The 533,149-nt window shown below is 52.2% G+C and overlaps 9 protein-coding genes, 5 long non-coding RNA genes and 2 pseudogenes across 31 annotated transcripts; 9 read left to right on the forward strand and 7 right to left on the reverse strand.

Moving 5' to 3' along the window:
* Positions 1-17,975: 17,975 nt before the first annotated feature.
* Positions 17,976-41,701, reverse strand: WDR45B (WD repeat domain 45B). 3 transcript variants are annotated; one of them, XM_045489994.1, is made up of 10 exons: positions 41,448-41,701; positions 34,181-34,255; positions 28,512-28,613; positions 25,578-25,665; positions 24,460-24,554; positions 21,934-22,124; positions 21,266-21,351; positions 20,511-20,612; positions 19,695-19,816; positions 17,976-19,336 (listed from the first exon to the last, which is right to left on the reverse strand). In XM_045489994.1, exons 1-10 carry the CDS (start codon positions 41,512-41,514, stop codon positions 19,230-19,232), a joined length of 1,035 nt encoding a protein of 344 aa, XP_045345950.1. In that variant the 5' UTR covers positions 41,515-41,701; the 3' UTR covers positions 17,976-19,229. The 3 variants fall into 3 exon arrangements, with proteins under 3 accessions (XP_045345950.1, XP_045345951.1, XP_045345952.1); XM_045489995.1 differs by lacking the exon at positions 34,181-34,255 and having other exon boundaries at positions 41,448-41,630; XM_045489996.1 differs by lacking the exons at positions 24,460-24,554; positions 25,578-25,665 and having other exon boundaries at positions 41,448-41,632.
* A 63-nt stretch (positions 41,702-41,764) lies between these two features.
* On the forward strand, positions 41,765-46,628 carry LOC123604185. 2 transcript variants are annotated; one of them, XM_045489997.1, is made up of 2 exons: positions 41,765-43,269; positions 45,911-46,628. In XM_045489997.1, exons 1-2 carry the CDS (start codon positions 42,911-42,913, stop codon positions 46,323-46,325), a joined length of 774 nt encoding a protein of 257 aa, XP_045345953.1. In that variant the 5' UTR covers positions 41,765-42,910; the 3' UTR covers positions 46,326-46,628. The 2 variants fall into 2 exon arrangements, 1 of the variants encoding a protein (XP_045345953.1); XR_006715251.1 differs by lacking the exon at positions 45,911-46,628 and adding an exon at positions 45,591-45,747 and having other exon boundaries at positions 41,820-43,269.
* Positions 46,629-48,512: 1,884 nt separating this feature from the next.
* RAB40B (RAB40B, member RAS oncogene family) lies at positions 48,513-72,880 on the reverse strand. 2 transcript variants are annotated; one of them, XM_045489998.1, is made up of 6 exons: positions 72,580-72,863; positions 55,063-55,123; positions 53,234-53,294; positions 52,219-52,296; positions 51,333-51,555; positions 48,513-49,583 (listed from the first exon to the last, which is right to left on the reverse strand). In XM_045489998.1, the coding sequence occupies exons 1-6, from the start codon at positions 72,749-72,751 to the stop codon at positions 49,312-49,314; spliced, it is 867 nt and encodes a 288-aa protein (XP_045345954.1). In that variant the 5' UTR covers positions 72,752-72,863; the 3' UTR covers positions 48,513-49,311. The 2 variants fall into 2 exon arrangements, with proteins under 2 accessions (XP_045345954.1, XP_045345955.1); XM_045489999.1 differs by lacking the exon at positions 48,513-49,583 and adding an exon at positions 49,641-49,927 and having other exon boundaries at positions 72,580-72,880.
* A 9,906-nt stretch (positions 72,881-82,786) lies between these two features.
* Positions 82,787-85,434, reverse strand: LOC123604189. Its single transcript, XR_006715252.1, has 3 exons — positions 84,817-85,434; positions 84,536-84,638; positions 82,787-83,067 (listed from the first exon to the last, which is right to left on the reverse strand). It is a non-coding gene; the product is annotated as an uncharacterized LOC123604189 (long non-coding RNA).
* Positions 85,435-85,622: 188 nt separating this feature from the next.
* Positions 85,623-94,293, forward strand: LOC123604187 (fructosamine 3 kinase related protein). The gene is made up of 6 exons (XM_045490000.1): positions 85,623-85,811; positions 90,218-90,369; positions 90,743-90,834; positions 91,761-91,843; positions 92,897-93,019; positions 93,220-94,293. Exons 1-6 carry the CDS (start codon positions 85,671-85,673, stop codon positions 93,556-93,558), a joined length of 930 nt encoding a protein of 309 aa, XP_045345956.1. The 5' UTR covers positions 85,623-85,670; the 3' UTR covers positions 93,559-94,293.
* Positions 94,294-95,958: 1,665 nt separating this feature from the next.
* LOC123604699 lies at positions 95,959-98,340 on the reverse strand (annotated as a pseudogene).
* A 2,727-nt stretch (positions 98,341-101,067) lies between these two features.
* FN3K (fructosamine 3 kinase) lies at positions 101,068-111,550 on the forward strand. Of its 2 annotated transcripts, none has more exons than XM_045490012.1 (6): positions 101,068-101,264; positions 104,126-104,322; positions 105,937-106,028; positions 106,338-106,420; positions 110,124-110,246; positions 111,105-111,550. In XM_045490012.1, exons 1-6 carry the CDS (start codon positions 101,124-101,126, stop codon positions 111,441-111,443), a joined length of 975 nt encoding a protein of 324 aa, XP_045345968.1. In that variant the 5' UTR covers positions 101,068-101,123; the 3' UTR covers positions 111,444-111,550. The 2 variants fall into 2 exon arrangements, with proteins under 2 accessions (XP_045345968.1, XP_045345969.1); XM_045490013.1 differs by having other exon boundaries at positions 101,073-101,264; positions 104,171-104,322.
* A 1,550-nt stretch (positions 111,551-113,100) lies between these two features.
* Positions 113,101-273,919, forward strand: TBCD (tubulin folding cofactor D). Of its 3 annotated transcripts, none has more exons than XM_045490002.1 (39): positions 113,101-113,425; positions 114,590-114,640; positions 122,425-122,522; positions 123,816-123,917; positions 126,499-126,645; positions 129,026-129,081; positions 132,255-132,387; positions 142,883-142,928; positions 144,339-144,471; positions 150,485-150,621; positions 151,672-151,732; positions 152,613-152,687; positions 157,347-157,441; positions 205,490-205,646; positions 216,699-216,756; positions 223,839-223,868; positions 226,164-226,249; positions 232,276-232,356; positions 234,197-234,270; positions 235,726-235,843; positions 237,252-237,312; positions 238,518-238,540; positions 242,810-242,841; positions 248,287-248,349; positions 249,189-249,265; positions 250,840-250,921; positions 252,773-252,849; positions 253,304-253,395; positions 253,940-254,080; positions 256,972-257,055; positions 257,319-257,477; positions 257,551-257,689; positions 259,602-259,723; positions 261,799-261,876; positions 266,640-266,729; positions 267,045-267,132; positions 268,088-268,197; positions 270,345-270,429; positions 273,729-273,919. In XM_045490002.1, the coding sequence occupies exons 1-39, from the start codon at positions 113,242-113,244 to the stop codon at positions 273,741-273,743; spliced, it is 3,540 nt and encodes a 1,179-aa protein (XP_045345958.1). In that variant the 5' UTR covers positions 113,101-113,241; the 3' UTR covers positions 273,744-273,919. The 3 variants fall into 3 exon arrangements, with proteins under 3 accessions (XP_045345958.1, XP_045345959.1, XP_045345957.1); XM_045490001.1 differs by having other exon boundaries at positions 113,102-113,425; positions 252,731-252,849; XM_045490003.1 differs by lacking the exon at positions 123,816-123,917 and having other exon boundaries at positions 252,731-252,849.
* Positions 165,311-173,431, reverse strand: ZNF750 (zinc finger protein 750). Its single transcript, XM_045490005.1, has 3 exons — positions 173,257-173,431; positions 166,251-167,870; positions 165,311-166,107 (listed from the first exon to the last, which is right to left on the reverse strand). Exons 2-3 carry the CDS (start codon positions 167,687-167,689, stop codon positions 165,399-165,401), a joined length of 2,148 nt encoding a protein of 715 aa, XP_045345961.1. The 5' UTR covers positions 167,690-167,870; positions 173,257-173,431; the 3' UTR covers positions 165,311-165,398.
* Positions 273,116-371,985, reverse strand: B3GNTL1 (UDP-GlcNAc:betaGal beta-1,3-N-acetylglucosaminyltransferase like 1). 11 transcript variants are annotated; one of them, XM_045490007.1, is made up of 13 exons: positions 371,746-371,873; positions 369,898-370,014; positions 369,699-369,798; positions 354,993-355,057; positions 326,885-326,950; positions 317,452-317,547; positions 295,783-295,878; positions 289,463-289,587; positions 284,076-284,211; positions 283,919-283,987; positions 283,499-283,573; positions 276,763-276,865; positions 273,116-274,594 (listed from the first exon to the last, which is right to left on the reverse strand). In XM_045490007.1, exons 1-12 carry the CDS (start codon positions 371,782-371,784, stop codon positions 276,785-276,787), a joined length of 1,065 nt encoding a protein of 354 aa, XP_045345963.1. In that variant the 5' UTR covers positions 371,785-371,873; the 3' UTR covers positions 273,116-274,594; positions 276,763-276,784. The 11 variants fall into 11 exon arrangements, 5 of the variants coding, with proteins under 5 accessions (XP_045345963.1, XP_045345966.1, XP_045345965.1 ...); XR_006715253.1 differs by lacking the exon at positions 273,116-274,594 and adding an exon at positions 275,732-275,965 and having other exon boundaries at positions 276,201-276,865; XM_045490009.1 differs by lacking the exon at positions 273,116-274,594 and adding an exon at positions 275,732-275,965 and having other exon boundaries at positions 371,746-371,973.
* On the forward strand, positions 358,165-358,866 carry LOC123604194 (annotated as a pseudogene).
* Positions 371,986-395,275: 23,290 nt separating the features above from the next.
* On the forward strand, positions 395,276-409,978 carry METRNL (meteorin like, glial cell differentiation regulator). Its single transcript, XM_045490014.1, has 4 exons — positions 395,276-395,686; positions 400,865-401,253; positions 408,567-408,626; positions 409,468-409,978. The coding sequence occupies exons 1-4, from the start codon at positions 395,520-395,522 to the stop codon at positions 409,782-409,784; spliced, it is 933 nt and encodes a 310-aa protein (XP_045345970.1). The 5' UTR covers positions 395,276-395,519; the 3' UTR covers positions 409,785-409,978.
* Positions 409,979-429,882: 19,904 nt separating this feature from the next.
* Positions 429,883-430,375, forward strand: LOC123604700. Its single transcript, XR_006715440.1, has 2 exons — positions 429,883-430,002; positions 430,094-430,375. It is a non-coding gene; the product is annotated as an uncharacterized LOC123604700 (long non-coding RNA).
* Positions 430,376-496,665: 66,290 nt separating this feature from the next.
* LOC123604701 lies at positions 496,666-499,014 on the reverse strand. Its single transcript, XR_006715441.1, has 3 exons — positions 498,677-499,014; positions 497,953-498,100; positions 496,666-497,224 (listed from the first exon to the last, which is right to left on the reverse strand). It is a non-coding gene; the product is annotated as an uncharacterized LOC123604701 (long non-coding RNA).
* A 1,456-nt stretch (positions 499,015-500,470) lies between these two features.
* On the forward strand, positions 500,471-504,454 carry LOC123604196. The gene is made up of 2 exons (XR_006715259.1): positions 500,471-500,604; positions 503,105-504,454. It is a non-coding gene; the product is annotated as an uncharacterized LOC123604196 (long non-coding RNA).
* Positions 504,455-508,634: 4,180 nt separating this feature from the next.
* Positions 508,635-513,026, forward strand: LOC123604197. The gene is made up of 2 exons (XR_006715260.1): positions 508,635-509,029; positions 510,674-513,026. It is a non-coding gene; the product is annotated as an uncharacterized LOC123604197 (long non-coding RNA).
* The last annotated feature ends 20,123 nt before the right edge of the window (positions 513,027-533,149 follow it).

The raw sequence follows: 533,149 nt of genomic DNA on the forward strand, positions 1-533,149 counted from the left end.
CAGTGCAGTTGTGAAACCTACTTTGAGGTTGTGGCTGTTGCCACCATTTCTTCTAAGGACCCGCCTTTCAGCCTAAGAATCAAGATCACTGCTGACAACTTGAGATCTACGCCCCCGTGGCAGCGCAAGCTCCACGCTCTGACACGGTGACCGTCCGGCTACCAGAAAGTCCCCAGTGGGGATCGCTGCCGGGGAAGGTCAGCGCGGGGCCCTGTGGGAGCTCAAGGAAGCTGCGCTGCAGGGCTCACAGACAGAGCTCGTGGGGCGCTTCACTCTGACACAGAGAGACGAGTTCTCCTAACGAAAGGAAGCATTCACAATTGGTTTTAGATCTCCTGTCCACGTTGCATTAATAGATACCTTAAAACGCGTATGGCCTTAACTCCCCTTCTGTCAGACAACGTTACTCTGGTAACTCATTAGGTTCTCCTTCAAGTTAAACTTGTCCAAACGGGTGTCAAAGCAGCTATCCTAGAGGATAAGCTACCTTTATCCAAGAAACAGAGAAGAGAAGAGCCTCCAGATAAAGGGGACAGTTCGCTAACCAATAGGTCTTTCACGTAGCAGAAGCACTGCTAATTAGAGGTAGGCCCACATTTAGAGCCATGTTTAGTCTACAACGAAGACATCAGTGCCCATCGAGAGCCTACCTGCAGCCACATAGTAAGTTCAGGCCTAAACGGCTGTAAGCACCACGGCGCACAGTGACTGACCCCGTAGGCCACTGTCCAGCACACGCAGGGTTCCGTGGAATGCTGTGCTGCAAGGACTCACCGCTTGTTGCTTCCTCTGTGTTTACATCCGCCGCCACACAACAGATGTTAGCCAGGGTCTCAGGTGACCTCTGAGGAGATGGGTAATCCCGTGGGCATAAGCACACTTTGCCCTGTGCCTTCCCAGGGTTACAGCTGACATCCCTGAACAGAATGAAGCATTTTCCCAGTACTCTGAAAAGTAAATAGCAGCAGGCAGATTGGGACTGCGGGACTAAAACTGTAGAAGAACCAGTATGGTGATGATTTTCCCGTATTTTCCTCTCTCGTTATCTCCCGGGCAGCCTGAATACAGAACTGTACTTAGGAGCAAACACCACGGACCCGGGAGACACCTCCTCCCTCTGTACCTGGAGAGTGCTGGGAAGGGCCCGTGGACACCGGGGAGATCTGCTCGGACAGCTCTGGACACACTGAGGGCTCAGAGACGGGAGACTAGGAAAAGGGACACCTGTATACTCCAAAGAGGGTGGGGGGGGGGGGTCCTTGTGAGATCTTTTTTCTCGCCACTTTGGCCCCAAGCTGGACCCAATCAGAGAGCGTACAACACCACAGGGAGGTAAAACCTAAAATTTTTTTAGCCCAAAACCAGGCAAAGGGGTATCTGGAAGATGGAAGTGTAGAAGAGCTCCTCCCCCCTCCCATAGGATACCCTGAATTCACCCTAAGCTGTGTACACCCGGAGCTGTGGCGGCAGAGACTTCATTAACTGAGCTACCGTGTAGACTGGCCCTGGTGGTGCACACACACGTAGGCCCCGCTAGCACCGTGCGCTTGGAGGACAGCGGACTCGAACCAAGGCCCATCCAGGGGGGGAAAGCGTGTGTGGTCGGAACCTAGTCAGACCGTTTGCCTGCTTCCAAAAACAAAAACCGAAAAACAAAACATACCAACATTTCCTAGAGGATTTTAATACTCAGAATCAACATACAAAGAGCCAGGAAAGTCTGAAAGGAAAAGAAAGTCAACAGATGTCAACTTAAATGTGTTGTGGAATGCTCAGAAAAAGATATATTAGAGCCTTTTAAAACTCTAGTCATTATAACCATACTCCCATGAAAGAAGGGCAAATGCTGTCGAAATAAACCAGAAGTTACAAACTTTAAAGTGAAAATTTAGTGGATAAACATTTGGAAACAAACCAAGCCTTGGGGACTTGTGGGACAATATAAAAAGATCTGATGTGTGCATTAATGGATTCCCAGCAAAAAGAGAAAGACATTGGTGTAAAAATACTGTTTTTTACCAAAATGGTTGGAAGTATCCCAAATTTGGCAAAAGACAAATTTAAGGATTCACAAAGCTCAGTACACCCCCAAAAAGTTAAAACTATGTCAAAACACCACTGACTAATGAACCTGAAGACTTTTTATCTTGAAAGCAGCCCAAAAAAAGTGACTAATTTTATACAGAGTAACGACAATGTGAACAACAGATTTCTCATCAGAAACCGGAGCCCATGTGACTGGACAGTTTTTTTAAAGACTGAAAGTAATCATCTAGAATACTGTACCCATAGAAATACCAGGAATACAGATGAAATAGATATTCCCACATGAAGGTGAACTAAGAGTCCTGAACCAGCAGAGCTGCTCAGAAAGCAATGCTAAGGGAAGTTCTTCAGGCAAAAAGTAAACGACAGAACGAAACTTGGAACTTCAGGAATGAGATCGGGGTGCCTGGGTGGCTCAGTTGGCTAAATGTCCGACTTCAGCTCAGGTCATCTCACGGTTTGTGGGGTTGAGCCCTGCATCAGGCCTGCTTCAGTTCTCTCTTCCCCTCTCTCTACCTCCCCCCTGCTCGTGTTGTCTCTCTCTCAAAAATCAATAAACATTGGTATGCCTGGGTGGCTCAGTTGGTTAAGCCTCCAACTCCGGCTCAGGTCATGATCTCACAATTCGTGAGTTCGAGCCCCATATCAGGCTCTGTGCTGACAACTGAGGGCCTGGAGCCTGCTTCAGATTCTGTGTCTCCCTCTTTCTTTGCACCCCCCCTGCTCATGGTCTCTCTCACTCAAAAATACATTAAAAAAAAAATTTTTTTTTTTTTAAATCAACAGAAATGGAAAGATCTGGGCAAATACACTAATGTTTCCTCTTAAATTCCTTTTTAAAAAAAAAAAAACAATTTTTTTAATGTTTATTTATTTTTGAGACAGAGGGAGACAGAGCATGAGTGGGGGAGGGGCAGAGACAGAGGGAGACACAGAATCTGAAACAGGCTCCGGGCTCCGAGCTGTCAGCACAGAGCCCGATGCGGGGCTCTAACCCACGAACCGTGAGATCACCACCTGAGCCAAAGTCAGATGCTTAACCGACTGAGCCACCCAGGCGCCCCTAAGAGTAAGTTTTTAATTTTTGTTAATGTTCATTCATTTTGAGAGAGCAAGCACGAGTGCACGTGCATGATCAGGGAAGGGCAGAGACGGAGACACAGAGTCCGAAGCAGGCTCTAGGCTGTCCACACAGAGCCTGATACGGGGGTCGAACTCACGAACCGTGAGATCATGACCTGAGCAGAAACCAAGAGTCAGACTCTCAACCAACTGAGCCACCCAGGTACCCCTGAATTAATATTGTTAAAATGGCCCTACCACCAAAAGCAATCTCCAGATTTAGTGTCATCCCCCTACAAAATACAAATTTTTCACAGAACTAGAACAAAAAAAACTAAAATTTGTATTGTTCTACAGAAGACCACAAATAGCCAAAGCAATCTTGAGAAAACAACAAAGCTAAAGGTATCACAATCCCAGATTTCAAGATACTCTACAAAGCTAAAATGAAATCGTACGGTACTCGCCCAAAAATAGACACATAGATCAATGGAACAAAACAGAGTGCCCAGAAATAAACCCAAGTTAATTCTATCACAAAGGAGGCAAAAATACATAACAGGAGAAAGACAACAAATGGTGTTGGGAAAACTGGACCACTTTCTTGTACCACACAATAAAAAAATAAATAAACTCGAAAGGGATTTAAGACCTGAATGTAAAATCTGGAACCATTAAACTCCTAGAAGAAAACAGGCAGTAAATATTTGTGAATATGTCTCCTCAGGCAAGAAAAACAAAAGCAAAAATAAACTACAACAAAATAAAAGTCTGCACAGCCAAGGAAACCAACAAAAGAAGGCGGCAGCCTACTGAATGGGAGAAATCCTTTGTAAATGATATATCTACACGGGGTTAATACCCAAAATACACAAAGGACTTCTACAACCGAACACTGAAAAATAAGCTGATTAAAATATGGGCAGAAAACCTGAATGGACATTCCTCCAAAGAAGACCTACAGATGGCCAACAGAGATTCTCTCTCTCCCTGTCCTTCCCGCACTCATACGGGCGCGCTCTCTCACAAAATAATAAACTTAGGAAAAAAACCTACAAAGCGAGGTCACCTGACGTTTGTCAGAATGGCTGTTCTCAAAAAGGCGAGTGGGGCACCTGGGGGGCTCAGTCAGGCATCCAACTTCAACTCAGGTAATGATTCCAGTTTCATGGGTTCAGACCCCACGTCCTGCTCTGCGCTGACAGCTCAGAGCCTGGAGCCTGTTCACATCCTCTCACTCTTGCTCTTGCTCGGACTCTCTGCCCCTCCTCTGCTCACACTCTGCCTCTCAAAAATAAACATTTAAAAACATGTTTTAAAAGACAAGAAAGAGGGGCGCCTGGGTGGCGCAGTCGGTTGGGCGTCTGACTTCAGCCAGGTCACGATCTCGCGGTCCGTGAGTTCGAGCCCCGCGTCGGGCTCTGGGCTGATGGCTCGGAGCCTGGAGCCTGCTTCCGATTCTGTGTCTCCCTCTCTCTCTGCCCCTCCCCCGTTCATGCTCTGTCTCTCTCTGTCCCAAAAAGGAAATAAATGTTGAAAAAAAAAAAAAGACAAGAAAGAAGTGTTGGTGAGGATGTGGAGAAAACTTTCGTGCACTACTGTGGGAGTGTACGGTGTGCAGCCGCTGTGGAAAACAGTATGAAGTTCCTCAAAAAATTAGAAGAATTTTACCATATGACCTCGTAAATTCCATTACGGCATTTACCCAAGGAAGACAAAACTAACTTGAAAAAGTACATGCACCCTTATGTTTCCTGCAGCGTTATTTACAGTAGCCGAGGTGTGGGAGCCGCCCCAGTGCATGGATAGACGAGTGGATAAAGGAGATGTGGTACGTGTGCGATGGACCATTACTGTCGTAAAAAGGATTCGACTCTGCCATCTGCAACAACGCGGATAGATCTAGAGAGCATTATGCTACACGAAATAAGACAGACAAACACCATATGATTTCACTCGTGTGGAATCTACAAATAAAACAAGTGGACAAAGTAGAAACAAGCCCGTAAATACAGAAGACAGACTGGTGGTTGCCAGAGGGGTGGGGAAGTGGGTGAAACAGGTGAAGGGGATTACAAGGTACAGACCTCCAGTTGTAAACTAAAGTCACGCAGATGAAAATAGAGCACAGGGAATGTAGTCGACAGTACTGTAATAAATAGTGACAGATGGCGTGACACATGGTGAGTGCTGAGTAATGTATAGAATTGTTGAGTCACCATGTTGTGCGCCTGCAACTAATACTGTATGTCAACCCTAATAAATTTTTTAATTAAAAAAGATGGTCAGATTGGATGAAAAGGCCCAACTTTAAATGACACAGGTAGGCTAAAAGTAAAAGGATGGGAAAGAGACAGCATGTGAACACATCAAAAACAAGTGTGGAGCGGCTATATTCATGTCAAAGCAGACCTCAGAACGAGGAAAGTTACCAGGCATAAACAAGGACGTGACATGATGATACAGGTCAACTCACCAAACACATAACATGCCTAAGGGTTTAAGCACCTAACAAGAGCCTCAAAATAAAGGAATCAAGGACTTTGGTTTTCCACATGTAAGGAGCCTAGAAGTTGCCACTAGCCCTGACAAGTAAACCGCTGAATAGTCTGAAAAAGCAAGGGCACTTGCATCGGCAAGAGAGGGGCAGACCTGGGCCACACTGCTTCCCCAGGAACAGAGAGACATGGCAGGTGCAGGGACCGTCCCGTGGGGAGCCAGTGCTGGGCTAGGAAAACCTTACCTTGGGTTCACAAAGTGCTGGAGGCTCTGTGTGGACGGTTCCGAATTAAACACTCTAGGGGACACAGTCAGAGGGGTTTGGGGGCTTTACCTGCAGGAGCTCATCCAGATTCTCCTAGGAAACACAGGACAAGAAGCAGGGGGAGGGAGGAAGGCTATTCTGGAATTCTCCAGAGGGCTCTTCTGAACAGGCCTTCGGGAGGAAAACAGCTACCCAGAGCCTAACCTGCTGGAGTATTAGCATATTATTATCAACAGCCCAACTGACCTGGGGGAAGGGAGACAGCCCCCTGTAGCTGTGAGTCCCACCTGAGGGGAGAGAAAACTGAGAAACAGAACCAGTGAGAAGTTACTAAAGACTGAGCCCTGACCCTGGGAGTGCAGACCACCGCCCTCCCCCACCCCCCCTCCCCCCACATCACTAAAGGCCTATTTACAGCAGTTCCTTTACACAGTACAGCAGGACTAGCTGTCAAGAAAAAACTGCAAGTCAGAATAACTAAAAGGAAAAACACAATTTGAAGAGAGCGCCACATCAGAGCCCACAGGGTCGGGATGTTGGTGTTATCGGACTGGGTTACTACGCCAGGGGCTCTGATGCATAAAGGAGACAGCACACGAGGGTAGGTGGGCAATGTCGGCAGAGAGACGGGAACCCTAACAACTAAAAAGAAAGGTTGGTGATTAAAAACACAACACTGCAACAAATAAATGTCTTGAGGGGCTTATCAGTAGACTGGACATAGCTAAGGGAAGAGTCCCCTGGACTTCAGGAAATATGAGTAGAAACTTCCAGTACTGAAAGGAGCAAAGACTGAAAAAATAAAGCCAGAGCAGAATGTCCAGAACTGCAGGACAAGTACACGAGGTGTGGATGCCTGTAATGTGAACACCAGAAGGAATTCTGGAGCTGTTTGAAGGGACGGGAAATACTGAAACAATCAGGACAGAGAGTTTCCCCAAGTTAATGTCAGACATGAAACCACAGACCCAGAAGCAGGAACAAGCAGGATAAATGCCAGAAAAACCTATACCTACGCGTATAGTTTTCAAAGAATGAGGGCAACACATAGAAAACAGTAACGACTATGGTGGGTTTTAATCCAACTCTATCAGTAATCACTTTGAACACCAATGGTTTAAATGTACCAATTAAAACACATCAAAAAAAAAAAAAAGATTGTCAAAGCAAATCAAAAACCATAACCCTACCTGTATGTATATTCTCTGCAAGAAACTCACTTTATTTTTTTATTTTTTTTTAATGTTTATTTTTGAGAGAGAGAACATGAGCAGGGGAGGGGCAGAAAGAAGGAGACACAGAATCCTAAGCAGGCTCCAGGCTCCGAGCTGTCAGCACAGGGCCCGACATGGGGCTTGAACTCACAAACTGTGAGATCATGACCTGAGCCAAAGTTGGATGCCCCAGAAACCCACTTTAAATATAAAGACACATACAGACTGGGGTGCCTGGGTGGCTCGTTTGAGCGTCCAACTCTTGATTTCAGCTCAGGTTACGATCCCAGGGTCATGGGATCAAGCCCCATGTCCGGCTCTGTGCTGAGTGGGGCGTCTGCTTGGGATTCTCTTCCCCTCTCTCTGCCCCTCCCCCACTTGCTTGTGTGCACATGCACTCTCTCTCCCTCTCTCTCTCTAAAAATAAATAAATGAAACTTAAAAAACAATCTTATTAGGTCCAGGAATTTAAGGAAATCTCTGATGAAACATCAACTGAACACAAGCTAAAGGAACAAAGTCGAGTGACCGCACAGGACAAGACATACACTCAGTGACCGCACAGGACAAAATATACAGTCTTTACCAAATAGTTTGGAAAAGTTATCAAATAAATGGACAACTACAGCTTTTGTCAGGCAACAACAGTCCTTGGGGAAGGGGGAGAATCTGATTTCCAGAGTTACAGTGCTGTGGTATTCAAGTTGTGCAGTTGTCAACAAAAACATTACAAAACATAAAGGACCAGGAAACTATGGGCCATTCATAGGGGGAAAAATTGACAAGCCGTCTGTGAGGAAGTGCAGAAATTGCACTTACTGGACAAAAGACTTTAAATTAATTGTCTTAAATATGCAAAAGAGAGAAGGGAAGCCATGGGCAAAAAACTAAAAGAAATCAGAGAAATCAAAAAAGAGAAATTATAAAAAGGAGCAAAATAGAAATTTTTGTGGAGCTGAAAAGTATAGTAGCTAAAATAAAAATTTCATATTAGGTGTTCAAAAGCAGATTTGGGCAGGCATCAGAAAGAATCAGTGAACTTGAAGGTCGGGTAATGGACACAATCTAATCAGCAGGGGAAGAAAAACAAATGAGGAGCACCTGAGTACTCAGTCCGGCTCAGGCCATGACCTCAGGGTTGTGGGATCGACTCAGTGTGCCGAGTGTGGAGCCTGCTTAAGATTTTCTCTGTCTACCCCCTCCCCCGCTCACATGTGTGTGCAGTCGCTCACTCTCTCTCAAAAAAAGAAAAGATACCCATGGGACACCATCTGGCACGCCATCATGTGTACTGTTGGAACTCCAGCGGGAGAACAGAGAGAGGAGAGGACAGGAAAATATATGAAGATATTGTGGTTGAAAACTCCCCAAGTTTGATGTACGCAGCCAAGAAACTCAACAAAATTCAAGCAGGAAAAACTCAAGAGATCCACAGCTTCCATCATGCCCAATGGAAACGGACTGAAAGCTTTTCTTCTACATTCAAGACAAGAATACCTGTTCTCACCACTGCTGCTCAACACCCTTGGAAGTCCTAGCCAGACCAATTAGCCGAGCCAAAGGAAAGGCATCTAAATAGGAAAAGAGGAAGTAAAACTATCTCTGTTTGTAGATGACACGATTGTATCAATAGAAACTCACACAGAACCCACACACACAAACTAGGAGAGCAAAGAGACAAATTCAAGGAGGATGCAGTGTACAAGGCCAACACACAAAAATCAGCTGTGTTTGTGCACCAGCAGTGAACAACCTAAAAGGAAGTTAAGAAAACAATTCCATTTATCAGAGCACCAAAAGAATAAAATCCCTAGGAGTAAATTCAACCAAAGAGGTGGAAGATTTGTAGATTCAAAACTACAAACCACTGCTGAAAGGAATTACAAAGACCTGAATAAATGAAATGTCCTGTCCTCCTGTGTTCCCGAGGAGGAGCTTCTATTGTTAAGATGCCAGTGCTCCCCAGTACAATCCCTATTATAAATCCAGGGGCCTTTTGCAGAACTAGAAAAGCCAATCCTCAATTTCATAAGGATATAAGGGGTCCAAATAGTCACAACCATGTTGGAAAAGAACAAGAAAAACAAAGCTGGAGGACTCATACTTGCTAATTTCAAATTTTCCTACAAAGCTACAGTAATCAAAACAGTATGACTTGGGTGTAAGGGTAGACACATGGGCCAACGGAATAGAACAGAGTCCAGAAATCTACCCAAGCATCTATGGCCAGTGGATTTTCAACAAGGGCTCCAAGAACATTCAAGAAGAGAGAATACCATCTTCGACAAATGAATAACCACATGCAAAAAGAATGGAACCTTACCCCATTTCATATACAAAAATTACTTCAAGGGGCGCCTGGGTGGCGCAGTCGGTTAAGCGTCCGACTTCAGCCAGGTCACGATCTCGCGGTCCGTGAGTTCGAGCCCCGCGTCGGGCTCTGGGCTGATGGCTCAGAGCCTGGAGCCTGTTTCCGATTCTGTGTCTCCCTCTCTCTCTGCCCCTCCCCCATTTATGCTCTGTCTCTCTCTGTCCCAAAAATAAATAAACGTTGAAAAAAAAAATTAAAAAAAAAAAAAATTACTTCAAAATAGATCAGCGACCCAACTGTCAGAACTAAAACTATAAAACTCTTACAAGGGAAAACACAGGGATAAACATTCATGACCACAGATTTGGCAACAGATTCTCAGGGTTGACACCAGAAGTAAATGAGCAACAAAAGAAAAAATTTTTAAAAAAAACCAATTATGCTTATAACAAGTTAAAACTTAAAAAATTTTTTTTTGAAGTTTATTTATTTTGAGAGAAGGAACGAGCAGGGGAGGGTCAAAGAGACAGGGAGAGAGAGAATCCCAACTACTGATAGTTCAATGCAGTTTGAACTCATGTACCATGAGATCATGACCTAAGTCAAAACCAAGAGTCGGATGCTTAACTGACTGAGCCACCCAGATGCCCCAGAAATTAAAACTTTTATACATCAAAGAATATTATCAAGAATGTGAGAAGACAACCTACAGAATGGGAGAAAATACTTGCATATCATGTATTCCAAGTATATTTACACATTCCTGCAACTCAACAAAAAGACAACCCAATTTAAAAATGAGCAGATGCAGTCCTGACACCTGCTGTGGGTGAACCCTGAAGGCCTACTAAGTGTAATAAGCAGACACAGAAGGACAAATAGTGTGTGAGTCGCTCCCGTGAGCCATGAGACCCCCGGAACGGCGGACTCCCTGAGACAGTAGGTGACACAGAGGCTACCAAAGGCTGAGGGGACAGACAGGGGAAGATTCTGGTCAGGGGGAACACGTTTAGTTTGGGATAATTAGTTCTGGAGACGGAGGTGGTGGCCGCAGTGTCAATATACTCCTTGTCACTGAACAGTGCGCCAAAAGGGCTAAAATCGTAAACTGTGGTACATACGTTTTAACTGTGGAGGCTTCTGGGTGGCTCAGTCGATGGTTGAGCATCGACTCTTGATTTTGGCTCAGATCATGATCTCACGGCGTGTGGGATCGAGCCCCAGGTCGGCCTCTGTGCTGAACATGACACCTGCTTAAGATTCTCTCTCCCTCTGCTTCTCTCCCCCACTCACGTGCATTCATGCTCTTAAAAAAAAAAACAAGAAAAAAAGAAGAAAAAATTGTGCCAAGGACTAGAACATTTTCCCAAAGATACACAGACAATCAACAAGCACATGAAGAAGCTGGACGTAATGATCCCGACAGAAATGCAAACCATTTCACACCCGCTAGCATGGCTCTCACGTAGAAAATGGAAACATCAAATGCCAGCGAGTTTGTGTGGAGACACAGGAACCCTGGTGCGGTGCTGGTGGGGACGGGACAAGGTGCAGCTGCCATGGAAAAGCGGCGGCTTCTCCGGTGAGTACAGCATCCCCCTGCATGCCAGCAATGCCACTCCTGGGTCTGTGCCTGAGAAAAACGAAAGCAGGTGCCCACACAGAAACTTGTAGAGGTACGTCGCCAGCACGCGCTCCTACGAGCGAGAGGTGGAAATGACTCCAATGCCCAACAACAGAGGAGGACGGGCCTGCGTGGCCGGCACACAACGGATGTCCTGCAGCCATACAGAGGACTGAGGTTCCGACGAAGGCTGCAGCCTGGTAAAACGCTCAGACAATATGCGAAGTTTGAGGAGCGAGACAAAAGGTCCCCTGTGATGCGGTTCATAGGACAACAGGCAGACCAGAGGCATAAAACAGATTAGTGGCTCCCAAGAGACGTGGAGGAGGAGGAGACGGGAGGGAGTCCTTCGTGCGTGCAAGGTATTGTGGGTAAAGAAAGTAGAGACAGATGGCTGGCGGCCGCCTGGTGCTGTGAGGACATTGTGCCCACTCGTCCGCCTTGTCGCGGCCACCTGTGCGCCGTGGGGATTTTGCCTAACAATAAAGACGACGTGAGGACACATGACATCACTAACAAGTTCTGCCAAACGCAGAAGAAAAAAGCCTTAGGGAGGCTGGAGGAGAGCCCCTCCGAGTGGGAAGGCAGGGCACCCGCCCGGGACACCCCGCGATCTTGCCCTGGGCCACTGATCCTGTCCACCCACAGCCTCCCCCTGGGTCTTTGCAGCAGTGCCTACAACCTCCCCAAGCCAGAAACGGGGGTCTAGTGGTCAGAAGGGCACACAGCTGATACTTTCACAACCACCAACACACACAAGCCGACTCGAGGGCTGGGTGCACCGTGTGCCAGGTGAACCATGTCCCCTCACCCACGCCGGAGCCCTGCCCCCGGCGCCTGTGAACCTCTGCAGTTGGAGCCAATTTAAGATGAGGCCGTCAGGGGGGCCCTGACCCGGCGGCAGGCATCGCGGTGAGAGGAGGGACAGACGCGCACAGGGGAGACAGTCGCGCAAGAGGCGGAGGCCGGCGGGACCCACCTCCCGGCCACGGGTGGCCGGCACCACCAGCAGCTCGAGAGGGGCCTGGGGCAGCCTGCCCCGCTGACGCCCAGACTCGGACCCGCAGCCTCCCAAACCGCGAAAGGATAACCAGGCTGGCTGCACAGCCACGGGAAGCACACACTGTAAGGTGCCCGAAAAAAACCCAAGGTCGAGAGAGGAAGTCAGCGGGTGCTGCAGCCAGGGGTGGAAACGGTGGGAAGGGGGGGCGCGTAGCGGGGCGCCCGTGTGCGGACTGTGGTGGTGGCATCTGTCCAAACTCACGAAACCATGCACGCCCTCAAAAGTGGGTGCGGGCCAATCTTTACACGATTTAAAAAGCTAAGATGATCCCTCTGCGCCGCGAGATACGGCTGGCGAGCAGGCGTGCGGCAGCGGCAGCGCCAGCCTGAGCTGCTCACGGCGGGGTGTCCTCTGGGCCCTCCTCTCCCTGGAGACCCTGCGCAAGAACAAAGAGCAGCGTTTACAACGGGCATAAACTTGGAAACACGAGAGAGAAAGCAGGGGTCACAAGGTCACACACGGTGATCCCAGTTCTGAAACGTCCCCGGGACAAAGAGGCGGCCTGCGCTCGCCGGGGGCTGGGGAGGGAGCAGTGGGGACTGCCCGAGGGCACAAGGCCTCTGTTCTGGGGAGACAGGATGTTCTGGAATGGAGGTAGAGGTGATGACGGCCACAGGACAGTGGGAGTGCACTTAGCGCTGTGAATTGTATTCTAAAATGGTCAATTTTGTGTGTACTTTACCAGAAAAAAAAAAGTTTCACCTGGAAGAAGGTGGGGGGAAACACGATTGACAGTGAGCTGGAGGCCTGCACGGATCTGACCCCGTGGACGAGTCCGAGCGGTGCTGGGGCTGGAGCGCGTGCTGCCGCCTTGGGTGGCTCCCTCCGTGTCCCATCAGGGGTGGAAGGCATGCGCACCCCACCCTTGTTTCCAGGGTTTAGACGCCTTGCTGTCCACCCCTCGGCCCAGGGGGAGCTTCCTCCCTTGGTTTCCTCTGCGAGGTGGGCCCCCCAAACACCAGGCACACCGAGACCGAGGCCGTCGTGAGAGAGTGGACCTCCGGGGGCTCTGTGTCTCAGTCCCTTCGCGGCCACGGCTGCGGCAACTTGTGGCAGAGTTTGAGCAGGGCTCTGGCACCTTGTTCTGTGGACACCAAGGACGGTGCTATATTCAAACACCAACATGGCTGAAATCTCACTGGAGCTTTCCCTGCATGCCACCCCCCCCCCCCCCCAGAGCAGACCGTGGGGCTGTCCGATGTCCTCTCAAATCACGGTGTCCACCGTTTTGTGGGGTGTGATGAAGTGGTCTCCGTGAGGCGATAGCGCTTACGGCTGTCTCCGGCCAAAGGTGCCTGCGTCTCTGAGGGCCACTTGCAGAGAACTTTGAATAGTGTCTCTGGGACACGTGCACTGACTTTCAAAAGACGGCATGATGTTCAATGGGAAACAGTTACTTTAACATGGAGTAAAAGCAGACAATTCTAAGAATTAGACAAGTAACTCATTTCTGGTCTTAATTTTGAGAACAGAAGTCTTGTACTTTCTTATATTCAAATAAATGAGTTAGTCTCACTGGCACCTCGTTTCTGCTTACAGGATAAGATGGCCTAGACCATCTAATGGTAGCGAGCTCCCAGAACAGAGCAGTCTTCTGGGTGTATCCCAGCCACTGAAAGAACAGGCCATCGTCAGCATCAAAGCTGACAGCTGGACACACTGGCCCCTCTTGGAGGTATCTGGACAGGTAGGAAATGCTGTGATTCTCTGTAGCCACTTGTCTGCTTCGAAGGTCACCAAGACACCATCTGCCATGGTATCTGGACAGACTCTGGACTGTCATTATCTCCATCTGCCCTCGAGAGGCTCTGAGATAATCTGTCCTCATTGGCTCACACAGCCCAGAGGACTGAAACTCACCACCATGAAGACCTCACACGGACGCTGGGCACTTCCGCGGCTGGCCAGGATCGACTTGTGAATATGGCGTGGCAGGTGTCTGGCAGGCTCTTGGACAGAGCTTTAAAATCATCCCACCTCAAGGCTACCGCCCCCGCCCCTCAGGACCGCTTTCGCCTTGGTTAGAATCCAGTGTATGTTTAGGTTTCGGTGGCTGTTGCGTAAAGCAAACGGTTTTAAAATTAATGCCCAAACCACAAAATTACTAACCTGAAATCCACAATCCCAAAACGTGGCAAGGACGGTGCGAGAAAATTAAGTTACAGCCAAGTATCTCCTACACAGACAACTAATCTTCAAATACAAACAAGCTGAATTCAGCAGTGACTACACAGTAACTGAGTAACAGTCACGTGCGGTTTATCTCAGGATCATGATCTTGAACATTCAGAGATCAATGAGATTCACGTTGATCACTGGAACAGATGCAGAAAACCACTTGACAAAACTGCACACCCACCCGAGGTGAGCGCCTCAGGGCTCCCTGCTCTCCTGGGCCCTGCCACCTGCCACCTGCCCCCGGGGGCACTGAGCCTGCCGTACGGTTTCTGCATGATTAAGTGCTTAAAACAAAAAAAGGATCTGTGTTCCTCAGAGAAACCTAACAAGACATAGTATCTACAGGGTACCAGGTGCAGTGCCTCAGACACAACCAAAAAGTGCTAGACACACATAAGACGTGTCAATGTGACTCCTACTCAGGATTAAAAAAAAAGCGGACGTTAGAATCACCAAAGATGTCAACACATGCACAATAAGTATGCACAAGGATGTAAAAAAGTGCTCAAGGGGCGCCGGGGTGGCTCAGTTGGTTAAGCGTCTGACTCCTGGTTTCGGCTCAGTTCAACTCATGGTTTCTTGTGCTTCGTGAGATCGAGCCCCATCTCTGGGCTGACAGTGAGGGGCCTGCTTGGGAGTCCCTGTCTCCCTCTCTTTCTGCGCCTCCCCCGTTTGCTCTCTGTCAAAATAAATAAACTTTTAAAAAAATGCTCAGGTGAGCAAACAAAGGTCTCCTATGAATCAGAAACTAATTTGAGAACTGACAAATACATCTGAAATGAAAAAGACATGGTGACAGGCTTGAAAGCGGGATGGGCAGTGATAGTGTCAATGATAAGTAAGAATTAATTTGAGGAAATAATGGCTGAAATTTTCACCAATTTGATGAAAGCCATAAATTTACAGTCAGAAAGTTCAACAGGCCCCATGCATGATAAATAGAAAAACCATAGTGTAGAAACATCAGTTTTCCAAGTTGTAATTTTGTAAAGAATTATTTTAAAACCAAACAGAACACAGGAAGGACACAAGAAAAACTCAGAGCTGCTTCCCACACAAGCTGAATAGCTGAACATCATCTGCAAATAAGCAAATATGAACGACTGCGCATTCATGGTACCACTTGAGAGATACGAGCACGTTGGGGTCGGGGAGAAAATGCTGATTAAATCCTGACAGGACACGTTCTGTCCCTTAGCCACTGACAATCATTTTTGTATCTTTGTAATTCCACAAAATATTTTTATTTTAAGCTATTATTCCGGATACTTTAAAGCCCACTCGGAAGAAAAAAAGCTTAAGATCAGCAGAGCCACATAACCAGACTTTGTTCTCCATAAAGCAGTATTCTAAGTCAGCAGATAAACAGATCAATTGATAAATGGCATTAAATAGGGCAACTGCATCATTTTTCTTCCGAACCAGAACACTTTGAAGAGTGCTAAAAGGCTAAGCCAAATGAGGTACCAGGACAGTGGTGTCAGCCAGGACCAGGGTCGCCCTGTGGGTGTGAGCAACACCTAAGTGTCTGCGGTGCAGGAAGACCAGACCCTCACCTCATTACAAGCTTTGACGTCACTTTCAGTGAGTGTGAACTGTGAAAACAAAATCCGTGAAAGCGCCCAATGAAAAGCGCTTTGTTTTAATCACGAGCCAATACCAGAAACCATAAAGCAAAAAGAGAGACCTACGTAAACATTCAAGATGTGGAGACAGCGAATAAGCAAAAACCCTCGAACTGAACACCAACTAGAAAAAGTGACAAGGGGTAGTTACTGAAAAAGTCCTTACAAACAAAAAAGACAAAATACACCAGTGGAGAAACAGGCAAAGACACAAATAAGCAATTACCAAAATACTCTCAGGTGGCCAGCAAGGTGTCCAGAATGTTCAGCCTGCCCGGAGACCGGAGACCTCTCTTCTCCACTGAAGATGAACAGGTGGTGCCCGGAGCCCCGTCCTGGTGAATGTGAGGAGGCCAGTGCCGGGCACAGCCAGCGACAAAACCGCAGCAGGGACAGTGGCAAATGTAGGTGGACAAGCGTGCAAACGTGTGCACGAGGATGTGTTTCCAGAACGTTTATAATCGCAAACAAGGCCGATAAGCCAAAGTCTTCAGGCAAGCGAAGGACAGTCGTTTTGATGCTGACAACTATGAACTTCACCATAGAAGGTGGGCACTTTCCAAGAGCGGCCTCTGCAGCTGGCACCCCGGGGCACTCCCGCTTCAGCTTCAGGCTCCCCCGACCGTTCTCTCCTGTTTTACCATTGGTTTGATCGTAAGCATTTTCTGATGCATTTTGAGGACCAAAATTTTGGCCCAAGTTCCCAAAGTTTGTCATCAATGCGATGCCCGTCACAGAAAGAACCGAGGAGAGGTCGGGGGCCAAATCTTGTGAAACCGTGTCTGGCACCTGAACGACGTCCGGTCACAGGAGCCACAGAGGGCTGGTGACGTGTGGCGGCGAGAAGGGGAGTGGGCCCCAGGTACCCAGTGCCACCCTGCAGGCCCAGGGAACTCAAGGGCTCCTGAGGACGCCACACCCTAACACGACGGCCGAGCCTGCAGAGGGGGGCGGTCGAAGGGCGCTGAGGCGACTCTCCCCACCTGAGACGTTAGGAGCCCGTGGCACGGAGGGAACGAACTGTCCCCTCGGTGTCGACCTGGACACTTGGTGACCAACCAACCACTAGCTATCCAGCCCGGCCACCCAGTGGGGGCTTCTGGAGGCCCCCGGAGGGAGGACTTTTGTGTGTGTGTCCCTCCGACACCCACGCTGAAGGGCCAACAGGACTCAGCCAAGGAAGGAGGTGGGGGTAGCCCCGGCCTACGGAATCCCGCTCTCTCTACGCAGAGCTTCACAGCGACGGCCATTTGCTGTTCTTCGTGAGCCCACAGAAGGTCCACCTGACCGCTCGCTTGTGCTGGGGACACTGCTCCTCCCAAGCCTCCACGGGGGGCGAATTGGCCACAAGCACAGGCCTGGGCGGGTGGACAGCGCCTGGCTGCCTCGGCCTTCCAGGGCATTTCCCAGGTAAGTGGGGCCTTCACCCTCCCAAGGGGTAACTCCAGGAGGCACACCAGGGCCCCTTGCAGGATAGCACGGCCCTGTGGCTGCAACTCCGGTGCCCCCTTGGCAAGGGCTCCCTCACACGTGGCCCAAACGTCCCTCTCGTGTCACCGTATGGAGGAGGCAAGGTCATACCCGGAGTGGCAGAGCCAGGACTGTGATCTCACACTGGACCCTAACACGGCATGCCAGAACATTCCTGGGTTGTCTGGGGTACGGCCTCTCCGCTGCCTCCCCCCAGCTCGGGAGCCGTCTCCGTGCACCGTGGCAGGTACAGTTGGATGCACTAGAGTGACTGTGTCTAGGAAAAACGTAATCCAGTAATTGTGCTAGTGTGCAGGACGCGTCCCTCGCCCCCACGCAAGGTTAGGGCTCGAGCGTCAGACGAGTCAACACCACACTGACCAGGCACCCGACGGGACGCGGGCGCCTCTCGGAGAGGGAGTCCCGCTCGCCACCGCCACGGTGGGCTCAGCTTGCCTACCAGACGATAAAAACCGCTAATGAACACCTCCCTTCCCCTCTGCTCCCCAGGCGGGAACTCACACAGAGGGCCGCCCCGCGACAGGCAGCAGAGGCCGATTCTAAAACTATGGTTCTGGGTTTGTAACACACAGTTCTTTTCCCTTGACGGATACGGAGTACGACAAAATTAGTCACTTTTATTTAAAAGAAACATTACAAATAAGTGCAAAATTAAATTTCATGATTAAATACACACAAAAGTATAACATGCATACTTTACACTGAAACCCACATACAAAGTTAGTTGATTACATGACAGTAAAAGAACAGGCAGAACAGAGAGCTGCTCCCGCAGACGTTTGCTACCTGAAATCAGAACCGTGAAGTTAGGTTTCTTGAAAGGGAATTTCAGCAAATTAAATACATCCTTCTGGGAGTACTAACAACATAGAGCCCATAACCTGTGTTAGTTACCACGTTGGAAAACGGTACCGCGTGCCTTTCCTTCCCGTTAGTGTACTGCTACTCTCCCCAACGACCGACCGACCCGAGGCGACGGCCAGGGTCTCCTGCTCCTGCCCAGACGAGGCCTGCTTTGCCCAGATGCCCAACGCTTCCCTCCACCTCCTCCGGATTCCGTGACGCTTTTCTCGGGGACTGATTCTGAAAGTCTACACGTTACTGCTCCCGACACACAAGAGGGACACGCAGGAGACCGCAGGGCACACACAGTGCGCTGCTCCCGCCTCCATCCCGACAGAAAGACAGGGACGCGGGCACAAGCACGCGCACAGCCACGCCACAGGCTCACGACAGGCACGGAGACCAGGACGCGGGCTCACAGGGAGATGCCCACCCTGTGTTCTCCAACACGGCTGTGTCTCTTCGTGTTCAGACAGGAGAAGGAATCCCCTTCTCCTTTTCTAAGGCAAGCTGCTGGTATTATTATTCTATTGAAAAATCTGGTTGTAATGTAAGAACTAACATTTACACAGTTGCTCATTTCCCCACTACAGACTCAGTAAAAATGATGGAATCTGTTGCCAAAACAAATTTCGATTTGTCCACCGTTTTCTCAACCCAGTCCCTATGTGTGTACGGAGCCCCCAGGTGCACGGGGGGAAGAGGCGGGGGGGGGGGGGGGCGCGGCGGAAGCACGAAAGCATCACAGCTGAACTAAAGGAAACAGGCCAGCAGCCGGGCCCCGGCTGCTCACGGCCACGTGAGTGTCTACGCTGCCTCGATGATTATTCCTTCTTTAATACTGGAAATGGGAAGCCCTGCTCAGGAAAACAGACAACCACAGAATGGCTTCAGGACCAAGGTCCCCGGGCAGTCCTGCCGCCGGCACCAGCCCCGGGAGTCTGAAGGGCACACTCAGCGCTTTGGCGGCGGTCGGCCGTGGCTGTTGATTGCACTCCTGACGGAGAGTCACAGCTTGTCATCGGTCATTTCTAGAAACTGCGCGTAGACGTCCCGGATGCACTCCCCCTTGGGGTTGAATAGGAATTTGTAGTAGCTGCCGTCTGCACAAATCGCTGAGACAGAAGGAGACCGTTTTACTCATGTGTTTCTTCCCTCAAAGTTCAAAGCAAACAGACCTCACTGAGAGGAACTGTGAACGGCCCTGCTCTGAGCAGCCGCTCAGGGTGACTGTGGGCGACAAGGGACCCCGTTCCTGGCTGAGCACACACGTGGCCAGGAACCCAACCTGCTCTAGGGTGGTTTGTGTTTCCCACTTATGTGCGGAGGGGGAAAACCTTGCCCCCACATCTTCCTGGGAAACCCTAGAGGGCAGGGGGCTGGTGTCCCCCTACACAGCTGTGCAGACCCTGAGTGGGACCCCTGCGCCCCAGGAGAGCGAGCATGGGCCAGCCAGCGCCAAGGACCACTTACCGATGACGGCATTTGGCTCTGTTCCAAAGGCACAGATGCACGGAGAGCCTGAGGGAACCTGAAACTTGGAAAAACTCCACTTGGAACTGAAGTACTTTGGAAGGAAACTGGCTGAGGCCAGACTAGGAGGTGAGGGGACACAGAAAAGGGAGGAGAGAAAAGGCAGTTACGTTTCCATGACGAAGGTGAAACATGGCTCCCATACAGCCCGAACCCAGATACTTTAAATTCTACTTTTCCTTTTAGTTTTACTTCTCGCACGAAAAAACTAAGCGCTTCCCAACGGCTTAAGATAAACCCGGACACCATCAGCACCAGATGGTGCAGGTGTCTGCGGCCACTAAACGGATTTGCTGAATGTGACAACAGCCGCCAGGGCGCAGGTCCGAGTTCTAAACCACAGGAAGGGTGACTGGATCCTGGTCACACACTAAGCAGCTAAAGACAAGCAAGCAGCAATGTCCCTTTTAGCATCAGGTACTGCGGACACTTGAACAGTGAGCGGGTTAGGGACACCAGCCCCCAGCAGTCGGAATCCTGGGTGTAACTTCTGACTCCCACAAAATTTAACTCAGTGCCTACTGGCGACCAGAAGCCTTACCGATAACAAGTCAGTCAATTAACACGATTTGTACGTTGTGCGTATTACTGTATTCTCACAATAAAGTAAGCCAGAGAAAAGAAAATCCTCCGGAAAAATGCACTTACAGCCCTATGCTCTACCCGTGTGCACGCGGCCCACACGGACGCTCAGGGTGTCAGGTGGGTGGTGGATCGGGGCTTTGTGCCAAATGTGCCTGAGGGAGGGAAACCTACCTGGACTGTTTATTCCTTTTTGGATCTTCGGCAGCAAAAATGTGCACTGTGCCGTGGTCACTGGACACGCAGATGAGGGACGCATCTGGATTGAAGTTGATGCTGCAGAGAAATCAGATGAAGCTCTGGTTTCGTGCGGATGCAGCGGAGCCCGGCCCCAACCACAGCGCCACAGCACGCGAGCTGGTGCCTTGAGCCTTCCAGAATGAATTCCGGAGAGCAACGTCAAGCACCGGCACCCCCACCCGCCACCCCCACCCCGGTGCTCTCCGTGGGACCACCCAGTGTGCCACAGCTGGGCCCCTCCTTGGGTGCCAGGGAGGGGAAGGGGCTTCCCGTAAACCCAGCCTGAGGCCCTGAGACCCTGCCCCCCCCCCCCCCCCCCCCACCGCCTGGAAGGGCCGTGAGAGCAGACAGGAGTACCCGCCACCGCGGGGCTGCATGGACACACGCCCTGAGTTCATGTAAGAAGTCCATGTTTATCTCACAGACCCGAATGCTGCTCAGCACCTGCCAAGGCCACAAATGCAAAGAACGAACCACCCGCATGGGGGACTGCCGCCGCAGTGCCACCAACACCACAGGGCGCCCAAGTGACTACAGGGCAGCTCACAAGGGCTCCGGTGTTTGCCTTAAAAGATCACGGCTTATCCTAGAGAGAAGCCGCAGCAGTGATGGGCTTTAGTCCTGACTCCCTCAGCCACACAGGCCCCGTATGGACGAGGTCGACCCCGGGCAGTGATGGGCCTTCTTACCAGTAAATATTAGCTGCTTGGGACCCTCTTCGCAGTTCCTGGATCAAATGCCCTGATGAAGTATCAAATATTCTTATAAGGGTCCCCTTTGAAAAACAGCGAAGCGTTTTATTGTCATTCACGACTTTTCAGGTTTTTGAGACGAGTATCATACTCACAAACCCATCAGCCCATACAAGCCCTTCCCAACCCCCCCCTCCCCCCCCCCCCCCCCCCCCCCCGCCATGTAAAACTCAACCGGCTCCCTCTGTCCTGCTGGAGAATTCGTTGGTAGCTGTCCAGCCCGAGAGCACCGGGTAGGAGCCAGCCCCCTGGGCACCAGCCCTCCACTAACCCCCTGCACCTCCCGCCCTGGCAGATGCCTCAGCGACTGCCACAGCCAGGCTGGCCTGCTCCTGGAGCGGTCAGTTCTGTGCCTAGAGATTCCATCCTCACCAGGACTCCCGTGGCCAGCTGGAAAAACTAACGCTAACCGCTAAACTGCTGCCAAACAGAGGAGGCTTCACCAAGTAAAAGGCTTTTCAACTGCAACGTGATTCCTGAGAGAAGGTGGCCGAGAACCCACAGGGAAGGGCCAACTTTCTGCGGGGCCCACAAGTCAGGTCCCCGGAGCGCAAGGGCCGCTGCGGCAGGCACTCGGCTCCATCAAGCAAGGGACACACGCTTACTTTCTCAGATGCGGTTGCGATTCTTGTTCCCTGCAGGTTGAGAGCAATGCAGCTCAGGACGCCCTCGTGGGCAGGAATGTCCACGGGCGGCTTCTCGGTGCTGGCCAGGTCCACGAGCTGCACGTGGCCCGTGTGGGTGCCCGGGAAGGCCAGGAGGGAGTTGTTACTGTTGGGGCACAGGACGCAGAGGCCTGATCGGAGACGGAGAAAACCCATCAGGGACTCATGACTCTAAAAGCCACCACTTTCCCCCAATAAAACTTGCTCTCCTCTGCCCTGTAGCTCTCAAGAAAAAACAGTAAGACTTCTCTATGGGTTTCCATTTATATCAGAATCACAAAATCTTTTCACTGTAAAGGGTGTATCCGAAGACAAAACTAACTCCTGTGAGGCCGCCTCTTAACTGGAAACATCTGCTGAACTTGTTCTTGAATAAACTCTGTCAAATGTCTGTCTTCTGTGGTGCCAGCTACTGACAATACAAAACTGTGAAATCTAAAACCTCCATTAACAATTGCATAAAACAACCAAAAAACTTGGGGATAAGTTTAACAGTGCCTGTATGAGACACTGCAACACGATGTGAAAGAAAACCAAAGGTCTGACAGACGGAGAGAGCCTGATCTGATCTACTGCGGTCACAGCCACAACCTGCGTCCCCCTGCAGGGTCGCGTGGTCACAATTACAGCCTCTGCAGGCTTCCTGAAGAAAGGTGATACTGAAAGTTATAAGGAACAGCAAGGCCAAAGAGTAGCCAAATTTTCTTGTAAAACAAGAACAAAATCGGAAAACTTACACTACCTAATTTTAAGAATTATTTTAGAGCTGCAGAAATCAAAGCAGTATGGTACTGGCTTAAAGACATACCACTGGAACAGAATAAAGAATCCAGAAAAATCTTACGCTTACGTGAGTAACAAAAAAAAAGTCTTCTTAACAAACGGCACTAGAAACTGGATATTCACGTCGAAAAATACAAATCTGGGCCTGTGCCTCATGCCATACGCAAAACGTGGATTAAAGATGTAACTGAAGATCTAAAGTTCCTAGAAGAACATGTAAATGAAAACCTTTGTTTCACACAAAACCACAGGCCAACTGAAGTTATCTGCAGAAGTGGTAACTAAGAGCCTTATCTAGAACGTACAGAGAACTACAACTCAGAAGATGAGGAGAGGAAGTGAAGACCCCTCATAAAAGATACCAGAATGGCGATAAGCCACGTCACCGTCCTCAGAGAAATGTGGAGGACACCGCGGGAGACACTGTTACCAGCCCCAGGTTACAAAGAGGGACACAGACACGTGCCGGGCCGAGGCAAGGCCTGCTCCAGCTGGAGCTCTCCTGGATCCCCAGTGGGGACACCAGAAGACACAGCCAGACCGTAACTAGAGCGGGACCCCGCCACAGTGCTCTTCAGTGTCTAGCCAAGAGAAATAAAACTCTACCTCCACGCAAAGACTCATACGTGAATACTCACAGCAACTTCCGTCCGTAACAGCCAAAACACTGGTGTGGATAAACAATCTGGTATGTCCACACTATGGAACGTTACTTAGCAAGGAAAACAAGCATATCTACTGAACACATGGAGAAATCCAAAAAGTACCGTAAGACACCAAGCACATCTGAAAAGGCACAATTGGAAGGACAGGTGGGCAAGGGGACCGCCTGAAGAAAAGCTTTTGGGTGACGGTACCGGTTTGTCTGCACTCTGGTGGTAGTTACACAAGTGATTACAATGACTAAATATTACCAAATAATAAAGTTGAAATGAGTGAGCTTTAGGGGCGACCATGTGGTTCAGTCGGTTAAGCACCCGACTCTTGATTTCGTCTCAGGTCATGATCCCCTGGTTTGTGAGATCGAGCCCCATGTCAGGCTCTGTGCTGATGGCGCGGAGCCTGCTTGCAATTCTCTGTCTCCCTCCGCACCCTCCCCTCTCAAAAATAAATAAACATTACAAAAAATGAATGAGTTCTGCATCTATTAGACCTCAATAAAGCTAGAATTTAAAAAACCTAAAAATTTTAAAAAGAAATTAAGATGCTATAACGAAGAGCAAAGTCAGTCACCTGTAATCCCTGCTCCAAAACAAAGGAGGGAAGAAAGTCCCTCAGAACTCAGTAAAACCCCAAAACCGCGGCCCACCAAGGAGCTCCTGAATGGCTGACAACGACCGTGAAAAAATCCCTCAACCTCCACTCCCCCCACTCCTCTGCCCCATGACCGTGATACAAGAGGGTCTCAGAGGCACTGCCTACCAGGCCAGTCTCTGGAGTGAGCACGTGGCCGGGAGAGCCTTCCAGGAGGAGGTGGAGTGGACCGAGGGAAAGGGTGAAGAAGGAAAACAAGAGGAGCCTGTGTCCGTCAGGGTTCGCCTGATGTGCCTCAGGACCCATCTCACCGGAGCAATGCCACTCAAATAAAGACCGGCCGGAGGACAGGGCACCAAGCACAGGTCTGCGTCCACCTGGACGGAACATGAAGAAGCCAATTCCCATCGCTGCCTCTGAATTTCTTACCTTTAGGGTTATAGCAGGTTTCAAAGACGTGCAACTGATGGGGATTATGTGTAAATGTAAACACCTTAATCATGGAGTCCAAAACAACCACAATTCTGGAAAGAAAAAAACAATCAAGATTCCTATTCCCGAAAGTGAAACTCAAGCATCCTGTGACTTCTGTTCTTATCATTTTGAAGCTTAGAACAAACACCACATACGAAAGTATCCCTCTTGAATCAGAACCCCTTGCAGGTGTGCTCTTTGGAGGTCACCAGTGAGCACCGAGGGGTGTGGCAGGCGCTGACGAACGAGAGCCTCCTACCTGGCTGCAGGCTGCCCAGCGGACCTTTCTGAGATTTAAAGACATTTTTGTATAATATTTCACCCAGAGTAAGAACCAAGTAGCAATCACGGGGCAGAAATCATCTCTCTACACGCTCTTAGATCTGTCTTGACAATTTAAAATGTTGGAAAGATCCCTATTTGGCTCCAGTATTTGCATTATTAAAGGGCCCTAGAGACCAACATTCCAGGAGGTCACAAACCTAAGAGTGCAGGTCTGACAGTCGCTACTGCATTCACTTTGTTCAGCACCTCTGCCCTCCCACACTGAGGATATGAATCATACCACATTAAGATCCAAATTAATGAAACTCCAGTAAGAACTTCTCTGTTCTCCTGAGGGCCACGAGGACAACAGCTCAGAGAAGCGACTTCCAACAGGTAAGATCAACGTCACCTTCTCCCTGGGGAGTCTCCCAATTTTCCTTTACCTTCAAAGGGGACATTTACTGAGGCAGCCTTTGGAAAAGCTGGAGTCAGAAGGGGGCAAGTCCAGGCTCCCCCTGGTTCCCAGTGGGAACATGCTGGACGGGGACAGGTCTCTGAAGGCCTGAGCGCCACCGGGGACTGCCGGCTTTGTCCACTGACAAACCGCTTCTATGCCAGCCCTGGAAACCCATAAAACTCACACCTTCTTTGCAGCAACACAAATAACCCCAGTCCTTTGGTCATGAACTACCATCATCACATCTGAAGACGACGTTTTCCTAAACACACTTTTTCCTTCAGTATGAAGCATTTTAGACGTTTCCAGAGAAAGCAACTAATCCACTTTTAAAACTTAGCAAACCTACCGATCTCGCCGTAGTTTGACTGCTTTGACTTCTGTAGAAAACTCTATTTCAATAACAGTCTTCTTTTTCAGGTCATCCCAGATCATCACTGAAATTTCAGAGAGAACTTATGGGTACACCAATAAAGGGAGGGCACTCTGAAGGGGTCCTTCCCCCTCACTCATCTCCGGGCAGGGGGACGTGCCGCTCTCCTGGTGCCCGGTCACACACGGCCGGACGCCTGTGCTCCACCACTCGCCACGCTGTCTCTGGTAGCAGGGTGTTCATGCACCGCCCCCCCTTCCCTTCCAGTACCCGGCCGGCTCCACACCACCCCCTGCGGCCGATCTCCCTCCCCCACCCTTGTGTACACGTACGCACACAGACACGCACGCACACATGCACATGTACGCACAGACACGCACACACACCTCCTCTGCCAACCGCGCCTAGTTTTCAGGCGAACTGCCCCCACCCTCGGTTCCACTGGACTGAGCCAAAAGCAAGCCCACCCACAGTTACTGCTCAGGTGCTAGACACACACCTGAATCAAGAAAAGAAAGGCTTCAGTTTGAACAGATGAAAAAGCAGGGCCAGGGATTTCTCTCACCCCCACCCCACCGTGCCTGCTGCTTCTCACACCACGGTGCTTTACGATGTACTAGCCGTCTGCATCCCCAGGGCCAAGGACACGTCCAGACCTCTGAGGAGACAGAGAGCGGCCAGCCCTGTGCCGGGGAAGAGGGGGGGGTCCACAGACAGTCTCCACCTCCTCCATCGGTCTCTTGCAAAGCTGTCTAGGAAGGGTGTGAGGTTGAGGGGAAGTAAGCTTTCTCAGTAGGTCACGGGCGGGCCAAGAGTGGACGGGAAGGAATGTCTCCCCCGAGGTCCTGACACCATGGCCAGCTCAAGTCCTGGAGGCGGAATTCACACGGAAGTTTTGCCAGAGGGACTCAGTAACCTCAATTTCAAATCAAGAGAGAACACGTAGAACTACCAAACTTTCGTCAAATTATTCACTAATGAAGAGGTTAAAACTAACCATTCAAAACTGAAGCAGATTTCTGTTCTTACTCCTTTCAAATACCATCTTGGATTGGTAAATCCCTTCATGTAACAAATCCTGACAGTGGGCTCCTCCTCAAAGGGCAATGAAGCAGCAGCACGTTAAGTGGGACAGAAGCTCAGTCAATGGACTCACCTCACTGAAGGACAGCCTCCTGGGGAAAGGGCACGTCTACTCTTGAACTCATAAAGCAGGTCAAAAGTAAACTTTCCCTGGTCTGCAACCTAACACCAAAAAGCCTCTGGCCCAAACCAGACAGAACCCAAAGATGAGCCACATCAAGGGTGTCACAAATCCACATGAACTCTATTTTCAGAAATTTCTCGGGGTGCCTCAGCGGCTTCATTGGTTGAGCGTTTGACTCTTGATTTCGGCTCAGACCATGATCTCGAGGTTCGTGGGTTGAGCCCCACATTGGGCTCTGTGCTGACGATGCAGAGCCTGCTTGGGGTCCTCTTTCTCTTTCTCTTTCTCTCTGCCCCTCCCCTGCTTGTGCTCTCTATCAAAAATAAATAAATAAAACAAAGTTAAAAAATAAATTTCTGGAAACAGCATGAGAAAGGCCTAGGGCCAGCAGCTTGAATTCTCACTCACAAAAGGAAAGTGACCAGACCCAACGCCCTGAGCAGTGAGAAAAATCCAAAGACCTGGGTTGACGTTCAATTCCCCACGGCCTCCAAGGGTTGTGAGCTGCCTTCCTGGTGTGCCGGAAATCTGAAATGTTCTGTGCAGGATTTTGCATGTCTGTCTTTTAATATAGTTCCCGACAGCAAAAGGTACATCCACTAATTCTGGAGTTCTTCTTCCGTCCTCCGAGCTCCTGACTCAAAAAAGCAAAAAAAGCCTCCCTGATCTGCCTGAACAGCACCGTGCAGTCTCAGCTAGAACTCTCCCGGTCACACTGTGGCCACCAGTCTGCTCCAGTCCTGTCTTACTGTGTTTCACAAACATCCTTCACGTTTTAACACCATGTGTCTTAATGTGTAACTATGAAAGTATTAAGAGTAAATTCAGGAAGTAATTTTGACATTATTGACAAAAAATTCTTAATCTTACAAAAGCGTAAACAGACCAAGTTCTTTTTTAAAAAATGCCTTCAGCACTCTACAAAAAGTAAATTTAAATTTTACTCAAAATTTCACAGGGCGCCTGGGTGGCTCAGTCGGTTGGACGTCCGACTTCGGCTCAGGTCAGGTTCTCATCACCTATGCTGACAGCTCGGAGCCTGGAGCCTGCTTCGGATTCTGTGTCTCCCTCTCTCTCTGCCCCTCCCCCACTTGTGCTCTGTCTCTGTCTGTCTCTCTCAAAAATAAACTTTAAAGCCAGACTTTTACACTCCCATTTCTTTGCGCACACACACACAGGTTTACATACACACACAGACTTACACACACACACACACATACACACAGGTTTACACACACATCAAAACAACACCCTTCAACCTGGAGCCAAGGGCCAAGGTGGTTTTTGTTCTACATGGCAACAAAATCAATGTTTCTGTGAGTCAACGGCTCTTTGTAGGAAAAATAACCTTACGACACTTTGCTTTAAAAAGAACTCGTAACATTTAGGATACCAACCCACAGCTGAATGCTCTGAACAAAATGGGGTCCAGAGGCACAGCACGACCGTACATATTTAGCCGACGTTAATCAACAAGCATGTGCTTTTTGTTGGTGAGAACAAGTGACCCTTGTCACACACTTCCCCTGGGAGTGGCGGAGACAAGACTCACTCTTTCTAGATGATTCTTGTTAGCGACCAGTCCTTCATACTTCACAGGCTACCAGGGAAGAGCAAACATAGCCACAAACACAAAGATGTTCTAGACAGTTCCAGACATCACTACACGTGAGGCATGGTTAGGAAGCACACAACCACTTTACCTTTGTTAGGAGGGTATTTTGGCTTTTTCCCACCACCGACTAAGGCTAAATAGTTGCAGCGAAACAACATTTCAACATGGCCGACTCCTCCTTCTAGAAATTCTGAAATGATAGTAAAAACAAGTTAGTACGTGGATCTTACAATTTAAAAAGAGACAAGTAAACGGTGCAGATGTAGCAGTCGGCATTTACATATCTGACTGTATGTGTCTGTACAGAGATCTCTGACTGCTGTCAGCGACCAGACGGGTGGCTGGTGGGGACAGGGAGCGAGCCGGGGGCTTTGGACTCCTCTCTGCAGCCGGTCCCCATGAGCCACGCTTCTGCTCTAAGTGAGGAGCACACAGCACCCTAACAAGCCAATGCACCAAAATGTATGAAATGTCTCAACTCGTATTTTAAGGGGCAGCAAGACATCTAAGCTCTAAGAAAACACACTAACTGCTTTCATACAAAAGCAGTTTACCACTTTAAACACCTCTTCCACTGAAGTCTCAAATGCTCAAAAATGTCTGTGAATTACATGAAGAGGAAACTGCCAGCAGATTTTCAGAACTCCTCCACAACAGAAGAGGACGAACAACGCTCGCTCAGGGAAGGCGATGGGGACCTGCTGAGAGTCTGGGGCTCACAGAAGCAAACCCCACTCTGGACCTTTTTTTTTTTTTTTTTTTTTTTTTACATTTATTTTTGATAGAGATAGAGCACTAGTGGGGGAGGGACAGAGAGAGAGAGAGACATGGAATCTGAAGCAGGCTCCAGGTTCTGAGCTGTTAGCACAGAGCCCGACACGGGGCCTGAACTCACAAACTGCGAGATCATGACCTGAGCTGAAGTCAGACGCTCAACCGACTGAGCCACCCAGGCGCCCCTGGACTGTTTCTATTACAGAACACAACCAGCCCATCCAGTTCTCTCCAGCTCTCCACTCTGGTCAGCAAGGACCGGAGCTCCTGGCACCGTGAGGGCACAGCAAAGGGCAAGTGAGGAATCAGAGCCTCTGAAAGTCAGAAGTTAACACAAGATCATGATGATTAGGAATCAAGATGATTCCTAAGCTCGTCGGCTCACTCTTGTAAAGTTCAAGGCCTCGTAGAAACCCTAGAAAGGACGAACTATCTACTTGATGCTGAGCAACACGGGATTGAACTGCATGGGTCCACTTATATGCAGATTTTTTTTTTTTATAAATACAGTCAGATACTGTAAATGTATTTTCTCTCATGATTTTCTTTTTTTAAGTTTTATTTATTTAAGTGATGTCTACAGCCAATGTGGAGATCAAACTCATGAGCATGAGATCAAGAGTTGGATGCTCTACTGACTGAGCCCTTCTTACGATTTTCTCAGTTAACATTTTCTTTTCTCTAGCTTTACTGTATGAATACAGTACAGAATGCATATAATGTACAAAATATGTGTTAAATTGACTTTACGTTATCAGTAAGGCTGCTGGGCAACAGTAGACTATTATCAGTTAAGTTTTTTGGGGGGTCAAAAGTCACACACAAATTTTCGATTATAGGGGGGAGTGGGGTGTGTGTGTGTCATCACCCCTAACCGTGTTGTTCAGGGTTAACTGTAATATATTTATACAAGCATCTGGTGTCTTTTTTCTAATTTTTCCCCTTCAGATAAAATCCTTTAGGTATAATTAATGAGTCAAATACGTGAAATGAACACATTTTGCTAAATTACCCTACAAAAAGACCCTACCAACTTAAACTGTACCATTAAGGTTATGAAGCAAGGTCATGGAAAGGTCTGCTTCTCCACGCCTTCAGCAAAGCTACACGCTAACCTGCTAACACCCCCTCATGGTAATCGGTTCACCCCCCTCCACTTCCCGTGCCTCCCGTTTCCCTCTAGGCCCTTCATCTCGGGACACGCTGGGGTGACCACACGAGCACGAAGTCCATGTGAACTTCTGTGACATTAGACAAAAGCAAGGATTAAGGCCCCAACACACCGTCAGGTCAGGCAGGCTGCTGGACTGGGTAACGTCGGGAATTGTGCACGACAGGTCACCTCTTATTCCCAGATACTTGGTGGGTCACACTCCTCTTCACGACTGTACCCCCAGCCCCAGCGTAGCACCAGACCCTGGAAGGCATCTGACCACCACCCACGGGGCCCAAACACAAGCAGCCCTCACCTGCACTCCACCTCAGGCACGTGGTGTTCTTTCTAGGACTCTGTCTCCTCTCTACTTTCCCACTTATGGCTGCCAACATCACATGTGTGAACACTGGTCACAGGGAGGGAACAGCGGGTGGCACTGCAGACGGGAAATCCTCTGAGCCCTCTGCCCACCTTGCAGACTGTGCAAGCTCGCGAAGCATGAGCTGTACAGGTTCCAGTCATCTCCACATTGCGGGACAGTTGTGTTTCCAAATGGATAGTGAAGGTAACTTTTCACTAGTACTCCGTGTCTCTATAAATCACTCACTGGGTACCATATTTTATCCAAATTTATCATTCTTGGACCTTCCTTCTAGCATACGCTCAGGTGTGAATCCGAGTCCTACGCTGAGGCCCCACAGCATTATTATGAACACCCTCCCCGGGGCCCCACGGCCTTCCTGGAATGAAGCAGAGCCACAAACCCGCCACTCCAGGTGTGAGACGCAGCACCTACAACACACGCCTGGGAGGGACGGAGGGAGGGGGAAGCTCCCAGTCCCTGCCAGCGGTGGGCACACCTGGAAGGGCCAGGGCAGGGCCAGTCACACTGGAGGTAAGGCTGACAGCCCCAATGGGGGGGGGGGGGGAGGGTGTGACCACTACAATGCAGGCACGCTTCCTTCCTCCTCATTGAGGAAAGGAAACCACCAAGATAAAACAGGAACAAGGTCCAGCCTGTTTTCTGTTGAGTTGTCAGTTGCCAGAAATGTAACAGCAGACCAACCGGCAAGCGCACAGGGGTGGGGTGGCTTTATTAAAATACACCTTGAAGGGGAGCCTGGGTGGCTCAGTTGGTGAAGCATCAGACTCTTGATTTCAGCTCAGGTCATAATCTCACAGTTCGTGAGTTCGAGCCCCACACAGGGCTCTGCATTGACAGCATGGAGTCTGCTTGGGTTTCTCTCTTCCTCTCTCGGCCCCTCCCTCATGCTTGCACTCTCTCTCTCTCTCTCAAAACAAACAAACATTAAAAATAAATAATAGGGGCACCTGGGTGGCTCAGTCAGTTAAGTGTCTGACTTTGGCTCAGGTCATGATCTTGCGGTTTGTGGGTTCAAGCCCTGCATCGGGCTCTGTGCTGACAGCTTGGAACCTGGAGCCTGTTTCGGATTCTGTGTCTCCCCCTCTCTCTGCCCCTCCCATGCTCACGCTGTCTCTCTTAATAATAAATAAACGCTAAAAAAAGTTTTTTTTAATTTTTTTTTTTTTATTAACGTTTTATTTATTTTTGAGACAGAGAGACAAGAGCATGAATGGGGGAGGGTCAGAGAGAGAGGGAGACACAGAATCCGAAACAGGCTCCAGGCTCTGAACTGTCAGCATGGAGCCTGATGCAGGGCTCGAACTCACAGACTGTGAGATCATGACCTGAGCCGAAGTCGGACGCTCAACCGACTGAGCCACCCAGGAACCCCAAAAAAGTTTTTTAAATAAATAAATAAATAAATAAATAAATAAGATGCACCATCCAAAAGCTATCCCATAGTTCAGCAGAGCAGCAAGAGGGAATGATACATACCGTCAGCACAAAAGACAACAGCAAACCCTTCTAGAACTCAGACTCTTAGATGGTTCCTGTCTACCTTTTTATAAGAAATCCTGAATCTGTTATAAAAGTTTCAGCAATTAGGAGACAGCTGTCAATATACTGCTAATGATTCAACTTTGAAACTTTGAACTCCAAGTTTCTGGGTCACTCTAAGTAAAAAGTATCCTGAGATGTGCAAGTCAAACTGTTTCAGAGTACTTTGTGACTATTTATGCATACAAAGGAGAGTTGTCTTAATTCACTAAGCAACCAAAAGTAAGTAAAAGTCAGAGACTTAGAAGGCTGCCAGGAGACTCCCATCACCGGCCTGGACCTCTTGCGGATTCATTCTCTAAGAGCTCACTACTGCTGGGCTGAGGAATTATGAGCACAAGCTTACACAGCAATAAATATGTGTGCAAGGCACTCCTCTGTGTATCTTAAGCATTCTAATTCAGTGATCTTCACAATAACCTTAGAAAGTAGACAGTTACCACCTTAATTTCACACGAAGAAAGTGAAGCCAGGAGAAGGTGAGGCACCTGCCCAAGGCCACACAGCCGCCTAGTAAGGGGGGCAGAGCCAGATTCCACCTCAACAAGGAGGGTGCGGTATCTAAGCCCTTACCTACCAGCCACACTGTCTTTCTCTTATAAATTAAAGTCATAGACCTCCACTGATAAAATAAACTCCTAGATAATAAAGCACCACTTACTGTCCTACACGGCGGCGTAGTCGTACAAAGACTGTCCTTGACAAAGGGATCCCATTGCCGGAAAGATTTCTGGAAATCCTTGATGTTGGGTTATTAGTTGTGAAAATGGAAAGGGGGCTGTCTGGTGGAGCACCAGGATACAGGAACTTCCTCTTACAAATAAGAAACAGTTCTAGCGGCAAAAAATCTAGCATCTGCGATGAACGAAAACCAAAACCCCAACTGCAGGGAAAAAAAGGGATGTTCCTCATTTTCTATGATTTGTCCGAGATTTGTTCATCTGTCGGCAGTGCTTGATTCTCCCAGCAAGTAAAGACCAGGAGACACCAAAAGCTTAAGAAAAATACACTGGGGGAAGAAAAACTGAAAAAAACCTCTACCTGTAAAATTAACATTTTTTCCTGTCAAACAGTAAAAAGACCATTATCTTAATATTACCAATAGAAGTCCTGATTCCATTTAAGTTCACTTAGAAGCTTCTGAAAACTTGTATTCCACAAAAACATAATTTAAGGCACTGAAATAAGTAAACAGAAGCAACTATAATTTATTGCTACAGATAATATTTCCTAAGTGGTCATTTATCAACAGTTAGGCATCGGGGCGCCTGGGTGGCTCAGTCGGTTAAGTGCCAGACTTCAGCTCAGGTCATGATCTCACGGGTCGTGGGTTCGAGCCCCACATCAGGCTGAGCTGACAGCTCAGAGCTGGAAGCCTGCTTTGGATTCTGTGTCTCCCTCTCTCTCTGCCCCTCCTCTGCTTGCGCTCTGTCTCTCTCTCTCTCTCTCTCAAAAATAAACATTTTAAAAAATAAAATTAAAAAAATTTTAAAAATAAAGAGTTGGGCATCCCATGTGCTGAATTCAACCATCGTGTGAGCGGTCTGCAATTTTACGCTCAGCAGGACGAGTGAAGACAGCCTGCATCAACCACACTGTGCCCTTCAGGACAGCCAGCAAGGACTGAAGACAGGGCAGACACACACGAGTTTCAAAGTTCACATTCACCAGAGAAACCAGTGTCGGGCCACACCCGGTGCATCACCACTGGATCCTGGCCCCACAGAGCTGGGCACTAGTGGCAACTTGAAGAAAGAAGAGGACAGCCCCATCCAGGCTGACGCAGGGCCAAGAACCTCCTATCTACCTCCCAAACCAGCCCCTCCCCCATCGGTAAGGGAAAATGTCGATTCTTTGAAGGTTAGAAAACAGGAGAAACCAGGAAATGTCAGTCACTCCTTACCTTGCTTCTCTTTTTCTTTCAGTGGATCAGTGTTATAGACCCGGAATCCGTTTTCCATCCCACATGCAAAGCATCCTGAAGTGTGAGAAAGGCCGGTTAATCGTCTCAAAGGGGTCCCAGCTAAGCGCCCTGGGACTGGGACCGAACCGGCAAAAGCAAGGGGTCCAGAGAGAGCAGCCGTTCCTAAGAGCTCCCGCGGATGCTCTGACCTCACGGGCGCAGTCTGCACACGCCACAACGATCTTCCTCAGGGCCGTGCGCACACACACGACGTGCACAACCTAGCATGTTTCCAGTCTCTCATCTAACACGATAAAGAGCCTCCGGAGTCCCTCCAACCTCCTCCTGCGGGGCTTTCTTCCCGAAGGCCAGCTCCGCCTGAACTCCTGGTTCCGTGACAAGTCGGCCAGCTGCCGCCACGGCACATTTCCAACACCTGCCTCTCGCTAACACTCACCGCTGGCCTCCCCATCCTGCACACCTGTCTCCGGTGCTGTCGACCTGGAGAGGCGAGGACAGAACCATAAAGTCCACGCCTCCCGGAGGACAGCTGCAAGCGGGAATCCCAGCAAGCGTGGACACTCCAGACTGGAGCAGGGGCGCGGACTTCCAGAAGGTGGCCTGAGGTCTCCCACGACCTCCTCCCACCTGTAGACAAGCTGAACCCTTAAAATCCTGTCAAGGTCACTGTGAGTCCAAATCACACACCAGGTTGTTAATGGTCCAATTAACACCAACTAAAACAGCCAACGTGGTAGAAAACACCAAGTAGTAAGTGGGTGTAAGGGCATGGGAACTCTCAACCTGGTGGATGGCAAACCAGCAGAACCGCTCTGGAAAGCTGTTTGCGCCAGGTACTACAGTTGTCAACTCTGCTCCTTGGCGGATATACCTTGCAGAAATGACAACATATGTTCACCAAAGGCATGCATTCGACTGTTCACAGCAGTGCGATCATACACCATTAATAGCCAGAAACTGGGAACCTACCTAAATGCCCCCCTCAATGGTGGACTGAATTAATTGTGATATATTCACACATACAAAAACACTATGCATCAATGAGAATGATCTATAGCGATACTCAGCAATGTGGAAAATATCTCACAAACATCATGTTGAATAAAAAAAAGTCAGGAATAAGGGGAGTCTGGGTGGCTTAGTCGCTTAAGCATCCGACTTTGGCTCAGGTCATGATCTGCCAACTCATATGTTTGAGCCCTGCGTCGGGCTCTGTGCTGACAGCTCAGAGTCTGGAGCTGCTTCAGATTGTGTGTCTCCCTCTCTCTCTCTCTGCCCCTTCCCCGCTTGCACTGCCCCTCTCTCCCCCAAAAATAAACAAACGTTAAAAAAAGTGTTTTTAAACAAATCAGCAAGAATGATGTAGAGAGACAAAACTAATCTAAGTGGCTGGAAGTTAGACTGAGCCAGTGGCTGGAAGGATGGCCAGGCGTTAATGGTCCAATTATGTTCAGGTATGTTCACTTTCTTAACCTGGGTGCTAGGTTCAGTTTGGAAAGTCATCAGATGAAGACAGGGTACGTGCACTTTTCTGTAAGTACGGCATACTTCAGTAAAAAGTTAGAAGGAAAAGTATTCCGAACACCAAAAGTTGGAAACCCTCTCTGAGAAGGCCAGGCATCATCCTTGCTGTCTTCATAGGCCTCTTTCCCAGAGAGGAACCATCAGCCCAACAGCTGGTGACCCCACACACCCTTGGGTTAGCTCTAGTGGTGCAGAAACAGGGCGTCGGGATCCCTGAAGGGCATTCTTCTATAGACAGGCGCGCCTTGTTTCATTTTGCTGCACAGACATTACGTTTCTCACAAATCCAAGATCTGTGGTGACCGTGCCTCAAGCAAGTCTGTCAGCACCATTTTTCCACAACCTTTGCTGGCTCAGGTCTTGGTTTCACATTCTACTAATTCTAGCAATATTTTGAACTTTTCCATTATTGTATGTGTGATGGTGACCTGTGACCAGTGATTACAAATCACCAAAACTCAGATGATGGCTAGCATTTTTTAGCAGTGAAATACTTTTGAATTAAAGCATGTACGTTGGTTTTTTAAGACATAATGCTACTGCACGCTGAACAGACTACAATATGGTGTAAACATAACTTTTAGAAGCACTAGGAAATCAAATATTCATCTGACTCACTTTATTGTAACAGTCCCTCTACTGCGGTGGTCTGGGACCAAACCTGTAATGTCTCGGAGGTGTGTCTGCACAGACTACTTACGTACAGCCCACATGCAAACACACCCCTATTTCCTGTAACCACAGTGAAGTAGCCCAAGGAAGTCAATCTGTGGCCTCAGGTCTAGGTCCAGGCAGAAGAAGCAAGTGCTATATGTAGACAAGGGTACATACTCAAACATGTGTGTTTCCCAAAGGAATAGAGAGAAAAATAGCCAACCAACTTAAAGAAATGTACATCTCGACACTTAAGAGTCTTGAAGAACACAGTGCAAATTATCTTTAGAAGTTCGAATATTTAAAATCATGAATGTCCTTTTAAAAATGTTTTCTTGTTCACCTGAAATGAATGTAACACTGTGTGTCAACTATATTTCACGTAAGAAAATTAAACAAACAATGATTTCTAAGCCAAAAGTTGCAATGAGAGTTTAAAATGCTTAATGAAAATTAGGGGTAACTGTACGGATCAGTCGGTTAAGCATCGGACTCTTAGTTTCGGCTAAGGTCACCACCCTGGGTTCCAGCCCTTATACGGCTCTGTGCTGACATCGCAGAGCCTGCTTGGGATTCTCTCTCCTTCTGCCCCTCCCCCATTTGTATTTGAGCTCGCTCACTCTCTCTCTCTTCCTCCCTCCCTCAAAATACATAAACTTTAAAAAAAATCGTGGGGGCGCCTGGGTGGCTCAATCGGTTGGATGACCCACTCTTGATTTTGGTTCAGGTCAAGATCTTGCAGTTCATGAGATCGAGCCCCACATCAAGCTCTGAACTGGCAGTACAGAGCCTGCTTGGTATTCTCGCTCTAAATAAATAAATAAACGTAGGGGCGCCTGGGTGGCTCAGTCAGTTGAGCGCCTGACTTCGGCTCAGGTCATGATCTCACAGTTCATGGGTTGGAGCCCCGCACTGGGCTCTGTGCTGACAGCTCAGAGCCTGGAGCCTGCTTCGGATTCTGTGTCTGCTTCTCTCCTGCTCGCTCACTCTCTCTCTCTCTCTCTCTCTTTCTCTAAAATAAAATAAACATTAATAAATAAATAAATAAACATTAAAAAGATAGATATTGAAACAAAAATACTCAGGGGCGCGGGGGGTGCTCAGTTGGCTAAACATCCAACTTCAGCTCAGGTCATGATCTCACAGTTTGTAGGTTCAAGCCCCCCATCGGGCTCTGTGATGACAGCTCGGAGCCTATTTCGGATTCTGTGTCTCCCTCTCTCTCTGCCCCTCCCCTGTTCACATTCTGTCTCTCAAAAACAAACATAGATTAAAAAAATTTTTTTAGGGCGCCTGGGTGGCGCAGTCGGTTAAGCATCCGACTTCAGCCAGGTCACGATCTCACGGTCCGTGAGTTCGAGCCCCGCGTCAGGCTCTGGGCTGATGGCTCAGAGCCTGGAGCCTGTTTCCGATTCTGTGTCTCCCTCTCTCTCTGCCCCTCCCCCGTTCATGCTCTGTCTCTCTCTGTCCCAAAAATAAATAAACGTTGAAAAAAAAATTAAAAAAAAAAAAATTTTTTTTTAAGCTATGCAAAAGTTAAAAACCAGCGTAAGTAAAAACAAAATGTAATAAACTCAATTATCTGCCATAAATTTTTATCATAGAGAATTAATCCGAAGATAACCAGAAGTTTAAGTGTAAGGCTTTTATTTTTTTCAAAAACGCTAACTTTACTTACAAACTGTTACAATGAAATGAGCTGGGTTTACAAGAGGGTATTTTTCAGGCAACTGAAATAGATCCTTTTAAGAGCCACAATTGTATTTTAAAAACAATCTTTGGGGCACTTGGGTGGCTGAGTTAGTTAAGTGACTTTTTTGGCTCCGGTTATGATCTCATGGTTGGTGAGCTCCAGCCCCACATCGGCTCTGCTCTCTCACTGCAGAGCCTGCTTAGGATCCTCGGTCTCCCTCTTTCTGCCTCTTGTGCGCGTGCGATCTCTCTCTCAAAAATAAATAAACGTTAAAAAAAAACCTTGATGAAATCTTTATAAAAATACTATAAACTTCACTGGTTTCTTAAATAGTCAGTATCATGAGTCTCAATTACTACACTGAAACGTAACACACAAACTCCTCACCCCACAGCAAGGCAAGTGGGCAAGAAGGATCCTCTTGCACTAAATGACCTCAAGTCACCCAGCCTTTTTGCTTCCGTAAACAGTAAAGGCGTGGCACAAGTGATTACAGTTACCTCTCCCCTCCCTCACTACTGGAGGACCAACTCTTTCCACTGCAGACGGTTTTGAAGAGTTGCTGTATCACCGTTAATTCCGTACAGAGCTCTCGGTGGTTATCCAAACCCATTAAAACCCTACTGGCCTCGTCTGGTAATCAAACCCCAAAGCGTCCAGCCACATAACTGTCCAATGTCCGACACCTGACCGCAAACTCACGCCTTGTTCCTCGGGAACACGTTCTTCCACAATCTGCACAGTCCTGCCCGCTGGAAACCAGCACTCAGCCCACAGCACACACACCCCCACCATCCACCTGCCACCTCCTCCAAGAACCCCTCCACGAGCTCAGAGCCAGCTCCCCCCTCAAGAACCCCTCCATGAGCTCAGAGACTGGCTCCTCCCCAAAAAAAACCCCTCCACGAGCTCAGATACCAGCTCCCCCCCACCAAAGAACCCCTCCACAAGCTCACAGGCCGGCTCCCCCCTCAAGAACCCCTCCACAAGCTCACAGGCTGGCTCCCCCCCCCCCAAAAAAAACAACCCTCCACGAGCTCACAGGCCAGCTCCCCTCCCAAGAACCCCTCCAGGAGCTCAGAGCCTGCTCCCCCCCCTCCACCAAAAACCCCTCCACGAGCTCAGATACCGGCTCCCCCCCCAAGAACCCCCTTCACGAGCTCAGATACCGGCTCCCCCCTCACCAAGAACCCCTCCACAAGCTCACAGGCCGGCTCCCCACCAAGAATCCCCCCACGAGCTCACAGGTCAGCTCCCCTTAAGAACCCCTCCACAAGCTCAGAGCCTGCTCCCCCCCACCAAGAACCCCTCCACAAGCTCACAGGCCAGCTCCCCCCAAGAACCCCTCCACGAGCTCACAGGCCAGCTCCCCCCCCTCCAAGAACCCCTCCACAAACTCACAGGCTGGCTCCCCCCCCCCAAGAACCCCTCCATGAGCTCAGAGCCAGCTCCCCCCCCCAAGAACCCCTCCACAAGCTCACAGCCCGGCTCCCCCCCTCAAGAACCCCTCCATGAGCTCAGAGCCGGCTCCCCCCACCAAGAACTCCTCCACGAGCTCACAGGCCGCCCCCCCAAAACCCCCTCCACAAGCTCATAGGCCAGCTCCCCCACTCCAAGAACCCCTCCATGAGCTCACAGGCTGGCTCCACCCCCCCCCAAGAAATCCTCCAGGAGCTCAGAGACCGGCTCCCCCCACCAAGAACCCCCTCCATGAGCTCAGATACCGGCTCCCCCCTCCACCAAGAACCCCTCCACAAGCTCAGAGCCTGCTCCCCCCGCCAAGAATCCCTTCACGAGCTCAGAGACCAGCTCTCCCCACCAAGAACCTCCTCCACGAGCTCAGATACCGGCTCCCCCGCTCCAAAAACCCCTCCACAAATTCACAGGCCAGCTCCCCCCAAGAACCCCTCCATGAGCTCAGAGCCAGCTCCCCCCCCCAAGAACCCCTCCACAAGCTCACAGGCCGGCTCCCCCCCCCAAGAACCCCTCCATGAGCTCAGAGCCAGCTCCCCCCCCCCAAGAACCCCTCCACAAGCTCACAGGCCAGCTCCCCCCAAGAAATCCTCCACGAGCTCAGATACCGGCTCCCCCCCACCAAGAACCCCTCCAGAGCTCACAGGCCGGATTCCCACCAACCCCCGCCACCACCACCAAGAACCCCTCGACAAGCTCAGAGGCCGCAACCAAGCTCGCCCTCCTCCCACACACATCTCGGGCCTACTTCCACCGCCCACCTGTGACACCACAGTCGACACCTGTGGACAGGTCGGACCTGACCCTCGGCGCCGGGCAGGGCGGGGGCGCAAGGTAAACACGCGCCGGCCGCAGCGAGGCAGCACCGACTACTGAAATCGAGTTTCACAAAAACGGGGCCTACGGCACTTTCTCGGGTTCCCCTCAGACACAAAACTTGCGAAGCTGCCACGCAAAAGCCCTCAGGAGTGTGTCCCCGGGCGGCCGCTGTCACCCGGCTCCTCCCAGAGGCAAAACCCTGGCTCCGCAGCGGGGGCAGCTCCTCGAATCCGAGTTCCTCCCCGCCCCTCCCGCCCGCACCCTGCGGGCCTTCCCGGACGCGGCTGCAGGGCTGGCTTAAACCACCCAGGGGGCCTCAGCTGGAGTCAAAACTGGGAGGAAAGCGCGTTTCCCCCCCCCCCTCCCCCCAAGGCTTCCCCGACAACCAAGTCCTTTGATTTCACTCGGCAAGACACGCCGGGGTAGCTCACGGGCACGCTCCCGGTAATCCGACCGGAAAGGCGAGGGCGACCTCAGCCCGACCGGGTCGCTGGGCCGCGAGAATCGTCGAGAAGCCCAAGCCCGCAGCGGACAAGAAAGCAGGCGTTGTCAAGCCACCACCGCTTACGTGGAGACCCTAAACGAGTGCGGGAAAAAGCGCGGAGTTCCGAAGCAGACCCCAGTGTGCGCCGTGAGAAAAGCCCCGGGTAGCCGAAGCCGGTGGGAGCCCGCAGGGCCCTCAGCGAGTGGGTGCGGCCGCCGCCCGGAGCTCCACGGAAGTCCGGAGGGGAGCGACCCCCCCCCCCGCCCGGGGTGCCGCCTCGGGGAGGGGGCCAGTGGGGACGGGGACTTCAGGGGAGGCCAGGTCAAGGGGGGGGGGGGGGAACGTGAGGGAAGGGGACCGGCCGGGTCGGAGGGTGTCGGGGGAGGGGTCAGACCCGGTGAGGAACGTCCGGGGTGGGAACGTGCCGAGCTGGCCGGTGTTGGGGGGGGGCCTCGGGGGAGGGGCCCGGCTGAGTCGGGGGGGGGGGTCGTCGGGAAGGGACCTGGCCGGGTGAGGAGCGTGGGGGAGGGGCCGGCCCGATCCGGGGACTCCGGGAAGAGGCCGGGTCGGAGCCCGGGCGCGCGCAGGGGCGCCCTCACCGTGGTCCTGGTTGAAGCCGGCGTAGAGCAGCCCGTTGCCGTGAGGGTTACACGGCAGGAGGTTCATGGCGCCGCCGCGAAGGGTCCGCCGCTTCTCAGCGCCGCATGTCCTCGGGGAGGCCGGGCGCTGGGGTCCCGTCTGCCCGGCGGAGGCCACCGCGCCGGAAGCGAGGGGCGGACGTGCGTGCGTGCGCAGCCAGGGAGCCGCGGAGCGCCGAGCGCATCCACCTGGGCCGGGCCAGGGCGGTGAGGGAGCACCGAGTGCGTCACGTGCGAGGGGGCGGAGACCGCGTCGGGGGCGGGGCCTGAGCGGAGGGAGGCGGGCCTGGGCGGCGGAGAAACACGTGCCGGCTTGGAGGAGATCCGAGGGCAACCCGCCTAGGAGGGGAGGGCGATTCACAGAGGCACCCGCGCCCCTCGCCGGCCTCGAGCAGGCAGGGCCCACCCCACAGGAATCATATAAATTAAGTGTAAGAGACTTTTTCTTTTAATTGAAAATATAAGTAAGTAAAAATAGTAACAATGCATTATAGCAGAGAAGGGAGGGCGGAAAGACCGAAGGATGGCCACTTGATGAGAAGGCTGAAATCAGAGCCATATGGCCACAAGCCAGCCGGTGCTGAGAACTGCCACCCACACCCAGGAGCCAGAAGAGTCCTGGAAAGGGTTCTCCAGACCCCCCAGATCACGAGAATGTGCCAGCTTCTTGCTGGAGCCATCTGTTTATGGCAGCCCTAGGGAATCAGCCCGTTGGTAGCTTACAAGTCTTCAGGCAGAAGATGGGACATGTGGACCAAAATGAGTGCCGGGACCCTCACTGACTCCCCCTCTTAAGTAGCGGCGGGGGTGGGGGGGCACGTTCTCACCTCTGGGGCACAGACTGGGGTTTGAACCAGGGATGGAGGGCCTAGGCATTACATGTGTTAAGGGAAAAATTACATTTAATGTTTTAACAACACAGGCCACAGAGAGAAATGCAAAGAACCTCGGAATACTCTGCGTGTCCCTGTGAGCCAGGGAGGGCCTCCACTGGGGATGGGGTACTCTGCGAGGGGTCTGGATCTATTACGGGTTATTAAAGGGTTTTTTTTTTTTTTTTTTAAGGTGGAAATACTGTGTGAGGCCAGGGGGTTAGACACCTGTGGAGAAACAAGCACACGGCATCCGCACGCAGGGACAGACGGCGGCGAGCACACCACGTGGGGGCACAGAGGCAGGAAGGTGAGCAGACAGAGCCATTTGTGTTGAGCATGAAAAGCAAGTTGCAGAAGCACGCCTGTGGTGTAAAACAATTTACACAAAGCTTAAAATAGCAAACTGATTAGCCCATTGTTTAGGGGCAAGTACCTACGTGGGTGCTGGAGAATAGAGAAAACCAAGGGCATGGTTTACCCAGAACTGGAGGTGCTGGTGGGCAACAGAGTGATCTGCAATGGGTCCGGGTGTGTGTGGCTGCCTGAGTAATGGCTCCTCACAATGACGATGCCCACACCCTGATCTCTGCAGCCCATGAATGTGTCGCCTTATATGGCAGAAGAGATTTTGCAGGACCTTCAGATGGATTGTCCAGGTGGGCCCCAAGTGTAATCACATTTGAAGAGGGACACAGGAGTGTCAATGTCCCTGTGGAGACAGACATTGGAGTAGTGCAGCCAGGAGCCAAGGAATGTTGGCAGCTTATAAAAGCTGGAAGAGTCGTGGAACTGATTCTCTCCTGGAGCTTCCAGAAGGAACTGGTCCTGGCTGGTTATGGCAGGCACAAGACACCCAAACACAACAGCAATAGGAAACTATTTATTACAACATGCAGAGAGCTTTTGGGGTAAGGTTATTTCATGATAGGGGTGCCTGGGTGGCTCAGTCAGTTAAGTGTCCAACTTCGGCTCAGGTCATGATCTCATGGTTCAGAAGCTGGAGACCCATGTCAGGCTCTGTGCAGACAGCTCAGAGCCTGGAGCCTGCTTCAGATTCTGTCTCCTGTCTCTGCCCCTCCCCTACTCACATTCTGTCTGTCTCTCTCTCAAAGATAAATAAACATTAAACGTTTTTTTAAAAAGGTTATTTCACGATATATTTCACAATAAAATGATTAGAGAGCCTTCAAAAAAAGTCACCACCCATCATCCCCATTTCTGAAGTGTAATATGAAGTAATGATGAAATTCCAGAATAAGAACTCAAGACCAGCAGACCATGCCGATGGGATTGGAGCTTTGAGGCACCCCCCCACCCCAGCCCCCATGCAGAATCAGGAAGTGAGCCTCTACCAGGCAGAGACTGTGCCTGTCTTCCTGTCACTTCAAAGGGCACGGGGAAGAGTGCCAGAGACACTGGCACACACAGCGGGCACAGTGGGCTCCGTGGGACACGACACCACTCTGGTTGATGAGGGCAGGACGGAAGTAAGGGCCACAGGAACAGAACAGACTGGAAAGGGGCAGTGTCTGAGGCAGCCAGAGACCAGACAGCCCATCCTGCTTGCCAGTGACAGAGTTAATCTTGCCCTGTTTTCCCACCTTCTAGATGGAAATTACTAAAATAGGCCTCTCAGAATCACCCCTGCTCCCTGAGAGCGCCCAACACAGAACAAAGTGGGTTTCCTCCGATGCCCCCCAGTCACCTCGCACAAGGGAGGATGTGAAGGGAAAAGAGCCCCGTTTGGCCTGGTGTGGCCCTGCCACCAGGGCCCATTCCAGTGTCCCACCACCTTCCACTGCCTCAGGGACACACACCTTTCATTCGCAAGCTCGCTCTTCAGAAGGGAGAGGGGCTTCATTCAGCCCGGACCTCTCCCTACACCCCTCCTGGCCGCCAGCATGGGGAGGAGATGCCCGCCTCAGTCCACCTGTGCTAGGACACTAAGTCCCCTCCGGCACTGCTCGTGAAGATGCCCGGCTCCCTCCTTGCAGAGTCCGTGCACTCCTGGCGGCCTTTGTCTTCCTCTCCACGAAGACTCGGACGCTTCCCCCAATTGTTATCATGGGGAAACAGAGGGAAAGAAGCAATATTTTACTCTTGAGTTCCAGACCGATGCAGGGAGGGGACAGTAGTATTAAAAGCCAAAACTTTATTGTCAGGAGCCAGCTTTTTTTGAGAAGAGAGGCGTGTGAGAATCCAAAGATTTAAAGAAAGCGGCACAGACCCAAATTTTCCATCAAAGCTAGAAGGCATGGGGCCAGGCAGGTTGGGGAAAGAGAGTCCGAGGTGAGGGGAGGCAGGGCCAGCCCAGGATACAGTTCAACCTCTGCACAGGGGGCTCGAGACTCTCACACCAGGGTGGGGAACCTCGTCAGGCACCTGCCAGCCTGCTTACAGGAAGCTGCTCCGTTACCTACCACTGACCCGTCTGCCACCGCCTGGTAGACGTGCCCCACGCCCCACAGCCATCCTGCTCTGAGAGCTTTGTCCAATTACTCTGGCCAACAGCCCTCAATAGCTCAGCACAGTGAGAACACTCCCAGAAGACGCTGGGAACCAGGGAAAAAGTAAGACCCTGAGAACACAGGCATTGCTGGAAGGGAACAGAGTGAGCACAGCATCCCAACCCGCTGGCCGCCAGCCCTCCCAGCTGGGGCACCATGCATCCGACCCTCATAGGAGCTGGACGGCCTCCCTCCACCACCACCACCACCACCGCCCCCGCCCCCGCCCCCGCTCCCCTAGCACAGGCAGCTTCAATGCTGCTTCTTGAATTCACACTTGTTTAATGAAGCGGTTCTCCAGCAAAGGGTGCTGTCTCCGTCTCCTCGGCAGACCCATGTGATCAGGACTGTAATTGACATTTTTTCCACATTCAGTATTTGCTTGGATAGTTCCTCGTCAAAGCCGTGAGTTCTCGGTCTGGGAAATTAGTCTGCATTGCGATAGTTCTCACAGGGCAATTGAAGACATAATTGTACATAATCTATTTTGAATCTAGATGCTTAAAAAGAGAATTACAAACATCTGGGGCATCATTTGGCATTCCTGTTTGTACTTTGGGTGGATTTTGCCAGCGATGGGGCCATGGGAGAAAATGACAATGTTTGAGAGCAGTTTTTCTAGGGTTCAGTTTACACTTGATTATGTTTTCGGCACATTCCCACCAAAACGTGCATGCTTTACTTACATTCCGTACTTCAGTTTATTTGTTTCTCTTTCATAGAAATGCCACTTCGATTTGCTATAGCACTTTCTGCAGTGAAGTATAACTTGTGTAAGTGTCCTGGGGCCACCATAACAAAGTGCCCCACAACGGGGGAGCTTCACACAGCAGAGATTTGTCCTCTCTCAGTTCTGGGGCCAGAGTCTGAGATCCAGGTGTGGGCGCTCCTGCAGGGGCTCTGGGGGCTCCTTCCTGCCTCTGCCAGCTTCTGGGAACTCCAGGCGTCCTTTGTCCCCTCCAGGAGGCCTGTGTGCTTTGGAAACCCCTTGGAAGAGCTCGGGGTCACCGAGGCTTCAGGACCTTCGTTATATTCCTTCTAGGACATTAGTGGTGGTCCTAAGGAGTGCTTCGATTGAATGGAGGAGAAAAGAGCCCCGTTTGGCCTGGTGTGACCCTATCACCAGGGGACCCGTTCCAGCATCCTACCACCTTCCACTGCCTCCAGGACACGCACGTTTCGTTCTCAAGAAGCGCTGTCTTCAGAAGGGAGAGGGGCTTCATTCAGCCTGGACCTCTCCCTACACCCCTCCTGGCTGCCAGCGTGGGGAGGAGATGCCCACCTTGGCCCACCGCAGGTCAGATGACACCCACCCCGGACCGCCCAGCCATCCCTGCGCTCCTGGTCAGTGGGTCAGCCCTTCTGTCTCCACCCACTGCCTGGCAGAGAGAAGGTGCTGTGGCCCCAGCAGGATGTCCTCCCAGGCAGCCCCTGCGGGTTTACCAGCTGTCCACTAGACCACTCCCCTGTGGACATGTGTCCCTGTCATGCTCTGGGGGCTGCACGACCCCCAGCCTGGCTCTGGGCCTTCAGTGACTGGAGGGGGCTGGGCTCATTTCTCCTCTCTGGGCCTCACTTGCACATCTCCGAATAGAGATGTTGCTTCTGATTCTACGTCACTTCAGTGTCTCAAAATCTGTAAATCATTAACAGAAACAGAACACCTGAGCGTTTTCTCATTTCTAGTTATTTTTTAAAAATTCCTCGTTGGGGGGCCCCTGGGTGGCTCAGTCGGTTAAACCTCTGACTCTTGATCTCGGCTCAGGTCATGATCTCAGGGTTTTGTGAGTTCAAGCCCCGCATCGGGCTAAACAGTGTACAGCCTGTTGGGATTTTCTTTCTCCCTCTCTCTGCTTCTCCGCTCACACTGTCTCTGTCGAAGTAAATAGATCAACAAAAGAATATCTTTTACAGTAAAAAAATAAAAATTCCTCATTGTGGAACGCCTGGGTGGCAGGCGGTTAAGTGTCCAACGTTTGATGTTGGTTCAGGTCATGATCTTACGGGTTTGTGAGTTCAAGCCCCACATGGGGAGCCTGCTTAGGGTTGTGTCTCTCCTCCTCTCTGCCCCTCCCCTGCTTGTGTGTGCTAGCTCTCTAAACAAACAAACAAACTTAAAATTTAAAAAAAATTTTACAAAGATTTTTATGTAAAAAAATAAAATAAAATAAAATAAAATAAAATTGGGGCCCCTAGGTGGCTCAGTCGGTTAAGTGTCTGACTCTTGGTTTCAGCTCAGGTCACGATCTCACAGGTTCATGAGTTCAAGCCCCACATCGGCTCTGTGCTGACTGTGCAGAGCCTGCTTGGGATTCTCTATCTCCCTCTGTCTCTGCTCCTCCCCCACTTGCACTCTCTCTTAAAATAAATTAAACTTAAAAAATGAAATGAAATGAAATGAAAATTAAAAATTCCTCATTGTAACCTCCAGCTACTGTGAAGCAGGTACAGCCAGGAAGGCAAGACCCTGCCCAGGGCCTTTGCACAGTCCACATGTCCTGTGTGAGTCACTTGTGATTGGTGGTTAGGACTTCGTCCGTTGGCGGGGTGCGGGGAGACACGTCCCAGAGGGATTCAAGAGTACCTCTCTGCTTTTACCAGACAGGCACACACTTGAGGGCCTCTCGTTAATACTTCCCACTTGTTTTGGGAATGCGAGCTGGTGCAGCCAGTCTGGAAAACAGTATGGAGGGTCCTCAAAAAACTAAAAATAGAACTACCCTACGACCCAGCAATTGCACTACTAGGCATTTATCCACGGGATACAGGTGTGCTGTTTCGAAGGAGCACGTGCACCCCCATGTTTATAGCAGCACTATCAACAATAGCCAAAGTATGGAAAGAGCCCAAATGTCCATCCACGGATGAATGGATAAAGAAGATGTGGTATATACATACAATGGAATATTACTCGGCAATCAAAAACAATGAAATCTTGCCATTTGCAACTACGTGGATGGAACTGGAGGGTATTACGCTAAGTGAAATTAGTCAGAGAAAGACAAAAATCCTATGACTTCACTCATATGAGGACTTTAAGAGACAAAACAGATGAACATACGGGAAGGGGAACAAAAAGACTATAAAAACAGGGAGGGGAACAAAACAGAAGAGACTCATAAATGTGGAGAGCAAACTGAGGGTTACGGGATGGGTTGGGGGGTGCTAAATGGGGGAGGGGCACTAAGGAATCTACTCCTGAAATCACCGTTGCACTAGATGCTAACTAATTTGGATGTAAATTTTAAAAAATAAAAAATAAAAATATATACTTCCCACTTGTTTTTAGGGAGCGAGTGAGCATGACCAGGGGTGGGTACAGAGAGAGAGGGAGAGAGTCCCAAGCAGGTTCCATGCTCAGTGCAGAGGCCATGACCCTGGGATCGCGGCCTGAGCCAAAATCAACAGTTGGACACTTAACTCACTGAGTCACCCTGGTGCCCTCGAGACTTCCCGTTTTCTGCCTCTACATGTCTTTCCAGGGAAAGGAAGCTTTTTCAACACATGTCACGGTTCAGGAACAAAGCCTTGCTGCCAGCTCCCATGTACTGGCACGAATTTGTGGCACTTGAAACACTTGATAAAGCAAATGAAATAAAGGGCTGTGTGAATACACAAAATCAGAAGGAACCAGCCGACGACCCTACCAAGAAACAAGTGTACATTTTATTGTCAGGAAACATTTTCTTAAATAATGGTGGCCACTTCATTCCTTACCGACACGGCCCTGAACGATATCTTCCTTGCCGATCTGGATCTGTTGTAACTATGTTGTGGCCGTTTGGCACAACTGGAGAGATCTTTGGCATCTTCTTTCCTTAGCTTTGTAACTTGTGGAACATCTTGTACAAAAAAATGTAGATTTACAGAAAAATATGCATATAAATCACTTATTAATTCCAAAACATGGTAAATAACATAGCAAAAACTTTATCAAATCCATGTCAGACCCGAGCCGGACAGAGTGGCCGTGCCAACTCTGATTCTCCACAGCACTTCATAAACTCGCGCTCCGATGTGACGAGGAGACTTACAAAAAGGCCCTCTTGTGAGGTCAAAGACTAATTTCTCTCCCCTGTTGCTTTCCAGAGTCCCTGGAATTTGCACTCACGACACACGTCACCGTTCTTATAAAAGCAGTCCCATTAAGCAAAGGCCGTGCTGCAGCCACGACGTAAGTGACGTCTGAAATCTCACGTTATCAGGAGCGGAGCAGAGTGCTGACCCCCTTTATAAACACACATCTAAAGCGAGAGCTTCATGCACATCCATGTAGAAACACCAACGTCGAGCTGTGCGGGGTGTTTTCAACGCGCGGGGCGGCACGATCACCACGAGAGACCGGCAGGTGCTTTCCCGGGCCTGGAACGGGCTCCCGCGTCCCACATGTGACGGCTCAGAGCCTCTCGCAGAGGGGCCGGTGTCTGTGTCCTGGCGCCTCCCTCAGGAGACTTTACAGCTGTTCCGGGGGCAGCGCTTGGGCGGGCTCTGGGGGGGGCGGGTGGCCTTCGCTTTTCGGAGGCTGCTCCTCTTGTGGGTGGAGCTGGTGGTGAGAGAGTAGGAGCGGCCGTGCATCATCCTGGCATTGAGGCCACTGGCCATCGAGAAGGACTTGAGGTGACTCCTCAAGGCCATCGGCAGCGGGAGCTTGTCCACCAGGTGCACGGGTGTGCAGGACACCACGGCCCGGCAGCAGAGGTCCTGCAGGGTCAGCACTGGGAGAGGAGAGGAAAGGAAGCGGGTTTAGTGTAGGACACAGACTGACCACCTTCCTTCCCTGGGGTGCTGGGGCTGAGGGCTCCACCTGCCGGACCCACACGCGCCACTGGGCAGGGCTGGAGACCAGTCCGCCCGCTTTAGTGGCCTCGGACTGGAGACCCCTGCCGTCTTTCCCTCCGGGTCCAAGAGGTGGGCAGACCTGGAGGGGAGACGATGGCACTCACGATCCCACGGTTGGGGTGAGAGACCAAGGGCCTCAGGGATGACCTCCTTCCCGACTGCACAGCTGACCTTGGCAACACCTGTGACCAGCTGTATAATGACATGTCCAAGGGAGCACCTGAGGAGACAATGCTGTCTTCAATCTCCTCTACGCTGCCCCTTATGCGAGTTGGGCTCCCTGCCCGGTGGGACGGGCTCTTGGGGACATGCCCAGGAGGGGCATTCCCAGTGTGCCCCCTCCCCCACCGCAGCCCCCAAAGGGGTCAGGCCCAGGGTTGCTCAGCAAACAGCTCTTTCGGCTCAGTGGTTCCTAACGGGGGAGGGGGGGGGGTGATTTTGGCTTCCCGGCACGCTTGTGGTTTCCACAGCTGGAGGGCAGGGGGTGTGGCGCACTGGAGGCCTCCCCAGAGCAAACAGCCCCGCCCGAGTGGCAGCAGTGCTGAGGGGGAGGATCCCTGATTCAGAAGAACCCTATTTTGCTCTGTCAACCCTAGGCCGCCCAGTTCAATGACTACAGATTTTGTCTTTTTGTCTTTAACAGGAATATGTGGACAGATTACTCAGTGGAAAACGGGGACAGCGACTATGTCACCACAAAGCAGATGAAATAAGAACACAGGTCTGGGGCGCCTGGGTGGCACAGTCGGTTAAGCATCCGGCTCTTGATCTCGGCTCAGGTCATGATCTCCCAATTCGTGGGATCGAGCCCAGCGTCGGGCTCTGTGCTGATGGCTCAGAGCCTGCTTGGGATCCTGTCTCTCCTTCTCTCTGCCCCTCCCCCACTTGTGCACAGTCTCTGTCTCGCTCTCTCTCAAAGTAAATAAATAAATAAACTAAAATTTAAAAAAACGAGCACGGGTCTTTGTGTTTTTTTTTGTTTTTTTTGTTTTCAACATTTATTTATTTTTGGGACAGAGAGAGACAGAGCATGAACGGGACAGGGGTAGAGAGAGAGGGAGACACAGAATCGGAAACAGGCTCCAGGCTCCAAGCCATCAGCCCAGAGCCCGACGCGGGGCTCGAACTCACGGACCGCGAGATCGTGACCTGGCTGAAGTCGGACGCTTAACCGACTGCGCCACCCAGGCGCCCCGAGCACGGGTCTTTGGATGTATTAACACAGAGGGATCTGGTGTTGACAACACTCTGTGCACTTCTCTGTCTCAAGCTCCTCTCTTTGAAAGCGGATCACTCCTAACATGATACGCTCTTCCCAAAACCACCAGCGGTGGGGGGCCAGGGGGAAGGGTGTGGGCAAAGCCTGGCGTCTGAGCGCCTGGCAAACGTGGGCCTCGGGTGCTGCATCCCTGCACGCTCAGGGGCCCTGCTTCGCATGGGGAGGTGCTGGCTCCTTCTCGTCACACACTTCAGAAGTGCCTCTCGTGAACTTTCCGACAAAACTGTTCACGGTGACTTCTAATTAACTGCATTCACTCCCTGGGAATGGACGCGGCTGCCTCGGGTGGGTCCTGGGAGGTGGGCCGGGGGGCCGGAGGCTGGAGGACGGCCTGGCGGGTGCCTACCCTTGCTGGGCCTCCAGAGTCGGTCCATCCCGTGCCGCAGCAGCACGGTCCTGGCCAGCTCCGTGAAGGACTCGGTGATGTTGAAGTTGCACAGAGGGCTGACCTCGAAGAAGGTGACACCCAGGCGCGCTGCGTAGGCCTGGGCCTGCTCCGTGGGGACTTGCCGCTTGAAGGCCAGATGCAGGCGGTTTCCCACCAGGATTTTAGGGACACCAGGGGCATGCTGAAGGGTGAGAGAAAGGCAAGGAACAGGGGTTACTTGTGCTTCTGTTCCTGGCACCGCTGGTGTGCGGGGTACATGGCGTCCTCCCCAAATTCACGCCCACCCAGAACCTCAGAACGTGTCCTTATTGGAGAAGGACGTTTGCAGATGTATTTGGTTAAGATGAGGCCACTGGGAAGGGCCGTCAATCCAGGCGCTGGTGTCCTTGTGAGAAGAGGAGAGGACCCAGGACACGCAGGGGAAAAGCCACGTGGGGGCAGAGTTACAGGACCACAGGCCAGGAGCTGTCGGCAGCCACCGGGAACTGGAAGAGGCAGGAAAGTCCCTCCTCTGGAGGCTTCAGAGGGAGCCCAGCCCCGATGACACTGGAGTTCGGGCTCCTGGCCTCCAAAGTGTGAGAGAACACATTTCTGTTGTTTATGGCGATGTGTTCCGGCAGCTGCAGGAAACAATATGACGAGTGAAGGGCTGCTCTGTACCCACATCGGCAGTTGGCCAGGTCAGCGTGCCAGCAGGCAGCTCGCGGCTCTGGCTCCTGGGCTTGGTGGGGCTCCAGGTCAGGGCCCGGTCCTGTCCAGGGAGGGGATTGGTGTCCTTGCTGGTGAAGCCTCGTGCCCTGGCCCTCAAGCCCACTCGGGTGGCGCTCTGGCACAGTGCTCATACCTCATCTATCTCCTTAATCCACCGGTCGATGCCATCAAAGGACCAGCGGTTTGCAATGTCATAGACCAGGATCACACCCTGCGGAGAGAGGCACCAGGCTTACCTTACAGGACAGAGGTGGGCGCAGCTCTGGGCCATGCTGGCCAGTGTGCAGGCTACTCAGTCACAGACTCACAGCCAGCTAAACGACCATTTTACTAATTTTAATGGAAAACACAGTATTTTTATTTGTCTACCAAAAGCAGTAGCTAAATATTTACTTCTAATGGTGCTTTCATGAACTCGTTAATCCACTCTCAAATGTCAAGGTAAGTTGGGGACTAGCATTTGAGTCCCCCGACCCACATGCTGCTCTAGGGACATGGAATGTGGAGGGACTGCAGGGGTGACCACCTTCCTAGGGGCAGAGCCACCCACCTGGACAGAGTGCTCTCCTACACGCGCACAGACATACACACACAGTCACGTGAACACAGGTGCACACATACAGATGTGCACACACACGCATACGTACACACACACACACCTGCGGCCACACAGAGCTCGTGTGCACACGTGCGTGCAAACATAACACATGCACACATACATCCCTGATGCTGATGGTTTGCAAGCCACCAAACATTCCTTGCCACACTTTCAGACTCTTTTTTTTTTTTTTTTTTTTTTAATTTTTTTTTTTTTTCAACGTTTATTTATTTTTGGGACAGAGAGAGACAGAGCATGAACGGGGGAGGGGCAGAGAGAGAGGGAGACACAGAATCGGAAACAGGCTCCAGGCTCTGAGCCATCAGCCCAGAGCCCGACGCGGGGCTCGAACTCACGGACCGCGAGATCGTGACCTGGCTGAAGTCGGACGCTTAACCGACTGCGCCACCCAGGCGCCCCAGACTCTTTTTTTTTAAACACTTTGAGATTCTTGCATCAAATCATATCAAACACTTTGAGATTTTTGCATCAACAAACATTCCAATGCCATTACTCAGTCAGTCTGACTTCCTGGCTCAGGGGGTGTTACCTGTGCGCCCCGCGAGTAGGAGCGGAATATGGTACAAAATCTTCCCTGCCCGGATGTATCCCTGGAAAAGATGTTGGAGGCCAATGAGAAGAAATCACTGCTTCTTCCTGACAATAGGGTTTTGAACTTGGGAGCCATAGCAAACATATTTTACAATGGTCGGTCAGTGGCCATCCCACTGCAGATACGTCCCTAAGTTTGTCAATACGAGGAATGGACGTGGGGGCCCCTGACACCTGGAATGGAGCTCCAGGAGCCATAAATCTGGACAAAGAGAAGTAACGTTCCCTGGGATAGATTCCAGCAGCCTGCTCTCATGGTTGTGGCTCTGGGGCCCAGCGGGTGGTGACTCCCCGCAGGTTACAGAAGGGCAACACTCATCTGCATGTGCAATCAACAGTCCCACATCAACACGCGATCCCCTAGAGATGAGGGTGGGAGGGCAGGCCTCCCCTGCACGCCAGGCGCGTCCTCATATGCAAACAGCGAGACCCAGCACGGCTTTTCTTTGGTGACCCACCTCTGCCTTCTGAGTCCTAGATGAGGCTCTGCTGAAGAGAGCAGGGCCTGGGGTTCAGAAGGGTCAGAGGTGCTGACCGTGGCCAAAGATGTGGGAGGAGCACCTCACGTGCTGGGAGCAAATGCACGGAGAACTCCCAGATCAGTCCCTACAGAGTTTAGGCTTTGCCCGCAGACGGGGTGGCTACAAGTCTAGGGGCGAGGAGACGCAGGAGGAGGGCAACCTTGGGAGGTAGCCACTGGCTCCGCATGGGAGATGGGTGGCTCTCGTGAAATGGGAATGCTCCCCGGTTCGGGGGTGCCGCGGAAAACCGCGGGGTCTGGCCAGAGCAACTGGGGGCGCAGGGACATGAAGGCATTTACTAAGACAGGCCACTCAGATGAAAAACAGAATCGGGAAATGTCGAGAGGGTGCCTAGGAGACGTGGAGCAGCCTTCGGCATCCAGGGCAGTGAGAGTGGGGCCCTGGATGGTCCCTGGGGAGGAGAAAGATGAGGCAGGGTAAGCCCAGGGCCCTGCAGCTGCTCAGGCCTGTGCCAAGGGTGCGTGCAAGGTAGGAATGAGAGCACTGCAGGTGAGAGCGGGGTGCCTGAGCCTCACTGACCCACAGGCTGCTGGTGGGGCAGGCCATACCCACAACCCGAACGTCGTGGGGTGGGTGGCGGGAAGGCACAGGTGCTGAGGGGACGTTGCGGAGAGGCTCCCGGCTGGACTTTGGGGCTGACTGCTCCTGGGAAAGAGGGAGTGAGGAGGCAGGAGAGGCGTCCAGGGCTTGGAGGCTCAAGGGCATGTGTGGGGTTGGGGGGCGGTGAAGAGGGCCAGCAGGTGGCCCAGGAGAAGGGGTGACACAGGCGGGGACAGTACTTGGGCAAGTCACACAGGGAGGCGGGCAACCCAGGGATTGGTGAAAGCAGGAATGCTCAGGTCTCCTACCCCCATCCCACCTGAAGCTGAGGGGCGGAGGCAGGGGTTTGTGACCCGAACCTCAGAGCCTGGGGGGGGGGGGGGGGGGCACTGAACAGACACCCAGTCCAGACCTGGGCAGGGGGGTCTCTTGCCTCCCAACCTCCCCACACCTGCCAGGGGTCTGTCTCCATCGCACTCACGGGCCCCTCCTGGCACTGGGGAGGCAGAGGCAGAGGCAGGTGTCAGCAAGGCCACATCCTGGACAGACTCCCAGGGACCCACAGAGGCCCTGGGGTTCCCTCCCGTGGATGAGGCCTCAAGGGACGTGGATCCCCACCTCCACGGGGTCTGCTCACGGGCGCACCGGTCCCCCCTCCCAGAGCTGGGGGCTGGGACCTACTCACCAGAGTTGCAGCTTCACCCGCCGCCCGTCCAGCAGGATGGTGGTGGTCTTGTAGTCGATGCCTGTGGAAGGAGGTGGGGGCAGCTTGAATGCCGCTGGCCTCAAGGTCCTTCCTCACAGTTCCTCCCCAACAAGAGGGCCCCGGCGAAGAGAGCTCTCCGGGGGAGGGAAAGGACGTCTCACCAGGGCAGATTCACAGGGCAGGTGGACCGGACCCCGCTTTGGGTCTTGCCGGATTCGTTCGGCCTGTGCCCACCAGCCCCGTTGCTCACCCCACGGGGCCTCCAGCTCTCCCCTCCTCAGCGGGCACCGCTGCCTCCCCCCCCTCCCCCCGGCCACCCCAAGGCCGTCCCACTACACCTACACGAGGGGAAGGCGGCTGCAGCCAGCGGGCTCGGACTTGGATTCCAGCCCCCCCCCCCCCCCCCCCGGAACCGTTTGGCAGCAGGGTCGCCTGTGGGGCTCGGGGCTCGCTGGCCCCCTGCTTTGCAGGCGGCTGGTTGCAGCCAGACTCTGCCCCTCGTCTCTGGGCCCTCCCTCCCGCCCTGTCTCCTGTCCTGGGACTGTTCCTCCTAGGCTCCACTCCCAGGCAAAACACTGAGATCCCTTCCCCAAATTTTTAAATTAAATTTAATTAATTTACTAAGAATGTAAAGTAAAAAAGTATCGCATGTGAAATGAAATACGAAGCATTAGCTCAGCTGTGTAAAGAGAAAACGTGTGTGCGCGCGCACACAGTGGGGCGACTGTGAGGGCCTGCCTCATGTTGTCCCTGGAAGTTTCTGGGTGGTGGAATCTGGGTCGTTTTTACCTTTTTTTTACCCCAGCCTTTCCCTACTTTCAAGTTTCTTCAATGGGCATGTATTTTTACCCCCTAAAATCAGGAAAAGCAATAAACATTTTTTAAAAAGAAAAATATTCCTTCCCATTCTACCAGAAACCAATTTTCTCCTTCATTGAGAAACCACTCTTGTGTTCACAGAGCAAGTCGCAGGAACGCTTCTGCCAGGCCTGTGGAGGAGAAGACACACTGGGCTGGACTGGAGGAGGGACAACCCGGGAGAGACAGGGCTTGCATCAGGCACCAAAGAAAGCCAGAGAGCACTTCTCCCTTCCAAAAAACAGATGCAACACAGTGTATGATCGCAAGAATCCAAACTGCTTAGTAACCCACCCACCAGGCTTTGCGTTGCTCCATTTGCTTCATTTTCCACTTCCTCAGGAATCTCTCTCACAACACACAAACCTAGAGAAGACCAGCCTTGAAAACATTCCGGGATGTGGCCAGACTTCGGATGTCTTGACAAGGAAAGCTGGATTAAGAGTTATAAATCTAAAGGGGAATGTGCTCTTGGAGGATAGATAGGAGAGAGAGAAGCCCTACAAGACGGCCTTGATGAGGCAGCAGGAGGGGGGGCTGAGGGCAAAGTACAAGCTGCACCCCCCCCCCTTAAGACACTCTCTTAGGACACTTCAAAACAAAAACTGGAAGGGACAAAAAAAAAAAAAAAAAAAAAAAAAAACCGAAAAACAAAAAACAAATGGTTAAAATGATAAGAGTCTCCACCCTTTTATAAGAAAAAGGCAATCTCATCAATAGCCTGAAGTCCAGGAACTCCCTACTGTCTTAATGTTAATGCTTTGCTAGAGGGAAAAACCACCTTAGCTAGGTCTCCAGAAATAGCTAGGCCTCCAGCAATCTGTGAGTCTTTAGCACATGAAAATCCCTTTAAAAAACTTCCTTTTGACTTTACTTCCCCCAGCCCCATAGTATATAAGGAGTCATTCTTCACAGCCCCAGTGCAGCTCTTTCTGACCCTGGGTCCTGTCCCCAGCTTTAATAAAATCAATCACCTTTTTGCACTAAAGGCGTCTTCAAAAATTCTTTCTTGGCCAGCAACTCTGAACCCCACCACCACCCCAAAACTTCATCAGGCCTCACCCTGAGAACGTCCTGGAATGGGTGTGAAATCTTAGCAGCTCTCCACCAGAAAACCCCAGCGCCCAAAGCTCAGAGAGCAAGGTCCTCAGACGCAGTGCTAGAGAAGGTGTCTGGTGCAAGCAGCTTAGCTGTGCTCCCTGACAGACCTACCTTCCACTTGGCTACCCCTCCCCCGCCAAAAAGCCCCAAGAGAAAGAACATCATATTCATAAACCCTCCTGTCTTTACAGCAGGATGAAGCCAATACGGTATGCATGGCATGGCAGAAGCCGACGACAGATTGCTTCGCATTCTGTGGACACATTGCCCAGGGTTTTAAGGCAGAGCTTCAGGCTCTATGAAATTACTCTTTGGAGTGACCCACCAAGGGCCTTTTCACAGCCCTTTAATTTTTTTTTTTTTTTAACGTTTATTTATTATTGAGAGACAGAGAGAGACCATGAGCAGGGGAGGGGCAGGGAGAGAGAGAGACACAGAATCCAAAGCAGGCTCCAGGCTCCAAGCCGTCAGCACAGAGCCCGAGAAGGGGCTCGAACCCACAAACCGAGAGATCATGACCTGAGCTGACGAAGGACGCTTAACTGACTGAGCCACCCAGGCGTCCCTCTTCACAACCCTTTAAAATCCCACTATCTCCCGAAGGCAACTTTAAATGCCTACACCCTTCCTTTTGCAGCACTCAGCATTGGGCGTGTGTGGCGTGAGACGCACACACGCACAATAAATACATTATATATATATATATACATACACACACACACAAATAGATATATACAAATATATATATACACAAATACATATACGTATATATACAAATAATAGAACATATACACACATGTTAAATGTAATATATACATATATAACAAATAGAATGGACAATCACATAGTAAATAAGAATATATACATATATAATTAAATGTGTATAAACACAAACACATATACAGAGAGCAACTTCAAAGTTAATTTTGGAAATATTTAATTTTTCCCCTGGAATGTACCATTTACCATTTACATGAAGCAACAAATAAGTACTTTTCAGTTTAGAGAGAACCTTGGCTTTGGATGTCTGTTTCCAGACACTAAGAGAGAGCTCTCACCATTCACAGCCTGGAAAGGTAATTTCATTGTTAACCTTTAGGAGGTTAACCCACCGCTTGAGTTGGGTTGGCTCCTTTGATATACAAAGTGTCCTTATGTACTTATTTTTTTTGATACACAATTAAAAGAAAAAAGATTTCATAAATTTAAAAGAATTCATTCCTGATGGTCTTTTTAAGCACCCCAAATAAAACTATATTTGGTTTTTGTTTTCATCAGTCATAGATGTACGTAGTTTCAAGTGTCAGAGACTTAGTATGGAAAATGACAGGCCCTGATTCACACCCCACCACAGTGTTCTATTACCCATCTTTTTAATTTCTTTTGCTATGTATTTCCAAGTTTGTAAACACACTTGTATTCCTACTTCCTGTCTTTTCACATTTAGGCATTAATAAACTTCCCACTGTGGAAGGTGAAAATGTAGTCCTCTCACTGACACACTCCACATGCCTCTCTCTCTCTTTCTCTCTCTCTCACACACACAGTATAGTTATCTGCCATTTAACTAGATCAATATCTAATTTTACATCAATGTGACCAAACACTATCCACAGCTGGATCATGTGGTATACTGTGTTTGTTCTTCATGTATAACTTTTTGTTTTTACTGGAGTTAAAAATTGCTTTTTTGTTTAGTTTTCTCTGCATTTATCACTAACACATCCCTAAAATCTCCTCCAGTTATCTAGATCTCCTCTCAGTACTTCCAAACTTTCAGGTGTTTCACCTTCTTGGGGCTATCTTTCCAGAGCTTCTGTCCAGCTCCCATGCGAACTGGGAGCATGGCTGTCTTCCTGGGCCCTCCTTTCTCCTACTGCAAAATCACATCTCCCCGTCTGTTGGTTTACTTCTCCCTTTTTCTTCCTGAGAAGGGTTGTGGAAGATAGTTTTCGAGACTTTGCATGTCTGTAGTCTGCATTCACTCTTCCTTGAGATTGGATGGGCACACAATTGAGGTAGGAAATAATTCTTATTCAGAAGTGTGCAGGTCTACTTTCTAGAGTTCCTGTGGAGAAGTCTGATGTCAAACTGATTGTTGACCCTTTGAAATGTATTTTGGTCTTTCTGCTTGTAAGGCCTTGCCCCAGCACTCTGCAATTTCATGCATTGTCATGGGGCATCTTCATTGTTATGCTGACCACTTGACATGCTCTTTCAATCTGGAGGTGCAATCTTTAGATTCTGGAAAATGATCTTGAATTATTCACTTGTTTCCTCCTGCTGGCATATTCTACTAAGACATTGGGCCTCCTGAACCTACTCCCTGATTTTCTTATTGTGTCTTATTTTGCATCTCTCTCTTTTTCTCAACATTCTGGAAAATGGTCTCAATGTTATCTTTTATTCTTTCTTTGACATTTTTATTTCTGTCATCACATTAAAAAATTATCTTTTAACATTTAAGATTTATTTATTTTTGAGAGACAGAGAGAGACAGAGCATGAGCAGGGGTGGAGCAGAGAGAGAGAGAGAGAGAGACAGAGTCTGAAGCGGGCTCCAGGCTCTGAGCTGTCAGCACAGAGCGTGATGCGGAGTTCAAGCTCACAGAACCACGAGATCATGACATGAGCTGAAGTCAGACGCTTAACTGACTGAGCTACCCAGGCACCCCTGCCATCATATTTTAAATTTCCAGGATCTTTATTGTTTTTGGATTGCTCCCTTTTGAGTTTCTGCTTTTGGCCATGGCTGCACGGCTCCTCCTGGGACAGTACTCCTGCAGACAACTCTCAGGGATGGACAAAATATAAAAACCAGTGACCCCAAAACATTGGAAAGTGACTCCAAGGGAGTCTTCACAAGGGAGGGACTCTTCACCACTTTCTCCACTTTGGCGTCAGACCTGGCAGTGATCACATTCCCACGGTTCGGGGCTGCCCGTGGCCACCTTCCTCACCAGGTAGGAGAGGAGCTGGGAAGTAAGCTGGAAGTAAGCTACAGACAGAAGCGTAGACGGGGAGAAAGCCTGATGCTCAGGCATCAGGACCAGTCAGTCCTCAAAGGAGGCCTGTCCTTCAACTTGTCAGTCATGTGAGCCTGTAAACTCTCTGCCTGAGCTGCTTGGAGGTGACTTTTTTATTTCCGTCAAAAATGTCCAGTCGGGGGAGGGGGGGGGGCACCTGAGTGGCTCAGGTGGTTAAGCATAGGACTCTTGGTTTCGGCTCAGGTCATGATCTCACAGTTTGTGGGTTCAAGTCCCACATCAGGCTCTGTGCTGACAGCACAGAGCCTGTTTGGGGTTCTCTCTCTCCCCCTCTCTTCCCTTCCCCTGCTTCCTCTCTCTCCTTCTCAAAGTAAATAAACATTTTTTTTTTTTTTTAAATGTCCAGTCTGATAGAAAACGTACAAAGCTCAGTGACTGGAGAGAGGAACAGAGAATGTCTGACCTACAAATCCTAGAAAAACCTGCAAAAGATACATTTTAACATCTTCCCAAAAGAGAAGTACAATGACCTGTGTCTCAGCATTTCACTAACAGTAAATAGCACTTACGAGGGACTCTGGCTCAACAATAATGATTTAATCGTTAGCTGCCAGGCCCAAAATTGCACTCAATGACTGCAGGTGGTGGTTCCCATTAGAACAGCCATGCTGAATAAGCTGACCCCTGACCCTTGGGACCACGCGGCCCAGCGGTCTCCACCAGCACCTGCCCCTTCAGGGCTTGGGCTCCCAAACGTCTCTGGGTCCATGCGCTCAGCTGTGTGCCCACTCACTCTGCCCCTGTAGTGGGGACTTGGGGACAGCGTGGAGCCCGCTGGGGTGGGGCCAGAGATAAAGCTTGAAAAAGTGCTGCTTCCCCATGTGATATGTGCCTTGGTTTCTCCAGGTGGGGAAGGTGAGAGTGGAGATGGACCAAACCCACTGGGGCCCCACAGGGAGGAGGTCTGTGTGGGCTGGGATCAAATCCCAGTCCTGACAACCAGCGATTTCCTCATGCTCCCCTGCCTCAGTTTCCCCTACCACTTGGTAGAACACACTTGCCCCAGCTACTTACAGCCTAACCCTGACCTTAACCCTAACCCAGCCTGTGTACCTACTGCCTGTAGGTACCTCGCCTCGGCAAAAGCTTTTTCCCCCGGACCCCTGGGCCCCCGAAGATACACCCCTAACACCGCTGTGCTGCCACAGACGCGTCCCCAAATCACCTCTCTTCACGGCCTAATTCTCCTCTCCTCAACTTACTCACTGAACCGTTCTCTCACTCCTGCAATGTTTTCTTTTATCTCCTATTTCCGTGTTTGCTCTTTTTAGTATGTTTCCTCCTCCCTGGCTCTGTGGCATGCTACCTTCAACGTCGGTCCATGAGAACCCAGTATTCTGACATGAGTGGGGTCAAGCTGAGGACCAACAGGTATAATTCGCGTTTGCTGCACTTAACTAATTCTTCGAAAACTCTGTCCATCAAAATGAGATAAAAACACACAAAAACTTCTAGAACAAAGCCTGTTGGAACGCTCATTGAGTGAGTCAGAATAACAGAGAGAAGAGATATAATTTTAGCCTTCTTAAAAAAAAAAAAAAAAAAAAAAAGGAAGCGTCAAATGCCAAGCCATTCACTCCACTTTTAGCTCCACAGGATGAATAAATAATTTAGCGATCTATTTCAGTTCGCGCACCACCTGCTTCTCTCTCTTCTAGTGACCACGCAGGCATGGATGTGAGCCGCCACGCAGGAGAATTCTCTGCTGGCGTAAATATCGGTTAAATATCACTTACAAACATATTCATCTCTGAGAGGATGACTTTTGAGAAATGCACCTACCGTTAAGGGAAAAGATCAGAAAGCAGCCCTGTGACCACCAGAGGCTGGGAGGAGGGGCTTCCTTTTGAGGGGCGAGGAAGATGTTCTGAAGCTGGAAAGTGCTGGCAGTTGTATAAAATGCCACTTCATTGTTCACTTTAAAACGGTTTTAGGGGCGCCTGGGTGGCTTAGTTGGTTAAGTGTCCGACTCTTGGTTTCGTATGGGATCATGATCTCGTGGTCTGTGAGTTTGAGCCTCACATCAGGTTTGCTGCTGTCAGTGTGGAGCCCGCTTGGGATCTTCTGTCCCCCTCTCTCTGCCCCGCCCCTGTTTGTGTGTGCTCTCTCTCTCTCTCTCTCTCTCTCTCTCAAAAATAAACATTTAAAAATAAAATAATAAAATAAAATAACATAAAATGGTTTGTTTTACATTATGTGAACTTCACTTCAAAGAAAACGTATGCACATACGTCCTTCTCAGAGTTGGCTTGCATGGCTCTTTGGATCAGAAGGGCCCTCCGCTGGAAGATGCTGGGGTGCCTCACAGAACCAAGTGGTGGGAAGGGCTCAGGGCGGCGACAAGTTTGACCCACAGCCAAGGCCAGTGCCAGCCCCTCAGTGGGCCCCCTTGCATTTCTAAACAGTTCTAAAAGCAAGTCACATTCGAGACAGGGATTTGATGTGTGCTCATCACGTTTACACAGAGGTCAGTGACTAAAATTAACATCAGTGATCTCTCTGCAGAACTCCTTTTTGAAAAGTATGTTCCTAGGGCGCCCGGGTGGCTCAGCTGGTTAAGTGTCCGACTCTTGGTTTCAGCTCAGGTCATGATCTCACGGTTCATGGGATCGAGCCCTGCGTATTTTTTTAAATATATGTAAATACATATATAGAGAGAGAGAAAGAGAGAAAGAGAGGGAGAGAGAGAGGGGGAGAGAGAGAGATAGTGAGTGCGGGAGGGACAGAGAGAAAGAGAGAGAGAGAGGCAGGGCATGAGCAGGGGACGGTCAGAGAGAGGGAGACACAGAATCCAAAGCAGGCTCCAGGTTCTGAGCTGTCAGCACAGGGCGCGACATGGGGCTCGAACCCACGAGCCGTGAAATCATGACCTGAGCTAAAGTCGGACGCTCAACCGACTGAGCCCCCCAGGCGACCCTAAAGTGCTCAGTTCTTGATGATATTGGCACCCTTCCTGCAAAGCCCACTTTAGCCAGGGGCTGCCCACCTGGCCCCTGGGGCACTGTGGGCTCCAGGCCCCCTGATAACTCCTGGCTGGGACACTCTGCTCACTTAGATGGTCAGTTCATCCAGCCAGCGGTGCTGTATTCTAGCAAGTTCCTATGTCAATTGAACCCACCCACTGAGGCTGCGTGTGTCTTCAGAAGGAGCTCTGAGCCTTCTGGTTCAGCCTCCTACTTCTGGAGTTGCAGGAGCTGAGACGGTGTGATGTCTTGGGGGAAGGGTATGCCCTCATCACTGGTCATGGCCATAACCAGCTAAGTGACCATCCCAAAGCCAGAAAGTAAACCCAGGCACCCGTCTGCGCCCCAGAAGACAGTTTGGGATGAACCACCCTGAACAAGGAGTCATCTCCACTCACCTGAAAGATGCCAGGGGCCTCATAAATAACCGTGGTCCCAGGCACTAAGTGTCAGAGAGGCGAGAGGCTGGACCCTGCTGGCAGGACATGGATCACCTGTATGTCACTATGGACAGAGGGAGAGTAAGCGGGGGGCCAGCCGGGGATGTGCTAGGCACATGCTGTCACCACAGCACAACTGGGAAGCACCCACACTGGCTCCCTGAGAAGCCCACAGAAGTGGCAGGTACCCAGGCAGACGGTGGCAGCGGGGGCCTCATCTCTGGGAAGGGGGCTGGGGGCGGGAGGGCTGCCAGAGACAGAGTGCCCAGAGCTGCCTCCTAGGGTCATGCATGGCCAGGTCCTCACAGCCCGTGGGCGTGGTGGGGCCCTGAGGTGGGTCACCAAGCTGGACACCTTTGTGACCACAGTTGCCTGTCTGAGAGAAGAGGGTGGGCCCTCTTCAGCTGGACCAGCCCTGATGCTGCTCCTGTTCAGACAGGAGGCACGGTGTGGGCTCAGCTCAGCCTCGGCCAATGTCACCATCAGCTGGGCCCTGAGCTCCAGGCCCAGGCGGTTTTTCTCAGAGTCCGTGGCTGCCTCCAGACACCACAGCAGGGCCTGGTCTCTCCCAGGCTTCCCCACCCAGCGGCACACCCTTTGGGCCAAGTGTGATAACCCCAAGACAGAGTGGGAGGGAAGGATAGAGTCCCTGTGTCACCTGCAGCAGGACCAGGGGCCAGCTCCTGGCAGGCCCCCACCCTCCCCTGACTGTCACCTGTCAGGAAAGAGCAGAGCCAGAGGGTGCTTGGCCACACAGGAGACAGAGGTCAATTGCAAAGTCCATTCCCTCCCTCATTTAAACTGCACACAGAGATTCCAGGAAGGACTTTCTCCTGCAACCTTCCTGCGGAGTGGGGCCCTGCCCACAACTCAACTTCAGAGTCATGAGCAGATACATGTCCATTGTTGTAAGCCCCCCATCTGTGGTGGTTTGATACAGCAGCCCCAGGACATGGACACACTGTCCAACTGAGCTCCCACACTGTGCCCCCACTGCCCACCCTGCCCAGCGCTCATGGAGAGGGTGCTCAGGGCCAAGGACAGGCTCCTGGCCTCGCAGGATGGACCCCAGGTCTCATGCCTCTGGCCTTCCCTCTCTGGACATCAAGCCGCCGTGACACTATTTAAACCCACAAGGCAGTGGTCTGCCTTCTGGAACGCACACATCACTCTAAACTGAAATAGGTTTTACTTCCAAATGGGTTTTCTCAGTCTAAGAGAGAAGCTAATGTTCTACACATCTATCAATTTATTTTTCCCATTAAGATACTTTCCAGCCTTCTGATTAGGGTCCGCTAGAATTTAATGCATGTATTTACTATTCTGCCTCCATAAATTTCTTTTTCAACCAAACAAAATGCCATCTGTGTCACAAGTGACAATATGGTTCAAATACATGAGCAAACTCAGCTGAGTCCCACTTGGGGTGGGCAATTCATTAATTATTGGCTACAGGGCGCCCGATGGCTCAGTCGGTTGAGCATTCAACTCTTGATTTCAGCTCAGGTCATGATCTCATGGTTGTTGTTTTTTGTTTTTAATTTTTTTTAATGTTTATTTTTGAGAGAGAGAGAGAGAGACAGAGCGTGAACAGGAGTGGAGCAGAGAGACAGGCAGACACAGAATCAGAAGCAGGCTCCAGGCTCCAAGCACAGAGCCCAACGCGGGGCTCGAACTCACAAACCGCAAGATCGTGACCTGGGCTGAAGTCAGATGCTCATTGACTGAGCCACCCAGGCGCCCCTATCATGGTTTGTGAGATTGAGCCCCGCGTCGGGCTCTCACGGAGCTTGCTTGGGCTTCTCTCTCTCCTTTTATCTCTGACCCACCCTGTGTGCACGCACACACTCCCTCTCAGAATAAATACACATTTAAAATAAAGTGAAATAAGCCTGTAACTCTGTGTGTGCCTCATCTCAGTCGGTTGGCCAGAGAGAGACAAGCTGGGAGAAGCTTTTGCGAACCAGAAGAAATGCACTAAACCGCAGGCACTGTGCACACTGGCGGGAGGGGGCTGCAGGCAGAGGAAGAAGGTGACTCTAGAACAGCATCTGCAGAGGAAAATCCTCAGTTCAGAGGAGGGGGCGGGCGGCATCACTGGAACCGAGGTGCCTTGTTTACAGGCAAAGAGGCAGTGACCCGCTCACAGAACCCCAAAGTCCGGCATCTCTGGCAGCAGGCCACGCGAGGTGGGGGGAGCTGACCCACACACGGGCGGCCTCTGGGGCCAAAATGGTGCAGGCGTGGGGCCAGCTCAGGAGGTGCGAGAGCTGCCCCACGACCTGGAGCCCAGGCAGAGGGCAGTCCAGGTCTAGTGCGGAGACTGGTCGAGGCCTCCAAGGAGGAAAGCTGAAGAGAGGTACTTTTTTTTTTAAGTTTATTTATTTATTTTGAGAGCGGGAGCGAGAGAGAGAAAGAGAGAGAGTGTGCTTGTGTGTGCGTGAGTCGGGGAGGGGCAGAGAGAGAGAGAGAATCCCAAGCAGACTCTGCACTGTCAGCCAAGAGCCCGATGTGGGGCTCAATCTCATGAACTGTGAGATCATGACCTGAGCCTAAATTGAGAGTCTGACACTTGACCGACTGAACCGCCCTGAGAGGCACTTGTGAAGAAGGCAAACCCCGATGACATCATCGGGAGCCGCTATCCTCTGTGGTGACTGCCTTTTGCGTGGTTTTGTTTGTGGGTCTGATAAAGTCTACATCTGTGATGTTTTAAGCCCAACCCCTTGGACGTTGCAGCTCTTTTCAGTTTTTGCTTATACATAATCCCTTCCTTGTAGCTAATTAAGCTGAAGCAGCCTGGGAAGAAAGCCCCAAACGTTTGAAAAAAAAATCTCTTAATGGGAAGTGAGCCGAGAGCCTGCAAATTCAAGCGATAGGTTCCACTGCTTCCGATATACCTTGCCCCTCCTCTCCGCCCCAGAAGGCCCAAGCGAGGAGTGAGCAGGTGCAGCCAGCAGGACCAAGGCAGAGCCACGTGGCCGTCAGCTGGGAGCACCCAGTGCCAGTGGCAGAGGACACAGCAGGGGGTGGGTGGCTGGGGGTCTCCGTCCAGAAGCTGACCGTCTGCACAGGAGGAACCTGGGCCAGCCGGTGGGATCCGAGCCCCTCCTTGTCCATCACCCAAAGTCAGGGTTACCTGGGTTGGGGTTCAAGGCTAGACTCAAGGGGCAGTCCCCACTGTAGGAAGGAGGCGCCACAGGACATGGGGACATGGGGCTGGATGATTGGCTTTGAAGAAGAGAAAATCTGATACAAATGCAGTTTTTTTATTCTTCTCAAATACACGGAAGCACGGACGACATAATTTTTAAAACGACAGTGTTGAAGAAACTTACCGTGTGCTCGTGGCGGCACCACAGGAGGTAAGGAGGTGGGAGAGCATCTCCTTCTCAAGGAAATAAGTTGGGATACAATACAATTCGAGTCTCAGTTCAAACGTGCAAGAGACGGCTTTATGAATCGGGTTTCAAATCCTGCAGTGGTTGCCACGGGAAACCGGCAGAGTAGCTCTGACATCGGCAGATCCACCGGGGCCGGCAGCACTGCAGAAGGCAGCAGGGGTGTGCGACCACCTCCTGGAGCAACACTTGTCCAAGGCGAATAGAAAGGAAAAGAGCCCCACAACAGGATCACTCAGCAAAAACGTTCTGATGGTCTTCCCAGGGAAGAAAAGCCACTTCCCTGAGCCTTTTCTGAACCAGAGGGGCCACAGAGGGTCCCAGAGCCAGCCACCCCATCTATATTCCTGCTCTCACCCATGCTGCGTGACCTTGAGGGAGTACTCACCCTCTCTGGGCCTAATTTATCTCATGAGATGATTCTTCTACACTCTCAATAAGGGGGGTTGTTATTACAGCTGCTAGCAAAAATGAAGCAGAAAAAGAAAGACAGGATTTTCCTGTGGGCAAAAGGAAGCTGGTGAAACAGCCAGGAGAAAGCAGTGAGAGAAAATAAGTCTCTTTGGGGGAAAAGCTGGGAGGCAAGAGATTGTAGAATTTCGTGCCAGTTTAATCTACTTCCCTCTCCCAACTAGAAACTCAGCAATCAGAGAAGGAAAGGTAACAGGCTGGTGCTGGAAACAGCACCAGCTGGGGCCAAGGGGAGAAACTGTCAGCAGGGAACAGGGGAAGAAGGGCCCAGCTGTGGCCTTGACTTCACTCCCCCAGCCAGGGGTCTTTTCTCCCCACTTCTGCCTGGAAGAAGAGGCTAAACGAAGATCCCCCAGAGGCTCCAGGGTCAGCAGGCCCCAAAGTGAGAGGTGGGCCCCTTAGCTCTTCTCTGTGTGTATCACACTTCAACAAAACGTTATAAAAGGAGAGAGAGAGAGAGAGAGACAAAGAACCCAACCTAAAATGAAACCTGACCCAAGGAACAGAAGGACATTCATCCTAGTTACTTCATGCAAAAGAGCAATTTAATGAAAGCATTAAGTTGGAAAAAAAGAGATTTTTTAAATGCAATAAATTATTTAAGAAAAAAATTTTAATGTTTATTTATTTATTTAAAGTTTATTTGTCTTGGGAGAGAGAGAGCGCAAGCAGGGGAGGGGCAGAGAGAAACAGAGAATCCCAAGCAGGGTCCACGCTGCCAGCGCAAAGCCCAACGCAGGGCTCCATCTCATGAACTGTGAGATCATGACCTGGGCCGAAATCAATAGTCAGACACTCAACCCACAGAGCCACCCAGGCGCCCCTATTTAAAGAAAAATTTTTTTAAATTTTAAATTAAAGGGGTGCCTGGGTGGCTCAGTGGGTTGAGCGTCCAACTTCAGCTCAGGTCATGATCTCACGGCTCGTGAGTTCAAGCCCCGCATCGGGCTCTGTGCTGACAGCTAGCTGAGCCTGGAGCCTGCTTTGGACTCTGTGTCTCCCTCTTTCTCTGCCCCTAACTCACTCGCATTCTGTCTCTGTCTCTCCCAAAAATAAATAAACATTAAAAATTTTTTTTTAATTTTAAATTAAAATTGTAAAAGAAAGAAAATGCAGATCAAAGCATTATCACTGAAATAACAAAAAAGAAACAGCCAGAAACAATTTTCTAAAGTAAAAATTACCGGGGCGCCTGGATGGCTCAGTCGGTTAAGCGTCCGACTTCAGCTCAGGTCACGATCTCGAGGTTCGTGAGTTCGAGCCCTGCGTCGGGCTCTGGGCTGATGGCTCGGAGCTTGGAGCCTGCTTCCGATTCTGTGTCTCCCTCTCTCTCTGCCCCTCCCCCGTTCATGCTCTGTCTCTCTCTGTCCCAAAAATAAATAAATGTTAAAAAAAAAAATTTAAAGTAAAAATTACCAACAAATAGGAAAGGCTTGAGATGCTCACAGAAATTCAGAAGAGACAGAAAGATGAAAGCAATTAGAAGTGAATGGATGGGGAAGGCAAGAAAACATGACCCAACATCAGGATAATGGGTGCAGAAGGCAGAATAATCTCACCCACCCCCACAAGGTACCCACACTCTGATGTTCACAATACGTGACTCCATTAGGTTACGTGGCAAAGGGGCATTAAGGCTGCCGAAGGAATTAGGTTTGCTGATCAGGTGACCTTAAAATACAGAGATTATCCTGGATTATCAAATGGGCCCCAGCACCATCATAAGGGCTCTTACAAGCAGAAGAGGGTGACTGAGTCAGGCTGCAGCGGTGCGGCTAGAGAAAGGAGGCAGTGCGGAAGGCGAGAATGGGGCTTGGAGCCAGGGAGTGCAGAAGGTTCTAGAAGCTGGAAAAGGCAAGCCAACAGACTCACTGCCAGCACCTCCAGAAAGGACGCAGCCCCTGTCGACACACCTTGACCTTAGCACAGGGACACTGGGCCCACCCAGGATTGTCAGGTAAGAAATCTGTGTTTTACCTAAGTTTGCGGCAATTTGCTCAGCAGCCATAGAAAACCAATACAATTGGTGTCTCTGAAGCAGAAACACCAATCAATCTAACAGAAGATGTTTTAGGAACATAAAGTAAATTTCCCCGAAATTAAAAAAAAAAAAAAAAAAAAAGCCTGCAAATTCAAAGAGTACACAGTGTATCAGAAGTTCAACACCAAGCATTCAACTTTGAGACACTCCAACTGAGAAGAAAAGGCTAACCTACCCCCACCCCACCCCCACCCCGGGGGGGGGGAAGGGAGGCAGGGGAGCCAGCTGACCTCAGGCTCCAGCACCCACATCCAACCCCAGGGCCATCCAACTCCAGGGTCATCCAACCCCAGGGCCCTGGAACAATGGCTACAAAGTGTGGCAGGAAAGAGAATAATACCACCTGAGAATCTATTGTAACCTGACGGAGATACTGTTCACAGATAAAGACAACAGACATCCTCAACCATGAAAGCTCTCAGGAAATACCAGCCCTTCCTAAAAAATGAAATGTGGCTAATTAGAGTGACAGCAAAATAAAGAACTCACACACACAGTGGTGGTGAAGACTCATGGTCAGCACCCAAGACACTTGAACATCTAACTAGTACCAAGCAGCTATGGACACGGCAGCCCAGGTTCAGAAACCCGGGCAAAGTAAGAGCCACACAGGCTGCATGCACAGGTTGGGGGTGGGGCGGGGATGGAGACACTTGCTGAAAAGCTCTCTCCTTCCAACGCCCAGAAGGGATGCAGAATGACCCACGGACACACAGCGTTAACAATAATAACGTAATTGATGCCAACTTCTCGCAATTTTGTGGAAAGTGTCTTTTTCACCTAAATCCTCCCCTCTGTGTTGAGGAAAAGTCTTTATTTTTTTATTAAAAGCATTTTTTCAATGTTTATTTTTTTATTTTTGAGAGAGAGAGAGAGAGCAGGGCAGGGGCAGAGAGAGAGGGAGACACAGAATCCGAAGCAGGCTCCAGGCTCTGAGCTGTCTGTCAGCACAGAGCCCCATGCAGGGCTGGAACCCACAAACTATGAGATCATGACCTGAGGCGAAGTCCGACCCTAAACCAACTGAGCCACCCAGGTGCCCCTGAGGAAAAACCTTTAGAAGAAAGTGTTAACCAGTTGCTTCTACAAGTCCTTGGCTGGGCTTGTGACACAAAGTGGTGCGTCAGAGCAGCCCCAAGGCGCTGTTCAAACCAACCAGAAGGGAGCTCTGCCCACATTCCTGCTAAGTGCCCCACATCACTCACCCACCATAGAACTCGAAACCACAGCTGCCCCCCCACCCCCCAGGCACACAGATTTATAAGAACCGTGCATCTCTTCTGTGTTCATCCATCCGTGGAGCCCCAGGCCCTGCGGACCCCCGCCCTTTGCCGGCGTAAGCCCCAGAGCTGGGCTGTCCAGCAGGGCTCTACCACATCTGTCACTAGCCAAGCGTCGTGCTGAGCGTGTGAAATGTGGCTAACATGAACCTTTAATTGTATTTCATTTTAACTACCCTAAATTTAAAAAGCCACACGTGGCTGATGGCATCACCTTGGAGAACACAGTTCTGGAATCAGTGGCCAAATGTGCATTTTCACAAGGCCCTGGGGTGAAGAGTCCGTGGTTCTCCAAAACCACCCCAAGCTCTCCCCCACCTCTCCAACCTCCTAGGCCTGCCCCAGGCCACCCAGCAGCTGCTCTGTTCCTTGTTCTGGAACCACAGACTCCCTCCCTCAGCCAACCCTGCAGGCCACTTTTTCTCTTTACATCCCTCACCCCCACCTTGTGCCCTACCACAACCTTTGCCCTGTACTCCCTGCCCCTCTTGCCTCAAGTCAAGTTTATCTCTGGATCCAGGACTTCCTCCTGTGCACTGTCTTCTCAGTTCTGCCCTGCCTGGTCAGGGCAGGAAGCAAACCTAGGCTGGCTTGAACATCAAGACTCCACTCCCTGGGCTGCCCTCCTCTGTTCCTGGAGAACAGACTGCAAGGCCAGGAGATAGGGGGGGGTAGGACCCTGAGCAACCAGGTATGGCTACAAGTGTGCCTTCTGTCCCTGGAATGTCCCCCGAAAGTGGTGGCAGGAGGTGCCCTTCACAGCCACCCAACCTGCGCCATCAGAGCAGCCTGCTGGGTGAAGACCTTGGCTCTCCTGCCTTCCTGCCCAGGTTTCTGCCCACTTCACCTTCCTCTCCTCTCCCCTGCTCTGCTTTCCCGCCTAATGTCTACCCGGCCTTGGGGGCTGCGGCCCTCAAACCTCAAACTTTGGGAACCCTCCACCCACTACGCTCACCTCTGAGTCCTGCGCTCCCCTGGACCTGGAACCCACTCTCCTTCATTTCACACCAGTGTTTGCCTTCCTCGGCCCCGAGGGTCATTTGGGTTTCCTGCCCTCCTGGGCTTGTTCACCAGGGCGAGGAGCCCCTCAGACTCGCCAAGAGCCCTGGAGAAGCCTCCAGACTAGTTCTCCCGCTTCCTCCCCGCTTCCACCCCACCCACGCGCAGAGCCACCACCTGGGAGCCTCCGCCCGCTGCGCTCTGATCCCGCTCCCAACCCCGCCCGCCTGTTCCATAACCCCCACGCATCCTTTCCAAACGCGTCTCACGCACTGGCGGTCTCCCGGATGGGCCCACTCACAGCAGCCCAGCCGACCTCCTCCCCAAACCCCACCTGCGAGGTCCGCTCCCTTCCGTCTCGTAGACATCCCGGGCCGAAAGGACCCCAGCGTCCAGTGCAGCCGCTAGCTCCCGCCGGGAAGCCGACTTTGATGAGGCTATGGAGGACGCGCTGTGTTCCCCACGTGCGGAAACGGGGGTGTAGCCAGGGCAGCCAGAGTAGCGCGCGCCCGACCCAGGCAGAGAGGCGGGTGGGGAGCCCCGCGCTCCCCAATCGCCGGCCCCTCGCGCACTCCACACCCTCGGCCCCGCTCGCGGTCCCTGGCTCTGCGCCCCCAGTTCCTCGGTGCGCTACTCCGGTGCCTGGCCCCGGCTTCCCCCGCCCGCAGCGCGCTCTCCAGACCCGCTCCGCTCGGTCCCCTTGCGCTTCTTGGCCCGCCGCTCGCTCCCAGGCCCCCTGCGCACTCCCCGGGCCCCGCTCCTCCCGGACGGCCCCCCGTTCGCTCCTCGGCCCCCCGTTGGCTCCCCTGGCCCCCGCGCGTTCTCCGGATCTCGCTCCTCCCGGCCCGCCGCGCGCTCCCCCGCTCTGCTCCCCTCCAACCTGGCCCCGCGCTCACCCGCCGGGTGGCCGTACGGCGACTCGGCCGCGCCATCCTGCAGGCTCGCCAGGATCTCGCCTTTGCCCACGTCGCTGTCGCCCACCAGCAAGAACTTGAGCAGGAAGTCGTAGGCGCGGACCGGGCTGCCCAGGGTGCTGCTCATCGTGCCGCCGCCGGCGCCGGCGCCCATGCCCGGCCCACGGGACGGCGCAGAGGCGGCGACCGGGCACCGAGGCGCTGAACGAGCCCAGCCGTCCGCAGATCGCCGCGCGCCCCCGGCCCCCGCAGCTGACAGCGCGCGGCCCCGCCCCGCTACGCCACGCCATTGGCGAGACTCAGTTGCTAGGGGTGCTGCGCGCGCTCATTGGCTGTGATGCCCGTCCATCTCTCTTTCGTCTCCGCCTCCAGGCCGACGTCCACCAGCTCCTCCTGGGAGGATGAGGTCGTCGCTGCCAATGCAGGCTGATGGGCGGGGCGGGGGCGGGGCTGAGGACAAGGTTGTTACGGCCACAGCCAATGAGGTCCCCAGGCGGGGTGGGGCGGAGCCAGGGGCGGGGAGGCAGCGGGTGGAGCCGGGCCTCGCACTCCCAAGGAGCCGGGAGGGCGGTGCTGGGCCCGGGTCGGGGCGGGGCAGCAGGGGAGGGCTACCCTGCTGCCGCGGCCTCCACGCCCTGTCACCCACCTGGAGACGTCGCTAGGCCGGGTGGGGGAGCCACAAGGGCGAGTTCCGTTTTCGGACGTGCGGTCGGGAGGCCAGGGCCAGGTCGCCTTGTGTCAAAGGTCCCTGTCCTGGTGAGCCCGGGCTCGCCGTGGCCCCACCGCTCCTCCAGAGCCTCGTCTTTGTCCCGGAGTGCGTGGGTGCACGTGCTTATGTGCTTATCGATGTGCATCTATGTGCCTCCGCTTATGTGCGTGTGTGTGTGCGCGCGCAAGTGTCTATGCACGTGCGTCTGTGTGCGTTTACAGGTGCTGTGTGTGTCTGTGCAGGTGCTGGGGGAGAGGACAAGGTAGGGACTCTGCAGTCCCCAGACTTCTCTCACCATCCAGGGCCCTGGGGAGAGATTGGCCCGAATTGCTCTCAGGCCCAATCCCAGAACTCCCATGTAGGGATTGGCGCTGGTGGGAATCAATCCATGCCTATCTTGGGATCAATCAACTGTAGTAGGGGGCTCTGGTCCGCAACCCACAGGAAAGGTCCTGTATGCTTGGCAACCCTGTATCCATTCATTAGAATGTATCTTAATATGCGTGACCAAGGTCCCCACCTGACGACCCCCAGGGTCCTACCTCGAGGTGTGGTTGGGTCTGGCGGTGCACCCTGTGCTGGGCAGAGGGGGGTCTGCATGCCATCTAATTAAAATGGCCCACTCGCACGCCCTACATCTCCACATGCTGGGCTAACTATCCCCAGCGCCAGGAAAGGTGCAGTGACTCCCTTGGCGCAATGGACTCCCTTGGTGCAAGCAGCAGGTGCAGATTCACAAACACACACAAATGCTGAGAAGCCTCTATCTGGGCCAGTTGCAAGCAGAAGGGGCCTGTCTTCACCAGCTTGGGCTGCTGTGACAAAATGCCCTAGGTTGGGGGCTTAAACAAGCAGACATTTACTTCTCACCATTCTGCGGGTTAGAAGTCCTGACCAAGGTGCCAGCTGTTTTGGTTCCTGGTGAGACCCTCCTCCTGGCTTGCAGACAGCTGCTTTCCTACTATGTCCTCACACAGTGGGGAGGGGGTGGGGAGGGAGAGAGAGTGCAAGCTTTCTGGTTTCTCTCTTCTAAGGGCACTAATGCCATCACAAGGGCCCCACTCTGATGGTCTTATCTAGCTCTAATTACCTCCCAAAGGTCCCCATGTTCATGTATTATTACATTGGGATTTAGGGCTTCAATATATGGATTTTTGGCAGGGACATGTTCAGTCCACAACTGGGCCCATGGTGGTTAGGGGCCCTGGAACCACCCAGAGCAAGAATGAGTTCTGGAGTGTGGAGTTCTGCCCACTGGAGAGTTGTGCCCACCCATCCCTCAGCTAGCCTTTCCCTGGGTTGTTAGATGGTCTTGGGGTCTAGAGCAGGGTATCTGAACCAGCCTCCAGGGGCTGCTCTGTGGTGGGTTGTTCTGTGCATTGCTGGATGCTGATGACCCCTATCCACTAGATGCCAGTGAACTCCTCTCCCAGTTGTAACCACTAAAAATGTCTCCAGAATCGCACATGGCAATCCCTCACCCTGAGATGAGAACAGGTGGGGCTCCTACGGTAGCTCCCATGAGCACCTCCTGGCTGATCATGACTGATCTCAGTTTCCTCCAACTACGACATTGAATGGTAAGTTAAGGTCAGGTGTGACTCCAGGGGAAAGGAGAGGAGAATCTTCCCAAGCTGCACCTGGGGCTAGGAGCAAAGGGTCTATCTAGAGTGGTCCAGGCCCATAGCGAGAGTCCTGGGACACCTGTGGTGGCCCACTTTAACCTCATGGTGACCCTGACAGGTGGGGCTTGTCATTCCCACTATACTAAGAAAAGGAGGGCTCGGAGAAACCATGAGGACCAGAGGCCCTGACTGTAGCTCCCACTGCTGGAGTCAGTACAGCAACACAGTCCTGGTTTTGTGTTTATTTTTAAATTGTAGTAATATATACATACATATATGTATGTATACATATATTACATATAATTTACAATTTCACCCATGTTTAAATGTACAGTTCAGTGGCACTAAGCACATTCACATTGTTGTACAATCATCTCCACCACCCATCTGCAGAGCATTTTCGTTGTCCTCAAGCTGAAACACTGTTCCCATTAAACACTAACTCCCTCCCGAGGGGCGCCTGTGTGGCTCAGTCTGTTGAACATCTGACTCTTGATTGATTTTGGCTCGGGTCATGATCCCAGAGTGGTGAGATTGAGCCCTGCGCTGACAATGTGGAAACTCCTTGGGATTCTCTCTCACGCTCTCTCTCTCTCTCTGCCCCTCTCCCCTGCTCTCTTTCTCTCTCTAAAACAAAACAAAACAAAACAAAATAAAACAGGGGCACCTCAGTGGCTTAGTTAAGCGTCTGACTTCCGCGCAGGTCATGATCTCGCTGTTTGCGGGTTCGAGCCCCATGTCAGACTCTTTACTGACAGAGCCTGGAGAGACTGCTTTGGATTCTGTGTCTCCCTGTCTCTCTCTGCCCCTCCCTCACTCACACTCTCTCTCTCTCTCTAACATAAACATTTAATTTTTTTTAATGCTTATTTATTTTTGACAGAGAGAGAGACAGAGCATGAGCAGGGGAGGGGCAGAGAGAGAGAGAGAGGGAGACACAGAATCTGAAGCAGGCTCCAGGCTCCCGACTCCCAGCTGTCAGCACAGAACCCCACGTGGGGCTTGAACTCACAGACCGTGAGATCATGACCTGAGCTGAAGTTGGATGCTCAGCCGACTGAGCCACCCAGGCGCCCCTCTAACATAAACATTTAAAAATAAAATAAAATAATTAAACACTAACTCCCCATCCACCTCCCCCAGCCCCTGGAAACCACCATTCTACTTTCCGTCTATGAATATGACTGCTCTGGGGACTTCATATAAATAGAATCATATAATATTCACTCTTGTGACTGAATTATTTCATGAACATATCTTCACTGTTCACCTATGTTGTAGCAAGTGTCAGAATTCCCTTCCTTTTAAAAGCCTAATAATATTCCATTGTACGGATGGACCACATTTTGCTTATCTATTAATCTGTTGATGAACATTTGGGTTGTTTACATCTTTTAGCTCTGGGAATAGAGCTGCTTTGAACATTTGTATCCAGTGTCTGTGTGGATGTATGTTTTCGTGTCCCTTGGGCACGTGTGTGGGCCTGGAATTGATGGATCCGGTAGTAACTGTTTAATCATGGAACTGCCAGTCACCTGTTTGGAAGCGCGGAGCTCATGGCACACGGTGTGTGTGCGGCACTGTGCAGTGGCTTTTGGCCTAGAGCACCATCGAGGGGTCCTTTATTACAGAAGGTGGGAGAGAAGGAATGTCTGCCATCTCTGGATGGTATGAAAGGAATCTCTCTACATAATGTGAAATTTTTATCCCATTTGACTATGGAAAAGCATTTATTAAGTATCTTTCTCTGATGCTCAAACAAAAATAGACTGAAGAACTAAAAAGGGACTGACCATATTTTCTCCAGAGCCAGGCACTTGCACACTCCAATTAACTCTCCTTACTTCTCTCCCCTGCTGACAAGAAGTAAATAGCAACTAACAGCTGAGCGCAGTTTCACTCTGGGTGCCTGTTTGCTGATGACTCACCAAGAATTCACAGCCAAGGTGCCAGTTGTTCTTCCGCCACAGAAAGAAAACCTATTTTAAGCAAAACTGTAACCTCACGGATGCCCCAGAAAGTACAGACAGAAAGTACAGCCCCAGAGTCGCTAGACAGAATCCATTTACTGTAGGTTTCCTGTCTGACATTTGCTCCGCTCAGGCCCCGCCCTCTGCCCCGCCCACCCGCTGAGGCGCTCAGGTCCTGCCCCCACTGGCCAGCAGGCCCCGCCCTCTGCCCCCCCCGCCCAACATGCCCCGCCCACCAACTGCTCCGCCCAGACCCGCCCACCCTGCCCCCGCCCTCTGCTGCTCCGCCTGCTCCGACCCCTCCCACCCGCCCAGACCCCGCCCGCTCCCCGCCCACCCGCTTTCCCGCCCCTTGCTCCGCTCAGGCCTTGCCCCGCCCACCCACTGCCCAACAGGTCCCACCCACCCATTGCTCCGCCCAGACGCCCACCTGCCCCGCCCCCCGCTGTCGCGCCTAGGTCCCGCCCGCCCACCGCTTGACCCCCCCACAGCCAGGGAGGGACATGGGGTGGGAAGCCCCCCGGCCAGCCGGAAGCGCTGGGGACCGAAGGCTGGAGCCCCGCGATCCTCCATTCCCGGCCGCGCGCAGCACCCCACCTGGCCCGACCCCTACCTGCCCGGGCGAGAGTGTCCCTGCGACGGGGGTCGGACGGAGGCCCGCAGGAAGGGCTGCGTGACGGGGCAGCCACTTGTCAGAGGCTGGCGGCCGTCGTCCCCGGGAATGCTCAGGCGGGACCCCACACAACCAGCGCGACCTTGATGACCAGCGAGGTAGCCGTGAGAGCCGCCCCGCTCTTGGGACGTTGGCAGGGGCGGACGCAATTCTCCTCTGTGTCACCGTTAGAGTCGCGCGAATCCGTAGACCCAGCTGGGGAGTGCGGTGAGCTTGCATTTGCAGACTTTGAGGTCAGAGGGAGTCAGAGATTTGCCCGAGGCAGGATCCTGACTCCAGTGTTTCCCACCTGGGTGACCTTGGGCAAGCAACCGCACTCCCTGGGCCTTGGTTTCCCCATTTCTTAAGGGAGAAGGGTTCCTTGTGCGAAGTCCCGGAGTAGCACACGTCACAAGTGTTGGGGAAGCGGCTGGTACACAGTAAGTGCTCAGTTACGCCATCTGCTGGTATCCCGGTGGAGACCCTAGGAGGCCTCCACTGGGCGCCCTTCACCCTTCCACACACCCTGTGGTCCAACAGGGATCTGTCCCCTCCTTTCAGTGTCATTAGTACATCACGGGCTGTCGCAGGGAGAGGTGAGGCGCATGTTGGCTGTGCAACAGGAGTGGGCCTGGGGCTTGTCAACCAGGGTGGGGACAGTTGAGTGGAGGTACCAGTGTGCACACGTATGCAAGCACAAGGCAGGCCATGGACAAAGAATCAGACAGGAAGGAAAAGGAGGCTGCAGCCTTCCTCAGGAGGATGGCCTCAGGACACAGGAGAGCAAACCCTGCTGCAGAGAGGAAGAGGTCCGAGGGAAGGCCGACCTGAGAGGGGGCAACAGCAGATTGCTGAAAAGCAGGAGTTCTGCCCAAAGGCCACAGAGTATCTAGAGAGGTATGAAAGCACCGGTTTGCAAAGCTGGAGCCCCATCTTCCTCTATGGAACCAACGGGGAGCATTTTCTCATGGTTGAATAAACACACGTGATTGGTCTTTTATCTAATACATAATTAATATCCCTGCTGCAAATAATCAACACAGATTTATAAAGATTGGCTAAAACAATGCCTGATGAAATTTAGATCTTTTTACTTGGTTCAGGAAAATTAGACCCAGCAGAAATCCTGAGCTGGAGAGAGCATTTGTAAGGGCAGGTACAGAGTCTGCAAAATCTTGTGTGGATGAAACTGGTATTGACGTGGAAACAAAGGCGAAAGAAAAAATGACATTTCCTTACAACTTACAGCCCATTGACAAATCCTTGAGACTGGCAGAGTGACCTCCCTCTAGGAGCTCAGCTGCCTCCATGATGACACTTTGCTAAGGGCAAAAGGCAATCTTAGCCCAGCCGCCCAGGATCCTGTAAATCTCCTTTAACATGTAAACATCCCTTTGGAAACTTCCTTTATCTCCACCCCCAAGATACATGTTAGCGATCATCCTCCAAGCATATGGTCCCTTGACATACATCGGAAGGGTCTCCCGCTGAGGTTTTATTCAATAGTAATAAATGATCTTTTCCTAACAGCAGCTAGCCCCTCAAGGTCCTGGGAACCTTGCTTCCAAAATACCTCAGAAACTTACACTGTCCCTAACTCCCTCCTAACCTTAAGGTATATAATCAGTCACTCCTCACAACCTCAGTGTAGCTCTTTCTGTCCATGGGTCCTGTCCCTGTGCTTTAATAAAACCACCTTTTTGCACCAAAGACGTCTCAAGAATTCTTTCTTGGCTGTTGGCTCCAAACCCCAATTCTTCAAACCACATCAGTATGACAAAAATAATTTCATTAAACTGAAAATTGAAAAACAATTTTTCAAAAAATTGAAAACCACTGAGACCCCATCTCAGTGAGGTCAGGAATTAACTTGATGTGGTAAGGTCCATTCCAGCACACCTTACTTAGTGGTGGCGAACTTCTGACGGAAACCTGTGCTTCTGGCATAGAGGGCAAGTGCAGGGACAGTGGAGATGGGGTGTCACCAGCCTGTCCAGGACAATGACAGATGTTGTGATTCACATGCCCACTGGCCTTCAGAATATTTTTAATTCTCACTGGTCCCCTGAAGTGTTAATTATTTCATTGACTATCATTTATAGATTTTCGTCTGCTTGTTTTTGCTTTTCAAAATTGTGGAATGCAATACAGGGGCACCTGGGTGGCTCAGTCGGTTGAGCATCCAACTTCAGCTCAGGGCATGATCTCGCGGTTTGTGAGTTCGAGCCCTGCGTCAGGCTCTGTGCTGACAGCTCAGAGCCTGGAACCTGCTTCAGATTCTGTGTTCCCTCTCTCTCTGCACATCCCCTGCTTGTGCGCTCGCTCTCTCTCTCTCTCTCTGAAAAATAAAGAAAGCATTAAAAAAATTGTGAAATGCCACATACACATGGAAATGTGCATGAACACACACACATACACACACACACACATCATTTAAAAATAATTCTAAAGTGAACACTCAAGCACTCAAGTTATAAATCACTCTCCAGATCAAGAAATACAACATGTCCAGGGGCATGTAGAAGTGTGCGCCTCTTGATCTTGGGGTTATGAGTTTGAGCCCCACATGGGGTGTAGAGATTAATTAAATACAACTTTAAAAAAAATAGAACAGGTTTAGTCTGCCAGAACCCACCACAGGTCTCCCCAATACAACACCTTCCCTCCTGTGTGGCCATTACCATCGCCTTGGGGGTGGGCTCCCCCAGAAGCAGACAAAGTACAAGTGCAAGTAGCTTACGTGGGGGTGACCCAGGAAGCCCCATGGGGTGGGGCAATGACTGAAGCACAACCCCTTGGCACCGTGTGGGGTCAGAGAAGCCTCAGAGTCCCAGGAGCTGGTGCGCTGGGAGTCTGTGAGAGCTGAAGGTACACAGTCAGGGCACCCACAGCATGCCCTTCGGCCCCCACACTGACCAGGAGTCAGAGACTAGACTGTGTCCACCCTTCTCCCTCACCCATGTGTGGAAGCCCAAATTTGCCATGTGACTGTATTTGGAGATAGGTAATAAAGGTTAAATACAGTCATAGGGCAAGGTTCTTATCCAACAGACACCAGAGCTCACTGTCTGCACATACACAGAAAAGAGGCTGCGGGACAATGGAGTGAGCTCTGGAGCCGTGGAGACTAGTCTCACCAGAAACCGATGCTGAGGACAACTTGATCTGGACTTCCAGCCCCCAGAACTGTAAGAAAATGAGTTTGTTGTTTCCATCCCCCAGTCTATGGCATTTTTATTTTTATTTATTTATTTTTTTTCAACGTTTATTTATTTTTGGGACAGAGAGAGACAGAGCGTGAACGGGGGAGGGGCAGAGAGAGAGGGAGACACAGAATCGGAAACAGGCTCCAGGCTCTGAGCCATCAGCCCAGAGCCTGACGCGGGGCTCGAACTCACGGACCGCGAGATCGTGACCTGGCTGAAGTCGGACGCTTAACCGACTGCGCCACCCAGGCGCCCCGCCTATGGCATTTTTAAATGGCATCCTTAGAAAACTATAAAACCACAGGCTTCATCTCAGCTCAGGTCTTGGTCTCAGGGTTGTGGGTTCAAGCCTCGTGTTGGGCTCCACCCTAGGTATGAAACCTACTTTATTTTTTTTTTTTTAATTTTTTTTTTTTCAATTATTTTTGGGACAGAGAGAGACAGAGCATGAACAGGGGAGGGGCAGAGAGAGAGGGAGACACAGAATCGGAAACAGGCTCCAGGCTCTGAGCCATCAGCCCAGAGCCCGACGCGGGGCTCGAACTCACGGACCGCGAGATCGTGACCTGGCTGAAGTCGGAGGCTCAACCGACTGCGCCACCCAGGCGCCCCTGAAACCTACTTTAAAAAAACGGAATTCTTTCTTTGTTTCTGAACTGGGGGCATTTTGTTCATTTACACTTAATGCAATTATCCATATATTTGGCTTTAAACCCACCGTCTTATTATGTGGGCTTGTATTATCCCACTGGGTCCATGTTATTTACTCTCTTGCCTTCTTTGGGGTTAATTTTTGCTTCTTTTTCAAAAATTTTTATTAAGCTTTTTTTTTTTTTTTAAAGTATTTATTTTGAGAGAGAGTGAGCAGGGGAAGGACAGAGAAAGAGGGAGAGAAAATCGTAAGCACACTCTGTACTGCCAGGACGGAGCCTGATGTGGGGCTCAAACTCACAAACCGTGAGATCATGACCGGAGCCAAAACCAAGAGTCAGAAGCTAGACTGACCGAGCCACCCAGGTGCCCCTACTTTTTCCTTCTATTAATAGGAAAGTTATGGGACGCCTGGTGGTTCAGTCACTTAAGTGTCTGACTTCAGCTCAAGTCATGATCTCCCAGTTTGTGAGCTTGACCCCCACATCGGGCTCTGCGGTGACAGTGTGGAACCTGCTTGGGATTCATTCTCCCTCTCTCTCTCTTTCTCTCTCTCTGTCCCTCCTCTGCTTGTGTTCTCTCTCTCTCAAAATAAGTAAACTTTAAAAAAAAAAAAAGGAAAGTTATAAATTGTAAGGGTTAAATTGTAGTGTAGGGCTAACCTGTAGCCTTAAGAAATAACAGCTTTGTTTTAACACTGTAGATTAAGATAACAGCCTTGTCCTATCAATCAAGGGAACAAAAGTTTAAGGAAAATCAACTGGTGTAGTGTTTGATTGGATCGGGGCAAGGGCATGTCTGAACTGTTTCCACCCCCATCTGGGAACTATTTCTTTGTTCTATCCCCAGGTGATGATAAGATGATGTGGTCAGCTATAAAAACTCTGTACCCCGGTTGTTCGAGACCGCACTCTGGTCAAGAGTGTCGGTCCCGATCGGTTGGCCTTGCCTCTCGTTGTAATAAACTGTCACTGGTGCCCGTAGCATTCTGTTTCAGGAGTTGTGTGGATGCAACACAAATTCTCTATTTTTTAGTGCTTACTCTAGAAATAATATGAATATATAATTTATCAAAGACTAAAAGTAATCATTACCTTCACTTTTTTTAAAGGTTTTAAGTCACCCATCCACCCAGCATAGGGCTTGAACTTGCAACCCTGAGATTGATAGTTGCATTCTCCACTGACCGAGCCAGCCAGGTGCCCCTCCTTTACCTTTACTCTTGAGCAAACAACATGAACACCTTACAACAATTTACTCTTTTTTTAAACTTTTTTTTTAATGTTTATTCATTTTTGACAGAGAGACACAGAGCATGAGCAGGGGAGGGGCAGAGAGAGAGGGAGACACAGAATCAGAAGCAGACTCCAGGCTCTGAGCTGTCAGCACCGACATGCTCAACCGCCTGAGCCACCCAGGTGCCCCGAACCTTTTAAATGAAAATGTAAAATTCAACTGTTTTAAAAATTCTCTCATTTTGTCATACAAGACTTACTGTTATTTTGTACAATTAGATTTTCTCACTTATGTACCACTTTATTTGCTCTGTGCTCCTTCTTAGATTTTGGCTTTACAACCTGTGATCACTTTTCTTTTGGCTGAAAAGCATCCTTTTGGCTTTCCTTTGGGAGGGTCCTCCTGGTAGAAAATTGCGTCACTAGAAATAGAAGCAAATGGTCTTTAGTCTGAATAATGTCTTTTTCTTTGCTTTTATTGGGGGGGGAGGGGCAGTAGGAGAGAGAGAGAGAGAGAGAGAGAGACAGCGAGAGAGAGAGAATCCCAAGCAGGCTCCATGCTCAGCAGAGCCCAACGACCCTGAGATCATGACCTGAGCCGAAATCAAGAGTCAGAAGGTCAGCTGCCTGAGCCACCCAGGAGCCCCAGTCTGAATCATATCTTAAAGTTCTAAGTGTTCTGAGTGTTAAGTCCCACAGACTTGTAAACTTGTGACATTATGCCCCTCTGTTTTTCACGTGTGTTTCCCATGACTGCATGGCTGGTGTGAGAGTCTGGTCCTCTCCCCTTTCCATGCACCTGTGTCTCTCCCTCCTGAGGACGGTCCCTAGCTCCAAAGGGCTCCCAACTGTGTCTCCTTCCCTCCTACCCTCTTCCATGTGGCCTCTTCTCTACATTTCGCTATGGAGAGTCTGCCATCTTGGGGTCATCTTCTGGGTTTTTTACACTGATGTGGGTGTTCTTTAGCTGTCTCTGTGGGACAAGGTGAGTCTGATGTCTTCCTAGTCGGCCATCTTCCCGAGCAATGTCTTTATCTCATTTTCATTCTTGAAAACTTATTTTCCCTGGGCAGTTATACTCTTTTGGTGACAACTATTCCACTACCTTTTTGGCTTCCAGTATTAGTGTTGGGAAAGCAAACATTAATCATTTCATAGCAATCTGGGGGCACCTGGGTGGCTCAGTGGGTGAAGTGTCCGACTTTGGCTCAGGTCATAATCTCACAGCTTGTGAGTCCCAGCCACCCACGTCCGGCTCTGTGCTGACAACTCAGAGCCTGGAGCCTGCTTCCGATTCTGTGTCTCCCTCTCTCTCTGCCCCTCCCCCGCTTGCACTCTCTGTCTCTGTCTCAAAAATAAATAAACAGTAAAAATAAAAGCAATCTGACATTTCTTGCTGGCTACACTGGAGACTTCCCATGCCTTTGGTGGCCTGCAATTTCCCTGTGACTTGCCTATATGTGAACTTTTAGTTTATCCAGGTTAAGATTTGGGGGGAACTTGGATCTGAGGGTTGGTGTATTTTATCAGTTCTAGAAAATTCTCAGCCATTTTCTGTTCAGTTATAGCCTGTTTCTTTCCCCTTTTCTGGAACTCCAGTTAAATGTCTACCATTTTCCATGTCCCTTATCTTGCCTGTGATTTCCCTGTTTGTCTCCTTGTGACACATTCTTCATGACTTCTGACATCTTCCAGTTTACCAATTCTCTCATCTAAGCTGCTAAATCGGCCCAGGAGCCTTTAACATTTTAATTTAATGTAGTTGATGTAATTAATTAAATAAATTGATAGGGGGGTGCGGGGGGGGGGGGGTGCAGGGGAGCTGTGGCACCTGGCACTACTTATCAACTGCAGACCCAGCATGAGGAGAGGCAGGTGGACAGTACTTACCCAGCAACAGGAAGGTTTCCTGCTGCTCCAGCAACAGCCCAGCCAATGAGAGAGCATCACACTTCCCCCTTTCCTTTATTTATTTATATTTTAATAATAAAGACTATAACATGGGCATAGAACATAAATACATACAAATTAAATAGATTATGTGCATCAGTTAAGTTGATTAGCATTTAGTTGACCAACAAATAAGAGACTAAACTGGACTAGTTCTTAGTTTGATAGCCTCAAGTAGAAAACAGTATTTAAGATACAAGGGAATACACACAGTAACATACCCAGTCTTGTCGTTCCCGCAGAGGCATCACATGTTGACAAACTATTGTAGACTTTGGAGCCACTTCTACTGCAAATATATCGGGTCCTCTATTGTTTATGCAGTTTTTACTTAATTTATTGTTGCTGCGAATAATGACTTCGCCGTCTGACTTGTGTCCAGCACCTGGTGTCACCAGCACCTGGTGTCATCCGTGTGTCTCGCTTACAGCTCCCTCTCTCTCCTCTCCCCGTTCTCCAGACTTGCCCCTGGTTCTGGCAAGTCTACTTACCCTGCCAAGCAAGTCTCTGCTATTCCCAAATAATCCCATCTTTGCTGGTAAAATAACTGTTTTATTATTTTTTATTATTTTTAAGGTTAACAGAGCCCACCCTTAAAACTAACCTCTCTTTCCGGGTACATATCCTGTCCCCTCTCCTCTGGAGAACCTCAACTAACACAGGAAGCAAAGCTGACTCCGATCGCTCTTCTAGCTGGGGAGACTGAGGCTAACCGACAATCACGTGTTTGAGCAGGACTAGAAGACAATCTCTCCTAAGATGGACACGGCGGCCGGAAGGGGGAGCTCTCTCGCCTACCACCAGTTATCAACTTCACAACCGCCGGAAGAGACCGGCTGCTCCTCAGCGTTCTAGAGGCCCGGTCCCGCCCCTCAGCGTCTCACCCAATTGCCGGGTGTCCTGGCGGCCCGGTCCCGCCCCTCAGCATCTCACCCCGTTCCCGTGGTGTCTCACCCAATCCCTGGGAGCTCTTGCGGCTCGACCCCGCCCCTCCCACACCTCACCCAATCACTGTGCGTCTCCGCCGCTAGCTTTCCCCCAGCCTGAGGCAGTCCGCCACCGCGTTTCGTTGAACATGGAGGCTCTGCTGAGGCGGGAGCTGGGCTGCGACTTCGTCAAGGCTACGGGTCACTCGGGGGGCGGGTGCATTAGCCAGGGCCAGAGTTACGACACGGACAGAGGACGCGTGTTTGTGAAAGTGAACTCCAAGGCGGAGGTCAGAGCCGCCGTGGGCGGGGCCGGGGTGGGTGGGTGGTGGTCGGCGATTGGGGTCTGGGTGGGGCTGCAGGCCCGGGGCGGGATCTGGGGTCCTGGTCCCGAGTCTAGGGAGTCGGAGGTCCGCGATTCGGGGTCTGGCGTGGGGGTAGGGGCCGCACAGGAGGGCCACAGGGTGGTGGTCCTTGATGAAGCCCTTGCCCGTCATGGCTGCGTCTGGGCGATCCTGGGGTCGTGCACCCGGAATCCGTCCTGTCAGCCCTGGGCAGGTTAGCGGACCCTGTAGGCAGCCCTCTGGGGACCCTTGCGCCCAGGTTTGCTCCCTGCTGTGGTGTGGGTGGTGGGTGCTGGGGATGGTTTTCCAGTGATGCCTGCGGCCGCTCCTTTGAGAAAGTCCCCTGTTTGGGGAGTTTTGAACAAGGGCTGGTAGTAGAAGCCTCTCTCGTCCTGGGACCTTTCTGAATTACCGAAGATAACGTAGCCACCGCCTCGGTCATTGGGGCGCGCGGGGTAACGGAGAGCACAGAGCGGACAGCTTGAGAACAGACGGCTCTTCTCCCCTCTGGGCGCTGGAAGGTGTCTGGTGACAGCCCACTTCGTGATGGGGAAGGGGACTTCTCCCAGTGTCCGCACCTGTCACATGGGCAAGGGAGCCCTCTGGGGCCTCTTTCCTAAGAGCCCTGGTCCCAGTATGAGGGCTCCAGCCACATGGAGCCTGATCGCCTTCTAACACCGTCACATTGCGGGTGTCAACATAGGCCTGGGGGGACGGGCCACCCACTCCGAAAACTTCTGTTCCTGCAGGAACTTGGAGAGGGCCCTGTGGAAAGTAGGTGAACCTCACTGCTGCTGACCTTGTGCTTCCCGCTGGGTGTTGGTGTCACCTCGCTGCCCAGTCTGGGTGGGTCGCCCCAGGACTCTCCTCTGGAAGGCCCAGGCTGGCTCCCGTAGGCAATGGGCGGGATCAGGCAATGCCTTGTTGCAAACAGGGCTGCAGGGACTGACCCCAGGACCAGGGCCGCGTGTCGCACACCTGGCTTGCTTTCGTTCACTCCTGCAAGTGTTTTCATTTTCTTCCCGGGTGCGCGCTGCACCCTCCGTGGTTGGGAATGATCTCTCTCTGATGCGCTGCCCTCCTAGACCAGCCTTCAGCCCTTTGTTGTGGGGAGATCAGCTGCGCCCAGTGCTGCGTCCTTTCAGGGATTTGTCAGCATTTGTGCTTGGAGTGCCTTCACGCGGTCCTAGTGTGGGTGCTGTCCCTCCCCACGTCCTGCTGCGGGGGCTTCTCCGGTGTGTGTTCTTCCCGTTTATAAGGCATGTTTGTGTTTGGACCTTGCTGGCATTTGTTACAATTCAAGACTGTGTTTGTTAGAGGGGAAGCAAATACTTTCTGATGATGACAGTTGGTCCACTTAGTGACACTTTTCAAGCCTTGTTCTTCTGGTGCTATTTCTTCAGGTTCTTACTTCTTTTGTCATCAAAGTCCATCTCCTTTTTTTATTTTTATATTAAGATTTTATATTTAAGTAATCTCTACACCCAACGTGGGGCCCGAACTCACAACCCCAAGATCAAGAGTCACACGCTCCACCGACCAAGCCAGCTGTGAGCACCCCAAGTCCATTTTTCTTTTTGCCAATCTTCCTCACATAAGTTCCTTCTTGTCCTTTGGTAGATAGTTCCAAATTTCTAGCTTGCTTTGAAAATACTATGTGAGTTATGCAGATGTGCTGGCCGTAGCATAGACATCTGCCGGTCGTATGGGAAACAGGACTTTGTACTGCTTTACCTTGTAGGAGGTGAAAATACCTTCCAACCCTTCCGGGAGGAGACTGCACCGTTGCTCTTCTCTTTTCCTTCTCACCCCGCTTGAATTGACCGCTCTAAATAAGATGATTCGTCTCTGTCTTGCCTAATTGCGTGCTGGGTTCCTCCCCTCCTCCTCCCTTAAGCTCCAGCTCTTTTGTGTAGGGCTACCCACACCTGCTGCCTACTTCTCCCTCCTCTCGAGGAGCAGCAGACACTTCTGTGAGGGAGGCTTCACCTCTGGCTATGTTCACAGATCCCCCTGCCCCTCTCCCCAGGTGATTATTGTTTTTATTCTACGCCTTACTCTCCTTTTCACGACCAGTGCTCTAGTACAAAGCGCAGCCGGGGCCCAGTCGTTTTCCCTTTATTTCCTAAAGAGAACGTTTGGAAAATTCTCAAGGCACAGCTCTTATCTTCCTCCTCGGTAGAAGGTAGTAGGATAATAGCACCGTTTATAAAGTGTTTGGAATGGGCCTAGTAAGTGTTGGCTGCTAACTCAGTTACTTATGGCAGTGAGCCTGTGAGATTGGTACTGTTTCTGACCCCGTTTTTACACGTGCGGAAACAGGCACAGAGACTTTAAGTAACTTGCCTGAGGTCACAGAGTCAGTCCTGACAATAAGTAGCCCCATGCTGGAAGCCCAGCTGTCTGTCCCCAGTATGCTGGGTGAGCCCATTCCAGAATGTTCGTGCTGTGGAGCTCTGTGCAGCAGTGAGAATAACCCCTGTTGATGCAGCAGCATAACAAAGGCAGTGGGACATAGAAGCCAGACTGCCTGCCTCTGCATGTAGAAGGACAAAGCAGACGAGGCAAATCTGTGTGGAGCAGGCGGCTGGGGGCCGTGGAGCCTCTGGGCAGCGGTCACACCATGTCTGGACTTACTGAGAATTGGAATCGGATGCTCCCGCTTGTGCCCTTTTCTGCTCATGCTTGTGTACATTTTGACTTAAAATAAAAGCAATTTGAAAGGGAGTGGTGGGGCGCCTAGGTGGCTCAGTCAGTCACACGTCCGACTCGACTTTGGCTCAGGTCATAATCTCACGGTTTGTGAGTTCGAGCCCCGCCTCCGGCTCTGTGCTGACAGTGTGGAACCTGCTTGGGATTCTCTCTCTCCCTCTCTTTCTGCCCCTCCCCTACTTGTGCTCGCATGCTCTAGCAAAATAAAAAAACAAACAAACAAACAAACAAAAAAAACTTTTGAAGGGAATAGTTACCTAGTGTGGGAAGTTAGGGCAGATTTTTCTGAGAAGTCAGAACATGTTAAGATCTGAAGTGTGGTGATGAAGGGTCTGACCTGGCATAAGGTGGGAGTAGTGTTCCAAGCAGACGTGCCCCTGCACATTGAAGCTTCGATCTTTGGGCAACTAAAAGAAGGCTGTAACCCAGGGCACAGGGATGTGTGTGCATGTGCGGTGTGTGCACAGCGGTACATGGAGGTATGGGGTGGGGCCTGGGGAAGGGGCCCCAGATGAGCATAGGAAAGTGGCCGGGGCCAGATCCCGGCTGCTGTGGCGCAAGTTGCTAGCTCAGGGTGTGTTCCAGGGTGGGATTTGCCTTCGGTGAGGGTCCCTGCCGTGGTCAGCAAGAAGACGAAGTAAGGATGGTTGCTGCAGTCTGGGGGAGAGGGTGGACGTGGTGCTCTAGTTGGGATGTCTTCCTGGGCGAGGTGGGAGGTGCCCTCAGACCCAGTGAGAGGTGGCCCCTGGTTCCTGGCCTGTGCAGGTGGAGGGTCTGGTGGGACAGGACTGCGGGTGAGGTGCTGTCTGACGATGGCCCACGTACACAGTCTGGCTCCACACTAGGCGCTCAGTGGCATGTGAGAGGCCTTTTACTTCCCTCCCAGGAGAGACCCACGAGAGTTGCAGATTAGGGTCCAGAATGAGGAAGTATCGTCGCTCTTACCCCCGTGCAGCTTCAGAGCGTGTAATCCACTCTGCCGAAAAGCTAGAAAAGCTGCCTGTGTCTGCTGAGTCTGCAGTCAGGACAGCCTTGGACTGAAATTGTAATGCTCGTGGGGTGCCGGCGCCAGTGGGGCTCGGTCGGTTAAGTGTCTGCCTTCCGCTCAGGTCATGATCTCACTGTTTGTGAGTTCCAGCCCCGCTTGGGGCTCTGTACTGACAGCTTGGAGCCTGGAGCCTGCGTGGGATTCTGTGTCCCTCTCTCTCTGCCCCTCCCCTGCTCATACGTGCATGTGCACCAACGTGCTCTCTCGCTCGCCCGCTCTCAAAAATAAGTAAATGTTTTTAAATTTTTTTTTTTTTAACGTTTATTTATTTTTGAGACAGAGAGAGGCAGAGCATGAACGGGGGAGGGTCAGAGAGAGAGGGAGACACAGAATCGGAAGCAGGCTCCAGGCTCTGGGCCATCATCAGCCCAGAGCCCGACGCGGGGCTCGAACTCCCGGACCGTGAGATCGTGACCTGAGCTGAAGTCGGACGCTTAACCGACTGAGCCACCCAGGCGCCCCAAAAATAAGTAAATGTTAAAAAAACGTTAAAAAGAAATTGTAATGCTCAAGAAAACATGTCCAGGTAGAACCTTTCCGGAAGTAATCTTGCTCTCCCTTCTCTTCTCCATCTCCGTTATTTTTCGGAAAGGCCAAGAGAATGTTTGAAGGTGAGATGGCAAGTCTAATGGCCATCCTGAGAACGGGCACAGTGAAAGCGCCCAAGCCCATCAAGGTCCTCGACGCCCCAGGAGGCGGCAGCATGCTGGTGATGGAGCATTTGGACATGCGCTATCTGAGCAGGTCTGTCTTGGCACCTTCTCCTTTGGTTGTCTTTGTTTTCTTTCCGAGGGGTTCCTTACCTGAAAGCTTGCATCTGGGGGTGTAATTTTGAGGAACCCATGACCTCACACATCATGGGTTCTGCAGAGAGTGACACATACTCCGCACGCCAAAGGCAAACAGGAAAGGGATCTCCCCAGGTGAGACGCTGACAACCCAGCAGCCACGGAAAGGCTGGGAGAGACCATCAAACAGCCAGGGTCCTTCTTGTCCCCTTTGCTCCACCAAAGCAGACGTCCTGTCCCCTGACCTGCTTTATGTGGCCTGAGACTACGGGTGGCTGTGTCCCCATGTTTGTGTGCCACACACTTAGCTGATGCTGTTTGTTTCACAGTCATGCTGCAAAGCTTGGAGCCCAGCTCGCAGACCTGCATCTAGAGAACAAGAGGCTTGGGGAGACGCTCCAGAAGGAGGCCGGCACCGTGGGTATGGGGCTGTGCGAGTGCAAGGGCACCTCGAGGACATTTGGCCAGCGTGGGTGCGTGGGTGGGGTCCTGCCATGGCTGAAGGAGGGTCAGGTCTGTGTTGATGGCAAAGGAAAGGAGCGTCACCCCCAGGGCCACGTGTCTGGGGTGCCTGTTCTGTGTCACCGTGCATTTGGAAGGGAAGCATGTCCTGGACTTGAAACCCCGTCATGTTTGGTTCCTTTCACCCTCATTCCCCAGAAGAAAGCCCGTCAAGGTTGCCCTGGCTTTCTGTGTGGTGCCTCTTCTAAGAATAGCCCCACGTGAGGCACAGCATGGCAGCCCTCACATCGACATTTCTACAGCTTAGTGTTAGCACTGAGAGAATCTTCCAGTATTTTTATCCTTTGGCACGTGATAACCCATGTGCAGCCCACGGGGTCACTGTGCTAACAGAGTGGCCGACACACCAGGGACAGGCGGCCGAGAATCTGCTGTTAGACCCTGTCAGATTCCGCCCACCCCTTCCAAGCCACACGTAGTTCAGGCCTTTGGGGTTTGCTCTGAGTTTGGGGGAGACGCAGAGGATGCAAAGGAGGCCAGTTCAGATCCCCGCAGTTTATTCTTCTCACGTGCAAGAGCTGGGCTGGCCCCCGAGAGCCCTCCTCTCCTGCTGGGTCCAGGCGGGTGGTTTTCCTCCTTTTCAGGCAGTGTTGTGCCTGCGCTTAGCGCTCAGCGCCCTCTGGTGCCTCTCCCGGCCGTAGTTGAGTGTACTGGAGCAGGCTCTGTTCCCGGGTCCTGGGGGTCTGTGCAGACCCAGGCCCTGCTCTGTCTCTAGACGGGGCGTGGGGGAAGGGCACACCCAGGACGGGCCTCAATGCCCTGAGCCCCGCGAGCAGCCGGAGGGAGCGTGGGAACTAGTCATCCTTCTTGTTTTCCTTTTGCAAGGGAAAGGAGGCGGGCGGGCAGAACGGCCCTTCGTGGACCAGTTCGGGTTTGACGTGGTGACATGCTGTGGGTACCTTCCCCAGGTGAGCGACACTGGCCCTTTGCTCCGCGTTCCAGGCAGGTCAGCCGCTCAGGAAAAGAACACCCTCCCCCTTCCTTATGAAGTTTGGTTTAAAGTCTCTGCTCCCTTTTTTCTTTGCTAATTTTTAAGAGGCTGGCATGAGGTTTACACACCTCGTGTGCCAGATAAGCTGAGAGAAACAGGACCAGCAAGTCAGGATGCTGGGTGTCAAGGTGGGTAAAACTTAGGAATTAAGGAAAGTTTCCTTGATACTAAACCCTCAACGATGGCACGATGCACAGGGATTGTACCTTCCAGTTTTATGATCTTGTGGTTGACTCCCCGGGAATTTCAGTCCAGGGGCTCCACTTGATGCCCAGCACCTGCTGGGTGCGGAGGACAGTGGCTGTGCCCTTGGAGGAAGCTGCGGCTTCTCTGAAGAGGAATACTGAGTGACCTGGAAGACTTTCAGGGGCTCCCTGATGCGCGCAGGGGCACAGGAGACACTGGTCAGGTTTTGAAATGTCGTGAGAGGTTGTCCAGGAACCTGCTTGGGGTGGTGAGTGGCTGACAGCTGGGGTTCCCCGGTCCCACCTGCCCCATGGGGGCTCCTGGGGTGTCTCAGCTGGCTCCGCCCCTTCCTCGCCTGCCTGTAGCTTGCCCTGTGTGCGTACGGACACGTACACCTGTGAGTGCTTTTCTGTGCTCTGTGCTCTCGTGTGCGTCTGTTGCTTCCCCTCTGATGGTCAGCGTTGGGAGGGGCGGAAGAGGGGTCCTTGGGGCCAAGTGGATGGTCAGCAATGAGCTATGGTCGGGGAAGGCTAGCCGGCTCTGGCTGCTGTGCTCCCACGTGAGTCCAGATGGAAAGAAAGCATCCTAGAGCTCCTTGGAGTGGCCTCTGTTGCCCTGCACTGGGAGAGTCCCCGCTTCTGGGACAGGGTCTGGGGTCCCAATCCCATCTGCGAGGCACCGTCTGCCGGTCGGCCGGCACGCCTTTCCACAGCCTGCCCTCGCAGTGGTGCCTCTCCACTTTGGGCTTCCCCGTCCTGCTCTGGCATCTTCTTTGTCCACGCAGGTGAATGTCTGGCAGGAGGACTGGGTCACCTTCTACGCCCGGCAGCGCATTCAGCCCCAGATGGACATGGTGGAGAAGGGGTCTGGGGACAGGGAGGCCCTGGAGCTCTGGTCTGCCCTGCAGGTGAGGGGAGCCTTGCCCTGCAAACCCGACAGGGGTGGCCCTGCGGCAGGTGGGGTGAGGCTGGCCGGTGCCTGAGCTCTGTGTGTGTCCGTGTGTGTCTGCGCCGCGCTCTGCTTGGGCGGTTGAACCACACTCAGAAACGCATCTGCGTCCCTCCGACACGTGTTGGTCTCTTTGCTGAGGACGAATTTCCTCCGCAGCTAAAGATCCCTGACCTGTTTCGTGACCTGGACATCGTCCCAGCCCTGCTGCATGGAGATCTCTGGGGAGGAAATGTGGCGGAGGACTCCTCTGGGCCCATCATTTTTGATCCAGCTTCTTTCTATGGCCACTCAGAATACGAGCTGGCGATAGCTGGCATGTTTGGGGGCTTCAGCCGCTCCTTCTACTCTGCCTACCACAGTGCAATCCCCAAGGCCCCAGGGTTTGAGGCGCGCCTGCAGTTGTATCAACTCTTCCACTATTTGAACCACTGGAACCACTTCGGATCAGGGTATAGAGGGTCCTCCCTGAGTATCATGAGGAATCTCATCAAATGAGATTGATTCAGGTCCTAGCCACACACCTGTGGCCGGCGCCTCCTGTCCCCACAGCCCTCTTCCTCAGGCCTTCCTCCCCGAATCTTCAGACTAACTTCCCAAGCCTTGTAGAGTACGAGGGAGAAAGGTTTTGTCCTCTGGAGGTTGTACGTTCCGTTAGACTTCATTGCTGGATGAAACCTCACCGGAAATTCGCTGTGACCAGAGGGACCCGTGGAGCATGGGCCGAGTTGAAAACACTGCTGTCCTGAAGGCCGAGAAGGGAAGCGGCCAGGCGTGCCAGGCGCTGCTGAGGACGCTTCCCCGGCTCCTTCTGTCTCAGCTCCAGGAATGACTCTGATGTTCCGGAAGATGCTTCTCGATGAGTTAGACTTGGGTGTAGACATGAAACCCTACTGAGGACGTCTTCTAACAACCGGTTTGAAAGCTAGTACATTCACTTTCTTTCTGTGCCACCTCTGCACCCTGCCGCAGGCTGACAGGTCTGGAAGCTGATTCTGGGAGTGACCAAGCTGCTGGTCTTAGGTAATTTAGGACCCTTTGAATCGCCTGTGATAGCACCCCATCATGTCTGCGTTTGAAAGTGTGTAGGGTTGTTTGTTTGCATAAGAAAGTGCTAAACCAGTGGTTCTTCCTTCCTCAGTCTTTCAGTGATGGGAAATATTCATGAATGACGTTGATGCCAATAAATCCTTTTGCATAAAAATTTGAATAAACTTTCAGTGGTTTCCTTTATTTGCATCGTAAGTCAGTGTTTGTCTTAGCTGTTTACCAAGAAACCTTTGTAATGTGATTATAAATAGGCACAACTGTTTTTGTTTTTTTTTAATGTTTATTTTTAAGGAGAGAAACAGAGCTTGAGCGAGGGAGGGGCAAAGAGAGAGGGAGACACAGAATCAGAAGCAGGCTCCAGGCTCCGAGCTGTCAGTACAGAGCCCGATGCGGGGCTCGAATCCACGAACCGTGAGATCACGACCTGAGCCAAAGTCGGACACTCAACCGACTGAGCCACCCAGGCGCCCATATTTTGTTTTAATGTTTATTTATTTATTTTTGAGAGAGAGAGAGAGAGAGCAGGGGAGGTGCAGAGAGGGAGAGAGAGAGAATCCCAAGCAGGCTCTGTGCTGTCAGGGCAGAGCCCGATGTGGGGCTCAAACTCACGAACCATGAGATCACAACCTGAACTGAAGTTAAAAGTTGGATGCTAGGGGCGCCTGGGTGGCGCAGTCGGTTAAGCGTCCGACTTCAGCCAGGTCACGATCTCGCGGTCCGTGAGTTCGAGCCCCGCGTCGGGCTCTGGGCTGATGGCTCAGAGCCTGGAGCCTGTTTCCGATTCTGTGTCTCCCTCTCTCTCTGCCCCTCCCCCGTTCATGCTCTGTCTCTCTCTGTCCCAAAAATGAATAAACGTTGGGAAAAAAAAAAAAAAAAAAGTTGGATGCTTAACTGACTGAGCCACCCAGGTGCCCCCAAATGTTGTTTCTTAAAAGAGCAGTTTTTTTTGTTGATCTTGTTCAACAGAGAATAGCACAGAGCTTGCAAATAAAGGCAGGAGTAGCTGGAGGTCTGCTTCTCTTTGACAGGTGCTGTGTGACAGCTGTTCTCAGTCTCTCTGCAAAGTCTGGTGGACAGTGACCTGAGAGGGTGGGGCAGCCTCCCTGGCTGCCGGTCACTGCAAGAGTCTCGGGGCAAGGAGGGTGGCCATCCCGAGAGGCTACTCCTGGGAGCGTGTGGCCAGGGGGCCAGGAGGGTGGCCCGGACCCCGTCCCGAGAGGCTACTCCTGGGAGCGTGTGGCCAGGGCTGACCCGCAGGATGCATGTTGCAGAGGTGTGGTGGGTGCTTAGCGCACACAGTATTTCAACGTCTCCTGGCTTTAGTGTAGTGCTTGCAGCTTTTTAAACTCTGTTCCTGTTGCTTTCTATAATATCTGCTTTTCTGGGGTGCCTGGGGGGCTCAGTGAGCTGAGCGTCTAACTCTTGACTTCGGCTAAGGTCATGATCCCAGGGTTGTGGGATCGAGCCCTGTGTCGGGTTCTGTGCTGAGTAGGGCGTCTGCTTGGGATTCTCTCCCCCTCTCTCTGCCCCTCCCCTGTTTGCTCCTTCTCTCTCTCAAGATAAAAAAATAAATAAAATACCTACTTTTGTACTTAATTCTGTACTCATGTTTTTTCTTTTTTTTTAATGTTTACTTATTTTGAGAGAGAATGTGAGCAGGGGAGGGGCAGAGAGAGAGAGAATCCCAAGCAGGCTCTGCACTGTCAGTGAAGAGACTGACATGGGGCTCCATCTCACAAACTTTAAGGTCATGACCTGAGCCAAAACCAAGAGTCGGACGTTCAATTGACTGAGCCACCCAGATGCCCCTGTATTCATAATTTTTTATACATTTTTTTTTTTATAAAGAGTTGTCAAAATTGTATAAACGTCAGACCCAAGGGCCTGTGAACCTCCTCAGAGCCATCCATGAGAGCCCCTGTCTACGTGTCATCTGAGGATGAATTTCCCAATATGGAAATCACACTGTTTCTGGGTTCAGGGCAGGCCGAGCTGGCAGAAACAGGGGAGGAGTGCTAATTTCCAGGCATGCTTTCGGAGGGCAGCTGTGTGACCGTGTCCCAGCAGCAGCCTGCCTCCCACCCTTGTGGAGCAGCCTGCTGGCACCCGGATTATTGGGAAGATTCCGCTAGACCCATAGGGTGAGCTCTGGTCTGGGCTCCTGGACCCCTTGGCCGCGAGAGGTCCGTATCCTTCAGGGAGGGGCGGGGTGCACACCGCGAGGCAGCAGAGCCAGAGGTCCGGCCTATCGGGCCACATCTCTGGGGGAGTTGGGTCCTGCTTCTTCCTCAGATGGGCTCTTGTGTCAGAATGCCCCATGGTCTGCCCTGTGGGCCTGTCCGCCAGAGAGACCTCAGGGAGCTGATCTTTGCCTCCTGCCCCAAAGCTTTTGTGCATCCTTTTGAGGAGAGCGGGGCTGAGACCTTGGTGTCTAGATGAACCAGGATGCCAGTGCACAGCCAGAGTCCCCACAGCACCATCCGCACCGATAAGGTTTCAGGCCGCGTTTCCACATCCAGGGGCCACAGCTGGCTGTGCCCTCCCAGGGTTCACCCTTCACAGGATCTTGAGTGCAGGGGCTGAGTGACCCCCTCCTCAGTTTATCATCACTATGATTTCATGTGCCTCAGGCATTCATCTCCCTTTGTCCCCACATCCTGTTCACTTTCCGTCTGTCAAGTCTAACTGAAGCGCCAGGAGATCCTATAACCAGTGGAATCAAGTGTGTGTCTCCAGGGCTTGGGTTTTGAGAGCTCTTTTAGGTTTATTCTTTTTTTTTTTTTTTTTTTTTTTTTGTCCAACACCGTGACAGTGTTTTATTTCAAATTCTGATCCCTGCCTTGTAATTAAAAAGAAAGTTCTGCCAGTCTCTTCCTGATGGTCTCTGCTGCAGGAAAAACAGGTATCCAAACATACTCTCGTTGAGACTCAGCTGCTAGACACACAGTTTAAAAAGGAAGAAGAAGGTTCGTGGCTGTGCGTATCAGCCACCCACCTGGGCCCAGCCATCAGCTGTGGTTGCCAAGGAGACAGCTGAAAACACCCAAGCAGGACAGGAGAGGACAAAGGTAGATCTTTCTACAGCATGATGAAGAGATGACTGACTGCACATTCCCAGACTCCACAGCTTCTGGCCGTGTCATCAGCCACGGTTCACCCCAGGAGCCATTTTTGCCATCGGGGTTGCTGAAGTTTTGGGCCTCTCCTTGTGGCTCCTCACAGTCTTCTCCGGGTTTCAGCTGGGGCCCAGGGATCATCATCATCTTAAGGATGGGCTGCTTAGGGGGTGCCCATGGGGGCATGACCTTGCCATGCATTCTCTAGCTCCCATAGGGATTTACCAGGTGCTTTTCAAACACAACATACTCCAGGACATCCCTGGGCACACCTTCCTGTCCATACGTCAACCAGCCAAACTGGTCATAGATGGCCAGAGTCTGCTGGGTGTGCGTGCAGATGGTGAGCTGGCCATATATGTTGCCCTGGTTCATCAGACTTGAACAGTGAACCTGAACCACCTGAGGTGGTTCTAAAGACTCCAGGAAGCTCCGGTGGACGTTCTTATATCTGATGTGCCCGACCATGTCCAAGGTATGAAGTCAGTCATGGTCTGAGTTGTTTAGACAAAAGTGGGCTTCAATAAAAATATCCTTAGCTTTTTCAGGGAAGTCCTTTATTTTGAAATTCGGATCATGTTCTCTTATCTTCCGGACTGACAATTGTGATGTCACCTTCTTCAACCACTCACTTCTCTGTGCCAGTCCTTCCTTCAAGAGAGAGGACAAGTGAGCATCACCCGCTAGAGGAACATAGGCATCAAAGATGCCAGCTGTACAGGCCAGGTGTAGGGGATGCTCCAAACGTTCCGGAGGAATGACCAGTCCTGCTTTCCGGGCATGTTCTATACACTCCTTTTCTGGTTTGTATTTGGGTCATAAGTAGGTGGTGTGAAACGTTGTTTAGATCTCACTGGAACTACAACTGTGGACTGAGTTACCAGGACTGGCTGCCCAGACCACCATCCTAAAGCTCTGGATAAACAAGACAAACCCCGCAGCGTGGGGGCTGCCATTTTGTTCCCACACAGGCCGCTGGGATGGGGACCTCTTTTAGGTTTATTCTAGGCTCCAACTGCTGGCGGTGGCAGGGGGTGGGGGGCAGACGGGAGGGGACCGCTGTGGACAAGGGTCTGACCCTGGGCTGCCCCATGTCTGTGGGTCCAGGCGGCTGTGGGGGCTTCCTGTTTACTCTGCAGGGCGGTGCTGGAGGGACACCTGTAAACCGGAGGTATGTTATGGGGGGTATTTGGCTCACTCTGGGATTCAGAGGGAACCGGAATCACAGCCAAAATAAGGGCGGAAAAGGCAAGTTTGGAAAGAAGTTCAAGTTGCTGCAGAGCAGTGCACGCAGCCCTGGCAGAGGGTGGCACTTCGTTCCAGACTGACTCACGTGTCCCTGGACAGTCCTAGTGTAGGGTTGGGAACTGGAAAGGTCCTCTTCGAAGACTCTGGGCCCTCCACCTCTGGCATGACGGGAACCACACTGCGCTTGGAGTTGAGGGCCAGCACGGGGGGCTCCTAGGTGAGTCACCTGAGGTCTGGATCCCTCCTTCATAAAGGGGGCTGATAATGACACCCCCCCCCCCGGCCGCCCAGCTGAGCTTCCCGGCCAGAGTGCCTGCCTGTACGCGGTGCGTGTCTCCCCTCTTGCGGGGACACTTTCTCTGTCCTCCCTGTTCTCCCAGTGAAATTTGCTTCCAAAGACATATTGTGTGAGACTAGCCTCTCTGCCTCGGTTTCCTCCTGGGCAGAAGTACGTGGCTGTGCTGGAATATGTTTGGAAGCAGCAATCAGAGTGACTGCAGCTATCTGAGTTCTCAGGAGGCGGCAGAACCCCTTCCTTTCTGCAAACACTCCTCTTCCCGAGGGCGTGGCCCCAGCCCGGTTCCTGGTGGAGGCCAGGGTGAGGGAGTGGCAGTGACACCTCGACAGCGTCCCTGCTGGCTCAGGCTGTAGCCAGAGGCTTGGGACACCCCCCCGCACCCCCCCACCCCGCTGCCTGCCTGGTGCCCCTTTTCTGAGCACCGTGGCAAATGCCCCCACTCAGCTGTGGGCTGCGTTTCCCTTCTTGGTGCCACTGGACTCCATGTCAAGTGAGGGATCTGAACCAGCAGGGGAGTCCCTCCAGTGCACACGGCGCCATCACTACCTCAGTCTGTCCTCCCCCTGGATCCACACTCGTGACATGTCTGAGCCCCAACAACTGTCACAGTTGTCTGTGTTTGTGTTCCAGTTGGGTGCCTTCCGCACCTTAGCAGCCATAATTCTGGTTCTTGGAGAGTCAGGAGAACCCGGAGACTGGCTATAGGGAGAAAGGGGACTCAGCTCCTGGGGCCGTTTGCATGTACCCGAGTCACATCTCCCTACTGAGCTTCTGACCAAACCCAAAGTCAAATGCGGCTTTGAGAGGAGGGTGAGACCAGTTTGCAAAGTCAAAGTACTCTCCTTGGCATGTGTCTTCTCACTGAGGATTCGGTTGCTCAGACAGGAGTTGGGAGGTCTGGGGAGGGACCCCAAGTGCCTGGGTTTCGGGGCCAGTAAGATGTGTGCCGCTGCCACCTGCCACGTTCAGACCCTGCTTGGGCAAACCATGCCTGTGGCGTGCAATGAGCATCTCCCCCAGGGTGCCTGGAGGCTCACGGGTGCCTAACCCTGGCAGTTTGGGGACCAACTTTAGAGCAAATATTTGTAATTCTGGAAAAGAGAACAGAGGAAACAGGGAGGGAATCATAAAGAGCTGAAGACAACCTCAGAGAGTGTCCTGCCTTGGGGATGGCAGGAAACTCACCCCAACCACCTCCCTGGGAAATTGTCAGATATTGGTGACACAGAGAAGACCCTAAAAGCCTCCAGAGAACAGTTTCCACACAAACAGAACCAAAATGGCTTTACAACAATCAAAATAGCTTCAAATTTCTCAACACCAAATGAGCTGGAAAGCGCTAGAGCAGGAGCTTCTCCGTTGTGAAAGAACAGGACCTCATATCCAGCCTGGAATTCCATACCCTGCCAAACTATCAGTCGAGAATAAAGACATTTGCAGATAGATGTGCAAGAGCCCAAATCTACAGGAAGGCTGCCTCAAGATGCAATGGGAAGGGCTTCACCAACTCAGAGAAAAAAGCTAGGAGGAGGGAGACGTGGAGGGGCAGATGCTTTTCCCAAGATGGCCACACAATCTCTCCCACCCCCTGCTCTTCTGCAATGACCTTGTGCATGCGTGTGCATAGGTGTGTGCGTGCCTGTGTGCACATGGCCACGTGTGTTTTGAAGTTCCCTCTCCAGGGCAGCAGGTCTCTTAACAGGGCTCGGGTTCTGGGTGGGGTTGGCCACATTATCAGAACCCCCAGAGCAGTCTCTATCTCTGATGGCCACCAGGTGCCCTGATGAACAAGCCCAACACGAGCGACGAGTGTCGCTAGGTAGTGCCTGGGGCTGGATAGGATGTGGTCAAGACCCCTAGCCTTGTTTGGACAGTGTGAGACCTAGCCAGGACTGTGACCTGTGACCTGGGTCCCAGGGACAGTGGGCTCTACCCTAGACTATGTCCTCTAAGTCCTGCTGAGGCCTGGGCAGAGGGCCAGCAAGGGCTCCTGGAACCTCTGGCCGGGGGTGGGGGGGTAGGGAGTGGGGGGTGGTGGTGTCAGGCTCTACAGGGTGGGCCGCACCCCGGATTGTCGGGGTACCCTGACTGTGTGGACACATGCAGAGGGGCACCGCCCCCACTTCTGGCCCCCTCGGGAAGCTCTGTCTGCCCTCGCCCTCGGGCTGGGTCCGTTCCCCCACCGCTCGCGCGGACCTGACCGCACCCGTCACCCGCGCGCAAGGGTTGGACAGCCCGCAGCCCGCAGGCCGCGAGGACCCGGCGCCGCCCCCGCGGAGAGCGAGCTCCGCCCCGGCTGGCTGGCGACTGCGCCGTCCCCGTGCCTCCCCGGCCCGAGTCTCCCCCGCCCCATGGAGCAGCTGCTGCGAGCCGAGCTGCGCACCGCGACCCTGCGGGCCTTCGGGAGCCCCGGGGCCGGCTGCATCAGTGAGGGACGAGCCTACGACACGGATGCGGGCCCCGTTTTCGTCAAGGTCAACCACCGGACGCAGGTGCGGCCCCCCAGAAACCCCCTCCCCCGCGGCCTGAGCTGGAGCCTGGAGAGGGGAAGGGGTGGGGGTGGAGGGGCGCAGGTGCGGCCTGGCGTCACTGCGGGGGTCAGGAGCTGGCACCTGCCGGCAAGGAGGACTCAAGCGTTTTCTGCGGGACCCAGGGTTTTGTCAGCTGCAGGATTAATAATCCTGCGCCTGGAGGCGCAGGAGTGTTGGTTTTAATTTCTCTACCATCAGGAATGGGGGAGGTGAGGCTTGGAGTCCTGGGATGCTTCTGCCTCTACCCTGGGTCCCAGCGCTGGGTTCCCTCTTCCACAGCCCGTGGGTCCAGCTCAACAGGTGGGAGGAGGCAGAAAGGAGGCCAAGACTCGGTGAGGGACCGAGCAAGAGGCTCATGCTGTCTGCTCAGGGGCCTGTGCTTGTGTTGGGCCTGGTTAGTGCCTGCTTAAAGTGTTGCTGTTAAATAGACTGTATATGGAAAACAGTGACACTTTACAAATGGAGAAAGTTGGCCGTAGTTAGTGCCCCCAGATGCTAAGGATGGCACTCCCTTGGCCCTAGTGGAGGCCTTCACTGAGGCCCCCAGTGCTCTCTGGGCCAGGCCCCTTTGAGGTGCAGCAGTGGTGGTGGGGGTAGGGGCTGTGGGCGGAAGGAATCCTCCCAGCCCCCCTGCAGCAGGGCCCACCTGGGATGGGTGAGAGGTCAGGATTGGTCCAGCAGCCCGGCTCTGTTAGCACAGGGAATTGTTAGGGAATTTCGTTTCAGAACCAATCCCTCTCAAAATAAGCCCCATGTACCGGGAAGCAGTTTTGGGTTCAGGGTTCATGTGGGGTCTGGAACCCTCCTACTGAAAGCTTCTCCATTTGCCCTTGAAACCCTCGGTGCTGGCACACAGCAGGTGAGCAGGTGACAGGTGAGGCCCTCAGGACACCAGCAGAATGCAGCCCAGGTATTCCCTGCCCCTGTATGTTTGGGGACTGCTGGATGCCCCCTGCGGGGCGCTAGTAACCCCTGCTTCACAATTCCAGGGCTGGGCTGGCAGTTTGGAGGATGCCTTGCCTCATTTTCCCCTCAGAGACTTTGAATTGAAGGATGGGGTTCTTTTCCTGCGTGGCATTAGATGCTTTGGCCTCATGAGGAATAATTCTATAGGCAGAGGTGTTCAGAAGCATGCTTTCTGTCGCGTACCCGGGGTGAGTGTTCACCTCGTTTAAAATTGGGGTATTTTGGGGCGCCTGGGTGGCACAGTCGGTTAAGCGTCCGACTTCAGCCAGGTCACGATCTCGCGGTCCGTGAGTTCGAGCCCCGCGTCGGGCTCTGGGCTGATGGCTCGGAGCCTGGAGCCTGTTTCCGATTCTGTGTCTCCCTCTCTCTCTGCCCCTCCCCCGTTCATGCTCTGTCTCTCTCTGTCCCAAAAATAAATAAACGCTGAAAAAAAAATTTTTTAAATTGGGGTATTTGTGGGAAATATTTTAGAAGTAGGACAGCCCTTGGGTCCCAATGGAGGCTGTTCTGCTGCTCCTGGGGCGGCCTGTCTTCTTCCTGGGTGGGGTGTGAGCCTCCTTCCTGCCCCCCCCCCCAGGCCCCACTGGGTGCTTATCTCTGGGGAGAGGCCCTGGACCCAAGCCAGGCCCAGCTGACCTCTCTGCCCCGAATTCTTGCCCAAAATGTGTGTCCCAGTCCCTTTGGCATGCCACCCCACCCTGCCCTTGCGGTTCCTCCTCTCCTGTGATCGCTGGAGGCAGTGAGGTGGGCAGGAAACTTGGAAGGGCACCCATGCCCGGCTCCAGACGCTCCACTGATCCACACTCCAAGGCACCCTACAGGTAACCCCTAGCACCCCACTGCATCTCACAGCACCACCCAGACCCTCTGCAGCACCCCCACAGTCCCCTGGGGTACCTTACAACCTCTGTGGCATCTGGCAGCATCCTTCAGTACCCCACTGTGCCCCCAGGCACCCCCAACACTCCCACCATACCCCCTGGCCCCCCGACACTCCCACCATGCCCCTACAGCCCCCCCAACACTCCTACTGTACTCCCCAGTTACCCCAACACTCCCACTGTACTCCCCACGCACCCCTGACACTCCCACCGTGTCCCAAACACCCCTGACACCCCCACTGTGTCCCCAGGCACCCCGATACTCCCACCGTACCCCCAGGCACCCCCGACACTCCCACCGTACCTCCATAGCACCTCCAACACTCCCACTGTACCCCCCAGACACCCCCAGCATTCCTACTGTACCCTTACAGCACTCCTGTCACTCCCACTGTACCCCCAGGCAACCCTGACACTCCCAGCATGCCCCCCATACCCCGATACTCCCACCGTATCCCCAGGCACCCCAACATTCCCACCATGCTCTCACACACTCCCAACACTCCCAGCGTGCCCCCAGGCACCCCGACACTCACACTGTGCCCCCACAGCACCCCTGACACTCCCACTGTACTCCCCAGGCACCCCGACATTCCCATCGTACCCCCGGGCATCCCTGACACTCCCACCATGACCCCGGGCACCCTCGACACTCCCACTGTACCTCCACAGCACCCCCAACACTCCCACTGTGACCCCACAGCACACCCTGGCCCCCAGTAGCACCCCCAGCACCTCCAGCACCTCCCCTGCACCTGTGCTTCCTCACCTCTGGGAGGAAGCCACCCAGGGCAGGGGCACCAGCATTCTGTCCCCCCAAGCCCCAGGCACAGCCTCACCTTTGGAGCCCATTTCTATCTGAAGGGGGCCATGTTGCAGCCCATTCTCTGAGGGGCTGATGTCTTGCTCTCCAGCTAGCTTTCAGTAACTGTAGGTCCTGGGTGCTTGTGACCCCACGTGGTGGCTTCTGTCCAGGGCTGCAGGGGCCCCTCGGAGCTCATGGCCGTGTTCTGGATGCAGGCCCGGCAGATGTTCCAGGGAGAGATGGCCAGCCTGGAGGCCCTCCAGGCCACAGGCCTGGTTCGGGTACCACGGCCAATCAAGGTGATTGACCTGCCGGGAGGAGGGGCTGCCTTTGTGATGGAGCACCTGACGATGAGGAGCTTGAGCAGGTGAGTGTGCATGTGTGCGTGTGCGTGTGTGAGAGAGTGTGTGAGATTGTGAGATCATGAGATAGAGGGAGAGGGAGTGAGGGAGAGAGGGAGGGGGAGGACAGAGGGCAAGGGAGGGAGAGGGGGGAAGGGAGAGAAAGAGAAAAGGAGAGGGAGGGAAAGGGAGAGAGGGAGAGGGAGATGGAGAGAGGAAAAGGGGGAGGGAGAGGGAGAGAGGGAGGGAGGGAGGGGGACGAGAGAGGGAAGGGGAACAGGCTCTTGCTGAGCTGCCAGTGTGGCTCATCAGAGGCAGGGCCAGGAATCCTACCCCTGCCCCTGGGTTCTTAACAGAGACAAGGAGTTCTTGCTTTCTGTGTGTTTTGGCTCCAGTGAATCAGCATCAAATTAGCTTGTTGGAACCATCCCTGGCCTCATGCTTTAGAATGCACTCATGTTAGCTCAAACCGGGCCCAGTGAGGTTGCTCTAGTAATTATCCGAAGTCCTGAAATTTTTTTCTAATTACTAGAGTTACGTGTATTTTGGGGTGCCTGGGTGGCTCAGTTGGTTAAGTGTCCAACTTCGGCTCAGGTCATGATCTCACTGTAAGTGGGTTCGAGCCCTATGTTGGGCTCTGTGCTGACAGCTCAGAGCTTGGAACCTGCTTCAGATTCTGTGTCTCCCCCTCTCTCTGCCCCTCCTCCCCCAAAATAAATAAACATAAAAAATAAAAGTTATGCAGAGGTGCCTGAGTGGCTCAGCCGGTTAAGTGTTCAACTTCGGCTCAGGTCATGATCTCACCATTCCCGAGTTTGAGCCCCGTGTCGGGCTCTGTGCTGACAGCTTGGAGCCTGGAGCCTGCTTCGGATTCTGTGTCTCCCCCTCTCTCTGCCCCTCCCCTGCTTGTGCTCTATCTCTGTCTCTTAAAAATAAATAAATGTTAAAAAAAAAAGTTGTGTGTATTTTGTTTAAAAAAGGTGGAAAACAAGAACTCTCACAAAGAAGACATGAAACAACCTGCGGCTCCATCAGCAAAGAATGGCCCATGCCCATCATGGTGCGTGAATAGCATCTCAGTCTGTTTTTTTTAAGTTTGTTTATTTATTTTGAGGAGAGATAGCTTGCACTTGAGTGAGGGAGGGGCAGAGAAAGAATCCCAAGCAGGCTCCACACTGTCAGTGCAGAGCCTGATGTGGGGCTCGATCCCATGAACTGTGAAATCATGACCTGAGCCAAAATCAAGAGCTGGACGTTTAATGGACTGAGCCACCCAGGTGCCCCTCAACCTGTCTTTTATATGTGATTTACATTTGTTTTTTTACAAACCTTCCAAGCTGGTCTTTCCTTAATGTAAGTTTTTAAACCTTTGTTCCTGTTCCCAGCGCCTCCTAAGGCTTCTGTTGACAGACACACACACACACACACACACACACACACACACACACACACCCGCCCCCTGCGCTTGTGATTTTATACCATCCTGTTTTTCAGAAAAGGTCATGGCCTACAGTTCACTTTTCCCTTTTTAAAGAATGGAGAGTAGTTTTTAAGGTATTTACAGCATTTCTCAAAGTGGAGCCTTCTAACTGGTTGTGGTTATTTCTTGTTTTAATTGGTTGCATTTCCTGTATCCTCAGTCAGGCATCAAAACTCGGAGACCAGATGGCAGATTTGCACCTTTACAACCAGAAGCTCAGGGATAAGTTGAAGGAGGAGGAGAACACAGTGGGTACGTTGTGGCCCCCGACCCAGGTGTATCTACCCCGGGGTGGTGCTTGTGGCGATGCGTACCGACTTCCTTTATGCTGCGTGTGAAGATGAGATTGTTAAATGGGGACTCTGATGGCACTGACGGGTGGGTGGGGTTGGACCCCGGTTACTCCCAGCCCTGTTGTCCAGCACGCCTGAGGCAGGAGGGCCCTGGCGCTCCTCAGACTGTCCCCGTTTGAGCAGTGCTGCCCAGGCCTCTCCCTCTGCTGAGGGGGCTCTGCTGAGGTCTGGCATTGAAGGGGAGGACAACAGCTCTTTCTGCTGACAGGCCGGAGGACTGAGTGTGCTGAGCCCCAGTATGTGAGCAAGTTTGGCTTCCACACGGTGACATGCTGTGGCTTCATCCCTCAGGTGAGAGCCTGGGGGAGGATGTCCCTGCTTAGCTGATGACCGTTCCCAGTGCCCCAGTGCTGGTCGCCTTGTCCCTTGTAGGTGACAGGGTGCCATGAAGACTGTCTGATTTCTGAACGCAGGGTGTGAACTGGGGTGCCTGGGAGAGGAGGGCAGACCCCTGAGCTGAGCTTGGCGGAGGTGGGAAGCTGTGGGCCGGGTGGAAGAGCATCTAAGCAGAGGGAACAGCAGGTGCAAAGGCTTTCTGCAGAGGGTTGTGTGATGAGTGTGGGGACTGGAGTGGGTGGCACTGAGGCAGCAGGTGAGGTCAGGGATTAAGTCCTGGCCTTTGTAATTCTCATGACATAAACTCCATTATTTTAAAGTGTACGATTTAGTGGTTGTTAGTATATTCACAATGTTGTGCAGCCATCACCACTGTCTCATTACAGAATATTTTCATCGCCCCCAAAATAAATCACATGCTAATTAGCAGTCACCCCCATTCCCCCTGCCCTTGGCCTCTGATAACCACTCACCTCCTTCTGTCTCAGTGGCTTTGCTCATTCTGGACATTTCATGTAGTGGAATCATCCAGTAGGTAGCCGTTTGTCCCTCTCTGTCTCTCCCGTGTGGGCAGACGGCGAGCCTCCCAGGTGGATGTCATGTGGGTAAGATCATTTTGAAGCCTGAGCCAGATTTTGGGATCCCAGACAGGGGGCAGCCCTCACATCTGGGGTACCTAGAACTCCACACACACAGTGCTTTACCAGGCTTGTTGGGACTCCCTGGATCTCTGGCGAAGCCAGCTCCCCTGGGGCCTACACATCTGCCTGGGGCTGGTGGCCCACACAGTTGTACTGGTCCCAGGCAGGTGTGGTCTGGTGTCCTGCTTCAGGTGCTGAGTTTAAGAGCTGTTGTGGGCTCTCCAAAGACTCAGTTGACCTTGCCCAGTGACTTTTCAAGAACCAAGGAGGGTCGCCTGGGTGGCGCAGTCGGTTAAGCGTCCGACTTAGGCTCAGGTCATGATCTCACTGCTCCTGAGTGAGTTCGAGCCCCATGTGGGGCTCTGTGCTGACAGCTCAGAGCTTGTTGCTGCTTCGGATTCTGTGACTCCCTCTCTGTCTCTGCCCTTCCCCTGCTCATGCTCTGTCTCTCAAAAAGTGAATAAATGTTAAAAAAATAAAAATTAAAAAAAAAAAGAACTAAGGAATGAAATCATACACAGAGCCCCAGTCTGTGAAGTCAGTGAGAATGGGGCTGGTCTCTTAGGGATACAGGCGGCCCCTTTGTCCCCCTTTAGACTCCAGGATCAGTGAACCTATTTAGCTCAGCTGCTACTGGCCAGGAAGGGGCCAGGGGCCTGGGAGGGGCCAGGGAGGGGCCAGGGGCCTGGGAGGGGCCAGGGAGGGGCCTGGGAGGGGCCTGGGAGGGGGTAAGGGGCGGGCAAAGGGCGGGCAACGGGCCAGGGAGGGGGATGGGGCCTGGGAGGGGCGGGGCCTGGGAGGGGCCTGGGAGGAGCAAGGGGGCGGGCAAGGGGCCAGGGAGGGGCAAGGGGCCAGGGAGGGGCAAGGGGACTGGGAGGGGGAAGGGGCCTGGGAGGGGCCAGGGGCCAGGGAGGGGCCGGGGAGGGGCTGGAGAGGGGCAAGGGGCCAGGGAGGGGGAAGAAGCCTGGGAGGGGCTGGGGAGGGGCCAGGGAGGGGCAAAGGGGGCTGGGCGGGGCTGGGGAGAGGCCGGGGAGGGGCAAGGGGCCTGGGAAGGGCACGGGGCCAGGGGCCTGGGAGGGGCCAGGGAGGGGCCAGGGTGGGCCAAGGGGACTGGGAGGGGTAAGGGGCAAGCGGCAAGGGGCCTGGGAGGGGCCAGGGAGGGGCAAGGGGTCAGGAGAACACTTAGCCCACCTCTTCCTTCTGTGACAGATGGTCCTGGATGGAGCACCTGTCCCAGCCCAGAAATTGCAGGAGGGTACTGCTCCTTGGGAGGATAAGTGGGCCCTTAACTGACCCTTAACCAGACGCTTAACCAACGGAGCCCCAATATTTATCTAGTTTTGAGAGAGAGAGACAGAGACAGAGACAGAGACAGAGACAGAGACAGTGTGTGAGCAGGGGAGAGGGGCAGAGAGAGGGAGACAGAATCAGAAGCAGGCTCCAGGCCCTGAGCTGTCAGCAGAGAGATTGACACGGGGCTCGAACTCACCAACCGTGAGATCATGACCTGAGCCAAAGTTGGGCGCTTAACCGACCGAGCCACCCAGGCGCCTCAAACCACACACTTAAAGTGTACAAAGTGATAAGTTTTGGCATGCAGAGGTACCTGTGAACCAGTTCCCATGGTTGGGGTGCGTATATGCATCACCTGAAGCGTCCTCCTACCCTTCCCCAACCCTGGGCGCCATGGATCTTTCTGTCACTGTAGGTAAATTTGTATTTCATAGAACTTAGTATAAATGGAATCATACACTACGTGCCTTTTTCTGGCTTCTTTCACTCAGTTTAATCATTTCATGATGTTCATCTATGGTGTTGCAAGTGTTCAGAGTCCGTTCCTTCCTACAGTGAACCAGTCTGTTTACCTATTTACCTGCTGACGGGCATCTGAGTAGTTTCCAGGTTTCGCTTCCGCAAATAAAGCTGCTGAACCTTTGTGTACAAGAGTTTGTGTAGACACATGCTTCCATTTATCCTAGGTAATTACCTAGGAGGGAAATGGCCAGGTCATATAGTAGGTTCACATTTAACTTTTTAAGAAAAATACTGCAGAAATACCTTCCCAAGTGATTGTACCATGTTACATTCCCACCGGCAGGGGGTGAGGGTTCCAGTTCCTCCACATCCTTGCCACTCTTGGTGGTTTCCGTTTAAAATTCAAGCTCTCCTGGTGAGTGTGCAGTGGTGTCTCACTGACGTTTTATTTCCCCTGATGGTTAATGATGTGGAACATCTGTTCATGAGCCTATTTGCCATATATTAGGGGTACAGAAATTTAGGATTATTACGTCCTCTTTATCAATTAACTTGCTTTCCATTGTGAAATGACCTCTTTTATATTCTCTCCTCTGAAATCTACTCTGTCTGATATATTAACATAGCCATTCCAGCTTTTCTTTCGACTAGTGTTAGCATGTATAAAGTGCATTTCTTTTTTTTTTTTTTTTTTCAACGTTTATTTATTTTTGGGACAGAGAGAGACAGAGCATGAACGGGGGAGGGGCAGAGAGAGAGGGAGACACAGAATTGGAAACAGGCTCCAGGCTCTGAGCCATCAGCCCAGAGCCCGACGCGGGGCTCGAACTCACGGACCACGAGATCGTGACCTGGCTGAAGTCGGACGCTTAACCGACTGTGCCACCCAGGCGCCCCTAAAGTGCATTTCTTGTACACAGCTTGGAATCAAGTCTTGCTTTATTTTTCCAACCTGTCTCTGCCCTTTAACTAGGGTATTTAGACCCTTTGCATTTAATGTACTTATTGATGTGGCTAGGGGTGAATCTGTCATTTTGCTGTTTGTTTTCTGTTTGTCCTATCTGTTCTATGTTTCCCCTTTTCCTGTTCATCTGCCTTCTTTTGGACTATTTTTAATGACTCCATCCTATCTCCTCTGTTGGCTAGCTGTAATATTTGTTGTGTTCTGTTAGTGGTTGTCCTGGGGTTTGGGCAGTCTCCATGTATAGCTGTCCTGTGAGCACCAGCTGCAGCAGCATCAGCCTTGGCCCCTTGTCGCCCAGGTGAATGAGTGGCAGGATGACTGGTCGACCTTCTTTGCCCGGCACCGTCTCCAAGCACAGCTGGACCTCATTGAAAAGGACTATGCTGACCGAGAGGCACGAGAACTGTGGTCACAACTACAGGTGGGTGCAGAGGCTATTCTCTGGGACAGGGGCTGTTCTTTTATGTTCTTTTATGGGCTATCCTCCATATTTGTGTGGAGCCCTCTGGTAGAATGGAGCCATGGAGCAGAGCTGGTTAAGTGTGGACACATAAGTGCCTGACTATTGGCCTGATGGGGAAACTGGGAAGGGGAAGGTACCTGAGGGCATACTTGGCCCCTGAGTACAACTTTCACTGGCTAGGTCACCAAATACTTAACCTCAAACATAGGTGCCTGGCCCATAAATTGTGGCATTTACTATTGCTTTCTTATCCACTCTTACCCTGTCCTTTTCTTCTTTTCCAAAGCACGAATGTCTCACCTCTTGGAGATGTGGCCAGCAGTTGCCCCAGAGTGACTAGTTTAAAATTTAACTCTCAAAATGTTAAGAACAGAATTTGTGTGTCATTCCAGGGTGAAATTTAACTCATTAATGAAATAACCCATAGCACTCGTAGTATACAGAACAGGTGCAGACATATGTGTTCTGTGAAATTAAAGAATGGTGGAGAAAGTTTGCTAAATTACCCCCCCCCCCCCCCAAAACCCTCCATTCAGGTTATATGGTTCACAGTCTACACGACCACATCCACTGAGGTCGCTATTGTATGGAAGTCATTAGGGAGGTGGAATTTCCAAACCTAAATTAGTAAACAGTACAATGATGTTGCATTCTCTTGGACTCAGACGATCCCCTCATCTCTGGGCTTGGTAGACTGGGCTATGGTTGGACCCTGAACAAACATGAGGTCATCTCTGCCTTATTTCCAAGTATTGGGTGAGGAGGCTGTGGCTCATAGGCCCATGATGACTCTGTGTGCAATAATTATTTTCTTAGGTGAAGATCCCGGATCTGTTTTGTGGTCTAGAGATCGTCCCTGCCCTTCTTCATGGGGATCTCTGGTCGGGAAACGTGGCTGAGGATGACTCAGGGCCTATTGTTTATGACCCAGCTTCCTTCTATGGACATTCTGAATTTGAACTGGCAATTGCTTTGATGTTCGGGGGGTTTCCCAGATCTTTCTTCACTGCCTACCACCGGAAGATTCCCAAGGCTCCGGGGTTTGACAGGCGGCTCCTGCTCTATCAGCTCTTTAACTACCTGAACCACTGGAACCACTTTGGGCGGCAGTACAGGAGCCCGTCCCTGGGCACCATGAGGAAGCTTCTCAAGTAGCAGCCAGCCTGCATCCCCTGCCTCCCTGCTCAGTGAGTAACTCTGGGTGGCAACACCAGAGGTGGTTTCCGGGACTAATAAAGTCCGGCTGGGCTTCAGGGATGGAAGTGTGTGTGTGTTTGTTCACCTGTGTCTCCATCCTCCATGCAGTTGGGCTAGTTTGCAGAGGGCCCGGAGCACCTGACAGATTTCCAACAGCCTCATTCTGTGTCATGATCCAGGGGGAATTTGGGTATTTTCATGATGTTATAGAAACACATCTGGGATTTGCTTAGGTGAAAGCTGGGGTCACATCTGCCTGTGGACTCAGGGCTCCTGTTTGTGCCTTAGGCAGAGTTGGAGACCAGGAGATGGGTCTCACCTCTTGAGCAGCACCTCTGGGGCTGAGTGGGGCTCTGAGTGCCCTCCCTACTGAGGCGGGGCAGATGGAAGGAAAGGCCCTGGATAGCGTGGGGACCAGGCATTTGGACCGCAGCCACTGCCCAGCGCTGCTCCCACACTCCATTTTCCAGCTGGAGTGTTTTCTGATGGATAAAAAGGGGGCGAGGGCAGGGGGAGAGCCTTGGTCAGTGGGTGTCCACTGTGGTCAGGTGGCTGGGGTGGCCAGTCGGTTGGAGATGCCGGGGCTGTATTCCGTGAAGGGAGGGCCCAGGGCAGGCTACATCAGGGCAGGGTCTGCGGGGCACTGGCCATTCACAGTGCGGGGGCTGGAGACGAGACCACGCCTTTCTTACTCCTTGCAAAATTACCAATTTCCCAGTGATAAGGGCGCCCAAATTTCTCTTTTCTGAGACTGTTTGTCCAGCGGGCCTCGCGGTCAGGAGACTGGTCCCATTGACAGGTGTGAGCCTGTTAAGACTTTCTAGAAAGAACACCCCGGAGGCATCCTTCCAGACAATTGACATTTCAAAACAGAAACTGCCTTTGTCGCAAAACTCAGGTTTGTGGGATGTGACAGTGCGACGGGGGGAGAGGGAGGAGTCGGGCCCCACGTGGGGAATGGGGCCTGGTTCTCCTCCGGCTACTGGGGCCGCGACACCGCCGCCAAGCGCAGGCCACTGTGCCCACCCCCACTGCCACGGGTAGAGATTTTCCCCAACCAACGAGCTCAGACCCCGCCTTCGCGTTCGGACTCACCCCCCGCCCCCCGCCCCCGCCCCCGCCCTGGCCACACCCACAGGCTCAGACCTCACCCCACCCCGACCACACCCACAGGCTCCGTCCCCACCCCACCCACGGGCTCAGAGGCTTTCCCCCGATCCCACCTCGATCCCACCCACAGGCCCAGTCCCCATTCCCCCCGAGCTCAGATTTCCACCCCCTCTGCCCAACCTCACGAGCGAGCTCAGGCCCGGTTCCCCGCCCCGACCCCACCGACAGGCTCAGACCCCACCCCACCCCGCCCCGAGCTCAGACTGCCCCCACACCTCCCACCCACCCCACCCCATTCGAACGCACCACCTCAGACCCCGCCCTGCCTTCTCTCTGGCCCCGCCCCCAGGCCGCGCATCAGGCTCCGGTCCCGGGACTTCCCGGCTTCGCGGGGTCCAGGCTCCCTTTCACGCGGGCCCCGCCCCACAAGGCCCGGCCCCGCCTCCTTGCACACTATTTTGGCGGCCGGCGCGTCCCGTAGCGGGTCCGAGGCGCGAGGTCGGAGGTCGTGGGGCGGGGCCACCGTCGGTAGCCGCCCCCTCTGCCTCAGCAGTAGTACCTCCGTCTGCATCAGCCGGCATCCCGTGTCCCGGTGCTCGGGCGGGGCCGAGCTTCCAGTCTACAGGCGCGGTCCGGAGCAGCGAGGATGGCTCTGGGCGAGGAGCCGGCCGCGGGCGCGCCGGAGGACGGGGCGGAGGACGAGGCGCTGGCCCGCGGCGGCTTCCTCGAGTCGTTCTGCGAGAGCGCGGAGACGCGCGCGCTGCTCGCCCGCCTGCCGGCGGTGCTAGGCGACCGTGCGGCCCGGGAGGGCGCCCTGGAGCGGTTCCGAGGTGCGCGTGCGGCCCGGGACCGGTGGCCTTCTGTACGCGCTCTCGGGCCGCAGCTGCTGCTTTCCCCGTGCGATGGTTGCCCCCTGCCGCGCACCTGTGGGAGCCGGGCGTGTGTGCTTGGGCGGCCTCACCTGGAGGCGCCGGGGCCGCGGGCCCTGCCTTTCCCGCCTGTCATCGGAGGGCGGGGTTGTGCAGGGTCCCGCGGGAGGACACCGGCGTGGACCTCGCCAGGGCGGCCCCGGCTCTCGGGGACGGCCGTGCGGACCGGGAGGGAGGGACAGGAGAAGCAGACGGGGACCAGCGCGCCGCAGACCACGGGATCTCCGACCCCACCCGGCGGGGTAGCGGCGGGCGGCGCAGCCCAGGCTCGGGGCACGGTGGGCGGTGGGTCGCGCGCGCGCTAGTTCCCCTTAAGGTGTCAGCTCTCCCAGCTTGCACCTTTGCAGCCGTCTCCCGGGAGCAGCTCGTGAGGGCTCCCTGGGGCCCCGCCGCTGGGCGGTCAGGCTTTTGTCGTCCAGGAAAACCACCTTCGCGGGCCCTTCTTGCTCACGAAGTTTCGGCGTGGGTTTGTGCTCTTGCTTTGTCAGGACGGCCCTCTGACTTTGAGAGAGGGGCGGTGTGGCGGCTGCCCTGACAAGGCATATGCTCTGGTGACACACCCCAGGGTTTTTACGTCCCGCTTGCCGCTCGGGCGCCTTGCCTCCTTGCTCTGGGGCTGTTTCTTTGGCCGTGAACCGGGGGTTCAAAAACAAGACCTTGTGCACACGACTGCCGAGAGGGTGAGGGCACGTCGGGGGGCCAGCGAAGGCCCGTTTTCCCCTCCTGGGAAGTTGTCACAGGTGCAGGTGTGTGGTAGGTGGCCGCGGGATCTGACAGCTGTGCCAGCGGCCGCTGGGGTCTGCGGGGTCGGGCGGGGGGAGAAGTGGGTGCGGGGAGGTGTCTTGTCTGGTGAAGGGGAGGACTTGTGACTCGAGGAGGGAGCAAAGAAAGGTTCAGAGGAGGTGGGGGAACGGGCTCCAGAGGAAGGCGCTCCGCGCACGCGGGGAGGAGGGGCCGGCGGGTGGTGGTGGGGAGCCACCTAGGTGGCCTGTGCCCCAGGGAGGCGGCGAGGGAAAGCGGGCATGTCTGCCCCAGCGAAGCTAACCCTCGTGTTTTCCTTCTTAGTGATCATGGACAAGTACCAGGAGCAGCCTCACCTGCTGGACCCCCACCTCGGTAAGAACAGAGGCCGCTCCTCCTGCGGTGGGTCCTTCGGTCACACGTGTGTGCCCGCCGCCGCGGGCGTCAGGACGCATTGCCCCGGTCTTGTTTGTTCTTCGCGGGGTCTCTGCACCCCTTGCTCGTAGTGTGGATTTTAATGTTTTCCAGGCACATTTTGTTAGCGCCCAGCCCTCTACGGGGATCACCGTGGAAGGGTGATGAGTTATCTGTGTAGATGGAGACACGGAGGCTCCGGCTTCCTTAACTCAATATAAGGGCACTGACTTTTGTGTTTCTTTTGTTTTTCGTTGTTTGTTTATTGTCATTTTATGTTTGTTTATTTTTGAGAGAGAGAGCGGGCATGAGTGGGGGAGGGAGGGAGAAAGAGGGAGACAGAGGGCCCGAGCAGGCGGTGCACTGTCAGCTCAGAGCCTGACCTGGGGCTCGAAGTCGAGAACTGTGAGATCCTGACCGGAGCGGGTGACCCTTATTTTTGACTTGTTTCATCCTGACAACACTTTTTTTTATATGCAAAAGTAACACTTCTGGTGGTGAACTTAGGAAGGAGGAAGGTAGGAAAGGCAGCGCGGGGTGGGGGCTGGGGGCCCGGGTGTGCATCTCCGTGCAGCCCCTCAGCGGCTGTGGCCTGAGTTTCCCCACCTGTAGAATGGGGATTATTAGCACTACCTGTCCCACAGGGCTGTTGAGACTTTACACGTTACCGTGTGAGGCCTTGAGCGTCGGCTTTGGTGTACACATATGCGCCTTTTTTTTAAAAAAAATTTTTTTTTTCAACGTTTATTTATTTTTGGGACAGAGAGAGACAGAGCATGAACGGGGGAGGGGCAGAGAGAGAGGGAGACACAGAATCGGAAACAGGCTCCAGGCTCTGGGCCATCAGCCCAGAGCCTGACGCGGGGCTCGAACTCACGGACCGCGGACCGCGAGATCGTGACCTGGCTGAAGTCGGACGCTTAACCGACTGCGCCACCCAGGCGCCCCCATACGCGCCTTTTAAAAAGTGGGCTGGTGCTGTGCGTGCTGCTTTCCTCTTCAGGTAACCTTGAAGGTTTTGTGCAAGGTAAGCTTTCTGAGCGGTCCCCTGTCTCAGGCAGAAGAGATACATTTCATCCTGGCTCGCTGAAGACAGAAGGCACGGTTCCCTCAGCCACTGTTACCAAGTCCAAGTTCCTTTTTCAGGAGTCTGTTTTCGCTGCTGCAAGTTTCTAGAACTTGATATTTCAGAGGAGTGTGACGTGCTCTGGGTCTTTTCTCTCATGCTGGTCAGTCTTAGGCTGAAGACTGGCATCCTTTGGCACAGGGGACTTCTGGTGTGGCGCTGGTCATTTCTCTGCTTCCGCTTTCTCTTTCTGGTGAGCCTGTGGACTGCATGTTGAGTTTCCAGGAGTGACCTTCTGGCCCCTTAGCTTTTCCCACATAGTTTTGCTTTTTAATCTTTGTTTTGCACATGAAGACGTTCTTGAATTTATTTTGTCCACAGTTTTTACCATCTAAGGGCTCTTGTCCTTGGTTTGGTATTTTTGACAGTTGTCTTCTGGGTCGTGTTTTCTCTCTGGGGACTACATGGCTGGCTGCTGGGTGCTGTCGCACTGTGGGGGAGGGTCCCACTGTGGGCCTCCTAGCCCAGAATGCCAACTCCCGGTTGAGTCAGGCTCTGACTGGCTGTTGTCAGCTGCTTCCTGGCTTCCTCTCAGACCTACTCTCTTCAGAGCATCTCTGTCCAGTAGAGAATTGGGTGATGATGGAATGTTCTAGATCTGTGCTATCTGGTAAAGTCACCAGTAGCCAGATGTGATTGCTGAGCACTTGACTGACATATGGCTAGGATGACTGAGGAACGTAATTTTATTTTATTTTTTGTTTATTTAAAAAATGTTTGTTTATTTTGAGAGAGAGAGCACGCAAGCTGTGAGGCGGAGGGGCAGAGGAGGGAGGGAGAGAGAATCCCAGGCAGGCTCTGTCCCATCAGCTCAGGGTCTGATGCAGGGCTTGATCTCAGGAACTGAACTGTGAGATCATGACCTGAGCCAAAATCAAGAGTCAGACGCTTAACCAACTGAGCTACCCAAGCACCCCCTGAAGAACTGAATTTTAAATTTTATTTGACTTAGGGGCGCCTGGGTGGCTCAGTCTGTTAAGCGTCCAACTTCTCCTCAGGTCATGATCTCATGGTTCGTGGGTTCAAGCCCTGTGTCGGGCTCTCTGCTGACAGCTCAGAGCCTGGAGCCTGCTTTGGATTCTGCGTGTCCCTCTCTCTTTGCCCCTCCCCTGCTTGTGCACGCAACGCATGCGCGTTCTCTCTCTCTCTCTCTCTCTAATATAAACATTAACAAAAAGTTTTTTAAAATTTTATTTGACAAAAAAGCCAACCCAAATGTGGCTAAGTGGCTGTGGGGCCCAGCACTCTAGGGAGGTAGACCTCTGGTCTTCTGCCCACGAGGGCAAGGGCTGGGGGACCTTAGAGCACTCCTCCTGTTTGCAACCCTTCCTGCGTCCTGCGCTGGCCGGTTCCTGGCACCTCGGCTCTGCCTGCCGGGCTGCTTCGGTCACCACAGGTTTCCCTGCCACCGTCCAGTTTCCGAGTCACAGCTGACATCTCTTGGCTGTTGTTTCTTTTTCTCTTTTTCTTTGTGGATTTGTATCTCTTTATTTCGTTTTCCCGGGACTTGGGGGGTGAGGGTTGCTGAGATATGCATGTGGAATAATCTGCTTTTCTGGTGTCTGTTCTTGTGGAATGGCTGTGCTGGCTTTCAGAATCTCTGGGAGGCCAGTTCTGACTGTTCTCTGCCATTCTCTGCAGTTCACCTCTTTCCTCAGGCGTCAGCTTTTGTGCGTATTTTGGTCTCTTCATGTTACTATTTCTGTCCGTATTTAAGACCAAACGGATGTAGATGAGGGCTCCTCTGGTTCTTTTTTGTAAGCTGGAGTGTTTCCGGCTAGACCCATCCTGAATGAATTCTGTCAGGCAACCCCATTTGGGGCAGTGTGGTGAGTGAATGAGCGGATTTTCTCTGGGAGCAGGTGAGTTGGTTGAGTTTTCTACTAATTGGGGATGTTCCAGATGCTGGGATGAAGCCTTTCCTTTATCTGGGGTCCTCACGTTTCCTCCGGAGAACGCTTCACTTGCCCTAAGTGGTTTGTTGAGTTTTGCTCTGGGATGAAAGCTGCTTGTGCTCATGAGGTGTAGCTCACACGCCGTCGAGTTCAGCCTTGTGTGCGCATACTTCATTGGTTTTATTTTTTTTATTTTTATTTTTATTAAAAAAAATTTTTTTTTAATGTTTATTTATTTTTGAGAGAGACAGAGACAGAATGCAAGTGGGTTAGGGGCAGAGAGAGAGGGAGACACAGAATCCAAAGCAGCCTCCAGGCTCCGAGCTGTCAGCACAGAGCCCAACGTGGGGCTCGAACTCAGAAGCTGTGAGATCATGACCTGAGCCGAAGTCAGACGCTCAACGGACTGAGCCACCCAGGCGCCCCTGCTTCATTGGTTTTAGTACATCACAGAGTCATGTAGCCATCACTACTAACTCCCTAATGTTTCATCACCCCCAGGAGAAGCCCATATCCATCAGTGGTCGCCCCCACCCTCACTCTCCTGCCAGCCCCTGGCAACTGCTAATCTGTTTTCTGTCTGAACTTCTTTTAAGTGTTCATTGTGAGCATTTCATATAATGGAGTCAGACAATATGTTTTTTGTTTTTTGTTTCTTTTTATTTATTTATTTTTTATTTTTTTCAATATATGAATTTTGTTTCTTTTTAAAGATTTTATTTTTAATTTAAAAATTTTTAATTTTATTTAAAAGAAAAATTTTTTTTTTTCAACGTTTATTTATTTTTGGGACAGAGAGAGACAGAGCATGAACGGGGGAGGGGCAGAGAGAGAGGGAGACACAGAATCGGAAACAGGCTCCAGGCTCTGAGCCATCAGCCCAGAGCCTGACGCGGGGCTCGAACTCACGGTCCGCGAGATCGTGACCTGGCTGAAGTCGGACGCTTAACCGACTGCGCCACCCAGGCGCCCCAATATTTCTTTTTTTAAATGTATGTTTATTTTTGAGAGAGTGAGTGTGTGAGCAGGGGAGGGAGACACAGAATCTGAAGCAGGATCCAGACTCCTAGCTATCAGACCAGATCCTAAAGTGGGGCTTAAACTCACAAACCATGAGATCATGATCTGCTTGACCAACTGAGCCACCCAAGTGCCCCTGTTTTTTTTTTTTTAATGTTTATTTATTCTTGAGAGAGAGAGAAAGACACAGAGTGTGAGTGGGGGAGGTCAGAGAGAGAGAGAGAGGGAGACACAGAATCCGAAGCAGGCTCCAGGCTCTGAGCTGTCAGCACAGAGCTTGATGCGGGGCTCGAACTCACGGACCGCGAGATCATGACCTGAGCCGAAGTCGGATGCTTAACCGACTGAGCCACCCAGGCGCCCCAATAATTATATAGTTTGTAAGTAATGCTGGCTTGATCTCTTTATCTGTCGATATACACTTTCATTCTTCCTTTAAAGTGTTCAAAGTTACCTTTGATGAGATATAATTTACATACAATAAAACGCACCCATCCTAAGTATACAGTTTGAGTTTTGACAAATGTATGTATCTCCACCACCATCAAGGTGTAGAACATTTCTGTCCTCCCATGAGGTTAAGTGAACTGTGACCCTTTGCAGTTAGTTGCCCTCATCTTGGCCCTGGGCAACCACTGACCTACTTTACTCTCTGGCTTCTTTATGTTAAAATAGTATTCTTAAGGCTTCTCCATATGACATGTTTTAGTACTTTGCTCATTTTCTGTTGAACCACAATTTGTTTATCCTTTCACCCCGTTGATGGACATTTGGGTTGTCTCCAGTTTGCAGACAGTCCTTTAGGCTGACGTGTGTTTCCATTTCTATTGGATAAATGTGTAAGAGTGGAATGTTGGGTTGTATAGTAAATATGTTTTTTATGATAAACTTTTATGATGAATTGCCATACTGTTTTCATAAAGGTGGTGCCATTTTACATTTCAACCAGCAATCTATGAGAATTTCAGTTGCCCTACATCCTCATCATCACTTAGTATTGCCAGTCTTTCTGATTGTAGCCTATGTTTTTTGTGGGAATGTGGTGGTATGTCACTACAGTTTTACTCTGCATTCCCTAGATGTGAGTTGCAGTCTTTTTGTTGAGTAAGACTCACAGCCCAGCACAGGGTCTGTTTTGTTGAAAGTTCTGTGTGCACTTGAGAGGAATGTCTATTCAGCTGATGTTGGGTAGAGTGCCCTGTAAGTGTCATTTAGGTAGGGTGATTCATACTGTTATATAGGCCTTTTATGTCCATATTGATTTTTTTTCTCTTGTTCTGTCAGTTCCTGAGAGTACCGAAATCTCTAACTACAATGATAAATTTGTCTTTTTCCTTTCCGCTCTCTCAATTTGGCTCTGTAATTTGGCGTGGTTATAGGAGTCTTGAGTCTTCATGACTAATTGATCCTTACATCATTATGAAATGTTCTGTTTATCTCTGTAATATTACATGTTTCAAAATATGCTTTGTCTGATACTGATATGGCTGCTCTGGCTTTTTTTTTTTTAAGTTGAGAGAGAGAGCGTGCATGCACATGCCAGCAGGGGAAGGGGCAGAGAGAGAGAGGGCAAGAGAGAATCCCAGGCAGGCTCTATGCTGTCAGTGCCGAGCCCGATGTGGGGCTCGAAGTCATGAACTGTGTGATCATGACCTGAGCCAAAATCCCTGAGCCGAAATCAAGAGTCGGATGCTTAACCGACTGAGCCACCCAGGCACCCCTGCTCGTGCTTTCTTATAATTCGTGATTGTTTGGTATGGCTTTTCTTCCTATTAACATTTAAAAAAAAAAAATTAAAAAAGTGTTTTTTAGAAGTGGGGGAGAGAGGCAAAGGGGCAGGACGGGGGGTGGAGAGAGAAAGAGAATCTTTTTTTTTTAATGTTTATTTTTGAGAAAGAGAGAGCGAGTGAGCAGGCACTGGGGAGGGACAGAGAGAGGAGACACAAAATTGGAAGCAGGCTCTAGGCTCTGAGCTGTCAGCACAGAGCTCTATGGGGGGCTCAAACTCACAAGCTGTGAGATCATGACCTGAGCTGAAGTCAGGCACTTAACCCACTGAGCCACCCAGGTGCCCTGGGAGAGAGAATCTTAAGCAGGCTCCATGCTCAGTGCGGAGCCTGACACAGGGCTCAATTCCACGACCCCGGGATCATGACCTGACCCAAAATCAAGAGTTGGACACTTAAACGACTGAGCTACCAGGCACCCCATCCCCCTTTAACTCAGTGCTTCTTGGTAGTTGTTCTTACCTGGCCTTGTGGAAGACTTGAGGGACCTCTGTAGATGACTGGAGCTCATTCTCTGCATACCTTTCTCTTCATTACCCTGTCCTGTGGATGTTAGCGGACTTAGCCTCCTTGAACCTCTGTCTCTGCTCTGCGTCCCCACTCCCTGTACCGAGTTCTGCATGTCACCTCCTGGCAGACAGCCTGGGCAGCTGTGGATCCCAGTCCGTTTGTTTCCTTGAACTGCCTGTTCCAGTATCGCTGAATATATATTTGTCATATATTTGTCTAGTTTTCTAATTTTTGGTGGTAGGGCAATTCTGTATGAGTTATTCCTTTATAACTGGAAGCAGAAATCTTTTATTCTGCCTTATTACATTGGTTAGAATGTGATTATTGCTAAATCATAGTAGTTGTAGGAGGTATCTTCTATAAAGCACAATAGTAGATATTGGTTTGACGTAGAACAATTCTTAAATATAAGAATATTTCTCTTGCATTAAAATTCAGAAATTTTTTAAAATGTTTACTTAATTTACTTTTGAAAGAGAGCTTACGCGCATGCTTGTGTGTACTCATACAAGTTGGGGAGGGGCAGGGAGGGAGACATAGAATCTGAATCAGGCTCAGGCTCTCAGCTGTCAGCACATAGCCTGACACGGGGCCCAAACCCACTAATCGTGAGATAATGACCTGAGCTGAAGTTGGATGCTTAACCAACTGAACCACCCAGGCACTCCTCTAATTTTATTTTAAGTAGACTTTACATCCAGTGTGGAGCCCTTCTGCATTTTTTTTTTTTCTCCCAACGTTTATTTATTTTTGGGACAGAGAGAGACAGAGCATGAACGGGGGAGGGGCAGAGAGAGAGGGAGACACAGAATCGGAAACAGGCTCCAGGCTCTGAGCCATCAGCCCAGAGCCTGACGCGGGGCTCGAATTCACGGACCGCGAGATCGTGACCTGGCTGAAGTCGGACGCTTAACCGACTGCGCCACCCAGGCGCCCCCCTTCTGCATTTTAAAAGCAAGGATGAATGTTGTGAATATTGTATTCATTCTGTGCCCTTTTAGAAACTGTTAAGATAAAAATGTTTTTCAGGGCTCCTGGGTGGCTCAGTTGAGCATCTGACTCTTGATTTTGGCTCAGGTCATGATCCCAGGGTCATGGGATTGAGCCCCACGGCAGCCTCTGTGCTGATCCTGGAGTCTCCTTAAGATTCTCTCTCTTCCTCTCACTCCCTTTCTCCCTCACTGCCACCCGTGCTTGCCTGTGTGCTGTCTCTCTAAAAAAAAAAAATAAATAAATAAAAAATAAATGTTTTTCTTCTTTTGCTCTATTGATACTCGGATTACACAGGTTTACTAATACTGAACCACTCTTACATTTGTAAATCTGTTTTTTCTTCTGGCATTTTGTTTCAATATCATACTAATGTTTAATTTTGTAGTAAATATTTTGCGTATGTTTTTTTCCTAGAATGGATGATGAACTTGTTGTTGGATATAGTACAAGATAAGACATCTCCAGCTGACCTCATACATCTGGCTTTCAAATTTCTTTACATCATCACCAAGGTAACATTTACGTAGCACTTTATAGCGGACAGAATACTTATGTACTTGGTTCAGAAATTACCTTCCAAATGTTATTTTTCAGGAAAGATGGTTCTCACACATAAATTGTGGGTTTCATTTTTTTTTTTTTTTTTTTTTTACCACATCTGGGGAATCAGATGTTAGCGATAGTGGTTCTGGGGTCCTTTGGCTGAAACCACGTCTGAGATATTTAGCGTCTCGCAGTTGAATAGATCAAGCACTACCTACGTAGAAAGGACATGGGGGAGGGGCAGAGAGGAGGGGGAAGGGGCGGGAGAGCCAACTAATTCAGAAAGTCTTTTACAAGGAGAAAGTGGACAAGCGTGGTGAAAATGGAAGTGCTTCTCAAACTTTAATGTGCAGATGAATTTCCTGGGCATTTTGTTAACAATGCAGATTCTGAGTAAGCAGGTCTGAGGTGGGGCCTGATTCTTGCAGACTCCCAGGTGATGTGTGGGTGCTGGCCTACAGACTTAACCAGTTGCAGTTTTGACCACGGGAGTGACTCAGAGCCATCTGGGGGTGGGTTTTGGGGGGCTACTCGGTGGAGCAGTGCCCGCTGTGTGGTGGAAAGAGGCCCTTGGCCAGTGAGAGAGCTCCATGGGGGCGCTGCCCTGTGCGTACTCGTCTGTGGTCTGCCGGCTCAACGGGTAGAGCGCAGGGTCTCTCCTGAACGCGGAGCACCAGTGCATTTATGGAAGCCATAATGAACTTGGGGACCTTTGAGGTTTTCAACGTTTATTTATTTTTGGGAGAGAGAGAGACAGAGCATGAACGGGGGAGGGGCAGAGAGAGAGGGAGACACAGAATCAGAAACAGGCTCCAGGCTCTGAGCCATCAGCCCAGAGCCTGACGCGGGGCTCGAACTCACAGACCGCGAGATCGTGACCTGGCTGAAGTCGGACACTTAACCGACTGCGCCACCCAGGCGCCCCAACCTTTGAGGTTTTCGAGGACTTATTCCTCATAAGTGTCACAGGGCGATTGTATAAACAATGTAGAGGGAAAACTTTTTAGTTTGTAGCATATCTGTGGTTCTGGTGAAGCACATTTGATATTTGTTAGTCAAGAGGGGCCAGAACATGTGAATGGATGATGTAAGAAGCAAACATAGCCGTGTTTACTTACCAAGTTGTATCACTGTGATGTGACACAATTCTCTGATGACTGGGTGGAGTAGGTGGTGATCTTTGATGATAGAAGAAAAAGATAATTTTGTTACTTTCTGTATTTTCTAATTATGTAGTAATTCAATGTCTTTTTATCTGGTAGGTTCGAGGATATAAAACATTTCTTCGTTTATTTCCTCATGAAGTGGCTGATGTACAACCTGTTTTAGATATGTTTACAAATCAAAATCCTAGAGACCATGAAGTGAGTGTGATTTTCTCCTCCTTTTCACTCCCACCCCTCTCCCTCCTCTCTTCCCTTGTTTGTTCCACTCCTTACTGGCAGCTTTATCCTCCTGTTTCCTTCAGTTTTATGTTATGCTGTTTTGTGTCCCTTTCTCTCTCTCTCTCTTTTCTTTATTCTTTTGGCTTTCTCTTTTTTATATGTTACTTTAAATTATTTCCTTAAAAAAAAATGTTTATTTTGAGAGAGAGTGAGTAGGGGAGAGGGGAGAGAGAGAGAGGGTGAGAGAATCCAAAGCAGGTTCCACGCTCAGCAGGAAGCCAGACATGGGGCTCAATCCCATGACTGTGCAATCACGACCTGAGCCAGCGTCAAGAGTCAGACGCTTCACTGACTGAGCCGCCCCGGTGCCCTAAATTATTTCCTTTTATTTTTTTATTTTACTATTTTATTTATTTATTTATTTTTAAAAAAGTTTTCTTATTTTTGAGAGAGAGGGAAAGAGAGAATCCCAAGTAGGCTCCATGCTCACCATGGAGCCCGACGCGGGGCTCAATCTCACGACTGTGAGATCATGACCTGAGCTGATAGCAAGAATCGGACGCTTAACCAACTGAGCCACTCAGGCACCCCAAATTATTTCCTTTTAAAATATGTTTTTATAAAGAAAAAAAAATATGCTTATATTCAGTGTGGTGAAAAGTATGTCAACCATCTAGATTTTTAAACTTGAAATATAATTATGTTGGGGGTCCCTAGGACCACCCTCAGGTTTGATGATTCCCTAAGACCACTGTAGGACTCCACAGGTAGTTGTTCTTATGGTTGTGACTGGTTCGTAGCAAACCCAGCAAAGGGAAAAGGCATATGGGGTGAAGTCTGGAGGAAACCAGGAGCAAGCTTCTAGAGTCTTCTCTCAGGTCACACAGGGCACTTGTCATTCCCCCAGCACTGAGTCATGTGTTGCCCATGTGAATGTCATAGAGACCAGTGTGCAGGAATTTTCTTGGGGTTGGTTACGTGGGTACTCTGCCAAACATGGACTGAAATACCAAACTCCCAAAAGGAAAGCGGGTTTCAACATAAACCACATGGTTGGTACAGATAGTCCAAGCACAGAGAGTCCCCCTTCTCTGGGAATGCCGGGAAGCCTCCTGAAGTTCAGGTTCCTAGCTGCCCAAGGATGGCCAGCCCTGTTCGCAGGTCCCTCCAGCGAATCCGGTTGCTGTGGGAGTGGCCTTACGCACGGAGCACATGGTTCACAACTGCATCACCCAGGGAGCTGTTTCTGAACGTGCCCAATCTCAGCTTAGATGTAGGGGAGCATTTCCCCAGCTCCCTGAAGGGATTGTTCCCGGGCCAAAGTGGAATCTTGTTTTATTGGCTACCTAAAATAAGGGCACTCCTATTTATTTATTTTAATTTTATTTTTTATTTTTTTAAATTTACATCCAAATTAGCACATAGTGCAACAATGATTTCAGGAGTAGATTCCTTAGTGCCCCTGACCCATTTATCCCATCCCCCCTCCCACAACCCCTCCTGTAACCCTCAGTTTGTTCTCCATATTTATGAGTCTCTTCTGTTTTGTCCCCTTCCCTGTTTTTATATTATTTTTGTTTCCCTTCCCTTATGTTCGTCTGTTTTGTCTCTTAAAGTCCTCATATGAGTGAAGTCATAGGATTTTTGTCTTTCTCTGACTAATTTCACTTAGCGTAATACCCTCCAGTTCCATCCACGTAGTTGCAAATGGCAAGATTTCATTGTTTTTGATTGCTGAGTAATATTCCATTGTATGTATATACTACATCTTCTTTATCCATTCATCCGTGGATGGACATTTGGGCTCTTTCCATACTTTGGCTATTGTTGATAGTGCTGCTATAAACATGGGGGTGCATGTGCTCCTTCGAAACAGCACACCTGTATCCCGTGGATAAATGCCTAGTAGTGCAATTGCTGGGTCGTAGGGTAGTTCTATTTTTAGTTTTTTGAGGACCCTCCATACTGTTTTCCAGACTGGCTGACCAGCTTGCATTTCCACCAACAGTGCAAAAGAGATCCTTTTTCTCTGCATCCTCGCCAACGTCTGTTGTTGTCTGAGTTAATGTTAGCCATTCTGACAGGTGTAAGGTGGTATCTCATTGTGGTTTTGATTTGTATTTCCCTGATGATGAGTGATGTTGAGCATTTTTTTCAGGGGTGCTCCTCTTTAAACTGGAATTTGAGAATAGTTTTCTTTATTCTTAAGTGTTTTGCTTTTTTATCTGTTTACACTTTCTCAAAAGGCTGAATGTGTGCTGAAGGGTGCCAGTGATGAGAAGCCATCGTACTGATGTATCATGATTTTTCTTTGTTCATTTTGCTATTTCTTTTGTCTGCTGAAGTAGCCAGCTAAGTTTGTATGACAGAGGGTGTGTGTGGTGGGGTGGAGTATGGGAGGGGCTCACGATGGGGTGTGCTCCAGGCTCTGGGGTGACAGCATCTGAAGGGACTGTGGTTGCATTGTGTGGGCAGGGAGGGCAGTAGGACTGTGAGTGGGGCATGCGGGTTACCTCTGTGCTTGAAACAGGAGTCATTTTACTTTGATTTAACTTCTTAGACTTGGGAGACTCGCTACATGCTTTTACTGTGGCTCTCCGTGACCTGCCTGATCCCTTTTGATTTTTCTCGCCTCGATGGGAACCTCGTCGCTCCACCTGGGCAGATTCGAATGTCCACAATGGACCGTATTCTCGAAGTAGCAGAGGTAAGCGTGATCCTGCAAATAGCTAGCTGCTAATTAGCATTCTTTTCCATTCTCATGCTGTCTTGATATTAGAGTTTAACTAGGTACACTTTTGACATTTATATTTCTTCAAGTGCTGTTACTCTTGCAGTGAGGTAAAATTCCATTTCGTAATTTATTTAGAAAGTATAATTCACATAGGAGTAAGGATAAATTAGAGCGAATTTCATTGTTTTGTAGGTAGTGCAAATACTACTCCGTTAAGCGTAGTAATGACGTACAAGAGATTTCAGAGGGCAGTTGTAAGAGAAAATGAAGGTCAATTTTAGATATAATTTTTAATTTTAACATTATATAAATAATACGTGATCAATCTAGAAAAACTAGAAAATAAAGCAAAGCAAGAAAGGTGTTAAAGCAGAATCCCTCAAATTCTGGTACCAACAGATAATAACACTTGTATATGTTTTCAGACTTCTTCTGAAACAAATGTTATGCGTATAGATAAATTATCGCATTACCTTGAATTTGAGTGGTTATAGACAAATTATTGCATTACCCTGAATTTGAGTGGTTTAGCGCAACACACATTTATCATGTCACAGTTTGTGTGGGTCAGGAATATGGACGTGACTATGCAGGGCGATCTGCGTCAGGGTTCAGCAAGGCTCACCTGGAGCAGGGTCTGCGTCCGTGCTCTCGGGACTGTTGGCAGAAGCCAGACCATCGAGGGTGTTGGACCAAGGGCTTTAGTGCTTTGTTGGCTGTTTCTTGCCATGTGACGTCACCCCCCCCCCCCGCCCCCCAAAACGTAGCAGCATGTTCTCCAAGCTGGCAAGGGGCAGGGTCTGCTAGCGAGACGGAAGTCACGATAACGTGTCACCAAGTCACAAAAGTGACGTCCCACCCCTTTCCAACTTCTCTTGTTGGAGACATGTCAGTGTGTTACAGTTCACACAGGAAGGATTATACTGGGTGTGAGCACCAGCGGGCGAGCTTGTTGAGCACCTGCTGTGTGCCACTGTTCTAATCATCTTTAGTATACGGATCCATGTAATCCTAGTTGATGAGGTAGTTTACTCTTTTTTTTTAAATTCTATTTTATTTAAAAAAAAAATTTTTTTTTTAATGTTTATTTATTTTTGAGACAGAGAGAGACAGAGCATGAACAGGGGTGGGGCAGAGAGAGAGGGAGACACAGAATCTGAAATGGGCTCCAGGCTCTGAGCTGTCAGCACAGAGCCCGACGCAGGGCTCGAACTCACGGACCGTGAGATCATGACCTGAGCTGAAGTCGGACGCTTAACCGACGGAGCCACCCAGGCGCCCCTAAATTCTATTTTAAAGATTTAAATTTTTTTTTTTATTTTTAAGTAATCTTTACACCCAACGTGGGCTTGAACCCACAACCTTGAGATCCAGAGTCACACGCTACACTGACTGAGCCAGCCAGGTGCCCCAGCAGTTAACTCGGTTTATCCTCGTTTTACTGAGTGGGCATCAGTCGAGAAAAATAAGTAACTTAGCTGGTTCAATTTCTCATAAACGGTGGGTCCAAATGGGAAGTCAGGCAGTTTGGCTCCTCCCCGTGCTCCACGCCCCCACTCTGCAGAGTGCCCTTGCTGTCCGTGCTTAGCGAGCCGCTGCTTCCCTGGGAGTGTGTGCTCAGTGTCCCATCAGTGAGCAGACGTTTTCTCGTAACCTCTAAGGGGAAAGGTGCTCTGCCATGCCCTGGCTTTTAGCCTGTTCTCGTACAGACGGACATTTAGATGGTCTCCAGCTGTGTTCTGTGGGAGGTGGGGTGATGAGGAGCCACTTCACACACCTCTGTGTACCCGTCTCGTATGTGGCGCTGCCGGGTGAGCAGCAGTCCACTTCTAGAGGTTTGGCCCTGGGTATGCGATTGTCCCCCAGAAAAAAGGTCTTTTGTGTATCATTTGGGACAAAGTTAGTTGAGATGAGAACTGGAAACTTTTTAAGGCAGGCCTCCAAAGAACAGGTCGTCGCTTGTTTTAACCCTGGGTGCTCTTCTGTCTGAGCGGGGCCTCCTGGTTCTGCATGTAACACACCTGCAGGTCCCGAGTGTGCTTCCTGGACTCTGTGATTCTTTGTTACAGTCGGGTGACACGTATGGGTTTCATTTTTGTGCTGTTTTTGCACGTGTGTGTTTGAAGGAATGTGGCCACACGCCGTGTGCAGTGGGGTGCCTGCCTGTTGGGCTCCTGGCAGCTGCTGGCAACTGTGGTTTGAGTTTAGCGGGGGGCTTGTGCAGCTTCGGAATTTGGCCTCTGCCTAGAAGCTTCGCCAGCCTGGGTTCTCTGGAGGCTGCTGCGTGTGGGACTGGCTGGCCGGAGATTTATATTTTGTGTGTAACGGTGCCCATCCTTGATCCTTTCTTTAGACCTACTTGGTTGTCAGCGACAAGGCCCGAGATGCGGCTGCTGTCCTCGTGTCCAAGTAAGTACCTGTTGGCCCCTCCCAGCTGTGTTGTTGATGTGTGGCTGGTGTGTTCAGAGAGGTTTTGTCTTACGTACTCTTCTGTGTTCCCTGTGTGTCTGTGTTGCCTGGGAGGAGGTCTCTGGGCTGATGGGCCTGGGGAAGTCTTACCTACTGCCCAATACTTGTCTCTTTCTTTGAGGGAGCATTGACACTGTTTGGGCGGAGGAGACCTCTGAACCTGATGGTGCTGGCTAGGGGCTCATGGAGGTCAGCTGATGGGCCCATCCACAGAGCACAGATTCACAACAGGTGGGGCAGGGCTCACCTTTGGGGTGGTGGCCGTTAGATGAGTCTTTAAAGGTCACCCGGCAGTTAACAACGCTGTGGTTTATGGAGATCGTGATATTGATTGGATCATTGTGGCTTAGGGTAAAAATCCCCAAACGTTCTCTGTTGACTAAAAATCAGGCTGTGCCTGAGGCAGGTAAAGATGAGCTGTGATGAGCTGGGTGAGATGACCCTAACAGCAGGCCTGGCTGCTCTGAAGATCCCCAGCGATGTGCATGAGGGCTGTGTAAACTTGTGTCAGGAGATGTGAGAACCGAAGGAAGCAGTTTTTCTAAATTAATCTTTTGTGGCCTAAAATAAGTGCATGGAGTAAATAAATTAGAAAATTTGGCTTTCCCCTTTCTACATTTGTGAAAGTTGACAATGGGTCTAAAACCTTCTGGCTGTTTTGATTGGGAAAACGGGCAACACCTCACTCAGGGTCCCCTTACGCTTAGGTGTATGCCATGCCCTTCTTCCCCAAAGTGGGAGGAGAAACCCTTAGTCTGTAGGGCAGTGGGGTGTGGGATGAGGGATTTGTGCAGGTGCCTGGCGCACTGTGGGGCAGGGCTTGAAGAGAACAGCTGACTGCAGGAGTGAGGGGCAAACATGTGAGCCCCCGGTGTCGCTTCACCTGGGGGAGGGTGATACTCACTGGACAGAGGTTTCTCGTTAAAAAACAGTTTCTTTTTGGGGCGCCTGGGTGGCGCAGTCGGTTAAGCGTCCGACTTCAGCCAGGTCACGATCTCGCGGTCCGTGAGTTCGAGCCCCGCGTCGGGCTCTGGGCTGATGGCTCAGAGCCTGGAGCCTGTTTCCGATTCTGTGTCTCCCTCTCTCTCTGCCCCTCCCCCGTTCATGCTCTGTCTCTCTCTGTCCCAAAAATAAATAAACGTTGAAAAAAAAAAAATTAAAAAAAAAAACAAAACAGTTTCTTTTTAATTGTAAGAATAATCCTGTGTCTTGGAAAATAAAAGTATAAGGCATAAAATCCACATGTACCTTCATCTCCCAGAGATGTGACTGCTTTTGCCTGTTGTCCTGTTGTCTGTCTGTGTGTCCTGTCCATGGGCATGTGGGCGCCCACGCTTGTCGTACCGGGTGCCAGCAGCTGGGCCTGGAGCTTCATCCCGTCTTCTTCCAAAACGCGATTATGATGTGAACACATTGCTGTTTCTGCAGTCCCCGGTTGGACACGTAGACTTACTATTTTTTATTACCAGCAATACTGAGGGTTTGATAGAGGTTTTTTTTAAAGTTTATTTATTTATTTAGAGAGAGAGCACAGGAGCATCAGCGTGAGGGAGGTGGGGAGAGCAGAGAGAGAGGATCCCACGCAGGCTCTGCACTGTCAGCACAGAGCCCGACGCGGGGGCCCGAACCCACGAACCATGAGATTATAACTCCAGCCGAAATCAAAAGTCAGATGCTCAACCAGCTGAGCTGCCCAGGTACCCTGAGGGTCTGGTAGAGTTATGTTGCCCTTGACTTTGTGGAGCATTGTGTTTGTAGGGGCTGGGGAGGTGAAACCCTCAACCTTTCTTCCCTCCCTGATGTCCTCCAGGAAAGGTGACCTGGGGACAGATCCAACCACTTGGTGGGACTCTGCTGCACCATCTAGTGGTCAGGATGAGTACGTGTTTCACATAGTGGAGGCTGGTTTTCAGCACATTAAAAATGCTCTGGCCATTTTGCCAGGTGGTGGCTACATCCTGGTGCTGTGTAGCCAGCTTCTCAAGAGTGTTCTAGAATGGGCGGTGCTGTAACTGCATGGCTGAGCATCTTCTCGTACACCCGGCAGTGGCTCTTCTGAGGGAAGAGAGGGCTCTGAGGTGGGAGGGCTTCTAGTTGGGATAGGAGCTTCCTGCAGGGATGCCGAGGTAGGTGCCGGGACCACACTGAGCGCTGCTCTGAGGTGAGCCATGACCCGGTGTGACATGAGGAAGAAATGGGCCAGAACGTCGCAAAGCAGGTTTGCACAGCATAAGTGCGGAGCCCCTCAAGTGTGTTCTGTGGGGGGCATCTGGAGGGACTGTGAAGTCCTACCTCCTGATGCTTTCTGGTCCCATGACTCCTTGAGAGGCTGCTCATCTCCAGCTGTCTCTTCATGGTTTCTGCTTGTTTCCTGTGTTCTGCCCCCAGAGTGGAAGCTGCCCTAGCAGAGTGTGGGCTTAACCTGAGCCCCTTTTCAGATAGCTAGGGCCTGGCATGTGGACTGGCTAGAGAGGAGTAAAGGGCGCCCAGGCTTTGGTGTGGGGCTTGGGGCTGGCTGCCAGCTCAGACCAGGTGTGTTAGCGGCAGGCCCAGTATGTGCTGTCTGAGCAGATGTGGGCTCTGCATGGGGCTGTGCGGTATTGGGTGGAGGGGTGGGGAAGGAAGACCCATGGCAGATGCAGGGAGAGAGGGCCTCGGGCCTGCTGCTGGGCCAGACCTCGCCGTATGGGGGTACTGTGTCCCGAGGTGAAGGGATGGAGTTGGGCCAAGGAAAGGGAAGGGCTGAGTAGTAGGTGTTGGGGGGGTTCCTGGGCAGTGATGGTGACAGGCCAAGGTGGTCCTGTAGTGTATGGGGCCTCAGGATGAGTGGGGACCCAGGAGGGACGAGATGGGGGTGGTAGGGCCTGTGTCTGACCTCAGAGAGGTCATGTTGGGGAATGACATCCTAAGGGCCATGGTCTGGGAGGTGTCTTGGTGTTTTAGATTCGAGAGTGTCCTAGAGTGTGTGTCGTGAAAGGAGGACATAATGCACATTACAGATGACAGAGGTCCTGGCTTGGAGGGCCATCTCAGTGGGAGGATGTGGTGGGCCAGAAAGAGGTGAGCTCTCTTCAGTTGGGGCCTTGGTTGAACTGTCTGTTTCCTTCTGGCAGGTTTGTTACACGGCCTGATGTCAAGCAGAAGAAGATGGCAGGTTTCCTGGACTGGAGCCTGCACACTTTGACTCGCTCCTCCTTCCAGACCATCGAGGGGGTCATTGCCATGGATGGCACGCTGCAGGCCCTGGTAAACACTGCCCCAGGGGAGGGGACAAGTTCTCTTCACTTTTGATTCTGTTCTGAAGTAGCTTGAGCATAGTAAGAGATAGTGAACCCCCATGGACAGTACTGCCCTTTACAACCTGGGGTTGTCCTTTCATTGTCGGCAAAGGGCTTTCTGTTCCAGTGAAGGAGATGGCCTGAGCCAGCCTGCTGCATCACCACCAGGGGGCAGCAGTGTCCACAGAGCTGGGGTGGGGAGGTGAGCAGGGAGGTGGGCAGGGCGTGCCCTCCTTGGGTTTCCTGCTGTGTAATTGTGTTATGGAGTATAATTACCGAATCAGCTCTGATGAAATAAGGCAGGTGATTTCACGTTTGGTTTTGTTCAGATACTCAGGGTGTTTGTGACAAGCGTGTTATATACAAAACCTGGCCCCCACCCCCAGTGCCCTGGTTGGTGCCCTCCCTGCCACCCTTCTCCACTTCCTGCTTCACCTGTCTGTAACGTTGCCTTTTCTAGTGCTAGTGAGGAGGACAGTCCCCAGAAAAGGGGAGGCCGCCCAGGCCCTGGAGCTATCCTCCTGTCCTCATGGTCCTTGGGCGTTGCTGGGCCCGTGCCTGCTCTCTGCTCTTTACCCGCCGCGGGTGAGACTTGGTTCTTGGCCTCATTTCTGAAGCTGTAGAATCCTGTGGCCCACTTTCCCGAGAGCAGGGCATTTTGGATTGTGTTTAAATGGAGGTGTTTGGACCCATGACTCAGTGTGATGTCATTTTCTTGGGTGTTGTCCTGTGTGCTTTCCATGGCTGTCTCAGGTTGGGACAAGGTGTAGGGAGCCATGAGGGCCGGTGGAAAGTGGGGCTGACGGTGTTATCACCCAGGGGCGTGGGCACAGGATGTGGGAGGAGAGGAGATAACAGTGGGGTCTGCCTCAGGGGCCCAGGGAAAGCCCTTTTCTCACTGTACACCCTGCCCTGGGCACACAGGGCATGGACTGCCTGGCCTCTCTCAGGAATTTCCTTGGCATCTGTTTCTGTCCACATTGCTGTTGTCTTCACGAAGGACAGCCTTTCAAATGATGAGACTATTTCAAGACATTTTATAAAGAAACCTGGAAAAATAAAACATTTTCCAAATTCCTGTAGTCTGTTGAGGTGCAATTTTTTTTTTTTTTTTTTTTAATGTTTATTGGGACCCCTGGGTGAGTCAGTTAAGTGTCCCACTTTGAGGGGCGCCTGGGTGGCGCAGTCGGTTAAGCGTCCAACTTCAGCCAGGTCACGATCTCGCGGTCCGTGAGTTCGAGCCCTGCGTCGGGCTCTGGGCTGATGGCTCAGAGCCTGGAGCCTGTTTCTGATTCTGTGTCTCCCTCTCTCTCTGCCCCTCCCCCGTTCATGCTCTGTCTCTCTCTGTCCCAAAAATAAATAAAAACGTTGAAAAGAAAAAAAAAAAATTTAAAAAAGTGTCCCACTTTGGCTCAGGTCATGATCTCACAGTTTGAGTTTGAGCTCCACATTGGACACGCCCACCTCTGGTCCCCCTCCCTTCCCCCCCCACTCATTTTCTCTCTCTCTCTCTCTCTCTCAAAAATAAACATTAAAAGTTTATTTATTTTGAGAGAGAGAGAGAAACGTGAGAAGGGCAGACAGAGAGAGGGAGAGAGAGAATCCCAAGCAGGTTCCACGCTGTCAGCGCAGAGCGGGATGTGGGGCTTGAACCCACGAACTGTGAGATCATGACCTGAGCTGAAACCAAGAGTTGGATGCTCAATCAAGTGAGCCACCCAGGCGCCCCTACGTTTTTTCTTTTTTTTTTTTTTTTTGAGTGACGTGTTGTTTTTTAAGCTTTCTTTCAGTCTATAAATGAATGTGATATGTTGTATGATACTTTAAAAAAAAATATTGAGATATAAAGCACATAAGTACTTTGCTTTTTTAAAGTGTATATTCAGTGATTATTTTGTGTATGCACAAGGTCGGACACCCATCACAACTATCCAATTCCAGAATATTCTCATCACCCTTAAAGGAAAACTCACACCCATTAGCAGTCACTCCCCATTCATCTCTGCAGCCATTAATCTAGTTTCTATTCCTGGATTTGCTCATTCTGGATATTTTATATAAGTGGAGTTGTACATGTGACCTTCTGTCACTGGCTTCTTTGATTTAGCATCATGTTTTCAAGGTTTAGCCACATTGTACCTGGTGTCACTAATTCATTCTCTTTGTGGCCAGATAATATTCCATCATATGGGTGTTCTTAGTTATTACGGATAACGCTAACCTGAACTTTTGTAAAAGTTTTTGTTTGAGCATATGTTTTCAGTTCCCTTGGGTACATAACTAGTTTTTTTTTTTTTCTAGTTTAACAATTTCAGTATTTTTCTGTGTTTTTGAAGCCTTACTTTTTCTCATGGCCGCATACTTATCATGTTGCTGAGACATGGGGTATCAGCCTGTGCCCTCAGGTGGCACTCACTCCAGCTGTGTGTGGAGGTGGTGCTTAAAAAGGGTTTTATTGGGATTTTCGGTGTAATTGCTATGAAGGGAGTCTGTGCAGGGAGAAGCTGGCCTGCAGGGTCCCGGGCGGGGAAGGGGATCGGAGGGGGAGGTGCAGGGCTCACTTGTGTGTCTGTGAGGCTTTTGTTGCCTGAATCCTGGGGCGGGGGGCAGTGTGCATTTATGTTTTAGGTAATTTCGGTGGAGGAGGAGTGATGGGGTAGAGATGGTTTATTTGAAGGTTTAGGTGTAAGTGGGTTCCTTAATTTTTTGCCGTGAGTCATGTTGAGAAGTCTTAGGCCACGAGAAACAATTGGAAGGTCTGACAGAATGTAGCTGGAACCTGTCAGTCCACTGTGGCCTGCAGGGCAGAATGCTAGACCCGCCTGCGTGTGGGCGCTGGAGGGGCAGGCACATTCGACTTAGCTTGCTTTTGTGGTTACCGTCCTCTGTTAGATCTTCTTAGCCCAGAAAGGAATTTGCATTTGGGCTGGGCTCCCAGGGTCTCCTGTAGCCCTTGCCCAGCAGCTGCCCCCCCCCCTCCAGGAGCCACAGCTGTGTTCACATGCATGGGGGCAGCTGGACCATCAGGGTACCTAGGCTGTGGGCTGGAGCCTACTGTGACCTCCCTAGGGACCTGCAGGCAGGTGAGGCCCAAGTGGCCCCTGTCTGGGCTGGCAGCCGGGAGGCAGGTCCCCCTTAGGAGACCATGGTGGGTCTGTGCTTTCATGCCACCCTCAAGAGTTCCTGCTGGCTCCCTTGTCCCCAGACTAAAGTTCTTGGGGCTCCGTTGCTCTTCCTGGAGGCTTGAGAAGGGCATGGGGACCCCTTTACGTCCAGTTCTGCAGCCGCTTTGCCCATAGGACCTTTTATTTATTTTTTAAAATGTTTTTGATCATTTTGTTGCTTGTCTCTAGGCTGTCCCCAGGTTTTCTGTTTCTTCTTCCTAAGTGGGACTCATACGCCTTTAACAGCAAAACCTGGTGCTGGGTGGGAGAGGCTGTTGGTGTGTCCTCGCTGTGGGTCGGCGTCCCTCTCAGTGGAGAGGGCCAGCCAGGAGAGGGGTGGTGCTGTGGATTCTCTAGGCCACACTGGAAGTTCTCTTTCTCTCTTCTTCCTGAGGAATGAGGAGATTTTCTCAAAGGCTTTTCCTGCCCCGTCTCCTAGCTGGGCACTGTGGCAGTGGCACGTCTGCTGTCTGGAGAGGCGCCCTCGGCGAGGTGGGCAGCTGCCTGATGGGGCAGCCCAAGTCCCTGGCAAGTGAGTAAATGGAGCTGCTGGGAAACAATGGCCTGCAGGGCCCAGCACACCCTTTTAGGAGCCTTCTGAAGCCCCTGTGTTTCTTCTGGAAAACCTAGGGTTTTTTTGGAATCTCATGTCTCGTTTCCTTTCTCTTTTTCCTTTTCAAAGCAGTGATTAGGTCTAATTGCTGCTGCTGCCTCCTGGGCAGGAGGAAGTGGTGTGGGGTGCTGGGCTCTCCCAAGCGGGGAGCGGGTTTCGCCATGAGCTCGTCAGACCTGAACAGCAGAGGCCGGGCGTCCGCGGTGCATGATGAAACTTGCAGGTGTATTGTGCTTTCGAATTTCGTCTGTCTCCTTTGATGCACTTGGCTTCATTTCTATCCACCTGTTCATTAGGGCGAGTTAGGCAAGACAGGTGAACTTGTAACCAGCACCATCGAAACTAGGGTTTGATTTTATTTTCCTGGAAGCATGTTCCTCTTGCAGTGACGAATTCTAACTCTTCTGTGGTGGGGAGTGGGAGACTGGCAGCTTCTTCACATCATTGGAAGGTCCCTCTTGTTTAGTCCTGCTTTATAAATTTTTTTTTAATGTTTATTTTTGAGAGAGACCGGGCGAGAAAGAGGCAGAGTGCTAGCTGAGGAGGGGCAGAGAGAGTGGGAGACACAGTCTGAAGCAGGCTTCAGGCTCTGAGCTGTCAGCGCAGAGCCTGATACGGGGCTCGAACTCACAAACTGTGAGATCATGGCCTGAGCCGAAGTCAGACGCTTAACCAGCTGTGCCATCCAGGTGCCCTGAGTCTAGCTTTAATAAGCATTAGGATTATTGCAAATTGAGGAAATTCAGAGAAGGAAAACGCAGTGTTAATTGAAAATGGTCATCATTTGTATATGCTGTACCTCTGCTTCCTTATTGGTGGTTGTGCCCTCCTGGCTTTCACTGCTCAGACTGAAGAGTGTAAGGACTGACTCATGATGTGGGGTTTCTCTTCATGCGGTCCCTGTGATGGCTGGGACGTGGGTGTGGACTTTTAGCGCTGAAGACAGAGTTCTTACATAAAAATATGGCCGGTGTGATGAGTCGTAACAGAACAGTCTCCTCTGCCATTTGTTACAATTGCATCCTTCCTTCACAATGAGGTTTGTTTTATTTAGTTTATCATTGATGAAAGCATACCTCTCCTTAAAGGATAAAAGGTTTCATTGCTAACAGCCTTAAAAACCAGGTAATCCCATCTGCAGCACCAGAGTGTGTGAGGAGAAATATTGAAGCCACTCTGGTTTTGCATATAGTTTGAGTAAACAAGAGGAGTGTCTAGCCCAGAGTAGAGTGACTGTCGATCCAGCAAGGGCAGGATGTACCAGAAATGCATGTCCCGGGCTCCAGGGTGTGTTGGCTGTGCCCTTGGGTGCTTTTCTGCCCTGAGGGAGGCTGATCTGCTGTGGGCTGGTCCTAAGCCTCAGGACTCCCTGCAGCAACACCCGTGACCCGAGGCAGAGGTGAAGTGCCTTGCTCCATGCTCCCCACCTGCAGAAGGGAAATAACAACCCTCTACCTCAGAGGGTGGCGTGGAGGCTAATTAGTGCGTGTCACGCTCTTTGAAGATGAAGAGAAGCCACTTGATTATCCAAGACACTTCTCACGTAGGCTTTGATTTCTTGTAGGCTTCTTTGGAGAGTAGTGCCCCGTGGTTTCATTTAAGGTTTAGTTTGGCCGGAGGACAAATGATCCAGATTGGGCTTTTTAGTCTTGGCCCTTGCTGGGGCAGGGCTTTGGGTGGAGGAAGATACGGGAAGAACCATCTGACTGTATCTTTTCCTGTGTTGTGTGTGTGTGTGTGTGTGCGCGTGCGTGTGTGCGTGCGCGCGCGTGCGTGCATTTATGTACTGTTCACGTGCCCCTGTGAATCCGAGTGAAACGGGTACCTTCACTTTCCTTGTGGGTTTAAATCCATGGAGCAGCCAACTCTGATACTGTTTTAATTTCACATAACTCAGCATTTCACGTGGGGCCGCCAGTATGGTGGCATGAGTCTTGTTGCAACATGCATGGTGTGTGGCGGGCCTGGTTTGGACACCTGTTGTGTGAGGAGGCGACGTGTCCTGCTGGACAGGTGCACGCTCGGAGGCAGCCCAGCAGAGCCCACGCTTGGAGGGGAGGGGCCTTGTCTGTCATAGGCTCTCCCTGCCTCTTAGGTGTGGAGCTGGCCGAGAGCTGCAGGTCTCCTGGCCAGTGCCCTCTGTCCAGCCTGGCCTGTGGCCTCCAGTGCAGGCTGTCCGAGGGCCTCACAGCTCCCACTGCTGTGGTGGTTGGGTTCTCGGGTGAATGGGACTTGGCCACCCTCACCCCTCCTTCTAAGCAGGTGTTCCCCATTCTGTGTCCTTGCCGTCTGTGGACGGCTGGTGTTGCTCCCTGATTTACCCTTGACCTTCCTTTCCATGGTCCCAGAGCCCTAGTTCTGTGTACCTGCTGTGCTTCAGAAGTCATGAGTCCGAGATCGTGCCTGTTATTCTCTCTCTTTTCCTTCCTCCTGCCAGCCTGTGTCATGAGGCCCAGCAACAAACAAGAATTCGAGGGCAGGCCTGGGTCTAGTCTCATCTGGCCATGTGGCTGAGGCGCTTAGAAGTGTCCCTGGCCTGGCCCTGCCTTCCTGGCACAGTGCTCGCCAGGTGTACTGGCTGCCCCTTCTGTGGCCCATCCTCCGTCCCGTGCCAACGGTCCGTCCTCGGCCTAGCGTGCGGCTCTCTGCTCCTGTGCGCTCTCTAGATGGGAGCTGGCCCGCTCTGTGGAGGCACCGGTTCCTGGGTCCTGGGCCATAGCTGTGCTTTGTCTCCACAGCCTTCAGTGGTGCCACTCGGGAGAACCAGTGGCGGAAGGGCCCAGGTACGCGGTGGGGGAGCCAAAGCCGGAGAGTAGACAGCCTGTGGAGGTCTGTCCTCCAGGTCTCTCCAGTCAGAGGGCCGGGCACTGGGTAGAGTCAGGAGGAGGAGGCTGGTTGTGTGGGTTCCCCCAGGGTTTTGGGCTCTGGGCTGGCGCCTCCTCAGGGGTACCCTGGGTCAGGAGAGGGGCAGAGCATGGAGGTGCGGGCCAGAAACGCAGAGGCTCTTCTTGGTAGTTTCTGCCAGGGGCGCTGTTGCTCAAGTCTCTGGCCCTGTCGAAGCCCGTCTCGTTGTGCTTTTCATCCTCCTCTTTGGAACTCCTCTCCTCACTTCCCCTTGGAGGGGTGGGGGCCTCCTGTGGGCCTCCTGGCCGGGGAGCCCTCTCCTCCTGCTGGGCTCGGGGCTGGAGCGCAAGAGACCCAGGCTGCCTCCCTGCCTGGATGCCAGCGCGACTGGGGACATCGCTCCTCTTCTGAGCCTGTGGCCACACTGCTCCAGCCCCACTGGTTTCTAAGTTCTCTGAGACAGTTGTGTCTTTGGCATGGTTTATACGTCCTGCCTTAGGCAGGTTAGGCGACGTGTGATCAGTATTCTTGGTACTTGTCAATTGAGGACCAGTTATTTTTATCTAAAATTATCAGCTGTTGAAGCCAGTGGGAATAACAAAGACCTGCTTGGGAGGGACTGAAGTCCTGTTTCTGGGCCTGTCTCTAAGAGCCTCTTGTGGGTCTCTGGCCTCGTGAGGCTGCAGGATGGTGTCTGCTGCTGTTACGGGTGGATTCCAGCCCCTTAATGGACAGCGTTCAGAGCTTTCAGCTTTTGTGTTTGAACTTCTGTTAAGGGCGCTTGAAGGCCTTTGCGTGGCAGTTCAGGTTATGAAGTCTGACGAGGCTCCTGTGAGGTGGGCACAGGGGAGGTCCCAGGGGTGGTCACACTTGAGAGAAGAGAGAGATGTCATGCATCTTCCGGGGGCTGGAGGTTCCTCTGGTCTGGCTGGCTTGTCCCCTTTGCCCGGTGGGCCTCCCCCTGGCCAGGGCCTGGTCGCGGAGGTCAGCCCGGGTGGGCACTGCCCTCGGGACACTCTGCTTTTGTGTTTCGTGGTGCTCCTCCGACCGGTTCCATCAGCTTGCTGTCAATTTTGGGCGAGGTGGCAGGCCTCCTTCAAGTGCCACTCGCTTGTACTGTTGTAAGCCAGCAGGTGCAGGGGGCTCTAGTTGGTGGTGGTACGAGGGTATTTTCCTCCAAACTACTGCCTGTGTCAGGGTTCCTCTACGAAGGGCCTGTGGCTGTTACCTAAAGATATGGAGCCATTTTGACGTGGCCGCCTTCCATGAAAGATGTGGCCCTGGGTGGGCTTGCGGTGGCACAAGTGAGGATCGTGGGCTAAGCTCTGTCCGGTGACCCTCCTGGAACTGGTTGTGCCAGTTTTGATCGTGTTTACATTTTGTCCCAGTTGTGTGAGGCAGGACAGCTGTGAGGGGGCACGGTGCTTCTCCTTAGCACTGGGACAAGAGTCAGGCGCTCACAGAGGGATGGGCCCCTCCTGCCTGAGTTCTGGCCTGACTGCTTTTTGGTGTGTCTATGTTGTCACGCCTTCTGGGGGACTGGGGACAGGACCCCACATAGAGGTTCCCAGCAGGTGCCGGGCTTGTTGAGAATGCGCCCACTGGCACACAGGAGAACTCCCAGGTGCTTGTAAGCGGCACCCCTGAGCTGGTGTGGTGTGGGGGACTTTCCTCCCGGGTCCTGGGTGGAGCTGCTTTTCTTGGCCTTGACTCGGTGGTGCTGCAGGGAGCCCTAGACCAGTGTGTCCTGCTTAGCAGCAGGGCGGACTGGCTCCCAAGCAGCTGACAGCCTGTGATTCACAGGCTTGGAGAACATGCCCCGCGGGGGGGAAGCTGGTTTGCAAGCTGGGGAAAAGCAGGCCTGGGTGGGTAGCAATCGAAAGGTGTGGTAGTTTAGAAGATTACTGAGAGACTCCTTTTGTTTGCACCTTGCCGCTGTGGTGGTTTCTAGAACAACAGAAACAGACCTGATGGTCATTGTTCCTGGGCTGCAAGGCGGCCTTCTCTCCAATCTTGAATGCAAAGTGTGTGCTCTCACCGGGGGTTTTCACCTGGCTCCTGTTTCCTGCCTCCATGAGCACAGGAGCACACCTCCTGCTTGGTGGCCTGGCTGGCGAGTGCTCAAGCCCCTCCGGACGAGAGTGTGCTCCCGTGGCCGCTCCCTCCCGTCGTGGAGCCTCACTGTCTCCCGTGTCTTGCGTGGCTGCACGCTCCCCGAGTGAATGGTGGTGAAGATGCCCCATTTTTATGTGTGAAACAGGCCAATGAACAAAAACAAAGCCCTTTGTAGATTTTTTTCTGGTGCTCCCTTTCCACCCCTCTGCCCTCGAGTCTGTTCATGAGGGAGTCGGGACTCCATCGTTCATGTGTCCAGACCGCTCGCGTTATCCTGTGGGGTTCAGGGCTGGGAAGAGCAGAGGAATAGAGCTCCTCGCACCCATGACAGATGGGGCGTGGCTTCCTCCTCATCCAGACAGTGGCCGTGGCCTGCCTCGGTGCCGATCCCCTTCTGTGTGGGGACGTGTGCCGGCGCTCCTGGGAACCTGTCACCACTTTTATTCTGTTCTCTCGTTGAGACTGAGTAAGGAATTTGGCAAATAAAGAACGATGGGAGATACTTTTGGTATTTCATAATATTTTAAATTCTTATTAGTTTAGTTGGTGAGTGAGCCCAAAGGACACTTTAACCAACTGCTGAGTGTGTCAGCTGTGCTCCGGGCTGCTTACCGTGCATCCCAGCAGACCCTCTGCACAGACGGGTCCTCTTCATGGCCCCTGCCGCGTGTCCCCATCCCACCTCCAGTGTGGCATCTGCCGTCCAGGTTAGACAGGAGCACCCTTGCCTACAGGGTGAACTTCCTGAGCAGGGAGTTTGTTTTCTGTCGTGTAACAGCCCACCCCAAAGCCTGTGGCTTAAAACTGCAGCCACTGTTGTGTGTGTGGATTCTGTGGGTTCTGACAGGCCGGGCACGGGGTACCTTGTCTGTCCCTTGGTGCTGATGGGGTGGGGGCAGTGCTCAGCTGGAAGCCCACACAGTGGGGGCACTCGAAGGGTGAGCACTTCCTTGATGTCAAGACCTAGTGTTGGGGGGCCGGGGAGTCTAGTGCTCCTGGGTCCACATAGCAGTTCTCGTTTTGCTGGTTAAATACTGTTTCTGAAGGAGAAGAAACCCTAAGAAATTCTTAGACGTGCTCAGTGTAGGATTCTTTGTTTAAGGGGCTTGGATGCCTGTATGAATTACCAGTTTTCTTTCAGACCTGAAAGTGGAGGGTAAAATTCTAGGTTGAGCATTCTGGAGGTTGTGAGGCCTGTGCGCTTGGAGGTAGTCCCTGGTTATGGGAGATGGGGTGGGGGACACCATGCCAGGGTCCCCAGGACGAGGCTTCTCACATATGTGAGAAGCATGGGGAACCTGTCTCACTTGCTGACTGAGAATGACAGACACTCTAGGAGTGAGCGTGTGGGCTCCTTACCTTCGTGAGGGCTGCTTGGGCCCGTAACTTCTACCCTCGGATCTCTTTTCGTATAGAGTTAATTAGAAAAATACCCAGTGAGATTCTCCACTCTCCTGTTAAGGCTCATGCCCTTAATGGCAGCTGGGGCACATGTCAGAGGTGACACCTTGTCCTCCCTAAATGAAAGGCCTTCTCGTTGTGTCACTCCTTGGCGATGTCCTTTCAGAAGATTGCCTCTCCCGCCTCCCGTAACCCCTTTTCATAACAGAGACTGTTCTGTTCTTTTGTGATGTTTAAAATAAAACTATGGAAGATGCAGTGAACTGTTCTGAAAATTTATGTTCTAAATTTGTATTTGCAACATTTAATATTTTTTTTTTTTTTAGGCGCAAATATTTAAGCATGGAAAACGTGAGGATTGTTTACCCTATGGTAAGGTTCACTTGTAACAAGGTGTGTTTGTGATGTGAGTCTCTGTACGTGATCAAGTGTGTCTCTTTCAAACTGTATTCATAGTTACAAAGTCTGTAACTTGCTGTATTTGGACGCTGTCATCATTCTTTGGCTTTTTGTTTTAGGTGTGCATGTATGCTTTAATTGGATTTTTTAGGCCTGGTGTGGGAGATCTGGGTTCTTGATGCCCCGTCTGCCAGGTGTTGATTCTGGGAGACTTGGTGATGTGGAGACAGCCTGAGGTCACAGCTGAATTCTCCCTGTAGCCACGGTCACAGTCTCTGACCCTTTGCCCCCTTCTGTTAATTTCAGACAACCTCAATTTATGATAATAAGTTCTGTGATTCTTGCTGCAGAGAGGTTTACTACTTGGACCAAGAGAAATTTCTTGGAGTTAGAGGTTTTAGAAGATGTGTGAATAGTAACTTTTGAATAGTAACGCCTATTTTTTAAAAACACCTTCAGTATGGAAAATTTCATACATGCGTGAAGGGAGAGAGAGTGTGTAACGACCCCCACGTTCTATCACAGGCTTCACAGTTTTAATTCATGGGTACCGTGTTTCCCGTGCTCCTCCTCAGCCCATCCAGACCCCTGCTGTTTTACCTGTTTCAGTGTGTGTCCCCCAAAGATAGGACATTTTTGAAACATCCCTTGATGTTATTGTCACACCTGAAAAAATGAGCAGTAGTTGCCCAATGTCTTCACACACCCTCCTCAGCAGACTTGCACACACAGACCCGGGGTTTGCTCTGTGTTACCGTCATTCATGCCCAGGTCAGTCACTGCACGTCATTTGGGTCTTTGGGGAAATTTTTCAGATGCTGTAACAACTTGTCCTGAAACCCTGCCCTCCTTGTTTCTCATACGAAATGCCATCTTGTGTGCTCTCCTGGCCCTTGCTCCACCCCCCCCCCCCCCCCCGCCACCGGCGCCCACCTCATTCCCCCCAACAGCCTTGGCAGCGTAGGGGCCTGACCACTCATTTCCCTGTTTGTAGGGACCCTGCCCCATCAGGCCCGTCATGCCTGCACGTCTCCTGTAATCCATGACGTGTTCTTTCGCCCGCCACGTTTTGCATAAGCTCTTGTTTGCTCGGCGTGGTCTCCCCTCTCTCTGGGGATCCTCTCCTGCCAGCCTACACGCTACTGCTCACAGCCAGAAAGTTGAGCAGGGTTGACTCGAGCTACACTCGATAAATGACGTGCGATCGGGCCGGGGTTCTTCATGGAACTCTGGTGTGGTCCAGCCCAGGCCATCACACTGAATCTGGGGGGACCTGAGGATCACCTGTGGTTTTCACGTCGTGGATGCCAAACACAGAGTGTGTTTGGGAGACCGTGGGGAACCCTTCCCACCAAACTGAGCCACATGTGCTGTTGTTCGCAGCCGCAACGGTTCTCGAGCGCCTGGCGGGTTGCAGGCTCCCCTGCAGCAACCAGACCCTGCTCCGGAAACTTGGAGTGAAGCTCGTCCAGCGGCTGGGACTGACCTTCCTGAAGCCCCGGGTGGCAGAGTGGAGGTTGGTAGGCCAAGCCTGAGCGGCCCGAGCGCCTGTGGGTGAGGCTCGTGTGGTGACTGCCTGGGTCTGGGCGGCCGGGGAAGGAAGACCGTGTCCCTTCTGCTTTCGTTTCATTGCTTCCATCGCAACAGTGTTGCTGATTTTGAAAAGAAAAGTTTTTCCCTTTTTTTTTCCTGTCCCTACATCTCGTGGTTAGAATAACGGAAGGTGGAGTGGTGACAAGAAAAGTTTGCTGCTGCATTTCATGTGACGTTCAGGTGCAAGATGACTACCGGTTTGGGCTCACTGTCGGGAAAGCTCCAGTAATGATAAGACCGAACACAAGGTTCTTTCACAGAGAGCAGGCTCTCTCTCAGGGCCGGTTCAGAAAACCACGCTGCCTCTGCCTGCGGGTGGGAACTTCACAGTCTGAGGTGGCCTGCTTCAGTGGACAGATGGCTTGTGACAGTGCCTCCCGTGGAAGGAGGCCCTTCTGTGCTCCCCATACTGTGTGCTTCACGGTCTTCAGTTCTCTTGTTTTGTTTTGTTTTGTTTTTGAGTAACAAGAAGCAAGTTTTCTCTGTGTTCATTTTTTGTGTTTGAAGTATTGGTCGGTGACCTCCTTGCCTGAGGCTCAGCTGCAGGCCTCCACCACCACGCAGCTGCAGCCCGCTGCGTCCGGGCCGTCCCCACTGTCGGGTTTGCAGAGGCCGACCCCTTCCCCTCGTCTCTGGTCGTCAGCCCTGATTAGGTTGACTGGGTGTTCCGCACACAGAGCTCCCACCAACTCCACGTTCCCAGGCTCTCACGGCTGATGCAGGCGTGCAAAGGTGCGTGGCTCAGGGTGGGCGGCTTCATGAGTCCACCTGTTGGGCCCGTCACGCAGCCTCCTGGGAGGCTGGCAGCGGTGCCTTCCTTGGCCGGGGTGGTGGGGGACAGGTGGAGTGGGGTCTCCAGTGCACGTGAGCCTCTGTGTGACTCCATGGTGGCTGGAGAGAGCTAACAGTGTTCAGTTTATTTCAAGTATTGATATGACTGGTCTGGGAGGAATTGCTTGGCAAGGTTCAGCTCAGCCTTTGTCTCAGATTACAGTAGATTCCAGAGAACTGTGGTATGTCTTAGTGATGTTTTACTGAAATTAGCTTCTGGGTCATAGAGCTTGTTCTGTGAGAAGTTGTTTGTGAGTCTAAATGTTGGTGGTTAGTTTCTAAAACTGTAGAGAAAACATTCAGTAATACGTTAGGGTTTTCCAGGGAGACAGAACCAACAGGGTGAGAGGGTGTGTGTGTGCATACACATAGACTTGTAAAGAATGGGCTCATGTGATTGTGGAGGCTGAAGTCCCAAGATCTGCAGGGTGAGTCAGAAAGCTGGAGGTCCAGGAGAGCCGATGGCATTTGAGTCTAAAGACAGGAAGAATTCCTTTTGACTAAGGGGAGGGTCGGCCTCTTTGCTCTGTTCGGGTCTTCAACTGATTTGGTGAGGCCCACCCACACCAGGGAGGGCAGTCTGTTTTATTCAGTTTACTAGTTTAAATGTGAACTCTCATCCAGACACACTCTCACAGGCATACACAGAATAATGGTTGACCGAATAGCTGGGAACTCTGTATCCCACTTGAGTTGACACATAAAATTGACCATCACAGGTATGACAAGTTTATTGATTTATTTTTTAAGAGAGACAAAGAGGGAGTGCAAGTGGGAGAGGAGCAGAGAGAAAGGGAAACCCAGAATCCACAGCAGGCTCTGTCCTGACAGCACAGAACCTAATGTGGGGCTCGAATTCACTAACCATGAGATCATGACCTGAGCTGAAGCCTGCACCTAGCCGACTGACCCACCCAGGTGCCCCTTATTTATTTATTTCTGAAAACAAATTTTTTATTTTTTTATTTTTTATTTTATTTATTAAAAAACATTTTTTTTTAACGTTTATTAATTTTTGGGACAGAGACAGAGCATGAACGGGGGAGGGTCAGAGAGAGAGGGAGACACAGAATCTGAAACAGGCTCCAGGCTCTGAGTGGTCAGTACAGAACCTGATGCGGGGCTCGAACTCACGGGCTGTGAGATCATGACCTGAGCTGAAGTCAGACGCCCAAAGACTGAGCCACCCAGGCGCACCAAAACGAATTTTTTAAATGTTTATTTATTTTTGAGAGAGAGAGAGAGAGCGAGCATGAGCAGGGGAGGGGCAGAGAGACAGGGAGACACAGAATCCGAAGCAGGTTCCGGGCTCCGAGCTGTCAGCACAGAGCCCGACGCGGGGCTCGAACTCATGAGCTGTGAGATCATGACCCGAGCCGAAGTCAGATGCTCAATTGACTGAGCCACCCAGTCACCCCTGTACTTTTTTTATTTTATTTTATTTTATTTTTTTAATCTTCAGTACACTTCTGCTGTTGGCTGTCTTCCCTTGATGAGGAGCAAGCCTGTTGGCAGGCTCGTAACTCACTGGTCCTGCACCCTCCTCCTGAGTCCTTGTTAGGTTGGACTTCTTTCTGTTCCTTCTCCCTGGAGCATAGCTCTTGGTGAAGTGTGCTCCTCACTTCCAGTGCATGGCTGTTTGGTCCCCCTTGCTGGGCCCACATCTCAGTGACTCCCCAGCATTGTATGACCTCCGAACTCAGCTCAGCTCTCAGCCGCCCGGCTGTTCTCAGGTGGTGCTTCTGGGTCTTGCCGTGCTCTTGCACATCTCAGAGGTTGTCCAGGGATCCAAGGAGACTTCTGTGCAGAATTGTGGTTTCCTTCTCAGTAGCTACTTTTTCTCCAACATCTGTCCCCAAATACTAGCCATCTCTGTAGTCATGAATATTTTTTATTCAACCCAGCAAAACTGCTGCTCTCTGCTTGGACCCTCCTTTCTTGTGCTGGGGTTTAGAAAGTACCTTTGGGGGTGCCTGGGTGACTCAGTCAGTGAAGCGGCCAACTTCAGCTCAGGTCATGATCTCATGGTTTAGGAATTCGAGCCTCTTGTCAGGCTCTCTGCTGACAGCTCAGAGCCTGGAGCCCGTTTCAGATTCTGTGTCTCCCTCTCTCTCTCTGCCCCTCCCCTACTCACTCTGTCTCCTTCTCTTAAAAATAAAGAAACGTTGGGAAAAAAAAGTACTTTTGGGATGGGGGCATCTGGGTGGCTCAGTCCGTTGAGCATTATTTGACTTTTGATTTTGGTTCAGGTCACGAAACCAGGGTCAAGGGGTTGAGCCCCATGTTGGGCTCTGAACTGAGTGTGGAGCCCGCTTAGATCCTCTGTCTCTTCCTCTGTCCCTCTCCCTTGCTTGTGCATGTGTGTGCGTGCGCTCTCTCTCTCTCTCTCTCTCTGTCTCTCTCTCTCTCTCAGAAAACAAGTACTGCTGGGGACGAAGCAGGGGTGTGAAGGTGGGGTGCACCTGGGCACCTGCTTGCTGTGCACAATTGCAGGCTGTACTTGGTTGACCTCTCGTGGGTGCCAGTGGCTGACTTTTGTCCAGGCTTTGTAGTTGTTTGTGGCGGAAGGGTAGATCCGATTGGCCCCTGACGCGTCTGTCATCTTTATAGCTTCTGGTTACTGAGGGTTAAGGTGAGGACTTTTCCTACTGAATAATCGGCATGTGTACTCCTTTGAGGAGAACAGGGACAAGGACAGCAGCCACTGTGTGTGATCTGTCACCGTGAGCGTATTCTGTGGTGGCTGCTGGCTGCTCTCCCTGGATTAGCTACCTGCCGCTCCTCTGGTTCTGACCCCCAACTCTGAGGTGTTTTTTTTCCCCACACCAGTCTGTTCTTGGACTTCAGCTGGGTGTCCAGCAGTTAAACTCCATTCTGACCCTGTCCACCTGGAAATCTTGTCTGATCCCTCAGGTTAAGAGGTCAGTCCTACAAAGACTGCCCCCCCTCCCCACTTCCTTCATTACTTCAGATGCCAGTAGTGGGTCCTGGTTGTCACCCGTGACTCAACTGACCCACATCTCCCTTCTCAGGCTTGATTAATGTGCCAGAGCAGCTCACAGAGCTCAGAGAAACGTTTTGTTTACCGCTCACCAGTTTATTATAAAAGGATATAACTCAGGAACAGCCGGATGGAAGAGATGCAGAGGGCGAGGTATTGGGGCACAGCCATCCTCCCTGGGTCTCCATGTGCTCACCAATCCAGACGCTCTCCAAACCCCATCCTTTTGGGTCTTTATGGAGCCTTTGTCACAGAGGCACATTTGATTAAATCATTGGCCATGGGTGATTGACTCAGCCTCTGGCTCCCCTCCTTCCCTGTGGTGGTAGGACTGAGAGTTCCAACCCTCCAGTCGCGTGGTTGGTTCCCTCAGTTAGCAGTCCCCATCCTTAGGTGACCTAGGGGCTTTTTAGAAGTCACTTCATTGACATAACAGAAGACACCTTCATCCAAAAATGGTCAAAGATCAAATATATGTCTCTTATTATAAATGACAACATCACAGTTATGTGAAAGAATACTCCAAAGTTTAGTAGCTTAAAATGTATTTAAAAAAAAAAAAACTTATTTGAGAGAGAGAGCAAGTGAGTAGACGAGGGGCAGAGAGAAGGAGAGAGAGAGAATCTTAAGCAGGCTCCACGCCAAGCACAGAGTCCAATGTGGGGCTGGGTCCCATGACCCTGCGTTCATGACCTGAGCCGAAATCAAGAGTTGGATGCTCAACCAACTGAGCCCTCCAGTCGCCCTGCGAAGATGCATCTTTATCGTCACCATTTCTGTGGATTGGGAATCTGGGTGTAACTTAGCAGGGTCCTGTGGTCAGAGTCTGTCTGAGGCTTCACGAAGGTGTTGGCCAGGCCTGCTGCCATCTCCAGGCTTGAATTGGGGGGGGCCCTGCAGCCAGGCAGGCTCCTAGCGTTGCCGGTAAGACTCTGTCCCTCGTGGGCTATCTGCTGGCGACCTTCCAGAGCTCTTGGCGCCAGGCAGCGCACAGTGCAGTGGCCAGCTTCTGTCAGCGAGAGGGGGCGGCAAGACGGAAGCCACAGTCTCCCAGAGCCGCCTTGGGAAGGACCTTGTCCCCTCACCGCTGCGCTCTCCCAGCAGGAGTCACTGGGTCTGGGCTGTACCCAGAGGAGAGGACTGCATGAACATCAGAAGGTGGGCCGCCTGCCGCTGTCCTCGTTCTCGGTTGGAAACCGGTCCAGAGAGTTAACGAGCTGCTCAGGGCCACAGTTATCAGTGCTCGAGCTGGTGTTCAGGTTTCGGGCTCTGCCTGTGAAGCTCTAGCTGTCTGCGCTCAGGAGTCCGCCTCAGGTTGCCGCCCCCAGATGCAGTCTGTGCCTTGACTCAGGCACCTTTTGTGCTCCAGGCTGTGTGCCGATCCAGGGCCACCCGCCAGGCTGGCCGTGTGTACTTACCTCAGCACCACGCACTGGTGCCCGCCTTCCAGGAGGATGGGCAGCAGTGATGGCCTTTCGTGCATATCCTTGCATCTGACTTGTCACAGGCCTCTAGGTAAGGGCCTCCTCTGACAGATGGGGACACCGTGGCAGCCGGACGCTCAGGAGCTGTGCAGAGTCGGACGGTGGATCTGGCCTGTGCTGATGCCCTCGCAGCACACGGATGATGCCAGTGGCCTTGGCTGGGGGGAGGAGGGCTGTGGCTGGTGGGGCCTGAGAGGGAGGCTCCAGAGACAGCATCCGCAGGGGCTGGCCGTGTGAGCTGCAAGGTCCGGGGTGGCTGGGGGCCTGAGGGGCAGTAGGGGTAAGAGGCAGAGCGCCTTGTGAAGAAGGCCAATGCCCACGGGCTGGTGAGTGCCCTGGCGCCCTCCTGCAGTCCTGCTCTGTCCCCTGCCTTTCTGCCTGGACACCGCACAGTCCTCGGGGGCTTCTGAGTAGTGCAGGATCCTGTGGCTGACCTTGCGGATGCCAGCCGCTAGCTGCTCCATTTGTTTTCTGTCCTGTCTCTGAAAAACACGTGGAATTGTCACAGACGTCCTTTAAGATTCTAAGGGACACCAGATTATTGATTTCTGTCGAGATAATTTGTCCTCGAGGCTCCGGCAGGCGTGGCCGCTGGTCTGAGGTCACGTGTGTTTGTGCAGGTACCAGCGCGGCTGCCGCTCGCTGGCCGCTAACCTGCAGCTCTGCGCCCAGAGTCCGCGGGAGCCGACAGTGCACGCCCAGACTCCCGCTGGTGACGGAGACGGTGATGTCCCCGAGGAGGTGGAGAGCGTGATAGGTGGGTGCAGTCCCTGCGGGCTCTGGTCTCTGGGTGGCGGCGAGGCTCCTCCCAGGTACATTTATTGGCCGGTACCTTTGCCACCTCTGTGCTGGCAGCACGTGGCCTTCTGTGACCTTCCCCGCCCTCACCTTTCATGGAGTTCGTGGCTGCTGGTCTGTAGCCTGCGGGCCCACGACCCTTTGGGTCCTGGACCCTGTCTTTCTGTTCGCTGTTTGCTCCCCTGTGTGAGCCCTCCTATTTCCACCTCACTCCCTAGGCACCTCAGGACAGCTCCGTGCCTTCAGCCTTCCCCCAAGCCTGGCCTGGGTGTATTGCGCTGGTGGCCTCAGGCCTTCTCCTGAGGGGAGGGAGGGGTGGCTGTCTTGGGCCCTGCCCCGCTCTCACTCTGTGACAGCTCCTGGCCCCGCACACCCTGCCTGCTCCCCGACTCCCGCCAGGTGTACCCGGCAGGGCCAGCCTCCCTGTCCATGAAGGACAGCCCTGTGCCTCCCCTGTTTTCCTCCCCTTCCCAGAGCTGTCTGCCCCTACGCCCTCAGGGGCTCTATACTGCCCTGGTCACAGTGGACTCGACCCATTCACAGGCTCCCATCCTTCCTCTGTGTCAGCCTTTCCCAGGCTGCCTGGTGCCCTTGGTCAAGGTTTCTGCTGACTGAGGATTGCCAGGCTCTTTTCTGAGCAGCCTCTGGGCTCTCCCGACTTCCTTCGGGCCCCTGTGTGGCTGTTCTGGAATTTGGCCTGTGCCCGAGACCCCAGCAGAGCCCCTTTTCTGCACCCTCTTGCAGAACTGGCCTCTGGGAAGTCTTCCTCACTTGGTGCTTTCTGCCCAGTGACGGCTCTGGTGGGCGGATCTACTTTGTAGCAACAATGGCAGGAGTAGGTTTTTAAAAACGAAGAATTAGAATAATTAGAATTAACATTCTTGATGTGACTGCCTTCATGGTGCTCGAGTGCTCTGCAGGGTGGGTTATGTTCAAGCTCGGAAATGAACTTCCCCAGCACTCGGGCGAGCGAGGAGAGCTCAGACCTGGCTTTCCCGTGTTCTTGCAGAGCAGCTGCTGATCGGGCTGAAGGACCAGGACACGATTGTGCGGTGGTCTGCGGCCAAAGGGTAGGTGCCTGCTGTCCCTCCGCAAGGGGGACATCCTGTCATTCAGCGTGTCTTGTGCAGTTGAGAGCTGGGAACAGCTTCGAGATTTTTATAAGGTGGAACAGTTTTTCTCATTTACATTTATTGCTTCATGTTCTCATTTTAAAGGTAATTACTGGGGAATGAGGGGGCTTCATTTCCTTGCCTGTCTGGCTAGAGTGGGCGGAGTTATGAGCATATCCACTTGCCTTTCTTGCCTTTCAGAGGTTCCTTTTCTTTCAGTTCTGTGTCCTCAGCAGCACAGTACCTGTCCCTTTCACAGGCAGGCGCGGTCACTGTATAGCGAGCGGAGGCCGGCACGGCCTTATCTAATCCCAGAGCCCCTGAGAGGGAGACTGGTGTTGGTCCTCTGTTTGCCTGAGGAACGGCCTACAGAGAGGTGCCCTCATGGGGGAGGTGTTCGCTTCAGCAGCAGGCAGCCTCTGAGCCCCAAGTCATGTGTGGGTGGGGTGGGGTGGGCCCGGAGGGATGCTGATCCATGTCAGGGGGTGTCTGGTGTGGATGTGCGGTAGCCTGCCACGCGGGGAGGTGGCCTGGAGGGGTCAGGCCGACAGAGGTGCCGTTGACCATCGGTAGCATGGGGCCGTCCCGTGGGCACACCCACCCCTTTGTCTCCCTCTCTCAGGAGATGCCTGTGTCTGTCTGTTTATGTCACTAGGATGGGGCTCCCTACCAGGCAGGTGGCCTTGTGTAGAGCAGAGTGTGTGTGAGGCTTGCCCTGGGTCTACCTGTCTTTCTTGCTCTCTGGAGGGAGGGAAAATTGCCGGGGACAGGTCCTGGTGGCTCGGGCCCCCTCACGACGGGCCCGTGATGCTGACAGAGTGCTGCTTCTCTCTTTCAGAATTGGTAGGATGGCTGCGAGGCTCCCCAAAGAGCTGGCGGATGATGTGGTTGGGTCCGTGTTGGATTGTTTCAGGTATGTGAGAAGATCAAAGGGAGACGGGTTTCTGGTTGAAAGCAGTGGCTTTTCTTCTATCCTTTTACATTTTCTTTCAATTGAGCTGTTTGTCAGAGCTTCCGCAGCCTTTTTTCTTTTTTTTTGAGGTTAAATTCGAGAACTCTAGTTATTTCTGTTATCTTTCTTTTTAGAACAAATTTTTTTTTAACGTTTATTTATTTTTGAGAGAGAGAGAGTGTGAGCAGGGGAAGGGCAGAGAGAGAGGGAGACACAGAATCTGAAGCAGGCTCCAGACTCTGAGCTGTCAGCACAGAGCCCGAAATGGGGCTCGAACCCACGAACTGTGAGATCATGACCTGAGCCGACATTGGACACCCAACCAACTGAGCCACCCAGACGCCCCTAATTTTACTGGATTTGAATTTAAATAGCCACATGTGGTAATGGTCATGTTGTGTCTAGGTAGCCCGTGGTGCAGGTGTGGGCTGGGGTGCACAAATGGCAGGTCCTTGGGGTCTGGGCCTGGGGCCTGCAGGCCAGGGGGCAGAGCAGAGACTCTGGCACCAAGGGTGCACTGTTAGGTGCACAGTCCCAGAGGACTGTTAACTTTGCTCGTGGAAACCTCTCTGGGGGTTTCAGAAGCAGGTGCTTCTGCGAAGGGTGTTGGTTGGGCCCAGCCTCACTCCTGCCCTCGTTAGCTGGCTGCTGATCTTCTGGGGCTGTTGCTGTGGGTGTAGGAGAGGGTCTGTCTACCCTCCTGGGCTCAGCTATGCACACTAACTGCCGAGGGTGCTCTGTGACCACCTGCAGGACGTGCCCTCCCCCCAGAGCAGCCTTCTTCTAGAGCTTGTCTCGAGCCTGCTCAGCCACAATTGGAGGAGTGCAGGGGAACAAGATGTCACATGTGGGTCACCTTTTGCAGAACAATGCTGTGTGTCTGGCCAGTGTGTCTTCCAGTGGAAACATTTCACCGTTGTCTGCCTAGTGGAAAACGTGCACTCCTTACTGTCACTCTGAAACGCCCGAGTTAGGGAAAAGAAAGTGCTCCTTGTCCATGTGATGATTCTGCTGGCTTGTTTATTTACTTTTTATTTATTAAAAAAAAATTTTAATGTTTATTCTTTTTTTTTTTTTAATTTTTTTTTTCAACGTTTATTTATTTTTGGGACAGAGAGAGACAGAGTATGAACGGGGGAGGGGCAGGGAGAGAGGGAGACACAGAATCGGAAACAGGCTCCAGGCTCTGAGCCATCAGCCCAGAGCCCGACATGGGGCTCGAACCCACGGACCGCAAGATCGTGACCTGGCTGAAGTCGGACGCTTAACCGACTGCGCCACCCAGGCGCCCCTTTAATGTTTATTCTTGAGAGACAGAGAGCGCACACGCTCATGATCAGGGGAGGGTCAGAGAGAGAGGGAGGCTGAAAGCAGGCTTCAGGCTCCGAGCTGTCAGCACAGGGACCGACGTGGGGCTCAAACTCACCAACTGTGAGATTGTGACCTGAGCTGAAGTCGGCCGCTTAACCGACTGAGCCACCCAGGTACCCTTCTGCTGGCTTGTTTTAGGGTGTCCTCTTGGATTTCTTTTCTGGGGGTGTGGTGTTGGGTATGCTGATGATGCTGGACGTCGCTGGTCCAGGGCGGCTCTGAGAGGTGGCTCTTGCGTGACCACAGGGGGCCTCCTGCTCTCTGGAGAGGGCAGCACTTTGAGCCAGAGTTCTGGAGCCTTTCCTCCCTAGCCCCTTTGCCCAGGGCATGGCAGGTCTATCTCAAGTCTTTTTCTCTATTTCCTTCTTAGCGCATTTCTGCACCTGCCCTCTGGGGGTAATGCTGTCTCTTTACCCAGCCCTCCCTCGGGCTCTTCCTTGCCCAGCCTCCTTCCTTCCCTTCGCACCTGTCCCCTCCTGCCCCTGCCGGTGGCGTCCCTGGTGCTGGCTTTTCCTGGCGGTGGCTGCTCCAGTGTTCCTGAGCCTCCCTCACTCCTCCGGCCACTGTGTCTCTGTCTGGAAGCCTGGGGCCCTTCACCCTAGTGCATCTTGACCACACTCCTGGCACACATTTCCTCTTGGCCAGACATCTGGCCTTCTGGCCTGGACCCGTGGTCTCCCTTTAGTCATCTTCATTGGTTTAATCCCCAGACACTTCTTTGCCGTTGTCTTGTCATTGTAGTAAGCTCCTCTGAGTTCTGTAGTGAGGTCGTGCAGGGTGGAAACTGTCTCACTGCTCTTGATTCCCAGAGCTAGCAGCCTGGAGCCGCAAGCAGGCCGTTGAGGGAAAGGGCCTGTGTGCAGAGGCATGAAATTACCTGACTGCAGAGCCTGGCTCACAGAGGGGTCCTCCCCAGCCCAGAATGCTTGAAGACCCTGAGAGGCAGGAGCTTGTTGGGTGGAAGATGTGTGTGGGGTGGGGGCCACAGGACTGGCTGGTCACCTGGCACAGCTGGGATCTTGTCCCTTGTTTTGTGGGACATACAGTGACATACGGTGAGCTGCCAGCTTTTTCTGAAAGGGTAAGAACAGGACATTAATGTCATTAACTGTGAGCATACGCCTCTCCTCTCCCTGCTGTTTCTAGGCCAGGTTATGTAGCACGAAGCCACACACGTCCCCAGGTGGCTTTACATTGAGCCCCATAGGACCAGTGTGAGCAACATGGCCATCGTCCCCTTCTCCGTGTCTTGTCCCCTGGATGTGCAGGTGTCCTTTGGTACCTGTGCACCTCCCCTCCCTGGCCCTGGCGGCATTACCTCGGGGCAGGACTCCACAGACAGGCGCCACCCACTGCCCCAAAGCATCTCTTTCTAGTTAAAATTCTGAAGTACACAAAAGTGCCAATATTAAAATTTGAAATGGTCATAAAATCTTTGGGACAGATATTTAATAAAACATCTGGAACTTGGGGCGCCTGGGTGGCTCAGTTGGTTGAGCATCTGACTTCAGCTCAGGTCATGATCTCACAGTTGGTGAGTTCGAGCCCTGCCCTGCGTCAGACTCTGTGATGATAGCTCGGAGCCTGGAGCCTGCTTCAGATTCGGGGTCTCCCTCTCTTTCTGCCCCTCCTCCACTCATGCTCTGTCTCTGTCTCTCTCAAAAATAAAATGAAACATTAAAGAAATTTTTAAAAACATTTGGAACTTAAAAATTTGTAATTGGAATTGTCAGTTGGTGCTGGTTGATGGTGAGGTTCAAGGGGACTTGGTGAGTCTGCCTCCACAGGCCCTGACATGAGGGAGGGACCTGCTGAGTGAACGCAGGAGACTCGCTCTCTCCTGTCTGAATGTTCTTGTGCTTGTTGCTTGTGAGGCATGCGATCTAGTTGGTTTTCCTGAACATTCCAACATCAAACTGTTGGATTTAGGGTAGGAAAGAGCCCTGCAAAGTCTCTTGCTTTTTGGGGAAGCGTATTTCACTGTTTATGTTGGCAGCCAAATGTAGAAGCTCTCAGGACAGCCCTTGTCAGTCTAAGAAACCCCTCTCACTGGTCCTAATGTCAGAGGTGTACCTTAAACAAGAGGGCTTCCAGACCACTTCAGGGACAATTTTATTAGATATAAAATTTTACCTGTTGGTTCATTGGCATAATCATGTATTAAAAGCCTGTGTTTCAAATAGTGTGAAACAATTCTCTAGAAGACTTTCCATTCTAACTTTTTAATCTCTACTCTGAGCCAGGAAGGGAGATCTCCCCATCCCTTTCTCTGAACGCCTCAAGTCACCGGGGTTTTGGTGACTTGAACAGGCTGAGTCCTTGGCTGTGTAGTCAGCTGGCACACGTGGCCATGGCAGGAATGGTGTGTAGAGCCTGGGCGTCCTGCTGACACATATCTGCAGACTGCTTTCTCTGTGGTCCCATGTGGGGCCCTCAGGACCTCTCCTTGTCACCGGGAGATCTGAAGAAAAGTACTGAGCACAGCACTTACCTGCCATTAAGTTGCAGGAGTTTCTTTCTTTTTTATTTTTGATGTTTATCTATTTTTGAGGGAGGAAGAGAGATAAAGCACAAATGGGGAAGGGGCAGAGAGAGAGGGAGACACAGAACCCAAAGCAGGTTCCAGGTTCTGAGTTAACAGCAGAGACCCTGACGCGGGGCTCGAACTCATGAGCCCTGAAATTGTGACCTGAGCCGAAGTCAGATGCTTAACCAACTGGACCACCCAGGTGCTTCACAATTTTATTTCTTTAGCCAGCATATGCTTTAAAAACTCACTAATGGGGTGGGGGGTGGGGGGCGCCTGGTGGCTCAGTCGGTTAAGTGTCTCACTCTTGACTTTGGCTTAGGTCATGATCTCGCGGTTTGTGGGATTGAGCAGCGTGTCGGGCTGTGTGCTGACGGTGTGGAGCCTGCTTGGGGTGTTCTCTCTCTCTCTCTCTCTCTCTCTCTCTCTCTCTCTCCCTCTCCCTCCCTCCCTCTCTCTCTCCCTCCCTCCCTCCCTCCCTCCCCCTCTCCCCCTCTGTCTCTGCCTTTTACCTGCTTGCATGCACTCTGTTCTCAAAAATAGTAACTGTTAAAAAAATAAAAAGTTACAACTCACTGGTGGGTCTTAGCGAGGCTCTCAGGCACAACTCACTGGTGGGTTTGAGCGAGGCTCCCAGGCACAGCGTGGACACCTGCAGTGTGTGCACGTCGGGGGGTGAGCGGACACGGGCAGTCCGGTCTCAGGTCTTGTGTGTGTGTCAGCTTTCAGGAGACGGACGGTGCCTGGCACGGTGGCTGTCTGGCGTTGGCAGAACTGGGCAGAAGAGGCCTGTTGCTCCCTTCACGGCTGGAAGACGGTGAGTTCCGCGCTCGCTTGCTCCGCGCTCTCGGTGCTGTGTGTAGCTCATTGGGTGCTTCGTGTCACTCCGCGTCTCTGGCTGTGAGCACACTGGGCCTCTGCCCTCGCTGACAACATTGTTTGCAGGACAGAGCGGACTAGGCCTGTTTCTCTCAGCCTGCCTTCTTGTATCGACCGTTCTGATTTTCTGACTCCCCTTCTCCCTGCTGCAAAATGTTGGTACCACAGATACACTGTGTGTCTGGATTTGGAGGGCCAGGAACCATTGTGATGTCTGAGATCTTCTTGTCCCTCAGAACTGGTTTTCACCCCTGTGGGGGTGCTGTTGCCTGTTGAGAAGTTGTGTACTGACTCTGTTTATCACCTGGAGTGCATCATGGTCCCCTAGGAATCAGGCTCACACCAGCAAGGGGTGGAGGCGGAGGGCTGGAGGAAACTTGGCAGTGAGCCTATGCAGGGGGACGGGGGCACCGTGCAGCAGACGCAGGGAGGACCGCCGAACTCTAAGCGAGTGTGTCCCAGCTGTCGGGTCTGGACGCGTGCAAGTGCGGCCCTGTCTGGTTGGTGGAAATCATCTCTGGGTGTGGCTGGTGGTGCCTCTGGGCAGAAGGGAAGGATGCCTGCAAAGGAGGGAGAAGGTCACATCCTGGGGTGTTCACCATAGGTGCTCTGTGCACTGGGGGGTTGACTTCCATCCAGAATAAAGATGTCTGTGCCCAGATGGCTGGGACCCTGCATCTTACTCCGCGGCACCTGAGCTGTGGGATGTCAGAAGTGATGGCTTTGCATTTGGCATCGTGAAGCGGGAGGAGGGCTCTTAGACCCTCAGAATTCTATTTACTCTTACTATTTATTTTTGGGAGCTTTATTGAGATACAATTTATGTACCGTGAAGTTCATCCACATAGAGGGTACAGTTCAGTGGTTTATAGTATATTTTACAGAGCTGTGCGACCGTCATCATCATCTACTTTCAGAACATTTATGCTGCCCCCAAAGGAAACCCCTGTACTCAGGGGCAGTCACTCCCCATTTCCCCTCAACACACCCACCCCAGGCAACCAGTAATCTGCTTTCTCTTTCTTTAAATTTGCCTTTTCTGGTCATTTTTCATAAATGGAACCTATGATCGCGGTCTTGTGCCTGACTTCTTTCACTTAGTGTGATGTTTTCAAGGTTCATCCATGTTGTAGCATGTAACTCTGTTCCTTTTTATGGCTGAATAATATTCCGTTGTGTGGATACACCACATTCATCAATTGATGGACATTTGGATTTGTCACATTTTGGCTATTACGGAAAATGCTGCTGTGAACATTTGTGTGCAAAAACGTTTTTTAAATTTTATTTTAGAGACAGAGCAAGAGCATGAGTGGGGGAGAGGGGCAGAGGGAGAGAGAGAGAGAGAGAGAGAGAGAGAGAGAGAGAGAGAGAGAATCCCAAGCAGGCCCACATTCAGCATATAGTCTGACGTGGGGCTCACTCTCACGACTGTGAGATCAACCGTGTTGTTACGTGTAGCATGTAGTCTCTGTTCTTTTTTTTTTCTGTTTTTAAACTTTTTTTTTTTTTTTTTTTTTAAACGTTTACTCTTGAGAGAGACAGAGACAGAACGCGAGTGGGTTAGGGGCAGAGAGAGAGGGAGACACAGAATCCGAAGCAGGTTCCAGGCTCTGAGCTGTCAGCACAGAGCCCGATGCAGGGCTCGAACTCACGAGCTGAGAGATCATGACCTGAGCCGGAGTCAGACGCCCAACCGACTAAGCCACCCAGGCGCCCCATCTTTGTTCTTTTTTTATGGATGAATAATATTCCATTGTGGATACACCACACTGTTTATCCAGTCATCAGCTGATGGACATTTGGATTTTTTACCTCTTGGCTGGTATCAATAATGCTGCTATGAACATTTGTGTGCGGGTTTTTTTTTTTTTAATTTAAGTTAATTTTTTTTATGTTTATTTGTGAGAGAGAGATATAGAGCGTGAGGAGGGGAGGGGCAGAGAGAGAGGGAGACACAGAATCTGAAGCAGGCTCCAGGCTCTGAGCTGTCAGCACAGAGCCCCATGTGGGGCTCAAACTCACGAACCAGGAGATCATGACCTGAGCCAATTTAACCAACTGAGCCACCCAGGCGCCCCCTTTTAAATTTTATTTGAGAGAGAGAGAGAGAGAGAGAATGAACGAATGAGGTGGCGAGAGGGGTAGAGAGAGAGAATTGCAAGCAGGCTGCATGTTCAGTGCAGGACCTGACCTGGGGCTTCCTCTCATGACTGAGATCATGACCTGAGCCGGAATCAAGAGTCGGACGCTTAACTGACTGAGGCACCCAGGCGCCCCGTGTACAAGTTTTTGTGTGGACATAAGATTCTAGTTCTCTTGGGTATGCATATAGGAGTGGGATTGCTGGGTCTTCTGGTAACTCCGTTTTTAACTTTTTGAGGAAAAGTTTTTTTCTAAAATGGTAGTATCATTTTACATTTCCACCAGCATGAAGGTTCCAATTTCTCCACACCCTCCCAACCGCTTGGTTTTGTCTTAGTGGATGTGGAGTGGTATCTCATTGTGGCTCACATTTGTGTTTCCGTGGCTCATTAATGATGCTGAGCCGGCTTAATTAATGCCGACTGTGGATATCTTTGTTGGAGAAATGTCTGTTCAAATCCTTTGCTCATTTGAAAAATCAGGCTTTTTGTTGTTACTATGAGTTCTTTATGTATTCTGGGAGCCTCTCACCAGATAGAGGACCTGTGGTATTTTCCCCCATCCCATGGTTGTTTTCACTTTCTGGTCGGTGTCATTTGCGCCAAAGCCCTGCATTTTGGTTGGTTTCAGCTCACCAGTCTTCTGTGTGCGAGTGTGCCACAGACGAGGTGAAATCCCTCCCCGGGTAACTTCGACCCCAGTAGGGCCTTTTCTCTGCTTTTCGTGCCCGAGAGTGGCTGGCGTGTGTGTGCCCATCGTATTTTACAATGTCGCGGTGCCCACTGGTCACCAGCCACTGGCGTGAGAGACTGTGAGCGTTGGCGTTATGAGTGAGGAGTGTCTCGCTGTTGCTTAAAATAGAGAAGATGTCCCGTGTGGTCTTTGCTTGACTGGCCGGTCGCCTCTAGCCTGGCGGCCCCCCACAACGTGTGCTGAACCCTCCCGTGGGCCCTTGCCGTGCCTGGGAAGGACGGTGCCAGGCCTGGCGGACAGAGGTCTGGTCGCGGCATAGGCTCCACAGGCACCAGGCCCGGCACTTGTTCATTTTTCTTCTTTTTCTCTTGCTCCTCAGACTGGATGATGCCAGTGGCCTGCCCTGTCTTCAAGTTCATGGATTCTTGCTTGCACGTGTTCAGATCTGTTATTGTACAGCTCGACTGAAGTTTTCATTTCAGTGATGGTGTTTTTTTCAGTTTCAGAATTTTTATTTGGTCTCTTTTTACAGTTTCTATCTCTTTTTTGACATTCCATATTTTTTTCGATGTTGTTCTCTTGGTTTCCTTTAGCTCTTTGAGCATATCTGAGGAATCTGTTTAACGTCTTTGTCTGGTTTTCGTACAGTGTCTGGGCTTCCTCAGGGACGACGATTTCTCTGCTTTTCTTTTTTCCTTTGAACAGGCTATTCATTTCTGTTTCTTTGTATGCTTTGTGCTTTTTTTTTTTTTCTTTGAAACTGGACATTTTGAAAACTATAATACTGTAATATGGTAACTCTGGAAATCAGGTTCTCCCCCATTCCCAGGGGTTTGCAGCTGTTGCTTGTTGAAGGTGATTGTTGTCCATTTGTTGACTTTTTCGCCGCCCCCCGCCCCCCGTCTGTTTGCAACAACTGTGTTCCTTGTTGTGTCTGGTCACTGAAGTCTTGGTTCTGTAATGTCTGCAGATAGCCAGTGACCTAACAGATTTCCTTAAATGCTGAAATTGTGTAGACTCTTTCTTCACAACATACCCTCCTGATTTCTGCAAATTTCTGATGAGATGTTTGAGTTCTGAACAAGTTGAGTCTGTCCGTTTTTGCTGGCTTAATGGTTGTTGTTGTGGCAGAGGGACTGATTTGTGATGTCATCCGAAAACTAGCATTTGACTGGGTCTTCTGAGTGGAAACAGATGTCGAGACAGTATGAAACGTGTAGACATTCTATTGGGGAGATGCCCATGAAAGAAAGCAAGAAGGCTGGCGGAACTCCTGTCTGACCCTGAGGGCTGTGGGGGTGGGGTGTGGCTGGGGTCCTCGAGCCAAAGTCAGCCATAGAGGCAGGCGGTCCCGTGTCCCCAGAAGGGGCCATGCTGGTATCGCTGCCACACTCTCTCCCTGGCAGAGGCACCTTGGGGCCTGGGGTGCAGCCTGTGGCGGATGGGGCCTGGCTATTACTGCAGCTCTTCCGTTGCAGAGTGCTGACCTCTCCTAAAGTCCTGCTCCCCACAGGCCTGTGGTGTGTACCTCAGTTCCCAAGGGAGCGGCTGGGCCCTGGGTGGAGTTACACTCTCTGGTGCTCCTGACACAGTCCTGGCACCTTCCTGTTTGGAGGACCAAGTCCTTACTGATTTTTTTTTTTTTTTTAAGTTTTATTTATTTTTGAGAGAAAGAGAGAGAGAGAGAGAGAGAGAGCGCACGAGCAGGAGTAGGGGAGGGACAAGGAGAGACGGGGACAGAAGGTCTGAAGCAGGCTCCAAGCTCTGTGCTGACAGCAGCAAGTCTGATGTGGGGCTTGAACCCACAAACAGGGAGATCAGGACCTGAGCCAAAGTCGACACTCACCTGAGTCGCCCAGGTGCCCCAAGTCCTTACTGATTTTTAACCTTTTGTACATTTTGAACTGTTGGATGTTCCAGTTTTGTGAGAAAAGTGAATACCGTGACGAGATATCTTTGACTTCGCATGTGAAGTAATTGTTCTGTGCTACTGAATTAAAACGCTTTTCTCATTGATGAGTGTGTGTGTGCTTCATTTCACGCCCACCGTGTCTTCCTGCCCCTTGGAGTGTTGTGTCGTGCTGAAGACTAGAGCTGGTGATGGGGGCAGACTGCATGGGCCCCCGATAAGACTTCAGGAAGGTTGTGGTCAGCATCTTGTTCCCTCTTTGCTGTGAGTTCAGGGACCCCTTTAGAATCTTTTTTCAGCTTTGTGGAGATATAGTTCACCTAACCCTACAGTTTTCCCATTCAAATACCTGATTCAATGGTTTTGGTATATTATTTTTAAAAAACATTATAGAATATGCGTAATATAAACATTTGCCATGCTGTTTTTAAGTGTGTCATTTGGTGGTATTTACAGTTCGTACAACCATTGTCACTATTGCTGAAAACTTTTCACCAGCCTGAACTGAGACTGTGTCTCCGCTAGCCTCCCCTCTCCTGTCCCCTGCAGCCCCTGGTAAGCCCTCCTCTGTCTGCCTCTGCGAACCTGCCTGCTGTCGGTGTTTCACCTATGTGCCCTTGTGGAAGATTTGTGCTTTTCTGTCAGGCTCATTTCACTGAGCATAATGTCTTCAAGGTTAGTCCCTGTGGTAGCAGGTGGCAGAGTTTCATCCCTTTTTATGGCTGAATGACACTCTGCTGTGTGGTTTTCCACATCTTATTTACCGGCTCCCCTGTCAGTGCAGGCTTGTGTCCTTTCAACTTTTTTTAAAAAATGTTTTTGTGTTTTGAGATAGAGTGGATGCGGGGGGGGGGGGGGGGGACGGGCGGGTGGTGGGCAGAGAGAGAGCGGGAGAGAGAGTCCCAAGCAGGCTCTGTGCTGTCAACGCAGAGCCCGCCTTGGTGTCGCGGATTGTGGTATGATGACCTGAGCTGAAATCAAGAGTCACACACTTAACCCACGAGCCACTCGGGCGCCCCTTGCTTTCATTTTTTGAGTGTTGTGAACAAAGTTTCTATGAGCATTGGTGCACACTTAACCTGTTTGAGTCCTTGTTTTTACTTCTTTTAGGTGTATACCTAGGAGTAAAATTGATGGGCCACAGGGAAATAATTGTATATTTAACTTTTTCGGGGTTTATTACTTTTTATGTATAAAGGTTAAACCCTTACAGCTCTGAGGCTGGGTCACAGGTGGCATAGTTAAAACATCAGGAAGACCATTTTCTTGTCACAAAGATCTAGGACCGCATTGTGCTTTTAGAGACAGATACGAAGGGCCTCCTGGGGTCGCCGTGTCTGTCGCATGTGACCTTAGGGGGGGATTGCAGTAGGAGGGGTCAGTCGTCATGCTGCAGATGCATGCAGTTCCACGGCGAAATCTGCAGGTGGTGAGGGCCTCTGCCCTCCCTGAGAGCCCTGAGGCCTGCATCTGTGCCCACCCCGCACTGTCCCCGGAGGACCGGACAGTCTTAACTGTCCCTGGTTCCTCTTATCACTTAAGGTGAAGCCTGACACTTTTGGGTGAGCTGTAAAACATGGTGTTCTCAGAATCTTTGGGCCCTTGATATGTGAGTCTGCGTTCTGTGTGTAAAGCAAGAGGCGAGAGCTTGTCTGTAGGGTGCTGGGCTCTGGGTCCTGAGTCTGGAACACAGCTTCTGACGTATGGTTTTGCTTCCTGCAGGCTGTTGACTTGCTGGAAAGCAGGGGCACCCTGTTTTGCTCTTTGCCAAAACGTTCTGGTATCTGGAGGTGAGAGAGCCCTGGCGCGCTGGTGAGCGGAGTGCATGTGTGCTCGGCCTCGAGTCCCAACAGTGTGCGTTTTGGGTTCACGGCATGTGGTCGTCTGAGGGCACACGTCAGCACCGCACTGCCGTGTGCGGTGGCCCTTTGTTGATACCCCAGGCGGTGTGTCGGAGGACAGGGCCCTCTTGAAAAGCGGGAGGAGGGGGTCCTGTGAAGGCCCGTGGGGTGGGGCCCGCGGGGGCAGACGGCCTTTCCTCAGGCGGCAGTCAGAGGAGCCGAGGTCTGGGGAGCCCGGGGGGTGTGCGTGCCCGGACTCGGTGGCCACCAGTCTCACAGCACGCACAGGTGCGCTCACACGCTCGCGCAGGCAGGCGCTCTTTTTTTCCGTTTAACAGCCGCCTCAGCTTATTCCCTTTTTCATTGAGTTTATTATGGCAGATTGAAGCATAACACAGAGTATGTATTCTTAAAGTCACCTATGAGTTTATTGGAAAATTAGCAATATGTACATCATTTTGGAAAATGGAAAAGGAGGCTGAACAAGTCAGGAAGTTCACTGTAACATCATACAGAAGTAGAGTACGTTAGCAATAGCTTCACCAGCAATACGTTTTCCTACTGGAAATAAATTATTTGTATAAATAGCGTCTTGATGTTTGTGTATCTTCACTCATAACAAATCACATAATTTTTACATACAGCACTTTAATGACAGAACTGGAAATGTTTTTTTCATGGCATTTTTTCCCAGTAATTGGTATTTACTTCAAAACACACAGATTTGATAGCAAAACAGTTAAAAGCAGTTTATTCTAGTGCTAAGATATTTATAAGAAGAGCATTTTTAATAGCTTTCCTCTAAGATGGATTACACTTAAAAGCTGTCTTTTAATTTGTGCATTCCATTTGACATTTTACAAAAATGAAAGTCAATGTTGAACTCATCAGTCTTGAGTATGAGTCATTTAAATATTTTTACAACCAAAAGTAGAAGCACCTTTGAATATTCTTGCTTGATATTTTCAAAACCTGAATTGCAGCTTCTTTCTTTTCTCCTCCTTTCTTCCTTCCTTCTCTCTCTCTCCCTCTCTCTCCCTCTCCCTCCCTCCCTTCCTTCCTTTCTCTCTACCCCTCTCCCCTCCCCTCCCCTCCCTCCCTCCCTCCCTTCCTTCCTTCCTTCCTTCCTTCCTTCCTTCCTTCCTTCCTTCCTTCCTCTCTGTCTCCCCCTCCCCACTCCCCCTTCCTTCCTGAGAAGCAGGAAGCTGCATTGTAAAAACTGACCAGGGAAAGCTGCGGTGCCAGTCAAGAGTTGCTGCTGTCGTAACCTACTTTGGAAGGTGTGTCTGCATCCGGCGAGAGCGGCACTAAGACACCCGTGTTCTCTTACGAAGGGTGAACACTCTGGCTGTGTCACTCGGCTTCGTCTTCTTTGTTCCTTGCTGGGACTTCCCTGCATCCCTGGGGCTTGTCCTCTTTTGCCCTCTGGGTCTGAGGTCACACTGAGCCTCCGGGTTTTCCGTGGCGCTGAGGGTGGGTGCGTCTTGTGGGCAGGCGGACTCCGGGGCCGTGGGCTCCCCATCGCCCATCCGGACGTTCCCTGGGCTGTAGGCCGCCAGCTGGCAGAGGGCCACGGCCGCTGTCTGCTTCTGCTCATCACTGCTGTCCAGCGCTCTTGCGTCCTGGGCCTTCACAGCGGGCGTTGTTGGTGGCGCCTCCATGGCATCAGGGCTGCTTTGGTTCGTCTGGGTGTGTTCTGGCCCATCTTTGGAAGTTTCTGTGTCAGTGTTTTGAGCAGCGGTGCGGGCAGGTTCTGCCTCTTGCGGTGGGCTGTGGAAGGGAGGTCTCGGAGTCAGGGCGTTACAGGGGTCCTTCACCGAGAGGTTGAGAGGCATGTCCTGCACCTCTGCAAAGTCCTTGTACACGGGGCTGTGAGTGGCTGGTCTGGCCTCTGGTTTCTTGGAGAGGTTCAGCGGGGCTGTCCTGGAGCCATCTTCTGGGCTGGAAGGTGTGGCCTCTGGGTCGTGAGATGCGCTTCTGGTCTCGCCTGGAGCATCGCCGTTCATGGCACCAAGGCTGAAAGAGGTAAAGAGAGGCCTTAATGGGACCCTTGCTTAAAAAAAGCTACTGTCTAAAAAGCATTTTGAGCAAGCATGAGCTTGGCTAATGGAGCACAATCAGAGATATGTTTTGGAAATCTCGAAATGAAATTTTCTTACCTTTTTGGGGACTCTTCTCTGTTTTCCAGAGCCTGGGAATTTGGGTGCTCTGTGCTTTTCTTGACAGGCTTGAAGGCTGTGAGGCTGTGTTCAGGCTGATGGAGCCTTCCCAGGGTGCTGGCAGCTGGCTTGTCCGAGAGGCCGCACAGCCCGGCACACGGCTGACTTGTCTGCGTGAAGTTGGTGGGACTTGGCCTTCCCGGGGAGCCTGTGGCTGCGCTGCCCGCGCGAGGGCTCATTTTGGTTCCCTCTGTGTCCCTCTGCCCATCTGGGGAGGGGTCTTTAGCCTCGGGAGTTGGGCTCCCCTTCTCAAACTCTGTGTTTTTTTTGTGGGTGTTGGAAGGACTTGACTTGGACGGACTCAGGGCCGGGTAGAGCAGGGCGGTTTCTTCCAGTAGGTGAGAGCTGTGATCTCTGGAAATGCCCGTGACAGGTGGGAGTCTGAGCCCGTAGGAGGAGAATGCAGACTCTGGTCTGTAAAATCCATAAGGAATTGGCAGGTTGGAGTGATACTGCTGGAAGAACCTGTAATGGTCATATGCCGAGGGGGGGTTCAAGTGCTTGGGGACTGGCCCCGGGGGAGGCAGCAAGTGCCTCTGGTCTTGGGCCCCGTAGACGGACAGCAGGGGGGCATCACACTCAGGTGAGTTCCCAGCAAGTAGGTAGGGTGAGTAGATGGTGGCCAGTCCATGCTCTGTGTAAAAGTGTGGCTGGTACTCTGGGATTGCGGGGTGCACGTAAGGGGAAATGGCACTAAACCCCTTTGTAGACGGGATTTTGTGTGGGAACTCTGGCGGGAGGAAAGGCGCGCCAGCTTTCCACGGATAACCAGGAGCATGGAACGCAGACTTGGTGTGGAAGGAAGTGGCTTTGGCCGTGGGGCCAGGCAGGGCCAGCAGTTCAGGAGCCTCAGCGTGCTCTGGCCCTTTGAGTCTGTGCTCTCCCACTGGGACAAAGGCTGAAGGCCGCACAATGCCTTCCAGAATGGGCTGGGTGCCCCTGGTGGCTTCCGGAGCTGGACTCAGGGGTGCTGCTTCCTCGTGGAGAGCAGACTTCTGTCCTGGGCACCTGTGGGGCCCACGTGTGTGCAGTTCCACGTTTTCCTTGGCATCGTCCTTGGCAAGGCTTTGCTGAAGCTTGGTGTCAAAGTGTGGGAGCCCATTGGCAACAGGCTTGGCAGAGGTGGGTTTTGCTGCCGTGTCTGGCTGATTTGTCTGCTTGGGGTCCAGAGAGTTGGATTTGGGGCACTTGGGGACGCGGTCCTGCTCTGACACTAAAGTGATGGAGTTTTTGCAGAGACCATACTTCATGTGGTTGAAAAGGTGTGACTTTTCATTACAAGTGAAAGGGCACTGGAAACACTTATACTTGAAGGGTTTTCCTGGAGGTCTCGGGATGTAATGCGGCTTTTTTGGTTTTCGCTCTTTGAGAAGACTCATGTTCCTTCTTGTGGTGTGGGTGCTGGTCCCCTCGCTGGTCCGGTCGCTGCCGGCTCCTGTGCGATTATGATCTGGCGGCTGCTGCTGCTTCTCCTTGGCTTTCTTTCCAGGTGCTTCTATTTGCAGCCTCCTCCATGTGCTGTGGGTCTGACGGGGGAGGTCTCGCTCATTGGGGTGGGGGCTGCAACGGAGGAGCAGAGCCTTAGCCTCACAGTAGGTCACCTGAAGGTATGGAGGGGTCACCACCCTCGTCAGTGTGAGGACGAGATGAGCACCAGCTGCCCGCTACTTGTAACCTGGCCACCAGCCCCCCACTCTGTTCCTGTTTGCTCAAGTCTAACCTGAAAGAGCTGGCCTGGGGCCAAGAGTGCGGTGTGTTAGTGTCGGCTCTGAGAACACCTGTAATTCTGTGAGTTTTGGGAATCTTTGTCCTGTGACCTGAGGCCTTGGATGCCAAGGAGGTTGTAGACCGAGGCCAAGTGACCGTTGGGACCCCCTCCCCCATCCACGTTCGTGGCATCTGTGGTGCGCTGACCGAGACCACAGGGGCCTGGCCTGTGTGTGGCTCCTTGGCCGTTCTGTCCTGTTTAATCATGTAGTGTTCTATGTGTGGAACTTAGGAAGGAAGGAAAGAAGAATATTTAAATATGTAGTCCCACTCTACTGCTTCCAAAATCAAATGAACAGTCCGCTTTATTGGTGAGTAGCATTTATGCTGTCTCACATACAAATGTAAATGCTGTCTTTATGCTGACTCAGATGGTTCTAAGATGCCATCAAGGTGAGTTTCTGAGCTGTGTGCGTGACCGAATGTTCTCCTTCACTGCCCTGTTATCACCACCCACCTCGTGAGCAGCGTGGAGTAAGTTCTTGCCCCGTCCCTGCCTGCCGTGTGGACAGCTGAGAACACTTCCAGCCCAGGGCGCTTGCCTGCCTTTCCTGGCCTTACCTCCAAATGGCGGTGCCTATGTGAGAGGATTGTGGTAGCACACCATCCCAGCCTTTACCCTTTAGGAAGTGGGCCTTGGCCCATTCTAGGCAAAGTCTTTGGCATGTGATGGGCATGGATACGGTGGCCAGTGGGGGCCGTAACCTGCCCTAGGCCCTGGCGGGGGCTGCAGGTGTCCCTGGCCTTCTGTACCTTCCCTGAGTGCCCTCCTCTCCCTGACCCTTGCTCTCCCAGGCTTACCTAGAGGCCTCAGCCCGCCTTCCTTCACAGGCTGCTCCCCACACCCCTGGGGCCCTCTCGGCCTCAGAACCCGAAACTGAGGACAAAGACACGAGGTCTGGCGGGATCTTGCATGGCCCCAGTGGTGCAGCAAGGTGCCCCAGACCAGCCCATGGTGTGACTGTGTCTAGGAGCAAGCGTGTGGGTGGGGAGGCTGGAGGGCAGCGGGAGGGGTCAGGGCCCGCTGTTTCACATAAGACCTGCAGCTTCTAAATGTTTTCAGACAGCTTCAAAATAAAGTTAAAAAGGAAGGAAATGATTTGAGAAAACTGTTTTCAGGGGCAGTTTTGCTAATGAGCAGCTAAGGTCGGTCCTAAGCCTTGTGAGATTTCGTGGATAAAGCATCCCTTTCTAGACATTGGGGTGGCGAGAACATTCAGCTGGAAAGCAGCCTTTTAAAAGTAGAGAAATACATATGGGAAATTGAAGAGACTTGTTTTCACAAAATAAAATGTAGTTTCTCTGCAATGCCTTTCCTTGCCGTCCCACACACTGTGATGAGGTAATCGGCAGTGTCAGGATCGCGGAGGCAGGTGTAGTTGGGTTTTCACTTGGATACTGTACATTTCTGAGAAAGCTCGCTCTGATTTTATTCTCCGCAAACTGGTTTCGCTACTCATTTATTCCTATTCCTTAAAAACACAAAGAAGCACCCCCCCCCCCCCCCGGGAAACTGCCTCTGTTAACCTGCTTTGTCATCATTCAGTGCTTTCAAAGCTGTGTATTTACTAAGAAGTGGTTTCTGCCGATGCCTGTGGCCCTTCTCTTGTGAGGAGTTTCTGGAGAGCAAGAGTGGCGAGGCACGTATTTTGGGTGAGAAACGAGATTTTTGGCTGCCCCATGACCATGACCGGGGAGAGGGAGGTCCCAGGGCCCTCCAGGGCATTCACTGGCTCACTCTGCCCCCGACCTCCCCTTCCACGGTGCGGCTGCAGGAGCCGAGCCTGTTAAACATGTAAGCATAACTTTATGTCTTTCTAACTTTCCCTCTTATTAAAGGGAAAAACGTGAAGTAACTCTTTATGAGTTCAGTCCATACCTTGGGGGGAAGGTACGCTCTGGGCTATAAAAGCACAATTTCCTTGCCGCCCGTCAGGAAGCGATTCCAGCCAACCTGGGCCAGCTAGATAAGTCACCGGGCATGTGCCGGCACGTCTCCCCGTGCTCCCTGGTTCTGAAGGCGTGAGAACCTCTGCAAGTCAGGTTCCCATGATTGTATAGGATGTGTTATGGCAAAGATCCGAAAAGTGATTTCATCACTAGCTGGAAGCATCATGATCAAAATGATGACAGTTGCAAAACTTTATCAAGTGTGAGCCCAGAGTCTAGTGATGCCCAGAGTGGACACACATATAGCCCCCTGGCATCCAGAACCCGGGAGCTCATATGAAGGAAAAATTCCCTCAGGATTTAAGAGAATGATTCAGATGCACTATATAACGATGTGTTAGTTTCAGAAGCAGTGTTATTTAACGCTGCTCATACTTTCAGGCAAACCTATAGATAAATCTGTGTTAAAGGTTATCAAACGTTTGTAAGAGGCAAGTTATATTTAAGTTATCCTAGTGTTACCCAGAAGAATAATTTAGGTAATAATTCCTTTTATGTTAATATTAATTAATATGTACTTTTTTCCGTCAAGTGATGTCATGTCTAAAGTTCTGGTCTGAATTTTTGTTCTTTGTTCAGTTAGCATACAAGGACAATAACCAGGTTCTCTGGGGATCATGCTGGTGCCCCGGGAAGTGAGGGTATTCCGGGGCTGACCTGTGGGAACGGAAACCTGGGATGGAGTCACAGGTGCAGTTGTGTCCCTAACTTTGGGTAAACTGACCTCTCAGGGTTGCACAATTAGCTAATTAAAACAAGGGCACACAGCTGCCTCCTAGGCTGACGGAGACGGGCGTATTCACTTGGCCATAAAAACGCGGTAACGTCAGAGAAATAAGTGGGTTAAAACTGAGGCTATTGAAAGCTTTCGAAGGGGACAGCCTGTAGAATGAGGTCAGTCTGAGAGTTCTGGCCCCGTGAGGTGCACCAAGGTGCAGCGACTCCACCTGACTGCCCGGGACCTCATTGGTCTTGCCCTCCGTAGGGACACCGTTTGTGACCGTCTCTGCCAGGCCAGTTTCTATCCTCTGGGCTTGGTGCTGCCGGCAGCTGCTGGTGTTAAATATTCCGAAAAAGGGTATTGTTGCCAAAACAACACAATCCAGAACTTTAACTGTTAGTAGTAAGTTTGGATTTGCATTGGGAAGTGAGGTTTTTCTGAATGTGCTGAGGGGTGTTTCCCATAGGCTTTTCCTGGGGATGGCTTGTGCCTTTCTCAGTTAATTCATAGCTGGGGAGCTGCTCATAATGCAAGACCCCTTGAATTTGATTTTCCTTAGCTGCAGTGTTAGCACCTTTGGAAGCCCAGATGTTAGCCTGGTCCTGAGAGGTCTATGTGTCACAATGCTGTTTACTCTCGACCAGCAGGAAGTGCCGGGAGCTGCCTCCTCACGCACCTTGCCTCCGGTCAGGGTCAGAGTGGCTGTCACTTAGATGTCGTCTGTCCTCTGCCACCTCCCTCTCCGAATCCTCTTGACCATGCGGCCCCTGCACACAGTGTCCACACTGAGGGGGAGAGACCATGGGGTGGTGACATAAAGCCACACAAGGGGCCCGGCGTGAACATTGAGAGGTTTTCCCATTTAAAAATGTCCCTTTTGTAACCTCAAGTATTTTAAACATCTGCTTGTGTCTAGCTGATGCACTTCTTAGCCTGGAAGGTGCCGCAAGCTGGCTCTGGCCTCCGCATCTCTCCTCCCGCAGGGCCCCTGCTCGCAGGCCCGCTGGGCGTCTGGGCCGAGCTGCCCACACAGCACTTTGAGCAGCCTGTGGTTTCGGTTGGCCACAGGGTTTTGTTTGCTTGTTTTTGAAGTACTAAATTGCCAGTGCCCCGTCTCTCCATAGGTTCCTAAGTGTGGACAGTTAATGTCCTTGCCAGTTGTTAGGATGATGGTGAGTGGCTGGCATGTTTGAAAAGTTTCTAAGGAGTTAGAAATCCAAAAAAGAGACAAGAGAAAAAGATTTTTTTTTGAACTTTGATAGGACACAAGAGAGGTAATTATAGCTCAGCTTTATAGGACATTGCTGTGATGGGCTGGGTAACTATGCTTGTCGCGCATGTTAACCTATGAACTGAAATAATGCTGTAATGGTCCCTTGGGTGCTGTCCGGCTGTCTGGCAGGGAGCCTCGTTAGGTAGAGCGTTTTGAAGGGCATGCTATAATTATAATATTGTGATGTGGCGTTATTGCATAACCCAAGGACACGCCATTGTCGCCTACCCACTGGGGTGTCGCAAGAACGAGATTTGTGAGTTTTACTCCAATTGAGCTTTTCCAGTGATTAACCGCCACTCCCTCCCAGTCTCTTGGTTCTTTAAAATGAAGGATAAACTTCAGGTTAACCATGACCTGGGAGAGAGACAGTTTTCTAGAATGTAGTCAGGAAGAATCATCTGGAAAACCAACCAGGGCTCTTTGAAGTTTCAGCCAGAGATCCCGACTTCACAGACGTCTGCCCTTACCAGTAATGTACACAGCTTTAACGCTGGACAGCCTGTCACCAGAGCCGGTCCCCTCAACGTGCCCGCCTTCTTTATCCTTAAAAATACCAGGTTAAAGCTTTGGAAGGAGTTTGTTAATGCAAAATAAAGATCATAAATGCAGACAGACTTTGCTTACGTGAAGTCTGACTTTGGTCAGACCTGGCCATTTGGTCAGTAATTGTTCTCATAGCTGGTTTATGAGAAACTTTATAAGGGGGAAAAAACTCCTTTTTGTATATTTAGGGATCCTTTTTGGTTAACTTTTGTTCTTTCAGCTTTGGTAAGCATATGTCAAAACAGTACTTATTTTAAACTTGAAAAGGTCTTGAAGTTAAACTGTAAATTTAGCAGTTTTCTAAACATGTGTATGTGTATGTTTACATTTGTATATATATGATGTTTTAATGTTGAAATTTATCGTAGTTTATTTTTAAGGTGAGGAACAAAGAAGCACTTACTACATACATTTGAGTTTTAGTTTAAATTTTATGTAGAAATGAGGTCTTAATTTCTAAATAAACTTGTTTGTATTCTTAGAATAAAGCGTAAGCGTTATTAAAAGTTTTGTAATTATGGTCTCCTTTCCAGCGATGCACCTGCTGGGTCCTGAGTAATCCGCAGAGAATAGAGCAAGGCAGAGCCGGCACCGGGCAGGTGGTTCCCTGAGCCAGAGGGTTAGTTCAAGATACGTTCTGAGAGTAGTTTTGAAAGGAAAGTTGAATTTGAGAAGAAATGGGTACTTACCGGAGCCAGGCAGTGCTGGGAGCGGTCGGGTCAGGAGCCGTGGCTGACGGTGCCCGAGAGCAGGACCTGTTCTCACGCTCGCTCGCCGGCTGAAACTGGAGCCGGCTGTCCCAGTGGGAGGGGTTTAAGTGTAGGAGTCGAGCCCTCGGGGCGTAGAGATGCACCTGATATTCCTCCCGCCCGCAGCTACGATTCATGTGTTTGCACCCACCTAGCTGCTTAGGAGCAGCGTCACCAATGGGCTGGCACTCTGAGCGCCACTTCTGAGCCTCTTGGAAGCTCCCTGCTTCGGTCTTGAGAGTGCCCTTTTTGTGCTGCCCGGACGCTCCTGGGCTGCAGGGTTCTATGTGTTCGCAGTCAGGATAGACACTGGTGGCGTGTCGGTGGGGCTCTGACCAGTGTGTGATGGTGTAACAAAGACACCGTGTGGGGGACCTTCTTCTGTGCCCGGGCGTATGTAGTAGTAGCAGGCAGACCCCGAGAGTTAGTCATAAGTACATCTCCCCGAGGAGGCCATGCTCGCGGGATCCTTGCCCCCAAAGGTCTGAGGGAGCTTTTTCTCCTGTTGCCGTTCTCTCTCCCTTGTGCCTGGGAGTCAGCCTGCTGCCCTCCCCGTTGGGCGGGGGGCGGGGGGCCGGGGGGACCTCAGCCGCCTCGCCACAGGGCCTGTCGCCGCATGCCCGGGACGGGCACCAGGCTCCGGGCTCGCTGCAGGGCTGCTGCCGGGACGGGCACCGGGCTCCGGGCTCGCTGCAGGGCTGCTGCTGGGACGTGGCTCTGCTCCTCTCGCTGCCCCCGTTCTGATAACTAACGCAGAGTCTGTGTCTCCCTCCCTGCTTAGGTTGCTTGCTGCTCAGTCAGTGGCTGTTAGTGAGGCGGGAACGAGGTGTTGGTTTGGGGACAGAAAAGGGAGGTGGTGCCAGCTGGGGTCACGCATGGCACGTCTGGCACCATGGTTGGGGTCGGGCTTGCCAGGCCTGATGCTGCGGTTTTTTGTTTTAATTTTAACTTAAGGCTTAAGATTTTACTTGGCTTTACCTTTGTATTGGGTTCTTTTAAAAAAAAAAAAAAAAAAAAAGTTTTTAGTTATTTTTGTCCAAATTAGACATCCATAAAACTTAAAGTTCTATAAAAAATAGTTCTGTAGATGTCATCATGAAACAGTAGTTCATTGCTGTTCCTCTTACCTATGGCTGGGTGGCGAGGCACCCCAAAACTTGGAGGCATAAAGAACCGCCATTTTATTACCTCTCATGATGGTGGGTCAGAAGTGCGGGCCTGCCTCCGAGGGTATGGCAGGCCCCACTGGTGGGGCCCTGGTGGTATTGAGCTGGACTGGAGGGTCCACCTCATGTCCCCAAGGGCACGGCCGAGCTGTCTTCTCCGTGTGTCTCACTTCGGAGGCCTCCCCAGGAGGGTGTTTGGTGAGGCACCTCCCATGTCCTGCTTCACCTGTCCAGACTTGAGGGGAGGGCAACAAGCCCATGTCTCAGTGGGACACTGTCAGATGGCTGTCCCTCCCATCTCTGTCCAGGAGCAGCACTGGGACCTTTTCTTAGCTGAGTATTTTGGTGTTTACCTCCTTGATCCCAAATAACATTACTCTGTTGCTACTTGTGTTCCCTCCACCTACGTCTTACTCCCAGTTTTGGGTGTTGTCTGCTGACTTTCCTTTGTGGAAAGTGAGAGTTTTGCTGTCTGCTCTGCCCCCATGCTTGCCTCCCCGTCATCCCGAGGTCGCCTTTCCCTCTCTCCTGTATCGAAAGCCTGCTTCCTGGATCCTGTGTCTTCTCTCTTGGGTTGATCCTTTGTGTTGATAGGAAGCACATCCTGTCTGTAGGCTCCTGAGAAAGAGTGCAGGAGAGGTGGGCTTGTGGAGACCTTGAATGGTTGATAGTGTCTTTATTCTTCATGGTTGATAGTCTGGCTGGGGATAGAACCCCGGGCCAGAGACGTTCACCCCTGGGTTAGAAAGGGCTCTCCTCTGCATGTAGCTTTCGGGACTGCTGTGCAGAAGTGCCTGCCCGTTCTGATTTCCTGATTCTTTCCTCCAGAGTTTGAACATGAACGATTTCAAACAAACAGGTGAGTCATAAGAACCCAGCACGCGGATCTTTGATGGATGTTTGACTATATTTGCTTCGTCACAGAGGTCTGCCCTCCCACCGTCCCCCTGCCCCCCAGCACCAGCCCCGCTGCACTGCAGAGTCCGCTGTGTTTGACCCCCAAACAAGTCAGCAAGCATGTCCTTAACTATTTGCCCACAGTTCCTCTTTTAAAGCCACTCCGCAGAGGGCACAGGTCTTCAGAGTTTTGAGAGGCATTTTCTCTGCCACGATCACCCTACCCAGACTGAGGCAGCACTGGTGGGATTCTTCTGTCCCAGCCGAGTGTATCCTATTGTAGAATTTCACAGAGGCGGTCACTCCTGACCCTCCTATTCTCATTTCCCGAAATGTTCTCTGCCAGCCCTCTGGTGAGTGCTTCTTCAGTCTCCAGCGCCTCTTGTGTTCTCTGGCACAACTTCCATAGTGTCTGGTGAGTAGTTGCAGTGGCTTCTCTTGTTTCTCTGAGGGTCTTAATGATGGTTTGGGCGGGCGGTGGGCGATTCCCGCCCTCTCTGCACACCAGCCCATCCTTCACCTCTCTCCATGCCCAGAGAATTAACTGTGTCTTCAGTGGCCCTCATAGCGCCCTGTGTTTTAGGCCCCCAGAGTTATCTCGGGCCTTTCAAGGATCCTGTGTGTAGACCAGACAGGTTCTGGGTTCCCACTTGTGCTCAGGCTTGGTTTCCAGCCTGCTGAGTACCATCTGCATTGTGGCTTCCCTGCCTTCCTTGACCCTTTCGCTTACACTTTGAAAAGGGAAAGCAGTCTCTGTAGTTGCTAGTGGGATTCCAGCTGTTGTGTGTGTTCAGTCTCCTCCGTTACCCAGAAATCTTGTGGCTACGTTTCTGACTGAGGTCAAATCTTTGGGAGGAGCATGGGGGTGGTAGCTGGCAGGTGCTGAGCATTCACTAGGTGTGAGGCCCTGCACTGGGCACTCTGCCTGCGTTAACGCCTTTAATCGCACCGACAACTCTGTGCAAGCAGTCAGCACAGAGAGGGTAAGTTATCCGGTTGAGGTCACCCAGCCTGAAGCGCGACAGAGCAGAGTCCTAGTGGACAGTGGAAGGGCTGTACAGGCAGGGGAGGAAATGCCTCCCTGTGAGGTGCTGTGGCTGGGAGCCGGCTCGGGGACCCACTCGGCACAGAAGTGCTCGGAACTTCAGTGGGGTGGCTGGCGGCCAGGCTCCCGGCCTCGCCGGGCCTTGATGGGTCTGAGCGTGGGGAGGGACCGGTGCCATGGCTGCGGCTGCTCTTATGGGGAGTGGGCATCACGGCTGGGCTCAGACAGGTGCTGCTGGGCCTCTGCTCAGCCACAGCATCAGGACTTCACCCTTGTGGGTGTGGGTCTCACTGTCCTGCTCGGAGGGTGAGGCGTGGTGAGGATGCAGCCGCTATGGCTCGGCTCCTGCTTGCTCCCCCGCCTCTCGGCTTCAGGCAGCACGTTTTTTTTTTTTTTTTTTTTAATCTTTAACGTTTATTTATTTTTGAGATAGAGACAGAGCATGAACAGGGGAGGGGCAGAGAGAGAGGGAGACACAGAATCTGAAACAGGCTCCAGGCTCTGAGCTATCAGCACAGAGCCCGACGCGGGGCTCGAACTCATGGACCGTGAGATCATGACCTGAGCCGAAGTCGGATGCTTAACCCACCAAGCCACCCAGGCGCCCCCAGGCAGCACGTTTTAACTGGGCACCGTCCCTGTCCCTGTCCCGTGTCCCTCCCACTCCCCATCCAGCAGTGCTCTCTGCACGTCTACACTCTGCGGGCAGTTATGTGACCTGGGCCTCAGTCCTCCCTTCTGTAGGAAGGCGTGCGGGAGGCTGCTGCTCGTGGGCTGCTGTGGGATCCCTCGAGGTAGACAGGGCAGCCCACTGCCACTGCATGTGTCCTGCGGGAATGGCATGTGCCACAGGTAAAACCTCTCTGCTGGAGGAAACACATCACGTCTGTTTTTGACCTTGTGAGAAGTAGGAGATAGTTTTGATTTTTGCACTCCTCTCGGGGTGCTGTGTCTGGGGGAAAGGTAAAGGGAAAACACGAGCTCTGTGAAGGTGTGAGTCCATTTCTCTAATTTGGGTTGTTGTTGGAGGAAGTAAGTCCTGACCTGCTGCCAAGATGACATTTGTTAGATCTCAAGCTTAGCAAATGCTTCCTAATGTCCTGTCCTCGTGGCCCATCTCTGGGGAGGTCCTATGAGAAGGGGACCGGGGATGGTTCCTGGGCCGGAGCACCTCACCGTGGGGGCTGCGTCTCAGGGCCTCAGGCTGGCAGGGCAGGATGTGGCCCCTCTGGGGGACCTGGTGGTGAGGCCGTGGGGGCCTTCCAGGCAGACTCCAGGCTCCTGAAGCCTTAGCTCTGCTGGCCCTGTGGGGCTGCCCAGGGGCGCCCCTGTGGACAGGCACCTGCGGGACACTTGGGGGGCCCTCTGCCCCTCCTTTCAGGTCTCCTCTCTATGGGACTGATGTCTTCTCCCTTGCCGCCAGAGTCTCGGTGCTGGGGAGACTCTTCCCCTGCGTGGCTGAGTTCTGCTGCCAGCACCCCACCCCCACTTCTAGGTCTGTAGACTGAGGGGCAGGTCTGGCATCTTTCCTAAGCTCTCGTGGAGTGGCGGGAGGGTGGGGGGGATCTCTGTCTGTCTGTCAGCCTGGGGTAGGACTCTAGGCCCTGCTGTCCTGCTCGGAAGCCACTGGCTAGGCCTGGACCCTGTCTTCTGGGATCAGGAACCCAGGAGAACGTTGTTGCCATTCGCGGATGCTCCTGGCCTGGCACCCTGGCCCAGGCCTGTGCGTGCCAGGATACGCCCCTGTGAGCTGAGCAGGCAGTGGGTGCGGGACCTTGCCAGGAGCCCAGCAGCCCTGAGGGTCCTTGCCTGCCCCAGGCGTGAAGACTTGGCTCCTCGAAGCTGAGTGCTGGGGAGCTTGGAGCGCACGCTGGGCGAGGCAAGGGCTCCTACTGTGATTGTCTTTTGCAGGCACTTGGTTTCTCGCTATAACAGATACTGACAATGTCAGTGCAGTTTTACTCTGTCAGACGGTTGGCTAATAGAGGAAACGAAAGTCAAGTTAGTTTGGCCATCTCATGACGTAGGCCAGGGCTGCTGGGAGTGTCGGGAAAGTTCTCTTGTCAGACTTCAATTTTCCTTTGATGAGTAAGTCTGAGATGTGTAATCTGCTCGAATTTTAATTTGCTGCTTATTCTGGTAACCCCACGTTGACTTTTATGGATCTGGGGCTACTTTGGCTTTGGAGGAGAGCACACAGGCCCCCTTTCCTGCCGGGCTGCCTGGCAGATGGTGGGCAGTGCCCTCTGCCTCGGGCAGGGCCAGGGCCTGCCCCGGAGAGACGCTCAGCAGAGACGGCTGCCCGGCCTCAGCTGCGGGGCACACAGCTCCCCAGCCTCCTCCCTTCCGGCGCCTTCCCCCTGGCAGTGCGGGAAGCGGGATAGAAACGGATGTGGAATGAAGTCCTGAGCCAGGGTGGAGGTGGGAGACACTTGTGCTCCTTTGGTTGATGGGGTCTCAGGCCAGCACTGCGTGGCTCTGCCTTCTCCTCCTTCCTCCCCGGGTGTGACCCGTGCTGTGGCTTCCGTGTCTGCAGTGAAACTTGAAACCGTGGGCTGTGGGCTTGTTGTGTCTTGGGCTGGGGAAACTGTGAACGTGGGCCAAGTTTTGAGGATCCACACAGTTTTCTTCACCTCCTGCCCTCTCCCCACCCTGGCAGTGAGCAGCGTTTCACCACTCTCTGTGAGGCTCGTACAGGTGGCCAGGAGCAGGCGTGAGGCTCTTTACTGCCGTTGTCCAGCTGGCGTTCCCAGGCTTGCTTTTTGTTTGCTGGTCTCTGGGTGTGTTGACAGCCACATACGAAGTCTCGTAGTTCAGCTGAGCAGGGATGAGTAGAAAGAAACGCACAGGTTTCCTTTCTCTTTTTTCTCTCCTGCTACAAACGGTGTCCGTGAACGACAGCAGACGAGTGAGGGAAGTGCTCCCAGGGTCTCGTGGTCTCCGCCTCTGTCCCACCCACATGTGCCCTGACTCCTGACCCTGTCACATGTGACCTCTCTGCCTGGGCTCGGCCCTCGTGGCCACGCCTCCTCTGGGCTGAGTCCTGAGTCGGTCCGGTTTCAAACGCGGCAGTGGGTCTTTTTCTCTTTTATTTCCAGACATTTGTTCGGGTTCTTTTTTTTTTTTTTTTTTTTTTTTTTTTTTTTTTTATGAGCTTCCCGCTCCTTCTCTCCGGCTTACACTCCTGCTTTTATGTCGCCAGTACAGCAAACCGGTGTTCCTGGTAGTGTCTGTCAGGACCTGTTGCCTCAGGTGCTTGGGCTCCTGGTGCTTTGTCGTATCTGCAGGCTTCCCTTGTGTGCTAGAGGATGAACATGAGGGTTTCTTCTTATTGGCTCGTTTTCAGCAGGCGAGCGCCGCTCCACACCCTGTGGGGTGTGGCACAGTTCCGTGCTGCTTCTCCAGGGCATCCTGGTGGACAGCCTGGATCGGGCTTTGTGCCTGCGCCTCAGCCTGGGCTTCCCCCACCCCAGGCAGTGTGCATGGACGGCCCAGGCTGGGGGCTTTGGTTTCTCATGGAGGCCTCCCTGCCTCTTCCAGACCCCCCAGAAGGAACAGGCCCCCCGTCAGCAGCCCGGCCAGTCCTTCCTTCCACCAGGAGTCCCTGTGTGAGAGGCTCTGGAGTTGCCAGGGTCTCCGTAGGCCCAAAGGCCCCCTGTCCTGAATCCACCAGTAGGGTTGGTACTATTCCCAGGCACTCTGTACGGTGTCCTTGCCAGCAGTAACCAAAATAATAACAATTACGGGAAGAATCAGTCTTCATCGGACACTTGACTGTGTACTAGACATTGCTCTAAGCACTTAGCTGAGTTAAGAACCCCACATTCACCTTGGGGAACTGCAGTGTTTGGAGGACAAGATGAGAGGCTTGTCCAGAGCCACACAGGCTGCCCGCCTCCTGCTTCTTCATCCTCGCACTGTGACGCGAGCACTTCCTCTTGCAGGGCTGGCCACCGCCTGCTGCCGTGGTTTTGCATCGTGTTGGCTTAATGAAGCTGAGACCCTCTGCCAGAGTCCCCTTCCTGCTGGTTCTGTGAGAGGATGTGCGTGACTTGGAAAGCAGAGGCAAGGCAGTACCACGTGTGTGCCTGTGAGGCCGGTCCTGGGTGGTGCAGATAGCCACGTGGGTTAGGTGGTGGCCCTGCTCCCACAGGACCCTCTCCGTGGTCCTCTGGACCCGGGCTGGTTTGTGGGCAACCTGCCCACACCTCCAGGCTCCACCGCTCCTCACTTGTGTTCAGGCGTCCCTCCATCCTTGCTGCCCCTCCCCGTGCCCAGGTCCTGCTGACACGCAGACCCCACACAGAGGCAGAGGGAACAGGCGTGTGTAGACTGGTCACTCGGCCCCTGTAGCCACATCAGCTCTGATCGCTGCATGAATTTGTACGTAACTTGGTGTTATCCTTGGCTGACCTGAGTAAATTGTGCTTAAAACTATGAAAAGCAGAACTTAGACTACAGGAATAAATGGACAAATCTGGTATGTTTCTAAGAGCTGAAAATCCTCTCTCACTTATCGGCAGGTCAGTTAGGAACCACAGTAGTGGGAAGCATGTCTGTGTGATTTGGACAACACAAATAACCAGCTTGATTCCCCGGATTTACACAGAGCTCTGCAGTCATGTCCCCCGGGGAGTACACAGCTCTTAGATACACAAGGAGCACTTACCAATGTTGCACAGTCATAAAACGAGTCTCAGGAAATCTCAAAGAAACTCTAGTGCACAGACAGCATTCTTTGACCACAAAACAGTGAAGTTAAAATTCAGATACAGAAGATTAAGGTTAGATGTGAATGTTTAGTTTTTAGATTTCTAAATAACACACAAAGAAGAAATCTCAATAGTAATTTTACAGTAGAAACTTAAAGATAGAAATGACAGTAAAGAAATTATTACATATCAAAACTTTCGAGATGCAGCTGCTGTGTGTTTGAAGGGGAGTTTAGAACCTTTGGCAGAGTTGTGACAGTGTGGCCTGAGGCCTGGTCTGGCCTTGGCCTTGAGCCAAGAATAAGGTCCCCCCACCCCCTTTCTTTTTTTGAAGGGGAAGCTTTTGGTTTTTAGAGCGAGAGAGTGCAAGTTGGGGAGAGGGACAGAAAGGGAGAGAGAGAGAATCCCAAGCAGGCTCCATGCTCTGCACAGAGCCTGACGAAGGAGATGAGATCATGACTTGAGCTGAAATCAGGAGTCAGACACTCAACTGACTGAGCCACCCAGGCGCCCCCTGGGTTTTCCTTTTTAGGAGACACAAAGAAAGAAAGAAAGAGAGAGACAGAGACAGAGATGGCCTGTGGCCCCAGAGCTGGAATAGCCACGCTCTGGCTGACCCTGCCTCAAGTGCTCTGGCCAAAGGACTGGACGGGAGCAGGCAGCTGGGCAGTGCTGGAGACGCAGAGAGAAGGCAGGACCTTGCCGCTTGCTGAGGGGTGAGAAGCAGAGTGACCGGACCCTGTGAGACAGTGAGGCAGAGCCATGCTGTGTGCACCGTGGGGACTAGGAATGGTTGGTAAGGGTACCTCTGCTGGTAAGTTTGGTAGACAGTGCTAGAGAAATACAGTTTATCAAAACTGATCCCAGTGGGGGTAGAAAGGTAACTTGTCTGTGCTTCACTACCCTTACTTAAAAATCTGGATGATGGGTACCCGCCTTTAGGGCGTCTTTTTAAATAGTTTTGTTGAGATATAACTTATCCATACTCTTCACCCATTCACAGCGTACACATGAGTGACATTTAGTCTGTCACCATCCATTGCCACCATCCATTCTAGAATCTTTTTCGCCTCAGAAAGAAGCCCCACACAACACTGATCTATTTCCCGTCTTTCTGGACGTGCCGGCTCTAGGTTTTTCTTGTACGTAGAGTTGTACTGTGTGTGGCCCTTTTAGTGAAAGACTGGCTCCTTTCACTCAGTCTGATGTTCTTTAGTGCTGAACACCGTCCCCTCGTTTGGTGTGTTTGTTTGCTCAGGCGGCCACGGCAGAATACCCAGACTGGGGTATATCTCTCAAGTCCTGGAGGCTGGAAATCTGGGATCAGGATGCTGGTGGGGCTGGTTCCTCCTGAGGCCTCTCCTCAGCTGGCAGACGGCCACCTTCTCCCCCCCGTGGTTCCATGGCCACCCTTCAGTCTGTGTGTCCCTGTCCTCATCTCTTCTTCTTGAGGACACCAGTCCTAATGGATTAGGTTCTGCTCATACAACCTAATCTAACCTTAATTACCTCTTTAAAGGCTTTGTCTCTAAATATGATCCCATCCTAAGATGCTGGGGGTGAGGACTTCAACTTACGAATTTTGGAGGGGACAGTTCACAGAGCAGATGGATGGACCACAATTTGTTTATCTGCATATCAGCTGATGGACATTTGGGCTTTTCCACTGTTTGGCTGTTGTGACTAGTGCTGCTGTGAATATTTGTGTGCAAATTTTTTTTTAAATTAAAAAAACCTTTTTTTAAACGTTCATTCATTTTTGAGAGATGGAGAGTGTGAGTGGGGGAGGGACAGAGAGAGAGGGAAACAAAGAATCCAAAGCAGGCTCCAGGCTCTGAGCTGTTAGCACAGAGCCCAACACAAGGCTCGAACTCAAGAGCCGTGAATCATGACTTGAGCCGATATTGGACGCTTAACCAACTGAGCCACACAGGCACCCCTTTAATTTAAAAAAAAAAAATAAAATAAAAAAATTTTTAAAACATTTATTTATTTTTGAGAGAGACAGAGCACGTGGGGGAGGGGCAGAGAGAGAGGGAGACACAGACTGTGAAACAGGCTCCGAGCTCTGATCTGTCAGCACAGAGCCCGACACAGGGCTCGAACTTCCAGACTGGGAAATCATGACCTAAGCTGAAGTTGGACGCTTAACCGACTGAGCCCCCAGGCCTTCTATTTTTTTTTTTTTTTTTTTAATTTTAAATGTTTATTTTTGAGAGACAGAGAGAGTGTGGGAGCAGGGGAGGGGCAGAGAGAGAGGGAGACACAGAATCCAAGGCAGGCTCCAGGCTCTGACCTGTCAGCACAGAGCCTGACGTGGGGCTTGAACCCACAAACTGTGAGATCATGACCTGAGTGAAAACAAGAGTCTGACATTTAACTGACTGAGCCACCCAGGTGCCCCTTGTGTGCAAATTTTTGTGTGGACATAACTTTTCATCTCTCTCGGGTCTAGACCTGGGTATGGGACATAGGGCCATTTTAAAGATTAAAGAAATGAACTCATATCAAGAGTTGGAACAGTGTTTGGCATGTGATGAATTCTGTTTATTTGTTAGTGATGTCGGTGGTGATGATGTGTGGTGCCTCTTTAAGACAAAAAGGGTTATTGGGGTCCAGGCTATTTCTGCCTCATGCTAACGTAGCTACCCCCGCTTTCTTTTGATGAACATTGTCTTGGTACGTTTTTTTTCTTTCTTTTATTTAATCGTTTTATATTCCTACATTTTAGATCTGTGTCAGACCAAAAATCCACTCATTGATTTTTAACTGGTGAGTGTACTCTGCTGACATTTCGTCTCAGTATCGACCTGTTGGGATTTGGGTCTCCTGTTTTACGTTTTCCATTGCTTGTTGTATATTTAAAAAGATTGTGTCTTTGCTTTTTTCAGGGTATGGTTTCTCTTACATCTTCCCCCCATCCTATCCCACATCTTCCTCCTCTATTGATTTAGAAGTTATAGTATATATTGTATTTCCTTTCTTAAAAGATTCTTTAATAATCTTTAGGCTTATATCATGAATATTTAAAATCAAAAGTTAGTCTCTTAACCCACCGTAATACACAGCATACCCCAGTGTTGGTCACTTCTCACCTGGTGTGTCGTAATTGTCAGGTTATCCATTCTGTCTTTTTGTTGAACTAACATTATACATTATTATCTTTCTTAAAAAAGTGTTTATTTATTTTGAGAGAGAGCACATGCGCGTGCAGGCACGAGCCAAAGTCAAGAGTTGGATGCTTAACCAACTGAGCCACCCAGGCGCCACTATGCATTATTATCTTAAAAAGTGTTTGTTTAGATGTTCCTATATGTATATAGAATTTCTATAGTAATTTAATAGTAATTGCTAACTATTACTTTTTACATCTCAGATCCCTCCCCTTTGGGATAATTTTACTTCTTTTTTTTTTTTTTTTAATATTTTTAAAATGTTTGTTTATTTTGGAGAGAGGGACAGAGAGATACAGAATGCGAGCAGGGGAGGGGCAGAGAGAGAGAGGGAGACACAGAATCCGAAGCAGGCTCCAGGCTCTGAGCTGTCAGCACAGAGCCAGATGCGGGACTTAAACTCACAAACTGTGAGATCATGACCTGAGCCAAAGTTGGATGCTTAATCTACTGAGCCACCCAGGTGCCCCTGGGATAATTTTATTTCTTTTGTTTTTGTTTGTTTTTAGAAGTTCCTTCCTAAGGGTTTCTTAGTAGTGATATATTTCAGTTATTATTTGCCTGAAATTTCTTTCTTTCTTTTTTTTTTTTTTTAATTTACCATTTTTTAAGTTTATTTTGAGAACGAGCACAAGTAGGGGAGGGGCAGAGAGAGAGAGGGAGGGAGAGAGAGCCAGCCAAGATGGCTCCACACTCCCAGTGAGGAGCCCAATGTGGGTCTTGAACTCACAAACTGCGAGACCATGACCCAAGCTGAAGTTGGACACTTAACTGACTGAGTCACCCAGGTGCCCCTGAAATTTCTTTTTACCCCTCATTCTTGATGATGATGTAGTTGTATGCCATCCCAGACAGAGTGTAGCTTTGCCTTCTCTGGCCTCTGTGCTCTCAGTCGCCTGGGGCCAGTCAAGTGGTGGTTCCTTTAGGTAAGGTCCTTCTTTTCTGTGGCTACTTTTAGGATTTTTCTCTTTGTGGTTCTGGAAAGTTCTCAGTTCTTCCTTGGAATTCTCTTTTTCAATTTTTTCCTTCCAGACTCCAGTTAGACCTTTGTCAACCTCATTCTGTCTTTCTCTTTTATCTTACATATTTTCTATGTGTTTTTCTCTGGGTTGTGTTATTGGTTATGTCTTCAGATTTTTGCATCATCAGAGTCATCTCTGTCAGAGACAGACCTTGTGTCTTTCATTCCAGCAATCATCCATGTATTATGTACGTTAGATTTATAGATAGCACAGTATGCGTATGATGTATATTTAAACTATCTAAAATTGCCTCGTCGTTTCTGATAATATCTTATTTGTAACTCCCTTCTCATTTCATCTTTTATTTTATTATTATTTTTTTAGAGTTTATTTTTGAGAGAGACAGCACGAGCAGGGGAGGGGCAGAGAGAGAGGAGATACAGGATCCGAAGCAGGCTCCAGGCTCTGAGCTGTCAGCACAGAGCCCGATGCGGGGCTCGAACCCACAAACTGTGAGATCACGACCTGAGCCAAAGTTGGACACTTACCGACTGAACCACCCAGGCACCTCTTGTTTCATCTTTTATTAAAAAGTTTATGTGGAGTTTTATAAATTATTATGTGAAAGGTCCAAATGTCTAAGCTCCTTTTGATTTAAATCAGATGATTTTTTTTGTTTGTTTGTTTTTAACTGACACTGCCGGCTGGGCTGCTCATGTGTGGACACCGTCTGCCGTGATTGGCCCCTGACACCCCTGCCAGGCCGCCTTCTACTGCGTGCCCTTCCACTGGATGCCCTTCTGGCCTGCATGGGCAGTGACACCCGCTTCGGGGACCCCCCTCCCCCAGTTCCACTCAGGTTCCTAATTCTCACACTCAGCTCCCCCTCTGCAGGGGTGCCCTTCGTCCTGGCCCCTCTGTCAGGCTGCCTGCCTGCCTCGTGGACCCCTCCTCGCCCCATGTGGGCTCTGACAGCGTCCCGCCCGCAGGGGTTGCCCTTGCCTATTCTGCCTGATGGTTCAGGACTGAATTATCAGGGGAGGAAGGCAAAGGTGTTTGCTCTTAAAAAAAACCTGTGTGTTTTAATTGAGGTAAAATTCAATTCATAAAATTAACCACTAACCGTTTTAAAGTGAACAATTCGGTAGCATTTGGGACATTCACAGTGTTGGACACCTGTCATTCTATTTCCAAGATGTTTTCATTGCCCTGAGAAGAATCCTGCCCATTCCTCTCTCCTTGTGCCTCCCCAGCCCCTGGCAGCTGCTCATCTGCATTCCTCTTTGTGATTTGCCTATTCTGGAAATTTCTTATCATTGGGATCATACGATTTGTGGCCTTTTGTGTCTGCTGCTTTCACTGAGCATATCTTTGAGGTTCATCCGTGATGGCGCATGTGTCAGAACGTCCTTCCTTTTTATGACTCAATAATATTCCGTGGTGTGGATCCATCACTTTTTGCTGGCTATTCAGGCATCCATAGGCATGGTTTGTTTCCACCTTCTGGCCATCGTGAACAGAGCTGCTGTGAACAATCGTGTACAAGTAGTTGTTTGAACACACATTCTCCTGTGTTTAGGGTATGTATCTTGGAGTGGAATTGTTGGATCATATGACAAATCTATATATAACCTACCAGGGAGCCACCAAACTGTCTCCCCCAGCGGCTGCCCCATTGTACATTCCCGCCAGCCGTGCCGGTGTCCACGCCAACACCTGTTCTTTTCCACGTTCTCATATTATAGCCAACTCAGTGGGTGTCTCTTTATGGCTTTGATTTATATTTCCCTAATGACGGACAAAACTGAGCGTCATTTCATGTACTTATTGGCCATTTGTGTATCTTTGTTGGAGGAGTGTCTATGTAAGTCTTTCACCCGTTTTAAAATTGGGTTGTCTTTTTATTGTTGAGTTATGAGAGTTCTTGGTGTATTCTAGATTATAGATCCTTTAAAGATAATTTTTACAGGTGCTTTCTCCCATTCTGTGGTTTGTCTTTTTATTCTCTTGATAGTGTTTTTGTATCCTATCATTTCTTTATTGTAAAAATGTCACCATTGTTTTCATTCTTTTTAGTTCTCTTTCTCTCCTATGTGTTCACAGTGTTTGGGGGGTGTGTGTGTGTGTCTGTGTACATGCACACATACGCGTGCATTTATACAGATTTTTAAAAAGTACCTTTAATTTTTTTGTTTTTAAGCACTTAGTATTTCTTTACTTAGAATTGGGATTCTTTATGAGAGAATTTATAGTTTAATGAAGGAAAGCAGAAAGCCCAGCAGACTAGACTGTGCTAGAATTTGTATGTGATATAGGTGCAGGAGCCATGCAGATTATGAAGTCTGCGTATCACCTAGTCGTACCTGTTACTTATAAGCATTGAAATTCAGGGGGGTCTGGGTGGCTCAGTCAGTTGAGTGTCCGACTTTGGCTCAGGTCATGATCTCACGGTTCATGTTCAAGCCCTGCATCGGGCTCTGTGCTGACAGCAGAGGGCCCACTTCGGATTCTCTGTACCTCTCTCTCTCTACCCCTCCCCTACTCACTCTCTCTCAAAAATGAATAAACATTTTAAAAACATTGAAATTCGTGGTTTAGGTCAGAACTAAGATCGTGACTTTTATGGACACAAAGTGGTGTGGGTGTGTGTCATTTATATATGGTGTACTCAGAAAGTCACGTCTGTCTGTGCAATTTATTTTAGCCACTTCTATAACATTTGTGCTATTTTAACGGAAAATATTTTTATGAGTCTTCTAAGAAGAAGTTTTGCTATCTGAGGAAAAATCCTCACCTACTAAATCGATTTCCACATCTTCCAGATTTTGTTGTCTATTTCTGCTAGTTGTGGCCCATTTGATGTTTAAAATACAACACAGGCTGGCTGCTTTGATATGGGGCTGTACTGGTAAGGCAGCCGGACGGCCCCAGTTGACGGGAATTTCAGATTTGCTTGTGAGAGTAGTGCACCAGCCTTGCTCCTGTGACACTGCCCTAATGACTGGTTAGTAAGGGCACCACGTGGGTGCAGGGCATGACCTAGGGTGTTTTTTTTTTTTTAATGTTTATTTATTTTTGAGAGAGAGAGGGAGGGAAGGAGAGAGAGACAGACAGACAACATGAGCAGGGGAGGGGCAGAGAGAGAGGGGGACGCAGGATCTGAAGCAGGCTCCGGGCTCCAAGCTTTCAGCACAGAGCCCAACACGGGGCTCGAACTCAAGAACCACGAGATCATGACCTGAGCCGGAGTCGGACACTCAGCCAGCTGAGCCAGCCAGGCGCCCCTAGGGTGGTCTTTAATGTGCCTGGGCTGAGAGTACTGTGCTTTCTTTGTGCCTATTTTCACACTTCCTGCCCCCTCTGTTGATGGAGATTGTCCAGCATGTGATGCAATTGCGAGGCTCTTGCTCTCTCGGGAGCCTCCTTGGGCCTGGGCGGGCGGTGCGGTGCGATGCCCAGCTGCCCTGTGGCCACCCCGTGTTGCAGGCACTTCCCTGCCTCGGCCTCCCAGTGGGCTTGCGGGAATCCCTGCTCATGTCCTGTGGAAGTCGTGGGTGGCTGGAGGTCTCTTGGGGCCTTGGGACTGGTGGTGGCTGTGCTACCTTTTGCTTGTAGCAGGTGGACGGCCTGCAGTCCCCCAGCACTGGCTCGCTGGCTCTCCCGGGAAGTGCATCTTGTGGTGGCGTCCTGAGAAGTGGCCCCAGTGGTCATGCCACGTAAGGAAATGCAAAGGCGAAGGCTTTGGTTTTTCTCTTGCAGGCAGGGCTGCTGTTTCAGGGTTATGAGCTGGTCTGGGTGTGGAGTCCATGTGAGCCCTGAAGTGGGAGGGCACAACACAAATCCGAGGAGAGAGAGTCGGTAGCAACTAGTGTCTTGTCAGTGGCAGTGGGGAAGTGCTTTGGGGCTAATTTTGTGTTGTATTTTGTGGCGATGAAGTGAGTTTGCAGCGCTCCTCACCATACTTAACTGTCTCTGTGTCACCCTGGGGAGGTCACGGGAGCAGGGGGAGGTCACAAGGAGGGGAACTGGTGGGGCGGGGTCATGGGGAGGGGAGGTCACAGGGGAGGTGGCTGTTGACCTCCAGGCAGTGTCATTGGAAGGGTGCTGTCCACGTCCACCTGGCCCTGCTGCCCACGGTGGGGATTGAGACAGAAAGAGAGAACCCTTCTGGCAGCTCAATTCAAGATGGTGATAGGCTTGCCGTTGACCAAAACTCTGATGGCCTTCACATTCGTCCTTCTCCCCAGTGCTGGCCATGTGACCTTGGGCAGTGTGCCTTCTTTCTGGCTGTGTACATCTTGTGTGTCAGGGCAGAGGGCTCTCGGCCCGGTAGGCCCACCAGCTCAGAAGTGCTGTGCCGTAGGCATCTTGGGGCCCTTGGAGGTCTGGGCTCTGTGGCTGGGAACCTCGGTCTGTGACTCAGCGGCAGAACTGGTCTCTGACTTCCGGGTTAAGCCTTTAATTCTCCTGAATGCTTGTTTTTGCTTCTTTCAAGTTGATGTACTAGGGCCACTGTGTCATCAGCTGTGGGCGTTTCATCTGCCAGTGCAGTGCTCATGTCCCCTCCCCCGTGCCCCCTGCGGCCTTTGGCAAAGGGACAGGTGGACAGATGGGCGGTTGTCCCTGTGCTGGTAGCCAGGCAGCAGAGGGAGGAGGAGCCTTTTTTACCTCTCATTGAGAAGGAGGATTGTTAGTCGGTCATGACAGTAGTGTTGTTTTTGGTCACGACAGTGTTTAATTTGCAGAGAACAATTACTTAGATTACTTGAAAAGAAATAGCTTTTTAAAAAAATGTTTCAGGGGTGCCTGGGTGGCTCAGTCGGTTAAGCGGCCGACTTCGGCTCGGGTCATGATCTCGCGGTCTGTGAGTTCGAGCCCGCGTCGGGCTCTGTGCTGACAGCTCAGAGCCTGGAGCCTGTTTCGGATTCTGTGTCTCTCTCTCTCTGACCCTCCCCCGTTCATGCTCTGTCTCTCTCTGTCTCAAAAATAAATAAACGTTAAAAAAAAAAAAATTAAAAAAAAAAAGTTTCATTTATTTTGAGAGAGTGAGTGGGGGAGGGGCAGAGGGAGAGAAAGAGAGAATCCCAAACAGGCTCCGCGATGTCAGCACAGAGCCCAATGTGGGGCTCGAATTCGTGAACCGTGAGGTCATGACCTGAGCTGAAATCAAAAGTCCGACGCTCAACCGACTAAGCCACCCACGTGCCCCTGAAAAGAAATAGTTTTAACACAGAATCTGGGTTCAGGCTGGGCAGGTCTGATTGGGAAGCTAACACCCCAGTGTGGCAGCCCAGAGCTGGGAGATGCCACTGGCTTTGAAGGCCCTGACAGGTGCCTAGGCTCCCTCCTGAGGGTGCAGTCTGTCCACCTCAGGGACCTCCTTCTGCTGTGGCCTTCACACACTTGGGTGGTGCTGTGATAAGCACATCCCTTTGTCCGTGTCGCTGTGTCCCTGGGCTCTGACACGAGAGGTGGGTGTGCCCCTGAACCTGGGTGCCAGGATGCGGTGTCGGTGACCTCGGTGGGGGAGCATCTCCCACCTAGGGGCTTCGTGCCCATGACTTCTCCCGTGTGACAGCTTCCCCTGGGTACTGTTGGCGTTCTGCTGTGTGAATTTAATAAACCAGGGCTGTGTGGGGACAGTGTGGCTGTTCGGTGGCGTCGCTCCAGGCGCTGCGGCTCAGCTCATCACCTGCTGCTGACAAGGTGACAGCTACTCACGGACAGCCCTGACTCAGCGGAAATGTGCGCCGCGGGCCCCCGGCTGCTCTGTGGAGCAGGGCCACCTCTGGTCCGTCGGGGCTCCTGCTCTTTCCTTCTGGGAGGCTGGCCGCGGGTGCAGCTGTCACATCCCCCTGGCGGCCTGCATGAGGCCTTCGAGGACACTCTCGAGGAGCGGGGCATTTGATCTTACAGAAGACATCTGCAAGTATGGGTGTTCAGGGCTGAACACGTTAAAAGGAGTATGCAACTAGAAGGTTGTATTTTCTATTTGAGGATTGTTTCTAAGCAGACATTTCAGTTTTACTTTTAATGCGGCAAGGTGAGCCGAGAGTTAGATTAACTTCTACAAGTGTCATTTAAAACCAGCTGGTTCGCACTGTGGCAGAGGAACCAGTCACCTGTGGAGCTTTCTGAACGTCCAGGTGGCTGCTCCAGACCTGGGACCCTCATTCGGTGGGAGGGCTGGGGTGGCCCGGCCGCTTGTGGAGGGACAGGCAGCTGGAGTGTCTGGTGAGGCTCTTTCTGCTTCTCAGTGTGGCTGGGGGAGGGGAGGGTCACCCGGACGGAAAATAGCTGCCCACTTTATGTCCATCCCTCCTTGGGACACTTGTTAACGTGGCGACTTAAAGATTTGGGGACTAGATCTTAATTTCTTAAAAAGAATTTTTTTTTTAATGTTTCTTTACTTTTTAAAAAAAAAAAAATTTTTTTTTTTCAACGTTTATTTATTTTTGGGACAGAGAGAGACAGAGCATGAACGGGGGAGGGGCAGAGAGAGAGGGAGACACAGAATCGGAAACAGGCTCCAGGCTCTGAGCCATCAGCCCAGAGCCCGACGCGGGGCTGGAACTCACGGACCGTGAGATCGTGACCTGGCTGAAGTCGGACGCTTAACCGACTGCGCCACCCAGGCGCCCCGAATGTTTCTTTACTTTTGAGAGGGGCAGAGAGAGAGGGAGACACAGGGTCTGAAGCAGGCTCCAGGCTCTGAGCTGTCAGCACAGAGCCCCACGCGGGGCTCGAACCCACGAGCTGTGAGATTGTGACCTGAGCCGAAGTCGGACGCCCAACCAACTGAGCCACCCAGGCGCCCCAGATCTTCTTAATTTCCAGTAGCCCAGGGTCTAGTGGTGAGAGCCAGACTGAGGTCGTGTCCGTCCTTTTCCTTCTTGTGGCATCCCCCAAGTAAGTATTCAGGGCACTGGCCTTGGTCCAGACCAAGTCCTAGGTCACATTTTCCTTCAGCTGGATGATCTGTAGGCAAGGGAGGGAGAAGGTTTGTCTTCACTGCTGTAGACTCTGTGTTATCTGTAAGCATAAATTTGGGGAGCTGAGGCATCGCAGACGTTAGGTGTGTTTTAAAGGGAGGTAAAGAGGTGCCTCTCTGTCGTCCTCAGTTACACGGAAATGTGCAAGGCAGTTAGGCTTGAGCGAAGCATTGGGGAAATCTTTCCAAGAGGAATGGCTTAAGCAGGTTTAGAAAATTGCAGAGGAGAATTTTGGGGGAAGAATGAGAGAGACACTCAAAGCAGTTTTGTACCTACTGTGTGCAAGGTGGTGTGCTTTGATGGTGTGGTGCATCCGTGAGCCAGCAGAAGGGAGCCCTCGCCTGTCACTGCCTGTCACGTGGTCGGGACGCTGCCTGTGGCTCGTCTCTGCTCCACGAAACAATGCACGGCTGCCTGAGTACAGCCGACTCCAGGTCCTGTCTGGAGAGACGGTTGGCAAGGATCCGGGGGAGAGGTGCTTCCTGATGCCCGAGGTGGGGGATGCAGGGTGGAGGAGGGGCAGTAGGTCACTAGGGTCCCCCATCCACCTTTTCACGCCACTGCTCTTTCAGAGGTGCGGCTCTCAAGCCTTTTACTGCTTGACAAAGTGCCGCGTGTGTGTGCATTCGGTGACGACTCACAGGTGAGTTCACTGTCACACTGTCAGGATTCAACCTACAAACGTGTTCCTCACGCAGGGTTTTCACAGTTCCTCACACTGACGGTTTCCCATGAATCTGTTCTTGAACATGAGGCCAGTGCCTCTTACCTGGGCGAGGGGCCTTCCACTGCCGCTGCCCCTCCCCCACCCTTCCAGGGTTCTGGAAGCCATCTGACGTCGTGGGTTCCCTACAGGGGAGGCTCATCCCTTGAGCACCCGCGTGAGATGCTGACACCTCTGCTGGCGTCTGTCACCTGGCCTGGCACTCAGCAGGCCTCGTGCTCTTACAGCAGGTACACTTCACACTCTCTTTTAAGAATTGTGCAAACGCCCAAGTACGGTGAGCGGGGCAGCCCGGCCCTGTGCTTCTGCATTGGCCTCCCCGCTGTGTGTGTGATGTGGCCCATGGCCCTCTTGACTCTTCCTGAGGGGGTCCAGTTAGTGGTTCCTGTTCTGGCCTGACTGAAGGCCCCTTAAGCAGGACTGCAGGCCGTGTGGCGGGTCTTCGGCTCCGGAACCCACTGGTCGTGGCTGGTCGCTACTGGGAAGTTTCGTCCGTTCTTTGCTTATTCCTCAGCTGGTGGTGGTGTGGGGTTCAAGTCCTCCCGTTTCTGGGGCGGTTGGGCTGGTGCAGGGGGAGCAGGGCCTGGTGGAAGAGTATTTCCCTGCTCTCCCGGGAGGCCCTCCCGTCACCGGACTCGTCCCTGTAGTGCTCGTGTTCCCTGCGGCCGGACAGCCAGTACTGTGGAAGTAGTTTCTTTATTCTGAGCCGGCCTCACCACTTGGCCAAGAGGGCCAGCCCGTAGGTTACCCTGTTCATCTGCACGGCGTGCAAGTCTGTCGTGCTGTGCTTTGGCGATGACCACAGCCGGCTGTCAAGGGGGTGAGGCTCAGTGTGGGAGGTGGGAGCTCCTGCGGAGCCCTGGGGGGCTGGCACACAGCCTGGGCTGGGAGGAAGGCCACTGCTAGGCCCCAGGGGCTGGTCAGAACGGGAGCCGGAGTCCTCAGTTATGGCAAATTGGGGATGTTAGCGCCTCTCAGCAGGGCGCTCTCAGCCTCTCTGAAGTAGAACACGGCGCCTCAGGCCAGTAGGATGTGGCGTCCTCTTTGGATTTTCAGCCTTTACACTGAACCCTTTTTCTGCCCATGGCCTTTGGACATGTGGGCCTTCAATGTTTAGACTCTAAGCTCTAAATGATGCCCGGACATCTCCTCCTCATGACGGCCGCAGCCCCATCAACAGGGCAGTTGTGGACGCTCTTCTCATGGTTGTGGATGTGGCCGTGGTGGTCTTGGGCACCCTCACTTTTGCTCTCAGGTGTTGTGCTGTCTCATGTATGCTTGGCATTTAGAAATCGAAATCCTCAGGTCATCCAGTTGCTTTGTGAGAAATGCTTCCTTGGTAGAGCTCACAGTTCCCTAATTTGGAACTTGTGGAGCTGGGGGTGGTCCCTCCAGGACGGACATGATGGCGCACTGACAGCAGAGTGTGTGGGGAGAGGCCAGGCGTGTGCACATGCAGGGGCCTGGGATCAGAGAACGGGGCCCCAGGGCTGCAGACAGCTGTGGGATGGTCACCTGTCATTCTTGAGACACCCGAGGATTGGGCTCTTGGGCAGGTGCTGGGTCTAAATGCTCACCAGAGATGTGAAGCCTTAAAAAGATGGCTACAAGTGGGCCCTGAGCAAAGAGGGACCTCTCTTGGTGGGGAGCTAGAAAACCCAGGGTGCCCGTACTGGTGTCGGGGTCCCAGCCACGGTTCTGTTGGACTGGAGGGTCTTGTTGCTTATATGCACACTGGGCCCAGAGTGACATTGTGACTCAGAGATGGTATCACCTGTATTCCCGTTTGTACGTGGATGTGTGCAGGTGTGAAGACTGCAATTGGCACTAACACCTTCTCAACTGCCAGGTTAGTCTTTGATGTATCTTTTTTTCTTAAAATTTTTTTTAACGTTTATTTATTTTTGAGGCAGGGAGACGGAGCATGAACGGGGCAGGGTCAGAGAGAGAGGGAGACCCAGAATCCGAAACAGGCTCCAGGCTCTGAGCCGTCAGCACAGAGCCTGACGTGGGGCTCGAACTCACAGACCGCGAGATCATGACCTGAGCCGAAGTCGGCCGCTTAACCGATGAGCCACCCAGGCACCCCTCTTTGGTGTATCTTAAAGGATCTCTGCATTATAAAGAATAAGGCTCGGGGCGCCTGGGTGGCGCAGTCGGTTAAGTGTCCGACTTCAGCCAGGTCATGATCTCACGGTCCGTGAGTTCGAGCCCCGCGTCAGGCTCTGGGCTGATGGCTCAGAGCCTGGAGCCTGTTTCCGATTCTGTGTCTCCCTCTCTCTCTGCCCCTCCCCCGTTCATGCTCTGTCTCTCTCTGTCCCCCCCCCCCCAAAAAAAAATAAGTAAACGTTGAAAAAAAAAAAAAGAATAAGGCTCGTTTCTGGTTCTTATTTATTTTACTGTTAATAATCTGAGCGCAGATTCCATATATGTGTTTTTGACTTTAGGTGGTTTAACTCAAAGTTATGGGTATTAAGGCTCTGGAAGGTTCTGCCAGTGGCGGATGTGAGCCACTAACATCCCAGACTGATGTTAGGAGGTGGAGGGCTACCTGGTGAGCCAGACTTCTTGCCATAGTGCTATCTGTCCTCCTAGACCAGTGTCTCCAGGAGGGGCCTGAACAGTCATGCTCTACGTTCTGGAGCATCAGAGGTGGTTCTCGTCGCCAGAGCCGGGACTGCTGCCTGAGAACCTGTTGGTGGTGTGAAGTTGAAGAATGACACGTGGTATTTGTAGGGAGAGAGGAGTGCAGACAGCCCAGTCAGCATAGAAAGCTGTGCTCCTAAAGGTGATGTTTTCTGACCCTGAGGTTACAGGGTGTGCAGCGCCCTGCTCTGAAATCGCACCCAATCTGGGGAGAAGGCTGGGCCCACCCGTGTGAGACCTCTGGACCCTACCGGGTTGGATGGCACAGACTCACCCAGCCTGCAACTGGGGACCCCCTCAGCACGCGACACGTCCTTCTAGTGTGAACCTCAGAGGGCAAGTGGGAGGTGGCTGTGGTGGAGGGTGGGGAGGATGTGTGGGGAGGCGCAGCCTGGCACCAGAAGGCCACTGGGCACAGTTCTGCGTACTCTGGCCCCTGGGCACTGAAGCCTCTGTGTGTGTTGGCGGGCAGCCCTGGTCCCCTCTCTCACAACTCCCTGCCGGGGGAAGTGGCCAGGCTGTGCCACTGGTGGGGCCCGACTGGTGGGAACTCTCAGGGTCAGTGTGCAGAAGCAAAGAGGGGCTTTTGCTTATGTTCCGTCTGAATGTCTTGGTGTATTTCAGTTGAGGTTTTTAAAAAGAAAAACAAGGGATTATTTCTTAAAATAGGAAAAAGACATTTAGGTTATTTTACAGTACAGTCCTTAAAAAGTGACATTTGAAAATTCTTTTTTAAAAAAAGCACTCTTCTGGGGCGCCTGGGGGGCTCAGTCAGTTAAGCCTCCAACTCAGGTCATGGTCTCACGGTTCGTGGGTTCGAGCCCTGTGTCGGGCTGTGTGCTGACAGCCCGGAGCCTGGAGCCTGTTTTGGATTCTGTGTCTCCCTCTCTCTCAGCCCCTCCCCTACTCGTGCTTTCAAAAAAAAATACTAAATGGGGCGCCTGGGTGGCGCAGTCGGTTAAGCGTCCGACTTCAGCCAGGTCACGATCTCGCGGTCCGTGAGTTCGAGCCCCGCGTCAGGCTCTGGGCTGATGGCTCAGAGCCTGGAGCCTGTTTCCGATTCTGTGTCTCCCTCTCTCTGCCCCTCCCCCGTTCATGCTCTGTCTCTCTCTGTCCCAAAAAAAAAAAAAAAAAAAAAAAAAAAGTTGAAAAAAAAAAATACTAAAAAAATTAAAAAAACAAAACAAAACTACTCTTCTGATGTCTTCAGTTAAGTCTAGAAAGTTTGTATTTTCAACGTCACGATGGTAAAATCTAGGCCACGTTGAGCCCGGGGTTACTCGAGGAGTTCTTTGGAAGCAGGCAGATGTTCATGACAGTCTAGGCAGGTGTTCCCGTGGAAGGTACACCCTCTTGCCCTGCCTCATGGGAAACACCGCAGTGATCCAAGTGGCATTTACTCTGCAGCCACTTTGTCAAGCCTCCTGGCAACCAGGGGATCACAGGGGGAAGAAAGAGGTGCACAGGTGATGAGGGGCCCATGGTCCTAAAAGAGGTCAGGGATCCAGTCTTCATGGTGTTTTCTCGGTCATGGCCGTACCTCCCTAGTGCCTGCCTCTCCCCCAAGGGCTAGAAGTCAGCACTGTTGGTATTTGGGCTCATAGGGGCCCTGAGCAAGCTGTGGTCCCTCAGTGTGATGCTTGTGGTCCAGTCACGGACTCACTAGGGGCTGTCACTCTGTGTCTTGTGGCGGATGCAGTGTTCTGACCTCCCGTTAGGTGGAGAAGGGCCTGGTGCAGACAGTCCCGATCGTCATCAGGATTGGAGTCACAGTACGGTGTTTGGCTGGGCTTCCAAGTGTTCTCCTGTGGTGACGGCATATTTTGGATGGCAGCGTGTTGTCTCCGTTGTGGTTCAACCCTCCATTCCCATCAGCAGGGGTTTATTTCTATTGTTACAAACAGTGGTTGCACCAGTGCAGGTGCTCAGGACACCTTGGGGACACCTCCCAGGAGGCACCAAGTGGGGGGCGGCCCCCACTACTTGGTCACATCCTGAGTCCACATGAAGGGCTTTGCACACAGAGTGGTGCCTGCGTCGTGTCCTCAGGGACAAAGGCCCCGCAGCCGACTTGCCAGTTCAAGGGTCAGCCTGTAGACGCTCTGCCTGCGACCCCCACCCGCTGTGCCAGTATGCGTGTTGGGATTCCTGTTGGTCATCGGGTGTGCTCACCGTGTTTTCTGCTGAGTTGGGGTGTTCCTAGTTATGGGTGTGTGTGGGCTCTCCACGTGTAAGTGCCGTCGCAGCACACTCACTCACGTTTACTACTTGCTTTGGTGTGTTGGTGTGCTGAGGTCACGACACTTCACGACATCCTCCGTCACTCCCTTCGGATTTCTTGCACCGTTGGAAATTGGTTCCCCGGCCTGGGAGTAGGCCACATTTGCTGGCCTTTTCTTTCAGCCGTTTTACGGTTTCGTCTTAGAAACATTTTGAGCTCTCTCACCCTTTGGGTGTCTTTGGTGACTTGTATTGGTTGGTGGGTCCTGTGTGTCGTGTGCGTGTCTTGAGGAACACAGGTCCACACGTGAAGAGTGTGGCTCCCTTTCGTGGCTCCCCATTCTTGCCTCCGCCCTCTCACCCCATGGTTCCCTTCCAGCTTGCACTTAGGCTAAAACACATGCCTGGGCCTGCCCCCTTGCTGCTGCCTTGCCGGGGCTCTCGTGATTTGTGGGGGACGGGCACCGAGGCCTTTCTGCTGGAAGGCGCCGTGCCGCTCTCAAGTCCCCTCAATTCTGTGCGTGAAATTCTGGCGTCGCCGTGTGTGGGCATTTCATACGTTCCCCCAGACATGTTTGGTGTCCCGGTGCCTCCCTGAGCCCGGCTGCCGCGTCGCGGGCAGACCTGCCGTGCCCGCCGCCACCCCCGGAGCCACCAGATGCCGCACTTCCATAGCGTGTCGGCTCGGCGGTGTCGCCCACAGGGAGCCCTCCGTCTGCCTCGTGTGAGGTTGGCTTTCTTAGCAGGATTTCCTGAGGTGCATCAGGTGTGGCGAGTATCGCCGGTCTGTTCCTTTCCCCTGGTGCGTGGTAGTCCTCGGCAGGCCGTGCCCGGTGGTGAAACATTCACCTGCCGAAGGACACGAGCGTGGTTTCCGGGGTTGGTATCGTGAGCAGGGTGCCGTGCGCATCTGTGTGCGGGGGAGTCTTCACATCTCGGATAAATGCTGAAGAGGCACTCGCTGGGTCATGGGGTACATCCACCTCTTGCAGTTGATTTATTTTTGTGATTATTGGAATATAGTTGACATACGGTGTTACATTATGCAACTTGGTTCTGATGGAGCAGATAAAGAAGCATTCAGGGAGTTGAGAGCGTATTTTGTTTTAATGTTTTCAGATTTTCAGACGAGTCATTACCCCCACTTTCTGAGGAACGATTCTGCAGGTGGTTTGGATGGTTTGGGGACAGTACAGACCTGGGCTGTCAGTGTCCTGGAGAGCAGCCCTGATACTGCCCCCCCCCCCCCCCCCGATTCTTTATTACCTGCCACCTAGATTTAATCTGAATCTCTGGCTGTTTGATATGGTAAGTGGTTTTCACTGACTTACTGTCCCTGTTCTCAGGGGAAGCTGCTGAATGATGCGGAGGGTGAGCCCAGCTCTGCGAGTCGGGCAGGTGGTGTGGCGGGAGCTGCCCTCAACACCAAGGGGCCATGTCCAGTGTAAGGGTAGATGCCACTTGTCCTTTGCCTCAGTCTTGCTTTGTGGTCACATTAGGCGTTTCAGGAGTCCTTGCCCCCAGGTATGACCGTGGGCTCCTTCCCTCTCTCCTGCGATGCATTTCTCTTGTGGCTGATGTGTGTTGTAGTGGTGTCCACCCAGCCTGGACTGTGAACTTGCAGAGGTAGAAACATTAGTCCAGGAAATAAACCGTGATACAACCAGTGCAGAAGCTACCTCTTCTGGTAGTCACGAATTATTCTGATTTAAAGAACACGAATGGTGGGAACTCACATGCACCTTGGCTCTCGGCCACGGCACCGAGGGCAGTGGTAGGCGGGGTCTTGTCCATAGGGAAGGCGCTTGGGAGGGTTTTAAGGGCCTTCATGGCTGTGCGACTTCTCCGTGGAAAGGGAGTCCACTGGGGCAGGGGACAGTGGGCCCAGGTGCTGCACGGCCAGAGGCCCACCCCAGCAGCTCGGGATGATATAGGTCTCCCGGTGTTGGTGGGGTCCCTCATCCTCTAAGGGAAGGCCAGCGCAGAAGCCTGTACTTCTCCTCTGTCTGGAGTGGCCACTGCTGCTGCAGGCCAGCTAAGGGCCTTTGGGACACTTTTCAAAATGTCCTATGGGAACTGGAAACCAAAATGTCTATAGAACTAGATATTCTGTCTATCATTTCCTCTTGCCCCCTAGCAAATTCAACACTGTTTTTTTTTTTTTTTTTTTTTTCCCCTGAGCAAGTTGGGCCACATTTTTGAGGGAGGTATGATGTCTATTTGTACTGGTGACTGAAATGGCAGTTCTGTGGTGGTGGCCACACCCACTCCTGGGAAGCCAGTGCTGTCCCTGGGTCTGAGTGTGGCTCCACGTGCAGCCCTGTTGTGTGCTCTGGGGCATCCTGGGTGACTCCGCCCCTGCGTCCCTGGAGGTGCAGCCCCACACCACCGGGCGGGGGCGGGGAGGGGCGTGTGTTGTCCCAGTGCCTCCTGGAGACTCCATCCGTACCGTGAATGCCTTCAGTGACAACTTTGTTCTTTAAATTAGAATAATTCGTGACTTACCAAAAGACGTAGCTTCTGTGCTGGCTGTATCATGGTTTCTTTTATGGACTAACTGTTTCTACCTCTGCGAAGAATGCCCGGGTCCCTCCCGCCCCTGGGTGCGCACCTCGCAAGCTGGGTGGCGGAGCGGTGGCACTCTGGGGGTTAAGTCATTTCTCTCACCTGGAGGCTGCTTTGTCCTTAGGCACTTGGCGTTAGACAAATGACATGCTGTCTAGAGAGAAGGGTATTTAAATTACATTTCTGGACTCTGGGTTGCCAAAAGGAAGCCCTCTGGGGAATCTTATATATTTGACATGCATTTGCAGTGTGTAATTGGAACCATGAGAAAGGTTTTTGTTCAAAGCTAGTGAAGAGTTTCCTTATTTTAAACCTGTTGAATCTGGAAAGAGTCGTTAGTTTTTGAACTGTTTCTCTGATAATGACTTCTTATACAGGTTTGGGGTTAACAGCTGTTTCTACTCCATAGGTACTACCCCCCACCCCAGGCTTTGTGGTTGTTCCCGGTGGCCTGCACGGCTGCTGTGTCTCGTCCTCCAGGCCCTCCTACAGCAGAGGCTGGAGAGGGCCAGGCCTGGTGGCCGCGGTGGTCCCGCCAGCCCCTTTCCCCCTCAGGTTGCTGTCGACATGGCGTGAATCAGAGCTGACAGGCCCGAGTTTCAGTTTTCTTGTTAAATCCACCGTGTCCCTTTTCCTCCTCTGAGCTGCTTTACTTTCCGTAAGTCAGATTCCCTTGTGGCGCCCGTGAGGGGAGCGTCCCCACTGTCTTCTCTGGGACCCTGTCCAGTAGTGAGGCCTGTGTCGGTCCAGGCAGCCACTTCTTCACCTGCCCTGGAGGGTCAGCTGCTGATGTCTGTTGCCGGTGTCAGCGGAGGGGTCATCAGAGGCCTCCGAGGAAAATGACAGGTTCAAGACGTCGAGGGCATTTGTGCCAAGGACTTGGGTGGAGCTTGGCCAGGCGGCCATGTGGGTGGGTGTGGCTGGTGGGCGGCGTGGGCCTCTCCTTCTCTGACCTGTTTCTGTGGGAGGACGAAGACTAGCGCCTGTCGGTTGTCAGACCCAGCACATGGGCACGCGTGGGTGCTGGGGATAAAGTCAGGGTGCGTGTCCGGGGGTCACCATGGCCCGTGTTCCCCACTGGTCTGGTATCCTTGTCCTGAAGGGCTCAGCCTGCAGGCTAGTGCTCAGAGGCTGACCTTTTTCCACTCCTGGAGACAGTGGGTCACATGGACAAAGGTTGGACCCACTAGGCTGTCAATTTGCCCAACAATAAATGTTGGTCAGACTGTGGCAAGGTCTGTGTGTGAGTGGTGGTGGAGGTCCGTTAGTGGAATACAAACCAGCAATTGGTGTGTCCTTTTCCTCATGGCTGACTGACTTCACTGGCCAACAAAGCAACGCTTTGGAAAACCGTCTCCCTCTTGGGAACAGACCACTGGGTTCCCTGACCCGGAGTCAGGTTCTGCGGGTATGGTGGGAGTGGCCTCAAGGGCGCGTAGGCCTGGGGTGGGGGCTGTGTACATACGGAAGCAGGCTTCTCACCGGTTGCACTGAGCATTCTCAGTGTGGTTGGTGGTGGGTGTGATGCCTACCTGAAGCCGACATCTGCAGCACTGGCCGCTGTCACTCATGGTTGTCTGTCTTGAAATTGATTTTGTCCGGTGGACCGATAAATTGGGACTCAGCAGTTAGCATCCAGATTCCCCTCAGGCTATAGAATTGCTGAACGGTCTTACCCAGAGCTGTCTGGGCAGCTGAGTTACCGTAACGGTCTTAGGGGCCCTGGCGTAGCAGTGATACTGTGTTTATAGGATGCTTTCCTCCTAAAGGTGCCACAGCCTATTAGTTGTGACATCCATTGGGCTGCGAATAGGCTGTCCTGTGAGTGTGGAAAGTGAATATGAACGACACTGGAAGATGAGGAGTAGTTCCAGGTGGTGTGGAATTTCCAGTAGAACTGCTGATGACCAGTCTGAAGCATTGCAGAGTTGGTTTAGTTCAAGTTCAGACAACAAGTAAAAAACCACTTAGATTTAACCCCTTCATGTACAGCGGCTATGATGGCGCCTTCTCGCTTGCTGAGGCATTTGTATCTGCCCTGTGAGTCTTACTGGAGGTCTCGTTAGACATTCACGAGGACTGATAGGTGTTCTTCTGGAAAATGGAGCTTAGTTTCTGGTGTGCTGGATGACGAAGGCAGACTGTTGTCACCTTCAGAGGCTCCCACCCAGCGAAGTTTGCCTGGCATGGAGAAGGCTCCAGGGCCGCTGCAGCACTGTGGTGTGGCCTGGAGAGATGCAACTTGTGGGGGTGCTGGGGCCTCTCGAGAGGGAACCCCAGGAGACACTTGGGTGGGAGTCGTCGGACAGACCCGCCCTGAGAGCCAGGGGCGGTGCGGCAGTGACGGAGGGGCTGGGCGAGAAGAAACTGGGGTGAGGGGTGGCAGTGGTGGGGAGAGCAGGCCTTAGCTCGATGGGGAGGCAAGGGTGGGTGGCCCTGGGGTGACCACCGTGCTGTGAACTGTGCCCCAGAAAATGGTGTGTGTGGCCTCTGGCCCAGTTTCAGACGCTGTGGCATGTGGGGCATGTCCCAGGAAGGGCGTCCTGCTGCTGCTCAGTTGAGGAAACGAGAACTCGGCAAGAGGGTGGGCTCCAAGCTTTGGGGTCCTCAGCATGCACAGAGGAGGGGAGGCCCGTCCCAGCTGCGGTTTCCTCCGTGTGCTGGGCGTGGGTGCCCCGGAACACCCTGTGCTCCATGGGACGGTGGGTGGAGGCGCCTTGCTTGGCCCCATCCTGGGAGGAAATGTGTGACCTAGAGCACCGTGTCTTTGAGCTTTCTATGTTTTGATAACTTATTTTGGAGTCTGCTTACGTAACTTTAAGTAAATTTATCTTAACGTTTTACAATCTGATTAAAAATAATCATATGTATATAAAAATTGGACAAAGGGCCACCTGGGTGGCTCAGTCGGTTAAGCGTCCGACTTCGGCTCAGGTCATGATCTCGTGGTCCGTGAGTTCGAGCCCTGCGTCGGGCTCTGTGCTGTCAGTTCAGAGCCTGGAGCCTGTTTCGGATTCTGTGTCTCCCTCTCTCTCTGACCCTCCCCCGCTCATGCTCTGTCTCTCTGTCTCAAAAATAAATAAAAACGTTAAAGAAAATTTTTTTTAAAAATTGTACACAATGAAATCTACTTTTTGTTGCTATTTATATGGAATCAAAGTCCTTAGATGCAAAAAGGCAGAGGGGAGATTTGTGTTTGATATTCACAGTCCTTCTGTTGTTTCTTTTGATTTTTTTTTTTTTTTTTTTTTTTTTTTTTTGCCCAAGGCTATTTCTAGGTATGTTTTCCTGGAAGATAATTTCTAGGATGATAGTTGCACATTTGGGTAATTGCTGCTTCATTTTTCTTGAATCCTACCTGGAATGTCTTCTCAGACCGCGTGCATGTAACGGTGCTCGTCTGGCTAAACAGACCGGAGGGTGTGAAGTGCACGGTGAGGTGCTTGTGATGGGCGCTCGCGTCCCGGGGCGGCCCTGGCACACACATGCACGGTGGGGGCTGAGGCTGGCCCCTCTTGTCCTGCCTTCCGGTCACTCGGTGTGCTGGCTTTTAGCTTTGTTCTCTGTTGTGTCAGTGGTTGGTTGTCGTCGTCGTCCTGGTCGGCCGTTCCTGTTTTGGGCAAACGCGTGGTGCTTGTCTGTGGCAGACACCTGCCCGGTGTGGGAAGCTGCCGTGTCCGCGCTGTGCGGCCGGGGGTGTCAGGCTGCTGGAGCGCGGGAGGCCCTGGCCGCGGGCGTGCTCCCCACGGCAACCTGCAGCTGATGCGTCCCTCGAGGGTGTGGGCCGTGGCCTCTGGCCTTCCCCTGCCCATCCTACGGCGTCAGGCGTCAGGCGCTGCAAAGCGGTTCTACCCGAGCGCCACCAGTGCTGGGGGCGGGGACACATGGTCACTCCGTCTTCTCTGAGAACAGATGTTCACTTGTTTCCACTTTTCATACTTTCTAAACACCAGGGTGAGCTGTCCGCGTGCTTTATGGCAGCATCGTTGTTGGTTTTAGATTAGTAAATTGGGACTTTCAGAGTATCTTTCGAAAATCTCATTTATAGCGACTTCTAAAAAAAACTTATATCGTCTGAATTGCAAATTAAACATTTTTTTAGTTTTTTTCTATCATATTTTCCCGTTAGTTTAAGAGTTTTGTTTTTGTTTTTGTTTTTTTTTAGTAGGGGGCATGAGAGTAGGGAGGGGGCAGAGGGAGGGAGAGAGAAGAGAATCCCAAGCAGGCTCCACGTTCAGCGTAGAGCCTGACGTGGGGCTCCATCCCACGACCCCGGGATCATGACCTGAGCTGAAATCAAGAATCAGATGCTTAACCCACTGAGCCACCTAGGTGCCCCTAAGAGGCTTATAAAAAATTAGTTCATTTATAACATTAATCAGATTCTCATATTTTTTAAAGCCCTGTACATGACTATAACACATAGTACTCTATTTTCTGTTTAAATAGTTTACATGTCTTAATAAGTTCCTTTGTCATCCTGGTTCTTGATTCTGAAACTGAGCGACTTAAGGCTCCCTGCGCCCCAGGTTCTCCTCCCCAGTGTGGGATGTCGGGCGCTACCTTCTGGCCCGAAGGTGAGGCGGTCTCATGTCCGTGGTCCCCGTGGCCAGCAGACCCCAGGCATCTCCATGCCTTCCGGTACCCACTTTCATCTCTTCCTGTCATTTGGGGGCAGCTTTTTAAAAAATGTGTCCACGGGGCGCCTGGGTGGCGCAGTCGGTTAAGCGTCCGACTTCAGCCAGGTCACGATCTCGCGGTCCGTGAGTTCGAGCCCCGCGTCGGGCTCTGGGCTGATGGCTCGGAGCCTGGAGCCTGTTTCCGATTCTGTGTCTCCCTCTCTCTCTGCCCCTCCCCCATTCATGCTCTGTCTCTCTCTGTCCCAAAAAAATAAATAAACGTTGAAAAAAAAAAAAAATGTGTCCACCGACTTCTATTTTCCTTCTAAACACGTGCTTTCTGACCAGGTGGCTTTAGGTTGGGCTGGGGAGACGGCAGGCGTGCTGCTGCCGAAAAGCCGCGCGTGCCGCCCCCTGGCCCCGTGCTCACAGTCTTTGTTTCCTGTGCCCAGTTGTTCCCGTGATCCTGAAGGCGCTGACCTATGAGGAGAAGCGGGGCTCCTGCAGTGTAGGTACCAACGTCAGGGACGCCGCCTGCTACGTGTGCTGGGCCTTCGCACGTGCCTATGAGCCCCGGGAGCTGCAGCCTTTCGTGGCCGCCATCTCCAGGTAAAGTCCGCAGCGGGGTCGGATGCGCCCTGAGGTTGTCCCCGGGATCATGTCCTCCCGACAGCAGTGTGCATGGGAAGCAGCTGACGTGGCCCCTTTCCCACAAGAAATAGGTATTAATGAGCAGATGATATGACTTTAAGGGTGGTCTGTAGAAAAGAAACAGCTAGAGTGGAATCCCTTTTTTGTGGGTAAACAGTTCAAGCCGGAAGTGTTTAGGAGGAATGTTCTAGAGGCTTTGGCCTCTGGCTAGCAGATCCTTAGATGAAGGGGATCGGTGTGAAAGAAGTGCAGGTGGGGAGCACGTGAGTCGGTCAGGCGGTTTGTCTGTCTGAGTGTCTGTGCTGTGAGAAATCCTGTCACCTTGGCCAGAGTTCCTGGAAATGCTCAGGAGAGCTGGAGAAGGAAGCTGCTTTTGTTGAGGAGGCTGTGTTTTGTACCGCCTTAAGTTTCTAGTTTTTATGGACTTGCGCTTGAAATTCACCTGAGGCAACACTTACCAGCATCGTCAGTACCTTTGAAACGAAAATCAGCACTCTTCAGGACAGGTTTGTGAGGTAGAAAAATAGATTTCTCTGGTTTCCTAGTGAAAGAATGGAGGCCAGCAGGCTCGTGGCCCCACCAGAACGCTCCCTGGACTGTGGCACCTCCGGGCTATTGGCCCTCTGACTTGGCCGTGAGAGCCCAGCCGAGCCCACCCTGCCCCCACCCTGCCCCCACCCCCACCCCCACCCCCCCCCCCCCCCCCCCCCCCCCCCCCCCCCCCCCCCGTCCAGGCCATCTGGACACCTGTGACGTCATGCCCCACTTTTAGGCTCTGATATTTTGTTGCTTGGGAAAAGTGCAAAACAAGTGTTCCCAGTAGAGTGAGTTTTTAATTTAATTTTTGTACTCTGATTTGTTACTCTGTTTTTTTGGACTGAAATCAGTTCCTTTCATTTGAAGAATGTCTGGTCTCTACTTCTTGTGGCTTAAGTGGCCAGGGGAGGAGGGCCTCTGAGCTCGGTGGCAGCCTCAGTGTTAGTCATGCACAAAATCCTTACCTGACAGCTTTTACTAGCAAACAGATTTCAGGATGGTGCTCAGGTCACAGGCCGTGGCAGCTGCCTCGACCTGGGGAGGTGGGGGTGGGGGGCGTGCTACCCCCAAGGTCTGTGCATGAGACCCTTCAGGGTCCTGGAGGCCAGGTCCTCCTCCTCAGGTGTCCCTGGGCGCCCGCGGGAGCTGCCAGTCCACTTGGCACGCAGCATGCTCAGAGGGCAGCCTGGGCCTCGGCTCCTGTGGCTCCTCTGTGTGGGAGCAGAGGGCTTGGGGACTGGAGTGTCCCTCCCATCTTACTGGTGTCCCATGTCCCCAGGATTTGAGGGCTGAGAGAGGGGCCTCAGGCCTGTTTACCACCGGAGACACATGGCTGAGGCCTCTATCACTGAATCTTGACTCTCACATCAAAGCAAAGCCTCCAGAGGAACCTGAGGATTGTGACCCTGGCTCGAGGAGATAAAGTGTTTCCGAGGAAGTCATAAAGAGGCCTGGCTCTCCCTAGCCGTGTCCACTTGGGGAGGTGTGGGGCGGAGCCAGAGGGCAGTGGTCTGGCGAGATGCTGTCCTGCAGAGGAGCTGGCCCAGGGGGCAGAAGAAGGCAGCATGTGCCACGTCCCTCACTCGTCCATGGCTGTGGCTGCTGGTTACCCTCGGGAGCAACGAGGGCCAGGCTGCCCCAGGGAGACTGCCAGATCCTGGGCCCTACCTGCGGCCCTTTCCCCCTCTCGCTGCCTCTGCACTTGCCCTCCACTGTGCTGTAAACTGGCTTGAGGGAAGTCCCTGCCTGCTTTCTTTTTTTTTTTTTTTTTAATTTTTTTTTTTTTCAACGTTTATTTATTTTTGGGACAGAGAGAGACAGAGCATGAACGGGGGAGGGGCAGAGAGAGAGGGAGACACAGAATCGGAAACAGGCTCCAGGCTCTGAGCCATCAGCCCAGAGCCCGACGCGGGGCTCGAACTCTCGGACCGCGAGATCGTGACCTGGCTGAAGTCGGACGCTTAACCGACTGCGCCACCCAGGCGCCCCGTCCCTGCCTGCTTTCTTGTCCTGCCTCTCAACTCTTTGGAAGTTGCTTCTGTAACTAGAGAATGAAGGCAGAAAATGTGCTTACTGTTGACGTCAGTCACAGGACGATGCCGTGAGGTGTGGGTAGGGGCTATGGTTCTTCCCGTTCCATTGAGGATGAGCAAGGGACAGTGCTCAGGACACTCAGCCAGAGTCTCCCAGCAGACAGGTGCTGGGGCAGGCCCAGCTCTGCATGAGGGCGCGGCCTGCCTCTGTGCTGAGAAGCCCGGACAGTCTGCTGTGCAGCAGACGCGACACGCGGCGCTTCAGGGGAATCCGGCTCTTCACGCGGTCGTTCCCATTTCGCAGTGCAAATGACCCCAACACACTTGCTTTTCGGTTTGACATTTGTCTGAGAGCCTCAAGCTTCACAGGAATCTGTGCCCCTCCTTTCTTCAGGGACCCTCGTTGGTCCAGCCTGATAGGAGAAGTGGGGCCCAAGGATGAAAGGTCGCCAGAGGAAATGGGATCGGAGTGAGACTTCGCTCACCTGGACAGCAGGAGCCCTGCGTGTGCAGAGCCGCACAGAAGGGAGAGCGGCCATCATTCACACTGTTCTGTACTTTGAGGACAGCTTCTTTCGGCACCTCAGGGTCGCAACCCTAATGTCCCCACTGATGTGTGTGGGCCCAGGGTTCCTCCCCAGAGCTCTGGGCTTTCAGGAGGGAGGGTTTTAGGGAGGGAGGCTCTGGGCTTTCTGCATTTTCAGAGCTTACTGTCACACCCCGATCTCAGTGGTGACTATCAAAGTGAAGTATCAATGAATGGAGAGACTTGCTGGTAAATGTTAAGCCTGGCCTTAGCATGACATGGGTGTGGAAGTCGGGGGTTGGCTTGAGTGTGTGGGTCGCAGGCATAAGCAGGTCATAGGCCCTTGGACCTTTGGACCAGCCTGCACAATAACCGGTAAGCTCCCTTCTCTGGAGCGTGCTTCCTGCACAACGTGGGGCTGAGTTTTTGGAGGCCGAGGGGCACCAGCACATCTTACTGCAGGGTCACCACCATTATCCAGAGAAGCAAAGACAGACTTGGGGCCCAGGGAGCTGGCTCTGTACTTTGAGAGGATCCTGACTTCTTGACTCACTTCTTGGTGTGTGGCCCTTGGCAAGAGGTCTTCCAAGGGACCGGCGACCACCGGGTTAGTCCGCCTGGGTTGGTCTGCCCTCGGAGTGAGCGTGCCTTTGCAGACTGCTTATGGCAGAGAGGGTGGGGCTGAGCCCGCTCCTTGGGGGTCTCAGGGAGTCTTTCAGGGCCCTACCGTGTTTCTGGAACGCACAGGGAGGGTGTGGAGGTGGGCGTTCAGAACACTGACCTTTCAGAGCCAGGACTCATTTTGAGCAACTCGCCGAGCATGAGGGAGCAGAGAGCGTTGACTATGGGGGACGCCAGCGTCCTTCCACGGAGACCCCCTGGGTTCCAGTGGGTCCTTCGATCTCAGGGAGGTTGGCTTTCCAGACTCCTGGGCATGCCCGAGTGATTGTTGGGATCACAGCACAGAGACCAGTAGCCGCCAGGGGAGTCTGGAGACTCCTGGTTCATTGCCTTCCTAATTTCACCTAACTTACCCAGGAGTTTCTGTGAAAAAGGCCCGTCTTGTCCCCTCTCCCTGTGCCCATCCCAGGATTGGATCAGCCAGTGCCCTTTGGAGCCACGCCCGGCAGGCTCTCGGGCCAGTTTAGCAGGTTCTGAGGGAGGCTGTGCCCCAGCTCTTCCCGTCCATCTGGACTGTGGGCATCCGGGGGCGGGAGGGCGGGTGGGAGGTGAGTCATGGTGCCGGGGAGCCTGGCGGACGCTGCCCGCGCGCGCCTCCCTGCCCCAGGAGTATCGGTTGGGGTGTGGCCTTCGAGATCTGCCTCCGTTGGTTTGTAATAAGTGGCCACATTTTAATTGTCAGCCTTTAAACCCATTAATCCTGGCTCATGATAAAACCATGATATCTTTAATTGTACTTTCACAAACTCCCCAGTGGATCCTGCAAAAGTAGGTAGTTGAGATCAGAACGAAATTCTGGAAATGAAATAGAAATATCTGATGAAAGGAACCGGGGTGGGAGTAACAGCAAGGAGGCAGGCCTGGGCTCGGTGCAGGTGCCCAGGGGGGTGTCACTCTGCGGCCTCACGTCCTCAGTTGGCCACGAGAGGTGGGGCTCAGCTCCGGGGTTAGCTGCTCACCTTCCTGCAGGAACATGGTTCTCTCCCTCCTGGTGAGTACACATGGACCTTCTTTGTCTTAGAAATGTCAGAGAAAGGAGGTTTTTAGGCAGATTCAATCACATTTTGAAATCGTGTCGGTCTGTTTTAAAAACTCATCTTCTTCCCTCCCTCCTTCCTGTATTTTGGGAGAGAGCGAGCAAGCACAAGCGATGGAGGGACAGAGAGAGAGGGAGAGAGAATCCCCAGCAGGCTCCACAGTGTGAGTGTAGAGCCTGACTTGGGGCTCAATCCTATGACCCTGGGACATTGACCTGAGCCTAAATCAAGAGTTAGATGCTCAACTGACTGAGCCACCTGGGTGCCCCTAAAAACCTGTGAATCTTAAGCATTATATATAATAATTATTTTGTGGAAAAGTAAGTAGGCCTTCCTGAAAAGCCACACATAATTTAGGAACAATGAGACACAAAGTTAAAATCGTCCCAAGTGGTTGTGCGTGCTCCACACCAGTAATCAGAAGCTAATTTGCAAGAAGAAGAAAAAAGGAGCCGGCTGTTGCCAGCATGTGCGTTGGTTGTCACCTTCCAGTGATTTCCTCACCTGAAACTCTTTTGAAAGCCAAGCCCCTGTTGACATCAGCGCCGTAGGGCCCTCCCTCACCAGTGCAGCCCACTCAGCCTGCGGAGCAAGCCCGGCCAGCAGCGTGCAGCGTGGGCAGTGCCTGGGGATCGAGAGTCCCAGATCTCTTCCTCGAGGGCAAGATTGTCCTGAAAAATCAGGAAATGGCAAGCATTGCTCAAAGCTACGTCTTGTTCTCACTCAGCGTTTCTTAATGGCAGACTTCCAGAGGGAAGATAAACCTTTTGTTTTTCTTTTTTTTTTTTTTTTTTTTTTTTAAAGAATTTTTTTTTTTTTCAACGTCCATTTATTTTTGGGACAGAGAGAGACAGAGCATGAACGGGGGAGGGGCAGAGAGAGAGGGAGACACAGAATCGGAAACAGGCTCCAGGCTCTGAGCCATCAGCCCAGAGCCTGACGCGGGGCTCGAGCTCCCAGACCGCGAGATCGTGACCTGGCTGAAGTCGGACGCCCAACCGACTGCGCCACCCAGGCGCCCCAAACCTTTTGTTTTTCAAGAAAAGTTAAATGGCGGTTCGTGACCAGGGTGCCCTTACCTGTGCACCCGGTAAACACTCTGCCTCGCTCTGGCTCTGCTGGGACACGAAAGAGCTTTAAAAGTTTCTTGTGTTTTACCATAGTATTAACTGGTGTGAGCTTTGGTTCTCACGACTTAGAGAAGGAAGGTTCGGCCGTGGGCAGGTCCTGTGTTTTACTCAGAAAGTGATGTGATTTGCGCTTTTTAGACAGTGTGGATGGATAATGAGTTATTAGCCTGGTAGCTACCTGAAGAGTTCCTTTACTTCTGTTTTGCTATAAAATATTGTACAGGCTAACAGAAATTGAGTTTGGGGTGAGATCTGCTCTTTGCTGTTCCTCCTGAAAACCAGGTGCCTGGAGCTTGGGGCAGGTGGAGGCGTGCAGCTTCCCCCCGGCGCGGACAAGAAAGAAAGTCCCTTTCTGTTTAACGTAGACCATTTCTCCGTGTTGGGAAATCCTGGTGAAGTATCACTCAGGCTTCTGCAGCAATAGCAAACGGGAAGACACCAGAGACGCGTTCCAGCCCGACTGAGGCCTGGCAGGCAGTGTGCGGGGCTAGCCTGGGGCCATGCTTCATGTCCCCTTGCTGAGTGTGGAACGAGAGCTGGTGACTCACGCACTGGGCTCCGGCCCGCTGCGGAGAGGGGCCCTCAGGAGAGCACAAGGACCCCGGGCCTGTGGGAGCTTCCACATTTATATTTGGCTAATATTCCGGGACCTGTGTTTGTTTGAAACATACTGGTATTTCTAGACAAGTCAGTTTTGTTCTGAAAGTGTGAAATTAGAATAGTTTAAAAGATTTAATCAGATCAAAAAGTATTCGGGGCTTCTGGGTGGCTCAGTTCACGAGGAAATCACTGGAGTTTGAGCCCTGCGTCGGTTCTGTGCTGACAGCTTAGAGTCTGGAGCCTGTTTGGGAGTCTGTCTCCCTCTGTCTCTGCCCCTCCCCCACTCATGTTCGGTCTGTCTCTCTCAAAAATAAATAAGTAAACATTAAAAAAAAAAAAAAAAAGAACACCCAGCAATTGCACTACTAGGCATTTGTCCGCTGGATACAGGTGTGCTTTTTCAAAGGGACACATACACCCCAGTGTTTATAGCAGCACAATCAAAATAGCCAAAGTATGGAAGGAGCCCAAATGTCCATCGATGGATGAATGGATAAAGAAGATGTATATACATACAATGGAGTATTACTCGGCAATCAAAAAGAATGAAATCTTGCCATTTGCAGCTGTGTGGATGGAACTGGAGGGTATTATGCTAAGTGAAGTTAGAGAAAGACAAAAATCCTATGACTTCACTCATAGGACTTTAAGAGACAAAACAGATGAACATAAGGGAAGGGAAACAACAAGAATATAAAAACAGGGAGGGGGACAAAACAGAAGAGACTCATAAATATGGAGAATAAACTGAGGGTTATGGGAGGGGTGGTGGGAGGGGGGATGGGATAAATGAGTCAGGGGCACTAAGGAATCTACTCCTGAAATCATTGTTGCACTATATGCTAACTAATTTGGATGTAAATTAAAAAAATAATAAAATTAAAAAAAACAAAATATTCAGTCAGAACAGTATTAAAAACCATATACAGGTACATGCACAGTTGATTTCTTGAACTAACCTCAGAGTCTGTGTTTAAAAAGTAAAACGGTGTTTGGCTAAACGCTAAGAGCTGTGTTTTTAAGGGGCATTGCTATATTTGTCCTACTCTGTTTTGTGAAGTTTGGTTGAACGTCAATAAAGCAGGGAACGTTTTCAGCCACTAACATGTGAGTACAGGAGCTAACCTGTCTGAGGGTGAGGCGGCCCAAGACCCTCGGTCAGGTTCCCCGGCCGCAGCTAATGTGGTCCCTCAGAGGCCCGCTTCCTGTGACACTGCATGCTGCACTTAGTTCATTCTGCTCGGGGTTACACAGACATAGAACCTTCTGGGGCTCCCGAGGTGCGTGGTCTTGACGAGCCGTAGCTCTGTGGCAAGTAAGTGCAGGAGCTGAGTGGTGTGCGCTGGGCCCTGTGTAGCTCGACTCCCAGCTAGAGCTGCTGGGGTCCCAGCGAGTCACCTGAAGCCAAGCACGGACGAGTGTGAGCACACATCTTGTTCCACAAGGCTCCCTCAGGTAACTGCGTGGCACCCCACCCTGCCGAGTGGCTGCCGCTGTAGTTGGCAGGAGAGCTGGAAGGAAGGGTGGCTAACACACATGAACCGGAAGCTGCTTCCACGGTCATCCGGAATACTGTGCCTCCGTCGCAGAACGAGCCTGAAGGCAGGCCTGCAGTGAAGCCTATCAGCTCTTAGTGGCCTTGGTCGCGTCAAGAAGAGCTTGGTTGGAAGTGGGCTCAGCCCGCCCCGAGTGGGGCCAGTGCGTCCACGGACGGGCAGGCAGGGCCCGGTGCTGTGTAAATGCCTGGTCACTTAGCAGTCCCCGGGTCATGGCTGGCCTATGGCGGCTGCCTCTCTGCACTCGCTCCTCTCTCCTCGGTGATCATTTAAAAGTTATAATGTAGGACAAATAGATTGTAGGACGTTTAAGAATTCAGTGTAAAATACTAATATTGAAGTATGACCTTTTGGCAGTATTGACTGGACCCAGAGTCAGGAAGTTATAAGTCTGCCTTTTTCTTGTGTCAGATGTTGGAGGAAAGCAGAAGTTCTTGGTGATTCTCTTCCTAGAAGGCGTGCCATTTTACGGATTATGAAGCAGCAGCTCTTATTAAATGTAAATGTAGTACTAAAATTTCCACTAATTCTCAGAATATTTGTGGGATAATATACCACACGTGTTTTTGTTGAGAACCTTGGTTAATGTAATTTTTAGTTATTGAAAGATCACACTAACATGTCTCAATCGGTTTAACGACTTCTACGATTTTATTAACCAAAACCCATTATGTTGACGTAGAATTAATTAATTAATGTTCCTACTAAATCAGGTGACTTCCCCTTAGTTGTAAGCCCAGTTATTTTTTAAAACTCATTTTGGCGATAGTTTATGGTGAAGAGAGTTTAGAGGAGAGAGGGAGTGAGCTCTGGTGATAGGATTTTGCTGAAGTGACTTTCAGCTTCACCTGTGAAAGGACCTCAGACACTGAAATCTTCAGATGCTTAATTGCTTTTCAGAATTTTAATTTTAAACCAACTTGAGACTTAGAGGAGAGTTCCCAGAAGAGTAGGAACGGCTCCCATAGGCCCTGCACCACCTCCCCCCATGTTAACCCCGCTTGCGCCCACACAGGAAAATGAGTGTCATGCCGTTTCTCATCTGCAGCCGGTGCGTGGCGCTGGCGTCATGGCTGGGCCCACCCCAGACTCAGTGTGCGAGATGCTGGTTGGTCTCCTGGTTGAGGTGCGGTCTGTCAAGCTACTGGGATCGTCTTCCTTCATGTGTGATGCATGTTGTCGGGGCTCCTGGAGATCCCGTCCTACCCCGTTTCTCCCCGCTCTGGCCACCAGTGTCTGCGCCCGTCTGTGGGTCTTGCCTGTGGCAGGTGCACAGTGACTCTCGTAAAGCAAGGCATCCCCTGTCCCCTTTTTACCCACCATGTCATTTACCCTCAGGCCTGTGGTTGACACTTGTCGAAGGGGCCGCTCACATGGCTCCACCTTTGGCCGTTGGAAGTGGTTCCACGTTGGCTGCTGTGTCCTTTCAGTAGGACTCAGACTTTTCTCATTTTTTGGAATACTTTCTTGCTTTCTAGCATTACAGTCTGGGCGAACTTTTGTTCCCTTGCCCCAGCGCTGGAATCAGCTGTGTCCCGGGGGTTGTGTTTAGATCCCAGACCTGGACTCTGCTCACACTCCCTGATACATGAGCACCAACCAAGTGCGCCTCCGCCCGGAGTCCCCTCCGTCTGTCCCTGTGGACCCTGCGAAATCAGGCCATTACCCTGCCGTCCTAGCTTTCTCCTGTGCCCTTTCGCTTCCTCCTCCTGGCTCTCCTCGGCCGTGTGTTTTCTCGTCTGCGTGTGGTGGCTCCAGAGTCTCCCACAGCCTGTGAGAAGCACGTCTCCTCACCTGCCCTGTCAAGGGTCACACAGCTGGCCTCGTATGATGCAGGTGCATTCCCTTGGCTATTGGGGTCCCCCACTTCCTGATGGTTTCTTTTACATTTGGTGGCTTTTGACAGATTCAGAGTTGGGTACCACAACTATAGTCTCAAACAGTAGTTCTGTTTTTCCCAGGTCCCCCACTCTGCCCTCCGCACTCAGCCATCTGACCCCTGGCCACCACCAGACTGGGCTTTGGGCCTTTTAATATTGCCATTTCTAGAATGTGTTCTGTCTAGACACATACACCATGTGGACTTTCTGCTTAGCAAAATGATGTAGCTTCATGAGTTGATGCCTCATTCATTCTTACTATGCGGGAGGATTTCATAGTTTGGGTGTGGAGGCAACTAGTCTGACTCGGGTCTCATTGGGCTTGGAAGCAAGGTGTCTTGGGGCGGGTTCCCTCTGGGGGTTCTGGGGGAGAATCCATTCCTCTCCCGGCTTCCAGAGGCTGCCGTGTTCCTTGGCTTGTGGCCCTTCCTCCACGTTCACTGTTGGTAGCTTTGGGCCACGTCCTTCTCGGGCTCTCTGCCTCCTGCTTCCATCCCCGAGGGCTTTGTGACTGCATGGGTCTGTCAGCGTGGCCTCCCTCACTAGCTGCTGTGACTGCACCTGCAGCCGTAAATGCCCCCTGCCGGCCAGCGTCACATGCTTACAGGTGCCGGGGCCAGTGCCTGGACGTTTGTGCAAGGGGGCGTTAATCTGCTGTCATGCAGTATTGACAGACGTGGTGTAGCTGGAGGGGCTGGCTGGATTCGGGGGGTGGCTGTTCAGGCTGGGCTTGCTGGACGATGCGGATGTGCCAATGAAGGAGGAGGATTGAGGTACAGCTGTAGGAGCGGGGTTGGGGCAGACAGGTGGTGTGGCATTGAGGAGGCCTCCGTGTGTCCGAAATACCCCTTTTTAAAGGCGTTTTCTCCAGATTGACGTGAGACGGAAATTCTCGAGTCACCCTTAGAAACGTCACTGTTTCCAGTCCTGCCCCAGATCCTTTGTTTTCTGTTACTAAAGCCACACAAAGTCAGACAGGTGCTTTCTGCCTCATCAGTAACAGTTGAGTGTGGTGGCCTGAGGAAGAGGGGTTTAAATGGAGTCTGTCCAAGTGTGGTTGGGGGTGGCAGGGCCATCTGGAGGATGCTGAGTGCTCCCAATAGCTGTTCTTGGCACTAGGTCACGTTTCTGAGGAGGGGCAGGGCCCCTAGGCTCCCCTGGCTGCCCGTGCACGTGTCCATGGCACGTGCTCGCCGTCCCATCGTGGGGAGCTCTGGCCGGGTGCTCCAGGTGCTCCTGGTTCTCCTTCTCTGGGTACCCCCGGAGCGGGCTGAGCGCATTCCGCCCCTGGGCCCCTGTTTCTCTCCCTGGGAGTTTGCTGGGAGAGCTCCTCTCCCTGGGAGTCTGCTGGCACTCCGATGTGTGCCCCTCATGTGGCTCTCAGGGACCCGGGGTCGGCCACCTGTGGTGCTGGGAACTCGCTGCATGTGGCACACACTGAGCAAATGAAAGAGGCTCCTGAGTCCTGCCACAGGGTCTGTGTCCTTTCATAGACTTCCTTCTAATTAGTCCTCTTCACTCTTTTTCACAGCGCTCTGGTGATTGCCACGGTGTTTGACCGAAACATCAACTGCAGGAGAGCGGCCTCTGTGAGTGGTCTCGTCTCGTTCCTTGTCCCGGTGGCGTGGGCGGGCTCTGCTATGCAGGCCGAGTGCTCCTGGACGCTGCCTGAGCGTGGTGTCCGGGAAGCCAGGCGGTGGAGAGCAGTTGGCATTTCCTCCCGGTTTCGGGAGGCCTTTATCCTGGGAAGGGGGGCCGGGATTCAATGGCCACTCCCAGCCATGTCGACCCTCGTTGGGTGGATGGGATGGTGCCTGACGACCGGACACGGCTCAGGACGGCCTGTGCTCTGGAGAAGGAGGAGAAGGTGGGCTCTGTGGCTGTGACCTGGGTTTGATGGCAGAGCAGATGGCTTTGAGCCTCACCAGGAGCTCCTTCAAGCAGGGGTCAGCTCAGCTTCACATGGTCACGCTGGGCCTGGGGCCTCGCTGGCCGTGCCTGGCGGCCCCAGCAGGGCTTCATGGGTTTGGATGCTGGGCCCGGGCCCCCCAGAGCCACCTCACCTTTGGGTGGGTTTTGTGTGCAGGAACTTTGGGCAGGCTACACGGTTGCTTCTGAAGGGCACTGACCAGGAGCCTCTGCACAGACATCTCGTGCTCCCCCCGACAGCTGGGCTGTGGCCTTGAGCTCTGCTTTGGGGGTTTCCATGGATGCTAGTAGAGGTGATGACTGCCAGGCCTGGTCCCGGGCACTCTCGCTGGCAGTGTCAGTGGCTGTGTCCTGGCTTTATACAGGGGTATCTAACTGGTGGCAAGTCACTTAGGTCAGGCTCAGACATGGGCTGGTGGAGGTGCTGAGGGACCAGAAGCAGGGCCAAGAGTACCGGGTAGCTGAGGCGACAGACTTTCTGGAGATGAGAGCCTTAGCGTCAGTTACAGACCAGCAGCTGCCCAAGCTTTTAGAGGCGAAGAATGATCATAAAGGCAGTGTTTTGAGAAAGATGTGGGGTGCAGATGGCTGGGTGGGGGTGAAGCCAGGAGGGCCCTGGTGCTGGCCGAGGGTTGGTCTCTGTGTGGTTGGGGTTAGAGGGAGACCTGCAGGAGGAGTGGCCGAGCTGCGAGGTGCTGGGACTTGGGAGGGTTTTCTGTGAGCCCTGGGTGTTGTCAGAAATGGGGGTTCTCCGCTGTGGGGACACGAATGTGTTTGTGGATGGTTGGGCTGAGGGGTTGGATTGAGGGCCCCATGCTGGGGAGAGGAGAGAGCTGCCCACCTTACCCTGGGGCCCCCGTTGCAGCATGGGAAGATAGGTCTTCCCAGCTCAGAAATGGGCATGCGCCAGTGGGACAGGTAGGCGAGTTGGGAGGGCCTTGCTTGGGAGCGCTCTGCCTCCAGACGCGGAGGCTGAAGCTGACTTCAGGTGTCCTGAGTGGAGTGAATGCGTGCTTTTGGGGGGTGGGTGGTAGAGAGAGGGTGGATGGAGCCTCTGTGTCCTGTGACCTGGTCCAGATGGAGGCCACACAGGCTTATGAGAACGAGGAGGATGCAGCATCTGCTAGAAGAAACTGAGAGATCGTCACCGTGTGGCCGCTTGTCGAAATGCATGTTTGTGATTTGAGCACTCACTTCAGCAAGGTTATTACACATTGATGGAAAAAGATACTGTGGAGGAGCCTCTGACTAGTGACAGAAGACACAGGTTAGCAGGCAGGTTTGTTCGATGGCAGAACACACAGGTGCGCTCAGGCCACCTTCAGCAGGCGAGGCACTGCTGTAAACTTGGGGTTTGGGAGATCAGCACCTGCTGGGCTCGCTCCCATGTGCTCTGGGGACACGTTTTGGGATTGTTAGTGTATCACACTCAAGCTGGCATCATGCAGGCTAGAGTGGCTGGGACCCGGGGAAGTACCAGGCTTACGTGGGAGAGGACGGGGGCGGGCGGTGGAGTGGCATGGCCACTCGGGTGAGGTGCCCGCGTGCACGGTTCCTGAGAGGGGCGGGACCTGCTGCTTCTTTCGCACGAGAGGAAAGCCCAGGCCGGGCAGCCCTCGGCCACATCTCTCTTTCTGCTCTGCCATTCCCCAGGGCCTGCTTTCCTGGGTCACTGACACCACATGCTGCCCCTGGGATGTGGACCCAGTTCCTGGGTCTTTTCTCGGGGTTCCTGTAGGGCCGGCAGCTCCAAGGTGGGGATGGTCCGCGGGGCCTGCACCCACAGCTGGCTCTGTGGGCGGAAGGCATGGATGTGGTTGGACCTTCCCCTCACTCTGTGTGTGAGCTCACTTGTTGGGTCTGGGGGGCACGTGCTCCCCACGGCTCTGCACACAGGATCTCGTCCTCTGTGAGGAAGAGAAAACCTTACTGTTTCCTTTCTGGTTTTGATGCCTTTTCTTTCTTTCTTTTGTCTAAGAGGCTGGTAGGAGGGGCTGCGGTTACCCTGCTGAGCAGTGGGGGCCAGAGGGGACAACCGCCTCACTCTCAGTCTTGGGGACGCGCCAGCTCTCACTGTTGAGTGCACTGTTTGCTCTCAGGCTCTTGTGAATGCACGTCAACAGGGTGAGGAAGTCCTGCTAGTTTGTTGTGGGGTTTTGTGTTTTGTTTTTTTTTTAAATCATGAAAGGATGTTGGATGGTGAGATGGTTGTGTGGTTTCTGTCCTTAATTCTCTTAATGTGATGGGCCCTCTGAATTGATTTGCAGGTATTACACCAACCTTGTATTTCTACTTCTCTTGGTATAATCCTTTTTTATTTGCTGAATCAGCGAACTGTTGAGATTTTTGAGTCGGTATTAGTAAGGGGTATTGGTCTGTAGTTCCCAGTTGTTGGGTATTTTTGTCTGGCTTTGGAATTAAGATGATCTGGCCCCATGAAAGGAGTAGGGAGCGTTTCTTCCTCTTGTGTTTTGTAGAAGAAATTGGAAAAGATTGATGTCGCTCTGTTTGTTTCTACTCTCAGTGTTTGGTAGAAATCACCAGTGAACTCATCTGAGCCTGTTTGGTCTTCGGTTTCTTTGCAAGTATTTTAAGTCATTAATTCAGTTTGTTTAGCATGTCTGTTTTTCCTAGTGAAGGAACTTGTCTGTCCATCTGTCAGGTACAGCGACATAGCATTGGGGACAGCCCGTCTGCCACTTGTCATGGCACTTGTCATGCCACTGTCACTGTGCTCTCTGTCTCGTGTCACCAGGAGGATGGTTGGTGCCTGGCCCTGGCTCGCACATGCCCACCTGCTGGCAACGCGTGGTGGGTGCTCCACAGACCTGTGTCTCATGAATAGGTGAGCATGGCCCGTGGCACCGCTCCCTTTGGTTGGGTGATGCAGGCAGAGCATGGGCCTCCTTCGCATGTGGGAGCTTGGCTGGTGGGTCTCCCGTGACCCCTGACAGTGCCTGCCTGCATACCCCGAAATAGGCCTGGTAGAAGAGGCAATTGGCTTCCAGCCCTTAAAACTTTGTTCCAAGAGAAAGTTCGCCAACAAAGCTGGTCTCTTCTGTGTTCACGCAGTTCTGTTTCTTCTGTCTGAGCATCAGGAAGCCTGTGATTCCCTGAGAAGCCTTCACATTCTGCCCTGATGTTCACCCACAGGCAGTAATCCTGACACTCTTTTAGACACAGTGATGACTCTTTGTTAAATGAAAGTAGCCTTTACATTTTCTGTTTACCGTGAAGTCAGACATTTTAATGGGGAGCAGTAGTAAAATCATAGCACTGATATCTTTATAAACCTGAGGAAGAGGTGAAACAAACCAGAAATCTTTTTTTTTTTTTTTTTTTTTTTGGTTTTTCAAGTTAGAATTAAAATCCTTTAATGTTTATTTATTTTTGAGAGACAGAGAGAGACAGAGCATGAGTAGGGAAGGGGCAGAGAGAAAGGGAGACACTGAATTCAAAGCAGGCTCCAGGCTCTGAGCTGTCAGCACAGAGCCCGTCGCGGGGCTCGAACCCATGAACTGTGAGATCATGACCTGGGCTGAAGTCAGACGCCCAACCGACTGAGCCACCAGGCGTCCCTGAATTACAATCCTTTAAAGTGAGCAGGACATTCTTTGCGTTGGACATCACCTGCGTACATCTGCCTACCTAGCAGATGCAAAGTTAGAGTGGTAGGGGTAAAAGACGCATTTGTGTGAAGCTTTTGCAACAGGGTTGATACTTGGTAACTGGGAGTAAGTTCTCCCACTGCAGAGCTGCTTCCTCAGGTGAAGGCGTGTCTTCCCCTTTCTGGCCTGTCTGTGCTCACACTTCATGCTTTCTGTGCTGGGTCCCTCCTGCTCGTGGGCAATGTTTACCGAGGTTACGGGGGCCTGGGCCTGTGCGCTGGCCTGAGGACAAGTTCACCCTGCCCACCCAGGGACCACAGGGCATGGGCGCATGGAAGGTTTGAGTGCTGTGTCTCTTTGGTCCCTTTCTCTCCCCCCCTGTGGTTCATGTACCATCGCTTCCCACCTGTGCTCCAGCGACATGCCTCCTGGTCAGTGATGGTGATGGTAGAAGGGCCATTGTGCCAGGCGCCGTGGGGCCTCGATGCCTGTTGTTTTCAGCCTTCGCGCCGGGCCCGTGAGGATCTGGGTAGGGTGGCAGAATGGAGACGAGCCTGGTTAATTAGGGCAAACGCATTTGTGAATCCGTGAAACACTTACAGCCACATAGCGGTTCTGTTCAGTGTTAGTTGCTTTGCACGTTGGAAGGTGCTCAACAGCCCCCAAACACGTCAGTGTTTTGAGAGAACTTGTCCCTCTGCCAGGAAGGAGGGAGCAGTGCAGACGGACGGCCCGGTGTTTGCCCCTAGGAGGTTCAGGTGAGGAGAGAGAGGGGGCCTGGGAGCCTCGCTTCATCCATAGTTACACTGACTGTCCTGAAAGTCCACGTGTAGCTAAAAGTTCTGCAGTCTTGAGTTCAACACTGTATCTGGTGTTTGGCCTCTTAAGTCCCTACGTTGTGACTCTCCAACTTTTTGCTTCCGTGTCGCATGGATGGAGTCATCCAGAGTGTGACCCCTGCAGGTCCCTCTGGGCTCTGGCTGGGCCGACAGCCCCCTCCCGCTCCTTGCTGGTCGGCCCTGGTGCCAGCAGAGCCACAGCTGTGCGAATCATTTGCATGTTGTAGGACTCTGGGTTGCATCTGGTTTTACATTGTTTCCAGAACTAAGCTGCTGTGAGCAGTGTTCAGGTTTTTGTGTGAACGTGACTTCTCTTTCTCCTGGAGCACCACGGCAGGTTGATGGTAGTTGCATGTTTAGCCCTGTGTCCCCCAGGGGACGGGCCGTCTCACTTTCCCGCTGGCGATCTGTCGGGGATCCAGTTCTCCCACAGCCTTGCCGGCCTTCGGGGTTGCCGTCCGATGGCTGGTCCCATGGCGTGTGTGGTGATGCCGCACTGTGGTTTTATGTGCCTCCTGCCCCCGTTGTTTTTGCCCCCGTGCCTCTTCTGTGGTGAAACCATCTGGGCATCTTTCAGATTGTTTCCTCATTGGCTGGTGTGTGTCTTGTTGTGTGGACTTTGTTAAGCTCCAGATGGGAGGGCTGCCCTCGTTGGCTTGTGGCTCGTGGGCCCTCCTCCAGGTGGTGGCTTCTGTCCTCCTGACCACGCAGGGCATAGACCAGGAGTTTTAAAGTTTGATGCGATTAATTTGTCACTTTTCTTCTGTATGGAATGTGTTTTTGGTGTCCAGTCTCGGAGTTCATGGCCTGGCCCCGGTCCTAAAGGTGTTCTCTGTTTCTCTGTTCTGTTGCACCCTTCTGTGTGTCTGTCTGTGTCCACGGGCTCACTCAGCCCTCAGGTTCCTCGCCACTCTTGTTCAGGACTGCTTTACCTGTTCCAGGGCTGTGCTTTTCCACACAAATCTTACATGATCTTTTACCTTTTTGATGAAGTCATCAGAATGGTAAATGTGTTCCTAAATTCTGCATGTTATGTAAATTGATGTTATATCTTACTTCCATTGTTTTTTTGGGTTTTTTTTTTGGTTGATTTCATTTTTATTTCTTATTTTCTTTTTTCAAAAATTTTTTTAATGTTCATGTATTTTTGAGAGAGAGAGAATGAATGAATGCCCACACGAGTAGGGGAGGGACAGAGAGAGGGGGACAGAGGATCTGAAGCAGATTCTGCACTGATAGCACAGAGCCTATTACAAGGCTAGAACTCACAAACTGTGAGATCATGACCTGAGCCGCAGTCGGATGCTCACCCAGGCGCCCCTCAAATATTTTCTTTAATAAATTTATTGCAAAAGTTTCAAAATAGTACATAGCAAACATCGAGTCTCCCTCCTCGCAGTGTAAAAGCTGCAGGAAGGCCTGGAGACGACCGGTTCTGGATTTCTGGGAGACCTGCCAGAGGTGCTGGTTTGGGGCAGACTTGGGTCTCTGTGCTGCAGTCTCTCGAGTTCCTTTCTGCACACCTGCATGTGTGCCCTCCCAGGGCCACCCTAACTTCTGTCCTCCGACCTGTCACATGCTGACGGCTGCTACCCACTTGAATCCTGCTCTGGCGAGGAACTCTGGGGAGAGCACAGTCGGGGGTACCCGCTGGGTGGTGGACAGGGAGGCACAGGCCTTGCTGTTGTCACTACTCAGACGGCCTGGCTGTCACACCTCTGCAGAGCAGGTGGAGGTACGGGAGGGGGAGCCACCAGGGACGTGAACAGGCATTTTAAAGAAAGCACGTAAAGACACTTCATTCTGTTTAAGTATTTTGACCTCTGGGCCCGCGTTCGAGGCTGGGCTCATCTGTAGCAGGGGTGGTTGGGTGGGGTGCGGAGGGGGGAGGTGAGCCATTTCTGTTCACCATTGCCAGCTTCTGTCACAGAGTTCCCAGGAGGAGGATTGTGTGTTGGGCTTTGATTTAACCGACTGATTTGACTCTGTCCTCACACCCCTATCTAGGGCCTTGAAGTAGGCATCAGTGAGAAGCTGGCATTCACGCCTAAAAGACGTTTTTCAGGATGTGTCTGATTTTATAAGCTTGAATTCCTGAATGATGGTTTAAAAAAGCACTGGGACTTAGAGACAGAATGACAAGTACCCTTGAGGCTCTGATCCGCCAACAATGAGGACTTTTACTGAAAAAAAATAAAGCCATGGGTCATTTGTGCTGTACCGAGTTTGTTTTGAGCTTCTCTCCTGATAAACGCAAACTAACTCACCTGCTCTGTTTGTTCTTCTTTTCCTTAGGCCGCTTTCCAGGAGAATGTGGGAAGACAGGTATGGTTACTTTGTGAGGTCTTAATTCCTAAAGCTGCCTGTAGATTTAGCAGTAGAAACATTGGAGCTGCAAACCTGGTAGCTTCTTGTGTTGTTGGATGTGGGTAAAGAATTGACCTAAAATAAGCTAATATTGAACTCAGTGATGTCTGGTCACAGACCCGCTCATGAGGTTATCCAGAGCAGAGTCGACACAAGTTTTAAATAGTAGTGTGTCTTATGGGAACCTCGAATGTGTAAGTAATTTCACACATACACAGACATCAGTGATCAGAGATCAGTGCCTATGCACTGCCACCTGATTTCAGCAGTTGCCTGTGAATGTGAGAGGCATCTGGGTGGAGGAACCAGGCTTCTCAGGGACAGACATGTGATCACTGCCCATCCTGCGTGTGGTAGGAGCCAGCTTCTGGAAGCCATTGACCCTGTGGCCTCTCTCTGTGTAAACCAGCACCATTGTGCCCCCTGGTCCTGAACCTCTCGTGACTGGTCAGCCTTGGATGGGTGGTGTGGCCTTATCATTGAGTCATTCACGCTGCGTGTGCCAATGGCCACCCTGGGACGTGTGGCCGGCCTGGGGGAGAATGGGCAGGAGGTGGGTCCTGTTGCAGGAGACACTGAACTGAACTCTGGTCAAAGCCCCAGGAGGGGGTCTGGGCTGAAGGAGGAATGTATTGTAGGTGAGGGCATCAGTGGATGGTGTTGGGGGGGACAGACAGAGACAGGCATCTGGGACTTGGGGGGCGGGAGTCAGGCTGCAGGGCCTGAGGGGAGCCCCATGCAGAAGGCTCGCTCAGGAGCTGGAAAGGCAGTCCTTCCTCGGGGAGGGAAGCCTCAGGGAAAACACAAGCATTCCAAGGCTCACTGTCAGGTGTCTGAGAGGAAAGCGCCCTCACAGGTGCCCCCACGTCCATGAGGATCCTTGTTGCAGAGCCGGGGGGGCCTGGGTTTTGCACCCTGGGTCCACGGTATCTGGTTTAGTCAGTGTTCTCTGGGGCCGCCAGGGGCCAGGGTGGGGGCTGACCCTTCTGCTTCTACAGGGGAGGTGACGTTTGGTTCTAGGTGGGAAGTTCTCCCTGGAATCCGCCCAGGGAGGCAGCGCGGTCTCGCTTTCGCAGCTGGTTTGTGCTTCACTCTCGAGCACCTCTGCCACCTCAGGGCCTCTCCCTTTCCTCCCCGGCTTGAAGGCAGCTGAGACCAGTGTGCTAGGGCGTCACTTAATGCACATCCACCTGGGGCCCTGGAAACTTAGAAGGAAGCGGTTCCCTAGGGAGAGCTGGCCGGCTGAGGGGTACGCTTTGGTGTGTTGGGGCAGCAGGTAGGGAGAGCTCCAGAAGGCTCTCTGCCTGGCGAAGTGTCAGGGGTGGGTGGGAGGACCGCTGTAGTCAAGGAGCCTGCTGGAAGCTGAACTGGGGGGGCTCTGGGCACCCCAATGTCAGCACCCAGAAGAGAGTGTCTTCTCCCTGCGCCTGGTTTCCAGCCTGCCGTGGGCAGAGCCCCGGCCCAGACACAGGGTGGTCTGGAGCATGGCCGTTGCCATGTCTTTTTTTGTGGGGACACTCAGGTTGGGTGGACTGTCAGGGAGAGGAAAGGCCTTAATCATGGTATAAGTTTAGGGGATCAGCCAGGAGCCAGTACTCCAGGGAGGGGGTTCCCTCTCCCTCCCCACGTCCCCTGAGAAAGCAGCGTGCCCATAGCACAGGGGTGGGGGAGCCACAGACTTCAAAAGAAGCAGGGTCTGGTGTGGGCCCAGGGCGCCCCAGCTCTGCACGCAGCAGTGTCCTGCTGTTTGGTGGGAACGTCGGAGGAAGAGGATGTGGCCTTGCCGACACGGAAACTCCCCAAACTGGGATGAGGTTTTTAGTGATGTGTTTGTGAGAACTGCCAGAGTGTAACGCACAGACCCAAAGTGAGCAGACGGTGCTGGCAGACCTTCGGCAGAGGGTGGCCACAAACCTTCCATTTGTAAAAAACGTGGTAGCCGTAAAGCACATTAAATGAGGTGTGCCTGGACTGTTGAGACCTGATGATTTTTGTGGTGTGCGGTTCAGAGAAGGTCTTAAACATTTTAAAGTTGAAAATGTTTGAGTTGTTTGAGAAAAAATTAAATATTTTTGAGTGGTTCACAAAGCATTAGCACAGCACCTACCCCGAGACGGTGAGCTTTCTGCCGTCTGTCCCCAGTGTACCCTCTCTACCTAAGCATGAGTGTGTGAGAATATGACGGTTGGCCTCCTGGAAGAGCACCTCCTCACTCACGTCATTTCTGTCCCCTTCTCCCGCCTGACTCTGTAGGGCACTTTCCCTCACGGGATCGATATTTTGACTGCAGCCGACTACTTTGCTGTTGGCAACAGAGCTAACTGCTTCCTGGTTATAAGGTAAGTTATTAATGTTCATCACAAACATAATACTCCCTTTGATTTAGACGTCACAATTTTCCTTCCCCATCCTGGAAGTTTCGCTAAGAGTGATGTAATTTGTGTATGGGTTGGAAGTGCTCCCAAAACTTTTGTTTCCCTGTTGATCGGACCGGGTGCCTGGGGTGGGATTCTATTTATGTAAAACTCTAGAAAGTGCAAACTAATCCAAAGGGACAGTGGCGGGTCTGGGTGGCCTGGGAGGGGTGCGGGATCTGCTTGTGAGAGGTTTTGTTTGCTTTTTAAAGGGGTGCTAACAGTTTCAAGGATGACAGTTGGAGCGAGCCCTGTCCCTGGCCATTCTTTCCTCCTAGCTGCCCCATTGTGTGCGTGTGCTGCCTCTGTGTTGCCTTTGTGGAACACGTTTTCTGCCGGCTGCCACAGACACACCGAGTTTCTCAGGATGAAATCTTGGGTTAGAAGGGACTGTTTCTCCTGAGACCTGTTGCTTAGTCTCAAATCCAGATTCCCAAGACTTGTCCTGATTGGTTTAGCCTGACTCTGCCCATCCCTAATCTAATTCACTTGGGGGGGGGGGAGATTGGGGGAGGATGGGATTATATAGTCCAGACACCCAAAAAGCGTTCACCCCTGTGAATATAGCTGGGGGAAATAAACTCACTTATGCTAGATTTTGGCTTGGACCCAATTCAAAGAGAATAAATCAGGCTTGTTTCTTGTTTGTTTCTGTTTTTTCTTTCCAGCAAAATGTGTTTCCCAAGGTAAAGGTATATCTGGGTTGTTTATGAGATGTGAGTAGAAAGGTGTTTGAGAGATCAGGTCAAGGAGTGAATATTTAACGTCCCCACGCAGACTTGCACCTGTGGTTTCTGTGCTGTGAGGCACCTCACTTGTCTTGGTTCCTCAATGCAGTGCCTGCGCGGGAAGGGCCTGGCTTGTCAGTGGTTTGTTGCCTTGAACACGAGTTGACCACTCTGCACCCTAAGGGTGGGCTCTTGAGCACCCTTGCTGTGCAGACCATGCAGAAGTTCCATTTCTCCATGAGCTGCATGCACAGATTTTCTTTTAAAAATGTAGCATTTGGCCTCTTTCTCAAAGAGAGTCTTTGACTAGGGGCGCCTGGTGGCGCAGTCCGTCGAGCATCTGACTTGGGCTCAGCTCATGATCTTGTGGTTTGGGAGTTTGAGCCCCGTGTCGGGCTCTGTGCTGACAGCTTGGAGCCTGGGCCTGCTTCGGATTCTCCCTCCCTCTCCCTCTCTCTCTCTCAAAAATAAACATTTGAAAAAAATAAGTCTTTGAGCAAACACACCGTATTTTTTAGCATCGTTTTCATCTTTTCTCAACGTTTGATGGTCTTTGGCACCCTATCAATTCTTTCCTGCTTTTGTTCTCTTTTCCTTGTTAATATTTGAATACATATTTTAGGTAGAGAATTTACCACTTTTCCCTGAGCTTCCTGGATAAAATAATCAGTTTTTAGCATTGGCACATTTTTCTTGTTGTTAAGGTTTCTAAGCTGGTCTAAGCTTTACATGTTTTAATTGTAGTTGTCTGCATGTCATAGAGATGTTTGGCAAAACTTAATCCTGATCAGGGCGTGTTCTTTAATGGTGCGTCTGATACTCAAACGTGTGCTTGGATGAGAAGCAGTCAGTGAGGACAGCGTCCTGCTGTCGGCCTGGGTGGTGTCGGGGAGGGGTGTGGGGTGTGTGGCAGAGGGCCTGGTGTCGGGGGGGGGACAGCCCGGTAGGGATGGCGAGGGGTCAGTAGGGCCCAGCGTGGGCGTAGTGGGGGGCTTCGAGCCACAGGGAGGGTTCTCATTGTCTTGAGTCCTGGAGCGCAGTGTGACAGCTCACTCACAGGATGGGGTCAGTCAGGACCCCTCAGAAGTTGATTCTCCTGGAGGTGAGGAATGGAAGCAAGTTGAAGGTGGCAGTGAAGATTGTCGGATGGGGCACAGCAGCAAGCACCCCCCCCCCCCCTTTATTTTTACTTTGGCAGCTTTGTTAAAGTGTCGAGGGCACGAGGACACTGCACGCCTCGCACGTACACTCTGACTCTGTCGCCACACCCAGAGTTTCCCTGGGCTCCTTCCCCGCGTAGGTCTGCTCGTCACTGGGTTAGTTTGCATTTTCTTACGTGATGGGGATGGAGTTTGTGCTGCCTCCTTCACTTGGGTACTGGCGCTCAGTCATTCCTTTGTTGCCATCCCGTGGTCCGTCGCATGGACATACCACGTCTGCTCCCGCTGAGGGACATCGGGCGGGGGTGGGGGGGGGGGGTGTCTCCGGTTTGGGGCTGCTACAGATGAAGCAGCAGTGGATGCCCGTGTGCCCGGCTGTCTGTGGATGAGTGCTCTTGCTGCTTTGGGTTGAATGCCTAGGTGTGGAACAGCTGGACCCTAACTTTCTAAGAAACTGCCAGCTTTCTGAGGTGGTGGCCCCCTTTTCACATGCCCCCCACCCTGCAGCCGCCCTCGGTGTGGCCCGGCTTCCTCATTGCAGCCGTCTTCGTGCATGTGCCAGAGCAACAGCTTATCAATCTGTGTTTTCCTCATGACTTTGAGGGTCTTTCAGGGGCTTATTTGACAAATCTTTTGCCTATTTATCGGGTTTCCTTCCTACTGAGAATTTGAGAATTCTTTGTATACCCTGGATACAAGTCCTTTTTCAGATAAATAATCTACAAATGTTTTCCTATCTGTGACTTGTTCTTTTAGTATCCTGTGTATTCCTGAGATAAACCTTTTTTTTAAAAAAAAAGTCACATTTATTTTTGTACACCTATTTCATTACATACAATTTCCATATAGGAATACTCACCTCCGTAAAATGTGGGTTTTGGCTGGTGATGGTCACCTCTGCAGTCAACGCAGTGTGTGTCTCCATCACTCTAGGAAGTTGCTGGTGCCCCGGTTGTGGCAGCTCTGAGTTGCCTCCTGTGCCCACCCAGCCTGCCTTTTCTGGAATCGGTGCAAATGGAGTCATGTGGTGTGTTCACTTTTGCATCTGGCTTCACCATGTACGGAGTTCTGCTGTCCCTTGTCCCCTACTCACTGGCTGGTGGCCACTCGAGTCCCTTTGATGTTGATGTGTGAACACAGGGCTGTTTCTGTCGGGACACAACCAGCGGTTGCTAGCACTTTCTGTTGTGTGTGTTTTGCTGCTGGAAGTTTCCCTAGCAGATTTCTGACATCTGTGGTTCTGTGCATCCTTCCTGAGATGCATTTTGTCATATTTTGCTTTCTAGTAATTTGCACATTCCTGTCATACGAGTTCTTCACACTAAGGAGCCCTCAGAGCAAACCAGCTCCTTCTCTGCTTCCCAGCTCAGTGGACGGCACGCCACCCACACAGCTCTGCTGTGCTTCTCCTCCTGTGTCCTTCCCCGCATCCGCTTGGTGACCTACTTCTGTCACTTCTGTGTCCCTAATAGCCCTCAAATGCTCCTCGTCCTGCCGGTCCCCTCAGCCACCCCTTTGGCCCAGCTCTTACTGTCCCGACACTGGCCAAGCCCCTGCTGTCCACCCTCTACCGATGCCCCCCTGCAGACCCCGGGTGCTCAGGGAGTGCTGGGCACCGGGGGGTGGCTCCAGTCCTGTGTGTTCCCCACGCTCAGCCATTACCTGGTCCCGGGGCTCGGCCAGAACTTAGGTGGCCAGCCTCTGTCTGTTTCTTCCCGTGAGGCCACTGATCATGGACGCTGGCCTGTCTGGCAGTCCCAGGGACCCCTTTGGTGATGGGGGTCCAGGGGTTGCATCTTGGCTCCTTTTTCTGACAGCTTTTCCACTGTCCTGATTTTTCTGTTTTTCCTCCTGACATTATCTGTTTTCTCACCGTTAGAGGGTCTCTCAGTCCCTCTCACCTCTGGAGAAGCCCTCACTTTTCTTTCTTTCACATCCAGAGCAAACATGTTCCTGACCCCACCCTCTCCAGTCTGGCACCTTGTAGCACACACATGTCCACACGGCACCTGTGTTCACCTCGCACATGTGCACACACGTGCCTACACGGGTAACATCTGTGTATTTCCCCCTCTAGGCCCTCTGTGCCATCCGCTTTTTCTCTCAGCCACCGTGTAGCACGTGGCCGATGGCTATGTCCATGGCGGGGTTGTGTGGATGGCGTGGCAGATTTAGACAATATGCATAATTGATTGGGGGTCCCAGAGGCATGACGTGTAAAGTGCATTTTGGAGTAGGTGATGCAAGGGCGTGGCCTACAGTTCATAAGCTGCAGGTGACTGTTCTTACGGCACCCTAGTTCCGTCCCTGCGGCCCCATCAGTTTCTGGTGTCTCCTAGAGAGGTTCCATTTGTGTCACACGTGTAGGTGTGTGGACTTCCTTGTGTGCATGCTGAACAGTGGCACAGCTTTCGTGCTCATCAGCGGAGCACTGGTCAGAAGGTAACGTGCGGCTGTGAGGAATCAGGCAGCGTCTGGTTTTACCGTCCCGCACAGCAGATTGTGCACGCCCCGGGCCGACGTGCTGCACGTACACCACGCATCGTCTCCTTGTCCTGTGTCACGGGAGCGTCCCGTATGTGCACATAGGGTGTAAACTGCATGCTGTCCCCTCCTGGCCACTGGCTTCTGGCTAGTCTTTCGCTGTTAGAAACGATGTGAAGTGAGCATCTCTGTGCTCGGTATCTCTCACCTGTGTGATTATATCTGAATGAATTAACACAAGTGGAGTTGCTGGGTCTTTATGTTTCAAGTTTCCTGGATGATGCCCGTCGTGGTCCATAGAAGCTGCATCAGAATGGTGCTCACAGCAATGTTTCTAGATCCTTCTAGATCCTTCCAACAACAGCTACACTCCCCCACCCCCCTGCCCCTGACTTGGGCAGTCTGACAGATGGACGGAAGTTTTCTTTCTGTCTCCCATGGAAGGAGGCTGAACGTGGGCTGTGTCGATTTTCTTCTCTGTAAATGGTCTGAGGATTTTCCTACCAGGTGATGGTGTTTTCTTATGGATTTGAAAGAAGTTTATTTTTTTTTTTTTAATTTTTTTTTCAACGTTTATTTATTTTTGGGACAGAGAGAGACAGAGCATGAACGGGGGAGGGGCAGAGAGAGAGGGAGACACAGAATCGGAAACAGGCTCCAGGCTCTGAGCCATCAGCCTAGAGCCTGACGCGGGGCTCGAACTCACGGACCGCGAGATCGTGACCTGGCTGAAGTCGGACGCCTAACTGACTGCGCCACCCAGGCGCCCCTGAAAGAAGTTTATTTTAAAGAAGTCTCATGTTTGTGATAACAGTTGCTGGTATTTTTTCTGAGTCCATTTTTATCTTTTGACTTTGTTTATGGTATGTTTTTCTCGGCAGACACTTTTGCTTTTTGGTTTTGCTTTGAATGTACCAGTCTTCATGACTGCTGGGTTTTGAGTCAGAACTAGAGAGGCCTGTCCCACTTGGAGATTCTTGTTTTTAATTCTCCTATGGTGTTTTCACTGGATGTAACTTTTATTTGTGAGGCATAACTTACACCCCATCCGCTGTCCATGGATGAAGTGTACATCCCAGTGAGAGCTGACAGTGCGGGTGCCTGGGCGACTGGTGCCTCCGTCAAGTCGTGGAGAGTGATCCGCCTCGGCCCAGTGCCCCTCTGCCTGTCACTGGGCTGCTGATGCCTTTTGTAGAAGGTCTCATGAGCGGGATCAGGAAGGACGGACGCTCGTGTCGTTACGTGTGTGTGTGTGTGTGCCAGTAGCTTGCTCCTCTCTCTCGCTGGTGTCTTCTGTCTCATGGTTCTTCTGCAGCCACTGTTAGCTCACCCGGTCTAGACATCTAGGCTGTTCTGAGGTGTTGGCTATGATGAGTACAGCTGCCGTGAACCTTTGTTTGGACGTCTTCGTGTGGACATGTAGCCTTGTTTCCCCTGGGCAAATACTTGGCAAGGGGATTTCTGTGCATTTAACTTGAAAAGAAACTGCCAAATTGTTGAAGTGGCCGCACGGCTTCCCACACGCGTGCGTGGGGGCTCCCACCCCTTCCCACCTCACCCCTCTGATCTCTCTTTTCAGCACGTTTATTGCCGGCTTTCCCGAGTACACTCAGCCAATGATAGACCACCTGGTGACCATGAAGATCAACCACTGGGATGGGTAAGTTTTGTGTCTTTGTGTTTGTGTAATTTCGTGGTGCATTGTACCAGATCATCTGTCAAATAAGAACTATTTTCTTCCAGAGAGGAAGTTAAATTGAGGTAGGCCTTTAGTACATTTTCTCATTGTAGAGTTTGTATTTTAAGATAACTTCTGAGGAGTGATAGGAGTTTGGTCTTCATGCCTGACATGTTGGTTAATGGTCTGTGTCCAGTTTTCCCTCCGGAGGCCTCCGTCACTTGTGTCAGGTGTGTCAAGGCCCCCGTGGGGACGCTGCCGTATTGCTGTGTGATGGAGGGCAGGCTGCCTCCTGCGGATGTGAGGAGCCCTTTCCCAAGCGCTCCCTGGACGGCCCCCTCCTGCCCGATGCCGCTCTGTGTGGCCGTCTCGGCTGCCTCCTGGAGGCGAGCAGGCTTTTGCGGCTCTTTCCTGACTGCGTAGCCGTTTCTAGGCATCTTAGCATTTCACAGGCAGTTAAGTGTCTCTTCGGAGGGAGGGCTCCCAGTGCAGTCCAGAAAACAAGAGAGCCCATGCTCCTCACAGCTGTTACTGCTCCTGGGAAGACGAGATTGATTTTGTCATGAGAATGCTTGGTACGGCTGTACAGACCGTAGATCTGAAGGATGGCAGATGACCGTTGTATGTCTAGAATCCTGCTTTTAGGGTGGGTGTTACTTGCAGAAAGCTCTTTCTGATCTGCTGGGGAATGTGGTCCAACCTCTGCCCCGAGGACCACGGCCACGTGTGGGGAAGCAGCCTTGGTGTCTGCCGCTCGCCTGGTGAGGCGGGGCCGTCCTCGGGAGACGGGTGCGTCTGTGTGCCGCTGGAGTAGGTGTGGCCTCTCTCCCGGGTCCCTTGCAGGCGATCTTCCTGAGTTGTGTGGGTTTCTGACACTTGAGGCATAGCTACAATACCTCTCATAGAGCACAAATCCTGTGCACTGAGCCTGGGGGAAATTAATTAACCTGTTAGTCCATAGGATATTTAAAACCGGAATTGCAAATGTGTTACCTGTGGTTTCAGACTCAACTCCTGAGCTGTTGTCAGGACACTCATTTCTTCTTTCAGTCCTGTTGGTGAAATGATGAAGTAGGGCTCGAGAGCGAAGGGCTAAGAAAGAATTCTCGAGATGGTTTTAGTGCAAAAAGGTGGTTTTACTAAATAAAGCACAGGGACAGGGCCCGTAGACAGAGCTGCACTAGGTTGTAAAGAGTGACTGATTCTATACTTTTTCATCCGTGGGGGGTAGGGATAGCATCTGTCTCCAAAGAATTTGGAGCAAGGCTTTCAGGACCTTGCGGGGCTACTGTTAAGGTTACTTTTAGTGTTTGGGGCGCCTGGGTGGCTCAGTTGGTCAAGTGTCCGACTTCGGCTCAGGTCATGATCTCACAGTGCGTGGGTTTGAGCCCTGTGTCGCGCTCTGTGCTAACAGCTCAGATCCTGGAGCCTGCTTCGGATTCTGTGTCTCCCTCTCTCTCTCTGCTCCTTCCTCGCTCATGCTGTCTCTCTCTGTCTCAAAAATAAAATAGTGAAACATTTAAAAAAAAAAAAAAAAAGGTTATTTTTAGTGTTTAATGGAACATGAATGTTAAGGTACTAGGGCAGCCATGAGCTGGGTGGCTGTGGCCCCATGCAGGCTTGGGTTCATTTGGTAAAATTTCCAGTCCTCATTTGTTACAGTCAGGGGGTCTTTTTTGTTCATTTGTGTTTATTTTTATTGGTGGTTTTGACTAAATGGGTAGTTGACACTTCTGTATTGTCTGTCCCCTCTCCATGAGTTGGATAAAGCTGGAATCATCACAAGGAAGGAACTAACCGTTTTCTCCGTCGTGTCCCCCAGAGTCATCAGAGAGCTGTCTGCGAAAGCTCTGCACAACCTGGCCCAGCGAGCGCCTGAGTACAGCGCCACTCACGGTAGGTATGCTCAGACCCCCCTGCTGGTGCCACACACGAACCTGTGTGTGTGCACGGCAGATGCGCAGGTGCACACAGCAGGCAGGAGCTGAGGACAGGCCACTGTAGGGTGTGGAGGGCTGAGAACGACGTTGTGTTTCTTTCTTGCTGAGAAGTGTGTGAGTGAGGAACTGGGCTGTGCTTAATCAGGGGACAGAACAGAACCAGCTGCCGTGGCCTCTCTGAGGATGGGTGCTGTGCGCATGGCAGTCTGTGTGCCCTGGGTGCAAGGCCCATTACCGCAGGGAACCGATGGATTGTGTTATATATCTTACGTATTTCGGATGGCAGCTCCCGGCTGTGGGAATAGCCTGCTGTGCTGTTTCCCGACCTCTGGGAGAGGCCTGAGCTTAGGCCCCCTGCGGGTGGTGTGGCTGCAGAGTACAGCAGCCAGGTCCAAAGGGACTACACCTGTTACCATTAAGGAAAGAACCCATATTCCAGAGTAAAAATAACATTTGGTTTCAGCGTGGGGAGCCATGTGCAAATTTCTTTAAATCATGCTTCTTCCTGCTGACTTTTGTTGGGGCAACTAGTGGTTGAATTGTGGCTTTTCACTTGGAGTTAGCGACTTGACTTCTGCGTGCCTCTCACAGGCCCTGGGGCTTAAGATGGAGCTTTGGGGCTGTTAGTTCCTGAGGGGCTTTTAGCTTCACAGTCCGTGGGTTAAATGTGCTGTCAGGAGTCTGTTATTTACCTGTAATCGATAATCCTCATGGCCTGAATGAAGGGGTGCTCAGCCTTGTCCTTTCCTCCCAGTCAAAGACCATTAACAGGGTGAGGGGTTTCCCTGACTCTTGAACCCTGACTGCTGCCAGCTGCCTCGTCTGAGCGCCTATGTGGGGTGCCTCTGGCTTGGATGCTGTTTGCTTTTCCAGCCTCCACAGCAGTGCATTTGTGCGTCAGGGAAGCTGAGGCTCAGGGGCATGTAATTTCCCACGCTGGTGTGGACGTGGCCCCTTGTCTGCACTCCACCAGGCTCTAGGGGTCTTGGGACACTGCTTTCTGTCCCCAGAGCACCAAAGGCATAGAGACTTCCTTCGCTCTGGGCAGGGGAGGCAGGGCTCCCGCCCCAGTGGGGTTGTGCACGACTGTAGGCTCCTGCCGCTTGGCCTCCGTCCTGCACCGTGCCCAGGCGGAGCCACTGCCGGCCACTTAGCCACGGGAGAGACCCGGTTCTCTCTCTTCACATGCGTCCCTGCTCTGTGTCTGGGGGACCCGGGGATTGGGAGGCCCCCCCGCCCCGCCCCTCCTCACTTCTCTGGGTGTCTAGAAGGGTTTGGCATATTGCTCCAATGGCCCTTTCAAAGGTAATTTTCCATGGGTACATCTCCCCCTTTGGATCCCGTCTGTGAGTTCAACACGTCCTCCTAATGCGCGCTCATCGATGTGTCCTCCTGCCCCTGTCCTTTGCAGTTCTCCCGCGTCTGCTGTCGATGACACAGAGTCTGGATCTGCATACACGGCACGGGGCTGTGCTCGCCTGTGCGGAGGTCACCCGTGGCCTGTACAGACTCGCGGTGCAGGAGGACAGGTAGGGGAAGCACTGTGGTCCCATGGAACCACTGTGGTCGTGAGCCTGGAACCCCATCCACCTCCACCTGTGTTTATTTGTGACAGTGTCACCGAATCTTTGGGTCATCCCATGTTTTATCTGACGAAGTCTGTCAGTGTCTTCTCTCTGATGAGCTGTGTCTGTCTCTAGTGGGAGCCGGCAAGTGCCTGGCTGTTCGGTAGCTGTTTTCTTTGTTTCCTCATTGCTCTGGGGGTCTTGAGTTCGGTGACAGGAGCAGATGCGTTGTCAGAGACGGCGCCCAGTAGGCCATATGGTGGTCTTTGCTCACCTCACTTTTCATTGTTTAAAATACCAGAGAGTGTAAATGTAGACGTTCCCCCCGAGGACGTCTCCAGTTGGCCGGTTCTAACAGAACGGGAGAGCACGTGGAGTTGGGTCAGTGGGGGAGCTCCCTGCATGCCACGCTCTGTGAGTTGGCAGGGCTGCTACGTGGATTTCTGCTTTTCTTTCTTGCACAAAAGTAAAAACTCCCAACAACTGCAGTGTCTGTAATCTGGTTCCTGGACACTGTTGTAATCCCATCGGCTTGCTCCACGTGATCCCCTGGGACCCGCCGGGGCAGGTGCTGGCGGCAAGCACCGGGGTTTGGGTCCTGCTTGCCCCACCGCGCGCCGTGGCTCAGATACACGATGTCACACAGCCTTCCTGACATCCACGTGGGGGTGAAATGGCACCTGTGGGCCAGGCCGAGGACTCGGTGTCTATGGCAGTGCTCTCTGTGGTCGAGCAGAGACCAGGCGCGAGCTGGAGCCCTGCCCCATGCGGCCGCAGGGGACACATGGGGCGTGACGGCGTGGTGAGGTGTCCACCAGGACAGGTCAGGTCAGGGAGGCCAGTGCGCGGGGTTTTCTTGGGGGTGGGATGTGGGTGGCCACTGCCTGGTGTGGACTAACGTCCTGGACTCCCGGGAGAGAGCGGGCTTCAGTGTTCAGTGCCTGTTCGTACAGTAAGTCTAGGCACAGAGCCCCCCTCGCGGTTAGGGAGTGGCAGGAAGCCCGCCTACGATTGGGTTCTTGGATGCTGGCCGAGTGCCTGCAGTCCTTTCCAGGGCAGCAGTGAGCCTGCCATGTGAGCTCTCATCTGGCCCCGGGGCCCTCACCTCAGCTTTGGTGGGCCAAGTCTCCGATGGGCGTCCTGGCTGCGTCCCCGTCCCAGGCCCACCTCCATCGTCGGCAAGCTGCTGCTCGGGAAGGTCCTGATGCCCGCCCTCCTTGAGGTGGACACTGCTGTAGGCGGGTGGCCCCTGCAGGTGTTTGGGGAGGGAGGCGCTGGGGCACCTGAACACGATGCAGGCCTTTGTGAGCCCTGGGCTGCCTTAGTGCTTGTTGTGCTCAGGATCTCAGCTGTTGTGTTTGAACCCACGCAGGCCCATCACAGACTACCTGGACGATGCGGCAGTGCAGGGCCTGAAGCGCATTCACCAGCAGGTCTGTGTGTAGCCCACCGGAGTGTCCCTTTCTCCAGGTTTCCTGGTGCCCGCAAGCGTCTGCTGCCCTTTTGAGCTGTCTCCACCCTCCTCAGCCCTGTTTGAAGCCCAGAGTCTGATGACTGGGAAGATCAGTGCTGGGGCCCGTTGGTTGGAAGCAGCTCTCTTCCTTTGGCCTCCCTGGTGGCCAGCACCTGGGGGTTGGTCTGGGGTGGGAGGGGCCTGCTGGGGCTCATGCATGCACTCTCCTCCTGCATGGCCAGCACCTTGGGTGGCACAGGAGGCCGCTAATCAGGCCCGTGCAGGTGACATGGCCTCTCCTATCTGGTCCTCGTCCTCCTGTGCTGCCCAGCTGAACCTGTCCCTGGGTGTCTGGCCATTCAGGCACGTTCCATGCCTTCCTGGACGTGGCCTGTGCTCACCGAGACGACACATAGAATAAGCACGAAGGCTTTGATTGCCAGCTGTGTCTCCACAGTGGGACTCGAGTCTGAAATGACACTCCTGTGTGTGCATGTCTCTGGGGGAAGGTGTGTCTGTTTTTGTGGGGCTCTGAGATCTTCAAGGTTCTGTGATTCAAAAGAGGTAAAGTATGAACTAAGGCCTTAATGCTACTGGATAACATCAGAGTCCCTCACGAGGACGTAGACAGGTTTAGCGTTTGTTGTTCAGAATGGAGTTTGGTATTCATTCCGGGCTCTCTCTTTATAGAACAATATACCGTCTTGGTATCAGACTCCCTTCCTGTGTAAGCCATTGACTATGATTTTGGCAAATCCCTTCGGTCTACTTGGGGTGGTGAAGCACCGCGAGGCAGTGCTGGGAGGGGTGCAGTGTGGAGACTCAGGGCCTCTGAGCCAGGGTCCTCTGCGAGTGCAGAAACCCGTAGTGCCTGCTCCCTCGAGTTTTTGTGGGAAACAGAGACGGCATTTGCCTAGCTCAGTGCCGTCTGGTGCAAGCGTGACAGTGTGAGGCGGGGTGCCTCTTTCATAAGGGGGACACAGGAAAGCGGGCTGTCGCCAGGTGCTCGCTGGGAGTAGAGTGGGCTCTGTGCTCAGGACCTGGGTCAGCTCTCCGGGGACACCAGCCTGAGAAATGCTTGCTGCGTGTCCTCGTCCTTCCCATCCGGTGCCCAGTAACGTTGTGCATCTGCTGCATGATCTTAAAAATCAATCAATTTTAATACCTGACCTTTACTTCTTTTAGCTTTACGATCGTCAGTTGTACAGGTAAGTGTCACCTACCCTACGTTCTCCTGTGTCTTATAGAGAAGATTCCTTATCAGTAAAGGTCGGGGTGGCCTGTCGGGGCTTCTGCGAGTTGCCCCCTCAATGCCTGCCCTATGTTTATTTGATTTGAAGGGCGTCACAGTCACAGGACATGGCTGCTGTTGGTAAGCTTTGGTGAGGTTTTCGTGTCCTATAAAGAAATGTGTGGTCCTGTGGGCGCTGGGTGTTGCAGACTGCCACGTGGCTGCAGCCACAACGCCGAGCAGCCGGCCGGTCCTGTCTGTCTCCCCACCTGCGCAGACGGGGTCTCACCATGATGTCCTTGCTTGAAGGTCTGGCTTCCTTCACTTAGTGTGAGGTTGCAGCGAGCTGTCTGTGTCGCAGCGTGTGCCGTGGTGTTGCCTTGTGTCACCGTGTGCGGCTCAGCGGTGCACACGTGCTTGCTGTGTTGATCTGCCCGTCCGGTGTGGGCATTTGGGCTCTTCCAGCTTTTCTACTCGGAGTAAACCTGCTGTGAACATTGGCGCTCAGGTCCTGGTGTAGCCGTGTGTTCCCACCTTTCTTGGGTACACACCTGGGAGGCTGTTGCTGGGCAGGACAGCGCGGGTGTGTTTTTAAGGCCCGACAGACTCATCCCAAGGGCTGTGCCCCTTTGTCTCCAGCAGTAGCGGTTGGGAGCCATCCCCGTGAGAGTTGCATTTCCCTGTGGACTGGTGACTGTGGCACCTTCTCCTGGGCTGACTGGTTGTCTTTTGTCGTCTTCCGTAAACTGACTGTTCGAGTCTTTTGCTTGTTAAAAACATTCTGCGATCTGTCTGCTCCCTGAGCTGTCAGCACTCTACTCTTCTAGATGTGAGCTCTTTATACACCTGCTCTCCCAGAGTTTCCCCCGGACTGAGGCTTGTCTGCATTTTTCTTAGTGGCTTTTTAACATAACCGTGTGGAGTAGTGAGTATGGGCTGTTCTTCTTTGTCCTTGACATGGTCCCCTCTTCCTGAGAATGTGGGGCCTGCTCTGGCCCCTGGCCGGGGGGGCCCCCCTTCCAGAGCTTCCTGTGCAGAGAAACTTCTTTCAGAACTACTCAGGTGACCTTCCCACAGTTGGCTGGCATTGCCCTCAGCTGATTTGGCAGCTGTCCTAAATTACTTTAAGGTTGATCTTCTGTGCCTCTTTCTTACTTCAGAATCCCCTTTTCTGGGCAGCTCTGTCCATGACAGTCCATGGACTGTTCCCATTAACAGACCCCTCTTCCCCCACAGACATCCCTGTGCTTGAGCCAGCGCATAAATGTGGGTGGGGCTCATCCGTGTCCCGTGAGCGCCTGTGGGATGTGGCTGGGTCTGTGCCGGGCCCTTCCTTGGCTCCGTGGGCCCCATGGTTGGTGGAGAGATGCACCTGGGGTCCCAGGACGGTTCCGTAGTGTTGTCCCCTGTAGGTGTCCTTCTACTCTGGTTGGGGCAGGATCTTTGTGTTGCCCTGCAGATGATGCGCCTCCTGAGTGACTCATGGGTTCTGCGCCCTTCCCCAGTACGGGTTAGTGGACGTTTCACCAGCAGGACCTGGTGGAGCCTTGTGTATACCTTGATGGGCTGCAGCTGCACAGTGTGGCCTGATCCCAGGGAGGGGGGCAGCCTGGCCGTGTGTCCCGCTGTGGACGTGACCACTCCAGGTTCAGGCTTTCCATGATAACAGGCGAGTAGGGGTCAGCACCTGGGCTGCTCCCCTTGGGCTCTCGACTGTTACACCTCCGCTGTCCGCACCTGTCACAGCTGGCTTTCCACCTGTTCTCACAGCAAAGAGAACGCTGGCCCTCGAGCCTCGAGTAGAGAGCACGCCCAGTTCTTTCTGGTGAAATGCATGAGCCCCCAGAAGGCTAAGCTGCGGCGTTGAGGCCGACGCACGGCACAAGGGAGTGCCGGAGTGCCGCGCACAGCTCCGCCAGGTAGCCAGTGGCTGATGATGGTGTCCGTTCGCATCTTACAGGTTCTAAGCGTACACCTGTGCCTTGTTTTAAATTTCGCTTTTAGCGATGAGTCTCCAGAACAAATAGAAAATGACACCCTTCAGTGAGGTCAGTGCACAGAGGAAAAGCACGTGGCCTCCTACCGCCACGGCAGCCCCCTGGGTGGGAGAGGCCTGTGTGCCTGCAGTGTTTACTCACCGTGTGTGACTCAAGTACACGCCTCAGCCAGAGGCCCTGGCCAGTGACCACAGCGGTGAGGTCACATTGCCCCGCGTCACTCCTGGGCCTGAGGGTTCCCGCCGGGGCTTGAACATGAGTGGGAACCGCGGTGGCCACCACCAGGGCCCCGCGCTGTGTTCTGATACTATCCGGCCTCTTCCCTTTTTGTTTGCATGACGCCGCCCTTTGTTTTGTTTTGTTTTGTCGCGGGTAACGTTCCACATTGTGGGTTTACAGGCTGTTCCCTCGTGGCTGGGTCTGGCTCACTCACCGTGTGGCTGGTGGGGCTGGCCTAGACACTCGTGTTGCCCACAAAGGAGGCATGCCAGTGTGGTTGCCCACTAGCGGGAACACCAAGTTAACCTCTGGGTTCAGGGGAGACCTCCAGAAGGTCACATGTGCCGCACGCCCCTCACACGCCGCTGGTGAGTGACCTGGGGGCTGGCAGTTTCATGACGTGTGGACCCCCGTTTTCTAGCGCCTGCTCCCTCGCCCGAGTCAGTCACATCGTTGCCAAAGCACACTGGTCTGATCCACTCTTGCTCCTATGCTTGCTGTCCAGGACTTGTGTGGAAAACCAGCTTTTCTTTTCATCCTCACGTTGCTGCTGCTGGCACCCACACTGTCACCAGCGTGCTGAAACCCACGGGCATTGTTTTCGTTCTCTGCTCAGATCGTCCCAGATTTGGCCCACGGGAGCTTGTTTGAGCGGACTGCTGTCATTTTTACAAGATTCCCTTAGTCTGAGCATTTCTTTGTAGCAAGATCTTTTTAAACCTTTCTCAAAAAAATTATTTTGGTTTTTGTTCCCACTGCCATCGATGGTGTTGAGTGCAGCTCTTCTCAGGTTGGGTATTTTACCTTTTAGGTTCCATTTGCGTCGTATGCCTTCAGTGCCCTCCTTGAGCTTGTGTCTCCCTCTGCCTCTGTGGTGCATGTGACCCCAGCAGCCGCCAAAACGGCCTCATGCGCTGCCGAGTCCTTCTTGGTGTTTGTGGGTCGTGTTTTCCAGCTGATTCTTGTGTAGATGCCAGCGGTGTGAGATTTTGTCGCTGGGTACAGGGTGCGGCTGCTGGCTGCTCACTGCCTTCTGGTGGGTCTGTGACTGGTCACCATTAGTTGGCTCCTTTCTGGCCGGCACTGAAGGGCCTGTGGTGGGTCCAGAACCAGCTCACGGATGGGCCTTGGGCACGACCAGGTTCTGCCACTCTTGCTGCCAAGGCCCCTCCTGCCGTGCAGGCTCCCGTGAGTATCTTGCCTTCTTGCAAGCATTTCTTTCCTCTTGGGCTCAGGTAGTTCCTTTTCTTGCACGTGTGGCTCATGACACCCCCTGCCCCCCCCCCCCCCCCCCCCGTCCGGCTTGAGGATGCCCCTGCAGGGCTCTGGGCCCCCACCCTCTGCCTCCACCTCCTTGACTCTGCTGACGGGAGGCTCCTCGGCTTGGCCGTCATCCTGAACCTGGGAGTGTCCTAGGCTTTGCCTGCTTCCCTCCCCCCACAGACTCTGTGCTCAGTGTCAGAGCTTTCCTTTCCTAGAGTTCATCCAGTTGCCTAATTGTTTAAGGCAAGAGGGCGAGTCTTGTTACTGTCTGGGCCAGAAGCAGGAGTCTCCTAAACTGCCCTGTAGTCTTCTCATAGAGTGCTCTTACTCTCACACCCACCTCTTTTCCCAAGGTCAGCGTCAGGCATTAGGTGTCCGGAACGGGCAGTGCTTCTTCCCCGAGGGACATCAGCAGATGGCTTCCTTGGGCTGGATGCTGGTAGCTTCCTGGCATCCCTTGTTCTTACAGACTAAGAGCCGAGCAGTATTTGGAACTTGTTCTGTGTGACCGTATGGTGTGGTTAATGCTTGTGAGGATTATAGTGCCCGGTGGAACCCAAGAATCAGAATGACCCCATCTGGAAGGCGGTGGTTATAGCACGTTTTCCATTTCTCGCTGTAAGAGCCGTTTCCTGGCGGTAACAAATGTGGCTCAGCAGCCTCTTGCTGGTGTTTGCAGCCTGAAGTTTCACCTGTTACTTAGTGAGGATATTTTGTGTTCTGTGTGGTAAAAGATGTTAACTCTGAATGTTTTCATTGATTTTCAGGGGTCTAGGAGGAGAACTCATGAGACAAGCAGGTAGGTCTGAGCCCCGGGCTTGTGTGAGACTAAGTCCTAAGGGCATCTGCTTCACTCTCCAGTGCTGCGTGTTCTTTGTACCCTCAAGCCCTTGCTTGCTTGCTGGCGAGGTGCACCCCAGAGTCCACGCCGTGTGGCATGCATGTCCTGGGCAACGTGTGGTGCCAGGCCTGCCCCCCAGGTCGGCCCAGCTGTGATAGACGGGGGAGCAGGGAGTCCCCGCCTGGCTCACTTGTGTCCCGGTGGTGTTACTTGGAAAGACTTGAGGAGAGGTGGCCTTTCCTCGCATCCTCCTCCTCCTCCTTCAGCACCCATGGCTCCCCTGTGCCAGAGTAACTACCATGTAGAAAAACTGCTTTGTTTTGTCCAAAGATGAAAAAAAAGCAACTGCTATTTTAGTGTTTTCATAGCACCCCAGATCCTTGGGGGCTTTGCCCTGGGGGATAGCTGTGCTCTGTGGTTTGTTGCAGGGGTGCTGAGGGGGGGGGGCCCTCCATCCTCCCCTCCCTGTCTCCCCCTGCTGCCTGTGCCGGGAGGCTGCCTAGAAGGGGCGCCTTGGGGGGTGTTGCTGCTCAGAGGGCCCCTGGCTTCCAGACTGTTTGGTCAGTGGGTGCTGCTGCCATGGTCAGCACAGGACAGAGGATGGTGAGGCCAGCCAAGGCATACGGAAGATCGTCACTTAGTCACCAGGAGGAAGTGAGGCCTAGCATTTTCTTTTTTAAAAAATGTTTATTTTTGAGAGAGAGAGTGAGAGAGTCCTAAGCAGGCTCCATGCTGTCAGCACAGATCCTGACACGGGGCTCAAACTCACAGACTGTGAGATCGTGACCTGATCTGAAGCCGGATGCTTAACCAACTGAGCCCCCCAGGTGCCCCAGGCCCCAGCATTTTCTTGAACACATGTTATTAATTTGCTTCCTAGTGTGGGAGGTGAGGACCCACATACTACTCTCCTAATGTCTCCCAATCTCTTGTGGATTTAAGTCACATAGAAGAGGACTGTTTTATCCAGTTAAAATTCATTTAAACATATCCTTGTACCTGCCTTAAAAAAAATCTCTTTATTCCTTTCTGTGTTTCTGAACTTCCAAGGGGATCCTTTCCTTTGCCAGAACACCAAATGCTCTTTAGTGTTTTCCGTGGTGTGTGTCTGCTGGCAATAAACTCCGATTTGTCTGCAAGTGTCTTTCTACGTTTTCTACACCTTCATTCCTAAAGGGTATCTTTGCTGGGTATAGAACTGATGGTCCTCATTTATTTATGCACATATTTATCTGCACTTTAAAGACAACATTGTATTATTCTGTCAGCTTCTTTTCCTGTTTTGTGGAGAAGTTTCCTGGCAGTCTATTTTCTCTGGCCTCTTTGAGGTTGTGTCTTTGTGTCTGGTTTTCATGGCTCACACAGCAAACCTAGAGCAGGGGTAACAGGTTCCATAATCCATAGTGTTGGTGGCTTGTTTGGGTCACTTTTGGAAAAACTCAGCCATCATGTCTTCAAATTTTGCTCTTCTACTCTTTCTCCCGCTGCTTCTGGGGCTCTAGGCTCCGCAGGGTAGACCTTCTTCTCCACTCTGCACGTCCTGTCCGTCTCCTGCTTTTCTGTCCTTTTCAGTTTGGATATTTGCCCCATATTCCATGTCACAGATTCTCTCTTCAGTTTATTATTAAACTCATCCGTTGGATTTTTAATTCTTGTGTTTTTGTGTTTCAGAGTTTATTTTTTAATAGTTTCTATATCATTGTCATAGCTTTTAAATTTTTTTTTTTTTTTCAATGTTTATTTATTTTTGGGACAGAGAGAGACAGAGCATGAACGGGGGAGGGGCAGAGAGAGAGGGAGACACAGAATCGGAAACAGGCTCCAGGCTCTGAGCCATCAGCCCAGAGCCCGACGCGGGGCTCGAACTCCCGGACCGCGAGATCGTGACCTGGCTGAAGTCGGACGCTTAACCGACTGCGCCACCCAGGCGCCCCTGTCATAGCTTTTAATAATTTACCTTTTCGAACAAAATAAACATTTATTTTTTAAAGTTTATTTTACTTATTTTGAGAGAGAGAGAGCGAGTGTGCGCGCGTGTGTGTGCAGGGGAGGGGCAGGGAGAGGGAGAAAGAGAATCTCAAGCAGGCTCTGTGCTGACAGCAGAGAGCCTGACATGGGGCTCGAACTCCAGAACCATGAGATTGTGACCTGAGCTGAAGTCGGAACCTTAACCGACTGAGCCACCCAGGTGCCCCTGAGCAAAATAAGCATTTAGAATCGATGTCTAATAACACCATTGTCCAGAGCTTGTGTAGGCCTGGATATTGGGTCTGAGAAGTTAGAGAGGTACTTCGTTTCCTACCCCAGAGGGACTTTACATCGGCTTCTGGCTGGAGGCGAGGGGTGCGAGCAGTCTGGGGCACCTCCAGCCCTTTCGGGCCTTGAGAGATTCTGTGCTGGCTGAAGCCAGCAGACCTGTGTTTTGTGTCTGGGGTGTGGTCCTTTGGATTCAAGGCCGTGTGAAGGTTTCTCAGTTTTCCCTCAGTCGCTCTGGACTCAACACTCTGTCCCAGTGGCCCTTGGAGGCTCATGGATGCTTTGGCCATCTTCCTGGGCTTTGAGGGTGAGCCTCCTTTGGCAGAAGCCGCTCGGGCCAGGGGTGTGGCCCCCGTCTGTGCTCCGCTGGAAGCTCCCCAGTGACTTCAAGCACGTAGAGTTTGTTTCTACTTTTGTCCAGCTTTTTAAAAATGTTGTCTTAGCTGGTGGGTTGGTCTGAGTTTTATTTTGAAATAATTGTAGACTCACAGGAATTTATAAAGCTCTTTTTTGTTTTTGTTTTTAACTTAAAAGAATGCATTTAAAGTTCACGTGTAGGGCAAATCTTTAAGAAAATTATTTTTTTAAATGCTGAGGACTCGGATTTACTAGTCCTTAAAACATACTATGTACAACGATTCGAAGCAGAGAGGCATTTTCTCAGGAGCAGGCAGGCAGAATGGTAGAACAGAAGACAGGATCCAGAAACAGACTCTGATGTAATAACACCTATGGGATTTGACACACGACACACAGGTACCTCCAGCGTTGGTGGGGAAGGTGGCTTACTGAGGAGTGATGAGGTCACGGATGGCCGTGTGGGAGAAATGAAAATCGTATCCCCACCTCATGCATACCCAAAACGAAATTTCTGATTAAAAACTTAAATGCAAAAAACACAACTTAAAAAACTTCCAGGAAATTTTAGGAGACATCGTAGGGATAGCATCGGTCTCTAAAAAACTTAACCTGGAAAATTTCCAAGCTACACAGAAGCACAGAGAAAGAGCTTGCAGAGCCTCACGTGTTGTGCTTCTGTTGCAACGAGCCTGTGTTCCCTGCGTTGGAAAGCAGACCCAGACATACTCCCTCAGGTGGTCCTCACTGGGGCACAGGTTTGTCTTGTGTTCTGATGTTGGCTTCTGGCACGTAGACGCCCCACAGAATGAGCAGTAGCTCCACAACTGGAAACAGTAGGAAATCATGTGCTTGGCCGCCTAAGTTGTGAAAACCGTTGGACGGGCAACGCAGAGTTAGAGGAAGTACCTGGACCACAGCGAAAGGTCTTTTCAAATTGCCAGGGCAGATACACGGACGCTCCCCGTGAGCGCACATGTGGTGGCCCCGTGCTGCTGACAGGTGCCTCGAGGACAGCGGAATTCTTTTTCCAGGTGGCTCTAGCCCCTGGAGTGTGAGCTGTCACAGGCTTTCCACTCTGCCCTCGGGCGGTGTCTCTTGCCATTAGAAGTGTGTACGTTCCTGCAACCCGGGTGCCACCACGGGGGCTCCGCACGCAGAGCTGTGTAAGGGCAGGTGGGCAGTCCGTGTCCACAGGCGTGTGTGGCGACCTCGTGTGCAGTGGCCGAGAACCGGAGGGAGCACTCAGCCCGTCGGGAGAGATCCTGAACGACTAATTTCGTGTCCTGAGTACAGAGCACCACACGTCTGCTCACAGTGGTGTGAGGTCTCCGGCCGTTGGTTGCCTCGTTAGAGAGAAAAGCAGGGTGGTGGCTGGAGTCTGTGCTGGTGGCCAGGGAGCCCCCGTAGCTGGGTGGGACCTCGTTCCTGGTCATGGGTAGTGGGAGTCAGGAGCTGTGAGGAGGGGGACAGGCTCACCTTTGGTCTGGGGCACCCAGTGTGGCTGCTCCGGCTGGCGGTATGTGGCACGACTGTGTGGGCCTTGTGTCCCCGAGTGAGGGTGGCAGGCCCCCCCAGCACACTGTGCACTGGGCGGGAGCTGTTGTCGTCAGCAGCAGGGTCAGGCGGCCCTTGTCCCGAGTCCAGCTGGGATGCCCGACTGCTGTCACATTCCAGTGCGGGCCGGGTGCCTGGGGTCAAGGTGGGAGGTGGGGTGGGGGGTGTAGAGAGACCCCCGGGAAGGGAGTGTGTGTGTGTGGCAGCAGTGCTGTTCCTTCCTGCGTCTGTAGAAGCGTGAGGGCGGCTGTGGTCCTGCCAGGCACCCAGGGGTGATGGCCGGAATGCCAGTGGCAGTGTCTTCTCTGACTTCTTTCTGTGGTGGTGGGATTTTTTAGCACCTACAGATTATTTATGCCATCGAGAAAAAAACCACTGGGGCTGGATCGAGTGAGGTGTGCCTGAAATGGGGGGTGCGGGGTCACCCTCTCATGTGGGCCACTGGGGAGAGGAGTCAGGGTGCTCGTGTTGGGGGCGTGTGGCGTGCTGGGGTGCACGGCTTGCCAGGAGGTTGGGCCTGTCAGAAGTTGTGCAGTGGGAGAAGGCAGCCCGCAGGAGGGCCACCAGGTGGACGCCCGTAGCTCGTGGATTTGATCCCGTACTTCTGGTCGTTTTCTGTGCAGTGGGTGGTCTCTTTAACCTGTTGATTATATTGGACCAGATTTCTGCCCGTGGGTGTAGTCATCATTTATTTAAGAAACTGATGCTAATCATTCACAGAGGTTAGGGATTTACTCAAGCTTTTAACACCATGGTCTGTCTGGGAACTCACAGGCTCAGCTGTCCTCACCCCTCAGTGGACCCCTGGTGCTCACGTGTCCTGCCCTAGGTGGACTGTGAGTGCTCACCTGTGACAGGAGTGCTTGCTCCGTCCTTGGGGCTCCCTTCCTCCTGTGGGAGCTGCGTCTCAGGTGCCACAGCTCCTGGTAACTCGTAGGTTATCGATGGCCCCGTTAGCACATGCGTCCTCTGAACTGAGAGTTGGCCCTAGGGCTTCGGGTTGGGGTCAGGCCTGTAAGCTGTGGGCTTGTCGGCTGCAGTGCCCTGTGCAGGCCTGGCCGCGTCTGGAGCAGGTTCTCCCAGGCCGTACAGGTGAGGAGGCTCCAGGGCCCCCTCGGGCCAGCCAGACGCCAGCACTGATGTGCCCAGAGCGTCTGGGCATTCAGGGCCGGGCGGGCGCTGCGATGGGCATTTCTGGAGAAATGACGTTGTATTTGTCCTTTTTCTTCTTAGTGTGCGTTCTGATTGAGAACCTGTCCCTTTCTAAGATGCCTTTTAGAGGTGACGCCATCATTGGTAAGTGCTTTTCTGCTTCATTGACTCACACGGTAGCACTTTCGGCCAGAACTATTCCAAATTAAAAGGTGGAAGTGAGTCGGCTAGGATGTTTCATGATCTCAGAGTGCCCATTTTCGAAATCGCTGTGAGGACCCATTGTAAGTAATGAGAACCCCCGCACGCTGTCCCCTCAGAAAGAGGGAGAATCTCTCCCTTGTCTTCTGAGAGATCAGTGGGCCTCCTTCCCCTGAGCCGGGACTGGGCAGTACCGGGCCTTCTCAGCTCCTCACCCTGACCGGGTGCGGGCAGGGGTGTTGGGGGCCAGCTGTGGTGGAGCAGTGGCCGGGCCGCTGTGCAGGCCTGGCGTCCTCCGTGTTCTGTGGCATCTGGCCACAGAGGGGCAGTAAGGAAGGGGCTTTGGGGTCACCTCCCAGGCCGCCTTTTTTCTTTGCAGTCTCACGGGTCCCTTGCTCTGTGCTGCCCCGCAAAGAAGGTTGGATAAATTTAGCATTCCTCGCTCAGTGTGGGGTCTAGTTGAGTTGAATGTTTGGGTAATTATCTGTGTGGGTTTGGGGGTTGCATTGCTTGAGAGAGAGGTGCTGGAAGCCACCAGCTTGCAGTATTAAAAAAGCAAAAATTTCCCATGGTAACAGTTAACATTTCTGCAGCCAAAGGAAGGCTCTCTCCCTCTGAATGGAGAGGGCCCTTGGAATTTTGTGCAGCCTGGGTAATGTTTACCTCAGATTTTCTCCAGATTCATCTTGAAGGGTTACCATCCACTTTATGAGGTAGATCTGTTGTTTTTAATTTCATCTAAATGTTCCTAATTGGGTAAAATGATTGTCTTTGTTTGACAGATGGTTGGCAGTGGCTGATAGATGACACTTTGAGAAATCTCCATCTTATTTCAACTCCTTCTAGACAACAGATCAAGGTATGGTAAGCAAGATTTCTGTGGCTGTTCCATTGTATGGAAAGTGACATTAATTTTTTTCCTAGTGTTTGTTTCAAAGGACGGTGTGGGTTGTGAGTCCCTTTTATACACTAACGTGATAATAAATGCCATAGTTCTGTTTGGAATTCTAGATGGTATTGTCTGTATAATTTATAATCAGGAAAACTAATGTAGCCAACGATGACCAGAATATTTAAATTTTTTATTAGCATTTCTGGCTTAATTAGATTCACCTTCTGCACATTCCCTCTGTTTATGCGTACTAATTACTTGCTCAGTTGCGTTCTGTGTCCTGTTGGGTTGCGGGGTGGTAAGGTTAGACTCTGCTGGGACGCCCGGGTGCGTGTGGGAACCTCGGTCCAGGGTCCCTGCCTGCATGCATTGGTTGTCTTGAGTGAGGACAGGGTGTGTGTGTCCGGTGGCCCATGTGCTGCTGCGCTGTCCTGGGACAGGTGACTTTGGGCTGGCAGAGCCGTCACAGAAGTTCTAGAGTGGGTGTGGACGGGCTTTGGAAGTCCGTATTGGTCTCCTGTATGAGTAATGCTCTAGCCTCCTATGTATCCTTTTCTACTTTCTTATGTTTATTTTTGAGAGAGAGAGACAGAGCCTGAGCGCGGGAGGGGCAGAGAGAGAGGGAGACACAGAATCCCAAGCAGGCTCCAGGCTCCGAGCTGTCAGCACTGAGCCTGACCGAGGGCTCAAACTCACGGGCTGTGAGATCATGACCTGAGCTGAAGTCGGATGCTCAACTTAACTGAGTCACCCAGGAGCTCCTGACCCTTTTATTTTAAAGGAACTTTATCATTCTGTAGAATCCACACACAGTTTTACTAGCTGAATTCGAATGTTTCACAGTCAGGGCCTCAAAATTTCCTTTGAAGACTGTTCCCACAATGGAGTCACACCAGCGGTGATTGTGGCAGTTTGCACAGATGACCCCTCGGTGTGGTGCTGCCTCGTGTGGTCCATCCCTGTGCCAATGGCCCTTCCTGTGTGGCCTCTGGCGTGTCTCTCCAGGGCTGCTCTGTTGGACTCAGCTCCCTGATGTGGGGGAGCAGCAGGAAAGAAAATAGGAATCCAGCATTCACCCTTTGCTGTCTGTCTGACCCTGAGAGGCTTACCTTGAGCTCAGGTTCCTCCTGTGGGGAGCGGAGGTGTGCCGGGGGCCCCGGGGCCCATGGCTGCTGTTGGCTCCCACTCACTCCCCCTCCACCCTGGCCCCACGGCGCCTCTCCAAACGATACTTGTATACTACTCCTGTGTGTGTAACACATGCTTTGCCCTTAATTCTGCTGGGAAAGAAAAAGTGCCCCATTTTATTATTAACTGTTTATATCCGAAGACACTTGCATTGTATGGAAGAAATCACGTTTCCATTCGGGTTGTTAGTTGCAGAAAACATTTAAGTTCTAATTGTATCTGGCGACGACCAGCAGATGGGCTAGAAAAGGGTACTTGACTCAGTTTCTGTTTGTTTCAGACTTACTGGGGGGCACCGGGGGAGGGGCGGGGGGTACGGGGGCACAGGGTACTCATGTACTGCTCTGTTTCAGGAAGCAGCCGTCTCGGCCCTGGCTGCACTCTGCCTCGAGTACTACGCCCGGGAGGCTGGGGAGGCAGATCCCGCTAGGCAGGGTGAGTGGGCCACAGGGGCTTCCTGCAGGAAGCTTGGGCGTGCAGGGCGTGGAGCGCTGTCCCCTGCTGCAGGGTGGACGGGTTTGGGGAGCTGGGGCTGGAGCTGGGGAGGGCGGAGATGGTGATGGCCGCTGGGGGGGGGGTCTCTCGTGGACCCATGGGGTTCATGGGGCATCTGGAGGCATTGGTCTGTCTCTAGATGGGTGTGTGCCTGGCACGTGGGCATTCCCCTCACCCAGCACCAACGAGCGTGATGCTCACTCACAGAACCCACACTTACGTCAGCAGCATTTGCCTGAATGACGTTTTAAAGTAAACTTTCCCCACTCTGGGCTTGGAGGTTCCCTTTGTACGTGGATGGAGCGCCTTCCTGCTCTGTCCTCCCGCGGGACCTCCCGTTTCTGTTCCATTTTGTTTGTTTTCCTTGGTGCTTGTTCCTTGGCCCCTTCCTCTCTTGTCTGGAGGGTTTCCCGGAACCCCCTCGTGGTGGTTTGTCTGGCACATCACGGTGCCTTTGGGATCTGGACTGCGTGGAGGCGTGGAGACGCTTCACGCTGGCCTGCCGTGGTGCCCTGCGTGCGGCATCGCTTACACAGTGTTACCGAAGTGGCAAGACCGTCTCTTGAGCAGTACAGGAAGCACTCTTCTAAGTTACGTTAAATGGGTAAAAAGCATGCGTGCGATAGTCTAAGTCTACTTTCTGTGATTTTTTTCAAAAATAAGAAAATATTCTGTAATGGGATCTTCTGACCGACTTTCCAAGTTTATGACATTTGTCCCTTGACCACAGTTTCACATAAAGAGTAACATTTTATATTTAGTCTAATTTTAAAAAATGGGACGATAATGTCACGATTCACGGTATGGCCTTGTGCACATGGGAGGAGTGGGTCGTGCTCTGGAGTAACCTTCCGGATGCGGAGATCCCAGCCAGCGCTGCCAGGCGGCCGTGGTCACGCCCTGGCGGTTCCGGCGGCACTCCTCCGTCCTGACGCAGGCCCTTGAGGCTTCCGTGCACGTGTCTCGATGGTCGTGTTTGTCGAAGTCTAAGCAGTGAGGACAGGAATCTGTCATGGTGGTCAGATGGATTGGGGTGTGCAGAGCTGTGTTGGTGCACACCAGCCCGGCCCCCCCACTGTCACCTGAGTCTGCTTTGCGTCCTGTGTCCCTGTCCCCTCTTCTGTCCCTGACTGCGGCCCTCTTGTCTGAGGAGAGTCTGCTCACGTGGTGCTGTCACCCAGCCACACTGGTGGCTTCTGCCCCTACAAACTCACCGTCCGTGGGGCCTGTCTTGCTCGTGAGGGGGACATCACATCCACTGTGAGCATTCATTTTCGGAGTGAATAGGACTGCACTGGTTCTATTTTTTTTTAAGATTTTATTTTATTTTTTTTTAAGATCTTATTTTTTTTTAAGATTTTGTTTTTATTTTGAGAGAGAGAGAAAGCACAAGCAGGGGAGGGGCAGAGTATCCAAAGCGGCACAGAGCCTGACATAGGGCTCGAACCCACAAACCATGAGATCATGACCTTACCCAAAGTCAGATGCTTAACCGCCTGAGCCACCCAGGCGCCATCATGCATTCCTGACCCCTCCTGGATTTATTCCCCTAAGAGTGAAATCATGTATTAAAATCGCCTAATAAAAAGTCTCAAGTCTGTTTTGATCTGAGCTACTGCTAAGGTACATCTGCTCCAGAAGCTGGCGGGGCTCGTCCATTTTTCTCACTGCTGCCTCGCACATTTCTGAGGTCTTAAGGAGCGCGTGTTCAGGAAGGAAGGCAGCGGCCCTGTTGTCACTTTCTTTCAGAGAAGCTGACCCGGCAGTATCTCGCTGACCTGCAGAGCCCAGAGGAGCTGACCCGCTGCGGCTTCTCGCTGGCTCTGGGCGCCCTCCCGTGCTTCCTCCTGAGCGGCCGGCTGCAGCAGGTGAGGTGCCCCGAGCCCTGCGAGGTGGGCCTGCTGGGGGAGGGGCCAGGCAGGATCCCACCACAAATCCACACCCGTCCAGGTCTTCAGGGTGCCTGGTGGATGGTCTCACGTGACCGGAGGGACTTGGAGGGGCTGAGTGCTAGTCTGATGGAGGGAAGCTGTTGCTGTGTCTGTGGAAACACACTTGCCTTTAGACGTGTGCTGTGTCCCCTTCCTCCTGCCCCAGATGCCTTGGGGTCGGAGGCACTGCACGGACCTCCTAAAACTCAGCTACCCGGCTCTCAGGACCTAACGGCCCTCGGAGAAGTAGTGGATCGAGATACTGAGTCAACTGATCGTTGGTCACAATGTCCAGCCCTGGGCCATGGGATGGAAAGGTGGCACTGGGGGTGCCCCGCGGAGGTGGTCTGCCCGGGGCACGTTCTGTCGGTAACTGGTTACCATCTTTCAGGTGCTGGCAGGCCTGGGAGCTGTGACCCTCATTCGTCCCGAGGATGTGAGCTTTGCTGAATCCAGGCGGGACGCCTTGAAGGCGATCTCGAGGTGGGTCCCCGGGCTGGCCCCCAAGTCTCTGCTCTCCCCTGCGCCAGCGACCAAACACTGAGGGCTCCAGAGAGCCCACTATTGCAGGATGAATCTACTTTGAAGCAACATTGTAACTTTTTATTTTCTCGCTGGTTGTCGCTTTGGTGAATGTTAATCTTCTGTGCTTTAGGAACACCAGGCCAGCTCGCAACTGGGGCGTGAGCCTTAGCTGGAGTCTGGAAGTGCTGTGCGGAGCGGTCTGCGGTGCCCGCCACAAGTGCACACACGCCAGGACGTGCTCTCCTCTCTCTTCCAGATCCTCTCCTGCTCTGCGTGACGCTACTCCTTTCTTCTTGTCAGGATGGAGGGTGGGGGGCCAGGGGGCACAGGTCAAACGTTAGGAAATGTGATTTTGGGGGAAATGTGTCATTCACCGTGTGCCAGCAAGGAAGAAGCTCTGGAATCCTGCATCTACGTCTGAGGTTGTCCTGTTCCGAGCATTTCCTGTTGGGAAAGATGGGGCCTCAGACACTTGCCATATTTCACACGTTTTTAATTTCAGGGTTTGCCAGACGGTTGGCGTGAGAGCAGGAGGGGCCCCAGACGAAGTTGTATGCGAAGCGAACGTCTCTCAGATTTACCGCACGCTGCTGGGCTGTCTGCGCGACTACACCACCGACAGCCGTGGGGACGTGGGCGCATGGTAAGGTGGCAGGCGCGCCGGGCCCTCTGCTCGTCCTGGCGAGAGTAGCTTTGCGGGTGGACGGGGCTATGTCCGGCGTCTCCTGTTCACGGTCCTTGCCCGGTCGTGTGTTCCTGGGACAGCACAGCATCCGCGGGCCTGGCTCTCAGCTGCGTCCCTCTCTTCTCTGAAAAACACTAAGTTGTAACACAGACGCTGATGTCGCTTCCTCGGCCCTGCCCCTGTGGTCGGCTTTCCAGTTCTCTCTTGAGAAAGTTCACACAAACAGAGCCCCCAGCGTAGCCATTTAGGGCAAGAAGGGGCCAGACTACTTTGAGGAGGAAGGAGCTGGGCACTGTGGACCTCGGCTCCTTGCGACGGGAAACAGGAAACCAGGAGGAAACCGGTGCAGCTGTCCCCGCGAGGAAGCCCCCAACACCCTGTTGCGGCCCAAGCCCTGAGAAGGCTGTGGCCGTGGCGCTCTGTGTCTTTGTGTCGTGTCTGTTCTTACGTCAGTAGCTGTCGCCTTTCCAGCACCTCAGGCTGCTTTTCTGTCTGCTGTGAAGACCAGACCGTGTTGCCCTTTGACCGGCAGAGCTGAGAGCTGCTGGCACGACTTCTGTCTCCCGTTCTGGACGCCCCGTGGTAGGGGCTGGCCGCGCTGGGGGTGTCGCTGGCGTCCACGGAGTCACTTTTATTACGACGCAAACAGAAGTTGAGCTTTATGTTAAAGCTCAAAAGAAGAAAAAAGGAAATGAACATGTTTTCCCAAATCTGACAAGGTTTTGGCCACGTTTTTTAACCCTCCCCTGGGACCCTCCACTGCGAGCCCTGAAGCTCCACTCCTTTTTTCCAGTTTTTTCCTCTTCAGTTGTGTAAACTCTGCTAATTTATGTTCAGGTTCATTGGCTCTTTCCTGTGTCACGTCCATGCTGCCATCCGGCTCACCTGGTGACATTCGGCTCTGTGTCGTGTCATTACAGGTTCCTTTTGGTCTCTTCCCCACTTTCTGTGTCTGCCGACCTTTCCGCCTTTTCATTTGTCAGGATGTTCCCTCACCCCACGGGCTGCTTCCCTTCCCTCCTCCAGTGGTGTTAGGGACACGACTCGCGTGGGCTCCTGACAGCCTTGACATGTCCTCATAGATGCAGGCACCTCCCTAATTCCTGTGTCCTTGGGGAGGCCAGACAGCTGCCTTGTGGCCCCTGCAACAGCACAGCCCCGACCCCTGTACTTCTCTGTCCCTGTGGGACGAGGGCCACGGGGCTGCACCCATCGGGGTCTGTGTCAGTGATGACCATCTGACCCAGCCCGGGCTCACTTGTGCGCCTTGGAGAGTGGGTCCTTCCTCCTGCTGCTTTGTGGGGGGCGGGGGCGCGTGTGGTTTTGGGGCAGATTCCGGCTCTGGGCGGTTTGCTGTGGGGACGGGTTCCTTCACCCCTCCCGAGGGTGCTGATGGCTTTTTTGTGGCCAGTGGGCCTGGACTGAGTACAGAACTGTGGTCTCCATCTCGCTCCTGCGTGGGTGTGGTGACCCCTGTAAGGGCCCATCTGTCACCTCACGTGACCCCGGTCATCCTGACTCCTCACAGTTCAAGCTAGAAGGATGGTGGGTTGTCATGGGTCCCTCAGGGGTACAGACGCTGACGTCTGTGAGGAGGAAGCTCGGGTGGGCTGTGCACACAGGTACTTGTGTCCTTCCCGAGGGCCCACCATTGGGGAGCGCGTGTCAGAGCCCAGTGACGTTTGGTCCTTTCTCAGAGATTCCCACTCTCAGTAGAAAGTCTCCGGTGTTCGTTTATTTTTTCTATCTCTGTTCCTTCAGCACGTCCCTCGCGGTGGTTCCTGCGGCAACCCCGCCTCCGTTTCTTTTGTCGTCTTTTGCTATTTTAACACCTGCTCTTTTTTTGTTTTTCTGTCTATTCCTTGTGGCGCTAACTGTATCCAGAAATTGTACGTTCGGAATTGTGGAGGCTCTGGGAATGCACTTCCCTGCAGGGACCACGAAGGTTCCATCCGTCAGGCCTGCGGTGTGGGTGCAGATTGCCTGATGCCTTCAGCAAGCGGTCGGGCCGTGCCTGTGTGGCCTCCCCGCTGCCCAAGCCCGGCATTTGGGACCCTGGCCCGTGCTTGCCCTGCCAGGAGCTGGTGAGGCCCCGAGGGCGTGTGCAGCTTTGGGTTTGTCCTCTGTGCACCCCCACCACCTCTCCTGTGAGTGCTGTGCCCACAGACACTGGGGGTCCATGGGGACGCTCAGGCCTCCCGTCCCCCATGCCCTGCCCACCCTTGGCGTCTGTGCATTGGGTCCTGAGCAGCGTCTGGTTGGCAGCCTTGCCCCAGGGACAGTCTGCCCAGCTCCTGTGAGCCCCCTCAAGGCCAACTTGTGCCTTGAGCGCCCCACACCTGCGCTCGGTTCGTCCGCCAGGCTCCCATGGGCCAGGACCTCCGTCTGTCGGAGAGGGCAGGTCTGTGGTCCCTGCTGCTCAGCTGTGTCCCCAGTCTGAAGTGCCGCTTTCACCCTGGGTCGGTCAGTGATGCTACAGGCTCAGGTTTTCACGGTGTGGAAGCTTTGTTTTCTTCAGCGTGAGTGAATGTGGAGTGAGTCTGTGAGAGCAGAGAGTGACATTCCGGTCACCCGCTGCACACGTCTGTCCCGACGTTTCTGTGCCGGTTTTGGGGTAGAGTCATGGTGTTTGTGTGCACACTGGGGACGTGGCATCTGCCTTCGGGCATCAAACGCGCATCCTTGCTGGTGGAGCGTGGAGAAAGCTCTGTTGTCGGCTGCCTGTACTGGGTTTGGTGGATGTTTCTTACTGAAGCGATGGTCAGTCTCTGAAACTCGCTCTGGTTGAGGGTGTGTGGCCGACAGGTCACATGGCGCCTGGGCTCTTCACCGCATCGTTGTCCCTGCAGGGTCCGTGAGGCCGCTATGACCAGTCTGTTGGACCTGATGCTCCTGGTGGCGAGGGAACAGCCAGAACTGATCGAGGCCACTGTGTGAGTGCCCCCCGTGTGGGGGTTGGGTCCGGCCTGCGGGTGGGTGCCTGCATCAGGGGTGCGGCCGGGGTCTCTTGGGCCTCCCTTCCCTCCCACCCACCCCACCCCACCCCACCCCACCCCAGCTCACCGCTTCCACCCAAGACCTGGTGCTCAGGCCTCTGAGGTGTCAGGTCTGCTGCGGTGGCTGCCGTGCTTGTGGGGTTGCTCTGGGTGGTGCCCTGGGCTCACACGGGGCTAACGGCCTTGCTCTCTGTTTGCAGCTGTCAGCAGGTCATGTGTTGCGTGGCCCAGCAGGCAAGTGAGAAGATCGACCGGGTCCGCGCGCACGCCGCCCGCGTGTTCATGGCCCTGCTGCATTCTGGTGGCTCCCCTGTCCCCCACGTGCCCCATCGAGAAGAGCTGGAAAAGCTCTTCCCCAGGTACGGGAGGCCGGGATCCCCGACCCCCAGTGGGCACGGGCGACCCTCCAGCTTGTCGGCTCACTGTCTGCAGGTCCGACATGGCCTCTGTGAACTGGAATGCGCCGTCCCAGGCCTTCCCTCTCATCACCCAGCTCCTGGGGCTGCCTGCCTACCGCTACCACGTCCTGCTGGGGCTGGCCGTGTCTGTGGGCGGCTTGACAGAGTCCACGGTAAGGAGGCCTCTTCCCAGGTCCACGGTTGTGGGAGGCGTCTGCCCGGGGGCTGGGGCAGTGTGGGAGGTTCGAATGGGCACACACGGTGTCTGGCGCCTTTTCGGGTGGCAGCCGGAGGCTGAGAGGTGCATTCTGGGAGGACTGCTGTCGCCTTGTGTGCTGTTTTTTTCCTGCTTTGGGGGTCAAAGTGGGGTCAAGGGTCCACCCCTTCCCCTGGCCTTGGGTTTCCAGGGCAGGACCCCCAAGGGTGGCATTAACCTCTCACAAGAGTGGGCTGGTGTTCCCACTAGGAAGAGTACGGAATTACGAGGAACACTGCGGGGAGCTTCTGTGCGCGTGGCATCTCGCCACAGGCAACACAGAACAGTGTGGTTTTGTGTTCCCTGGGCTTGTTGGCACACGTGGACTTCACTCGCCAGCTGCTGCTTGACCCTCTTTGTCTTCGTCTATCTTCTTCGCGCTGTCTTTCCTGGATAGGTTTGGTCTGTTGGGTGCGTTTTCCGTCACCTGCTGTCCTGCTGGTGTAGCAGTCATGTGGTCCCTTAACACAGTCTCCACTGGACCCAGAAGCGGTGGGGGGGGGGGGGGCACGTGTCCTCCCCTGCGCGGTCACACGCAGGCTTCCACGGGGATGGCTATGCATCTTCTGTCATCTGCCCTTGACCTCGGGGGCTGCTGCCGCAGGAGCCCCGTCTGGTGGTGCCGCCCGCTGCCCAGCCCCGCTTGGCGCTCGGCAGCTGCCCTCTGACGCTCCCACCTGTGATCTGTTGGAATTCCTTGTCCGCGCAGTGGTGTGTTCACGGTTCCCATCTCCTCTGGAACGTTCTCTGCCCTCCTTGTTCTCGTTCAGGGTTTCCACGCCCCACATTTCCACCTATGCTCTGTCCTCCCTGGTTTTCGGACTTCTTTTCCAGGTGCTATTGTGTTCTGCAGCTTTTTATTTTTTTAAGTTTACTTTTATGTATTTTGAGAGACAGCAAGCAGGGGAGGGGCAGAGAGAGAGGGAGGGAGGGAGGGAGGGAGGGAGAGAGAGTCGTAAGCAGGCTCCATGCTGCCAGTGCAGAGCCCGATGCGGGGCTTGATCCCATGAACTGTGAGATTGTGTGTGACCTGAGCCGAAATTGAGAGTCGGAGGCTCCACCAACTGAGCCCCCCGGGCGCCCCCCCTCTTGTGCTTTTGCACTGTGGGCTTATCCCTGTAATTGTGTTTCCCCTGACAGGTAACTGATAGCATCTCCATGTCCCTTGTCTCATAGTTATGGTACCTGCGCTCTTAGGTGGGGCCTGAGTCCGCTCGCTTCCTCTTGTTGACTCATTGCCAGTGACTCGCTGTCCTGGGTCTGCGCATGGAGGCGTGTGACGCCGGTCTGGGGGGGCGCTGCCTTTGCCGCTGTGGGCAGTGTCGCAGGGCTTGGTAGGAGCAGGGTCTCCTGGGCGCCAGCCTCCAGCTGCCGGTTGGCTGCAGGGCACCTGGATCCCTGCTGTGCCCGCTGCCGGCTGTGTCCGCATCCACGTTGGTCACTGTGCACGGGACCAGCTCTGCGTCAGTTCCTTCTGCTAGTCCATTGGGGTCCGTGGGGAGGGTCTCTGAGTATCTGGTCCCCTGACCTGACCTGCTTCCCGGGAGACCCTCTGCAGCCTCCACTGAGGCCAACTTGGGGTCGTTGTGGCAGATTTGGCGCTCAGTCTGTGCTGCTGCCCCAGGGGAAGCATTTGCGTGTCAGTGCTCATTCCACGTCTCTGCTTGTGCCCCATCTGGCAGGACATTTCGAAGACCCACGTGCTCTGTGGCTCCGTCCCCTCAGCTCCCTAGTGGATGTTCCAGCGTGACCATCGAGGTCGACCCCGGGGCAGGTGGCGAGGGGGCGGTGGTTTTGTCACCGTCACGAGAGTGCTTTCCCTGTCGCAGGTCAGGTACTCCACGCAGAGCCTCTTTGAGTACACGGCGGGGATCCAGAAAGACGTGCGGGCCCTGGAGGGCTTCAGCGGGACCCTCCTGCAGGTCTTTGAGGACAACCTTCTGAACGACAGGTACGGGCCGGGGCCTTCGTGATGGTTCTCAGACCTCCAGGGTGTCGATTGTTCTCATTGGGATTTCACTTCAAGGGAGTGGTGAGGTAGATCCAGGTGGGACCCCGGGTGCCCCCAGCTCGCGGGACTCCACTGGCCACACCACCATCACGGCGCCAGTGGAACTAGCACGCCTGTATGCACTGGGCGTGAAGACGACCCAGGCTATGAGCCTGGGAGGGTGAGTGTGGATTTTCCACGAGGTGACATCTCCCCAGTCTGTGCACGGACACGTCCACTATGTAGGCAGGGTCTCCGCACGCCAGGACCAAACATCACAGCAACAGTTGGGGGACGTGTTTTCTGAGCATCTTTGCCACGCTGTTTTGCTAACTGCTTTTCCACGAAGGCGATACGGACCCCACGGGCCCTGACCCTGGGATGGGGTCAGGGGTGTTCCCTGAAGCCCTCTGACAGGGTTCAGACTCAGTTCAGGATTCAGTTCTCAACTGTGGGTTACAGCGGTGTGGCCACAGGCCGTCACCAGGCCATCCTGTCTGTGAGAAACAAGCGGGAGTTTAGCCATTGGGAGTGTGAGTGACGTCTCATGAAATGCACACGGAGGCTGCAGTTCGATGGACTCTGTCAGCAGCCCCGAGACCATTCACGACACGACACGCTCATCCCCCAGAAGCGCCCTGCGCCCTCCCAGCCCCAAGGCAACTGCTCATCTGCTTTCTGTCACTGGAGCTTGTTTGGCATTTCCAAAACACATTTTTTTTTTTTTTTAACGTTTATCCATTTTTGAGAGAGAGAGCATGAGTGGGGGAGGTAGAGAGAGGGAGACACAGAATCAGAAGCAGGCTCCAGGCTCCGAGCTGTCAGCACAGAGTCTGATGTGGGGCTTGAACTCACAGGCTGTGAGATCATGACCTGAGCCGAAGTCGGATGCTCAACCGACTGAGCCACCCAGGTGCCCCAAACCTTTTAAATGAAAATGTAAAATTCAGTTGTTTTAAAAATGCTCACATTTTGTCATACAAGACTCACTGTTGTTTTGTACAATTAGATTTTCTCACTTATGTACCACTTTCTTTGCTCTGTGCTCCTTCTTAGATTTTGGCTTTACAACCTGTGATCACTTTTCTTTTGGCTAAAAAGCATCGTTTTGGCTTTCTTTTGGGAGGGTCCTCCTGGTAGAAAACTGCATCACTAGAAATAAAAGTAAATGGTCTTCAGTCTGAATAATGTCTTTTTTTTTCTTTTATTGGGGGGGAGGGGCAGTAGGAGAGAGAGAGAGACAGAGACAGACAGAGAGAGAGAGAGAGAGAGAGAGAGAGAGAATCCCAAGCAGGCTCCATGCTCAGCACAGAGCCCGACACGGGGCTCAAACCCAGGAACCCTGAGATCGTGACCCGAGCCAAAGTTGGACGCTTACCCAACAGAGCCCTCCAGGTGCCCCTTGAGTTTTGAGATTTCTCACCTGCGCTGCACAAACCCTTCGTCAGACACCCTCTTCTGGGGCGGTGGCTTGTCCTTCATGCCCTTGGCCGACTCTTAGCAGGTGCCTGCATGCTCTCCAGCTTCTCCCCTGTGGTTTTGCAGGTGTGTTTGTTGTCAGGCAGAGTCCTAGCCTGACTCAAGGCCATGAAGGTTTTCTCTTATGTTTTCTAGAAGACTCCTAGTTTTGGGTTTTATGTTTAGACGTAGGTCCATTTTGGGTTACTTTCTGTGTGTGACGTGAGTGACGGATCCGGGTCCGTGTGTTGGTTCCGCCTGTGAGTGTCCAGTGTGTTGAAAGACTGTCCCTTCCACGATGTTGCTTTTCCACCTTTTCATAAATTGTGAACATGTAAGCTTATTTCTGGACTTCTCTGCTCTTTGGTTTATGCTGTCCCCAATCCCTCGAGCTTTGTGGCTGAAATTAAGTGGTGCCAGCCCGGCTGTCTCTTCCCTTAGTTGTTGGGGCTTTCCTTGATCTTAGCATTTCCATATGAATTCTTCAGTAGGTTTGGCATTTTCTACACCATGTTCTGCCTGGATTTGGATTGGGATGGGGTTGGCGCCTGGCCCCAGCGCTTGCCTTCTCCTCTCAGGGTGTCTGTGCCGCTGCTGAAGACGCTGGACCAGATGCTGGCCAACGGCTGCTTTGACCTCTTCACCGCGGAGCAGAAGTAAGTGTGCCCCGCTCGGTCCCACTCTGTCGGGCAAGCCACGGAGCGCGCCTTGTAGAGATGAAGCGGTGAGATGCCGGAGATGAGAACCTAGAAGGTGATTTTCTGCGCGTTCAGGAACGGTCTGTGCCGTCGAGAGGCTTCGGCTGCCCTCCGGTGAGGCTGGGGCTGTGCCTCGGCCGGGCTCCTATGGTAGCACTGGCGCCCAGGTGGGAAGAGCCCTAATGAGGTGAGGCGTCTGTACTGTCGTGGTGGCAGGTCTGGTGCTGAGGCCGGAGAGCCCCGCGCGGACGGAGGAGGACAGAGTGGGTCCGCGGGGGGCTGGCCAGGTGTGGGCACAGAGGACGGGTGCACAAGTGTTCTTCGGACACCCTAGTGCAGGGACACGCAGCAGCCCTGGGTCAGCTCCTGGCCAGTGAGCTCCGGCGTCGAGGTCATGGCGGCTGGTTTATCTCATTTAGGGCCTGATGATTTCCACCGGATCCCAGGCTTTGAGGGCTTTGCCTCTGGCCTGGGCCTTTTGTGCCCTGTGGGTCGCCTGGAGCCGCCTCCTCCTGGGCACGTCTCAGGGACGGGGGCAGAGCCATGCCAGGTGGGCCCTGAGTGGCGTTTTCTCACGTGCACCGTCTCCCACTCTGTTTGCTCCTGGTGGCAGCCTTTGTGGGCTGTCAGCCCTGCTCCTCGGTGGCACTGCTGCCACCGTGTCCCCTCCGCACTCACCTTTGCCTCTTGGGCCTCGGTGATCACCGTCCTCGGCAGTCTGCAGCCATGTGAATTTCGTTGGGGGGTTTTAGTGTCAGGTGGAGGGTGAGTCCGGTGCCTGTGCCTCCATCTTTGCTGCACCACTGACTCCCTGGTCTGCACCCAGGACTCGCCAGCCTGGCTGTGGGATGGGGTCCGTGTACGGGTCGCGTCACTTGGCTTGCTGAACATTTTGTTTCGAGACCTAAACGCAGATTTTCCTGGCTTAAAATTTTTGAAAGAAACAGGAGAAAGTGTCTCGTTAACAAACACGGCTCATTTTATTTCTGAGCAGTTTTGTAGTTTTGTCAGTTCTTTCCTATTTTTTTTTTTTAATTTTTTTTTAACGTTTATTTATTTTTGAGACAGAGAGAGACAGAGCATGAACGGGGGAGGGTCAGAGAGAGGGAGACACAGAATCCGAAGCAGGCTCCAGGCTCTGAGCTGTCAGCACAGAGCCCGACGCGGGGCTCGAACTCACGGACCGCGAGATCATGACCTGAGCCGAAGTCGGACGCCCAACCGACTGAGCCACCCAGGCGCCCCTCCTTTTTTTTTCTTTTTTTTAAAGTAGGTTTCAAGCTTGGCATGGAGCCCAATTTGGGGCTTGAACTTACGAACCGTGAGATCATGCCCTGAGTTGAGACCAAGAGTCAGACGCTCAAACAACCAAGCCACCCAGGCACCCTGGTGGTTTTGTCTGTTTCTGCTCTGGGTGTTTGGTCTTCTGTTCTGGTGTGTGCGGGTGTAGGTTCAGGCTTGTGTTTCAGTGGCCCGTTTCGTTATTCTGGTGCTGCTTTGTTTTATACTCTGTCTGCTCTTGTGCTGATCAGGCTGCACCAGCTTCTTCTGACTTTGAACTTGTACCTTTCTCTGTTCTGTGACTCCTGTCTTCACGTACTTAAATTTGGTGCATCTCTTATGAGCAGGATGAAACTCAGTCGGACCTCCTCTGACTGTTAAACTGGGTCATTCGGCCTCGGAGCTGCTTCTGTGGATGTTTTCCACTGGTCCTGCCTGCTGCGCGTCCCTCCTTCCTCCCTGTTTGATCAGTTAAATGATTTTTATCATTCAGCAGCACTGTTCACTTTCTGTTTTTTCAGTGGCCACTCTGTCAAAGTCTCACTTTCTCTGTTTTGCCCTCTTCCTGGACAAAACCGAGGACATTGACATGTTTATTTACTTCCCTTGGGTTATGTGAGCTCATCACGCGTTGTATCGTAGGTACGTTGTCACTTAGTTTTGTGCGGTTGACGTCTGTGTTAAGTTACCCACATACTTGCTGCCGTCTGTGTCCTCACTGCCCCGGCCCCGCTCCGTGTCTACCCAAAGATCATCCTTTCCAGGTCCCTCTAGTGAGGTCCACTGGCAGTAAATCCTTTATGATTTTGTTTGTGAGTAACTTTCAGAGCATATAGGACTCTAGGCAGACGTTTTATTTCGGGACCGAAACCTCTTTCTTGTTCTGACTTCCATTGCTTTTGAGATGTTGCCTGTAAGTCTGGAGTCTGACAGAGGCAGTCTGGGTTTTCTGCCTCCTTTGAAGTTTTCTCTCCAAGAAATCTCCACTGCCCATTCAGTGGGTCTAGTTGTTGATTACATACTTGTCTGTCCTGCCACAAATTTGTTAAACTTGAAAATGTGATTTTGTTTTCTGTGTTCTAGAAAAATCTAGACGCTCTGCCCCTCCCCTGCCCCAGCTCCCCCAAGGCCACGCTGCATCCCACGACCTGTCCTCCACCTATGATTCTTTCCTGACACATTTCTTCTCCTCCTCCTCCTCCTCCTCCTCCTTTTTTTTTTTTTTTTTAAACACTTATTCATCTTTGAGAGACAGAGAGGGAGAGAGAGCATGTGATTGGGGGAGGAGCAGAGAGAGAGGGAGACACAGAATCTGAAGCACGCTCCAGGCTCCGAGCTGTCAGCACAGAGCCTGATGCGGGACCCGAACTCACTGGCTGTGAGATCATGACCTGAGCTGAAGTCAGACGCTTAACTGACTGAGCCACCCAGGCGCCCCATCTCCTGGCACATTTCTGACCCAAGTCAGAAAATGGCCAAGTTGAGGTGTGCGGTTCTTATTTTCGGTTTTTGTATTTTTCAGATGCAGCTTTTTCTTTAGTTTGTTTCCCAGCCTGCCAGCTTTTTGCCCTCCTGGACGTGGTGTTGGGGTCTTTCCATGTGCTTCTGGTCTCCGTCCTCATTGGGCTGTCTGGTTTCTACAGCCCATGGTGTTGGGGGTTGGGCTTTCTCATTTGTCTGCTTACTCGTCGTCTGGACGCCGAGCGTGTGCAGGTAACCTGTGGCCACGGCATCTTTGTTCGCCCTTTCTAGGCCTCGAGGGCAGCGGTAGCAATCCAGACCCTCCCAGCTCCACGTCCCAGAGAGGTGCTCCCCCACCTGGGGGTCGCCTTCTAGGTCTGGCAGGTGCATACCTGTGTCGAGACCGAGCTCTGGGTCTCCTCTCAGCTGGAGGCTGGGGACAGCACACCGGGCTCCTCTGGCAGGTCGGTATGCCTTCGTTGTGACGCACCAGTGGTGCCAGGCTCACCTCTTGGAGTGGAGGCAACGGAAACTCCAGCTGCTGCCTGTAGAATGGTCTCTGGGTCCAGGCAGGGAGGGGCTTCTGTGCAGGTGGCTGTAAGCCAGCAGGTTCTCTCGCGGCCCAGACACGGGTGTGCGGGAACAGACTGCAGCGGGACAGGAGAGCAGGTGGGGCCACAGAGCCACTTACACGGCAGACACTCAGTCCGCACAGTTCTGAAGGCAGGAGGTCTGAGGTCAAGGTGCCAGCGATTCAGGTCCTGGTTTGCAGAGAGACCCTTCCTGCTATCTTCACGCGGCAGAGGGCGGTCATTTCGTGTGTCTGTTCTCATGAAGACACTCATGCCATCGGGGGACTCAGACTCGTGACCTAATTGTGCCCGAGGCCCCAGCTGGTAATACCCTCACAGTGGGGATCAGAGCTTCAATGTGTGAATTCGGGGGATGCAGACGTTCAGTCCAGGTCACAGATGTTTTGTCTGAGATGCTCATTACATCCCAGACGGATGGCTCTTCAAGGCTGGAGCCCAGTGGAAAGAGGGTGGGTGGTGTGTGAACTGGGAGATCAGCAAGGGAGCGGGTGTAGACAGAGAAGGGACCGATGGCTCTGTGGGGTGTTGCATTTTTATGAGGAGGACGAGGAGCAGGCGACAGCAAAGCCTCTGGGAAGTAGGCAGAGTTGGAGCACGTCACAGCAGGGTCGTTGGTGATCACGTAGGTGGGGGATGGCGTGACTGTGGCCCCTACTGACACGGTGGTCACTTGGTCCCTGACGAGCATTTCGGTGAACCGTGGGGAGAAGCCTGTGGAGGCGAGGGGCTGGAGGTGCACACTGACCACTCTGGGTGACAGGGACGTGGAGGGGGCAGTCGGGGTGCCAGCTGATGGAGAGAGACTGAGGGCCACTGTCCCTGAGGACGGGACGTCTCCCCAGCAGCCGGGGAGGAAGGGGCAGTGGAACACCCCCCCCCCCCCCCCCCCCGCCTCCCCGCATGGCTGCCACACTGGAGACAGAGGAGCGGATCTCTCTGGTAGGGACTTTGCTGTCCTGACCCCCCATATTGTCATCAGCTGTGCAGAGTGTAGGACACGTGTCCATGCTCTGGCCGCTGCCTGGTTCTCCGTGGCCCCGGGGCCAGGCCTGGTTATGAGATGGCCATCCCTTCCCTTGGTCCTGCGTTGAGGCCCCGCTAGCTGGTGCCACCGTCTGGTGCACCTGATTCTTTCCCTTGTGGCGTGCCTGGGATCCACGTGCCCCCCGCCCCCCGCCCCCGTCGGCGAAGACGGGGAGGCGCGTGAAAGGGACAGGCGGCCATCTGTCCTGTGCTGGTAAAGGAGCCCATTAACGTAACCTGTTGTGGTACCCTGAGGGACACGGCCCTCTGGTCACCTGGGCAGCGCTGCACTAGATGCCACAGTGGGTCCGTGCTCCGCGTGCTCTGAGAGCTCCTCTCTGGTGTCCCGTCCTTCCCTTGCAGCCACCCCTTCGGCGGGAAGCTGCTTGCGCTTTGCAAGGAGGAAATCAAGAAGTCTAAGGACGTGCAGAAACTGCGGTCGAGCGTCGCTGTGTAAGTCTCCAGTTCCTCGTTGTGACGGTAAAAGGAAGGGTCTGTCGGGCGGGAGATACTCACTCCGGAGTCGGTGTTCCGACTTCCGTGGACGGCCTGTCGGTCTCGGGTCAGCGCAGATGGCCTCCGGGGAGGGGCTGTGTCTCTTCGGGGGCGTCCTCACCGGAGGCAGGTTTTCCTCGAAACAGACCCGATTCACCCGACACTGGAGAGGCGGACGTGTCGTTCCAGTGGATGCTGGACGTGGCACCACGCTCGCCCGGGTTCTGTGGGGGCGGACGCAGGGCTGTGCTCACCGGGGCCGTTGCTCCGCAGGTTCTGCGGGATGGTGCGGTTCCCGGGCGACGTGAGGAGGAAGGTGCTCCTGCAGCTGTGTCTCCTGCTCTGCCACCCGTTCCCTGTGGTGAGTGCGCTTGCGGCTGCTCCCCGGTCACGCGCTGGCACCTGGGGCCATATCTGGGGGCAGCGCCGGGCTCACACCCCACAGGGTGCATGTGGGGGCCCCATGAATGGCGGGTGCTGCAGCCTGACCCACCCAGGTCACGCGTCCCGGGAGTTCCATTTTCCACTGGCTGAAAAACCACTCTTCAAATAATGCAAACGTGCCACTTTGCTAGGAGGTAAAAGTGATGCTTGTATTGGACACACTGGTTCTCAAAGTGGGGATCACTGGGCCGGCTGCAGCACCCCCCCCCACCCCCCCGCCCCCAGAAATGCAGATTCTCAGGCTGCCCCACCTGCCGACTGAGGAACCCTGGGGGTGGGCCCGGGGTTCTGAGACCACCCGCCCCACAAGGTGTTTTGCAGGCAGGCAACTCGAGAAGAAAACAGGGGAGGTGGGTTCCTGGGTGAGGAGCGGGTTGTTTTTTTTTTTTTTTTTTTTTTTTTTTTTTTAATGTTTGAGAGAGTGCACATGCAAGAGGGGGAAGGGGAGAGAGAGAGAGACTGACCATCACAGAGCCCCATGTGGGGCTCGATCCCATGAATCGTGAGATCATGACCTGAGACAAAAACCAAGAGTCAGACCCTCAACCAACTGAGCCCCTGAGGTGCCCTGAGGAGGCGGGTTTTAGTGATGCATTTTAGTAGGAACAGTGTGGCCTCACTCCTCCCTGATAAGGCTGCTGTGGGGCAGCAGGGAACAGAGCAGCCCACACCACGGCTTGCTGGTCATGGGTCCAGCTGTGGCCAGGGCCCCAGGTCACTTTCTTCCTTTTAACAATCTACATGGGTCTCAGGTTCCAGTCCGACCTGGGGGCGTGCCTGGCCCCATGTCCCTGCTCCCTGAGCAGGGTTCTGTCACTCTGCTTGGGTTCTGTGGGCCTTGTCTTCCTGCTGATGCGCTATGTCCTGCCCAGATCCGGAAGACCACGGCCAGCCAGGTGTACGAGATGCTGCTCACCTACGGTGACATCATGCGTGAGGACGTCCTGGATGAGGTCATGGCTGTGCTGGGCACCACGGCCTGGTGAGTGCAAGGTCCCTTCCCATCTCCCCACCCGGCCCGGTGCGGCACCTCGGTGAATAGGGATGTCCAGAGCCCCCCTTCCTGTCCCTGAGGTGTCCCCCAGAAACCCTCTGAAGGGGTGAGGAGAGTGAGGCTCCCAGCCCTCGATGGCGTTACCATGAGGTGGTGGCCCTGTTTGTACCCAGGGGGCTGGGCAGGCCCCGCGGACACGGGGAGGGGAGGAGGTGCCTCTAGTTCAGGTGGGAAAATGTTCAAAGTGAAAAGGTGGGTGGTTCTGATCACTGATTGGTTAGAAGCTAATTGTTTATTTCTCTCTGGGCCGCTTTTGTTAAGTAATTGCGTCATGGGCTCTGGGTGCTGATGGGGTCGGGGTCACTTTGGGAATGGCTCCTCCCGCCCCCGAACTGCAGCATCAGAAGTGCCAAGAGGGGAGCGGCAGGGGGCGGGGTTCACCCTTTGCGGGGACGTGCCAGCACTGTGGCCAGGGCCTCCAAGGGGACAGGTGCCGCCACGCCCAGCTCCCCACAGAGGAGGCTGTGGTGGCAAAGGGCACACGTGGATGTGTCCAAACATCAGAAAGGGTGGAAGGAGACCAGAGAGTAGGTGTTCCCCTGCCCTTGCCCCTCCCCCTCCCCAGCCCTCTCGTCCCAGATACCCGGTTCCTTCCCAGGGTGTCCAGGGCCTTTGGCTTCTCGTGGGTCCCTCAAGTCACAGCTGGGCCCCAGAGCTGGTTTTAGGTGCAGTGTCCTGAGGTGTCGTTTGCTTTTGGACTTGGTAAGTTGGGACAGCAGGTGTGTTACGTGGGGGCGGGGCTGATGGAGAAGGATGCGTGGACAGTGCCGAGAGCGGGAAAGGCACAGCCCGTGAGCGCAGGCTTGATCGGGTGCACCAGATAACAGGTCACGACAGCCGTGTGGGGGATGCTGCTACGTTCCAGGCACCCTGCGTGCTCACGTGCGCACATGCTCACCCACACGTGCATCTACAAGGTGACGGCTGTGCTCACTGCCCATCTTAGGCCAGGCGGTGGCCCATGGAGGCACCGGTGGTAAGGTTGGTGCGCTTGCATCAGCAGGTGAGGACACGCATAACCAGCTTACGTGTGTTTCCCCTGAGATTGTGACCTTCCTAGGAGGGCTGAGCTGTCCACAGAGCCCCAGAGGCCGGCTCCCATGCTCAGGCGTGAAGGACAAAACAGGGCCTCTGGTTTCAGGGCTTCCTGGAGGTTTTCAGGGATACATAGATCTTGGGGAGGAGGGAACTCCAGTGAACGTCTTTGCCAAGCCGCTCATGAGAGCTCCAGAACCGGAAATGTGGGCTCGGGAGGTGTGGGTGACCCACGTTTTGAACAGCCGGGCCGCTGACCTAACCCCGTCCCCAGGGCCCGCCCTGGAAACATCTGTGGGGAGCATGTGAGTTCTCTCTGTGGAGGGTGCTGCCACGTGGTCAACTCCAGGTCACTTGCGCCCCATGGCTCCGGCCCTCCCCCCTCACCGTGTGGGGTGCATGGGGCCCTTTTCCCACCACACTTGGGTGTTGGAATAAATTCCAGAGAATTTTAAAGTAATTTTTTCTTGTTTCAAAAGAAAAATATAATTTAATCTTTATTTTTTTAATGTTTTTTATTTATTTTTGAGAGAGAGAGAGAGGGTGTGAGCAGGAAAGGAACAGAGAAAGAGGGAGACACAGAATCCGAAGCAGAGTCCAGGCTCCCAGCTGTCAGCACAGAGCCCGACGTGGGGCTTGAATTCATGAACCGCAAGATCATGACCTGAGCCAAAGTCAGACGCTCAACCGACTTGAGCCACCCAGGCAGCCCTTTAATCTTTATTTTTAATTAAAGTGATAAGCAGCTTTTGAAGTCCAATAAAATTCAAAAAACCCACCTGCCCTACCTTCTCGGGCCTTAGCGTTTCTGTCCGTGTCGGGCCACCCGTCTGGGGCCACCCCTTCCCCCCCCCCCCCCCACCGTTGCCCCCGCACCTGAGGGAGGGTTTGGCAGCTGCCGATTCCCCTGGTCTCCACCGAAGCAGAGGTGCTGGGGTCCTGTGCACCCGGCAGCAGCTCCTGAGAGCTTCAAACGTGAGGCAGGTCCCAGCTCGAGCACCGTGCCGTGGCTGACGCTGCTCCTGCCTCTTCTTTCCCAGGGATGCGGAGCTCCCGCTCGTCAGAGGCCAGCGGAACCGCCTGTGTGACCTCCTCGGTGTGCCCAGACCTCAGCTGGTCCCCAAGGTAGCCGCGCGGCCCTCGGCCACACTGGGAACCTGGGGCCCTTCCCACACGAGGCCTCTAAGTGCAGCTCCCGGGAGCCACTGTCTCGAGCTCCAGTCTGGGACGTTCTGGGTCACGTTGACTGCTGGGCGCGTGCCCTCACCCCGCCTGCCCCGTGTACACTCTGCTGGCTCCTCCTCCCAAAGCCAGATGAGTCTCACAGGCTCCTGCGTGCACGTCCCCACCAGGTGTGTGTCAGGTGTGTCCTCTGCGCCACCAGCCCTCAGCGGAGTTCAGTGACCTAGTTCACTCTCTCAGATGTGCTCCTCCGTCACGGCCGAAGGGAGGCTGCCTCGGGCCGGTTTCCACCATCACTATCTCCCTGGATCCTCGTCTGGTCCCAGGACTCTGTCACCCCAGGGTTTCCACGCCCCTGGCCTGTGCACTATGGCTGTGGTGTCCTGAGGTTGCAGGGCCCTGAGCTGTCCCTCCAGGTTCTGCGTGGCCATCGGATTTTAGGCTCTCGTGTGTGTGCTTGCAGGGAATCGGGACAGATTCACGGTCAGTGTCTCCTCAGGCCGCGGGCTCTGCCGGAGCGCAGCGGCACATTCTGTGACCGCTGGGGACGGGGCTGGTTCCTTGGCCCCTCGTTCCTGATCCCGCCCATTGGCTGTATTCCCCCGGACCTGGGTTTGGACCCTGGCTGCTGCCGAGCTTTTATTGAGCAAAAACATCCACGCGGGAGCGCGTGCGGTCCGGCTCTGTGCACACACGCAACGGGCACCTGGCTCGAGGGTGGAGCCCCCGGGCGGGCTGCCGGGCTAGAGTGTTGCTGCACGAGATGCTGGTGAGCAGATTCCAGAAGGTGCTTGGGCTGCGTGTGCGGTGCAGGTGGTGGGCGAGGCCAGCACCCCGTCTGCGGTTGTTGGCCTGTGGGTCCCCTTCAGCGTTTTTGTCTCTGGGCTCTGTGGTGTGCATGGGCCCTGGAATTGTATCTGCAAATATCTGCTTGGGGGCAGGGGGCGCGGCTTAGGGTTCTGGGCTCCAGCCTTCATCTCGTCCCGCTCTGTCGTTCGAGGAGCTGTTGAAGGTCTTACCGGTTCTAAGGCCGTGTCTCCTCAGTGTTTCTTAAAAGCTTTATTGTTTTACCTCCTACATGTAGACGCGAGGCCACTCGGGACTGGCAGTTGTGTGTGGTGCCAGGGAAAGGCCAGCAGACGCTTCTTCCACACGCAGTCCACGCAGCCCCATTCTGGCCACGCTGTCACTGTGGTCAAAGTGGTGCATGACTGTCCTCTCGGGTCCTGTCCTCCACGATCTGTCTGTAATCCGGCACCGGCCTGTCTTGCTGACACGGGCGTGGGTCTTGAGAGACGTTGTGGTGCTCGTGCATTTCCGTCTCGGGTTTTATTTTTCCAAGACCATCTTGACTCTTAGCCCCCTTGGGTTTCAGAAACCTCTGCGGAATCGTCGTCAGTTTGCAGCAGGGAATCAGCCAGGTATCCGGCCGAGGTCACTTGGAGCCTCTGGGTCCACTTGGCGAGAATAGACGTCTGTGATAGAGTCTCGTGGCCTTGAGTACGCAGGACTCTGTTTTACAGCTTTGGAACTGCCCTGTGGTCTTGGATACTCTCTTCTGTTTTTCCATTCTTTTTTCTCAGCATTTCAGTTTGGGAAGTTTCTATCGACCAGTCTTCAGGTTCACAGATTCTTTCTCTGGCCGTGTCCCGTCTTCATTTCTGTAAGCATGTTCCTGATTTCTGGTGTCTCCTTTCATTCTCTCACTGCCCATCAGTCCTTGGTGGTGCCCACTTGCCCCAGCAGAGCCCTTGCCACATGAGTCATCCTTGTTTTAAGCCCTGGTCTGATTATCCCAACTCTGCCGTATCTGAGTCTGGTCTAGATGTTGGTACCATCTCTCCCAGTTGCTTTTTCTCGCCTCTTGGTGTGTTTTGTAAGTTTTTGTTGGAAGCCAGACCCGTTGTGCTGGTAACAGGAACTCGGGCCTCAGGATCATGAGGTTTGCGTCTTTCTAACAGGGGCCCCTCTGTTCAGTATTGCCGCAGCTTCTCCGGCGCGTCGTGCCCTGACCTGGGCGTCCCCGCACCGTCCCCCTTGGAGCATCGGAGTCTGAGAGAGGGCCCACGGCCGTGGCCCTGGAGCCCTGCCGGGGAAGCGGTGGGCTGTGTGGCAGTCTGCGGTCATCTGAGCGGACCTCAGCCATGGGCTCCCGTGGGGCAGCTCGGTCCCCCTGTGCCCCCGCAGGTGCCAGGGGCTCTGGCAGTCCTCTTCCCTGGAGGGGAGACGCCCAGAGTGTGGGGGACTTTCCAGGATCATGACCAGTGAGCCTGGTGCTCCCAGGGTCCCCCCAAGATGGTGCCCACAGAGTCTGGCCGTCAGGCGTGCCTTCTGCCCAGTGGTCTCTGCTCCCGGCAGGGTCTGCCCGCGTCCGAGTCCAGCCCTCTTGTCTGGAAGAGAGAGAAGAGGGGCGGCCTCTCTTCTCTGACAGGCCGAGAACGCGCAGCACCTTGTTCTCGTCTTTGCGATGTTGCGACATGTTGGAAGTGACGTCACTCGGAATGTTCTTTATCTGTAAAAGTGCTTCCTGCCTTCAGATCTACTTTAGGGGTAACCCAACTGCACTAGGTTTTTGGATGTTTATACCATTTCCTTTCTTACATTTAAACGGGTCTCTTAAAAATGGTAGTTAGGTCTTCTCTGTATTTAATCCAGTTGAGTATCTTAATTGGAGTTTTGTCCCCTTGTATTTAACGTGTGGTTATGGGTTTGGGTTTACATCTATGATCTTTGGTCATGGCTTGATCTGTTTCTTTCTCTTGGCCTCACTTGTATTTGAAGGGTTTATCGCTTCACAGCCCCCACTTGTACGGCTGCTACTCTGCTAGCAGGGACCGCGAGAGCACGCAGTGAGCGGGAGGGCGGCACCAGGCGGGACCCCTCTCCTCGCCGTGTCCTGTCGGCTTTCCTGTCTCTTCTCCTTCAGGCTTGGAATCACACTGTTACTTCCTGCATCTGCTCCGGTGCCACACAGTGTGGTGGCCCTGCCCACTCTTCCGTTGGGCACCAGGGGGCTCCGTGAGGGGTGCAATCAGCTGGCCAAGCGCAGTGCCAGCTTCCCAAGTAAATATGCTTTTATCAGGAAAATTTCACACACAGTGGATGACGTTTGTGGAAAAGTACAGGGATCCTCTGCCCGCTGCCTTGGGGTTATGTCGGCCTCAGGGTCCTGGGTGGCTGGGGAAATGGGGGCCCAGAGGGGGTGGTGCTGGTGGTCTGACCCTGTGCTGTGTCCCCAACAGTCTGGCACCCACTGAGGCCCCCTGCCCGCCTGGCAGCGGGGAGGAGCCTGATGACAGCACGGGACAGCTGGACACGGTGCAAAGGGACTTGAAGTTCGTCACCACGGCGGCGGTGGCTTTTCCTCACACGTGCCCTGGGATGTTGGTGTTCACGTCCACGGGAACCCCTTCTATAAAATCATGTTCTGAGCGGTTCTGTGTCTCTGTGTGTGATGCTGATGCGGGGGCCTGGGGGGCAGAGGGTGGCCCCAAGCGACCCTAGACGGGCCAGAGAAACGGCCAAGGGGTGGGCGCCCAGCCTTGCCTCTGCCTCACCCCATCGTGCCCGGTGCTTGTGGGCGTTGCACGTGGTCACCTACCCTCACACGGTGGTGGGCAACCCAAGCATCCTGCCTGAGCCCGGCTGCGCCCCCACAGCAGAGTCTCGAGTCGGGAGTCAGGAACCCAGCGAACGGCCCCGCGAGCGTGTGTCCTCGGATCTCGGGTTCTCCGGCGATGTGGGGAAGCACCACGGTGCACCCGCTCACCTTGGCGAGGTGTGTCTTCCCCGGAGCCCAGGCCCCTCGGTGAGGCTGGTGTGCACGGCGCTTCGCGGGGCTGCGCCTCGTCTGCGGGCTGGACGCGGGAGCTGCCGCCCGCACCAGAGGCGAAGGCGGTGGCCGTGCTGGGGTTGGGGCCCCGTGCCAAGGACCGACGGGGTCAGGGCCGGGGAGCCAGCTGCCCTCTCTGGCGTGCACGGGGACGGGGGCTGAGCGGCAGGTGCTTTTGCTGCGTCCTTCAGCGGGAGTGGTTTCCTTGCCTGGGCCGAGGCGCCATGTGGGAACGTTCACCTTGTGTGCTCCCCTGACGGTGTCCCGTCAGACCCTCTGGAAGGGAAAGTCGTACGTTACTTTGTGAATTAACTTTCACTGTATTTCGAGCCTTAAGACGTGCTTCCCTCTCTGAAGTAAGTAGGGAGTTCCCATTTTACTCCATCATAGGTGGGGGACCAGCTAGAGGGGGACGAGCTAGAGGACCCCTTGCTGGCGGGGGCGGGAGGACAGCAGGTGGGGAGCCCGGCCCTGCAGAGCAGCGTCTGGACCTTGGCTGCAGAAAACCCAGCACGCGGCTTCTGAGAAACAAGAAGATGAACTGTTTCTTGTGTTTAAAAATCCACAAGATTCCAAAGGGCCCTTTTGGACACACGGAGACCGGTCGCTGCACACAGACCTGCAGAGGCCCTGCATCTCAGAGCTCTTTACCCGCCAGCGTGAGGAAAGCCGAGCGGACCATGGGCCGCACACGGCCCAGTGCCCCTGCTCACCCTCGGCCACGTCGGACCCCGAGGGTCACCCTCGCTTGGACGCAGGTGACCGGGGTCACCCTCCCTGCAGCTGCAGGTTCTGGAGCCCCCCTGGGTCCGGGTGACGGATCCAGGACGGGGGTTCTGTGCACTCACAACAACTTGGAGTGTGGCCAGGGGCAAACGTGGACCGTCCTGGTCAGCAGCTCCAGGGCCCGGAACCACACGTGATGGCCAGTGTGTTGGGCTGTCTTGGAGGGAAGCGGTCGGGAAACCCTCCAAAGGAGCGGTGAGCAGGTGGGTGCCCGACAGAGAGGAGCATCTGGTGAGCTTGGGGAGCAGGAAGCCAGTGTGCCTGGGGTGGAACATGCAGGGGGGCTGGTGGGGCCACGTGTACACATGGCCACGGCTCAGTCCCCGTGAGCAGCTGCTGCATCCTGAGTATCCGTGTCTGTCCAGCCCGACACTGGTGGCGAAGCTTCGCTGTGGTGGCCTCTTGGGGGTAGGACGTTATGCCAAGCTGGGACCCTGTGTGGTTGTGCCCTCCGCGGTGGCGTGAACGAGGACAAAAGGGGACGGCGGTGACACCCTGGGTAAAGCGTGGGCAGCCGAGCGTCTCTGTGCAGGGAGGCACGGTCAGCAGACAGTGACCCCAGGTACACAAAACGAATGATGGCTAATGTGGGGAGTGAGTAGAATTTGAAAACGGACAAGAGTAGCCAAAGGTAGGCAGTATAATGAGCAGCCATGTTTCTGGAAGACACTGAGCACTGTGGCAGGATGCTGGTCCTCCCGAGCTTTGCACTCGGAACACAGACCCTGCGAGCCCGGGATCCCGGCCTTCCTCGTGTGAGCTCTCGGCGCAGGCTCCTGACTACCTCCGGCAGAAGTCGCCGACGAGGCAGCATGTCAACGGCCTTGAGTCCGGAGGCAAAGAGGAAGCTGGCTCCCTCCCCTGCAGCGAAAGGCGACTTGGTCGCTCACGGCTGGCGGGATTTGCTCTCGACCTGGGTTTGAGCACCGGGGTTCCCGGAGCTGAGAGACAGGGTGCGGAGACCGCCCACGGCCTGCGGCAGCCAGTTCAGGAAACCAAGCGAGAACCCCGAACCCCGTAGCCGGCAGCCTCGGGCAGGACGCGGTTGAGAACTGCCAGCCCCGCTAAGCGGCCCCTCCTGCGAGCAAGGACCAACCAGAAAAAGCCAGACGTGCTCCCCCAGCCAGCGGGCCACCTGAGCGCCCCTTTCCCACGCTGAGTCTCTGCCGCCCCGCGAGCTCTGAGCACACAGCCTGCGCTCTGTTGCTGGTCTGCGTTTCCACGTCTCTAACCGAGTCACACGGGAACCGTGCCCCTGGGTTGGCCTGAGATCGACACAGACAGCCGGACTGCAGCCCCCAGCAGCGTTTGTCCTCGTGGCACAGGGTCCGTCAGGAGCGTGAGCTAACGAGCTCCTGGCGGGACAGACACGCTGGGTGACGGCGGTGCAGGGCCCCCAGTGGCAGAGGAGAGTATGCGCCCCACAGACGGTCAGGGACACACTCCTCAGGCCGTGTGCTCACGGCCCCTCATTTTACCGCGTGTCCACCACACCCTGGTTAGAAACACAGGCGCGTGCCCTCCAGGTGAAGGGCCAGCCCCACACGCATTCGGTGCCACCTCCCACTTGGCGTGCTCCCTTTTGGGACCGCTGGCCACCCTCCCTGGTGCCCTCGATCTCTCTCCTGGGCTGTGGCTGCTGGGGGCCTTTGGCGCACCTGGAGGCAGCTGTCCAGGCCCTCAGCTGAAGTGAAGGAAGTCCCGGCCCTCCTGCAGGTGTAGCGACCTCAGGTTGTCCTCAAATGCGCCCCCGGTGAGGTCCTGTGGGAGGAACAGCAAGTCTGGCTCAATCAAGGCTCCCCGGCCCACACTGTGGCCCCCACAGATCCCCCCCCCAAGGGGGCCTGCCTGCCAGGTGCTCTGCTGTGAACTTCTCTGTTAAGAGGGGAGGGGCGGACAGGGGTGGGGATGTTGCCAGAGTTGGCCACAAAGTCCTGCTGGTCACCGGTGGGAGGTGGGGGTGGGGATCCTCCCAGGCACACCCCCCCCCCCCCGCCCCGAGCTGGAGCCTGGCCCCTCCCTGCAGAAGGGAGCTGTCCCCTTCACCCCTTGGTCCAGGCCACCCGGCTTCCCTCTCCACGTATCTGCGTCCATGCCCTGCCCCTGCTGCAGAGGCCCCAGCCCGGACTCCAGGAGCTGTCAGCAGACCCCTCTGGCCTCTTGGCCCCAGCCCTGTAATGGGGAGAGGACCCTCGAGTCAGTCTCTATCCAGGGCTTACCTGTGGCCCCATGAGCTCCCTGAGATGACCCCAGAGCTGATAATGCTTCAGCTTGGCCTGTGTTGGCTCTGGCCAGGCCGCATGGCTCCCTGAGTGGGAAACAGCTGTGGCTCCAGCCAGTCCCTCACCTGGTGGCCTGTCCCAGATGCCACAGGCCTTTGGCCGGATGCAAGGGGCCCAGTGTTCACCCCGTTGGGTTCCTCTGTCCTTGGGCCCAGCATGGGGGTCAGCCTGGCTATGCACGCCCTTGACCACTGGGCACCGCTAGAAATGCTTAAGTGGGAAAGACCCGAAATTCCTGCACTCTCCTCCACCTGCTGTCCATTTTCAGCTCCGCCCCCTTCCCCGTTATCTCTGCGCCCGCCCGGAGCTTTCAAAGGAAACACCTGTATTCAGGCCAGCCAAGCTCCACTATGGCCCAGAGAGCAATGGAGGAGGGGGCTCCCTCTCAACAAGATGCCACTGAAGTTAGACGCTTCTGTAAATTAACATAACCAACAAAGGATCAGGAACCAGAGACATTAGAGCTTCTACGTTGTCAGGGGAAGAGTTGCCCCCACCAAGTGGGGGGAGCCCGATCAGAAGCGTCCCAGAGAAGGGAGGCACTCAGCCTCATCACTCAGATGCGCATGCTAAAACCACAGCGAGAGCCACAGCCCCTCCTGAGCCCCAGCTTCGGGGAGCTGGCCCTGACAGGACACCCTGGGGGTGCAGTCCGGGACCCACACTTCCACTCCTGGATAAATCCAGAAACGGGTGTCAGTGTGACATTCACACGGCTGAATGCCGCAAGGCAACAAGAAAGGGGGCTCAGTCCGCCTCAGAGGTGATATGGAGTGACAGCACAGACATTTAGTCTCCTTCACACAAACTACAGAAACAGCATCAGACCGTATGGTTTGGGATTGCACACACACACACACGGCAGAATAATTAGCAAAGAAATTATGTGCACCGGGGCAGCTCTGCGGGAAGGCTTTTTTCTGACGTGGGGTGGGCCACTTGTTGGGCACAACATTAACCTGTGCAGCACGTTCTAGAGCAGATGTCTGCAGTGTTTCTTAAAGGGCCATACGGCAACACTGACCGTTTGGTGGTCATAATATGCTGTGTCCTAATAAAACTTTATTCATAAAAGCAGGTGGTGGGCCATGTGTAGGCCATCGTCTGAATGTGTTAGTAGTTCACAGTAAAAAAGTTTCTCCAGAAAAGAAAATTGTGAGGTAAATTGTAAAAAAAAAAAAGAAGAGCGGAGGAAGGCTTGTCTTCCTAAACGGTAAATACCATAAAGCCCAGGAATTAACGGTGCTGGTGCACAGACAGTAGTAGACCAAGAGTCCGGAAGTAGATCCAACATAAAAATACAGTGTCTCATTATTAGAAAGGATAGGAATTCCCCAAATAGTCCCAAATTATTTGGGGACAAGTGGGCATCCAAATGGGAAGAAAACTTTGAGTCCCTACTTTATTTATTTTTAAATTTGTATTTATTTTAAGAGTGTGTGTGTATTGGGGGTTAGGAAGGGCAGAGAGAGAGAGAATCCCGATGCAGGGCTCGAACTCCTGAACCGTGAGATCATGATCTGAGCTGAAATCAAGAGTCAGACACTTAACCGACGGAGCCACCCGGGTGCTCCTGAATCTCTAATCTTTACAGCAAAATAAATCCTAGTGGTCAGAGATAAAGTAAAAAGCAGAAATCTCAGAAGCAAACCTGGAGAATGTGCTTTAAAATTTCACATTGAGGAATTAATGTCTTAGAACGAATAAACCTCCAAAAGCCATACAAAAATCAATTAATTTGATATCTAAACAAATTTTCCTAAAAGGCAAAAATAAAGTCAAATGACAGAAAAATTCACAAGACCTATCACAGAGGCTTTTGTCGTCATAGAAAGAAAATACTAACAGACCAATAGAAGAATGGGCTGATGAATAGATAATTCACCAAAAGGGAAATAAAGATCCTTTTAAACTCGTGGAAAGACACCCTCCGTACCCGTAACAAGGCCTTACAGACCTTCCCCCATGAGGTGAAAACATGGCGGAATTTGGCCATGCTGCAGGGGGCGGGCAGGGAGGGTCACCGGTGGGGGCGAATGTTACCGCCCCCTCCTGGGACACAGCAAAATCCCACGTATATATTCACTGCACCAGTATGTTTGATAGCAAATGATAAAAATGGTCTAAAGGTGTGTTGAGACTTAACCAGATGATAAGGGGTGAAACCTCCGCACAAGCGAACAGTGTGCGGATACGCACACGAATCCCCAGGGGTTCCTCCTCCCGGAGCTCGTCCAGCCCCCGACAGGAGCAGGGGTGGTGGGGGGCCCCTGGAGCCGCGCAGGCTGGAGCCGCGCCAGCCTCCCGCCTGTGCAGAGGGAGCGTGTGTGACCCCGGGGCCCCAGGCCGCACGGAGACACGCAGGTGCCCCCCGATGCGAGCGTGGGATCCGACAAGCCACGGAAGAGCAGAACACAGAAGGCCCCGGGGACCTCCGACCAGATGGGTGTGGGGAATTTTGGGTGTGACATCTCTGTCTCAGAGTCAATTTTGTAAGGTTTTTATCTTCTTGGGAAATAACGTTGGAATTTAGGATTTGCTTCCCAATGCTGGGGGCGGGGGGAGTTGGGAGCATAGCACCCACAACGGCCATGGAGGCTGCACAGGGACATGGCACACAGACACGTGCCACATGGGGGATGGCTGCACGGGGACACAAATGGGGGGACAGCCACATGGGGGACACACTGGGGGACACACCGCACGGGAACAGTGGGGATGGCTGAATGAGGCTGGCTTCCTGGGGCTTTGGGGATAAGGCTGAGATGTGCTAGGAAGTTTGCTTGATTAAAAGACGACAGGGGAGCCTGGGATCCAGCCCCCACACTGGGCTCTGTGCTGACAACACGGAGCCTTCCTGGGACTCTCCCTCTCTCTCTGCCCCTCCCCTGCTCCCGTGTGTCACCAAATGAACATTATTTTGTGTCTCAAAATAAATAAACATTAAAAAAAAAAAGGTAACAGATGGTACCAGCGGGTTCATATAGAATAATCTGCAAGATACATCACGTAAAAACAAGCAAAATACAGAAAAAGTATGTAGAACATGCTGCCATTTGCTTAGAGAAATCCCACACGTTTGTGTCTGTGTTGGCTGACTCTGGCCGAAAATACAAGAGACTGGTGCCTGTGGGGGTCCCTCCAGGGACAGAGAGTGAGGGATGGGAAAAGAGCTTCACCTCCCACCCAAAGCCTGCTTGCCAGGAGGGGTTTTCATTGTGGGGAGCGTTCTAATTGCCGGCAGTCTTGGTCCCAGAGAAGTAGACTCTTAGCAGAGCTCGTCTCCTCTGAAAAATTACGTGTACATTTGTGCAGAATTGAAGTGTCCCTGTACAACCTTATAATTATCCATCCAGTCTCCCTGGCGACTTGGAACCTTGCTTACCTTGGCTTTAAACAGCCTCTTTCCTTTTAGGAAACTGCTTTCAAACCAGAAAACCCAAAGCCAGGTGGGCAGAGGTGGGTCTGTGTCACCCCCTCCCCTGGAGCGCAGGCAGGACCGGCCATGGGACACAGCTAAGGGGTGGGACGTCACTTGTGTGACTTGGTCCGTCTTGCTAGCAGACCCTTCCCCTTTGCCGGCTTGGAGAGAATATGCTGCCACGTTGCAGGAGGGGGTGGGGATGGGGGTGGGGGCGGGGCAAGTGGCAAGAAACAGCCAGCAAAGCACTGAAGCCCTTGGTCCAACATCCTCCAGGGTCTGGCTTCTGCCAACAGTCCTGACCCTGCTCCGGGCAAGCCTCCCCATGTGACCGCGTCTTGGCTGGCACCTCACCAGCAGCTTCGCTTCTGGGCCCCACCTCTGGTGCCTGATTTCTGAACCACAGACGCTGTGAGGTAAGAAGCGTGTGTTGTGTGGGGCTAGCTTGTGATTGTCACCACGTAGCAGTAAATAAACAGGGCCAAGCTGGCAAACAGACAAGCAGGACAAAACCTCTGGGTGACAGCTGGGGACAGGAGCTTGCCGCAGCCGTGGTGCACGGAAAGCTAGACCGCCATGTGCCCAAGAACACACATGCCCAAGAGTGCCATCTGCACACCACACATGACACTCGTAGAAGGAAATGCAGGGGGAAGCTGGCGGGCCTGGATTTGGCCGTGGTTTCTTAGCTGTGGCACCAAAAACATGAGCAACTAAGTGAAAAACAGATAAACTGGACTTTGTCAAAATGAAATACTTTTTGTACCAAAGGACCCCGTCAAGAGAGAAAAAGGAGAACCTGTAGAACAGGAGAGGGTGTCTGCATCTGGAACACACGAAGAACTCCGGCTCGACAAGATGAAACCCAGATAAAACACGGGCAAAGGACACCAACAGACCTTTCTCCCAGGACGACACCCGCACGGCCGACAAGCAGCTGCAAAGACTTGGCATCATCAGTTGTCAGGAAGACGCACGATCGAAACCACGCACGCTTAGCAGCCACCCGGACGGCTGGACCGCCACCGCTAGCGGACAGCGTGGAGACGCTGGTGCCCCTGTGCTGCGGTGGGAACGCGAAATGGTGCCACATTGTGGAAAACTGCAGTTCCCCAAACATTGAACACGGTGACCCCGTGACCCCCCACTTCCGAGAGACGGACACGCTTCCGCACAAACCGCACAGGAAGGCTCACGGCCACGTGGCTCTAACCGCCACCTTGTAAGTGAGTCGTCTGTCGCTGAGGAACAGGTCAGCACCGGCACAGCAGTCTGGGACAACACGTGTCTGCTTCTGGCAGTTTCCACAGGCTGGGACTCGGGATGGCCCCTCCAGCAAGAGGCAGAGTCCAGCCCCTTGGAGCCGTGCTCCCAGCCCCACCTGGGGGCCCTTCCCCGGGCCACCGGCCCCACCCGACCTGAGGTGTTGGCCGCACAGGGTCTTAAAGCAGCCAGCGGGGAAGAAGGGCGCCCCCTCCCTGAACCCAAGGCTCAGAGCAGGACGGACTGCGCCTCCACGAAGGCTCCTGGTGCCCTGGTTACTGCGCCTCCAGCTCAGCCTCACGGGCTGGCAGCTGCTGGAAGAGGTGGCACGTGTCCCCATCCATCCCGTGGCACCCCCCCCCCCCCCCGCAGCAAGCACTGGGCCCTGCATGCCTGTCCCGCCCACCTGAGCCCACTGGCCCCGTAGCTGGGGTGCACTCGGCATCCAAATGTGAAAGATGACATGTATATTTACACAAGCGAGAATGCAGCTCTCCGACCCCGGAGAAGGATTTCCTCCACAGAACACAGGTGTTCATCGTAAGAGAAAGGTTATGAATGTCCCCGTGTGGGAAGTAACCTTTCCTGGAAGCCTCCATGGAAAGGCAAGTCCCACGTGGGAGAAGATGTTTGCGGCTCTAACGGACGGAGGACGGGCACCAGAGTCTATGCAGAGTGCCTGGAGGTCAGCAACGCAAGAGGCGGCCCTACGGGCACGTCTGGCGGGAGAGGTGGGCCGAGCCCGCTGGAGGTCTCACGAAGGCGGTGGGGCTGGGGGCGGGGCCTCCCAAGACCCTTCAGGTCTCCAGGCACGAGAACGTCCGGACTGTGCCCTTGCCATTGCCAGGCTGGACGTGACCAGGGCTCACAGCCGGATTTCAGCAAGTAGATCCACAGGCCAGCCTGACGCGGGCAAGCAGACTGGGGTCCCCAGGACCCCGCTGCGTGATCCCAACACAAAGCCGGAGCTGAGAAGCGGGCACCCGTGTGCCCGGGACCCTGCGGAGGGGGTGGGGAGGATGTGGTGGGGAGAGTTCTCAGGACGAACCTGGGCACGGGGACCACGGTGCTGGGTCAGAGGGGTGTCTCAGGGACGCTTCCACCACCTTCCACCCTTCGTCTCTGCCACAGCATCCGATCAGCACCCGGAAGGTGCCTCAGGCCTGGCACTGAGCAGGTTTCCAAAAAACGTTGCTTTTATAGAAATGCAGCCCATTTTACACAGGCACCATGGCAGCTTCTCCCAACACCCCAGCGGACCCCCGAGAGCAGCGGTCACCACCCCTGGCCCGAGACCACGGCTCCAGACAGGTGGCCTAAGCCAAGGGCCTGGATGCCTGGCCACGTGTCAGACGTCTTGATCCCACAGCTGGGGCCTTGTTCCAGCCACACCGTCATCAGTGGAGCCCAGCCGTGGCTGACACTCACCAGCTTCACGCAGATGACGAAGGGCGGCCGTGCAGCTCGGAAGTGCAGGATCGGAACACGGGGCTTCGGCCTTTCCTGAGGGAGGAGAGGCGTCGTGGGCTCGGCTCTGTGCTGGCCTTCGGGACGCCCTGACGCGCCAGACATGCGCCCCTGTGGCCGCCCCGCAGCCTTCACCCCTGTCCGGCCCTGAGGTGCCCTCCAGTGGGAAGACGGGCCAGGCAGGGACACTGGTCACTCTGGGGCCCGAGTCGCCCAGGAAATGGGTTCACCTGTGCTGGGCCTGGCAGCTGTGTGGCTGCAGGCAGCCTTCCCCGGGGAGGAAGGTTCTGTGCACTGGCTGCTCTGTTTCCTGGCGGGCTAGGGGTGGTGACCCGTGTGTGACCCAGGCCCTCCCTGGAGGGGCTCCTGGGCCCCACGCACCTGAGAGTCTTCATGGCAATAGAAGCCTTTCCTGATCTTGTTCTCGTCCACGTCACAGAAAGCCACCACCTGGGGGTGCAGGACACCAGCCTCAGGGACGGGGAGGGTGGGAGGCGTGGGGCGGAGGGGGAGGACGGGGAGGGGGACGGGGACCCACCTTGCGCCGCATCCCGGCTGTCAGGCTGCGATAGAGCCGGCGGCCTTGCCTGCCCGCGTTCCAGATGGTGAAGGTGGCCCAGTGCGGCAGCGCCCGCTCTTCCAGAAAGCGCACGCGATGGGTCCAGATGGTGGTCCTGTGGGGGCACGGGGGTGGGGGGGGGTGAACCACGTGGGCGGGGCCCCCAGCTGTCCCCAGACCTTCCTCCCGACCCAGCATTGGCTGAAGGAATGAAGGGTGAGCGAGGGCCACGCTGCCTCACCCACCCTCACACCCAGTGGCGCATGCCTTTCTCAGGGCCGTGTCCTCACGGACCCAAGGGACGCCAGGCACAGACCCTGGGGAGCCTGAGGGGACATAGCCACCCCAATGTCAGGTGAGCTCAGGCGAGCACAAGAGCCTGGGCATGTCCCAAGAGCCGCCTGGAGGAGAAGGTTTCCTGCGGGAGCTTCCCGCCTGGTCCGTGTGGGGACCCCTCCGTAGGCGCCTTGCTACAAGCAGGCTGGAGGCCCAGCCACTACGGGGGTGGGGGGCTGGCACACTCAGCTGTTTCCTGTTTAATGTGGTCGCACGTGAAAAGGGCCTAAATCGCAGTCTCGAAAGCATCGCTAAGAATCTGGAGGGCAGGGGCGCCTGGGTGGCTCAGCTGGTTCAATGTCTGGCTCTAGATTCCAGCTCAGGTCATGATCCCAGGGTCATGAGATTGAGCCCCACGCTGGGCTCTGTGCTGACAGCTTGGAACCTACTCGGGATTCATTCTCTCTCTCTCTTTGCCCCTTCCCCGACTTGCTCTCTAATAAATAAACTTATTATCGCGATGCCCCAGCGTGTTTGTGGACGTTTGAAGACGTGCCCCAGCCCCGACGCAGGAGCTCAGGGATGAGGCAGCGCAGGGATGAGGGGCCATGCAGAGGAGCCACCCGCACCTCCAGTCTGCTCAGGTGTCCGGGGCCCTGAGATGCCGGCACCTGATGATACAATTTAGAAACTGTCACAAACGCACGTGCCTTACGGAAAACAGGACAGTTCCCGCAGCGGCATGGCCAGCGACCCGCAGACCAGAACGTGCCCACGCGCTACGGCCTTCCTGTCCCCGGGCGGCCGCTGGGTCAGAGAGGCCATAGGAGAAGGTGGTGCTCACGCGGGAAGGGCGGCGGGCAGCGCGTGCGGTCAGGGAGCCATTGCATGTGGTCCAAGTGGAAAGACGTGGGGGAAGGTGTGACCGCCCCACATCCACTGTACTGGCCTTGGCCGCGGGGCTGGGAAGGTGGCCGCGGGAAATAGGGTGAAAATTGCCCAATGAGGTAACCGCTGGCCATCCCCAGTTTAAAATACAAGGACAACCCGGGAGAGCTCTCACAGGGGGGCCTCTGGGCAGAGTCTGAGGAAACTCAACTCCCGACAAGCCCGAGGGTGTAATTAAAGCTCATTACTCTGAGGTTTTGCCACTCACAGCTCAAAGCATTTAATCCAACACAGAAACTAACATGAGATCACTTCTTTTGTGTTGTGGGTGGCAAAGCCTCACGCTGCAAAAAAGAGAGAAACCTCTCAACATAAAAGACAGTGATCCCATGCAAACAAGATGAGGGCGTGTGCGGACAAAGCCCAGTGGCCGGCAGCTGATCCTTCCTGGACACGCAGGCTCCTGCCACACTGTGGGCCACCACTGAGTCCTACAGAGAGACCCCTTTCCCCTGTCTTCTGAGAATCTAAGGTGAGGACACACGGATGGGAACGTTCACGATGATGACAGAGGAGAGCCCCGACGTCCCACCCCTGATGGCACATGGGGAGGGTCCCACCCCTGATGGCCGTGGGGGGGGGGGGGGTCCCGAATGTACCAGCCCTGATGGCATGTGGTGGAGTCCCACCCCTGACGGCATGTGAGGGGGGGTTCCCAATGTCCCAGTTCTGATGGCATGTTGGGGGGGGTTCCCAATGTCCCACCCCTGACAGCACGTGGGGGGGGTTCCCAACGTCCCAGTTCTGATGGCATGTTGGGAGGGGGTTCCCAATGTCCCACCCCTGACAGCACGTGGGGGGGGTTCCCAACGTCCCAGTTCTGATGGCATGTTGGGGGGGGTTCCCAATGTCCCAGTTCTGATGGCATGTTGGGGGGGGTTCCCAATGTCCCACCCCTGACAGCACGTGGGGGGGGGTTCCCAACGTCCCAGTTCTGATGGCATGTTGGGAGGGGGTTCCCAATGTCCCACCCCTGACAGCACGTGGGGGGGTTCCCAATGTCCCAGCCCTGATGGCATGGGTGGGGGGGTCCCAATGTCCCCTATGTCATGGATCTAATTTCTATCTAGTTCTAATTACTGTCACCAAACGCTGGATCCAGTCCCACGTGCACACGCCAGCGGCAATTCCCCCCCACTGTGGAGTAGTTGTGATGTCGAACAGCATGCTTTCTGCCTGGTGGGAGCGCTTCCAGGAAGCGCCATCCCACAAAAGCATCTTTTGTGTCTGGCCTCTTTAGTGACCATATTGCTTTGACATTAACCCCGGTCCCTGTGTCTATCAGTGGTTATCTGTTCAATTATCGATGGCCATTTGGGTTGTTCCCAGTTCTTGGCTATATCAGCAGCAATATGTTGAACAATGCTTTCACGTCTCTTGCCTAAACACCCACACTGGACTGCTGGGGCACCGGGGATATTAATTAATTTAAAGAATGCCAGGTTTCCAGAGAGGATGTACTTTTACACTCCTGAGAGCAGAGTATGACAGTTCTGGTAGAGCCACACTCTTTCACCCTTTAGAATTGGCAGACGTTACCTTTAGCCCTTCTGCTGGATGTGTAGTGGGTTTACATTATTTACGTGTTACACGGTATTGTTTTGTGAAATGTTGTTTGTGGAAGTATTCTGCCTTTCTTTGTGGGTGCTCGGGGTCCTGTACGTGCCTCCCATTTGGTCCCTTCAGATACATGGATTGTGAACGTCTCCTCTCAGAATGCAGTCTGCCACTCAACCTCCGAACAGTGTCTCTTGATGAGCAAAGGTTTTTAATTTTTATCAAGTCCACTTTATGAAGTTTTAAATGGTGAATGCTTCTCACATCCTGAGAAGTTTTTGTCTGCCCTGAAGTTGTGAAGACGTCCCCTAGTGTTTGCTCCAGATGTTTTCTACTTTAGCTGTTTCTGTGTTTATATCTAAGATCCACCTGGAATTAGTTTTTCTGTATGGTCTGTGATTTTCTTTCTTTTTTTTCTCATGTGAATATCTAGTTCCACTTGTTGAAAATACTTTCCTTTTCCACTGAATGCCTTTGGAGACTTTGTTGAAAATCAATCTGTGATACAATTTTGAGTGTATTTCTGGATTGTTTCCCTGGTCTCTCTCAATGCTGTTGCTGTTTCCTGACCGCCGTGTAAGACTTCAGAGTAAGTCTTGAAATCTAGCACGGTGAGTCCTCAAATTTTGCTCTTTTTAAGGCTGTCTTGGCCATTCTGGGTCCTGTAATTTTCCACGAGGATTTCAGAACCTAGATATCAATTTCCACAAAGAAGCCAGCAGGCTCCCGTCCTGGGACCGCGAGTTTGGGAAGATTGAGCACCAACGTTACCGAGTCTTCCGACCACGAAGGTGGCGCCCCTGCGTCCGCCCTACAGGGTTTCCTGGATTTCCTGCAGACTTTGCAGACATACACACGCCTTGTGAAATTTACCCACAAGCATTTTATGTTTGGTGCCACCACATAGATGCCTTAACTGTGTTTTCAATCGTTCATGGCAAATGTGTGGATTGTGTGCTCCGGCTGAATTCTATAAATTGTGACCATTTTAGTTTCATCAAATTAAATTTTTTTCTAATTTCCTGTGTGATTTTTTTTTTCACTTGGTTGCCTAATTTCCAAGTATTTTGGACTTTTAGGATGTGTTAATGATTTCTAATTTAATTCTATGTGGTTATAAAACATACCTTGTATGACTGTAATCATTTGAAATTGATTCAGAGTTGTTTTCTGGTCCACAGTATTGTCCATCTTGCATCTTAAAGGGACAACGTCTTCTGTGGTCGAGTGTATGTCCCGAGTCAGGTCAAGGTTACCAGTGTGACTCCGGTACCCTGGCAGACTTCCCTGTTTCTCTTAGTCACTGGAACGTGGCACAAAACCTCCAACTGTAGCTGCGGACTGTTTCTGTTGGGGTTTTTCACGTGGAGACTGAGATTAGACACACACACATCTGGTGCTTTGTCCTGTGACATGACCTCTTCCCCTTGGGTGTAAATCACACTGGCACAGAGTCAGCTTCATGACAATAAACCCAAAACAATGATGCCCCACCAAAGCTATTATATAAGAATTCAGATTTAACAGAGGACAACCAAAATCGAGCTCTTCTGCTGAAAGCCGGAAAACGGAAGTTTCAACATGCAACAATACGCCTGACCTCCCGAGTCAACATGGATACTGCAACCTGGGCCCCACACGTGACCGTCACACAGACTGGCACCACGCCCCCCCGTGTAGGTGGATGGCAGACCTCCCCAGACGAGGCCGCTCAGCTGAGAAGCTGCAGCCTTCTCACAGGGAAGCACAGTGGAACCCTGCTTCCAAGACAGGAACGCACCCCGGGGTCAAGCTCTTCGCATTCAGAGGGCCCAGTTCCTCCAACCCTGTTCCCAAAAGTGAGCAGTGGCACAACCGTGAGGCACCAAGGGGACACACACTTGTAATTGTGAGAAACGTGCCCATGCACACACAGTTCAAACCGAAGAAACAGGAAGACGCCCCTTCCCTCGCTTCGCCTTCCTCCATGTTCCACCCCTCCCGCCCGGGCAGGACACGCCCGAGGACACGCCGGCCACTGGGGACATGGGGCCGAGCAGATGCCATCACAGCAGCCCCCTCGGCGGGGGCAGAGAGGGCACAATGAGCCCACCTGTAGCCAAGTTAGACGGGCACCAGGCTCACTGGGAGGCTGCCGTCAGCTCACGGCAATTGAGACCAACACTTCAACGGGACACGTACGCAAGATTCTACCTCACTGTGAAAAAGGGGACAGACGTGGCCTTCATCCTGGGGAAAGCGCAACCACAGACCCTGGGACGGCTTTCCCCCATGAAGGCCACAGACTCTGTGTACCCACACCAGCCACGCTCACCTGGGGTAGAGACCCACCCCAGGTGACCTGTGTCTACCCCACTGATCCTGGCTTCGACTTTGGCCATCCCTCACCCTCCACCCTGGCCCCCGGCCTCTCCCCCGACCCCAGCCCTTCACGCTTGACCCTGGCCCCTGGCCCTTCATGCTCAACCCTGGACCTCGACCTGGACCCTAAGCCCTCACCTTTGACCCTGGACCTCAGCCCCTCATGCTCAACCCTGGCCCCTCGTGGCCCCCAGACCAGGTCTGGAACCCTGGGACGTACATACTCGAGGACAGAGTGTGTGGCCGCGTTGGGGTGGTAGCGGTAGAGGAGGAGGCTCTGGTCCACGCGGATGACCCCGCCGCCCTTTCTGAGGTGGCTGTAGAAGAACAACAGGTCCTCTGGCTCACCCTGCGGGGGAAGCAGAAGCATCGATGTTGCTGGTGTCTCGCTCAGCGCAGAAGACACGCCTGTGCCAGAGGCTTCCGTGTGAGCACTAGTTCAGGTGACTGCAGGTGGGGAGTAACGCCCAGCCTCATCTGCAAGGCTCCAGTGTCACTGGCGTGCCCAGCACTCGAGTGTGGGGACGTCATCTCAGGATGAGGACGTGATGGCCAGGAAGAGCTAGGGTCACAGGGGTGGACGAAAGGCCCCAGAGTCACCCTGGCTTATGCTCCCCCCCCCCCACACACACACACAAACGGGGTCTCTGTGCTGCACGGACCTGAGAGCTTTCCTGTCTTGAGAGAACTCAGCCTCCCACCATCCCCCGGCCGGTCGGGCTGGCCGAGCTCAGCACTGAGCACCTAGGCTGGAAGCCAGACACTGGCTCAGCCCCCTTTTCATTCCCTAAACTCGAGAGTGACAGCGGGCGGAGAGGTCTGGGTCCTGCCCACCCTCCTGGCTGTAAGCAGTGCGTCATTGAAGGTGCGCCCCGGGGCCTGGTCTCTGACTGTACAGGTCTACAGCCTGAACCCCAGGCCGGCTCACAAGCCCAAGGCAGCGCGGGCGCCACAGCCAAGCCCGCGACTTGACTGCGGCGTCTCCAGGGCCTCCTGGCCGCTGCCCGGTTTGCCTCTCTCCCCAAGAGGAGGGTCACACGGCTGCCCTCGGGGGCATGGAATCCCGAGGGAGACCCCATCTCCCACCGCTCCACGCGGCAAGCATGTCCCCAGACTGGCTCTTCGCCAGGTCTCGTCAGCGTTGGCGACACCCAGTACGCCTGGCTCCCCAGGAGCACTGCTGCTTCCGGCTCTGGGCCGGACGCTTCTGGGAAGGGCTGAGCCCCACCAGGAAGCGCTGCGCTGGGCGCTGCGCTGGGCGCAACTCCCGGCTCAGCTCTTGGTTCCCAGGCTCTTTCCAGGCTGCGTCACCGCTACCATCTCAGCCTCTGTACAGTTTTCAGCCACAGGAGTCTGCGCTCCTGGTGAGCAGGTGCCCAGGAGGGTGGACGGTGGCTCAGACTCTCTGCCTTGTGGGGAGCAGTGGCACTCCAGGGCCACATTCAAGTAAATTCTCACGACTTTCCTTCTGGCCAGAAAGAAGGAAACCCTGAAGGTGAGGTCTTCCAGATCCCAAGAAGAAAGCCCACCTTTTCCTTCCTGTTCCTAAACCTGTAAAGTGCATGGTCACAGTTTGCTCTATAAAGGTTTGGAAAGACAGGAAATTAGAAAAAGGGACCTACGAGAATCACCTGTGACTCTGTCACCACAAAGCTGCTCTGAGCTTCCGTGTGTGGCCCACGTGTTTATTCTCCTGCGGACACACTTTCAGCAGAGCCGCCAACAGTTTTGAAGCTTGGTTTTTACCTTAATGTTTTATTATAAATCTTTTCACATCACCGTGGTCTTTGTAAAAACTAGTCCTTCAAGTCACGTGTGCTGACGCACTTGTCCACCCGCACGTTGGAAACGAGGGTGTTCACAGCTTTTCCCCACCGTCAGACTGCTGTGGATCGCCACAGGCTCTGTGCCCAAGTCACCCTGCCGTGAGCACGTGGCACCTTTCGGCCGGCTCGGGGTCCGCCCATAATACAAGGAAGCGTGCACCAGACTCCTTGGCTAGGACTCCCGGGCCTGTGCTGGCCTTACAGAGTGACCCAGGTGGACAGACACTCTGGAGCTGACTTTGGGAACCAAGGACTGTGCCGGGTCCCGGACGTGGGGGCGTGACAGGCGGGGTGGGCACACTGAGGGTCCCGGAGGTGGGGGTGTGGCGGGCAGGGCAGCACACCCTGGTGATGGGGTGAGAGGGGATTGGGGTCCTGGGGCAGATGGGAGCACAGAGCAGGCGCCAGTCCCTGATACGCTCTGGAAGCTGCGTGTGACAGTGGCAGGAGAGCGGGTCGTGTGGATCCCTGAGAACAGGGCCACGCAAAGTCATCTACACGGAGCCAGTGGGAGAGAGTGCAGAAAGTCAGACACTTCCCCAGATGAATAAAATTCAACCCGCTGATGTAACCACAACAAAGACGACCCCGAACCAGGAGTCAGATCAGCACCGAACCGTCCCTGCACCTGAGAAGGCAAGGGGGACCCAGGCAGCGGTGTGTGGGGGGGTGTCAGGGGGTGGGGGGGTAGGGGGGAAGGGTGTGCCTCCCAAGCCTGGCCGCTCCTGGCAGCAGACTGGTGATGCTGTGTGCCTGAGGATTTGCTAGAATACATCCAACTGCACATTTAAACAGATGAACTGTATGGTACGTGAATTATTCCTCAATAAACCTCTAAAATAAGAGGGGATTGATTGAGCTCAAAATAGAAATAGGAGGAAAAGATAAAATCATATGAGAAATGAAGCCTAGAAACGTAGCAGTGGGAGAGAAAGTTCCTGAGAGTAAAGCCAGGGATCTTCCCACTGATGTGAAACCAGAGTGTGCAAAACAGAAGAAGAAAACGACAGAGCAGAGGGCACACTGAAAAGTACGTGCCAAGGAAACTCTGGGAAACACAGCAGACCTGTATCCACCTACCGGAAAGGCGCAGCAGTTAAGTCCCTGTGAAGCTATTAGTTTTTAACAAGGAAATAACCCTCAGAGCCTCCAGGCACGATCACGCGCTCACCAGGTAGAGAGACTTCGGTGAGCGTCAGACTCTGGAAAGCAACAAACCAAGGCAAGAGCAGAACAGAATTTTCACTCTCAAGGAAAGGAAATGAGCCAAGGGTGTTCTGTACGGCCATGTCCCTCAAGTAGCAGGACCAAGGACCACGTTCTGAGCGGGACGTGTATGGCTGTGGACCCAGGGTCGGGTGGGCGACGCATCCACGTGTGTATGTCTTCCAACATTACTGGAAATCACACAATAAAACGGGAGAAGGGAAGAGAGGGTCTCACTGCAGGTTGTACAGGAAGCAGATGAGCGTCAGAATACCTTTCGAAAATGGAAAATAGCAGACCAGAGAAGGTTTAAGAAGCATACACAGGACTCAGGGCATCTGAAAAGAGAGAAATACAGAAATAACCACTAGAACAAAATGCAAGCCTTCAACACCAGAGAAATTTAAACAGCCCAGAGTGGGTGATGGCCGCTGGCCCCGGATGGCTGAGTCGCCGCCTTCCTGCAGCAATGACACGGTGCAGGCCGTGTGTGCAGTGTGCAGGCCATGGTTGGGGCGGGGGGGGGGGGGGGGGCGCGACACAGACCCCCCCAGGGATGGGAGCCACAGCCTTATGGCCCCGATGTCCTCAGGCTGTGGAAGTGAGGAAATCCCATAATGCAGAAGTCAAATAGAAGAAAACATCCACAAGCAAATACCCGGTAAAGAATGCCAACAATGTGGGCGCCTGGGGGGCTCATTAGGTCGAATGTGCAACTCTAGGTTTCCGCTCAGGTCCCGATCTCATGAGTCATGAGCTGGAACCCCACACCAGGCTCTGCTCTGACAGTGTGGGGCATGCTTGGGATTCTCTCCACCCCCCTCTCTGCCCCTCCCCTGCTCACCCTCATGTGTTCTCTCTCAAAATAAATAAACATTAAAAAAAAAAAAAAAAAGAATGCCACCAGTTTGACAACCACAAAACAACCCACTTGAAAGTGGGCAAAAGATTTGGACATTTCATAAAATAACAAACGGCCAATGAACACATAAAAATTGTTTAACATCCTTAGTGGTCTCAGAAACGCAAATAAAAATGAAAAGCCGCCAAGACCAACCAGAATGGCTGACACTGAGAGCTCTGAGCTGCGGGCCGGGCGTTGGGGGGGGGGGGTGCTGCATGGGAAGGCAAGACGTGGGGGGGCTGCACACAGTGTGGGGAGGGCAGGGCATGGGGGGCGCTGCACGCGGCAGGGGGAGGGCAGGGTGGCCTCCCCCCTCACAAGCCAACTCCAGCCGGCTCTTTCCACCAGACAAAAAAGCACATTGGGAAAGTGCTGGCGGCCAGCCTTTCTGGGCAGCCAGTTCTCCCCGGGGAAAGACGGGCCTTCTCCCGACCTTCCCACCCAGGCCAGCCTGCCCTCAGAAGGCATGTTCAGAACCAACAAAGGCCTTTTTGTTACTTTCCTTTTTGTGTAAGGGCCTGAACTGGTTGCCTTCTGGAGGCATTCAGATTCCCTAGCTTGGTAGCAGAGGCTGCTTACCACAGCTGGATGCCACCCTGTGCCAGCACGGTACCTACCTCCAAATCTCCCCTCCCCCTCCCAGCCTGCCTCTGCAAGTGCATTTCCCAGTTAAAACCTGTCCACCTTGTAGGTCCAGCTCACAACCACTATTTCCATCCCCCTGGAGCCCTGGCTTATTTGCTGACCCTTGGGCCACCCCAGTCCACACCTCTGGTCACCTGCTACATCATTTAGCACCTGGACTGTTTTCTGCTGCTTCGGCCACTTGCCCCTCTCTCCACAAAGTAGGAGCCACAGGCTCTTGGCCCTGGGTAGACTGTGGCTCTTCACTAAGGCCCATGGAAAATTACCTGAGGGCCAGTCCCCAAACCTGATTTCTGGTCCCTGATCCCTGGTGCCTGGCCTGTGATCTCTAATTTCTGATCCGTGGTCTCTGGTCCCTGATCCCTGATCGCTGGTGCCTGGTCTGTGATCTCTAATTTCTGGTCTGTGGTCTCTGGGCCCCGATCTCTGGTCCCTAAACTCTGGTCCCTGATCCCTGAGCCTGGTCTGTGATCTCTAATTTCTGGTCCGTGGTCTCTGGCCCCTGATCTCTGGTGCCTGATCCCTGGTGCCTGGACTGTGATCTCTAATTTCTGGTCCGTGGTCTCTGATTCCTGGTGCTGGGTCTGCGATCTCTAATTTCTGGTCTATGGTCTCTGATCCCTGATTTGTAGTCTTTGGCCCCTGATCTCTGGTCCCTAAACCCTGTTCTCTGATTTCTAGTCTCTAGTCCCCAATCTCAGGTGCCTCATCTCTGATCCTTGGTCCCTGAACTTTGATCAATGTTCCTGATCTCTGGTCCCTAGTCCTTGCACTCTGATCCCTGGTCTCTGGTCCATAGTCTCTGATCCCTGGTGCTTGAAATCTGACTTCTGGTCCCTGAAATAAATCTGGTCTCTGGTCTCTGCTCCCTGATATCTGATTCTTGGTCCCTGATCCCTGATTGCTGTCCCTAATATCTGATCCCTGGTCTTTGATATCTGGTGCCTGATCTCTGGTCCCTGATATGTGATCCTTGATCCCTTGTCTCTGGTCTCTGATCTCTGGTCCCTCAGCCCTGGTACAAAGGGACTGATGGCCTTTCTTTGCCCCCAGGTACTTCTACTCCAGGAAGAATTGCCTTGAGCGAAAAGGCTTGATGTACTTTGAACCCTGAGACCACTCAGGGCTGTGAATTAGGGATTTGTCAGATCTTTCAGTCAGTGTTCCTCAGGGATCACCTCCCGATGACCATTTCTGGGCCATTTTCTGCAGAAGAATATGAAAGCGGGTGCTTGGATTCAGCTCCAAAGAGAACAGGGGCCTTTTGTAGCACCTGCTTAGGTGGGGAGATTTGCTGGCGTTTCCCTTTACCCACCCTGTTGTCTCACAGTCAGGGAGAACTTGTTGGCTGAGAGCCACCCCCCCCCCGCCAAAAAAAAAGCTCTGCCTGCCTTGGCCCCTGCTGCCGCTGGTGAAGTTGAAGTCCCCGAGACTGGGGCCCCTGGGCAGGGTGGTATCACACGTACATAGTTCTATCTGTATGAATTTGGGGGGAGAAACAGGAACACAGGGATGATACCAAATGCCCTAAAATCATGAATTAACACACCTCCATGACAAAGTGACCTGGTCTCCCATCCCAGCAAGGTGGAGAGACGGGAAGGTCAGAGAGTGCACGGCAGGGTAACTCATATGTCCACTAGCTGTGGCCCAGTCCATGGAGTGAACAGGAGGGTGATTCCACGGCCTGTGCTTTCCTACGAACAGCTGTTAAGCCAGGATGAGGTAGCCTGGGCCTGCACACAGAAATCCCAGGTGGTGCCAGGGCCTCAGATACTCTCTGGAACACTCAGCCCAGCCGGCAGGAGAAGTGCTGGGAAGGCCTTCATGGAAGGCATTTTCCTAATCCCTGGATCCCCAGAGAGGGCACAGCACCCATGAAGTAGGTAGGGCTGGGATTCAGGGAATTCACACCCCAGAGTGTTACCCCAGAGGAGGGGGCCCACAAGGGGCCCACACTTACCTGCCCGCCTTCGTCAAATGGGCCCACGTAGGAGAACCATGCCCGAGAGCAGAACCAGGTGGGCATGATCACAGTTGGGCCATTGGAGGTAAAGACCTAGAAGCAACGACACTGACATGATTATTGGAGAACACCTTATCACAAACAACTTACAACTTATCTTCCACAAAGTGTAAGTCAGAAAGTGACAAATGAATTTGCCTTTCTTTGAGGTACAGCAGTTAAGGGACTTTACAGCCACATCAATAGTATCTGGTGCCCAAGGCTAACAGATGGGGGAAGAGGGGCCAACAGAATGAGTGGCCCCACTGGGGTCCTGTTCCCAGGTTAACGCTCACTGATTGTGTTCAATAAGGAGGTGCCCCTGCTTTTGACTGGTGGTGAAGCTTCATGTGAAAACAAAACATAAATATGTTGCTTTTAATTATGACAAGAAAAACTGAAACAGGATAAAAAGATAGTGTACATGAAACGGACAGACTCCTAGAAAGACATGAATCATCGAAATTGACTGAAAAAGAAATAGAAACTATGAATAGATCTATGACAGGTAAGAGGTTGAAAAAGTAGTTAAAAAAAAAACCCCAACCACAACTTCCCACGAAGAAAAGCCCAGGTCCAGAGGGCTTCACCAGTAATTCTATCAAATATTTAACAAATTGATATCAATGCTTCACGAAGTCTTCCAAACAACAGAAAAGTGTGGGAGACACTTCCTGAGTCATTCTGGAAGAGACCAGCATTATCCTGACACCAAAGCCAGTCAAAAATATCACAAAACTACACACCAAGATCCCTTATGAATACAGTTGCAAAAATGTTCAACAAAACACTAGTGAATGGAGTCCCAACATCATAGAAAAAGGACCCTACACCATGACCAAGTGGACTTTATCCCAGGATTGCAAGGTTGGTTCAATATATGTAGCCACGCTGAAGAAAAAGTCTCCAGATGCTGAGACTGGGCAGACGTGCAGGGCTGCCTCTGCAGCGAAAACAGCGGCAAGAGCAAACTGCACATGGTCTTTATTTCACGTTCGCCAGGTAGAAACATCGAAGAATGTTAGAGCATGGGAGAAAAACACAAGGAGCCTCCAGACGTAGAGCAAACTGGTGTTTACAGAAAAGCAAGCAAGGCAGGGGCAGGTGTGCGGTTTCAAGGACTGTTAGGCAGGGACGGCGGGTCGGTCTCCTAACTGGCTCCTGGGGCTCTGTTCTCATAGCGCCGTCACGTCCCACAGCCTTGAGCCCAGAGCACCGCTGACATTTCAGCAATTACCCCATTCACTTTCCCAGGACTTACAAAACGCTCTCTAGAAATAACTCTCTAGAAATAACCTATGACAGGAAAACCTCACCAGAATTACATGGAAGTCTGGAGTAAGGCGGGGAGGCTTTTATAGAGGAGGCGGGAGGTTGGGCGGGGCTGTTGTAAACAGAATGTCTATTGGACTATACCGGGGGGCTGGAAGTATGGTGGCTTCTCATTGGCTGGGCTGTGGCTGTTTCTCATTGGCTGGGCTATTGCCGGAGCAGCAGGAAACCTTCCTGCAAGGTGCCTCTCCTCCTGTTGGGTCTGCGATTGTTAACTAGTGCTGGGCCCACAGCTCCCCCTGCCCGCCTCTATCCCACCCTAAATGAGGGTTCCTTGATTCAGTTTCACACTTAAAAGCACAATACAATAAAGAACATTTGGAATGAGTCCATAAAATACATAAATGTATGGAAGGGAATGTACCTAAATAATAACAGCAGTTGCCAATGACTGCTGAGGTTACATAGGATTTGCTTTATTCTTTTCTGTATTTCCTGAATTTCTTTTTTCATATCTATTTACTCTTAGAGAGAGAGAGAGAGAGCGCGCGCGCATGTGAGCAGGGGAGAGGGGCAGAGGGAGAGAGAGAATCCCAAGCAGGCTCCACACTCAGTGCGGAGCCTAACTTGGGGATGATCTCAAGACTGTGAGATCATGACCTGAGCCGAAATCGAGTTGGTCACTTAACTGAACCACCCAGGCGTCCCTATATTTTTCTAGAAAAAAAAAAAAATTTTAGAGTTTATTTTTATTTATTTTGTGAGAGAGAGCAAGAGTGGGATAAGGATAGAAAGAGAGGAGACAGAGAATCCCAAGCAGACTCAACATTGTCAGCACAGAGCCTGAAGCAGGGCTCAAACTCACGAGCTGTGAGATCATGACCTGAGCCAAAGGCAGACACTTAACTGACTGAGCCACTCAGGCACCCTTGAATTTCTTAAACATCAACAAAAAAGCAAGATTATAGTCAGAGAAAAAGCTGGCTCCACCTTGAAAAAAACATTTCCAGGAAAAAATTTTTGAGAAAAAAAGATACACATAACTATATAATTATACTTTTATATTCAATGCAATTTCTTTCGTTTATAAAGAAAACACTCAAAAATTTTGAGTGGAATCATTAATTTTCTGTTCTGAAAATGCTTTCTGTGTACAAGATTAATATATGTTCATTGACACAAAATATAGAACATCATGCAGAAAAACTAAAACCATCCCTAATTGTACCACCCAGAGAAATAAAGTATTAAATTTACAGTGTGTTCCCTTCCAGACCTTTTACCTTAGGAGAAAAATTGCAAAATGCATACCAAGTGTGTGCACACAAACCCTAACCCTATCACCTGCTGTCCTCATAGATCTGTCTTAGGTTTTCTTCTGGAACACCATCTCTGTGCCGGGAAGTCACAGCTGCAGAACGTTGTCCCCGGATCTCTCCTGCCATCATCTTTCCTGACCTCCAGTTGCTCCTTCTTCAAGGACTTCTTTTACTTTGAGAGTCTGGAACTCTAACTTTCTAGAATGTTCCTGCCTCCTGCTTCCTGGGGTCCACCTGTTCCCACAGGACTCAGAAGGTCCTTTGTATGCAGTGATGGCACCCATAGCTTTTTGTCCCCACCAAACAGGGTCACCGCACCTGAGACACCCTGGCTGGTGGGAGCCCGGGGTCTATCTGAGCAGCAGTGGCCCAGAGGGTGGAGAAGGAGCCCTGTTTCCCTAGTGAAAACAATCAGTGGTGACAAAAAGGTGTTACGTGTCAACGAGTCCCACTGGTGGAGAGCTGGGCCCCGGGGCTGCACACCTGGGCATTTCTTTTCTGAGTTAATTCCTATTAACCCGTAAAATCTGAACTCATGCCAGTGACAGGTCACGGGCAGGGCATGAGCATGTGACTTCTGTGAGAACATGCCAGACCCTCGGTTCCAAGCTGGGCCCAGAATCTCAGTTTCTCCCGCACTGGGAGGCTCTGAGCACATCACAGAACCCTGAAAGCTGATTAAACGCTGCAGCTCAGAGCAAAGGCAACGAGCCCCTCAGCCCTCTGGGCCTGGGAAGCACCTCTTCTGAGTTCTGAGAGCACAACTCACCCTTGAACAACACAGGAGTGAACGGTGTGGGTCCACTTACAACATGGATTTTTTTTTTATAAATACAGCGCAGTGCCGTTATTGAGTTTCCCTAGTGGTCTTCTTAGTAATGTTTTCTCTTCTCTGGCTTACTTTATTGGAGGAATACGGTATAAAATACATGTGTTAATTGACTGTTCACGTCACTGGTGAGGCTTCTTGTCCTGTAGGCTATTAGCAGTTGTTTTTTGGGGTCAAAAGTCATACATGGATTTTGGCCTGTGCGGAGCTTCGGCACCCTGAAACCCCACTCTGTCCAAGCATCAACTGTATTTCGATGTGTCAACTGTCCAGCGGCACCCTGCCCCTCAGGACAGGCCCACCTCCTCACACACGGCTGCAGAGCAAAGTCCCTCTCTCCCTTGGCTGTCTGAGCCGGCTTACATGATGGTCAGTGAGGACGGCGTCACCCGTGTTTGCTGGGGGCCCCCACAGTTCTGGAACCCTCCACCATGTTTGCTGTGGGTCCCCACAGTTCTGGAGCCCTCCACTCAGCCCAACACTCGTCCACTCCACACGGGGGGCTGTTTGCAACTCTCAGACGCTACCATCAGGTAGGTCGCTGGGCTTCCTGTGAGTGGCAACGTTAGTGGTGCCACTTTGCAGAGTGCTGGCCCAGTGAAGCACATCGAGATACTTAGCATTTTACACAAACGAGCCGGTCGGGGTGGTTACACACATACGCATGTGTGGTAAGACTCAGAACTGTATGCCAGAAAGGGAAAAACCAGTCCATTGTATGGTGTGTTAGTCTTTGGACAAGTAAATGTTTTCAACTTTAAATGGTTTTTCCAGGCTTCGTGGAGCCTAGGAGAGGGCGTCTGTTTACAAAACAAAACCAGAGGCACACATATTCCTACAAAGATACACATAGATGTGCTCCCACAGGCCGCCAGCTTCACTGCCCAATGTGAGGACTGAACAGGGGAGACAGGCCAACTGGCAGAGACTGGCTGCATGGTTTTCTGTCCTGTCCCTGAGATGCCAGCCCCCAGCTGACGTGTCCCCTGCTCCCTCGGGAGCCTCGTGTCTCTCCGTGGAAACGATGCTGGCTGCAGGTGACGGGAGAAACCTGCTGATGGAATTTTCTTCTTGGCAACTTGGGGAAGGAACAAGGCCAGAGCAGGGACGAGGACGGAAGCCGGGCACTGTTCCTGGTGTTGCTCACATTTCTGTGACCAGCGGGAGATCAGAGGTCCAGAAGGGGGCAGGCTGGCAGGACAGAGCCTCGGGGTTTGATGGCCTTTGGGAAATTTGCCAGTCTTCAGTTCTAGACACGCTTCAGGCTGTGAACGAATTCCGTGTTTGAATTTGATGCTGTGTGGAGTGTGTCCAGAAGGGCTCCCAGAGGGCAGTGAGCTGGGACTGTGGGGGCCGAGGAAGGCCAGTGACCACTCCCTCAACACAGGGAGGAGGCGTCCTATGCTTTGTGAGCGTACCCTGCCTCTGAAGTTCCCCGAGACTCTTCATAGGAAGAAATGGTCTTGGAAGAAAACGGGCCTTTCCTTGAAGGATGGCTGGTCTGGGCCACTCCCAGCACCACATCATGTGCCTGAGTGGCCAGGGCAGACCTCCCAGCCCTGACCCCTGATTCAGCCAGGCCAGGCTGTCAGCACATCAGGGGCTGGGTCCCGGGCTCAGCTGCTATTCTGGCAGCCCAGTGAAGGGCAGAAGGGCCTCCAGGCTTCTCTGGGAGCCATGCCGCCAGTGGCCCCGACGCCTGGTCTGGGCCAAAGAGGCTCTTGCTGCTGCCCAGCCACAGGTGGACGCCAGGAAGCAGAATTCTTTGCGTTGATGTTCTAGGGGTGGGAGGGCCTGGGGAGAAGACATGTGGAGCCAGGACCCCTCACCTCAGCCACCAGGACTCCAGCCACCGGGACGCGCACAGCAGAAGGGCCTCCCGGCTGACAAGGGCACCAGTCCCAGCCTCACGCCCAGGATCTCCTCTAACCCAATCACCTCCCAAAGGCCCCCCAACTCTGTCATGTTAGAGGCCAGGGTTTCGACACAGGAATCTGTGTGTAAGGTTCTCGAGTTCGGTTTTGTTGTGCGTGGATGTGCGGACGTCCCAATGCCATCTTTTGCACCAGGCCGTGCGGCCCTTCTATCTGATCAGGGATCTGTGGGTCCTTCCTTGTGCCGGCACCACACAGCCTTGGAGTCAGGTAGCGCTAGCCGACAACTCTGCTCTTGTCCACATATATTTTGACTATTCTAAATCTTTGCGTTTCCAACAAGTTTTGGAACGAGCTGGCCAATTTCTTCTACAAAAACTGCTGTGGTGGTGACTCGGTTGTGTGAGTGTCCAGGTCAGTCGGGGGAGGACTGACCTCCTTACAACAGCCGCGTGCCCCTTGGACCTCCGGTCTGGCCTGCCCCCTCTTCCTGGCACGGCCTGGTGACTCCCCTGCTTCCCTCTTATATGGACACTCGTGGTGCACTTAGGGCCCACTTGCACCATCCAAGATGGTCTCCCATCTCAAAATCCTTAGTCACATCTACAAAGACCCCCTTGCCATGTAAGCTAACACTTTCAGGGGGACATTTGGAAACGTTTGGAGGCATTCGTAGTGGTCATACCTGGGGTGGGAGCTCCTGGCATCTAGTTAACTGGATGCCAGGGGCAGGGAGATTTAACTGTAATGAAACACAATACAGCCTCGTGAATGCCAGAATTAAAGACTAACAATACCGAGTGAGATGTTACACTCCGAGGAGAGGACAGTGAACATAACCCGCCTTGCAAGCGGCCGAGCAGGTACTCAGACTTTCCACACAACCAGCCACTCCACTCCTGGGGGTCCCAGAAAAAGAAAAACATACGTCCACACAAAACCTGTCCATGAGTTCGTGGGTTCGAGCTCCGCATGGGACTCTGCACTGACAGTGCAGTGCCTACTTGGGATTCTCTCTCTCTCTCACTTTCTCTCTCCCCCTCCCCCAGTCAGGCTTTGTCTCTCTCAAAAATAAATAACTAAAAAAAGAAAAAAAAAAAAAACAAACCCCAAACAAAAAAACCTGTCCGTGAATGTTCAAAGCAGCTTTACACACAACAGAAAAAACAGGAAGCAACCTAAACACTCTGCAATGAGTGATAGGACACTGAGGAACAGCCACACAAAAGGACCATCCCTGGCAGCTGCAGAGCAGGCTGCCGGCACAGCAGCAACGTGGACAGACACCAACAGCTTTTGCCGAGCAAAGGCAGGCAGCCTCTAGAGGGCAAGTCTCCACGTCCACAAAACCCTAAGACAGCCGTTCTAACCTCTGGTGGCAGAGATCGGATCAGTGGGGACTGCGGCCGGCCGAGGAGCTGGGCCTGTGGCTGAGGCACAAACCTGAACCACCAAGGTATCTGCTGAGACCAAGGAAGCTGCACCCGAGGCAGCTTATGTGGCCTTTGGGACCCTGTGCCCTGCTTTCTGCACATCAGGCTTTTGGTGCTTTTGGAGGGGCTTCGAGGGTCCTGGAATCCAGGGGCTCCCCATTGCCAGACATCACAGAAGGGCTCCTGAATGCCAGCATTTTCTACCAGTCCCAACAAATGTGTCCCATAACTTCCTCGACTGTCAAAAAAACCAGTTTCATACTGCTAGTTGTGAACTTTGACAAAGCAAAACCCCAGCTTCCTGTGTTCAGCTCCTACTTGCCACAAATCCAGAGGCATTTTCTGGCAGGTTAGCTGCAGCTGAAGGGATGTTTCAACTTGGTAGTGGGGCTGAGCAGAGACCAGCAGCCTGGTCCCCAAGCACACGGGTTATGGGTGCGCGAATGAAGCTGGGCCTAGCGGATGTGCCGTGAGAGTAAAATACACTTAGTATGAAGAGTGTAAAGTATCTCATTGATATTTTTCTATCGATCACACATTGAAATGATAGTATTTTGTGTACATTAAATAAAATATATTACAATTAAATCCATCTACTTTTTTATACCTTCTTAATATGACGACTAAAAAATTTCAAACTCTATTTTGGCTTGCACTTATGGCTCACGTTATGTTTCTATCGGCTAGAACTTAGTATCTGTCTGCAAAGCTATCCAGTGCATTCTTTAGTGATGCAGGCCTATGAAATAAGGAGAAAGAAACGCATGCCAAAGACTGAGTGGGGATGGTGGTCACTCTGGAGGGAGAGATGGGGCCCTCAGCAGAATGGGCTGAGCATCAGGCCAGGGACAGGTGTGCCCGCTGTTCATGGGCTCCCAGGGTCGGGGAGGGGCACTGAGGTGCACCAGCAGGGACGGTGGTGGGGCGGGTGCCAAGGCAGGGGGCAGGAAGGGGCCTGCAAGCAGTTCTGGAAGCCCGGCCGGCGTGGCAGGCCTCCCCTGAAGGGGTGCAAGGGTCGTGCGCAAGGGGCCCGAGGTGGGCGGCTGCCCAGAGCTCTGACGCCCTCGAGGTGCTGTTGCAAAAGGCAGCCAGCCTGGCGGGGCCACAGGCAGGACTCCAGCTATTTGGAAATTAAAACAACATACTTCTAAACTTCCCAGGGGTCCAAGAGAAGATATCACAATAAAATTAGAAAATATTTTGAACCAAATGAAAATGAAAAAGCAACATATCAACACTGTGGGGTGTGGCCAGAACAGAGAAAATTTTGTAGTGTGAAATGCTTATACAAGAAAAGAGTAAGGTCTCAGATTGACGATTGAAGCTCCCACCTCAAGAAGACAGAAAAAGAGCAAAGTGAACTCAAACTAAATACAAGAAAGGACATAACAGACATAAGGGCAGAGATCAATGAAATAGAAAAGGGGCCATCAAGAACATCAACAGAAACATGGGGCGTCTGGGTGGCTCAGTCGGTTGGGCATCCGACTTTGGCTCAGGTCATGATGTCACAGTCCATGAGTTCGAGCCCTGCGTCGGGCTCTGTGCTGACAGCTCAGAGGCTGGGGCCTGTTTTGGATTCTGTGTCTCCTTCTCTCTCTGACCCTCCCCCGTTCATGTTCTGTCTCTGTCTCAAAAATAAACAAACATTAAAAAAAAAATTAAAGAACATCAACAGAAACAAAGCTTATACTTGAAGAAAGTCAACAAGAGCGACACATCTCTAACTTCCATAACAAAAACAAAAGACGAAGGACACAAATCAATAGGAGGAAAAGAAAGCAAATCACATGACCTGCAGGCATTAATAAAGGAGTAAGGGAATTATTAACACATTTATGCCAATAAATTAAATGACTTAGATAAAATGAGCAAATCCCTCAGAAGATGATTAAGAAGAAACAGAAATCTAAACAGCCCTGTATCTATTAAAAACTGGAATTCATAATTTAAAACTATTGGTACCTTCCACCAAACAGTGAAGTAAGAAGAATACCAATCTCACAAAAACGCCTTCATAAAACAAAGGACGGCAACATATTTCAACCCATCTTAAAAGGTCAGCATTAACTTGATACATTGACACCAAAACCAGACAAATATACCACAAACCACAGAGCAAAGTCCCTTATGGACAGAGATGCACAAACCCTTAACAGATTATTACCAACCAGATACACACACATACACACCACATGTCTTGAGCAAGCGGTATTTATCCTACATGTTTAAGTTTGGTTTAATATTTGAAAATCAATCAGTGCAATTTACCCCATCATCACCAAAAAGGAAAAAAAATCATACAATCGTTTCAATAGATACTAAAAAAGTATTTGACAGAATCCAACACCCAGTCAAGGTACTGCTCAGAGTACTCATCCTGATCATGGCCAACATCTCACCTGTGGGTGGAATCCTGAGGGCTTGTCTCTGGGTCGGGATTATGGCCAGAAAGCCCGTTCCCATCGCGACTCAGCACTGTACCAGTTCTACCCAGGAAAACAGAAACACAGAGAAAAGAGTATCCACAAAGGCTGGGACACAACACAAGAAGTTTAGCAAAAGGTCCCAGGATCTAAGACCAACAGACCAACCCTTATCTCACACCACACACAAAATCTACCTCAAAGTATATGACAGACCTAACTAAACACAGGTGCTAGAATCCTAAACCTGTAGAAGAAACACACAAGAACACACTTGTGACCGGAGGATAGTCAAGTTTTATAAAATAGGGCACAATTTTGCAAAATAAAAAGGAGATATTAATAGACTGGATTTCATCAAAACTGAAAATGCCACCTCTTTGAAAGATGTGATACGGAAACGAAGGGGCCACCAGGGACCAAGAGGAAACGCTCGCACGCGTCCATCAGGCACACAGATCTCACGAGGGACGTGTTTCCAGGGTCCGAAAGAAATCTCACAACTCCGTGAGACGGCAGAACCACAGTAAGAAAGAGGCTCGCTCAGCTGCTTCAAGGAGGTGCGAGGGTAGCGGCTGAGACTGCCCCTTGCAGGAAATGAAGAGGAACTCCAGGACATGGGCGCTGGTGCGGACACAGTGGGCTCACCATCGCCCAGGGGCAGGGCTGCTGGGGCACAGTGGTCCTTTCTGAGGGAACCTTCTGGAGTGTGCTAAGACATCTGCAGCCTGCACCGAGGGTGCCTATGTGCGGCCCACGTGATGGATCTACTGAAAAACGACACCTTGGACTCACGGCTCCTCGTGGGTTCCCTGGGCCACCATCCCCTGGATGACCACGTAGGCCCCAGGCACCACAGCGGCTTCTCCCTCCTACCCCGTCCCTCCACCCACATGGCCATGGCCTTCCTGCCTGCACCCACCAGGCAGCCTCGAATGCTCCTGGAGCCGTGCTCTCACACCGGACATCCTCTACCTCTCCACATGACCCCCACCAGCCCTGTGAGCTGTCATGAGCACCGGAATTCTGGCCCCTGTGCTGGCTAGGTCCTGGCCTGCACACACACCCTTCCCTCAGGATGCTTCCAGAACCCACTTCCCAAGCACAGCCCGGGTCTGAGACACTTACCACCAGCCACTGACAACAAACACTCCCACTTGGGTGTGTGATCTGCCTGCCAGCTTCTGGGCTCAGGCTGGGAGGACAGACCTGTCTCTACACCAGGAGGGCTCAGAGGCTGTCCCTGTGCTGTGTGGCCGTGCTGGGCCTGCCATGACAAGGCTCACAGGGACCGCGGGGAGCCCTTTGCACGGAGGGCAGGGCAGCCCCACGCGGGGACGTGGCTGCTGCAGGAAAGCCGTGCAGGGCGCTCAGCTCTGCCAGCTGTGACGCTAACACTCTTTTGTGCCTGTGGACTCAATGCCCCTGACCAGGCCCCTTGTGTTTATTCACCCTCCAGAACCACAGAAGGGGTGAAGGCCAGTGGCCCCCAGAGGCAGTTTGTGGGTGCATGGAGGGGTGGGGTTCAGTGACCCCACTTGACTGACTTCCAGAAATGTCTGCAGCCAAACCAAACCCCCCTGCTCCACCTGGAGGAAGTGAGCTCCAGAAAACAGTGGTTCAGACTTCAGAACATCTCTGCCAACCTGGCTATCTGAGCGGGGGTCGCTTTGGCTGCGGGATGCACGTGACCCCCGGGGTGTGAGCCACGTGTGAGGGACAGCACGGACAGTGCGGGGCCCACGGAGAGACTGTTTGCACCTCACTGCCTCCCAGGCTGCGGGCGCAGGGCCCCCACTCCGCGACAGCTGCTTCTCATCAGAGCCCAAACTCCTCGTGTGGGCAAAGACCCCTTCTGGGTCGTGCCCTCTGGCGCAGCCTGCAGAGGTGACGGCTGCGGAAGGCACGTGTGCCACACGCACGCACCGGTGAGCCCGTCCATGTGCGCAGTGAGCCAAGGTGGCCACGCCAGGCCGGCGCCAGGCGGTGGTGTGCCCTTCACAGGGCAGGGTGTGTGTGGCGGTGCGTGTGTGTCTGAAAGAGAGGGACAGAGACGTGAGTGCGAACGCTCTGGGGGGATGAGACCCAGCTAGTCCGCACGTACACAGTGGATCTGGAACCGTGTGGGCCAGGTGCATGCCTGCACACGTGTGCACAGCCTTTCTGGGGGTCCGTATAAGAGAGAAGGGAGTCCTAGTAAAACTGCCTCCGAATGCTACCGATTCCATGCATTTCAAGAGTTTTCAGGCCACCGCAGGGTGACCCGGGACCGGTTCCTCCCAGCTGCACACAGGGGTCTTTTCCACAGTCTAGGGGCGGCTCCCGGACCTGCTGGCTCCCCCAGTCCTGCCGGCTCTGCAGCCCCACACTCTGAGGGACAAAGGTGTTGGCAGTCGCTTGTGCAGCTGGGCGACAAGAGTATCCTGGAAATTTCGTTTTTCTTTTTGTAATGTTTATTTTTGAAAGGGACAGGGAGCGGGGAGGGGGGGTGCAGGGAGGGAGAGGGAGACGCAGAGTCCCAGGTCACCAGGTCATCTGTGACCTGGGCAGTGGGTCCTGCTCCTCATTCTCAGCCCCCCCCACCCCAGAGCATCCTGCGGCTTGCCTTCAGCCCTGGTGTGCACGCCCACCCACAGCCAGCAGGGCGCACCTGTCCCGAACTGCCCTAACCAAGCATCCTGCGAATGTTCAGCAGGTATGTGCACAAGCCACAGGAACAGCCTATTGGCTGGGCAGGGGCAGAGGGACTGACCCAGAGGCACACGCGATGCCCCTGTGGTAGGAAAGCAATGGTCTGGAAGTGCTCTGGTCATCGCCACCCAAGGGAACCTGAGAGTGCAGGCAGAGGCATCCGTGTCCCCGTCCCACCAGGCTTGTGCTAAGAACAGGCCTTGTACTATCCTTCTCTGGGGTCTCTCACTGGGCTCACTGGGGTCACTGGGGTCCGCCCCCCCCCCATGTGGTCACATGTGCCCGAGAACAAGGGGGAAGCCAGCAGGCTGGGCTCAGGAGTCCTGCCCTGCACTCTCCCTGGTGGCTCTGATTTACACCTTATTTTCTCCTGGTGTTTTGCAGAATGGTTTTCTCTGTGCTTTAACCTCCAAATTCGTCTTTCCAACCTCCCCTTGGGGGAGGGAAGAAAGGGTGTTTTCTCTGAATGCGCCCTAAAGCCCAGTGAGACAAACTTCCCGTGTCTCACACATCACGACCTCCAGAGACACAGAGAGATTTCCTTAACACCTAACAGATATGGATCATTTCAGGTTGTATGAATTGTTGAGGGCAGGACACCTGTAATTTTTCAGGGCTGCTTCTTTCCAGGCATTTCTTAAAGTGTCACACCTTCTCCGTCTCACTGACCCCTCCCACCCCCAATCCTATTGGAACAAGACAGTGGTCTCCCAAGCGTTTGGTGGTATTTCTCATCCTGCAAGGGACAAAGACAGAGATGCCTCCCATCCCACCCATCACTCCCAGGCCCTCCCCACCTATGACCTTTGTTTAGGGGCGGGGGTGCAGGCAGACTGAGGGGGTCCCGGATCTGGGGCTACACTCCCCATCATCACCCCTCCCCGGAACTGGCATCCTGTCCCAAAACAACTCAGCCTGAGTTACATCTTCACCACATCCAGGGAGGTTTTGGGTGCCCTGTGGCTGGGCTGTGCCCTCCGGGGAAGGCGGCTCTGACTTGGAGCCTGAGCACAGGTTTGGGGACTGTGGAGGCCTCCTCCTAACAGTCCCTCCCAGTGAAGTGAATGCAACCCTCTACCAAGCACTTTTTCTGATGAACATCCCAGGATTGGAGATTTTTAAACAATCAGTCAAAGGCAGAATTAAAAACAAAGGCCAGATTAGAAGGCTTTCCCTAACACGACAGAGTCCAGACAACACAGCCTTGACTAAGTCACGATTGTTTTCATTTAATATATTTATCCTAAATCATTAAACGTTTTTCTCTTAAAGAGGTATCTGATTCGGGGCACCTGGGTGGCTCAGTCGGTTAAGTGTCCAACTTCAGCTCAGGTCATGATCTCCCCGTTCGTGAGTTCGAGTGTCGCATCAGGCTCTGTGCTGACAGCTTGGAGCCTGGAGCCTGCTTCGGATTCTGTGTCTCGCTCTCTCTCCTCCCCTCCCCTCTCCTGCTCATGCTCTCTCTCTCAAAAATAAACATTAAAGAAAAATTATTAAAAAAAAAGTATCTGATTCAAGTAGTATAAAACATAATGGTGGGGTTTTGCTCATCAGGGCTTGGAAGCAGTGGTGAATGGTCTGAAACCTACACCCGGCAGATGCCCCACCACCACAGCACAGCAGACTGTGCTCAGGAGGGGAGCCCTCGCCAGGCCCGGGGGAGAGTGGGGAGCAGGCGATGGTGAGGCCAGGTGTCCACCTGTGAGGGCAGGGACGAGGTGAGGCCTCCAGCCCAGGGCCCAGAGACATGTGGGGCCTGCCAACAAGCTTCATGTTCTCTGTGAGTTGTGAGCAGCTGGGCTGAACCACAGAGGAGCCCTGACTGGGCACAAGGCCAGGAGGGATCTCACCCGCTTCTGCTGGTCTGACATGTCTACACCACTCCCAAACTGACCAGGCTAATCCCACACCAGCCCTTCAGTGAGGGTGGGAAGCCTTGGGCAGAAAGGTGGTGTAAGTATATATCTTATTAGAAAGTATTACATATAATCATATTTTCCCCAAAAAAAATATTCATTGTGCTGACTTTCTTCCCTATACAGAAAAACTGATTCCAACAGGTTAAATAAAGAACTTCTTTAAAATCTTAACAAAGCTGTGCCCACAGTATGCCAGCCTCTACATTCCCAAGTGTCTATGTGTGCAGGTTGGAGTCAGAGCCCTGAGGGGAGTGGGATCAGGCCTCTGGGGCAGTACCAACACTGCCCAAAGTGACCTACAGGGTCAACACCCTCCTATGGAAATCCCTACAGGGCTTCTGTAGGAAAGAAAACCCCCATTGTAAAAGTCATGGAATTTAAAGGGACCCAAAATAAAACAATCTTTATTATTACTTATTATTATTTAAATGTTCTCCCTGAGAGGGAGAGACAGAGTGCAGCTAGGGAGGGGCAGAGAGAGAGGGAGACACGGAATCCGAAGCAGGCTCCAGGCTCTGAGGTGTCAGCACAGAGCCCACTGCGGGGCTCGAACCCAGGAACCGCGAGATCATGGCCTGAGCCAAAGTCAGATGCTTAACCGACTAGGCCACCCAGGCGCCCAGCCAGAACAGTCTTGAAAAGCAAAGACAGAGTTGGTGGACTCACACTTCCCATGAAAAAGCAAATTTCAGAACTTAGCACAAAGCTACAATGTGGTGTTGACACGCAGACAGAACGGAGTCCAGAAACAAACCCTGGAAAATGGTCCGATTTTCAGTGAGGCTGCCAAGATTGTTCAGTGTTGAGAAAGCTGGGTGTCCACATGAAATGATGAAGTTGGACCTTTCCCCAATACCATCTACAAAAATGAACACAAAATGGATGAAAGATCCAAATGGAAGAGCCGAAACTGTAACACTCTTAGAAGGAAACATTTTGTGACCTTGGATTAAGCAAGGGTTTCCTGATGCGACACCAAAAGCATGTGTAACCTAAGAAAATATGTAAGTTGGACTTCATCAAAATTAAAAGCTTTTCTGCTTCAAAGGATCCTATGAAGAGAGTGAACAGATGCCTCACAGAATGAAAGGAAGTACCTGCAAATCACACACCTGATAAGGGTCTAGTGTCCAGAATATATAAAGAGCTCCTAGAATTCAACGAAAGACAAGTAACCCAATTTAAAAATGATCAAAAGAGTTGAAAACATATTTCCCAAAAAAGACACATGATAGCCAACGAGGACTTGAGAGATGTTCCCATCACCAGTCGTAGACGCCATGAGATACCACTTCACGCTCATTAGACGGGAAACGAACCAGAAAGTAGCAAGTGTTGACAGGAAGCAGAAAACTGGAACCCTTACACCCTGCTGGTGGGAATGTAAAATGGGGCAGCAGCTGTGGAAAAGTTTGGAAGTTCCTCAAAACGTTACACATGGAATTGTCATGAGAGCCCATGATTCCACTCCTGGGTCTGCCCAACAGAATCGAAACTGGGACAAGGTTCACAGCAGCCAAAGGGTGGAAATAACACAGTGTCTATGAGAATACAAATGGATAAACAGAACGTGGTATAGACACTACTTTCACACAATGGAATATTACTCAACTATAAAAAGGAAGAAAATTCAGACACTTTATAACATGGATAGACCTGAAAACATCGTTATGTGAATAACTCAAAAACAAAAGGACAAATATTGTATGACCCCCACTCACAGGAAATCTCTGGAAGAGGCAAATTCTTAGAGACAGAAAGCAGATGGAAGTTTCCGGGGGCTGGGAGAGTCCACGTTGGGCGGGGACAGTTTCTGGAAGGGCCTGAACTATGGCCTGTCTGAAGTGCCAAGCTGTGTGACATATGTTTGACCACAATTTAAAATGATTTCCTTAAAGAGAGGGGAGGAGAGGTGACCATGGAAACAGTCAGAGTCAAACGGCAGCCCCAGATCTGGAAACGGAAGGAAATAGCCCTGCCCACACCTTGACACTGGACCTCCGACCCCCAGAGCTGTACGCCATGAATAAATCTGTGTTGTTTAAAAAAACCAGCAACACTCAGCATGACCATCAGTGCGGTCGGAGCCAGGAAACATCCCTGTGCTGGGCTCACGTGAACTCTGGACACTGGGCTGCTAGGGAGGGGGGTAGGGAAAACGCTAACAAAATGAGTCCTTGCCTTGTGTACTGCATCATTTCTTCAGTGTGATCTCTGCGAGGCCCATGGGGGGCTGTGGGCTGCAGACCCAGGGGGCGCACTGGGAGGCCCCGGGGGTCCAGGGGCAGGACTGACTCAAGGAAACCATCTTGTTCTCCTCAGGAGCCTGGGAGGGGGCCCTCGTGTGCACGGAGGGTATCCAGGGCTCGGGGCCACACTAGGCAAGCCTGACAGGAACTCCTCTCCACAACCCTTCATTCTGCCTGAAAGGTGACGGAACAGAAAGAACAAAGAAGGCACAAGTCTGGTGGCCATTTCTTTCGGTCCCATCAGAACAAGCCAATTGTTTTCAAAACTCAAAGGACAAATTGGCTCATCGAGCCCTTTGCTTTTGCGTCCAACTGCCATTTGTTACTTGTCAAAGTAACATCTCCCACAACCCACCTCTGAGAGGCTGCATTTTGTCTTAGCTTTCAGTCAACGTTCAGAAACACTTGAGAACACAGGACGCCAGCCTTCTACCCGGTTGGAGTGGTCTGACCATGCAAGAGCAGACTAACATCTACTGAGCACCTCCCATTTCTTTCAAGGGCCCCTGCCTGCCATAATTCTCCAGGTTGGACCACACCTGACTCAACGAAACAGTTTATGGTTCATGCTTTACCTCCACTAAGCTGCAAACAGGAAAGGGCCATTTGAAAACACACAGATGACACCCAAGGAAGTTTCCTTCTTCACGAGAAGGCCCAAGATAAGAACAAACAGCATGAACCTGCAGGACGGGGAGAGGGGTGACTTCGACTGGCATGTTTCTCTTTCCTCTGGAGGGAAGGCTTTTACCTTGGTGGATTCATCTCCTTCTGGGCACCTCCACATTCGAGCCCGGAGGACACTGGCTCCCTGCAGGCTAGCTCCTCGAATCATTTAAAGGACTCACAACAGACCCCGCTATGGCTTTTCTTTTCCACTTTTTACGATTCTGTATTTACTACAGTGCACATTGCCTTAGCTACAGTTACCATAGCGTCAGGGGCCAGAGAACAGGATGGCAGGTGACCACATTTATCTGCTGACGCACAACGCCTGCTTGGCCATGTCATTAAAATTACGTAAGTTAAAGCACATGGAGAGGAGAACCAGGTTTGCTGAGTAAACTTGTTGTTTTTAAAGGGCAGGTGAGGGGTGGGAGAAAGTCAGGAAATTTTAAAATTTCGAGGGAAAGTGTTTTCTTAGGAAATATTTCCAGCCATGCCACACAACTTGAATGCACATCACAGGTTACTGTAGCAGACGTTCAGAGCTCCCTGAGGCCAGCACCCAGGGGTGAGGGTGGCAGGAGGCCTCCACAGAGGGCAATGACCACTGCCCTGTCCTCTCTCTGTGGTTCTCAAGGTGCGGGCTCTGGGAACATGCCGATACGCACGCCCTCGGCCCCACCTGACTGCAGCCTGCGGGGCGGGAGCCACCGCTCCGGGGCAGCTGGGTACCACGCAGAGAGAGCAAGAAGACAGAATGAACCAGCCACCGAGCCGCTGGGCCTGTTTCTTGTGAAAGAGAGAGGATGCATCCCAAGAAGGGCACGCAGCTGAAACGTTCTCAAGGATTATTGCTGTTCGCAGACAAGTGTCAGGGGTGGTTGCCAAGGTGGTGAAAACAAGCCAGCATGCCTGGCCCTGCCCACGCTGTCTGGCCTCAAGCCCCCTTGTGAGAAGTGGTGCTAACGCTACCACCTGCCCCAGGGCTGAGTCCCTGAGAGGTTCCTTAGCGTCTCAGGCCACTTGCCGGCACAGAGAAGGCTGACCAACGCCACCGACGTTACAGCCAGGTGCTGGCAAATTAACCACACTGCTGCCGAACCCGAGGTAGGCAAGCCTTCCCTGTAAAGTGCCAGATACTAACTTCCAGGCTTCTCTGGCCTAGCTCTGTGTCACAGGTACTAAGCACTGCCATTTATGAAACAGCCACAACCATGGGCACACCCACAAAACTTTACTTACAAAAAGGGGCAGCAGAACAGATCTGGCCCCCCGAGCCAGTCCCTGGTCTAACTGGTAATGAGTGGAGCGCTGGCTTCAATTTAAGTAACAATTGCTTCTTTGATTACTTACGCCTGGAACAGGCTGTGATTGAATGAGGTACAGAAAATTCCCGAGGCAGGCCCGCAACAAATTTAGAATTCTTGGAACCAAATGCAACAGATCCAAGAGGCCTAACATACTCTGCGGGTTAGGTCACCGCGTCTAGTTGAAGCTCAGGCACAGGCCCCGGCAGAGGGCGTGCGAGCTGCGCGCACCAGCGGGTGGCCGAGCGGACTGGACACCTGAGCCGCACAAGGCCCCCGAGCGGCAGGTGTGCGGCCCGGCAGCCTCCCGCACCTGGCGGTCCACGCAGAGCCCCCAGCCCCCGCCCAGGCCCCCTTCCCTCCGCGGAATCCCCGGCGGACAGAGAGCGCACCAGGACCGGTACCGAACGACCACAGGTGAGGGGGGCGGGGCGCGCACAGGTCACGGGACGAGGACAACAGGCAAGGGGAGGGGGCGGCATTCCGGGGAAGCGCAGCTGCAGTGAGGAGGTCCCAGGAGCTCCTGGCTCTCACTCTCGGATTCCTTTTCGATTATGTCTCCTTCACTGTCAAGCTGCCACCCTTTCTTCTGGTTCTGATGTGTCACCGACTGAAAAATCAGATAATCCAGTTTCTTAGAATTTTGTCAAAAGAAGGGGTTTCCAGGTGAGGCTCGGATGCTGCTGTTCCGGGGACCTGGGGGTTTGCTTTTGGTTTCTTCCCTTGTTTTGCCACCAACGCCAAGTGCACTTTGCAAAAATAAATCCCATGTAGGTCTTAAAAGGGAAAAACCTATTCCAGTGTGCCTCCGGGAGCATACACACGGAAACAAAACACCAAGGGCTCTGGCCATCCTTTGTCCTGAGTAGAGTCTAACCTCAAGAGAGGCCCATGAGGAACCTATATGTACAGACTGATCCTTTTAGATGCTGTTGGTACTCAAACAAGACAAAACTAAGGATTATAGACTTAAAACGAGATTAGTTTTTATTTAGAAAGGAAAAGCCTGTGAGTTAAAGAAAATGAACCATCTAATGAAATTCACAGACCTCATTAGTGGTATCTTACCAGGAAGTGATATGAATTCTTCTCAGAGAAAACAGAGCAGAGTTTTGTGTGACTCATTTCCAGATTCCTGTGGTTTATTATCCTTATTTCTAATTTGTTGGAAGACTATCTTTACACAGATAACAAATGTTCCAGTATTCTGACACTGTAACACCCACATAGCAACAAGAATAAACTTTAATGTTAAATCCAAAATCTGTGGCTTCTGGGTTTAATAGAAACAGACATTAGTAAAAAGTTTCCTTTCTCCCTAGCAGTATGTTTTAGAGAACTCGCTAACTTCTCTAACATGTTGAAAGTTGCCAGTTTACATGGATCTGTACTGCGGACACGGGTTGGTGATGCTCCTTTTAAATGAGAAAATGAAGAAAAACAGTACAGGTTAGTCTGTTTCAAATTATGTTTTTAAGTTTCGTGAATGCTAATTGATTAGAATTGGGTCAATTCATTGTGCCATGAAGGACAGACACACTTTCACGGGAAAGACACACTGAGGTAGATGAGTAAGTGAAACGTGGTCTTTTTGCACAAGCCAAGTGAGTCTAACTGTCTTGCTGTCGATGCTGCTCACATGAAAAAGGAAAAGCTGGGAACCAGCCGCCCCAGGACAGGAGAGCACCCCTAACCCCCCCCCCCCCCCACTGTCTTCCAAATCGGCCCAAGGCTACTGTCACTTAGCTTTGCCAGGTGGACTGGTGGGAGGCCTGGGCAGGACCAGGGCCCCGGGCATGGCCTCGGGGCACAGTGGGGTCTGGTCTGGCCCCCGCTTTGATCTCCCTGATTCAGGAGAGGCAGGTCCCTTGGGAGCAGCACCTCTTTGAAGGCGTAAAGCGAGCACCAAATACCAAATCATGCTGCTCCCACCTCACACATGGGTCAGTTTACATGATGAGCAGGATCTGAGAAATGGTTCAGAGAACACATAGCTTCTTTTTGTCTTGAGAAACCTCAGACTTTAATTTCCCCTAACTTCGTAAAGAAAAACACTACTTAAGAGGACTCTTAGTTATTTCTATGATGTTTAATACTTAAGTCTTCTTAGCCCTCCAATCAGAACTCGAATTTCCGGCTGAAAATGTGCCCACTGCATTTAAATCATACCCTCGGTGTTTAGCTACATAGTTCCTGCCTGACTCACATTCTACCAGAAAGTCACACACAGGCAGACACAGGAGCGTCAGTAGTCTCTCCCGCTGGGGTGACGGCACACTCAGCTGCCAGTGCACCAATATTCAGGAGTGAGGGGGGTATTTCCAGAGACCCCTTGCTGGTGCCACGCCGAGCCTGGCCCTGTGCAAGGAACCTCTGGGTGCCCCAAATTGGGGGGAGTTCTGGGCTGACTGGAGGCCAGAAGCTTTCACGTTGAATATGACATTTTAATCCCCAGTTAGGAACAGGAAAGCCCTTGCTAGCTCTTCAGAGTTAGTTGAGAAAAAAAAAAAAAGCAAACCCAAGTGGGTATCCTGACAACATGTCTGTAAAAAGGCAGCACCTCCCAGAATCTTGAGCCCTGCAGGCCCGGCCCCTCTCTGTGGAGGGAAGGACCAGGCCAAGCGTGGCAGCAGGGACCACAGACCTCCTGCTGCTTCTCCACACGTGTAGTGATGCTTACACACCCTGTAAGTCTGCAACCAGACCTCCATGGTTTCAGCGACTCTGCATCATGGACTTTTGCTGCTTCGAGCTGTGCCATGCCCTTAGGCCCTTACCAGCTGGAGGGGAGAAGGCCATGTGCACTGCCAGGCTTGGAACAGCAGCCCCTGCACACTCCACATGCGAAGGGACACTCTCCGTTCCAGCCAGGAAGCCTCCAGACACAGTGTGGACTCCACTGCCCCCAGCCCACCGCCAAGCCTCTGCAGGCACCTAAACATCTGTGAGCTCCTGCCTCCAGGCCCCCACATCACTTGAGTGGAGCATGCAGGCCACACAGGACCCAAACACTGGCTCCTTCTCCTGCCTGTTCAGCTTTAGGAGCAACTAAAACACAAATTAGCTTCTCTGGGCCTTTAACCACTGGTGTGTATAAATATCCATTCATGGAATGTTCTCAAAATGTGACAAGAAAATCTAAAAGCAAAAGCACCTTCTGTGTGTGTGTGTGTGTGTGTGTGTGTGTGTGAGGAAACAGTATTTAAAAGCAAAACCCAGTGATTCCAGCATCTGGCAGACCCAAAGCTGGGACCAGAGTACCTGTTCCTGCCTCCTCTCTGGGCCACCCCACCCTCACAGGTGGTTTCTGGGCCACCCAGACACTCTCTCCCTCAGACTGCCCTGCTCCAGTGCACCCTGCCTTGGGGATGGCCTTTCCTGGATGCCTCTTCCCTCCCACAGCCTGGCCCCATCCCTGCCCCCCTCCCGCCCTGTCCACCTGGGCCTGTGTGGCTGGGCTGCACCTGCACCCTCCCCAGGCTCCAGCCAGGCCTTCAGACCTGCCAGCTGGCTCCAGCTCCCTCCCAGGCCAGGCTCCTCTGAATCACTGTCTCCCTCTCCAATGTCTCCAGTGTGTGTCTGCCAGGCCACACTCAGGAGGTGGGCAAACACGGGTGGGCTCCCAGACGAGGGCAGGAGTACCTGAGTGAGAAGCTGGTCTGGCGCCAGCTGGTTGATCCACCTCGTGTATCGCTCAGTGGAGTTGGGAGGGTCTCTCCTCACCTGGCAACCTACAATCTGTGAAACAAAACAGAACTTAACAAAGTCACCGTGAGCTCGCGTGCGCACACGCCTGTCTACATGTCTCACCTGGTGTAAGCGTGCACAGCCAGCGGGGAACTGAGACCCCACACTAGATCGGGGAAAACTTCTGGGAGTAAAGGGGAGAGGGAGGGCACCCACTCAGTGCAGAGTTCCGGGCGGACCCCACACCGGACAGTTCCAGCAGCGCCCGTTAAACTACTCTGGGTTAGAACCGTCACAGATAACCCTTCCCCCTTCCCCCTTAATGCGTTGAAGTTACAATGACCTGTACACAAGGTCGGACATCCAGGTGCTTCCAGTAACTTTTTCTTGAGCCAGAACTGCAGCAGACATGAGAAGGTTCTGCTGCAGCTTCCTGGGCAGGAAATCCAAACGGTCCCATTTCTCCATAATGTTCGTGACTCAGCCTCCCGAAGGCAGTAACCTCTCAATAAACAAGAGTCCAAGGGTACCAGCAGACAGGCCCTCCCCATCCCAGAAGGAATGCTGGTTCTGCAGTGCAACACCCTTCCCATAATGTACCATTTTCTTACCACTCCTCCTACCCTTGGTCCTCGAAGCCTGGCCCTGCCTCCTCTGGGGGACAACATGACTCCCTGTGCACATCCCTGCTTCTGCACCCCTGGCCCCCAGCAGCCCCGGTTCGCCCCTCCAACAGAGCTTGAAACCTAGGGACACCATCTGCACTTTTAAGTGTCTGCCTGCAGGATGTTGAAATAGGTCTATGACTGCTGTGTGAAGGGTCCAGTCCTCCAGAGTCAGAGTCAGTTGTGGGAAGAGGCTGGTCCCCACTGCAGGCATCTGAGTCTGGCACTGCAGGAGGGAGCCCCCTTCAAGGGAGGACGTTGGGCAGCACAGGGCCTGCCCCTTGCTGAGGCTCAAAGAGCTCCTGTAAGGGTGCTAACGGCTGGCCCTAGACTCTGCTCTCTCCACCTTACAGTGGTTGCTGAGACCCGTATCAGCCTCCTTATTAAGAAATTAGCCAAAGTTCCACCACGATATTTGAATTTCTTACATCTTGCTCTCTATAGTACTTATGCAGAGTGATTAATTTATATTAATGCAGAAGTGCTAATGAAGAGCTTTGAGAAAGTTTTTGCTTGCTTGCCATTTTTTGCTGATGGGCTTTTTAAAACTTTTTTTGAGAAAACAGTAGATTCACAGGTAGTAGCAATAACTGAGAGAGATCGTGTATCTTTTACACAGTGTCTCCAACAGTAACATCTTGAAAAACCACTGCAAGTTACCACCAGCAAAGGGAACGCTTGCAGCTTCACAGCCACACCCCCTCTCTGTAAGTGGCAGTGCTGATCTGTTATTCCAATGCTGTAATTCTGTCTTTCCAAGAACGTTTAATCAACAGAATCATACAGTGTGTGGCCTTTTGTGATTGGCTTATTTTCCGCTCCCTAATTTTCTGGAGACTCGTCCAGGCTGTTGTGTGCAACAACAGTTTTTCCTTGTTTGGCTGAAAAACACTGCACAGTACAGACACTACGGGACATGTGGGCTGTTACTAGCATTCTGCGACGAACATTCACGTACAGGGTTTTGTGCGAACGTGTCCTCATTTCTCTGGGGTAAATGCCCATGAGTATGACTGCCAGGTTGTACGGTATTTGCATGTTTAATTTGCTAAGAAAGTGTCAAACTGTTTTCCACAATGGCTTCACCAGCTGTGTGTGAGTGACCAAGTGCTCTCGCATCCTCACCGGCCTCTGGCGTGGCTGTGGCTTCGGTTGCAGCCCTTCCAACGGGTCTGCGGTGACCCTCATCACCATGCTAACCTTGTTTCCTGATGGCCGACCCTCTTTCTGTGGCTTATGTGCTCCCGTCCATCCTCTTTGGTAAGATGTCTCTTGTCCATTTTCTAATGGGGATAAAACACCCTTGGCCACAGGTGCATGTGCTTTTCCCATACTTCCCACAGAGCCAGTCCCCTCCTTCTAGAACCATGCACTGAAGACAGGTGTGTTAGAACAGCTCCTGACTCCCCAGGGCCTGATCTGACCCAGATGTACTTCTGTGTCTCTTGTATCTATTTTTTGGTCTTGTCAAGACTGGCTTTGCATCTGATTGTTGAGCAGAAAAGATTCTGGGAGAAAAAAGGGAAAATGATCCAAAGCTGTGAGGTAGAGAGGCACCTGGATGGCTCAGTCAGTGAAGCGTCTGGCTCCTGGTTTCAGCTCAGGTTCTGATCAGTTTGTGGGTTTGAGCCCCAAGTTGGGCCCCATGCTTACAGCACAGAGCCTGCTTGGGATTCTCTCTCCCCCTCTCTCCCTGCACTTCCCCCGCTCATGTTCTCCCTCTTTCTCTCTCAAAATAATAATTTAAAAAAGCTGTGAAGTAGAAATCTTGTTTCAGAGTTGTGCTCACACATGGATACAGGGGCTTAACTTCCACACACAGATGCCACAGACCCACGCCCCACGCCTGCTGCGTCCTGAGCAGCTGCTAGGGGTGACAAACGGGCCAGGCACATAGCAGCCCACTCCCAGGGCTTGTGTCCAGCCGGACGAGGCTCTTGTGGGCTCACGGGTGCTCACGCTGCTTCCACGGTGAGCCCTTTGCCCAGATGCTGGCTTCAGATGAAGGCTAGAGCCAAGTGGGGTGGAGTCTCACATGGAGAAAGAGGGCGGGTGAGGTGACATCTGCCTTCCGTGGTGAGAGCACCTATAGATGAAGAGGAGGGTACTTCTGTGTGCCTTAACACTTTCTGAAAACAAAGTGGCCTGGCCCACAGAGCAGAAACCACGGGAAACCTTTTCTTCCTGAAGACGTGTCTGTAGCGTGACACCAAGCTCTTCTCCTGAGCCGCCCCTTGCCTCCAAAGCAGGAGGGCTGGCGCGAGACGTCTCCGGTGACCGAGTACAACATACCCTGGGGCAGAGCCGCTGTGACAGGAGCCTAGCACAATGCCCTGTATGCAGGCGGTGCTCAGTAAGCACAGGCTGAATGAACCCAAGGGCGTGTGCTGGCTTTGGAGATGCACTGCCTCCTGCCACACACCTAAGAGTAGCCGCTAGAGTAAGGTTCTGGAGAGGTGTCGGCCGGTTCCTCTGAGAGCATGTGCTGCCAACCGGGCAGATGGCAGGGGATCCTGGAGTGTGGTCCCTACAAACGCTCTTGAAACTTTCTGAGCTTATATGGGGGCGTCTCAGATCCAGCAGTTTGGCTGGGAAAAAAGGTCAGAAAGTAAAGACGGTTACTGGACGCAGAATGGAGGTAGCTGTCCAACCGCTCTGCCTGCCCCTGGCCTGACTGGCGCCCACCAAGCCTGGGATCTACGTCCCTCCCCCTGAACCCGGGAGGGGGGGCCAAAGGGATACCAAGACAACACAGCCTCCAGTCTATTCTCTTAGGATCTTGTTTTTGGACGCGGCTGCCAAGCAGTGAGGAAGCCACGCGGCCACCAGTAGCCGCCAAGGCCCCAGCCCCACCCCCACCCCGCCCACAGCTGAGGCCCACCGAGAGCAAAGCCCTTTCTGAGGTCCAGACCCGCGGTGTCTGTGCGCGTGGTAACTGGGGGGCTTGCACACCACTATGTCTGGACGCTTGAATAATGGTCACCTCATCAAGCCCACGGCCAGCTGGCTGGCTGGCAAGGAACAGACGAGGCCAAAATCTGGCGCCTTCTGTGCAGACCCTGGTCGGTCTGAAAGGGACTTGGAGACAGGCGGCCGTGCTGTAGGCTGTGCGTCAGTGTGTGCGTCAGTGTGTGCGGCGGCTGCACGGCGGTGTGTGCGTCAGCGGCAGAAGGCACGGGGCGGGGATGCAGTCGGTGGCGTGGGGACCGTGTTGCATCGGGACAGACGCAGCTGAGCTCGTGGTGAGCACAGCACGAGGCGCAGACCACAGACGTGTGCGAACACCTGAAACTAGTGCAACACCGAGTGTCGGTGACACCCAAGTCCAAGGAAGAGAACACCCGGCAGAAGCGCCGGCTTCATCTGCCCTGCCCCCGGCCGGAGCCACCTTCCGGCCACGCGCCAGGATGACCAGCACGCAGGAAGACCAGGGGCCGTGCTGTTGTTCTCCGGAACTTTAAGAAACAGGGCTGTCGCGCTGGGCACAGGCTGCGGGTCCGCAAGAGAAGTGGTGGCAGGCGTGCCAGGGGTGGCCTGTGGAGGAAGGAATGCCTGCACATATCACCGTGGCAAAGCTGGAAGAGTCTACGGCGTCACCCCACCGGCCGTGGGCTCCACTGTCACCAGAGCAGACCTGGCTTCCGGAAGTGTGTGTGGGACGCTGGTCAGAAAAGAGGGCAGATACGGGGTCCAGGGGAGACCCGGCCTGCTCCACCCAGAGAAGCTGGCTGTGGGGGACCCGCTCCTTGTGACTCATGGATGACAGCTGGACGGTTAGAAAACACCAAACTTGACTTTTAGGTCAACTTCCAATTACCTGGACAACATTCACAACTAGGAGTCAAGCCCGTGAGGCTCACACACATGCAGAGCCCTGGCTGGGGGCCCGTGGCGCCACAAACACAGGTGTGCTAGTGTCTCGAGAGCACTAAGTATCAGCCATGGCTGGGGTGTACACAGGCCACACTCACGAGACTCAGGTGTGACGGTCACATAAACGTGCAGCACGCGTGGAGGAAAGCATGCTCGGTTATGTGGTTTTTACCCCGCGAAGCCCCCAACTGTGGGACATGAGCTGCCTCCACCCCCACCTCTCAATTGTCTCCGGTCCCTGACCTCTCGTGCTTCCCGCCTGAATTCCATTGGGTCCTTGCGACCCCCACCCACCCCCACCGTCTTCTGCTGATGCTGTATAAACACCAGACCAGCACCAAGGCCTGTCCCCGGTGGGCAGCAGGCCCTTCCCCATGGGCCTCGTCCAGGGCCAGCTGCAGACGCTGAGGCTCTCACACCCCATCTGCACTGCAGACCAGGGGTCCCCAGCCAGTCCTGTGCACTGTGAGGCAGAGGGTGGACTGTGGGGCCAGGCTGAGCAAACCTTCTCTCAGCCACCACGGGGCGTCCAGGGGGCACTCGCTCCCGAAGCGCTACACCAGAATCGGGAATGGCACCTACTGTGGGCTTTGTGGGGCACACAGATGCCAACAGTGGGTCTACCGTCTCGCAACCCACGTGTCAGGGCAAACTACACCCTGTCCTGTTTGAAGTGACCGTGCTCCCTCTTCAGGTGCCCATGTGGCTCCTGGGACACGGGCTCAGGTGGCCCTCCTATGCAGTGGTATCACTCAGTGAGCTGTTACTGCAGGCTCCTGTGGGGAAAAGAGCCAGCAGAGGCCAATCTTCTAGGGTGGGCTGAGGGCGTGCTGAGCAGAGGGTGCGCGTGTTGGAAGGACAGAGGGACCATGGCCCCCACGGCCCCCTCACCTGGAGGACAGAGGAGCCTGCCACCCCCCACTCCCCAGCTTTCCCACAACTCTGTGTCCACCAGACAGGATGCTCACCAGCTTGCTGCTAACAGAGCAAGGCCAGGATTCACCTCTGAATCCTCCAAGCCCCTTGGAGACACAGCAATTCAGGGAGGTAGGAAGTCCCTGCCACCAGCCTGCAGGGGCCCAACTGTCCCAGGCCACAGTGGAGGAGCCATCAACAGTGCTGCATCCAGAAGCTGTAGGTTGCACACACCTGTGCAAGGGGCCCCCACTTCTCCTGTGGGGCTGCCTCACCTCTTTCCACCTTCCTGAAACTACGTACCCTAACCCTAAATAACCCTACCGCTCTCCCTCTCTGCACTCCTGCACGGGAGACCCCACAGGGAAGGCCCAGGCCAGAGACAGCGGCTCCCCTGACTCTCCCCAACACCCATCCCAGAGCTGATCTCCGCTCGGCAGTGTCCAATAAGCAGGTGGGTAAATGTTATCCTGGGAGCTGCCCCATGGCACCCAACATCAGACACGCCAAAAGTTCTGCAGTAAATATGCAATGGCTCAGTTTATGGAAACTGTCACCGAGGGCCTTTGCTTCATAATTATATGGTTTTCTTGTAAATGACCTTAAAAAAATGACTAAGTATACCCTTAGAACTCGTTTCATTTTTCCAAACAAACTACAACATAATTGACATAACCAACCAGCAACTGCAAATTAGGATTTTTGTAAGTCATGATTTTAAAACAAAACAAAAAACCCCTGGGGCACCTGGGGTCCGACTCTTGGTTTTGGCTCAGGTCATCATCTCGCAGTTTGTGGTTCAGGCCCCACATCAGGCTCCACGCTGTCAGCAAGGAGACTGCTTGGGATTCTCTCTCTCTCCCTCTCTGCCCCTCCCCCAGTCGCTCTTTCAAAATAAATAAACTTAAAAAAAAAACAAACCACAAATCAGCCCCACAGCAACAACTCTGCTGATTCTGCTCTGGGGCAACAAGAGTATGGCATCCCGGTCTACGCTCCACACAGGAGCAACCACTCCCGCCACTTAGCCTCTCCTTGTAGCTGGGATAGACACGCAGCAGGAGCAAGCAGCTTCTCCTGAACGTGGGAACACAACATCGAGTAAATTTATGAGGTTAGCAAGGAAAACTCTAACCTAGAACCTTATAAAACCTACAAAAATGCAAACTAATGTTTTAATTAAGACAAAATGACGGTGTGCATTTTCCCCAAATTCCCTATGTGTCCCAAGACCTGGCAATCCATTTGCACCTATGCGTGAAGAACCACCCAAAACCATTCCATTAACGAAGCAAAATGTGTTTGATTTCTGCAGTATGGAGAACAAATCTCACTCTCTAAGTCATCAATACTGGTGACAAACTCTTCAGAAGTTTTAATGCAGAGCATATTTTAAACCCCTACCACGTGAGCATCACTCTAAGAGATGTGGCATCTCAGGATGGCTGCCCGCCACAGCACAAGCACCTGCCATTAGCCTCACAGGATGCTTGCTGAGGGGCGAGGGCTCAGTGCTGGGCCACCACCCCTGGGGGCTTTCAGGAGAAGCCGTAACCTGTTGACACTGTATGTCAGAGCATCTTTCTGACATCTGTTCATTTCCAGCTAGAAAGCATCAGAGATTCGAGAGTCTGTGTAAACTTTTAGCAAGCATCTCCTGGGGTCTGTGGTAGCTGATTGCTACAAAATCTGTATTTGTACATAGCCGTGGTTCTAACACTGTTTCCTGTCAGGATCTGGTGAATGCTGCAGAACCGTGTGCAAGCCCCACAGCACCTACGAAAGGTGTGCCTCACACACCCTGGCTTTCACGCCCTCAAACACTGCACTGTCTCCCACTTCCTTTGTGCTCTGGGGTCTGGCTCGGACGTAGGCAGCACTGGCCACAAGCAACCTCCCGTCTGTCATGGTCAGTTTTGTGCCCACTTGGGAGCCTAACCCTACAGTTCCTCAAACATCACCTGTGTGCTGCCAGGAAGGGGTTTTGCAGCCATGACTCAGACCTGCGACCAGCTGACTTCCTGGAGGACACGGCTGGTCCCATTCAAGCAGGGAGCGGTCATGAGGAAGCTGTGGGTGCTGGCTCCCTGCCTGCCTGGTTTCACCAGCCAGTGACATCACACCCCTGCCGTCAGGACCCCAGGACGCACAGTGGCCCCCAAGACACTATGCCAGCCGAGAGGTCACTTCTCAGTGAAGGAGCGCAACTGGGCACTTTCAAACCTCCTATGCATCCCACCTTCCGGAAGCTTCCAGCCTGAGGAGCACTGTAATAGCTTCTCAAGATGCAGCTGAGGGGCCATTTTTTATCTTCTTCCAGGTATATTTCAAGGACATGTTTCCATTAAAAATGTGTCATTTTAAGCAATGTAAGTGCAGTTACACTTCAGGGACTGAGGATCTTCAGCATCAAGCTGAGTGAGAGCCCCTTGAGGGGAGCATGCGCACGTGTTTACAGGGCAGACCAGGTGCCTGCAGCCTAAGACCCTGAGTCACAGAGTCATGTGTGGGGCTGGGCAGCTGGAGACGAAAGCACAGGGTGCTGAATTTCTTTAGAAGCAGAAAGTCCGTGCACTGAATTCAAAGCTCCAAAACAAAGAACTGCTGGAAGAGAATTTATTCATCTGGATGCACAAAAGTTGTTCAAGCTCCTTGGGAAATTTTATCTTGTGCACTTTTGAGCCTCTCACAGTCCCTCACACCGTGCAGGTTTGCTGAGGATGGCTTGCTGAGCCCTGCCCTGCCCTACACACAGCCTGGGGATGGCCTGGGGACAGCCCAAGCCCTCCGGCACCCAGAGCCTATGAGAAATGCCGAGCTCAGGCCCCACTTGATGCCCAGAATCAGATCCCTGGGGGCTCGTCGTGTGCCTGTGATGCTGGAGAAGCTTTAGTGCAGGCGCCGATCCAGCACTGTGGCAGAGGGAGCAGAACCTGGCGTTGGGGGCAGGAGGGAGGCCGCCCACTGGGTAGATGGCACGGAAGCTGGTTTAAGCAGTCCTGCAGACCCTTCTGTTTGACGATTTCTAAAATCAGTGATCATCACAGTAATTCAGACATTTTCACTAAAACTTCGGCACAGACGTTTAAGCAGTGGGTGCTAGGGTCAGACGTAGGCTCTGGGATCAGCCACCAGGCTGGAGCTATACAGAGGCAAGTGCCCCTGGGTCTGTGATGCCCTTCAGGTCCACGTGGGCAGGTGACACCTCCCCTACACGGGGCTTCCGGTCAGGAAATGAGGCCCTCACCCCACGAGTACCCAGGAAGACGGTCCTGGCTCATGGAGGACAACTGGGAAGCCCTTCTGAAGTTGAGAACTGTAGTCTGAGGACTTATAGGTAGTAAGAATAACCCTGTAAGCTGCTGACACAGTGTGTGCTTCTACACACGGCGTCAGAAATGCTCATGAAAATCAAACCGAGAAGCCCTGTGTGCGCAGGAAAACAGCCTTGAGTGTCTAGAGATCTAAGAGCCATTGCTCATGCTCTGATGGGGCAGTCGTAGCCTAAAGAAGAGCCTTAATGCAAACAGCCGCGACATCACTTTCATCAAAGTGGACAACAACTCAGAGACAGATGCAGGACTCACACTTGGGGACAAACACAGGGCTCACACATGTCAGAGACAGAGGTAGGACTCACACTCAGGGACAGGCAGAGGACTCACACTTGAGGACAGACACAAGATACACTCAGGGACAGACACCAGGTCTCACATTCAGGACAGATGCCAGGACTCACATTCAGGGACAGACGTCAGGATTCACACTCATCAGGGACAGATGCCAAGACTCATACACACCAGGGACACATGACAAGACTCACCCGTATTAGGGACAGACATCAGGACTCACACGTAAGGACAGATGCCAGGACTCACACGCATTGGGAACAGACACAGGACGCACATGCACCAGGGACAGATGCCTAGACTTACACTTGTCGGGTGTTGGGCAGCAGCTTCCAGTTGCAATCTCACCCTCTGAGGCATCATGACGTCATCCTGAGGCAAAGAACACAGTTTAAACTCACATAACCCACAAACAAGAAAGAAACAGATAGAAAAGCCAACAGCAAAATGGGCAAGAGCCGGGAACAGGCAATGCAGATGCTACCCATGGGACCAGGAACCCTGTTAGTTGGCAGGGAGATGCTGGCAGTCCCCACGATGGCTCGCACACTGCCATGTGCAAGCACTCCAGAGGGCACTTGGCCTCGTCCAGCAATCTGAGGATACACATCCCTAAGACACAGGCCCCGCACCACTGGGAAGGGGCATCTTGTATGCCTTTCTAGAAGTTGGACCAGCCCAACTTTCTAGAAGTTGGCCTACAGAAATACTTGTAGAACAAATGAAACGTCCGCTCAAGACTGAATTATATTTTCGATTACTTCACCAGTTACAAAACGCTCACATATACTTTTTTTTTTTTTTTAATTACAATCTTGTATAGTTGAAGGCAGGGCAGCTAAAATTATCCCTGTTTTGTAGCCAACGAAAACAAGGCTTGGAAAGGCTATGTATTTCACCCAAGGTCTCATAGCAATTACATGCCAGGGTTAAAATTTGAACATGGGATTAACTGAGAAACCAATATTTGCTAAAACCAAAACTGCCCAGAAATTCCTGTCTCTCAAGAACATTCTAAAGTAAGTTTCCACCACTTCCTGAACTAGAATCACCCCCAGGGTGTCTGAATAAAGTCAACCCCTGCAAGTATACAGAATACTGAAGACAGCTAACACACCCACTGACAATTAGCTTAGAAATTCCAGGAGAAATGCAAGGAGCAAAGAAGCCCCCAAACCAAGCAACACGACAGGTACCCCATGATTTCAGAGCACACACTGGCCTGTAGGTCACAGAGAAGGTCCTTGTTCTCCCGAGACCATTTTGAAAGAAGAAAAACTTGCTGATGGGATGAATGAAAAGGTCTTTATTACACAAGAAAAGCCATGTGCTATTTTAATAAACAAGCTCAGATGTGTTTCTGCTGGTGGCCATGATCTGCACCACTTTTCGTGTCCTGCAAAAGGCCCCATTCTGGTCAAGGTCCACAGAGTTCACAGCTGGTGCCCAACACCAGGAGCTGGTTTTAACAAAAGTCAGCTGGTATTTGAGATGCAAAGGAGAGGAGCCTAAGGGGTGGATACACAGTCCTGACCCCACAGTGCACAGGAGGGAGGGCTCAGAAACCTCCACACATGTTTGCCTGAGAGTGTGCAAGGTCCCCAGACTGGCTGAAGTTCCACAATGATACCCAGTTAAGAAACAACATTCTCGGCAGCCTAGGGCAAAGGATTTTGATGTATTATAAAAATAACATTAATTCAGAATGAAATGCTGTTTCCTCTCTGACCACAATATTAGGTAGAAACAAGCTCATCTAGTCAAAGAATTTTGTAGCTCAAAGAAACCTGGAGCTTCAAATTAAGTAGCTTCTGAGTGAGAATGGCCCTGGGAGAGTATGGCTACGGGCTCCTGGGGATGGCCAGGGCCACGGTCAGGCAAGAGCTAGAGGCAGACAGAAGCCAAGGATGGGACGTGCTGCCTGCAAATCAAAGTTGCCACCAGCCACAAGAAGATCTCCCTCTACGGCAGAAAGCAAGGTCAATTTGTGTGTGTGTGTGTGTGTGTGTTTTTGTTAAGTGTCTTTATGCTTGGCTTTCAGACTCAAAGACAGAAGTTATGTGGTCACGTGCTCAGGAGGCTCCCCGAAGAAGGGGAGGAGACAGAGCAGACTGACTAACAGGTTGAAACCCTGCTTGCAAAGTACAGGGTCAAGAAATTATCAAATGTTAGCTACCTGTGTGTTTCTGCCAAAAATTCTGACTTATGGAGAAATTTCCTGCTCATGGTTTGCTACTTGCTCATGTGCCAGGACAGGGTCCTGACCCCAGTCAAGAGGCCTCCAGGTTCCACCCGCAGAAATGACACACTAGCCTTTGGCACACAAATAATCCTGCTCTGTTCAGCTAAGAAAGCTGTGTAAAATATCTTAAAAGTCTTAATAGCAATAGAGAGTTAACGAGAAGCACTTGGGGTACTGGGTCCAAATCCAGGCAGGGGTGTGAACAGGAAAACACCAGCCATTTCTGCCCTGGAGGCATCAATGAGCCTAACGAAAGTCTGAGAGGAGGGAAACGGGAGCCCAGGGCTGCTCAGTGTCAGGGAGGGAGTGGGTGCTGCTCACCCACAGCACTTGCCAGCTCAGGCCGCAGCTGCTGTCTCCCCAAGGCGACAGGGGCTCAAGGGACAATGGCCACAGGTCCCCAGGCACCCGGAGGAAGTGACGGGGAGTCTCTGAGGGAGGACTCTCATCTGAGGCAAGGCCTCAGACTGCACAGGTGCTAAAACACAGCGGCCAGCACACGAGGGTCACCAGGCAGACAAAACAACACATGGTAAGACTCTCAGAATGCAACCACTAAGAAAATAACTCAAAGAGTTAAAAATCAGTAATTTTAAGCAGTGCACTGGAAAATATCTGCTCAATAAAATAGGTGGAAGCAGCAAGGACAGAAGACGTGAACAAGAGATGTGAGGCCGAAAGTAAACGGGGAACGCATGAGCACACACAGCCAAATAAACAACAAATGTGAAAAAAAAAACCTCAATTCTTTAACCAAAACTAAACACTGTCAGATTGGATTAAAACACACACACACACACACACACAGAAAGAAGATCTACTGACGTGCTATTTGCAAGACACAGACATCAGGTTCTGACACAGAGTGACTAAACGTGGGAGGGCACAAGATCCCACGCAAACTGAAGCCAGAGAGACGGACAGACCTTCAGCAACAGGATGCCTGGAGACGGGGAGGAGGCTACACACGGACAGAGGGCCGCCATCAAAAAGAAGTAAAGGTCGTAAATGCACTTGCGTGCTGGCCACAGAGGAAGAAGAAATAAAAAGCACAGACCTGAAGAAAGAAAGGGACAACTCAACAGCAAAAGCTGGAAATTCAGACACTCACTGTGGGCACCGGACAGGACGGCTGGATAGGCCAGGCCACCCGCAGAGAGAAGGGAGGCAGTGCCATCAACCAGCACTCAACCCACCAGTGCAGGCTCGTCTATGCAGCAGGGACCACAAATGTGAAAGCATTAAGATCATATGAAACCTGTTCTCTGACCACAGTGAAGTTAAGTCAGAAACCAAAAACAGGAGGGTATTTGGGAAATCTACCACCAATGTGTGGAAATGAACAATTTACTTCTAAACAGCCAACAGTTGCAGAAGAAATCACAATTAGAAAATTCTGAGCTGAATGAAAACATGATATAGCAATACGGCAAAAGCCGCACCTGTACCAACAAAGACTGATTTCTTAAGAAACAACAATAAAAAAGAGAAAACTAAACCAAAAGTAAGAAAAAAATAATAAAGATCAGAGCAGAAACAGAAAGAGACAGAGAAAAGAAAAGCAACAGAAACAATCAATTCAAACAATGATTGGTTCTTTGAAAACATCAAATTTAACAAACTTTTAGCTAGATTGGAGACCAACAAACTTTTTCTATAAAGGGCCAGAGAGTAAATATTTTGGTCTTTGTGGCCATATGTGGTTTCTGCCAATATTCTTGGTTTTTTGTTGTTGTTGTTTGTTATTTTGTTTTTATAACATTTTAAAAATAAAAAGACCATTTTTAGCTCAGAGACCATAAAAAACAGGCTGCCAGGGGTTTTGTCCTGTGAGCTGTCATCTGCTGACTCCTGAGTGAGACAGACCAAGAAAAAGAGAAGACACAAGTAAGTAAATTTAGGAATGAAAAGGAAGACAGCAAGGCTGGCCTCAGAGAAGTTAAGAGAACTACAGGAGAGTCCAAACCAACTGCTCACCAACAAAGCAGACAATTAGACAAAACGGATAATTCCCAGAAAGATATGGGTTCCTGAAACTGACTGAAGAAGAAAAATAAAATCTGAAGAGATCTATAAAAAGTAAAAAAAAAAAAAAAAAAAAAAATTGGGCTAGTAATTAAAAATCTCTCCCCACAAAAAATTAAAAATCTCATGGGGCGCCTGGGTGGCTCAGTCGGTTAAGCATCCGACTTCGGCTCAGGTCATGGTCTCGCGGTCCGTGAGTTTGAGCCCCACGTTGGGCTCTGTGCTGACAGCTCAGAGCCTGGAGCCTGTTTCGGATTCTGTGTCTCCCTCTCTCTCTGACCCTCCCCCGTTCATGCTGTCTCTCCCTGTCTCAAAAATAAATAAGCGTTAAAAAAAAATAAAAACTAAATAAAAATCTCTCCCCACAACTCTCCAAGTTCAGATGGCATAAGCAGTAAATTCTACCAAACATTTAAAGAAGAAACAGGGGTGCCAGACTGGCTCAGTTGGTAAAGCACATGACTCTTGATCTCGGGATTGTGAGTTCAAGTCCCACGTTGGGTGCAGAGATTCCTTAAAAATAAAATCTTAAAAAAAAAAGAAGAAACAATATGTCACCTTCACCACAAAGCCTCCAGAAGTGGTAGAGGCAGGGATACATCTTACTTACTCCAAGTGGCTAAGTACTTCCCGGTACCAATGTTAGAGACAACTTAAGAAAACTACAGAGCAATATGACGCATGAACATAGATGAAAGAGTGCTTGACAAAATATTCGCAAACCAAATCGGCAACAAGTACAAAGGTTTATTCCAGACCAAATGGGATATCCCTGGGAATGCAAGGTTGCTTCACCATCTGAAAGTCAATTAATATCATACATTATATTGACAAAAAAAGAACAATTGCTACCTGATGACCTCAATAAATGCAGAAAAAGGATTTCACAAAATCCAGTGGCCATTCAGGATAAAAATTCTCAACAACATAGGAATAGAAAGGAACTTCTTCATCTTGATAAAAGGCATCTACGAAAGCCCTGCAGTTAACGTCTGTAAGATGGGCAATGAAAGGTCTTCCCTGAGACTGGGAATGAGGGAAAACATCTGCCCTTGTGCCCAGAGCACCGCATGAGCTTCTGGTCAGTGGGATCAGGCAATAAAGGAAAGTAAAAGGCACCCAGACTGGAAAGGAAGAGGTGAAATTGCCTCAGTTTGCAGACAGCATGAGTTTGTATTCAGAAAACCCTAAGGGATCCACAAAAAAATACTAAACTAACAAGTTCAGCAAGGTCGCAGAATACAGGATCAGAACACAAAAATCAATTGTATTTCTGTTGACCACTTCCTTCACTGTGCAGAAACTTATTTTGATGAAGTCTCAAGAGTTTATTTTTGCTTTTGTTTCCCTTACCTCAGGAGACACGCCCAGAAAAATGTTGCTAGGGCTGAGGTCAAAGAGGTTGCTGCCTGTTTTCTCCTGGAGGATTTTTGTGAGTTCAGGTCTTATATTTAGGTCTTTAATCCACAAAACTAAAAGGCAACTGACTCAGAGGAGGAAGATGGCAGCAGGGTAGGAGAACCCTGGGCACACCTCATCCCATGGACATAACTAGACCAAAATCACCCCAAATACCCCAGAAATCAACCTGAAGACTGGCACAACCAAAGAGAGAAGAGGCCACATCAGAGAAGGTTTACTGTGGGGAAATAAAGGCAGTCTATGGAATAAGAGAAGATATTTGCAAATGACACATCTGATAAAGGGTTAGTATGCAAAATCTATAAAGAACTTATCAAACTCAACACCCCCCATAATTAAAAATGGGCAGAAGACTGAATAGACCCTTTTCCAAGGAAGATGTCTAGATGGCAAACAGACACATGAAAAAAGATGGTCAACATCACTCATCATCAGAGAAATATAAATCCAAACCACACTGAGATACCACTCACACCTGTCAGAATGGCTACACAAGGCCATTCTGACACTAACGTCAGAATTACCAACACAAGGAACAACAGGTGTTGGTGAGGATGTGGAGAAAGGGGAATCCTCTTACACTGTTGGTGGGAATGCAAACTGGTATAGCCACTGAGGAAAATAGTATGGAGATTCCTCAAAAAGTTAAAAATAGAACTACCCTATGATCCAGCAATTGCACTACTGAAAATTTACCTAAAGAATGCAAAAACACTATCAAAGGGATACATGCATCCTGATGTTTATATCAGCATTATTTACAATAGCCAAATTACAGAAGTAGCCCACGTGTCCATCATCTGATGAATGGATAAAGGTGTAAGACCTATATATATTACGCAATATTACTTTGCTATAAAAAGGAATGAAATCTTTCAATTTGCAAGGACATGGATGGAGCTTGAGTATAGTATGCTAAGCAAAATAAGTCAGTTAGAGAAAGACACATACCAGATGGTTTCATTCATATGTGGAATTTAAGAAACAAATGAGAAAGGCAAAAAAAAACAAAAAAAAAATAACAACAACAAAAACAAACAAGAAGAGAGAGAGAGAGAAACAAACCAAGAAACAGACTCTTCACTATAGAGAATACACTAACGGTCACCAGAAGGGAGGGGAGGCAGTGAAGTAGGTGATGGGGATTAAGGGGCACACTTGCTGTGATGAAACAACATAAAACGATAAAAAATAAATACAATTTACAGTTCAAAAATTCAATTGTATTTCTATACACTAGCATCAAATAATCTGAAATAAAATAATACATTCATAATCTCATCAAAGAATAAAACCATTAGACATACATTTAACAAAAGAAGCGCCAAGGCTTGTACAGTGGAAATCAGAAAACATTGCTGAAACAAGTGAATGATCTAAATGAACAGAAGAGACATCATGCATTAGTGGATCAGAAGACTCAATATTACAAAACAGTTCTCCCCAAACTGACCTATGGATTCACTACAATACATACCAAAACCTCTACTTGTGTCTTTATGGAAATTGGCAGGCTGATCCTGAAATTCCCATGGAGAAGTAAAGACCCAGAATGGCGATGGCAGTCTTGACAAAAGAAGAAACACGATGGAGATCTTATGCTTTCTGATTGAAAACTCACAGCCACAGAGCTACCACCTGGCCCGGGGATGTGTGCAGACCCACACAGGCAGAGCCACAAGCAGAGGAATGGCCCAGGCAAGGCAAAGGCTGGGGCCTCAGTACTGGAAGGGAAAAATGAACATCAATCCCCACCACACACAAAAGGAATTCAAAGTAGACCACAGACCTAAATGTGAGAGCTAAAACTGGAAACTCAGAAAAATCTTGGTAACCCTGAGTTAAGCAAAGAATCCTTACATCTGACAACAAAGCACAAGTGATAGAAAGAAAACTCTGATCAACAGGCTTCATCAAAATTTCAAATTTGTGTGCAGAATAACCAGAAGGTGAAAAGACTTGGAGGAAATATCTGCGCTGATGCTGGGGGTCTTCCAGCCCAAGGGGCAGGCCCTGAGGGGTTGTTGGGGGATATAGTCCAGATGGAGGCACAGTGACAGGAGCCCTTCCTCTGCCTGGGGCATCTACTCTTTCTTCAGCTTTGGAAGAGAACGTCCCTAGCTTTATTAAGGACAGGTATGACAACAATCTACAGAAAACAACATACTTAACAGTGAAAGGGTTCAGTGCACTCTCTGAGATTGCAAAGGAGACGAAAACACCATTGTCATGACTTCTAGTTAACAATTTATTAGACTAACAGTTGTAAACATTTATGCTCCAAATGGGAAGCACCCAAATATGTAAGTCAATTAATCCCAAACACAAAGAAACTCATTGACAACAATACCATAACAGTAGGGGACTTCAACACCCCACTTACAGCAATGGGCAGATCATCTAAACAGAAAATCAACAAGGAAACAATGGCTTTGAATGACAACTGGACTGGATGGACTTAACAGATACGTATAGAACATTTCATTCTCAAGCAGCAGAGTACACATTCTTCTCGAGTGCACATGGAACATTCTCCATAACAGATCACAAACTGGGACATAAATCAGCCCTCAACAAGTAAAAAAAGATCAAGATCTTGCTATGCATATTTTCAGACCACAACGCTATGAAACTCGAAAGCAACCACAAGAAAAAATTTAGAAAGGTAACAAATACTTGGAGACTAAGAACATCCTACTAAAGAATGAATGGGCTAACCAAGAAGTTAAAGAGGAAACTAAAAACTACATGGAAGCCAATGAAAATGATAACACCACAACCCAAAACCTCTGGGATGCAGCAAAGGCAGTCATAAGAGGGAAGTATACAGCAATCCAGGCCTTCCTAAAGAAGGAAGAAAGGTCTCAGATGCACAACCTAAACTTACACCTTAAAGAGCTGAAAAAGAACAGCAAATAAAACCCCAAACCAGCAGAAGACAGGAAATAATAAATATTAGAGCAAAAATCAATGGTATTGAAACAACAACAACAAAAAAACCCAGTAGAACAGATCAATGAAACCAGGAGCTGATTCTTTGAAAGAATTAACAAAATTGATAAACCACTAGCCAGTTTTATCAAAAAGAAAAAGGAAAGGACCCAAATAAATAAAATCAAGAATGAAAGAGGAGAGCTCAAAATGAACACAGCAGAAATAAACACAATAAGAGAATATTATGAGCAATTAATATGCCAATAAAATGGGCAATATGGAAAAAAAGGACAAATTCCTAGAAACATATAAACTACTGAAACTGAAACAGGAAGAAATAGAAAATTTGAACAGACCCATAACCAGTAAAGAAATTGAATCACTAATCAAAAATCTCCCAACAAACAAGAGTCCAAGGCCAGATGGCTTTCCAGGAGAATTCTACCAAACATTTAAAGAAGAGTTAACACCTATTCTCTTGAAGCTGTTCCAAAAAATAGAAATGGAAAGAAAACTTCCAAACTCATTCTATGAAGTCAGCATTACCTTGATTCCAAAAGCAGACAAAGACCCCACTAAAAAGGAGAACTATAGAACAATTTCCCTGATGAACATGGATGCAAAAATCCTCAACAATATACTAGCCAACTGGATCCAACAATACATTAAAAGAATTATTCACCACAACCAAGTGAGATTATACCTGGGATGCAGGACTGGTTCAATATCCACAAAACAATCAATGTGACTTATCACATCAATAAAATAAAGGACAAGAACCACATGATCCTCTCAATAGATGCAGAGAAAACATTTGACAAAATACAGCATCTTTTCTTGATAAAAATACTCATGAAAGTAGGGATAGAAGGATCATACCGCGAGATCATAAAAGCCATATATGAAAGACCCAATGCTAATATCATCCTCAATGGGGAAAAACTGAGAGCTTTCCCCCTAAGGTCAGGAACAAGACAGGGATGTCCACTCTTGCCACTGTTAATCAACAACAGTATTGGAAGTCTTAGCCTCAGCAATCAGACAACACAAAGAAATAAAAGGCATCCAAATCGGCCAGGAGGAGGTCAAACTTTCACTCTTTGCAGACGACATGATACTCTACATGGAAAACCCAAAAGATTCCACCAAAAGACCACTAGAACTGATCCATGAATTCAGTAAAGTTGCAGGATATAAAATCAATGCACAAAAACCAGCTGCATTCCTTTACGTCAATTAAGCAGCAGAAAGAGAAATCAAGGAATCGATCCCATTTACAATTGCACCAAAAACCATAAAATACCTAGGAATAAACCTAACCGAAGAGGTGAAAAATCTATACACTGAAAACTATAGAAAGCTTATGAAAGAAATTGAAGAAGACACAAAAAAATGGAAAATTATTCCATGCTCATGGATAGGAAGAACAAATATTGTTAAAATGTTGATACTCCCCAAAGCAATCTACATGTTCAATGCAATCCCTATCAAAATAATACCAGCATTCTTCACAGAGCTAGAACAAACAATCCCACACCACAATGTGTATGGAACCAGAAAAGACACTGAATAGCCAAAGCAATCCTGAAAAAGAAAACCAAAGCTGGAGGCATCACAATCCCGGACTTCAAGATATATTACAAAGCTGTAATCATCAAGACAGCATGGTACTGGCACAAAAACAGACACTCAGATCAATGGAACAGAATAGACCAGAAATGGACCCACAAACGTATGGCCAACTAATCTTTGACAAAGCAGGAAAGAATATCCAATGGAATAAAGATAATCTCTTCAGCAAGTGGTGCTGGGAAAACTGGACAGCAACATGCAGAAGAATGAACCCGGACTACTTTCTTACACCATACGCAAAAATAAACTCAAAAGGGGTGAAAGACCTAAATGTAAGACAGGAAGCCATCAAAATCCTAGAGGAGAAAGCAGGCAAAAACCTCTTTGATCTCGGCCGCAGCAATTTCTGGCTGAACATGTCTCTGGAGACAAGGGAAACAAAAGCAAAAATGTGCTATTGGGACCTCATCAAAAAAAAACCTTCTGCACAGCGAAGGAAACAATCAGCAAAACTAAAAGGCAACCAACAGGATGGGAGAAGATATTTGCAAATGACATTATCAGATAAAGGGTTAGTATCCAAAATCTATAAAGAACTTTATCACAAACCCAATACCCAAAAAACAAATATTCCAGGGAAGAAATGGGAAAAAGACAGGAATAGACACTTCTCCAAAGAAGACATCCAGATGGTTAACAGACACATGAAAAAATGCTCAACATCACTCATCATCAGGGAAATACAAATTAAAACTACAATGAGATACCACCTCACACCTGTCAGAATGGCTAAAATTAACAACTCAGGCAACAACAGATGTTGGTGAGGATGCGGAGAAAGAGGATCTCTTTTGCACTGCTGGTGGGATTGCAAACTGGTGCAGCCACTCTGGAAAACAGTATGGAGGTTCCTCAAAAAATTAAAAATAGAACTACCCTATAACCCAGCAATTGCACTAGTAGGTATCTATCCAAGGGATACAGGTGTGCTGTTTCGAAGGGGCACATGCACCCCAATGTTTATAGTAGTGCTATCGACAATAACCAAAGTATAGAAAAAGCCCAAATGTCCATCGATGGAGGAATGGATAAAGAAGATGTGGTATACACACACACACACACACACACACACACACACACACACACACACACACAATGGAGTATTACTTGGGAATCAAAAAGAATGAAATCTTGCCATTTGCAACTGTGTGGATGGAACTAGAGGGTATTATGCTAAGAGAAATTAGTATGTGAGAGAAAGGCAAGTATCATATGACTTCACTCGTGAGGAATTTAATATACAAAACAGATGAACATAAGGGAAGGGAAGCAAAAATAATATAAAAACAGGGAGGGGGACAAAACATAAGAAACTCTTAGAGACCAGAGGATTGCTGGAGGGGTTGTGGAAGGGTGGATGGGCTAAATGGGGAAGGTATATTAAGGAAGACACTTATTGGGATGAGCACTGGGTGTTACATGTAAGGGATGAATCACTGGAATCTACTCCTGAAATCATTGTTGCACCATATGGTAACTAACTTGGATGTAAATTAAAAATTTACTAGAGACTCAAGTTAAGAAAAATAAATAAGGGGCGCCTGGGTGGCTCAGTCGGTTAAGTATCTGACTTTGGCTCAGGTCATGATCTCACAGTCCGTGAGTTTGAGCCCCGTGTTGGGCTCTGTGCTGGCAGCTCAGAGCCTGGAGCCTGCTTCAGATTCTGTGTCTCCCTCTCTCTCTGCCCCTCCCCCACTCACACTCTGTCTCTCAAAAATGAATAAACGTTAAAAAAAAATTTTTTTTAAAGAAAAGAAAGAAAAATAAATAAAAGGCACAAAGCTTAGAGGGGCACCTGGGTGGCTCAGTCGGTTGAGTGACTCTTGATTTCGGCTCAGGTCATGGTCCCAGGGTCATGGGACTGAGCCCTGCATCAGGCTCTGCAGTGAGCGTGGAACCTGCTTGGGATTCTCTCACTCTCCCGCTGCTCCTCTCCCCCTCTAGCACTCTGTCTTAAAAAGAAAAAAATAAGGGGCGCCTGGGTGGCTCAGTCAGTTAAGCGTCCAACTTCGGCTCAGGTCATGATCTCATGGTTTGTGAGTTTGAGCTCTGCATTGGGCCCTGTGCTGACAGCTCAGAGCTTAGAGCTTGCTTCAGATTCTGTGTCTTCCTCTCTCTCTGCCCCTCCTCTGCTCATGCTCTGTCTCTCTTTCTCTCAAAAATGAATAAACATTAATAAAATTAAAAATAAAATAAAATAAAAAGCACAAGGCTTAGAAAGAGGAAAAATGTATACATAAACAACCCAAATAATCAACAGAGAAACACTGGAATTAAAAGTAAATTTAGCAAGGTTTCAGAGTACAAGATTGATAAGTAAAATTAAATTACTTTCTCTCTATATATAAAAATTAATTTCTCTAGATCTACAAAATGCTCTAAATGATGCCACTTACAATATCAGAAAACATCAAATTATTCTCCTATATTGTTGGTGAGAATGTAAGGTGGTGCAGCTCCTCTAAAAACCAGTCTGGCAATTCCTCAAAATGTTAAACATGGAGCAACACAGCACTCCTGGGTTTATACCCATGAGAACTGAACATGTCTGTCCACACAGGAACTGGTACAGGAATGTTCATGACTGCGTTATGCATAACAGACAAAAGGTGGAAACAACCCAAATGCCATCAGAAGGTAAAGGTGGTCCATGCATACAGTGGACCATGACCCTATAACAGGAAGAAATGAAGCTCTGACTCTGGTTGCAATGTGATGGAAAAGCACAGGAAGCTGGTCACAGAGACCAAACTGTGTTCGTTCCACTTGTAGGAACTGTCCACAACAGGCAAGCCACAGAGATACAAAGGAAGCCAGTGGTGCCCGGTTGGGAGCTGGGGGTGGGGAGCAGGAGCTAATGGGGGTGTGTGTCCCGTGGTGATGACCGCACAACACTGTGAACACACCAAACCCACCAAACTGTACACTTTAAGTGGGTGGATTTTATACGAATTATAGTTCAGTAAGCTGAAAAAAATGTTTTTAAAAAAGCAAATGCCAAGCAATTAATTTAACAAAGGATTGAAGCCATGCACGGCTACTGAGGTAAGTAAAAGAATGGACACATGTTCACTGTTAGGAAACCGAAATACCATAAAGAAGTTGGTCCTCCCATAACTGATCTATGGATTCAACATAATTCCAATCAAAATCCTCACTGGAGATGCTTTGAAAATTAATAAATGACTCTCATATTTATATAAAAATGCAAAAAGATTTAGAAGAAAATAGCTAGAAGTATTGAAGTAGATGAATAAGGGGGCTTACACAATCAAACTACACTGTGTTTGTTCTCTAAAGCTGCAATGTGGCAAAGGACAGACCAATAGCCTGACTGGACAGAACACAGAGGCCAGAAACAGGCCCTACACATGTCCACACTGGACAGCTGCTGAGCAAGGACCTTCCTTTCAATGAACAATGCTACACCCACTGGAAATCCCTACGAGAAGGAGTCATTCAGGACCTCTACCCACATGCAAACAGAAGTGATTTCTAGATCAGCTGTAAATCAGAATGGGAAAAGTAACAAATAAAATTTCTAGAGAATGATATAGAAAAATATCTTCATGGGGCGCCTGGGTGGCGCAGTCGGTTAAGCATCCGACTTCAGCCAGGTCACGATCTCGCGGTCCGTGAGTTCGAGCCCCGCGTCGGGCTCTGGGCTGATGGCTCAGAGCCTGGAGCCTGTTTCCGATTCTGTGTCTCCCTCTCTCTCTGCCCCTCCCCCGTTCATGCTCTGTCTCTCTCTGTCCCAAAAATAAATAAACGTTGAAAAAAAAAAATTAAAAAAAAAAAAAAAAGAAAAATATCTTCATGAGTGAGGTAAACAAAAATTTCACAACTGGGGGAAAAAGCACTAACAATAAGGAAAAGATTGGTGAACTGGGCTGCAGTAAATTAGAAACTTCTACTCATCTAAAACTCTACTAAAAGAATAAAAGATAAAGCCACACAGTGGGGGGAGCTATTTGTAATTCATAAGTTCAACAAAGGACTTGTATCCGACACATCTGAATAACTCCTATTGAAGAAAAAAGAGGCAACATCATAAAAAATGGGCAAGAGACATGAGCAGGCTGTACACGAAGAAAATATCCAAATATCTACCTGCAACCCTGTCAGCCATCAGGGAAATGAATTTAAAACCACAAACAGGTACTGCCATGTGATGACCAGATGACTCAAGTGAAGAAGACAAGTCACAGGAATGGTTGGGAGGAGACAGGCCAGGTAGCATACCCTCATACCACTGGACAAGTGCCTGCTGCAGGCGAGCACAGCACTGCGGGCATGCCAGTCCCTCCCCACGTGTGTGACCAGCAGATGTACGGTGGCTGTGTGCCAAAAGAGATGTACAAGCACTTCCTGGCAACATCACTCAAACACCCAAATGTCCAGCCAGCAGAAGGGTGGAGGTGGCCTCTCCATACATTGTACTATCACACAGCAATGAAAGGTAGTGAAATGCTGCTACACAAAAACCAGCATTAATCTCCAAAATGTAATGTTGGGCAAGATAAGCCAGACACAAAAGACTACATAAGGAATTACATAAAGGTCAAAATAAGACAAAACTAACTTTGGGTGTGGAGAAGAGGATGGGATTTCTGACAAGGAGCAAGAGGGGGTGTGGGGCCTTGGCAATGCTCCAGCCCTGCACCTGCAGATGACTACGCAGGACGGCACAGTTTCCTGTAATCAGCAAGCTGCATACTTACGACCTGCGCCCTGAACTATGTATGTGTTGAACTTCAATAAAAATGAACAAGAGCAATTCCAAGTGGAGTTTAGATCAGAATATAAAAGGCAAAAAAGAAATAATGCATCTGGAACTAAGAGAATAACTTCAGCGCCTAAAAGTAGGAAAAAAATACCTCAAGAAGAAGACATGAAGGACTGACTGTAAAGGAAAAGATTACTACATTGATCTGCCTTAAAATTAAGAACTCTATTCATCACTAGGTAGCTTTCAGAGAGTGAAAAGGCAAGCTATAGAGTGAGATAAGCTGGATCGAAAAAACTATAAATGACACCACTTATAAAAGTTCAGAAAAAGGCAGGACTATCACCTCAGAAAACAGGAGCGTATTTAACTTTGGGGGGAATAAGGAAGGTAATCAGGTAGAAGCAAGAAGGGGCTTCCAGCGTGGCTACACAAATACCTGCTGTATGAAACTCGCTGAGCTGTACATTTACATCTGGTGCTCTTCTCTGCATGCGTTTTTCTTCGTAGTGTAAGTGATGACACAAACACAAGAGTTCTGAGCAGAACCACTTCTGTAGGACTCTGCCCCAGAGTCCTAGCCATTACAGCGAGCCAAGAACAGGGGATAAAGGCTCACAGTCAGACAGAAACACGTAAAAGTCTGTTCGTCACTTCACAGTGAATTCTTAATTAAAAAACAAACAAACAAAAAAAGTACTATAACTAATAAGGTAATTTAGCACATTACAGCAATAAAACTGGGGGATTTACTTTTCATACTAATTTCTGATAGTACCAAAAGCCATAAAATACTTACTGATGTATTTTGTTAAGATGAAAAGACCTGTAACCTGAAAACTATAAAACATTTCTGAAAAATGTAAGAAGGCCTAAATAAATGGAGAAATGTACCACGTTTATGGATTAGAACATTCAGGATCAGTAAGACCCCAGAATGGATCTACGAATTCAATGCAATTCCAATAAAAGTCCAAGCAGACTTGACAGCAGATTCTAAATGTTTGCAGACATTCAAAAGACCTAAAAACAAACAAACAAACAACTTTGAAAAGGAAGAACACAGCTGGAAGATTTAACCATACCTGATTTTTTTCAGCATGACTATGCCACGTGAATGAAGGCAGCGTGAAGGAGAACATGAGCACAGAGACATGGGACCCATGCTGTGTCTGCCACTCGGCCTTCAACAGAGATGCCAAGCCCAGGCGCTGGGACTGGGTTAGGGGAGGGAGACTGTCACTGCAATCCCTCCTTCACAACACACTGAGATTAACCCAAAGCAGGTAACACACTTACGTGTAAAAGACAAAATAATAAAACCTCTAGGAAAAAACAGGGAGACAGTCTTGGTGTAGACAAAGGTTTCTTATTTTCTTAGAAGGGACACACAAACACAAATCTTGACAGGAAAAACTGATGAAATGGACTTAATCACAATGGACAACTTCTCTTCATTAAAACACTTTTAAGAGATGAAAACAAAGGCAAGCCATGTACTGGGAGAAAGAATCTGTATCTTAAAACTCAAGACCAAGACAAACAACTTAATTAAAAAGTCAAAAGACTTGGAAGACACTTCACACAGGAAGAGACATGTGTGATCAGTCAGCACCCAAACGAAGACACAGCAAGCACATTTAGTCACCAGGAAGATGCAATCTAAACCTACAAGGAGACAGTCCCACAGGCATGCCACAGGGCTCAAATCACAAAGACAGACAACTCCAAGTGTTGGTAAGAACTCGGGACAACTGGAGCTCTCTTAAATCGCCAGGACTATAAAATGGTTCATCCTTTTGGAAAATAGTTCTAAAGTTTCTCACAAAGGCAAACGTGTGTGTTTACATCACCCACCAGCTCTGTCCCTAAACGTTGATCAGAAGAAACGACGTACATGTCCACGGTAAGACCCGCACAAACTTCCATGGTGTCTGTACTCAAGGTAGGCAAACACTGTCCCCCGCTGGGCACCTACAGGAGGTGCACCCTGGAACATGCAGCTTGGCAGCAAAAAAGCCTGACTCGCTGATGTCAGCAACAACACAGACGAATCTCAGCGTATGCTGAGCAAAAACGGCCAACCACAAGGGCACATTCTGTATGATTCCATTTCTATGAGGTTCTAGAACAGGAAAGAACCCTCAGGGGTGGAAAGAACAGATGACTCCATAGTTACATGACTAATCTAAAGAAATCCGTTGGTAGCTGCTTCCAGGGGCCGGGCACAACGAGTGTGAAGCAGCACAAGGAAATGGTAGCCTGGACTGAGGCGGTCCTCACGCGGGTGCAGACGTTTGTCAGACCCACTGAATGTGCACTTTAAATGGGTGTGTTTTATTATATAGAAGGAATAACCCAGTCAGGTTGATTTTAAATATATCTCTAATCAATCACACCCACTATTTAGGAAGGAAGTTTAAGTTGAGTTCACTCCATGGTGCTTTCTAAAATCATCATCATAGTTCTGGGTTTACTGCACAGGTGCCACGGTGACACCAGAAATGTTCCGGAGAACCACCATCTCCCCAATGCACGGATTTTACTGCTCTGAGTTTCCAGCCCCCACCCGTGTGCATACACAACTTTTCCATAGCCGTAATTGTAGCAGAAGCACACACAAAAGACATTTAGGGTCACACATGCAGATTCACTGAACACACACACGTTCAAGTGTGTGGCCCCTCCACTGACAGAACCTGGACTGTGTGGCCAGTGCCCCAGCCCTGGCTCCCTGCTCCTCTGAGAAAGGAAACCTTTAACTGAGAGAGAAGAAAAGAATTCCTCAGATGAGCAAGAGACTCAGCAGGAGGGAGGAGGAGCACAGGGGAGTCCAGGCTGCAGGGGCAGGATGGGGGACTGCCCAGGGCTCACGCAGCTGAGAGCAGAGGCCCCTTGCCTTGCAACCCTGCCCGCCGGTTCCCGAGCCAGCAGGACTCCAGGGCAGAGTCCCCGCGTGCACCCCTGCCAGCTCCGTCACAGCGGCCCCTCTTGTCTGCCAGGCCAGCGTGACTGTAGGAACCAGCAGGGGTACGTGCGACAGAGGGACAGAGAGGGCAGGGAGCGGAGAAGTCACTGCCACTGGAGTGGGACAGGAGGTGCGCCACCTTCTCCTTCTCGGGTGGAGGCCACCGGAGCTGGCTGGCTGCGGAAGGAAGTGTCTGGAAGCCTGTGAGGGCAGACAGAGTCTGCCTGCGGGGCCTGGGGTCTTTTCGTTCGCAGCGGTCCCAACCCACATTTGCAGCAAGCCCTCCCCCTGGCCAGCGGGGTTTCAGGACCGGCGCTCGAGGGAGCAGCTGGGCAAACACCCGGGTCCTCCCCCTTTCCTAAGCCTCACAACGAAAACACGCTACACAAACAGAAAATAGCTCAAAGGCTCACTGCTGTCCGGGGCCCGAGTCTCTGCAAGAAATCATGGTTAGTGGCGCTCGGCGAGAGCTGGAGCCTGTCAACCACCAAACAGCTGCGTGCAGCTCCCGTGGGGCAGTGTGAGCGGACACGTGCGCGGTGAGTGCGGCTCCCGTGAACAGTGTGAGCGGACACGCGCAGAGGGAGTGAGTGCGACTCCCGTGGACAGTGTGAGCAGACACGTGCGGAGACTTCTGGGCTCACACGGCCCTTTCCTCAACTGTTGTCTGTTCCAGGGAGGCCTTTCATGAGTGCGGAGAAGGAATCTCTCTTCCTTCCAAGAGCACAAGTGGGCACCCCGCCCCCCAGAGCAGCACTGATTTGCAGCTGCCCATCAAACCAGGAGACAGACACCGTCCGCTTCTCAGAGGATCCAGGCGAACCTTTTGGGGAAGAGTTGCTGCTAAGATCACGTGGCCCGGCTCCTGACCCAGCTAACGCCCTCCCGGTCTCGGGTCTAAAACAGAGCCCATAATTTATTTCTCAGGAAAGAGGAGGAGAGGAAGCCCAGAAAGGAGAGGCTTTGGTGTGTCTGGAGAAGGAGAGGCGGGCGGGGGCGGGAGGTGGCCCCCCTGACCGCCCCCCAGCGCTGCCCCCGCCCTGGCAGCACAACGGGGGCCGCAAGCCAGGCCCTAGCAAATACCCCCAGAGGCCGAGTACCCATCAGTTGATAAAGTCCGTACAACAACCTTTAAACAGAACTTTGAGTTTTCTGCCAATTGCTTATTTGAATGGAGGGGAGCGTGTATTGTTTAAGACAGAATGAAAGGGAGGACTTCATAAAACGGCAAAAGGACTTTGGCTTGCGAACTGCCGAAGCTCACCTCAGTTCCGAAGCTACTCACACGAAACCCTGCATGCCAGTATCGGTGAGACCAGAGATGACTCAGAGGCCGCGAGGCGCCAGCGCGGGGGCCCGCACTTCTTTCTCCTGCTTCCTTCGGGCGGGAGCAGCTCACGACCCCGCCCACGCCCGCTCGCCGGTGGAGCCGGAATCTCTAGCTGACGCTCAGTCGCTCAGTCGGAAGAGCAAGCACCTGCAGGCCTGGCACCCAGCTGGCTCTGCTTGCCGCAGACCTGAGCCCGTGACGTTGCCCGTTTTCTAAAGTCGCAGCACATTCTACGGAGCGGACAACAATACTCTTTTCGGAATGACCCCGTGAGTGAGACCTAAAAATCGGTGGGCACATGATGCAGAGAGGAGAAAAAACAAACCTTCTGACCCGCCGGCAACAGGCGTGTCTAACAAGTTACTGGCTGGTGGGCCGCTCTAAATAGAGCAAACACCACCACCCAGCGGCCTCTCAGTGACAGCCACACCTGTGCTCAAATGCCTTGCTCTCCAAAGTCTCCGAGCAGAGCCAGGTCTCCAGTCCCAGCCCTGTAGGCACTCAGCCCCCTTCCGTCTGCCTCAACCTTCCACCCTCCCCAAACGGCCCGGGACAGAACTAGAGGGAAACAGAAACATGAACCGCGAGCCTCTGAATCAGTCAGCATTGCTACTTCCTAGCAGTTTGGACAAAATGCTTCACGGCAAAAGTGGTTCAAATCACTTTCTGGCACTCACAAATGAGTCACAGGACCTCCCGCTCTGCCAGACAAAAGCCAGACTGTGCGTGTCAAACCCTGGAGATGCTGGGGCCACCTGACACAGGGCCCTGTTGGGTTCCACACGCCCATTGGGACTCAAAGGTGAACGACGGTAAGCACAGAGCCAACAACTTGAGGGTCCAAGACCGCCCAGGATATGAGGGCTCCGATGTGTCCAGGAGGCAAAGCAGCCCTCCAGCTTGTAGGGAAAGAGGCTCCGAGGCCCACGTAGTCTCCGTGTGCTGAGGCCCTCGTGGGGGCCCTGGGCAGGTGGCCTGTGGGCACTCCAGTGAGGGCCACACTCTGTCCACACAGCCCTGTGCCCTCTGGGCACTATGACAGCACCAAGGTGGGTGTCCAAACACTTCTGCTCTCTTTCTTGGGAAACTCACTCAGAAAAGACCGAATCAAAGATCCCCTTAAGCACGTGGCACTGTATTTCGGAGGGACTACTCTGCACACCAATCCCGCCGTGGCCAACTCAGTAACAGCCACCGTCCCCGCTTCTAACTTAAGCACACAGCCCTGCTGGAGGAGGCGTGCGGTTTTCTGAACAGCAGCAGGACCACAGAGAAAGGCCGGGTCATGCAGGAGGCCCGAGATGTGTCACGGGCATGGGCACAGGAGCCCCCACGGCCACCTTCCTCACATCTCTGAGACAGGCAGTTTTCACGGACGACAGACTTGCTTGGTACAAACGTCTGCTCAGTGGGTACAGGTGGGGCTACCTGTGTGGAAGGAATGGAAGGAAGGGGTGGGGACAGTCCAGGGAATGACCCCCACGAATGAGACCACTCTGGAGGATCTAAGTGTGTTGATGGAGGGCCAGAGCCAGGCCTGACGGAAGCCTCTCATCCTCGATGTGGATCCCCACTCTGGGTGAGGGGGGCAAGACCCCGAGTTACCCTCTGACGACCATAGCATGACCTGAGAGCTCCCGCAGTGAGGGAAGCAGATTCCAGCATGCTAAAGGGAGCAGGCCCAAGGTCTGTGTCGTGCCACTTGTCCCCGCCAGCACCACCAACACCTCCACTGAACACGCTGGCCGCCCAGAGAGCAGCAAAAGGCCACGGTCATGCAGGGTCTCGAGGACAGAGCAGCCAGTGGTCGCCAGGCCCAACTCCATGCTCCAGGAACTCGCCACAAGTGCACCAGGAGGATCCCCTGATCTGTCAGGAGGACCGAGGAAAGGGGGAGGCTGGGAGAGAAAGGACCAGAAACCAAGGACACCCGGATCACAGGCCTGCCGTGGGGCCCAGGAGAAGCCACCCGCGTGTGAATGGAAGGGCTGGGCCCCAGGACTACACACCTGACGCCTTGGCCCCGGGACAGTTCGGCCCAGCCTCCCAGGGGGCAGAAAGCAACAAACAAACAAAAAGCCATGAACCCATGTCAGAGGGCCTGGGAAGCAGAGAGAAGCGGCTGCCCCTGGAGCTGCTGGGGGAGCAGACAAAACAGGGGCACGCCAGGGACGGGACCTGAAAGCAAAAGATCCCACTCCTAAAAGCCACGGCGAGGATGGAGTGGGTGGTCATGGCTCACAGCTGGAAGGTCAAACTGTAAGATGCAAAATTAGAAGGAAATAGAAATCCCAAAGGGATGAGCAGACTGTAAGACCCAACATTCAAGCACAAGAGACCCAAAAGGGAAAAACAAGATAGAAGAAGAGGAGACCAGAAGCTAATATAGGAAAATTTATCTGTTTGAAAAAAACCTTGAGACTATGCTTTGAAAGAGCTCACCAAATTCCAGGAACGATCAGAAAATTTCCAAATCAGAAAAATTCCAAATTCTAAAACCATGGAAAAAAATCTTACAAATCTTCAGTAACACACATATTTTAAAAACCAACAAATCGCAACTGACCCAGAAAAAAACATGAGGCAAACCCCAACACCTATTCACGCGGAAAGCTCTCAGCCAGCACGTGGCCCACAGTGCTCAGCGGGTTCCACGCAGGATCCTGGAAAGCCAAGGGCGCTGCTGTCACCCAGCACAGCACAGGGTCTATTCGGTGCAGTGAGGCAAGAGCGGAGATGAGGGGCACAGAGACAGGAGAGGAAGAAATAAAACTGTCCTTATTTGCAGATGGCACGACTGTCTACCTAGGAAATCCTCAGGAATGTAGCCCCAAACCTAGAGCTAAAAGGGAGTTCTGCAGGATCAACACACAAAAATAATCACATTTGTTTATACTGACAACGAGCAAGTGAATGCAGAAAGCAAGACTGCACCATCTCTCTACAGCTGCTTCAAAGAAAACGCCAACACAGCACAAACTTCACAAACCTGTAGGAAAGACACAAAGACCTAAGTAAGTGGAAACAGTGCCCCTCAAGCTCACAGCGCACACAAGCCCCTTCTACAGAGTGTCCTGAACCGTGAGGGCCCAGGCCAAGGCACACCATGTCCGTGGCAGGCGCCTGCAAGGTGGCGAGTGCTGTGAGCAGGGCATCCTGTGTGCAGGCAGGGGGTGGAGCTCCTCCTGGGCCTCGCTGAGAAGCTGGAGGGCACATGGGCCTGGCTTGTGCATGAGACAGTATGCAAGGGTCCGTGGAGGCAGTAGGAGGCGAGAAGGCCACAGGGCCTGATGTCGCAGTGGAGACGTTGGCTTTCGCTCTGGTCTGATTCGTTGACTGCTATACCCCTTGTCCCCAGTACCACCTGGCACATGAATGAATGAACTACCATCCGGGCAGCAGCCTGGGAGCTGCCACCAGACTGTGTCCCAGTGGCCAACGAGCCAAAATGCAACCCAGCAAAGGGGTCTTAGAAGCCCTCTTTGTGCAAAAGCATTTCATTTTTATGTACCACCTGTGGTCAAGTTCCACTCGGCGCCCTGCCTTCACTGCAGACCACAACCATCTTCTCCCGACCAAGGACCCGCCCCCCCGCCCAGACCCTGGCGTGCCCACAGGAAAGGCTGGCTGAAGAGGCAATCCGTGAGAGAGCTCATGAGGGCCTGCCAGGGCTCCCACTGTCCAGATGCCACCTTCACCAAATGACCAGACACAGCACGGTCAGGAACAGGGCAAATCAAAATCACACGCACCGAGGGGGCAACAAGAAGGTGCTCTGGACAAAGATACTGGCCTAACACTGGCATGAAGAAATCAGACAACCTGTTTGAAGGGGCAGTCTACAAGAGAAGTACCTGGGACCGTCCAAAGTATCAAGGACAGGCTATGGAATGTCCCAGACTGAGGGGATGAAGGAAACAGACACGTAACTGAGGTGTGTGGTTCTGAGCAGGCGACACCCAAGCAGGCTAGGCTTGGGGGCATATGTCATGTATGTGTCCCTGCTCTGCTTGGAGGAGACGTCCTTCTTTGTAGGAAACAAAGTACTCGGGGTGACAGGCACAATGCTGGCCGCAAACCAGAGCTCTCGTACTGTCTTCCTGACTTTTCTTTACGTTTGAAACAGAAAAATGGGCAAGAAGACAAAAGCTCACGTCCGGAGAAAAGGGAGCCACCGAGCTTGTTCTCGCCACGATTCCCGATCAGGAGGCACAGGTCGAGACAGTGAGGCGCCAGCAAAAGTCAAGAGACTGACAATACTGAGTGTTGAGGGGCTGCGGACCCACCCGCAGCCAGGGCTCTGAGGGCTGCAGCCGCGCAACGGCAGCGCTGCGTCCCTACCCCAGATGGCCACACGAGGCGCCCTCGCTCCCGCAACAGACTGTGACACAGCTGGAAGCAGCCGTCCCGGGGGGATGGGCACATGCACTCCATCGGTGTGTACAGTGCTGTGCGGGCCGCACACAAACAGGACGGGACAGGGGCTGAAATGAACCCGCACTGGTGTGCCGACTGCCTTTCGGCAGGAGCGCTGGGGCAACTCCACGGAGAAAAGGCAGTGTCTTCTACGAAGCGTGCTGTGACCGAGTCCCCACATAAACACCAACTAGCCTTGAGTCCTGCTGCACACAGAAATTAGTATGAGATAGACAATGATCTGAATATAAAAGTAAAAACCATAAGCTACTAGAAAAAAATATGACAATAGTTTCTCCTCTGGGGCAAGCAGAGATTTCTTAGAAAAAAAAGTAAGTATAAAAGAAAAACAACCTCTAAACCGAAGTTCAATAAAATTTAGAAGTTCTGCTCGTCAAAAGACACCATTAAATATGAAGGCAAGTGACAGTGGGGAGAAAATATTTACAGTACAGGAATCTGACAAAGGACTTGCATCCAAAATATAGAACTTTCGTAACTAGTAACAAGATGAATGGCCCATTAAAAAAAAAAAAAAAGGCAAGAGATTTGGAGACATTTCACAAAAGAAATGAACGGCCAATAAACCCAAGAAGAGGTGCTCGACATCATCGGCAGCAGGAAAGCGCTAAGAACAGCGGCCATGAGATGCATGGCACGTCTGCTGAATGGTTGGCACTGAGGCCGACAGCGTCCGCGGCACCACAAGGTGGAGAGCCGCCACGCGGGCGCAGGGCAGCCTCTGGGCTCGGCAGGTTCTCCGAAGGCGAAGCAAGTATCACCCTATGACTTGTCAACTCCACCCCTTGGTATGTTCCCAGGTGTGGTGGAGACGCAGTCCACAAAAAGGCTTGGATGCGAATGTTCACGGTGCTTTCGCTAAAATAACCCAGACAGGAAACTGCCCAAATGTCAGTAAACAGTACAGCATAAAAACGAATTGTGGCACGTCCACACAACAGACAATAAAAAGATAAGCTGCCGACATACAAAATGCCACGGAGAACCATTATGCTGAGTGAAAAGCTACACACAAGGGGGCACGCTGTGTGATTCTCCCTGCAGATTCGAGCCCCACGCAGTGCTCTCTGGCCCACATTCTGGGTGGTGGAAACATTCTGTATTTTGACTGGGGTGTTAGGGGTACACAGTTGTCAAAACTCACCAAATTGTTCACCTTGTACACAATTTTCACATTGAAATCCTGCATTTCACAGTATATAAATTTCACCTCAATTTTTAAAACCTGAGTGAACTATTAAGATTGGCAACAACATGGGGCGCCTGGGTGGCGCAGTCGGTTAAGCGTCCGACTTCAGCCAGGTCACGATCTCGCGGTCCATGAGTTCGAGCCCCGCGTCGGGCTCTGGGCTGATGGCTCAGAGCCTGGAGCCTGTTTCCGATTCTGTGTCTCCCTCTCTCGCTGCCCCTCCCCGTTCACGCTCTGTCTCTCTCTGTCCCAAAAATAAATAAACGTTGAAAAAAAAAAAAAATTAAAAAAAAAAAAAAAAGATTGGCAACAACAGTATGGATATATCTTAACAACGTTAACTTTTTAAATATCACACACGGCCTGATACTCTTCGCATAAAAACAACTGAAATTTTTAACTAACTTTTCCAGATTGGTATAAATACCAGAGCTCTGCAGGGGTAGGGTCAGAGCGCGAGCCGGCTCTAGCTCTAGGCGACACAGTAAAGACACAGCGACCAGACCACACACGCACGACACATGGTGAGAGCGTGTCCTGAACAAGGCTCGTGACTGACTCAGCTCTCTGCTCCTGAAATCCTGAGGTCTACACTTAAAAAGGAGAAGAAATCACAACGGAAGCTAAAAAGTGTACCATGCTATTCAGGACTGAGGGGCACCCACCACGGTCACCACAAGAAAATGAATCGTCTTAAACCTTACGTGAGAAAAGTGAAAAGAAAGCCTGAAATGTAATGAGCATTAGAAACGAAGCAAACCCAACAAGATCAGAAACTAAACAAATAAAACCAAGGTGCACAGAGAAAAGGCGCCAGGGGCAGCAGTCAAAGGCACATGCCCACACCGGAGGGCAGCACAGGTGCACGGCCTGTCTCTGTCCTTTACTAAGGACACCAACACACCTCCTGGAAGACAGGGCATCCCCTGAGCCATCCCCTCAGGCCTGCAGCCCCTGCTGGGGGCTGTGGCCATCCAGGACAGACTGTTCCTTGGTGGCTAACCACTGCCGGGGTCCCCAGGGAAGCAGGCGCAGACAGGTTCTCTGCGGTGGCGGAAAGTGGCGGGGTACCCCTGGGGAGGAAGCGCAGCTCCCCCCCCCCCCCCCCCCCCAAGAAACCCTGTTACAAGCCCTCTTTTTCACAAGACGCTGACCTCCAGGGGCCAGGGACTCAGGCCCCAGGCCTGATGCACAATATGTGCCTAAGGCTACCTTCTTTAAAAGCCAGACTTTTTGTTTGCTAATCTTACTCCACCCTCAGCCAGGAACTGTGGGGCCCTTCTGTGCCTCCAGGCCCTTGGCTAGGACAGCAAGGTGGTCATGCAAATTCCACCGCAAAGCTCACCGAAATTTACTGCCCTGATTTCTTCCAACTAAACCCTGAGAACAAGTCAAATCTCTGGAGTCAGGGCAAGTCTTCTTGGTGAGACTTCAGCATCACCATCTTTTCAGATGCCCACGCCCAGAACGGAGACATCGTGATGCCCAATCTGGGGGCTTCCTGCTCCTGGAAGCAGGGACCTTGTGGCTCTGAGCCCTCGCCTGCCTCCCTCCCTACAGTTTCTGGGAGTGATGGGGCCAGACGTCCAACTTGCTCTTCCTCTCCCTGCCCACTGCGGAAGGGCACTTTCAGGGACCTGGTTCTCTGCCCTGCCCTCTGCCAGCTCAGTGGTGGCTATGCTGACTTCCATCAGCAAGTTTATTCAGTGCCTCCCTGGTCTGCAGTCCTCACTGTTCTAAATTGGGCTCCACCTTGTCCAACTTGGCCTTCCTACGTTTTCTTTCCTACTCTCCAGTGAACAGAGAGAAAGCTGCACAGGATATCAGAGAGGAGAGGGCATCTTCAGCCCTCCTCTCTCCTTCTCCCGAGTCCTGCTGGCCTTGTCCATGTGGAGCCTGCACACTGGAGAGCTTCCAGAATCCTGCCAGTGATTCTGGAACACATACACAGCAACGCATCCATGGCCATTCAAGAGAACACGTTGTCACTGTCCAGTATTTCATAAAGAGCAGCCCTAAAGGAGAACAAGAAAATCACCACCTCCCTTCACCCAAAGGCCCTAAGAAGCACACTGTGGACCATGGGGGGTGTGACTGTCTTTAGTGGAAACTGTCTTTGTTTAGGAAAATGTTGGACAGACCATCTGAGAGTGAAAACAGGTCCCAGGGCAGGGTCTGGAAGGAGATGATGGAATGAAAGGGAGTTTTAGTCTAAGAAAAAGGAACCACAGCCCTGGGGCTTGTCTTCGAGAGCAGGGCTGTCCGTCAGGCAAACTTCTTCCCAAACCTCCCCCACCCCACTCCCACCCCGTGTTCCTGGTAATCAAGGGAAAGGCTGAGCCAGTATGAGAAGAAAAGTAGGTTCGTAGGTGGATTAATTCAGCACGAGCAGAAATTCCGACACACAGCTGACCTTGCTCAACAGAACCCCCTAAGGAATGCCCAGAGGAGGTGGGTACCCTGTGTCCCGAGACCCAGAGGGGCCCAAGGGGAGACTGCATGCAGACAGACACTCTAAAGGTGGGTTTTCAGGTAATTAAAGAGAGGGGCGTCTGGGTGGCTCAGTCAGTTGAGTGTCCGACTTGTGATCTTGGCTCAGGTCATGATCTCACCGTTTGTGGGATCGAGCCCCGCATCGGGCTCTGCGCTGACAGTCTGGAGCCTGCTTGGGATTTTCTCTCCTTCTCTGCCCCTCCCCTGCTTACATGTATGCTCTCTCGTTCTCTCTCTCTCTCTCTCTCTCTCTCTCAAATAAAAAAAATTTATAAAAAATAAGCTAATTAAAGAGAAAATCCATGGTTGAAATACACACTGTGCAGTGATGCTTCGCCTATTGTAATCATTTGTCATGTTACTGAAAATGCTTTTTAATGTAGTAATGCCCATGTACAGACCACACAAATCATTTTCAGAATTTCTGAGATCCCTACAAGTGAAATCTAGGAGTGGAGGGCATGAGCATTTTTTAAGTTCTTGATACAAAATGCAAAATTATGCTGCCAACGCCCCCAATTCACACTTTGCAAATACTGAGTATACGCACCTCAGAAAACCCTGTTAACTTGGTTTTTAAAGCTCGTATCTCACGAATGTCACTTGTGTTTCCTTGGTCACAAGTGATAAAAAGGTTGTGAGAGTTCAGCTGCAGTCTGACTGCTCCCCTCCTTCCTGATGAACCTTTCCTCCTTATAACTTGTGTGACCTCTGTCTCCCTAAGGCTGTTCATCCTTTAAGTGCTTATCCACATTGTCCCAGTTTATCTTCAGTTTTATTTATGTGATTCTCTGCTGTGCAATTCTGTATTTTTATGCCATCCTATTTATCAAAAATTAATTAACTCATTATGTGCTCTTGCAATTTAACAGCAAGAGCCCATGAACCTTAACTTTTAAGTCTGATCATTATATATTAGAATAATGATTTTCAAGAACCACACTAAAATGTAAGGTCATTTAATTATTCAACCACTACATATATACACATTTTAAGTAAAACAAAGAGTTACTTACCGAATCCAAAAAGCAAAGGTAAGACCCCGAGCTCTGTGCTATTGCTCGATTTTTAGAATATCCGACTGTTTTAGAAAAGAAAAAGAAAAGGTCTTTTATAATTCAATTTCTGATGGTATTTTCTTTCCTGAACTTAGAGTAACACATACTACTAGGAAGCTCAAAACATGGTACCCCAGCAAGTAAAATCCAGTTGGCTTTAGACGGAGTGAGAAGGAAGGGAAGGGAAAACCGTGTCCCATCTTTAGGGATGGAGACACAGTCAGTGTTACGTTGGGATGCAAAGAGCCCACCCAGACCCAGTGTGTTAAGGAGGGACTGCTCCCTGGAGGAAAACAAATTCAGCAACCATTCAGAGTATAACGAAGCTAACCCTGGGGAATATTTCCAAAAAATCAAAACGTCACTGAATGGAAATGTCTGTGTAGATGCGAAGCAGTGACATGCGTGTGATTGGCTGTTAAGCACTTGCCCAACGGGATGCTTTATCAGTACTTAGCTGAATGTATCTCTCAGTGGTGGTTCCCGTCACTGCCAGCGTTTACTATGTCTGCACATGCACACACCTAGGGGCTCCCCTGCTAGGTGCAGACCCCATGTTCACAAGGTGTGACTGTCCTCAGATCCCCGACGTAGAACGGAAAAGCTGAGAGCACACCACGCTGAGAACGGACATCCCTGGGCTGCCCATGTACGCGGGTGATGTTCACACAGCGCACGAGGATGGCAAATTCATCCAGAATCGGGAGGTCACCTTGGGAAGAGGGCAGAACCAGAAGGGAGATGGGGGTCTCTGACGGTGGGTGATGTTGGCTCCTCCTCCGGGTGCCAGTGACATGGTGCTGGCAGTTTGTGAAAATTAACTGAACTGGACAATATGATAAGTGCACTTTTCTTATGGATGTTATGTTTTGTTTTGTTTTGTTTTTTTAAGCTTGTTTTTGAGAGAGAGAGAGACAGAGCATGAGCAGGGGAGTGACAGAGAGAGAGGGGGAGGCACAGAATCTGAAACAGGCTCCAGGCTCTGAGCTGTCAGCACAGAGCCCCCCCACGTGGGGCTTGAACTCACAGACTACAAGATCATGACCCGAGCTAAAGTCGGACGCTAAACTAACTGAGCCACTCAGGCGCCCCCTCTTTTTTTTTTTTTATAGTGTTTATTTTATTTTTGAGGAGGGGTGGGTAGGGACAGAGAGAGAGAATCCCAGGCAGGCTCCACGCTGTCACAGAGCTTGATGTGAACCCACGAACTGTGAGATCATAACCTGAGTTGAAGACAGATGCTGAACCGACTGAGCCCTGCAGCTGTCCCGGATGTTATGTTTTAATAGATGTTTTAAAAAGTCTTTGGCTTCAAAGTGATTACGACTTACAACTGGGTTGGAAAAAGTGGCTGCACGCCCACTGAGCCGTGCTGGGGTAGCGCCAGGAGAAAGAGCAGAAGCCACAGCCTGCCACGGTGTGGGGAGCACCGGGCTGTCCGCGGCAGGTGGGAAGGCAGGCCTGGCCAGTAAGGAGCGTCAGCAAATTGAGCTGAGACAGCTGAGTCCGGACAGAGGGCAGGGCAGGTTATGGGAGGATTTAGAGGGGCCTCAGGGGCCTCAGGGGCACAGATACACGCTCCACAGAAAAGAGGCTGCCAACACCTGAGTCGAGTTAACCATCCGGTTACAGATTTGGTGCCACGGAGGAAAGTCACACGAAGTGAAACAGATGTGTGCAGAGGTAAAACAATAAATCCCTCCAATAATCAGGCTCAGGCGACCTGACCAGGTTCCTTGGTGCCAGGGACACAGCAGCGCACTTGCCTCAGGCCACATCAGAGCTCTGGGTTTTCTGTGCTAAGGACAGCGCCTCTCCGAGGGGGGAGAAGGCAGCTGCTCAGTGGGGGGTTTGAGCAAATTCGAGCTCCGGGAAGTCTCCCTGCACCGGTGCCCTGGTGCAGGCTGTTTCCACGCAAGGTGGCAGCTCAATCTTAGCATGAATCCTAGAGCTTAGCCAATGCCAACCGGTTGGCAGACCGGTCCCAGATCTCAAAGAGCCACAGGTGTAATAAGCAGAGAAGAAGGGCACAAGGGGGGGCCCTGGCAGCCGCACCGGCAGCTGCAGAAAGCGCCATCGTCACCGCCCAGCACAGCAAACCCAGGGAAAGGTCTCACGCGGTCGAAACCCAAGAGCCGTATGAAGAAGATGAAAATGGGAAGAGACGGCCCACAATCACATTTAAACTAGCAGGAGTTCTGTTTAAAAAGCTGCTCAGTAGAGTCAGGTTTCAGAAGGGGTACAAATCAAACCCCAGAATTTGGATAATGGAGGAAAATGTCTCACTAAGGAAGCTGGAAGTTCCTCACAATGAGTCCTATGTTTGGCAAAGACAAGGAATTTGCTTTAATATTACTGCCTTGAAGAAAGTCAAATGTTTGTGCCAGGGCCTGCTGTCTGGGGGCTGTCACAAAGGGACGCAGGTGGTTGTCATGGTCACAGCAGGGAAAAAACGCAGCCCTGGCGGGATTGGTATCCTCACTCTTGGGAGGGCGCAACTGTGCTGTACTTTTATTTGAGTAAGTGACCGCATTGTTAAGAAATGTTTTGCTCTGTTATGATATGAAATAATAAGTGAATCTTAATCCAATTTAAATAACTCCGCACTCCTGAAAAAAGAAACGCTTTGGATTTATGCTCTCCAATAGTCAATGTAACTTTTCCTGCTTAAGAAAATACCATTACAGGAAAATCTGCCCTTTCAGATCTAATCAAATTAACTCCATCCCACACTCGTGCGTTACGGGCCCCCATGACTCTGCCTTGCCCGTCTCCAAAATGACAGCAGGTTGCCTCCACTTCTTCACACTATTACAACTGATTTTTCTTAATTGACAAAATACATACAAATGTGACAGGACTCAAGTTGTATCTAATCTGTGGAAATATTTTATGAAAAACAAAACTTGTTTCTAAGATGGAGGTCAGAGAAGCAATCACACCAGCCACCAAAATGCCTTCAACTTATTTTATCAACTATGGAAGATACAAAACATCTTAATAAAAGACGATTTGACAAGGATGTTCAGACTAGTTTCAAAATCCACAATTCGTTTACGCACATTTCAGATGCAAGTTGAAACAGATGTTCCACAGTAACTGATTTTTTAGTTTTCTATCTCAAACAAACTGGAGACAATGCGAATAAGAAATCATTTGGGGAAAAAAACAGAACGTCTTCTGGAGGCATGAGATCATGGGGAAGATCAGGATGACAAGAATGGGGCAGGTCCTGGCCCCAGCCACTGAGCCCCACTGAGAACTCAGCAGCCTCCCCCTTGAGCCCCCTCGCTTCCCGACACTCCGTCCCCCTTGCCCGCCCTCTCCCACTGCCACCTTCTGCAGGCCCTTTCCACCGAGGAAAAGGAATCGTATTTTATGTACGCTATCCAGAACCTCCACTCTTTCGACCCCTCTGCTGATGCAAGTAAGGGTGATGATCTGCTTCCTGCTGGCACGAGGATTATATCTGTGTAAGAATTCAACAGAGAAACGGCAGGAAGGCCCTTCCTACTTCCCAAGGGAGTGCTGATGATTACGGTAAAAAGAAACTAGCGAAGGTGTTTAAGAAGAAATTTACCTGCAGTGGTACTGTAATTGAGCATCCAGATGCTGGTTGAGCATCTACAACCAGAAGATGTAATTGAGCATCCCATCTTGCACTGGGTGACCAGTGCAAGAACATATGCCAGTTCCTTGTAGAGATTGGACTGGCTAAGGACGACCAGCTGAAAGTTCATGGGTTTTAAGTGCTTTTGGCTCACTGAAGCTTCAGTGAGGATTTCCTTGCAATGAGTAGAAGTTCCCTTCTGTCCCTTGTCACAAGTTTAAGAACCTCACAGCTGGGGCGCCTGGGTGGCTCAGTCAGTTGGGCGTCCGACTTCAGCTCAGGTCACGATCTTGCGGTCCGTGAGTTCGAGCCCTGCGTCGGGCTCTGGGCTGATGGCTCAGAGCCTGGAGCCTGCTTCCGATTCTGTGTCTCCCTCTCTCTCTGCCCCTCCCCCGTTCATGCTCTGTCTCTCTCTGTCTCAAAAATAAATAAACGTTAAAAAAAAATTTATTAAAAAAATAAATAAATAAACGTTAAAAAAAATAAAAAAATAATAAAATAATAAAATAAAAACCTCACAGCTTGTATAATGTAACCATTTGGGGTCTGCTTTTAACTTGGACTAGTGTAACTCCTTCGTGTAATAAACTGAAAAGAGCCAAAAAAAAAAAAAAAAAAGAACGGGACAGGTCCTAACACTCCTTTAGCACCTATGTCTTCTCAACAATGGGACAGGCACCTGCTGCCTGCAAAGGAAACTGAGGCACAGAGAGGTGAAGGAGTGTGTGTGGGGGGGCCCACCTGGCTGCCTCCTGCCCAGTCTTCTGCTCCAGAAGGCAGGGCCACCTAGAGGCAGTGCCAAAGACTGGTCTTTCAATATGAACTTTATAAAATAGCAGGAGAAAAAGCTTTCTTTTAAGTGACCAATTTTAATGACCATTTGTGGTTTTAAATTTTTTCTAAAATGTTTACACTTTCCTGCTCTCCTAAGTAGGGTATGGGATGCTATTTGTGAGGGATGTGGTGCAGAGTCAGGGGCACTTTCTGGGAGAGAAGTATCTGTTTCATTCTGTGAACTCAACTTCTTAACTCACCTCTGTGACCATCCACCCTCTCCTTGGCCCCGAAACACAAAGACAAAAACACAGTGCTGGCAGGACGCTGCAGAAGGGGAAGGCAAGGCGATTCGGAGGCTATGCGTTGAAGCAGCACACTGTTTTGCAGAGAGCCAGTGTTCAGAGAGGTTAGCCCTGTTCGAGGGTGGACCCTGCGAGCTCTGGGGGAGACAGCTTGGGTTCAGGGCCCCTCTGTGAACTTGGAGTAAACCGGCAAGTCCAGCAAGGATCAGTGCACCTGCCCCAGAAGACCAGGAGAGCTCTGTGAGGTCATGCCAGGGGCACACACGCGAGGGTCAGGAGTGAGACCAGGGGAGACCAGGGCAGCCTCCTGACCACCAAAACTGGCAGACTGAGCAGAGAGAGGAAACAGGACAGGAAGGGGCTTTGAGGGCAAGAAGCATCTGGGAAGAGTGGATGTCCCTCCCACTCACACCTCTCCTGCTCACACCTTGCCACGCTGAAACACAAACCCTACCCTGCACCCTGACTACCTGTCCACCCTGAAAGGCAAGTCACATGCCAGTCTGAACAGAACCAGTAACAGAGCCAACAATGCTCTGGCCCTACAGGAGGGGATCCAGAGGGATCCCAAACTTTCACCCTGCCCACCCCTGAAATATGAGGAGAGCTGCAAGGTTCCCTGAGGACCACCCATGAGGGAGAGGGGCTGGCGCCACACTACTCCTGAGGTTAATTCTCAACTGTGGATGCATCCCAGCCTCTCTCAGGAAGTGTCCACAAGTGTCCACAATCCCAGTGCAGAGGCTGTACCCAAACCAATCACTTGAGAAGATCTTAGGGTAGGACTCAGGCATCAGGGCTCCCAAAACTCTGCAGGTGCTTCTCACATGTAACCAAAGCTGAGGCCCCCTATTTAAAGAAGGACACACTCCTAAAACCTGCAGGGGTCTGTCCTCCAGCTCCAGCCTCATCATCTGGACCTCCTCTTCCAACCCAGCAGTGTATGCAGACATGCTATTTTCAAGTCTTACACAAAAACTTTAAAGTGAAGCTAAAGGAAGCCCAATATATTACAATTAAAGCTAAGAATGTAAAGCTAATCATTCAGTATAAAAACAGAGGGTGAATGAAAAGCAATGATACCTTGACCCAGCATTATAAATTTCAAACTCAAAATGTAAAGACAAAAATCTTAAAAACTTTCAGAAAAGATACCTTTAAAGAGTCAGACCGTCATAAGATTTCTTATCAAAACCAGAGGACACCAGAAGATTATGAGGCAATCCTTCAAAATTCTAAGGGAAATTATTTTGTATGTAGAATTCTATACCCAGCCAAACTGTCAGTTGAGCCTAAGTACAAAATGAAGACATTTTCAGACATGTAAAAACTCTAAACATTTTACCATCTACACACCAGATATGGAAAATTTACTTTAAGGAGTACTCTAGCAACACTAAATAACACTTATAAGACAAAAATTAAATAAAAGAAAAAGAGAAGGAAGGAAACCAAACAATGGCATGTGTAGAAAGCAGAAGAGAACAAGACAAAATGTTTTTACAGGCTCCACAGACCCTAACACTTGGGAGCCCCCAGGGCCCGGCATGGAGTCGGCCGCAGAGGCGCCCAGGTCTGAGTCTGAGCCAGCACAAGGTCTGCAGTGAATGATAGTCACTCACCTGTTATACTGCAAGTGCTGTCTTTACAAGGTCTAAAGTGTCGGCATCAACTTATTATTAAAGCACGTAAAATAAAAAGTTATAGAACAGAATGTGAAGATTACACACCTTGAAAATATGACTATATTATAACAAACAAATTCCCTGAGGGGGGAGCACAGGAAGTGTGGTGAGGAGCACTTCAGCAGCTAAACATTTCCTCTTTCACGGTGAGCACTGACCCACACTGTGTGAGTCAAACAAATCAAATCAGAACCAAAAAACACTGGTGGCTTCCAGGGTGTGGGGCTTCTAGGTTTCACTGTAGACCTTTCTGTATGCCTGAATTTCTTTTTATCAATGCTAGTATTAAAAAAAAAATGTGTTATTCCTCAAAGCAGACATTTGTGAGAATGAATAAATTTTTTTTTTTTCTGTCACGTACATTCAGGCTGGAGGGCTAGTTCATATGGAAGGTTGAGACAAAGGTTGTTGTGCTATACATGATTACTGCTTGCACAAATGCTCTACCAGCAATTCCAAGGCCTTCTGCTCTTATCCCTAAGCCAGTCACCAAACAAGCACCAAAAAGCTACAGACCAATTTTCCGTATGTCTACAGGTGCAAAAATCCTAAAGAAACCTGAATAATTATATTGTGTAAAAACATTATCATGTCATTGCAGGTTTGTTCTGGTACTATTCATTATTAAGAGAAATACTAACACATTGTAATAAATATGTTAGGAGAAAAAAAAAAGCAATCACCTTAACAGATACCTAAGAGACATTTAATAAAATTCTATACTGATCCCTCATTTTCTGAACGCTTACTAAGTTAGGAATCACAAGTTAACTTGAGAAAGGTATCTGTCAGAAAGCAACAATAAATATGATACTTAACACGGAAACACTAACACTCCCACTAAGTCAGGAACAATACAAGGATTCAGTAATGTGGCCGCACATTGTTCTTCCTGACTTCTTATCCCAAGAGAAAAATATGAACAGTGAAGTATAAATTAAAACAACAAAACAAAAGAATAACATTTATTCAGGATTAGATTGCCTAAATGGAAAATCAGAGATATCGTGAAAAACTAAGTTGGATAAGATAGTGCACCAACAAACTGGTAGTCTACCCCACCCACCTAATCCCAGCACTAGAAGTGCCTTAGAAACAAAAGAAAATTGTAAGACTCCTTCCTCTACAGGAGACAGAAGGAGGCTGTACCCTGGCAGGGGAGGAAACCCAAATGCCACAGTCCAGGGACTTAGTTAGGAAGAACTTCTGGGTTCTTCTGTTCAGGCGAAGCTGACCGCTTGGGTGAGCTGACTGGCCATCCCTCCCTCATCACCATGAAGCCAAAGAACAGCAGGCTCAGGAGGCACCAGCAGGGCGAGGAGAGGCTGTTCCCACTAATGCACAAGACCAGCAGTCTCAGGCCTTCCCCTTCCCTTCTCCCCATCTACTCTGCAAAGGGGAAGCAATTGCATGGGACAAAGGAAGACGGAAAGGTAGAAAGAAGGGAGCAAGGCAAGAGAGGGAGGAAGCAGACAGAAGCCGTACAGGATGGTTACCTGAGGGCAGCACACAAGGACTAAAGGAAAGGTCCTGCATCTTGTGATGAGATGTCCTCATCACAGGGTCCACCAGCCCCCACACAAGTGCCAGACGAGGACACACAAATGGTAAGGAAATCATCACCAGCAGACCGCCACTGCAAGAAGTGTAGTCTTTCGGGCAGAAGGAAAATGACAGCAAATGGAAATGTGGATCTGGAAGTGAATGAGCAGCGCAAATAGTGACTGTATGGGTGAAAACGTGATTCTCTTTCTTATTACGTATGTCTCATAACAGTTAACGCCAGTGTCCTGTGCTTACGATACAGGCAAAGTAAAACGCAGGACAAGGTAGCATAAAGAGCAGAGAGGAGAAACGTGTGAATACTGTTGTAAGGTTCTTATGTTACACGTGTAGATGGACCTTTGAAAAGCTGATCTTGGTAAACTGAAGATGTATACTAAAACCCTAAATCAACCCCTAAAACAGCAAAACTAAATTATAGCTACTAAGCCAACAGAAGATAAAATAGAACGAAGAATTTTGATTGGAGTCCGGCTCCGGGCATGACAGCATGCAGAGCCCCATGGATTGCCTAAATAGAAGCCTGTGAACATCACGCGGAACCAACTGCCATTCAGTCTCTGGAAGTGGGAATTGAAGAAATATTTACTGAAGAAGATGACCGAGAGTAAGAACAGTGAGGGTCTGTGGTACTTGAACCAAGACCTGCTCCACCCCTCCCTCCCCAAAGAGGAAACCCCACCTAGACAGACACTCAGGTTCCCCTTCCCCTTGCTAACATACAGAAATCCTGGGGGCCGCAGGACATCGGCATTCGTCACCCTGACTGCAGGCTACTGTTGCTGTGGCTGAGTCCCCAACAGTGGAGAAGTAGGGCTCCTTCTCCCCCCACCCCCAGCTCCCAACCTGGGACAGGGGCAGTATCTACCTTGGTTGTGGTATCACCAAGAATATTAGGGTCCCCAACGCCCTTGCCCTGGCTTGTGGGGAGGGGGCTCCTGCCCCTGCTCCATTTGCAACAGAGTGTGGAGAAACCCACTCTTGCACTGTGGTGAAAGACACCTGGTAGAGGGGGTAGGGGTCGGGTCTCAAGTGGCTTCTCAGGGCAGTCAAGGCACAAGGCAGGGGGTAACATACTCAAAGTACTCAAAAAGAAAAGCTGTTAACCAAGAATCCTATTCCGGAAAAGTTATCTTTCAAAAATCAAGGAGAATTAAGACATCTGCCTTATAAACAATACTAAAGGAAATTCTTCAGGCTAAAAAGACTGACCCAAGGGATTCCAGGGAGTACTTCAAATCCATTAAAAAAAAACACACAAAAAAAAACAAAGGTAATTGTTAATTATAAAAGACAATACAAATATATATTTCTCCTTTCCTCCTTTAACTGATTTAAAAAGCAATTGTATAGGGGCGCCTGGGTGGCGCAGTCGGTTAAGCGTCCGACTTCAGCCAGGTCACGATCTCGCGGTCCGTGAGTTCGAGCCCCGCGTCAGGCTCTGGGCTGATGGCTCAGAGCCTGGAGCCTGCTTCCGATTCTGTGTCTCCCTCTCTCTCTGCCCCTCCCCTGTTCATGCTCTGTCTCTCTCTGTCCCAAAAATAAATAAACGTTGGAAAAAAAAAAAAATTAAAAAAAAAAAAAGCAATTGTATAACACAACATATAAATAATGTATTGTTAGGCCTATAACATATAGAAATTCTTTATCTGGCAAAATCATCCTCTAAAAATGGACAAATTAAGATATTCCCAGATCTAATAAGTGATGAGGGAGCTCGTCACTAGTAAGCCTGCCCCACAAGAAATGCTAACGGAAGTCCTGCCGGCTGTCATGCAAGAGCACCAGGCAATAAGCTGAAACCATACGCGGGAGTGAAAAACACTAATAAAGGTTACCCATAGGTAAATATAAAATCCAGTATTGTTCTATTTTTACTCTGAATGTTTTCTTATCTAAAAGTCAAATACATCGAGCAATGATTATAAATCTACGTCAACGGGTGCATGAAATCGATGTAAACTGTGACAACATAAAGTGGGAGGTACAGAACTGCATGGCGCAGAGCTTTAAACACTATTGAAGCTAAGCTGATGTTAATTTAAACTAGATTGTCATAAATTTACTACATTAATTGTAATGTCCACAGTAAGCACTAAGAAAATAACTTTCAAATACACAGAATAGGAAATGAGAAGGGAGTCAAAATGGCATACTAAAGAATTAAGCACAAAAGCACTGATGCAGGATTATGGAACAAAAAAGAAGTAAGATGCACATATAGCAAACAACAAAATGGTAAAAGGCCTTCTTTTTTCACTAATTACTTTAAACATAAATACATGAAATGCTCCAATTAAAGACAAAGATTGGGAGAATAGATTTAAAAAGTACATGACCCATTTATTTATTTTTTAAAAATATTTATTTATTTTTGAATGTTATGTTTATTTATTTATTTATTCGTGAACCGTGCGATCATGACCTGAGCCAAAGTCGATCCATTTAAATGCTGTCTATAAGAGATTCACCTTAGATCTAAAGGCACAAAGGAGTTAAAAGTGAAAGGACAGAAAAATATATTCCATTCAACTAGAAACCAAAAGGGTTTCTAGGGGTGGTTGGTTATACTGATACCAGGCCGTAAGTCAAAAAATTTTATTAGAAACAAAGAATGTTCTATATTGATAAAAGGGTCAGTCAAGAGGACATAGCAATTATAAAACCATATACACTTAACAGGAGAGTCCCAAAATAAGTGAAGCAAAAACTGACAGAATAGAAGTGAAAAATAGTTCTACTAGAATAGTTGAAGACTTCAAAACCCCACTTTCAATAATGGATAGACCATCTAGACAGATGATCAGTAAGGAAACAGAACTTGAATAACATTATAAACCAAAAGACCTAACAGACATATACAGATGTCCTACCCCAAAACAACAGAATATCCTTAGACATATTCCTAGAATATGCTTAGATACTCTTAAAGACACATTCCCAGAGATATGTGGAAATGGAAACACAACACACCAAAACTTGTGGGACACAACAAAAGCAGTGCTCAGAGAGAATTTGCAGCTATAGATGCCTATGTAAAAGAGATCTCAAATCACTAACCTAATTTCACATGTTAAGAAGCTAAAAAATTAAACACACAACTAGCAGAGGAAAGAAGTAACAAAGATCAGACCAGAAATAAATGAAATTGAAAGTAGAGAGAGAGAGAGAGAGAGAGAGAGAGAGAGAGAAAATCAGTGAAAACAAACATTGGTTCTTTGAAAAGATCAACAAAATTGGCAAACCTTCAGCTGGACCAATAAAAGAACTCAAATTACTAAAATCCAAAATGAAAGTGGGTACCTTACTACTGACCTTAACAGAAATGTAAAAGGAGTCTAAGAGAATACTACAAACAACTGTGTGCCAACCAATTAAACAACCTACATGAAAGGGACAAATTTCTAGAAACACACAAACTACCAAACCCAACTCAAGAAGAAATAAAAAAATATGAACAGACCTATAACAACTAAATAGATTGAATCAGTAATCAAAACCTTCCAACAAAGAAAAGCTCAGGACCAGATGGCTTCACTGACGAATTCTACCAAACATTTAGAGAATAACACCAATCCTTCCCACACTCTTCCAAAAAACAGAAAAAAAGGAAACACTTAACTCATTCTATGAGGTCAGCTCCACTCTGATATCATAGCCAAAGACATCACAGGAAAGGAAAATCACACACCAACATCCCTTACAAACATATATGCAGAAATCTCCACAACAGGTTAATCTATACACAATCTATACACAAAAGGTAAATTAGTGGTGGCGCAGGGCTGGGAGAAGCAGGGTGTGGAGGATGATGACTGAAGGGTACCAGGTTCCTATCTGAAGTGATGATAATGTCCTAAAATTGACTGTGGGGGTGGCTGCACAGATCTGTGAATATACCAGGAACCACTCGACTGTATACTTTGATGGGTGAACTGTGTGGCATATGAATACATTTGTTATAAAAAATATTTGATTAACCCAAAAGAAGGCAGAAAAGGAAGGAAAGAAGGGGGAAAAAACAGAAGCAACTAATATAAAACTAATAGCAAGAAGACAGACTAAAAGCTATCATTAGTCACATTAAATGTAACTAATGCAAACGTTCCAGTTAAAAGGTGAAGATGGTCAGATTGGATTCGCTGTCTATAAGAATCTACAGGGAGGGGGTACTGTTTAAAGGAGGTGCCCTTCAACAAATGGGCTAAAAGTTTAAAAAGATGGAAAAGATATACTATATTAACACTAGTCAAAATAAAGCCAGAGCAGTTAAATTAATATCAAATAATGTAGGTTTCAGAGCAAAGAATATTAGCAAGATAGAGAGGGTTATTTCATAATGAGGAAGGGTCAATTCTTCGTAACAACCCTAAACGTCAACCGAGTTTCAAATTATTGGAAGCCCAAACTGACAAAACTAGAGACGAACAGACAAATGTACAGAGCTGGAGATTTCAATGCCCCCTCTCAATAATGGAAAGAACAAACAGACCCCAAATTGGCAAGAACACAGTAGAGTTAAATAAGACTCCTCAGCTTGACCTGATTCACATTTACGGAGAACTCCATCCAACACCATCGGCTACACAACCTTCTCAAGTACACGTGGGACATTTGCCAAGACAGGCCACAACCTGGGCCATAAAATAAATCTTACTAAATTTAAAGATTCGAGTCAAAGCATGTTCTCTTACTACAGAGGAATTACATTAGAAATCATTAATAAAAGATATATGGAAAATCCCTCAAATATTTGGAACCTAACATACTTCTAAATAAGCCATGAGTCAGTAAGTCAAAATAAGAAGGTGTTTTGAAACTGAAGAAAAAGGAAAGGAACATATCAAAATTTGTGTGATGTTTCTAAAGCAATAGTAAGAGAAAAATTTCTATTACTAAATGCCTATATTAGAAAAGAAGAAAGGTCTCAAATCAGTGACCTCAGCTTCCACCTTAAGAATTACGTGGGGCACCTGGATGGCTCAACTGGTTAAGTGTATGACTTCAGCTCAGGTCATGATCTCACAGTTTGTGAGTTCGAGCCCCACGTCCAGCTCCATGCTGACAGCCCAGAGCCTGGAGCCTGCTTCAGATTCTGTGTCTTCTCCTCTCTCTGACCCTCCCCTGCTCACGCTCTGTCTCTCAATTATAATAAATAAACATTAAAAAAAAACCAACACAGAATTAGGAAATGAAGTCAGGTGCCTGGGTGGCTCAGTTGGTTAGGTAACCGACTTCGGCTCAGGTTATGATTTCATGGTTTGTGAGTTTGAGCCCTGTGTAGGGCTCTGTACTGACAGCTCAGAGCCTGGAGACCGTTTTGGATTCTGTGTCTTGCTCTCTGCCCCTCCCCTGCTCATGCTCTGTCTCTCTTTCCTTCAAAAGTAAATTAAAAAAAAAAAAAAAAAAAGAATTAGTAAGTGAACAAATTAAATCCTAAGTAAGCAGAAGAAAGAAAATAATACAGATCAGAGTGGAAATAGAAAACAGGCAAAATAGAAAAAAGAACTATACAGAAAATCAATGAAACCAAATGCTAGTTCTTTAAGATTAAAAAAAAATTGGACACAAATAAATCAAATGTCACAAGAAAAGAATTTTAAGAAGTAGAGGTGACCAATATTATGATCAATCACACTACAAATAAAAACACCCTAGTTTTTGTTAGGCTGAATAAGTAAAGTATGCATGGTGGTCTCATACAAATCCTTACCAAAGAATAAGAAATTCAGGTGTACTGGGTTCTTAACAGGGATAAACTTTAGGGGTGCCTGGATGGCTCAGTCAGTTGAAAAACCAATTCGATTTCAGCTCAGGTCATGATCCTAGGGTCATAGGATTGAGCCCTGCATCAGACTCTGTGCTAAGCACGGAGCCTGCTTGGGATTCTCTCTTCTCTCTCTCTCTGGCTCTCCCCTGCATGCGCTCTCTCTCTCAAAAAAAAAAAAAAAAAAAGTAATAAACTTCATTTTTTAGGATATTTTTCACCAGAATTTGAACATGAAACTATTTTTTTTTAATTTTTTTAACGTTTATTTATTTTTGAGACAGAGAGAGACAGAGCATGAACGGGGGAGGGTCAGAGAGAGGGAGACACAGAATCTGAAACAGGCTAGGCTCCAGGCTCTGAGCTGTCAGCACAGAGCCCGACGCGGGGCTCGAACTCACGGACCGTGAGATCATGACCCGAGCCGAAGTCAGCCGCTTAACCGACTGAGCCACCCAGGTGCCCCGAACACGAAACTATTATGAAAGTTAATAAAAGGAAACTTTATTTAGTAGAGTGGAGTTAGGAGATGGGCAGGGGGAGCTGTGGGCCCAGCACTAGTTAGCAATCGCAGACCCAACAGGAGGAGAGGCACCTTGCAGGTGGATACTACTTACTCAGCAACAGGAAGGTTTCCTGCTGCTCCGGCAACAGCCCAGCCAATGAGAAGCCACCATACTTCCAGCTCCCAGTATAGTCCAATGGGCATTCTGTTTACAACAGCCCCGCCCAACCTCCTGCCTCCTCTATAAAAGCCTCCGGGCCTTACTCTCCAGACTTGCCTGTAATTCTGGTGAGGTTTTCCTGTCCTAGGTTGGGATTCTCTGCTATTCTCAAATAACCCCATCTTTACCAGTAAAATAGTTGGCAGTGTTGTTTTAAGGTTAACAGTGTTTAAATACACAAGTCATAAGAAACCATTCCTTACAGTTGAATAATAAACTAAACAGGGTCACTAACCTCCTCGGGGTGAAGGAGAATCATGTCCTCCAATGACCACGAGGACACCAGAGTTTTCCAGTTTCACTTTCCATTTCTCAATGATAGTCATAGACTTGTCCTGAAAGCACAAGGACATTGGCAGTTCAGGAAGCTTCCCTCAAAACAGATGTGACTGTTCATGCTAGGGCTAAATCACCAACAGGAAGTTCATAAATACCTTACTAGCATCATTAAAAACCGAGAGCTCCATGGAGCCTTCAAAGTCCTGTTGCAAAACAGACTCCAAGCACTCGTCCAGCCACAGTTCAGCGTTGTAGACCGGGAGGATAATAGACTGCAATTCAAAAGAAGTGGATTAACAAATGTAAGTGTGAGGGCTAATAATGCCTTTCCTCCATTCCAGTTTACTTTCCTGTTAACCCCGAGCATTAGCCCCATGCTCATTTCTAAAGGGTGAGGCCCGACATACAGAATAATTGGGAATAAGGCTTCCAAAGAATTTGTCACCAAAACAGAAGGTGTCTGTTCCTTCTCTCCAAGCTCTAATGTTCTTTTGCTCCGTAAGATTTATTATGTCTTAGATTTCACTGAATTGTCTTTGGGATACTTTTGAAAAGGAAACAAAAATATTAAAGGCATAAAAGATTTTCACAGTTCAATGGCAAATTCATGTGTTCTCCAATCACTGGTCAGATACATCATTTCAGCATCTGTGTATTTTCTAATTCACTCATAAAAATAATCTATTGGTCCTTTTCTTGGTGGAGTAAGCATTTTCGGTGAACCATGACATTAGAGAAACTCCAGCAAAGAAACTCTTTTCAAGTGCCTGCACACAAGCTTTAACAAAGTATGGGGGTGGGTACTGGGAAAATGGGGGTGACCTCCATCTATCTCTCTCTCCTTTTGCTCTACTGAGTTTAGGACAGTTTGGTGCTGTCTTTCTCTCCTACAGCCGAAATCAAACAAAAATCTCTAAAGTGTATGGAGTAAAACAAGTGAAACCTGACTGCCAACAAAACAGCTGATTACTGGAATTATCTTAATTTTGTACATTACCACATTAAGCAATATGAAATACCCAAAGACAGAAATTACAGTCTACCCTAACCCTGGAGTTTATACCCTAATGAGGAGTGGACAAATTCCTACACAAGAAGACAGAACACGGTCATCCAGGTGTGTTTACACAGTGCATACGCATACACATACGCATGGGCACAAAGGATACGCACATACGTGAGTATTCAGTATCTACATGCAGTATAGACAGGATTATAAAAATACTAAATCTGAATACGGTTTTGAAAAATTCATAGATTGAAAATATAATTCAGTCAAATTATTTACTCTGAGGATCTGATTCAACAGTGAGAACCCTTCCTGAATCTGTTAGCCAAAAAGTGGTTACCTAATTTACTCACATATTTACTTTCCTTTTAGTGTTTATTATTTTTGCGAGTGATAGAAAGACAGAGAGCAGGGTAGTGGCAGAGAGAGACACACACAGAATCGGAAGCAGGCTCCAGGCTCTGAGCTGTCAGCACAGAGCCCAACTAGGGGCTGGACTCACAAACCATATCATGACCTGAGCCCAAGTCAGAAGCTTAATCGACTGACCCACCCAGGCACCACATATTTACTTTTAAAGTAAGCATTATTCTTTAATGGAAAAGAAAAAAGGAAAGCATGTTTTTAATATCCCCAAGATCTACAATAGAAAACAATGTGGATTTCCGTCAAAGATGGGTCTTGATTAAGTTCTGTTGGCACTCTTCTGCTGGAGGTTGCTTTGGGCAGAGACCCCCCCCTAGGAAAGCTCCTGGGAAGTGGTGACCCTCAGTAGGCGACGTGGGGGTGAGGAGAAGGGACAGGGAAGGATGAAGAGAGAGAGCGGAGGCTGGAGGTAAGAGGAGGCGAAGGGGAGTCGGGGAGGGAGGGGACGGGAGGAGACGGGAGGAGACGAGGGAACGAGGGGAGAGGACGAGAGGAGGGGAGGGGACGGAGAGAGGGGGGAGGGGACAGGAGGAGGGGCCGAGGTGGCTCCCGCGGCCCGGGCACCTACCACGTGGGGCGCCGCGGCGCGGTCCCCGTGGGCTTGCATGGCAGCGCGCTCCTTCAGCCGCCCCGCCCCTTGAGCCCGCAGCCACGCCCACGTTGGCTTACGGCGCGTGCGCGGGCGGCTCGCCCGGAATGCCCCACCCCCCCAGGCCTGCCGCCTCCGGTTGGCGTGGTGAGCCGGCGATCTTGCGGGGAGTGGAGAGGAGCGGCCTAGAGAGGCTGGAAGCACGGAGCGGGGGAGCAGCGCCCCCGCGCGCCCGGGGCGGGGAAGGGGGCGGGCCCGGGGAAGGGGAGGCCTGTGGGGAGGAGAGTGGGCGGGACGGTGGCGGGTCGGGGGGGCGGGGACGGTGGCGGGTCGGGGGGGCGGGCCCGTTGGGAGGAGGAGGGCTCGGGGGGCAGGGCCCGACCTGGGGAGGGAAAGAGCTCGGGCCCAAGTGGAGCGGGGAGCTGCGGGAGGGCGGGAGGAGTGCAGGGCAGGGGGGCAGGCCGGGGCGGGGGGGGGGGGGGGGCGGGGGGAAGAGATGGACCCGTGGGGAGGGGAGGGGCAGGGGGTGGGCCCTGGGGGAGGGGGGCGGGAGGGTTGGGGAAGGGGTGGGGCGGGCACGTGGGGAGGGGCAGGGGGCGGGGTCGGCGAGCCCTGGGGAGGGGGAGGGGCGGGAGATGGGCTCCTGGGGAGGGGGCGGGGCCGGCCGGGCGGTGATGTGTGCGGGTTCCTGGAGGCTGGGGCCTTGTGCTTTGGAGCTTGGGCGGCTCTTGTGTCCCCGTGTGTCCTCTCTTTGCCCTGTCCTTGGGCCCCCTGCCCTCCTGCTCTCACCTGAGGGAATTAATCAGCTCTGGAGTCCTCAGTGAAATAAAATGTTATAAACATCCTTTGGTTGTGGAGAAGGTGGGGTGTGTGAGAAATCACGCTGTGCTGTTGGTTACAACTTAAAATCCAAACCAGATGACCTTTAACATCACCTTTTTTTAAAAGAAAGGAAGCACGTGACAAGTCATCTGACCGACCCGACGCAGGACCAGGAGAAGGCTGAGAGGGAGACGGGGACACCCGAGCCTTCCCCCAGGAGGAAGGGGCGTAGGGGCGGGGCCTCGGTGTGCCGCGGGCCTCCACCCCTCATTTCTGCCTCCCCAGCCGGACAAGGGTTGTCTGGGCTCAGCGCTCCTGTCCTAGAGCTCCTAACCCACGTGTGTCTCCTTGCAGCTCTGTGCAGCAGAGTCCCCGAGACCCTTACCCCACTTTTTGGCACCGAGTAGTGGTGTCCTGTCAGCGGTGTGACCCCTGGGAGCTTGCGCCCCTCCCGGTGGGACAGGCCCGTGAGGGCCCACTGAGTTCTGCCTGAAGCTCGTGGACCAGTGGCAGCACTCACTCACGTTAGGGTGATTATCCCCCACGTTGGTCCCAACCAATGTAAATTTATGACCGAGTTTATAGCTATCACTGCCGGCACAGATTTTCTCTTGCCCCAAACCAAGAATATTCCACAAACTAACAATTAAAACAAAGCCAAACTTATTCTTTAGATTTTTAAAGCATCACTTTAAATGTAATTTTTCCTTAACCTGCGTCAGTATTTGCACAGCCCTTATATGGGTTGAAACTCTTAGGTAAGATGGGTAAAAATGCAACCTTATTTACAGTGGCATATTAGGAATAGCTTATTTTAAACAAGTTGGTAGAAAGCCTCAGAGTAGTGGGGCGCCTGGGTGGCTCAGTAGGTTGAGTGTCTGAGTCTTGATCTCAGGATCATGAGTTCAAGTTCAGCGCTGGGCTCCACCCTGGATGTGAAGCCTACTTTTAAAAAAACAAACAAACAAAGCCTCCTAGTAGCTCTAGGAATACCTGCAGGCTTTAGAGCCACAACCCTCAGCAAGCAATGGGAGGAAGAGGTAAGAGGTCATACATGGTGTCCCGTGCCTCCACAGCACATGACATCGGAACTGGGCTTGGTTGCCCTGTCTTGCTTCCTGCATATCTCTTGCTGCCAGAAATTCACTTTTCATTGCCTTTCCCCTAATAAAAATTTGGTGATAATCTGCTTTTTGTAAACATTCAGAAACGTCAGAACATTGCAAGCTTCAGAAATGCAGGGTTGAGGCTGGGTAAGGGCCTGAGATTAATCCCTTCCTGGATGGCAAGATTCTCAGCAGAGAGCAGGCCCTGGGGACTGTCCCCTCTCCACACCAGAGGGACAGAGGGAGGACTTGGGGCAGATTGAAAAGATAAACAAAGTCACAGGACACCTGAGGGGAGGCATGCAAAACTCGTACAGCTTTTGGCTCACCAGCTGACCTTTTCCTCTACTTTAGTTGCTGTTTGTTCAGACTAATTGGTGGACACTGGTTGTATCCAGAAGACTTGATGCCAGTTTCCAGGGCCTTCAGATATGGAAACTGCCCAACAGCCTCTACCATGCTGGTGTATGGGGCAGATAAGTGGCGAGGTCTGGGCCCCAGACTCAGGAGTCTGCCTGCAGAGTGTCAGGGGAGGGTGAGTTCAAGCTCCAACAGCAGCCAGACGTCCCCCACAACCCCGGCAGGATGAACCCCAACACAGCTCCAGCTCGACCTGCCAGGACCATGGACCTGCTGGGAGGCAGGGACCCGCCGGGCACTGGGGAAGGAGACTGGCTGCCCTTGGTGGCCAGGGCCCCTGGATGGTAGACGTGTTCTCCAGGGAGCAGCCAGCTGCCTGAATGTGCGGCCTGCGCTGTTGCTGTGTTTTAAGTCTGCTTGGGACTTGTGTTGGTTTAATGGCTCATTAAGGGGTTGCAGCCCATACTTTTTAAACAAAGTAACTTACCAGACATGGCCTAGTGTGGATATGATCATGTCAGTTCCATTGTCAGCAGCCTGACTTCCTGGAGTTGAGACCTGTTGGGGTTCTATTGCCTCAGTAAGGATTCTGGCTTATGTTTTCATCCCCTCCACTGGGTTGGCCACTGGGTACGGGGTCAGGGTGCCCTAGACCCCATTGCTGTCCCCCGCAGCCACAAGCAGGGGCTAGCCAGTGGGTGATGTGAGATCTGGAATGGCACCCTGTTAGGGGGAATCTTCTCCCCCATCGGCTCTCAGCTCTCCCTTGGGGCGCTGCTCCCCGCCCCCCTCAGCCGTGCTTTCTGGGAGTGACTCCACTCTTACTGGTGAAGGGGTGAAGGGACAGAGTGCCCTCACAAGGAGGATAAGGGGTAGACTAGGCTAGACCCTGTCCCACAGAGTCGGAAAATCATATCACGTGGAGGAGGGGCTGAGCAGCCCTATATGACCCTGCAGGGAAAATCAAGACCCCACTCAACACCTTAGCCATAGAGCACACAATGAATGTTTTCTGAGGAATAACTAATGCGTGGAAGCCATTGTTGTACCAGTCTGCATTGTTCTGAAATGGACCAGGTTATCAGGAACTCTGGAGAGAGACGGAGAATCCCATCAACTAAACATTTTCTAATGCCAGGCACTTTACAAATATTGTCTCATGAAGGCCTAGCATACATGATTGACCTGAACCCAGAGTCTGGACTCATTCACCGGACTGGCCGCAGGAAGCAATGAGGTTCCCACTAGAAGCTGCATTCAATTAACAGCTGAGCACACATCTGGAGTGGATTTGATGCAAGCATTTGAGTATCACATAGAGTGTTTGTCTTGGCCTGGGTGCCCATCCCCTTAGCCCAGAAAGCAGAGCCCGAGTTGGGGCCTTTGCAGTGAGGGCTTTTGTTCCCAAGAGGCTGGGGGCAGGGGAGTGGGGCTGGGAAGGAGAGGGAGCCAGAACCAGTGTGCTCTGTTGATGGGGTCCCCATTATGGGCAGCTGGAACTGGAACCCTGAACCTTCCCAGACCACTGGAGAATTATCCACCAGAGCTCGAAGGAGAGAAGCCTTCACCCTTGGTCCTGTCATCTGGGGTCGCCCGTTGGGGCATTCACTCCCCTGCACTTGTGGGTGGTAATGTGGGATCCCACAGGTATCCCCTAGGGCATGGCCAGGTGAGGCTTGTCCAGAACTGTGTGCCGTGGGCCTGGCTGGAACCAGAGTATGAGAAGGGCTGAGCAGGAGGCAAGAGGAGGCTGACATGAGATTGGAAAAGCAGAAGGAAACTTAACGTAGGGCCTCCAACTGCCACCATCAATGAGCACATGTGGATGATTCTGGAGTGATTTCAGCCATCTGCTCTCCAGGTTCCGGATAACTCACAGGTGGGTGGCAGGTGCCTGTGGGAGGTGTGTGCACAGCACGGGTGTTAGTGCTTGAGCACCCTGAGTGTGCAAAAGGCCAGGAAAGTTCAGTTACACGTCCTCCTCCTAAGTTTTAGTAGGAAAATGTCATCTGTAGGAGAAACGGCTTGGTTAAATTCATGGAACCTGGAGAGCAGGAAAGCCAGAGGCTTCAGGATGACTTCAGCCTTTTGAGTGAGGCCTCACAAAAAGTGGCTAATGTCAATGACAAAGCCAGGGGGCTGCTGGGAGCCTGGCCAGGGTGTTAGCCAGGAGCCTCCCTCAGCCTGCCTCAGCACCTGTCCCCGGCAGCTCGTGTAGGTGAGGGCCGCATGGGATCTGACACCTTTCCACTGCATCCTTTCCAGCTAGAACAAAGCACGGGTGCTCTTGCAGTGTTCTTTTATCCACTGCCATCCCATCTCACGGGAGAGTCCATATTCATGGTGGCCAGGCATGTGGGGGCCACGCTGGGACTGTTTCTGGGCTGGGCCACTTCTTGGCCAAGTGGCCCTGGGCCATGGACACAGTCTGAGCCACTGTGCCTGTGTGAGCATCCGTTTCTCATACAGCCCAGGCTGTAGCCTTAGGCTCGGAGTGCCCAACAGGGCCAATGCCTACCCCACACACCTGCTGTGCCTCCTGGGTGTCCCACACCAGGGTCCAGCCCCAGGAGCTGAAGACCCCACCCTGCACCTGCTCACCCACTATTTGCAGACCATTCCACCTGCATAAGCCCCCCCTGCAGAGCCTCTGAGCACCTCATCCTAACCCTCATCCTCAGTTCAGCTCGCGGCCTGTGGGCCACGGGGCACACCTTCCTCTGGGTCTCCTGCTTCCTGCCCTTGTGCCACGTGGCCCCTTCCCACCCTGAAGCTAATTCCTACTTGTCCTTCAAAGCTGAGAGTGGTGTCACCTCTCTGTGTCCTTCTTCAGTGCCCCGTGGCCCCTGAATAGATAGCACCATCGTAACACATCACAGAGCCCTCCTTTCATTTCTGGGGACTGTTGGCTCCTGGGGAAGGGGCATGTCTCTGGCTTCAAATCCCCAATGTGTCCTGTGCCAGCAGCTGGCTGATGCTGTCAAAGATTGAAGGACCAAATGATCCACATCCTTGATTTATAACCTGTCTGTTCCATGGGTGAGAGTCTGCTCCATCACACAAAAAGTATTAAAAGATACTTTTCAAAAAAGTAAAATCATGAGTCATCCAAATACAAAATGAACACGTGTCAGGATTTTAACTCATCAATAAATGGGGAAACCAGTAAGATGTTAAGCCTGATCAAACGTAAAATCTGAATATGGACACATGTAGACACAGTCAGGAAGGGAGTGCACTCACATCACACTGGGGAGCACCCATTGGGCATTGACCCCGTGTTTGGAATGATCTCTTCCACAGGGTGGAAATCAACTGCATCTCTGTGGACAAGATTCCTCTGTATCACATCGTTTTTTTCTAGGCTTAGGGAGTTGTTACATCACTCTATCAGAGATAACGCAAGGTGCTGACCACTGCAGAGCCAGGAGACCCAGCACTGACCAGGCTTTCCACTGGAAGGGCGCCCAGCCATCTGTTTGTCATTTTAATGCCATTTACACTTTTCCCGGTAAAGGCGCCACACAAACGCCTACTATATCACTTGGTGGGACCGAGCCCTGCATCAGAAGGAAAGCACACATCTCTCCTCCTGAGGAGAGATGTGCTGGGACCCCAGGGGAAGCAGGGCACTGTGGGATTGGGACCCTGCAATGCTCTCCCCTGAGGAGAGTTTGGGGGAGGTGGGGAGGGAACCCCAGCCATCCCAGCTCACATCCAGGCCTCCTGCCGTGCAGGCCAGACACGCACAGTGGTGCTGCTCACACACAGGTCACCAGCACTCGCTGGTAGGGGCCAGCGTCCAGCAGCCAAGTAATAAGTGGCCTGTATTTGAATCCCTGATGGGGACAGCCGTCACCTGGTCCCCTAGTGCTGCCTCCCTGAATCATGAGATCTGACACTGGATCTCAAAGCTTCCTTAGCTGGACTTTGTCGGGAGACACTCCTACATGCATCCCTCGGGCTCGACCTCACCCAGCTGGGCACGCCAAGAATGTAAAGCCCGGCATGCTCCTTACCTGGGCCGATACACGAGCAGCCGGGAGGCGTGAGGGAATGTTGCCGTCCAGGAGGGAGGCCTGGCTTGCTTGCTGCCTGCTGTAAAGAGAGGCCCTCTTCTGGTGAGGACCCCTGCCCACACAGCGTCTCTTGGGTCTGGGAGAGGGGCTCGGGGAACCCATGCACACATGCTGACCCTCTAGCCACTGATTTTGCTGTGAGGAATAAACCCGTTTATCTCCTCCTGGGAGCCCCATATCTTCTGTGAGCATGTGAGTATGTGGCAGGCTATCTCGGCAGCCCCAAGTGGAGGAAGACCTCCCACCTTGCTCAGTCCTGCGGCGTCTGGTGGACACTGTGGGGACTGGGGCCTTGTGCTCACACCTGCTGGGCTTGGCTGCTTCGACTGCCTCTCTCACTCCAGGTACCTGGCCTGGGGACTCATCTAGCTTGAGGAGGCCTAAGCTAGAAAAGCAACAAGGAAAATCAACATCCCAAACCCCAGCACGTGAAAGATGTGTCCAAACACCAACACATTTTTATACTTTCACGTTTCAGCCCCCCAGGCTCGTGGCCCCAGAGACCCCACCGCTCTGCCCCAGCACTGTTTCTCCTTTAAGTTGCTGCCTCCGTGGGGGCAGGGACAGGGTCTTTTTGTCCACTGCCAACTCCCTGCGGCTGGCAGAGTCCAGTGACCACGTGAGTCAGCTGCTGGTGCAGGGCCAGGGCGGGGAGGCTGGGAAGGGGCCTGGGGCTGGCTCTCCAAGCCTGCAGGGTGGACACAGATACCGCTCCAGGGCAGGCTTCGGGTCCGGACCATTCCAGCCCCTTAGCCCGTGACCCATGGTCAGACAGGAGAGTTCCCACTTGCAGGGGGCTCACATGTGTGAGCTACACATCTACACGTAGGTCTAGTTAGGGACCTAATATTATCAAAATGACTCAAGATGTTCAAAATACCTTTTACCTCAGTTTTACATGGTAGGTATAGAAATCACCAAACAGCAGGTGTATACTGTCTGAAATAGACTGCTGGTTTGGATTATGTGGTTATTTTGATGAATGTGGACAGTAAAGTCAGGTAATAATTCAGGCTTTCTCAGAATTACATTGTCCAGTTTGATGACCCACAGGAAGGGCTGTGCCCTGCCCCCCCCCCCCCGCTCCCCCTCCCCCCGGACCGGATCCAGCCTCTCACGTGTTTGTTGGGGGCTGCGGAGCATTTTGGACATCAGTGTATGGATTCTGGACCACATGGTAACCCTGAGCTCATGCCGTCCCCTCCTGGGGACGGTGAGGACCAGTGAGGTCCCTGGGGGCTGAGTGAGGGCTGTTCTCTCCTGCCAGGCTTCGCAGTTCCCTGGGCAAATAAATGCCACAATATCGAAGCTACACTTTGCCCTTTGCTCCTCAGCGGGTCCCCGAGAGCCTGTGGCCTCATGCGGCCACCGTCACCATTGCTCATTCCGAGCTCAGGCCCAGTGTTCCTGGGTAGAGCCCTTCAGCTCTCTGTAAGAGAGCTTGGCTACACTTATGTACACATTTTAAAGTTTTAATGTTCTATGAAAATAGAGCTTTAAGCAAATAGGGACAAGTTTAATTTTTTTAAAGCAAACACTCAAATACAAGAGTCTTTTAGAACACGTCTTCTGAGAACGAGCCTGGCATTTTTTCCACGGCTTATCACACCTGTGGCGTGGCTGCTGTGCTTTGTGAGCTAACGATACCGAAGAGTGAGAAATGATAACCGGCAACACGGGCATCCCCAGATGTGGGAGGAGAGGGTGCTTGCCCCTCAACACTGGCTCCACAGCCTGTCATAGCCTGAAGGCACAGGATAGCCATTCTACAGGTCCACCCAAGCAGACTGGCCGGGAGTGTGTAAACTTGGTCCATTAAATGAAATTAGGGGCACTGATGATGAACTTCCTGCTGGTGCTCCCTGCCTTTCAGGTTTCTTGGCACTGGCTTCTGGATTTGGTTGACGAGTCCCTGCCGTCTGCAGAGCCCCCAGTGCAGGAGGCAGCCCGGGGGCTCTGAGGAGCCGTGCAGGCACGAAACCAGGGCCACGAACAGGTGAAGAGTTCACCCATGTGGCCTCACTCTTGGCTCACAGGCCCTGTGTCCCCTGGAGCTGAGGGAAGTGCCGGTGGCCACTGGCCCTGGCTATGTCCAGGTGAACTGGGAGCTGCGCAGGATGCCTTCTGGGTCCTCCCTTGCACCTGCTCCCTGGAATGGACTGGAGGGGCCAGGCCTCAGAGAGACATTCCCCAGCCTTGGGGCACCAGCACAGTGGCCACAGGGCAGCAACATCTACAGCCAGGTCTGGCCCCACACAGAGAGCCAGGCGGTGCCAAGGGGCACTGTGGTGAGGGGCTCTGGGTCAGCCCTAGGCCCCAGCCTGCTCATCACAGTCTCCCTTTACCTTCATGTCCTTGCCTCCAAACTGGAAACAGTGATGTCTGCAACCCAAGTGGGTGTGGGGCTGGGAGATCATAGGGGAGCAGAGAAAAACTGCCAGGCTGTAGCTCGGCTCTGCTGGAATCCATGTGAGGCCCTGTGGGAGCCATCAGGGAGGAAGGTCAGCTGGATGGAGAAGGTTTAATGTCTGGGACACCCAAGGTGACATTCTCATGCAGGGCCAAATCTGGTGGTCAGATTTGATGTTGACATCACTCTGTGGCTTTGCCCATATGTGAATCTGGAAAGCCAGGACTGCTGGCTGAACTGTTTTGAACTGGCTTAAAAACATGGTGTCGGCTGGTCGCTGGTGCCCATGGCCCCACTGATGTTATCAGGGCACAGAGCCCTGTGTCTGCTGGTGCCAGCCCCTGTGGGCAGGCGGGGGCCCCACTCTGCCCTGGAGGCCTTACCATGGCCGGGGGTGGTAGAGCTTCCTGCCAGCATGGTCTCCCAGGGCCGGCGGCCTTCTTCCTCCAGCTTCAGTGGAACCTACCTTAACCAATTCATTGTGGTGCACCCACAACGTCCCAGTTTTAGCCCTCATAGTCTTGAGTCCCAAAGGCCTCTCTGTCTTAGAAAACTGGGATCGTTGGTCACAGAGCCCCAGCAAGAACTGGTGGCCAGGGCTTGGGGGGACATGGGACTGTGATGTCCCCAGAGAGAGCAAGGGAATCCCTTGGAGAGGGAGGGTGCTGGGTGGACAGGACTACGCCTGCACAGGCCCCCGGCAGGAGGGAGTGAGGACTCTCTGACACCGCAGGGTGTGGAGGGTACGGCCTCTTCTGCTCAGCTCACCTGGGAGTTTCCTGGCTCCGGCAGCCTTGGCGACTGTGGGCGGTAGTAAGGCTCAGACTCCTGATTGGGGCTGTCATCACCTCCACGGGGCCTGCCTGCCTGGCTGTGCCCCAAACTGTAGATACCTTGCTTTACCAAGCACACCGTTGGGGGCAGATGTGATCCTGCCATCTGAGGATCTCGGCGACCCCCCACCCTGAAATGTCACCACACTGCTCCTTCCTGTGGTTGGGAGATTTCGTCCTCTGCATTATCTATAAATCTATCACGAGATGCATTCTTTCGTACTAAGAACGCCAGCAGTAGAGCTGGTGGGGGTTACTCGGTCTCAGCTTGGACGTCACTCTGTTGCCCTTCTGCTACCCGAGAGCCCTACACGCTCTGTGTGTCCAGGTCAGGGGGCCTCTGGAACTAGAACCGGCTTCCCCAGGGAGTGGCTCCTGAACCCTAACTGTGGAGGGGGGTGGTGGTGCGGGCCAACAAGAAGGGGTGGCATGGAGCTCTGGTGCGGTCACCTGCTGTCCCTCACCAGATTATGCGCTGGAGAAGTGTTAACAAAAAGTGGCAGAATGCCACGTCTACTGGGATGGGGTTGCAGGCATCTGATACTCCTGACACGGGACCCTTGGGACCCCCCGCTGATACTCCCGACACAGGACCCTCTGGACGCCCCGCTGCCTGGGTGGCTATTTTCACCCTGTGGACACTATGAGCCCCACTGACAGCACCGGCCTCTCCTGGGGCCCTCGCCACGTGCTGACCAGGCCTGATCCCCTACCCGGCCCCTTTGTTCTGCACATTTGAAGTTGCCCTGGAGGTATTTGCTGCACCATCCAAACCTCTTCTCAGTGAAAGAGGCATAGGGAAAGGCCTCAAGCCAGCTGCGAGCAGAACTTTGGTCCTTTTGGGAATGGGTGGGGTTAGGTTAGGCTGGCTCAGCTCAGATTTAAAATGACAAGAAACAGACCCAAGACCTCGGAGTGCGGGCAAGGCAGACGGTGACCTGTAGCCTCCCCAGGGCCATCTGGGGGACAGTTATTTTTGCTGTTTGAGGTTTTGTACTTCCTGCTTGGACATTTTTGGAAGCACAGGAAACACATGGGGTTTAACTAAAGAAAGGAAAGTGCCTCCAAATCTTCTCCTTCCATGGGGAGTGTGCCTGTGGGGACCAGCCTTTCCACATGGGCGGTGGAGAGCAAGGCCCCGGGGCACAGGGCCGTGTTCCCCCGCAGTAGAGCTGGGAGCCAGGGCGTGAGCCGGGCTTGCCCACCAAGCTGTCTGCAACACGCCCTCGCAGTGGGAGCTGGTGATGGAGTCTTGCCTGGGCTCCCATGAGAAGCAGAGAAGACCCTTCCTTGGAGGGTGCTGGAAGCAGCGTGTGGTGGCTGTGCTGCCTTTCCCTCCTGAAAAGCCTATGTGAATGCCGGCTTGCACGCTGGGGCACTGACCATGAGCTGGGGCCCAGACAAAGGCCCGTCCCTCTCCCCAACTCCCAGCCCTGGCTTGCTGGAACACCAGTCAGCACAGCGGCTTCCCCCCTCTTGCCTGAGTCGGGGAAGGAGGTGCCCAAGGCTGGAGGTGGCCCTCGAGTTGCACTGCAAGGTGGATTCACACTTGTAGGAGACTGCACAGAACGTGGGGTCGGGTGATGTGCGGGACATGGCCCCACGTTGGCCATGAGAAGTAGGTACCCAATGGCCATGGGAATGCTGTGCAGGACACCCCCCCCGGTCCCCCAGTCGCCCAGGGGGACTTCCACGTGGCTGTCTGCTGGAGTTCAAAGTCCTGTTGAATGCCTCCTATGTGTAGATGTTGTAGCAGGTTTTTGGGGCCCACAGGTGAGAAAGACACATCTGACTCCAGGAGCTGCAGCCTGGGCAGGGCTGATGTCACCCAGCCCAGCCCAGTCCAGCCGGTCAGCGCCTCCCTGACCACCACCCTGAGGATGGCAGTGTGGCCTCCCTCACGGGCAGGCTGGGCCAAGACAGCATCTTTGCAGGGAGGAGGTAGTGGGGGCTGGGGAGGGCCCAGTAGGTTCTGTGCCCCAAGGGCCTCCTCACGTCCCTGCCTGCACCCTGCCTGTGGTCGCAGGGCTCTGGGGGCCTGGAGACCCCAGGAGGGGTCAGGAAGGACCGTGGGTGGGCAGGCTGGGTGGTTGCCAGGACAGGAGACTGTGAATATTCAGAGCTGGTCACCCAGGGAGATGGCAGCCGCTCCGCCCGCCCTCAGCTGGGCTTGAAAAGAAGTGAGAACAGACGGAATTCAGAAGTGCCCACAAAAGGGCTTCCTGTCGACACCAACAGACTTCAACTCCTTTCTCCTCCACCCCCCTCCCCAACCCCGCACTGGCGCCGTGGCCGTGCTGCATCCCCCAGGGTGACAACCAGGCCACGAAAAGAAAGTCGGCCCCCTGGCCCCCAACCCTATGATTTTTTTTTTTTTTTTTTTAAACTGGGTTTGAAATCCAGATCCTGCCTCACAGGCACCAGCGCCAGCCTGGAGGGCCCTGCGAGCTCCCTGCAGACTTCCTGCTGAAGGTCCAGGGGGACACCGTGGACGCCCCTCCGTAGCTTCCTGAGTGCCACACGGACTACACACACATGTGCACACATGCGCACACACGCGCACTACCCACACGATCATCGATGCACACGCACGCACATGCCTACACGCTCCTTCATGTACACATGTGGATGCATATGTGCACACACAACACGTGTGCACACACACAGATACACGCACGTGCGCACACACACGCACAAGGCATGTACCCGCACACACGCACCACACTCACACGATCATCCACGCACACGCACACACATGAATATACGCTCCTGCACATGCACATGTGGATGCATACATGCACACACACACGGCACGTGTGCACACACAGATACACACACACACGCACCACCCACACGATCATCCATGCACATGCACACACGTGAACACCCGCCTGCACATGCACATGTGGATGCATACACACACACACGACGCGTGTACACACACAGGTACACGCACACACATGCACAACACACATTCACTCACAAGGCGTGTACACACACGTGTTCACATGCCCAAGACGTGCACACACACACCTGTAACATGAAGGGGACGGAGACCCACCGTTGCAGGACAGGACCAGGATGAAGGGGAAATTGCTCTTTTTCCTCTCAGTTCCTCTGGCACAATGGAGTTTTTCCCCAATAAGTTTATTTACCCTCCTGGTTAAGGAATACGACTGACAACATTTTCATGAGCTCTCTAGGCTTTTCCATGTCACTTCCTCATGACACAAAGCTGGCACACAGGTGGCTGCTCAGGGTCGAGGGGTTTGTGGGAAGGCAACGCACCCACAGGCATGAGCAGCAGGACTCAGGCATCCCCCACCCCCACCCCCACACACACACTCTCCACTAGAACAGATACCAGCAGTTCCTGCGGCCACTGCTGCTCGGGGTTGAGCGGTCAGGACTGGACGCTGGAGCGGACAGAGGGAAGGAGCTGTCCGTGCTCCTGAATCACAAACGAAAATGGGACCCACACCCACCCTTTGGCCATGCATGCTCCACCCGGGCCACCCACAGCCCCTGTGGGGTCCATACTGTGCTCTCATCAAGTCCACCTACAGGTGGGGGACTGGTGGATTGAAGCAAGGATTGCCTTCCTCCAATAACACACACAGAATGTGCTGGAGGTTGTGGCGGACGCCACATCCCCATCTGCCCCTGATGCTTCAGGCACCATTGGATCTGCTGGATCACGCAGCCCAAGTGACAGAGCAGCTCAAACAGCAGCCTGGACCTGCCCCAGGGCCTTCTCGAAAGGAGCAGACTTTTAGCCCTTCAGTAAATTGGCTGGAGTAACACACTCAAAGGAGGAATATGTTGCCTCCCAAAGCCAGAGACCTATTAGTGTTATGCCTCTTTCTTGGTTGCAGGGGGTGCCAGCTAACCCTTCACCTCGGAAGAGATATCTCCACGTGCCCCACCCGTCGGGACTCCTAGAAATGTCACCGAGGAGGGAGGCCCCTGAATTATTGTTGGACTTATTTCCCGCCTCTGTCATGCAGATATCCTACCAGTAAGTCTAGAGTTGCTGCTAGTACGTTATCGGTATCATGGACAAGTGTGAGATCTTGTGGAAGGGAACAGCGATCGAGGTCCCTGTGAAATAAATTATGACATAGGGCTGGAGAGTTGATGTTACCCCGAGGTTGGACAGTGAAGGTGCACGTCTGGCCTTGCAGCTGAGAGCAAGCTTCTCCTGGGGCCTTGCGGGCATGGGTGGACAGACAGGCATCTCCCCAGGGCAGTAGCTGTACTCCGGGCACCAGGGTTGCGTTAATTTGCTCAAGTGATGAAAGTGCAGCCAGGGCAGCAGCTGCCACTGGGGCAGCCACCACCCAGCTGAGCTGACGATGGCCCTCTATCACTCTCTAGGACCCTCCTGCACAGGCCAAATAGGGGAACCTGCACCATCCACGTCCTCGATGGTGGCACTAATCTCGCAATCCTTCCAGGAGTATGGGCTGCTTTGGGCTTATTCTTTTCCCAGTAGAGATGATTCTAGTGGCCCTACTTGGCCTTTCCCTCCCAAATAGGCCTCACTACACAGGTCTGGGAACCGGCGTGGGGACGTGGACAGCTGCTGGGTGTGTTGATCCCAATAAAGCATTCTGGAACTGGGGAAGTAAACACAGGGTGCATTCAGGGCCACACCAGACCCTCTGTGAGACAGACATGGGCTAAAACTCTGTGGACCACCTGGCCTCCAGGAGCCCCCACTCTGGCTGGACCACTGTGATGGTCTGGGTCCCTTGGAGTCAGTGTCTGTTCAAAATCTGTAACTGGTGGTCCCGGAAAGCTCTGATTATTCCCTTTTCCCCAGAGCACAGTTCCCTGGATGAGAGGCCACAGAAGGTGAAGACCGGGGAAAGATTACAGTTCAGTGATGCTCCAGGACCTTCCTTGAGGGAACCCTGTCTCTCCCACTTCAAGGTGTTCTGTGTCTATAACTGGCTCAGGTCTGAGAATTGATGGAGGGGCCAGGACTCTGTTTTTTTATGATTAATGTCAGACTTTCCCACATTTGACCCAGAACTTCTCTGCTTAAGTAGATCAAGTGAGAATTCGTTGGGCTTCCCGTGTGTTTGACATCTAGCCTTGCCATGACCAACCAGCCAACACCACAGGTCTCTGTGAGTCCTTGTGACTGCTGCTTCCACTCTGCTGTCCACCCGGGGAACCACGCCCACCTTGCCTTTGGCAGGTGAGTGTCCCTGCCACCCCAGGATCCAAGTACTCTGTCATATTCAGGTTACTTGAGCTGGTGTGGTCCCCTCTGGAGGCTCTGACCTGCATGGAGGGACCACAGAGTTCTTCAGGGTGCTAGGGTCACCTCACACATTCACTCCTCACAGCCTTGGGGGAAGCTGCATCTTCTGGAAGCTCCATGTAGGTGAACTGGTCTTAAATGACCGAGTCACTCCAACATCCCTAACCCTTTGGGTCCCTTTCTCTACATTGGACCAGGGCAGCTCAGGCATTTCTAACCCACTCACTGTGGCCATCTTTTGGTCCACGTGTCAGCCACCCAGGCTGTCAGTGCTAACCCTAACCCCAAACTGCAGTGTTAACACAGAGTCTCTGCTTGGTGAGCCCATGTCAACTGTTTTGAATTTGGCCTGATCCAACATTACCTTCCTTCCACTCTATCCATTCCCACACATTCTGTGCATAGATTAGACAACTCAGGTAGTTCTTTTGGAATGCAGCCCACTTCCTCACAAGGCACACTCTGAACCCCGTCTTCAGGGCCCGCTGAGACCTTGGTCACAGGTCTAGATGCAGAGGGACGTCCTGAACATTGTCATGCAGGAAGCTGCCTCAGAGGGGCCGTATGGCCCTTATGGTCCTCAGGCAGTGCAGGGACTGGGGTGTTCTGTGGGGTGCAACCCTAACCCTAACTGTGTATGAGGGGCACAGGACTCTTCCCAACCCAGCACCTCATTTCTTGGGGCAAACTCACCACCCTGCCGTGCTCCCAGAGCCCATGTGGTAGAGGTTCTTGAAGAAGTGCTTCCTAGCTTCTGTAAGGGGTGCACAAATCAGGCCAGAAGAATGAGTCTGTAATGGAATCCAGTCACTGCCTGGTTGGCCTTGCCTATGGCATTTGGTGACCTTAGGTGCAAATGTCTGTAAGCCACGCCCATGATCTGACCTTCCCCCACATTCACCAAGCAAGGTTCCAGCACCTGACCCTCCCCCCACGCCTGCCTAACTCCTCTCACCACTGTCTCTAAGGTTTGCCCAAGCACATGTGATTACACCCCTGGACCCTCCCCAGGCCCCCAGGACTCCCACTTCACATCCATCCCACATGGGGCTCTGGAGGCCCTTCCTTGTCCAGCCTGAACCTCGGACCCAAGGAAGGTGAGGCCCACTTGGATTTCCCACCACCATGTCCGGACAGACTCAGCAAGCTGGCCACCACCTGTCCTCCAAGGCTGGCTTTGCCTGCTTCTCCTGGTTCTGGGTGGGGCTGTCCATTCAAGTGGCACCCCTACTGCAAAGGGATGAAGTCCTGCGGCTCACACTCAGCCCCTCCTTCAGGCAGCAGCCTGCTATGGCCTCTCTGCAGAGCTGGGCGTGTGGAATGGAGACTGCACAGGTGGGAGCCAGCCCCCTCCCCACCCCTGGAGAGCCCCCAACGAGGGTATTCTATAGCAGTCCCTGCCTGCCCTCCTGGGCCGAGTCACTGTAGCGTGGCCCAGAGCTGACCCAGAGAGGGCTTGTCCCCAGGGCTCCCAGCTGGGCCCGTGGAGGGCAAACCTCGTCCAGCTGGGCAGTTCCGGGCAGGGCCTCCACCGTGGCCGGTCCACTGCGTCTTCCACCCCCAACCCTGGCCTGTGCCGTTGGCACTGAGGGTGGGACTCACCCAGTCCCCTGAGGCCCAGCCGGAGGGCCTTCTCCTTTTATTGGGGATTTCACACCTCATTCGCTTGAAAGCCTGGAGTCCTCACCTCTGTTTCTGCTCCAGACGCCCAGGTTCCTGGGCTCTCTGATGCTGACAGGCCATGGTGTGTGGGTGCAGAGGTCTGGGGCTGGATAGGATCCCCCCAGTCCCGCAGTATCACTGATACTGGCTGGGAATTCTGATACCAGTGGCATGGCTCAGCACCCTCCAGGGCCACCTGCCTGAGATGGTGGTCTCTGGCAACCCCAGGGAGCCTCCACAGGGCCGGGGCTCCCATGTCACCCAGACCCAGCTGTGTTCCTTACACTGCATGTTTTGGGGACAACAGAGAAAGTGCAAACTGGCACCTCAGTGGGCTTAGGGACCTTGTCTCCCTATGAAGCCCCGGGGCGGTGCAACTCATGGTACCAGGACGGTGTCTTGCCTCACACATTGTCCTGGCGGCTGGCGACTCCTCAAGGGTGTAGGGGCAGAGGGTCATGACCTTTGCAACTTTCAAATGGTCCCGTGGAACATGTACAAATGTGTGCACACAGAACACATGGAGATGTGCCAACGCCAACAGCTGCTAAACCAGAGTCTGTAGTGCTGGGTGGACACTCACACAGCCTCAGATTTTCAGAGGCTCAGTTGGGATGTAAAATGGTAACTGCTGTGTCAGACACTCCCCTACCCGGAAGGCAGCCGAGTCCTTTCCTCAGAGGCTGGTTCAACCAGGAGGTTGAGGTGGGAGCAGCCCCTGTGGAGCATGATGTGGAGGCAATGAGGAGCACCCACTGGAGGCCATGGAGAGCATTCACTGGGAGGCCATGGAGAGCATTCACTGGGAGCACCCACTGGAGGCCATGGAGAGCACCTACTGGGAGGCATGGGGAGCATCTAGTGGAGGCCATGGGGAGCACCTACTGGGAGGCTGGAAAGCACCAACTGGAAACCATGGGGAGCATCTACTGGAGGCCATGGGGAGCACCTCCTGGAGGGCATGGGGAGCATCTAGAGGAATCTTATGGGAGTACCTACTAGGAGCACATGGGACCATTTAGTACAAGTGCCAAACTTGGTGCAGGGTGAAGATATGGAAGCCGAAGCTGGCATTTTTGTACAGAAGCTGGGTCTCTGGGTGAGGCCTCCGCCCTTGGCAACCAGGACCCTGCCCTCTGGCTGTCACCACCCTGGAGCCTGTGAGTACAGGAACAATCCCGGTCCTGCTTAGGGAGCCTCCATGACAGGCTGTGTGGAGCTGCAGGGTAGTAGAAATGCACATGCTGGGAGTCCTGTGAAGCTTGGCCTGAAGCTGCCCAGACAGAAGTGTGGGAGAGAGCCCGGAAGCCTTCCCAGAGGGATAATGCATAAGCATCACCAGCCGGGGGTGGGGCGGAGGGGGAGGGGTGCTAAGCTGTGACAGCAACACTCACCAAGTAGGTGGTGCACGGGTTTTGTGTACTCGGTGCTGTGATTACCTGTCTGAGGCCTGAACCCAGCCCAGGAGTCCAGGGATACCCTGTCTTCCTTACCTGAGATTGTGTTCACCTAGGAGGGTGGGACACTGGCACCCTGGGGAAAGGAGGTGGGATTGCCCTCCACATAGGGCTGGGAAGATCCCCCTGTGGTTCAGAAGATGTGGGCCAGGCCAGAGTATAGCAGGCAGGCTTGGGGTGGGGGTGGGGGGACCCTCAACAACACACTCCCTCAGGGCAGAGCCAGGAGCCATTGGACCAATGTTATTGCCCAGGTCCCTGCAGCACAGACCGGAGTGGACCGGGCTTGTCCAGGGCCTGGGGGCTCCTGCTGGCTGGGGCATGTCCTCCTTCCTCAATTCCAGCCCCCTGTATACTGCCTCTCTATACCTTCTCCTAGACCAGCTCTAATGGTAGCCCTTCAGGTACGTAACTCCTTGAAGACAGAGGCTCAGACTCCCAGACCAGCCCAGGCCTGGCTCAGCACATGGTTGCTCAGAGTTCCAGCCTATGCACACATGTGACCGGCCACACTAGGATCCACTGGGATGTCCAGCCGTCATGTCCATATCTCATACAAATTCACCTTCTACCGCAATTGGTCCCTCCTGAGTCTACCCTGTGAAGGTCAGGGGGCCCTCCTTCCCTTGGGGTGCTGTGCTGAGGGAATCCAGATGGACAGGTATTGCCACTGGTGTGATGGCTGTGGACTCACCACCCTGGGGCCCGTGGTCTGTTCAGGGCCAGGCAGAGTGAGATGCTGTCGAGGCCCGATGGCCCAAAGTGGCTGTTGTCAACAACAGTAATGGTGGGGTGCGGGGATAATCATATCACTGCAGCTAGCTTCCACTGCTGAGTCCCAGACCAACTCTGGGCGGCACTAGCCAGAGTCACATGCTGGCCAGTCGGCCTGGACTCGAAGCCCACGGCCAGCGTGTGGCCCTGTGGGCGATGGGAGGAGTCCCTCAGATCCCAATCCAGCCAGCTGCCCACGTTCTCCCTCCTACCTTTCTCTGCACAGACAGTGAACCATGCCAGCAAATTAGGTTAGGGAGGCGTTTAGGTGAGGGTTATAGGGTTGAGGCCGGCTGGCCTCGTTTTATGTCTAATTATATGTTGCTTGCCGCAGTTGCTAAACATAAATCACAAGCGTTTGGCCACAATTATAGTAATTATGTCCCTATGAGAAGGTCAGCACAAATGACCTCAGAGGAGAAGTAGTGTGGCAGCAATGAGTTGGAAGGCCGGGGGCTGAGATGGGGAAGGCACTGGGTCTGTGCTCGAACCTTCCCGGGCAGTCGGGAGTCTGGGAGTTTTCACGCAGATGACCAAGGGGAAAGTGGACAGCGCCATCAGCAAAAGTTCTGAGGCATTTTTCAAATGTCAAAGGAGAAGTTTTCCTGGGCATGTTTGGGAAAATCTTCTAACATTTTTCTGTAAGTGTCCAGTTTCTAGGGGAAGCAGCCAACTCTCCTCAGCAAGCAGATTCAGGTGACTGGCCACTTTGAATAACAGAAGGGGCATCCTGATACTTTAAAACCTCAAGACTGGACAGAAAATAAAACCGTTTACAGTGGTTGGGTTCTGTTAGTGGCTCAAAGATGTCGCACTGAGAGCCGGCTGGGCGGGGGGGGGGGGGGGGGAGGAGGTGGGGGTGCCCATGTGAGGGCCTGAGCTCCACCAAGAGCCAGGCTTATGATGCCCACCTGATGTGAGGCTTTGTGTGACGTCATGAAGCCGACAGCACCTGTGAATTAGCACAGCACTCACTTTGCAGGTAACCAGGACTCAGGAACAGACCCGAGCACACAGCCTGTGTGATCTGGACCAGGGAGAGGCCATGTCTGCGTCCAGTCCACCTGCCCTCACAGGACCTGCACGAGCCCCCACACTCACAGGCAAGGAGAGGGTGTCCCGCCCCTCAGATCCCACCTCCAGCAAGTCTCTACCCTTAGGTGACGAATCCCCACTAGAGGAGAGGACATGTGGGCACCTGTAGCCAAAGCCACAAAAACTCCCAGGCCAGGTACAAACTGGGGAGCCCACAGGTGTTGTCCGGTGGTAATCGTGGTCCTGGTCACACTGGAGGCCACTGCTGCTGCCATAGGGTGTGGGGGGCTTTGTCTGCCTGGCCACATCCTGCCTTCTGAGACCAGCCCTGGTCAGGGGCCACAGCCCTGGAGCTTATCATGCAAACATGCCCAGGAGGCATCTGGTAAATGTTTCTTGAGTGAATAGACAAGGTGATGAGTGAAGGTTGATAGTGACCTGAATTTGGGCCACAGACTCACCCCACACACGCTTTGGAGGGCAACCCATACCCCGCCCCTATCCAGAGTACTAACCTCACAGGGCACACTGAATTGTCCTGGGGGCTGCTGCCACCACTGAGTCCAGCCCCATTCCTCTGGCCATGGAAGATTCTCAGGCAGGATGGTGGGAGCCGGGACCCCTTGGCTGCTGTCACCTGGGTGGGGGGGGGGGGGGAGTGCCCCTTCATGAGCAGGTGTGCACTCTACCTTCCAACACTCCCTCTGGTGTTTGGAGGGTGGTGAACACAGGAAGTCCCTGAATGTTGCTTGGATGCCATGATGTCCAGCTCTTCCCCACTGTGGGTGCCACTGTGGCCCTGGCTGGATTTAACTGGAGAAATGCTCACTGGGAGGTACACCTAGCCATCCATGTGAGCACACTCCAGGACGCCCTTACTGCCAGGGACAGCCCACATGCCTAGCCAGCAAGGACCCTTCCGGATCATAGTCAATCCCACGGGGTATCTTTATTCCCAACCAGGCCCTAGTGGGTGAAGTGGGGCAGGTGATCCCCAGGCAGCCTCAGACAGCCATGACCCACCTCACTCTGCTGTCCCCAGGCCCAAACATACATCACGGGCACCAGGGACCCATTTATGAGGACATTTCATTGCAGGGTCAGGAGGGGTCAGCAGCCCCACTCTGCAAGGCACAGAGAAGCATCGCTAGAGCATAAACCTCTCCAGGAGCTGAGTGAAGCCCCAGGAACCAGTTCTGCTACTATGGCCCCACCCCACAGCTGGCTGGCGGCTGTCAGCTTGTCAGGAGGAGGGAAATCTGGAAATTCCTGCTTCAGAGACCCTCAGGAATCCGGAGGTACCTGTGTCCCCAGAAGGGAGGGCCCATCACAGAGCCATAGGTCTGAGAGTAGCAAGGCCAGGCCCTTCCTAAGAACACTGCCAGGTGGGCATGACTCCCTGAGCTCTTGTTTTTAATTAGTAGACTTCCTATTTTAGGGTTACAGAAAAATTGAGCAGACAGTACAGAGAGTTCCCACATAGTCCGCCCATTCCCCTATTATTAATATCTTGTTAACAATATTAACATGTGTGATTGTTACAACCAATGAGCTGATATTGATATATTGTTAACTAAAGGCTGTACTGTTCAGTCCTGCATGTTTTATATGTTCCTGTATGTTGACAACTGCAGGTCCGTAGGCACCACTGTGTTGTCCTACTTTTAGGGAAGTGGTCCTGGGCACAGGTGGCTTGGCAGTTCTTCAGCTCACAGAGCCCTGAACCTTGCATAGGAACAGGCTCCACACTGCCCCAGGGGTGGCCTCTGCCCTTTGGTCCAGTGGTTTCCAGGGAGTTCTGAAGCCTTAGCACTGTCACTCATTTGTAATGGGGGGGGGGGGGGGGGCGGGCGGGTGTCCTAAGGCGGCCCCTGCCCCTTCCCCAGTGTGAGGCCCTGAGCCCTGACAAGCATACTGCGCTTCAGGGGCAGTTTCTTTACTCTGGGGAGCGTCCTGGGTGCGAGGTGCTGCTGGGCTGCCTAGATATGGTTGTGGGTAAGAAGTGGTTGTAGTTTCCAGATTCACAACTGGCAGGTTCCTCCCCCAAGCAGCCTGGGTGGTGGTTTCACTTCGCCCATTGCTCCCCGCACTTCTGCACCCTGGTACCTGCAGCAATGCAGGGCACACACTCCAAGGTGGTGTGGGGAGGGGTGCAGGAGGCCCCTCAGCCTCAGAGCTGCCTGTGAGCCTTGGGGTGACATCCTTTCTTAAGGCTGGGCAGGGCTCTCACCTTGTGCTGTAGCTGGTTGGGGTGGGGGTGGGGTGGGGGGGGGGCGCGCGGTTGACCTGCCCAGACCAGGGCTTCTCCAAACAGATCCTTCAACTGTAGCCACCTTTAAGGGGTCTGACTCTCCCGCCCAGGGTTCCTGAGGCGGCTCTCAGTTCCAGCTGTTTGGGGCCCTGCAGACAAGGCCTCCCCAGAGGGTGACAATTCCATCCCTACAACCAATTACATTTCTAACCCTTTGACCAGATGAGAAAGGTAAAACATTCAAACCAACAGGTGCAGGAAGTCACCCTCCTCCTCACAGGTCACTTGAAATCCCTCCCGAAATGTATCGTGACGAAAACAAGGTCAGATTTCTCCACCACTTGAGGCTGTTTGAGGCTGTGGAGCTCAGACCAGTACCAGAGAGTCACAAAGCAGAAAAGCCTGCTTTTGTGAGCACAGAGGTGGCTGCACGGAGCGCCATGGTTCCTTCCCTCTTCCTTCTTCTAGGGTGATGACCTGGTAGGACGGCAGACCCGTCTAAGCAGACCCCATCCACCCTCTAAGCAGACCCAGCCGTGACTCCTGGCCTCATCACACTGTACTCACCAACTCACCACGCTGGGTCCTGCTAGGACGGGGGTCTTAGTGACTGGGGGCCTCTGCCAATACCTGGAGCCAGTATGGGTTGCCAGGTCTGGTGGTGGTGGCACTCGCATCTAGAGCACAGGGGTCGGGACACCACGAAAACCTAACAAGGCATCAGACAGTCTCCAGGAAGAATCAAGCGGGAGGTTGGGGACACAGGTACCAGACCAACTCCGGGGTTGGGGGTGGTGGGGACGAGCGGGCACAGGTCCGCAGCGATGCAGAGGAGCTGCGGCCCAGAGCCCTTCGGGGACGTGGATGCTCTAGAGTCCACGGGGCGCTCAACAGTGGGTCAGTCTCCTCTCCAACCACAGCTGGGCTCCTCCCCTCCCGCACGGGCTGCAGACCGGGGCAGAGTCCGGACCTCTGCAGAGCACAGGTTTGGATCAGGAACGTCCCTGATGGAGTCTGGTCGCTCACACAGTAGTAGTGGGCCGGCCAGGAGCCCCCACCGCGGTCCAGCGGCCATTCCCGGCTCAGTCTCCGCGATGGGGCCAAGGCGCAGCCGCTGCGGACGCGCCCGCTGGCCCGGCGCCGGCTCAGGTCGCACAGACTTGCGGTCTCGGGTTTCTTCCGCGTCCCGCGGCGTACCGGCCGGGCGCGTGCTGCTGCCCCGTTCTCTCCCGGCTGGGGACTCTCTCTCGGACCCTCCTCCCGGTCCCTCGGGCGGCCCCCTCCTCTCGGCGGGGCCGCCCCAGGACTCCCGGCCAGGGCGCGCAGGGCGCGGGGCTCGCAGCACTCGCAGCGCGCGCACGGGGCGGAGTTCCGGCGGGGGCGGGGCGGCCGGCGGGGGCGGGACGGGGGCGGGACTGGTCCCCAGCTGAGCCGGGACGCGGACCGCTGACTCGTCTGCTTCAGAGGCTCGGGTGGCGGCGGCGGGCGCGGAGCACCCTGCGCGGCTCCCGCGGCTCCAGCGGCTCCAGCGGCCCCGGCTGCGGCCGGGATGGGCGGGCAGCCGCGCCGGGTGCGCGGGGGGCGCACGACGTGACTCGCCTGGACCTGGAGCCCCGCCCGCCCGGCCGCGCCGGGTGGAGGGTCTGCTCGGCAGGCGCGGACGCGGGGTCGGCGGCCAGGCAGAGCCGGAGCATGCGGGGCGCGGCGCGGGCGGCCGGGGGGCGCGCGGGGCAGCTGTGGCCGCGGCCCCCCGCCCCGGGCCCTGGCCCGCCGCCGCCGCTGCTGCTGCTGCTGCTGGGCGCGCTGCTGGGCGGCGCGGGCGCGCAGTACTCGAGCGACCGGTGCAGCTGGAAGGGGAGGTGAGTCCGCCGGCGCGCCCCCAGCCCTCGGGGCCGCTGGCCTCCCTTCCCGTGCCCTCCCCGCTCCGGCCGGCCGAGCGTGCGGGGGCGCGGCCCCGGGCGGGGACTCTGGGGCCCGCTCTCCAGGCCGAGTCCTGTCCGCGTCGCCCCCGCCCCCGGTTCTAGAACAAAAGAGCCCGCGGCGGCCCGGTGCCCTGGCCCGGAGGACGCCCAGAGGGAGGTGCGCCCGCGGCGCGGCGGGGTCGGTCCCGGCCGGACAGCCCACTCGCCCCGCGCGGACCCCGCATCGGAGGCGGGCGGAGGTCGGTTCTCCGGCCCTCCCGGCTCTGCCCGCGGCGAGGACTTGCGCGCCCCGGGCGGGAGGAGCGGGGCCTGCGCTCAGGGCCGAGCGGGAAGGGAGGGCCGGCGGGTCCGCGGGAGGGAGCGGGGGCTTCGGAGGACCGAGCGGGGGCCCTGGCGCCGGCCGGGGTGCCGACCGCTTCCGTGCGCGCGGAGACCCGCGGGCGGACACCTGTGCGCGGGCTGAGTGCGGGGCCCGCCGCGTCCCGCATCCCCGCCCCGGCCCCGGTGAAGGTCAGGCCGCCCTTGGCAGCGCGCGCGCTGGGCTCGGGGAGCCCCCCTTCACGCCCCTCCGCCGTGGCAGCCGAGGACTTTTTTTTTTTTTTTTAAACTGAAGTGTGACAAGCAGAAAGGAGTTGCAAATCACAAGTATACGCGGGCGGGGCGCCTGAGGGCACAGCTACTTTGGTGAGAAACCGCCATCCGCCCAGGGCGCTGTCGCCCGGGGCAGGCGGCTCGGCTCGCAGTTGGAAAAGCCGGTTTAGTGCCGCGGAAGGTGCAGGTTCAGGAGTTTTCAGGGATGCGCATCTCCTTCTCTGGAACTCTGTGGGCAGGGGCTGCCCTCGGGTCGCGGGGTCGGGGTGCTCGGTGGAGCAGGGCCTCTAACCGAGCCCTTCGCCCTCACACCTGATGGGAAGACTCCTGCCAGCACACACCTCGTGCTGCTGCGGGAGGTGGGGGGTGGGGGGGAGGGTGTCACGGGTTTTTTTTTTGAGTGAAGACAGTTTTTCCGGGAAGCTTGGGGGGTTGTGCCAGGGTGCTGGGCTCTGTGTGAGCAGGGCAGCTGCTGGTCATCTTGGATACTTACAGAGCCAGTTCTCTGTGGAGACTGGCAATCGCCCTGCTTTCTGCTCCCCACTTCCCACCGCCGAAGCCGTGGTTCTGGGCTCCAGAGATCGGGCCTGTGGTGCCCTCCCTCCCTTGCACGCACACCAGAGCTGGGATGCAGGGCTGCTAAGATTGGGGCCACGAGCTTGGAGCTCTGGGGGAGGGCTGGCCTGCAGAATGCTGGCGCCAGCACAGGGCTGGCTGGGAGCCTCTGACTCTGACACACTCTTCCAGGGCTGCCCTTTCCCCCACGCTCCTAATTAAACTCCCTGCCTTGCAGCTTCTGCTGGATGAATCAGTGCACCCCTAAACTGAGGTCTAGGGTGTCCTGCTTCAGCAGATCAGAAACAGAAAGCCTGTTCCACCCTGGGAGCCTGAGTTTCCAGAGGAGGAGCCCTCACCCTTTCAGGCTCTCTGAGGACTGTGTGCCTGGAAGGGGGCTGCCTCTCCTGGGGATCAGAGAGGGCTGTGAGTGAGTGCTGGTCATTAGGGCCAACCAGCTCCTGGACCAAGCAGGGGTCTGCCTCCTCTTTTCTACCTGGAGAAGCAGGGACGCTTACCTGCTGCCCTCCTCTCTCCATCTTTGCTAACATACCCCGGGTCTTGGACTGCCTCCAGCTGCCCTCCACTCAGCGCAAAGGCAGAGTCTGCTGGCAGAGGGTGGCTGCAGGGGCTGTCCCAGTGGGATCTGGACGGAAGACAGGCCCAGGCCACATTCCTGGATTATAAGCTCCCCTTCCATTGTAATTGCTGCCCTAGCGATCAATATGCCTTGCAGATCAGCTGACAGATCCTTGCTGTGGAAACTTGGGTTTGCTGGTTTGCCTGCAGACTCCTGTAACATTTATGACTTTTTATGAGCTGTTCTAAAGACAGCACAGGGTGGTGTGAGCCCCAATACCCTGGGTGCGTTCCGATCCCCTGATAGGGAGGGAGTTGCTCTTTATGATACTGGCCACTCACATTTGCCAGGCTGAAATGCATGTCTGGGTGTTTCCAAGCAATTAAGCAGGAGGTTTTGCAATCTCGGTCCCTTGTGCAGGGGCAGGACAGCGCCCTGATCTTTATTAGGCTGTGGTTGTAAAGGTGGACCACGAACCTTCCCACTGCCGTCGGCAGGGTTTGTGGGTCTGTCATACCTTGGCTAGCTCTCCTACTGGGTGGGGAGATGAAAGGTAACTCCAGTGATAACCTCTGGGTTTCGCCCTTGATCGAAGCTCTTCCTGACTTAAGTGAACAAGAGACCATAATTTACTTCTGGTGACTCAGGTGAGCCAGGCTGTGGGTGTGAGTAGTAAGAACCCTGCTGCCACCACACTGAGCCCTGCAGAAAGTCCTATGTCGGTTTGGAATTTGCTGTCCTTTGCCTGAAGGTGTGTCTACACTTCCCTGGGGAGTGACACTGGCAGGCTCTTTGTTGTTGTTGTTGTTGTTTTTTGAGAAATAAAGGAATCTAGTTTAAATAGCCCAAGATCAATCAGTGTTGTCAGCTCCGTAAGAGTGACTAGAACCAGAGTGTTTTCTGTCTAGCTTCATCACATCAGAAAGCAGGTATCTTATTTTTGCCTGATTAGTGTGTCACTTGCATGCCGTGTGAAAATCATTAATGCCACCATCAGTGACATCACAGATGTGGCACATTTTTCCACCTCCAGCAATTTTGCATAAACAGAAGTTTTTTCAGGTTTGCTGTGGTGCTGGAAACCTAGAGGTGAGAGATTTAGCTAGATGTTCTGGTGAGCACCAGACAGGCTCGGAGTCCTTGATTTCTTTCATTAAAGGCTCAGTGGGGTCCCAGGCTGATCAGAGTCGGTGAGCGTCTGAGTGGTGGTCTTGCACATCACATGCTACCGACCTTCATGTGAACACTCCTGTGTTGAGTGCCTGGCTCACGTCTTGTTGATCTCAGTCCTTCAGGAGAACACGAGGGAGAGCAGAACAGAGGGGCGTGCTGGCCGTGGACCCTGGGATGGGCATAGACAGTTCTCTGGGTGGCAGTGAAGACGTCAGGTAAAGGGTGGACATTTCTTCGAAGTCCACTTTCGTGTTGTTCCCGGTCCTCTTATAGTCGAGTGACTTATGAATAAATGGAGCCAGGTGTAGTGCACAAGATGTACAGGGTCATCTGTGCAGGCTGGGGACAGCCATGGGCTGGCCATCTGTCCCCCACAAGCGTTCCCTCTGCCCTTGCCTAAGATATGGGTGGGGGGTGGACCTCTCTGTTTCCCTGTCCACTGTTTGGATTAAAGTGACTTAGTGAGAAGTATCCGAAGCCTTTGGTATGGGCTTTCTTTTCCCTTGAGCCCCAGGGTCCCTCCCCGATGGAGAGGAAAGTGAAGCCTGGACAGGACGGTTTTTAGGGGAGAGAGCTTTGAGGATTGGTGTCTGGGCACAGGGCAAGTGTCCAGCTGCCCCTTGAGGCTGGAGACAGGAGAGGAGGGACACTGTGATAAAGTTTGTTTTGGCTGCCCGAGAGCAGAGGTGATTATAGTCATCTGTGTCAACCACTTACCATTTAGTCTAATTTTTTCACACAGCACTATAATTATGCTAGTCCACACATATGTGTCAGAGGAGCTTATATGAGTTTTATTTGACTGTAATTTGTAAGTCTGTTTTGCGTGTGTGGCTCTGGTAGGCGTCTGAGGCCAGGCCGGCTGCTAGTGACCCAGGGCCTTGCGGGGGTGGGGAGTGGGGTTGGGGGGGGTCACCTCCTTGACACCTCCCTCTGATGTGGTCTGCAGGATGACTGTGCAGCCCCAGCCCACAGCTGGCCATCGAATGAAAAGTGAGGTTTTTTGGAGCCCAGAGCATGAGTCACCAACAGTAAATGCAAACCATATGTTACGTGTTTTCTCCTCTGTAGAAAGGGTTTCTGGTAACTCACCCAGGCCTGGGCTCTGAATATAGCATTGTTTATTACACATAAAAATCCTAAGAATGTGGGTGAACCTGTCTGAGATCCGATCAGAACCAAATTTCATGTAATAAAACACTTGGTTGAAGTCATTGGTTGAGTTCCAGAGCTGCTTGGTGGTTATGACGTAACCATCAGCACAAGCTGACATTCACATTAAAATTTTGAGTAGGGGAAACTTTAACGTTTTTGATGGTTTCAATTTCTTGAAAACATAACGTAATGACTTTACTCAAGACCTGTCTCACGAAGAGTGTACAGACTTCATTTTTTCCTATTTAGCATTTATTAGGAGTGAGATTAACTTGGCAGAAGCTTCCCCTTGGGAAGGTGAAAGGTCTTGCGTCTCTCTCCTGTGGCTTGTTCACGCATTCCCTCCCATGCCTCTCCCCCATGGAGGACCATTACCTTACTTTTGTAATTTGCTGTGATGATATTTGAGTTTATTTTTAAAGATATGATTGGCAATGCAGGGTCTTCAGGTTTGCAAATGGAAACACTTGCCTTCCCCCTATCTGTGAGGTGCTAAAGACAAAAGTCACCGACAACCTCCAGCCCCCCCCAAGCTGCTAACATTCCTATTTGGTTTCAAAGCTACTCTTTGGACCAAGTGAACCGCTCCTTGTTTTCACACTCAGTGGGAATCTGCCATCGTTCCTGGCCCTCGGTTGGTCATCTGGAACTCGGGTTTGTGCCAGAGGCCTGTTGGTGTGTCCTTGAACGTGTTCCGGAAGGTCCCCCCTTCCGTGGTTCTTCCCCCATTGCATGCATCGCCACCCTGACGCGGGGAGCCCCAAGGGCATGGGCGCCCAGTGCTGCAGCCTTGAAGGCTGGCAGATGGAGCGTCGAGGTGCTGAGAGGGTCTGAGACAAACATTGTCTACGCGCATCAGGGCGTGGGCCCGTCTCACCGTGACTCTCTGGGGCAGGCCTGCCGGAGGGGACTGTCGCTCCCTGGAAACGGCTCCTTGCAGCAGGGCAGAGGTGGTGGCAGCCCGCGTGTGGGTGAGGGGCTGCTCATGCACCTGGGCGGGCGTCCCCCAGGCGGGTACATGTGGGGTGCCGGGCCCCGGCTGACGCGTGTCCCCTCTGCAGCGGGCTGACGCACGAGGCCCACAGGAAGGAGGTGGAGCAGGTGTACCTACGGTGCTCGGCGGGCTCTGTGGAGTGGATGTACCCGACTGGGGCTCTCATCGTCAACGTGCGGCCCAACACCTTCCCGCCCTCCCGACGACACCTGACTCTGTGCATCAAGCCCCTCAGGGACTCCTCGGGCGCCAATATTTATTTGGAAAAAACTGGAGAGCTGCAGCTGCTGGTGCGGGACGGGGACCGCGGGCCCCGCCAGGTGCACTGCTTTGGCTTCGAGCAGCGGGGCCTGTTCGTGGAGGCGACGCCCCAGCAGGACATTAGCCGGAGGACCACGGGTTTCCAGTACGAGCTGACCAGCCGGCACGCGGAGTCAGACCTGCGTGCCCAGTCAGGTGAGTGGCCACCTCCGGGGCGGGGAGGGCAGTGTTCCCCTCCCACGGTCTCTGTGAGAACCCGCCTGCTGCTGGCAGACGGGCCCCCCGTGCGATGGGCATTGGACGTGTGTGGCCCCGTTAGTGTTGTGGGTGTTTTGCACGTGGGGAAACAACGCAGTCTCAGGAGGCGTGTTTGAGGAGGGTGAACACACGTGCCCTGCGAACGGCCATAGGTCGGACCTGAGAGCCGTGATGGGGTGTGGTCCTGGCTCCCTGCTCCTCTTCTGTGCTCGAGACTGTAATCGGAAATGGGTGCTGTGGCCGTTCACACCGCCCCTGTGTTTCTTCTGATATGTGGATTGGCTGCGTGTTTTTGACATCAGCTGCAGCCTCTGACACATCGAGTTTTGGGTGGGAGCCAAGGGTGATTCACTCTCCAGAGAGGTGCAGAGCCTTGCTGACCTGAATTGTGGAGCTGGTCCCAGCTTCCGGAGGCATTTTGTGGGTGGGTGTTACAAGGGCCACCCCATGTGGAGTGGAGACAACGGCAGCGTGCCAGGAGAGGGGCTGTGTGTGTGTGTGGGGGGGGGGTGGGCGAGTCAGGTGGCACAGGAGCTCACCCGGGTTAGTGAGGTGAGTGAGGACCTCTCAGGGGTTCCCGTGAGGCTGGCCCTCGAGGAGCCTTCTCCACCGCAGAGCCCTTCTCGTTGTGGTGCTGGCAGGAGTCCCCTCAGCAGCAAAGGGTGTGTGTGTGTGTGTGTGTGTGTGTGTGTGTGTGTGTGCGCACGTGGGGACTGTGAGTTGGCAGACAGCTTGGCAGGGCCCTGTGTGGAAGGTGGCGTTGGTCTCTGAAAAGTTCCAGAGACAGAGACTGAGGAGGAGTGAGTGGCCCCAGAGCTCTCACGTGGGGCGGGTCTCGCCCCATGTGCCATGAACAAGGACTGAAGTCCTCGTCTTCTATAGACACCCATGCCAAGCGTGGCCCTTGCTCTAAGGCATAGATGACCTCCTGGGGTCCAAGTGTGTGGGGTGGGGGTCCTAGTGTACCACTTGTGTCAGTCCCGAAGCTGGTTGTGGTGAGGCACCTTCTGGTTGAGGGGGTGTGAGCTTGGATTGTCCTGTGAGTAGCTTCCAAGAAGGCCATTCTCCAGGTGACCAGCTGGCCCGGATGATGGGGAGGTAGGGGTGCCATGGCATTGAGTGGTGCAGGCCAGGGAGGAATGCTTTGCTACCACCCCCAGTACACGCGGCAGTCCCAGTACAAGGAGTGACCCGGGCCCAGGTGTCAGCAGTGCTAAGGCAGAAACACCTGGTTTGAGGGGTGGGTCGTCTCCAAGAATAGTATAATTCTCCACATTTTAGTAAATGAGATGTTTAATTCAAGTAAAACAGATCTGCTAGGATTTGAAATGTAGACTTTTCTCCTGTATGTGAATCTGCATTTTATCGTTCTGCATTCTTGGCTCAGATCAGTTTTCAAAACCTTCAGTCTCTCTCAAACTAAACCGGTGTGTTGGAGAACTTCAGTGTAGGATTGCCCGGGTAGGACCCCCTTCCCCCTCCAAGTGCCAGCCGCCCGGGTAGGACCCCTGCTTCCCTCCCAGTGCCAGCCGCCCGGGTAGGACCCTGCCCCCCTCCAAGTGCCAACTGCCCGGGTAGGACCTCCACCCCCCTCCCAGTGCCAGCCGCCCGGGTAGGACCCCCACTTGGAAAGGTAGCACTGGAAGCTGCTGTAAATCTCAGGACCTGAATGATATTTTAACCACAGCAGCCTTTATCTTGATGACCAGCTATAGGAGGGTGGGTTAGAGAGCTAGAGGAGGGTACCCCAGCCTCGCTGTAGGGGACCTAGAGATAAACTAATAGTAAAAACAAAATCTGGAAGAACCCAGTCACTGAATTTAATGCTTGTGGCTGAGTGAAGCAGATGTTAGAAACTTGTTAACAATTTCTTTTTTTTTTTTTTTTTTTTAAGTATTTTATTTTTAAGTAATCTCTACACCCAACGTGGGACTCAAACTCACGACCCCAAGATCAGGAGTCCCATGCTCCACTGACGCCTCTTACTGATTGAATGTTGATGGCCCTTTAAAGATATTTGCTGCTGGTCCCTGTTCTCTTGTGCCTTGAGCTTCCTTCCACCTGGTGGGTCATTCTTACCAGATGCTGGCGCTGCCTGTGTAGCCAGTTGTTTCTTTGTTGGGCACCTGAGCGCTTCCATTTGTCCAGAAGGAAAATGCACAAGGATGGCCATGGGCTGGGATGACTCAGAGACCATGGCTCCGCCCTCGGGGACCAGAGACTTAGTCTCTCTCCCTCTCCTTGTGGGCAGGGTCTGTGCACCCCAGGTTCTCCTGGTCCCTGTTTTCAGGCCAGGACAGTGAGCAGATTTGGGAGAGGCCTGTGGGATCAGTGGTTGGGCTGTCCTAGGTTCCAATGGGGCTGCCAGGACAAGGTCCTGCATGATGGTGGGTTGTCTGGTCACAGCCTCTGCTTGCCCTCTGTGCATCTCTCGAGACCCCATGTAGGACGTTCAGCTGTGGCTGGACATTGGGCAGTCTGGGTGGCCCAGGGGTTCCCTTCTTACCTCTCCCCCACCCCTGACATATGCCCGCTGGGCCCTGGAGCATCTGTTTAAACCCGGCGCCTGCAGGGATCCAGGCACCCCGTGGATAGTGGGGTATGAATGTGCGTCTGTGCGTTGGCCGGGAATCAGGCCTGGGACAGCCCAGAAACTTAGCAACTGTCAGAACTGGGGGTGGGGGACTCAGATGTGTGTGGGGTTCTAGGAGCTGGGATGGAAACAGGCACAGATTCTGGGCCCTTCCTGGGGGCTCAGCACTTTCTCAGCCTGAGGGAGATGAGGGGCAGCGGGGCTCTGGGGAGGCTTGTGCATCCTTCTCCCCGGGGTGTTTGCCTTTCATCAGGGGATGGGCTCCTAAGCCTTTAATGCCAAAGGAATGGGTATGTAATGTGGAATGTCGGTGCCAGCCATCTGGCAGCAATGATGTCTGCCGGGCCAGGCAGGCTCTCAGATGGTAGTGTGTGGCTCCTGGCTCTCTCCTGTTCTGGCCCTGGCTGCAGCTGCAGGAAACTTGGGTGAAACTGGAGGCTGGACACCTGTGACGTGGAGGTGTGCAGGTGCCTGTGGGCTGGGCAGTCAGTGATCCTGCCTGCTGCGGAGGTGGATGAGCCTTCTCCCTCACTGGTGACTCGTAGTAGCTTCTAGTTTGTGCTGACTTGAAAACAGAGAGGCTCCCGGATAAGAGATGTGTGTGAGCCTCATGGCCCCGGACGGTCCCGCTTGGGAGTGTTTGCAGTGAGTGCGGTCGCCTGGTGTGCACTTGAATAACCAGCTTCCTGGTATGGTCTGAGATGCACTGACACCCAAGAAAAGGCCAGAATGGAGAGGCAGGCCACTCCTTACAGGCGCAGATTGAGGGGTGGGTGGTAGGAGGTGACCTGAGGGGTGGGGGGGGCGGTGCGGGATTGAGCCTCCTTTCCCCACCCTGCCCTCCTCCTCCCCCTCCTCCTCCTCCATGGGCCTCACCAGGGCATCTGAGTAACGCAGTTGCTGAAAAACTCTGGCAGGACACGAAAGGTGGGCAAGTGGCCAGATCCAGCTAACTAATGGATGAAACTCTAGGCCACTCCTGGAACCCGGCCGGGCTGTCTGGGGGCCGTCCTCCCCAGAGACCTGGTGTACGTGGGGAAGCAGGCACACCAGGACCCTCTGTTGCCCAGTAGGGTTGGGGATGTGTGGTGGTGGCCAGTGAAGGATGGCAGGGGGTTGCTCTGTCTGGTTCTAGGGGGTGGAGACAAACATTCTCCTTGGTTTTCCTGGGGCAGCCCAGGTGGACCCCTGATTCCAGTCTGTTCTTTTATTCCTCCGGGAACCGAACAGCAGGGGCTTACCGGCTTGGCCACATCTACCTTCTGGGGCTTGGGGTTTGGGGTCCATGTGATGCCTACCCAGAGCAGGCTTCCTTGAGCAGATGAGGTGGGAAGACAGTGGCATTTTAGACCCACAGTGAGAGTGGATGGTGCTGGCCATTAATGCATGGAAGTTATTGGCATTGCTGGCCGGTAGCCTGAGTCACGCGGTTTCCAGTGTGCTCCATCCCCCTTCCCTGGTCAAACCTGCTGTGTTTGATGTGTTGGAGGGGGTGGTGAATGATGCCCGAGGGGTGGGCTGGGTGGGTACCGAGCCCCCCACTAAGGAGCTCTCTCGGTTTGGTGATGGCCCTGATGGGCTGTGGGGGATGAGTGGCAAAGGTCAGCAGAAGTCGAAAGAAGCCTCATTATGTCCTAGAAGCAGAAAAGGAGAGAAGAGATTTTCCCCCCAAAGGATCGTTTATTTTCTGTAATTATCTTTCATCTCGCCCATCTCTGCACTCCTGGGATGAAAGCGTGTGGCATCCACCTGCTTTCTCAGCAGGAACAGGGTGGGGTGGCAACAGGCCAGGAGGAGAGGTGGGGGAGATTGAGATATCCCCGCGGTGGCTGACCACCTCGGGGTGGCACCGGCCCGCAGCTGGCTGTGGTGAAAGAGGAGGAGGCTCCAGAACCTCATGTGGCAGCTGGGCCTCAGCTCACACCAGCCCCGTGCCGGCCGTGTCCCCTCCCTGTGCAGTGCTGCACCCACCAAACCTGCCACCTGTCACTGGCTGCAGTGACGACCCCAGCAGATGTCCTCATGCACAGTTTTCCCTTTGGAAGTTGTGTGTGTCTGCCTGGTTGTCCTTCCTGCCAGACCAGCGTGCGGCCATCTGCAGACCTGTCCCAGGCCAGGGCCTAGCATGAAGTGTGCTGCCCTCCCCCCCTGCCCTCCCCCGTCCTCCTGCCTGCACCTGCTGTCCTCACCTGGGTCCCTGCAGTAGCCCCAGCTGCTCTCCCTGACCCTGTGTTTTCCTTCTTCAGTTCATTTTGTGCACATTCCGGAAGACTCTCCCTAAGATGCCCACACCTCAGCCAACCCCTCTCAAAGAACCGTAAACCCCACTGGGCTCTTGGCTGCTCCCTCCTCACCTTCCCCTGCAAGGAAACGAGATTCAGTGTGTCCGAAACCAGCACATTCCACTGCCTTTATGAGCCCAACTCCGATTAATAATTGTTTCCAGATTGCTTCTCTTGGCATCCACAGACTGGATTTTCCAATGAGGTGACCTGTGCTTGGTAAAACTCAGAATTATGAGGGAAGTCTCCAGGGTGGCACTTTATTAGCTCAGCTGTGGTGGTATCGGCTCCCTGAGGCTTCTGGTGGGAGGATCTGCGGGCTGCTGACTGCCCTCCGCCGGGGCCCCAGGCACCCCCACAGCTTCGGCAGTGCAGTGGGGGTGTGAGTAGGTGGCCGCCCCGGACAGGCTCCTTGCCGCCTTCCTCCTTAGCCCTCAGCGGGCGTCCCCGGGCCTGTGTCCACGGAGAGGGTCAAGCTCTCGGGCTTGGTGAGTTGCGGGCTGCCAGGCCGGGTATCTGACTGCCGGGTGTGGCCTGGGCCTGTTGCTGTACCACTGCTGCCTTTGTGGGCACTGCCTGTGGTCTGTCTCGGCCGACTCAGAACCTGAGATGTGCCTCTAGAGAGCTTGTGTGGACCGAGCTTCCCACCCACCCTCACTTGGAGCGTCTAGAGGCCTGGCCCCCAGGGACTCTGCTGGGGCTCCTCTCTCCTGGGCAGATGCTTTATGAGGGGTGCCCGGGATGACGCCTCTGACCCCCTGGCACAGGGGCTGAAATTAGACCTTGCCTCTGAGCAGAACTGGAGAGCCTGGCCTCGTCATGCCCTATGCGTGTGGGCAGCGGGCCGCTGGAGGGGTGTGCAGGGTAGGGGACCCCCAGTGGGCTGCCTTCTTTTTTAAGAGAGGCCTTAAGGCTGGGGGTCTATACATGGAAGCAAAGTGCCCCAGGTGGGCAGCAGTCTTTGGGATTTGGAGCTGGGTAGGACATCCTCTCAGCCAGGCTGGCCAGGCTGGCCAGGCTTCAACACACCCAACCGGCTCTGCTAGTCCTGTAGCTTCGCCAGGTTCCCAAGAACCTGATAGAGGCGGCAGGCAGTGTGTGGGCCAATGAGTCACATCCCCCTGAGCTGGCCTGGGGCACACACATCCTCCCCTGCCCAGGGCAGGACCGCCAGGGCCAGTGCTTGGAAACTCCTGTCCACCCCCTGGGGTCCGCAGAGACCCCGTGCTGCCTAGGGCAGCACAGACCCTGTGCCCCGCGCCCCAGAAGGCCTCTCTGAGCTCTAGCTGCTCTGTGCCTGGCCTTGCCCCCGAGGCCTCGAGTCTGCTGCCGCCAGGGTGCAGGTGACTGCTCGCCCAGTTCGCATGTGAGGGCCAGCAAATGCCAAAGCCAGGATGTTCCGGGGCCTTGAGAAGGTGATCTTATTCCAGCAAGACTTCATACCTAACCTTTGCCTGAGCTGGGAAGATTTGTGCCAGACCCTAGAGACTCAGCGGCCAGGGGGCAGAGGCCTGGAAAAGTGCAGTGTGACTGCCAATTCATGCTGTGTCCTCCCAAATCCAGTGCTGGGTTAGGAGTGCCGTGGTCTGGGGGGAGTTGCCAGAGGCTTGTGCCCCCCCGCCTTTCTTGAGGCCTCACCCAATCTGAGGAAGTTAGGGTGAGGGCTGTGCTGGGGCAGAAGTTAGTGGGGTGGGGCCTGGTTTGGCTGGAGGAAGCCAGCCCCCACCCTCGCCCCGCCAGGCTGTGGGGGTTTGGGGATTCTGTGAACCAGGCTTGCCGTAGACGGTGTTTGCAGGCAGTGATCTGGTCTGAGGTCAGGGGTCTGGGGAAGGGGGCTGTGCTGATGGCTGGGACTTGTTTGGACGAGAGCCCCACGGCCTCGGCCTGCAGACGTGACCCTCGATGCTCACCGACACCTTCGGCAACCAGTGTCCTGACCTTCTGGTCTCGGCTACAGATGGGGACCTGGGGAACAGGTGTTGTGTGAGTGGCTGGTGTGGCTGTGGAGGCTGGGAAGGAGGCGACTCTCAGCCAGGCTGGTGTGGGGGACGTAGCTTCCGGCCAGCTCAGGTTGGTTTCCCGTTGGTGATGGGCCTGGGAGAGTGGTTTGCCCCGGGGCCCAGCAGTTGCTGCGCCAAAAGCTAGGTGGGGACCAGCACGGACGCCCACTGTCCCTCGGGATGCGGTGCATGCCCTTCATAGCCACATCTCGAGCTTGGGGTTCCCTGGATTCATCAGCCCCCGCCCCCCGTGTGGTGGCCGAGGTTGGGTCCTCTGTCCTGTTCCCTGAGGTCAGAGCTCTTACGGGACCTGGTGGGTGTGAGCAGGGTCTGTGTCCCGCAGACCCTACTCCTAACCCTGTTCTCTCCCCGCAGCCCCGTGCCGCCCCTGCAGCGACACAGAGGTGCTGTTGGCGGTCTGCACCAGCGACTTCGGTAAGTGTCCTCGTGCTCCTGCCACACGTCAAGAGCCCCGCTTGGGCCTGGGAGGGCCTTCCAGTGCTGGCACTCAGCTTGGGGAGGAGACGGCTGAGGGCATTGGGCTTGGAGGTGTAATAGGGGAGGGACGGATCTGTGCCGGATGAGAGGGGTGGGAGTCCTGTTCAAGGTGGTCACTGAGCATTTTCCTCCAAGGCATGGTCTAGCCTCACCTCAGAGTCCTGCTCTCCTCTGGGCCCCTGTGGACACTCCAGCAGGAGTTCCTGGTCCTGGGGGTCTGAGGAGCCTGGGGGCCCCGGGGCTGAGATCAGGACTCAGCTGCGTGCTTTTGCTCTTGGGCAGCGGCGGGGGGGAAGCACTCTGGGCGGGGGGAAGGCAGCCCGGCTGGACCCTGCTCTGAGCGCCTCCAGCTCGGAGGGCAGTAGTGTGGTGGGAATGCAGAGCTCCTTTCCACGTTTTGGTCCTGCATCTGGAGGATGGGGGACCTTGCCCTGGGCCTGCTCTGCCCAGCTCCCTCCCATCACCCCCTCCCCTCTGAGCTGCCCCGTTTCTGTCCCACCTGGATACAGGGCGGCAGTAGATGTTGTGTGTTAATTGCGGTTGTGTCTTGTTCTAACTTGAAACGTTGATGCACACAATGTGACTTCTGTCTTCTGTTTCTCCCCACTTATATGGCTGTTATCCCTGACAGAGTCTGAGTGGCAGGGACAACCCCTAGAGGGCCTCAAATATCTGAACTGGTCTTTCTAATGGGATTTCTGGAATGCAGAATTCAGGGTCAGCCCCCGCAGGGTCACCTCTGGTGACCCCACTGACTCCCGTGTTCTTGCCTCCGTAGTCGTCCGAGGCTCCATCCAGGACGTCACCCACGAACCAGAGCAGCAGGAGTCCGCCATCCACCTGCACGTGAACCGGCTGTACCGGCAGAAGAGCACTGTCTTCCGGCCAGCCCCAGAGGGCGGTGGCTGGAGGGGGCACGTCACCACGCTGTTGGAGTGCGGTGTGAGGCCCGGACGTGGGGAGTTCCTCTTCACGGGCCACATACACTTCGGGGAGGCCCACCTTGGCTGCGCCCCGCGCTTCAAGGACTTCCAAAGGATGTACAAGGATGCTGAGGAGAAGGGCCTGAACCCCTGCGAGATGGGCACAGAGTGACTGTGGGTGGCCACCGCTGTTGCCACAGCGGGCGCTCGGACCTGGGCTCCCCGGCGCACAAGCCACGTCTGACCCCACGAGGTCCTGGCCAAGGACTCCCTGACTGATTGGAAATGTTGTAAGATGCAAACTAAGTTATTATATTTTTTTTAAAAAAGAAACGTCCATAGGAAATAAACTCCAGTGTCTTAAAATGCCTTGTGTACCATTTCATGCTGTGTTTCCAAAGCACCCGACGGGATTGTGTTGGGCTGGTGTGTTGGGTAGGGCTCTGGGGCCGGAGCCCCTGGAGGATGCCTAGCACCAGGCTTTGTACAAAGCTCGGGGACCATTTAGAGTGGTTTCTTATGATGGAGGTTTATGGAGCCAAATACTTATTTTTTGGTTGGTTTTGTTTTTCAAAGACTGTGTTTTGCTAGCCGTGGTCACTTTTGGGCCACTGGCAGCGGTGTGCCTGTCTGCAACCCTGTGGGGTGTGCACGCGCTCCCCTGGTGTCCGTGTAGGGCTTCTTCTGGGGCCAGCACACCCGAGGGAGCCCCGCAGCCCAGCCGCTCGGGGCCTTTCATTCTGGGCCCAACTGTAGGTACGGCTGTTACTCTCGGGCTTCGGAAAACACACACACCTCCTCCTTCCTCCCCCGCCTCCCTCAGCCTCTGCCTTCCCTTTCCTGATAACCCAGATGCTGCCCCTTGACTCCAGCTCCCCCCAAATGCCTGAGTCTGCGGCAAGTCTCTGGCCCCCCAGGGGCTGGTCTGCACTAGGCTGGTGACCTCCATGCTCTCAAGGGTGAGTTAGTACCCAGCAGCGGCTGTAACAAACGACCACAGACTGGAGGCTTAAACAACATTCATTCTCCCCTTGTTCTGGAGGCCAGAAGTCCAAAATCAAGGTGTGGCAGGGCCAGGCTCCCTCCGAAGGCTCTAGGGGAGGAGGCTTTCTGTCTCTTACGGCTTCTGCTGGGTGCTGCCGGTCCTTGGTGCCCCTGGGCCTGTAGATGCATTGTTCCAGGCTCTGTCCCCTTCTCCCCTCTATGTGCCTGTGTCCAAATCCCTCCTCTCAGAAGGACACCAGTCACACAATTAGGTCCCACTCCCATCTAGTACAACCTCACCTTAGTTGATTATGTCTGTGAAGACCCTGTTTCCAAATAAGTTCACAGTCACATGTTCTGGGTAGATGGGAATTTGGGGGGACACTACTCATCCCAGTACTGGGGTCACTGGGGTGCCACATAATTAGATCTGAGCCTGCATCCGCGTGAGTGAGGCGATTTCTCCCAAACAGCTGCTGAGGCTGAGGGGGGCCCCTGGAGAGGACGCTGGTTAGTGAGCTCTGTGCCGGCTGCACCCAAGCCTCGGGCACACTGTGTGGCCACAGGGAGGTGCCGCGTGCTAGCCCAGGTGTTCCCTGCCTCAGGTGGGTGTGCCCTCACTCCTGAGCACCCTGCTTCGGGTGGTGGATGCGGCCTGGCCCGGGCATGCCCCAGCTCAGGTGTGTGCTCAGGTCTGTGGGCTCCAGCAGGTCACAACCTGAAGCAGCAGGGTTGGTGATGGGAACAGGTCCTACTGTGGCTAATAACCGTGATGTTCTATGCCAGGAGTATGTTGTGCAGCAGATAGCCAGGCCCACAGTGACCCTGCTGTCGGGTTCATGCTTTGGGCTTTTCTGGGTGTTAACTCTGACACTGGAGGAGGCCACAGGGCTTGCAGGTGCTGCAGAACCAGAATGTCGGGTTTGGGTTTCGGTTTCAGGGCTGGCTTTCTTCCTTATGTCAGTACGGGGGCCCGGGAGGAGCTGGGGACCTAACCCCACGTGCTGATGTCCAGGGTGGAGGCAGCTTCTGCTCTGGTGCATGGCAGCAGGTGAGAGCTGCTCTGGGCGGGGGCGGGGCAGGGGCTTCCAGCTGGACACCTGGAGGGAGAACAGGGCCTGTGTCCTCCCCCCAGAAGCCGGGGGGGGGGGGCACTGGTGGTCGGGGGGTCTGGTGTTGGAGGTCTAGGGCTGCTTGGTGTTGGGAGGGGCTGGGTCACCGTTTCTGAGAGCCATGCCCTCCTGCTGTCCGGGGCCTCCGGCAGCCATCTGAGGTCCCTGTGTGCCCCAGCTTGCTCTGTGACACCAGATTTCCTGCTTTCCCATGTCTGTCCTCAGGGGAGCCTCCATACTGTGGAGCCCTGAGGGGCCAGGGTGAGGCACTTGGAGGGTCCTCTGGCTGACCAGTGGCTCTGCCCCAGGGTCTTGGCCTAGTGTCCCTGTCTTGGCTCTGGTCAGCCCCAGTCACCATGTGGAACGGAGCTGTGGCACCCTTCTTTGTCCCTGTCCAAAGGTGAAGGGGAGGTGTGACCCAGGCCCTCCTTCCTGCCAAGCTGCACCCTCAGTGTCTCCCCTGCAGTCCTGTCCTCTTGCTCTAAGGAAAAAGCAGGCCCTCCCAGCAGGATGAAAGCTCTGCCTGGCCCCCTTTCCTTCCTTTCCCTGCTGGCCTTGTAGGGAGCCTTCACCTCCTCCTTTTATGTTTCCCCAGAGAGCTACATGTCCCAGACCCCTGCACAGGTTTACCAGGACCCCAGCATGGCCCTAGACGTGCCTCCTCCTAGCAGACTGCAAGGGACATCCTTATTCTCTTGGCCCCAGCTGCAGCGGACACCCTTTCTTAGCATGTTTCTCGAGCATGTCGGTTGCAGGACCCCAGGTCTGGGCCTGTCCGGTGACACTGGGATCAAGAAAAACAGAGGCTTTCTGCACTGCTGTGTCAACCATGACATCTGTGGGCAGTCTGTTTACAGACTGCCCTCCTGTGCCAGAGGCAACCTGAGCGCTTTCTCCTTCTTCACTCTGCCATCCCCGGCGGGACACGCAGGGATGGCCTCACACCTCTCCTTCTGCTGGTTTGGGCTCCCCAAGGGCTCAGGCCCCTGTACCCCAGTACTCAGGGGCCACCCATCTCTCTCCAGTCTTGGCTGTGGGGAGTCAGGCTGACCCTGTGGCCTCCACGGCCAGGCCCTGATTTTGTGCATGATGTCTGGTTTTGTGCAGCACGGTGCCTGCTTGGAGGGGCTGGGCTGGGACAGGCTGCAGCTGTGGGGGCCACGTGCTCCATCGGGGTCTGACCACGGCCCACACTTGCACAGGTGGCCCACGGAGCCCCAGGGGAACTTCAAGACTGCCGTGCGTGGGCATCCTTGCTCTGGCCTCTGGTAGTGAGGTGGCCCCCAGGTGAGGGCCCCCAGCAGACATCCCAAGCCAGGTTGGCCGGCCTGACACACCCTGTTAGCTCTGGGTAAGGATGAGGCCTGGAGTCAGCTATACCACAGGGCTGCCCCTCTAGCTCCAGCACTGGGACCCTGCCCTCCAGGGGAGCTGGGTGGCTATGAATTGTACTGTGTGAAGTGGCTGCTAGAGCCCAGGGGTGGAGAGCTGGGCAGGTGGGGAAGCTGCACTGCAATTTCAGCTATGGTCATGGCGGGGCCCTGGGAAGGCAGGAGTCTGAGAGGGGCCAAGGTGCGTGCAAAGGCCCTGGGTGGGAGGGTTGTGTGGCCAGGGGAGGGGACAGAGCGCCAGGTGACTTTTTAAAAGTTTTCCGCAAATCCCTCTTGCTTTCTGTTTCCTATCACTTGGCCCATGAGACTGAGGCACAGGGTCTCAGGTTGATAATTTGCATTTCTTTGATTCCTTTCTGGATGGGCCCCGTTTCCATGTATGTGCTCTTACCTTGTCTGTCATCTGATAACATCCTTTACCTGTGGTGGTCGGCAGATCGATGGCCCCAAAGATGTTCTCATCCCAGTCCCTGCAACCTGTAGCTATGTTCCCTCACATGGCAAAGTCACGGGTGGAGTTACAATTGCTGATAAGATGGGGAGACTATTCTGAATCATCTGCTGGCCCTAATGTCATCAGGGTTCCTTAAAAGTGGGAGAGGGAGGCAGAAGAGAGAGAACCAGGGGACACAGCTTGAGAAGGGCTCATCCGGAAGCTACCGGCTCTGAGGGATCTGCTTCCCCTCGGAGCCTCCAGAGGGAACCCACCCCTGGATCTCAGGCCAGCGTGACTCATGTGGGACCGGGGCCTGCAGAGCCGTGTGATAATAAACTTGGGTTGTTTTAAGCCACGATAAGATTGTGGAGTTTGTTACAGCAGCTGTGGGGGGAAAAGTACACCCAGGTACCTTCTTATCTGGGGTCACAGGGCCTCTGTAGCTCATGAATCCCCCTAAGTTGTGTAAGATGCTGGGTCATATATCTACTTGCATTTTTAGAAAACAAGGTCATAACTTAAAAAATTTTTTTTCATGTTTTTTTTTCTGTTCTGTTTTGTTTTTTGGAGGGAGAGAGAGAGAGATAAAGTGCAAGCAGGGGAGGGGCAGAGAGAGAGGGAGACACAGAATCTGAAGCAGGCTCCAGGCTCTGACCTGTCAGCATAGAGCCCAACGTGGGGCTCGAACTCACGGACCGTGAGATCATGACCTGAGCCGAAGTCGGACGCTCAACCAACTGAGCCACCCCGGCACCTTAATAAGCTCATAACTTTGATCAGAATCTCAAATTTAGGAACATAAGTCCATATGGGTACGGGGCAGGTGTGAGTTTTCTGATAGGTCTCTGGGGGATTGTGCCCATTCCCCACCCCTCCCATCTCCATCTGTCCGTCTCCCTGTCCCTCCCTCTGTCTCTGTCAGTCTCTGAGCCCCTCCCCTTATCTCAGGTGGTTTTTCCTCTTTGCCAACCAACCTGCTGCCTCCCTGCTTGGAGCTGCCCGCTTCCAGGTGTGGTGCCAGCTCAGAGGGGACGTGCCAGTCCACACCTGGGCTCACCTGTCTTAAGTCATCCTCTCCACCCAGACGTGAGGGCGGAGTCCCCTGGCACCCACTGATCCCCAGCCTCAGTGACACCCTCCGAGGCCCACCTGTGGTCTCTTCCTCCAGTGCCCAAGACCCTCTTCCCGGTGGCCTCTCATGGCCCTGATATGTACTGAAAGGCTCCTGGGCCTTCTGTTATTCTCTCTGGTCTTTAGGACACACTCCAGGTCTGTGGAACCCCCTTCCTCAGGCCCTCTTCTTCTGTGGCTGGATTTCAGGACCTTGCCTGTCACCCTGAGGTGCCCCACCTGCCCTGTGTTAAGGCCACGCCCAGACTGCCAGGGCTCTGCTCATGGTCACGCCTGACACAGACGTGTCAGAAGGTGCCCAGGGAAGAGGCCTCGCCAAAGCAGCTGTGCGGAGCCAGGTCTGGGTTCCCTGGGTCCTTGCTGGCCCATGAGGGACCGACTCAACAAAAGGTGGTGCCTGCTGTGGTCCCGTCTGGCTTTGCCGCTGAGGTGCTCTCCACCACAGTGAGACGGGACACTGGGGCTCAGGGTCATGGAGAACCCTAATCGGGAGGGCTGGTGGGGAGCCCTGCCCAGGACTTTCCCCAAACTTCGTCCTGCCTGAGTGGCTGGAGAGCATTTCTTAACCTTCTAAGACAACCCCCTCCCCAAAGTGCATCAAGTGCTGATTGAGACTTTTCCAGGACAGACCTCCCAGCTCCCCGGTAGCCCCTCTGCCATCATACCCACTGCCTTATCAGGGGAGGGGAGGAGGGTCCTTTCCCTGCCCCTTCTGTTGCTCAGGACCCAGGAGGTTGGACAAGAGGGCCATTGCGGTCTGCCCCCGGTGCCCAGGCAGGCTGAGGGCTCCCTGCACCCCTGGCCTCCGTGGCCCTCATTGGTTTTGAGGACGAGGTAGACATGTCAGTGCCACGGTCTTGATTTCCTGGACCCCCAGTTGGGGCCACCATCCGCCTGAGCAGACAACCCTTCATGGATAAAGGGCTATGTATGCAGATGGGCGCATGCTGGAGAGTGTGGTCTACAGCTCACACATGTGAGTGCCTGAGCTCCTGGGCCTTCTGCTGGCCTGCCTGCCCTGTTCAGTGGCCTTCTGAGCCCTGTCCTTCACATACCCTTGGGCCTGGGGGCTGGGAGCTGTGGTGTGGCATGGGTCTGCCCACTGGACCAGGGGACACAAGGCTCACAGTGTGAGCACGCTGCCTGGGCCCCCTTGGCAGGTTTTTATCCCAGAATATATGGCACCAAGAAGAGAAGATACACCAGATTACCACCGGGGTCAGTGTCTGAAGCCAGTGACCTGCAGCTCCGCCCTTCTTTAGAAAGAAAGTCAGAGGATAGGAGGCCAGATTTGCCTTATTTCCTGCTGGCCTTTCCCACTCACCAAAGCCAGGCTTTGAAACATACAGCCTCTTGGCTGTTGATATTGAGCAACTTTCTGGTGTCCTCATGCTGCGAGGAAGGGTCTTTATCTCCAGGCAGGCTGGGAATTGTCAGGACACGTGCAGCTGGTGTGGTTGTGCCTAAAGCTTCCGGTAAGGTGGTGGCAGAGAGGGAGTAGGTCACTCACACCTTAGACACCGGGGAGGGGTGGAAATGGAGGCAGAGACAGTGGAACACAGAGACATATGAACACATGGTCACATGCACACACGTGCTTTCACACACACGCACACACGTAAATATGCTCGCACAACGGTCTCACGTGTACATGTGCTTGGACACACGCCTGCATACGTGCTCACGTGCACACTCACACATACACATGGGTAAATATGCTTGTACACATGCTTTCATGTCTATGTACATGCGCTTGCACACACATTCTTGCACATGTACTCACCTGCACACTCACACATGCACACACGTAAATATGCTCACATGCTCTCAGGTGTACATGTGCTTGCACACACATGCTTGCACAGTGGTCTCATGAATACCCTCACATGCTCTCACACATGCACACACATAAATATGCTCATACACACGATATCACGTGTACGTGTGCTTGCACACTCATGCTCACACATCCTCACATGCACACTCTCACAGTGTTCTCACACATGCACACAAGTAAATATGATTGCACACACACTCTCATGCCTATGTACATGTGCTTGCACACACATGCTCGCACACATGCTTGCATGCACATTCTCACACATGCTGTCACACGTGCACACAGGTAAATATGCTTGTACACATGCTAATGTGTACATGCGCTTGCACACACATGCTCGCACACATGCTTGCATGCACTCTCACTCATACACATGTGCTCGCGCACGTACACACACACACACACATGCTTGAACACATGTGCACATGCACTCATATTGACCCTGACCCTGACCTCTACCTGGACACAGTAGGGGGAGGCTCCAGACCTGAGTCTCTGCAGGATGGGCTTCCCTGTGCCAATGCTTTGAGAATGAACACTGCTCCCCACCCCGCCCCAGGCAGAAATTGATGTGTGGAGTATGTATGTACATCTGTGGATGTGTGGGTGTGTGCAAGGCTGAGGAAGCTGGTGGGGAGGGAATCTGGGCTCCCTGGATCAGGGTCCCTGTGACCTCACTCCTGTCGGGTCACATCCACTGTCCTTGTCCACAAGTAGAGATGGTTGCATAAGTCTGTTGACCCCTCCTGGCTCTACCACTTGGGTTCTGGAAGGAAAGCCGGCTGCAGGGAGGGCCTGGCACCACATGACTGAGCGTCCAGCTGGGGCTGAGGGCCAGGTTCCCAGACCCGCTCCCGGGGCTGCACCCTCTTGGGGAAGCCAGGGACCCACGGAGAAGGCCACTGTGTCCCACGGGTGGGGGCTGGGATCCCTTCACCAGGGCTGCAGCTGACACGAGGCGTCCGTCTCACTAATTGATTAAACTGTTCAGTCCAGGCCTGTGTGGTGGGAACTGGTGCGGCTGGGCTGTCAGGGTAAAATTTGGGGCAGCTATCTGCGTAGGCACTGGTTCTAGGCATCATGTGACAGGGAACCGCGTTAATCAGTGAGATCAGTCACGCTGCCCCTTCTCCAGCTGCTTTGCGTGGTCACAACTGGGGAGGCCCCAGGGGAGCTTTGAGACCCCAGAGTTGTGAACTGACATCCCTTCAGTGAATGCTGGGTGTGGCCCTACTGTGTGTGGCACCCCAGGGGTCCTGCTGGCTTGCAGACTCCCTTCCAGATGGCGGGTGGTGACGTGCCGTGCAGACAAATGAATGGGGAAGGCACAGGTGGGGCTGTCTCTCTGTGTGTGCCTGTGGGGTCAGCCTTGAGCAGAGGCCAAGGGCAGCAGGTCCAAAGGGTCCCAGAGAGCCCTCCCAAGGGAGGGACAGTGGCCAAAGCCCTGGCGCCACGAACACCCCCTCCCTGTCTCTCCTCTCCCAGGTGCCTTCCCACCAGGACAACCCTAGACGTGGGATATGGGGGCCTTGAGTCCTGGGAGGAGGGCAGGGGCCTCTGTTCCCAGTGCGGCGTGCGGGGCCTGGGGCACAGTAGAAGCTCCGGTCCTACTCCTCACGGAAGAACCCCCTGAGCCCCAGGCACCTGCCCTGTGGTGCAACACTCAGTCACAGGTGAGGGTCTACCCATGGGCCCAGGGGGGAAGGAGGAGGTCAGGTCTGGGGGTGGGGACGACATGTGACAACACAAGGGCTACGACCAGGCTTCAAAGGGTGGAAACCAGACTGTTCAGGGAACGCAGCACCTCGTGCAGGAGCCACGTGGGGGTGGGGGCCGTTGAGAACGTGCGGAATCCAGTGTCAACACTGGCCATTGTGCGCTGCCCCCGGGCGGGTGGCAATTTATAAAAACAGCCGTGGTTTGGTGCATATCCGTGTGGTGAGGTCACGGCTGCCGGGGGCTTTGGAATTCTGTCTTCAGAAGCATTTTGCTTACCAAGCCACATACTTCCTAGTCATCAATTCGATCAGGGGCAACAAGAAAAAATGCTAAAAAAACAAAACCCAAAACTCCCTCGAGGGCTGTGTGTGAGGGGGAGGGAGGGCACGGCAGAGAAACAGGACCTCTGTGCCAGAAAGGCGGCGGGCATCAAGGAGCCTGCGCGTCTGTGCGTCTGTGTGTCTGTGTGTATGCGAATGAACGCACAGGGGCCTCCAGGCTCCCAGCCAACTCCCCCTGTCCCCCCCCCTCCCCACCCCCGGCCGGAGTCCTTTGTGCTCCTGTGTGCCAAGGACCCGGGGGTGGGAGAGGAGGGTCCCTGCGGCCCCAAGCCCCACTCCACCCTGGCACGGAGCACGAGGCCCTCCTCCCGGTTCCAGCCCAGAAAGAGCAAAGGCCCCTTGCGTTCTCCTTTCAGTGTTGCTGAGTGGACTAAAATGTCCAGAAAGAAGTTTTATTGAAAATAGAGGGAAATAAAATATGGACAGTGTAAAATAGTCAAGAGACCCAGTACCTGGCCACAAGTCAGCATGCCCAGCCACAGGCTATGTGGCTCCTCTGGTCCTGCAACCCCAGCCAGTCACTGTGACAGTGGTCCAAGGTGGCTGGGGGGGCTTGCAGAAGCCCATGAGAAGAGGCTCATGAAGTAGGAGAGAGTGTTCAGACAGGACCTAGCAGGCGGCCCCCTCCTACCCATGTCCAACAGCATCATCTTCGTCAACGGCAGGAATTCAGACGCAGGTGGAAGGAAACGGTCCAGGCACCCTCTGTCCTGACCACAACCTAGCTTCCAGAGGCCACACGGGCACAGCCACCTGTGAACACCTGCAGGGGCCGAGCAGCAGGGACCCCACACTTCCCAGACTGCCTTCTCAGTGCCCACTCTGCCTGACTGCTACCTAGCGGAAGCCCAGTCTGCTTCTGCTCCCCCCATCCCGGGCCATTCTCCTCCTACCTCCTGACTTCTGCAGGGGCCGGTGTTTCAGAGGCAGCCGTCGTTCTGACCCTGTGGGGTGAATGGTGGCTGGCAAGCGGCCCTGGTGCCAGCCACCGCAATGCCTTGAACAGGACACGTGGCTTCTCCAGCTCTTTGTGGGTCTTGTCTGGACCTCAGTCCTGCTCCTTTGGCTTGCTGCTGGGCTGGGAGTCTGGGATTGCTGGCCTGAGCCCACACCTTGGAGGGGTCTCCAGTGGGGGCCCTTGAGGCCTGTCCTCTTGTGGTACCTGTCAGAGGTGAACCACCTGACAAAAACCCTCTCTGTGGCTTGATCTAGGCTCAGGAGCTCCAGACGAGGGCATAGCTGGAAGGAGATGAGGCCCGGCTGGGGTCACACCATGCTAAGTCCTGGGACCCCACAGCCCTCCCTTGGGGGCCTGCCTCCCTCTTCCCTCTGCCTCCGTGGCTGGTTGCCCTACAGGTTCTGTGTGCCCATATCCCTCCAGTGCCTGGCAGTGTGATCACGTGAAGGCTGAGGGCAAAGGAGCAGGGCTGTGGTGGTGCAGCCGTGGGGGGCAGGGTGGTCCGGGCCCTGGTGTTTCTGCCACACTCCAGTTAGGATGGACTAGTTCATGCCAGCAAAGGTGAGGGGTAGATGAAGCCATACTAGCCGCAGGACAGCGCCCGGAGGAGCCTGCTGACCAGTCTTGCCTGCAGTGTCCTCCTCAGGGCTCCCTGGGCTGGCCTCGAACCCAGGGAGGCCCTAAGAACCACCTGTGGTTTCCACTTTCATTAGGCACTTGCGCCTTTGTGCGGATAACAGAGGATTGGAGAAGAAACCCATGTGGGGAACGGAGAGGTGTGAGGTGGGTGTCCTTCCCTCCTGCCCAGGGCCTGCCCTACAAATAAAAAACTACCATGAGGAAAAACCCCCGCGTCTGCTTTTCGATGGGGTTGCCATTTTTCTGCTACAACACCGCGTCCACATGTCTCCTTAGCTGGTGACGTCTTGGGAGAAGTATTTTCTGCTGGGTTTCCGCTAAGGTTCCCATGTGATCCCGTGTGATCAGCGATCAGCCCGGCCAGCTCGAGGGGCTCCAGCAGGGGGTGTTCACCCAGCCAGAGCAGCCAGAGCAGCCAGGGTGAGAGGAGGGGACTTCCAGGCTAAATGGCTGCACCTGGCATGGCCCCAGAGCAGGTGGCCTGATATGACCACTGTGTGATGTGGCCTTTCCTGTGATGCTGTAAGGTTGTGTGGACCAGGGTAGCGACACAAAAGGACAATCCTTGCTGGGGGCGGGGGCAGGCCCTGGCACTGGCTGTGGGAGAGTGGCGTGTGTCTCTGGGCCTCTTGTCACCTTTGTGCCACTCGAGCACCAGGGAGCCCCGGAGGCCCTCTAGGGGAGTATGTGGGCTGCTGGAGGTCCTGTGAAGTCCTACACCTGTGGCTCCCTGGGGTGGTGATGAACAGTCTCACCCTGAGAGCTGTGTGGTCCTCTTTCCAACGTGGTCACGTCCAGGTAGTCAGCACCCAGCTGTGGGGGACACGTGCTGCACCCGCACCCTCTCCGGGGATCTCTTGTGGGCTCGTCAACCATACACAGACGCCAAGTCAGGGGCCAGATCCAAGGCTGCACAGTCCTGCTGGGGCCAACTGTGGCTGGTCCTCCCTCAGGCGGTGGAGGGAGGAAATCCCCAGATCAGCTGCCTCCAGTGGGGTAGCCTCCTCTGGGCTGGGTCCTTCCAGGGGCTCCTCTCCTGAAGGACCCTAAGTACAGCCAAGCTGTGCCCACACCTGAGCGAGGCTGGTACCTGGGGAGGGTAGGCTCTGCCTTTGGTATTGTGTTTGGCCTGGGAAGCCCCGCCTGTCTGTGTCTCAGTCTCCCCACTTTCTGTGGGTGGGAGCTGAGATCAGCACTGGGCACTTGGGTCCCAGGCAGTTGCTTCTGTTCACCGCCTGGCTCTCCCAGGAGGGCTGGTTTTTGGGGGTCTGGGGCTCGCCTCTCCGGCTTGGGACTGGTCCTACTCTCCAGCAGCTTCCCTTCAAGACTCTGCTGTCCTGAGGCACTGGGAAAGGGAAGGGCAGCCTTTGCAAAAGAGAACAGGGAAAGGTCCACGAGTTCCCTCCATCCGTCCTCAGGGCAGTGGACCCCTCTGTGGCCACATGAAGGAACCATCCTTAATGAAAACCAAGTGACCTCTGACCCCTACCTCACCAGGTGTGCGGGAGGGGGACAGCTGTCCTGCCTAGCTCTCACTACCAAACACCCACCTATATTAGCATTTGACGTGGAGTAGGGAAAAAAGGCGGGACACAGGCTGACTGCACGTGTGTGAGCCAGTAGCATCTTCGGGGTATGAGCTTATAAACCCTGCACCATGTGGGGAGAGTTGGGACCACTCCTGAGCCAAGGGCTGGAGGACGAGTTGGGGGGGCCCTTGGCTGGCCCCCCCCCTCAGTCCCCAGGTGGAAACACTTTGCCGGGGCCCCAGCTCCCAAGAGAGGCGTTTCTGACTCCACCCATTTGAAATCAAGGGTTTGGCTGGTGTTTCCTCATGAGGTGGCGTCCTGTGAGATGTGGGTGAACAGGTCCAGCTATCAGGTGCACTGCTTCCTGTCTTACGTGTGCTTGGCCCTTTGGGGGAGGCTGGGGCAGCTGGGGAGGTGAACTCTGTTGTCTTGTTTTTCTTGGCGGATGGACACTGGCAACTGCCCCCACCTCTAGAGGGGCATCCGTGTGTGCTGGTTGCAGATTGCAGGGGCTGTGCACTGGTCCAGGTGGGGCAGACTCGAAGGTCCAGGTGTGTGGGGGCACAGGAGCTGAGACGACCCCCAGATGTGTGTGGGGGCACAGGAAAGGAGATGACCCCAGATGGGTGGGGCACGGGACACAGGATGACCCCCAGATGCCCAGATGCTGCTCAGCAGGGAGGCACAGCCTCCTTCTCTCTCATCTGAGTAGTGATGCCTGAGGTCAGCACACGGCACCTTGGGTCCAGGCATAAGACATGGACTATGGGAGAACCCGGCAAACTGGACAGGGACGAAGCATGATTGACTACTGGCCCAGGGAGAGGGGGCCCCACAGCCACAGGAACCTTGGCCTCAATGGAAACCACTGAAGGCCGAGTCTTACAGAAAGCCCAAAGGGGGCTGGGTGGCCACATCCCCCTCCTCGAATGCTTGCTGCTTCTGGTCTCCTCTGCCATCTCACACTCTGCTCTCGGAAGCTCCTCCTGGGGCTTTTCCTAGGGGCTCCCCCGTGGGGGCAGAGCCCGATGAGGGATCCTAAAGGATGTGCAGATCAGGAGGGAGGGGAGGCCTGGAGAGTGTGAGACAAGAGTTCTCCCCCAGGCCCAGTTTTCTTCCTTTGCTGTCACCTGTGGCCCCTCCAGGGAGCCCAGCAGAGTGAGGAATGCTCCAGGGGGGCTCAGCTGTGCGGGGAGAGCCCCCAGATGGAAGGTGGGATGGTGGGCAGCTGGAGCAGAGGTGGGGCACGGCCCGAGTGTGGGGGGCAGCATCAGGCCAGGCTGAGCAGTGCAGACGAGAGGGATAGGGAGTTGCTGGGAGTTTTAAATAGCACTTTTAAAATCTCAAACACACATGAAAACATGCTGTAAGAGAAAAGTTGGAAAGTCAGAAGCCTCGTCCTCTGAGATAAACCCGATGTTAAAGTGCTTCCTAGGTAAGCTCTGAACAGGGAATTTTGCGACAGAGCTAGTGTTTTGGAAGGAGGACAAGGCCAGCACCGGGGGTGTGTGTGTGTGTGTGTGTGGGGGGGGGGGGTTGCTTGCTCCTGGAGCAGTGGCGACAGAGGGCTGTGAGGGTCATGGTTGAGGGGGCAGCCCTCTTCTCCTCCAGCGTGACACACCAGACCCCACAACTGCCTGAACTTCATTTGTGCCAAGGGTGTCTTGCTGGGCACACACCAGGGACCCTCATTCTGTTTCAGCACAAGCACCCAAGGAGACATGTGCCACTGTCACCTTCGTTTACTGAAGGAAGAAGCCACCTACAGAGGGGTGTGCTGCCAGCCCAAGGCCACAGAGCTGGTCCCAACAGCCTTCTGGCTCGGAGGTCCCTGATCAATTGGCTATGGCAGACCAAAGGGGGGTGCATTTTTACCCTTCTGGCTTCATGCACAGAGCCCCTGGATGGCCCCTTGCAATGGAGCTCAGAGCCAGGAGGAGGGGCCCTCCCCAGTCCTGCTGGCTGCCCTCAGACCCCAGGCCCAGTGGGGCCTCTCTTCTACAGAACAGGAAGCAGGGTGGTCACCCCAGGGCCCTTGGAACAATGGCCACCACAGGGCCCGGTTCTGCCACAGGCGGGAAGGGCGAAAGCTGGGCTCTGGAGTCTCCAACCAGCGGTGCACCAGGCAGCCCCTTGTCCTTGTGGCTTCTGTCCCTGCCTGTGTGTACATCCTTCCCCAAGCCTGGCTGGGCACGGTGAACGGCTCCGAGCACATCTGGCCAAGTGCAGCAGGCTGCGGTGTGGTGGTGTCACGGTCCAGGAATGCGGGAGGACGGTCTGGGGTTCTGGCACGAAGGCATGGCAAGACACCAAGAATGTGCCTTGTAGAAAGATAATTGTGCATTTGGGGAATATGCGTAATAAACCCAGTGAATGCCACTGATTCTGTTTGCCTTACCGAGAGCCGAGGCGACAGCAAAGGGCCACAGCTGTCCCTTCAGGAGATGAAACACGCAGGCTGGTCCCCAGGACTGCCTTGGTCACTGTCCTTCGGGGACTGGGCGGGCATGACATAGGCCTGCTGCAGCCCCAAGGGGCAGGAGGCAGGAGGCGGTGGCCGGGGTGGTGCTCAACCCCAGGCTGATTTATGGCAGAGGGACCCAGGGCACTGCGGAGTGTGTGCGGGCCGCGGGCAGAGCGGCTGAATGACCCCATTGTGTGGAACAGGCAGAAAGGGCAGCGAGGCAGGCCCAGTTGGGGAGAGATGTGCATTTTATAACTTCTGTTCCATTGTCAAAGCGCTGCCCGCCCCTTTTAGAGAACTTGGAAGTCACAGCAAAGCAGGGGGAGTAGCATTATCTCAGCACCCAGAGCCGTCGACCGCTAACCTCCGGGTGCACGTCTTTCAGAACTGCTTGAGCCACGAGTTTCTGTATGTTTGTGCACACACTCACATAGTTGGGGGCACATGTATAGTTTACAGTTTTTATGTGGTAAAATACACACAACATAAAATTTTCCGTCCTAACCACTTGAAGCCACAGTTCGTGGGCATGGAGCACACGCGCGTTCTTGTGTGCAGCCTCCACCGCTGTCTCCAGACTCTGTCTCGGAAAGTGGACGCTGTCCCCGCTAAACCCCAGCTCCCCCCTCCCCCTGCCCTGCCCCCCCACCCACTTTCTGTCGCTTCAGGTATGACTCCTCCAGGGGCCCCCCATGAGCGTAATCATGCAGGGTGTGTCCCTTTGGTCCTCAATCCACATTGCAGTGTGTCAGAACTTACCCCTTTATATGGCTGAGTCATACTCCACTGAATTATGTTCCACATTTTGTTCATCCATCCAGACCTCGTTGGACACTCAGGCTGCTTCCACGTCGTGAATAATGTTGCTGTGAACAAGGTTTTGTTCAAAACAAAACCTTCCAAATGTTCTCTTCCATTCTCTCCATGCAAAGATCCATCATCTCTTGCATTTACTCTTCCAAATGTTCTCATTTTCCTGTTGAATTCTACAGACTCGGGATTTGGGAGAGCTGGCCGTGGGCAAGTCCTCAAGCTTTCACCGTCGGGGATCCACATCCCTCCAGCCGCGCCATCCTGAGTCCGGGCGTCTTTTCTCCAACAACAAATGAGCAAGCAAATTGACACTGTCAGCCCAGGTGCTGCGGCTGGAGAGCACCCTCCTGTGCACTTGTGCCCTGGGCCACAGCCCGCCTGACACAGAGGGGCGCTGGGGTTTGCCCTCTTCCCCCAATGGTTCCTCTACTGGCTGAGAGCAGGCAAGAGATGGCAAGGGCTCCATGGCCGAGCTGGGACTCTTGGAAGGAGGGGCCTCTTGCTGGGTCAGTCAAGGCCAAGGCTTCCCTTGTTTTCCAGAGCCATAGCCGGGGCCCAGGGCCTCTGGCCCCTGTGCGTGGTTTGACCACATGCACCATTTTTATTTCTCTGGGACTGCACACTCGGGGCAGTGAGTTCTCAAGGGGGATTAATTTCCCTTTTTTTCTCGTAACTGATAGAAGCGTGGCCCGCAGAACGTTGGAATAGAAGTAGCCAGGCATTAGCAAAAGTTCCCAAAGTCTGACCCAACAGAAGATGTGCTTCAAAGCTGGATAGGACAAGCAGGGGCCCTGGGGAGAAGCCATGGGGTCTGCACCTGGGCTGGTGTCCTGCAAGAGTGGGGATGGGGAGCCGGGGAGTCCAGACCTGGCCCTGAGAGCTGCCGGAGCAGCGGGTGCCCTGGAGGAGCCTGTGTGGTCCCTCCGAGGGCTCCTCTCCCCACTCCCATGATGAGCCTCCTGTGAGATGCTGGAACCTGACCTGTGAGTCTCTGGGAGGTGTGGCTTGGCCTGTCATGGGTCAGAGGGTGTGGGACCCCTCCCTAAGCCACTTTTGAGTTGAGAAGCCTGGTTTTTAAAATCACAAAATGACTATTGTTCTCCTACTTATCAAAGTACCCATTGTTCGTGACCCAGGGATGATCTATTTTAATCTTTTGGTGTAGATAATTTTGTCTACTTGTATACACATACAGATACATTTTCAGGCTTTTCAAAGTTAGGGTCACAGTATATATCTGTTTTCTGGGTTGATTTTTAAAACTTAATGTCTTGCAAACATTATTTTCATGACCATAGAATTTTATTTTGCGGATACAATCAATGGATTTAGGGTTTAAACCTCCTCCTTTCCTTGAATTATGAATAACACCACCGTGAATGTCTTGCTCTTCTCATCCCTTTCTTCTCACAAACCCCAGAGTGTCAGCCCTTGGTGCCTGAGGAGGCAGGACGCGGCCTCCTCCCGGCCCCATCCTGCTGGTTTCCATGGATGGGGGGGCCAGTGGGGCCTAGTGCTCTGGGCCCCCGAGGGGTCACGACTTGTAGCAACACATCTGAGATGCAAAACCTTTTCCTGGTCTACAGGAAGAGTCTAGAGAGGGAGGGTGAGAGCATGGGGTTTTGGGTCACATCTGCCCTCACCACACACCCACTGGAGTGTGGCCCGGGCCTCTCTTCCGCCAAAGCCTCTTCAACTTTATGAGCATGGCCTCTGCCTGAGAGGGGACACCAGCCTGTGCCCCCAATACTTCTACTGTAATAACAAGGAAACTAGAACCAGAGGAACACATGCAGAGTCCCTCCCTTCTGGCCAGCCTGGGAGGACGAAGGGCTGCGGTTGGGGGTGCTGTGTGACAGGCCATGGAAAGCAGGTGACAGCTGGCATCATAACCAGGCTGAGGGCCCATGGGCATCACACTGGCCACTTCCAGACCCCAAGAGCCCCGTGATGCCCCTTCAGCTTTGCCTGCCCCACACAAGGGCCTTCCTCTTCCCTCCTGGCATCCCCAGCTCTGGGCATCCTGGGCTCCAGACTGTTCAAACCCCACCAGGCCCATCGTGGAGGCCAATCTGCTGCCGTTTCATGTCGGCTGCTCACTTTGAAACCCAAGAAGTCTGATGATAATATCACTAGGGACAGAGCTGGGTCTGCTGCTAATTACCATTTGACATTCTGGCTGAGTCCAGCGTGGGGGGACCATAAAAAGCTATTCATGCAGCTCAGGGCAACATCAAATGCAGCCCCCCACCCGTGGGCAGCGAAGGCTGCCTGCAGGGTGTCTGAGGTTATTGCAGTAGAATAGTTATTGCAGTAGAATGGTTATTGCAGAGGAAGAGGCTGGTGGGGGTTGGAACGGACGGTGGTTCGTTCTCCTGGAGGAGCTGGTCTAGGCCAGCTCTCTGAGACCCAGGAGTGTGGCAGGGTTTTCGGGGAGGAGGTGAGGGCTCCAGAGCCCGAGGCACGTGGTCCCTGCATGAGGCTCTTGGGCGGGTGGCCAGGAAGGGTGTGTGACCCCAATGTCTGCTCACACTCTCGGGGAGGAAACGCCTTCTCCGGCCCTTCGCCCTGGCTGCCGAGGAGAACCCAAGACGCACACGTGTCATGTGAGTCACGCTTGGAAACCAGTGGTCTAGAAGAGCCTCCAAAGTTGTTTTCTCCTCAAGGTGTTAGTGTTTGTGCTCTTACTTTAGGAATATTTTACTCGATGTTTTCCCCACACAGACAAATTAAATGTACAGTTTTTGTCTTTGATTCATCGGCAGGGCAAGGGCACAACCTAGTGAGGACAGATTCTAGTTTATTCTGCTACTGAGAGCTGGCGGTCTCCTTAACATCGTCGTGGGATCCAGACAGCAGCAGTCCTCTCTCCAGATGGATTACAGGAAAATGATGAAGGTCCAATGCCCAGACGCTAATGGTCAGACCCTCCCTGACTGCTCCAGCTCCCACAGACCCTGCTCCCTACCTGGGACAGTCCACTGGTCCATGGGGCCAGATGCTAAGGCAGAGCCGAGCAGGTGGGCCACGTCCCTCTCTGAGGGTGAAAGCAGCTGCTCCCAGGAACAAAACATGGGACTTACATACAATGGAGCATTGCTTGGCCCTAAGAGGGGTGGCTCACTGGTAGGCGTCATAGCATGGTGAACCCTGGAAATGTGCTGTAAGTGAAAAGGGCTAGACACAAAAGGCCACGCGTCATGTGATCCCGTTAATATGAAGGGTCCAGAGTAGGGAAAGAAGAGACGGAAGCAGACTGGTGGCTGCCTGGGGCTGGGGAATGAGTGCTGATGGGCACAGGTTTTCTTTTATGTGATCACAATGTTTTGGAACTAGAAAGAGGCGACGATTGCACAACATTGTGAACGCACCAAATGTCACTGAATTATACACTTTATTTTTTTATTTTTACTTCTTTAATTTGAGAGAGCGCGAGCATGAACGGGGAGGGGACGAAAGAGACAGAGAGAGAGACAGAATCCCAGGCAGGCTCTGCACTGCCAGTGCAGAGAGTCTGACAAGGGTCTCGATCTCACAAACCATGAGATCATGACCTGAGTGGAAACCAAGAGTCGGACGCTTACCCCACTGAGCCACCCAGGCGCGCCTGAATTATACACTTCAAAATGCTTAAAACAGTTTATTTTAGATGTAGATTTTACCTCAATTAAAAAGAAAAGCTGTTTGCAGAGTTCCCTGAGGCCAGAGCATCAAAGCCCCCGAGGGCTGCACACCTCCCTTTGTTTACCGGACACTAGAGAGAACCTCAGGCTTACAGTGTGACACTGGAATACTCCCCTTCCCCTCTGGCATCGGCCCTCCCAAGAGGTGGGGCCAGGAGGGGAGGAGGAGCGGAGACAGTGAGAAAGGAGCTATATAATTAGCGGTCACCTTGCAATATTTCCTAGGTTTAAGATGACTATTTCATTTTTAAAAGTTATGCTACGTTGTTTTCGTCAACAGCTATATTTGAGTCGCAAAGTCACGTCCATTCATTTGCACTCACGATGGAGCATGCACCCTTGCAGGTGCCCTGTCTGGCACCTGGAGCTGACCTGTGAGACGCACGGGCAGAACTAACAGTGCTCTGACTCGAACAACCATCCAGATGTCCCCTGATGGGGTGTAATCACACCCCTGAAGGGTGGGGTGGGGGGTCACGGGAGGGCCAAGTGGTCAAGGTCTGCAGCCAAGGTCTTTGGAAGAGATAGGAATGTAGTCAGGCTTTCTAAGGGGAGGGGACCATATGGGTCAGAGCTGGGGGTGGGCCTGAGTCCCTTCCAGACTCCAGGGGACAGCTCAGGGCCTGACAGCTCCCACTGCCCCACATCCCAGAGGCAATAGTTCTCCTTCAGGAGGTCACGTGAGGGGCTTGGTTTACCTTTTAGGGGATGGCCCCGACCTTTGGGAGCTCTGGTGGTTTGAGTCACAAAGTCAGTCCCAGCAGCCCCATTTGCCTGATGGCCACCTGTTCTGTTGCAGGCCAGGCACCCAGAAGGAATCAGGGCTTTTGATCTGAGCTTGAAAATTCAAAGAATAGCGAAAAACATTTCACTGTCTCGCAACTGGCTTCGATGTGACAAGGACTTGTGCCCCTGTTGATAAGCGCAGGATGATATTTCAATGCCTGTCTGTTAGCACGGAGCCTTCTGTAGAGTTTTAGAAGAGTCTGGGAGTCCCAGTACCTTTCCCCCGGGGCAAAAATACTCCACCTTGAGAGCCAAATATCTCTCTAGCTCCCTCTTCTCCTTTGGATTTCGCAGCCTTTGTGTGAGTGGGGTTTCACCTCTGAAAGCGGCAGCCAAACTGGAAACAGGTCAGTCACCAAACCATTGTGACATTTCCCTGAGGCCGGCTGGTTTGAGTCTAAACAGGTTAAGCACACAGGTCTTGGCTAAACTGGAGGTTAGACACTTAGGGCTAAGCTGGATTTCAACACCTGGCAGACTGCTTTTTAGACATTTAACAGCCACTTAATTATAAGCAACAGTGTTACTCACAAGACAGTGGTCCCGAAACTCCAAACAGTACTGGTAAGGAATGCCCCTCTCTCCAGGCAGTCCCGGAACTGAGGGTCCCACTGCTCAGCAAGCACATGAGACGTTTTCTCCTCCTCCTCTACAGATGTTGCCCATGAGGACCCAGGGCTCTCCATGACCCACCATGCGGGGGAGAGTCCCTTCAACTTGGAAAGGGGGAGGTGGTGAGTGTTGGGACGCTCAGTACCCTGGGGTTGCGGTGTCGAGTGACGAGCATGAGCAACAGCTGGAAGGCTACCAACAGCTGGTGGCTCTGTCTTGAAGGCTGAGCACTCAGCCTTGTGTTGCTTCAGAAACGTGCACACCAGCCCAAGGGCGGGCTTCAGCAGGACTCTGCAAAATGGCTTTAAAGGTGACACATGACACTGTTGTGAATTCTTCTTCTTTTTTTTTTTTTTTAATTTTTCTTAACGTTTTATTTATTTTTGAGACAGGGTGAGACAGAGCATGAACAGGGGAGGGTCAGAGAGAGGGAGACACAGAATCTGAAACAGGCTCCGGGCTCTGAGCTGTCAGCACAGAGCCTGACGCGGGGCTCGAACTCACGGACCGCGAGATCATGACCTGAGCCGAAGTCGGCCGCTTAACCGACTGAGCCACCCAGGCACCCCTCTTCTTCTTTTTTTTTTAAATTAAAAAATGTTTATTTTATTTGTGTGTGTGTGAGAGAGAAAATGAACGGGGGAGAGGGGCAGGAGGAGAGAGAGAGAGAATCTTAAGCAGGCTCTAGGTTCAGCACGGAGCTTGACTCAGGGCTCAATCCCATGACCCTGGGATCATGACCTGAGCCGAAATCAAGAGTCCTATGCTCAACCGACTGAGCCACGGTGCCCCAACACTATTGTGAATTCTGACCTGAAAACTCACATTTCTTTTGTGTCATGACTCACAGAGGGGGTTAGAGGAAGGAAGAGATAGCAAAACAGAAGTGTCCCCTCCTCAATCAGTGGCTTCCCTCTCTCAAACCAAAAGCCTTGCAGGAACTTTCTTCAGACCACCTTTACCTCCCTAAGGAACTTCAGGCCAGCAGTGAGGGTGGGGGGTACTGGCCTCCTACCCATACACTCAAGCCCTTCAATGCTGGATTTCTGTTTGAACATCTGAGCAGCTGAGGGCTGAGTACAGGTGGGATACTGGTGTCTTTTGTAGGAGCCCGAATGATTCAGGCCAACTCTAGGGTCTCTATTTCTGTGAGTTTGTCCAAGTCTCACTCAGGTCTGGGCTTTCCTGGACCTGAGGCCCCATTCAATTTTTGCATGGTGACATTAAAAGTCACAGCACGTATGATAGCAGTGAGGAAAATCTTTTCAGCTTTGGAAATTTGCCACTTCCCAATGGTGAAGACAGCTGGCAGGGTCAGTTGTGTTATGAACTTGCTAGAAGTTCAAGGGTGAAAAGGCCCCGGCAAGGCTCCTCTACTCTGCCCCTGCTCAGTGATAAACTCCCAAAGTTCTAATGGGGACAGAGGCTGGACACAGCTCCAATGGGCCACAAAGGGGTCCTGGAGCCTCTGCACCCAAACGCTATTTTTCAACGGGATACCCCCTCAGCAACAGCTGTGACCAACCAAGCCAGCCAGGTTCCCCTCAGCAACAGCTTTGATTCTAAATGGCACCCTGACCGGGGGGAGCAGTGGTAAGGGTTGCATCGCCCGAAGCTGCTGGCACCTGTCCCAGCACGTCTCAGAGAATCGACGCCCCTCTCGTGTAAGTGTTGAGGACACCGGGCAGGTTTGTGTTCTCAGGGTGAGCGTCTGGCCTCCTTACACACTCTCCATGGGGACAGTAAATTGGAAAGGCTGGTTCCTAGCTTACCTCTGGGCTGCCATTCACAGGCTGTTCAACTTTGGACAAGTTGCCTGGCCTCTCTGGGCCTTAGTGAAGACACCTGTTCTTCAAGAAACTGAGGAGATCTGGTGTGCGGTAGACTTTCATCACGTGACTCCCTTCCCTGGGCAGCCATACACCTTCCTTCTTCCCACTCTCCCTCCTCATTTGAAGGTGTCTTTGTGGGGGCCTGGCTGCTGTGAGGGCCATAGCATACACAGGGTAGTGCCATCCTTGGGAGCCGGCCAGGGCGGGGGGGTGGGGTGCGGGTCACCGTGGCCAGAGAGGACACAGCAGGATTTTTTTCCACACTGCCCTGAGCCTTCTTCTCCCCAGAGATCTGCGGTGGGATCATCGTGTTCAGGGGACATCTGGTAGGGCTGGACAGAGCCCGCGGAGCCAGCCAAGGGGCTCGGTGCACAACTCCTGTGCCAGTAAGACAGACAGTTTAGCAAGCAGGATATTTCCAGACGACGCAAACCTCCCGCAGCCGACCCCAGGACTCTGGCCGGTGCCGTGGTAACTGGGTGACCGTGGGCTGTCTCCACGGCAGCGGCCCCTCCTGATGCCACTCCAGAGTCCTCATTAGTTTGAGGGACCTGTTTGAGGTTGCCGTGGAGCTGGACCCACAGGGCGGCTGAGGCCAGAGACTCCAGACTCCTGGTGTCAGAAGTAAATTAAAGGCGGTGAAGAATGAGTGTGTGATCCAGGGGCCAGCCGGGACCCCTGGACGATTGTGGCTTCACAGGGCCAGGCGGCTTTGTTGGCCCTCGTCCAGCTGACAGCCAGCCCCAGTGGGCAAACACCAAGAAAATTGTGATGGGGCAGAGGATTGTTGACCAAATGTGAAAAAAGAAGGTGACAAGCCTGAGAAAAGGCTACGAAGGGCAAACACAGCAGGACTGCTGACCCTGGAGACTTCCCACGCTGGCTGAAAACCTCAGCCGTCAACCTCCAGGGTGGGCATCGTGTCCTGTGTAAGCTAAAGTGTCCTACACAAGCCCCGTGGGGGTCTCGACTGGCCTTCCTCAGAGACCTGGGTGCCTTTCCACCAGCCTCAAACCCTAACTTGGCATGCTTCAGGAAGGGCAGCATCGAGTGGGCACTCTTTCCAGGAGACCACAGCCATCCCTGGGGGGTAGTTCTGGGGTGCCAGATCTCATGGTGGTCACCCTGGGCAGGACTGAGGGCTTGGCCCAGAGAAGACAGGCTGGGAGGATGTCTATACAGATAAATGGTCAAAGCACCATCAAGGCCCACACAGACACGTGGTACCATCTGGAACAGGCTGGGTGAAGTGGGGAATGGGTCTTCTGGAATGATGACTTAGACTTGGAAGACGGGTACCAAAGCATCAGAAGGTCATGGGATGATGCCGAAGCAGTGACAAAGAAAACCTTAAGACTCACAGCCCAGAAATTAGCTCAGTAAGCAGAGAGGCCAACACTTGGTCCCACCCAGCAAGACAGTCCCACTTTTCCTAATGCCCAAGGTCGAGGGGCTGGTTTGAAGATCTACCCCATGAGCTGCAATGGTGAGTTGTCTCATAGCCTCACCCTGCACGGGGTCTCCTCCTGTGAGCCTGGCCCGCAGACAACAGGGAAGAGGAGTCAGGAAGGGTCTGCATGTGGGTATTTCCTGCACTGAGCTGTGTCGTACGTTCTCAGGGAAGCCCCATGTGATGCCGGGGTCAAAGCTGGCTATGAAATCCTGGCACTGTGACTGGGTGTAAGACAGGCCTGGAAATCTCTGCTACAAGACACTCCCTACTCAAGAATCTGATCTGGATACACAGAGGGAAGCAAGCATCTTATCGAGGAGGTGTTTACTCAGTTGGTATTTGTTAGGGGCATCTGTATGCACAGCATCAGCTCTGCCCTGGGGCGCCTGCTGTCTGCCTCTTCACTTGCCGTCTGCAGGAGCCTGGCCCTTGACGTGTGACGCTGTGCCTTCTGTGCGCTCATAGGAATCGAACAAAACTGAACACTTTTCTTACCTGTGGGATTTGTTAGAAGCTCCAACATGCAGATGTTCCTTGCGAGTCTCCTTAAGCAACGGGGACGTGGTGAGGGCCTCAGGTGCCTGGCCTGATGGTTTTAGAACGTTTCTGCATATGGACACCACTCCCTCCAAAAAGTGGAGCCTAATTCCCTTCCCCTGGACATGGGCTAGGCCTAGTGATCCCAGAGTAGGGAGTGGGATGTGGCGCTCTGTGCCCGCTGGGACGAGGTCAGAGAAAGGGCAGCTTCCTCGTGGATTAGCTGCCATGTCGTAGGAGGCTCAAATAGCCTGTCCAAGGCTTGTATTGGGTGGGTCTGAGGCCTCCCACCAACACACGGCCCTGGCCCCTAGCCATGTGAAGAGCAGGGGAGACCTGGCCCGGGTCAAACCTCCAGACGGATGGGCAACCTGGACCCACAGCTTGACCCTATCCTCTCGAGAGCCTGGAGCTCCCAGATTCCTGACCCGTAGAAACCGCGAGGCTAGTAAATGGTCAAAATTGTTATGTGTCTTGTTCTGCAGCAGCAGCAGCTAGTCAGCAGGCTTGGCACAGAGGTTTGGGTTTTGTTCTGGAGGAAATGGGGTAGGAGGTGGTCAGGTGTGGCACGGGTATGACAAAGAGCCAGTGAAGATTGGAAGATTGGGAGATGCCTCACAACAGCAGGGCTGGAGGCCGGAGTGTGTAAGCAGGTCGGACTGGAAGAATAACCCACATCCAGGGCTCTTCCTTGTGTCTACACCCCAGCCGTGTGGAGAGACAGTCCTCGTGAAGCAGGCAAACAGGGCTTGAGGGGAAGAAGCTGTGCTCATCTGTGCTGGTCTGTACAGATGACAGGAACCTTTGCTCACACTTGCTTAGGCGACCCTTCATGGTGCTTTTGATATAAAAGCAGGATCTTTTTTTAAAGTTTATTTATTTTGAGAGAGAGGAGGGGAGAGAGAGAGAGAGAGAGAGAGAGAGAGGGAGAGGGCATGCATGTGGGCATGCGAGTGAGAGAGGGGCAAAGAGAGAGGGAGAGAGAATCCCAAGCAGGCTCCACGCTGTCAGCACAGAGCCCAACACGGGGCTCAAACTCACAAACGGTGAAATCATGACTCGAGCCGAAATCAAGAGTCGGATGATTAACCGACGAAGCCACGTGGGCGTCCCTGAAACCATGTTCTTAATATTCATGCCTAATTATTTTAATAAAGAAATAAGAATAAGTTTGTGGTTGTGCGGAGGCCACAGGACTGGCAGACAGCTCCCAGAGGCCCCAGAGGACTAAGGGCAGAAAGAGGGCAGAGGAGCCCAGCAGAAAGTCAGAGAAGCAGGGATGCTCGGGTCCCCTGAGGGGGAGGCCCCTACTCCGGGGTCAGTCTGGGAGAAGACAGGCCGCCAGGCAGAGCACACGTGGCAGCAGCAGGCTGCTGGCGGGCTGTGGGACCCTGCGTCGCTCTACAAAACTGGGAGCTCCTTGAAATATTAAACACAGAGCTACACACGACGACCCAGCAATCCCAGTCGTAGGCATAATCCTGAGAGAAATGAAGACGTATGTCCACACAAAAACTTGTATATGGCATTATTCATAATTGCTGAAAAGTAGGAATGACCCAAATGTTCGTCCGCAGATAGATAAACAAAACACGGTCCATCAACTCCATGGAAGATCATTCAGCAAAGAAATGAGGCGCTGATGGGCGCGAGCACGCGGGCGAACCCTGACGTGTGTTGGGTGGGAGACGCCAGACACAAACCACATACTGTAGGGCTCTGTCCGTGTGAAGGGCCCGGGAAGGGGTATCGCAGGGGGAGGGCAGGAGGGCTGTGGCCGGGGGCTGGGGGTGGCTGGGGAGCAGCGCTGGGGGTGCAGCGTCTCCCTTCTGTGTGATGACAATGCTCTAAAATTAGACAGGGGTGATGGGTGCACAGCTCTGTGAACGTGCTGAAGACCACTGAGTTGTACACTTCAGATGAGTGGATTTTACGGTGCCTGAATTCTCTCAATGAAGCTGTTTGAAGAAGCAGAGAGAGGCAGATGTCAAAGGGGAAGGAAAAGAGGAAGAGGAAGCTTGCCGAGACCGAGTCCAGGTAGAACCGCAACTGAAAACAGGAACACGGCACAGAGGAGGAGGGGCGTGGCCCTGCCCCAAGTCCGCAGCAGAGGAGGGAGTCTGTGCTGGGGGCATCGTGTCCAACCAAAGTGATGGGGATGCTCGAAAGCTACGCCATAGAGCCTAGCTCTTAGACTGTTTTGGATTTAAAAGAGGAGGTGGAAAGTTCTCTTTCTGAGTGCTAGAGCCTTCCCACAAAGGAAGCGGGGGAAGCTGCAGGACGTGTGTCCCTGTCTACCGTGGTGTGGCAGGGGACGGGAAGACGTTCTTTCGCTTTGTCTGGGGAGGCGGAGGGAGTAGGAGGGAGGATGATGCCTGTCACCACCCCCCCCACCCCCCCCCCGGTGAAAGTGGCGGCCAAAGCGCTTTCAAATCTGCAACAGGGAATAAAAAAGAAAAGAACAAGGGAAGAAGAAATGGGCTGAAACGTGTTAAATAAGTGACATTTCAGGAGTTCTTAAATATCCAAAAAACAAAAAACAAAAAAAGGGAAAAAAAAGCTCCCGGTTGCCTTTGGAAGATGCTCACTGTTCTTGTTGTTCTAGAAATGCACAAATAAAGCAAAAAGCAGGTTTTTATCCTGCCTTTCCTGGATAAGCTGTAACCCAACAGTTGACAAGAAGGTGCTTCCTAGAGGAAGAGCCAGCAGCAGGCAGGGTGAGGGCAGTGAGGCCCTAAGCCCCGCAGAGGACATTCTTTTGCCAAAACACAAAGCTGACCAGGGTCTGTCAGGCAGCCAGCCAAAGCCAGGATGCAGGAAAGTCTGGAGAGCCAACAGCCCAGCTCCGTCAGCAAGAAAAAGAAAAAGAGGGAAACAGTGTGGTTTGTATAGTTGAGACCTATTGACAAACTGCCGTTTACAGACCCTTCGAGGTGGAGATGACCAGGACTACTGGACATTGACTATTTACTCAACTCCAAGGTTAGTAGATTTTTAGGTGATAATGGTATCGTGGTGAAAGCCTTCGAAAGCCCTTATTCCAGCAGCATTTGCAGAAAAGTTAGGTGATATGTGGAATTTGCTTTGTAGTCCACGGAGGGAGTGGGGCAGAGATAAGAGACCAGCCGCATGCTGGTAATTCCTGAAATTGGGTAATGGGGGTGCTGGGGTTCATGACACTGTTCTCAACTTCTGCATTTTTGGGGAAATTTTCCATAATAAATACATTCGAACATTGATGTCCCCCCTGGAGCTTACATTCTAGGGTGCTGTGCATGTTTGTGAGGCAGATAAATAAGAAAACTGTGTAGTCCATTAAAGCAGGGGAGGTGTGTGTGTGTGTGGGGGGTCTCACTGAGACATTCGGGGTGGGGGCAGAGAAACAGTCTGGCCAAGGAACTGCGTCTCCAGGGGCTGGGCCTGGGACTGGAGGGGTGTGCAGCCCCAGAGAGACCTCAGCCTTCAGGTGGGTGGGATGTGGAGCCCCTGGCAGGCTCAGGCAGACGCGACACCTCTGGGGGTTTTGATCAAGGCCGAAGGTGCAGGAAGACCAGCTGACTGGAGCTCCACCAATGAACCAGGCAGAGCTGATGGTGACAGGTGTGTGTTTGGAGCTAATCTGGGGAAGCCCAAGGAAGATGGGCCTCATCCGGAAGCTGCCGGGGACCCTTGGGGTCAGACTCAGGAGAACAAGCCTGCAGAGTGCCCCTACCTGCCTCTACGGGCACCCCCTGCTCACCCCCACCATGGCAGTGCCCTCCTTTGGGCCTGTGGCCATCACACTCTCACCTCCTGCCATACCCAGAGCAGAATAAAACCAGCGTGGGACCTGTAGCTTCCCACCTGTGTAGGGACAGGGCTGAAGAAAGAGCGTCTAAGGAGAGCCAGCCACAGCCCTTTGGCTTCCTGAACAGGCCCAGGAATATTTCAGTGAAAAGGCAATTTCACATCTGAATGACTGCGGTCAGACCACTTGCTAGCAGATGACTCCCCTGGGCCCTCGATGCGTCACTCCCAGCCGCTTTTCCTGCCGCACCCCTGGGTTCCGGGCAGCCCAGGTCCTTGGAGAACTGAATCTAGCTCAGTCTCAGTGGCTCTGGAGGCCTTAGCTGGAAATTTGCTGAGAGAATAAATTGCAACACAGTGAGATACATGGGCTGTGTCGGCATAATTCTCAGCTAGTGCTCAGTGCCATGAAGGCAGTGCGTTAAAGCAGAAATGTGCAGGCATCAGCAGGAAACATCTGTGTGGGGCGGGCAGCACAGGTCACACCAGGAGAGCCAGATCCCTGCCTGTACCCTTGGATGGGGCTGCACCCCTCGCCCCTACGTGCAGCAGGTGGAGCTGGGGCTGAGCCCGGCCTGGGCGGGGCCCCTGCAGTGCAGCCTGAGAGGGGAAGGCCGGTGGGCACTGGGTGGGCTGCACAGGTCTGACCTCAGTCCTTTCATGGGGGGGGGGTGTGGGTTGGGGCCCCTGCAGGAAGCTCTATTTCTCTAGGAGTTTGGGGCAGGGTTAGAAGTTTCCACACCTCTACATGGGCTAGTAAGTAAAGGTTTCACTAGATTCTATGCAGTTTGAGAAGGGCTTCCTTAAGTGGTCTTCAAATGGATTCATTGTTCATGCAGAAAGGACTGCTTGGGTTCCCACTTTCCATCCCATGCTCCGCTGGACCCATTGCTGCAGGGGACAGTCAGGCCTGGGTAAGGTGGCTAGGGAGGTCTTCTCCTTGAAACAACCCCTTGTCCCCTTTTCACAGGTCAGAAACTGAGGACAAGATGATGGAGTGACTGATGTGACTGGGGACACTCAGGGCTGTGTGGTTCATCTGGACCCGCACCCACATCTGACCCCAGGTCTCTGAGCTAAGCTGATGGCATCAGACTCCATGTGCGTCCCCTTTATCTGCACCCTTTGGCATGACAGTCACTGGAAGCTCGTGTCACCTCCAGGAGCTCAGAGCAGATGGTGGAATATTTGGGTCAGGACCAGACATGACTGCAACCGGCCCCTACCAGCTGGCTTGGGTTTGGTCAATCACATAGGAGGTTGTGGCTCATCCCAGTTCACATCTCAGTAGACAAAACAGCGAGGGTCACTGTTTGGGGTGTTTGTAAAGAAAGTGGGGTTCTAGCTTCGTGGAAGGTATGTAGCTTCCCAGAGCCTGTTGCCTTGCAAGTAACACCACCCTGGTTTAATGGGCACCTGGGCTTCTATTCCTATGGGAGCAGCCTGGTTCTCAGACTTTTACGTTGTGTGGTTTATAACTGGCTCTTCCTCCCTCCCGGCTGCACAGGTGAGATCTGGTTCCTTGGGGGGAACAAGCTTCAACCAGGAATCCAGAAAAGCAGCTCTTTGGCTTTGAATTTCATCAGCCAGTTAAGTATTCCTCTTACAATTTGAAGACTGATTGAAGCTAATGGCCTTTTGATTTTGCCAAAAAATTCAAAAAATAAAGCAAGCAACCAGAGACTACCACTCTCATTACTTAAGAGAAGTGAACTAAATGAGGGAGGAAGAAGTCTCAGAACGGAGCATGCTGCCCACCGAGGCTGCTCCTGCCCTCGCTGGCACGGACGTGCGGCCCTGCTCTGCTTCCCCGGACAGGAGTGGACGGTGGCCAGGCCCCGAGTGTGGCTGCTGGTCTGTGGCATGTTCAGACATGAGGCCTGGGGGCTCCTCGCAGACCCTGAGGGCAGGACGCTCAGCCAGTGATCGTCTTTTGAGGAGCTGCCCGCGATACCGGGGCTGCTGGGTCTCTCCCGGGCAGGACCCTGTTACTCCTCTCGTTGCTCGCTCAGGGACCTGCTCCCCAAAGCGGCTCCACGGTGGGTCCTGGCCTGCCCAGCCTCCTCTGGGGTGGGTGGGGGCTGGGCCTTTGTCCTGGTGGAGAAGCCCAAGTTCTTGCTGGGGGTGGTCACTGTGACTCCCCTCCTGTCAGTGAGATCGCCCCCTGTCTGGGGCAGGGGTCCATGCTCAGTCGGGCCTCCACATCCACCCCAGCTGCTTGGTAAGGGTGGGCTCCGGGGGTGACCCTCCTAAGGGTGGTCCCCCACCTGACCACCAAGGCCCTGGAGGCCATCCAGGGTTCCAGAACAACTGTATGAAGTGTTTGTTCATTTGACCCATATCTGTTGAGTCTTACTATTATCACGAGACATTTTAGACAGAACTGCTGGCCATGTGCCGGTGGAACACGTGTTTCTGGGAAGTGGACACCCTGGCGACGAGCTTCAGTGTTGCTGTCCCTTAACCCCCAGTTGTGATATGACTCTCTCGTAAGACTGACACCACCTCTGAGACTTTCTCTGACTTCCCAACAACCTTGCAAGCTGTATCTTAGGCCACTTTAGGAAAGAGGAGCCACAGTGCGAAGGGGCAGACTTCGGACCTAAGGGGGGAGTCGAGAGAGGGTCCCTTCACCCTTCACCTCAGAACCTCATGGTGACCACATTTGCACTGGGATTTACCAATGGTCCCGAGGGTTTTCCGAGGACACTGTGCTGTGGTTTTCCTGACCCTAGCACGGAACGGTGAGAGGACCCAGGACGAGCATGTGTGGTGCCTGTGTGTCGGCCTGGGGCTGCTCGCTCTGCTCACCTCCTCTTGTCCAGCTTCCTGACCCCCTCCAGACTCGGGGTTCTCAGACTTGGATCGTTGCAGAGGGATGTGGGCAATGGCATAGGGTGGCCGAGCTTCAGATGGCCACCAGCCACTGAGGCCCCACAGCCAGCAGATTCCTGAGCAAGTGGAGGCCAGGTTCCTCCACCGCGGAGTTAGGTTTTCTCCCCTTTCTGCCCTGTTCTCTTTGGAAGGAAATCACTAACCACAGCTCACACTTAGGATGAATGTTTCTTGGGGCGCCGGGCTCAGTCAGAAGAGCATGTGACTCTTGATCTTGGGGTTGTGAGTTTGAGCCCCATGTTGGGTGTAGAGACTTATTAAATAGACTTAAAAAAAAAAGGATGCATGTTTTTTTAGGTTAATGTTGTTTCTTGGTCATCTGTTCATGTTGGCACAAAAAAACCTCAGGATTCTTTTTTTTTTTTTTTTTTTTTTAAATGTTTCTTCCTTTTTTGTTTTGAGAGAGAGAGAGACAGAACATGAGCAGGGGAAGGGGCAGAGAGAGAGGGAGACAGAATCTGAAGCAGGCTCCAGGCTCTGAGCTGTCAGCACAGAGCCCGACGCGGGGCTCAGACTCACAGACTGTGAGATCATGACCTGAGCTGAAGTCAGATGCTCAACCGACTGAGCCACCCAGGCGCCCCTGTCATCTGTTTACGGTCCGGTTTTCCACGCGCTTTACATGCCACCTGTCCTGCACACCAGCATCCCGCATGTGTGTAGGCGGGTTCCAACCCGCGTGTCTGGTGAGGCATGTGCCAGGATGTAGGCCTGTCCTGACTGTCACTCTGCAGAGAGCTGGTGTCTCCCCGAGCTCCTGTGGCAGATGACTGCCCGCCACCCCTGCAGCGACAGTCAGTGTCCCCTTTTCCTCCCTGGAGCAGGTGGAGCAGGAACATTCAGAGGACAAGATGTCCAAGTTACTTATCTGTGTTTTGAAATCTCGAGAGCTACGTTATCTGGTGCTCACAGGGGCACCACGTGGCGTCACTGGCGAGACGCTTATCTTGGTGAAAAACCAGGTTTCGGTCAGAGTTTTGCTGTGTCGGTCTTTGACTGGAGGTGAAGCTCCTGCTTCCTCCCCACTCTCTCTGGCTCCGATTACTTTGCAGAAATGAGGGTGCTCCCCGCCTCTTCCCGCCGGCAATGTTCTGCCGTTGCTCACCTGGGAACACATACCACCTGCTCCAGAGTCCCTGCGTCTGACTTTCTGACTGCCAGGCAGAGTGACGGCTTCTTCGACTGGACCACTCTGCCTTCTCAAGTGTCTGTCACGAACTGCAGTGAAGCATTTCATGGCCTTGTCTGCCCAGCCGAGCCCTGAACACCCGGAGGGTGGAGTTGGTGCTGCTCTCGGGGTCCCCACGGCTCTGCAAGTCAGTCGAGGGGCATCACGATCTTAGAAGAGCTCATAAATTACTAGTGTTCGTTTAGGACGAGCTGCACACACACACAGTTTAGTTCCTAGATCAGGTTGCTTGTGGCGTTTGTTCTGTCAGTGCCTGGTTTGCTTCTCTGTGAGTCTGCCATGCGTGTAGCTGTGTCTCAGGGGTGCTAGTTACAGCCCTGCGGTCTGCAGGCATGGGGGGTTCCGTGCGGCCCTCTGCAGTCCTCGCCCAATCTCCCCACACCCGCTGTGCCCCACACTCTGCTCACCAGGGCCTGTGCTGGGCAAATTGTGGAAAGTCCCTCTTTCTCTCCAAAGTCCCTCTTTCTCCTCCTGGTGGCTCTCACAGTCTCTCTACCTTCCTTTCCCCAACCCATGGTCAACAAACCTCTTGGACGTGTTAGAGGCTAGAGCCACCAACACATCCAAGGGATTTGATCTTCTGCTAGGAGTCTCTAGAAAGTCAGCAAGGGCTCCCACCCAACACCGTTTCCCCAGCCAGCTTCTGATATTGGTGTGTGGCCCTCTAGCAGCTGAGGGGGGGGGGGGACACGCAGCCCTCTGCACCCCCACCTCTACCCCAAAGGCACAGATCTGGGCAGGACAGAGCCAGCCCACGTCCCCTGCTGGACTTGTTGTCATGGTGACCAAAAAGCATCATGTCTTCACAGAGTAATCCAGGCAAACTGCCCACCCTGGTGGCCCTCAGTTGAGGCTGTGCCCATGGAGGGGACCAGGCATCTGGGTCACGTGGGGTCAGTGAGAGTAAGTCTGGACAGCAGAGGCCCTCGTCATTCAGCCTTCATGAGAAGCCCTGCTGTGCACAGGTCACTAGTGTAATAGAACAGAACATGCTCGACTGAAGTCTGTGGGCCACAGGCGCTTACACAGAGCCACGTCCAGGCACATGTGGCGTGGAGAGGGGTTCTCTGCAGAAACATGGTCACTCAGTGTTAGTTACGTCCATAAAACGCAAGTTTAATGAACAGAGTCCTGTCTGTTCTACGTGTGCTGTGATTTCTGTCAGAACAGTGATGCCTGAACTGTTTCTTAGCTGTGTTAGAGCTTGTGCAAAATGTGAAGCAGCAGTGACCCAAATACAAGCCATGGTCCTTCTTGCTTCATTTAATCAGACAACTGATCTTATCTTATCAGGGAGTTAAACTCAGTCATACTCAAAATACCATGCTACGTGGTAATGAGTGATAACAATTCCTTCAAAAGGAAAAACACCAAGCTGAAGATCCGGAAGTTTCCATCTGTGGTGGTGGGGTTCTGGCCATGATGACAGAGTGGGGATTTGCCTGGACAGGGGGAGGGTCCGCTCCAGGCTGCTCAGATGGCAGGCAGGAAGCCCCACCCGCCCGTCCCTCACTAGCACTTCCCTTCTGTTACTTGTGTGGTTGAAGAGCTGGGGAGTCATGGGGTATTGGGGGGTAGTGGCGGTCACCCCAAGCAAGGCTGCACTTTTCCTGGCGAACGATGTTCTGTTAGATGACTTACCCCCTAAGAATGTCTGAGGCGGATCCAAACCAATGCAAGAGATTAGTCTGGGATGCTGAAGGCCCCTAATGCCTCACTCTTTGGAATCACATGGAGACTATTCTGGAATCACTCTCCCCTCCTCTGATGTGACTGGAAAAGTTCGCTCCCCTCCACCTGGAACTCCCAGATCCTCCTGAGGGTCCCAAGGCCTGGGCTGCCTGTGGTAGCCTTGCCCACTCAGTCAACTAACATTGTTACCCAAGGCCTGGGCTCAAAATACCCCACCCCCCACCCCACAGAGAGAGGCCCAGGATGTTGTGTGCTAGGGTCCCAAGGGTCCCAGGGTCCCAAGCAGGGGTGAGTCCCTGGAAGAGTGGGAAGGTTTCAGGCAGTCGTGGGGCCCTGGGGTAGTGGGGAGGGTCTGGGCAGGGTTGGGGTCTTGGGGTGGTGGGGAGGGTCCGGGCAGTGGTGGGGCCCTGGGGTAGTGGTGAGGGTCCGGGCAGGGTTGGGGTTGGGACTAGCAGGCAGGACAAAGAAGTGTGCCTGGAGCAGTGGTGGTCTGGAGGCTGGCTCTTCACATGTCTCAGGCTTGCATGTCAGCTGCCATGGGAGCACAGCCAAGGGTGTCATGCAACATGCAGCAAGGTTGGGTCCTCAAGCAATCGTCCCAGATTCAGAGACTGGAGACTTTGAAGGCTGGAGACCTCATCGAGATCCCTGGTCTCCACACTGCCGACTTAATGTTTCATACGGTGTTTTCTATTAACTTTGTAAATTAATTGTAATGAACTATAATGAGTCAAAGCCCTTATAGTCTGCAGCCCTAAGGTCCCTGACCACTGGGTTCTGTGTCATTGCTGCTTGCACACAAGTCTCATGGCTCCAGACCAAACCTCACAGGTAAGAATCACCATCGTCTGACATCTAGACGAGGGAAGAGACAGAGGGAGGTGGGACCAGAGCTCTTAGTTACCCTGAGTTTTGAGAGCTGCTTGGGAGTATTTGGGGGTCTCGTCTGGAGTCAGAGCTGGCCAGAGTGATGGTCCCCAGCTGTCCAGGTGCTGTCCTCCCGGAGTCCCACGGCAGCCCAGGTGGGGTCAGCAGCGAGTGAGGGTCAGTCTGGTTCCCTCACCCTCTGTGGGTCACACCTGCTCTGGGTTCCAGGACCCAGCAGGGTAGGAGTGCCCCATTTCCCTCACACTTTATGCGGCTGTTCTCCTCCGCCTCTGTGGGGATGAGGCAGAGCTTCCCCTGTGTCCCTCACGCGGTGACAGACGTGATGGTCCCCTTGGCTGTCTGGCCACCATCAACTGGGTCTTTCCTCCCCGGGGGGGGCACATTGTGCATCAGGACCCGTGGTCCCACCCCAGGGGCTCGCACAGGAAGTCATGCCTCTGCTCTGACATGGGCCCCTGCACAAAGCGCTGCCCAAAAGTGCCAGCCTGAGCAGTCAGATCCCCCCAGACACCGAATGGCCCCAAACCAGCGTCCCTAAAGGACAGGGAGGGGGTCCTCCTCAGCAGACAGCGAGGAAACTCCAATAGTCCTTCCCCTGGAGCCATGACCCTTGTTCTGGAACTCACTCTACTCCCTTTCTTCCTTCCCGTCAAACCCAACTCTGATTTAGGGCAGTTCCTCCTGTAAAGGGGCAGGTGGCTCCCCCCGAGGACGCTGACACTGTCGAGGCCCCAACCCCAGACCCTTCCACCTGGGGCGACAGAAGGGAGGGTTTTCCTGAGAAGGTGGGTGGGGACAGCTGCAGGGAGGAGGGGGTCTCCAGCTGGGGCCAGGGAGAAGGCATTCAGGGCAGCGTCAGGGCCTGCAGCCGGCACACGCCACAGCTTACGCATGCCGCGGCTTACACACACAGAAGCCGGCACACGCCACAACTTACACACGCAGCAGCCGGCACACGCAGCAGCCAGCACACCCCGCAGCTTACACACAGCAGACGGCACACGCTGCAGCTTACACACACAGAAGCCGGCACAGGTCGCAATTTACACACACAGCAGCCGGCACATGCCGCAGCTCACACACACATCAGCTTACACACGCCACAGTTTACACATGCCACAGCTTACACGCGCAGCAGCCAGCACACGCCGCAATTTACACACACAGCTGCCGGCACAGGCCGCAGCTCACACACGCAGCAGCCAGGCCTGGCATTGCTCCCTTCCTGCGTTAGCTTTTTAAATGAAGAACGGATAAGCACGCTCAAAAAATGGAAGCGGGCTGGAAGTCCGCAGTGGGCCAAAGTCCTGTTTTCCTTTTCCCTGCGCCCCATCCTCAGCGAACGTTCCGTGTGCCTTTATGTGTATATTTTTCTATCTGAGTTTCTGTTTCTCGTTCCAGGGAATGCCTTTCTACGAAGCCCGCTCCTTTTCTGCTCGGACATGTGCAGGGTGCCTCTGGGCCGAGGCCGGACGCACGGCCTCTCTGGGGTTAGGCGCTGCCTGCCCTGGCGCGTGGGCTGCTGTCCGGGGCCCAGAGGGAAGTCCCAGCAATGTCGCCGACCCTCGCCCCGCCAAGGCGATGTGGTCTGTGTCATCCAAGCTGCACCGATAAGAGGAGAAGAAACAAAATGAGAAAAATGATGCAAATAGGCAATTGTTCCGGAACTTGAAAGTTGTTGGCTTAAGACATGAACTTCACATTTATAAGAGCCAAGCTGTTATATTTTCATGAGACCAAAAAGACACACATGGTCGTCTGAGGCGTCAGGGACACGCTGCAGTTCACAGGGAGGTCACTGCCCTCACTGATTCTGTGACGAAGCGTTGTTTACATTCTGACCCTGGGCCTCCAGCATTCCTTAAATTGTTGGAAACTTGGAGCAGAGACCCACATGAAGTTCAAACACCCACCCCCACTGTCCACGCAGCCACCACCAGCCTTTGACTGGGACAGGAGGGTAGATAGAACAAAGGGGTGCAGACAGACGTGGACAGGCCTTAGAGATGGGGGCCTCCTGCCTTCCTGTGCGCGGCTGGGAACCTGGGTCCTGGAGGGTCCAGGGGAGGTGTCCGCAGGGCTGACAGGCCTGGGGCATCCAGATGGTCAGCACACTTTCCCTGGACTTGTGGGTGAGAACTGGGGTGTGGGAGGCATGGGGCCTGATGTGGTCGGTCAGCTGGTTCCATTTCCCAGTCCTGGTCTCTCCGGTGGGGACACACTCTGTCCTGGCCCTGGATGTCTCCCTGTTGCCCACTCTGGGTGAAAGGGACTCAGAAGGGGAGGCTTGGGGGGCCCTGCTGGTAACACTCCTGAGAGTGCACTTGGCTGTTTAGCAAGGTCAGGGAACGTCTGGCTGAGAAAGGAAAAGGGGGAGCAGCCAGGTGGGAAAGGGGTGAGAGAGAAGCCACAGTGAGGAGCCTGGGTGCTGCCAACACAGGGGGCAATCGTGGATGCTGTGTGGAGGGTGGGCAGGCCTGGGGTGAGCAGGAGGTGGTCCAGGCTCCCCAGGCCTTTAAAAACGGTGCTGGGTTTTCCCTATTTCCAGGCAAGTCAGACCTGATTTGTGTGCATGAGTTTTTACAGGGCATTGAGGGTCCAAGCAGGTCCCTCAAGAGGGCGCACAGCGGGAAGGGATAGTCAGGTGGTACGCCAGGTGCTGGAAGGAGCTCCCTGACATGTCGGGGTGCAATTTGGGGCAAGCAGCTCAGAGCAAGAGGAGCTCGGAGGAAGACGACCTTGACATCAGCATGACTTCCTCACCCCACCTGCCGCCCCGCTGGGATGGTCAGAACGGTTGGGTTTGGCTCAGGAAGTGGACGCAAGTTTGGGGCTGTGACTGGGGAGAGTGCCCGTGGGCCCAGCAAAGGGATCGGGCAAGGCGGAGGGAGGCACCCCTGGGCTGACAACACTGGCGGAAGCTGACGACCAAAGGAGGAGACACCCAGCATCTGGAAGGGGAAAGCCAGGGCCGGGCAGCCTTGTATTGAGCCGCAGGGACCAGGAGGCCAGCGTCCAGTCATCAGGGGGTTGGCCCAGAGCGAAGGGCTGTCAGGGGCTGCACGCCGGGGACCGCGATACGCGAAGGCCATAGGACGTGGGAGAGCAGGCTCCATCTCAGGGTTGGGCTGAGGCACCCCGCCGCACAGGCCTGGCCGCTCTGAGTCAGGCCGAGGTCCAACTGGGAGGAAGGAGGCAGACACCCTGGACCCAGCGATGGCCTTTCTGCACTCTGTCCTCACGCCCCCAATGCCTTCAAGTTGAGGACACTGTCAAAACGGCTTTTCTCCATTGTGACCTAAAATGAGAGATCTTTTAAAATGTTAAACACAAATCATTACGTTTACAAGACACATTTTGCACACTAACCCGTTGGCCCCTTTTCCAGCCACACTATGCTCACTGTCACTGTCACCTTCCCCCGAGTGCCACCACCAAGGGCTAATTGGAAAGTGTGATGCCTAGCCCCACCCCCATTTCTCTGTTCCCTCTTTCCTTACCACTTGTTGTTAAGTTTGGGTTTGCTTCTTCCTCTTACCCCCTCCATGCCCTTGGTTCTGGCTGTGCACTCCTTCCTTTGTCATTAAATACCTCAGTTCCAAAGTGGCTCTGGTGCCTGCACTACGTCTGCAACATGCACTCTCGTCCTCAGTCTTGGGGGCTGGGGGGGGGAGGGTCCCCACACCTGCCTGAGTCGCTGCCCCAGGAGAGTGTGGACATGGAGGGGTCATGCTGTTCGCGTCTCTACCACTTGCCATGTCCCCATAGTGACTGCCCTGCCCGTGCTGCTTTCTGCCCTGGGTGTTGGGCCTGCATGGATGTGTGACCACGGGGGCCACTGCTGAGGCCCAGGAGAAGCAAGGCTGGGTGCCTGTCAGGTCACTGCCTACCTGCATCCATGGTCCTCCAGTGGGGAGTGGGGACGTCAGCGGGCCTGGTAGGACCTGACCTTCCCCCCACAGCCACTCCGAGCGTTCCCCATTCCTGTGCCTGCAATAGGCCTGCTCTCCATTCAGCTCTCCAAAGTGTCGGGAGGGGTCCCCTGTTCCCCTGTGTCACTGGGAGCCCCAGGATTTACCATGTGTGAAGGAGCCTTCCAGGGCCTTTGGGACCCAGCCCGGAGACTTGTTCTCAGAGAATCATCCACCAGACCCCTGGGGGTTGTTTTCCTTCTCCCTAGGGGCAACGGGAACCATGGGGTCCAGCTGACACCCTCTGCACTGGGAAGGGGGTGGGCAGGTTTTAATGTCACTTCCACCCTGTGTGCAAAGAGGAGTCTTGGTTCCTTACCCTCCTTGCCAGGTCCCCAAGGCTCCCTCCTGCTGCTTAAGGAAAAATGCCTTTTCACCCCCAAACCCCCAGAGCACCCTCAATCCCCAAGAGCCACTCATGTGCAAGGAATTTTGTAACCCTCATGTTAGAGGCCCCTTTAGACATCAGGTGGTAATGGGGCCCCAGCCCCCTCTCCCCACAGACCCTCACCCCTCAGACACTGGGTGACAGTGGGGTTCCAGCCCCCTTTTGGCCTTTTGAGGAGTTTATTCTCCATTCTTTTCAGTGTGTCTATTGTGCACCAGGTATTGAGAATAAGTGTATAAATACATCACCCTCATCTTTAAGGAAAAAGAATCAAAATACCTAAAATCTACCGACTGGAGATCTGAATCCTATTTTTCAACTCATTTTTCTCTAATCAGAAGAGTGATATTTTCTATTTAGTTAAAAAACCGTCACATATGCAAGACTGCACTGCACTGTGTATGTAGCGTGTGAAGAACATGGAAGGAAGGCCCTGTGAGCCTAGCTGCTTGAAGGGTCGGGAGGCAGAGTGAACGGGCTCCCGGCAGCTTGCAGTGAGCTCTGTGCGGCCCTGGCCGTTCCTGTTTGGGAATATGGTGAGTATTACATGGTCTCTCACTGTGGTTTTGTTTCTAATGTCCCTGATTATTAATGAAATTGCCGTCTTCTTGCACACTTCCTCGCCATACCAGCTACCTTCTGCGAACACCGGCCTCTGGCCACTTTGAGCGGGCATCCTGTTAGTGCCTGAGCCAGTTCCTGGGGATTTCTCTGCAGAGGCCCCACCTGGCCTGTGTGTGCAGATATCTTCTGGTTGAGGACTTGTCTTTGTCTCTGGATGAAGTCCTTAATTGGGATGCAGTGGAATTCGTCAGCCTTTCCTTTTATGATTTCCCTTTTTGTTCCCTGACCAACACTTCCTGGGCTTGAATGCTTAAAGATATTCAAAGTCTTGCTTTTCACATACAAGTGCTTATCCATCTGGAAGCAATCTTCCTTGTGTTTGGCTTAAGATAGGGATCCAATTTCACTTTTTAAATGTGCATAACCAGCTCCCTGGCACTGTTCATCGATCTGCACTTTAGTCTGTCGTGCACCAGGTTTCCACCTGCTCACGACAGCTTCTGGGCTCTCTGTCCCTCCAGTTGGCCAATGCTACACCGTCCTGGTCTCTATAGCTTGATTATAGGTCTGATGTCCTACAGGCAAGCTTCTCTGCCTTGTTCTTCACTCACTCGGTAAGTATTTACTGAGTACCTACTATATGTCAGGAAGTTTCTAGGTGCTGGGGAAATGTCGCTGAAAAACATCTGCTTTATTTAAGGCTACATTTGGATGGGTTGTGATCTGTGAGGAGAGGTGGGCTATAAGGTTAGTGACAGAAGGTCTTTGGGGGAAAGAACCAGGGGCCCTGAGAGTGATGGGGGTTGGGGGTTGCGGTTGGAAAGGATAGAGCCCAGCATTCCGGCTGACCCCTGCAGAGATGTTTGCCTCCCAGGCACGCGTCCCTTCTCCCTGTGCTGCCCTGGCTGGAGTGCCACCGCCCGGCTGGAGCCTCCCGTTCTGGCCCTAGTGAGCCCAACCCCCTCCTGCTAATGCTCAGTAAGCACCGCCACATGCTGGGGCTGCTTCTACTGCTCTCCTTTCTCGGGGCTCACTGTGCACTCACCCTGATGTCTCCAGTCCCACCCCTGTCCCTGGTTTTGGCCTCTGTCAGAGGAGTTCGCCCAGACCCACACTATTTGGGGGTGGATGGCAGCGGCAGTGCTCCCCTGTGCTCAGCGGTGGCCCTGGAGCCTGGGAACTGCTGCGCAAGCAGGATGTCCGATGTCCTGCGCCCGAGGGCGAGAATCAGGCCCAGCCTCAGCCTGCTGCCTCTGCCAACTCAGATCTAGGAGCGGCTCCCCCTTCTCTTCCTTTTCCCCTTCACACGCTGAGTCTTCATCTGTTTATTAAACACGTGGATTCTTTGATCTGCAGTTCTGTGGGCCCTGAGAGCCAGACCCTGCCAGCTGCTGACCGTCGGCCTCAAGAGCCTCCACATGGCTCTTATGCTTCCGTGACTGCAAACGAGGGTCTTGGTACCCAAAGGTTGTGCCTGCAGCTTAGTAAATCCGTGCAGTTAGCATTCACATCGTCATATTGACAGCAGATCTGCACAATTCTCCTTGTTTGCTTTGCGCTCAAGGTCGCTACTGCAGTAAGAATGTTCTTAGTGGATGGCCCCTGGGAAACAGCCAGGAGCTGTTTCCCCGGCACGAAGCTGGGGTGGCCTGTCAGGAGTGCCTGGGGTTGAAGGAAGCCCAGATCTAGGAGGCGACCGGCTTCGCCTGGGCCTTGGTCACACAGCCTGGAGACAATCTCCCTTCCCAGGGACTGAAATGACCCTCTCCTAGGGCACAGCCTTTTCCCAATAGATACATTGGCAAGGGTCATAAACGGGTAGTCCAGAGCTGTGAAAATCCAAACGGGTAACAAATATATGGGAAAAAATGGTCTCACCAGTAATCAAAGAAACACAAAGCAAAACAATTAGGTCTTTACGTTTTATACTCTATGCTGGAGGGTGTGGCCACTAAGAATCTGGTCTGGAGCCACTTTTGGGGAAGAAGTCTGCCAGTGTCCTTGAGAAAGTGCACACCTTCGGACCTGTTCATCCTACTCTTGGTAAAGCCATCCTGGAGAAAACAGAAGTGCACGAAACCTATGGATTCTCACAGCATTGTTTACAACCAGAAAGAAAGACATGAGTTATTTGCCTAGAGCCAGAACCATGACTAAGTCAAGTCAGGTCCTGGTGACTTGGGCCATATTTTAAGCTCTAAGAGGGCACACATTGTGTCTATGTTTGTTACCCTTGAGCCCTGAATCGAGCACGGTGTCCGGCTCTTAGTTGGCACTCAACACGTAACTGTGGAGAGAACGAGTGATGGAAGACCTCGCAGCACGCAACAATCAGTGGGGTGGGCTCAGAATAACAATCGGTGGGGTGGGGTCGGAAGAGAAGAGAAGTGGCCGTGATAATACTGAGGGAAGGGCATGGTGTTCTGGGGGCTCTTTGCCAAGGGCAGGAAGAAAGCATCTGTATGTTGATGGGGTGGCGGGTAGCAGTGCATACATTTGTCAAAACCCATGGAACTGCCCTTAAAATCTGTGCATTGTGTTGTATGTAAATTATGCCTTGCCAAGGGCGATTCAAACTATGAAATGTAAAATTCTATATGGACCTTTCCCCCTACGTTACAATGTACTGGAAAAGGGCACAGGAAATATGCTTAAATACCACTACTGGCCTTTTGGGATAGTGGCATCTGGGGAGGTGGATATTTTCTTCTTCATGCTTTAGTTTTCTACATTGTAGTGGGTTGGGTAGTGCACCCCCCAGACACGTCCATGTCCTAATGCCTAGGCCTATGACCGACCTTATTTGCAAAAGGATCTTTGCAGATGGAATTACAATCTTCAGATGAGAACATCCTGGGTCACCTGGGTGGGCCCTAAATCCAATGACAGGTGTCCCTTTAAGGGAAAGAAGAGGAGACACAGACACAGAAGAGAAGTCATGTGACAATGAAGAAATGAAGACAGAGATGGGGTGATGTGGCCACAAGTCCAGGGACATCTGGAGCACCCCAGGAGCTGGAAAAATCAAAGAAAAATCCTGTTAGAGCCTCTGGAGGAAGTGGGGTCCTGCCAACACCTTCATATCAGGCTTCTGGTCTCCAGAACCGGGGGATGATGAATGTCAGTTGTTTTAAGCCTCTTCAGTTTGTGGTAATTTGTTACAGCAGCTTAACTTCTGTAGATGTTAGTTAAACTATGAATATAAGCCTGTAAAACTTCTACACCCAGAAAAGAAATTAACTAACGTCTACAGAAGATAAGCCATGCCATGTTCCAGGGGTCGCAGGATCTGGGGCTGCAGCCTGGCTGAGTGGGCGGGCACTGTCGCCTCCCCAGCTGCCCTCACCTCCTGGGCTCCTGCCTGTGGGCCCTTCCTTGGTCATCTGCTCTCTTTCTAGCCCCTGTTGTCTTTCTCCCTGTCTTTCTTTTGTCTGCCTTCTCTTAACTGACTATGATATGGAATAAGATTAGTTTTAATGTAAAATTGTCCCGATTGTGTCCCTCGGTCTCCCCTTCCCTTGTCTGTGCTTCCGACCTTGGCCACATCTCTCCTCCTGGCCCCAACCCTCAGCCCTGGACCACTGCCCTCGACTATTACAGCCTCTGCCGGTGCAGCCTCCACCCTGCACTGAAGACTAACAGGCTTCAATGACCCTTTTCTTCCTGTAACTGCTCTTCCCAAGGATCTCTGACTGCTCCTATCTGTGGGATTAAAGCCCAGCTCCATATCCTGGTAACTGCTGATTCCAACACACGTCCCCAAGCTCCCTGAGCCCTCATTTACTACTCGCCTATGCAAACCACCAAAATCGATCCCCTCACCATTCCCTGAATGTCCCCACCCCTCGCTCCCCTCTAAAAGCCTCACTCCCTCATTTCTCAAGTCAGATGCTACCTGCTTTGACCCTGACCAGCATACCGGCTCCTGGGTCTGCTCTGCCCATCCAGTGCCCACCCACCTCCAGGCCAAAGCCAGACTGTGGCGCTCGTGTGCTGACCTCTCCTACTCCCCCTGGGCACCCCTCAAATCTTCCCTGCGGCTGCTCCAGTTCCCCAGTGCCCTGTGAAGTGCCCCCCGTACCTCCTGCAGCCCTGTTTGGGGTTGGGCAGATCTGGCTTCAGTTCTTTCCTCATGGTGCCCAGCTTGGCACACATCGGCTCTTACCACTGAGGGAGTTACTGTTTTGTTTTCTCACGTGCTAAGTATTTAATGTTTTTTGAATAAATGTTTGCTCTTTGGCACTAAATAGAACAACACCGATTTCTTTGTGAATTCTGGGGAGGCTGTGAGGGAGGAGACATCAGAATGAGGGTTAGAAGGACTGGACCAAAGAGGTGGGGGGGGGGGTGGCCCACAGGCCATTTGCTTGTTCCCCTCAAAGCCACCCCATGGTCACCTCTTTGGCCTTCCTGCTGGAGCCTTGCTCTCCACCAGGCCCACCCAGGACACACTCAGGTGAGACAGTGTCTCTGCCTCAGTTCCTCTGGCCATGAGACTCAAGGGGAGAGGGTGCAGTCGGGAACCTGGACAGCAGGGAGGCAGAGAAGAAAGCGAACCCGGTCAAGTGCAGCTGATCTCGTTGCAGGTCCCTCCTGTGGTCCTCTGAGTCAGAAGCTGAGAAGGTGCTGTTGGGTTCCTTTGTCTGCTGGGGACCTGGTTCCAGGCAGACGCCGTGCCTCCAAGAAGATGTGCCGGTCATCCTGTGGCCCTTGACAGGTTATGCCAAGGGTGGAGGATTTGATTCAAGGACGGCTTTGTAGTTACAGCCTAGGGCACGCCAGGAGCTCTCAGATAATACATCTATGCTGTCCAGAGACAGATGGACTGGGCTGAACGGTAGGCCAGGCTGGGGCTGGGGTGGGCATGTGTGCCCCAAACCACTGCCTTCCGGGTGGGATGGGCCCTTCCCCAAATACACTACCTGGCTGTGCTCCAGGCCTGCAGTGAGGAAGGTTGGGATATAGGGGTTAGCCCATCCCCCTGTGCCTCAACCTCATTAACCCTATAGGGCACAGCTTAATGCAGACACTGAGGGCATGCCTTAGCTCGGGGCTCAGGAAATACTTGCAGAAGAAACGAAGAAGGAAGAATTCAGTGAACACTGAGGCAGGAGAGACCAAACTCTCAGAGCTGAAGCCTCCTAGGTGGTGGGAAGGGTTGAGGCCCTCCCTGTTCGGTAAGAGCAGTGTGAGGGGCTGGGGGGGGGGGTGGCCTGGGGGGCCTAGAAGTGCTTGGGGGTTCTGGAAGGGCTGGAAGGGCTGGGGGACATCTTCCATCACACAGGTCTCCTTCTGCCAGACTGTGCCCACCTGGGGCTGAGGTGGACAGACCAGCTGAGTGGGAGCTGAGGTGGGAGCCCAGTCAGTGGAGCCCTTCTGGTTTCAGGACTGGTGCAGTCAGGGGGGAGTAGAAGGTGCAATGAAGAGGCAGGTAGGACCCTGAATGTTCCCTTGTGAGCCGGAAGTCCTATTCACTTGAACTGAAAAAATAGTTTTAGGGTGGTGGGTCAGGACCCAGCAGACCAGCTCTGGCTGGGTGTCACATTCTGTCTCGTCTCTTGGGCACGTGTGCATGTGTATGTGTGTGCACTCATGCTATGGGGTTGCCGTCAGGTCTCACTCGGGTTTAGAAGAAAGTGAAGTGTGTAAGCTGGGACCCTGTCTCGGGCTTTGCCTGGTTGGCACGGGCTCAGGCCTCTCGGTGCTCGTCGTTCAGCCCTGCACTCAGGTAGCCAACAACACCTCCCTCGCGAGCTCTCTCCTGGAGCATCATCAGCCTTTGCCCTCTCTAGATGTCCTTGAGCACCAGCAGCCACCGTGTCCTTGCACCAAACCCAGAGGAACACCCGACCACCCCACACAAGAGGGTCAGGAAGGACGACGCCCACCACCCTGCCCACCGGGGAAGGTGACGGTACACACAGTGCCCAGGCTTGTCTCCCACTGTCCAGGAGGGAGGGCAATCAGGCTGGCTGAGCGGGTTATGTAACAGCACACATGTGGGTTTGCTTTGGCTGCTTAAAACCCTGAACACTGTGCAAATGGCCTGCCCTTCTCTGGCATTGGAAACCCTCCCTGTTGGCTCCACAGATGTGCTCATGGAGACAGTGCTGAAAGACACAGCTGTGGCCGGATGCCTCTGGGGCTGTGCCGCGTGGGTTGTGACCTCTTGTCAGCTAAGTGAGGACCCCTGGGGAGTCTTGGCAGCTTTGGGCCACACAGACGCCTCCAAGTGAAGGCTGGAGGACTGGGGTGCATGGGGTCTGTCAGCTCTGCCTGTCGTCCCTGCCTGGTGGGACCATGGCTCACTTGTGCCTCTCTCCTACCTGGTGGGAGACCCTCGGCTGACCTTAAAGGTGTCTGCTACTGTCACTATTCTCTGCACTGTGTGTTTGGCTTCCTCCCATCCCCTGGGCCACTCCATCTGACTCTGCCCTTGGCTGCCCTTGCCATGGCATGGTATCAGCCAAATGAAGCCCACAGAGGGGCTGGTGCTTGGTAACACACTGGTGCCCTCTACATCCAGATACCTGGATTTCATAGGAAACATTACTGACATAACTAAGACAAAGGAATCAATCTCTAATGATGAAATACCAGCTGGTGAGAGGGGACGTTTCTGAATGGAGACCCTTTAATTGAAGATATTAAATCTCACATAGGGTCAGGGATGGGGTCCACAGTGAGGGAGAATTAATTTACAGAGCAACCAGGGTCTGGTCTTTCCATGTACATGGCTCATGAATAGACTCCATTGGCTAGACAATGATGTGAAGGCCTAGGACACTTCAGGCAAGTGGCCTCTGTCCTCTGTGCTTAGGAGAGGTCTCACCTGTAATCATGCCCAGGGGGAATCTGCTCATGGCTCTAGGGTCTTACTCATGCTTCTTCTTATGCAGCCTGCACCTCACTGTCAAGAATGGAGAAACGTAATAGCAACACTTTGGTGAGGAGGCTGATTTAATAACCAGTGTTTATGACGATGAGCCACCCAACACCCCTGCCCAGGTTCATAGGAAAGTGTGGACAGATCTGAGTGGACACGGGGCGTCCTGTTCAGCTTCGTCTGGGCCGGCGGTTGGCAGTCCCCTGCTGCTTCTCACTACCCAGGCAACAACTCCAAGAGTTCAGATGTATGGCAAAATCATAGGTCTTGATTTCTCTAAGTCACTCTGGACGTCAACTCTCACCATGGTGCCTCCAGGAACCCCCAGAAGCATTGCCTTCCCCACCCTCCGTGGCCCCTGGCCCTTTCATCCTGTCTCGTCCCTCCTTTGGTGGACCCGCTTTTGAGAACAAGGGCCTGCGTGCTGTGGTACAGGACAACCCAGACCTCCAGAACACACACGGGCACTTCGTGGTGGAAGAAGGGACTGTTTCCTTTGGGGCTCTGACTCTGAGTTCCCAGTGCTGAGATGTCTGTGGAGGACAGACGCCACATGGTCACTGTGCTCCAGGCTTCATGGCACAGACAGGAAAACTGGGGCTCCTCGGGCTCCTCCTCAGGTAGTGGAGGTGAAGGTGGGGGGAGGCAGGACCCAGGCTGGGTCCCCAGGGTGCAAGTGCAGCAGGGACCTGCAGAAAGCTGGGCACAGGAGTGACCTGGCAGGCACTGGGCCTGGCTTATTTTCCTCTTGGCCACTGTTTTAATATAAGTAACTTATTCGTAACAGCAGTATGCCTAGTGCCAGATGCAGTGCATAGCCTGTAAACTCTGAGTGAAATAAAGATAAAATGTACTTTGTTCAAGCGGAAATGTTCTGTGGAGAGGGTGGGCTGAGAAGGAGCTCCATGGGTTCTGGACACCCAAGTTCCATGACCTTCAAACTTAGGACCTTCATCATGTCCGCTCCACCTGGAGCTTTTATAGAAGCCAGCTGGAAGTCTCTTGGCCACCAGGACTTCCTGTGGCTGAGGGGCTGGACGGACTGGCAGGGACTCTCAGAAGACATCCCGGGATGAAGCCTGCTTCATGCTTTTCAGCCAGCAGACTTCAGTGTGGATGATTCAGAAACATGCGGATTTCATCTCTTGGAAGGATGTGGATTGACATGGGGGCTGGAGGAGGTGAGGAGGGTTTTGGCTAAAAAAAAAAATCTGGATTTGGCTCAAGTCAAAAATGTGAGTGAGAAATTGGGACAAGCTTTCCCAGCCATGCAGGTCTGTGCACAGCTCACAGAGCAGGACCACCCGGGGTAAAGAAGGGGATGAAGAGGGGCTCCAGCAAACAGCAGTCAGGGTGGACTTATGAAATAATTTTCTGGCATTGTCTCTTTCAGCCCCAAACAGGTCTATGAGCTCAGCTTCAGAAACTGCTTCTGAAAGACGAGGACCCCTCCAAGGTCTCCAGGACCCTGGGGTAAAGTGGGGAAACGGGCCCAGGTCTGCTTTCCACACCCTCTCCAGGCTTCCTCTCTGGGCTGTGGGCAGGAGCTCCAAGATACCTTCTGGGGATGACGGCTGGGTCCTTGGTAGGTGCTCAGATATGCGTTCAGCAGCCCCGCGGGCCCTGAGAAAGCTGTTCTGCGCACATTAGCGTCTGTGGTGGGAGTTGGCCAGGTGAGGAGTCCTGGTGGGGCACCAGAGATGTTCAGAACCAGCTGGGATTGCTGATTCAGGAAAACGGGACCTCAGAGTCTGCACTCCAGGCGTCCCTGCGCTTGCCCCTCTGAGGTGTCCTCTCCTCTGGGCCCTCCGAAACCCTGTTCTGCACCCCTGCCAGACCCCCCCCCCCCCCCCGCAGCCCACTTCTATCATAGGTGTTTCCCCAATTCCTTGCACGTGTCTCCTCGGCTTCTTCTCAGAGCAGCTGCCACCACATGCCCTCAGGAAACATCACCTCAAGGCACGGGCCACAGTGCTCCCTGGCCAGGCTACCTTTCTGGCAGTGCTGAGGCTTGGTGGCACAGGGGCCTGTCCCTGTGGCCCTGGGTTCTAGGCTCCGGGGTCTGTCAGCTTCCTGGCCTGGACGGCACCCGTGCAAGGGAGGGGTGCCCCCTCCCCAAGACCTTCCCTGCGGGCCCTGGAGCCTCTCAGGAGGGCCCACCACCCTATTTATTTCTCACTTCAGGACAAACTCTGTCAAACCACAGGCTTGAGGCAATGCTGTAGCTTTGCAACTCTGTTTGCGGGCCCCAGGGCCGAGCTGGGGTGCAGACCTTGGGTCCTCTGCTCAGCCTGGGCGTGCCTACTGGAGCTTTGGTGGGGATGAGGTGAGTAGACAAGCGTAAAGAGCTTAGAACAGCGCCTGGCCCATGGTAAGCAGCCTTATGTCAACATTTGCTGCTCTGGATCAGATTGTCTCTGGAGTGACCGACAGTCCCAGTGATGGCACAGGACCCGCTGGAGAGGAGACGTACACGGCTCGGGGAGGTGGAGCGTGGAGCCCCAGCTCCTCCCAGCTGCGGTTTACAATCACCTGCAACCTCGGATTACAACCCCAGACAGGGAGGACTCAGCTGGGAACCCCGGCTCCGAGGAACGCCTCTCTGCTATACCACCGCCTCCGGGCTGGATGGCCAGGAGTGCCTGCCCTCGGGGCCATGACAGGAAGGCTGAGCGGGGCTCAAATCCTGCAGCTCCTTCTGTCTCCATGTGTGTATGCTTTTTTCGGACACAAGACTTTCAGAGCTTCTCTGGCAGAAGCACTAACACAGCTATGCTGGCTCAGAAGTATTTCTACTGTTGGTCCCTTGGGTTTCTTATTTCTTTTTCTTTAAATGGCTAAGGATGGACAAGGTTGAGTTGTTCCAGATTTCTCCCGGTACAGCTCTCTTCTCTTTCTTGGAAGGTGTTTTATTTTTATTATTATTTAAACATTTTTAACAACAGTCTGACAAGTGCCTCATGCATCTTTGCTTGGCTCTGCTTTCCACCCTGGTTCCCTGGCCCACCTTCAGCAACCAGGCCAGGAGCAGCACAGACTGGAGGGCCAGACTCATTATTTCATTTTGTCAGCATGGTGGAAAACACTTGCTTTCCGGAAGGTGACCCTGCTTTCAAGAGCCAACCTCTGGAGAAAACAGGACATGGAAGCTGGTTTTGGCTTTGAGGCCCAGAGAGGCCCACGTCTTCACTTGCAGACCGTGGCTCCATCTGGCTCAGGAGCCCCTTGGGGCTCAAGTTTGTCCAGAAGGTCTTCTTTCTCCTGTACGAGCCTTGCCCAGCTGGCCACTGCTGGTAAAAGTGATGAGTCTGAGGTGACTGCTCCCTGCATGCATTGTAGGCCATTGCCTGGCATGACTTCCTCCCTGGGCATGGGGTCAGGACCCACTCTGATGACAGAGCCGTGGGTGAGGGGACAGAGGGAACCATATTCCAATGCAGCTTGCTCAAGTGCCTTGCCTAAATGGCTAGAGGTCAGGCCTGGCATGACTCTCGTTCTGCCTGGGGAGGGCTCCTTGGTGCTCAGATCTGCCCAGACCCCCCTGGGTAGGGGCGGGCACACACCCTGGTGCCGTCCACAGGATGGCCTCAGTCTGCTTGGCAGGTCACTGGGGCTGCAAAGCAAGAATGGAAAATGAAACCCTTGGTCTAGCCAGTCCCATGACATCAGGTAGAACATTTTAAAGTGGTTTCACTGAATTTAATCTTTTGGCATCTCAGTGAACACAAAGCCTCTTCCATAATGCCAAAAATTGGATTCAACAAACACTGATATGTCCTACAGACACCTCACACGAAGTGGCCAGAATGGCCCCAGAGCCCCAGGAACTCACTGTTTGGGAGACAGACATGTGGCCAAGTCCTGCGGAGACTGGACAGAGCTAGGACCAGCAGAGTCGCAGGAGAAGACCTAAATCTGAACCCTGCCTCTCTCCCTGACGGGCTGGGAGCCTCTTGGATCCTCAGCTTCTTCGTTTGCAAAGTGGACTTAGGGATGGTGTATGTACTTCTCTTACTTATGGGGACCCAACAGGATCATTGTGGAAGTGCTGCCACAAAATTTAACTGAGCAAGACAGACCAGGACAAGGTGTCTACAGCTTCTAAAACTGGTCAGGGACTCACACAGTGAATGTACAAGACATTCCTTCCTATCTATAAGCAAAAGACAGAAACCCCAATGGAAAATGGGCAAATGATAACATAGGTGATTTGCAGAAGGGTCAAATGCAATGAATGACCCTCGGACACAGAGGTTATCAGAGGGATTTAAGCTAGAGCAACACAGAGAGCTCTTCACAGCCAGGGAGCCGGAGCCCCCATTTCTTTCCCAGGTGAGGATTAGCACTGGATTTACTCCCCTCCTGAAGAAATGACAACAATGCAGATGAGCCCCAGATAAGACCAGGCCACAGTCTGCAGGACAGGACACATTGCAGCAGCTGGGGTATGAGCGTGACTGTGGCATCCCCGGAGGACACTTGGCGTCACCTGAAGGTGAGGAGAGCTGCTCTGACCTGCACATCTCCCAGTGCTGCGTCCCTGGGTGCCGTCATGGCCTTTTAGCCTTTCCTGCACCGGGACAATTTCAAGATGTGGGTCCCTCCAAGAAGTGGTTGCTGCCAGACAAACCACATCAGGAAGAAAGGCACAAGGCCTGTGTGGCCCAAGCAGGAGTCCAGTCAGTTTGAGGGGCTCAGTCCACCAGGCGGAGACAAGCCACCCCAAGCTGTGCCGGGAGTGTGAGTCCCAGGGTAATGGTTTTGCTCTTTAGCTGGGAGAGTCTCATATCACAGCACTTGGTCTCCTCGCCTTCCAGCCCCGTGCGCATACACGGGAAGCAAGGAGACTAGCTCAGGACAGGATCCGGGCTGGCCTGTGTATCTGGTGAAACATCTATGCCCTGGGAAGGCCCCAGGCTGAGCCCTGAGGGAAGTACCATGGTGGTGAGGTGGGGGGTATTAATCCACCATTTGAGGATGAGAACTCCTGGAAAGGGAAATCCTATTAATCTAAACCCTATCTGCTTCCTCTTGAATTTATGGTAATTTGGACACAAGTGGATTAGAGTTTATCTTTTGTGTCTGTGGCTGCTGCCGTGAGAAGTAGAGGGACCAACTTGCTCTGCAAAAACACGAATATTGAAACAACATTGTGTTGCCGATGTCAACACTGACTTAAACTCGTTTTCCAAGCAGAGAAGGCCTCAGCTCGACTGTGAGCATGGTAACGCTGGAGAAAAGCAGTTTCGCGTTTCTCCAGATGAAAATTGACAATCATCGCTGCTGTTGGTCGTTCGAGACTGGTGGGGGGGGGGGGGGGGCTGGGTTTCCTCACATGCGTCCTGATACTTGGCCTGTTCAGGTTTTAGCCCCGTTGTCCTAGTGCAGTGCCTGGGCGAGCTTGTGCACCTTGGTCGGGCCTGGGTGGCGCTGGTGTCCGGGGCCTCCGCTTCTTTCCAGCAAAGTGTCACTGTGGCGACACAGGGCTGTGCCAGCACACTGGCCGGCTCTGGCCAGGATGGAGTGTGACGCGTGTCCGTGCACTCGGTCACACCTGCAGACTGAGCGCAGGCTCCTTGGGCGCCGGCCTCACTGCCCGCGGCCTCCTGCACCCTCTATCACCGCCCCACACGAGCTTCTCCGGAGCCACTGCTCTTGAGGCCGTCTGCGAGAGAACACGTGCACGTCCTCTCCCTGTCCGTGGCCTTCCCAGCCTGGCCATCCTAGCCGCTCTGGTTCCCATACCTGATATCGGGGCTCTGAGTCAGGTAACTTGCCTGGTGCCACACGGCAATGAGGTGGCAGAGCCAGGATGTGAACCAGACCTGACTCCAATTCTTCCAACTCTCAGACTTTCTTTTGCTTGAATGCAGCCTTTCTCAGACTGAAGGTGGTGCTCCCCTTCCCAGGTTCACAGGGCAGCCAAGCAGGTGTGTGGGATGCCAGGCTCCTGGTGAGGTCCTGGGGGCTGAGGCCGCAGAAGGTCTCCTGACAGGAGTACAGGGCAAAGGGCTCCAGGATCCCGGGTGCACACCCTCTGTCTCATCCTGCTTCCAGTGGCCTGGCAGGTGTGGCATGAGCCCTCGCTGGCAGAGATGCTGGTGGCTGTGGGTAGTGACTTTCCCCTCCCTGTGCTGCCCACTGCCCTCTTGGCACACCTCTGTTTATTGTCTCTGCATCAGCTCACACCCCTTCCCTGGGCGTATTTCCTTCATAACAGGATGGCGGACACGGCCGCTGCTTGGGGTTGCTTCAGTTATGGAAAACACAGAGAGAAGCCGTGATGCCAGAATCCCCCAGGCTGCAGAGGCGCCCACATGTCAGGGTGTCTCGGGGCTCAAGTGTGTCCCCCTGTCTTCAGGCGCCTCGGATGGCAGACCGGCAGCAGCCATTTGGAAACGTCGTCCTGAGCGCACTGGCCTGGAGGCCCGGGTCTGTGCTGGTTCCCCTGACCCCTGATGCTGGGTTTTCAGTCTCAATTTTATTCGTTATTGGTTGAAAATGGTCTCAATGTTTAATCTTGCAAGTGCCAGAAATTCTGGGCTCTCTGTATTTCCTCTCAATTCTGCTATAAATTTGGCCATTCCTTTCTAAGCTCATTTTTCTCTTGAGATACTTTATCAAATGCAGTGGTAACAACTAATCTACCCTAGTGATATTTTGCTTGGAAAGCTCTTTGCCTGAAGCCACGATTGCGTTAGGTGTGTTTCCTGTTTTCCAGGTTATTGCAGGAACCAGTCTCAGAGATTTTTGTCCCGGTTACGTAACACAAAGTTGCCATTTTCCAGCTTTCTAAAACAGCTTCTCCAGCACCGAGCCAATCAGCCAGCACCATGGCCCCACTTTGGGCTCCCCGTACTCTACTGGTCAGCTGTTGCTGCAATAATACTTATAGCACATTGTAGCAGGGTTCTCGCACAGAGAGTCCTGACACGCTTTTCTTTCCAAGAGCAACTTTATTCCTGCACCTCAGCTGGGTTCGTACCTGAGTAACTGAGCCCCCAGGGCCACATGGCGTAGTTTTTTTTTTATACATTTTCTACTTCTTTGTCTCCCATATATGGTAACACACAAACATGCAGTCTGACTAAGTGGTCTCATGCTACAAGGTCGTGAGGGATGTCACGTATGCATGTAGCCAGCTTGCCTTGAGGTGTTTTTGTTTTTTTTTTTTTCCATTCCTTAGTGAGGGGACCTCACTACAAAATGACCACACCTGTCACAGCGGTTTAGAAGAAATATTTATTTCTCACCCACACGTTTGTGTGTCAACTTCAGGGTCTGCCTCAGGCTGCAGGTGGGGCTCAGAGTTGACTCTCATCTCTCAGGACCCAGGAGGACAGGTGGCAGCTCCCCTCAGCACGTCCTTCTCCTGGAGCCGGCCAGGGGCATGAGAGGATGAGCAGAAGTATGTCTTGCCTCTGCAAGCTGTGCTCAGAACTGCCCCACCGTCCCTTCTGGCCACATCCCACTGGCCACAGCAATCCCCGGCCAAGCCGTGGCGCTAGAGCAGGGAGGGGGGAGCCGGCTGCTGCAGGTCAACCTCAAGGTGGCTTCGTCCCTCTGCTCCAGAAGCCCTTGAATTTGCAGAGCAGAGGTGGAAGGGCAGAGCCCGGGGCTGGGCCAGCCTGGTGCCGCCATGAACTTGCTCTCTCCAAGTGGCCCAGCAGCCTGCTCCCCAGAGGCCCAGAGATGCTGCTCCCTCTGCTGTGAAACGGGACGAGGGATGTCGGGCACCCAGGATAAACAGGTATCTATCTGTCTGCGAAGTGCCTACCTTGTGAAAGATTTGTGCCATTTCTTAAGCCTTCATTCTCCCTCCATCTGGGTGGGTGCAGGGGCACAAAATCTAGTGCAGTGTCCAGTCCTGAGGCTGTGGCTTCTTAGAGAGTCAGACTGAACGCCCCCCCCCCCCCCACAAGAGCAGAGAAGCATCCATCCAGCCACACCCAGTCAGATTGGGGTCTGGGGTCTCAGTGATGGCAGGGGAGGACACATCCCTGCCCTGTGGAGCTTGCGGACTCTAGAAACAACCCCAACAACACTTGTTACAACACCCCCAGCCTCTTTCTCATGTCCTTGCTTTGTGCTGACATTTCCATATGAAACATTCACCACGCTGTCTGTAGGAGGCTGATTGTGGCCCCAGAAAGACGCGTCCCTTTCCTAATTCCGAGAACATGTGGATGGAACCTTATTTAAATTTTTTTTTTAACGTTTATTTATTTTTGAGACAGAGAGAGACAGAGCATGAACGGGGGAGGGTCAGAGAGAGGGAGACACAGAATCCGAAACAGACTCCAGGCTCTGAGCTGGCAGCACAGAGCCCGAGGCAGGGCTCGAACTCCCAGACCGCGAGATCATGACCCGAGCCGAAGTCAGCTGCTTAACCGACTGAGCCACCCAGGCGCCCCTGGAACCTTATTTAGAAAATGGGTCTTGGGGCGCCTGGGTGGCTCAGTCGGTTGGGCGGCCGACTTCGGCTCAGGTCATGATCTCGTGGTCCGTGAGTTCAAGCCCCGCGTCGGGCTCTGTGCTGACAGCTCGGAGCCTGGAGCCTGTTTCGGATTCTGTGTCTCCCTCTCTCTGACCCTCCCCCGTTCATGCTCTGTCTCTCTCTGTCTCAAAAATAAATAAACGTTAAAAAAAAATTAAAAAAAAAGAAAAAGAAAATGGGTCTTTGCAGGAGTAATGAAGTTAAGGGTCTCGAGATGAGATCATACTGGATTATCTGAGTAGATCCTAAATCCAATGGCATGTGTTCTTATAAAAGAGAGGCAGGAGATTTTAGAAGAGGAGAAGCCACATGAAGACAGAGGCAGAGGTGGAGGGTTGCAGCCACACACCATGGGATGCAGTATTGTTTGGGCAACACGTGTGCTTGCCCTGCCGTGTGTCCGCACGTGCTGTGAGGCTTGTGTGTGCACATGCAGTAGCATGGGTGTGAGTGTGCTTGCAGGCACCGTGTACGTGCGTGCTGGGGTATATACGTGTCCGTGCATGTGCCATGGGTACGTGTGTGTGTGTGCAGGATGTGTGTCTATGTGCTCTGGAAAGAAAGCCAAGGGTATGCCTGGACAACCTCTTGCTAGCATGTTGGAAGGACTGAACACTCAGAGTATCCAACCACAAGAGGCCTCTCTGGAAAGACTACACGTACATGACTCGAAGGCCCTCAGCAATCTTGGCAGAAACCAACAATGGAGATGGGATTGTTCAGGAAAGGCCCGTAGAGGATGCTTGTGTCAGATGGCACGGACCCCTGTGACATATACAGGAGACCCACAAAGTTCTTGAGAATGTGACATCAGCAGGAATACTGCCGCAGACTTTCGAACCTCTTGGAATTCTGCAGGCAGGAAACAGGGTGATACAACCACCTAGCTGTAAATATGTGTTCCTCCCTGTGGAAAGAAGAAGGGTGATCCGAGAGCGGGGACGTGAGCCCAGAGGGCAGACCAGGAACCACAGAGGAGTATGCTTAGGCCTGGAAATGTAGTGTTGCTTGCCCTCTGGGTTTTGAAATTGCTTGGAACCGGTGACTCCTTTTTTCTTTCCATTTCTCCCTTTTTGAATGGGAATGTCTATAACTGTCAACATATGCCTGTGCAATGTGCCAACATTGTATTTTGGGAGCAGATAACTTGTTCTTGAGTTGTACATGTTCACAGATGGAAAGGAAGTGCCTATCAGGAGGGATTGGTTATTTGGGATTCAGGCCCTTTGAATTGATTAGATTTAGATACGATTTTTGGATTTTGACTTGATATTGTAATGTGTAAGACTTCTAGGGATAGTGAGATGCGGTGAATGTATTTTACATGTGGGAGTTTGCATGCGGATCTTTAGAGGCCAGAGGAAGGCTGTGGTCAGCAGAATAATGGCAACCAAAGATGTCCCCATCTTAACCCTTCAAACCTGTGAAATTGCCACCATAGTCTATGTCAAAGGGAATTGTGCAGGCATGATTAAATTAAGGCCTTTGAGATGGGGAGACTATGCTGGATTATCCAGGTGGGTCCAATGCAATCACAAGAGTCATTATAAGAGGGAAGCAGGAGGGTCAGAGTCAGGGAAGATGGGATGACACAGCAAGGTCAGTGACAAGACGGCAGGTTTGAGGGTGGAGGAGGGGAGGTGAAGTGCATTTTCCCCATGGTCTCCAGAAGGAAAGCCATTTTGTTGACACCTGATTTATCCCAATGAAACCTGTTTTGGACTTCTGACCTCCAGATAATAAGTAAGATAATAAAATTGTGCTGTTTAACATTTTTTAAAACGTTTATTTATTTTTGAGAGAGAGAGAGAGAGAGCACAAGTGGGAGAGGGGCAGAGAGAGAGGGAGACACAGAATTTGGAGCAGGCTCCAGGCTCTAAGCTGTCAGCACAGAGCCTGACACGGGGCTCGAACTCACGGACTGTGAGATCATGACCTGAACCGAAGCCGGAGGCTTAACTGACAGAGCCATCAGGTGCCCCCCAAATTGTGTTGTTTTTAAAGCACTAACATTGTGGTAATTGATTACAGCAGCACCAGGAAACTAATGCAGGAGCCATGGTGACAGGGAGAACCAGCCAAGGCAGGTTGAGGCAGTGGGACATCCGTCGGCAATGTGGGAGGGTGACCTGGAAGTGGGCGTCCCAGAAGCCTCAGGACAAGCACGGCTCCTGAATGGGGAGTAGCACTCTGTGCCCATGCTGTGGACCCTCCCAGACAAGGGCTGGGGATTGACCTCTGGATTTAGCAAAATGGCAGTCATTGACTGAGCAAGAGTACTCTTGGTGGGCTGGGGGGATAAAAGCCTGACTGGAGAGGACTCAAGAGAGGCCAGGAGGAGAGGAAGTGGAGCTCGCAAGACTGCTCCGGGGGCTCACCGTAAAGGCTGGAAAGGTGGTGGCTGCTGGGCCCTGGGGCCCTGGGGGTGGGCAAACGCTGTTGAGTGGCCTGGTCAAGGGGAGCAGGGGGAGAACTACTGGGGTCTTGTCCTCAAGAGATGGAGGGCTTCACATGCGCGGCAGAGTTGGCTGTGGGTGGAAGCTGGTGGGGGTGTTGTGTGGCAGACACCCACAGAAGTTCCCTTCTGATTGCCTCGGCGACATAGGAGGCAATCCTCTTTTTTTCAGTTGTTAAATGTGCTGAGCAGGCTTGAGGAACGCATGCACTCTGCCCGGAGCCGCAGGGCTCGGCAGGAAGCAACAGTAATACATGGCACATGCAGCCTCCATATTGTTCGGTTGGAGAAATAATATACCGCCCAACTAGTTTGTTTTAAATTAGACAAACACCCTGGGCTGCCTGCTGCTGGAGGGCCGGCCGAGGGCTGTTTGGAATGGGGCTCTCTGCAGCGCTGAGGTCAGCTCTGTTTGACATTCCTGACGTGTGAAGGGCGCTCTTAGAACAACAGCTCAGGCCGATGGGCGTGAGCTCCCTGGAGCCGCTCCAGGGGCCCTGCTTGAGAAATGTCTCGGTCCTAGAGATTCCGCCCCAATTTTCAACATCTGTTGGTGCTTGTGGAAAATGAGGTTGGGATTGTTTTGGTCACAGCCCACGCAAGCTGCCATAGTGCTGTGTTTTTAAAGCATTGGTGATGGATATTTCACACTTTGACTCTAGCAGAGCAGCGCTGGCCCCGACTGCTGTAAACAGGGTCCCACCTGCCCCTCTGATCTGGCGCTCCTCAGAAAAAAGTCCTGAGAACCAGTAGTTCCGTTCCATTCTGCATGTGCTTGGTAAGTTGTGTAGGTATCTATGTTCTACATACATTTAGGCGTTTAGAGAACAGAGGCCCTGGACATTTCCTTTGTCCCTCTGTCCATCTGTGTTTGAGAGACTTTAGGGTGGGCCTTCTGGTTTCTCTCATTGCTTCTCATCAGAACAAACCCTTCTACCCACTGTGCATCCCACACCACGTCTCCAGCGGCTGAGTCCAACTTGGAGTTGCATTTCCCCTGAGATGGTAGAAATGTGAATTTCGTGCCCCTTCCTGGTCTTTGGGAAATTTTGAATTCTGTGCCTCCCTTACCCCAGCCTCCTTGCTTCTCCTCCTCTTGTTATGGCCAAAACGTGGAATTCTCTTCCCTGGTATCCATCTCACCGAGGCCATTTGGCACCTGCTGACCCTGGCCTGCCCTGGCCTGAGCTCAGCAGGTGTATCTATAAGCGGTCTATTGATTGTGTTGTCTCCCTGCTGGAAGGTACCCTTCTGGTCAGGGGACTGTGTGTGTTCTATGGATCTGTCCCAAGCCCTAGAACAATGTGTGGCCCATAGTTAGGTAAGAATAAGAGCCACATAGCAAACCTTGGCCCCTCACTGACAAATGGGTCATGGCATTATACAAATACACATTCACACTATACACATGGATCACTTGGGAAGTAGGGAAACTAAGTATGCATGAGTGCTTGTCGTCCTATGGACAGTAATCAGTTGGCTTGACACTTGGTCTGTCGGGTTTCAAAGCCCATGTTTTCAACCACTATGGAACACTGCTGCCTTTGAGCCTATGGAACATCAACACACACACAACACAAACCCCTACATATCTATCTTAACTCCTCTGTCCTTTTGTCTGTGTTTTTGTCCAGCCATCCACAATTTCTATACCTATACTTATACATTTATCTATCCATGTATCTAACCTATAATCTGTCCATCCATCTACCATACAGTGAGATAGATCACACACACACACACACCCCTCAATCCTTGAAGGTACTTACATCTGCCTGTCCTGAGCCTCATGATGGCTGCCCCTGTCTGCCATGCCTTCCTGTTCCCTCTTTGCTGGCCCTGCTCCCTTCCAGCAGGATTAGGGCCTTCCTCTCAAAGAACTCCACCTTTGTGTCCACTGCTCTCACCATTCCAGAGATGGTCAACCCTAAGCCATGTAAAATGCACCAGCCCTGGGAGGGGGGGGGGGTGCCCTTCACAGCCCTGCTGCGTGTGGCTCATCTGCAAGGAATGGCAGTAACTGAAGGGATGAGACCTTTCTCCTCATGACTTCATGTCCATGGCAAGGTTGAAGGTGGCAGTAAAGAAAGCAACGAGGCCAAGAGAAAATTTCCATCTTGGCATCACTGTGTTGGGCACAGCCCTTTCTGGGGCTTCTGTTTGTGACTTTCGGGATGAAGGCAGGGCCCTGGTCCTGGAGCCCAGGCTTCTGGCATACAACCAGCTGGTCATGAATCCTGAGAACAGCTAGAGGACATGGTGGCTCCTGGAGGACGAGGGTCTTCCAAGGGTAGCCACAGGCTAGGGGCTCCTTTGGATGGATGAAAACATTGACACATGACTTCTGTCACATATTCAAGTTATAATAAACTTCTGAAGTCAACCTCAATCTTTTTCTGGGGCAGAAACTGCCTTTGTGGAAAGCAAAAATAAAGCCATTTTGTTTGTTTGATGCTAAGGCCTTTAGGTGCGTTTCTGGTTTAGGGGGAGCTCCTGTGCTCCTGACTCTAGCCACCTTGACCAGGTGTCCCAGAAGCACGGTGCTCTCCACAGAGAGGTCCTCAACAGTGGGCTAGGAGGGCAGAGGGGAGCCGGATGGCCCAGGGATGTCCCCCCACCTCTGGTCATTTCCCTCCCTGTCCATCCTTCTTAAATCCCTCTTCCACTGGCAGAGGGCCATGGAGTTGCCAGATGCTGAGGCCTCAAGGAGGGAAAGCCAGGCCTTGCTAGGACAGGAGAAGGAGAGGACCAGAAATGGCCAGTCCTGGGGCCATAGCAGCTGGGGCACTTCCATGCGGTGAGGGTGGTGGGGACATAAAACGGGGCAGTGCACAGCACTCCCCTGGCAGGGAGGTGGGTCCACAAAACCCACCTATCAAAGGCCAACAGTGCCCAAGTGAAGGATGTTCCTGGGTAGCCTGACCTAAGTCAGAGGCCTCAGAGCCTCCAGGACAACCTAGTTGGAATTGGAACAGATAGTCAAAGCATGCTACATCCTGAGGCCTGCAAGACCCCAGCCCACCACACCAGCCATTGGAGTGTCAGGGAGGGGCCGGGCCCTCTCTGGAATAGATGCTGTGGTTAGTGGGAGCTTTAGGAGCACGACCCCGGAAAGGTGCAAGTGGCACTTCCGACCGTGTTTCCCAAATAGAAGGTGAGGAGAGGCCAACAGTGTCAACTCCACAGAGGGATGATGACACAGACCCCCAACATTTGTGACCGACCTCAATTATAGAGTCACACCAGGACTGAATGGATTTAAGGAAGATAGAACCTCCTAGACCACATTCTCCCCACCAGGCTGGTTCCAGGTGCCTGGCTCCAGAGTAAGACAGCCCTGCACTCACCAGCTGTGGGGCCCTGGGCAGACCTCCCCTCCTCTGTGTATTGGGATGGGGCAGCTGTGGGCAGAGTCCTGGCCTTGGAAGGGTCCTACACTGCACCTAAGCCCTGGTCAGAATTGCTCAAAACTGAACTCCAAACACAGCCCCCCCACCTTTATCTCTGTGCCCCATGAGCCCACACAGAGATGCTGCAGAGAGCCTTGGAGCCCAGCCCTGGTGCATGTATGCCAGCATGTATGTGCGTGCCCATGCGTGTGTGTGCATATGTGTATGCATGAGTGCATATGTGTGTGCATGTGCATGTGTTAAAATGCTTCAGAGAAAAAGCAGCCCAGGAATGCAAGGGGTTGGACGGGACATGGGCTATGCCTGGGGGTCCCTCCCCGGGGCTGTGTGGGGGCGGGTGGGGCTGAAGCCACAGGAAGAGCCTGCTGCCCGGGAGTGTGTGGGGGACGATGTTTCTCACATACTTTATTTCCGGTCTTTAACACATGTGAATATCCTGAAATAAAAAAAAAAATGTTAGGTCCCATGAGAATAAGCAGGATTGCTGGGATCGAAACCCTCCTCCACCGCCTATCCTGGAGATGTGAGGTGTTTCCCCAGCTGTGCGACTGTGTCCTTCCCTGTCTGCCCCACATGGCCCTGGACCAACACCCCATCCTTCATCAGCCATGCCTTGTGGGATGGAGACTCTGATGAGGGTGGTCTTTCGCTCACGGCCCCCCAGTGAAGTGCCCAGACCCCAGGCCCACCTGGCCTCCTCACTCTCTGAGTTCCCTGAACTTCATCTCAGGACCTCTGGAGGAGCTGCCCTGGGAGCCCGGGACTAGGTTCCACCCAGGTCAGGGGGTGAAGCATGTCAACAGAGGTCCTCATGCTTTAGGATTCAATTTCTTAGTCTATGTGCTGCCGAAGGGAACACAGGATTGAATTTTTTTGGCCAACATCACCCCTGGGGGAGTCCTGAAGATGGACAGTCTCCTCAGAGGCTCCAAAGACAGCGCTAGCTCCCTAGGCTCCCTTGTTGTCAGCCAGGCCTTGCTCTGTGCCCTGGCAATTGGCATTCAGACCCTGGCTCCTGCACAGATGGGAAGGACCCCAGGCCCCTGTGGGCTCTGCCTGTGCATGTCCCCAAACCATCATGTAACCTTGGGAGGATCAGTTTCTGCCTGCAGCATGGCCTTGGCTGGAGCTAGGGGCTTCCCAGTTCAGGATGGAGCAGAGGCCAAGGAATGAGGAGGCCCAAGCTGCCTGGGGGAACTTGCTCTGAGGGGCCTCAGAGCAGGGGTGGCAGAGTATGGCCCACAGGTGCAGAGTGGCTGGGCAGGACTGCAACGACAAGGGTAGAAGTTAGAGCACGGGGCCCAGTTGTGCCTCACCCCTGGGAGCCCTCTGGGGTCAGCACACGCTGGGTGGGCACTGCTGTGGTGATAGAGGGGCACCTTGTCTGGCACCATGCCCATCCCTGGGGCCTGGGTAGGCCTGGCAGTGTTCACAAACAGGGCCTGGGGGACCCGTGGCCTGGTGAGGCCCCAGCTGCTTTCCAACGTTGGCAGAGCCCAGTGTCTGCCCACCCCACCTAGATCCAGCAGGCCCATGGATACACCCTTTTGGGATGAGCTCATAAACCACTTCCCAGAAAGCCTGTACCCCTCTCAGCCTGGGCACCTGTCGGGTGAGCTGAGCATGACCACCCCTCTACAGGGCAAGACCCGGTGATGATGAGCTAGGTGGGGATCTGCCCCTGGTGAGGCCGGAGACCTCCTGGGAATGGGCAGGGCATGGGAGAGGAGGGGGGTTTTCTGGCTGGGGTGGGAGAAGATTTGAGATCAAGTCCAGGGCAAGGATCCAGAGAGACCTCCACAATTACAAGGGGTCATTCACCTTGGGTGTGAGAAGCAAGGTCTACAAGAATGGCTAGGCCAGTGATGGGAGCATCTGCTTCTTGTGCTGGGCAGGGTGGGGTTGGGAGACCCCAGCCCCACTGCAATTGTGTCTGGGCTGCTGGAAAAACTTGCCTGATTGTGGTTCAGGAGCCCGGGGAAGATGGTGAGGCTCATTCGAGGTGCAGGAGGAGGCTGGGTGCAGGTGGGGGCCAGGGTGGGGGCCAGGGTATGACCTCAGCGTGGAGACCCTGCTAGCCAGGGGTGTTTGTTTCTGCCTGGAGGCCAGCACCTTCCTCCTGGACAGGGAACCTGAGATGGGCTCCAGGGTGGGAATTTAGGCTGGTTTGGGTTTAGCTGGAATGTCTGTTTGTTGTTCTTTGATGGAATTCAGGACCACGGGCCAGTGTGGCCTGGCAGGGCGGGCTGCCATTGTGGGCTCCTTCCAAGGGCAGGGCTGGTCTGTGCCCAGTGGGGGGGGGGGTGGGAGTGGGTTTGTGGGGACAGGACTGAACACTGTAGAGGCTCCAACAGCTCGTGAACGTGGAAGGATCCACGTGGCCTCAGGAAGGAATCTTGGCCTCCAGGCCCTCAGACACCCAGACCCCTCTGTGCTCCTAACAGGAACCCCAGGCCTGGGGCACCATCGGTGCTCACCCCTTGGGGCTCTCCCAGTCCTCCCCACCCCTCCCCCAGGCCCTGTGGTCTCTGCCACTGGAGGAAACTGGGGCCTGTGTCTTTGGGACATGACCCCAGTTTGTGGTTATTCTTTGCAGACACACCCCTAGCTGGGGACAAGAGGTCACCCTCGACCCTGGTTGGGGTGGGAAATGGGCTCTGGCCCACGTTAACCTAAGTGGTATTTTACTGCTAAAATTCCAGGACCATGTTTGAGGCCCAGCCAAATCCTGCCTACCCTTGGTGGCTCTGAGACTTGTCTCATCTGAGAACACCAGGTGAGGTGGCCTGGGTTGCCCTGACTTGGGGGTGGACAGGAAGCCAGGCACCCCTTATCCACTGAAGCTGCTCAGCAGAGGGGTGGGGATCTGGGGTCACTCAGTGGGAAGGACTGTACCTTCTGCTGGGCAGGGACAGGGGGGCATGTGGGGACGGTGAGTGCCCTGCTCTATGCCCCCAACTGCAGGGCTGCCTCTCCTGACTCAGTGCCTCCCCTCAGGGATCCCCTCTGTCTTGGGTTAGGCTGTGTGTGCAGGCGCTCTTTGTCTGGCCAGGTATGGGCACACAGTAGGCCCTTCAGCAGCCCATCCAGAGATTCACCTCACAATTTTGTGATCAGGGCAGTGGTGGTGTCATTCAAGGACTGCCACAGGCTGTTTGTGAGGAGCGGGCCAGTCTGATCTGCAGGGTGAGTGGAGCAGGCCAGGCAGTGGGACCACAGAGAGAGGGATGTAGGGAGGAAGGGAGGCTTCCCAGGTGGGTGAGGCCCAAGCAATCAGTGCACTGGTACCCTTGGGGCCTTCACCCTCTAGCTGGCCAGTGTGTGCAGGGGGTGGGTCCCTAGCCCATCAAGTGGTGGTGCCCCCTTGGTGGTCCTGATCAGCTTCCAGGGCAGCCAGAGGGAAGTACCCTCAGCATGTCCTTCTCAAACCCAGCTGTGCCATGAAGACCAGGCCCAGTCAGTGCGGTGGGAGGGGGAGTCACACAGGCCCCTGAGCCACAGGGGGATGTATGGAGTGCTGTAGGCCCCTGGGTCATGGGGGATGTGTGTGGGTTCCTGTGGGCCCTGGGTCATGGGGGATGTGTGGGGGTTCCTGTGGGCCCCTGGGTCATGGGAGATGTTGGTGGTAGTATAGGCCGATGGTGTATGTGTGTGGGGTTCCTGTGGTTCCTTGGGTCATAGGGGATGTGTGTGGGTTCCTGTGGGCCCTGGGTCATGGGGGATGTGTGGGGGTTCCTGTAGGCCCCTGGGTCATGGGGGATGTGTGTGGGTTCCTGTGGGTCCCTGGGTCATTGGAGATGTTGGTGGTAGTATAGGCCTATGGGGGGATGTGTGGGGGTTCCTTTGGGTCCCTGGATCATGGGGGATGTTGGCGGTAGTGTAGGCCCATGGGGAATGTATGTGGGGTTCCTGTGGGTCCCTGGGTCATAGGGGATGTTGGTGGTAGTGTAGGCCCATGGGGGATGTGTGGGGGCTCCTGTGCATCCGTGGGTCATGGGGGATGTATGTGGGGTTCTTGTGAGCCCCTGGGTTATGGGAGACGTGTGTGGGGTTCCTGTGGGCCCCTGGGCCATAGGGGATGTTGGTGGTAGTGTAGGCCTATGGGGGATGTGTGGGGGTTCCTGTGGGTCCCTGGGTCATGGGGGATGTTGGTGATAGTGTAGGTCCATGGGGGATTTGTGGGCGTTCCTGTGGCCCCCTGGGTCATGGGGGATGTATGTGGGGCTCCTGTGGGTCCCTGGGTCATACGGGATGTTGGTGGTAGTGTAGGCCCATGGGGGATTTGTGGGGGTTCCTGTGGGCCCCTGGGTCATGGAGGATGTGTGGGGGGTTTCTGTGGGTCCCTGGGTCATGGGGGATGTGTGGGGGTTCCTGTGAGTCCCTGGGTCATGGGGATGTGTGTGGGGGTTCCTGTGGGTCCCTGGGTCATGGGGGATGTTGGTGGTAGTGTAGGCCCATGGAGGATGTATGTGGGGTTCCTGTGGGCCCCTGGGTCATAGGGGATGTTGGTTTTGGTGTAGGCCCATGGGGGATTTGTGGGGGTTCCTGTGGATCCCTGGGTCATGGGTTATGTGTGTGGGTTTCTGTGGGTCCCTGGGTTATGGGGGATGTGTGGGGGTTCCTGTGAGTCCCTAGGTCATGGGGGATGTGTGTGTGTGGGTTCCTGTGGGTCCCTGGGTTATGGGGGATGTGTGGGGGTTCCTGTGGGCCCCTGGGTCATGGGGGATGTTGGTGGCAGTGTAGGCCCATGGAGGATGTATGTGGGGTTCCTGTGGGCCCCTGGGTCATAGGGGATGTTGGTTTTGGTGTAGGCCCATGGGGGATTTGTGGGGGTTCCTGTGGATCCCTGGGTCATGGGTTATGTGTGTGGGTTTCTGTGGGTCCCTGGGTTATGGGGGATGTGTGGGGGTTCCTGTGAGTCCCTAGGTCATGGGGGATGTGTGTGTGGGTTCCCGTGGGCCCCTGGGTTATGGGGGATGTGTGGGGGTTCCTGTGAGTCCCTAGGTCATGGGGGATGTATGTGGGGTTCCTGTGGGCCCCTGGGTCATGGGGGATGTTGGTGGCAGTGTAGGCCCATGGGGGATGTGTGGGGTCCTGCGGGTCGCCAGGCTATAGGGGTGTGGCTTTGACTCTGACCTGGGGTCCTGGGGAGGCAGCCAGCACAGGAGATGCCGTTTGGCCTGGATGTTCATAGTGTGCCTGTGGTTTCCCTTTGGAGAAAACTCCATGGAGGGCCTCCAGGAGAGAGATGATGGGTAAGGGTGGAGGGAAGGGACAGCTTCTGGAAGTATCCTGAGGTCCAAGTTGGAAATAGAGGGAATAGGAGTACAGGATGGTCCTGTAGTACCCATCACGCCTCAGGGCCCCACAGATGGATGGACTCACCTTCTAAGGGGCAGGAGGGCCTGATGTGGCTGAGTGTTCCAAGGTTGCCCCCTCTGCACCCACCACTGAGGGTTTGGCCCAACACCTCCTAGGCCCTCGGTGGGCAGAGGGTCCTTCCCGGGCTGATCAGGCCCCATGGTACTTGAGCAAATGAGGAGGGACAGGCAGTGTCCCACATGTAGGTCAGGAACCTGGGGCTGGAGGAAGGCTAGACGGCAGCCCCTCCCTCATACCCTCAGGCCCCTCCACAGCCCACCACTTCCCCCACCAGCCTTCCCTGGGGCCGGTGGAACCAGGACTGGAAAAGCACCTGGAACAAGTCCCACGCTATTTCCCAGGGAGGGGGCCACACCCCTCCTCAGACCCCGCTCCCTGATTCATGAGATGGGAACGCTGCCCAGGCCGCCCACCGCTGTGCAGGACGGTCTGAGTGCAAAGCACATTTTGCAGGCATCTGGATCAAATAACTGGCTGATAGCGTGTATAAATTAGAGATGGAACTCTCCGGAAGGCAGAGCCACCGCAGTTCATTCCAGTGTGATGTATGCAGCAGGGGCCATGGCTCCCTGAGATTTAAAATCGGCCCAGAGAGGGGCGCCTGGGGGGCTCAGTCAGTTAAGCGTCCGACTTCGGCTCAGGTCATGATCTCACAGTTCATGAGCCCGCATAGGGCTCTGTGCTGACAGCTCGGAGCCTGGAGCCTGCTTTGGATTCTGTGTCTCCCTCTCTCTCTGCCCCTCCCCTGCTCATGTTCTCTCTCTCTCTCTCTCTCAAAAATAAATAAACATTAAAAAAAATTTTTTTTAATCAGCCCAGAGAGAAGGGTCATGAGCTGTCCATGCGAGCTTTGCCCCAGTGGCCACAGAGCCCTGCCTGTAGAGGGAGGAGTAAGTGACAGACCTCACAGTGCCAGGGCCTGGGGGGGGGGACTGGGGGGGGGGGGGACCTGCCTGCAGAACACAGCTGAGTCAGTGCCCTGAGCCCTTACTGCGGCCAGGCCCCAAGCCAAACCTTAAGTGTCTACTGGGCCCACGCCAGGCAGGTGTGGCTTTTCATCTGTCGCCTCCTTGCTGAGTGACCTCGCTGAGCCTCTTAACCCTCTCTGGGCCTTCATCTCCTCATCAGGTCCTTGTGAGAGGCTGCACAGAAGCCCTGGCTGGGGCAGTGTGGGGAGGGCAACTCACTGGAAAGGTCCAGGACATTGACAAAGGACACACAGTGGCCTGGTGGGTGGCCATGGAAAGGCTTGAGGGAAGAGATAGTGGGGGGCCCATCAGTGAAGGACTAGGATGGGAACCAGGCCTGGAGGCGCCAGGTGAGCTGGGGGATCCTGAAACAAAACAGGAAGGGGTAGGTGGGGTAACTGAATGCCTGCCCTGATAGTGGGGTGTTGCAGAAGGACACTTAGCTCCCGAGACCAGGAGGGTTAGGTCCTACTGCCCAGCATGTGTCTCCAGGTTTGACAGTGGCCCCTCAGAGTCGAGGGCAGGTTACCATGTCCCAGCCATGCCTCCACAGCCCCTCAGAGAAGCTGGACACAGGGTTTGCAGGTGGGGACACTCTCTGCCAGGCATCCAGCCTGGGTGGACCTCCAGGGTGTCAGACAGGCTGTCTTACTCAGGGCTCTGAGCTCTCCATGATACCTGGTTTTCCCAGAAGGTGAAAGCTCAGGGCTTGTCCTCAAGGGGCTGTTCTCAGGGCTTCACTCTATCCAGAAGTGTTCCTTAAATATCCCAGCACAGACATCTTTCCCCAGGGCTGGGGTCTCAGATTACGTGCATTTAAATTTCTGGTAGAGGCTCCAAATCACTGACTTACATCCTTGCACATGGTTTGTGAATGTGCCCCTTCTCCTCACCTAACCAACACCGGGTCTTGTCATCAAATGTTTTTGAACTTCTCATTTCTGTGATTAATATGGAGACGGAACAATCTGTTGTGTTCATTAAGATGTTTTGTATGTTTTTTGTTCTCCTTTGCCACTTTTCTATTGGGTTTTCTATTGGGTTCTTACTGATTTGTGGGTGCTCTTTACATATGATAAATACCGGCACTCGTTCTTACCTTGCAGATATGTTCCCAGGCTGTTGCTTAACATTTTAGCTTTCTAGTGGTATTTTCTCTGTCATGTACAAGTCCTCAAGGTTTTTGCAGTCAAATCTGTCACTTGTTTCCTTAAGGCCTGGATTTTGCATCTTGCCTGTTTTCCTGAGAGTGTGCACTTTTCTCTTGCATTCTCTTCCAGTTCTTTTATAATTATACTTTTTGCCTTTAATCTATCTGAGTTTATTTTGGGCATGGGGTGAGACAGAGTGGAACCATTTTTCCACATTAAATCTGAGATATCAGGAGCCCCAGAGGACACAAATTATAGCGTAGGGGCTTGGAGCTCAGGCTCTGGAGCCAGGCTTCCCGGCTGGAATCCATGCCTTGCCCCACATGGTGGGGTGCTGGCCATTTGCTGAGCCAATTCCAGCCTCAGTTTCCTCGTCTCCAAAAAGGTTCTTGTATAGGGTGAACAAGAACTTTGTGCCCCTCAGGTTCTGGGGTCCCCCCAGCCTCCAAGCAATTCCCAGACCCTGGGGTCTCCACCTCTTTCTGCTTCTTCCGGAAGACAGAAGGGTGGGGTAGGGCTGGGAAGGGAAGATCGGAGCCTCCAGGTAGGTGAGACCATCACCTGTGTGCGCCCTGACGGCCTCAGGATAGAGATGTCCCCACCAGGCTGCTGGGGTCATCTGAAGAGAAAACAGTCACAATGCGGTCATGCCCAGCCAGAGTTTGACAAACCCAGAGAGGTCCTGAGAACTGGAAATGGATATAAGGAGAGAGCATGGGGCTGGGGGCAGAAACAGGGCTGCTGCGGCTGGCCTTCGACTGGTACCCCAGGGTCAAGTCTTCTCACCTGTCAAAGCTGGATAATGGCACGAACCTTCCCTGCTCTGTGGGCAGGTAGCACCTGCGTCTTCCCCACAGGCTGGCACAGCTAGCCACCGGCCCCTGGGGGCCAAGCCCTGGGGGCTGGAGGCATAATGTGGACACCCTCCCCTGGGGTCTGACTCCTGGGGGAAATCCTCCTGCCTGAGGCCCCTCATGGTCTGGTCTGACCCCTGGCTACGTGGCAGCCTCTCGCCCAGGTGCATAAGGGCTGCCTCGGGGCTGACCTCTGGCAACCCTAACCATAACCCTCACATTTTGCATCTTGCCTGCTTTCCTGAGAGTGTGCCCTGTTTCCTCGGAACAGCCTCTGGGACTGGCCCGTGAGCCTCCCTGCCTTCCTCTGGCTCCTCTTTCCCTGCTGCTTTGGCTCCCTGCTGTTTCCCCGCGCAGAGCTGCCCAGCAGCCTGGCATTTGCTGGTGGAGGACTGTGGCAGGGAGCCTGGGGCTAAGAAAGTGGGTGGCAAAAAAAACCCAAACAAACCAAAAGCGGTTGTTAATTTGGGCCAAAGTGAGTAAGGGGAGGGGTTAAGAAAAGTCAGAGAAGTAGGGCCCTGGCTGAGAGTGGGAACTAAGGGCGTGTGAACTGGGGAGATGTAGTCAGGACCCTCCCGGGCCACCACTGCCTGGAGCCAGGTGGGCCTGGGCTGCTGAGGGACAGAACTCGACCAGAAGGCGGGAGCCACAGACCCAAACTGTCTGGTGGGAACCCTGCCCTGAGCCTCTCTCTGTCTGGAAGAGGAGGGGATGTGCTGAAGAGACCCTTGCCTCAAGGACAGGCACTGAAGGTGGCCCTTGGCCCCTGGGTCACCCACAGCCCTGCCAGTCACTGTGGCCTAAGTGCAGGAAGCAGCTGGATGTGGACGGTGCTGGAGGTCTGGAAGCAACAGCAGAGGGAACGCGCTCTCTCAAAACGGGCTTGCTGGGTCCCACAGAAGGAGTTAATGCTGAGTTTCCCTCGTGACAATGTGAGTGGCATCAAGCCTGCCTGACATTTCCAACTTCATTAATTTTTGCGAGACTTTGTTGCCGAGACGGGCTTCCCCTGCTGCTCCGTGGTGATTAATATTGCTGAGCTGAGCATGGTTGCAACATTTTCCTGTAAAATGGACTAAAACAGAAGTTGATGTCTTCCTCATATACGAAATACATAAATCAGTTAAAAATAGTTCCCTGAGCGGATGTGATGATGTCGTGGCTGTCACAGGAAGCACGTGAATCAGGCTCATCCCCACTGACAGGAAAGTGGAGGCAGAGTCCACGGTCTTTGGGCCCCTCCTCAGGGGGCTCAGGGAGGCAGGTCCCTCTGGCCCTACCGCATACCCGGCCCAGGCAGGGGCCCCCGGCAGGATGGCTAAAACTGAGCTGGCTGTGCGTCTGCCTATGTAGCTCATTGCTGGGTGTTTATTTCCTGGTTCAGAACTCCTTACCCCCTACAGAAGCATCCCAGAGGCACACATACAAGCACCTCGCCGGGCTGCCCAGCCCAGGGACACTCTGGTGGATGTCCAGGCTGGTCTGCCTGGTGGGCTGTTAGCGGCCGCACGGAGCCCATGTCACCCTGGGCACCGCAAGGCCCCTGGCTTACTTGTGAAGATCAACACCTACGAGCACTGCACAGAAATTTCACACCCATCCTCTACAGTCACTGGAGACCCAGGGTGTCAGCACTGAGGATGGTGAGGCAGGTACCCTCAGGGCCCCAGCTGCCGTGACAGGAGCTGCAGGGCAACAGGTGTTGAGGATGTTATAGCCCTTGAAGGCTGTGCCACCTTAGTGTGACCCTGAATTACCAGGCAGATATCACCAAGGAAGGTTGGAAGGAGTGGCCAGGGGCTTTAGGTGATGCTTAGGTTGAGCTCTGGTGAGCATTGTCACAGCACGAGCCCAACTGGCCACAGGTTTCTCCCTTGCAGGGTGGAGGGTTAGGGCCACCCAACACCAGCCAGTTAGCTGCAGAGCAGACAGGCAAATCACTACCATCAGTGTTGAATGTGAAGCTCAGAAAAACTCAGCTCAGAGTTGACTGAAAGGTCCCTAAGAGGACGAACAAACCAGGCCAGCAACAGCTGAGGAAGTCCGGAGTGTTTCCTACCCCCCGTTCCCTGGGGTGGGGGCACTTGCCTGGGGGACCTCTGCTGGGCTGGACCTCCTCCCAAGTCCCCGGGCCTGAACAGGAAGGACGAGGCTCCCCAGTGGCCTCTCAGCCTGAGGTACTTGGCTTGTGGAGACTGGTGGGGGTCCAGCTCATCCCAGGCATCTCTCCCGGACATCCGGGTCAGCTCAGTGGGAAGGCAGCTAAGGGGGTAGGCCAGCCTACCCTGGGGGAGGGGGGCGAGGAGAAGGAACCTCGCTGGGGCGGAAGCATATATGGGGACACGCCCTTCCCAAGAAATCCCTAAAACAAACACCTGTGCGGTGTACTTACAGAGTAGCCCAGACACTCAAAAGCAATTTTCTTTTCGTGTTTTGGATCCAATAAAAGGTATTTCCCCCCAGTTGCAACATTTTCATAGGTCCTTAAAAGCTTAAGAACCTTGTGCTCTCAACTTTAGCATCTGATGGCTAAAGGAACAAGGACGTTCCAGACCTGCCCTCAGAGAGAGGGGGGAGGGCCTGCCCTTGTTGCTTGGCGTGGTCGGCATGGTCCAGGAGAAAGAGCAGCCTCTGCCGTCTCACACGTGAGCACACCCATGCCCACGTGTGTGTATGCGTTCACACACATTTGTGCTTGCATGCACATCCATGAGTGTGCACATGCACACCCCTGCCTGTGTGTACATGTGCACGCACACACACACACACAGGCATGCACACGTGCACATGGATGGCTAAGAGAGGCCAGGGAAGAGTCCTGTTCTCCTCTGAACCCCCAGCTCCTCTCACCTTGCCGGGGACTATTGACCACACAGATGAGTGAGGGTAGGACACGGAGGGTAGGCACCTAGCTCTGTGCACTACAGGCAGAGAGGGGGTGAAGCCACATAGCTGAGGCTGGAGGGCTGGGCTCAGAGGGGCTCCGGCTTGTCCACAGCTCCTGAGTGCCTTCTCTGTTCAGGTCTACAGAAGGCATGTTACTATTTGCAGTGGGATTCTCCAGGATGTGGCAGCACAGCTGTGGTCTCCTGGGAGGGGCGACGTCTGCTCATGCTTCGGCGGCCCCCACCCCTTCCACTGCTGCTGCTCCCGGTGCTCCCCAGAGTCCAGGCTGGCTTGGTCTCCTGAGGTGAGCTGGGGTGTGCCCCTAAGCAGGCAGCTGGTCCCGAGAGTCAGACCCTTCTCCTCTGTCTCCACCTCCAGGTACAGACTTCTTTCTGGCCTTTTACCCTTGTGTCATGAGGCACCCTTCCCAGCACCCAGGCTTGCTGACTGTCTCCATTGGCTGGGATGCCGATGCCTAGTTTCTCACTCTTGACTTCCCCTCCTGCTCCTCCCCATGTCTTTGAGTGCAAACATCTTGAATGGCCTGAGCTCAGGGAAGGGCACCAGTGCTTGGCCCCTGGATATAGAGGGCATCTTCAGGGACATGGGATGTTACTGCTCTTAAACGTTCCAAGCCCAGGTAACTGTATCCAGAGACCAGGCCAGAGATCCTGGCCACAGACCCTGGATGAGCAAGGGCTTTTAGGAGTACACATAGGGTTTGGCTGACTGGAGGCTATCCCTTGGTCTGCCGGTGTTTAGACGGTGCCAGGGTTCCCCCCCAGCATCTGTGACAGGCTGAGAACCATGGCCGGGGGTGGGGGGGAGGTCACCGTCTCCCCAAGTCCCTCCTGTAGGACACTGTTGGGCAGAGCAGAGGCCGGGACCTGCTCCTGGCGAGCCGTCCCCATTCCACGCCTGTAATGGCCCCTCCTGGGCCTGGTCTCAGCAAAGAGCCTCGCTGACCTGGCGATGGAAAGATGTGTTTGAGCTTTGCAAAGTGGCTTGCTCTTTTCGAATCTTTGAGTAAATGGTGAGGGAACAGGAAGCTTCATGAAACATGTAAGTGTCACCCCTGCTGCCCCATACCTCATAGTTCTGCCCAGTGTCTGCTTGTCCATGATGCCCGACTGGCTGTGGACTTTTCCATGTGGTAAGTATGAGGATGGATGACTTTCCTTTAAAAAAGTTTAAATGGCACAGCATCTGAGCCCAGTTCCCAAACACAGCGTGCTTCTCCAGGCTTTTAGCTCCCAGCTGGTAGGTCACTGAGAGGCTTCACAGCCCAGAACCCTGTCCCTGGCACAGGCTGGAGAGGGATTTTGAGCCACACCAACTTTGACTGGTGACATGAGACCATGGGCCGTGCAGCCACGGGAGAGTGAGCTGGGCCCCGTCTTCCTTGGAAACGATTCCTGCACTGTTTCTGGGTCACCGGACCCACACCTACCTATTCCTGGTGGACTGCTTCCTGAGGGACTACTGCTCTAACGTGCATAACTTGGGGTGCAGGACCCTCATCATGTGGATCCGCACACAGTGGCTATTTCTGTGCCGGCTAGCTAATGCACAAAAGGACAAAACTTCAGGGCACGAAGGGAGCTCTCCCCAAAGACTTCCTCACCAGGGCGCACACCTGCTGCCACAGCCACCACCTCCTCATCTTCCTGGGCTCATGCAGCCTTGCCTGGCTCCAGGAAGGAAGAGCTCACACTGGGCTCTGTGCCAAGCATTTGATGGGTCCTGGGGCATCATGTCTGATCCTCTGAAGGTGCCCATCCTACAGATGAAGACATAGGCAGAGAAGTGGAGGAATTTTCCCAAGGACACACAGCAGGGAATGTGAGGACAGAGTCCTCAGAGTCAGGACAGGCCCAGCCAGGACAAGCTGGGCACTACTCATGCTGCTTGACCACCCTATAAGGGCAGGACCCGCCTGGCTCCTGGTTAGGGGCTGTGAGATAGCAGAACAGCAGCCCAGCTCGCCCAGAATGGCCATGAGCATCACAGTAGGTGAAGTGGATGGGCAAGGTTGGGATGACCCTCGCCCTGACAGTAACTCCCCTACTGTTGCCTCCAGAAGCCACAACTCCACTGAGATGCCAGTTTTCCTGCTGGAGGAGACCCTCTATGGGTAACCTGGAGCCCCCCCCCCCCGCCCCCAGCCTCTTAGGTGAGTGCAGAGGTGTCCCTTCTCCATCCCTCTGGCAGCACTCACTGCTTCCAGCATCTTCTCTCTGGCTGCACAGGAGGGCAGTTCCTGGAGCCTGCAGAGGTGGCCTGCAGGCACTCTGGCTCTCTATGGAGTGGCCGCAACTCTCAAAGCCACATTTTGCAAATTGAGGAAGGGCCCCTGTGTGAGGTGGTGGCCGGCAAGTGAGCCTTTGGGCCCTGCTACCAACTGGGCCATTCAGTCAGAGTACATGTTCTCTCTCTAGTGGAGCTAGATCAGCGCTATGCACGGGAATGGCTGCTCACCAACAAAGAGGGCATAGAGTCAGGACGGTAGCAAGTCACAGCAGTGGGGGGCCAGCCCCTGCCCTGCTGTCTCAGCTCTCGGGGACCTCACGGTCTGGAAGAAACAGGGCTTGCTGTGCTGGCCCCTGCGTCCTCTGTAGGGTCCTTGACACCTTGTGGGCTGAGCCCCTTCAGACATGCCAGGGACTCCAAAGCCAGAGCAGCCTGGCTGTGGCGGTGGTAACCTGCTTCCAGGGCAGGTGGATGCAGGTGCTCGGTGTAAGGTGTGCAGAGTGCTCCTGGACACCTCATTGTGTTTGCAACAGGCTGCATATAGCTCGTTCCTGGTTAGTTCACGTGGAGCGATGGCATTGAGTATCACCCAGAGGGTTCATTTCTCACCCATATCCCCAGCCATCCTCCTGCGAGAAGGGGTAGGCCAGGCAGCACTGACTTCTGTTAGCCTGATGGAGACAGTGTTGATGCTGAGCATCCTTTTGGGCTCCCCTGAACAGACATTGGCTCGGTTGGGCGGGGGGGGGGGGGGGGGGGGGAAGGGGGAGGGGAAGGTAGGTCTTCTCAGAGGCCAGGAGTGGCCCTGTCCTAATGGACAGCAGTTTTCTCATCCATGTAGAGCAGGGGTACACTCTGGGCTCAAATACCCCTTCCTGCATTCCCCAGAGAGCAGTGCACCCAATGCCACATGATTGAGGTACACCCAAGCTGGGCTAGAGTGTAGGACATGTAGCCAGAGCCACTGGGGAGAACCCCCCAGGAGGGTGTAGATGAGAGTCTTGGTAGGGTGAAGGTCTGGGCAGAGAGGTGTGAGTGAGGGGGTCTGGGTTGGGTGGAGGTCTGGGTGAGGCCCTGTTCTCCCACTCACTTGCTGTCCAGAGCTCTGGACCCTCTGGACCCTGAGATGACCAGGCAGGCAGGTTTGGGTCAGTCCTGTCCTGAGAGCAGATGAAGTCTGAGATCTGAGGAGGTAGTCCCATGGCAGGTATGCAGGGTGCCCACAGCCTGCTTGCTACCTACCCACCAGGCACATTTCGGGCACCCTGGAGCACATTGAGGGCAACCTGGGGCACCCTCAAGTTTCACTTTCTGGGTGTGCTGGCAGGTCCTGTAACTGTGTTCAGGTTTCTGCTCATGGCCTCTCATCCCCATCGAGCTTGGTTCCATGAAGAAAACACACACATCTGGGGGCCTCTCTTATAGCAGGACCTTCCTGGAGTTTCTTTCTCATACCTTTCTTCTGGTGTGTATTTTAAAACATCTCTCATTACAGGCTGACCAAGGACCTGCAGCTCAGATCTCCTGTTCCTACATAGGTAGGGACGCCATCTGTGTTAGGGTGTCAGGAGCCCCAGGAGACCAGCCAGCTTGCCGGGTCCCATGGCCCCTTGGTCTTGGCTCAGTGACCCTCCAGCCCCTCCTCTCTCATCCCTCGAAATGCCAGCGCCCACCACCTTTGTGCTTCCCCAAGAGACATCCAGAATGTTTGATGTGTCAGAATACGATATTGTCTGGCTCCTTGGAGAGGGTGGCTTGAGTCATCTACTGCCGGTGCCCAGTCCTAATCACCTATGGGGGAGCTTTGCAGGCCACTTCCTCCATGCCCCTGTTTCCTGAAGGCTATGAGGTGCTGGGGGCACCCTGGCAAGGGCAGCAGGTGGCAGGGTGTCCTGGGATGTCAGGCGAGGCAGCTAGGGAACAGAATGTGTGTGCTGGGCCAGGCACACCCACAGTGTGCCTGGCCTCTGGGGGATGTGGGTGGGTGGGGTACAGCTCAGAGCTTTCTGGAGCTGAGTCACCCTCTGGCTCCAGGAAGCCTGGCCACATGACATCCAAACCGAGACAGCTCGGGCTTTCTGCTGAATGTGAGCAAAGTTACTGCTGCTTCTGAAAGCAGAGGGGAGGTGACAAATTTCACCAAGCATCCCTTCCAAGAACCGTCACCATGTCTGGGGCACCTCCAGTGTCAGCGAAGATGGCATTGAGGGTCTCTTACATGAAGAGCCACAATCTCGCTGTCAGTAGATGCTGGTGCTCCCCTCGTGCAGGAGACATGGTTAGAACCATCTTGTGGACATATTCGCGAGACAATTTGTCTGAATATCTTAGGGGCAGAGATGAAGTTTACAGGCTCAGATAGACACAGGAACCATACACAAACACTCTGATACACAGACACACATGCCTGGCACACACATACCCGGACACACTCACCACACACATACTTACACACACAGATAATTCACATACACACACGCACCCAGAACACGCACACACACACACACACACACACACACAGAACATACCCCCATCTCTCACACACACAACACATACACAGACACTCATGTGTCTGCATGACGCACACCCTGTGGACAGGCCCCCGGCCGACCTGAGACCACAGGACTTGGGGAAGGAAATGGTGAAACACCCCCAGTGCTGGTCTAGCACAGCACTGCATGCACCTGGGTCCTGCCCCTGACTGAGCCTCTACTTTCTCATGTGTGAAACAGGCGTCAAAGGCTGTCCATGCTGCTTAAATGGAACCACACCCAAAGCATTAGACTTGGGATGTGCACGGAGAAGACAAAACGGGAAAGTTGTGGATGGCTTCCCTGAGCTCCAGCCTCTGCCTGGGGATGGCTTCTGATGGCACAGCCCTCTCTGCATCGCTGCCTGCCCCTCCCGCTGAGCCCACACTCCCCAGCTTGCAAGGGTTTCCAGCGAGGGCTGTATGGGTGGGGGTCCCACTGGTTGAAAGCCCAGGCTGCTGCCTCTCAAGCACTCCTGCACTGCCGCCTGCTGGCCAGGCACCAGCCCTGGGTGGCTCCACAGAACCAGGGCTCACAGAGCCCCAGGACACCTTCAGACAATGGGTGGGGTGCAGGCTGCCAGGGCCAGGAAACTGGTCCCCAGTTTCTAGGGAGTCAGGAAGGACAGAAGCAAAGGTTTGGTGCCAGATACCAGGCTCTGTCCCAGACTTACTTTGGGGAGTGGACAGGTGCTGGAGGGCTGGAAGCTGAGCCATAGTGACCTGTCCAGCCCCTCCCCTCCCCTCTCCTAGTCCCTTTGTAGACCCCATGAGTTGAGGCATCTCATGCAGGTAAGGCAAAGCATCATCCCATGTGTCGTGTGTGTGTGTGTGTGTGTGTGTGTGTGTGTTGTTTGTTTTTTGTTTCTTTTTTAGAGAGAGAGAAAGAGAGCTTGAGCTGGGGAGGGGGTGCAGAGGGAGAGAAGAGAGAGAATCCCAAGTAGGCTCCACGCTGACCCTGGGTTCATGACCTGAGCTGAAATCAAGGGTCAGACACTCAACCGAGGACCCAGGCACCCCTCTCATGGGTCTTGTAAACCATGACACACAGGCTCCCATGGAGTGGGCCAGCTGATCCCACAGACACTCCAGGAGCTCAGAGGAAGGGGTGAGTGGCCTGAACTCCATTCCAAGGAGTGACCCTTGGTAGGATGCTCTGAGAGGGTGAGCAGGCTGTGGACCATGGAAAAGAGATACTTTGAGCAATCTGCTCCACATTTTGTGTGGATTGTAAGTATACTTCAACTACCGCTCAGAGCATTTTTTACACCAAACTGCACATTCTCTCTGCCTCTTGTCTTTCCTGATCCCTCTGCCTGAAGCACCACCTGCTCAGCTCTACAAGCCCCCTCAGACCCAGGAGACAGTGGCCACTCCCTCCTCTGGGGACATTCCTGGGCCTTTTTCCTTCATCCCAGTCTTCAGGAACTTGGTGTAATTCTCTAGAAAAGCTAACTCTAACCGAAAACAACAGTGTGAATGTAACAGTTCGCCTAAAAAAAACTACAAAAGTTTGAGCCTGATCTCCAGCCTCCAAGACTCAGCCACAACGGGCCACTCTGCGGAGTCTGTTTCCACCCCTCACTTCAGCCACCTACTTCTCAACCCAGCCCCAGCGAGAGAGTTTTATCCTTACCTGGAGTTCCTCTTGGAGTTGAAAAATCCCAGATTTCCCCCCCTGGTGCAGACATGACTTTCTGGCAGCTTCTTTGCTCTAAGTGAGACTTGCCAGCTACTCAGGCTACATGTTGGTTCACAAGCCTCTCTTGCCAGCTGGTCCCAGGGAGACCCACCTCACCCACCTCGTGGAAGGCCAGGAGGTGCCTCCTACTCACACACATCTTGGAGCTGTTGGTGGCACTTTTGGAAACAACCTGCCACATAGGTGAGGAAGCGGAGGCCCTTGGAGCAGGCAAGACAAAACCCCATTTTAACGTTTCTTTGTCTTTTCTCTTCCGGCTCCTCTCCTCTGTCTCACTTACTCACGTGCACATGAGTAAAAAATATGCTATGTGATGATTTGACTTTAAAGCCTGTTGGTTAAGCCATGCTCATAGACACATGATGGATAGATAATAGATGGATAGATGGATGGAGAGATAAAAGACAGATAGATAGATAATAGATGATAGATAAATGGATAGAGAAATGATACATAGATAGATAGGTGGAAAGATAATAGATGATAGATGGATAAATAATAGAAGACAGATGGATAGATGATACATAGATAGATGACAGATAATAGAGAGATAATAGATGATAAATAGATGGATAGAGAGATGATAGAAAGATAGGTAGATAGGTAGATAGATGATAAATGGATAGGTAGATACATGGCAGATGATAGATAACAGATTGATAGATGGATAGATAGCTAATAGGTGATAAAGAGATGATAGATGGATACATAGATGATAGATGAATATATAGATAGATAATAGATGGATAGATAGATGATGCAAGGATAGATAGATAATAGATATAGATAGATAGATAGATAGATAGATGGATGGATAAATGGGTGAATAGAGATCATTGGCTGCTGAGCCAGGCCCAGGCCTGAACCAGCAGGGCGGGAATGGGGGGAGATACGAGGATCCCACAAGTCACGGTACTAACGCCCAATAACCAGGGAGCTGGGCCTGAGTGCTGACAGCACTCCTGTCCTTGAGATGGGGGCCCAGGAGGAGGAAGAGGAGGCCTCTTTTGTGGCTGACAACTTCTGGGACCTGAACAAAACAAACGTTGTTCTGATGGTTCTGTGGATGCCCCATGCTGCCCACAACACCCACCTGCGAGGAAGTGTGTCTTCCCCTGCCCCCTCCCTCCCTGCTCCCTCCTCTGTACAGAATTAAGTCCCTTTTGTCAGCATCTCTCTGCTTCACTCACCTACCTAGACTCTTCCCCATCCCTCGTCAGTCTGCAAGAGACACAAAATAAAGAACATGGTAAAGTAGAACTTGGACACCAGTACCAACACCACGTGCTCCTAGGAACTCCTGAGGATCTGGGTGTCCCTGGAATTAAGTGTTGGTGAATTGTAGCAGGATTTCTCTGGTCCTGTGGTTCAAGTGATGCTGTCTCTGGTTTGGGTCACCTGCCTGGTGTGTGGACCCCATCCGTGTGGCTTTCCCAGGGGCTCTGGTACAGGGGAGGGGGGAGCTTAGGCAGCCAGGTCCTCAGCTCTGTGGAGGCCTCATGGTCTCTGAGGGGGTGCAAGTCTCCCCGGGGCCCTCTCCTGGGGCTGGACGTCTCTCTAGGGGGTCTGGAGCAGCTGATGCCTGAAGCAGACGCAGGGGACCCCTCTTCATTCTCCCCTGCACTCACAAGAAGAGGGAGGCTCCAAAGATGCGAATGTTCTGTGCTTTTCCTTCTTTTTCCCAGGCCAGCATGTGAGGTCTCTGAAAAGCCCATTCCCCCTTTTCCTCTGATGTGAACCCTCTCCTCCCCCGACCCTGGACCCTGGCTGACTTTGTCCCTTCCAGTCTCCAATCCTTTGTCCTCCTGTGAATTCACCCAGGCCTTTCCTCCTCACCCTGCCTATCACCCATCACAGGCTTATGAAGATAGATCCTGCCAGAAGCTGGTCTTAAACCACAAGCTGCTTCCCCAATGCCCGGGGAAGTCTGACCCTGGGCAGTGTGGCTCAGTTCTGCCTGCTTGGTGTGGAACAAGAAAACAAGCCTCCAGCTGACCCCTTTTGTGGGAATCACCGAGTCAGGGCCAGGATCTTCCAGAAACGGGCTGTGTGACCTGGGAGAGCCTTTCTGTCTCTGCAGGAGGAGGATGAGAATCCATAACACACCCTCAGCCTCCGACCTAGGATTTTTCCATCCAAAGCCTTGAGCTTCTTTCATTTTCCACAGGGTGTCCTGGAAGGAAGAGTTCCAGACCCAACCCAAACCTACACCAGGTGGGTCAGAGGAGACTGCCCTTGGGGCCAACCCCAGGCACAGCGGTCTGAGTGGAACCTGCTGGGAGGGCGCCCTGGGATGTTGTGAGCACACTCCAGGTACCTCTGACCGTGGACTCAAACCGTGGGGCAGCAGAACCAGGCTCACAGTGCCGTTCCATGGGAAACAGGTTGGGCTTTTCTTGTAAAGTTGCTCATTGTCATTTTAGAAATCAATTCTTTAACATTCAGTAAAATTACAGTTCTTTGGTGTAAAGTTCTGTGAATTCAACACAGTTGATGATCCATATAACATTTTGGGTTCAGAACAGCTATCACACATCCAAATTATTTTAATAGTCACACCATCCCCCACACAACCCTTGGCAACGATCCCCCCTCCCCCAATTTTTTTCTGCACATGGGCTCATACAACGTTGGACCCTTGAGACGGGCTCCATTCACTGGTCCTGACTCTGAGCCCCTCCAGGTCATTGGGGTTTCAGCAGCTCATTCCTGGTTATTGGAGGCGAGCACCCCGCTGTGTGGAAGTGCCTCTGTTTGTCTGTTTTAATCACTTACCGGACTGAAGGAGGTTCCTGTTGTTTTTGGCTCTGGGTGATTATTCAATACACTTGCCATGTACGTTTGTGTACTGATTTTTGCGTGAATGTAAGTTTTCATTTCTCTTGGGCAAACACGCAGAAGTGTGATTGCTGAGTGACACGGTGAAATAGTGCCAAACTATTTGCGAAGGTAGCCACACCAACTTTCGTTCTCCTCAGCCTGGAGTGGGAGCCCCTGTGGGCACTCAGCTGTGGGCACTCGGTGCTTTCCCCATGTGGCCACTCAGCGCTGTCCCCGCAGGCACTCGGCACTGTCTCCTCTGGGAACTCGGGAGTGTCCCCATGTGGCCACTCAGCGCTGTCCCCGCGGGCACTCGGCACTGTCTCCTCCGGGAACTCAGGAGTGTCCCCATGTGGACACTCAGCGCTGTCCCCGCAGGCACTCGGCACTGTCCACTGGTTACTTGAAGCCGTGTGGGTGGGTGGGCAGTCCACCAAAGCATCTGCTCAAGGCTTTGCCCGGTTTGTAATTGGGTAATTCGTCTTTTTATTGTTTGATTCTGAGAGTCCCTTATGTGTTCTGGATACAATTCCTTTGTCAGATATGTGATTTGGAAATATTTTCTCCTAGTCTTCTGTTTCCATTCTCTTCACATCGTCTTTTGCTAAAGTTTGTAATTTTCATGAAATCCAATTTGTGACTTCCCTCTCTTATGGATCGTACTTTTGATGTCATATCTAGAACTCTGCCTAACCCGAGTTCATGATGATTTTCTCTGTTGTCTTCTAAAAGTTTTACCATTTTATATTTAAATCTCTGATCCACTGTGTCTCAGTTATTATGTAAAGAGTGAGGTTTAAGTTAAGGTTCATTTTTTGCATGTTGACGTCCGATTTTTCTCGTATCATTGAGAAACGCAGACATTAGTCATAGCTTCCCCTTTTTAGAAACCTCTGGTGCCATTCCATGTTCCCTGGACAAGAGTCCTCACTTGCAGGGTCCAGGTCCCCTCCTCCTTGAGCACCCTTTCCTGCGCAGGGGGAGACCCCAACCTGTCTCCTGTGTGGGCCCACCCTCTGCAGACTGTGGTTTCCGCACACGCTGGCCTCACGCTTCTTCCCTGCTGCCCGCTGCCTGTCTCTCTAATGAGTATTTGACCCTTGAGGCAGGGACACCTGCATTTGCTCTCACAGGTGCTGCCGGAGGAGGGTGAGTGAGCACTTCCAGCGTCTGAGGTGAGGGGAGAGTGCAGGGTGGGCCGAGGGGGTCTGGGGCCCCTCCACCGGGCTGCAACCTGTGACGTGAAGGAACAAGTGGGCCGACCAGGGCCGGGCTGGGATCCCATTCACACTTCTGGCAGGTTATTTTTACTAGAGGTGGTGTGGGATTGGAGGGGCAAGGTGAGAGGAAGGCGGTCAGTAGCGGGAGAACAGAGGATAAGGTCAAGGGAGGGAGAGAGGAGGGTGAGTTGGGATGCCCTGAGGGGGTGGGCGGATGATGAGCCTCTGTGGGGGTGGGGGGGGGACTGGGGTGAAGCATATGACCACAGTGGAGGCACAGAGGCTCCCTCTCCTTTTCTGTGTCTCTGTCTCTGTCTCCTTCTCCGTATCTCCCACCCTCCCTTCTAGGTCCCCATCGCTCTGGTCTGCTCGGTTCTCCTCTCCAGGTCAGCTTCCAGGCTCTGTTTGGGGCAGCAAAAACCACTCCGTGTCTCTGTGTCTCCCTCGTGAACTGGGCCGATGGGCACCCTGAACCCCAAAGCTCAGCAGTGGCTCTCACAAGACTGCAGGCTCTTGCCGTGAGGTACTGGACCAGGGCAGGAGGGCAGAGGACTCAGGCCCAGAGCAACTCCATCCACCTTGCTCAGCTGGAGCTCCCGGCTGGAGGGACAGTCAGTTCAGCTGCCGTGACCGATGGCTCCCTTACACCATGTTTCAGAGGGATGTTGAGGGGTTGATGAGTGTGTACCTCAGACCTTAAACACCTTTCCTGGGTCTCTGTGCCACAGAAACACATCAGAGGTCAGTCGGGTGGAGGGCTGGCTGTGTCTACAAAGTCCAGAAACCCAGCAGAAAACACCAGAGGTCACATCAGTGAAAAGTAACTTGTGTCGGTGACGTTTCTGAGTGACACAGCCACACATTTCCTGCATCTATTTTTTAAAGTCATGAACCTGGGGCATTTGGGTGGCTCAGTCGGTTAAGCATCCAACTCTTGATTTTGGCTCAGGTCATGACCTCATGGTTTGTGGGATCAAGCCCCATGTCAGTTTCCATGGAGCCTACTGGGGATCTTCTGTGTCCCTCTCTCTCTGCCCCTCCCCACCCCCCGTCTCTCAAAAATAAATAAAAATAAAAATAAACAAAGTCCAGAACCTGAAACTGACAACCCCAGCAACAGTGAGAGGGGAAGCAAGGAAGAAGGGAGAGGTGGAGGGGAGAGAGGCCGAGAAAGCCCTTATGAGCATTGAGGCCAAAGGTGGTTCCTAGGGGACCCCCGGCTTCACCCCATCAGCTACCCTGCCTGGGGCCCTGCTCTTATGCAGAGGGGCCTGTCTCCACCTGGCTTGGTGGTGCCTCTTGCTGCTTCCATGGCACCTGTTCAGCTCTAGTGTGGTGCCTAACTCGGGTTTACCTACTGGGTCTCAGCTGTGTGGGCGATGTGGATCTCTTACCACTGGGGACCCTATGTTTCTGCCTCCCCAACTTGTGCCATTTCCCAGAGTCAATAGGGAAGAGTACCTCACTACCAGATGTTATTTTTAAAATTTATTTATTTTTTCTGGAATAGGCAAAATTATAAGGAGAGAAAACAGAGAAGTGGTTGCCGGGGATTGAGTGAGGAGAGAAGGGTATGTCCCCAAAGCTACACTAGGGAAGTTTTAGGGTGATGAAATTGTTCTGTGTGGTTCTAGGTGGAGGTATGTGACCCCATGAACTTAGGGAACCCCAAAGGACACCGCAAAGAGTGACTCTGGCTACATGAACAAGACCGAGAACAATTGAGATGTGGGGATATCCCGGGCAGGTGTAGGCTAAATGGGACCTGGGGTATTAAGTGGAGGACACACCCTCAGTGAGAGAGTCAACATAAAGGAACTGACCTGGGCAACTTTGCAAAGCAGTACTCTGACTGAATACTGTGAAGGAAAACCTCCACACAAACAACACTGAGCTCTGGTTGGAAACTTATTTCCCACTAGTTAGCAGTTCTGAACCACTTCAGATGTATGTGAGGATCTCACAAGTAAACACATTGTAGAGAACAGGAGCAGGCTTCTCACAGTTGGACAAAGAAGTTTTGGATGAGCCTGGGGACAAGGCTGGAAGGAACACTTGGGTACCGGGTGTAGTCGGTCATGTCAGTATGGACTCATGTTTCCGTCACAGAGAGGTAGACAGGAAAAAAGTCAGTGTCCACATGTGTGTACGTGTGGGTTAGTCCACATTTCCATGCCTTCTAGTTTTGCTCTCTGAAAGGCCTGGAAACAATAGCATACCTCACGCCCAGATCTTAGTTTCTAAACAGCACCTTCAGTGAAAGGAACCAGGTTCCTTAGAGAAATGCCTGATACTAGGGCTGAGGCAGAGAATATGCAGGATGAGCCAGGACCATTTGCGGTCCTAGAAAATAAAGATGTGCTAAAAAATGATAATAAAAATGAAAAAGGACTGGGCTATAACCCAAAGAATAAAGTAAATATCCATGAATTTGTACTGATACAAATAAATGATCGAAGAAATAGAAACTAGTAGAAAGGGAAAAATATTCCTTATAGACAAATTCCAAATAATAAATGTTGAAGGAAACAAAAAATGTAGAAGGGAGATAGAAAATCACCATCAGATTCCCACAGTAATAGTGCTACGGATCCACAGACGAATGCTAAAAATTAGCTTGCAAAACTTCAGGAGGAACAAGATATTTGCATAGTCTCAAAGCATTGCCCCAAAATATTGTTAATTTATGTAGAAGTTTTATTTTGAGAGAGAGAGAGAGAGAGAGAGAGAGAGAGAGAGAATGAGCACAAACATGCTAACAAGGGAGGGGCAGAGGGAGAGACAAAGAATCACAAGCAGGCTCCACACTCAGCAGCACAGAGCCTGACATGGGCCTTGATGCCATGACCCTGGGATCATAACCTGAGCAGAAATCAAGAGTTGGACACTCAACCGACCAAGCCACCCAGGTGTCCCATGTAGAGGTTTTAACACATGTGCACAAATTCCCTGATCCTTCTTTCTCTAGGGGACAGAACCCAGTCACCCTGCCCATTTGTGTGTGGGCTGCACTTAGTGACTCACTTCTAAACAGGCAGAATGTGAACAGAAGCGTGGCTTCACGGTGGGGAACCATGTGGGGAAGGTCAGCGTCCCTGTGTTAAGTTGTGACAATATCATATATCCTGATGTGATGTCAAGTGGTGTGATGAGAAGGGCACTTCACCTCTGTGGTATTCTTCCCCAAATCCACAATCCCAATCCAAACACGAGAAAACATCAGACGCAAAATGAAAGCCTTTCTACAAAATACCTGAGCAGTTCTCTTCAAAGGTGTCAAAGGTTGAAAAACCAAGAAGGAATCAGAAATGGTCACAGATCAAAAGAGGAGTGGACGTGAGGACTTCATGCAACGTTGTGTCCTGTGCTTGTCAGCATCACTGTGCCCCTGTGTGCGAGGGTTTTGTGCACGTGTGTGTCTAAATGTGTGTAAGAGTTGGGCATATGGGAGTGCACGAGTGTGCATATGATTTGCGTGTGAATGTGTGTGTATGAGCACATATGATTTGAGTGTGTGCATGTGTGTGTGGTTTGTGTGGGTGTGTACATGTGCAAGTGTGTGGATGTATGTGCATGAGTGTGTATATGATTTACGTATGCAAGTGCACTAGGAGATTTCCAATCATAGCATATATGGCAGCCAGACTTTTTAGGATAATATAGAACCGAAATCCTTAATAATTCCTATAATCCACCAATTTTAGTTTATGAATACTAAATCTTCCTCACCCTAATGACCAATTTAGCAGATTAAAAAGTGCCTTAGTCGTGTTTTACTACAGAATTGTGTGCCACGGGCGTGGATTTTTTATCAGAATGCCACCAGCTGCAATGACAAATTCCCAGCCCACACTGGGCACGTGTGGGCCACCTCTGTGCTAGCGAGGAGACCCTGAGGGGCCTTGAGGATGCTGCCCCTGTTCTCTCCTGCTAAGCATCACCTCAGAACCATAACCCCTTCACTACCCAAAGTGACTTAGGGCCACAACCCTTCCCGCCACACCCTTGGGAAGAGATGCATTTTGGGATTCAGGATGTTTCTTGAGTTTGGAGGAGGGAGGAGAGGCTGGCTCTTGGGGCCCAGAGTCCTTCCCAATGTGTGGACACTGGAGGGTTAGTTCTTTATCCCCACACACCCCAGGCCTCCTTTAGCACATACTCTGAAAACCATGTCTCATGGCCCCACAGGCACCCCGCTCTTCTCCAGAGTGCATCTGAGGCCCTGCAGAGGCCCAGATCTTAGTTTCTAAACAGTACCTTCAGTGAAAGGAACCAGGTTCCTCAGAGAAACGCCTGATATTAGGGCTGCACCTGTGCAGCTGGCACGCCCCCCCCCCCCTGCATCTCAGCACTAGTCATGCCCCTGCCCCACCCACCCCTGCCCGGCAGCACCCGATGGTGGCAACGGGGGAACAGCTTCCCACATAGGGCCCCCTGCCCCAGGGTGCAGGGAGCAACCCAGCAGTGACGTGGAGACACTCAAGCCCCCACGTGACAATAGCAACCCGTCATCTGAGAGTTGAAGGGTGATTTTTTTTTTTTTTTTTTTACCGGTTTTGTTTTAACCAAGCCTCCTCCATGAGGTACTCTGGAGAGCACCAAGGCGTCTGGGTGCTGTCTGCCCTCCCAGGGCTCTCACCTGGTGGGCCTCAGCAGCAACAAGCCCAGCTGAGACATAGGGGGATCTGCAGAACAGCTCTGGCTGACATTAGTTCAGTGCTGTTGGACTCCGAACCTCCACTTGTTTCCATATAAGAAAACTGAGGGGAAGGTCAGCCGGTGTGTGTTCCAGACTTGCCTGACTCCAAGGCCCAGGCAAGGAAATATGCTTTGAGTGTGGGTTGAGCAGTGTCAGAGATGCGGAGGATGCCAGGACGCCGGGCTGCAAAGGTGGATGGGATGGCCTCTCCCACCTGCCACCGGCAGGTAAATCGGCCCAGCTGTTCTGGAGAGCAAGTTGGCAATGCCCTGAAAGGGAGTCGGAAATGCCCACCCTTCAGTGGAGGCTCCCCATTTCTGGGACTTCATCTGAAGGATATTCCAACGTGTATGGAAAGATTTGGGCGGAAGTGTTTCCTTCAGCATTATTTACAACAGAGGAAAAGTTGGGCACAATAGCTTTTGCTCATGTAAAGTGAAGGAAGTAAATAAGTCATGGCAGTCCCAGCACTGTGCCCTGCTCCGGGGCAATCTAGCACCCCACACAGAGACTCAGGAACGTGGATGCAGCCAGAGCTGTCCATCGGAGCCTGGGCTTCGTGCTCTGTAACAGATCAGGTGAGATGACCTCAGTGAAGAGACCATCACCGGGCACAGGGTGGGTGCCAGTGAGAGAGCTGGCATCATTGACTCTCACTCTGGAGGCTCGTGGGAGGGCTGCACACACACGCACACGACACTGCTCTTCCCCCAACGCACAGAGCAATACAGAGGGGCACCCCCTTCAGTAAACAGAGAGCAGCCACCTCCGGGAGCGAGTGGTGAGCAATTCTGTCGCTTGAGCAAGCACAGGTGTGTACCTGCATGTACTGTACGTGCATATGTGTGTGTGCACCTGTGAGAGTGTTGCATGCGTGTGTACTGTGCTTGTGTGTGCGTGGGCCTTCTTCCCTCGTGTACAATGTCTTTCTGACCAGGGTCACGGTCACAAGGTTTAGAAGCCACGGCTCTGTGCCCCCTGCCTCCCTCAGGCTTACTAGTTCCTGGTTCTTCTCAGCTCTTATTCCACCCCAAGGAGCAGTGCTGACACCAGCAGGGAGTCGTGCCGAGTGAAGTTTCTCCAGCCAGGGTCTCCGGAGCTCCCTGTTCCTGTAGCAGCTGAGCCTGGCCTTGCTTCAGACGGGGCTAAGGACAAACACATATCCACATCTTTAGATTTTCCCTCTAAAACAGTTTCATGGTAAGACACCACATCAGAGAACAACAGCTGCCGGTGGGAAGCGTTTGGAGGGAAGTGTCCTTCCACATGGCTCCGCCTTGTTCCTGGGCACCACCCCACTGCTTCCTGGGGGCCACTGTACCATGTCATCTGTAGGGCATGGGGGGCTGAGGTCCAGGTGAGCACAGGGTGCCGTTGACAACAGGCCTCGTCCCCTGGTCCTTTTGAGGGCTCCTTGGTGTTTGGCCTCTTCTATGGGCTCTTATACCACATGCCACCCAAATAACCTTCCAAATTCTGGAAAGACACTGCCTATCCTATTTTCAAACAATCTACATTACTGAACGCTTTGCACATGACCTACTTTTGAGTGTAGTAATGGCACAATCCAATGTAGAATTGTTTGGAATTGTTATCTTGATGGAAAAACAGATGTTGTACCATTTTCTTAACAGGCCAACTCACTACCACTTTGTCGACCTCAACCTTTCATTGGGATTTGTGCCCCGAGACATAGGAGTCAGGGGATGATCGAAACGCACCTTCTGCTCGGCCGCCAGCTGTGTCTCTGCGTCTCCGGCTCCAGTGGAGTATGGTAGACACTGCTGCTCTCTGGCCCTCTTCTCTTCTGTTGGGCGATCAGCCGGCCAGGCGTTGACTCACCAGAGCCGCAGCCTTGTTACCTGCTGGGCCCTGTGGGGAGTAGCGTGTTGAGCGTGTGTTGGTGGCTGTGCGCATCTTTTTTTCCCTTTTGTCTTCTCTCCTTAAGCTGCTGTTTCTGTATCTCTGGGTTAAGTCGCACACAGAGTGGATTGATGGGCTTGTGTGGGTGTGTCTGCACATTGGAGAGCTTCCGACAGAGATGGGGAGAGCAGGAGAGGGCGGCCCTGTCTTCCTGCCCAAATGTTAACTGGATTCTGTTTTGCTTCTGTTCTTGGGAGGGCTTTTGCCTTTAGCCCACCTCACCACTTACCTGGGAGCCTGCAAATGATCCACGGGAGCATCTCTGTGGCCTCAGGTACCCTTTTCTGTTTGTGGCCCGCTGAGCTGTGGAATGTGGGAGGAGAGACCCGCTGCCCTGACCTGTGCCAGACCTGAGGTTGGTGTGGAAGCCCCCTGGCCCCCCACGTGCATCTTTTCCACCCCCTTCCTCCAGGTGGTTTTCCTTTGAACGCTCCCCCTGAACAGTTAAACCACACTCTGAACAGAAAACTGTTTTGAAAGCTGCTTTGCACCTGCGTCTGACAAAGACCTTCTTGACGGTCACCCCCCCCCCCCCCCCCCCCCCCGCTTCCGAGCGGGCGAGGGATGTTCGGCCGCTGGCTGTGCCGCCCAACTGCAGCCTGTGGGCCCCTGGGAGGCACAGATATTCTGTTCATTATTTATCGAGCAAATGTTCCTATAGGGCACCCTAGGAGAGTGTTGACTCAAAAGCGTGAGTCCGTCCTTTCTTCGGGACATTTAGAGACCATTCTGCTGTCTTTTCATCGTTAAGTATCTCAGGGCTGTGCACCACTCAGCAACTTACTTATGAAACTTGTGTTTGTAAAAAGCACTTTTACTGGCACTTACTGTGGGCTCCTGTTAGACGTCCTCCTGGGCTTCTAACTGGGGCCTGGCATTTGCTGGGACCCGCACACTTTCCCGTCTCAGGGAGGAGCTTCCTCACCTCAGGGCTGTCAACCGCGATTCCTGCTTTGTAAGTAGAATCAGTGTGGCCTCATCATCCTCAACTGCAGGGTTTTCTTACCAACCTGCAATGTGAAGAACATGTCTTTCCACCATCTATTAGGCCTGGGTTTGTTGACAACTAGACTTTCGGTTTGAGTGTGTTACGGGTCCAACAGGTACCCAGACCCTTATTCTAAAAGTAGATGCATATACAAGCCACCACGTGTTTGCTTACACAGTGATCCCTAACGATTAGCTTGCATTCTCTTCTCGTGAGAGCAGGTTAGCTGGGTGGGCCAGGGTTTCGAATATCCTTGCGTCCCCCAGATAATTCCCCAATAAGCTGCTGAGGTTGGAGGCTTGGGGAATTCCCAAGACTGAACATTGCCTGTGCTAACAGGCCCCAGGAGGAGAGCAGCCTTAGCACAACTCAGTGTCCACGAGTTCCATGTTTCTGCACCAGAGGTGGAAGGTCTGACACTCCACTTACTTTCTCCTGACTTTACCACAGGACTTGTACTGGGAGATGATATTTATATATTTGCCTAAAGTTCAAAAAACACACCTGGCATCTAAGAATTTTGCCGGCTGCTGCGGAAGTCCCTAGGTGTGCCCCCTTGTCTGTGGGCGTTGCCGTTTGTTTCAAGGTCCGCGCATGTGTCTGTGGCCCTCTCCAGGCCAGATGCGCAGCTGGAGTGGAAGTCACTGAGAGCGGCTAGCAGACAGCAGCGAGTGCTCAGGGGCCTGTGTGCTCTCGGGCACTGCCGGCCACTCGTGGCATTCTCCCTCACAGCCCTTGGTAAGGAAATTTCTCAGCAGACACTTTCTGGAAAGTGCAAGAGCGACTTCACTTAAGATCATGGCAAGAGTGGGGAGAGATTGAATTCAAGCTGTTAGGTGAGGCTGTGAATGGAGAAATAGGGGGAGGGGCTGGGTTAGGGTCAGGGTGGAGGAATCCTTGCCAACACGGGTCAGCAGACCACGGGTGAGGCCTAGGCAAGGAGAGAGGGTGAGGGGGCCTGACCAGAGTTTGGTCCAGGAGTGTGTCCTTGTCACCCTCACGGTGGCCTGTTTTATAGTTAGTTAAGTGAAGGTAATGAATTAAATAGGTAAGTAATGTTGTCCAAAACAGACCTCTGTGCTTTTGAGCCAAAATATAACATGAAAACAGAGTTTGGGATAAAAAGGGACAGTAGCTTTATTGCTTTGTCAGATGAAGGAGGTTACGGCTATGATCTTCAAGCCCCCGGGTTCCTGAAACAAAAGGCCAAGGAGGGAGGAGGGAGGTATGAGGAAGGGAGTGATGAAGGTTTGGGGTGATGGTGGGGTGGGCCGGAGCCGACGGCCAAGAAAGAATTCTTGAGATGTCTTTGGTGCAAAAAGGTGGGTTTATTAAAGCATGGGGACAGGACCCATAGGCAGGAGGAGCTGCACTGGGGTTGTGATGCGTAACTCATATACCCTCAGGTTGGGAGGGGGTCAGGGACAGAGTAAGTCTTGGAGGTATTCTGGAAACAATGTTCGGGACCTTGAGGACCCAGCTGTTGCTAGGGGGATGCCACTTATTACTGTCTAATAAAACCTCAGTCACGAGGCCCTTCAGATGTGTATCGGGGGCCATAAGCTTGGAGTATGATTGCCAACAGATACTTGGAGCAGCTGAGATAAAGGAAGGAGGCTTACAGGGTCCTCAAGGTTGGGATTATGTTAAGATAAGGTTCTCTTTTGCCTCTAGCAAAGTGTCATCATCCTAGAGGGAGGTTTCAAGGACTTGTCAATGGGCTTTAGGCAGTAAGAGAATTTAATTTTTCATTTGCCTTAGTTTCCCACATAACCATAGCAAGCACTTAAACTCCTTTCCTATGTTTTTTGGTAGCCAGCAGTGTCCAAGAAATATCGCACATACTCCACTCGGGTTAGGGGGTGTGCCAGCCTGTATTTTGCCCACAGCTTGCAACACGCTCCCTCATCAGGGAGGAAGAAGCTTACTTTAAAATTGAGGTTCGCTGAAACATTAGTGCAGCCATTCTGGTTTTTGTTCAACTTTATGCTTTTAAGAGGTTTCACTAAGACAGATCAAGGAACCTGCCACAGAGGATATGCTGTGGCCCATGGACCCCAAACCCCCAGTGTGTGTGGCTTGATGCCTCTGTCTCTCTGACCTCCTCCACCCCAGTCCCTGTCTCCCCCTCTCTGGCCTAGGCTACTTTGGGGCAGTGTGAGCTGTTGTCTCCCCTGTCCACCGTGGTGTTCTTATCTGCCCCCTTGCTGCTTCACAGAGCTCCTGCCCGTGTCCCTCTCTGCCCAGAACAGATCTGTCGGTTAGGCTATTTGGCCTTGTAGAACACACTCACGCCCCATGTGCCTGTTTGTAAGGGACATGAGTGCCATGCCTTATATCTTCTTCTTTCTTAGTGGAAAAATCCAAATAACAAATTAATTTGCCCTCCATGGATTGTGTCCTGCTGGAGTCTTTCCACAGGAAAGGGTTCCTGGAGGAGGCTGAGGGCTGCCAGGCCATCTCTGCTGCTGACAGAGGCTCTCGGATCACATCACGTGAGGGATGGTTTCCTGGATGCCAAGCCTGAAACTTACCCCCTCCTCAGAGGAAAGACCCCCCAGAGTGATGGCCTGTGAAACCCCTCCTCAGGGCCCAGGGGTAAAGCTGGAGCTGTGGCTCCAAGACCAAGCCAGTTTTTCCTGCTTGTCCTGTTTGGGTGGCCCAGGAGGCAGCCAGAAACTCAATATGCCAGAGCACAGCTTGGCTGTACCATTCTCAGAGGCCCCCTGGGAGTGGGGCGGGGTAGGGGGGCAGATACACAGCAGTGGGGAGCAGACAAGAGGAGGGAGGGCCACCCACAGCTCTGTGTCCTGAGCAGGACAGCCCAGCACTGAGCTCCCAATGCTTCCTCACAGGGTGCCAGGAGCACCTCTCCTGGCTCCTCCTCAGCCTCCTGTGCTGGAGGTACCTACTCCCCCACCTTCCAATGTTGGGGTGTCCCTGGGCTCACCACCTTGGGTAGTCTCCCCCACTCCCAGCTCCTCTCCCAGGACATTCAAAATAGAGCCCTCCAGCCACCCTGAATCTCTGTTTCCGATGCTTAGGGCAAAATTTCAGCATCATCTCTTTCTCATGAGCCCACATCCACCCTTGACTTCCTGGTGGCCCCATGTTTACAGCATATTCCAAATCCACCATGACTCAGTCACAGAGCACCACCACCTGTCCTCTGCTGGTTGAAGCCACTTCACCAGGATTCGGATTACGTAGCCTCTGCTAAAACTGTGTCTTGTTCCAGGCTCAGAGCACCTCACTGAAGCCAAGAGTTGGGGGTCCAAAGCCTTCCCAGACAAAGCTTCTAGGAGGAGAAACAGGACAGCACAAACCAAACACACCACAGCAACAGCCAAATGGAACTGAATTAATTTGCTATAACACAGAGGAGATATACAGCTTTGCTTATCTGCTGCCACCCAGTGTCCCATGGGGAGTCTGACCAGAAACCACATCAGTTTCCTTCAGCCTCAGCTCAACATTTTTGGGGTCAAGTAACCCTTTGAGAATCTGCTTATATGTGGCCCAAGTTTTTGAAAACACCCATGGGTACTCCAAGGCAAAGAACCCCCCCCCCCCTTTCAGAAGATCCAAGAATCTAAATTTTAGATTGGGAGGGTGTCTTCACTCCAAGCCTTGATTTCCTGAGGCTCAGGGATGAGTGCAAACACTTCCCAATTGCAACTGGGATGTGGCCAGAAGGTTATAAAGCTGCCTGGGCGGGACCACAACAGAACTCCAAGCACAAATTCCTCATTCTATAAAACATACTAGATGTAGCGGGGGCATTTCACATCCATAGGAGAAGGGGCAGAAGGCTCGATAAACAGCACTGGGATAAATGTTTGCTACTTCAGCTTCTGCTCCTTAACAAACCACCACAAAGCTTACCGGTTTAGCACAATCATTCATGTGCTCATGATTCTGTGGGTGAACAATTTGGCTTTTGCTCAATAGGACAGTAATTTTACTGGTTTCACCTGTGCATCTGGTAGTTGGCTGCATGATAGCGGCAGCGTGACCACTTTCCCCCAGCATGCAGCAGGGTTATCCAAGTTTGGCAAGCATGCAGCAGTTTGGTTCTGGCTTCGTCAAATGGCAGCTGGTCTCCAAAGGCAGCCAGAGAGATCAAGTTCTAATATACAAACACTCTGTAGCCTCAGTCCATCACATTTGTAATATCTCATTGGCCAAAGCAAGTCACATGGCCAAGCCCAGATTCAGGGGTGGAAATATGAACCCCATCTCTTCAAGAGAGAGGAGGCAAAAGGCACATGAGAGGTTTGGGAGCAATTTGTGGGCACATGTTTTTTTTTTACAACCTACCACATTTAGTCTTTGATAAAGGAAGTAACTTAAAAGTTGCCTCAATTAGGGCATTCACCAAAATGTACTTCCAATTGGAGTAAAGTTTAAATGTAAAAAATAAAACTGTGGCTGTATTGGTGGATACTTCTATGCCATTGGAGGAGAAAAGGCTCTTATGGCACAAATTTAAAGTCAGAAACCATAAAGAAAAAGCTATTTTTGACATGCATTTGTAACAATGAAAATTATTCATTAAAAATCACGAACAAAAAAGATAAAATGTAAATTACAAAATTATTTGCAGTGTATGTTCCAGAATTACACATCTAAACCCTTTGTGAGGGTTTGTGCCCCAAAGAGATGGCAGACGACATGGTCCAAACTTGATGAAGGACCGAGAAAACAAGTCACTGGCACCCCAAATGTTTCTTAAATGAATGAACATGCAACAACACATGAAAATATCTTCAAAAAACTTGTAATTAAAGAAAGACAAATTATAACAAAAAGACTTCATTTTCACTTACTGAATTGGCAGAGTTTTGTTCTTGTTACTACTTGTGAATGGTGATGCCCAGTATTGTCGGGACTCCAAACCAGGTTCCTCTGGGGACAGAGGACTCCTTGATCCAACCCACACATTCACTCCTTCAACTAATGTTTGTTGAGCACCTACTATGTGCCAAACACCGCCTAGACTCTGGAGCCCCCACTGAAAAGAAGGCATTTGTGCAAAGGCCTGAAAGAGTGGAGCCAGCCAGGTGGCTATCTGTGGAGAGTGGCTCCCAGGCAGAGGGAACGGCCAGAGCCTGAGGGGGTCACCAGGGGAAGCTAAGCAGGTTAGGAGGAGGCCGGAGGAGATGGGGTGGTGAGGCCTCTGCAGTACTGGAGTACTTGTGGTTGGTGTCTGGAGTAGGGTAGGAGGAGTCCTGTAGGACTGAGTCCTTAACCTGTAGGAAGTGACACTACTTCTAGGGAGATTGTGTCAGAATTAAGTTGTGGGACACGCAGCTGTTACCACGGAGAATTTCTTGGTGGAAATTGTGTGGGAGAAACTCTGCCCCCCTCCCCCCCACACTGTAATTGGGTCTAGAACCAATTCACCAGGAAAGTAGCGTATGGGACAGTCTCCCCTGGGAGCCCTCTTTCCTGGGTTTGTGACTCTGCATGCTTACACTTCCCTCCCCAGGGCATCTGTGCCCCTGCTACAGCATACACCAAACTTTAACTGAAATTTGGGAGAATGGCAAGAAGTGTGTCCCCACCATGCAATTCAAGGTTCCTAGGACTGCTTTCTGGACCTGGAGGCTCCTGGTCCTTGCACCTGCTGACCTGTCACTGCCACAGTGCCCGCAGGGCAACTGTGTGCCCTCATGGTTGCAAGGTAATTGTTGTTCTGTCTGTTGTAGATGAGAAGGTCAAGGTTCAGAGGAGATTTCTGAGGAGAGAAGTGCAGAACCAACATTCAAATAGGATTTGGTCTCACTTCAAAATCTAAAGCCTTTTCTGAACCCTATCTGTCCTGTGCTGGGCAGAACCAGGGGCAGTGAATGGTAGTACAGAATATATTTCCACAGGGAGGGTGGAGGGTTGGTTCCCCATGCTGTGCCTCCTGGGTTGGAGGCCACCCATAGGTCAGAGGTTACAGAGGAAGGGCCCCATTGTGAGTGCACAATCAGCCTCAGCCTTGTGCCCCTGCCTGGGGAGCTGTGCTTAGGGAGCTCCTGACAGGAGCTGTCCCTGGAGAGGTGGGGTGAAGGCAATGACATCTATGTGGCTATTTGGAGGGAAGGGTGAGAACTGATGACCATGTCTGCTGGCAATCTTACCTGTTTTGGAGCTATGGGGACTCAAATTATGTGATTTTATGGGGATGTTGAAGGAAAAAAATGGTCACAGAGGCCAAGACGGCTTGGAGGGCCAATTAAACCAAACCTTCTCTTCACCAGTTTTTGCTTCTCCACTATCAGAGAGGGGAGGTATATGCCACACTGAGCATGGCTTGTGGTACACGAGAAAGGAACACTCCCACTGACAGTGCAGCTGACACCGTCCAGGGTCTCCCCCAACCCTGTAGCAAAGCAGACAGTGACCTCTGTGTCATGCCCCTGCACACAGCCAGAATGTGTCTCTGCTCCCCCCATCCTTGGCCCCTTGTCCTCCTCTTAGCCTTAAAGTGAGCTCATCTCCAAAGGTCCAGGTGGTTTTCATATTTGACATAAGGTTTCGTAAGGAGATGATAAAATGGGATAAATTGCATTGCATTCCCTTCTGAAAACTAGCTTTGAAGCAACTCGTTTCTCAAGTTGCTCCTCCAACCCCTAGTTACCTCATTAAAACTATAGTAGGCTTTTTTGGAGGTGGAAATCAGCAAACTAATTCTAACATGCAATATGGAAAGGCAAAGGGCTATGAAAGGCCAAGATATGTTTTAAAAGAAAAATGAGAGAAATTACCCCATCAGATATCAAGACTTACAGTAAAGCCTGATTAGCATAGTATGTTATTGGTTCATGGAGAAATAAAGAGACCAGGGGTCAGTAAACATTGGCCTGCCCATGGGCCGAGTCTGGCCTACTCTATGCTTTTGTGTGGCCCACAAACTAAGAATGGTTTTTACATTTTTAAATGGTTGAAAATAATAAAAAGAAGAGTATTTCACGACACATGAAAATTATATCACATTCAAATGTCAGTGGCCATAAGTAAAGTCTTACTGGTTGTAACACAGCCATGTCCATTTGTTTATGTACTTTCTATGGCTGCTTTCATGCTACGACCGCAGAGTGGAATAGTTGTGATAGAGATCGTGTGGTCTGCAAAGTCTGAAGTAGTTCACACTTGGCCCTTTAAAAAAGTTTGCTGACTCCTGAAAGAGACCAGTGTAACAGATGGAAGTCACCTGCTTATGACAAAGATGGCATTGCACAGTCACGGTGGAAAGATTAATATTTTAACACACGGTCCTGGGTAAATTGTATTTCCCCAAAGAAACCTGATTTTTGCCTCACAACACATGCAAAAAAAATTTTTTTTAGCGGGATTTAAAATCTAAATGTAGAGGGTAAAATAAGGAAGATTCTAGTAAATCTTCCTTAGAAGTGATGTAGTAAAATCTTCATCACCTTGGGTCAGAAAAATATTTCTTATATAGGGCACAGAAATCACCCCCCTAAAGTAAAATACTAATCAGTTAGATTCCATTAAAATTGAGAACCCTAACCCACCAAAACACACCATTAAGACAGTGAGAAGTCAAGTCATATCATGGGAAAAAATATTTGCAAGGCAAGTGATAATCAAAGGACTCATATCCAGAACATATAAAGAACTCCTGTAAATCAAGTAGGAAATCCTAATGGTCAATAAATATATGAAAAAGCTTTATTTGTTATCAGGGAAATGAACATAAAGACCCGAGTGAGATAGCATTACACACCTCTCAGAATGACTAATACTGGAAAGAGTGAGATGCCCAAGTGTTAGTGAGAAGGCACATTCTATCAGCTAGCAATTCCACTCCCAGATATATGCCCGGTGAAAATGCTTGCATATTTTTGCCCAAAAGTATGTTCAAGAATGTTCAAGGCATTACCACTTGGAATAGTCAAAAATCTATCATCCAAACGTCCACCAACATAAAATGCTTAAAAATATTGTGGTATATTTTTACAATAGAACATGACTTTACCACACAAACGCCCAATTACTGATATATGCGACAACTCAGATGAGACCTAACAATTGTGTTGAGTGAAAGAAGTCAAATGCAAAAAAACAAAACAAAACAAAAAACCCAAGACATATTGTGATGTCATCTCTACAAAGTTCAAAAGCAGACAAAATGAATCCATAGAGTTGGAAGGCAGATGGTGTTTACTTTTGATTGAGGTGGTAATTAGGAAGGGGTCTTTTGGAGTGATGGTAATATTCTTCGTTTTTTTTTTTTTTTGGATCCAGGTGGTAGTTAATATAGGTGTGTTCATTTTGACATAGTTCACCAAGCTGTACATTTAAGATACATGCACAGCCGACCTCTAGGTGGTTTTTTGCAGGGTCTGCTGAGAAATAGCACATGCGATGTTCACTCACAATAATTCCTTAATGTTATCTAACGTGCCTGATTGTCTCAAACTGTCTTTTTACCAAGGGACCAGAGTGCCCTAGTGTGTGTAAGTTTCCTATACTGTCTTTCCGCCATGAGGCCGCGGTCTGAGCACAGTGTGGTTAGACCAGCAGTCGGAACTCAGGCCCTGCGCTTACTCAGCGACCCCAGACCGCTTGGGAGGGAGTTCTGGGCGGTTGGTGGTTACCATGGAGATTCCCCGTGAGCGTCTCTGATTGGCTGAGACACCTCGGGCCCCGCCTCCTCCGCTCAGCTCCGTGGGCGGGTTCCAGAGGGGCCGAGATTTCCCGCGGACGCGGTCCCAGGCCTTCTGGGAGTGGTAGTTCGTCGTCGCGCCGTTTTGGATGCAGCTGCCGAGCCGCCGGGGAGTTGCGGGCTGATCGCCGCTGTCCGGGGAGGTCTGGCTGGAACGTGGTTTCTCGTGGGGTCAGTGCGGCATGGGGGACGCGGCGCAGAGAGCCGGGCCCTGCTCTCGTATCTTCGCTCCGGCCAGGAGCCGCGGGCTCTCCGAGCTGTGGGCTGACGGGGAACCGGACCCCCGGATTCCGGAGGCCCAGAGGCCCAGAGCGCCCCCAGCGCAGAGGAAGAGGAGAGGCGGAAGGGGAAAGGAATTTCCAGGAGAGAATTGCTTAAAGGGAAATCTGAACGGAGCCTGAGTTTCTTACTGTTTGTGACAGCAGCTTTGGTGCAACGGGCCGAACTTCAATCTTGGGTCTGCACCCCGGACCCCGGATTGTGAGTCCGCTAAGATGTTTGCTTGGAGACCCCAAATTTAACCTGAAGTAGTTGTTTCTTTGGAGGACTTGTGGAGTACTTACCTTTATCCTTACACTCAACCTACCTTTAACCTTACAGTTTTACGAGGTTTTCTTAACACTTGCTGAAAATTATTTGAGTAGGTAAATCGTTGCCTAATTAAGGAAGCAAAGTATGGGCTTCCACAATTTTGAGTGAGCATTCATTTGGGATTCCCAGAGATTCCTTCTATTTGTTCAAAAGGAAAGAGGAACAGTTCTGTATTGCCTTACCTCAGCATTTCTCTTGTACCAGAACGCCTCCCTCTCGTTAGTATTTCTACCCAAACGTTGACCCTGATCTGAGGTCACCTTTATAATACAGACCTGCCTTTCCCAGCCACGCTGAAAACACCTTCGAGTCTCCGTGTCTTCTCTGGTATTTATTTTGTCTTTTCTGTTGACTGGAGGATTCAGTAAGTCTTTGTCCTCCAACATAAGGACTGTTGGGAGACTCCGCTTAAATGTTTTCAAAGTTGCTAGTACTAGTGTTCTAGAAATTTCAAAATATTACATTTAAGTAACCACAGTACTGACGTTGTTATATATTTTGCCCCACCCCCCACCATGAGCAGATTTCTCAGTTTCTAAAATCAATTTTTGCCCAAGAGAGAGTTTTGGAGATCCTGTGAGATCTGAGGTCTCTGGAGGCACTCATTCGATGAGGGATAAATCTGTATGTGCAGTTCAGGAGTGATTGGGTACAAGAGCGGAATCTCTACAGTGTTGTCCAAGGAGCTCTCCTTAATGCCTTATGTTCCTCTGTTCCACTGTTCAGATTTTTGACCTATCATCGGTTACTCCTTTCTATGTTGCGTTTCCACATGCTGTTTTTACAGTCCTCGGTAGCTTCTCTCTATGGCCTGTCACTCTGCCATTTCTTCTTGTTCATTTTCTTTCTTTAAAAAAAATTTTTTTTAAATGTCTATTTACTTTTGAAGGAGAGAAAGAGATGGGGAAGGACAGAGAGAGAAGGAGACACAGAATCCAAAGCAGGCTCCAGGCTCTGAGCTGTCAGCACAGAGCCTGACCCGGGGCTCAAGCCCATGAGCTGTGAGATCATGACCTGAGCTGAAGTCGGATGCTCAACCAGCTGAGCCACCCAGGCACCCTTAGATTGCTCATTTTCTGATATTGCCACACATCACGTTCATTATTTGTGTTTTGACTAGGTCCTTGTCCATTCTGTCATTTAAGCTCTGTCTAGTCTTAGATTACTATCGTGTATAGTGGACAAAGCCTAAGTTCTGTTTGTCACCATTCTATTAATAACCTCTGTATCTTTAGGGTAATCACATAATCTCTCTAGTTCTAAACTTGTTCATCTTTAAAATCATCTTCTGTCTTTAAAGCCTTTCCCCCCCAGCTTCAAGAGTCTTTGTAAAATTTCCTATTGGGCCAGGCTCTTTCCTACCACTCCTACCTCTGTTTATTTCTACTGCACTGACTCTTATTATTTTCCCAGATTATAAGACTGTGTATTCTAATGTGCATGAACTTTAACAAAGTTGTTTTCTTTCTCTGGAGTGCAGTTTCCCTTATCCCAACACAGATAAGGTGTTTTTATAATTTCTATTCTTTTCAGATTTGAAGACCGGAGAAGATACCAAAGAGAAGACCATTAGAATATACTTTTGAGTGAGCAGCTCCATCACTGTCATCATGAAAAGGCTCAGAAGGGATGTGTCCCCATGATGTTTATTTGAAGAAGGCTGTGAATGTGAGGCTAAAGTAGAAAAGCAAAGGGAAGACACTATAGGCAAAATTTCAAAAAAATGTCTTGCTCAAACCACTGGTTTTCAGCAAGTAGTAGTTGCCCATGAAGAAATAGCCTTTCAGGAAAATAGGCATAATTTCAGTGAATTTGAGAGAAGTTTTGACCTAAGGTATAAACTTATTCCACAGCATATTACTCATTCAGAAAAAAAGCCACTTATATTTGATCCATTTGGGTAAAGTGTCAAATGGAACTTATCTCCAATTAAAAGGCAAAGAAATTCTAAAAAGAAAACTTGTAGTGAATGTGGAAAACATTTTAGTGACCATTCAAACTTTTTTTCGTCATCAGAGAATTCATACTGGTGAGAAACCTTATAAATGTGATGACTGTGGAAAAGCATTTAGCCAGAGTTCATCTCTTACTGAACATCAGCGAACTCATACTGGAGAAAAATCCTAGAAATGTAAAGTCTGTGGAAAAGCATTCACTGTAAATTCATATCTTACTCAGCATCAGAGAATTCATACTGGGAGAAATCTTATAAATGTGATGAATGTGGGAAAGTCTTCAGTGACTACTCATCATTTATTCAACATCAAAGAATTCGTAGTGGAGAGAAACCCTATGAATGTATTATTTACGGGAAGTCCTTCACTGATATCTCATCACTTACACAACATCAGAGAATTTACACTGGAGTGAAACCCTATACATGTAATGATTGTGAGAAGGAATTCAGACGAAGTACACACCTTATCCAGCATCAGAGAAATCATACTGGGGAAAAGCCTTATAAATGTAATGAATGTAGAAAAGCATTCACTGCCCAGTCAGCTTTTACACAACATCAAAGGAGTCACCCTGAAGAAAAACCCTATACATGCTGTGAATGTGGGAAAGGAAAGGCTTCCCTGAAAACTCCTCTCTTACTAAACAGCGAATTCATACTGGAGAGAAGCCCTATGAATGTAATGAATGTGGTAAAGCTTTTAGCCAGAGCACTCACCTTATTCAACATCAGAGAATTCATACTGGAGAAAAGCCCTTTAAATGTGATAAATGTGGAAAAGCATTTGGTAATAGTTCAGTGCTGATCAGACATCAGCAGCTTCATACTTTAGAGTCATCCTAATGACTCTATAATTTTGTGGACCACTTCATCCTTTCATGACCTACTCTGACTTTTTGATCACAGGTCTCACCCATGTCACCCACTCCTCTGCCTAAAGTCATAATATCTAGGAATAGATATTATTTTATCCTGGGATAAAGTAGAACATAATATTTCTAATATAAGTTCCCCAAACCAAAGCTGTTGTAAGCAGCAATTTCAATGGATTATAGCAACCTTCCTACATCTATCCTGGATTTTTGTGGTTGATACTCCATCTCCCTGGGAATCTCCTCCAGACCTTAATCCGTGATATAAGGCTGCTTTCTGCCACCAAAGGTTCCTGATTCAAATGTTCTCCTCTTTCATTTCAGGGATTCCTCATTATTAAAAACAATTACAGGAATCAATATAGTCAGCCATATTTCCCAGATATACCTGCCCAAAATGCCACTGGTTCATAAGTCTGAGATTAAATATGAATAACATAAAATAATACAATGTCATGAGAATCATTCCACATTGGCAATTTGGTTTATGTATCCACCTGCTCTTTCAACCTGATCATCTAAAAGGTTGGGCCACTGAATGAAATGAAAAAGTTCATTGGTGTTTTGAGACTCCAAAGCAAGTCTTGTTACTGCCTGTATCTTCCAGTCTTCCAGAATCCACCATATTTTTCATATGTTTCTTTCCATTCCAGGTGACCTTAATCACTCATGTTCACCACCACCATTATGTGTTAGTCAAAGAGATGAAGAAGTTTAGTGTGCTTACAAATGTTCAGCTCACCATAAACATAGCTGACTTGTGTTCTTGTTAGACTGTGTCCAAAGATGTAACCTGGAATCTAGTTTCCCACTTCAATACTCTAGCTCAGAGTGGCTTTTTATCAGTGGTAATCAACCTACCCTCTGCCCTCGTCCACTCTTGGGACAGAATTCAAGTAGAAATTGCATTGAAAACCACTATTCCTCAGCATGGGCAGAGAAAGCCCAAGTGGGACTGGGAACTTAGCTAATTTCAAAACACTGTTAAGTCTTTAGACTCACTGTTAGGGCAGTTGCTACTTAAACTAGTTGTGCTGAACTGTTTTGCACTTTGGAAGCCTATTTTGCATGACTTTTTAATTTCTATTCTCATTTGGTATTTAGCAGTTTTACTTCAGTCTTACTTTCTGATCATTTTTGTGTCTGATTCCTCCTATGGATTTCCCATTCTTAGTTAATGGAAATTTCACTGGTACCTGGTCTTGATCTTAGGTGTGTTCCCACCAGATATTGCTATTAGATTTTTAGCTATTCTCTGGCCTCCAGCTGCTTATTAACACTTTCAACATGATTCTTCCTTAGTGTTTATTATTGCCCTAGTTTGCCCTTACAATTCCCCAGCACTACCTCTGTTATAGTACTTGGTACATTATATAGAGTTAGATGCATTTCTTACTAGACTGTAAGCTTCTTCAGGGAAGGGACCTTGTTTAATTAATTTTTGCTCCAACAGACTGATTGACCCAGAGTTGCTGCCCAACAAAACCCTTTTCAAATATATGATACACATGCACAGTCACTATTTCCACAACTCAACTGACCACATTTTTACCGGAAAGTCTTTGATGTAGAAACTCCTTGAGTTAGATATGTCTGTGCATACCTTGGCTGTTTGTGTGTGTCCTTTGGTGTAGTATGTATATGAGATGTCAGTGTGAAGTAATATATAATATAATACAGTGGTTAAGAGCTTGGGATTTGAAGACAAAATGACCAGGTCTGAGGCTCATCTCAGGCATTTACAGGTGGCTCATGTTACTTATTTTCTCTACACTTTGTTTGCCTGATTTATGTAATGGGGATAACAGGATCTACCTCAGAGGGTTTGAGTATTACATAAAGTAATGCATTTAAATAACTCCGTACTGTGCCTGTTCCATACGAATTATTAGCTTGTTGTGTTTGGACCCTGCATACCTTCTTGGTGACCGATCTGTCTTCTAGTCTAGACCCAAAATATCAGCTAATCTCTTGCTTTCCCATTCTCGATATTCGGCCTTCTCTCTATGGTATATTGCCATTACTAATTGTCTAACTGTGGCACAAATCCATACAAATTTCCTTTGAACTCTGTGCCCCTTCTAGGCACCAATTTCATTTCTGTTTTCTGCTTAAATTCTTAAATGAGTGGTCTGCAGCTCATGATGTAGCTTATCTTGTTTTTGTTTTTTTTTTTTTGGATGTTAACTTTAGCTTCAAAGGTATATTGTTTTGAGGAAATTGACTATGATATTCTTTATCTTCTACAGTGTCCAGCATAGTACTTAATGCAAATAGGCTGCGAGTGAATACTTGGTTGCCATTTGATGAGCATAAGACCCCACACTTGACAAGAGACCATGTATAGCAGTTATTGGTATTTTAGAGGCAGTTTAGTCTAACAAAGCTCTTTGTTACAAGATTGCTAGGATGTCTTATGGTATCTAAAGACAAGAGTGTGTCTGAGTCCCTGGAGCAGGTGGAAACAGAACCCTAGCACATAGAGATATTCTCTTCCTCTTTCACCTCTGCTGTCTCTGTGTAATGATTTTTTTCTCCTGCGTATTTAAGTTACATGTAACAGGAAGTCTGGCTGCCAGCAGTTCTTATGGTTTGTATCATCCAGTTTTAATCATCAAAAGATACTGCATTTCTCTGCCTGCCTGCATTATCTATCAGTTAATGAAAGGAATGTTGGTATCTCCAGCCATAATCATTGATTTGTATATTGTTCCTCTCAGGTCTATGAGTTTTTGTCTCATACATTTTGACACTGGTTTGCTTGTAACACATTTAGACTGTCATGCCTTCTTGGAAAATTGACCCTTTTATCATTACTTGTATCCTGTCTTATCTCTTAATATCTTCCTTGTTCTGAATATCTGCTTTGTCTGAAATTAATAGATCTATGTCAGCTTATTTTTTTATTAGTGTTGGCATGGTAGAAATTTCCATCCCTGTACTTATAGTCTATGAATTGTTATGTTTAAAGTGGATTTCTTGGGGTGCCTGGGTGGCTCAGTCAGTTGGGCATCCAACTTCGGCTCAGGTCACGATCTCGTGGTCCGTGAGTTCAAGCCCCGCGTCGGGCTCTGGGCTGATGGCTCAGAGCCTGGAGCCTGCTTCCGATTCTGTGTCTCCCCCTCTCTCTCCCCCTCTCCCGTGCATGCTCTCTCTCTGTCTCAAAAATAAATAAACGTTAAAAAAAAATTAAAGTGGATTTCTTGTAGATGACAAGGTTGGGTCATGTTCCTTTATCCACTTTCACAATCTTTTTTAATTGGTATATTTAGAGCATTGATATTTAAAGGTATTAGTGATCTAATCAGATTACTATGTATCATGTATGTCTATTCTGTGCAGTTCTTTTTTTACTTCTTTCCATCTTTCTGCCTTCTCTGGGTTTAACTGAGCTTTTTATGAGTCCATTTTATCTCTACCTTTAAATGTTTTTAAGACATATATTAGTGGTTTCCTTAGAACTTGCAATAGCATTTTAAACTAAGTCTATCTTTAAATAAAACAATACTACCTGACATGTAGTGCAGGTACCTAATGTCAGAGTATTCCATCTTTTTTGGCATTGCTGTCATGCATTTCACTTTACAGATGCTGTAATCACCAAATTTATTGCTATTGTTGTAAATAAGCAGTTTTCCTTGAGTTAATTAATAATAAGAAAAAAAGATTTTCATTTTATCTTCCTTTAATTTCTGCACTGATTTTCTACATTTTTTATGGAGACTTAAGTTTGTGATCTAAATAAATGTTCTTCAGGGGAGCCTGGGTTAGGGTTTAGGGTTAGGGTTAGGGGTTAGGGATAGGGTTAAGGTTAGGGTTAGGGTTAGGTCCCAGGAGGCATCAGGCACTGACCCCCCAGCAGAGCAGTTGTCTCCCTGAAGGGCTGAGTGGAGTACACAAGGGAGGTTGCCGATAAGGATTAGTCATTGGGTCCAAGGCCAACAATTGTTTGGACCACCCGTTTGGTAGGACTTAGGAATCCTCTTGTGTAGTTGTAGCCGGGCCTTGGAAAGGACATGGTCTAGTTCCATGTTCTATGCCGAGTGATCCTGCACTGCTTCTGGATCCCTTGTGCGTGTGATGTCAGACGTTTTTTATTGGGTCCCCATGGAGAGATAGCCTCAGCTAGGGTTAGGGTTCGGTCTAGGGACATCGCCAGGGTCGTAGGGACTCCAGTATCACTATCTCCCTCGAGGACTGAAGTGAGGGCCCATGCACTCTTGTGGGTCAAGTGTAGGGTTAGGGTTCGAGATAAAGTTAGGTTTCGGTTGAAGGCTCTGGTTAGGTTTAAGGTTATGGTTAGGGGTAGGTGCCAGGAGGTCCAGGCGCTGAACCCACAGAAGTGCAGTGGCCTCTCTGAAGGGCTGAGTGGAGTGACAAGGGAGGGTGCCAGTCAGGATTAAGATTTGGGTTCCAAGGCCAGACAAGTACATGGGTCACCGGTCGGGTAGGCCTCAGGAATCCTCTCAGGCAGTTGCAGCCGGGCCTTGGAAAGGACATGGTGATGTTCCAGGTTCAATGCCGAGTGATTTTGCACCGCGTCTGAACCCCAGGTGTGTGCTGTTGTCAGAGTTTGGTATTGGGTCCCCATGGCGAGAGAGCCTTAGCTAGGGTTAGTTTTCTGTCCAGGGACATCACCAGGGCTGAAGCGACTCCAGTCTTGTGATTTCCCTTGAGGGCTGAAGTTAGGGCCCATGCGATGGTGTGGGTCAAGTGTAGGGTTAAGGTTCGAGATAGGGTTAGGTGTAGGTTGAAGGTGATGCTTAGGGTTCAGGTTAGGGTTAGGTCCCAAGAGGCTCTAGGCACTGACCTCACAGCAGAGCAGTTGTCTCCCCGAAGGGTTGAGTGGAGTGCAAAAGGGAGTGTGCTGGTCAGGGTTAGTCTTTGGGTTCCAAGGCCAGACAAATGTATGGGACACCCTTTGGGTAGGCCTCAGGAATCCTCTCGGGCAGCTGCAGTGGGACTTGAAAATGACATTGTGATGTTTCAGGTCCTATGCCAAGTGACCTTGCACCGCTTCTGGACATTTGTGCGTGGTGTTATCAGACTCTGGTGGTGGGTCCCCATGGGGAGAGAGACTTAGCTAGGGTTAGGGTTCAGTCCAGGATGTCACCAGTGCCGAAGCGACTCCAGACTCCTGATCTCCCCTGAGGGCTGAAGTGCTGGCCCATGCAATGGCGCGGGTCAAGTGTAGGGTTAGGTTTGGAGACAGGGTTAGGGTTTGGTTGTGAGTTATGGTTAGGGTTAGGGTTAGGTCAGACTGTGGTCAGACTGTGGAATTGGGTCCCCATGGTTAGGGAGCCTTAGCTAGAGTTAGGGTTCAGTTCAGGATGTCACCAGGGCCGAATTGACTCCAGTTTCGTGATCTCCCTCGAGGACTGAATTGAGGGCCTATGTGAGGATGCGGGTCAAGTGTAGGGTTAAGGTTAGAGATAGTGGTAGGTGTAGGGTGAGGGTTATGGTTATGGTTAGGTTTAAGGCTAACAGAGGCTCCGGGCTCTGACCTCAAAGCAGAGCAGTTGTCTTCCTGAAAGGCTGAGTGGAGGACACAAGGGAGGGTGCCAGTCTAGATTAGTCTTTGGGTTCCAAGGCCAGACAAATGTATGGGCCACCTTTCTGTAGGTCTTAGGAATCCTCTCGTGCAGCCGCAGTCATGCTTTGGAAGTAACCTGGTGACATTCTGTGTTCCGTGCTGAGTATTTCTGCACCGATTCTTGAACCCGTGTGTGTGCTTTGTCAGACTTTGGAATTGGGTTCCCATGGGGAGAGAGCCTTAGCTAGGGTTTGGGTTCAGTCCAGAGATGTCAACAGGGCCAAAGCGACACCAGTGTTGTGAATTCCATGGAGGGCTGTAGTGCAGGCACATCCGTGGCTGTGCATCTGGTGTAGATGTAGTGAGATAGATAGGGTTAGGTTTAGGGTGAGGGTTATGTTTAGGGTTAGGGTCAGGTCCTAGGAGGCTCCAGGCACTGACACCACAGCAGAGAAATTGTCTCCCCGAAGGGCTAGTGGAGTACAAAAGGGAGGTTTCCAGTATGGATTTGTCTTTGGGTTCAAAGTACAGGCAAGTGTATGGAATGCTCTTCGGGTAGGACTAAGAAATCCTCTGTTGTAGCTGTAGTTGTGCTTTGGAAATGACATGGTGATGTTCTATGTTCCATGCCGAGTATTTCTGCACTGATTCTCTAACCCATGTGTATGCTGTTGTCAGACTTTGGAATTGGGTGCCCATGGGGAAAGTGCCTTAGGTAGGGTTAGGGTTTGGTCCAGGGACGTCGCCAGGGCTCAAGCGACACCAGTGTTGTGAATCCATGGAGGGCTGAAGTGAGGGCACATGTGTGGCTGTGGGTCTGGTTTAGAGTTAGTGTGATAGGGTTAGGTTTCGGTTGAGGGTTCTGGTTAGGGTTAGGGTTGGAGTTAGGGTTAGGTCCCAGGAGGCTCAAGGTACTGACCGCACAGCAGAGGAGTTTTCTCTCTGAAGGGTTGAGTGGAGTACACAAGGGAGGGTGCCAGTCACGATTAGTCTTTGGGTTCCAAGGCCAGACAAATGTATGGCCCATCCTTCGGGTAGGCCTCAGGAATCCTCTCGTGCAGCTGCAGTCGCGCTTTGAAAATGACATGGTAATGTTCCACGTTCCATGCTGAGTATTTCTGCAGCGATTCTTGAACCCTTTTGTGTGCTGTTGTTAGACTTTGGAATTGGGTCCCCATGGGGAGAGAGCCTTAGCCAGGGTTAGGGTTCGGTCCAGGGACGTCGCCAGTGCTGATGCGACACCATTCTCATGAATTCCATGGAGGGCTGAAATGTGGGCACATGGGTGGGTGTGGGTCTGGTGTAGAGTTAGTTGAGAGATTGTGTTAGGTTTAGGTTTAAGATTAGTGTTACGGTTCTGTTTAGGGTTAAGATTAGTGTTACGGTTCTGTTTAGGGTTAAGATTAGTTCCCAGGAGGTTCCAGGCCCTGAACCTACAGCAGTGCAGTTGTCTCCCTGAAAGGCTGACTGGAGTGCAGAAGGGAGGGTACCGGTCAGCATTAGTCTTTGCGCTCCAAGGCCCCACACCTATATCTGCACTCTTCGGTAGGCCTCAGGAATCCTCCTGTGCATCAGAAGCTGTGCTTTGGAAATGACAGGTGATGTTCCACCTTTCACACAGAATTATCCTGTACCGCTTCTCAACCCATTGTACATGCTGTTGTCAGAGTGTGGAATTTGGTCCCCATGTGGAGAAAGCCTTAGCTACGGTTACGGTTTGGGCCAGGGAAATCTCCAGGCCTGAAGTGACACCAGTCCTGTGATCTCCCTGTATTGATGATGTGAAGCATGGTGCGAGTCAGGTGTAGGGTGAATGTTAAAGATGAGGTGAGGTTTAGGTTCACGTGTATACTGTGGGTCACCGTTAAGATTAGGGCTTGGTCACAGGAGATTCCTGGCACTATACCCCCAGTAGGGCAGTTGTCTCCCCGCAGGGCTGAGTAGAGGGGTCTAAGGAGGGTCCCAGTCAGGCTGAGTTTTGGGTGCCACGGCCACTTCTCAGTTAGACCTCAAGAAGTCCCCTGTGGAGCTCCTTCTGGTCTTTGGAAATGACATGGTGATGTTCCAGGTTCCATGCCAAGTAATCCTCCTCCACTTCTGGGCCCCATGTCCGTCATGTCCTCAGACTTAAGAATTGGGTCCCCATTAGGGGAAAGCTTTAGCCAAGGTTAAGGTTCGGTCCAGGGACATTGCCAGGGCCAAAGCAACATCAGTGCCGTGATCACCCTGGAGGGCTGAATGAGGGTCCATGCGTGGGTGCGGGTCATGTGTGGGGTTAGGTTTAGAGTTGGGGTGAGGTTTAGTTTGAGCGGTATGTGAGTGTCACAGTTAAGGTTAGGGTTAGGTCCCAGGAAGCTCCAAGCGCTGAAACTCCAGCAGGGTAGTGGTCTTCCCAGAGGATTGAGCCTGCTCATTAGAGCAGGCTGTTCAGGCTTATTCTTTGTGTGCCAGGGCCAGCCTCATGCGTGTGCCATCTTCAGTTGGGCCTCATCAACCGCCTTGTGCAGCTCCATGCAGGCATTGGAAATGTCATGATGATGTTCCATGTTCCATGCCGAGTAATCCTGCACCGCTCTGGGCCCTTTGTTTGTGGTGTTATCAGAGATAGGAATTGGGTCCCCATCCAGAGAGATCCTTAACTAGGATAATGTTCTGTCCAGGGACTTCACCAGTGCCGAGGTGACACCATTCCTGTGTGTCGTGTGCGTTGGGTTAGGGTTTGGGATTGGGTTTGGTGTTAGGGGTTAGGGTTACGGTTAGGGTTGGTGTTAGGGGTTAGTGTTAGGGGTTAGAGTTAGGTTTATGCATTGGGGTTATGCATTAGGTTTAGGGATAAGGTAAGGTCTGGCTCTAGGACTTCGGTTAGGGTTATGGGTTAGGGGATTGTGTTAGGGGTTAGCGTTAGGGTTAGTGTTAGAGTTTTATGGTTAGGGTTAGGGTTAGTTTTAGGTTTTATAATTTAGGGTTAGCGGGTAGAGTTAGAGCATTAGGGTTAGGGTTTTAGGGTTAGACGTATAGGGTTAGGGTTATAGGATTAGGGGCAAGGTTAGGGTTAGTTCAGTTTATGTTTGCTTTTACCGTTTGGTATGGTTAGGGTGGATTAGGCCTAGGGATAGGGGCAGGTTTCAGTATTAGGGTTATGGTTAGGGTTAGCTGTTAAGTTTAGGTGATGGGATTTGGCTTAGTGTTAGGTTTAGGCCTAGGTTAAGAAGTTGGTCATACATGCACTCACATTGGCGTGGAAAGATGTTCATGCGTGGACATCGCCCTCCATCAGGAAGGGATTGGGCTCATTTTTCGCCCCTGTCTCTCTGCACTGGAGGTTGTTCTCGCCTCGCCCTATTCCAGCTTGGCTCTGGAGTGTTTCTCACCGTCACCCTGCCCTCTCTCGGTATGGTCGGATTTCACATACTGCCTCATCCTTTTTTGTTGCATGGGGTGCATAGTTTTAATATCTATATCATTTATTTCTCCTCTGATATTTCAAAAAATTTTTTTTAACATTTATTTATTTTTGAGACGGGGGGAGACAGAGCATGAATGGGCGAGGGTCAGAGAGAGAGGGAGACACTGAATCTGAAACAGGCTCCAGACTCTGTCCCGACGTGGGGCTCGAACTCACGGAACGCGAGATCATGACCTGAGCCGAAGTTGGATGCTTAACCGACTGAGCCACCCAGGGGCCCCATATTTCTCCTCTGATATTAATTATTTTCTTCATTCTGCTGTTTTGGGGCTTTGTTTTTTGTCCTTCATCTGGCTTTTATAGTTATAAGGTTATGGAGTCTACTTCAGGGTTTTTTGTTTTTTTTTTTTTTCCCAAGACAGACCTGTATTGCTATAAACTTTCCTGTTAGAACCAGTTTTCCTGCTTACAGAAGTTTGGATTGCTGTGTTTTCATTTTCATTTGTTTCCATGTCATTTTGGATTTTGTCTTTGATTTCTTGGTTGAGCCATTGACTGTTTAGTAGCATGTTACTTAACTTCCATGTTTTTGTGCCTTTTCCAGATTTTTTTTCTTGTAGACTTCTACTTTCATAGCATTGTGGTCTGAAAAGACACATGGCATGACATCAATCAGTTTGATTTTGTTTTGGCTTGTTTTATGATCTAATATTTTATCGAGTGTGGGGAATGTTCCATGTGCACGTGAAAAGAATGTGTATTGTGCTGTTTTAGGATGGAATGTCTAAAATATATCAGTTAAGTCCATCTGGTCTACTCTATCATTCAACGTCACTACTTCCTTGTTGATTTTCTGATGGAATGATGTCTCCATTGATGTCATTGGGGTGTTAAAGTGCCCTACTATGATTGTATGACTATCAATTCTTTAGTTTTGGACTGTTTTGTGTATTTGGATGCTCTCAGGTTGAGCGCATATATGTTTACAATTGTTCTTTTTGTTGGATTGTACCTTTTATTAGTACAGTGTCCTTCTTTGTCTCTTGTTATAGTTTTATTTTTAAATCGATTTTGTCTGATATAGGTATGGCTACTGCAGTTTTCTTTTGATACTTTAATTCTATAATTAGTCTTTGGTAGGTAGAAAATAGATGGGTCCTATATTTTATTCATTGTATCACCCAGTGTCTTTTATTATGAAGAGAGAAAGCACAGGCATGGGAGGGTGGGGTGGGGGGAATGGGGAAAGAGAGAGACAAAGAGAGAGAGAGGGAGAGAGAGAATGAGAATTAGAATGAATCCTCACCAAGTTCCATGCTCAGTGCAGAGCCCAATTGGGGCTCAATCCCATGATCCTGGGATCATAGCCTGAGCCAAAATCAAGAGTTGAAATCTCAAGCGATTGAGCCATCCAGTTGCCCCTATCTGTCACCCAGTGCCTTTCATTTGAGCATTTATTCTGTTGCCATTCAAAGTAATTGATAGACATGTACTTGTCCTATTATTACTTGATGTTGATTGTTTCTGAATTTTTCTGATCCTTTCTTCTCTTTCTCTTTTTTTTGGTTTGCTGGGTTTCTTCACAATTTCACAGTTGAAATTGCTTGTCTTTATACTTTGCATATTTATTAGTGGTGTTTGGTTTGTAGTTATTATTAGGTTTGCACCTAACCACTTCTGCATATAGAAGTCTATATTAAGTTGATAATTGTTTAAGTTTGAACCAGTTCTTTACTCCTCTCCTCCCCGTGTTGTAGCTATGTAGTGTTCCTATTTCAAACCTTTCATATCGTGAATACCTTGACTGATGTTTTACAGATGTACTCATTTTTATTGCTTTTGCGTTTCTCACTTTAATATTGTCACTTTAGGTGTTTCTTTTCCACTTAAAGCGTCCCCTTTAACATTTTTTGTAGGGGTGGTTTGTTGGTTGTGAACTCGCTTAGTCTTTATTTGGGAACCTCTTGATCTCTCCTCCCATTTGAATGATAGTTTCCTGGATAGACTCTCTTTGGCTGCAGATGTTTTCCATTCAGCACCTTTACCATACCATGCTGGTCACTTACGGTTTCAAAGTTTCTTCTGAAAAACATCCAGTGATAACCTTATGGGGTTTCCCTTGTAGGCAAATGTCATCTTTTGTTTTCCTGCTGTGAAAATTTTTCTTTATCACGACATTTTGCGTTTTAATTACTATATGACTTGGTGTGGATCTGCTTCTGTTGAATATATTGGGGGTTCTTTGTGCTTCCTGCTTGTGGATCTGTTTCCTTCCCCGCATTAGGGAAGTTTTCATCTATTGTGTCTTCAAATAAATTTTCTCGTTCTATTTCTCAGAGTTCTGAGAATGAGAAGTAGGACAGAAAAGACCTATTGGAGGTTCTCTGATGAGCCACTGGATTTGCATGCGTGGAGGATAGGTTTGGGACTCAAATGAACAACCTACCTTTAACTTCAAAGAACTAGAAAAAAACAACAATCTATGTCCAATGTTCTCAAAAGGGAGAAAGTAATCCATATGAGAGTGCAAACCAATGAAACTGAGACCATGAAGTCAATAGAAAATATGAAGAAGACCAACAGTGGGTTTTCAGAAGAGTGAAACAAAATTGTCAAGACTATACATAAACTATGATAAGACGAAGAGAAGACCCAATTCAAAAGAATTATAAATAAAAGAGAAGACATTATGCCTTATACCAAAGAAACATAAAGGAGACAAAGAGGCGACTATGGCCAAATTAGATGCCAGCAAACCGCCTGCCTAGAAGAAATGGATAGGTTCTTAGAAACACACAACCTACCAAGACTGTACCAGGAAGACATAGAAGGTTTGCACAGACCCATTAAAGGAAGACTGTATCAATACAAGAAGATAACCAATGCAAATAAATTGAATCAGTAATCGAAGTTCTCCCAGGGAAGAAAGGCCCAGGACAGGTGGATTCACTGGTGAAGTTGACCAAACGTTTGTAGAAGAACTAATAGCAGTCATCTCACTGATTCAAAAGGAATGAACACCACCAAACTCATTTCATCAGACTGGAATTACCCTGGTAGGAAGCCAGGAAAGGATACTACCTGAACAGAAATCTCTAGGCCAGTATCCCCGTGGTGGAATTAGATGAATAATTCCCAATAATGTACAGGCAAACCAAATTCAGCAGCTCATTAAAGGGCTCACTGACCGTGATGAAGGGTTTTTTTTCCCTAAAAGAAGGATGTTTCAGAAATGCAAATCAATAAATGTGACCCCTCACATGATTGAATGAAAGAAAAATCAACCAGAAACAAGACTCTTAACTATAAATAGCAAACGGAGGGTTACTAGAAGGGAGGTGGGCAGGGGGATGGGTTAAATGGATGATGGGCTAAGGAGGGCGCTAGTAGTGAGGATCACTGAGTGTTGTATGTAAGTGATGGATGACTACATTCTATACCTGAAACTAACATTACACTGTATGTTAACCAACTGGAATTTAAATAAAAACTTGAAAAAATAAACACTAAAGAAATACATAAATAAATTTAAACTAAAATAAATAACATTAAAAAAAATAAAAAGTAAACTCATGTGATGATGTCAATAGACACAGAAAAAAAGTTCTGAGAAAATTCGGTATCCATTTGTGCTAAAAAAACTCTTTAAAATTCAGTGTAGCAGGAACATATCTCAACATAAGAAAGGCCATGTTTGTGAAGCCCACAGCTAATATCATACTCGATAGTGAAATTATGAAAGATTTTCCACTAAAATCAGGCACAAGACAAGGATGCCCTAGATATGTGAAGGGGATTGGGTGATGCAGGCTTCTGGTTATGCAATGAATAAATCACAGATAGAAGATATAGCATAGGGAACATAGAGAATGGTACTGGAGTAGTGATGCATGGTGACAGATGATAGCTACACCTGTGTTAGCGTAGCAGAATGTATACATTTGTCCAATCACTCTGTTGTTCATCTGAAACTAATGTAACATAGTATGTCAGCTATTCCCAAATACCATGTTTTTTAAAAAATAATGTAAAGGACTGAAATAAAAAGTTTAATGTAATAGAACCTGTTAATATCTAATCAAGAAATGCAGTAAAGTTCTGAAATAGAAAGTCACCATATCAAATTCTGTAGCATTCCTATACACTAACCCAATTATCTGAGAAGAAGTAAAGAAAACAATCCCATTTACAATAGCATCAAAAACAATAAAATTTATAGGAATAAATTTAGCCAAGGAAGTGAAAGATCTCTCTACAGAAAACTATAAAACCTGTGTTCAGGAATGGAAGAAATTCAATTTGGGTGAAAGAAACAGGAGAACACACAAGTCAGTGAAAAGCCATCCCATGTCCAACTTTCGGAGGAATTAATATAGATACAATGTCCATATTACCCAAAGCCATCTAGAGATTCAGTGCAATCTCTATCAAGACTCCGATGCAATTTTTATGCAATTAGAAAATCATATCCTAAAATGTATTTGGAACCACAAAAAGACCCCAAGTAGCCAACGCAAGAAAGAACAAAACAGGAGGCATCACACTTCTTGATTTCAGGCTTCATTCTAACACAAAGAAATCAGTTATGTCACTGGTATAAGCACACACACAAGACAATGGAACAGAAATTGAGAGCCCAAACTAAACCCATGCATGCACAGTCACCTCGTATTTGACAAGGGAGTCAAGAATACACAGTGGAGAAGAGTAGTCTCTTGAATAACTGGTGCTGGGAAAATTGATATTCACATGTATAAGAATCAAGCTTAGCACTGTATGTTACACCACTCCCTAGAGAGTGAAAGGAAGAAACAGAGAGAGATGTGGTTAGAGAGAAATGGAGACAAAGAGGAAGTACAAGGAGGAAAGTAGAGACCTGGTCGAGGTATGTGGACGGGGTGAGATGGGCCAGGGGACAGGGTATGTATGAAGTGGCTCTGAGTGCTGGGGCAGAAAGGGCTTGTATCATGGGCATCAGAGTTCCATGATCTCAAGACTCCAACATCCCTGGGTCCAAGCTCTGCAGAGGCCATTGCAATTGAAAAGATGGTTATCCCTCATTTCTTCTGGAATTGTGAGGCTCAGCCTCATGTTCTGTCATGGAAAGGGATGTCTTGAGGGAGAGTGTGCTGCTCTTTGGCAGGTAAACTCCAGAGCCTGCCCTGTGGGGAGGTGTCCTGGGGCCATCTCCCTCACTGCCCCAGGCCCTGTTAGGTTTCCCCCCCCTCCCCCATCAGCTGGCCTTTCTCAAGTTCTGAACCCAGGCATCAGGCATTGTGTTGCCCCCAGGTCCTGCAGTCTGGACCTGGCAGAGGTGGACTAGTAATATTGATAAAAAAAAAAAAATTGACAATAAGGTCCATATCCTCCCTCTGGGACTAGCGGTGTGCATCCAAATCATGGGTTGCTATCCTCCTGTCCACAACCAATCTGAGGATTCCAGAAGGTAGGTGAACCCTTTAAAACACCATAGTCTTCTCTTACATTAATTCAAAGACATTTTCTAGTCCCAGCTTTCTTTTAATTCTGAAGAGATGGCAAATAGTAATTGAAGGCATAATGGTCCTATAGGAAATTGACCTATATGACTGATGGACATTATTTCATCCATCCGTATCCCTAAAGCACATTTCATTGGAAATATTAGCCAAGGATACATACTGTAAATTCACAACAGATGTGTAGCTCCCTGTAAGTTGCATTCTGACCTTGTCACATATGTGTCATCAAAGATATTATTAGTGACTTTTCAGATAAGCTCTCCACATCAAGATGGTCATGTTAGAGAATCTGGTATAAATGGAATTTCACAGATTCTAAATTAGGAATGATTTTTCATTTTTAATGTTTCTTTTTTTCTTTTTTTGAGAGAGCCCGAGCTGGGGAGGGGGGAGAGAGGGGGAGACACCGAATCTGAGGCAGGCTCGAGGCTCTGAGCTCTCAGGACAGAGCCTGACGCAGGGCTCAAACTCATGGACTGCAAGATCATGACTTGAGTCAAAGTCAGACGCTTAATCGACTAAGCCACCCAAGCACCCCAGGAATGATAGTTTATTGGCACAGAAGGAGAAATTAAAGATAGTGTAAAGGATGTCTATTTTTTAAAATTTTTTTTTTCAACGTTTATTTATTTTTGGGACAGTGAGAGACAGAGCATGAACAGGGGAGGGGCAGAGAGAGGGAGACACAGAATCGGAAACAGGCTTCAGGCTCTGAGCCATCCGCCCAGAGCCCGACGCGGGGCTCGAACTCCCGGACCGCGAGATCGTGACCTGGCTGAAGTCGGACGCTTAACCGACTGCGCCACCCAGGTGCCCCAAGGATGTCTATTTTTAATTGAAATATTGTTCACTCATTTGTTGTATTAGTTTTAGGCATACATTGTAGTCATTCCATATGTCTATACATTATGTTGTACTTAACCACAAGTGTTGCTATCATGTGAAAGCATGCAACAGTATTATTACAGGATTGACTCCACTCCATTGGCTGTCCCTTGTATCCCTAGGACTCATTCATTCCGTAGCTGGACGCCGGTATCTCTCTCTCAAAGGTGTCCATTCTTTATCTAACCTAAGTATTTTGTTGGTAAATACAATTACCTCTAGTTCAGCATGTGTAAATTGGCGGTCTATTTTTCTGTGAACATTGCTTAAAACGGTTTCATTCCTCACTCACAAGAAAGGAGAAGGAAAAGATTTCTTTGTGTCCCAGGCCCTGTCACTAAAACCCTTCCCAATGTGTAGAACAGGCTTAGTTGCCCTGAGCACCTTCAGTCCCTCAGCTGAGAGACCAGGGTCTTCAACATTGTAGGAATTCCCATGGTGGCCAGCAGAGAGAGCTTGAGCACCACAGACCTGGAGGGGCAGGTTCCCCTGCCGGGCAGTGATGGCCAGCAGAGGGCGCACCATCGGCTTTTCTGAACCAGGGCACCTCAGAGCAGGAAGGGCTTCTATTGCTCCCAGAGGACTCAGGGACTCTGACGCTGCCTCAGTACAGAGAGGAGAGCTGCATTTCCAGCAGGTTCTGCCGCCCGCCCCAGGGGAGACCTTGGGAGCTTAGCAGCAACTTGGCATCTCCCGAGTCGCCAGAGAGAAGCTGCCTTGTACTGAGTGCTGAGGAGGGGGTGCTGGGTTGCTTCCCTGGGCAAGCTGGTTGCTGAGCTCCACAGGCCTTTGCATTTTCTGGGCTGTTCCTGTGTTTCATTCCTCCTCTTTCCGGACAGTATTTTAATAAGACGTATTTTACTAAAGGTCTCGTGGGTTGCGGGGTCCCACGACATCACCTCATAGATGCAGTCGATGGTTTGTTCCAGATTCAGGCTTGTTTCTGGGAAGAAATCCTGATAGAAATTCAGAAGCACGGGAGCTGCGTTCAGTTAGGACGTGAGTACATGAAATGCTCGTCTCAGGACCTTCTAGAAGAATGAGCTGCGACCCACGTACCGAGTCCTGCTGGAACCAGAGACCCAGGTAAGGACACAAACTGTCCCCTACATCATACATGCTTTTTAAAAAATTTCGTGGTTATTTTTCCAACCTAGTGAAGTGATTGAAAATTACAGAAAACCTGGTAGGTACCTGTGATTACCCTTATGTTATCTTCTCATTTAAATTCCAGTGAGTAAAGATACAGTGTGATATTGGTTTCAGGTGTACAATATAGAGCAACACTTCCACACGTCACCCGGTGCTCATCCCAGGTGAACTTCTTAATCCCCATCAGGTCTTTCACCCATTCCCCCACCTTGCTGTGGATCCCCTCAGTTTGTTTCCTAGTTAAGAGTCTGTTTGTCGCTGTCTTCTTTTCCCCTCCTTTATTTTGTTTTATTGCCACGTGTTAGTGAAATCATTGGGTATTTGTCTTTCTCTGACAGACTTATTTCACCCAGCATAACATTCTCTCGCTCCATCCACCTCGTGGCAAATGACAATATTTCATGTTTTTGTGGCTAAATAATATTACATTCCATATACTACATCTCAATGTATTCATCAGTTGATGGATGCTTGGGCAGTTTCCGTAATTCGGCTGTTGTAGATAATGCTGCTGTAAACATCAGGGTGCATGTATCCCTTTGAAGAATTATTTTTGTATTTTTTGTGTAAATACCTCATAGTGAAATTGCTGGATCATAAGGTAGTTCTATTTCCAGTTTTTTTTTTTTTTTGACGAATCTCCACGATGTTTTCCAGAGTGGCTGCACCAATTTGCATTCCTCCCCACAGTGCAATAGGGTTCCTCTTTCCCCACATTCTTGGCAACACCTGCTGTTTCATCATTCATTGATTTTAGTCATTCTGACAGATGTGATGTGTTATCTCATTGTACTTTTGAATTGTATTTCCCTGAAGATCAGCATTGTTGAACATCTTTTCATGTGTCTTTTGGCCATGTCTATGTCTTCCTTGGGAAAATATCTATTTGTGTTTTCTGCCCATTTTTAATCGGATTTCTCATTTTTTAAAAATTTTTTTAAATGTTTATTTATTTTTGAGACAGAGCGAGGAGGAGGGGTAGAGAGAGAGGGAGACCCAGAATCTGAAGCAGGCTCCAGGCTCTGAGCTGTTGGCACAGAGCCCTATGCGGGGCTCGAACTCACAAGCTGTGAGATCATGACCTGAGCCGAAGTCGGGCGCTCAACTGACTGAGCCACCCAGGCGCCCCCGGATTTCTCATTTTTTGTGTGCTGTATAACTTTATATATTTTGGACACTAACACTTTATCAGATGTCGTTTGCAAATATCATTCTGTAGGTGTTTTAGTTTTGTTGATTATTTCCTTGGTGATGGAAGCTTTTTATTTTTACGAAGTCCCATTATTTTTGCTTGTGTTTCCCTTACCTCAGGAGATATATCTACAAAGACGTTTGTACAGGCAATGTCAAATAAGATAGTACCCTTGTTATCCTCTGGGATTTTTATAGTTTCAGGTTTCACACATAGGTCTTTATCCAGGTTGGATTTATTTTTGTGTATGTTGTAAGAAAGTGGTCCGTTGTTGTTTTGTTTTGTATTGCAGGTTGCTGTCCAGGTTTTCCAAAACCATATGTTGAGTAGACTTTTTTTAAGTTCATGTATTTTTTTTTATTTTTTTTCAACGTTTATTTATTTATTTTTTTGGGACAGAGAGAGACAGAGCATGAACGGGGGAGGGGCAGAGAGAGAGGGAGACACAGAATCAGAAACAGGCTCCAGGCTCTGAGCCATCAGCCCAGAGCCCGACGCGGGGCTCGAACTCATGGACCGCGAGATTGTGACCTGGCTGAAGTCGGACGCTTAACCGACTACGCCACCCAGGCGCCCCCATGTATTTATTTTTGAGAGAGAGAGCATGCAGAAGAGGGGCAGAGAGAAATGGAGAGAGAGAATCCTACGCATGCTCTGCACTGCCCTGAGATCATGACCTGAGCTGAATTCACAATCACACACTTTGGTGACTGAGACAACCATGTGTCCCAAGACTATCTTTTTTTTCCATTGGATATTCTTTCCTGCCTTGTTGAGAATTAATTGACCATATAGGTGTGAGTTCATTTCTGGGTTTCCATTCTATTCATCTATGCCTCTGTGTTTTGTTGTTGTTGTTGTTGTTGTTGTTGTTGTTGTTGTTTTGCCAGTACCATACTGTTCTGATCAGTACAGCTTTGTAATATAACCTAAAGTCTGAAACTGTGATGTCTCCAGCTTTGCTTTTCTTCTTCAAGTTTGTTTTGGCTGTTTGGGGACTTTTGTCATTCCATACAAATTTTGAGATTATTTGTTCCAGTTCTATGACAAATGTTTTTGTTAGTGTGAGAGGGACTTCATTACATGTGTAGATTGTTTTGAGGAGTGTAGACATTTTAACAGCATTTTGTTCTTCCTATCCATGAACATGAAACGTATTTCCATTTCTTTGTGTCCTCTTCCATTTCTTTCATCAGTGTTTCATAGCCTTTAGAGTACAGGTCTTTCACCTCTTTGGTTAGGTATATTCCTGGTATCTTGTGGTATTTGTGAAACTGTCAATGGGATTGATCCCTTACTTTCTCTCTCTGTTATTTCATGATTCGTGTATAGAAATGCAATACATTTATGTACATTGATTTCTGTATATTGTGACTTGTCGAATTCATATATCAATTCTAGCCATTTTTAAGGGACTCTTTCGTGTTTTTTATAGAGCACATCATGTCAGTTCCAAATAGCGAAAGTGCTACTTCTTCCTTGCCGATTTGGATGCCTCTTGTTTCTTTTTTATGTCTGATCGCTGTGGCTAGGATTTCCCGTACTATGTGAATAACAGTGGTGAGAGGGGTCATCCCTGTCTTGTCCCTGACCTTGGAGGAAAAACTTTCAATTTTTCCCCATTGAGGATGAGATGAACTGTGGGTTTTTCCTAGATGACCTTTATTATGTGCAGGTAGGTTGAGTCTCAATGTACTTTGCTGAGGGTTTTTATCATGAATGGATGTGACATTTTGTCAAATGGTTTTCTTGCATCTGTTGAAAGTATCATATTGTTCTTATCCTTTCTTCTATTACTGTGGTGCATCATGTTGATTGATCTGTGAACGTGGAACCACGCTTGCAGCCCAGGGATATATCCCACTTGATTATGGTAAATGATTCTATTAATGTATTGTTGACTTTAATTTGAAGGTATTTTAATGAGAATTTCGGCATACATAGTCATCAGGCTATTGGTCTGCAGTTTTATTTAAAAATTTTTAAACATTTTTTTAAATGTTTATTTCTTTCCTTAGAGTACATAAAAGTGAGTGGGGGCAGAGAGACAGGGAGAGAGAGAATCCTGGCCATGCTCCACACTGTCATGGCAGGGCCCAACGTGGGACTCGAACCCACGCACCGCAAGATAATGTCCTAATCCGAAATTAAGAGTTGGACAGTAAACTGACCGAGCCACACAGGCGCCGCTGCAGTTTTCGGTTTTAGTGGAGGCTTCATCTGGTTTTGGTATCAGGGTAATGATGGCCTCATACGATGAATTTGTAAGTTCCTTCTTTTTTATTTTTTGTAATAATTCCAGGAGAATACATATTACCTCTTCCTTAAATGGATGGTAGAATTCATCAATGAAGCCATCTGGCCCCAAACTCTTGTGTTGGGGGGAGATTTTTTAAGTTACTGATGTGGTTTCTTTCTGTTTTCAGATTTTAGATATCTTCCTGTTTCAGTTTTGGTAGTTTGTGTGTTTCTAGGAATTTGTCCATTTTTCTCAGAGTGTCCAATTTGTTGCATATAGTTTTTCATAATATTATCTTCTAATTGTATTTTTGTGGTATTGACTGTAATTTCTCCTTTCTTATTTGTGATTTTATTTATTTGAGTCCTTTCTGTCTTCTTTGTGAAAAGTCTGCCTAGGTGGTTTTCAAGTTGATTACTGCTTTCAAAGAACCAGCCCCTGGTTTCATTGATTTGGTCTAGTGTCTTTTTGGTTTCTATATTCCTTATTTCTGCCTTAAACTCTATTATTTCCTTCCTTCTGCTGTTCTTTTTCTCATTCCTTTAGTTGTAAGTTAGGATTGTTTGAGATTTTTCTTGCTCTTTAAGGTAGGCTTGTATTGCTATATACTTCCATCATAGACTACTTTTGCCACATTCCAAAGGGCTTTACCAGTGTATTTTCATTTTCATTTGTTTCAGTGTATTTTCTCATTGATTTCCTGTTTGACCCATTCATTTAGTAGCATGTTATTTAACCTCCCTTTATTTGTGGCCTTCCCCTCCGCCCTTTTTTGTGGTTGACTTCAAGTTTCCTAGCTTTGTGGTCAGAAAAGATGCTTGGTCTGATCTCTGTCTTTGGGTACCTCTTGAGGCCTGATTTGTGACCTAGAATGTGATCAGTTCTGGAGAATGCCCCATGTGCGCTTGAAAAGAATGTGTACTCTGCCATTTTAGTATGGAGTGTTCTGAATATATCTGTTAGACCCATCTGGTCCAGTGTGTCATTCAAAGCCATTGTTTCCTTGATGATTTTCTGTTTACAGGTTCTGTCCATTGATGTGAGTGATGTGTTAAAGTCCTCTACTATTGTTATATTATTATAAATGAGTTCCTTTATGGTTGTTGCTAAATGTTGTATATACTTGGTGATCGCATGTTGGGTGCATCAAAATTTACAATCATTGGATATTCTTGTTTGGCTGTCCCCTTTAGTATGAGATCTTCATCTCTTGTTATAGCTTTATTTATTTATTTATTCATTTATTTAAATTTAAGTCTTAGTTGACATACA

This window comes from Leopardus geoffroyi, chromosome E1 (genome assembly GCF_018350155.1).
Source record: "Leopardus geoffroyi isolate Oge1 chromosome E1, O.geoffroyi_Oge1_pat1.0, whole genome shotgun sequence".
Lineage (NCBI taxonomy): Eukaryota > Metazoa > Chordata > Mammalia > Carnivora > Felidae > Leopardus > Leopardus geoffroyi.

Excerpts from the sequence above, each read along its gene's own strand:
- TBCD (XM_045490001.1), top strand. The coding sequence starts at position 113,242 with ATGGCTCTGGGCGAGGAGCCGGCCGCGGGCGCGCCGGAGGACGGGGCG. Across the intron at positions 267,133-268,087 it reads TCTGCCACCCGTTCCCTGTG|ATCCGGAAGACCACGGCCAG; the intron begins GTGAGTGCGCTT and ends TGTCCTGCCCAG. Across the intron at positions 268,198-270,344 it reads GTGCTGGGCACCACGGCCTG|GGATGCGGAGCTCCCGCTCG; the intron begins GTGAGTGCAAGG and ends CTTCTTTCCCAG.
- RAB40B (XM_045489998.1), bottom strand. The coding sequence starts at position 72,751 with ATGGGCGCCGGCGCCGGCGGCGGCACGATGAGCAGCACCCTGGGCAGC. Across the intron at positions 55,124-72,579 it reads GCCGTACGGCCACCCGGCGG|GCATCGACTACAAGACCACC; the intron begins GTGAGCGCGGGG and ends CTCCTTCCACAG. Across the intron at positions 51,556-52,218 it reads GGATTAAGGAGATAGATGAG|CATGCCCCTGGTGTCCCTAA; the intron begins GTATGAGCACTG and ends CTCACCCTTCAG.
- LOC123604185 (XM_045489997.1), top strand. The coding sequence starts at position 42,911 with ATGGCTCCTCACAATGACGATGCCCACACCCTGATCTCTGCAGCCCAT. Across the intron at positions 43,270-45,910 it reads ACATGCAGAGAGCTTTTGGG|GACATTAGTGGTGGTCCTAA; the intron begins GTAAGGTTATTT and ends TATTCCTTCTAG.
- ZNF750 (XM_045490005.1), bottom strand. The coding sequence starts at position 167,689 with ATGAGTCTTCTCAAAGAGCGAAAACCAAAAAAGCCGCATTACATCCCG. Across the intron at positions 166,108-166,250 it reads AGAGAAGAGTCCCCAAAAAG|CCTTGGTGCCATGAACGGCG; the intron begins GTAAGAAAATTT and ends TACCTCTTTCAG.
- FN3K (XM_045490012.1), top strand. The coding sequence starts at position 101,124 with ATGGAGCAGCTGCTGCGAGCCGAGCTGCGCACCGCGACCCTGCGGGCC. Across the intron at positions 101,265-104,125 it reads AGGTCAACCACCGGACGCAG|GGCTGCAGGGGCCCCTCGGA; the intron begins GTGCGGCCCCCC and ends GCTTCTGTCCAG. Across the intron at positions 106,421-110,123 it reads GCTGTGGCTTCATCCCTCAG|GTGAATGAGTGGCAGGATGA; the intron begins GTGAGAGCCTGG and ends CTTGTCGCCCAG.
- B3GNTL1 (XM_045490007.1), bottom strand. The coding sequence starts at position 371,784 with ATGCAAGCCCACGGGGACCGCGCCGCGGCGCCCCACGTG. Across the intron at positions 369,799-369,897 it reads TTTTTAATGATGCTAGTAAG|GACAAGTCTATGACTATCAT; the intron begins GTATTTATGAAC and ends TTGTGCTTTCAG. Across the intron at positions 276,866-283,498 it reads TCGTCATCTGCGTGAAGCTG|GACCTCACCGGGGGCGCATT; the intron begins GTGAGTGTCAGC and ends TTCCTCCCACAG.
- WDR45B (XM_045489994.1), bottom strand. The coding sequence starts at position 41,514 with ATGAACCTCCTGCCGTGTAACCCTCACGGCAACGGGCTGCTCTACGCC. Across the intron at positions 28,614-34,180 it reads GAAAGAAAAAGAGAAGCAAG|AATTTCTAGAAGGAGGAGTC; the intron begins GTAAGGAGTGAC and ends CTATCATTTCAG. Across the intron at positions 22,125-24,459 it reads AACCTGCTATAACCCTAAAG|GCCTCTGCGTCCTGTGCCCC; the intron begins GTAAGAAATTCA and ends GTCTCCGATCAG.
- LOC123604187 (XM_045490000.1), top strand. The coding sequence starts at position 85,671 with ATGGAGGCTCTGCTGAGGCGGGAGCTGGGCTGCGACTTCGTCAAGGCT. Across the intron at positions 90,835-91,760 it reads GAAGGAGGCCGGCACCGTGG|GGAAAGGAGGCGGGCGGGCA; the intron begins GTATGGGGCTGT and ends TCCTTTTGCAAG. Across the intron at positions 91,844-92,896 it reads GCTGTGGGTACCTTCCCCAG|GTGAATGTCTGGCAGGAGGA; the intron begins GTGAGCGACACT and ends TTGTCCACGCAG.
- METRNL (XM_045490014.1), top strand. The coding sequence starts at position 395,520 with ATGCGGGGCGCGGCGCGGGCGGCCGGGGGGCGCGCGGGGCAGCTGTGG. Across the intron at positions 401,254-408,566 it reads AGACCTGCGTGCCCAGTCAG|CCCCGTGCCGCCCCTGCAGC; the intron begins GTGAGTGGCCAC and ends CTCTCCCCGCAG. Across the intron at positions 408,627-409,467 it reads GGTCTGCACCAGCGACTTCG|TCGTCCGAGGCTCCATCCAG; the intron begins GTAAGTGTCCTC and ends TTGCCTCCGTAG.